The sequence below is a fragment of the Macaca mulatta genome, chromosome 9 (assembly GCF_049350105.2).
Source record: "Macaca mulatta isolate MMU2019108-1 chromosome 9, T2T-MMU8v2.0, whole genome shotgun sequence".
Classification (NCBI taxonomy): Eukaryota; Metazoa; Chordata; class Mammalia; order Primates; family Cercopithecidae; genus Macaca; species Macaca mulatta.
In genome coordinates, this window is record NC_133414.1 from 3734195 (window position 1) to 4298986 (window position 564792).

The 564792-nt window shown below is 57.1% G+C and overlaps 3 protein-coding genes, 2 long non-coding RNA genes and 1 pseudogene across 7 annotated transcripts; 4 read left to right on the plus strand and 2 right to left on the minus strand.

Annotated features, from left to right (window-relative positions):
• Positions 1–18038: 18038 nt before the first annotated feature.
• Positions 18039–33921, minus strand: LOC144330989 (uncharacterized). The gene is made up of 2 exons (XR_013397776.1): positions 24686–33921; positions 18039–23406 (listed from the first exon to the last, which is right to left on the minus strand). It is a non-coding gene; the product is annotated as an uncharacterized LOC144330989 (long non-coding RNA).
• A 412-nt stretch (positions 33922–34333) lies between these two features.
• LOC144331048 (uncharacterized) lies at positions 34334–60789 on the plus strand. Its single transcript, XM_077945642.1, has 5 exons — positions 34334–34436; positions 37596–37693; positions 42928–43914; positions 59729–59915; positions 60639–60789. The coding sequence occupies exons 1-3, from the start codon at positions 34334–34336 to the stop codon at positions 43567–43569; spliced, it is 843 nt and encodes a 280-aa protein (XP_077801768.1). The 3' UTR covers positions 43570–43914; positions 59729–59915; positions 60639–60789.
• On the plus strand, positions 43964–50234 carry LOC144330988 (uncharacterized). The gene is made up of 2 exons (XM_077945471.1): positions 43964–44857; positions 45069–50234. Exons 1-2 carry the CDS (start codon positions 44658–44660, stop codon positions 45541–45543), a joined length of 675 nt encoding a protein of 224 aa, XP_077801597.1. The 5' UTR covers positions 43964–44657; the 3' UTR covers positions 45544–50234.
• Positions 49058–50234, plus strand: LOC723382 (Y-box-binding protein 1 pseudogene; annotated as a pseudogene).
• LOC106995606 (uncharacterized) lies at positions 52986–66139 on the minus strand. Its single transcript, XM_077945472.1, has 8 exons — positions 66009–66139; positions 63396–63498; positions 61043–61157; positions 59363–59519; positions 55889–55938; positions 54337–54453; positions 53482–53576; positions 52986–53392 (listed from the first exon to the last, which is right to left on the minus strand). The coding sequence occupies exons 5-8, from the start codon at positions 55929–55931 to the stop codon at positions 53057–53059; spliced, it is 591 nt and encodes a 196-aa protein (XP_077801598.1). The 5' UTR covers positions 55932–55938; positions 59363–59519; positions 61043–61157; positions 63396–63498; positions 66009–66139; the 3' UTR covers positions 52986–53056.
• Positions 66140–66303: 164 nt separating this feature from the next.
• Positions 66304–322217, plus strand: LOC100430197 (uncharacterized). Of its 3 annotated transcripts, XR_003719151.2 has the most exons (7): positions 66304–66391; positions 315081–315198; positions 315604–315767; positions 318153–318214; positions 319818–320036; positions 321130–321269; positions 321862–322217. It is a non-coding gene; the product is annotated as an uncharacterized LOC100430197 (long non-coding RNA). The 3 variants fall into 3 exon arrangements; XR_013397777.1 differs by having other exon boundaries at positions 315081–315767; XR_013397778.1 differs by lacking the exon at positions 66304–66391 and having other exon boundaries at positions 308961–315198.
• Positions 322218–564792: the final 242575 nt, after the last annotated feature.

Here is a 564792-nt window from a genome sequence, read left to right on the forward strand (position 1 = left end):
CAACAGAGAAAGGGGAGTTATTCATGAAAAATTAAACTACGTGTCAGACTGGATGACTAATTTGCAAAGTTTGCACAGCCAGGAATGACAAAGTCAGGATTTAAACACCTACCATCTCTTATCTAAATTCTGTCACCTGCATGCTGTGTCACACCAGACACCGGACTCAATCCCTATCCTCTGCCTCCATTTCCTCTTCTGCAAAATAGAATTCAGTATTTGTACTTTCCTCTAACGTTTCTCATGAGGTTGAGTGAGTCCATGTGTGTTACACGCTCTGAATACCTCCTGGCACATTGTACAATCATACGTGGCTGTCAAATAATCCAGTGACTCTAAACTTCATACCTCTCTACCATGGAAACAGCATGAAGAGCTGTAAAGTAGCCAAACGTGTTCAGAGAACACGGGTCAGTCAGTCAGTACAGGGTAGAAGAGAAGGGAAGGTGAATCGTGCAGTTCATAGAAAAGAAATCATGTGCCTCAGACCAGCTTGGCCAGAGTGATTGGAAAGGCTTGCATGCTTAAATTTCCATGCAAGGAGGAGAACCACGTATTCTCATGCAGGAAAGAGGACTATGCATCCCCGTGGGTAATTCCTATGCAACAGGAAGTATCTGTTTGCCAGGCAGAAAGCTCCTGTAGCTACCAGTCTCTTTCTGCAGCCCTGTTAAACACAAGCAGCAATAAACCAATAGCCATTGGCTTAAAAAGCTTTGCATTCAAATTACAACCCTTTGGTTTTTGTCCCGCGCTTCCTTGGGAGACGAAAGGTTGTGTTCAAGGCTCACTAACAGACAATACAATCGATTCAGTTTGTCCAACAAAATTCACCTTTCCGTTTTATGTCAGCCTCGAGATACACTGTAAGCTTCTCAGAAACCTGCCTATTTTCTCTATCAGTCCTTTGAATTTTCTTTCTTAGCCCTTCATGCTGAGCACAGCTTGAGGTCAGCGGCTGAGACTGGCCAGCAATCACCCTGCTAAGGACTCAGGTTGATCACAAGAACTCACCTGTCACAGTTCCACAGCGTCATGTCTCCCCCTGGTGGCCTCTGAAGCTCATGCAAGTTTGCACGAAGAGACACTCAGGGTGAAATACAGCCTGAAAAGCCGAGTTGTAGTTTCTGAAACGACTCTTCACACAAGAAGAAACCCAATACAGCACATCGTTCTACCTGCTCTGTGGCTTCTGCTTCTCAAGCAACTTAAAATGATTGGGGCGTCATTATTCTCTTTTTAAAAGTATCAGCCATCAATGATTCAAGGCCAGGGTTTGCGTTGTTGCAAGGCTTTTAAAAAGTGACATAGATTATATCAATCAGTTTATAACCACGAACCTCACTTAACACGTGTGTTTCATGCATGTTGAATCAGCATGTAGCTCGCTGTGCGTGAGCTGGCATTTGCCGTAGGTCAGGTGCTGTCTGAGCCGTTACAGCTGTTACTTCAGGTAATGCTTGCAACAGCTCTGTGTGAGGGGGGATGCTCCTTGGTTCCCACGTTACCAGCAGGCTGAGTCATGCCCTGTACCACGGAGCTGGTGCAGCAGGAGGCAGTGCCTGAATTCAAGCCCAGGCTGTCATTGCAGGGCTGTTTGACCACCTGAATGCACAACCCCACAATAGGAAAAGCATGCACACAAAGAGGAGACAGGACAGCCGAGGATGTTTCCACGGTGCAGTGGAATGGCTGCTGTTTTATTTTAGTTTATCAGATCTAGTGATAAGTATGGTGAACATGTGAGCAATATTTTCAGATTAGAAGCAACTTTGTGCTTAAGCATCCGTAGCTATTTGGAAGCCAGACCACTGCAGACAGAGCATGCTTGACAATGATCTGATGACTTAGAAACATTTGCACAATTCAGAGAGCTAAGTATTACATGTGTACTTTGTCTTCAGAGTACACAGTCTCCACACATTCTTTCAACTGCACCCGACTTTCATTGTCTGTCTGATGTATGTGGCCCCTCATGCAACAGAGGTGATCCAATGTCAGGTTGAAGGGGAAAATATCTGATAGGAACAATTCATTGAGGTTTCTGGTGCCTGCTTTTTTTTTTTTTCCCCGAGAAGGAGTCTCACTTCGTCTCCCAGGCTGGAGTGCCGTGGTGTGATCTCAGCTCACTGCAACCTCCGCCTCCCTGATTCAAGTAATTCTTCTGCCCCAGCCTCCCAAGTAGCTGAGATTACAGGTGGGCACTACCACACCTGGCTAATTTTTGGTATTTTTGGTAGAGACGGAGTTTCACCATGTTGGCCAGGCCGGCCTCGAACTCTTCATTCTTAAATATCCTGTTGAGTTGGGAGCTTGCGAACTGCTGTGGTCTCCATGTCTGTGTCTCCCCGAAATGTGTCCTATCCCCCAAGGTGATGATATTGGGAGATGGGGCCTGTGGAAGGTGATTAATCAAGTCATAAGGGTGGTGCCCTCATGAATGGGATTAGTGCTCATATAAGAAAAGTCCCAGAGAGATGCCCTTCACCCCTTCTACCATGTGAGGCTGCAGCGAGAAGATGCCATCTGTGAACCAGGAGGCGGGTCCTCACCAGACACCAAATCTGCTGGCACCTCGATCTTGAACACCAGCCTTCAGAACTGTGAGCAATCAGTGTCTGTTCCTTATCAGCCGCTCAGTCCATGGCATTTTGTTTTAGCAGCACCAACAGACTAAGACACATACCAGAGCTGCAGCCCAAGATGGGAGTGTAGAATTGTAAACAAAGTAACAATATGTTTTTAAAAATAAACAAAACCCCCCTACCACTTTAGGACAGCAGTGATTCCCAATGAGTCATCCAAGGACCAGGGATGCAAATTTGCAAAGATGCATATTTTGGGCTCGTCCCACACCCACTGACAGGGATGCCCTAGGGTGGAGCTCCCATGGTCCGTGTTTGAGCAAGCCCCAGGTGATTCTGGTGCAGCAGAAACTTCAGAACCAGACCCTGAGACAGAAGCAGGTGGGAGCAAAGCCCAGTGAGGCCCTCAGTGGTGATCAGATCAGCAGCGACCCCAGACGACAACTGAAGACCTGACGAGGGCTGCGGGTATAGAGATAGAGGCTGGACTGCAGAGGAGACGCAGAGGTCAGAGCAGGAGAAAGACGGGTCAGGTGTTTTCACAGTAGAGCGGGTGGCGCTCATTGCAGAAAGGATGTCATACCATCAGCCATGCTCTCGAAGTTCCATACCTTAAGTTTTCTCCTCCTTTTCATCATTGATTATTTTGGCCTCCTTCCCATTAGTCATGAAGCATTACCTTAAGTTTGTCCTTTACTTCATTCTTTTATCAGGATCCTCTCTCTGGGAACCCTCCTCTACCTCCAGCTGCAATCATCACCACAGGAGTGAGAGAGAGACTTGGACCTGAGCTGGACCCTCCAGCCCTCCCTTGCTGAACTACCATCCAACCTTATGTTCCTACTGATGTTTACTAGGTTATTCAATAAATATTGTATGTTCTGTGGCAGTGGCCACCAGTCATTTTCAAATATGACGATTTCCCTTCTTCCTTACCAAAAACACCCATGGTTTTTAGCTGGACACCTGGTTGCCCAAAATAAACACTACATTTGCCGCATCTCCTGCAGGCTAGTGTGGAATTAAATTAGGTTCAGGCCAGAGGGACATAAGCTAAAGTGGAAGTTTCCCAGAGCCTTCCTTAAAGGGAACCTTGTACACAACCCTTGCCCCATTTTCAAACTTTTCCTCTTCTTGTTGGCCTTTTCTCCTTCTTGTTAGCAAGAATGCAGATGTGGTAGCTGGATCTGGGCAATCATTTTGGGGCCATGAGGTGACCATGGGCATGGAGCCCAATATAGTGGGGAAAGTAGAGAGAAGGAGGCCAGGTCAACTTCAACCCTGACTTATTGAGTTTTCTGTTCTTTTCAGCCAACCTCAATATAAAGGAGGTAAGTTTCAGCTATGAGCAAGGCACTATGACATCATAGGCACTCAGTGAATTTATATCATAGGCCCAATGAATTTACATCCAACAAGGAAGATAAACAGTAGACAAGACCATTGTGAGGTGATGAATGTCACCAAGGAAGAAGCAAAGTGCTGCCCTGTGCTCAGTCATTCTGTTGCTGCTTGTCTTCGTATTGTCATTCTGAGACTTGTGCATGCAGTGTGGGGTCGGGTCAACATTTCAGCATTCTCACATCTTGCTGTCAGTGAGAGGAGATACAGTGTAATAAAGAACAGGTCAAATAAAACAACACCCCTGTAGTGAGAACCGAGGGCTCTGGAGAAATGGCCAACATCAGGTCAAGCACAGGGCATGGACCACGTGAGCCTACATACTTTGTCATTCATGATGGTGAGGAACTTATCAAGACGACAAGGATTAAACCGGAATGACTCAAAAGCCAACATGAAGAGGCTCCCACTGGACAGAGATAAGACAATTTCAGCATCAGAAGAGAAAATAATTCGAAATATTGAAATCCATCAATGTGTCTAACTCTATGAGTTGATAACCACATTAAATAAAAATCAATTGGCCATCTTTAGAGGATGATAGAGAACTAATTTACTATGCTGAGAACTAGTTCATACAGGCAACAGATCAAGTATTTACAATACCAAGGGTACCCAGTGGCTCATCAAATAGTAGAAACTACCTCCTTATTAAATTATTCTGATTAATAAAGAAAAAGGAAATGATCAAATTAGAGTATCATAATATTTTAAAGTTCCTGCCCCCGCAATGAATTAGTTGATGCCGGACTAGGAATTGCGCATTGGCTGCTGCTAACATCATGAAAGGACAGGCAGTTAGGTGCTTTGCAACCTCCGATGGAAGACACAGGGATGCCTGCAGCCTTGCCAACATCGTGGAACCTGAGTCCAGCCCAGTTTCCAGACGCATCTGCCACTCTGTAAAATACACAGCGGGCAGCAAAGTGGCTGCATCCTGAGCCTGAAATCGCCAAAATCCAGACGCCAAGAGACTCTGGGTCAAACAGCCCCAGTGCTTCAGCAAATAACTCATAAAGAAAACAAAGGGAGGGAGGGGAAGCTGTGGATCGTAAGACACTTGAAACTATCTCAAAACTTTAAAAAAAAAGACGGGGGGAGGCAAGTCCAAGCAATAGTGTCTCAAGGTTCACGTTTAGATGACATCATTATTTTTAAAACACACAAAGTGATTATTTTAAGTCAGCCTAATGGCCACTAATAGGAGAAGGAAGGAACTGGAGTAGGATAAAGGGGACCCAGCAACTGGGTGGGCTTCTCAGACACGTGGCCAAGTTCCATTTCTCCACATGAGGCCCCTTTCCCTACAATAGCTCATTAGACCACACATTCATTTTGTGTGTTTTTCTGCACCTTTGTTTTATGTTACAACAAAATGATTTTTAGAAACTATGGCAGGGTCTTGGTAACTTATGCAAAATTCTCAGATTCCTTTACATATCCCCTAGAAACATGCAACCTGCCTAGCTGTGACCTGTCAGCCCCGCATTCCTTTCCACAGCTGTGCTCTGACAATATTCCGTAGGTGAGCTCCACACCCAGGTGGGCACTGCCTCTCTTCCTCCCGAAGTCAGGACAGCAGCAGCGCTCGGTCTTGAACAGAAAGGTTCTTGTTTGTGTTACGAGTCAGCGTAGTCAATCCTTTCCCTTTCTTGCCTGGAAACGTTCCAATTTTCCCAGGGGAAGAAGAACTCAGGCTACAGCTATGGAATGTGTGTTTCTTCCAACCAGTGAAGACCAGACACCATTCCTTGATGCTAATGGATTCCTGCAGGTGTAATTTACAACACGACTGTCATATCTGTGACATCTGGGCCAGCTCCTCTGTGCCCAACCTCAGCTCTGTTCAGTTTGCTCCTGTACCCCCCATTTTCCCCAGTGGCCATCCCCAGACTGCACGTTCTAACTGCTGGATTGCCCTCGAGTCAGGCTTCGAGCTCCTGGCTGGAGGCCTCCACAAACCCTCACCGTCGCCCTGACACAGTAGGACAGTCGTCCTCACAGAAGACGAGTTCAGTTCCACAGCTCGGCCTCAGATCACAAGGGCGTGAGGATTAAAGAGCGGATACCATAGTCGGTAAGAGACAGGTACTAGACATTTACCTTTTTAATAAAAGAGTAACAAATTATTTGGGGTACGGTTGGGTGACCGTTCAAGCGAAAGCTTGCAGAAAACCAAAAGATTGAAGAGTGACAAACTGGCATGTAGCTTTGACGGTGAGAGCACTCTGGTTTAAGTCATTGTTGTGAACTGCCCGTGACCACTGTGCCTGACTTCTAGGCCCAGTCATAATTATGCGTGGCAGTAAAGTCAGACCTAACTCATTGCTAATGTGATTACAATGGTAGAGTCTGTGTTCACTGCACCAAGAACACAGCCGTCGGCTCAAGAAGCATTGGAGTCTGCGAACCACATTTAGAAAAATAGAGGGACCCGCGCCTACCCCGCGTCTAGGAGCCAAGGCAATTTTCTAAATGTGGCAAGTGGAGGAATTGAGGGACAGAGAGGCTTAGATGGCTTCCCAGGGGTCATGCAAGTCTTTGCCTTACAAATAGAACATTCACTTGTAGGTGCAGAGCACATTAAAATAAAGTGAAATTGTATTTGCCGGCTTCTCATCCTTCATTCCCATTACCGTACTCTCCACGGAACATTCTGCTTCTGCAAGTCAGAGCCGGCGACGTGGCAATTTCTCTTTTGTTCCTTTGGTTCCCGGCTTTCATTTCCAATTCTCCTGGCTCTCTGAGAACTGAATGGCTCCTTTTTCCTGAGTTTTATTTTCCTCCTTAGAAATAATGTTTCATTTTCTTAATGACAATTTGCAGCTTACACACATCTTGCTTAGTTTTGTCTCATAACCCATACATGTTCCACACCCACGTACACAATACCACACCAAGACGAACATTCCAACATTCTCCGTAAGTACAAATTTACGGTGTTTCCCTGAGAAAATCACTAAGAGACTTTAGGAAGAATTGAGAACAGGAGGGGTCTGGATTAAATCGTTTCTTTCATGGCTGTGCAATCTACCAAAATATATATATATGTTGGAAATGCTAGTGTCTTATAGTATAAAAGTAATAACACATGAGATTTGTTCCCATTCAAGAGTGATGTGGTTTACTCTGGCAATATTTAAGAAAATTGTCTCTCTATGTATCCATTGACCCAGCAATTCAGTTCCAATAAACATGACGGACAAAATTTATATAGATACAAAAGGAGATACATGTAAGATTATTCCTGAAGCATTTTTTTCATGACAATAAAAAAGTGGAAACAACTTAAATATCCCTCAATAAAATAAAGAAAAATGAAATTTGGTATGAGCATACAAGAATCTATCACAGAGTAATCCGAAAGAAGTCTCAGCAGGGTTCAGGGAAGTCTGGCATTGGAGGTTCTCAACTTCATGTACCTTAACATCTCCATCCAAGGTTCTAAGGTTCTACCCCTTCCCTCTCGGGGCCCTGGTTTCAGCATGGGACTCTTGCCATTCCCAATTGCCACACATTGGAAATTCTATGTGTGTTCATCCCCACTGCCATAGTAATATGAATTAACTTTAAAACACTTGAGAGTAGGCTGGACGCAGTGGCTCACGCCTGTAATCCCAGCACTTTGGGAGGCCAAGGCAGGCAGATCACTTGAGGCCAGGAGTTCGAGACCAGCCTGGCCAACATGGTGAAACTGCGTCTCTACTAAAATTACAAAAATTAGCTGGGCACGGTGGCATGTGCCTGTAATCCTAGCTACTCGGGAGGCTGAGGCAGGAGAATCACTTGAGCCAGGAAGGTGGAGGCTGCAGTGAGCTGAGATGGTACCACTGCACTACAGCCTGGGTAGCAGAGTGAGACTCTGTTTGGAAACAGAACAAAACAAAATCTCAAGAGGAAACCCACTGAAGACCATTTGTACCAGCTCTGGTCCCAGAAAGCAGATCTCCAGAGCTGGGTTACAGGATTTGGTCACCCACCTGACAGATAGCAACAGGAATTCATTTCTGGAGGAAGGAGAGATGGGGATAAACCCGCCCCTGTAGCCTGGCCATTCTTACGACTCTTACCCAGAGTGGGCTGGGAGTAGAAGCAGGAGGAAGGCATGCACCAACTTAAGCATGACCCCTGCAGCTTGACAGGTGTGAGGACCTGGGTAACAATGCTCCTGGAGCTCACTGATGGAGTCATCATGCTCAAAGCACTGAAGGGAGAAAACGGCACCCTCAGGTCAGTCAACTGTGAACTGAGGGTGGTATGAAAGCAAGAAGGTGGGCCGGTCACAGTGGCTCATGCCTGTAATCCCAGCACCTTGGGACACCGAGGAAGGCAGATCATGAGGTCAGGAGATCAAGACCATCCTGGCCAACATGGTAAAACCCCGCCTCTACTAAAAATACAAAAATTAGCTGGGTGTGGTGGCACGTGCCTATAATCCCAGCTACTCATGAAGGTGAGGCAGAATCACTTGAACCAGGGAATCGGAGGTTGCAGTGAGCCAAGATCGCACCACTACACTCCAGTCTGGTGACAGAGTGAGACTCTGTCTGAAAAAATGAACAAACAAAAATAGCAAGAACTCCTTCTGGAAATTTCTAGAAGAAATTTCTAGAAATGGTCTAGTAGTCTAGAGACCACTGGCCTTATCCCAAGGGCTGGCTTTTCTGAACACCAGGCCTGGGGTCTGATTGTAAGAGTGTTTGAAGTACTGAATTCACAGCTATGGCAAGATTCCCATGCTGAAACCAGCACCCTGAAAGGGAAGGAGTAGAACCTTACAACCTTGTGTAGGGATGTTAAGGGTCATGAAGTTGCGAACCTCCAGTACCAGACTTCCCTGAACCCCCAGGGCCTGCAGACATGGCCCCACGTTTCTAGAGGAGAGAAGCCTCCCTTCCCAGGACTCATGCAAAGACCTCCCCTAAAGCCTCCAAGGTGATTCTTACCATGGGGTGATTTGCCCTCCTGCCTTGGTTACTGCTGCAGCAATAGTTAAGATCAAGGCTTACCCAGTGGGGCAAGTACTGACCCTGGTGTGCATCACAGTGGATGAAGGTGGATGGGATGGTTAAATTTCAGGTATCAACCTGGTTAAACTATGATGTTCAGTTTTTGGGTCAAATATTGATCTAGATGTTGCTGTGACAGTATTTTGTAGATGTAATTAACACCTATAATCAGTCAACTTTACGTAAGAGCCTTAAGAGTAAAAATGGAAGATTCCTAGAAAAGAAAGAATTCTGCCTTAACTTCATAACATAGAAATTCTGCCCGAGTCACCAGCCTGTCACCCTGTCCTACAAATTTCAGACTTCAGGCTTTCCAGCCCTCACAATAGCATGAGCTAATTCCTCACAAGAAATCTATCTCTCTCTCTGTCTCTCTATCTATTTATCTATCATCTATCTGTCTATCAATTCAATTTAGTTGTTAAATATCCCCAGCATCATCAGTATCTTCTCATGTAATCCCACTCCAATTTTTAGGACCCTTTTCCTTCCCAATCAATGCCTTCACTTTAACAGCAGACACCCAGAGGTTGAAAATTCCATTTCTGTTATCATTCAATCACTCACGAAATGAGACTCTGATATATGTATCAGGTCAGGTTCTCTGGGTGACCCTATATTTGATACTATAGAACATTTCTGTCAAACTAATAAGTGGAATGACATTGCCTGGTTGTTCCAATCTGTGTTGGATGAAGTAGGAAAGAAAACCATGAGTTCTGGACTTCAAATTTCCAGCTTAAGTGACCTGAAGCTTTCTTTGCCTGCCATGAAAGAAACTCTTATCTCCTGTTGCCTCAGAGCTGAGATTGCTGACAATCAAACCCAGAGTCTCATCACATGAGTGGCTGAAAGATAACACAAATGGAATTCCAAACCTCACAGGGCATCTGCTGTTAAAGTGAAGGCGTTGACTGGGAAGGCATGGGAATTGGAAAATTAGAATGGGGACATTCAGGAAGATGCTGATGAAGGGGAGATGTTGATTCCCTAAATTCTGCTGAGTCTTAGCCAGCAGCAGCAACCCCTCCACCACCATCTGGGAGGGTAACTCTGCTGTGCCTGAGAAGACTGTCAGATAGACAGCCACGTTCCTCACTAGGATGAGGACTTTTGGGTCTGCTTTATTTAGGTCCTTTCTTCAGGGGTGGGGCAGGAGAAATTCTCACCAGGAAACCAGAAAGGGGTTTTCTGAATCTAAAGTTATGGGCGCTGCCTAGTAACTCTGGATTCCTCGTGCCAATTGACAACAAGGCACAGAAAAAGAAACGGAACAGGCAGGGGTAATAACCCCGATTATCTGGAGGACATAGGGCTGCTGCTGCAACACAGAGCCAGGGAAAGGCTTGCCTCACATTCAGGGAGCTCACTAGGTGCCTCAGAGGGCTGCCCTGCCTGGTGATTTCCATGAGTGGACAACGGCAGGAGTGGACACCAGGGCTCACAGTGAAATGGTGACCAGGGGCTCAGACCCTTCCAGGATGAAGACCTGTTATACCCCACAGAGAGGCCGAGGCCCATGGCTTGGGGAGAGGGACCACAGATGGGTGTTTGGGGAGTGCGGCATGTCCTGCCAGCCTTTCCATGATCTCTGAGCCCAGAAGCTATGACAAGCCTCCACCTTGACAAGCAGGGACAGGACACAGCCAGCCAGAGCGTGAAGGGTCTCAGCAGAGCCAGGCTGGACTACAGCGAACTCTGCCGGTGCCGCCCACTGCCCCACAGCGCTCACTTCTGCACAGCAAAGCCGGCTAGCGCTGGGTATCTGCAGCCCTCTTCTGTTCTCATCCCTTCCTGAGGCCTTAATAATGGAGTTGGGGAGCAGTGCCCGCCTCCTTCACCCCGTCGCTGTCTCTGAGGTGTGTTCACGCCGCTCCCCAGAGGCCCCAGTGGGACTCCCGCAGCTGCTCCTCTGGGAAGCAGGTGACTCACCCGCACATCCGCATCCCTGGTCTTTTCTCGTTTTTCCTCTTCCCTTCCAGCGTGTCCCAGGATCACCTCCCAAAGAGGTGACTTGAACCTAAATCCTTGTCTCAGGGTCTTTCTCCAAGAGAATTCAAAGTAAGAGAGTTCTGGAGGGTGCATTGGAGAAGCAGATTACGCACAACTGCGGCTGCCTACGGGGTGGAGTAATAGGTCTGGAAATAGAGATGGGAGGGTTCAGACGTCTCGCTGATGAAGTGATCCCGGTCCACTGGTGAATGCTTGCTTTCTGTCTCTTGCTCCGAGCAAGCCCCTGATTGTTGGTTTCCCTCCTCCATGCCTCAGTGTGAAGCCGAGGGGACAGCAGTCGAGTGCTCTCAACGCACCTCTTCCAATGCTGCTGTACCCCCTCGGCCTGTACGCCAGTGATCGTTCTTTCCCGCCAGACTCTGCGGCTTGGACCCGTCGCCGTGCACTCTGTCCCTCTCTTCCCTTCTTCCTCCATCTCCAACCTCTCGCTCTAACCCCCATGACAGCTCCTGCCCACCTCCCCAGCCTCCAGGAGGAAGGACAGATTCTTCACCGGCCTTAGTGCTCTCAGGGGGAACCCGAGCCAGGGAAGACACATCTGTAAAAGTCACAGGAGCCATGATTATCCCCAGTCTACATGGAGGAAAATGAGGCATAAGAAGATTGATGGCCAGTTAGGGGGAGTGCTGAATGTCTGAAACGCTTTTTAAGTGAAAAATGAGTCTATGGTTCTCTTCAACATGACAGAAAGATTTGCTTAGAAGGTGTGAAATTCAAGCAATCAATAACACTTTTTTTTTCAATTGAATTAGCAGGTAATTCATAATAGAATATAAACAAAGCTTATGAATTTTGTATAGAACCTTTATTCACGGTTACTTAGATGAAAAGAAGAAATAGCAAAGTGGTTAAGCCAATTTATCATTAATTCTTTAAAGTCAAACGTTAAAATCTTATTCCTTCACTATTGCCCCAAACAGGCCATCATTGCCAACAATCTAATATAAAAGTAGCATGCCATAGCCAGCTTTGATTCTGTAAATTTACAGGAATACATTTTGGAGGCATTTCCGGGAGCTGCCACTTATGGCAAAGAAGTCCACTGCTACGTGAAACCATGAAAGCACAGAACATTCCAAAGATCTTCAGCAAAAATTACTAGATATTTGGTCCAACCCACTAGATAGAAACAGTGACTTCGTGTCCTGAAGACAGGGCTGTTTCCTACACGAAATCCAAACTAACGGAAGTAAAAGATTTGTCCAAAGCAGTGCACCTTTGAGAACAGGAGATCGTGCTGTCTACGCTATGCAAAAATGCAGCTTACTTTAGTAACTATCATAACCATTAACATGTATTCTTATAAACCTGGTTTTTTAATTAGTTCATATGCAGTTTCCTGTAATCCAGTGTCTCTTCCTGACCTCTCCTCCCATCACCCTTGCCAGCTGGAGCTCACAGACTCAGATCTACTGCCTGCCCCACGCTCTCCTCCCAATCCTAACCCACGTGGAAATCCACTTCATAGATCCTCCTCCTATTCACACTCTTCTGCCGCCCACCTTCACTACCAAGTCCCTACAGGCTTGTGCCCCACAGCTCAGGATGTCAGCACCACGCCCTGGTGTTTTTCCTGCAGCTTTGTGTGTCTTTTTCTGATCTCTCCAGCAATTCCAGATTCCTTGAGGTGGAGACCAGGTCTCAAGAGCAGGGCACAGTTTGAAGCACGTGGCAGATTCTCAAGCAAAAAGAGGAGCTGAAGATGGAACCACTGTGATGGGAAGCTCTGATTCATCAATCGTGAACCACAGCACTCCTCGCTTACTCCATTGTTGACTAATGTTAACAAGGGGTATGGCTTTCAAAAGCAAGAAGTGGAGGAGCAGGCATTAATTCTAAGCCTAGAAAGTGGGAGCAGGAATTCCAGCACTCTGGGAGGCCAAGACGGGCAGATCACCTGATGTCAGGAGTTCGAGACCAGCCTGGCCAACATGGCAAAACCCCTTCTCCATTGAAAATACAAAAATTAGCCAAGGGTAGCAGTGCAGGCCTGTAATCCCAGCTACTCAGGAGGTTGAGGCACAAGAATTTATTGAACCTGGGAGGTGGAGATTGCAGTGAGCCAAGATCATGCCACTGCACTCCAGTTTGGGTGACAGAGTAGAACTTAGTCTCAAAAATAAAAATAAAAAAAGGAATTCCAAATTGTGAGAATGATGATGATGACATGAAATCATTGTTCTTGTTCTGCATCTTTTGTTTATTTGTTTGTTTTTGTTTTGTTTTGTTTTTCAGTAAAATGGCATAGAATTTTATTTTAAGCTCTGGGATACATGTGCAGGAAGTGCAGGTTTGTTACATAGGTAAATGTGTGCCATGGTGGTTTGCCACACCTATCAACCCATCCTCTAGGTATTAAGCCCACATGCATTAGCTATTTATCCTGATGCTCTCCCTCCCACTACCCCACCTCCTGACAGGCCCCAGTGTGTGTTGTCCCCCTCCCTGTGTCCATGTGTTCTCACTTTCAGCTCCCACTTATAAGTGAGAAGATGCGGTGTTTGGTTTTCTGTTCCTGTGTTAGTTTGCTGAGGATAATGGCTTCCAGCTTCATCCATGTCCCTGAAAAGAACATGATCTTGCTTCTTTTAATGGCTGCATAATATTCCATGATGTACATATACCACATTTTCTTTATCCAGTCTATCATTAGTGGGCATTTGGGTTGATTCCATGTCTTTGCTATTGCGAATAGTGCTTCAGTAAACATATGTGTGCATGTATCTTTACAACAGAATGACTTACATTCCTTTGGGTATATACCCAGTAATGGGATTGCTGGGTCAAATGGTATTTCTGATTCTGGGTCTTTCAAGAATGGCCATGCTGTCTTCCACAGTGATTGAACTAATCTACATCCTCATCTATCATTCCGCATCTTGTACACAACGTATCTGGATAATTGACTGCATGTTGCTCTTTGGAAAGAGTTGTGTGGGTGCTGTAAACACACTAACAGTATTGAGGCTATTCTTTACTTATTCCAAATCTTATGCTCTTGGTTTTTCTGGTCAAGTTAAACCTGAGATTTGTTTATTTATTAAATGGTAATCATTTAGGTACTACACCAAGTAGGTAACATTTGCTTTTGTTGTGTTGTAAGTAACAAAATGCCTGATTTAATGTGGCTTAAACACTAAGGGAACCTAACTGTTTCATATAACAAAATGTTCATAGCCAAGGTGGGCAGCTGAAGTAGCAGCTGAATGCTATCAATGTTCTTAGATGCTCTTGGCTTTTGCCTCATGGTCACAAAGTAATAGCCATAGCTCCAGACATCACACCCTCAAACAATATCTCCAAGGCAGGAAAAGGGCCAAGAGTTCCCAAATTTTCTTCTTTTTCATGGAGAAGGCCTTTCCTGTAAGACTTCCCTCAGGGACCTCTGGCCAGAATCAGGTCGTTTGCCCTTCTCAAAGACAAAAAGTGGCAAAGGGGAACAAAATTAGTAGAACTGTCATTGACTAGTCATAGCTCACTCTCTGGGACTGGAGATGCATTATTTTGAATGCATTGTCCCCCTCCCCATATTGGCACAAAACAATGGTACCAATAGAAAGAAAGGAGTTGCAGGGAGATGGCTTGTAGACATGCAGCCAACAATACCTGCTGCAGGTGCTCCTGATCCAATGAAAGCAGACCCAGAACCTATCACCTTTGTGCAGTATCATCCACACCTGAAACACACTAAATGCTAAACATCTCATTACCCACAGTTGAAAGGACTGCAGAAGAGAAAGTTCTACCTTCATCGTCTCCATGAGGCAAGAACTGAACTTTTGACAACAGAGCTCCTGAAACCCAGTAGATTGGACATCATTTACATATGTCATTTATTTCTTCTTAAGACAGAGAAGCTGCACTTTTTCTTCTCCCAGTTGAGGATTCTCATTGACAGAGAAACCCTTCTGAGTCTAGAAGGGTGCCAACAGGTTAGAATGTCAAAGAAATTCATGAACTCATTAGAGTTAAAAGTGTCCTTATGTAAGTTTTCAAAAAGAAGTCATCTTTCATTGTTGACTCGGATTGGAGTTCACAGTAATGGCCACAATGGCTTGTCAGTGACTATATATCAACCATTTGTTAAGCCATGATTTCAACTTGACTTTCTTTTAAATGCCTATCTCTTAATTCAAACAGTGACATTTCCGCTTCCATGTAAATTTACTTTAAATTACATATAACTCTTAGAGAATAGCGGTTCACAATGCTGTTCTTTAAACAAGACTCAGCTTCCTGGAGCTGATTTATAGCTAAGGACACAAAGATCTTTTAGCTAAAGCCACCAGAAAGGAGACCAAAGGGATGCAAGTTGCAGAACGATTCTAGCCCTTCCGTGCCTGTGCCTTCTAGGAGAGACCCTATCTGAATCTTGGCTGCTCTCTGAAAACAAGAGGAAGAGTTTCTGTCCTGAGTCTGTCTACACCGTGTGTCAAACTAACTTAGAGTCCAAGTGTGCGTTAATTGCCTTTGTAACACCAGTGTGCAGCACAGAACCAGGCTTCGCATGAGTTCAGCCAATCTTTTGAAGAATAAATTGAATATGTCTTCATGATTAATCCACCTAGAAGTGACTTTGTGAGGAGAGTCAATTATTTATTTGCCAAATATTAATTTTGAAGTACCAGAGGCCATCACTTGGCGTATGAGATTAAATCAGAGAACCCTCATGCATCTCACCATTTTGGGACATTTGGGGTTCATACAGAGCCTAAAATTCACTGTTCAAGCCCCTAATTCCATAGAGTGCTAACATGCTAAACTTCTCCTTCCTCAAACTTTGCCCAAACAAGCCAATTATCTTTCAGTGGCTATGAACCCAACTTCAATCTGTGATTTTGAAACTTCCAGGATAATGTCCCAGATAAATATTTGTAATATTAGCAGAGATGATTATCTACCAAATTAGGAAATTGTACTGTGCAGTCAATTTATGTAAAAATGATACTTGTTTTCCGGAATCAAAAGTATAAAGTTGACATAACCTAAAAAAAAAAAAAAATTACCAAACAAAGACAAGAAAGCTAAGATGGAAAGAAACAATGCTAATTTCTTTTTTATAGGGGTAACATATACATAACATAAAATTTCCCGTTTTAACCATATTTAAGTGTTTGTTACTATGGCAATAGGTGCATTCACTCTGTTCTGTAGCCACTACCATCTATCTCCGTAACTCTTTTCATCTTGCAAAACTGAAATTCTCTGCCCATTAAACACTAACTCTCTCCCCATTCCTCCTCCCACTGGCCCCTGGCAGCCACCATTCTACTTTCTGTCTCTATGATTTTGGCCACTCTGGATACCTCATATAAGTGGACTCACAGAGTGCGATTTTGTGTGTGGTTTATTTAGCACACCGCCCCCAGGGTTCATCCATGTCATGACATGAGTCAGAGTTTCCTTCTTTTTTTTTTCTTTTTTTGTTTTTTTGAGACGGAGCCTTGCTCTGTCGCCCAGGCTGGAGTGCAGTAGCATGATCTCGGCTCACTGCAAGCTCCGCCTCCCGGGTTCACCCCATTCTCCTGCCTCAACCTCCCGAGTAGCTGGGACTACAGGCGCCTGCCACCATGCCTGGCTAGTTTTTTGTATTTTTAGTAGAGACAGGGTTTCACCATGTTAGCTGGGATGGTCTCGATCTCCTGACCTCATGATCCGCCCACCTCAGCCTCCCAAAGTGCTGGGATCACAGGCATAAGCCACCGCACCTGGACCAGAGTTTCCTTCTTTTCAATGCTGAATAATATTCCGTCGTGTGTACATGTTGCATAGAACCATTCATCCTTCAACAGACACTCGGGTTGTTTCTATGTTTTAGCTACTGTGAATAATGCTGATGTGAACATGGATATACAGATACCTGTTTGAGGCCCTGATTTTACCCTTTTGGTGTATATGCCTAGAAGAATTGCTGGACCACATGGTTGGACTGTGTACTTTCTTGACAGGCCACCATAGTGTTTTCCACAGTGGCCGCACCATTTTACATCCTCACTGGCAACATTCAAGGGTTCCAACACTTGGTATTTCCTGGAGTGTGTTTCCATTTGCTTTTAGAGTAGCCATCCTGATGGGTGCGGAGAGGTATCTTACTGTGATTTTGATTTGTGTTTTCTTAATGATTAGTGATGTTGAGCATGTGCTTGTTGGCCATTGGTGTATCTTCCTTGGAGAAATGTCTACTCAGATCTTTTGCTCATTTTTAATCAGGTTGCTTGGTTTTTTATGTTAATAATACTAATTTCTTAACATACATCAATAATCTAAGGCTGGGTGTGGTGGCTCATGCTTATAATCTCAGCACTTTGGGAGGTCAAGAAGGGAGAATTGCTTGAGGCCGGGAGCTTGAGACCAGCCTGGACCACATAGCAAGATCCCATCTCTACAAAAATAAAAATAAAAAATTAGCTGGGAATGGTGGTGCATGGCTGTAGTTTTAGCTACTTGTTGGAGGAATTGCTTAAGCCTAGGAGGTCAAGGCTGCAATGAGCCATATTCACACCACTACACTCCAGCCTGGGTGACAGAGCAACACCCTGTCGGAAAAAAAAAAAAAAAAAAAAGGAAAAGAAAAAAGAATATATTGTAACATTTCAAGCACTCATTGATATGGGTCAGATGTTTGTCCCCTCCAAGTCTCACGTTGAAATGCAACTCCTAATGTTGGAGATGAAACTTGGGAGGAGGTGTCTGGGTCATGAGGCCAGATCCCTCATGAATGGCTTGGTGCCCTCCTCACAGTAATAAGTGAGTTCTCACTCTGAGTTCCTGGGAGATCTGGTTGTTTAAGAGTGTGGCACCTCCCCCGCTCTTCCTCTCTTGTTCCTGCTCTTGCCAGAGGAGAAGCCGACTCCCCCTTCACCTTCTGCCATGACTGAAAGCTCCCTGAGCCTCCCCAGAAGCTGAGCAGATGCTGGCACCACGTTCCCTGTACAGCCTGCAGAGCCCCGAGCCAATTAAACTTCTTTTCTTTATGAATCACCCGGTCTTAGGTATTTCCTTGTAGCAACGCAAGAACAGACAAACACACTCAGTCTTAAAAGATTTTTATTTTAAAAACTCTCAAAAATATCTTAGATACGAATTATGAAACTTACCTTTATCCAGTGAGAGTTATGTAACTTCAGGCAAATTCAGATGAGGTAATTTAGCGTTCAGTCTACGAAGCGCTCGCATGTAAGGTTACATTTGCGAGACGAGTGTTTGGGACCATAAATGCTTACGGTTGTGACATGGTCACGACCTAACAATGCCATCATAACTTCAGTCCTCTCTCCTGATTTCTCGAGAAGCAGATTTCCAAGAACAAAACCAGGCAGGCTTTTCGCCCATCACCCTAACAATGGTGTTTCTATTCGGTCATCTTTTCCCACTGATGTGGGAAGGTCTGTGCCAATTTACAGAGTCTACCTCCAGGCTGCTTATGTGAGCCGCCCATGGTCAACCAACTAATGAACAGCAGGGTGGACACTTGAACCCTGGACAGCTGGATTGTAAGTTCCCCTCCGCTTCAACTGTATCACCACATGGCCACACTCAAAGCGCACATCATTCCCGCCCACTCCCAACCCGTTAAGTACTGCCCAGGCCAATGCACTAGTCAGGCTTCTGCAGAGAGACAGGTGAACAAGATGCCTACAGAGAGGGAGGGATGGAGACACAGATATTAAGGAATTGTCCTAGGAGATCCCGGGGACTTAGCAGGTCCAAAACCTGTGGGGTGGATGGCAAGCCACAGACCCAGAGGAGACTGAGTTCAAATCCAAGCGCCACCTGCCACAGAATCCTGGCAGGTCAGGGGAGGTCAGCCTTTGTTCTCTTCTGGCCCTCAACTGCTTGGATGAGGCCTGCCCACATTAGGAAGGAAGACTTGCTTCACTCAAAGTGCAGGGATTTGTATGTAAATCTCATCTACAAACACCCTCAGAGCAACATGCAGAATAATGGAATAATAGTGTTCAAAAGTAAGATGTTGCCTTTGCTTAAGCAGATACACTGTGTATGCACCTCACACACACACACAAGCACACCACCCGATTCCAGAAATACGGGCATTTCCTGGCACCAGTTTTAAAACTCTTTTATGAAATTATAGTAATATCAGATAATAGCTTTGTTTGTTTGCTTTAAAATCCTTATTAGCCAAATTGACATTTATGAACCTCTGTCATTCTCCAAAATGTTGAAAATGTTAGTGGTCTGTGAAATTCAAAAATAGTCAAGAGACTCACTATTCTGCAAGACTTCTGCAGGGAACCAGTGTCTCCACTCCTGCTTTTTATGCTGAGTTATTCATGAACTTCATTCCAAAAATACATATAGAATTTGTGTCAGGTGTCAGGCACTGTGCAAGGTATTCATTAAAAACCAGTGGAAAACAAAACAAAACAAAACAAATATCCCAACCCTACTGGACAGTGCAGGCTGTAGGGGTGAGAGGAGACAATCAGGAAACAGATGCATCGTGTAACAGATAGTGACCGGGGCTGCAGAGAATAGAGGGAGAAGGAAAAAGGGGAGGATTTCATATAAGGATCCTAAGAGACCTCCTCGTAAGATGCTGCTCAGGGGGCTTACTCATCCCAGTGAGGATACACACAGCGCACCCCTGCACTGGCACTTACGATTGGAGAGTAGACATCAGGTTGGTGTAAAAATAATGGCAAGACTGCAATTACTTTTGCACCAACCTAATAGGAGAGCAGATGTCATACTCAAAGGTCCAATTAAAGGAAGAACTGGTATAGCTCAGGGCAAAATGAAACATTGAGCATTTTCACTTATTTAGACTAGACAACACAAATAAATTCAACTTAACAAATAAAATAATTCATCTACCTATGAGAACGAATGCCACACAATGGTCACCACACCACAACCAGCATTGCGGATCACTCTCCATTCTTCTGCCTTATTTAAGGGAAGCCAAGGCTTTCCTAGGGAAGACTTATTTTTCCTCCGCAGAAGTTGCAGCACTTTGTCACCTTGCTCCTGACCACCAGGCTGTCAGAGCAAAATCAGAGCTCATCTTGAAAGTATGTTTTGGAAAAAAAAGAAAACACAGAAACATTAATCCAAGCCATCTCCTTATTCTCCTGTGCATGCCTCCATTAAGATAGAGCCTTAGTCCCACCATTGGTACAATGTATTAATTTAAATGGTAAACTGAATGGGATTGCCAGAATTTGGAGACGAATGTCTTCCAACTGGCTCGATCATAGTCAGCTAGGTACTAGCTCATAGTCTATTCAGTAATCTATTTGCTTGTAAAATATTGCTTCCCAAGGACAATATTGGATTTAGTATAAATAAATCCTTATTTTACAAGGCTCAAAATCAGAAAACTCACAGTGATCAGATTGAACTAAATATTTATTCACCTCTAAAACATGCATACAAAGATATCTGTCAATGCCCATTAGAAATACAATATCAAAAAGGCCATGTAAGCTGACAATAATTATCACAGTCTGCATTTAGCCACCCCCAACATCAACTGCTGTAAATTTATTTTTTTAAATGTCAACAGAATGCCACAAATAAATACCATTCTTAAAACTTTTAAGCTGTTTTAATCTTAGATTTGAAACATGCAATCATATTCATGCTTTGTTTCTCCTAGAAGAAAGTATTTGCTTTTGATTGTAGGGCAAATGATCAACACATTACCCATATAACCTGGAAGATTTGAGAAATGATAGGCCAAGGTTTCTTTAATTCATTTAAAAAAAATAAACACTGACTTTTAGTTCAATTGTTCACGATCTGATTACAGTGTGAAACACAAAATAAGGGGAAAACTATCTCAAATATTAATTTATGACATAAATGACAGGATTCAGGATTAGCACAAGAAGTGACAGGTTCACGTACCCTTTGAGCTCCTTTCTCATGGTAGCTAGAGAAGGAAGGTCTGTGCTTTCTGTGCTCCGAGAACTGTCTGCTTAACCTGATGTCCACCGCTCCTTTCCGGGAGGCCTCCCCTCCATGATGCAGAGTGAGGGGTGCCTGCATTAGTCAGGGTGAGATCCATTGCTGTTATTACATTAAGCGAAGGGCTCAGAAATTGTTTTGGAGATGTTCATTCAAGACAAGCCAGTTCTCTTAGAAATGTCACGTTTATCCTGAGTTTTGTTTCCGGAACCTAAACTGTTTGAGAATCTCTCCTTCAAGGTGGCTTTTAAATATTAAAAACAATTGCAATAAAGGAGCACAGAGAGAGAGAGAGAGAGATTTCCTTCTTGCTGCCAGATTTTAGTTGGCTGTACATGCCCATTGTATTACATTAACAATATTTAAATTACAGACTGTTATAGTCGATCCTAAAAGAATGTCATGTTTCCCATTAGGACAGACAAGTCAAGTTTACTAGGCTTTGCTCTTATGTTCAGATACAGAACAGTGAAGAGATATTGCACATTCATATCAGTATTTTAAATAAATTAAAACCTAAGTGATTGTTTTTAACAGTGATCATGGTATTTAATTTTTAAAAATATGAAAAAAAGGCTTCTTAGCTTAAAATGTGACCTATTGCTTCCCTTCTTAACCATCAATGTGAAGTTTTAGAATAAATAGAAACAGAAACACTTACCTTACTGGCTAATGTACAGTGTCAACTCAAATTGCTGGATGCATATCAGAAGTGACAGCAAATGCGTAGAAGAATGAAACTGGGTCCCCATCTCTCAAATTACCAAAATCAGCTCAACATTTATCAAAGACTTAAATCTAAGATCTGAAACCACAAAAATTCTAGACAATAACATTGTAAAAGCTTTTCTGGACATTGGTTTAGGCAAAGAATTAATGACTAAGACCCCAAAAGCAAATACGACAAAAACAAAAGTAAACAAATGAAACCTAATTAAACTAACAAACTTCTGCACAGCAAAAGACATCATCAGCAGAATAAACCCACAAAATATTCACAAACTAAGCATCCAACAAAGGACTAGCATCCAGAATCTACAAGGAACTCAAACAAACAAGAAAAAGAAAATTCCACCAAAAAGTGCGCAAAAGACACAAATAGACATTTCTCAAAAGAAGATATACAGCCAATAAACATATAAAAAATGCTCAACATCCCTAATCATCAGGAAAATGAAAATCAAAACCACAATGAGATACCACGTTACTCCTGCAAGAATGGCCACGATTAAAATATCAAAAAAAAAAAAAAAAAAAAAAACAATAGATGTTGCCATGGATGTGGTGAAGAAGGAAACCTTTACATGCTGGTGGGGATGTAAATCAATACAACTACTATGGAAAACATCATGGAGATTCCTTAAAGAACTAAAAGTAGAACTACCATTCTATCCAGCAATCCTACTGCTGGGTATCTACCCAAAGAAAAAGAAGTCATTCTATGAAAAAGACACTTACACACGCATGTTTATAGCAGCACAATTCACAATAGCAAAGATATGGAGCCAACCTAATTGCCCACTGACCAATGAGTGGATGCAGAAAATGTGGTATATATACACTGTGGAATATTATTCAGCCATTAAATGGAATAAAATGTCTTTTGCAGCAGCTCAGATGGAGCTGGAGGCCATTCCACTATTCTAAGTGAAGTAACTTAGGAATGGAAAACCAAACATCGTATGTTCTCCCTTATAAGTGGGAACTGAGTTATAAGAATGCAAAGACATAAGAATGATATAATGGACTTTGGGGACTCGGCGGGGGGAAGATTGTGGGGGTGAGGGATAAAAGACTACACATCGGGTACAGTGCATACGGCTTGGGTGACAGGTGCACTAAAATCTCAGAAATCACCACTAAAGAACTTATCCATGTAACCAAAACCGCTTGTACCCCAAAAACTATTGATAAAAAGGCATGCCAAGTAAGAAAACAATAAAGTGATGGCAGTTCATACCTGAAAGCTGATAACACAGCTGATGACCACTGGCACCGAGGCTCTGTCCTGGTGACTTCAGAAATTCAAGTGTACGACAGCCACCACCTTGGATAGAAAAATCACAAACTAGGATAGGATATGATATGCACCTGTGAGTGTGTATCTCCTGTGTATTTCAATAAAATATACAATACAACATCAAGACAGTCACACAGATTGGACTGTTGTTCAAGAAGCCAGTGATGGAGAGCTGAGCCCATGAAGACCCAAGGAGCAGCTGTTTTTTCCTTTGAGCCCATTGAAGGGTGAGGATACGATATTTCTGCCACCAATAAATAGTTTGTTGTTCCATGAATATCTTGGAAGCCATTCTGAAACTGATCAGTTCGAGAAAACAAGACAGCGATTACATGTTTTAGGGAGGAAAAGTAAATGCAGTAAGACTCACTCACCCTGTGTCTCGCTCAACCAAAGGATGGATGTGTCTGATGCATAGAGGTGTGGTGGTCTATATTCATTGAGGCTGGTAGGATTGGAAAACAAAACAGCATTCAATTATTGACCCAATTATTTGTGGATGGGGTGGTGATTTCCAGATCTCTTGTTTGTAGAAACACTTTTTTCTATCCCTTTTTGCCTTATTATTAATATTTAATTGATCATTATTATACAGGTCCCACCAAAGTGCAACGAAGGATCATGTGCCATCCGCAGTGTTTGGCATATTTTTTTCTAATTGTCATTATCCCTACAAGTTGACTTATTTTTATGTCACAGATAAGGCAAAGACTCAAAGGAAAGTGACCATGTTTCTAAACTTCACCCAACTAATAAGCATCTGAGCTCGATTCAAACCCAAGTCTGGCTCCACAGCCCAAGCTCTTTATGCAGAAATTATGTTCTATTTTATTTAGAAATATAACACCAGGCCAGGTGGGTGGCTCACACTTAAAATCCCAGCACTTTGGGAGGCCGAGACAGGCACATCACTTGAGATTAGGGGTTTGAGACCAGCCTGGCCAACATGGTGAAACCCAATCTCTACTAAAAATACAAAAATTAGCCAGGTGTGGTGGCGTATCCCTGTAGTTTCAGCTACTTGGGAGGCTGAGGCAAGAGAATCACTTGAACCCAAGAGGTGGAGGTTGCAGTGTGCCAAGATCATGTCACTGTCTGGGTGACAGAGTGAGCCAGCCTGGGCAACAAGTGAGCCAGCCTGGGCAACCAGCTTGGGCGTCCAGCCTGGGTGACACAGTGAGACTCCGTCTCAAAAACAAACAAACAAAAAAAGAAATACAAAACTGACTGCATATCAGGAGGTCCTTAAGAATAACAGCAGAGCCTGTGATGCAGCCCATGGCCCAAGAACCCAGAGAGGCATGGCCCTGCCAGCCCCTGGCCTTGGGACCGTGGACACATCAGCAGATGGCGTCTCTCTCAGGATCCTTGCCCAGCAAGGAGGAACACTACTAGCACTTTCCTCATGAGGGTATTAGGATGATTACATAAATTAGAAATGCTAAAGGGCTTGGCGTGGTGCCTGGCACACAGCACAACACTTAAACAACAACAACAAAATCAGTAAAATAGAAATGTCAGTGCAAGAGACCATGCTCACATTGGGATCATGTTACTGAGACCTAGTATTTGCCAGTATGAAGCTTCTTTAGGAGAAGATCCCCAGACTGACCAATAGGATTCTGAGTTATGTCATATCAGGATCTATCCAGGACTTGCTGGATGTAATTAGTAAAGGTGATCAACTTGGGAGAACAAAAGGTTGTTCATGGACATTCTTTTACCTTCTTTAATAGATAAAGCCTTGTGTTCCTCAGTGCACCCACGGATCTCTTGTGAAAGGAGACTTTAAGGATATAAATTCTTTTCTGGATGAAGCATGACTGATTTTTAGAAAAAAGTTTCAATGATCTAAAGATCAAACATTCATGGTATTCTTGTTCAACAAAGTAGATGCTGAGATTCAGTGAAGAGGTGTCGTTGGAAGTTCCTCTTTATTGCTATATTATTTTAAATAGTTTTAATAAGAAAATTTGAGGAAACTGCAGTAGTCAAATGAGTCAAAATGCCCCAGTCTTCTGAAGATTAGGAAATCCATGATTCAGGAAAAATAGTGGTGCTGATTATTCTCCAGTGGTTTTGGTTCAGCAGTTAATTCCATTTCTCACTGCGATTAAAACAGATAAAGCTGATGACATGTGCTTTGCATGCCAACAATCTCAACCTAAGTAAAAAAACCCAAAATTAATAAACAGCAACGTTCCAGTGTCCTTCACGACAACACTGAAGCCAGCGCCCTCCTTTAATGGTAACACTGACTGCTCCTAAGTCTTGGAATATCTTATTTATTTATTTGTTTGTTTGTTTATTTATTTATTTTTGTAAGTTTGAGTCAAGTCATCCATTTACACATCTGTAAGGGACTTTTCCTTTCCTTCCACCTCAGTATTTATGGGCCTAATTTATCTATAAACATAGGGACTTCATGTCCAGAGAGAACTCCCAGCACCAAAAGATATTCATCGGGATTCAGCATCATCTTAGGGAGCTCATTCAAAGAGTTCGGAGTTGTCATTAACTCATTCCCTCTCCACAGCAAACACTGTCTTCATTCGAGGAAGAGAAACACTTAGGACTGAGTAATGATGGTTATGAAAAATAAAGCAGTATCCTTATGTATTCGTCTGCTCTCATGCTGCTAATAAAGACAGACCCAAGACCAGGTAATTTATAAAGGAAAGAGGTTTAATGGACTCACAGTTCCACGTGGGTGGGGAGGCCTCATGATCATGGCGGAAGGCGAATGAGGAGCAAAGTCACATCTTACGTGGCTGCAGGCAAGAGAGCATGTGCAGGGGACGTCCCCTTTACAAAACCATCAGATCTCGTGAGACTTACTATTACAAGAACAGCACGGGGGAAAAAAATAAAGCCCCCATTTTTCAATTACCTCCCACCAGGTCCCTCCCATGATATGTGGAGATTATTGCAATTCTAGGTGAGATTTGGGTGGTGACACAGGTCCAAACCATATGACCTCATGTACCACAACACCCTCAGTCAGGAATCTTAAATACCAACTTCTTAAGGTAGTTTTTAACCCGATGTTTTATATTCCTTGACACCACATCCTTCACTGCCAGGTAATGTCAACCCAGTATTTTTAAAGCAATTCATCTAAGTCAAGCTTCATGAAAACAACAACTATAATGGAACAATTGCTTTCTAGTACTCAATAGAATATGAACTATAAAGATAGAATCTGATCCCATTCACTCTGTTTCTTTCAGTAAAGGATCAGTGAGAACCCTTCTCTTCTGGTCAGCCAGGAATGCTCTCTGCTGACGACATTTTTGCCTAAGTCCCACTGAATTCTCAGACTTCCTCCACCTGGAAATATCTGCTTCTCCTTTCAAGATCTTTATTTCAAAACTTAATTGTTGCTTACAAACTTATTCAAGGTGTGGTCTGCATATCCAGGGACGAATGCTGAGCTGCATAACTCCCCTGCAGGCCCCGAGTAGTTTTGGAGTTATGCTTCTCTAACCTGGGCATACTTGTCCCTGTAGGGGGTTTGTTTTCATCTCTCTACCATGGCAATAAGGGTGGCGTTTCAGGCTCACTTTTACTAGGAAATCACTTTCTAGCTAGAAGAGGAACGGAAAATCCTTCGTTTGAGTAGCGCCATGGTGTGCCTTCTGTGATAACGTTAGACTCTTCTGTCTGCTTCACACACACACATATACACTCATACACACACACACACGCACACATATACACTCATACACACACACACATACACACACACACACACTCTCACACACCCACATACACACTCACACACACTCTCACACACACACTCATACACACACACACACACTCTCACACCAGTACTACCAGGAACATTTAATCATTTCAAGCTCAATGTCACACGGGTTAAACATTGTTAGAAAACGTCTCAGACTCCATGATTACCTTTACATATTGGCTGACCAGATGTATAATGGGAAGCATCCAGTGGAGGATTTTATGTGACATTATTGCCTTAGCATCGTAAAAGAGAGTTTCAACCTACACCATGATGGATAGCTCTTTGTTTTTGCATAGTGCAACACCATCTGTGCTGGGAAATGGTCCACTTCAGAGAATTTTTTAGCAAATTTGAAATGTAAGATTTTGAAGAAAAACATTGTTCTGCTTTTACAAATGACTCACACTGTGCATTCATTATAAAAAAGCTGTGGCAGTGTAAGGTACTTCCTGCTAAAGGAAAACATTTTGTATGAATATATTATCTTATAAACACTTAAGCAAGGATGACCCATTTTGTTCCCAAAGCAAATATTTTGATGCATAAGATACGGAAGTACACAGTCTCTAGCCTTCAATGTTCCTGTTTGAATTTGATAGTTTATAGGGTACCCATGTTTCCACAGCATACAGAATGTGTGACATATATTCTTCTAGTTTGGTTTGCACATATTTCCCTTCTAAAGAGAGGAATACTTGTTGGAGAAGTGTCTTAAAATGCATGTTTTATTCTTATTTAGGCATGGTGAAGCCAATATATCAGGAGACAACCATCATTTAAAAGGTGGCTTGTTACTTTCAGTGTCCAAGAGGAAGGTGCACACCAAGCCTGGTATGAGGGCACCTGGGGAAGCACTAGGGTGGGTCAGGAGGCAGAAGGGGTTGGGGGAAAACGTGGGCTGGAGCCTCCCTTGTGGTTTCCCTGGGAAGAAACGGAGAGGCAGAGTGACGGGCTTGAGTGACAGGCTTGGGGGTGGCTGGTTTGAATCTGTTTGGAGACTCTGGACACAGTAGCTATCCCTAGTTGTCTGGCACCAGGCACTGGGGTGCAGGGCAGGTGGGTCGCGGCCCTGGAGTGTAAGAGCCAGTGAAAGAGGTGGTTGGCGGTATTGCCTCTGAATTGGTTGGTTTGCATCTGAAAGGTGAGTTGTTTGCTCTCCAGGAGTGAGTAACCCTGGGAGGGGTGTCCTTCCAGGGTCCACAGACCCCAAGATGTTAAAGCATCACAATAAAAAGGTGCATTTAATACAAGAAGGACGAGCACATGAGCTGGCATCTATGGTTGTCATATCCCTTCGTAGCCTCGGATAATAAGTCTTCAAGAAAGGAGGAGAAAATGGATTTCAGTGAAGGGTAAATATGCGTGAACAATACACAAGCTCATAGCTAGGGAGATGCAGGAGGAGGAAAACCTGGAAGAAAGAGCAGTTCAGAGAGTAGAAGTGTCCCTAATAATATGACAGGCTAGGATCTTTCAGGCTCTGGAATATCCACCTAGCTTCAGAACCAAAAGTACCAAATATTGAGAAATTAAAAATATATATTTTTCTTAACCATTTCATAAGAATAAAAGAAGGGCCCGGGCACTGTGGCTCATGCCTGTAATCCCAGCACTTTGGGAGGCCGAGGCAGGCAGATCACGAGGTCAGGAGTTCAAGACCAGCCTGACAAAAACATGGTGAAACCCTATTTCTACTAAACAAACAAACAAACAAAAATTTGCCAGGCGTGGTGGTGCCCATCTGTAATCCCAGCTACTCAGGAGGCTGAGTCAGGAGAATCGCCTGAACCTGGGAGGCAAAAGTTGCAGTGAGCCGAGACTGTGCCACTGCACTCCAGCTTGGGTGACAGAGTGAGACTCCACCAAAAAAAAAGTAAAGGTAGATCATGAATAAAAGATTGGCAGCCAAATACCCTCTGTTTAAATAGAGATAAGCCTGAAATTGTGGTTTATTATAAATGCTTCATGTATCAGAATTGAGATGCTGTAGAATAACTCTTCTAGAATTGCCAATTTAGATTCATAATTTGTGTCCAGAGTCCACGATGAACCTGCCTGGGGGGATGGAAGGGGCGCAAGGACCTGGCCCTGGAACCAGAGAGCACGCAGGCTTTCATCCTGGCCCCTCCAGCACCACCATGTGACCATTTGAAAGTCACTCACCTCCCTGAGCCTCAGCAACAGCACGTGGACCCAGAAGGCCAACCTTTTAAGACCCTTATGAGGCTTAAATGAGATCACACACATAAATCCTGCAGACCATGCCTTGCACCCAGAGTGTGCCTCCACAAGCTTCAGCTCTGTCCATATGACAAAAATATAATCCTATAATCCTCACAAAATTACCCATGTCTTTTTAACTATAAACCTGATACGTTTCTCAGGTGATAAGCAGATTAACCTAGCAAAAAAAGGGGTCACGGTAAAGGTCAATGGACTAGCCCAAATTCAAAGCCAGTGGGGCTACAAGACATGAACTCCCTAAGGAGAAGAGCAGTTACAATGTGTATGCCTCTGTGCAAGTCATTTTACGCATAGTGAACTCAACAAATTGGTTACTGTGGAAGGAAATCTGGATACTTCTAAAAACCAAAAAAACAAACACAAATAAAATGTGAGAGATGGCACCAGAAATCATCTGTGTGTTTGGCTGCTGATGTGGTTTGGCTGTGTCCCCACCCAAATCACATCTTGAATTGTAGCTCTCATAATTTCCATGTGTTGTGGGAGGAACCAGTGGGAGATAATTGAATCACGGAGGGCACTTTCTCCCATTATATTCTCATGGCAGTGAATACGTCTCATGAAATCTGATGGTTTGATAAGGGGTTTCCCCTTTCATTTGGTTCTCATTCTCTCTTGTCTGCCACCATGTAAGATGTGCCTTTAGCCTTCCACCACGATTGTGAGGCTTCCCCAGCCACATGGAACTGTGAGTCCATTAAACCTCTTTTTCTTTATGTTACCCAGCCTCAAGTATGTCTTCATCAGCAGTGTGAAAATGGACTGATACAGCTGCCTAAATGTAAAGATATGTTCACTAGACTTTATAGAGAGGCAGAAACAAATTCAAATTAGCTAAAAGAAATTTTCTGCTCATTCATGAAGTCAAAGAAATTCTCCAGTTCTCTGAGGACCATGAAACCAGGATGAATTGTTCCTTTTCATGATAATTTTCTAAAATTGGCCATTTTATATTAATATAAAATACATGTTTAACATTTTAACATCTCCATCTCAGGATGCATCTTACAATCGGAGACTTCTTTCTTTCTGACTGATAGATAAAATAGTGTGTCAAAGTAGATAGAATTTAAGATTCAATTAAAAACTGTTTTACTGGTATAACCCATAAATGAACAAAGACAAATGAAAAGTAATGCCAAGTAGGGCCAGGTGCAGTTGCTCACACCTATAATCCCAGCACTTTGGGAGACTGAGGTGGGTGGATCACCCGAGGTCAGGAGTTCAAGACCAGCCTAACCAACATGGAGAAACTATGTTTCTACTAAAAATACAAAATTAGCCAGGCGTGGTGGCACATTCCTGTAGTACTAGCTACTCGGGAGGCTGAGGCAGGAGAATCGCTTGAACCCAGGAGGCGGAGATTGTGGTGGGCTGAGATCATGGCATTGCAGTCCAGCCTGGGCAACAAGAGTGAAACTTCATCTCCAAAAAAAAGAAAAGAAAAAAGAGAAGTAAAGTAATGCAAAATCAATGGAAACTGCAGCCAAATTTCCTTAGAAAGCTATTACTGTCATAGGTTTAAAAAAGAAAGTGATCCAGTCAAAAAGAAAGAGGAGCAAAACAGGAGAACTTATGTCAAGACGTATTACAAACACTAAAATAACCAAGGGGTTGTGGTATTGGAGAAAGGATAGACACACTGATCAATGGTAGACAGTACAAAAACAGACTCACACTTAAAACAATCAATTTTTAACAGAGATGCAAAGGCATTTGATAGAAAAAGGACAGTCATTACAAGAAATGGTTCTGGAACATGGCAGCATGTGCATTGCATATAAAAGGAAAGAAAGAAAAGAAAGAAGGAAAGAAAGAAAGAAGAAAAGGAAGAAAAGAAAGAAAAGAATGAAAGAAGGAAAGAAAGAAAGAGGCAGGCACAGTGGCTCACGCCTATAATCCCAGCACTTTGGGAGGCTGAGGCAGGTGGATCACGAGGTCAGGAGATCGAGACCATCCAGGCTAACACAATGAAACCTCATCTCTACTAAAAATACAAAAAAATTAGATGGGCGTAGTGGCGGGCGCCTGTAGTCCCAGATACTCAGGAGGCTGAGGCAGGAGAATGGCATGAACCCGGGAGGTGGAGCTTGCAGTGAGCCAAGATTGCACCACTGCACTCCAGCCTGGGCAACAGAGCCAGACTCCATCAAAAAAAGAAAGAAAGAAAAGAAAGAAAAGAAAGAAAAAAGAAAGAAAGAAAGAAAGAGAGAGAAAGAAAGAGAGAGAAAGGAGGGAGGGAGGGAGGGAGGCAAGGAAGGAAGGAAGGAGAAAAGAAAGAAGAAAGGGAGGAAGGAAGGAAAGAAGAAAGGGAGGAAGGAAGGAAGGAAGATAGAGAGAAACTAACCCTTACCTCACACTGTATACAAAAATTAACTATGGAATTGGGTTAGGCAAAAACTTCTTAAATATGACACCCAAAACACCGTCATAAATGTTTTATGTTAAATTAAATTTCATCAAAATTCAAAAGTGTTTTAAATCTTCAATCTAAAGACTGGTAGAAATTATGTGCAAAACATACATCTGACAAAGGCATCTTATCTACAATTTACAAACTAGTCTTACTTTTAATCATGCAAAGTCTCAGGATACAAAATTAATGGGCAAAAATCACAGGCATTCTTATACACCAGTAACAGACAAACAGAGAGCCAAATCATGAATGAACTTCCATTCACAATTGCTTCAAAGAGAATAAAATACCTAAGAATCCAACTTACAAGGGATGTAAAGGATCTCTTCGAGGAGAACTACAAACCACTGCTCAGTGAAATAAAATAGGACACAAACAAATTGAAGAACATACCATGCTCATGGATAGGAAGAATCAATATCATGAAAATGGCCATACTGCCCAAGGTAATTTATAGATAGATTCAACGCCATCCCCATCAAGCTACCAATGAGTTTCTTCACAGAATTGAAAAAAACTGCTTTAAAGTTCATATGGAACCAAAAAAGAGCCCGCATCTCCAAGACAATCCTAAGTCAAAAAGAACAAAGCTGGAGGCATCATGCTACCTGACTTCAAACTATACTACAAGGCTACAGTAACCAAAACAGCATGATACTGGTACCAAAACAGAGATATAGACCAGTGGAACAGAACAAAGTCCTCAGAAATAATACCATACAACTACAGCCATCTGATCTTTGACAAACCTGAGAAAAACAAGAAATGGGGAAAGGATTCCCTATTTAATAAATGGTGCTGGGAAAATTGGCTAGCCATAAGTAGAAAGCTGAAACTGGATCCTTTCCTTACTCCTTACATGAAAATTAATTCAAGATGGATTAGAGACTTAAATGTTAGACCTAATACCATAAAAATCCTAGAAGAAAACCCAGGTAATACCATTCAGGACATAGGCACGGGCAAGGACTTCATGTCTAAAATACCAAAAGCAACAGCAACAAAAGCCAAGATTGACAAATGGGATCTAATTAAACTAAAGAGCTTCTGCACAGCAAAAGAAACTACCATCAGAGTGAACAGGCAACCTACAGAATGGGAGAAAATTTTTGCAATCTACTCATCTGACAAAGGGCTAATATCCAGAACCTACAAAGAACTCAAACAAATTTACAAGAAAAAAACAAACAACCCCATCAAAAAGTGGGCAAAGGATATGAACAGATATTTCTCAAAATAAGACATGCATACAGCCAACAGACACATGAAAAAATGCTCATCATCACTGGCCATCAGAGAAATGCAAATCAAAACCACAGTGAGATATCATCTCACGCCAGTTAGAATGGCAATCATTAAAAAGTCAGGAAACAACAGGTGCTGGAGAGGATGTGGAGAAATAGGAACACTTTTACACTGTTGGTGGGATTGTAAACTAGTTCAACCATTGTGGAAAACAGTATGGCGATTCCTCAAGGATCTAGAACTAGAAATACCATATGACCCAGCCATCCCATTACTGGGTATATACCCAAAGGATTATAAATTATGCTGCTATAAAGACACATGCACTCGTATGTTTATTGTGGCACTATTCACAATAGCAAAGACTTAGAACCAACCCAAATGTCCATCAGTGACAGACTGGATTAAGAAAATGTGGCACATATACACCATGGAATACTATGCAGCCATAAAAAAGGATGAGGTTGTGTCCTTTGTAGGGACATGGATGCAGCTGTTAACCATCATTCTCAGCAAACTATCGCAAGAACAGAAAACAAAACACCGCATGTTCTCACTCATAGGTGGGAATTGAACAATGAGATCACCTGGACTCGGGAAGGGGAATATCACACACTGGGGCCTATTATGGGGAGGGAGGAGGGATGACATTGGGAGTTATACCTGATGGGTGCTGACGAGTTGATGGGTGCAGCACACCAACACGGCACATGTATACATATGTAACAAACCTGCCCATTGTGCACATGTACCCTAGAACTTAAAGTATAATAATAAAAAAAAATAAAATAAAAAAATAAATAAAAGAAAACAAACATTCCAAGTCAAAAATGGGTCAACAATTTGGACAGACACTTCTCTAAAGATGACACACAGATGGCAATAAGCACATGGAAATGTGCTGAATATCAGAGTAATTAGGGAGATGCAATTGAAAGCCAGTGTGAGATACCAGCACACACACACGCATATCAAAAGGTGACCCTACCAAGTGTTGGTGAGAATGTAAAACACCTGGAACTCTCAGATACTGCTGGTGGAAATGTAAAATGGTACAACAAGTTTGGAAAACAGTTTGGACATTTCCTTACAAATTACAAATATACTTTCCATTGAACCCCATCATTTCCCTCCTAGGTATTTCTGTAAAAGAAATGATAGCACCTGGGCAGACAGGTGCATGCCTGTAATCCCAGTGCTTTGGGAGACCAAGGCAGGAGGTCTGCTTGAGCCCAGAAGTTTGAGAACAGCCTGGGCAACAGAGGGAGATCCTACCTCTACAAAAAAAAAAAAAAAAATTAAAAAACAAATAGCCAGGCATGGTGGTATGTGTCTGCAGTCCCAGTTACTAGGGAGGTGTAGGAAAACTGCTTGATCCTGGGAGGTCTGCTTGAGCCCAGGAGGTCAAGGCTGCAGTGAGCCATAATTGCACCACTGCATTCTAGCCTGAGCAGCAGAGCAAGATCCTGTCTCAAAAGAAAGAAAAAGAAAGGAAGGAAGGAAGGAAGGAAGGAAGGAAGGAAGGAAGGAAGGAAGGAAGGAAGGAGAGAGAAGGAAGGAGAAAGAAAGAAAAAAGAAAAGAGAAATGATAGTCTATTTCTACACAAATATTTGCACACTAATATTTATTGTAGTTTTATTTGTGACAACTAACACCTAGAAACGACCTAGATATCCACCAGCAAGTCAACGGCTAAACCAATCAGGATCAGTGCAATGGAGGACGGCTCGGCAACGAAAAGGCAGCAGCCGCTGATGCAGCCTGTGTTGCTGAATCTTGAACACATCACGCTGAGCAAGAAGAGCTGGCAGCAGAACAGTGAGCACTGTATGATTGCATGTTGCACAATTCAAGAAGATGCAGACACGTCTATAATGACAGGAAGCAGCTCTTCCTGGAGAGGGGCTTGCAGACAGTGAGCGCAGGAGAACTCTGGGGTGATAGGAGCCTCGTTTTTCTGACTGTGATCTAAGTCTCACTGATGGGACATAAGTCAGAACTCCTCACTGTGTAGGTTTTAAATATGTGCAGTTTACTGTGCACCAGTTATGCCGCAATAAAGCCCTAAGCCAGGACAAAAAGAATACTAACACAATGGCAAGAAACCAAACATTTTTTGTCCTATTTTGGGCTAAAAAATATACAATATTTTTTTTAGATTTGAAGGTAGATTCATGCTAAAATACTGAGCTCAGAGGTGGTTCCTCAAATGTCCATGTCCTAAAGGAAAGTGCATTCTTATAATAGGTTGGTTATGACTTATTTTAAATCCATATCGCATATTAGAAAGCACATTGCACTGAAAGTGATAAAAAGCCTTGTGTCATGGGGACCTGTAAACATGTACAGGTTTGGCAGAGAAAATTTCTGGGAAAATATCCAAATCTATTCTCTGTGGGAATGATCACTTTTAATCTTTTTTTTTTTTGGTGACAAAGTCTTGCTCTTGTCCCCAGGCTGGAGTGCGATGGCACGACCTCGCCTCACTGCAACCTCTGCCTCCTGGGTTCAAGCCATTCTCCTGCCTCAGCCTCCTGAGTAGCTGGGATTACAGGGCGCACATCACCACGCCCAGCTAATTTTTGCATTTTTAGTAGTGATGGGGTTTCAGCTTGTTGGCGAAGCTGGTCTCTGACTCCTGACCTCAGGTGATCCACCCGCCTTGGCCTCGCAAAGTGGTGTGATTACAAGCATGAGCCACTGTGCCCAGCTCTTTTAATCTTTTAATCAGGAAATCAGCACGACCTTTGAGAGAAGCATTTTAGGCCTCTGGACTCATTTATAGGTTTGGTAGGGCTCTGGGGCCACCCTGTGGTGAGGAGCAGGAGCACAGAGCACACACCTGCTAGAGAAAGAAGGGGAGAAAGACGTCATAGGCTGTCAGAGAGTACTGTTATGTAAAGATTAGGGTCTTTTTAAAAAGCTTAGGTTACTTCATAATCGATAATACAGAAGCGATTAAAGTGTTTCTCAAATTTTACTATGCATAGGGATCACCCAACAAGTCCTGTTTAAATGAAGTTTGTGATTCAGCATTTCTTGGGGAGCCTTCATTCCTGCCTCTGTCATGCCCCATTCAGAATGCCCAGTGTAGATCGAAGGCCAGACTCTGAGCAGCAGGGCTTAGAAGGTGAGGAAGAGAGACAGACACTAATTCCCAAGGGTTGAAGTTAGCATCTTGAGCTGAACCTCAAGCATCCTAGCATTGTGTCCCATGCATGCACAGTCCCAGCCTTTTGGATTGCAGTGAGACACGGGGTCCCCATGAGCATGAGGGTGGCTGAGGCTTCCACAGAAGCTGGGCTGGGTGGGGACTCCGGGCACTCCTCATTCTCATGGCAGGGAGCTTACCAGACTCTTTGAAATTAAAGAAGTCCAAAGTCAGGTAGGCAAGGATTTCTGTTTTTCTCAATATTAGAGTCATGGTAACATGTATCTAAAGCTTATTTATTTGAAATTGCTTTTCAAGCCAGGCATGGTGGCTCATGTCTGTGATCCCAGCACTTTGGGAGGCTGAGGCAGGAGCACCATTTGAGCTCAGAAGTTCAAGACCAGCCTGGGCAACATAGTGAGACCTCGTCTCTACTAAAAATAAAAAACAATTAGCTAGGTATGGTGGCGCACACCTGTAGTTCCAGCTACTCAGGAGGCTGATGAAGGAGGATCTCATGAGCCCAGGAGATCAAGGATGTAGTCAGCTATAATTATGCCAGTGCATTCCAGCCTGGGCAACAGAGTGAGATTCTGTCTCAAAAAATAAAAAATTTTTTTAAAGAATTTTATTTATATATATATGTGTGTGTGTGTGTGTGTGTGTGTGTACATATGTGTGTATATATATATATTTTTTGAGATGGAGTCTCATTCTATCACCCAGGCTACATTACAGTGGTGCGATCTCAGCTTACTGTAACCTCTGCCTCCCAAGTTCAAGCAACTCTCCTCCCTTAGCCTCCAAAGTAGCTGGGATTATAGGCACCTGCCATCATGCCTGGGTAATTTCTGTATTTTTAGTAGAGATGGGCTTTCACCATGTTGGACAGGTTGGTCTCAAACTCCTGACCTCAGGTGATCTGGCCACCTTGGCCTCCCAAACAGCTGGGATGACAGGTGTGAGCCACCGTGCCCGGCCTCTATATGTATATATTTTCTAAATTCCAAATTTGTCTAGCTAGCTAGGGAATGCAGCAAAAGAAAGGTGTCTAGAGCCCCATTTGTTGCAATACAATAAACATGGAAAGGACACTCATTTCAGCTAACACTGATTGAAGACATCCCATGTTTGAGGCAGGATATCAGGGAAGGGGTCCCTACCTAATGTTGTGCAAAGAAACACAGCCCCCATCCTCAAAAAGGCTGGCATCGTGATGGGGTAAATTCTATTCGAAATGCCTCGTGGATGAATCTGTCATTTCCCTTATGAGCACAGTGCCATGTCCACCCTGCTGCTTGTCTTACAAATGGACCATTTGGGATCTGGTCCCAGCCTAAAGAAGTAAGGAGGCCAGGCGCGGTGGCTCACGCCTGTAACCCCAGCACTTTGGGAGGCCAAGACGGGCGGATCACGAGGTCAGGAGATCGAGACCATCCTGGCTAACACGGTGAAATCCCATCTCTACTAAAAAACACAAAAAACTAGCTGGGCGAGGTGGCGGCGCCTGTAGTCCCAGCTACTCGGGAGGCTGAGGCAGGAGAATGGCGGGAACCCGGGAGGCAGAGCTTGCAGTGAGCTGAGATCCGGCCACTGCACTCCAGCCTGGGCGACAGAGCGAGACTCCGTCTCAAAAAAGTTGCAAACTTTTAAACATCAAACCTGTTGTATAGCTCATAGTGACCCTTGTATTAAGCTGTGGTAAGTTCCAAGTTGTATTTCATTGTCATTTTCTAAAAACTAGGTGAACAGATGAAAAACAGAATTCAGTTTTAAAACAAGATATTAAGATAATGTTACTGGTTGAAGGTGTCCGATTCTTGGAGCCTTGAACCAAGAATTGGACACAACGCAAAAACGGAGCAAGGAAAGAATGAAGCAGCAAAAGCAGAGACTGACGGAAAATGAAAGCACACGCCACAAGGTGGGAGCGCCTGAGCACAGGGAGCCCGTTACTGAAGTTTCTGGGGTTTAAATCCCCTCTAGAAGTTTCCATTGGTTACTTGGTGTGCACCCTATGTAAATGAAGAGGATGAAGTAAAATTACAAAGTCATGTGCTCGGTGTACGCCCTGTGTAAATGGACAGGATATTTCCTGTCACAGCCCAAGAGTTTCCATTTGATTTAGTTCTCTGAAGTCAGGGTGAATGGCCTTATGTTCCTGCCTCCAGACCCTTTTCTCCTGCCTCCCTGGAATGGATGGCAGGACATGGAAAAGTGTTTTGTCCAAATGACGTGCCCCAGGGCACTGGAAGCTGAGGACAAGAGGGAACCCGTTGGTGCCACTGAGGAACGCTCACCCGTGTCTCCACACCGCACAGAACAAAGTGAGTGTCCTTGTCCTGAACCCTCTGAAGTGAGTATCTCGCCTCAGCGCTTTCATGAAACCCTTTTTGGAGAGGCTCCTTCTCTCTCCTTTTGCAGTCACAAGGCAGCAGGGATTGCCCCTCTCATGCTGAAGTTCTTCTAAAAAAAAAAAGAGAATAAAATAATAGAATTAATGTAATGAATAATAAAATAATGAAAATGAAACTCTTTTTTTTTTTTACAGAAGCAGCTCTGGAATTTCATGTATTGGCATTAAAAGCAGAAAATGGGCCTATAGGCCTGGCGGGGTGGCTCACGCCTGTAATCCCAGCACTTTGGGAGACCGAGGAGGGTGGATCACGAGGTCAGGAGATTGAGACCATCCTGGCTAACATGGTGAAACGCCGTCTCTGCTAAAAATACAAAAAATTAGCTGGGCATGGTGTCAGGCGCCTGTAGTCCCAGCTACTCGGGAGGCTGAGGCAGGAGAATGGCGTGAACCCGGGAGGCAGAGCTTGCAGTGAGCTAAGATCGCATCACTGCACTCCAGCCTGGGTGACAGAGCGAGACTCTGTCTAAAAGAAAAAAAGAAAAAGAAAAAGAAAAGGGGCCTATAGAGCTCAATTTAATGGCCAAAAATTAAGGAAAGAATAAAAAGACTCTGCTAATAATGGTGACATGAGCTGCTCATATTGTCATTTTTTCTGTGACCTAATATTGGGGAGGAGGTGGGACCACCTGCCACCAGGCTCCAGGTGATTTTCAGGCTGTTCCCCCAAATCACTGCAGCCTCTTCCCTCCTGGTCCCTTGATCCTGCTGCTGTGCCCGGCGTCCTGTGCGGCAGAAGGCACCTCGGCAGCTGGAAGCTGAATCTTGCAAGAAACTGCCTTTCCTTTTGTTCCTAAGCAGATAGCTACAGATAAAGGGTTACATATCTCCACAGGAAGCTGGTCTATGTTCACCTTATCTTATGTAAAGGGCTGATTTACCCATGTGAGATGAAGACATAACTGACCATTCTCCACCTGCTCTCTTTCTCTTGCAACCTGAGGAAGACCACAGGCTCCCTCTTTCCCCTCCAGCCCACCCTTCCCTCCAGCCCACCCTTCCCCTCCAGCCCACCCTTTTCCTCCAGCCCACCCTTCTCTTCAGCCCACCCTTCCCTCCAGCCCACCCTTCCCACCAGCCCACCCTTCCCTCCAGCCCACCCTTTTCCTCCAGCCCACCCTTCCCTCCAGCCCACCCATCCCCTCCAGCCCACCCTTTTCCTCCAGCAACCCTTCTCTTCAGCCCACCCGTCCCCTCCAGCCCACCCATCCCCTCCAGCCCACCCTTTTCCTCCAGCCCACCCTTCCCTCAAGCCCACCCTTCCCTCCAGCCCACCCATCCCCTCCAGCCCACCCTTTTCCTCCAGCCCACCCTTTTCCTCCAGCCCACCCTTCCCCTCCAGCCCACCCTTCCCCTCCAGCCCACCCTTTTCCTCCAGCCCACCCTTCCTCTTCAGCCCACCCTTCCCCTTTAACTACCGAAGCCCTCAAAATCATCTTGGGAGGAAGGCACAGACCACAGACTGTTTCTGTGATTCCGTGTTTTTTTCTCCCAAGCATGTCCTTAACCTTGGCAGAATTAACTTTTAAGTGAATTGAGATCGGTCTCAGGCACCTTTTGGTTTACAATCGCATGCCTCAGCCATCGTGCTGCTCTCTGGCCTTTGTCCTCTTTTACCAAAGGAGGAAGGTGGATTCCATGATCCTAAAACCCCTTCAGCTCTCCATAGGTTTCTGGGAGGACACAATTACCTAAGAGATTAGAGAGAGCATCATAAAATATAAGTAGACGGTGTGTGGCATTTAGGGTTAAGTTTGGCTGCATGAAACAGAAGACTCAATCTAGCAGAGGCTCACACATATAGAGGTCTGTCTTTTCACATGAAAGGAATCTGAAGGCATTCAATCCTCCCCTGTGCACTGGATCTGTGATCTTATCAGAGAGCCCAGCTTCTCCTATCATTCCCTCAGGCACTTTAACTGAAGGTGGTTGTATCTTCTAGATCACCTCATGCCCCAAGAGAGCAGCTTTGTTCCTGCAATCACACTGTATTCAAAGCAGCAGGAAAAAGAGGAAAAAAAAAAAAAAAAGCCATACTCAGTAGTTTGGCTCCTTTTAAGGAGTCCTTTTGGAAGTCCTGCTCGACAATTCTTATATCAATAAGGGAGGAGACTACCCCTCATATTGTCTTATGCCCAATTTCTGCCTCCAAAGAAAGAAGTAAAAACTAAAAGGCAGAAATGAAATCCACAGGCAGACAGCCCAGCGCTGCACCCTGAGCCTGGTAGTTAAAGATCGACCCCTGACCTAATTGGTTCTGTTATCTATAGATTACAGACATTGTACAGAAATGCACTGTGAAAATCCCTATCTTGTTTTGTTCCGATCTAATTACCAGTGCATGCAGCCCCCAGTCACGTACCCCCTGCTTGCTCAATCAATCACGACCCTCTCACATGCACCCCCTTAGAGTTGTGAGCCCTTAAAAGGACAGGAATTGGTTACTCGGGGAGCTTGGCTCTTGAGACTGAAGTCTTGCCAGTGTCCCTGGCCGAATAAACCCCTTCCTTCTGTAACTCGGTGTCTGAGGAGTTTTGTCTGCCGCTCATTGTGCTACATCACAAGGGCCAGAATGGACCCTCATGGCCACATGGGTGCGCAAAGACAGCTGGGGAATGAAGCATTTAGTGCAGAGCCTCGGTCAGAAGGGGAGGAGGAAATGGATGTTGAACCAACTGTTTCTGTCACATGGCATTTTAGTTGAGCTTGGAAGGATGAGTGGGTTATTCACAGACAGGCTCGGAGGGAGACACAAGCAAGGATCATGTGTGGTAGAAGCACGCCGGGAATTCGCAGGATAAAAGGAGTCTCCCCTCACTGCAGAGTCTTCTCGCTAAAAACTCAAGGGCTTCTGAATTATTTCCATATTCTTTCTTTCTGAATTTAGAAGATTTACAATTCAATTATATGTAATGCTAAGACATTGTCTTCTTGGGGATCGTTTAAAAACAAGTCTGTTTGGGTTTGGAAAGAGAAACCTAAGACCCATGTGGATGGGGAGGGAGTTTCAAGGTTCCTGGAACACAATACTGGAAGGAATTCAGGCAAAATATTCCATGACCTTCTGACTGCTCTCTGGTGCCTGCTGTGAAGTCTAAAAGCTGTGATGCTCCCCGGGAATGGCTATGTTCTGAAAGCTTTTCCAGGAAAGTGTCTTGAGCTGGGCTACATTGTTAGCTCTCTGGTTCACAGAAAGAGCCATCTCGAAGTCCAGAGGGCACTTAGATAAGAGAGACTCCATGGCACTCAAGGTTTCCTCCGTGGTTTTCTTCCAGACATCTCTGAGGCATCAGAAGTAAGGGTCAACAACTCAGTGTAATAGAAATTTTAAAATATTTGGATGGAAGGAGAAACCTTCAAAATTATGCCTATTATTTAGCATTTTATCTTCCACAAAGCAAAACAAACCTATAAACTTCTCACTGCAACTGTGAGGGAAGAGGATCCTAAAACATTTTGTCTTAGCCTGTTTCCTGCTTCTCTTAACAGAGTGCCTGAGACTGGGTAATTTACTAAAACAGAGATTCACTTCTCACAGTCCTGGAAGTGGGAAGTACAAGGTTAAGGGGTGGTGGGCATCTGGCAAGGACCTTTGTGCTGTGTCATCCCACAGGAAGGTGGAAGGGCAAGAGAGCATGAGGGAGGAAGAGGGGTCAAACTCACTTTTGTAACAGACCAACTCTTGTGATAAGGAACCCACTCCCCCAATAACAACATTAGTCCACTCACGAGGGTGAAACCTTCATGATCTGATCACCCCTTAAAGATCCCTCCCCTCAGCACTACTGCATGGGGGATTCAGTTTCCAACACTTGAAATTTGGGGGACACTTTCAAACCATAGTAAGAAATGGCAAAAATAAATTACTTATACAGTGTTTATCACTGATAATAAGGTATGCACAAAACATCATTTATAGTCTATATTGACTATAATATGTTGTGCTCTATTTTCTTGTTAATTCATGCAAAGAAATAAAAAACAAAGAGAAAGATTTTCGAGAGAGGTATTAAGAAACAGCACCATAACCTTTAGTAAAACTGAGAAACTGGTGGAAGTAATTGTTTTAAAAACCTTTTTTATTTGCTGGTTGTTTGGAAGTCAGTGGTGACATTTCAAGGAGGAGTTGTCATTGGGAAGGCAGATTTCAGGAGGCTTTAGTAAGAGTGCATGAGGAAGATGGGGAAGGAAGGAGGACAGGTGACTTAGAAAGATTCTTGGTGGCCACTGGAAGTGCAGAAATAGAATGGTGACTTCAGGGAGAAGCAATTCAAGGAATGTTGTGCTTTTGCTTCTCTCTTTCTGTCCCTCTCCCCATCTCTCTTTCCATCTCTCTCTGCCTCTCACTTTGTCTGTCTCTGTTTCTCCCTCTCTATGTCTCTCTCCTGGTTGCTCTGTCTCTCTCTGTCTCTTTTTAAGACTCTGTGTGTCTCTGTTTCTCTCTTCCCCTCGTCTCTTTCTCCATATTTCTATGTCTCTCTGTGTCTCTGCTTCTCTGACGTTTTCTGTCTCTCTCTCTCTGTCTCTCTCTCTGTCTCTCTCTCTCTCTCTCTCTCTCTCTCTGTGTGTGTGTGTGTGTGTGTCTCACTCTCTTGGTTTCTCACTCTCACTTTCCATCTCGCAGCTGTCTTTGGTTTCACTATGCAAGCTGACTCTCCCCACCTGATGATCCAGTGGGATTAGCAGGAACCAAGTGGACGCCACAGCCCCCATGGGCCCGGGAAATCGCAGCTTCGTCATAGCTAAGCTCGCCGAGCTCAGTTTTTCCCACCACCTGGAGGATCTACTACTCTTCGTCCGTCCTTCCCGACCTCAGACTGCAGAGAATACCTGGGGGCGAAGGTCGAGGAAGCCGCGCCCGGAGGCTCCCAGCGCAGCCCCAGGAGGAATCCTGCTGGCAACTAGAAGCTGTGCGCGCAGCGGGGCTCGGCGCCGACAACAGCCGGAGCGGCCGGGCCTGCCGCGAACTTCAGCATCCAGGTGGGGTCTCCACGCCAAAATTCCACCCCGCCCCGCCATCGGCGATCCCCGCAAGTGCAGGGTTTCCCCCCGCCCAGGCGTTCGCGCCCACTCAAGGTCTCCCTCACCCGGCCCCGGGAGATGCTCCCCGCGTTCTATATCGCCCCGCCCTGGCGCGCCCCGCAAATGACGTGACCCCCGCCCCCCTGCGGTCTCCCCTCCCCCGGATGCTGCCCCTGCCCCCACTTGGGGAGCTCCGGGCATCTCTGAAGCCCCCAACCAGAGTCCTCCAGCCCACCCGCGAGTCTCGAGCACCAGAGACGCGGCCCTACCCGCAGGGGCCCCGCCTACCTGTGGCGCTATCCCCGCGTCTGCGGCCTACCTCACCGCTAGCGCGGCCCCCACCTAGGACGACCCGCGCGTAGGTGCTCCTGCCCACTCCCGTCCCCCGCCCGCACCTGCCCCTTCCCCTGCACCTAGCCGCGCCCCCGCTCCCGCAGCCCCTCCCGTGCGCTCGGGCCCCGCCCGTCACCACCCATTGGCCCTGGGGCCGGGCGGGAGCGCGGGCGGGGCAGCAGTTCCGACTCCCGCGCGCGCGGGCAGGGTCCCCATTGCCTGCTGCGCACCCGGACTAGCGGCTCCCCTCGACCTCCTCGCCATGGACGCGGACGACTCCCAGGCCCCTAAGGGCTCCTTGCGGAAGTTCCTGGAGCACCTCTCCGGGGCCGGCAAGGCCATCGGCGTGCTGACCAGAGGCGAGGATGCTCAAGGTGCGCGCCCCCCTCCCGGCGGCGAGGGAAGGACGTACGGAGCTGGGGAGAACAGGGCGAAGGGGATTTGGGGGATGGGGCAGAAGACGGGGGAAGCGATGGGAGGACGCGGGGAAAGGTGTAGAAGCGATGGGAAGAACTGGGGAGAAGAGCGGGGAAGCGATGGGGAGAACTGGGGAGAAGCCCGTGCCCGGAAGCGGCAGGGGTACCTGTGGGGGGCGGCATGAGCCAGCAGGGCAGCCCCGGGGCCCTTGCCGGGTGGGGCGGAGGAGGAAGGCACATGGCAGTAGGAATCTCCATCCGGAAGATAGTGAGCTTTCCACCCCCTCTGGTTTATGTTTTCAATTGAGCCTGACAGAGGGGGTCGCCTGGAGGACCCTCGGGAGTCGTTCTGCCTGTGAGCTGTAGGACCCGGCCGGGCTTCCCCTCCTAAGCGTGGGTACAGCGCGATCACTTCCTAAGTGGCCCCCCGCCCCTCAACTCCGCCCCACGCCGCCCCCTAGCATGTTGAGGAAGAAACGGCCGGGTCCCCGCGCGCCTCCTGTCGCCTCGTGCCCCGCGCGGCGTGGGCGGGGTCCCGGCTGCTGCAATGCGGGACGCGGCGGGGTTGCTCTGGCTTCCAGCCTGGCGTCTCCGAGGCGGTCCGGCAGCCCCTCGCGTTTCCACTGGGAGATTTTAAAAACGGGTGTCCTGCGCTCGCATGTGCTGTCGCCTTCCGGCTCGTGCCAAAACCGAAAACTAAAATGCGTCCCAGGCCCTCCCCGCCAGCCTCCGCGGACTGGAAGGACCGAGAAGCGGGGACTCCGGGACGTCAGCGGCGCCCCGGCGCGGGCTCTGGGCTTCCCCCTGCCCTGCAATGTGGAAGCGGCTCTCCAGGAGGGGCCCGAGTCTGGGTCCACGACGCGGGCGCGCCGGGAGGACATTTAACACTGAAGAGCGGGAGGTGATGGAGACTGCGCGCCCCAGGCTCCGGGTGCACGTGGGGGCGCCGATGCCCGGACGGTGGAGCGCCCCCATCCGTGCAGCCCCTGGCGGGGAGGTCGGCGCTTCCCAGGCGAACGCTACCTGGGAGCCTTAGCGATAGCGCGGGCTGGAGACGCGACGCGCCCGGAGCTGGGTTTTGATTTTTATTTTCCCGGTTCCTCCTGCCGAAGATGCGTGGAAAGGCCCGGATGGCGGATTTCCTCCCGTTTCGGGACCGCGCACTGCACAAAGATGGAGTGGGAATGGGCCCCCGCCCACGGCCCCGGTGACCTTACCTTCGCCTTTGAGCGCGCGGGGCGGCGCGGGTGCTGCAGGTTGGGGCGCTGTGGGCGCCGCCCCGCCCGCCGCGAGCGCCTACGTGATGCCCGGACCATAGTCTCCCTGCGCCCAGGCACCGACATCCGTATGCCGCGCGCACTCAGCCAGCAGCGCAGCCTCCCCAGGCCCAGCGCCCTCGGCGGGAGACCCTGGTGGCAGCGCCAGGCCCCGCCCCGCAGCCCGCCCCTCAGCGCCCCTGGGAAGTGCTCTGGCGTTAGCGTTCTAGTTAAAGGATCCCAGCATCAGCGTTCCTCCTGCAGGGCTGGGTTCTCAGAGAAAGAAAAGGTGATGCAGCAGAGGCTGGGATTGGAGAAATTAGGAGAGTGAAGTGGAAATAGTCTGGCCGGCGTGACTTAAACCGCCCGGGAGATGTGCGAGTACGAAAGGAGCCGCTTTGGGGTCGGGATAGGACCCAGAGTGGCTTCTCAGTCAAAGGCCTTCAGAAGCAGAGGGAGCATCTTGAGTGACCTTACCCGGGCCGCGAAAGACAAGAAACCTTTGGCACGGGAAGAGGAACTGACCTCTGGAAGCCACCAGGGCGGGTGGAAGGTCAGGGTTTCAAGGTGATTATGGAATTTAAGTGCTGTGGGTCCTGCACGGTAGCTCATGCTTGTCATCCCAGTGCATTGGAAGGCCGAGGCAGGAGGATCGCTTGAGCCCAGGAGTTCCAGAGCAGCCTGGACAACATAGTGAGACTCAGTGTCTGCAAAAAAAATAAAAAAGAAAGAAAAAAACATTAAGATGCTGTATGGGCCGGGCGCGGTGGCTCAAGCCTGTAATCCCAGCACTTTGGGAGGCCGAGGCGGGCGGATCACGAGGTCAGGAGATCGAGACCATCCTGGCTAACACGGTGAAACCCCGTCTCTACTAAAAATACAAAAAGAAATTAGCCGGGCGTGGTGGCGGGCGCCTGTAGTACCAGCTACTCCGGAGGCTGAGGCAGGAGAATGGCGTGAACCCGGGAGGCGGAGCTTGCAGTGAGCCGAGATCGCGCCACTGCACTCCAGTCTGGGCGACAGAGCGAGACTCCGTCTCAAAAAAAAAAAAAAAAAAAAAAAAAAAAAAAAAAAAAAAAAAAAAAAGATGCTGTATCTATTGGAAAATATTTATGGGTCATTCTTTTGAGCTCCATGTCCAAAAGCTTGCTAAAATGCTTGGGAGTTTGTGTACAGGCATGTGAGATTAGGATACATTGGCAGAATCGCCGTGTTCTCTGTTGCCCTGGTTTTGCCACCTGGGAGGAGTTACATGTATTGAAGGTTAGTAAGTCCACGCCTCTTCTGGGGAAAAAGGTACTTTGGAAACCAGTATTATGTGGGAACGCGGCTTGGTTGGTACAGCCTCGGGTTAATGGGAGACAGCTGCCCTCAGCTCTGCAGGTAGCATCAAATACGGTGGCCTTGAGCCCACATGGGTCACACCTAGGCTGTCCCTGGGGAAGCCCGCCACGGCGGGTCGCCTGGGCATTCTTTCCCTGGCAGAGCCGAAGTCACAATTTTTTTGCAGACTCTGTAGAGAGCTTTACCTTTCCGAGATACGATCTCGAACCTGTTGGAGCATTTGGACGCATTTCTTTTAAGGAAGTTCACCTCCAGATGTGCTTAGAGGGCCTGGCTAGCTGCCACAGATTTACAAATCCTTACAGTAAGTAGGTTATTCCTCGAGAATTTATCTGTTGTGCCCCCATTCTTTTTGCCATTTCATTCTGATTCTATATTAGTACTTGATTTTCCCTGACATAGAAGACTATTGCCTGTAGCTGGAGATGAGAGAACACATTCACATTCAAGTATCAATTTCAGGGGAATTATCTGTCAGATGTGAAATTATGGTAAAATTCCATATATTAAAATGACCATAGCTACCATTTGTTGAAAATATTTTGTGTACTAGGAGCTTTACAATTCTTATCTCCAAGCCTAGATAGATGGTCCCAAGAGAGGCATGCTCTCATTTTGGAAGTGGGGAGAAAGACTCACAAAGAAAAAGAGCTTAGGTAAGGGAGTGAGGTGCATACGCGATTGTGGTAGGAGCAAAACAGATCCTAATTCCAAATATTGTACTCTCCCTTAGACCACGAAGAGTACTTATGTCTGGCTCTGTCACTCACGCTGGAGTGTAGTGGTGCCGTCATAGCTCACTGCAGCCTCAAACTCCTGGGCTCACGTGATCCTCCTGCCTCAGCCTTCTGAGTAGCAGGGAAGACAGGAATGCAGCATCATGACCAGCTAATTGTTGTTATTATTATTATTATTATTATTATTATTATTATTTGTAGAGACAGGATCTCACTATGCTGCTGAGACTGGTCTTGAACTCCTGGCCTCCTCTAGTGAGCCTCCTGCCTTGGCCTCCCAAAGAGCTGGGATTACAGACATGAGCCATCATGTCAGGCCTCCACCATGCTTTTCAGGGGCCTTTCTTGGTGAAGCTCCTTATTCTAGTTAATGCTCAAAAGTGAGCAAAACCCAACTTGCTCAAAATTACACAGATATTCTTTGGGTGGTTTTGTAAGGGGAACAGAAAATAACTTTTTATAGCGATAGGAGTCAAGGTGGCAAAAATGATATTAAGGCTTAATACCAACGCGATGGGCTGCTTTTCTTCCCCGAGTAGAGTTTCATATTATTTAATTATAATATAAAATTGAAAATCTCTTTCCTATGTTCCTGACTCCCCAGGCCTTGAATGAAGAAAGTATTTCTCAGGCTGGGTTTTTTGTTTTTTGTTTTTTTGTTTTTTTTTTTTTCCCTACTTCTTTGGGTATCTTCTGTCTCAGGCTGTGGGTTTTTGTTTTTTATTTTTTTTTCTCTGCTTCTTTGGGTATCTTCTGTTGTCCCAAGACATGTCTGGAAACTTAAATTGATTTTCACTCAACCTAAAATAAGCTCCACAGCTCTGGATCGCGGACTGACCATGACTAAGTGCCCACTGCCACATCATGCTGTGCCACACACCAAGAGTGACTCATTGTCTTAGTCACAGGTTGTGGCTTCTGCAGGGCCTGGTGCCTGGTGGAGCTGAGTGTACTGGGAAGTCCAGGTGCATCCTTAGGGTGGGCTGGATGCGAAAGCGGCGTCCTTTTTGCCTGTGGTGATGTGAACATCAATACAGTATTAATAGAAAGTTCATATAAATGGAGTAAGTATACCTTTCCAATCCTAGTGAGAATAGCTAGTGTTTAGTGACTCTCTGTTATGTGGCAGGCCCTCAGTGATGCTGGGCACTGACTTATCCCCACTTTACACATGAGCAAGGGATGCCCGAGGTGTACCGGCTTCCCTGAGTTCACAGAGCTCCCTGGTGTGGCCGGGCCCTGTGGCTGCAGCAGGGATGTTCAGGGCTGCGTGTAGCTGTGTCTTCACTGGTGTCCTCGCGCCCAGCACCACACCTGGCGCTTGACAGGAACGCAAGCATTTGCTGCCTGCCTCCCGCCTGGAATCTCCACTGAGGAGCAGGAAACCAGGGGTTCTAGCTGTCTTCTTCATTCATGAAGTCCATTAGAGGAATTCAACCCTCTCTAATCAAAAGTTTCCAATATCCTCAGGTCAATGTGTATAAACTGTTAAGACTTCAAGATTACAACCTCAAAACCGAAGTCAGAAGTGTGAGGTTTCAATTGACTGGACATGCATTAGGTCAATGACACACATATTTATTGGACACCAGGCTTGAGCCCCACATGGGCACCTTTGGTATCTGAAGCAATATTCCTTGGGTGGTTTTTGTGAGGGGAACAGAAAATGACTTTTTATAGCGATAGGAGTCAAGATGGCAAAAATGATATTAAGGTTTAATACCAGTGTGATGGGCTGCTTTTCTTCCCCCAGTAGAGTTCATATTATTTAATTATAAGATGAAATTGAGAGTTCGATCGGTAGCGGGAGCGGAGAGCGGACCCCAGAGAGCCCTGAGCAGCCCCACTGCGGCGGCCGGCCTAGTTACCATCACACCCCGGGAGGAGCCGCAGCTGCCGCAGCTGGCCCCAGTCACCATCACCGCAACCATGAGCAGTGAGGCCGAGACCCAGCAGCCGCCCGCCGCCCCCGCCCTCAGCGCCGCCTACACCAAGCCTGGCACTAGGGGCGGCGGGGCAGGGAGCGGTGGCCCGGGCGGCCTCACATCGGCGGCGCCTGCCGGCGGGGACAAGAAGGTGATCGCAACGAAGGTTTTGGGAACAGTAAAATGGTTCAATGTAAGGAACGGATATGGTTTCATCAACAGGAATGACACCAAGGAAGATGTATTTGTACACCAGACTGCCATAAAGAAGAATAACCCCAGGAAGTACCTTCGCAGTGTAGATGGAGAGACTGTGGAGTTTGATGTTGTTGAAGGAGAAAAGGGTGCGGAGGCAGCAAATGTTACAGGTCCTGGTGGTGTTCCAGTTCAAGGCAGTAAATATGCAGCAGACGTAACCATTATAGACACTATCCACGTCCTAGGGGTCCTCCACGCAATTACCAGCAAAATTACCAGAATAGTGAGAGTGGGGAAAAGAACGAGGGATCGGAGAGTGCTCCCGAAGGCCAGGCCCAACAACGCCGGCCCTACCGCAGGCGAAGGTTCCCACCTTACTACATGCGGAGACCCTGTGGGCGCCAACCACAGTATTCCAACCCTCCTGTGCAGGGAGAAGTGATGGAGGGTGCTGACAACCAGGGTGCAGGAGAACAAGGTAGACCAGTGAGGCACAATATGTATCGGGGATATAGACCACGATTCCGCAGGGGCCCTCCTCGCCAAAGACAGCCTAGAGAGGACGGCAATGAAGAAGATAAAGAAAATCAAGGAGATGAGACCCAAGGTCAGCAGCCACCTCAACGTCGGTACCGCCGCAACTTCAATTACCCACGCAGACGCCCAGAAAACCCTAAACCACAAGATGGCAAAGAGACAAAAGCAGCCGATCCACCAGCTGAGAATTCGTCCCCTCCGGAGGCTGAGCAGGGCGGGGCTGAGTAAATGCCGGCTTACCATCTCTACCATCATCCGGTTTAGTCATCAACAAGAAGAAATATGAAATTCCGGCAATAAGCAATGAACAAAAGATTGGAGCTGAAGACCTTAAGTGCTTGCTTTTTGCCCGTTGACCAGATAAATAGAACTATCTGCATTATCTATGCAGCATGGGGTTTTTATTATTTTTACCTAAAGACGTCTCTTTTTGGTAATAACAAACGTGTTTTTTAAAAAAGCCTGGAAATCTCAATACGCCTTTAAAGGTTTTTAAATTGTTTCATATCTGGTCAAGTTGAGATTTTTAAGAACTTCATTTTTAATTTGTAATAAAAGTTTACAACTTGATTTTTTCAAAAAAGTCAACAAACTGCAAGCACCTGTTAATAAAGGTCTTAAATAATTTTAAAAAAAAAGATAAAATTGAAAATCTCTGAAGCAATGCTTCGGAGCCCAGTAGGATGGAAGGGGAAACTGAGAACAGTGCCATTTCGCCTCACACAGCTCTGGCGCCCCTCACCATCCTGTGCACACACATTCTTTGATGGGATCTTTTGCAGTAATTAATTTTGCAAAACTTACTGGGTCTGGGAGGCAGATGACGAGTGATGGTGTCACCCCGTCGCACAGTGGGAGATTTGTGTGATGGCATCATTTTCTATGAATGCAGACCGCCTTGTGTGCCCTACTCGGATGACCCTTCGAAGCCAGACATTTTGTCATCTTTCAAAAGAAGCATGTTTTCCCCCTTGGTTACAGAAAACTAAAAGCTTTTGATACGGGACTCCAACCTTTTATCAGGGAGAATCAGGGCTCTTTAAATAAGCTCTACCAATCGGATGGGCCATCAGAAGCAATTAAAATTAGAAAGATGAAGATGCGGTAACAACCTGGTCAGGGCAAACGTCAGGATACCAGATTGCATGTTCACAGTTGCGTTTCTGTTAAGAACGTGCGGGTGAATATGGAACAGAGGGCCATGTGTCAGTAGTTGGGTTGCGTTTTATGTTTCTTTTCTACAAGCCCTTTCTGGTGTTGTGTTTGTGTTTATTAGAGAGTAGCTGCCCAGAGGCTGCCATTTCCCTCCCCACTCCTCCCTTCTCTGCATCTTCACCCCCAACTCCCAGTCCTTTGTTTGGAATTACAGTCATTGTGCTTGTCAGGATGGAAGAGGCAGCCAGACACATGGCAGACCAGAGCACTGAGAGGCAGAGACTTATTTTCTGTAAGTCCCGCCCTGGCCCCGCTGTCTCGAGTGCTGAGATAGGGTGTCGGTGTTTTCCTCTGCGGAATGGAGGCATCACTCAGTCTTTGTCTTCTCTCCCTGTCTCTTTCTTCACCCCCCTCTTCCCTAACACACATCCACGGTGAAAGTCTTCAGGAGGCAAAAGAGAAAAGGCTGGACTGTGCTGGACCCCCCAACCCCAGGGCCCATCTGCTGTCTTCCCAGCTTCCGTGTGCCCAGAGCCGCCTGGGGGAGCCTTCGGAGGTGCAGATCCTGACTGTGTGGGTCTGAGTGAGGCTCCGCCGACTCTCACGGAGAGGGGGAGGGCGACAGTGCTGTGGGTCCCTCTGGGGCCAGTGCTGAGGTTTGCAAATAGTGCAGATCAGCTCCTCCACTTCTCCAGGTTTCTCCAATGTGAGATGCTCCCAGGAGTCCGGTGGGATTGTTTTCTGACTTTGACCAGGATTTTGACGGGGAAGATTCATTAATATAGGACCCCTTGTCTTAACGTACATATGTAAATGATCTGATCTGAAGTTTTCTGAATGGAAAATGATTGAAGGGGTGGCATGCAGTAGCCTCGGGGAGTCATTCCTTCCTATCTTTTCAGCTGTGTCTTACTATGATTAAGATTTTGTTTCTGTGTGTGGGGGGTTTTTTTGAGATGGAGTCTCACTCTGTTGCCCAGCCTGGAGTGCAGTGGCTTGATCTGGGCTCACTGCAACCTCTGCCTCCTGGGTTCAAGCGATTTTCCTGTTCCAACCTCCCAAGCAGGGATTATAGACATGCGCCACCATGCCCACCTGATTTTTTTTTTTTTTTTTGTATCTTTAGTAGAGATGGGGTTTCACCGTGTTGGTCAGGCTGGTCTCGAACTCCTGACCTCAAGTGATCCACCCGCCTCGGCCTCCCAAAGTGCTGGGATTACAGGCTTGAGCCACCACACCCAGCCTTATTTCTGTGTTTCTGTAATCATGGTGCACATTAACGGACCGCCTTTGGTGAGTCAGGGCAGGCTTTAGGCAAAAGAATCAAGCCCTCTCTGCCGGCCCCTGCGGCTCTCACTCCTGCGGCGAGTCGCGGGTACAATGTACCTACGGCCCGACCTGAGAAGAAAAGCTCCTGTCTTATGTAAGGGCCCAGGGAAGCCTCTGGCTGGGGCCCTTTGACCTGATCGGAAGATGAGGGAGGAGTCGGTAGAGGAGGGTGGGCCAGTGGAGGACTCTGAATTTGCCTTGGGGGAACTGGGAAGCAGACTGACTGTCTCCAATAAGGGTGGCTTTGTGGAGAGGAGAGGACAGGAGGGGAGGTCGTGAGTTTAGGGTCTCACAAGGAGCGGCCACAGATGGAAGGTTATGGGGTGGGGCATGTGGCAGGGCAGCCCTGTGCCCACAGATACGCCCCACCGAGGAGACCCAGGGACTCAGCTATTACAGCTGGAAGGCGGAGCATGTGAGCTGCGGCAGACACGGGCAGGTGGGGGTAAAATGAGAGTCTTCCCAGCAGTGCTTAGAATAGCAAAAAGTAGGAAAACCAGCAAAAACCTATCAATAGGAGATTAATGAATCCATTAGGGCACCTGGAATGGAAGGAATTTTTGTCAGCGTTTAATAAGGAGCTTTGTGCTGGTCAAAAGTCAAGAGGTGCACAGTACACTCAAGGGCTTGTGTGTAATTTTTTGGAATTCCTTTGTTTGGAATTACGGTCATCGTGCTTGTCAGGATGGAAGAGGCAGCCAGACACATGGCAGACCAGAGCACTGAGAGGCAGAGACTTATTTTCTATAAATCCCACCCTGGCCCTGCTGTCTCCAGTGCTGAGATAGGGTCTCGGTGTTTTGAGAGACCTAGTATTGAAGAGCCGAATCCAGAGCAGCTCTGCACAGCAGATCCCCCTGGGGCCAGAGGGGCCGTTTGCAAATCCAAGCAGATCCGCTTCTTGGAGGTTTCTCCAACGGGAGCATCTCCCAGGACTGAGGCTTGCATGGGTGGCCTGTGTTATATATGCAATTTTAAATGATCTAGTTACCACATTAAAGAAAGGCGGGCCGGGAGGGGGTGACACTGGGTGCCATGACTCACGCCTGTAATCCCAGCACTTCGGGAGCCCAAAGTAGGTGGATCACTTGAGCCCAGGAGTTTGAGGCCAGCCTGGTCAGCATGGCGAGACCCAGTCTCTACAAAAAATACAAAACAATTAGTCGGATGTGGTGGTGCACACCTACAGTCCCAGTCCCGTGGGAGATTGAGGCGGGAGGATTGCCTGAGCCCAGGAGTTGGAGGCTTCAGTGAGCTGTGACTGCACTGGTTCACTCCAGCCTGGGCAACAGAGTGAGACCCTATCTAAAAAAAAAAAAAAACAAAACAAAAATTAAAAAAAAAAAAACTATATTTTCTATTCAGCCCACTATTTTGATAACAATCAGTTATTGTGTTATTAATATTTTACACTGTTTTCCATACTAAGTCTTTGAAACCCAGTGTGTAAAGAATCTTCAAGTACATCTCCATGTGGACGGGACACATGTGGCCAGCAGCTCCTCTGAAAGACAGTGTGGTCATGGCGATGAGTGGCGTGTGCTGCCTGTACATAGGTCCCCATGTGTTTCTGCGAAGGCCCTGAGGGATGTGCAGGGGAGGGCCGACACCGTCCCAGCCATACAGAGGACCCTGGAATGCAGCACGCTGCCAGCGCGCCCCCGCCCCAGCCCCTCTGCTGCCTGAGCTCTTTCCCAGATGTCCACTTAGCTAACCTCCCTCACCTTCTTCCCTTTCCTTCTTTCCCCAAACGTCACTCTCAGGCAGGTCTGCAGGCTCTCCGATTGTCAATGGCAGCCCTTCCCCATCCTCCACCCTCTTAACACCCCCCACCCCACTTGCTATTTTTCTCCTCAGTGCTTACAGCCATCCACCCCTGGGCATCATGCATTTGTTCACCGTGTTTCTTGCTTTCGGGTCTCTCTTGATCGGAACAAGCTCCGCCAGGACCAGACGCTTTCCATTTTGTCACCGATGCATCCACATAGCGCCCGGTAGAGATGGCTCTTGGGGCACCTGAGGTGGACAGTGGCCAGTGGTTGAGCCCTACAGATTTATCTCAAGCCCTCCCCTGACCCTACCGGAAGACACGGTGGTCTGCACAGTCCAGATAGTCAGAGAGGCCCCCGGCTCGATGACTTTGAACCGGTGGGGGTGGGGAGGGAGGAACAGCACCGTTGACAGAATCCCTCCTTGGTATCCCACCTCCCCATGCCTACATAATCCCTACATTATCAAAGGAGAGACCCCTAGAAGGTGTTTTGGCAGCAGGAGTGAGATCAGCGCAGTGTAAGCTCATTTTCTGACAAACCAGTGGGAGGAGTCGGCAAACTGACTTTCTCAAAAAGAATGTATGCATCGAAATTAACGAGTGATCAGCAGTGTGGGAAAATTCAGGAAAAGCAGTTCAGTGCTGTGAGAGAGGGCGAGGCAGGGAGCTTGATTACTCCAGACAACGGAGGAGGTAAAAGGATAGACCTAGATTATTTCATTTGAGTTCATCTATTTTTTTTTTTTTTTTGAGACGGAATCTCGCTCGGTTACCCAGGCTGGAGTGCAGTGGCGCAATCTCGGCTCACTGCAACCTCCACCTCCCGGGTTCAAGCGATTCTCTTGCCTCAGCCTCCCAAGTAGCTAGGACTACAGGCGCATGCCACCACGGCCGGCTCAGTTTTCTTTGTATTTTCAGCAGAGAGGAGTTTCACCCTGTTAGCCAGGATGGTCTCAATCTCCTGACCTCGTGATCTGCCTGCCTTGGCCTCCTAAAGCGCTGGGATTACAGGCATGAGCCATCGTGTCCAGCCTATTCCTTTTTTTTTTTTTTTTTTAAATACAATTTAGATTTTATCAGAGCAGAATCCTAGGAAGCTGAGATTTGTAAACTGGGAAATCCAGCTCCTCCAAGTCGCCAGGAAATAAGGGTGACCTAAGTCATTCTTGCTAGGCCCTGGTGTGGGCCGGGGATGACTGACTCAAGGAAGAAGCCGTCTTGTGACTCTCTTACCTGCACTGTGGTTTAGTAAGAAGCTGTTAAAAAGTATATCATATGAAGAAAGTGATTTACTAATTGGTCAGAGTAATGACCACAGATTTCCTATGTAACCACTCCCTCATTATCTCCAACTTTATCTTTGGTTCTCATGACAAGATTATCACTTCCCAGAAAACTGGGGTTTTTGCAAATTACGAGGAGGTGTTTTTCCAAATGGTAAGGTTCTTTGGTGGGAAGATGTTTTCTCCTGGAAATCCTTAGGAAAGTTACTTGATTCTTGGGTTGGGCTCCCAAAACCAAAACAAAATGAGATGGATTATCCCCAGGATACCTGAGCTATAAGGACAATCTGTAGCTTGAGCGTGGAGTGAAAGACACTGAAACTGCCCTTTGTCCCAAATGGCTGTGTGCGGGGCCCTAGAACAGCCCTAAGGAGGTGGTGAAACAGGTGACATTCACCTGTGAGGCTGAAAGCCCGCATGGCAGGTGTGCACGTCTTCATCCTTGTCCTGTGGGTGACAGAGCCCGCCAGTGAATGCTGGTGCATTTCCTTTTTGTTTTTCATCCACCGTGTTCTCCTCCCTCCTAACCCCTCACTGAATGTTCCTGGGGCTTCCTCAGGTTTCACCCTGCAGGGCCCAAAGGAAATAAAACTAGGGTTTACCCTGTAGCTTCACCACTTCACTAAGGTCGTTACCTTCCAGTAATCAGTTTATCCCCCTCAGAGCCTCAGCTTTCTCATCCCTCCAGCGAGGTGTCAGGAGCTCTGCGGGCTTCCTGTGAGAATCATCCGGGCCAGGGCTCTGGCTGTGGGTGTGCAGTCAGCAAGGGACTCCCTACTAGGTCCCACCAAGTGCTGCCAGCCCCTGAGCTCAAGGAGGACACGTGAAGAAAAGCCCTTTGCAATGTAGGGCTCCATCCCACCAACGTGCAAGTGAATAGAAGTCCTTTCAGGACCTAGTATTGTGTATTTTTAAAAGTGTGGTGCCCCGTCACCTGGAAATTGCTAGAAATGCACGTCCCCAGGCTCCCTCTCCACCTGTGAAACTCTGGGGGTGCCGCGGCCGCCGATGGTGAGCTCCTGCTGTGGGGTGGTGTCACTGTTCTTTCCAGGTGGGTACAGGTGGACCCAGGGGTGGGGGGTGGGGAGAATCCCGCAGGGACTTCAGGGACTGAGTTTAGTGCTGGGGTGTGTTTCTACTCTGCATAGGAGTCTCCTGGGGTCACCTTGTGTATCATGTCCAGCTTTTTTTTTTTTTTTTGAGACAGTGTCTCGCTCTGTCACCCAGGCTGGAGTGCGGTGGCGCAATCTCCACTCACTGCAAGCTCCTCCTCCCGGGTTCACAGCATTCTCCTGCCTCAGCCTCCTGAGTCGCTGGGACTACAGGCGCCTGCCACCACACCCGGCTAATTTTTGTCCTTTTAGTAGAGATAGGGTTTCACCACGTTGGTTAGGCTGGTCTTGAACTCCTGACCTCAGGTGATCTCCCCGCCTCGGCCTCCCAAAGTGCTAGAATTACAGGCTTGAGCTACCATACCCAGTGGGCTAATTTTTAAGTTTTAGAGATGGGTTCTCACTGTTACTCTTGCTGGTCTCAAACTCCTGGCCTCAAGCAATTCTCCCATCTTAGCCTCCCAAAGTGCTTGAATTTGCAGGCATGAGCCACTACACCTAGCCAGAAATTGATCTTTCATTTTAAACTTCATCTAGAGATGTGACAAAAACCAAATGAGGTATTTGTTAAAATACTTTATAACCCTAGGTACAGTAATAGAGTAATCCAACTGACAATTTCACAAAACTCAATTTTTGGCAACAAGTTCAAGGTTATACATGTTAATAAAGATAACACATTTATTCAACCAGAGGAAAAAGGTTACAATGACAGAATTTATCTTTTTCTTTACTATGTTGCCTGAGCTATGGTTAAGGTTTGGGGAACTAGTATTTTAAAGAACCTTCAGAAATTTCTCATTCTAGAATTTAGAAACAAATGTTACACTCTCAGGGTTGAGAGAATCCAGGAGAAATCACCACCCCTAGTGTCCAGATACTACTCTCCAAAGGCCCTTCCCCACTAGCCACAGAAATCAGAGCTCCCTGGGAAACAGAGAGTTGAGCCTCTGGAGCAGGAGGGCCTGGCTGTGCCTGCATTAGGGAGGTGGGGGTGGGGGCATAGAAACCAAAGAAGTGAGACCAAAATGGGCCAACAGCTGTGGTAAATGTGGGCATAAAAATAAATAAATTCCAACTGATCACATAGTCTCAAATATATACATATACAGAAATATTTGTGAGGTCACAGTGGTACTAAAAAACAAAAAGACGACTGGGGGGAAAAAGAAGAAAAGAAAGAACTCTCTTCTCCATGTTGGGCACAGTGGCTCACGCCTGTAATCCCAGCACTTTGGAGGTCAAGGTGGGCAAACTGTTTGAATTCAGGAGATCGAGACCAGCCTGGGCACCACGGCGAGACTCTGTCTCTACAAAAAAATATAAGCACTAGCTGGGCATGGTGGTGCGCACCTGTAGTCCCAGCTACTCAGGAGGCTGAGGTGGCCCAGGAGGCTGAGGCTGCAGTAAGCTAAGACCATGCCATTGTAGTCCAGCCTGGGGGACAGAACCAGACCCTGTCTTTAAAAAAAAAAAAAACAGCCAGCCTCTTCTGTCAACATTAGAGGTAGTTCCTGCACCACCCCTCCTCCTCAAACTGGACTTCCCAGGGAGAGCAGCCACCCCTGCCTTTTCCACAGAATGATATTTCAAGATAACCCGAGAGCCCCAGCTGATGTGGAGCTCTTCTTTGAAGAAGTCCAGCAAACGAATGAAGAATTACAGAATTTGAAAACTTAAACTCTAATAAATGATTCAGGCAATAATCCTCAATGAATATGAAAACCATTAATAGGTTGATGAGGAATTATCACAGGACACCAGAAACTCAAGTGCACCAGATGGTCTGTGGCTGAAGGGAAAAAGCAGATCTTCACAAGACAGTGGCCGACTCTCAGCATGCACCCCGCTGGCGTGAGACCCCCAGTGGAGGCAAGCAGGCCTCACAGGAAGGTAGGATGTGGCCACCTATGCAGAGCTCCCCACGAGGGACTCTGCTTAAAAAGGCGCAGCCTGACTCAAACTAAGGCTTTGGATCTAAGTTCCAGTTCTCAGGAAACACAGGAACATGGTACCCAACACCACACAGGAGCAGCAGGACACCTGGAAAGTGAGAGCGCCCGGAGGAAACCCGGCCTGTACACTCCTCTGCCGTCCGAGAGGGGGCCCAGGAGAGACCTGGGCCGACCAGGTGTGATCTGTGGGATCCTGTGCAACAAACACTTTGGGGCCAACTAGAAAATGTGAATATGGAATAAGAAATAGGCAGTTTTATGAAAGTATGTTTTATTCTATTAAAACTGTAAATGGCATTAGCTCATGTAAGAAAAAATCCTCATGTTTTAGGGTCACAAATTCAAATATTTAGGAGTAAATGATGACATTTATAATTTACTTCCAAAAACTTCACAAGGAAAAGGATATCTTTTACGTGATAAGTGTTTAGGGGCTCATTATCCTAGTCTACTTTTCTGTATGCTTGAAAGTTTTCATAATTCTTTTTACATAAACTAATCTTGCAAATATGTCTTTACATTAGCATTTATATGTAAATTAGTGTTTTATATAATACATATAACTGTATTATTACTATAATGACCTATATGAGTGACATAAGAAACAAGCGATGTATCAGAAAGTGAGGATGTGATGAAGGTTCTGTGACTGCATCCACTACGGGAAGAGCACCTCTCCGTGCCAAGGAGAGGCTCGAAGCTAAGCATTGCTAAATGTGAGAGACGCCATGTCATGAAATTGTAAGAACACAAACAAGTTAACTTTCCACAATCCACCATCAAACTTTTCCAACAAAATATTACCTGGCATTGCTTGGGTGATAGTGAGTGGCATGAAATTGCTTCAGCTGCTCCCATGTAAGCTCCGGGATGCACAGTGGGTCACCCCCGGAGACCACTGAGTATGTGTGGTTGGGAAGAAGTCTGTTTTGAAGGTGCTGGGGGAATATCCTCTCATTGTCTGTCTTGAAACGTGAAATAAATAAGAATATATACATAGAAAATAATACACACATGTTACATTACTTACAATATAGCCAATTAATCACATTCTGGTGCATATGCCTGTAATACTTTGCAAATAAAACTGTTCTAATGGTTTAAAAAAAAAAAAAAAGACACCCCTGCAGGCATTAACACTGTATTCAATCACTCATCACCCATGCACAGGACCCAAGGATTGAGAACAATGGACTTTTTGATGTGTGTTGCAACAAACGCACAGCCGAGGGCTGTAAATCGGAAGGATCACCAGGTCTGCCCACCAGCCAGGAGGGAAGTGGGGAGAAGCTCTCACCCTAACTTGAGTTTTAAGGAGACTCCTTGGAAGAAAAGACCACCAAATTGAGAATGAAAGGTAAGAAATAGTTCACCAGCTGAGGGGGGCTATGGGAATCAGAGAGCAGGCCACCCACGAGCCTCAGGGACACCAGCACAGGCAGGTTGTCAAAGTCACAAGGGGACATGAAGACATGTGCCCAGGACAGCAGCTTTTAATCCAAAATGGTCTCAAGGCTCCTTTACACTCTGAAAAATTAACCCATTTATGCCTGAGGTTGCAATTTTTTTTGTAAAAATTCAGACCTTGGCAATGACCTTGAGCTGTAGGATATAAATAACTCCCACAAGCTTAGGATTCCAATAATGGAACACTAGGCATAAATGGGTTTTAATGAGGACCCAAAGAGCTTTTGATTATGTGGGCTTTTTTGCCTGTGTAGGTGCTTGTGTTTATATAATTTTTCTATATTCTAAATTAAAGCTGAGACATTTAAAAAATACTTATGCATTAAGGTAAGCCATCATTACATGTTAATATAAATATGTTTGAAAAATATTTCTCATAACAAAGTAAAAAACTGACTACTAAGAGTGATGCTGTGTTGCCTTTTTTGCAAACCTCTGTAGTGTCTGGCTCAGAGGTGAAGCTGGACTCCCCCATCTGCTCTGTATCCAGCTTGCTGCGTGTCACACACCTTGCCACACAGCCTCTAGAAAGTACACCATGTACTTGGGCAAGAATGAGTGAAAAAGACAATGTGTTGATAGTGGTATGAAAATAGCTTTTCTCTCGCTGCAGATCATACACGGGGGTCGCCAGACATGGTCTGAGACATGGTCTGAGACAGCAGCCTGGCCCCGCTACCCCCTGGCTTCTGCTCACAGCACTGACCCAGCTAATTCAAGAACATGTCACCTATAATGAGAATATTAAATGAAAATCAACCACCTTCCAGATGTGTCTGTATCATGGTACTGCACATGGGTAAGGTAAGCTGAACACAACATTAAAAAGAAAGAAAACTTACAAACCCTCCCTTCATCTCACTAAAGACGACTCCTTTAAAGACCAAGGGCGTCTGGGGGTCGCTAGGATTCTCGTGTTCCAGCCACCATCCTTCCTGCCTGAGCACAAATAATTATAAGCTGACAGTGACTCAAATACTAAAGTCTGTATCAACTAGTTAATCACTCATGACATACCAGAAATCCAGCTCGCGTAAACATGGGAAAAAGGTGGCGTCCAAATACACCAAGAGGAGATTCTGAAGGTCCTTGGGATTTTGTGTGGAAAATGGATACAGAGTATAATCACTAGCTGGGTACAAATGAAAAGTAAAATTGTAAAATATAACAGATTTCTACTAAAATTATTGAATCTCAAGCCTCATTTCCCCTTTGTCCTAGGACAGTAAGTTGTAGCTATTCTTGAGATGGGGCAGTGGCTCCATGCTCTGGCCCCCGACCTTACTTTAGGTAATCCTCCTGGTAAGTGTCCATACTTCTCGGTATGAAAGAAACTGTCTTCTCTTTCAGTCAGGCCAGCCGGCCCTCTCCCGCAATCACATACCACGTCCCTGTGATCACCACGCCACTTGCCACCCCCTCCGTCCAGGGGCCATGAGTCACCTGGCCAAGCGCACACAGCAAGTCGCTGGCAGAGGTGAGACCTCGGGTCTCCTCAGCCCAATCTAGGGAGCCTGCCATCCAACAGTCGTGCATGAGCGGCCACTACGACCTGCATCATCTACCACTGTTAAATCACTTGTTTCCAAGCTTACCGTACTTTGTGACAGGCGATCAATGCATTTAAAATCAGCAGATACAGTGAGATGTCTGCTTTCTAACAATATATAGCTTTAATAATAATAGCGCTCATGGTAGCTATTTCTCAAACAAGAAACATGACTTATCGTAAGTTTCTATGGCTGGACACAGTGGCTCACACCTTTAATCCCAGCACTTTGGAAGGCCAAGGTGATATGGTTTGGCTGCGTCCCCACCCAAATCTCATCTTGAATTGTAGTTCCCATAATCCCCACATGTTGTGGGAGGGACCTGGTAGGAGGTGATTGAATCATGAGAGCGGTTCCCCCCATGTTATTCTCGTGACAGTGAGTACGCTCTCACGAGATCTGACGGTTTTATAAGGGGCTTCCCCCTTCACTTGTCATTCTCTTCCCTGCCACCCTGTGAAGAGGTGCCTTCCACCATGATTTTAAGTTTCCTGAGGCCTCCCCAGCCATGCAGAACTGGAAGTCAATTAAACCTCTTTACTTTTTAGCTCATTCTTTATAAATTACCCCGTCTTGGGTATTTCTTCATAGCAGTGTGAGATTAGACTAATACACAAGACAAGAGGATTGCTTGAACCCAGGAGTTTGGGACCAGCCTAGACAACAAAGCAAGTTTCCATCTACACACACACACACAATGAGCCAGGCGTGGGGACACCTTGTCCCAGTTACTTGGGAGACTGAGGTGAGAGGATCGCTTGAGCCCAGAGGTTTGAGGCTGCAGTGAGCCCAGATCATCTCACTGCACTCCAGCCTGGGCAACAGGGTGAGTCCCAGTCTCAAAAATAAGTACATTTCTATAAAATTTGAAAAATAAAGGAGTGAGTTTATAGTACTGGTTACTATTAATAAGGGCCTCACCCAGAGTGAGGTGTCTTTGCCCTCACTTTGCAGGATTTCACAAATGCTCTGAGTCTGTTGTCAGGACTCCCATGCCTGGACCTTGCCTGGGACCCCCTAGTCACTGCCCTGGTTCCCTTGCTGGAGCCCTGCCCAGAGGCAGCTGCTTTCTCACACCACCCTCTCCAGGAGCTCTTCCCTCTCCCCCCAGCAGCAGCAGCAGCAGCAGCTCCCGCCCTTGTCCTTGGCCCTCCCCATGGCGTCTACCATGTGCCTCCAGTCACAGCCGCATCAGTCTTTCTAGACGGTAAGTTGTTTTTTAAATTTGCTACAACATCAAGCATAGCACAGAGCCAACAGCTGTCCAAATATGTGAAGTGTTGTCATTTTTAGTTACTATGCTAAAAAAAAAAAAAAAAAAGGAAAAGATTTAAGCAAAAAACAAAACAAAAATGAATCCATTTTAATATAAACCCAAGTAAGTATAGGTCCACAATTTCTTCTTTATAATTTTGAAACCCAAAAGGCTCAGAAAACTGAAAGATTCTGCAGAAGTTTAGAGCAAACTATTTGATGGCAAAACCTGACTGAACAGATCACGCACTGAGTCTTCGTGCTCACACTCAGCGAATCACCAGGTTTGGCTGCGGAAACCCTAGTGTGTCTGATGACAGAGCCCCAGCTGGAAGTGTTACTCTCAAATCTGACAAGAATCAGGCTTCGCAGGATTCCAGGAAGGGACCGGGGGTCATTTCTCTCACAAGCTCTGTTCAGCCGAGTAGCCATCATGCAACAGGAGCTGGGCCAGGGCCTTGGGACACAAGGACAAGGCTAGTCTCCCCCCTGAAGGGCCCGTACCTATGCCAGAAGCCACACCTGCAATGTATGTGGATTTATAAGGAGGTGCCGAGGACCCATACCTGGTTTACAGTGAATCCGTGGATCTTGTCTCCTAGTTGATACTGTAGAGCCCTCTCACAAGCCCGGTTACTGTTCCATCGCCACGCTCTGTGGTGTGCATGTCTAGATTAAAAGTCATCTAAGTTAGATGAGCTGCAGGAAAATTATCTGGCTAACATTATTCAGCCACATAGAGAAAATACTCTCATGTGATAAAGATTATTAATTAGAAAAAAATTAAATACTGCATCTTCCAAAATCTTGCACATTCCAGAAGACTAATTTCTGGTAAGGTCCTTCCCATTTTAATGACCTTTTATCTTAACTAAAGCTTCAGTGTTGGAAACCTTTTCTTTATACATGTTCAAAAATAACGATAATACAATTATGGTTTAAATTCCCCTTAAGAAACTCTTAAACAAAAGGGCTTCTTTTCCTCACAAGCCTTCAAAATTTTGTAAGAAATTCACACTACAGTTAAATCCCATTACATGCCTACCGAATTGGTGAAAACTTTAAAAGCCTAGTATTACCAGGAACTCTCACACACTGCTAGTCATACTGCTCTTATACTGCTACATACACTGCTACCTGTCCCACAGGGAGTACAAAGTGGAACAACTTTGGAAAAACACTTGGCATTCTTTAGAAAGCTGAACGGGCAGGGCGTGGTGGCTCACACCTGTAATCCCAGCACTTTGGGAAGCCGAAGAGTTCGAGACCAGCCTGGCCAATATGGTGAAACCCAGTCTCTACTAAAAATACAAAAATTAGCCAGGCGTGGTGGCGGGTGCCTGTAGTCCCAGATACTTGGGAGGCTGAGGCAGGAGAATCGTTGAACCCGGGAAGCGGAGGTTGCAGTGGGCCGAGATCACGCCACTACACTCCAGCCTGGGCGTCCAAAAAAAAAAAAAAAAATCTGAATACTGGAAATCCATTCACCTCTTGGTCTATATCCTCCACACATTACACTGCTGCCCCAGCACTCACGGACAAGATTGTCAGCACGAACTCTGACAGTCCCAAACTCAACTCACCTGGAGGTGTAACGACAGCAAATGGATAAACTGCGGACTAATCATTCAATCAAAAAAAAAAAAAAAAAAAACTAACCAATAAAAGGGCCTACAACCGCATGTAACAAAGATGCAGGTCACATAATGTTAAACAAAAGATACACACGATACAGTATTATCCTAAACAGGTATTATTCAAACAGGTAACAAGATACTGTCAGAATGCATAGAGATGGTAAAATATTTTTTAAAAGCAAGGACATTTCTCTATGTCATGACAGTGCTAATCTAAGAGGGAGAGAGGGTTATGAGCAGTTAGGGGAAATCTTCAGCTTGGTCATGGGGACACTTTTTTTTTTTTTTTTTTTTTTGAGACAAGACTCTCGCTCTGTTGCCCAGGCTAGAGTGCAGTGGTGCAATCTCGGCTCACTGCAACCTCCATCTCCTGGGTTCAAGCAATTCTCCTGCCTCAGCCTCCTGAGTGGCTGGGACAAGTGCTCACCACCACGCCCAGCTAATTTTTGTATTTTTAGTAGGGACGGGGTTTCACCATGTTGGCCAGGCTGGTCTTAAACTCCTGACCTCAAGTGGTCCGCCCGCCTTGGCCTCTCAACATGCTGCGGTTACCAGTGTGAGCCACTGCGCCCAATCTACTTATTTTCTAATTATTCTCACCTGGATGAGATGGGTTACACCTGTAAGCCCAACAATTTGAGAGGCTGAGGAGGGGGATCACTTGAGCCCAGGAGTTCAAAACCAGCCTGAGCAACAGAGCAAGATCCCGTCTCTTAAAAAAAAAAAAAAAAAAAAACAACAAAAAAACAACTATTATTCTCTCAAATTGTACTATATGTCTTACGGGCTTTTCTACATTAATATATCCCACCAAAATATTTTAAAGATACATACAGGGAAAAAAAACACCTATTCAGTCACTGGCAATATTAGGAAGATATGCTATAGTCAACATTTGCTTACTGATTGAGCAAATTTCAGAATTATGGGACAGAGAAGCATTTTAAGAAGTTACTTATCAGCAAGGACGTGATAGGAAACCCCTGAGCGGTAAGGCCAGGGTCTCCCCGGAACTTTCCAGTAACCTGCTGCCAAACTCACGCCACGGACGCCCCGTGTCTCCCCCAGGCCTGGGCCGGCAGCGCTGAACTGTTACATTAAATACGGGCACGTGGATTACCATGAACACTAAACCGCTTCGTCATTTTTTTCCCCCATAAACTGAGTCATTAAAAAACCAAAAAAGTTAAATTCCGGGAGGCTTCAGTTCTCTGAACACAGCCGGGCTTTAGTGGGCTGTGGGCGCCTCGGGTCTCTTAAGGACTCGGCCTCCAACAAAAATGAACTAGGAGCAAAGATATCAGCGAGAACCACAACTGCCGGCCCCATTTACTACCCCCATTAAAGCCCACGCCAATGGAGGGCCCTGCCGGGAGCGCCACGGGCAGGCCCGGCCCCCAGCCCTGGGAGGCGCAGGAGCTCCGGGGTCCTCCGGCCTCAGAGCCTCGGATGCGGGAGCCCAAGGAAGGCCCCGGCAGAAGCTCGGGGTGCGGGGCGCCCACAGTGCGGGGAGCTGCCAGGCCTGGGCGCAGGGACGCGGACCTCCGGCCCGCCCTGGACCTTCCTCTCCCGGGAGCCAGCACGCCGAGCACTTCTAGCCGCCCAATGCAGCGTCTCAGCCGCCTCCGCGAACTCAGCCCCTGCCGCGCGCCGCAGCGCCACACGGCGCATGATCAGCGCGGGGCTGGCGAGGGACCCCCCCCCCCCACTTAACCCGACATAGGGCGTGGGGCGGGGCTTGCCGTGACGGCCACCACTCCTATTGGTCAGCGCGAACGGCAACGTCCTCTGCGATAGGCTGTAGATGAAAAGGGCGGGCCTCCACTGCTCTGGGACTGGCGGGAGGGCGGTGCAGAGGGAGATGGGCGGGAGGAGCTGGGCCGACATGCCGAAGGAGGCGGGCAAGGCGAGACGCGTGCTCACGGGTAAAAGGGGAGCGGCAGGCTTGCCGAAAGGGGCGGGGTGCGGCCAGCAGCAGGATGTGGACAGTTGATGGGAGGGGGAAGTGGGCAGGGGAGAAGTGGGGCGTGGCGAGAGGCGTGTCTATGCAGATGAGTGGGGCCGGGTGAAGGGCGGGGCTGCGCAGGTGAAAAGAGGGGCTCCTGGAGGGCGTGCTATGTTGGGCGGGGCTGGGCAAGTGAGGGGAGGAGCTTAGTGAGGGGTGGCTTTTTGCAGGTGAGGAGTGGAGCCTAGTAGGCGGGGATGCAGGTGAGCTGGGCCTTGGGGATGGGGCTTGCAGGCGATGGGGTGGAGCCAGTGGGGCGGGGCTGCAGGCAAGCTGCGCCTTGGGGGCGGGGCTTGCATGCGAGAGGCGGGGCCTTGTGGGGGCAGGGCTGGCAGAAGAGGGTGGGGCTTGGTGATGGACCGGGCTGTTGAGTGAGGGTAGTGGCCTGGTCGGGGGCTGCCGGAAGCTGGGCCAGGTGTCCATTGGTAATCCTCTCTGGCCTTGGTCATGTGGCTCAGGCTGTGCCCAGCAGGGAGGCCAGCCCGATCGATCTGCCGTCTCCACCCAGCACGGGTTAAAGCAGGGAGGCCGGGCCCCATCGAGGGTGGGGTCTCCACCCTTCCACCCTGAGAGCGAGGGCTCCTTTCCCCAGCGCGGGTTAAAGCACCGTGTGTCCACCTGTGCAGTGGCTGGTCCAAAGGTGCCCTGGAGGGCAGAAACCCTGGGTCCTGCCGCTGGTCCGGGGCGTCTGCTTCCCCTTCCTGCAGTTCCTGGGAGGGTCTGTGTGTCCAGAGGGCTCTGATCCCTGCCTCAGAACCACGGGTGAGGGGTAAAAATCGCCCGCTTTGGAGCTGGCCCGGATCTTGGTTCTGTGGATCCTCGCTGTGTGGCTCTGGAGCAGTTCTGTCCTCAGGAGGGGGATCCTCACAGCCGCCTCTTGGGGCCCTGAGGAGAATTAGTAGGACGATCCCCGGGTAGCTGCTCGTGGCCCTGTGCGGAGCCAGTCCTGTGTCTCCACCAGTTCCTTCCCTCTGTGCTCCCCCACACTGTCACATCGCCAGCCTTTATTTCCTTTTCCTTGGACCCAGGCAGCGAATGCCCCGTTGGCCTTGGCAGCCCCTTCTCTAATCTGTCCTCAAATCACTTCCTGACGGACAGCCCTGACCGGCCATTGTCGTGACCAAAACCCCACAAAATAGAACCCAACTTTCCTATTAAGCTGTGCAGAGCTGTCCCAGCCCCACTTCCCACAGGCTGTCCTCATTCGCCATGGGATCCGTGGTTCTCACCTGGGGCTGGGGGTGCCGCTGGCATCTGGTGGGGAGTGTCAGGGATGTCCCTCCAGGCCCAGTACAGTCCCCCAGCCGGTGGCCAGCAGACAGCAGCACCCAGCCTGATGTCCCTGTGGCTTCCGGTTCCCCGAGGCCAACTGTGCTTTGCTGCCTCTTCGTCCTCTCAGATGGGTGTCCTCTCTCCACCTTCGCTGGTTAGCAGTGTTCCATCCATTAGAGCTCAAGCACTGCCTCCCGGCAGCGCAGCCCCTTCTCCTGGCCTGCCGTCTGCCTGTGCCCCGCCGTCTGTGACATGTCCTCGCGGGCCCATCAGAGCGAGGCTCCCAGGGACGGAGCGGTTCCTGTTTGTGTCTCTGTCCCACCTTCTCTGGACCTGGCACCGTGCCCTTTGCCGACAGAGGTCTTGGGTTGATTGTCAGCAAAGCAGACAATCTTTATGGCTCTAAATGGCTGTGAACATGCTTGATTGGGTTATTTTAAAAATAGTTGTATATGTAAGCATTTGAGTGTGACACAGGTGGATGTTTGGGCGAATGGTCTTGTTCTTCAGGGAGTAACCACAGGCCCGTCCACAAGGACCATTTCCAGCTGATTTATGGAACGCTGTTCTACCTGGTTAATTTTCAACGTTATCTCAGCCTGAGAGGTAGCTCAGCATGTGACGAAGATCACTGGTTTGAATCCTAATCTGCTCCTTACGAGCTGCACCTTCCATGCCTCCGTTTCTTCCTTGGTTAGGTAGGAAAGGTATGAGCTACCTCAGAGCTGTGAGTGAGGTCTGCATTGAGTGACCGCATTAAAGTGCCAAGAACTGCACCCAGAGGATTGATATTTAAAGACCTTTAAACATTCCGATGCTGCATTTTAGTACCCGGGTAAAACAGCAAAGTTATTACAGATGCAGATGGAGACCCTCAGTGAGGTGGGGGCTGATGGCAGGAGGTGGATCACCGACCCTGTAACGAGGGCGTGGTCTGTTCGGGGCTGAACGAAGTGCATGTCATTGCGTGTACCACGGAGGTCCCTCTCGTGAAGTCCTGGAAGGGTCCATGTGGCTGAGCTGTGAGGTCTGTCTGTGATGTCCGGCAGGAGCAGAACTTTCGGGTGCAGCCTTGCTCTTGTGTGCACGGCCCTCAACGGTCTCAAAAGTCTGAGGCTTAAAGTAGGTTTGGGATTTCCTGACACCTCCTGGACATCTAATTTGCCTGGCAAACATGTTTTTCTTGGGTGTAAAGGTGAAGGAGTGGGTGACTGTGGTGAAAGTGTACTAATTACTGCACTTCTGGGTCAGTGGCACTTGATTGAAGACACTGTCTGCCCTGGATGGACGTCTCTGGGGTGGTGAGAACCAGTGGCTGGATGTCGTGGGGTTGCCAAGAAGATGCCAGCTTTTTCCTTTTTCCTCAGTAACAACACCCTACTTTGTTTAGGGAAGCAGCACACCCAGCTGAAAATCCAATTCTCTTGCACGGCGGAGCGGCTGGTGACACAGGTCCAGATGCTGGGATGCTGATGGGGGGTCCTGGAGAGGGAGGTGTCAGGAGGCTTTCCCGACCCACAGCAGCCCTGGGCCCTTGTCCGGCCTTCTTGCCCGAGGCATGACCCCTGGAGGGAAAGCAGCTTCGGGAGCCCGAGGGCCAGAAGGCAGAGTCCTGGTGTGTGGGGCAGGCCTGGGCCAGGCTCCTCGGAGGATGTCACAGAGCTGCTGCCCATGCAGGGACCACCCACCTCTGAGCCCCACGCAGATTTTCCTCCGTAGCCGAGTGAAATCCTGGTACAGCGAGTGAGGCAGTCAGAGGCACCTTTTGTGGAAGGAGGACAAAGCTGGAGGGAAAGAGGTTTTCCTAAAGGCACAAGGCGCTGATTCTGCGTTAGGGATAATTCCTAGGAGTGTGGTTGCGGGTGGGTGGAAAACTGTAGCCAGAGAATAAGTGGAAATGGCCCTTGCTGGTATTTAACTGATTCGTTCACGAATGGTCTGAACAGTTCCAGTGAAAAGAACATTTTGGACACAGATGTTTTCATCCTGCCTCACAAGCAGCGTGACCGTGGGCTGTTCCATCCCTCCTGGGTGACAGTGAGAGGGTCTCAGGCCCTTCCGGCCCTGTGCTGGCATTTCCCCAGGGTGTGTGTCCCGTCCTGAATAGGCTGGAATGCCTCTGGGTACAGCTGAGCCTCTTGAAAAGGGAAGAGTCATGTGAGGTGCTCTGGGTGAATAGGAAAATGAGGGAGGACAGGGAGAGGGGCCTGGAGGTGAGGAGGATGGTGAGCAACACTGGGGACAGGGGACGGAGGGTAACACCACTTCTCCAGGTGCCTTTGGGGGATGCTGCCACCTCTCACACCCCAGAGTGAAGTCAACAGGATTCTGTCCCGAGGAGCCCCAGAGCCTGGCAGCTGGGATTGTCGCAGTATGAACCACTGTTCACTGGCTCTGCACCCTGGGACAGGCTCCCTGGTGTTTCCGCCCTGGTTTCCCCTCCGGACAGTGGAATCCTGAGTGTCCCCGTCCCAGCTGCACCCAGAGCCCTGGACTCCAGGGTGTCGTAGGCACTCATTAGCGTTTCTTTTGTTGTGGTCTGCGGACGAAGTGGCTCTTTCTTTGTGTGTTCACAGCCCTCCTGCTCATTTTAGCTTCTGGGAACACTTTTTAACATAGCTTCATATGTGGGGAGGACTCGAGTGATTAATTGAATGTTTCATCAGGTGCGGTTCTTCTGTTTCCCAGTTTTGACACAACATTTGGTGAAATTTCCAGGGACTGTGGTCAGCCTCACGGTTTCACTCTGTCATTTTCTAATGCAGTATTCTTTGGGAGTCTTTTAAATTAAGTGCCGTCATTTAAAAATAAGTTTTATAATATGCAGTTTCAAGTTAATTCTTTACCTTCGTGTCTCAGGCAGTGGCTCCCCACCTGTGAGTTGTCAGAAAGGTTCACACAGTTTTCCAGGGCGGCCTTTGCATTTACTGGAACTATTAAGAGCTCGTTCCTGCTTCAGCGTGATTGACCTGCAGTGCACGTGAGGCCGTGCGTGGCTTAGCGTCTTCTGCAGGCTTAGAGGTCACTTTCTGTTCTTCCCCAAGCCTGCTTTGCTGTGCCGAGTGTTCACTGCGGGCGACAATCACACTGTCTGGCACGGGCCACCGAGGCCACAGGGCAGACTCCACGTATCAGAACCTGCAGAATGGCAGAGTCCGGCCTCGTCGCCGCCCTTCAGGGGGAGCAAAAAGCGCAAGCCTGTGATCAGAGCTGTGCTAGCCCAGAAAGCCTCGGAACAGGTTTAATTTAGGAATTGGCTCCTACCAACTGCCCATGTTTAGGATGTGTTTGAGTTTTTGTGATTTTTCCTGCACTGAAGCTACTGGGCTGGCTCTGAGTCACTGTCATGGGACTTCACCTTGCCCCGACGGGAAGCGGTGGGGGAGGGCCGCACAGAGGCTTGTGGTGGTGATAATGAAGGGCTTGTTGCCTCTTGGGATAGCGAGTTCAAGCTCTTTGTAATTGTCAGCGTAAATAGTGACCCGCTGAGGACGCGGCTGTAATTCAGGGTGGCATGGTTGATTGTCATCGTTGATATCAGGTGCCTGTCTCTAAAACGAGGGTAGCCCTAGTGCGGCTCCAGGAGGGCAGCTCCTGCCAAACACACGTGCTCCTGGGCCCCTGCAACCAAGCTCGTGCTGCCAGCCACGCCTGCAGCTGTGGGTGCAGCGGGGTCTTCATGGCACTGAGCGCCTCCCTCCTTTGCTTGTGGGGCTCAGCCCTCCGTCCCACCTGGTCCCCAGTGCGGCTCCTCCCTGGGTTCTCCCAGCTGCGTGCACACCTCCGTCTTCACAGCTTCCATAGTTTTCTCGTGGGCGCCTGGGCAGGGTTTGTGTGTTAGTCGAGTTCTCTCCAGCCATCCCTGGCTTGTGGCACAGCAGGTCCCTTCAGATGAGTCAGCCAGCTGTGTGCCTGCATGTTCAGGATACTTGTCAGGGGCCTTTCTCATGTCAGCGCAAGATCTACGCTCACCTCCTCCGTGGGACTTTGGAGCCTGCCCTGGAGAGACTCCAGCCACATCCAGAAGGGCTGCCCAGGTCCCCACGGGCTGGTGGGAGTGACTTCTGAGCCACTCGAGGCCCCACTTTGTGTTCCTACACCCCACAAAGCCACCGAAAGCAGCATGTTCTGGTGCCCTGCGTCTCTCCAGTGTGGCACACAACCCTGGACGGGGATCTGAGCCGGTGCTGCCTTCCTTAGGCTGCGCTTGTGTTTTGGGGCCCTTGGAGCACTCGTGGCTGTGATTCTCACCGCTGTCTGGGCTCCCCTAGAGGGTCTTACCCGTAGCCTGAGGGCCACATTGGCAGCCACCGAGGAGCCGGCAGGTCCCGCGTTGGTCCCACTCAGTCCTTCTTGACTTTGGTGACAGAGGAGACAGCAAAGCTTCAGCTGGGAGCCCCAGGCCTTCTCAGCTTGGGGCCCTGGGACTGAGATAGCACAGATCCTGCCATCCACGTGCTGGGGCCCCCGCTGTGCAGCTCCCTCCTCTGGTCAGGGGCCGTGCCCTTGGGCTGGGCAGCTCCGGGTCCTCGAACTCAGGGGCTCAGGGCGGGTGTTGGATGCAGAGAGAAGGGCGGCGGTTTGAACCCAACTGTGTTGGCTTCATCATCTGCCTTTTGTCCCTAAGTACATTTGCAAAGTTTTCCAAATGAAAACTCAGAAGGGAATTTTAATGACTGGAATCTGTGAATTCCATGGAAGCCAAGTCTGTCCACCTCTTTCACCCACCTCACTTCTCCCCATTGGGGCTGATTTTGGCAGCGTTCATAGGGGCAGGGACGCAAGGGGTGGTGGCCAGCCCTCAACCCTGCGTCCCTCCCCTCCTCCCCTCAGCGCCACAGCATTTCGGTGTCATCCCCTTCCCTGCACGTGTCCTCATGAAAACCAAGTGCAGCTGGAGGGAGACGCCTGCACCCGCTCCCGTGACCTTCCCGGCCAGCCCGGCTGCAGCGGCCCCTCGGCAGGCATCTGTCTGGTGCTGTCTCCGTGCTCCTCCCGTCACCTGATGCTCCTGCTCCTGAATCTTCACGCGTGTACTCCGTGCAGCCACCTCACGGGTTCCCTGGGAACGGAGACAGTGTCTCACGCCGGTCAGAATGCTCTTCTCTGCCCACTGAATAGTCCAACACGGAATCATTCCTCTGTGATTATTTATGCTTTGTTATGTAGAACTGGAATGAAGAAAAAGTGAATTTAGACATTACAGCCATCAGGTTGAAGCTAGGTAATTGCATTAGGGAATTAAATGAGAGCATTTGAGCTTCTCGAGTCCTAATTCCACATCTTCGTATCCCCATCACCCCATACCCAGTGTCTAACACAGCTCTTGGTCTAGGAATTTCTTGATAAATGCTTATTGAATTGAACTGGACTGAGCTTAACATTCCCACCCAGAGTTAGAAGCCAGTCCCTGAGCAAATTGCATTTAGAATATGAGTTTGACGTTACTGTGGTAAGGGGTATCCTACACGTCATAATTCCTAGTCAATATCGGGTATTTAGTCAAATAGACTCAAGTATAGAGAGGCAATGGCCCATCTGGCGAAAGGGCAAGGCACGGTGCTTTAGGTCCAGGTCCCCAATATCAACTATGAAAACAAAATGTTGTCATCTCCAATTACAGCCCTGTCCTCAGCTGGTCACTGTTTACACTAACAATTATAAACAGCTTGAACTTGCTGTCCTGAGAGGCAACACACCCTCCATTCTCTCTGCAGCAAGGCTGCCTTGGTGAATGGAACATGCCCCTCCTCCCTCCCTCCCTCCCCCCTCGTCTCTCCCGCCCTCCCCCATCCTCTCTCCCTCCCTTCCCCTCCTCTCTCCCTCCCTTCCCCATCCTCTCTCCCTCCCTTCCCCTCCTCTCTCCCTCCCTCCCCCCTCCTCTCTCTCTCCCTCCCCATCCTCTCTCCCTCCCTCCCCCTCCTCTCTCCCGCCCTCCCCCATCCTCTCTCCCTCCCTTCCCCTCCTCTCTCTCTCCCTCCCCGTCCTCTCTCCCTCCCTCCCCCCTCCTCTCTCCCTCCCTTCCCCTCCTCTCTCCCTCCCTACCCCCTCCTCTCTCCCTCCCTCCCCCCTCCTCTCTCCCTCCTTCCCCTCTCCTTCTTCCTGTCTTCTCTCACTTTTCTCCCCCCACCTTCTCTCCTGGACAAGGGGCAGAAGAGAAGAGACCTTAGGAATCTTCTGCTTCATCCAAGCAGCTTGGGGGCAGCATCAACAGCTGCAATTTTGCTGCCCCAGCAGGTGCTCCAGGGCAGCCTTTCTAATGGGAATCCTGGAATCATGTCTTTACTTAATGTGTCCTAAAGGCTGGAGGACATGAAGTGAAACAATGCTCCATGCTTAGTCCTGTGATTTTGTGTATTTATTGGACTTACTTTGAAATTAAACTGAATGATACCCAAGGTAGAGCATTAAAAAAAGAAAAAACAGGCTACAGTGTTTGAAAAACAAACAAAACCATTTGGTTTGTTGGTTTGTTCTTAGACCTTCACAGGCTCTTAGGTCACACGTTTCAGTTTCTCAGTGAGTGACATTCTCTCTGGAAGCTGTGTCAGCCTCTTGTTTAATGATATCAGCCACAGCAGAAAGAAGCACTCCATAGGCCCCATGCTCAGCACCTTGGCATGAGCTCCTGCCATCTTCTGTTCATGCTCATCACAGCTCTGTGCAGTGGGCATCCTCCTGATCCATATGGGAGGATGGAGGATGGAGGCAGAAGGGTGAGTGACAGCAGGATCACATGAGGGGTCTCTCCCGAGGTAGGGAGGGGAGCCGGCCCAGGACCTCAGTGCCCATCGCGTCCTTCCTCCTCCTCCTCTGCCTCTCCATGACTGTTTAACTCAGACTGCAGGGACAGATGTGAGTATGTGCAGAGAGTGTGGGCACCCCTGGGGGTGTGTACTTATATTGGCACGAAGGGGTGTGAGCATGTACAGAGCGTGTGTGCACACCTTGGGGATGTGTGCTGGCATTGGCAGGGACAGATGTGTACAGAGCATTGTGCACACCTCGGGGGTGTGTGCTGTTGTTGTCATGGACAGACGTGAGCGTGTACAGAGTGTGTGTGCACCCTGGGGGTGTGTGCTGGTGTTGGCGGGGACAGATGTGTACAGAGCGTGTGTGCACACCTGGGGGTGTGTACTGGTGTTGGCATGGACAGACGTGAGCATGTACAGAGCGTGTGTGCACACCTGGGGGTGTGTGCTTATGTTGTTTTGTAAGCGGAAAATATGTGGCCCATTGCATCAGGAGGCGATGCGCCCATGCTGAGTCTGTCAGTGGCCCTCGGGTTGGGGTCTCCATCTCCCCAGATAGCACTCAAGTGTCTTGAGGTTTCAGATTCTTCCTCTCTGGGTACTTGGGCCTCCTCAGGACCAAACAGAACCAGCCAACTGCAAACTACAAGAACGTTCAAATGCATCTTCAGTAGAAAAAACAAAAGCAACTGGAATAATTTTCCAACATGACCCCGTGGTTAAGCCGTTAGATACTCCAGCCAACAGATTGAGTCACTTTAAAATTCACACCAATTAAAATGGTTGTGAGAGTTGCAGAGCTTTATTGCTAAACTTTGAAATAATTGAAGCGTTCTGCTCCACTTGCTTACAAACTAGGGTTGGGGATAACTTTCAGTCCAAAGTAGCAACCTTCTAAATCCAGCTTAGATGTGAGGCTCCCACTGACACAGGAAGAGACAGTAGCCCTTGATTATTCTCCTGTGTTCAGATACTTTGTCATTTCTTTTGTATCCTGATCATCACTTCTGCTTTTCCAATTCAAACTAAAGGGAGTTTAGTTCTGTTTTGGAGAAGCTGTGGTTAGTGGTTTCTTTTCATGGTTTGCTTAATCTCTTAAGTCTGGTGCTTGCATTTACCTAAATGGACTTTTCTTTAGTACGACGGTGCCGTAGCCCAGGGCTTCTCCCTCCATATCTGCTCCCCAGGACGCCCCCTAGGAATGGGCGCTGGAGATCCAGCCCCTCTCCGTGTGCAGTTTTCTTTGAGTCCAATGTAGGTTTGGCTCAGAGAAGAAAACGGGCCTCTGGGTTAGGTGCCTCTGACTGCTTGCTTGTGAAATGTTTAATGATAAGGCGCCTTCCAAGCTAATTTTACACATTGATAGTTGTAGCTTGAAGTAGCACTGCAGTCATAAGAACAAGAAACACTCCCATAAAGTAGATAGGCAGAAAATGCCATAAAAGTTTAATAAAGTGCAAATAAAATGGTGTTGTAAGAATGTACAGTGGGAAATGCTCTCAGTCCAGCCAGATTGGCTGTGGCGTCCTCCTGTAAATACATTCAGCCACATGTGGCCCTGATCGCAATCACTACTATAAATTGTGATCCAGAATGTTCTTGGGGTCCGATGCCTGGGCTGTGCCAGCAGCTGCGTCTGATTGGGCATCACGGCGGTGATGTGCTTAGCACGGCCAGCTGGGCTGAGGGGTGGACACCCGTGCACTCGCCACGTGCAGGCGTTATTCTGGTGATGGAGTTGCACGCGGTGCGGTTTGTCCACCTGGGCTACTTAAAGTACCGGGAACTCAACCACGGGCGGGCGCCTCCCAACATGGGAGCTGTATTTTTTTTTTTTTTTTACCCAGGGCCCTCTGGCTCTGCAGACCCTGGCCGCCGGTCCCTGAGCCCACGGGGAGGCACTGGAGGGCTCTGCTGGGCCATGGAGGTCCCCGAGCAGGTGGTCGCTCATTGCCTGTGCAGTGGTCCATGGCCTGTGAGTTTATTCCCGGGGTCTGCGTGGGCGAGGTTAACCAGTTCACAGCTGGGCACTTACCCCTTACACAGGTGACACTAGTTAAAGTGGAATCTATATTAGCTCGCACGGGAGTGCATGAGGAGCTGGGAGGTTGCGGAGGCTTGGCTGTAGCACCAGAGCCCGGGTTCCTGACGTTCTGCGTCTTCCTGTTTGGGCCGTCAGGGCTGCTGTGGGTTCTGAAGACTGGTGGATGCCATATGGACCAGGGGATGCGTGAAGCCTCTTAGAGGCCACGGGAGGGAAGGAGATGGTCGCTGCCCCAGAGCCAGCCCTGCTGACACCTGGACGTTAGCTGGTGGGACCTGTTTTGGACTCCAGCTTCCAGAAATGTGAGAAAATAAGTCAGTGTTTAGGGTGCTAAATTTGGGGTGATTTAGTGGGGAAATAGAAAGCTATCCCACAAAGGTGCACGCATTGAAATGTGCTCTGTCCAGGTGTTCACAGTGGCGTGAGGGGGATGGCATCAGGGTTTTGGGAACTGTGCAGTTTTACTGAAGGAAGGGGGCTTGCCACGCCTTTCCTCATGTAACTGAAGGTATGTATGCCTGCCACACTGCCCAGGAGACAGGGACTAGAATTCTGACTTTATTTTATTTTTTTTTTTTGAGACGGAGTCTCGCTCTGTTGCCAGGTTGGAGTGCAGTGGCCGGATCTCGGGTTTACACCATTCTCCTGCCTCAGCCTCTCAAGTAGTTGGGACTACAGACACCAACCACCACGCCCAGCTAATTTTTTGTATTTTTTAGTAGAGACGGGCTTTCACCGTGTTAGCCAGGATGGTCTCGATCTCCTGACCTCGTGATCTGCCCGTCTCGGCCTCCCAAAGTGCTGGGATTACAGGCTTGAGCCACTGCGCCCTGTCTCTGACTTTATTTTTTATGGGAACCAAACCACAGAACACGGTGAGGGCTGAAACGAGCTTCCTACAGCCTGAACTAGGAAGAGGAATACGCAAGTAGTTTGTATTTTTCTACACAGACCTGTCCTTTCAGGTTTTGTTAAGTTCTGGAAAAAGGGAGAAGCCAGGCACACCTCAGCGAGGGACAGTGTTTGTGGAGGTGGTGCGGCTTCAGCCTGAACATGGCCGTGTGGCTTGGAGGCTCAGAAACTGCCCTCCAAGGGTACTCGTCTGTTCTTTATTGCACTAATACCTCGTTTACAGAAATCCACAGAAATTACAGAGCAGTGCGGAGGCCTCTGGTCTGGATGGGTTTGTGTGGGCCGAGGTCACGGGGTGTTGTCCCAAGTGCTTATCCTGATCTGGCAGAGGCTCTGTTCCCAAATAATTATTCCACAGTTTCAGAGCCTATATCTGAGGGATAATCTTTTAACTTTGTTGCATAAAAGCAAAGTATGTCTTGAGGGTCTAAAAATCCATTTAGTAGTCATAGCTGTAAACTCAAATATGGGGCTTTGGGGTGGAGTGAAAACCACCATCACCTGGCGTGGACGCTGCGTGGTATTTTTAGCGTGGTGGCCTGCTCGTGCCTCGAGCTCCATCGGCAGTGTGAGCAACAGCTGTGCAGTTGAGAAATGTGGGCAGGTCAGCTTGCTCCTCCAGGGGCCTGCGGGTGTCTGGGTGAGGGGCCTGGGATGAGGCCACGTTAGTGGGAAGGAGCTTGGTTGTGTCAGCCGATGTCTGCTTCTACAGGCCCGCAAGCCAGCCAGAACCCAGTTTTCATTTGGTCATCTAATGCCAGGAAAAAAAAACCTGTTAGAGATTCTCATAATTTATATTAATCATTTGACCATGCATAAAAGGTTATAAATGCATGAGGCTTTACAACCTGGCAGATGTGTAACTCACATGTTATGATTGAATCAAACTGTTGAAGATATGTTTCACTTGAAGGTGTTTAGCATTTTATGCGCAAACCAAATGCCACTAGCATTTTGAAAGAGTATTTTTGAATTTTAAACAGTGGAACAGTGCTGGGTCTCTGGGATGTTGGTGAGGTGGACGTGACCTCAAGCTCTTGGAGCTGGCAAGCAAGCAGGATTCCTAACTTGTCACACCTGCAGTGCTGGAAGTCAATTTCTGTAAATGAGGTATTAGTGCAATAAGGAACAGATGAGTGCCCTTGGAGGGCAGTTTCTGAGCCTCCCAGACACCCAGGAGGAAGCCAGGGTGGGGGAAGTTGCCCACCAGAACGTGGATGGTGGAGCCGGGTTTGCTGGTGGCCCTGCATGGCAGGTCATTACGTGTAATAAGGAACAGGTGAGTGCCCTTGAGGGCGGTTTCTTGCCCCCTCTTCAGAACCGCAAGTGGAAGACGCCCCAAAGTGGGGGTTTGGTTATCCACAGGAGCCTGGATGGTGGAGCCGGGTTTGCTGGTGGCCCTGCGTGGCAGGTCATTACTTGCAATAAGGAACAGGTGAGTGCCCTTGAGGGTGGTTTCTCGGCCCCCTTTGGAACCGCAAGTGGAAGACGCCCCAAGGTGAGGGTTCAGTTTTCCACCGGAGCCTGGATAGTGGGGCTGGGTTTGCTGGTGGCCGCTGCGCGGCAGGTCACTGTGGAGCAATGGGAGGTGAGTGGAGTGGGAATAGAGAATGCACCCTCCAGTTACTGCTGGGAGTTGGCTCTGGTAGCAGAGGGGGCATAGAGGGATTCCCATCAGGGTCAACGCTGCTGGGGTCCCACGTGTGCTGGACGCCGAGATGTGGCTATATGTGATCTCAGTGTCCACAGGCGCCCTGGGAAGTGGGTTCAGTTACCTTCCCATCTCACATTTGAGAAATCTCGGGCTCACATCACAGCGGGTTTGGGTGGAACTGATGTCTCAGGCAGGATGTTGGCCCCAGAGCCCAGCTCTTAGGCCTCCGTGCTATTTTCAGTTCACCAAGCTTGTAGAGAGGTGTGAGGTGGTGGTGGGGCAGCTGAGAAACCAACACAGTAGGAGGGGGGCAGGAAATAAACCAGGCAGAAGATACAGGCAGTGCTTGGGAGGTCTGTGCAGGATCTGGGTGTAGGGGGCACCTCTGGGCCTGTGAACCCCGTTCTGTACTCCCGGCTTGCCCAACTTTGACCCTCAGCCACATGCTGCACACTTTAGGTGAAATCTCAGTCCCTAGAGTGGTGCAGGCATCTTTTCTCCCTGGCTTTGCCTCTCAAATCACAGTCTCAGTAGGGATGGTGGGGGTGGTTGGTGGCCTATGGAATTTGCCCTCCACCTCCCCATCCTTGTCCTGTCTGACCTGTTACATGGATGTGTCTCTTCAGAGCCTGCATATCGATGGAGGCCATGGCAGCCTCTCGCTGACCGGCCTCTCAAACTTTATTCATCAGAATCGTATTAAATGCTGATTCCTAGGCACCCCATTAGACTCTCTACACCTACCTGGCATGGGTACTTTGAAGAAGGTACAGAGGGTTGCTGGGCTGTTCCAGGAGGGAATTTGCATTTGTAGAATGTCCACTGTGGTCCTTCCAGCACTCTACTTTCCACGCACACCTGGCATTAAACCTGGAAGACCTGGGTGCTGTGCTGGTGAGGAAGCCCCGGCTGGACGAGGGGCTGCTGGGGCTCGGACTTGATTCCTGGGCTGGGGGCTGCGGGCTTATTCTCTTCAGTGGGTCTGCTGATGGGATGCCCTGAGAAGTCCTGTGCACTCGGGGGAAGGTGCAGAGACAGGCTCAGGAAATACCATGGATTTAAAAATTCCTATTGTAAAATCTTTTATGAGCAAATTAATTTGCATCTGACTGAAGACAATCATTGCTTGAATAATTGGTTTTTTTTTACAAAATTGGTCCTATGAACAGATTAAAGTTTTCATTCATGCCTTTTCTATAACGTAAATAGCTATTACCACAACCTAAATTAGCTTTAAATTTTGTATCAGATTGCAGTCCAGATTACAAATGGCTGCTTGATAATCTAATTGATAAAATGGAGGAATTTAGTACTTGGAACCCATATTGAAGAGAAGAGAATGGCTTTGGTTTCTCAAAAGCATGTGACTGAGGAGTGACCCGGGGTGAAGAGAAGTGGCTGGAGTCATTACACTCAATGAGGTGATCTGCCCCAGCCTTTCTCTCTTGTCTTCTGGATAAAAGGCGATACATGTGTAAAAATTCAGCGCTAAGTTCGTCTCTGCCCTGAGCTTCTCATACGGTCATTAATGTGACGGGGCTGTATCTGTGAAGCTTCCATACAGGCACAAAGGAATTTGGCTAGAGTACGGTGGCCGGCGACCTGTGGCGTCTGGGCCACGTGTCATTTCCTAAAGCCCTTTTGGGTGAAATGACAGTCGCAATGTCTGTTGTTTGGGGAAGTGTAATCTCACGCATGAGATGCAGGTTTTAAACACCAAAACCAGGAAGATTGGTGGGAGTAGCTGTCTTCCAAGTGGTTTTCTGTGCTGCCATGGACAAGGCGTGGATGTGTCATCCGTTGGTGAGATCCACTGGTGAAGGGGCTAAGCAAACCCGGGTGTGTGTGTGTGAAGCTACCTCTCTTCTGGCATCCCAAGTAAATAGACATTTTGTAAAACTTGTGAATTGGACCCTAACCCTGAGTGTTGAAGTCTGGTGCAGTGTCTTGAGCCCTCTTCTGCAATGAGGGAGAGTGACTGTAAATGACTGATTCCTCAGTGGTGAAAGTTCAAATTTAGCTTCCCTGAGGAAGCCAGACCTCAGTCACCCGTATCTCCATTGTGAACACTGCGGCCCCTACGCGGGTGGCTGCAAGTTTCCAGGCCCTCCTTGGAGAAGCAGCCGTGTGGTGCTTGGTGATTTGATAACATCAGCCACCTTCTGTCTTCTGTCTAATCATGGTACAAATGATTCTGCAAGGAAACGGATCTGGTTTCTTCCCGATCGTTGGAAGCAGCAGCCTGCCTAGGGACTGCACCGTCCTCTGCACTTTCACAGCGAAGCCTGTGTCTGTCTCCGAGGCGTGTCATGTGTGTCCTGGGAATCGCGGGAATTGACTCCTTAATTCTTCCTGCTTTTGAGGGCTCGGGCAGCTCTGCCTGTTTCACCCGGATGAGCAGCGGGTGGTCTCTGGCTGCTGTGGGACCAGGGCTTGGGGTGCGTCATCACATCCGGTGGCCTGTCCAGGTGGGCATCACTGTCTTTTGCCTGTTGGCCAAGGCAGCTGTGATGCCATGTGGGTCATGCTTGTGTCAGGGCCAACCCAGTTCTTCCTGTGCACACCTCTCCTGGAGTGCCTTTCCTTAAGATGTGTTGAATTAGCGTGGAGAATGCAGAGAGGCTCTGGGCCTCCTCATTCTTACTCCCTGGAGCTGTGATGCCCGACAAGGGAGCCCATAGCCAGAGGCTCCTTTAAATTTAATTAGAATAAAGATTTGATAACATAGCTAAGTAATTTGAAAACAACTTCACAGGTTAAATTCCAGATTCAGCCCTTCAGGCCCAGTGGCCACGTTTTGGGGCTCAGCAGCTGTAGGTGGCTGTTGTCTTTCTGTGTTGGCTGAGCAGATTGGGACATTTCCAGTTCAGCAGGCAACTCTCTTGCATGGCTCTGCCTGTGGTGAGGGCACCTAGGCTGGAGAGCCTCGTGGGGATCCCTTGGGCCTCTGGCTGCAGCCAGGCTGCACGGTTCCTGTGCCCCGGGTCCTCTGCAGGCCCAGATGGATCCCACCACAGAGCCAGCACTGCTAGACTTGGGTACTGTGTGCAGACAGCAGAGGGACACGTCCGGGCCTTGCAGGGGCTGGGGTGATGGGTCTCCTTGGTCAGGCTTCCGTCTGAATTTTCAGGGGAAATGCATCCACCATCCACACCGTGCACCAGAGGAAAACTGCAGGCTTCTCTGTGGATGGTGAATTGAGATCATGCAGAGTGACTAGGCTTGGGCTTCTGACCAGCATGGAACCTGATGATACCTTTAGGTGGAACCTGACATGCCTCCGTGTGTACATAGTAAAGAGAATGCAGTGTTTTGAGGTGGAAGGTTCTGGGAGTATTGGCCGTCGGTGATTGTCCTGCCATGGAGGACTTTGAATGTGCAGGCACTGGTTTAGGATAACCCTGGTTTCCTGGTCCTGTATGTGGGCATCCCTGAGTATGCCGGGCTGGACGAAGGCAGGGCAGATGGGAGGGTGACAAGAGGTCAGGTGTTTCCAGCTGTGGAGAGATGCCATCAGATGGCTGAGATCAGGAGGGTGGTGGCCGGGGCACCAAAGCAGGGGTGCGTGGAAATGCCATGTTTCCCGGGGTGGGGGAGGACCTGTTGAACTCTATTCCTGGGCAACATTTCTTCCATTCTCAGGAACCTGTGCCATTGTAATTGACTAGCAAATTCTGTAATTGCTGTAATTACTGTTAAGTCCCCATCCCAATTACCATGAATTAGCAACAGTGATAAGTTTCCCTGGTCAAGCCTTGCCGAGAAACAGTGGAACTAGTTTTAGTTGCCTTGAGTTCCCTCCAAATCGGATTCCTTAGCGGCTTGTGTCCCCACAGCTGCTGCAGTTCCTCCCGGGCCTGGCAGGCACATTCTAGACATTCACATCTCTGCTCAGATGCAGGCGTGCACATTATTTATAGAAAATCGCACTGCGCTGTGATCGGCTTGAGCTGACATTTTGTAGGTGGGAGGCAGAGGCTGAGGACCTGTGAGGGACTGTGTGAGTGTCCTCATTGACTTGGAGCAGGTGCACATCTGTTCTTCAAAAGTTCTAATGGGATGAAATTAGAAATATGAATTTTTAACATTCACATGTTATGAGCTCTGTTCAGTGATTTCCTCTGAAATGAGAGACTATTTGCGAATGAGGCAGTCAGCCTGCAGCTCTCCTTAGAACTGTCCTCGATGCCGTCCTATGGCCTCTTCCTGGATGTGGGGTGCTCTGCTTGAAGCCAAACCAAAGGAAACAATGTGGTCAGTGTGCATCATTACTGCAGCCAACTCAACGCACACACCCACTGGGAGGGGGGCCGGAGCACTTAGCATTTTAAATGCATTTAACATTAAACCAGCAAGTCAGCCGGTGCTTTCTGTAACCAAGCTGCCTGGCTTATGGAAGCCTGATACTTGACTTTTCGGAAGAGAATACTTGTCGAGTGTCAATATTTGTCTCATTTCTTGAGACTTTGTTCCAAGTGATGAACGTGTGTAAATTAGGACCTTTTTGTGTAAATTGAGCCGCAGAGCTCTCTAGACACAGGGGAGTAAACGGCTGTGAAAGATGCCACCTGATGTGAGCTGTGGCCAGGCACTTTGGAACCTGCGATCCCATCTCCATCCTTTCAAAGGACGTAGAGGAATACAAAATGCAGATGAGAGAGTTCATATTTTTGGCATCTTTGTTCTTTTGAAATCAAAGTGCGAAGAGAAAGTTTGGCCTTGAGGTCTTACCCCATACTTGTTTTTCTCCTGAGGTTTTAAAATTTTCTTAACTTTTTTCTCCCCTGATCCTTGGGGAACTTCTATCTCCATATCTCAAAAGATATGGTTAAATTCAACACCGAAATTTAAAAACATGCTTCATATTTTTCTTTTAACTGATGTATCTGACATTGGTGAAGAACTAAGTGGGCGTATTGGTTTTTATTTTTTTGAGACAGTCTTACTCTGTTGCCCAGGCTGGAATGCAGTGGCACGATCTTGGCTCACTGCAGCCTCACCACCTGGTTCACGCCATTCTCCTGCCTCAGCCTCCTGAGTAGCTGGGATAAGTGCCTGCCACCATGGCTGGTTCATTTTTGTATTAGTAGAGATGAGGTTTCAACATGTTGTCCAGGCTGGTCTTGAACTCCTGACCTCAGGTGATTCACTCACCTTGGCCTCCCCAAAGTGCTGGGATTACAGGCATGAGCCACCACACTCAGCCTGGGATATTCTTGATTGTAACTGTAATAGATCCCTTTAACAAAAACAAAACAAACACCAAAAAAAGCTGTCTGAAAAGTCCCAAAATTAAAGAGCTCACTTGGACAGGGATTTGGACACCAGTTGAATGGCCCAGCACAAACCACAGTTACATGGGCCGCTAAGCCTGTTAGATCCTTAGGGTATTTGAAGTCGTGGGGATATTTGCATTTCTGCCTCTGGATATCGTGTTAGTATGAATTCAGCTAGTGTTTGAGGGCCAGGCTCAGATCCAGGAAAACAAGAGCCCCTGCCCTCACGGCACTTCTCATGTGTGTGTGTGTGTGTGTGTGTTAGGAAAATAGAAAGCATAAGATATTTTTTTCAATGAGCTGGGAAGATGGAAAAACAAGCTTAAGATGTTTACTTCAGAAGGGAAGTGCAAGGAATACTCAGCTTTGCTGCTGCTGAAGGAGGCCCCTGGCGGAGGTTGTTTCAGAGGGGGGGGGTCTCTCTGAGAAAGGTGGTAAAAGGGAAATAGGATGCCCCATCTGCTTTGCCAGAGATGGGGAAAGTTAGTATCCCCAAAACAGCCTCAGCGTTCTGGCAAAGGCTTCAGAAAACCAGCTAGGATGTGGGACCTTGTTGGCCGCTGGGTAGAAGGAAAACATTGCTGGTCCTGAGGACTGTATTGTTCTTCCACTGCTATAAAGAACTACCTGAGGCTGGGTAATAAGGAAAAAGGTTTAGTCAGCATACAGTTCTGTGGGCTGTACAGGCTTCTACATCTGGGGAAACTTACAATCAGGGTGGAAGGTGAAGGGGAGGCAGGCATGCCTTCACATAGCTGGAAGGCGAAGGTGCCATGCACCTCCAAACAACCAGATCTCAGAACTGTCACGAGGACAGCACTTGGGGGGGAGTGTGCTAAACCACTAGAAACCACTGCCATGAGCCAATCACCTCCCACCAGGGCTCACCTCCAACACAGGGTTACAGTTCAGCATGAGATTTGGGTGGGGACACAGAGCCACACCGTGTCAGGCTTCCCATTCTTCTCCTGCACGTGCTTCGCAAATGGTTCTGTCATTAGTTTTTGTTGATACATAATATATATACATATTTTCGGAGTGCATGTGATTTTTTTTTTTTAATTTATTTATTATTATACTTTAAGTTGTAGGGTACATGTGCATAACGTGCAGGTTTGTTACATATGTATACTTGTGCCTTGTTGCTGTGCTGCACCCATCAACTCGTCATTTACATCAGGTATAACTCCCAATGCAATCCCTCCCCCCTCCCCCCTCCCCCTTCCCCCCTCCCCATGATAGGCCCCGGTGTGTGATGTTCCCCTTCCTGAGTCCAAGTGATCTCATTGTTCAGTTCCCACCTATGAGTGAGAACATGCGGTGTTTGGTTTTCTGTTCTTGTGATAGTTTGCTAAGAATGATGGTTTCCAGCTGCATCCATGTCCCTACAAAGGACACAAACTCATCCTTTTTGATGGCTGCATAGTATTCCATGGTGTATATGTGCCACATTTTCTTAATCCAATCTGTCACTGATGGACATTTGGGTTGATTCCAAGTCTTTGCTATTGTGAATAGTGCTGCAATAAACATACGTGTGCATGTGTCTTTATAGCAGCATAATTTATAATCCTTTGGGTATATACCCAGTAATGGGATGGCTGGGTCACATGGTACATCTAGTTCTAGATCCTTGAGGAATCGCCATACTGTTTTCCATAATGGTTGAACTAGTTTACAATCCCACCAACAGTGTAAAAGTGTTCCTATTTCTCCACATCCTCTCCAGCACCTGTTGTTTCCTGACTTTTTAATGATCGCCATTCTAACTGGTGTGAGATGGTATCTCATTGTGGTTTTGATTTGCATTTCTCTGATGGCCAGTGATGATGAGCATTTTTTCATGTGTCTGTTGGCTGTATGAATGTCTTCTTTTGAGAAATGTCTGTTCATATCCTTTGCCCACTTTTTGATGGGGTTGTTTGTTTTTTTCTTGTAAATTTGTTTGAGTTCTTTGTAGGTTCTGGATATTAGCCCTTTGTCAGATGAGTAGATTGCAAAAATTTTCTCCCATTCTGTAGGTTGCCTGTTCACTCTGATGGTAGTTTCTTTTGCTGTGCAGAAGCTCTTTAGTTTAATGAGATCCCATTTGTCAATTTTGGCTTTTGCTGCCGTTGCTTTTGGTGTTTTAGACATGAAGTCTTTGCCCATGCCTATGTCCTGAATGGTACTACCTAGGTTTTCCTCTAGGATTTTTATGGTATTAGGTCTAACATTTAAGTCTCTAATCCATCTTGAATTAATTTTCGTATAAGGAGTAAGGAAAGGATCCAGTTTCAGCTTTCTACTTACGGCTAGCCAATTTTCCCAGCACCATTTATTAAATAGGGAATCCTTTCCCCATTTCTTGTTTCTCTCAGGTTTGTCAAAGATCAGATGGCTGTAGATGTGTGGTATTATTTCTGAGGACTCTAATCTGGGTACTTGGGATGTCTTTCACTTTAAACATTTTCTTTTCCTTGTGCTGGTTATGTTCAAATTATTCTCTCCTAGCTGTTTTGAAATACACAGTAGATGACCCACTGCCATCCCCCTGCGGATTTGTCAATAGTAGGTCTTGTGCTCCCATTAGGCTGTGTGTTTGTGCCCGTTACCATCCTCTGCCCATCCTGCTTATGAGTGGGCTCTGCTGGGCCCTGTTCACCACCTACCCTTGGCCTCCATGAGATCTGCTCTCAGCTCCTGCTTATGAGTGAGAACATGCGCTGTTTCTTTGCTTGGCTCGTTTTCTTAACGTAATGTCCTCCAGCTCCATGCTGCCACAGATGACAGGGCTCTCTGCTGTGTGGTGGAATATTATTCTTGTGTATGTTTGGGCCACCTTCCCTTCATCCCCTGTTGACGGGCGCTCGGGTGATTCCAGACCTTGGCTGCTGTGGATGATGCTGCGTTGAAGCTGGGAGCAGTCACTGACTTTATAGTCAGGGGACATGAGCCATTTCTTTGTTCTCAAGCAGCCTATCCCCAAAGCCCTCCGTGGAATGCCGTATTCCTTTGTGCCCATGGATTCCACTAGGATGAACCACTGGGAAGGGGCTTTGAGTGAACTCTTGGGTTTGTCTTTAATTGGTACCTGGCTGCACTGACCAAGCGGGGGTCCCAGTGACCCTGGACACTGCCTCATATAAGGTCCAAAGATGTAGTTAGGTTCTTTTTTTAAACTTTAAGAAAAAAAAAATGCTATAGCTTAACCAGGTCAAAAGTGTTATCAGTTAGTGTTTTTCATATTGGAAAGGTGTATATTTTATTTTCTAAGAAGGAAAAAAATCCTGTTAAATACTCTAACCACAGATGAAATCATGTCAAGGAAAGAGGTACTATTTTGGGGGAAAATTACCCCTTCATGTCAAAGATCAAGGAGATGGCTTACATTGTTTAATTGAGTTAATTATGAAATCTTAAGTGGTTTTGAGAAGACAAACTGGATGCTGCAAGACATGAGACTGATGCTGACTTAACGTTAGTCAGCCCTGACAGAATATGGCTATTTAAAGCTTCCTCCAGTATTGCTTGATAGATTGTAAGTTAAAGATCTGTTTGATGCTTTTATTTTACAAAATATTGAGAAAGCTTGACAGCCAAGGAACAGCCTTCAACCAATTTCTTCCTAATTTCTATCGCCAGAAAAATTTGTCCTGTTAATTCCAGAATTTACTTTCGGAAAGTTTCTGTAAGGAGAGCAGAGGTATTGGTGGTTGAATGGTGACTTGAATTTAGGTGAAGATCGTTAAATATTTCATAGTCATGTTTGTCTTGGTGGTTTTAGCAATTTTATATTAAATTTAGAACTGTGAGTCAAACCAAATGTGTTCTTTTGCTTTTGTGATACTCCTTTGTATGACTATACTGGTAAAGAATGATAAAAATGTGTGTAAGGTATTTTTTCTGTGTAGATATTAGAATTTTTAGGGGAACAAATCATTCTTCTAATAGACATTGTGCTGTGTGTTGGGTCCATTGTATATTGAATCACTATAATGACCACTTGAAAGTGTTTCTATACAAGATCTTTTATATGCTGACTTGTGTTACACAAAATCCTTCATCCTCTAAGACAACTAAGCAATGGGTTGGAGGAGAGGTTTAATCCCCCATTAGGTCTATTCCAAATGCCCAGAATTGAATGCAAGGACCAATTATGTTTTTCAAGTGGGGGGTGGGTACGTGGTGGACTCCTTTTTAGGTCATGGGAGGGAGGCAAAGCAAAGATCAGATTTGCTGAGGAATATTTGTGCATATTCTAGTGAAGAAGTCATATGACTTCACTGCACCTGCATACTCTGATTTTGGTTTCATTAGTGTCCATAGCCACAAGCCTCAGCCACCTCTGGGACCCCCCCTGAGGGTCTGTGGTGAGGGTTATTAGAGTCGTGTGTCTTAGCGAATGGCACAAACGGCCTTGTGGGCCTACTTTGGCTTTGTTTGAACCTGTAGATTGTTAAACTAATTTTAGTTTAACATTTTAAGGATTATAAATTGTGATTCTTCTCTAAGAGGTTTCTGTTGTCTCTGAAGACAGGAGCCACAATACAGATGGTCCCTGGCTCACAATGGTTACATTTGTGATTGTTTTTCAACCTTGTGATGGTGTGAACTCGTCACACTCAGTGCATTGTTCGGCCCGAGATGGGCTGCCTCTGGATGAACCCGTTGTAAGTTGAAACTATAATGTCAAATGCACCTTCTATTTAGGATATTTTCAGCTTATGCTGGGTTTATTTGGAACAGTTTCATCCCATGGTAACGTAGGGAGCATATGTGCTCATAAAAGTAGAGGCGATCTGATAGATACCACGAGATGTCTCTGATGTTACAGAGATACGATGAAAACAATCAAGTGGGACTTGGAAGCCTTGGAGGGACTCACATGGGCAGCTCCTGGAATGGAAATGTGAGCGCTACTGGCTTCTGGATGTGACGTCTGTGCCTTCTACTTAGCCCAGTGGGTTATCAGCTGTTCTTCAGGGCAGAGAGGTCCAGGGTTCCTGTGTGTAGGTGTTTGAGCTGCCTTAAGAGGCTAGCTCAATACTCACTGGTGTCTTCGGGGCTTTTAGGCCTTCTGAACAAGCAGGAGGAAGGACGACTTTGTAGAACTTTGGAAATCTCAACGGATTTCAGGGCCATCCCCCTTGGCAGGAGAGAGCCCCACTGGAGGTTAGCAGGGTGCCGTGTGGACCTGTGCTGGGCCCAGGTGTGTACAGACGTTGTGAGGGCCACAGGACACAGATCGGTCTTGGTTCACAACTGGGGTCGATGGCCACGCAGCATTTCTGCCAGGTACATGAGTGCGGGGACTTGGGTTTTGGGGTGTGCGTCCTGGTTGCCTAGTTGCTTGGAAGACCCCTATTCAGACTCCAGACTGAGTCACTGTGACAGGCCTCTGGCTTCACACACCACACGGAAGCTGTGGCGTCGGTCACTGACGCCCACCAGATGTCAGATGTGTATGTATATCTTCCCTGGTCTCGGGATGGGTCTTGTTTTGAGGTTATAGTAAATATTCTTTAAGAGGGGTTTTGGATTTTTTGTCTGCAGGGAGTGTTTGAGCAGTGAGATCCCCTTCCCAACTAATGAGACTTCATATCACAGCAGGTAATTACGGCAGCGGGGCGGGTGGCAGAACCCTGAACTGTGGCTGTTTCTGGTGTCTCGCCCCGCGGACAGAGCGTCCTGGGGCCTCCGTGGTCCTCTGTGGGGTGGGTGGAGCGCATGAGCTGGGTGCTGCTAGGCCGTGGCTGGCTCCCCAGCCCGGGGTTTATGCAGGACTCGTTAGACAACTTGGAACCCAGAAAGCAGCACGAGGAGCATGGGTTTGTGCGTTTCTGGATCCTTGGTGCTTCCCAGTCTCAGACGCTGCGCAGGCTCTGAGGGGTCTCGCCAGGAAGACTTGGCACAGTCGGCTCAGGGGTGGAGTGGGGCTGCAGCAGGTCTTGCAGGAGCTGGAAGTGTGGGGGGTGAGTGTATTGCAAGCGGGACCTTTAAAATGGGCCCACCAGGATGCGTCTATGGAAATGGTGCTGCCTAACGCAGGGCTGCGGCCAGCAGGTCCTGAAAGGCTACCGAGGGCTCTGTTTCTGCTCTCTTGAGAGAGTCTCTGCACAGGTTTTCTCGGTTTTTGTCTGTTTGGAGGATGCTCCCCCTTTCTTGGGCTTACCTGGCCTTCTGAGGTTCCTCCTTGAGTATGACAAAGCCCTGAGAAAGCATTTTTATCGCATAACTGTTACACTGGTGGCTGGATAAATCACCTGCAAATGTCGGTAACTCAGTAGCTCTGAGGGTGTTCAATATCGAAGACAGGTGGGAATGAAATACTCAAGCCAGGAGTCAGAGGATCTGTTCTCTGCTTCACACTGGGGCCCTGGCTTGCCGAGAGTCTTCACACTCGATCCAAAATGTGGATAATGAAGTCGACGAATTAGGCTTCAGCTGAGAGCTGCCTCCAGCACAGTCTTGGGTGAATAACAGTTTATAAATCTGGTGAGAAGGGCGGGCGTAAGTTGATCTTACTCATGTGTTCAGAAAGGAGAAGTAAAAAGCTTCCCTTGTAATTCCAGGACCGTCTATCCCAGGAATGCCAAACCCCACTGGCTTTCACCCGACGCTGTCGTAGGTGACGCTGTATGGAAATGAGGACCCATGTGCCGCATACCTGAGCCCCCAGTACCCGTCTCCCTCGAGGGCCGTGGCCGAGCCCTCCTGATTTCGCTGGGTTGCCAGCCTGGGGATCTGTAAGCCCAGCGACGCCTGCGGTCTCGGCCCCCGTCCCCGTGGGGACAGGAGGTGGCTTCCGGAGGCTGGTGATGAATGCCTGAATGAAGCCGACTTGTGACTGCAGTTCTGTCTAAGGGCCTCCCCGGGTGTTAGATGTCAGTAAATGACACCTGTGTGTGTGGATCTCATGTGATGAAAGAGTGGGGGAAACCAAAGCTTGTGGAGTCTGCAGGTTCTGGACTTGGGGATGTGTGCACCTGTGTACTTGGTGAGGGGTGTGAGGTCTGGAATGAGTGTGCACGTGTGTCACGTTTGTGCGTGTGTGGTGAGTGTATTTAGCAGGTGTGTGTGGAGTGAGCATGTTCATGCGTGTGTCGTGTATATTGGAGGGTGTGTGGAGTGTGTACACGCATCACATTTGGTGAGTGTATTTGAGGGTGTGTATGGAGCGCATAGATGCGTTTGCGTGTATAGTATCGGGTGAAGGGGTGGCATGTGTGGAGTAAGCATGCACACGTGTGTGCTGTATGTGGGGTTTCTGCCTGGTCCTCCCCTGAGCCTGCTCCTGGGCCCTGCTGTCCTGGCAGCTTTACAGTTTGGTGTGTCTTTGATTCCGGAAGATTCTGGAACCCGACTCTGAAGCTGTGATCGCAAACTTGCAGCCCTTGGAGGACGCTGGCCCGTGGAGCCGGCACGAGGATCTCTGGGCTGGCCTCTCCCTGGGCTGGGCTGGGCTGGGCTCCTCTGTCCACAGCAGAGCGTGTCCGATGATTGAGCTGTGCGGGTCTGTGGCTCCCCAGCCTCGAGTCAGCCCTCGGTTCTGGTCCCGCCTCCGTTTTTCTTGCTGAGGGGCTCCGGGAAGTGGTGCCTGGGATGACGTTTTCACCCTGGGGTTGCTTCGCCTGCTGCCCAGGTGCTGGCTGCCTGAGCCCTGCTGCCGTCCTGGGTGGACGGGGCTGGCGCGGGGACATCCCTGAGCACCTGCGGGAAGGCAGGTTTAGGAAGTGCCAGAGGTGAGTGGCTTCCTCCCAGACTTGATTTTCTGGAAAGTTCTGGGCCTCATATTTTTCCCTAAGGGAAGTTAGGAACTGAGTTTCTCTTCAGGGGAACGTCTTTGCAGCGTCTGTTGTTAGAATGTTCTCCAGGTGTGGAATACCCGGGGCCGTGTGTGTTTGGGAACATCCGTGTCCTGAGCCAATTCAGTGGGGAATGGAGAGAGGCCTCCCTCCTGTCAGCTTGGCCTCTGTTTCCGGCTTGCGAGTTGTGAGGGTTGGCGGCTGCTGGTATCCCAGGGAGAGGGAAACACTGGGTGGCGTGGGATGGGAACGTTCGCTCTGACAAGGTCAGTGGGAAAGCGTCTAAGCAAACGTCGCTGTTGTCCGGGCTCCTCGGGGTCGAGCTTGTTTTGTGGTGTTGAGGGAAAAAGCTACCCTTGTTCCTGTTCCTCACCATTTGAATGGTGTCCAGGGCTTGTTCCGCCGGAGAGGTGATGCGCGTGAATGGGGGTCAGGTCGCAGGCTCCGAGGTTATTTGGAATCTGTCAACGGACTTCCTAAACACACCGGTGCTTGGTAAAGAGATGTTCCTGATTGGCTAAAACATCTCAACAGGACGTGATAGCTGGTGGTGGTTTAAAGACTGCCACAATTTTCCTGTTACTTTTTAAATGCCTGTTGAATAGGGGAGGATTCACATAGTTTTCTTTTCCCGTCTGCGTACTTGATACTTTGTTTGTTTGTGTTTTTATGTGGGTGTGCAGTTAACAGGATTTCGAAGCAGTCTCAGCCCTGGGGAGACTTCAGGGCAGCCTCAGTCAGCGCTGAAGGGAGGCAGGGATTTGGGGGCTACCTCCTCCACAGGACGCGGACACCAAGGGCCAGAGGTCAGCAGTCTCAGTGAGGTGACACAGACGGGCACACCCAGCACCCTGGCCCCTGTGCCTCTCCTTCACGTTTGTCTCTGCTCCAAGCTGCTCTCCTGGGTCATCACGGGTGATCTCTAGGCGCGTGCTTGGTTCTTGCAGAAGTGGTGTCTGGCTGTGGTCAGTGGGGGTTCTCGGGACTTCCATGTTTTTGGCTCCCGTCAATATTGGGCAGTGTGGTGTATGTTTGTTTTGGAGTGGTAGATCCGGGTGGATTTTGGCTTTGCCAACTCATTTAATACGTGTTTCTCCTGTTTCTGTATCGGGTGTTCTCTGGTTAGAAAGGGGGGATGACGGTGGTGGAACGGCTTCTGGCTGTTGAGCCCCTGCTGAGAGCTGTTTGGCGTGCACAGATCCGTTTCGGCACAATCTCTATGAGCAGCCCTGGGCAGTGCAGAAAGCGAGGCCCAGGTGAGGCTGTCGGACACAGGAGCGCCCTGACCTGTGCGCTTTCAGCCTCTGAGCCGCCCCTCTCCTGACTGCTTACCAAGCTGTATCGATACTGAAATCTGAGCATTGAAAAGTCACCAGGGGAATGCCATTTCCAGGGATCTTACTGTGAACCTTCTGTTAAAGGTTCCATGTCGAATAATGAATTGCCTTTGAATGCAGGTACCAAACAGGCTCCCTGGGATAACTCATTCCATAGACACTTTTTAAAATAATGTTCCCAACTAGCTATCCTTTACATTCTTTCTACTTAAGAGGTGCTCTGCTCTCCTGTGCGCTTTAGTGATATGCCGTGTTTGCTTTGCGTGCACTTGGGTTTTCAGAAGAAAACCGTGTTTGCAGGTACACTTGGAGTACAACATTCTTCTTCCTATTAGTGTAGATGCTCCATGAGAGGAGATATGCTCATGCATTTCTGTGTGTTTTGTGGGGAATAAAAGTAGTCGCCGGCTCTAGCAAACCTAGAAGATGCCCAACAGGTGATACACGTGAAAATACGCGGCCACTGCCATAAATCGCCTTGTATTATGTGTGGCAAAGTGCTGTGTGTGTGCTGTCTATGGAGAAAATGAGTCTTCCCTCTTTTCCCAAGAGGTAACAGTTGAATAGACTTCAGAAGTTGTCTTATTTGCAAATGGTACCCTCCTTCCATTGTTTTGAGACGTCGTCATAGGAACTCACACATGGAATTGTTTTCTCAGTTAGAACCTCCAGGTTTTGTCATAGTCCCTTTGTGTCATTACAGCGTCTGGTTCCACTTTATTTAAAGCAGGAAGAGGCCAGCCACGTGGCCTCGCTGGTGCTTCCCAAGCACAGGGTCTCATAAGGGGCGTGAGCACTTGGTTGGGAGACGTGCTGTTCTTCCTGATAGAAACCCTATGGTGCCATTCGCTAGTCCCCTGCGGTGTTTCTTCCACCCTAAATGCAGCCAGTTTCTGTTGGTTTTTAGTTGGTTTGTATTTTCCGAGACAGGGTCTTGCTCTGTCACCCAGGCTGGCATGCGGTGGCGTGATCCCTGGCTCAGGCGATCCTCCCACCTCAGTCACCCGAGCAGCTGGGACCTCGGGCGCGCACCAGCATGCCTGGCTAATTTTCTTTTCTCTGTTGCAGGGATGGGGTCTTGTTGTGTTGCCCAGGTGTGGCTCTGTTTTCTGTTGAGTGTACAGTGGGTTTTTATGGGGAACCTCTGTATTTGGGTCGGGGGTGTGGCATCCTGGTCAGGAAATGGCCCTCAGGCTTCCTTCCTGCCCAGCAGGGTCACGAGTGGTGTCTCCACCTGGGCTGGTGTGTGTGCTGGCCAGTAGGGCTTAGTCCTGGACTGCAGACTGGTACTGGTCCATGGTCTGTTAGGAACCGGGGTCATAGCCGGAGGTGAGTGGCGGGCGAAGTAGGCATGACCGCCTGAGCTCTGCCTCCTCTTGGATCAGCGGCAGCATTTAGATTCTCCTAGGCGCTGGGACCCTCTCGTAAGCCGCGTGTTCTCCTAGGCGCTGGGACCCTATTGTAAACGGCATGTGAGGGATCTCGGAGGTGCTCCTTATGAGGATCCAATGCCTGACCTGAGGTGGAACAGTTGCATTTCAAAACCACCCCTCAGAAAAGTGGTCTTCCACGATACCCATCCCTGGTGCCAAGAAGGCCTGGGGTCCTTCACCATCTGGAGGGATGTACCGTGTCAGACTCACTGTGGTCGACGGGCTGAAGGCCAGGTTTCGTGAGGTCACGTGTCGGCTTGTAGGACTTTCTCTGGCAGAGGTGCGAGTGACTTCTGTTCACCGTGAGAGGCTCATGTCGGGGGCTTCATGGCCTGGGGGATGGCAGCCTGTTTGAACTGATCGAGCAATCTCACGCTACCCGTACTTTCTGAAACACCCGTGAGTGACTTTTCACACGTTCTTTGAAGCGGCGTCCTGCCCGTGCTCCTTGGTAATGAGCGAATGCTTTGGTTGACCCCTCATCCCCTTTCTTTGGGGTGTGTTCCGGTCTCGGTTCTCACGCGTTCTGCTTCTACGGGAATTTCTGAAGCTGCTGAGTGTAGAAAGCACTGAGGAGGCTGTGCTCCCACCCCCGTGAGCCTTCCAGGCATCGTCCTCTCCCCTCAGCGAGGCGATGTCCATGGCACACCGAGGAGGCTGTGCTCCTGTCCCCCGTAAGCCTTCCAGGCGTCGTCGTCCTCCCCTCCAGGGGGACAGGAGGAACCTTTCAAACCCTTCTTAAACTTGTTTCCATGTCTTTGTTTTAACAACTTTCTTTGCATCTTCTCCCTTATCCAGAAGTGAGGGTGAACGCTGAGTTATTCACAGGAGTCAAGAAACCACACACAGCCCAAAGTGACCTTTGTTTCCCCGAAATGATTTGTGTGTGTTCACCTTAAAATGCAGCTCAGTAAAACCAGGTGTGTTTTGAGGAATGACTTTAAATTACCCTGGTAAAAATGTGACAGTTAAATTTCATCCAGTCTCTGCAGGTGTCCACAACCCCCTTCAGTGGTTGCGTGTGAGTTTATGTGACTTGGGTTTTTTTTTTTTTTTTTTTTAATTTTTGAAGAAAGAAAATCTGTTGTTGCTGAGGACTTCAGAGGGTGTGCTGGGATTGTGTGGGGCGGACATCGGGGGCTTCAGTGTGTGGCCGCCTTGAAAGACGTTCAAATTCAGGCTGAGCGTCCCTACTCCAAAATGCTCTGAAAGCTGAAACATTCCGAGCTCTCCCTCATGACACTGGCAGGAAATGCTCTTCGGAGCACTTTGGATTTCAGGCTGGGGATGCTCAACCCGAGGCAGCCTGGGCTCGCTGGACTGGTTTTTGTAGGAGCCACAGAAGGGAAGGAGGGTCAAAGTGGCCACGCCTGGCTCCTGAGAAGGGCGGAGCAGAGGGAGGTGGGCGCGGAGGGCAGCAGCGGAGTCCCCAGCGTCCGGGGCTCCTGTCCCTGGTGGAGTTGAGAGCCTCCTCTAGTGGTGGCCTCTGCCCTGTCAGCAGCCACTGAGGCTTGGAGAAGGGAGCCTGGGAGCTGGGGGCTGAGGGAGGAGGAGGGACAGGCCTGCTTCTGGAGAGAGCTGGCGTCAGCCTGTGCTAGCCTCGTGTGCTACTCCTGCGTCCGGGGTGCACGGCCGTGCCTCGTGGCGCAGCGGTTCCCGGGGTGCGCAGCACTCTTGTCTGCAGTAACGGCTTTGTCTCCAACCCTTGGAGGCAAGTTACCTTTTCCCCCCTCCCCCCCAGTGAAAAGAGGTAGAGAAATCTTACAGAAATGCATTTGCTGGAATGTCTATTTTCCGATAAATCTGCAAGTATCTCCTAGTGAGTCTCGTGTGTAGAGTAAGGACAGTTCATGCATATCTTAAAGCAGGTACATCTAGCAACGCAGAGCATCCCGGTGCTAGGATGGAGTTTCCCACTAACTCTGGGAGTGGAATCTGTAGAGCCTCGGGTGCTTGCACCATGAGGTTAGCGAGGGTGCAGGTGCACCCACAGCCCTGCCTGTGCCGCGTCCCTCCTGCTATAGAGCGTCTGCCGGGGCCTGCGTGGGTCGCCTGAGCGTTGCTGTTCCCTTTTTCACATGAGCCTTTTTATCGAACACTAGGATAAACTTGGCCTCACATCCTTTGTGGGGAGAGAGAAAAGTATATCTGGGACGTCTTTAATTACATGTTGGAAAATAGATTTGGGCAAAATATTTCTGCATATGCGTGCTCGGTGGGCGTGGGGTTCCCTGCCGCACCCTGAGGCACGTTCGCACGCACGTTGTGATTTAATCTTGGCTCTATGGCAACAAAACTGTAGAAGTTGGCTATGACTTACTTTCTCAAATCTAGAAATAAACGTACAATTGGAATCATCATCTATTGGACTTCTTTGTAAAACCTGATGTGAGCTATCATTTTTGCTTGGTGTGTGTTAACAGTTTCAAACTGAAATTTCACAATGAGGAATTGTGACCATTTTGTTTTCGTATCAACATATTGCTTCGCCAAGTTTCTTCTCACTAATAGTTATCCTTTCTCTGAATGCGGCGTCATTGTTATAGAATTAAGGAAAAGGTTGGTTGGGCACGCTGGCTTATGCCTGTAATCGCAGCACTTTGTGAGGCCAAGGCAGGAGGATCACTTGAGGCCAAGGAGTTCAAGACCAGCCTGGACAACAGAGCAAGACACCCCATCTCTCTAACAAGAGAAAAATTAGCTGAGTATGGTGGTGCGTGCCTGTGGTCCCTGCTACTCTGGGGTCCGAGGTGGGAAGAACACTTAAGGCTACGGTGAGCTGTGATTGCTCCACTGTACTCCAGTCTTGGTGTGACAGAGCCAAGACCCTGTCTCAGAAAGAAAAATGTTAAAAAAAAAAAAAAAAAAAAGAAGAAGAAGAAAAACCCAGAAATGTCATTTTCTTCTTTAATCATCCCAAAAGAGAAATCGGTTTTTTCTAAGCGTGTAAAGGGTAACTGATATAAGATTCTTTCCTTGCATTGTTTCTCCTTTTCAAATATTTACAGTATTCTGTCCACATCGTCTCTCATCATCTCGTTACAAAGGTGTCTTCGAGGTTAGTGGTGGTTCTGTGTTGCGCCTTGGAGAACAGCCGGCATGAAACCTCTTACCACCACCGTGCGCATTGTAGTCCCAATTAAAATCCTCTCCAGAGACGCCTGTGCTGCTCATGAAAGCAGAACTTTGGTTGTGCTAAAATGTGCATTCAGCGCATGGTTTTAAGTTCATATCTGAGATGATGCTGTAGAATTCATTAATCATATGGGATCAGTAATGATGGCAGGTAATTCTGGCTGATGTCACTTAGAGGATATTTTTCACTTCAAGTTACAACTTCCTTCGTGATAGTCATTTTGGGATTCATTTAAATATGTGCTTTATTTCACAGCTCAGATTTTCATTAGACATTTCATAACATAGGATTTTGAAAGCAGATTTGGCAAAATCTTTCTAGCAAAATGTCTGACGTCAGAAGGAACAGCACTCAGAATTACTGGTAACTGTGGTCCATTTTAAGGCTGATGATAGAAGTCACTTGAACGGTCAGGGCTGCTTTGTGAGGCGGATGGGGTTTTTGAACCCTGACCCTCCTGACACGCCAGCCCTGGCCCTGGCCTTCTCTCCTCTCCTCTCCTCTCCTCTCCACTGGGAGATGAGAAGGTGCCAGCATCCACCTCACAGGCCATCGTGAGAACCCGGGACTCAGGGTTTGTGTTCCTCTTGCAGGTGGCGCCGCAGATGTGGGGGCCTGACGATATATACACACTGCAGGCTGCCAGTGTCGGGGTAATCCAGTTTTCGTCAAAAGGTGGGATTTGCTTTGCTCCCCTGCGGACCAGGTGCGGTGCTGCTGTTGCAGCAGGTGTGTGGATCCTCTTGGGTGGTCCTCAGGTGGACAAGGAGTCACCGATTCCGATTCCCAGGGTTAGATGTGAGCGGGGACCATGGACCTCATGTGTTCAGAGGGGAGAAGTAGTAACAAAGCTTCCCTTGTAATTCCAGGACCGTCTATCCCAGGAATGCCAAACCCCACTGGCTTTCACCCGACGCTGTCGTAGGTGACGCCGTATGGAAATGAGGACCCATGTGCCGCATACCTGAGCCCCCAGTACCCGTCTCCCTCGAGGGCCGTGGCCGAGCCCTCCTGATTTCGCTGGGTTGCCAGCCTGGGGATCTGTAAGCCCAGCGACGCCTGCGGTCTCGGCCCCCGTCCCCGTGGGGACAGGAGGTGGCTTCCGGAGGCTGGTGATGAATGCCTGAATGAAGCCGACTTGTGACTGCAGTTCTGTCTAAGGGCCTCCCCGGGTGTTAGATGTCAGTAAATGACACCTGTGTGTGTGGATCTCATGTGATGAGAGAAAGAGTGGGGGAAACCAAAGCTTGTGGAGTCTGCAGGTTCTGGACTTGGGGATGTGTGCACCTGTGTACTTGGTGAGGGGTGTGAGGTCTGGAATGAGTGTGCACGTGTGTCACGTTTGTGCGTGTGTGGTGAGTGTATTTAGCAGGTGTGTGTGGAGTGAGCATGTTCATGCGTGTGTCGTGTATATTGGAGGGTGTGTGGAGTGTGTACACGCATCACATTTGGTGAGTGTATTTGAGGGTGTGTATGGAGTGCATAGATGCGTTTGCGTGTATAGTATCGGGTGAAGGGGTGGCATGTGTGGAGTAAGCATGCACACGTGTGTGCTGTGTGTGGGGTTTCTGCCTGGTCCTCCCCTGAGCCTGCTCCTCCCCTGAGCCTGCTCCTCCCCTGAGCCTGCTCCTCCCCTGAGCCTGCTCCTCCCCTGAGCCTGCTCCTCCCCTGAGCCTGCTCCTCCCCTGAGCCTGCTCCTCCCCTGAGCCTGCTCCTGGGCCCTGCTGTCCTGGCAGCTTTACAGTTTGGTGTGTCTTTGATTCCGGAAGATTCTGGAACCCGACTCTGAAGCTGTGATCACAAACTTGCAGCCCTTGGAGGACGCTGGCCCGTGGAGCCGGCACGAGGATCTCTGGGCTGTCCTCTCCCTGGGCTGGGCTGGGCTCCTCTGTCCACAGCAGAGCGTGTCCGATGATTGAGCTGTGCGGGTCTGTGGCTCCCCAGCCTCGAGTCAGCCCTCGGTTCTGGTCCCGCCTCCGTTTTTCTTGCTGAGGGGCTCCGGGAAGTGGTGCCTGGGATGACGTTTTCACCCTGGGGTTGCTTCGCCTGCTGCCCAGGTGCTGGCTGCCTGAGCCCTGCTGCCGTCCTGGGTGGACGGGGCTGGCGCGGGGACATCCCTGAGCACCTGCGGGAAGGCAGGTTTAGGAAGTGCCAGAGGTGAGTGGCTTCCTCCCAGACTTGATTTTCTGGAAAGTTCTGGGCCTCATATTTTTCCCTAAGGGAAGTTAGGAACTGAGTTTCTCTTCAGGGGAACGTCTTTGCAGCGTCTGTTGTTAGAATGTTCTCCAGGTGTGGAATACCCGGGGCCGTGTGTGTTTGGGAACATCCGTGTCCTGAGCCAATTCAGTGGGGAATGGAGAGAGGCCTCCCTCCTGTCAGCTTGGCCTCTGTTTCCGGCTTGCGAGTTGTGAGGGTTGGCGGCTGCTGGTATCCCAGGGAGAGGGAAACACTGGGTGGCGTGGGATGGGAACGTTCGCTCTGACAAGGTCAGTGGGAAAGCGTCTAAGCAAACGTCGCTGTTGTCCGGGCTCCTCGGGGTCGAGCTTGTTTTGTGGTGTTGAGGGAAAAAGCTACCCTTGTTCCTGTTCCTCACCATTTGAATGGTGTCCAGGGCTTGTTCCGCCGGAGAGGTGATGCGCGTGAATGGGGGTCAGGTCGCAGGCTCCGAGGTTATTTGGAATCTGTCAACGGACTTCCTAAACACACCGGTGCTTGGTAAAGAGATGTTCCTGATTGGCTAAAACATCTCAACAGGACGTGATAGCTGGTGGTGGTTTAAAGACTGCCACAATTTTCCTGTTACTTTTTAAATGCCTGTTGAATAGGGGAGGATTCACATAGTTTTCTTTTCCCGTCTGCGTACTTGATACTTTGTTTGTTTGTGTTTTTATGTGGGTGTGCAGTTAACAGGATTTCGAAGCAGTCTCAGCCCTGGGGAGACTTCAGGGCAGCCTCAGTCAGCGCTGAAGGGAGGCAGGGATTTGGGGGCTACCTCCTCCACAGGACGCGGACACCAAGGGCCAGAGGTCAGCAGTCTCAGTGAGGTGACACAGATGGGCACACCCAGCACCCTGGCCCCTGTGCCTCTCCTTCACGTTTGTCTCTGCTCCAAGCTGCTCTCCTGGGTCATCACGGGTGATCTCTAGGCGCGTGCTTGGTTCTTGCAGAAGTGGTGTCTGGCTGTGGTCAGTGGGGGTTCTCGGGACTTCCATGTTTTTGGCTCCCGTCAATATTGGGCAGTGTGGTGTATGTTTGTTTTGGAGTGGTAGATCCGGGTGGATTTTGGCTTTGCCAACTCATTTAATACGTGTTTCTCCTGTTTCTGTATCGGGTGTTCTCTGGTTAGAAAGGGGGGATGACGGTGGTGGAACGGCTTCTGGCTGTTGAGCCCCTGCTGAGAGCTGTTTGGCGTGCACAGATCCGTTTCGGCACAATCTCTATGAGCAGCCCTGGGCAGTGCAGAAAGCGAGGCCCAGGTGAGGCTGTCGGACACAGGAGCGCCCTGACCTGTGTGCTTTCAGCCTCTGAGCCGCCCCTCTCCTGACTGCTTACCAAGCTGTATCGATACTGAAATCTGAGCATTGAAAAGTCACCAGGGGAATGCCATTTCCAGGGATCTTACTGTGAACCTTCTGTTAAAGGTTCCATGTCGAATAATGAATTGCCTTTGAATGCAGGTACCAAACAGGCTCCCTGGGATAACTCATTCCATAGACACTTTTTAAAATAATGTTCCCAACTAGCTATCCTTTACATTCTTTCTACTTAAGAGGTGCTCTGCTCTCCTGTGCGCTTTAGTGATATGCCGTGTTTGCTTTGCGTGCACTTGGGTTTTCAGAAGAAAACCGTGTTTGCAGGTACACTTGGAGTACAACATTCTTCTTCCTATTAGTGTAGATGCTCCATGAGAGGAGATATGCTCATGCATTTCTGTGTGTTTTGTGGGGAATAAAAGTAGTCGCCGGCTCTAGCAAACCTAGAAGATGCCCAACAGGTGATACACGTGAAAATACGCGGCCACTGCCATAAATCGCCTTGTATTATGTGTGGCAAAGTGCTGTGTGTGTGCTGTCTATGGAGAAAATGAGTCTTCCCTCTTTTCCCAAGAGGTAACAGTTGAATAGACTTCAGAAGTTGTCTTATTTGCAAATGGTACCCTCCTTCCATTGTTTTGAGACGTCGTCATAGGAACTCACACATGGAATTGTTTTCTCAGTTAGAACCTCCAGGTTTTGTCATAGTCCCTTTGTGTCATTACAGCGTCTGGTTCCACTTTATTTAAAGCAGGAAGAGGCCAGCCACGTGGCCTCGCTGGTGCTTCCCAAGCACAGGGTCTCATAAGGGGCGTGAGCACTTGGTTGGGAGACGTGCTGTTCTTCCTGATAGAAACCCTATGGTGCCATTCGCTAGTCCCCTGCGGTGTTTCTTCCACCCTAAATGCAGCCAGTTTCTGTTGGTTTTTAGTTGGTTTGTATTTTCCGAGACAGGGTCTTGCTCTGTCACCCAGGCTGGCATGCGGTGGCGTGATCCCTGGCTCAGGCGATCCTCCCACCTCAGTCACCCGAGCAGCTGGGACCTCGGGCGCGCACCAGCATGCCTGGCTAATTTTCTTTTCTCTGTTGCAGGGATGGGGTCTTGTTGTGTTGCCCAGGTGTGGCTCTGTTTTCTGTTGAGTGTACAGTGGGTTTTTATGGGGAACCTCTGTATTTGGGTCGGGGGTGTGGCATCCTGGTCAGGAAATGGCCCTCAGGCTTCCTTCCTGCCCAGCAGGGTCACGAGTGGTGTCTCCACCTGGGCTGGTGTGTGTGCTGGCCAGTAGGGCTTAGTCCTGGACTGCAGACTGGTACTGGTCCATGGTCTGTTAGGAACCGGGGTCATAGCCGGAGGTGAGTGGCGGGCGAAGTAGGCATGACCGCCTGAGCTCTGCCTCCTCTTAGATCAGCGGCAGCATTTAGATTCTCCTAGGCGCTGGGACCCTCTCGTAAGCCGCGTGTTCTCCTAGGCGCTGGGACCCTATTGTAAACGGCATGTGAGGGATCTCGGAGGTGCTCCTTATGAGGATCCAATGCCTGACCTGAGGTGGAACAGTTGCATTTCAAAACCACCCCTCAGAAAAGTGGTCTTCCACGATACCCATCCCTGGTGCCAAGAAGGCCTGGGGTCCTTCACCATCTGGAGGGATGTACCGTGTCAGACTCACTGTGGTCGACGGGCTGAAGGCCAGGTTTCGTGAGGTCACGTGTCGGCTTGTAGGACTTTCTCTGGCAGAGGTGCGAGTGACTTCTGTTCACCGTGAGAGGCTCATGTCGGGGGCTTCATGGCCTGGGGGATGGCAGCCTGTTTGAACTGATCGAGCAATCTCACGCTACCCGTACTTTCTGAAACACCCGTGAGTGACTTTTCACACGTTCTTTGAAGCGGCGTCCTGCCCGTGCTCCTTGGTAATGAGCGAATGCTTTGGTTGACCCCTCATCCCCTTTCTTTGGGGTGTGTTCCGGTCTCGGTTCTCACGCGTTCTGCTTCTACGGGAATTTCTGAAGCTGCTGAGTGTAGAAAGCACTGAGGAGGCTGTGCTCCCACCCCCGTGAGCCTTCCAGGCATCGTCCTCTCCCCTCAGCGAGGCGATGTCCATGGCACACCGAGGAGGCTGTGCTCCTGTCCCCCGTAAGCCTTCCAGGCGTCGTCGTCCTCCCCTCCAGGGGGACAGGAGGAACCTTTCAAACCCTTCTTAAACTTGTTTCCATGTCTTTGTTTTAACAACTTTCTTTGCATCTTCTCCCTTATCCAGAAGTGAGGGTGAACGCTGAGTTATTCACAGGAGTCAAGAAACCACACACAGCCCAAAGTGACCTTTGTTTCCCCGAAATGATTTGTGTGTGTTCACCTTAAAATGCAGCTCAGTAAAACCAGGTGTGTTTTGAGGAATGACTTTAAATTACCCTGGTAAAAATGTGACAGTTAAATTTCATCCAGTCTCTGCAGGTGTCCACAACCCCCTTCAGTGGTTGCGTGTGAGTTTATGTGACTTGGGTTTTTTTTTTTTTTTTTTTTTTTTTTTTTTTTTTTAATTTTTGAAGAAAGAAAATCTGTTGTTGCTGAGGACTTCAGAGGGTGTGCTGGGATTGTGTGGGGCGGACATCGGGGGCTTCAGTGTGTGGCCGCCTTGAAAGACGTTCAAATTCAGGCTGAGCGTCCCTACTCCAAAATGCTCTGAAAGCTGAAACATTCCGAGCTCTCCCTCATGACACTGGCAGGAAATGCTCTTCGGAGCACTTTGGATTTCAGGCTGGGGATGCTCAACCCGAGGCAGCCTGGGCTCGCTGGACTGGTTTTTGTAGGAGCCACAGAAGGGAAGGAGGGTCAAAGTGGCCACGCCTGGCTCCTGAGAAGGGCGGAGCAGAGGGAGGTGGGCGCGGAGGGCAGCAGCGGAGTCCCCAGCGTCCGGGGCTCCTGTCCCTGGTGGAGTTGAGAGCCTCCTCTAGTGGTGGCCTCTGCCCTGTCAGCAGCCACTGAGGCTTGGAGAAGGGAGCCTGGGAGCTGGGGGCTGAGGGAGGAGGAGGGACAGGCCTGCTTCTGGAGAGAGCTGGCGTCAGCCTGTGCTAGCCTCGTGTGCTACTCCTGCGTCCGGGGTGCACGGCCGTGCCTCGTGGCGCAGCGGTTCCCGGGGTGCGCAGCACTCTTGTCTGCAGTAACGGCTTTGTCTCCAACCCTTGGAGGCAAGTTACCTTTTCCCCCCTCCCCCCCAGTGAAAAGAGGTAGAGAAATCTTACAGAAATGCATTTGCTGGAATGTCTATTTTCCGATAAATCTGCAAGTATCTCCTAGTGAGTCTCGTGTGTAGAGTAAGGACAGTTCATGCATATCTTAAAGCAGGTACATCTAGCAACGCAGAGCATCCCGGTGCTAGGATGGAGTTTCCCACTAACTCTGGGAGTGGAATCTGTAGAGCCTCGGGTGCTTGCACCATGAGGTTAGCGAGGGTGCAGGTGCACCCACAGCCCTGCCTGTGCCGCGTCCCTCCTGCTATAGAGCGTCTGCCGGGGCCTGCGTGGGTCGCCTGAGCGTTGCTGTTCCCTTTTTCACATGAGCCTTTTTATCGAACACTAGGATAAACTTGGCCTCACATCCTTTGTGGGGAGAGAGAAAAGTATATCTGGGACGTCTTTAATTACATGTTGGAAAATAGATTTGGGCAAAATATTTCTGCATATGCGTGCTCGGTGGGCGTGGGGTTCCCTGCCGCACCCTGAGGCACGTTCGCACGCACGTTGTGATTTAATCTTGGCTCTATGGCAACAAAACTGTAGAAGTTGGCTATGACTTACTTTCTCAAATCTAGAAATAAACGTACAATTGGAATCATCATCTATTGGACTTCTTTGTAAAACCTGATGTGAGCTATCATTTTTGCTTGGTGTATGTTAACAGTTTCAAACTGAAATTTCACAATGAGGAATTGTGACCATTTTGTTTTCGTATCAACATATTGCTTCGCCAAGTTTCTTCTCACTAATAGTTATCCTTTCTCTGAATGCGGCGTCATTGTTATAGAATTAAGGAAAAGGTTGGTTGGGCACGCTGGCTTATGCCTGTAATCGCAGCACTTTGTGAGGCCAAGGCAGGAGGATCACTTGAGGCCAAGGAGTTCAAGACCAGCCTGGACAACAGAGCAAGACACCCCATCTCTCTAACAAGAGAAAAATTAGCTGAGTATGGTGGTGCGTGCCTGTGGTCCCTGCTACTCTGGGGTCCGAGGTGGGAAGAACACTTAAGGCTACGGTGAGCTGTGATTGCTCCACTGTACTCCAGTCTTGGTGTGACAGAGCCAAGACCCTGTCTCAGAAAGAAAAATGGTTTTTGTTTTTTTTTTTTTTAAAAGAAAAACCCAGAAATGTCATTTTCTTCTTTAATCATCCCAAAAGAGAAATCGGTTTTTTCTAAGCGTGTAAAGGGTAACTGATATAAGATTCTTTCCTTGCATTGTTTCTCCTTTTCAAATATTTACAGTATTCTGTCCACATCGTCTCTCATCATCTCGTTACAAAGGTGTCTTCGAGGTTAGTGGTGGTTCTGTGTTGCGCCTTGGAGAACAGCCGGCATGAAACCTCTTACCACCACCGTGCGCATTGTAGTCCCAATTAAAATCCTCTCCAGAGACGCCTGTGCTGCTCATGAAAGCAGAACTTTGGTTGTGCTAAAATGTGCATTCAGCGCATGGTTTTAAGTTCATATCTGAGATGATGCTGTAGAATTCATTAATCATATGGGATCAGTAATGATGGCAGGTAATTCTGGCTGATGTCACTTAGAGGATATTTTTCACTTCAAGTTACAACTTCCTTCGTGATAGTCATTTTGGGATTCATTTAAATATGTGCTTTATTTCACAGCTCAGATTTTCATTAGACATTTCATAACATAGGATTTTGAAAGCAGATTTGGCAAAATCTTTCTAGCAAAATGTCTGACGTCAGAAGGAACAGCACTCAGAATTACTGGTAACTGTGGTCCATTTTAAGGCTGATGATAGAAGTCACTTGAACGGTCAGGGCTGCTTTGTGAGGCGGATGGGGTTTTTGAACCCTGACCCTCCTGACACGCCAGCCCTGGCCCTGGCCTTCTCTCCTCTCCTCTCCTCTCCTCTCCACTGGGAGATGAGAAGGTGCCAGCATCCACCTCACAGGCCATCGTGAGAACCCGGGACTCAGGGTTTGTGTTCCTCTTGCAGGTGGCGCCGCAGATGTGGGGGCCTGACGATATATACACACTGCAGGCTGCCAGTGTCGGGGTAATCCAGTTTTCGTCAAAAGGTGGGATTTGCTTTGCTCCCCTGCGGACCAGGTGCGGTGCTGCTGTTGCAGCAGGTGTGTGGATCCTCTTGGGTGGTCCTCAGGTGGACAAGGAGTCACCGATTCCGATTCCCAGGGTTAGATGTGAGCGGGGACCATGGACCTCATGTGTTCAGAGGGGAGAAGTAGTAACAAAGCTTCCCTTGTAATTCCAGGACCGTCTATCCCAGGAATGCCAAACCCCACTGGCTTTCACCCGACGCTGTCGTAGGTGACGCCGTATGGAAATGAGGACCCATGTGCCGCATACCTGAGCCCCCAGTACCCGTCTCCCTCGAGGGCCGTGGCCGAGCCCTCCTGATTTCGCTGGGTTGCCAGCCTGGGGATCTGTAAGCCCAGCGACGCCTGCGGTCTCGGCCCCCGTCCCCGTGGGGACAGGAGGTGGCTTCCGGAGGCTGGTGATGAATGCCTGAATGAAGCCGACTTGTGACTGCAGTTCTGTCTAAGGGCCTCCCCGGGTGTTAGATGTCAGTAAATGACACCTGTGTGTGTGGATCTCATGTGATGAGAGAAAGAGTGGGGGAAACCAAAGCTTGTGGAGTCTGCAGGTTCTGGACTTGGGGATGTGTGCACCTGTGTACTTGGTGAGGGGTGTGAGGTCTGGAATGAGTGTGCACGTGTGTCACGTTTGTGCGTGTGTGGTGAGTGTATTTAGCAGGTGTGTGTGGAGTGAGCATGTTCATGCGTGTGTCGTGTATATTGGAGGGTGTGTGGAGTGTGTACACGCATCACATTTGGTGAGTGTATTTGAGGGTGTGTATGGAGCGCATAGATGCGTTTGCGTGTATAGTATCGGGTGAAGGGGTGGCATGTGTGGAGTAAGCATGCACACGTGTGTGCTGTGTGTGGGGTTTCTGCCTGGTCCTCCCCTGAGCCTGCTCCTGGGCCCTGCTGTCCTGGCAGCTTTACAGTTTGGTGTGTCTTTGATTCCGGAAGATTCTGGAACCCGACTCTGAAGCTGTGATCACAAACTTGCAGCCCTTGGAGGACGCTGGCCCGTGGAGCCGGCACGAGGATCTCTGGGCTGGCCTCTCCCTGGGCTGGGCTGGGCTGGGCTCCTCTGTCCACAGCAGAGCGTGTCCGATGATTGAGCTGTGCGGGTCTGTGGCTCCCCAGCCTCGAGTCAGCCCTCGGTTCTGGTCCCGCCTCCGTTTTTCTTGCTGAGGGGCTCCGGGAAGTGGTGCCTGGGATGACGTTTTCACCCTGGGGTTGCTTCGCCTGCTGCCCAGGTGCTGGCTGCCTGAGCCCTGCTGCCGTCCTGGGTGGACGGGGCTGGCGCGGGGACATCCCTGAGCACCTGCGGGAAGGCAGGTTTAGGAAGTGCCAGAGGTGAGTGGCTTCCTCCCAGACTTGATTTTCTGGAAAGTTCTGGGCCTCATATTTTTCCCTAAGGGAAGTTAGGAACTGAGTTTCTCTTCAGGGGAACGTCTTTGCAGCGTCTGTTGTTAGAATGTTCTCCAGGTGTGGAATACCCGGGGCCGTGTGTGTTTGGGAACATCCGTGTCCTGAGCCAATTCAGTGGGGAATGGAGAGAGGCCTCCCTCCTGTCAGCTTGGCCTCTGTTTCCGGCTTGCGAGTTGTGAGGGTTGGCGGCTGCTGGTATCCCAGGGAGAGGGAAACACTGGGTGGCGTGGGATGGGAACGTTCGCTCTGACAAGGTCAGTGGGAAAGCGTCTAAGCAAACGTCGCTGTTGTCCGGGCTCCTCGGGGTCGAGCTTGTTTTGTGGTGTTGAGGGAAAAAGCTACCCTTGTTCCTGTTCCTCACCATTTGAATGGTGTCCAGGGCTTGTTCCGCCGGAGAGGTGATGCGCGTGAATGGGGGTCAGGTCGCAGGCTCCGAGGTTATTTGGAATCTGTCAACGGACTTCCTAAACACACCGGTGCTTGGTAAAGAGATGTTCCTGATTGGCTAAAACATCTCAACAGGACGTGATAGCTGGTGGTGGTTTAAAGACTGCCACAATTTTCCTGTTACTTTTTAAATGCCTGTTGAATAGGGGAGGATTCACATAGTTTTCTTTTCCCGTCTGCGTACTTGATACTTTGTTTGTTTGTGTTTTTATGTGGGTGTGCAGTTAACAGGATTTCGAAGCAGTCTCAGCCCTGGGGAGACTTCAGGGCAGCCTCAGTCAGCGCTGAAGGGGGAGGCAGGGATTTGGGGGCTACCTCCTCCACAGGACGCGGACACCAAGGGCCAGAGGTCAGCAGTCTCAGTGAGGTGACACAGACGGGCACACCCAGCACCCTGGCCCCTGTGCCTCTCCTTCACGTTTGTCTCTGCTCCAAGCTGCTCTCCTGGGTCATCACGGGTGATCTCTAGGCGCGTGCTTGGTTCTTGCAGAAGTGGTGTCTGGCTGTGGTCAGTGGGGGTTCTCGGGACTTCCATGTTTTTGGCTCCCGTCAATATTGGGCAGTGTGGTGTATGTTTGTTTTGGAGTGGTAGATCCGGGTGGATTTTGGCTTTGCCAACTCATTTAATACGTGTTTCTCCTGTTTCTGTATCGGGTGTTCTCTGGTTAGAAAGGGGGGATGACGGTGGTGGAACGGCTTCTGGCTGTTGAGCCCCTGCTGAGAGCTGTTTGGCGTGCACAGATCCGTTTCGGCACAATCTCTATGAGCAGCCCTGGGCAGTGCAGAAAGCGAGGCCCAGGTGAGGCTGTCGGACACAGGAGCGCCCTGACCTGTGCGCTTTCAGCCTCTGAGCCGCCCCTCTCCTGACTGCTTACCAAGCTGTATCGATACTGAAATCTGAGCATTGAAAAGTCACCAGGGGAATGCCATTTCCAGGGATCTTACTGTGAACCTTCTGTTAAAGGTTCCATGTCGAATAATGAATTGCCTTTGAATGCAGGTACCAAACAGGCTCCCTGGGATAACTCATTCCATAGACACTTTTTAAAATAATGTTCCCAACTAGCTATCCTTTACATTCTTTCTACTTAAGAGGTGCTCTGCTCTCCTGTGCGCTTTAGTGATATGCCGTGTTTGCTTTGCGTGCACTTGGGTTTTCAGAAGAAAACCGTGTTTGCAGGTACACTTGGAGTACAACATTCTTCTTCCTATTAGTGTAGATGCTCCATGAGAGGAGATATGCTCATGCATTTCTGTGTGTTTTGTGGGGAATAAAAGTAGTCGCCGGCTCTAGCAAACCTAGAAGATGCCCAACAGGTGATACACGTGAAAATACGCGGCCACTGCCATAAATCGCCTTGTATTATGTGTGGCAAAGTGCTGTGTGTGTGCTGTCTATGGAGAAAATGAGTCTTCCCTCTTTTCCCAAGAGGTAACAGTTGAATAGACTTCAGAAGTTGTCTTATTTGCAAATGGTACCCTCCTTCCATTGTTTTGAGACGTCGTCATAGGAACTCACACATGGAATTGTTTTCTCAGTTAGAACCTCCAGGTTTTGTCATAGTCCCTTTGTGTCATTACAGCGTCTGGTTCCACTTTATTTAAAGCAGGAAGAGGCCAGCCACGTGGCCTCGCTGGTGCTTCCCAAGCACAGGGTCTCATAAGGGGCGTGAGCACTTGGTTGGGAGACGTGCTGTTCTTCCTGATAGAAACCCTATGGTGCCATTCGCTAGTCCCCTGCGGTGTTTCTTCCACCCTAAATGCAGCCAGTTTCTGTTGGTTTTTAGTTGGTTTGTATTTTCCGAGACAGGGTCTTGCTCTGTCACCCAGGCTGGCATGCGGTGGCGTGATCCCTGGCTCAGGCGATCCTCCCACCTCAGTCACCCGAGCAGCTGGGACCTCGGGCGCGCACCAGCATGCCTGGCTAATTTTCTTTTCTCTGTTGCAGGGATGGGGTCTTGTTGTGTTGCCCAGGTGTGGCTCTGTTTTCTGTTGAGTGTACAGTGGGTTTTTATGGGGAACCTCTGTATTTGGGTCGGGGGTGTGGCATCCTGGTCAGGAAATGGCCCTCAGGCTTCCTTCCTGCCCAGCAGGGTCACGAGTGGTGTCTCCACCTGGGCTGGTGTGTGTGCTGGCCAGTAGGGCTTAGTCCTGGACTGCAGACTGGTACTGGTCCATGGTCTGTTAGGAACCGGGGTCATAGCCGGAGGTGAGTGGCGGGCGAAGTAGGCATGACCGCCTGAGCTCTGCCTCCTCTTAGATCAGCGGCAGCATTTAGATTCTCCTAGGCGCTGGGACCCTCTCGTAAGCCGCGTGTTCTCCTAGGCGCTGGGACCCTATTGTAAACGGCATGTGAGGGATCTCGGAGGTGCTCCTTATGAGGATCCAATGCCTGACCTGAGGTGGAACAGTTGCATTTCAAAACCACCCCTCAGAAAAGTGGTCTTCCACGATACCCATCCCTGGTGCCAAGAAGGCCTGGGGTCCTTCACCATCTGGAGGGATGTACCGTGTCAGACTCACTGTGGTCGACGGGCTGAAGGCCAGGTTTCGTGAGGTCACGTGTCGGCTTGTAGGACTTTCTCTGGCAGAGGTGCGAGTGACTTCTGTTCACCGTGAGAGGCTCATGTCGGGGGCTTCATGGCCTGGGGGATGGCAGCCTGTTTGAACTGATCGAGCAATCTCACGCTACCCGTACTTTCTGAAACACCCGTGAGTGACTTTTCACACGTTCTTTGAAGCGGCGTCCTGCCCGTGCTCCTTGGTAATGAGCGAATGCTTTGGTTGACCCCTCATCCCCTTTCTTTGGGGTGTGTTCCGGTCTCGGTTCTCACGCGTTCTGCTTCTACGGGAATTTCTGAAGCTGCTGAGTGTAGAAAGCACTGAGGAGGCTGTGCTCCCACCCCCGTGAGCCTTCCAGGCATCGTCCTCTCCCCTCAGCGAGGCGATGTCCATGGCACACCGAGGAGGCTGTGCTCCTGTCCCCCGTAAGCCTTCCAGGCGTCGTCGTCCTCCCCTCCAGGGGGACAGGAGGAACCTTTCAAACCCTTCTTAAACTTGTTTCCATGTCTTTGTTTTAACAACTTTCTTTGCATCTTCTCCCTTATCCAGAAGTGAGGGTGAACGCTGAGTTATTCACAGGAGTCAAGAAACCACACACAGCCCAAAGTGACCTTTGTTTCCCCGAAATGATTTGTGTGTGTTCACCTTAAAATGCAGCTCAGTAAAACCAGGTGTGTTTTGAGGAATGACTTTAAATTACCCTGGTAAAAATGTGACAGTTAAATTTCATCCAGTCTCTGCAGGTGTCCACAACCCCCTTCAGTGGTTGCGTGTGAGTTTATGTGACTTGGGTTTTTTTTTTTTTTTTTTTTTTTTTTTTTTTAATTTTTGAAGAAAGAAAATCTGTTGTTGCTGAGGACTTCAGAGGGTGTGCTGGGATTGTGTGGGGCGGACATCGGGGGCTTCAGTGTGTGGCCGCCTTGAAAGACGTTCAAATTCAGGCTGAGCGTCCCTACTCCAAAATGCTCTGAAAGCTGAAACATTCCGAGCTCTCCCTCATGACACTGGCAGGAAATGCTCTTCGGAGCACTTTGGATTTCAGGCTGGGGATGCTCAACCCGAGGCAGCCTGGGCTCGCTGGACTGGTTTTTGTAGGAGCCACAGAAGGGAAGGAGGGTCAAAGTGGCCACGCCTGGCTCCTGAGAAGGGCGGAGCAGAGGGAGGTGGGCGCGGAGGGCAGCAGCGGAGTCCCCAGCGTCCGGGGCTCCTGTCCCTGGTGGAGTTGAGAGCCTCCTCTAGTGGTGGCCTCTGCCCTGTCAGCAGCCACTGAGGCTTGGAGAAGGGAGCCTGGGAGCTGGGGGCTGAGGGAGGAAGGAGGGACAGGCCTGCTTCTGGAGAGAGCTGGCGTCAGCCTGTGCTAGCCTCGTGTGCTACTCCTGCGTCCGGGGTGCACGGCCGTGCCTCGTGGCGCAGCGGTTCCCGGGGTGCGCAGCACTCTTGTCTGCAGTAACGGCTTTGTCTCCAACCCTTGGAGGCAAGTTACCTTTTCCCCCCTCCCCCCCAGTGAAAAGAGGTAGAGAAATCTTACAGAAATGCATTTGCTGGAATGTCTATTTTCCGATAAATCTGCAAGTATCTCCTAGTGAGTCTCGTGTGTAGAGTAAGGACAGTTCATGCATATCTTAAAGCAGGTACATCTAGCAACGCAGAGCATCCCGGTGCTAGGATGGAGTTTCCCACTAACTCTGGGAGTGGAATCTGTAGAGCCTCGGGTGCTTGCACCATGAGGTTAGCGAGGGTGCAGGTGCACCCACAGCCCTGCCTGTGCCGCGTCCCTCCTGCTATAGAGCGTCTGCCGGGGCCTGCGTGGGTCGCCTGAGCGTTGCTGTTCCCTTTTTCACATGAGCCTTTTTATCGAACACTAGGATAAACTTGGCCTCACATCCTTTGTGGGGAGAGAGAAAAGTATATCTGGGACGTCTTTAATTACATGTTGGAAAATAGATTTGGGCAAAATATTTCTGCATATGCGTGCTCGGTGGGCGTGGGGTTCCCTGCCGCACCCTGAGGCACGTTCGCACGCACGTTGTGATTTAATCTTGGCTCTATGGCAACAAAACTGTAGAAGTTGGCTATGACTTACTTTCTCAAATCTAGAAATAAACGTACAATTGGAATCATCATCTATTGGACTTCTTTGTAAAACCTGATGTGAGCTATCATTTTTGCTTGGTGTATGTTAACAGTTTCAAACTGAAATTTCACAATGAGGAATTGTGACCATTTTGTTTTCGTATCAACATATTGCTTCGCCAAGTTTCTTCTCACTAATAGTTATCCTTTCTCTGAATGCGGCGTCATTGTTATAGAATTAAGGAAAAGGTTGGTTGGGCACGCTGGCTTATGCCTGTAATCGCAGCACTTTGTGAGGCCAAGGCAGGAGGATCACTTGAGGCCAAGGAGTTCAAGACCAGCCTGGACAACAGAGCAAGACACCCCATCTCTCTAACAAGAGAAAAATTAGCTGAGTATGGTGGTGCGTGCCTGTGGTCCCTGCTACTCTGGGGTCCGAGGTGGGAAGAACACTTAAGGCTACGGTGAGCTGTGATTGCTCCACTGTACTCCAGTCTTGGTGTGACAGAGCCAAGACCCTGTCTCAGAAAGAAAAATGGTTTTTTTTTTTTTTTTTTTTAAAAGAAAAACCCAGAAATGTCATTTTCTTCTTTAATCATCCCAAAAGAGAAATCGGTTTTTTCTAAGCGTGTAAAGGGTAACTGATATAAGATTCTTTCCTTGCATTGTTTCTCCTTTTCAAATATTTACAGTATTCTGTCCACATCGTCTCTCATCATCTCGTTACAAAGGTGTCTTCGAGGTTAGTGGTGGTTCTGTGTTGCGCCTTGGAGAACAGCCGGCATGAAACCTCTTACCACCACCGTGCGCATTGTAGTCCCAATTAAAATCCTCTCCAGAGACGCCTGTGCTGCTCATGAAAGCAGAACTTTGGTTGTGCTAAAATGTGCATTCAGCGCATGGTTTTAAGTTCATATCTGAGATGATGCTGTAGAATTCATTAATCATATGGGATCAGTAATGATGGCAGGTAATTCTGGCTGATGTCACTTAGAGGATATTTTTCACTTCAAGTTACAACTTCCTTCGTGATAGTCATTTTGGGATTCATTTAAATATGTGCTTTATTTCACAGCTCAGATTTTCATTAGACATTTCATAACATAGGATTTTGAAAGCAGATTTGGCAAAATCTTTCTAGCAAAATGTCTGACGTCAGAAGGAACAGCACTCAGAATTACTGGTAACTGTGGTCCATTTTAAGGCTGATGATAGAAGTCACTTGAACGGTCAGGGCTGCTTTGTGAGGCGGATGGGGTTTTTGAACCCTGACCCTCCTGATACGCCAGCCCTGGCCCTGGCCTTCTCTCCTCTCCTCTCCTCTCCTCTCCTCTCCACTGGGAGATGAGAAGGTGCCAGCATCCACCTCACAGGCCATCGTGAGAACCCGGGACTCAGGGTTTGTGTTCCTCTTGCAGGTGGCGCCGCAGATGTGGGGGCCTGACGATATATACACACTGCAGGCTGCCAGTGTCGGGGTAATCCAGTTTTCGTCAAAAGGTGGGATTTGCTTTGCTCCCCTGCGGACCAGGTGCGGTGCTGCTGTTGCAGCAGGTGTGTGGATCCTCTTGGGTGGTCCTCAGGTGGACAAGGAGTCACCGATTCCGATTCCCAGGGTTAGATGTGAGCGGGGACCATGGACCTCATGTGTTCAGAGGGGAGAAGTAGTAACAAAGCTTCCCTTGTAATTCCAGGACCGTCTATCCCAGGAATGCCAAACCCCACTGGCTTTCACCCGACGCTGTCGTAGGTGACGCCGTATGGAAATGAGGACCCATGTGCCGCATACCTGAGCCCCCAGTACCCGTCTCCCTCGAGGGCCGTGGCCGAGCCCTCCTGATTTCGCTGGGTTGCCAGCCTGGGGATCTGTAAGCCCAGCGACGCCTGCGGTCTCGGCCCCCGTCCCCGTGGGGACAGGAGGTGGCTTCCGGAGGCTGGTGATGAATGCCTGAATGAAGCCGACTTGTGACTGCAGTTCTGTCTAAGGGCCTCCCCGGGTGTTAGATGTCAGTAAATGACACCTGTGTGTGTGGATCTCATGTGATGAGAGAAAGAGTGGGGGAAACCAAAGCTTGTGGAGTCTGCAGGTTCTGGACTTGGGGATGTGTGCACCTGTGTACTTGGTGAGGGGTGTGAGGTCTGGAATGAGTGTGCACGTGTGTCACGTTTGTGCGTGTGTGGTGAGTGTATTTAGCAGGTGTGTGTGGAGTGAGCATGTTCATGCGTGTGTCGTGTATATTGGAGGGTGTGTGGAGTGTGTACACGCATCACATTTGGTGAGTGTATTTGAGGGTGTGTATGGAGTGCATAGATGCGTTTGCGTGTATAGTATCGGGTGAAGGGGTGGCATGTGTGGAGTAAGCATGCACACGTGTGTGCTGTGTGTGGGGTTTCTGCCTGCTCCTCCCCTGAGCCTGCTCCTCCCCTGAGCCTGCTCCTCCCCTGAGCCTGCTCCTCCCCTGAGCCTGCTCCTCCCCTGAGCCTGCTCCTCCCCTGAGCCTGCTCCTCCCCTGAGCCTGCTCCTCCCCTGAGCCTGCTCCTCCCCTGAGCCTGCTCCTGGGCCCTGCTGTCCTGGCAGCTTTACAGTTTGGTGTGTCTTTGATTCCGGAAGATTCTGGAACCCGACTCTGAAGCTGTGATCGCAAACTTGCAGCCCTTGGAGGACGCTGGCCCGTGGAGCCGGCACGAGGATCTCTGGGCTGGCCTCTCCCTGGGCTGGGCTGGGCTGGGCTGGGCTGGGCTGGGCTCCTCTGTCCACAGCAGAGCGTGTCCGATGATTGAGCTGTGCGGGTCTGTGGCTCCCCAGCCTCGAGTCAGCCCTCGGTTCTGGTCCCGCCTCCGTGTTTCTTGCTGAGGGGCTCCGGGAAGTGGTGCCTGGGATGACGTTTTCACCCTGGGGTTGCTTCGCCTGCTGCCCAGGTGCTGGCTGCCTGAGCCCTGCTGCCGTCCTGGGTGGACGGGGCTGGCGCGGGGACATCCCTGAGCACCTGCGGGAAGGCAGGTTTAGGAAGTGCCAGAGGTGAGTGGCTTCCTCCCAGACTTGATTTTCTGGAAAGTTCTGGGCCTCATATTTTTCCCTAAGGGAAGTTAGGAACTGAGTTTCTCTTCAGGGGAACGTCTTTGCAGCGTCTGTTGTTAGAATGTTCTCCAGGTGTGGAATACCCGGGGCCGTGTGTGTTTGGGAACATCCGTGTCCTGAGCCAATTCAGTGGGGAATGGAGAGAGGCCTCCCTCCTGTCAGCTTGGCCTCTGTTTCCGGCTTGCGAGTTGTGAGGGTTGGCGGCTGCTGGTATCCCAGGGAGAGGGAAACACTGGGTGGCGTGGGATGGGAACGTTCGCTCTGACAAGGTCAGTGGGAAAGCGTCTAAGCAAACGTCGCTGTTGTCCGGGCTCCTCGGGGTCGAGCTTGTTTTGTGGTGTTGAGGGAAAAAGCTACCCTTGTTCCTGTTCCTCACCATTTGAATGGTGTCCAGGGCTTGTTCCGCCGGAGAGGTGATGCGCGTGAAAGGGGGTCAGGTCGCAGGCTCCGAGGTTATTTGGAATCTGTCAACGGACTTCCTAAACACACCGGTGCTTGGTAAAGAGATGTTCCTGATTGGCTAAAACATCTCAACAGGACGTGATAGCTGGTGGTGGTTTAAAGACTGCCACAATTTTCCTGTTACTTTTTAAATGCCTGTTGAATAGGGGAGGATTCACATAGTTTTCTTTTCCCGTCTGCGTACTTGATACTTTGTTTGTTTGTGTTTTTATGTGGGTGTGCAGTTAACAGGATTTCGAAGCAGTCTCAGCCCTGGGGAGACTTCAGGGCAGCCTCAGTCAGCGCTGAAGGGGGAGGCAGGGATTTGGGGGCTACCTCCTCCACAGGACGCGGACACCAAGGGCCAGAGGTCAGCAGTCTCAGTGAGGTGACACAGACGGGCACACCCAGCACCCTGGCCCCTGTGCCTCTCCTTCACGTTTGTCTCTGCTCCAAGCTGCTCTCCTGGGTCATCACGGGTGATCTCTAGGCGCGTGCTTGGTTCTTGCAGAAGTGGTGTCTGGCTGTGGTCAGTGGGGGTTCTCGGGACTTCCATGTTTTTGGCTCCCGTCAATATTGGGCAGTGTGGTGTATGTTTGTTTTGGAGTGGTAGATCCGGGTGGATTTTGGCTTTGCCAACTCATTTAATACGTGTTTCTCCTGTTTCTGTATCGGGTGTTCTCTGGTTAGAAAGGGGGGATGACGGTGGTGGAACGGCTTCTGGCTGTTGAGCCCCTGCTGAGAGCTGTTTGGCGTGCACAGATCCGTTTCGGCACAATCTCTATGAGCAGCCCTGGGCAGTGCAGAAAGCGAGGCCCAGGTGAGGCTGTCGGACACAGGAGCGCCCTGACCTGTGCGCTTTCAGCCTCTGAGCCGCCCCTCTCCTGACTGCTTACCAAGCTGTATCGATACTGAAATCTGAGCATTGAAAAGTCACCAGGGGAATGCCATTTCCAGGGATCTTACTGTGAACCTTCTGTTAAAGGTTCCATGTCGAATAATGAATTGCCTTTGAATGCAGGTACCAAACAGGCTCCCTGGGATAACTCATTCCATAGACACTTTTTAAAATAATGTTCCCAACTAGCTATCCTTTACATTCTTTCTACTTAAGAGGTGCTCTGCTCTCCTGTGCGCTTTAGTGATATGCCGTGTTTGCTTTGCGTGCACTTGGGTTTTCAGAAGAAAACCGTGTTTGCAGGTACACTTGGAGTACAACATTCTTCTTCCTATTAGTGTAGATGCTCCATGAGAGGAGATATGCTCATGCATTTCTGTGTGTTTTGTGGGGAATAAAAGTAGTCGCCGGCTCTAGCAAACCTAGAAGATGCCCAACAGGTGATACACGTGAAAATACGCGGCCACTGCCATAAATCGCCTTGTATTATGTGTGGCAAAGTGCTGTGTGTGTGCTGTCTATGGAGAAAATGAGTCTTCCCTCTTTTCCCAAGAGGTAACAGTTGAATAGACTTCAGAAGTTGTCTTATTTGCAAATGGTACCCTCCTTCCATTGTTTTGAGACGTCGTCATAGGAACTCACACATGGAATTGTTTTCTCAGTTAGAACCTCCAGGTTTTGTCATAGTCCCTTTGTGTCATTACAGCGTCTGGTTCCACTTTATTTAAAGCAGGAAGAGGCCAGCCACGTGGCCTCGCTGGTGCTTCCCAAGCACAGGGTCTCATAAGGGGCGTGAGCACTTGGTTGGGAGACGTGCTGTTCTTCCTGATAGAAACCCTATGGTGCCATTCGCTAGTCCCCTGCGGTGTTTCTTCCACCCTAAATGCAGCCAGTTTCTGTTGGTTTTTAGTTGGTTTGTATTTTCCGAGACAGGGTCTTGCTCTGTCACCCAGGCTGGCATGCGGTGGCGTGATCCCTGGCTCAGGCGATCCTCCCACCTCAGTCACCCGAGCAGCTGGGACCTCGGGCGCGCACCAGCATGCCTGGCTAATTTTCTTTTCTCTGTTGCAGGGATGGGGTCTTGTTGTGTTGCCCAGGTGTGGCTCTGTTTTCTGTTGAGTGTACAGTGGGTTTTTATGGGGAACCTCTGTATTTGGGTCGGGGGTGTGGCATCCTGGTCAGGAAATGGCCCTCAGGCTTCCTTCCTGCCCAGCAGGGTCACGAGTGGTGTCTCCACCTGGGCTGGTGTGTGTGCTGGCCAGTAGGGCTTAGTCCTGGACTGCAGACTGGTACTGGTCCATGGTCTGTTAGGAACCGGGGTCATAGCCGGAGGTGAGTGGCGGGCGAAGTAGGCATGACCGCCTGAGCTCTGCCTCCTCTTGGATCAGCGGCAGCATTTAGATTCTCCTAGGCGCTGGGACCCTCTCGTAAGCCGCGTGTTCTCCTAGGCGCTGGGACCCTATTGTAAACGGCATGTGAGGGATCTCGGAGGTGCTCCTTATGAGGATCCAATGCCTGACCTGAGGTGGAACAGTTGCATTTCAAAACCACCCCTCAGAAAAGTGGTCTTCCACGATACCCATCCCTGGTGCCAAGAAGGCCTGGGGTCCTTCACCATCTGGAGGGATGTACCGTGTCAGACTCACTGTGGTCGACGGGCTGAAGGCCAGGTTTCGTGAGGTCACGTGTCGGCTTGTAGGACTTTCTCTGGCAGAGGTGCGAGTGACTTCTGTTCACCGTGAGAGGCTCATGTCGGGGGCTTCATGGCCTGGGGGATGGCAGCCTGTTTGAACTGATCGAGCAATCTCACGCTACCCGTACTTTCTGAAACACCCGTGAGTGACTTTTCACACGTTCTTTGAAGCGGCGTCCTGCCCGTGCTCCTTGGTAATGAGCGAATGCTTTGGTTGACCCCTCATCCCCTTTCTTTGGGGTGTGTTCCGGTCTCGGTTCTCACGCGTTCTGCTTCTACGGGAATTTCTGAAGCTGCTGAGTGTAGAAAGCACTGAGGAGGCTGTGCTCCCACCCCCGTGAGCCTTCCAGGCATCGTCCTCTCCCCTCAGCGAGGCGATGTCCATGGCACACCGAGGAGGCTGTGCTCCTGTCCCCCGTAAGCCTTCCAGGCGTCGTCGTCCTCCCCTCCAGGGGGACAGGAGGAACCTTTCAAACCCTTCTTAAACTTGTTTCCATGTCTTTGTTTTAACAACTTTCTTTGCATCTTCTCCCTTATCCAGAAGTGAGGGTGAACGCTGAGTTATTCACAGGAGTCAAGAAACCACACACAGCCCAAAGTGACCTTTGTTTCCCCGAAATGATTTGTGTGTGTTCACCTTAAAATGCAGCTCAGTAAAACCAGGTGTGTTTTGAGGAATGACTTTAAATTACCCTGGTAAAAATGTGACAGTTAAATTTCATCCAGTCTCTGCAGGTGTCCACAACCCCCTTCAGTGGTTGCGTGTGAGTTTATGTGACTTGGGTTTTTTTTTTTTTTTTTTTTAATTTTTGAAGAAAGAAAATCTGTTGTTGCTGAGGACTTCAGAGGGTGTGCTGGGATTGTGTGGGGCGGACATCGGGGGCTTCAGTGTGTGGCCGCCTTGAAAGACGTTCAAATTCAGGCTGAGCGTCCCTACTCCAAAATGCTCTGAAAGCTGAAACATTCCGAGCTCTCCCTCATGACACTGGCAGGAAATGCTCTTCGGAGCACTTTGGATTTCAGGCTGGGGATGCTCAACCCGAGGCAGCCTGGGCTCGCTGGACTGGTTTTTGTAGGAGCCACAGAAGGGAAGGAGGGTCAAAGTGGCCACGCCTGGCTCCTGAGAAGGGCGGAGCAGAGGGAGGTGGGCGCGGAGGGCAGCAGCGGAGTCCCCAGCGTCCGGGGCTCCTGTCCCTGGTGGAGTTGAGAGCCTCCTCTAGTGGTGGCCTCTGCCCTGTCAGCAGCCACTGAGGCTTGGAGAAGGGAGCCTGGGAGCTGGGGGCTGAGGGAGGAGGAGGGACAGGCCTGCTTCTGGAGAGAGCTGGCGTCAGCCTGTGCTAGCCTCGTGTGCTACTCCTGCGTCCGGGGTGCACGGCCGTGCCTCGTGGCGCAGCGGTTCCCGGGGTGCGCAGCACTCTTGTCTGCAGTAACGGCTTTGTCTCCAACCCTTGGAGGCAAGTTACCTTTTCCCCCCTCCCCCCCAGTGAAAAGAGGTAGAGAAATCTTACAGAAATGCATTTGCTGGAATGTCTATTTTCCGATAAATCTGCAAGTATCTCCTAGTGAGTCTCGTGTGTAGAGTAAGGACAGTTCATGCATATCTTAAAGCAGGTACATCTAGCAACGCAGAGCATCCCGGTGCTAGGATGGAGTTTCCCACTAACTCTGGGAGTGGAATCTGTAGAGCCTCGGGTGCTTGCACCATGAGGTTAGCGAGGGTGCAGGTGCACCCACAGCCCTGCCTGTGCCGCGTCCCTCCTGCTATAGAGCGTCTGCCGGGGCCTGCGTGGGTCGCCTGAGCGTTGCTGTTCCCTTTTTCACATGAGCCTTTTTATCGAACACTAGGATAAACTTGGCCTCACATCCTTTGTGGGGAGAGAGAAAAGTATATCTGGGACGTCTTTAATTACATGTTGGAAAATAGATTTGGGCAAAATATTTCTGCATATGCGTGCTCGGTGGGCGTGGGGTTCCCTGCCGCACCCTGAGGCACGTTCGCACGCACGTTGTGATTTAATCTTGGCTCTATGGCAACAAAACTGTAGAAGTTGGCTATGACTTACTTTCTCAAATCTAGAAATAAACGTACAATTGGAATCATCATCTATTGGACTTCTTTGTAAAACCTGATGTGAGCTATCATTTTTGCTTGGTGTATGTTAACAGTTTCAAACTGAAATTTCACAATGAGGAATTGTGACCATTTTGTTTTCGTATCAACATATTGCTTCGCCAAGTTTCTTCTCACTAATAGTTATCCTTTCTCTGAATGCGGCGTCATTGTTATAGAATTAAGGAAAAGGTTGGTTGGGCACGCTGGCTTATGCCTGTAATCGCAGCACTTTGTGAGGCCAAGGCAGGAGGATCACTTGAGGCCAAGGAGTTCAAGACCAGCCTGGACAACAGAGCAAGACACCCCATCTCTCTAACAAGAGAAAAATTAGCTGAGTATGGTGGTGCGTGCCTGTGGTCCCTGCTACTCTGGGGTCCGAGGTGGGAAGAACACTTAAGGCTACGGTGAGCTGTGATTGCTCCACTGTACTCCAGTCTTGGTGTGACAGAGCCAAGACCCTGTCTCAGAAAGAAAAATGGTTTTTTTTTTTTTTAAAAGAAAAACCCAGAAATGTCATTTTCTTCTTTAATCATCCCAAAAGAGAAATCGGTTTTTTCTAAGCGTGTAAAGGGTAACTGATATAAGATTCTTTCCTTGCATTGTTTCTCCTTTTCAAATATTTACAGTATTCTGTCCACATCGTCTCTCATCATCTCGTTACAAAGGTGTCTTCGAGGTTAGTGGTGGTTCTGTGTTGCGCCTTGGAGAACAGCCGGCATGAAACCTCTTACCACCACCGTGCGCATTGTAGTCCCAATTAAAATCCTCTCCAGAGACGCCTGTGCTGCTCATGAAAGCAGAACTTTGGTTGTGCTAAAATGTGCATTCAGCGCATGGTTTTAAGTTCATATCTGAGATGATGCTGTAGAATTCATTAATCATATGGGATCAGTAATGATGGCAGGTAATTCTGGCTGATGTCACTTAGAGGATATTTTTCACTTCAAGTTACAACTTCCTTCGTGATAGTCATTTTGGGATTCATTTAAATATGTGCTTTATTTCACAGCTCAGATTTTCATTAGACATTTCATAACATAGGATTTTGAAAGCAGATTTGGCAAAATCTTTCTAGCAAAATGTCTGACGTCAGAAGGAACAGCACTCAGAATTACTGGTAACTGTGGTCCATTTTAAGGCTGATGATAGAAGTCACTTGAACGGTCAGGGCTGCTTTGTGAGGCGGATGGGGTTTTTGAACCCTGACCCTCCTGACACGCCAGCCCTGGCCCTGGCCTTCTCTCCTCTCCTCTCCTCTCCTCTCCACTGGGAGATGAGAAGGTGCCAGCATCCACCTCACAGGCCATCGTGAGAACCCGGGACTCAGGGTTTGTGTTCCTCTTGCAGGTGGCGCCGCAGATGTGGGGGCCTGACGATATATACACACTGCAGGCTGCCAGTGTCGGGGTAATCCAGTTTTCGTCAAAAGGTGGGATTTGCTTTGCTCCCCTGCGGACCAGGTGCGGTGCTGCTGTTGCAGCAGGTGTGTGGATCCTCTTGGGTGGTCCTCAGGTGGACAAGGAGTCACCGATTCCGATTCCCAGGGTTAGATGTGAGCGGGGACCATGGACCTCATGTGTTCAGAGGGGAGAAGTAGTAACAAAGCTTCCCTTGTAATTCCAGGACCGTCTATCCCAGGAATGCCAAACCCCACTGGCTTTCACCCGACGCTGTCGTAGGTGACGCCGTATGGAAATGAGGACCCATGTGCCGCATACCTGAGCCCCCAGTACCCGTCTCCCTCGAGGGCCGTGGCCGAGCCCTCCTGATTTCGCTGGGTTGCCAGCCTGGGGATCTGTAAGCCCAGCGACGCCTGCGGTCTCGGCCCCCGTCCCCGTGGGGACAGGAGGTGGCTTCCGGAGGCTGGTGATGAATGCCTGAATGAAGCCGACTTGTGACTGCAGTTCTGTCTAAGGGCCTCCCCGGGTGTTAGATGTCAGTAAATGACACCTGTGTGTGTGGATCTCATGTGATGAAAGAGTGGGGGAAACCAAAGCTTGTGGAGTCTGCAGGTTCTGGACTTGGGGATGTGTGCACCTGTGTACTTGGTGAGGGGTGTGAGGTCTGGAATGAGTGTGCACGTGTGTCACGTTTGTGCGTGTGTGGTGAGTGTATTTAGCAGGTGTGTGTGGAGTGAGCATGTTCATGCGTGTGTCGTGTATATTGGAGGGTGTGTGGAGTGTGTACACGCATCACATTTGGTGAGTGTATTTGAGGGTGTGTATGGAGCGCATAGATGCGTTTGCGTGTATAGTATCGGGTGAAGGGGTGGCATGTGTGGAGTAAGCATGCACAAGTGTGTGCTGTGTGTGGGGTTTCTGCCTGGTCCTCCCCTGAGCCTGCTCCTGGGCCCTGCTGTCCTGGCAGCTTTACAGTTTGGTGTGTCTTTGATTCCGGAAGATTCTGGAACCCGACTCTGAAGCTGTGATCGCAAACTTGCAGCCCCTGGAGGACCCTGGCCCGTGGAGCCGGCACGAGGATCTCTGGGCTGGCCTCTCCCTGGGCTGGGCTGGGCTGGGCTGGGCTCCTCTGTCCACAGCAGAGCGTGTCCGATGATTGAGCTGTGCGGGTCTGTGGCTCCCCAGCCTCGAGTCAGCCCTCGGTTCTGGTCCCGCCTCCGTTTTTCTTGCTGAGGGGCTCCGGGAAGTGGTGCCTGGGATGACGTTTTCACCCTGGGGTTGCTTCGCCTGCTGCCCAGGTGCTGGCTGCCTGAGCCCTGCTGCCGTCCTGGGTGGACGGGGCTGGCGCGGGGACATCCCTGAGCACCTGCGGGAAGGCAGGTTTAGGAAGTGCCAGAGGTGAGTGGCTTCCTCCCAGACTTGATTTTCTGGAAAGTTCTGGGCCTCATATTTTTCCCTAAGGGAAGTTAGGAACTGAGTTTCTCTTCAGGGGAACGTCTTTGCAGCGTCTGTTGTTAGAATGTTCTCCAGGTGTGGAATACCCGGGGCCGTGTGTGTTTGGGAACATCCGTGTCCTGAGCCAATTCAGTGGGGAATGGAGAGAGGCCTCCCTCCTGTCAGCTTGGCCTCTGTTTCCGGCTTGCGAGTTGTGAGGGTTGGCGGCTGCTGGTATCCCAGGGAGAGGGAAACACTGGGTGGCGTGGGATGGGAACGTTCGCTCTGACAAGGTCAGTGGGAAAGCGTCTAAGCAAACGTCGCTGTTGTCCGGGCTCCTCGGGGTCGAGCTTGTTTTGTGGTGTTGAGGGAAAAAGCTACCCTTGTTCCTGTTCCTCACCATTTGAATGGTGTCCAGGGCTTGTTCCGCCGGAGAGGTGATGCGCGTGAATGGGGGTCAGGTCGCAGGCTCCGAGGTTATTTGGAATCTGTCAACGGACTTCCTAAACACACCGGTGCTTGGTAAAGAGATGTTCCTGATTGGCTAAAACATCTCAACAGGACGTGATAGCTGGTGGTGGTTTAAAGACTGCCACAATTTTCCTGTTACTTTTTAAATGCCTGTTGAATAGGGGAGGATTCACATAGTTTTCTTTTCCCGTCTGCGTACTTGATACTTTGTTTGTTTGTGTTTTTATGTGGGTGTGCAGTTAACAGGATTTCGAAGCAGTCTCAGCCCTGGGGAGACTTCAGGGCAGCCTCAGTCAGCGCTGAAGGGGGAGGCAGGGATTTGGGGGCTACCTCCTCCACAGGACGCGGACACCAAGGGCCAGAGGTCAGCAGTCTCAGTGAGGTGACACAGACGGGCACACCCAGCACCCTGGCCCCTGTGCCTCTCCTTCACGTTTGTCTCTGCTCCAAGCTGCTCTCCTGGGTCATCACGGGTGATCTCTAGGCGCGTGCTTGGTTCTTGCAGAAGTGGTGTCTGGCTGTGGTCAGTGGGGGTTCTCGGGACTTCCATGTTTTTGGCTCCCGTCAATATTGGGCAGTGTGGTGTATGTTTGTTTTGGAGTGGTAGATCCGGGTGGATTTTGGCTTTGCCAACTCATTTAATACGTGTTTCTCCTGTTTCTGTATCGGGTGTTCTCTGGTTAGAAAGGGGGGATGACGGTGGTGGAACGGCTTCTGGCTGTTGAGCCCCTGCTGAGAGCTGTTTGGCGTGCACAGATCCGTTTCGGCACAATCTCTATGAGCAGCCCTGGGCAGTGCAGAAAGCGAGGCCCAGGTGAGGCTGTCGGACACAGGAGCGCCCTGACCTGTGCGCTTTCAGCCTCTGAGCCGCCCCTCTCCTGACTGCTTACCAAGCTGTATCGATACTGAAATCTGAGCATTGAAAAGTCACCAGGGGAATGCCATTTCCAGGGATCTTACTGTGAACCTTCTGTTAAAGGTTCCATGTCGAATAATGAATTGCCTTTGAATGCAGGTACCAAACAGGCTCCCTGGGATAACTCATTCCATAGACACTTTTTAAAATAATGTTCCCAACTAGCTATCCTTTACATTCTTTCTACTTAAGAGGTGCTCTGCTCTCCTGTGCGCTTTAGTGATATGCCGTGTTTGCTTTGCGTGCACTTGGGTTTTCAGAAGAAAACCGTGTTTGCAGGTACACTTGGAGTACAACATTCTTCTTCCTATTAGTGTAGATGCTCCATGAGAGGAGATATGCTCATGCATTTCTGTGTGTTTTGTGGGGAATAAAAGTAGTCGCCGGCTCTAGCAAACCTAGAAGATGCCCAACAGGTGATACACGTGAAAATACGCGGCCACTGCCATAAATCGCCTTGTATTATGTGTGGCAAAGTGCTGTGTGTGTGCTGTCTATGGAGAAAATGAGTCTTCCCTCTTTTCCCAAGAGGTAACAGTTGAATAGACTTCAGAAGTTGTCTTATTTGCAAATGGTACCCTCCTTCCATTGTTTTGAGACGTCGTCATAGGAACTCACACATGGAATTGTTTTCTCAGTTAGAACCTCCAGGTTTTGTCATAGTCCCTTTGTGTCATTACAGCGTCTGGTTCCACTTTATTTAAAGCAGGAAGAGGCCAGCCACGTGGCCTCGCTGGTGCTTCCCAAGCACAGGGTCTCATAAGGGGCGTGAGCACTTGGTTGGGAGACGTGCTGTTCTTCCTGATAGAAACCCTATGGTGCCATTCGCTAGTCCCCTGCGGTGTTTCTTCCACCCTAAATGCAGCCAGTTTCTGTTGGTTTTTAGTTGGTTTGTATTTTCCGAGACAGGGTCTTGCTCTGTCACCCAGGCTGGCATGCGGTGGCGTGATCCCTGGCTCAGGCGATCCTCCCACCTCAGTCACCCGAGCAGCTGGGACCTCGGGCGCGCACCAGCATGCCTGGCTAATTTTCTTTTCTCTGTTGCAGGGATGGGGTCTTGTTGTGTTGCCCAGGTGTGGCTCTGTTTTCTGTTGAGTGTACAGTGGGTTTTTATGGGGAACCTCTGTATTTGGGTCGGGGGTGTGGCATCCTGGTCAGGAAATGGCCCTCAGGCTTCCTTCCTGCCCAGCAGGGTCACGAGTGGTGTCTCCACCTGGGCTGGTGTGTGTGCTGGCCAGTAGGGCTTAGTCCTGGACTGCAGACTGGTACTGGTCCATGGTCTGTTAGGAACCGGGGTCATAGCCGGAGGTGAGTGGCGGGCGAAGTAGGCATGACCGCCTGAGCTCTGCCTCCTCTTGGATCAGCGGCAGCATTTAGATTCTCCTAGGCGCTGGGACCCTCTCGTAAGCCGCGTGTTCTCCTAGGCGCTGGGACCCTATTGTAAACGGCATGTGAGGGATCTCGGAGGTGCTCCTTATGAGGATCCAATGCCTGACCTGAGGTGGAACAGTTGCATTTCAAAACCACCCCTCAGAAAAGTGGTCTTCCACGATACCCATCCCTGGTGCCAAGAAGGCCTGGGGTCCTTCACCATCTGGAGGGATGTACCGTGTCAGACTCACTGTGGTCGACGGGCTGAAGGCCAGGTTTCGTGAGGTCACGTGTCGGCTTGTAGGACTTTCTCTGGCAGAGGTGCGAGTGACTTCTGTTCACCGTGAGAGGCTCATGTCGGGGGCTTCATGGCCTGGGGGATGGCAGCCTGTTTGAACTGATCGAGCAATCTCACGCTACCCGTACTTTCTGAAACACCCGTGAGTGACTTTTCACACGTTCTTTGAAGCGGCGTCCTGCCCGTGCTCCTTGGTAATGAGCGAATGCTTTGGTTGACCCCTCATCCCCTTTCTTTGGGGTGTGTTCCGGTCTCGGTTCTCACGCGTTCTGCTTCTACGGGAATTTCTGAAGCTGCTGAGTGTAGAAAGCACTGAGGAGGCTGTGCTCCCACCCCCGTGAGCCTTCCAGGCATCGTCCTCTCCCCTCAGCGAGGCGATGTCCATGGCACACCGAGGAGGCTGTGCTCCTGTCCCCCGTAAGCCTTCCAGGCGTCGTCGTCCTCCCCTCCAGGGGGACAGGAGGAACCTTTCAAACCCTTCTTAAACTTGTTTCCATGTCTTTGTTTTAACAACTTTCTTTGCATCTTCTCCCTTATCCAGAAGTGAGGGTGAACGCTGAGTTATTCACAGGAGTCAAGAAACCACACACAGCCCAAAGTGACCTTTGTTTCCCCGAAATGATTTGTGTGTGTTCACCTTAAAATGCAGCTCAGTAAAACCAGGTGTGTTTTGAGGAATGACTTTAAATTACCCTGGTAAAAATGTGACAGTTAAATTTCATCCAGTCTCTGCAGGTGTCCACAACCCCCTTCAGTGGTTGCGTGTGAGTTTATGTGACTTGGGTTTTTTTTTTTTTTTTTTTTTTTTTTTTTTTTTTAATTTTTGAAGAAAGAAAATCTGTTGTTGCTGAGGACTTCAGAGGGTGTGCTGGGATTGTGTGGGGCGGACATCGGGGGCTTCAGTGTGTGGCCGCCTTGAAAGACGTTCAAATTCAGGCTGAGCGTCCCTACTCCAAAATGCTCTGAAAGCTGAAACATTCCGAGCTCTCCCTCATGACACTGACAGGAAATGCTCTTCGGAGCACTTTGGATTTCAGGCTGGGGATGCTCAACCCGAGGCAGCCTGGGCTTGCTGGACTGGTTTTTGTAGGAGCCACAGAAGGGAAGGAGGGTCAAAGTGGCCACGCCTGGCTCCTGAGAAGGGCGGAGCAGAGGGAGGTGGGCGCGGAGGGCAGCAGCGGAGTCCCCAGCGTCCGGGGCTCCTGTCCCTGGTGGAGTTGAGAGCCTCCTCTAGTGGTGGCCTCTGCCCTGTCAGCAGCCACTGAGGCTTGGAGAAGGGAGCCTGGGAGCTGGGGGCTGAGGGAGGAGGAGGGACAGGCCTGCTTCTGGAGAGAGCTGGCGTCAGCCTGTGCTAGCCTCGTGTGCTACTCCTGCGTCCGGGGTGCACGGCCGTGCCTCGTGGCGCAGCGGTTCCCGGGGTGCGCAGCACTCTTGTCTGCAGTAACGGCTTTGTCTCCAACCCTTGGAGGCAAGTTACCTTTTCCCCCCTCCCCCCCAGTGAAAAGAGGTAGAGAAATCTTACAGAAATGCATTTGCTGGAATGTCTATTTTCCGATAAATCTGCAAGTATCTCCTAGTGAGTCTCGTGTGTAGAGTAAGGACAGTTCATGCATATCTTAAAGCAGGTACATCTAGCAACGCAGAGCATCCCGGTGCTAGGATGGAGTTTCCCACTAACTCTGGGAGTGGAATCTGTAGAGCCTCGGGTGCTTGCACCATGAGGTTAGCGAGGGTGCAGGTGCACCCACAGCCCTGCCTGTGCCGCGTCCCTCCTGCTATAGAGCGTCTGCCGGGGCCTGCGTGGGTCGCCTGAGCGTTGCTGTTCCCTTTTTCACATGAGCCTTTTTATCGAACACTAGGATAAACTTGGCCTCACATCCTTTGTGGGGAGAGAGAAAAGTATATCTGGGACGTCTTTAATTACATGTTGGAAAATAGATTTGGGCAAAATATTTCTGCATATGCGTGCTCGGTGGGCGTGGGGTTCCCTGCCGCACCCTGAGGCACGTTCGCACGCACGTTGTGATTTAATCTTGGCTCTATGGCAACAAAACTGTAGAAGTTGGCTATGACTTACTTTCTCAAATCTAGAAATAAACGTACAATTGGAATCATCATCTATTGGACTTCTTTGTAAAACCTGATGTGAGCTATCATTTTTGCTTGGTGTATGTTAACAGTTTCAAACTGAAATTTCACAATGAGGAATTGTGACCATTTTGTTTTCGTATCAACATATTGCTTCGCCAAGTTTCTTCTCACTAATAGTTATCCTTTCTCTGAATGCGGCGTCATTGTTATAGAATTAAGGAAAAGGTTGGTTGGGCACGCTGGCTTATGCCTGTAATCGCAGCACTTTGTGAGGCCAAGGCAGGAGGATCACTTGAGGCCAAGGAGTTCAAGACCAGCCTGGACAACAGAGCAAGACACCCCATCTCTCTAACAAGAGAAAAATTAGCTGAGTATGGTGGTGCGTGCCTGTGGTCCCTGCTACTCTGGGGTCCGAGGTGGGAAGAACACTTAAGGCTACGGTGAGCTGTGATTGCTCCACTGTACTCCAGTCTTGGTGTGACAGAGCCAAGACCCTGTCTCAGAAAGAAAAATGGTTTTTTTTTTTTTTTTTTTAAAAGAAAAACCCAGAAATGTCATTTTCTTCTTTAATCATCCCAAAAGAGAAATCGGTTTTTTCTAAGCGTGTAAAGGGTAACTGATATAAGATTCTTTCCTTGCATTGTTTCTCCTTTTCAAATATTTACAGTATTCTGTCCACATCGTCTCTCATCATCTCGTTACAAAGGTGTCTTCGAGGTTAGTGGTGGTTCTGTGTTGCGCCTTGGAGAACAGCCGGCATGAAACCTCTTACCACCACCGTGCGCATTGTAGTCCCAATTAAAATCCTCTCCAGAGACGCCTGTGCTGCTCATGAAAGCAGAACTTTGGTTGTGCTAAAATGTGCATTCAGCGCATGGTTTTAAGTTCATATCTGAGATGATGCTGTAGAATTCATTAATCATATGGGATCAGTAATGATGGCAGGTAATTCTGGCTGATGTCACTTAGAGGATATTTTTCACTTCAAGTTACAACTTCCTTCGTGATAGTCATTTTGGGATTCATTTAAATATGTGCTTTATTTCACAGCTCAGATTTTCATTAGACATTTCATAACATAGGATTTTGAAAGCAGATTTGGCAAAATCTTTCTAGCAAAATGTCTGACGTCAGAAGGAACAGCACTCAGAATTACTGGTAACTGTGGTCCATTTTAAGGCTGATGATAGAAGTCACTTGAACGGTCAGGGCTGCTTTGTGAGGCGGATGGGGTTTTTGAACCCTGACCCTCCTGACACGCCAGCCCTGGCCCTGGCCTTCTCTCCTCTCCTCTCCTCTCCTCTCCACTGGGAGATGAGAAGGTGCCAGCATCCACCTCACAGGCCATCGTGAGAACCCGGGACTCAGGGTTTGTGTTCCTCTTGCAGGTGGCGCCGCAGATGTGGGGGCCTGACGATATATACACACTGCAGGCTGCCAGTGTCGGGGTAATCCAGTTTTCGTCAAAAGGTGGGATTTGCTTTGCTCCCCTGCGGACCAGGTGCGGTGCTGCTGTTGCAGCAGGTGTGTAGATCCTCTTGGGTGGTCCTCAGGTGGACAAGGAGTCACCGATTCCGATTCCCAGGGTTAGATGTGAGCGGGGACCATGGACCTCATGTGTTCAGAGGGGAGAAGTAGTAACAAAGCTTCCCTTGTAATTCCAGGACCGTCTATCCCAGGAATGCCAAACCCCACTGGCTTTCACCCGACGCTGTCGTAGGTGACGCCGTATGGAAATGAGGACCCATGTGCCGCATACCTGAGCCCCCAGTACCCGTCTCCCTCGAGGGCCGTGGCCGAGCCCTCCTGATTTCGCTGGGTTGCCAGCCTGGGGATCTGTAAGCCCAGCGACGCCTGCGGTCTCGGCCCCCGTCCCCGTGGGGACAGGAGGTGGCTTCCGGAGGCTGGTGATGAATGCCTGAATGAAGCCGACTTGTGACTGCAGTTCTAAGGGCCTCCCCGGGTGTTAGATGTCAGTAAATGACACCTGTGTGTGTGGATCTCATGTGATGAGAGAAAGAGTGGGGGAAACCAAAGCTTGTGGAGTCTGCAGGTTCTGGACTTGGGGATGTGTGCACCTGTGTACTTGGTGAGGGGTGTGAGGTCTGGAATGAGTGTGCACGTGTGTCACGTTTGTGCGTGTGTGGTGAGTGTATTTAGCAGGTGTGTGTGGAGTGAGCATGTTCATGCGTGTGTCGTGTATATTGGAGGGTGTGTGGAGTGTGTACACGCATCACATTTGGTGAGTGTATTTGAGGGTGTGTATGGAGCGCATAGATGCGTTTGCGTGTATAGTATCGGGTGAAGGGGTGGCATGTGTGGAGTAAGCATGCACACGTGTGTGCTGTGTGTGGGGTTTCTGCCTGGTCCTCCCCTGAGCCTGCTCCTGGGCCCCCCCGAGCCTGCTCCTGGGCCCCCCCGAGCCTGCTCCTGGGCCCTGCTGTCCTGGCAGCTTTACAGTTTGGTGTGTCTTTGATTCCGGAAGATTCTGGAACCCGACTCTGAAGCTGTGATCGCAAACTTGCAGCCCCTGGAGGACCCTGGCCCGTGGAGCCGGCACGAGGATCTCTGGGCTGGCCTCTCCCTGGGCTGGGCTGGGCTGGGCTGGGCTCCTCTGTCCACAGCAGAGCGTGTCCGATGATTGAGCTGTGCGGGTCTGTGGCTCCCCAGCCTCGAGTCAGCCCTCGGTTCTGGTCCCGCCTCCGTTTTTCTTGCTGAGGGGCTCCGGGAAGTGGTGCCTGGGATGACGTTTTCACCCTGGGGTTGCTTCGCCTGCTGCCCAGGTGCTGGCTGCCTGAGCCCTGCTGCCGTCCTGGGTGGACGGGGCTGGCGCGGGGACATCCCTGAGCACCTGCGGGAAGGCAGGTTTAGGAAGTGCCAGAGGTGAGTGGCTTCCTCCCAGACTTGATTTTCTGGAAAGTTCTGGGCCTCATATTTTTCCCTAAGGGAAGTTAGGAACTGAGTTTCTCTTCAGGGGAACATCTTTGCAGCGTCTGTTGTTAGAATGTTCTCCAGGTGTGGAATACCCGGGGCCGTGTGTGTTTGGGAACATCCGTGTCCTGAGCCAATTCAGTGGGGAATGGAGAGAGGCCTCCCTCCTGTCAGCTTGGCCTCTGTTTCCGGCTTGCGAGTTGTGAGGGTTGGCGGCTGCTGGTATCCCAGGGAGAGGGAAACACTGGGTGGCGTGGGATGGGAACGTTCGCTCTGACAAGGTCAGTGGGAAAGCGTCTAAGCAAACGTCGCTGTTGTCCGGGCTCCTCGGGGTCGAGCTTGTTTTGTGGTGTTGAGGGAAAAAGCTACCCTTGTTCCTGTTCCTCACCATTTGAATGGTGTCCAGGGCTTGTTCCGCCGGAGAGGTGATGCGCGTGAATGGGGGTCAGGTCGCAGGCTCCGAGGTTATTTGGAATCTGTCAACGGACTTCCTAAACACACCGGTGCTTGGTAAAGAGATGTTCCTGATTGGCTAAAACATCTCAACAGGACGTGATAGCTGGTGGTGGTTTAAAGACTGCCACAATTTTCCTGTTACTTTTTAAATGCCTGTTGAATAGGGGAGGATTCACATAGTTTTCTTTTCCCGTCTGCGTACTTGATACTTTGTTTGTTTGTGTTTTTATGTGGGTGTGCAGTTAACAGGATTTCGAAGCAGTCTCAGCCCTGGGGAGACTTCAGGGCAGCCTCAGTCAGCGCTGAAGGGAGGCAGGGATTTGGGGGCTACCTCCTCCACAGGACGCGGACACCAAGGGCCAGAGGTCAGCAGTCTCAGTGAGGTGACACAGACGGGCACACCCAGCACCCTGGCCCCTGTGCCTCTCCTTCACGTTTGTCTCTGCTCCAAGCTGCTCTCCTGGGTCATCACGGGTGATCTCTAGGCGCGTGCTTGGTTCTTGCAGAAGTGGTGTCTGGCTGTGGTCAGTGGGGGTTCTCGGGACTTCCATGTTTTTGGCTCCCGTCAATATTGGGCAGTGTGGTGTATGTTTGTTTTGGAGTGGTAGATCCGGGTGGATTTTGGCTTTGCCAACTCATTTAATACGTGTTTCTCCTGTTTCTGTATCGGGTGTTCTCTGGTTAGAAAGGGGGGATGACGGTGGTGGAACGGCTTCTGGCTGTTGAGCCCCTGCTGAGAGCTGTTTGGCGTGCACAGATCCGTTTCGGCACAATCTCTATGAGCAGCCCTGGGCAGTGCAGAAAGCGAGGCCCAGGTGAGGCTGTCGGACACAGGAGCGCCCTGACCTGTGCGCTTTCAGCCTCTGAGCCGCCCCTCTCCTGACTGCTTACCAAGCTGTATCGATACTGAAATCTGAGCATTGAAAAGTCACCAGGGGAATGCCATTTCCAGGGATCTTACTGTGAACCTTCTGTTAAAGGTTCCATGTCGAATAATGAATTGCCTTTGAATGCAGGTACCAAACAGGCTCCCTGGGATAACTCATTCCATAGACACTTTTTAAAATAATGTTCCCAACTAGCTATCCTTTACATTCTTTCTACTTAAGAGGTGCTCTGCTCTCCTGTGCGCTTTAGTGATATGCCGTGTTTGCTTTGCGTGCACTTGGGTTTTCAGAAGAAAACCGTGTTTGCAGGTACACTTGGAGTACAACATTCTTCTTCCTATTAGTGTAGATGCTCCATGAGAGGAGATATGCTCATGCATTTCTGTGTGTTTTGTGGGGAATAAAAGTAGTCGCCGGCTCTAGCAAACCTAGAAGATGCCCAACAGGTGATACACGTGAAAATACGCGGCCACTGCCATAAATCGCCTTGTATTATGTGTGGCAAAGTGCTGTGTGTGTGCTGTCTATGGAGAAAATGAGTCTTCCCTCTTTTCCCAAGAGGTAACAGTTGAATAGACTTCAGAAGTTGTCTTATTTGCAAATGGTACCCTCCTTCCATTGCTTTGAGACGTCGTCATAGGAACTCACACATGGAATTGTTTTCTCAGTTAGAACCTCCAGGTTTTGTCATAGTCCCTTTGTGTCATTACAGCGTCTGGTTCCACTTTATTTAAAGCAGGAAGAGGCCAGCCACGTGGCCTCGCTGGTGCTTCCCAAGCACAGGGTCTCATAAGGGGCGTGAGCACTTGGTTGGGAGACGTGCTGTTCTTCCTGATAGAAACCCTATGGTGCCATTCGCTAGTCCCCTGCGGTGTTTCTTCCACCCTAAATGCAGCCAGTTTCTGTTGGTTTTTAGTTGGTTTGTATTTTCCGAGACAGGGTCTTGCTCTGTCACCCAGGCTGGCATGCGGTGGCGTGATCCCTGGCTCAGGCGATCCTCCCACCTCAGTCACCCGAGCAGCTGGGACCTCGGGCGCGCACCAGCATGCCTGGCTAATTTTCTTTTCTCTGTTGCAGGGATGGGGTCTTGTTGTGTTGCCCAGGTGTGGCTCTGTTTTCTGTTGAGTGTACAGTGGGTTTTTATGGGGAACCTCTGTATTTGGGTCGGGGGTGTGGCATCCTGGTCAGGAAATGGCCCTCAGGCTTCCTTCCTGCCCAGCAGGGTCACGAGTGGTGTCTCCACCTGGGCTGGTGTGTGTGCTGGCCAGTAGGGCTTAGTCCTGGACTGCAGACTGGTACTGGTCCATGGTCTGTTAGGAACCGGGGTCATAGCCGGAGGTGAGTGGCGGGCGAAGTAGGCATGACCGCCTGAGCTCTGCCTCCTCTTGGATCAGCGGCAGCATTTAGATTCTCCTAGGCGCTGGGACCCTCTCGTAAGCCGCGTGTTCTCCTAGGCGCTGGGACCCTATTGTAAACGGCATGTGAGGGATCTCGGAGGTGCTCCTTATGAGGATCCAATGCCTGACCTGAGGTGGAACAGTTGCATTTCAAAACCACCCCTCAGAAAAGTGGTCTTCCACGATACCCATCCCTGGTGCCAAGAAGGCCTGGGGTCCTTCACCATCTGGAGGGATGTACCGTGTCAGACTCACTGTGGTCGACGGGCTGAAGGCCAGGTTTCGTGAGGTCACGTGTCGGCTTGTAGGACTTTCTCTGGCAGAGGTGCGAGTGACTTCTGTTCACCGTGAGAGGCTCATGTCGGGGGCTTCATGGCCTGGGGGATGGCAGCCTGTTTGAACTGATCGAGCAATCTCACGCTACCCGTACTTTCTGAAACACCCGTGAGTGACTTTTCACACGTTCTTTGAAGCGGCGTCCTGCCCGTGCTCCTTGGTAATGAGCGAATGCTTTGGTTGACCCCTCATCCCCTTTCTTTGGGGTGTGTTCCGGTCTCGGTTCTCACGCGTTCTGCTTCTACGGGAATTTCTGAAGCTGCTGAGTGTAGAAAGCACTGAGGAGGCTGTGCTCCCACCCCCGTGAGCCTTCCAGGCATCGTCCTCTCCCCTCAGCGAGGCGATGTCCATGGCACACCGAGGAGGCTGTGCTCCTGTCCCCCGTAAGCCTTCCAGGCGTCGTCGTCCTCCCCTCCAGGGGGACAGGAGGAACCTTTCAAACCCTTCTTAAACTTGTTTCCATGTCTTTGTTTTAACAACTTTCTTTGCATCTTCTCCCTTATCCAGAAGTGAGGGTGAACGCTGAGTTATTCACAGGAGTCAAGAAACCACACACAGCCCAAAGTGACCTTTGTTTCCCCGAAATGATTTGTGTGTGTTCACCTTAAAATGCAGCTCAGTAAAACCAGGTGTGTTTTGAGGAATGACTTTAAATTACCCTGGTAAAAATGTGACAGTTAAATTTCATCCAGTCTCTGCAGGTGTCCACAACCCCCTTCAGTGGTTGCGTGTGAGTTTATGTGACTTGGGTTTTTTTTTTTTTTTTTTTTTTTTTTTTAATTTTTGAAGAAAGAAAATCTGTTGTTGCTGAGGACTTCAGAGGGTGTGCTGGGATTGTGTGGGGCGGACATCGGGGGCTTCAGTGTGTGGCCGCCTTGAAAGACGTTCAAATTCAGGCTGAGCGTCCCTACTCCAAAATGCTCTGAAAGCTGAAACATTCCGAGCTCTCCCTCATGACACTGGCAGGAAATGCTCTTCGGAGCACTTTGGATTTCAGGCTGGGGATGCTCAACCCGAGGCAGCCTGGGCTCGCTGGACTGGTTTTTGTAGGAGCCACAGAAGGGAAGGAGGGTCAAAGTGGCCACGCCTGGCTCCTGAGAAGGGCGGAGCAGAGGGAGGTGGGCGCGGAGGGCAGCAGCGGAGTCCCCAGCGTCCGGGGCTCCTGTCCCTGGTGGAGTTGAGAGCCTCCTCTAGTGGTGGCCTCTGCCCTGTCAGCAGCCACTGAGGCTTGGAGAAGGGAGCCTGGGAGCTGGGGGCTGAGGGAGGAGGAGGGACAGGCCTGCTTCTGGAGAGAGCTGGCGTCAGCCTGTGCTAGCCTCGTGTGCTACTCCTGCGTCCGGGGTGCACGGCCGTGCCTCGTGGCGCAGCGGTTCCCGGGGTGCGCAGCACTCTTGTCTGCAGTAACGGCTTTGTCTCCAACCCTTGGAGGCAAGTTACCTTTTCCCCCCTCCCCCCCAGTGAAAAGAGGTAGAGAAATCTTACAGAAATGCATTTGCTGGAATGTCTATTTTCCGATAAATCTGCAAGTATCTCCTAGTGAGTCTCGTGTGTAGAGTAAGGACAGTTCATGCATATCTTAAAGCAGGTACATCTAGCAACGCAGAGCATCCCGGTGCTAGGATGGAGTTTCCCACTAACTCTGGGAGTGGAATCTGTAGAGCCTCGGGTGCTTGCACCATGAGGTTAGCGAGGGTGCAGGTGCACCCACAGCCCTGCCTGTGCCGCGTCCCTCCTGCTATAGAGCGTCTGCCGGGGCCTGCGTGGGTCGCCTGAGCGTTGCTGTTCCCTTTTTCACATGAGCCTTTTTATCGAACACTAGGATAAACTTGGCCTCACATCCTTTGTGGGGAGAGAGAAAAGTATATCTGGGACGTCTTTAATTACATGTTGGAAAATAGATTTGGGCAAAATATTTCTGCATATGCGTGCTCGGTGGGCGTGGGGTTCCCTGCCGCACCCTGAGGCACGTTCGCACGCACGTTGTGATTTAATCTTGGCTCTATGGCAACAAAACTGTAGAAGTTGGCTATGACTTACTTTCTCAAATCTAGAAATAAACGTACAATTGGAATCATCATCTATTGGACTTCTTTGTAAAACCTGATGTGAGCTATCATTTTTGCTTGGTGTATGTTAACAGTTTCAAACTGAAATTTCACAATGAGGAATTGTGACCATTTTGTTTTCGTATCAACATATTGCTTCGCCAAGTTTCTTCTCACTAATAGTTATCCTTTCTCTGAATGCGGCGTCATTGTTATAGAATTAAGGAAAAGGTTGGTTGGGCACGCTGGCTTATGCCTGTAATCGCAGCACTTTGTGAGGCCAAGGCAGGAGGATCACTTGAGGCCAAGGAGTTCAAGACCAGCCTGGACAACAGAGCAAGACACCCCATCTCTCTAACAAGAGAAAAATTAGCTGAGTATGGTGGTGCGTGCCTGTGGTCCCTGCTACTCTGGGGTCCGAGGTGGGAAGAACACTTAAGGCTACGGTGAGCTGTGATTGCTCCACTGTACTCCAGTCTTGGTGTGACAGAGCCAAGACCCTGTCTCAGAAAGAAAAATGGTTTTTTTTTTTTTTTTTAAAAGAAAAACCCAGAAATGTCATTTTCTTCTTTAATCATCCCAAAAGAGAAATCGGTTTTTTCTAAGCGTGTAAAGGGTAACTGATATAAGATTCTTTCCTTGCATTGTTTCTCCTTTTCAAATATTTACAGTATTCTGTCCACATCGTCTCTCATCATCTCGTTACAAAGGTGTCTTCGAGGTTAGTGGTGGTTCTGTGTTGCGCCTTGGAGAACAGCCGGCATGAAACCTCTTACCACCACCGTGCGCATTGTAGTCCCAATTAAAATCCTCTCCAGAGACGCCTGTGCTGCTCATGAAAGCAGAACTTTGGTTGTGCTAAAATGTGCATTCAGCGCATGGTTTTAAGTTCATATCTGAGATGATGCTGTAGAATTCATTAATCATATGGGATCAGTAATGATGGCAGGTAATTCTGGCTGATGTCACTTAGAGGATATTTTTCACTTCAAGTTACAACTTCCTTCGTGATAGTCATTTTGGGATTCATTTAAATATGTGCTTTATTTCACAGCTCAGATTTTCATTAGACATTTCATAACATAGGATTTTGAAAGCAGATTTGGCAAAATCTTTCTAGCAAAATGTCTGACGTCAGAAGGAACAGCACTCAGAATTACTGGTAACTGTGGTCCATTTTAAGGCTGATGATAGAAGTCACTTGAACGGTCAGGGCTGCTTTGTGAGGCGGATGGGGTTTTTGAACCCTGACCCTCCTGACACGCCAGCCCTGGCCCTGGCCTTCTCTCCTCTCCTCTCCTCTCCTCTCCACTGGGAGATGAGAAGGTGCCAGCATCCACCTCACAGGCCATCGTGAGAACCCGGGACTCAGGGTTTCTGTTCCTCTTGCAGGTGGCGCCGCAGATGTGGGGGCCTGACGATATATACACACTGCAGGCTGCCAGTGTCGGGGTAATCCAGTTTTCGTCAAAAGGTGGGATTTGCTTTGCTCCCCTGCGGACCAGGTGCGGTGCTGCTGTTGCAGCAGGTGTGTGGATCCTCTTGGGTGGTCCTCAGGTGGACAAGGAGTCACCGATTCCGATTCCCAGGGTTAGATGTGAGCGGGGACCATGGACCTCATGTGTTCAGAGGGGAGAAGTAGTAACAAAGCTTCCCTTGTAATTCCAGGACCGTCTATCCCAGGAATGCCAAACCCCACTGGCTTTCACCCGACGCTGTCGTAGGTGACGCCGTATGGAAATGAGGACCCATGTGCCGCATACCTGAGCCCCCAGTACCCGTCTCCCTCGAGGGCCGTGGCCGAGCCCTCCTGATTTCGCTGGGTTGCCAGCCTGGGGATCTGTAAGCCCAGCGACGCCTGCGGTCTCGGCCCCCGTCCCCGTGGGGACAGGAGGTGGCTTCCGGAGGCTGGTGATGAATGCCTGAATGAAGCCGACTTGTGACTGCAGTTCTGTCTAAGGGCCTCCCCGGGTGTTAGATGTCAGTAAATGACACCTGTGTGTGTGGATCTCATGTGATGAGAGAAAGAGTGGGGGAAACCAAAGCTTGTGGAGTCTGCAGGTTCTGGACTTGGGGATGTGTGCACCTGTGTACTTGGTGAGGGGTGTGAGGTCTGGAATGAGTGTGCACGTGTGTCACGTTTGTGCGTGTGTGGTGAGTGTATTTAGCAGGTGTGTGTGGAGTGAGCATGTTCATGCGTGTGTCGTGTATATTGGAGGGTGTGTGGAGTGTGTACACGCATCACATTTGGTGAGTGTATTTGAGGGTGTGTATGGAGCGCATAGATGCGTTTGCGTGTATAGTATCGGGTGAAGGGGTGGCATGTGTGGAGTAAGCATGCACAAGTGTGTGCTGTGTGTGGGGTTTCTGCCTGGTCCTCCCCTGAGCCTGCTCCTGGGCCCTGCTGTCCTGGCAGCTTTACAGTTTGGTGTGTCTTTGATTCCGGAAGATTCTGGAACCCGACTCTGAAGCTGTGATCGCAAACTTGCAGCCCCTGGAGGACCCTGGCCCGTGGAGCCGGCACGAGGATCTCTGGGCTGGCCTCTCCCTGGGCTGGGCTGGGCTGGGCTGGGCTCCTCTGTCCACAGCAGAGCGTGTCCGATGATTGAGCTGTGCGGGTCTGTGGCTCCCCAGCCTCGAGTCAGCCCTCGGTTCTGGTCCCGCCTCCGTTTTTCTTGCTGAGGGGCTCCGGGAAGTGGTGCCTGGGATGACGTTTTCACCCTGGGGTTGCTTCGCCTGCTGCCCAGGTGCTGGCTGCCTGAGCCCTGCTGCCGTCCTGGGTGGACGGGGCTGGCGCGGGGACATCCCTGAGCACCTGCGGGAAGGCAGGTTTAGGAAGTGCCAGAGGTGAGTGGCTTCCTCCCAGACTTGATTTTCTGGAAAGTTCTGGGCCTCATATTTTTCCCTAAGGGAAGTTAGGAACTGAGTTTCTCTTCAGGGGAACATCTTTGCAGCGTCTGTTGTTAGAATGTTCTCCAGGTGTGGAATACCCGGGGCCGTGTGTGTTTGGGAACATCCGTGTCCTGAGCCAATTCAGTGGGGAATGGAGAGAGGCCTCCCTCCTGTCAGCTTGGCCTCTGTTTCCGGCTTGCGAGTTGTGAGGGTTGGCGGCTGCTGGTATCCCAGGGAGAGGGAAACACTGGGTGGCGTGGGATGGGAACGTTCGCTCTGACAAGGTCAGTGGGAAAGCGTCTAAGCAAACGTCGCTGTTGTCCGGGCTCCTCGGGGTCGAGCTTGTTTTGTGGTGTTGAGGGAAAAAGCTACCCTTGTTCCTGTTCCTCACCATTTGAATGGTGTCCAGGGCTTGTTCCGCCGGAGAGGTGATGCGCGTGAAAGGGGGTCAGGTCGCAGGCTCCGAGGTTATTTGGAATCTGTCAACGGACTTCCTAAACACACCGGTGCTTGGTAAAGAGATGTTCCTGATTGGCTAAAACATCTCAACAGGACGTGATAGCTGGTGGTGGTTTAAAGACTGCCACAATTTTCCTGTTACTTTTTAAATGCCTGTTGAATAGGGGAGGATTCACATAGTTTTCTTTTCCCGTCTGCGTACTTGATACTTTGTTTGTTTGTGTTTTTATGTGGGTGTGCAGTTAACAGGATTTCGAAGCAGTCTCAGCCCTGGGGAGACTTCAGGGCAGCCTCAGTCAGCGCTGAAGGGAGGCAGGGATTTGGGGGCTACCTCCTCCACAGGACGCGGACACCAAGGGCCAGAGGTCAGCAGTCTCAGTGAGGTGACACAGACGGGCACACCCAGCACCCTGGCCCCTGTGCCTCTCCTTCACGTTTGTCTCTGCTCCAAGCTGCTCTCCTGGGTCATCACGGGTGATCTCTAGGCGCGTGCTTGGTTCTTGCAGAAGTGGTGTCTGGCTGTGGTCAGTGGGGGTTCTCGGGACTTCCATGTTTTTGGCTCCCGTCAATATTGGGCAGTGTGGTGTATGTTTGTTTTGGAGTGGTAGATCCGGGTGGATTTTGGCTTTGCCAACTCATTTAATACGTGTTTCTCCTGTTTCTGTATCGGGTGTTCTCTGGTTAGAAAGGGGGGATGACGGTGGTGGAACGGCTTCTGGCTGTTGAGCCCCTGCTGAGAGCTGTTTGGCGTGCACAGATCCGTTTCGGCACAATCTCTATGAGCAGCCCTGGGCAGTGCAGAAAGCGAGGCCCAGGTGAGGCTGTCGGACACAGGAGCGCCCTGACCTGTGCGCTTTCAGCCTCTGAGCCGCCCCTCTCCTGACTGCTTACCAAGCTGTATCGATACTGAAATCTGAGCATTGAAAAGTCACCAGGGGAATGCCATTTCCAGGGATCTTACTGTGAACCTTCTGTTAAAGGTTCCATGTCGAATAATGAATTGCCTTTGAATGCAGGTACCAAACAGGCTCCCTGGGATAACTCATTCCATAGACACTTTTTAAAATAATGTTCCCAACTAGCTATCCTTTACATTCTTTCTACTTAAGAGGTGCTCTGCTCTCCTGTGCGCTTTAGTGATATGCCGTGTTTGCTTTGCGTGCACTTGGGTTTTCAGAAGAAAACCGTGTTTGCAGGTACACTTGGAGTACAACATTCTTCTTCCTATTAGTGTAGATGCTCCATGAGAGGAGATATGCTCATGCATTTCTGTGTGTTTTGTGGGGAATAAAAGTAGTCGCCGGCTCTAGCAAACCTAGAAGATGCCCAACAGGTGATACACGTGAAAATACGCGGCCACTGCCATAAATCGCCTTGTATTATGTGTGGCAAAGTGCTGTGTGTGTGCTGTCTATGGAGAAAATGAGTCTTCCCTCTTTTCCCAAGAGGTAACAGTTGAATAGACTTCAGAAGTTGTCTTATTTGCAAATGGTACCCTCCTTCCATTGCTTTGAGACGTCGTCATAGGAACTCACACATGGAATTGTTTTCTCAGTTAGAACCTCCAGGTTTTGTCATAGTCCCTTTGTGTCATTACAGCGTCTGGTTCCACTTTATTTAAAGCAGGAAGAGGCCAGCCACGTGGCCTCGCTGGTGCTTCCCAAGCACAGGGTCTCATAAGGGGCGTGAGCACTTGGTTGGGAGACGTGCTGTTCTTCCTGATAGAAACCCTATGGTGCCATTCGCTAGTCCCCTGCGGTGTTTCTTCCACCCTAAATGCAGCCAGTTTCTGTTGGTTTTTAGTTGGTTTGTATTTTCCGAGACAGGGTCTTGCTCTGTCACCCAGGCTGGCATGCGGTGGCGTGATCCCTGGCTCAGGCGATCCTCCCACCTCAGTCACCCGAGCAGCTGGGACCTCGGGCGCGCACCAGCATGCCTGGCTAATTTTCTTTTCTCTGTTGCAGGGATGGGGTCTTGTTGTGTTGCCCAGGTGTGGCTCTGTTTTCTGTTGAGTGTACAGTGGGTTTTTATGGGGAACCTCTGTATTTGGGTCGGGGGTGTGGCATCCTGGTCAGGAAATGGCCCTCAGGCTTCCTTCCTGCCCAGCAGGGTCACGAGTGGTGTCTCCACCTGGGCTGGTGTGTGTGCTGGCCAGTAGGGCTTAGTCCTGGACTGCAGACTGGTACTGGTCCATGGTCTGTTAGGAACCGGGGTCATAGCCGGAGGTGAGTGGCGGGCGAAGTAGGCATGACCGCCTGAGCTCTGCCTCCTCTTGGATCAGCGGCAGCATTTAGATTCTCCTAGGCGCTGGGACCCTCTCGTAAGCCGCGTGTTCTCCTAGGCGCTGGGACCCTATTGTAAACGGCATGTGAGGGATCTCGGAGGTGCTCCTTATGAGGATCCAATGCCTGACCTGAGGTGGAACAGTTGCATTTCAAAACCACCCCTCAGAAAAGTGGTCTTCCACGATACCCATCCCTGGTGCCAAGAAGGCCTGGGGTCCTTCACCATCTGGAGGGATGTACCGTGTCAGACTCACTGTGGTCGACGGGCTGAAGGCCAGGTTTCGTGAGGTCACGTGTCGGCTTGTAGGACTTTCTCTGGCAGAGGTGCGAGTGACTTCTGTTCACCGTGAGAGGCTCATGTCGGGGGCTTCATGGCCTGGGGGATGGCAGCCTGTTTGAACTGATCGAGCAATCTCACGCTACCCGTACTTTCTGAAACACCCGTGAGTGACTTTTCACACGTTCTTTGAAGCGGCGTCCTGCCCGTGCTCCTTGGTAATGAGCGAATGCTTTGGTTGACCCCTCATCCCCTTTCTTTGGGGTGTGTTCCGGTCTCGGTTCTCACGCGTTCTGCTTCTACGGGAATTTCTGAAGCTGCTGAGTGTAGAAAGCACTGAGGAGGCTGTGCTCCCACCCCCGTGAGCCTTCCAGGCATCGTCCTCTCCCCTCAGCGAGGCGATGTCCATGGCACACCGAGGAGGCTGTGCTCCTGTCCCCCGTAAGCCTTCCAGGCGTCGTCGTCCTCCCCTCCAGGGGGACAGGAGGAACCTTTCAAACCCTTCTTAAACTTGTTTCCATGTCTTTGTTTTAACAACTTTCTTTGCATCTTCTCCCTTATCCAGAAGTGAGGGTGAACGCTGAGTTATTCACAGGAGTCAAGAAACCACACACAGCCCAAAGTGACCTTTGTTTCCCCGAAATGATTTGTGTGTGTTCACCTTAAAATGCAGCTCAGTAAAACCAGGTGTGTTTTGAGGAATGACTTTAAATTACCCTGGTAAAAATGTGACAGTTAAATTTCATCCAGTCTCTGCAGGTGTCCACAACCCCCTTCAGTGGTTGCGTGTGAGTTTATGTGACTTGGGTTTTTTTTTTTTTTTTTTTTTTTTTTTTTTTTTTAATTTTTGAAGAAAGAAAATCTGTTGTTGCTGAGGACTTCAGAGGGTGTGCTGGGATTGTGTGGGGCGGACATCGGGGGCTTCAGTGTGTGGCCGCCTTGAAAGACGTTCAAATTCAGGCTGAGCGTCCCTACTCCAAAATGCTCTGAAAGCTGAAACATTCCGAGCTCTCCCTCATGACACTGACAGGAAATGCTCTTCGGAGCACTTTGGATTTCAGGCTGGGGATGCTCAACCCGAGGCAGCCTGGGCTCGCTGGACTGGTTTTTGTAGGAGCCACAGAAGGGAAGGAGGGTCAAAGTGGCCACGCCTGGCTCCTGAGAAGGGCGGAGCAGAGGGAGGTGGGCGCGGAGGGCAGCAGCGGAGTCCCCAGCGTCCGGGGCTCCTGTCCCTGGTGGAGTTGAGAGCCTCCTCTAGTGGTGGCCTCTGCCCTGTCAGCAGCCACTGAGGCTTGGAGAAGGGAGCCTGGGAGCTGGGGGCTGAGGGAGGAGGAGGGACAGGCCTGCTTCTGGAGAGAGCTGGCGTCAGCCTGTGCTAGCCTCGTGTGCTACTCCTGCGTCCGGGGTGCACGGCCGTGCCTCGTGGCGCAGCGGTTCCCGGGGTGCGCAGCACTCTTGTCTGCAGTAACGGCTTTGTCTCCAACCCTTGGAGGCAAGTTACCTTTTCCCCCCTCCCCCCCAGTGAAAAGAGGTAGAGAAATCTTACAGAAATGCATTTGCTGGAATGTCTATTTTCCGATAAATCTGCAAGTATCTCCTAGTGAGTCTCGTGTGTAGAGTAAGGACAGTTCATGCATATCTTAAAGCAGGTACATCTAGCAACGCAGAGCATCCCGGTGCTAGGATGGAGTTTCCCACTAACTCTGGGAGTGGAATCTGTAGAGCCTCGGGTGCTTGCACCATGAGGTTAGCGAGGGTGCAGGTGCACCCACAGCCCTGCCTGTGCCGCGTCCCTCCTGCTATAGAGCGTCTGCCGGGGCCTGCGTGGGTCGCCTGAGCGTTGCTGTTCCCTTTTTCACATGAGCCTTTTTATCGAACACTAGGATAAACTTGGCCTCACATCCTTTGTGGGGAGAGAGAAAAGTATATCTGGGACGTCTTTAATTACATGTTGGAAAATAGATTTGGGCAAAATATTTCTGCATATGCGTGCTCGGTGGGCGTGGGGTTCCCTGCCGCACCCTGAGGCACGTTCGCACGCACGTTGTGATTTAATCTTGGCTCTATGGCAACAAAACTGTAGAAGTTGGCTATGACTTACTTTCTCAAATCTAGAAATAAACGTACAATTGGAATCATCATCTATTGGACTTCTTTGTAAAACCTGATGTGAGCTATCATTTTTGCTTGGTGTATGTTAACAGTTTCAAACTGAAATTTCACAATGAGGAATTGTGACCATTTTGTTTTCGTATCAACATATTGCTTCGCCAAGTTTCTTCTCACTAATAGTTATCCTTTCTCTGAATGCGGCGTCATTGTTATAGAATTAAGGAAAAGGTTGGTTGGGCACGCTGGCTTATGCCTGTAATCGCAGCACTTTGTGAGGCCAAGGCAGGAGGATCACTTGAGGCCAAGGAGTTCAAGACCAGCCTGGACAACAGAGCAAGACACCCCATCTCTCTAACAAGAGAAAAATTAGCTGAGTATGGTGGTGCGTGCCTGTGGTCCCTGCTACTCTGGGGTCCGAGGTGGGAAGAACACTTAAGGCTACGGTGAGCTGTGATTGCTCCACTGTACTCCAGTCTTGGTGTGACAGAGCCAAGACCCTGTCTCAGAAAGAAAAATGGTTTTTGTTTTTTTTTTTTTTAAAAGAAAAACCCAGAAATGTCATTTTCTTCTTTAATCATCCCAAAAGAGAAATCGGTTTTTTCTAAGCGTGTAAAGGGTAACTGATATAAGATTCTTTCCTTGCATTGTTTCTCCTTTTCAAATATTTACAGTATTCTGTCCACATCGTCTCTCATCATCTCGTTACAAAGGTGTCTTCGAGGTTAGTGGTGGTTCTGTGTTGCGCCTTGGAGAACAGCCGGCATGAAACCTCTTACCACCACCGTGCGCATTGTAGTCCCAATTAAAATCCTCTCCAGAGACGCCTGTGCTGCTCATGAAAGCAGAACTTTGGTTGTGCTAAAATGTGCATTCAGCGCATGGTTTTAAGTTCATATCTGAGATGATGCTGTAGAATTCATTAATCATATGGGATCAGTAATGATGGCAGGTAATTCTGGCTGATGTCACTTAGAGGATATTTTTCACTTCAAGTTACAACTTCCTTCGTGATAGTCATTTTGGGATTCATTTAAATATGTGCTTTATTTCACAGCTCAGATTTTCATTAGACATTTCATAACATAGGATTTTGAAAGCAGATTTGGCAAAATCTTTCTAGCAAAATGTCTGACGTCAGAAGGAACAGCACTCAGAATTACTGGTAACTGTGGTCCATTTTAAGGCTGATGATAGAAGTCACTTGAACGGTCAGGGCTGCTTTGTGAGGCGGATGGGGTTTTTGAACCCTGATCCTCCTGACACGCCAGCCCTGGCCCTGGCCTTCTCTCCTCTCCTCTCCTCTCCTCTCCACTGGGAGATGAGAAGGTGCCAGCATCCACCTCACAGGCCATCGTGAGAACCCGGGACTCAGGGTTTCTGTTCCTCTTGCAGGTGGCGCCGCAGATGTGGGGGCCTGACGATATATACACACTGCAGGCTGCCAGTGTCGGGGTAATCCAGTTTTCGTCAAAAGGTGGGATTTGCTTTGCTCCCCTGCGGACCAGGTGCGGTGCTGCTGTTGCAGCAGGTGTGTGGATCCTCTTGGGTGGTCCTCAGGTGGACAAGGAGTCACCGATTCCGATTCCCAGGGTTAGATGTGAGCGGGGACCATGGACCTCATGTGTTCAGAGGGGAGAAGTAGTAACAAAGCTTCCCTTGTATTCCAGGACCGTCTATCCCAGGAATGCAAAACCCCACTGGCTTTCACCCGACGCTGTCGTAGGTGACGCCGTATGGAAATGAGGACCCATGTGCCGCATACCTGAGCCCCCAGTACCCGTCTCCCTCGAGGGCCGTGGCCGAGCCCTCCTGATTTCGCTGGGTTGCCAGCCTGGGGATCTGTAAGCCCAGCGACGCCTGCGGTCTCGGCCCCCGTCCCCGTGGGGACAGGAGGTGGCTTCCGGAGGCTGGTGATGAATGCCTGAATGAAGCCGACTTGTGACTGCAGTTCTGTCTAAGGGCCTCCCCGGGTGTTAGATGTCAGTAAATGACACCTGTGTGTGTGGATCTCATGTGATGAGAGAAAGAGTGGGGGAAACCAAAGCTTGTGGAGTCTGCAGGTTCTGGACTTGGGGATGTGTGCACCTGTGTACTTGGTGAGGGGTGTGAGGTCTGGAATGAGTGTGCACGTGTGTCACGTTTGTGCGTGTGTGGTGAGTGTATTTAGCAGGTGTGTGTGGAGTGAGCATGTTCATGCGTGTGTCGTGTATATTGGAGGGTGTGTGGAGTGTGTACACGCATCACATTTGGTGAGTGTATTTGAGGGTGTGTATGGAGCGCATAGATGCGTTTGCGTGTATAGTATCGGGTGAAGGGGTGGCATGTGTGGAGTAAGCATGCACATGTGTGTGCTGTGTGTGGGGTTTCTGCCTGGTCCTCCCCTGAGCCTGCTCCTGGGCCCTGCTGTCCTGGCAGCTTTACAGTTTGGTGTGTCTTTGATTCCGGAAGATTCTGGAACCCGACTCTGAAGCTGTGATCGCAAACTTGCAGCCCTTGGAGGACGCTGGCCCGTGGAGCCGGCACGAGGATCTCTGGGCTGGCCTCTCCCTGGGCTGGGCTGGGCTGGGCTCCTCTGTCCACAGCAGAGCGTGTCCGATGATTGAGCTGTGCGGGTCTGTGGCTCCCCAGCCTCGAGTCAGCCCTCGGTTCTGGTCCCGCCTCCGTTTTTCTTGCTGAGGGGCTCCGGGAAGTGGTGCCTGGGATGACGTTTTCACCCTGGGGTTGCTTCGCCTGCTGCCCAGGTGCTGGCTGCCTGAGCCCTGCTGCCGTCCTGGGTGGACGGGGCTGGCGCGGGGACATCCCTGAGCACCTGCGGGAAGGCAGGTTTAGGAAGTGCCAGAGGTGAGTGGCTTCCTCCCAGACTTGATTTTCTGGAAAGTTCTGGGCCTCATATTTTTCCCTAAGGGAAGTTAGGAACTGAGTTTCTCTTCAGGGGAACGTCTTTGCAGCGTCTGTTGTTAGAATGTTCTCCAGGTGTGGAATACCCGGGGCCGTGTGTGTTTGGGAACATCCGTGTCCTGAGCCAATTCAGTGGGGAATGGAGAGAGGCCTCCCTCCTGTCAGCTTGGCCTCTGTTTCCGGCTTGCGAGTTGTGAGGGTTGGCGGCTGCTGGTATCCCAGGGAGAGGGAAACACTGGGTGGCGTGGGATGGGAACGTTCGCTCTGACAAGGTCAGTGGGAAAGCGTCTAAGCAAACGTCGCTGTTGTCCGGGCTCCTCGGGGTCGAGCTTGTTTTGTGGTGTTGAGGGAAAAAGCTACCCTTGTTCCTGTTCCTCACCATTTGAATGGTGTCCAGGGCTTGTTCCGCCGGAGAGGTGATGCGCGTGAATGGGGGTCAGGTCGCAGGCTCCGAGGTTATTTGGAATCTGTCAACGGACTTCCTAAACACACCGGTGCTTGGTAAAGAGATGTTCCTGATTGGCTAAAACATCTCAACAGGACGTGATAGCTGGTGGTGGTTTAAAGACTGCCACAATTTTCCTGTTACTTTTTAAATGCCTGTTGAATAGGGGAGGATTCACATAGTTTTCTTTTCCCGTCTGCGTACTTGATACTTTGTTTGTTTGTGTTTTTATGTGGGTGTGCAGTTAACAGGATTTCGAAGCAGTCTCAGCCCTGGGGAGACTTCAGGGCAGCCTCAGTCAGCGCTGAAGGGGGAGGCAGGGATTTGGGGGCTACCTCCTCCACAGGACGCGGACACCAAGGGCCAGAGGTCAGCAGTCTCAGTGAGGTGACACAGACGGGCACACCCAGCACCCTGGCCCCTGTGCCTCTCCTTCACGTTTGTCTCTGCTCCAAGCTGCTCTCCTGGGTCATCACGGGTGATCTCTAGGCGCGTGCTTGGTTCTTGCAGAAGTGGTGTCTGGCTGTGGTCAGTGGGGGTTCTCGGGACTTCCATGTTTTTGGCTCCCGTCAATATTGGGCAGTGTGGTGTATGTTTGTTTTGGAGTGGTAGATCCGGGTGGATTTTGGCTTTGCCAACTCATTTAATACGTGTTTCTCCTGTTTCTGTATCGGGTGTTCTCTGGTTAGAAAGGGGGGATGACGGTGGTGGAACGGCTTCTGGCTGTTGAGCCCCTGCTGAGAGCTGTTTGGCGTGCACAGATCCGTTTCGGCACAATCTCTATGAGCAGCCCTGGGCAGTGCAGAAAGCGAGGCCCAGGTGAGGCTGTCGGACACAGGAGCGCCCTGACCTGTGCGCTTTCAGCCTCTGAGCCGCCCCTCTCCTGACTGCTTACCAAGCTGTATCGATACTGAAATCTGAGCATTGAAAAGTCACCAGGGGAATGCCATTTCCAGGGATCTTACTGTGAACCTTCTGTTAAAGGTTCCATGTCGAATAATGAATTGCCTTTGAATGCAGGTACCAAACAGGCTCCCTGGGATAACTCATTCCATAGACACTTTTTAAAATAATGTTCCCAACTAGCTATCCTTTACATTCTTTCTACTTAAGAGGTGCTCTGCTCTCCTGTGCGCTTTAGTGATATGCCGTGTTTGCTTTGCGTGCACTTGGGTTTTCAGAAGAAAACCGTGTTTGCAGGTACACTTGGAGTACAACATTCTTCTTCCTATTAGTGTAGATGCTCCATGAGAGGAGATATGCTCATGCATTTCTGTGTGTTTTGTGGGGAATAAAAGTAGTCGCCGGCTCTAGCAAACCTAGAAGATGCCCAACAGGTGATACACGTGAAAATACGCGGCCACTGCCATAAATCGCCTTGTATTATGTGTGGCAAAGTGCTGTGTGTGTGCTGTCTATGGAGAAAATGAGTCTTCCCTCTTTTCCCAAGAGGTAACAGTTGAATAGACTTCAGAAGTTGTCTTATTTGCAAATGGTACCCTCCTTCCATTGTTTTGAGACGTCGTCATAGGAACTCACACATGGAATTGTTTTCTCAGTTAGAACCTCCAGGTTTTGTCATAGTCCCTTTGTGTCATTACAGCGTCTGGTTCCACTTTATTTAAAGCAGGAAGAGGCCAGCCACGTGGCCTCGCTGGTGCTTCCCAAGCACAGGGTCTCATAAGGGGCGTGAGCACTTGGTTGGGAGACGTGCTGTTCTTCCTGATAGAAACCCTATGGTGCCATTCGCTAGTCCCCTGCGGTGTTTCTTCCACCCTAAATGCAGCCAGTTTCTGTTGGTTTTTAGTTGGTTTGTATTTTCCGAGACAGGGTCTTGCTCTGTCACCCAGGCTGGCATGCGGTGGCGTGATCCCTGGCTCAGGCGATCCTCCCACCTCAGTCACCCGAGCAGCTGGGACCTCGGGCGCGCACCAGCATGCCTGGCTAATTTTCTTTTCTCTGTTGCAGGGATGGGGTCTTGTTGTGTTGCCCAGGTGTGGCTCTGTTTTCTGTTGAGTGTACAGTGGGTTTTTATGGGGAACCTCTGTATTTGGGTCGGGGGTGTGGCATCCTGGTCAGGAAATGGCCCTCAGGCTTCCTTCCTGCCCAGCAGGGTCACGAGTGGTGTCTCCACCTGGGCTGGTGTGTGTGCTGGCCAGTAGGGCTTAGTCCTGGACTGCAGACTGGTACTGGTCCATGGTCTGTTAGGAACCGGGGTCATAGCCGGAGGTGAGTGGCGGGCGAAGTAGGCATGACCGCCTGAGCTCTGCCTCCTCTTGGATCAGCGGCAGCATTTAGATTCTCCTAGGCGCTGGGACCCTCTCGTAAGCCGCGTGTTCTCCTAGGCGCTGGGACCCTATTGTAAACGGCATGTGAGGGATCTCGGAGGTGCTCCTTATGAGGATCCAATGCCTGACCTGAGGTGGAACAGTTGCATTTCAAAACCACCCCTCAGAAAAGTGGTCTTCCACGATACCCATCCCTGGTGCCAAGAAGGCCTGGGGTCCTTCACCATCTGGAGGGATGTACCGTGTCAGACTCACTGTGGTCGACGGGCTGAAGGCCAGGTTTCGTGAGGTCACGTGTCGGCTTGTAGGACTTTCTCTGGCAGAGGTGCGAGTGACTTCTGTTCACCGTGAGAGGCTCATGTCGGGGGCTTCATGGCCTGGGGGATGGCAGCCTGTTTGAACTGATCGAGCAATCTCACGCTACCCGTACTTTCTGAAACACCCGTGAGTGACTTTTCACACGTTCTTTGAAGCGGCGTCCTGCCCGTGCTCCTTGGTAATGAGCGAATGCTTTGGTTGACCCCTCATCCCCTTTCTTTGGGGTGTGTTCCGGTCTCGGTTCTCACGCGTTCTGCTTCTACGGGAATTTCTGAAGCTGCTGAGTGTAGAAAGCACTGAGGAGGCTGTGCTCCCACCCCCGTGAGCCTTCCAGGCATCGTCCTCTCCCCTCAGCGAGGCGATGTCCATGGCACACCGAGGAGGCTGTGCTCCTGTCCCCCGTAAGCCTTCCAGGCGTCGTCGTCCTCCCCTCCAGGGGGACAGGAGGAACCTTTCAAACCCTTCTTAAACTTGTTTCCATGTCTTTGTTTTAACAACTTTCTTTGCATCTTCTCCCTTATCCAGAAGTGAGGGTGAACGCTGAGTTATTCACAGGAGTCAAGAAACCACACACAGCCCAAAGTGACCTTTGTTTCCCCGAAATGATTTGTGTGTGTTCACCTTAAAATGCAGCTCAGTAAAACCAGGTGTGTTTTGAGGAATGACTTTAAATTACCCTGGTAAAAATGTGACAGTTAAATTTCATCCAGTCTCTGCAGGTGTCCACAACCCCCTTCAGTGGTTGCGTGTGAGTTTATGTGACTTGGGTTTTTTTTTTTTTTTTTTTTTTTTTTTTTTAATTTTTGAAGAAAGAAAATCTGTTGTTGCTGAGGACTTCAGAGGGTGTGCTGGGATTGTGTGGGGCGGACATCGGGGGCTTCAGTGTGTGGCCGCCTTGAAAGACGTTCAAATTCAGGCTGAGCGTCCCTACTCCAAAATGCTCTGAAAGCTGAAACATTCCGAGCTCTCCCTCATGACACTGACAGGAAATGCTCTTCGGAGCACTTTGGATTTCAGGCTGGGGATGCTCAACCCGAGGCAGCCTGGGCTCGCTGGACTGGTTTTTGTAGGAGCCACAGAAGGGAAGGAGGGTCAAAGTGGCCACGCCTGGCTCCTGAGAAGGGCGGAGCAGAGGGAGGTGGGCGCGGAGGGCAGCAGCGGAGTCCCCAGCGTCCGGGGCTCCTGTCCCTGGTGGAGTTGAGAGCCTCCTCTAGTGGTGGCCTCTGCCCTGTCAGCAGCCACTGAGGCTTGGAGAAGGGAGCCTGGGAGCTGGGGGCTGAGGGAGGAGGAGGGACAGGCCTGCTTCTGGAGAGAGCTGGCGTCAGCCTGTGCTAGCCTCGTGTGCTACTCCTGCGTCCGGGGTGCACGGCCGTGCCTCGTGGCGCAGCGGTTCCCGGGGTGCGCAGCACTCTTGTCTGCAGTAACGGCTTTGTCTCCAACCCTTGGAGGCAAGTTACCTTTTCCCCCCTCCCCCCCAGTGAAAAGAGGTAGAGAAATCTTACAGAAATGCATTTGCTGGAATGTCTATTTTCCGATAAATCTGCAAGTATCTCCTAGTGAGTCTCGTGTGTAGAGTAAGGACAGTTCATGCATATCTTAAAGCAGGTACATCTAGCAACGCAGAGCATCCCGGTGCTAGGATGGAGTTTCCCACTAACTCTGGGAGTGGAATCTGTAGAGCCTCGGGTGCTTGCACCATGAGGTTAGCGAGGGTGCAGGTGCACCCACAGCCCTGCCTGTGCCGCGTCCCTCCTGCTATAGAGCGTCTGCCGGGGCCTGCGTGGGTCGCCTGAGCGTTGCTGTTCCCTTTTTCACATGAGCCTTTTTATCGAACACTAGGATAAACTTGGCCTCACATCCTTTGTGGGGAGAGAGAAAAGTATATCTGGGACGTCTTTAATTACATGTTGGAAAATAGATTTGGGCAAAATATTTCTGCATATGCGTGCTCGGTGGGCGTGGGGTTCCCTGCCGCACCCTGAGGCACGTTCGCACGCACGTTGTGATTTAATCTTGGCTCTATGGCAACAAAACTGTAGAAGTTGGCTATGACTTACTTTCTCAAATCTAGAAATAAACGTACAATTGGAATCATCATCTATTGGACTTCTTTGTAAAACCTGATGTGAGCTATCATTTTTGCTTGGTGTATGTTAACAGTTTCAAACTGAAATTTCACAATGAGGAATTGTGACCATTTTGTTTTCGTATCAACATATTGCTTCGCCAAGTTTCTTCTCACTAATAGTTATCCTTTCTCTGAATGCGGCGTCATTGTTATAGAATTAAGGAAAAGGTTGGTTGGGCACGCTGGCTTATGCCTGTAATCGCAGCACTTTGTGAGGCCAAGGCAGGAGGATCACTTGAGGCCAAGGAGTTCAAGACCAGCCTGGACAACAGAGCAAGACACCCCATCTCTCTAACAAGAGAAAAATTAGCTGAGTATGGTGGTGCGTGCCTGTGGTCCCTGCTACTCTGGGGTCCGAGGTGGGAAGAACACTTAAGGCTACGGTGAGCTGTGATTGCTCCACTGTACTCCAGTCTTGGTGTGACAGAGCCAAGACCCTGTCTCAGAAAGAAAAATGGTTTTTGTTTTTTTTTTTTTTAAAAGAAAAACCCAGAAATGTCATTTTCTTCTTTAATCATCCCAAAAGAGAAATCGGTTTTTTCTAAGCGTGTAAAGGGTAACTGATATAAGATTCTTTCCTTGCATTGTTTCTCCTTTTCAAATATTTACAGTATTCTGTCCACATCGTCTCTCATCATCTCGTTACAAAGGTGTCTTCGAGGTTAGTGGTGGTTCTGTGTTGCGCCTTGGAGAACAGCCGGCATGAAACCTCTTACCACCACCGTGCGCATTGTAGTCCCAATTAAAATCCTCTCCAGAGACGCCTGTGCTGCTCATGAAAGCAGAACTTTGGTTGTGCTAAAATGTGCATTCAGCGCATGGTTTTAAGTTCATATCTGAGATGATGCTGTAGAATTCATTAATCATATGGGATCAGTAATGATGGCAGGTAATTCTGGCTGATGTCACTTAGAGGATATTTTTCACTTCAAGTTACAACTTCCTTCGTGATAGTCATTTTGGGATTCATTTAAATATGTGCTTTATTTCACAGCTCAGATTTTCATTAGACATTTCATAACATAGGATTTTGAAAGCAGATTTGGCAAAATCTTTCTAGCAAAATGTCTGACGTCAGAAGGAACAGCACTCAGAATTACTGGTAACTGTGGTCCATTTTAAGGCTGATGATAGAAGTCACTTGAACGGTCAGGGCTGCTTTGTGAGGCGGATGGGGTTTTTGAACCCTGACCCTCCTGACACGCCAGCCCTGGCCCTGGCCTTCTCTCCTCTCCTCTCCTCTCCTCTCCACTGGGAGATGAGAAGGTGCCAGCATCCACCTCACAGGCCATCGTGAGAACCCGGGACTCAGGGTTTGTGTTCCTCTTGCAGGTGGCGCCGCAGATGTGGGGGCCTGACGATATATACACACTGCAGGCTGCCAGTGTCGGGGTAATCCAGTTTTCGTCAAAAGGTGGGATTTGCTTTGCTCCCCTGCGGACCAGGTGCGGTGCTGCTGTTGCAGCAGGTGTGTGGATCCTCTTGGGTGGTCCTCAGGTGGACAAGGAGTCACCGATTCCGATTCCCAGGGTTAGATGTGAGCGGGGACCATGGACCTCATGTGTTCAGAGGGGAGAAGTAGTAACAAAGCTTCCCTTGTAATTCCAGGACCGTCTATCCCAGGAATGCCAAACCCCACTGGCTTTCACCCGACGCTGTCGTAGGTGACGCCGTATGGAAATGAGGACCCATGTGCCGCATACCTGAGCCCCCAGTACCCGTCTCCCTCGAGGGCCGTGGCCGAGCCCTCCTGATTTCGCTGGGTTGCCAGCCTGGGGATCTGTAAGCCCAGCGACGCCTGCGGTCTCGGCCCCCGTCCCCGTGGGGACAGGAGGTGGCTTCCGGAGGCTGGTGATGAATGCCTGAATGAAGCCGACTTGTGACTGCAGTTCTGTCTAAGGGCCTCCCCGGGTGTTAGATGTCAGTAAATGACACCTGTGTGTGTGGATCTCATGTGATGAGAGAAAGAGTGGGGGAAACCAAAGCTTGTGGAGTCTGCAGGTTCTGGACTTGGGGATGTGTGCACCTGTGTACTTGGTGAGGGGTGTGAGGTCTGGAATGAGTGTGCACGTGTGTCACGTTTGTGCGTGTGTGGTGAGTGTATTTAGCAGGTGTGTGTGGAGTGAGCATGTTCATGCGTGTGTCGTGTATATTGGAGGGTGTGTGGAGTGTGTACACGCATCACATTTGGTGAGTGTATTTGAGGGTGTGTATGGAGCGCATAGATGCGTTTGCGTGTATAGTATCGGGTGAAGGGGTGGCATGTGTGGAGTAAGCATGCACATGTGTGTGCTGTGTGTGGGGTTTCTGCCTGGTCCTCCCCTGAGCCTGCTCCTGGGCCCTGCTGTCCTGGCAGCTTTACAGTTTGGTGTGTCTTTGATTCCGGAAGATTCTGGAACCCGACTCTGAAGCTGTGATCGCAAACTTGCAGCCCTTGGAGGACGCTGGCCCGTGGAGCCGGCACGAGGATCTCTGGGCTGGCCTCTCCCTGGGCTGGGCTGGGCTGGGCTCCTCTGTCCACAGCAGAGCGTGTCCGATGATTGAGCTGTGCGGGTCTGTGGCTCCCCAGCCTCGAGTCAGCCCTCGGTTCTGGTCCCGCCTCCGTTTTTCTTGCTGAGGGGCTCCGGGAAGTGGTGCCTGGGATGACGTTTTCACCCTGGGGTTGCTTCGCCTGCTGCCCAGGTGCTGGCTGCCTGAGCCCTGCTGCCGTCCTGGGTGGACGGGGCTGGCGCGGGGACATCCCTGAGCACCTGCGGGAAGGCAGGTTTAGGAAGTGCCAGAGGTGAGTGGCTTCCTCCCAGACTTGATTTTCTGGAAAGTTCTGGGCCTCATATTTTTCCCTAAGGGAAGTTAGGAACTGAGTTTCTCTTCAGGGGAACGTCTTTGCAGCGTCTGTTGTTAGAATGTTCTCCAGGTGTGGAATACCCGGGGCCGTGTGTGTTTGGGAACATCCGTGTCCTGAGCCAATTCAGTGGGGAATGGAGAGAGGCCTCCCTCCTGTCAGCTTGGCCTCTGTTTCCGGCTTGCGAGTTGTGAGGGTTGGCGGCTGCTGGTATCCCAGGGAGAGGGAAACACTGGGTGGCGTGGGATGGGAACGTTCGCTCTGACAAGGTCAGTGGGAAAGCGTCTAAGCAAACGTCGCTGTTGTCCGGGCTCCTCGGGGTCGAGCTTGTTTTGTGGTGTTGAGGGAAAAAGCTACCCTTGTTCCTGTTCCTCACCATTTGAATGGTGTCCAGGGCTTGTTCCGCCGGAGAGGTGATGCGCGTGAATGGGGGTCAGGTCGCAGGCTCCGAGGTTATTTGGAATCTGTCAACGGACTTCCTAAACACACCGGTGCTTGGTAAAGAGATGTTCCTGATTGGCTAAAACATCTCAACAGGACGTGATAGCTGGTGGTGGTTTAAAGACTGCCACAATTTTCCTGTTACTTTTTAAATGCCTGTTGAATAGGGGAGGATTCACATAGTTTTCTTTTCCCGTCTGCGTACTTGATACTTTGTTTGTTTGTGTTTTTATGTGGGTGTGCAGTTAACAGGATTTCGAAGCAGTCTCAGCCCTGGGGAGACTTCAGGGCAGCCTCAGTCAGCGCTGAAGGGGGAGGCAGGGATTTGGGGGCTACCTCCTCCACAGGACGCGGACACCAAGGGCCAGAGGTCAGCAGTCTCAGTGAGGTGACACAGACGGGCACACCCAGCACCCTGGCCCCTGTGCCTCTCCTTCACGTTTGTCTCTGCTCCAAGCTGCTCTCCTGGGTCATCACGGGTGATCTCTAGGCGCGTGCTTGGTTCTTGCAGAAGTGGTGTCTGGCTGTGGTCAGTGGGGGTTCTCGGGACTTCCATGTTTTTGGCTCCCGTCAATATTGGGCAGTGTGGTGTATGTTTGTTTTGGAGTGGTAGATCCGGGTGGATTTTGGCTTTGCCAACTCATTTAATACGTGTTTCTCCTGTTTCTGTATCGGGTGTTCTCTGGTTAGAAAGGGGGGATGACGGTGGTGGAACGGCTTCTGGCTGTTGAGCCCCTGCTGAGAGCTGTTTGGCGTGCACAGATCCGTTTCGGCACAATCTCTATGAGCAGCCCTGGGCAGTGCAGAAAGCGAGGCCCAGGTGAGGCTGTCGGACACAGGAGCGCCCTGACCTGTGCGCTTTCAGCCTCTGAGCCGCCCCTCTCCTGACTGCTTACCAAGCTGTATCGATACTGAAATCTGAGCATTGAAAAGTCACCAGGGGAATGCCATTTCCAGGGATCTTACTGTGAACCTTCTGTTAAAGGTTCCATGTCGAATAATGAATTGCCTTTGAATGCAGGTACCAAACAGGCTCCCTGGGATAACTCATTCCATAGACACTTTTTAAAATAATGTTCCCAACTAGCTATCCTTTACATTCTTTCTACTTAAGAGGTGCTCTGCTCTCCTGTGCGCTTTAGTGATATGCCGTGTTTGCTTTGCGTGCACTTGGGTTTTCAGAAGAAAACCGTGTTTGCAGGTACACTTGGAGTACAACATTCTTCTTCCTATTAGTGTAGATGCTCCATGAGAGGAGATATGCTCATGCATTTCTGTGTGTTTTGTGGGGAATAAAAGTAGTCGCCGGCTCTAGCAAACCTAGAAGATGCCCAACAGGTGATACACGTGAAAATACGCGGCCACTGCCATAAATCGCCTTGTATTATGTGTGGCAAAGTGCTGTGTGTGTGCTGTCTATGGAGAAAATGAGTCTTCCCTCTTTTCCCAAGAGGTAACAGTTGAATAGACTTCAGAAGTTGTCTTATTTGCAAATGGTACCCTCCTTCCATTGCTTTGAGACGTCGTCATAGGAACTCACACATGGAATTGTTTTCTCAGTTAGAACCTCCAGGTTTTGTCATAGTCCCTTTGTGTCATTACAGCGTCTGGTTCCACTTTATTTAAAGCAGGAAGAGGCCAGCCACGTGGCCTCGCTGGTGCTTCCCAAGCACAGGGTCTCATAAGGGGCGTGAGCACTTGGTTGGGAGACGTGCTGTTCTTCCTGATAGAAACCCTATGGTGCCATTCGCTAGTCCCCTGCGGTGTTTCTTCCACCCTAAATGCAGCCAGTTTCTGTTGGTTTTTAGTTGGTTTGTATTTTCCGAGACAGGGTCTTGCTCTGTCACCCAGGCTGGCATGCGGTGGCGTGATCCCTGGCTCAGGCGATCCTCCCACCTCAGTCACCCGAGCAGCTGGGACCTCGGGCGCGCACCAGCATGCCTGGCTAATTTTCTTTTCTCTGTTGCAGGGATGGGGTCTTGTTGTGTTGCCCAGGTGTGGCTCTGTTTTCTGTTGAGTGTACAGTGGGTTTTTATGGGGAACCTCTGTATTTGGGTCGGGGGTGTGGCATCCTGGTCAGGAAATGGCCCTCAGGCTTCCTTCCTGCCCAGCAGGGTCACGAGTGGTGTCTCCACCTGGGCTGGTGTGTGTGCTGGCCAGTAGGGCTTAGTCCTGGACTGCAGACTGGTACTGGTCCATGGTCTGTTAGGAACCGGGGTCATAGCCGGAGGTGAGTGGCGGGCGAAGTAGGCATGACCGCCTGAGCTCTGCCTCCTCTTGGATCAGCGGCAGCATTTAGATTCTCCTAGGCGCTGGGACCCTCTCGTAAGCCGCGTGTTCTCCTAGGCGCTGGGACCCTATTGTAAACGGCATGTGAGGGATCTCGGAGGTGCTCCTTATGAGGATCCAATGCCTGACCTGAGGTGGAACAGTTGCATTTCAAAACCACCCCTCAGAAAAGTGGTCTTCCACGATACCCATCCCTGGTGCCAAGAAGGCCTGGGGTCCTTCACCATCTGGAGGGATGTACCGTGTCAGACTCACTGTGGTCGACGGGCTGAAGGCCAGGTTTCGTGAGGTCACGTGTCGGCTTGTAGGACTTTCTCTGGCAGAGGTGCGAGTGACTTCTGTTCACCGTGAGAGGCTCATGTCGGGGGCTTCATGGCCTGGGGGATGGCAGCCTGTTTGAACTGATCGAGCAATCTCACGCTACCCGTACTTTCTGAAACACCCGTGAGTGACTTTTCACACGTTCTTTGAAGCGGCGTCCTGCCCGTGCTCCTTGGTAATGAGCGAATGCTTTGGTTGACCCCTCATCCCCTTTCTTTGGGGTGTGTTCCGGTCTCGGTTCTCACGCGTTCTGCTTCTACGGGAATTTCTGAAGCTGCTGAGTGTAGAAAGCACTGAGGAGGCTGTGCTCCCACCCCCGTGAGCCTTCCAGGCATCGTCCTCTCCCCTCAGCGAGGCGATGTCCATGGCACACCGAGGAGGCTGTGCTCCTGTCCCCCGTAAGCCTTCCAGGCGTCGTCGTCCTCCCCTCCAGGGGGACAGGAGGAACCTTTCAAACCCTTCTTAAACTTGTTTCCATGTCTTTGTTTTAACAACTTTCTTTGCATCTTCTCCCTTATCCAGAAGTGAGGGTGAACGCTGAGTTATTCACAGGAGTCAAGAAACCACACACAGCCCAAAGTGACCTTTGTTTCCCCGAAATGATTTGTGTGTGTTCACCTTAAAATGCAGCTCAGTAAAACCAGGTGTGTTTTGAGGAATGACTTTAAATTACCCTGGTAAAAATGTGACAGTTAAATTTCATCCAGTCTCTGCAGGTGTCCACAACCCCCTTCAGTGGTTGCGTGTGAGTTTATGTGACTTGGGTTTTTTTTTTTTTTTTTTTTTTTTTTTTTTAATTTTTGAAGAAAGAAAATCTGTTGTTGCTGAGGACTTCAGAGGGTGTGCTGGGATTGTGTGGGGCGGACATCGGGGGCTTCAGTGTGTGGCCGCCTTGAAAGACGTTCAAATTCAGGCTGAGCGTCCCTACTCCAAAATGCTCTGAAAGCTGAAACATTCCGAGCTCTCCCTCATGACACTGACAGGAAATGCTCTTCGGAGCACTTTGGATTTCAGGCTGGGGATGCTCAACCCGAGGCAGCCTGGGCTCGCTGGACTGGTTTTTGTAGGAGCCACAGAAGGGAAGGAGGGTCAAAGTGGCCACGCCTGGCTCCTGAGAAGGGCGGAGCAGAGGGAGGTGGGCGCGGAGGGCAGCAGCGGAGTCCCCAGCGTCCGGGGCTCCTGTCCCTGGTGGAGTTGAGAGCCTCCTCTAGTGGTGGCCTCTGCCCTGTCAGCAGCCACTGAGGCTTGGAGAAGGGAGCCTGGGAGCTGGGGGCTGAGGGAGGAGGAGGGACAGGCCTGCTTCTGGAGAGAGCTGGCGTCAGCCTGTGCTAGCCTCGTGTGCTACTCCTGCGTCCGGGGTGCACGGCCGTGCCTCGTGGCGCAGCGGTTCCCGGGGTGCGCAGCACTCTTGTCTGCAGTAACGGCTTTGTCTCCAACCCTTGGAGGCAAGTTACCTTTTCCCCCCTCCCCCCCAGTGAAAAGAGGTAGAGAAATCTTACAGAAATGCATTTGCTGGAATGTCTATTTTCCGATAAATCTGCAAGTATCTCCTAGTGAGTCTCGTGTGTAGAGTAAGGACAGTTCATGCATATCTTAAAGCAGGTACATCTAGCAACGCAGAGCATCCCGGTGCTAGGATGGAGTTTCCCACTAACTCTGGGAGTGGAATCTGTAGAGCCTCGGGTGCTTGCACCATGAGGTTAGCGAGGGTGCAGGTGCACCCACAGCCCTGCCTGTGCCGCGTCCCTCCTGCTATAGAGCGTCTGCCGGGGCCTGCGTGGGTCGCCTGAGCGTTGCTGTTCCCTTTTTCACATGAGCCTTTTTATCGAACACTAGGATAAACTTGGCCTCACATCCTTTGTGGGGAGAGAGAAAAGTATATCTGGGACGTCTTTAATTACATGTTGGAAAATAGATTTGGGCAAAATATTTCTGCATATGCGTGCTCGGTGGGCGTGGGGTTCCCTGCCGCACCCTGAGGCACGTTCGCACGCACGTTGTGATTTAATCTTGGCTCTATGGCAACAAAACTGTAGAAGTTGGCTATGACTTACTTTCTCAAATCTAGAAATAAACGTACAATTGGAATCATCATCTATTGGACTTCTTTGTAAAACCTGATGTGAGCTATCATTTTTGCTTGGTGTATGTTAACAGTTTCAAACTGAAATTTCACAATGAGGAATTGTGACCATTTTGTTTTCGTATCAACATATTGCTTCGCCAAGTTTCTTCTCACTAATAGTTATCCTTTCTCTGAATGCGGCGTCATTGTTATAGAATTAAGGAAAAGGTTGGTTGGGCACGCTGGCTTATGCCTGTAATCGCAGCACTTTGTGAGGCCAAGGCAGGAGGATCACTTGAGGCCAAGGAGTTCAAGACCAGCCTGGACAACAGAGCAAGACACCCCATCTCTCTAACAAGAGAAAAATTAGCTGAGTATGGTGGTGCGTGCCTGTGGTCCCTGCTACTCTGGGGTCCGAGGTGGGAAGAACACTTAAGGCTACGGTGAGCTGTGATTGCTCCACTGTACTCCAGTCTTGGTGTGACAGAGCCAAGACCCTGTCTCAGAAAGAAAAATGGTTTTTTTTTTTTTTTTTAAAAGAAAAACCCAGAAATGTCATTTTCTTCTTTAATCATCCCAAAAGAGAAATCGGTTTTTTCTAAGCGTGTAAAGGGTAACTGATATAAGATTCTTTCCTTGCATTGTTTCTCCTTTTCAAATATTTACAGTATTCTGTCCACATCGTCTCTCATCATCTCGTTACAAAGGTGTCTTCGAGGTTAGTGGTGGTTCTGTGTTGCGCCTTGGAGAACAGCCGGCATGAAACCTCTTACCACCACCGTGCGCATTGTAGTCCCAATTAAAATCCTCTCCAGAGACGCCTGTGCTGCTCATGAAAGCAGAACTTTGGTTGTGCTAAAATGTGCATTCAGCGCATGGTTTTAAGTTCATATCTGAGATGATGCTGTAGAATTCATTAATCATATGGGATCAGTAATGATGGCAGGTAATTCTGGCTGATGTCACTTAGAGGATATTTTTCACTTCAAGTTACAACTTCCTTCGTGATAGTCATTTTGGGATTCATTTAAATATGTGCTTTATTTCACAGCTCAGATTTTCATTAGACATTTCATAACATAGGATTTTGAAAGCAGATTTGGCAAAATCTTTCTAGCAAAATGTCTGACGTCAGAAGGAACAGCACTCAGAATTACTGGTAACTGTGGTCCATTTTAAGGCTGATGATAGAAGTCACTTGAACGGTCAGGGCTGCTTTGTGAGGCGGATGGGGTTTTTGAACCCTGACCCTCCTGACACGCCAGCCCTGGCCCTGGCCTTCTCTCCTCTCCTCTCCTCTCCTCTCCACTGGGAGATGAGAAGGTGCCAGCATCCACCTCACAGGCCATCGTGAGAACCCGGGACTCAGGGTTTCTGTTCCTCTTGCAGGTGGCGCCGCAGATGTGGGGGCCTGACGATATATACACACTGCAGGCTGCCAGTGTCGGGGTAATCCAGTTTTCGTCAAAAGGTGGGATTTGCTTTGCTCCCCTGCGGACCAGGTGCGGTGCTGCTGTTGCAGCAGGTGTGTGGATCCTCTTGGGTGGTCCTCAGGTGGACAAGGAGTCACCGATTCCGATTCCCAGGGTTAGATGTGAGCGGGGACCATGGACCTCATGTGTTCAGAGGGGAGAAGTAGTAACAAAGCTTCCCTTGTAATTCCAGGACCGTCTATCCCAGGAATGCCAAACCCCACTGGCTTTCACCCGACGCTGTCGTAGGTGACGCCGTATGGAAATGAGGACCCATGTGCCGCATACCTGAGCCCCCAGTACCCGTCTCCCTCGAGGGCCGTGGCCGAGCCCTCCTGATTTCGCTGGGTTGCCAGCCTGGGGATCTGTAAGCCCAGCGACGCCTGCGGTCTCGGCCCCCGTCCCCGTGGGGACAGGAGGTGGCTTCCGGAGGCTGGTGATGAATGCCTGAATGAAGCCGACTTGTGACTGCAGTTCTGTCTAAGGGCCTCCCCGGGTGTTAGATGTCAGTAAATGACACCTGTGTGTGTGGATCTCATGTGATGAGAGAAAGAGTGGGGGAAACCAAAGCTTGTGGAGTCTGCAGGTTCTGGACTTGGGGATGTGTGCACCTGTGTACTTGGTGAGGGGTGTGAGGTCTGGAATGAGTGTGCACGTGTGTCACGTTTGTGCGTGTGTGGTGAGTGTATTTAGCAGGTGTGTGTGGAGTGAGCATGTTCATGCGTGTGTCGTGTATATTGGAGGGTGTGTGGAGTGTGTACACGCATCACATTTGGTGAGTGTATTTGAGGGTGTGTATGGAGCGCATAGATGCGTTTGCGTGTATAGTATCGGGTGAAGGGGTGGCATGTGTGGAGTAAGCATGCACATGTGTGTGCTGTGTGTGGGGTTTCTGCCTGGTCCTCCCCTGAGCCTGCTCCTGGGCCCTGCTGTCCTGGCAGCTTTACAGTTTGGTGTGTCTTTGATTCCGGAAGATTCTGGAACCCGACTCTGAAGCTGTGATCGCAAACTTGCAGCCCTTGGAGGACGCTGGCCCGTGGAGCCGGCACGAGGATCTCTGGGCTGGCCTCTCCCTGGGCTGGGCTGGGCTGGGCTGGGCTCCTCTGTCCACAGCAGAGCGTGTCCGATGATTGAGCTGTGCGGGTCTGTGGCTCCCCAGCCTCGAGTCAGCCCTCGGTTCTGGTCCCGCCTCCGTTTTTCTTGCTAAGGGGCTCCGGGAAGTGGTGCCTGGGATGACGTTTTCACCCTGGGGTTGCTTCGCCTGCTGCCCAGGTGCTGGCTGCCTGAGCCCTGCTGCCGTCCTGGGTGGACGGGGCTGGCGCGGGGACATCCCTGAGCACCTGCGGGAAGGCAGGTTTAGGAAGTGCCAGAGGTGAGTGGCTTCCTCCCAGACTTGATTTTCTGGAAAGTTCTGGGCCTCATATTTTTCCCTAAGGGAAGTTAGGAACTGAGTTTCTCTTCAGGGGAACGTCTTTGCAGCGTCTGTTGTTAGAATGTTCTCCAGGTGTGGAATACCCGGGGCCGTGTGTGTTTGGGAACATCCGTGTCCTGAGCCAATTCAGTGGGGAATGGAGAGAGGCCTCCCTCCTGTCAGCTTGGCCTCTGTTTCCGGCTTGCGAGTTGTGAGGGTTGGCGGCTGCTGGTATCCCAGGGAGAGGGAAACACTGGGTGGCGTGGGATGGGAACGTTCGCTCTGACAAGGTCAGTGGGAAAGCGTCTAAGCAAACGTCGCTGTTGTCCGGGCTCCTCGGGGTCGAGCTTGTTTTGTGGTGTTGAGGGAAAAAGCTACCCTTGTTCCTGTTCCTCACCATTTGAATGGTGTCCAGGGCTTGTTCCGCCGGAGAGGTGATGCGCGTGAATGGGGGTCAGGTCGCAGGCTCCGAGGTTATTTGGAATCTGTCAACGGACTTCCTAAACACACCGGTGCTTGGTAAAGAGATGTTCCTGATTGGCTAAAACATCTCAACAGGACGTGATAGCTGGTGGTGGTTTAAAGACTGCCACAATTTTCCTGTTACTTTTTAAATGCCTGTTGAATAGGGGAGGATTCACATAGTTTTCTTTTCCCGTCTGCGTACTTGATACTTTGTTTGTTTGTGTTTTTATGTGGGTGTGCAGTTAACAGGATTTCGAAGCAGTCTCAGCCCTGGGGAGACTTCAGGGCAGCCTCAGTCAGCGCTGAAGGGAGGCAGGGATTTGGGGGCTACCTCCTCCACAGGACGCGGACACCAAGGGCCAGAGGTCAGCAGTCTCAGTGAGGTGACACAGACGGGCACACCCAGCACCCTGGCCCCTGTGCCTCTCCTTCACGTTTGTCTCTGCTCCAAGCTGCTCTCCTGGGTCATCACGGGTGATCTCTAGGCGCGTGCTTGGTTCTTGCAGAAGTGGTGTCTGGCTGTGGTCAGTGGGGGTTCTCGGGACTTCCATGTTTTTGGCTCCCGTCAATATTGGGCAGTGTGGTGTATGTTTGTTTTGGAGTGGTAGATCCGGGTGGATTTTGGCTTTGCCAACTCATTTAATACGTGTTTCTCCTGTTTCTGTATCGGGTGTTCTCTGGTTAGAAAGGGGGGATGACGGTGGTGGAACGGCTTCTGGCTGTTGAGCCCCTGCTGAGAGCTGTTTGGCGTGCACAGATCCGTTTCGGCACAATCTCTATGAGCAGCCCTGGGCAGTGCAGAAAGCGAGGCCCAGGTGAGGCTGTCGGACACAGGAGCGCCCTGACCTGTGCGCTTTCAGCCTCTGAGCCGCCCCTCTCCTGACTGCTTACCAAGCTGTATCGATACTGAAATCTGAGCATTGAAAAGTCACCAGGGGAATGCCATTTCCAGGGATCTTACTGTGAACCTTCTGTTAAAGGTTCCATGTCGAATAATGAATTGCCTTTGAATGCAGGTACCAAACAGGCTCCCTGGGATAACTCATTCCATAGACACTTTTTAAAATAATGTTCCCAACTAGCTATCCTTTACATTCTTTCTACTTAAGAGGTGCTCTGCTCTCCTGTGCGCTTTAGTGATATGCCGTGTTTGCTTTGCGTGCACTTGGGTTTTCAGAAGAAAACCGTGTTTGCAGGTACACTTGGAGTACAACATTCTTCTTCCTATTAGTGTAGATGCTCCATGAGAGGAGATATGCTCATGCATTTCTGTGTGTTTTGTGGGGAATAAAAGTAGTCGCCGGCTCTAGCAAACCTAGAAGATGCCCAACAGGTGATACACGTGAAAATACGCGGCCACTGCCATAAATCGCCTTGTATTATGTGTGGCAAAGTGCTGTGTGTGTGCTGTCTATGGAGAAAATGAGTCTTCCCTCTTTTCCCAAGAGGTAACAGTTGAATAGACTTCAGAAGTTGTCTTATTTGCAAATGGTACCCTCCTTCCATTGTTTTGAGACGTCGTCATAGGAACTCACACATGGAATTGTTTTCTCAGTTAGAACCTCCAGGTTTTGTCATAGTCCCTTTGTGTCATTACAGCGTCTGGTTCCACTTTATTTAAAGCAGGAAGAGGCCAGCCACGTGGCCTCGCTGGTGCTTCCCAAGCACAGGGTCTCATAAGGGGCGTGAGCACTTGGTTGGGAGACGTGCTGTTCTTCCTGATAGAAACCCTATGGTGCCATTCGCTAGTCCCCTGCGGTGTTTCTTCCACCCTAAATGCAGCCAGTTTCTGTTGGTTTTTAGTTGGTTTGTATTTTCCGAGACAGGATCTTGCTCTGTCACCCAGGCTGGCATGCGGTGGCGTGATCCCTGGCTCAGGCGATCCTCCCACCTCAGTCACCCGAGCAGCTGGGACCTCGGGCGCGCACCAGCATGCCTGGCTAATTTTCTTTTCTCTGTTGCAGGGATGGGGTCTTGTTGTGTTGCCCAGGTGTGGCTCTGTTTTCTGTTGAGTGTACAGTGGGTTTTTATGGGGAACCTCTGTATTTGGGTCGGGGGTGTGGCATCCTGGTCAGGAAATGGCCCTCAGGCTTCCTTCCTGCCCAGCAGGGTCACGAGTGGTGTCTCCACCTGGGCTGGTGTGTGTGCTGGCCAGTAGGGCTTAGTCCTGGACTGCAGACTGGTACTGGTCCATGGTCTGTTAGGAACCGGGGTCATAGCCGGAGGTGAGTGGCGGGCGAAGTAGGCATGACCGCCTGAGCTCTGCCTCCTCTTGGATCAGCGGCAGCATTTAGATTCTCCTAGGCGCTGGGACCCTCTCGTAAGCCGCGTGTTCTCCTAGGCGCTGGGACCCTATTGTAAACGGCATGTGAGGGATCTCGGAGGTGCTCCTTATGAGGATCCAATGCCTGACCTGAGGTGGAACAGTTGCATTTCAAAACCACCCCTCAGAAAAGTGGTCTTCCACGATACCCATCCCTGGTGCCAAGAAGGCCTGGGGTCCTTCACCATCTGGAGGGATGTACCGTGTCAGACTCACTGTGGTCGACGGGCTGAAGGCCAGGTTTCGTGAGGTCACGTGTCGGCTTGTAGGACTTTCTCTGGCAGAGGTGCGAGTGACTTCTGTTCACCGTGAGAGGCTCATGTCGGGGGCTTCATGGCCTGGGGGATGGCAGCCTGTTTGAACTGATCGAGCAATCTCACGCTACCCGTACTTTCTGAAACACCCGTGAGTGACTTTTCACACGTTCTTTGAAGCGGCGTCCTGCCCGTGCTCCTTGGTAATGAGCGAATGCTTTGGTTGACCCCTCATCCCCTTTCTTTGGGGTGTGTTCCGGTCTCGGTTCTCACGCGTTCTGCTTCTACGGGAATTTCTGAAGCTGCTGAGTGTAGAAAGCACTGAGGAGGCTGTGCTCCCACCCCCGTGAGCCTTCCAGGCATCGTCCTCTCCCCTCAGCGAGGCGATGTCCATGGCACACCGAGGAGGCTGTGCTCCTGTCCCCCGTAAGCCTTCCAGGCGTCGTCGTCCTCCCCTCCAGGGGGACAGGAGGAACCTTTCAAACCCTTCTTAAACTTGTTTCCATGTCTTTGTTTTAACAACTTTCTTTGCATCTTCTCCCTTATCCAGAAGTGAGGGTGAACGCTGAGTTATTCACAGGAGTCGAGAAACCACACACAGCCCAAAGTGACCTTTGTTTCCCCGAAATGATTTGTGTGTGTTCACCTTAAAATGCAGCTCAGTAAAACCAGGTGTGTTTTGAGGAATGACTTTAAATTACCCTGGTAAAAATGTGACAGTTAAATTTCATCCAGTCTCTGCAGGTGTCCACAACCCCCTTCAGTGGTTGCGTGTGAGTTTATGTGACTTGGGTTTTTTTTTTTTTTTTTTTTTTAATTTTTGAAGAAAGAAAATCTGTTGTTGCTGAGGACTTCAGAGGGTGTGCTGGGATTGTGTGGGGCGGACATCGGGGGCTTCAGTGTGTGGCCGCCTTGAAAGACGTTCAAATTCAGGCTGAGCGTCCCTACTCCAAAATGCTCTGAAAGCTGAAACATTCCGAGCTCTCCCTCATGACACTGGCAGGAAATGCTCTTCGGAGCACTTTGGATTTCAGGCTGGGGATGCTCAACCCGAGGCAGCCTGGGCTCGCTGGACTGGTTTTTGTAGGAGCCACAGAAGGGAAGGAGGGTCAAAGTGGCCACGCCTGGCTCCTGAGAAGGGCGGAGCAGAGGGAGGTGGGCGCGGAGGGCAGCAGCGGAGTCCCCAGCGTCCGGGGCTCCTGTCCCTGGTGGAGTTGAGAGCCTCCTCTAGTGGTGGCCTCTGCCCTGTCAGCAGCCACTGAGGCTTGGAGAAGGGAGCCTGGGAGCTGGGGGCTGAGGGAGGAGGAGGGACAGGCCTGCTTCTGGAGAGAGCTGGCGTCAGCCTGTGCTAGCCTCGTGTGCTACTCCTGCGTCCGGGGTGCACGGCCGTGCCTCGTGGCGCAGCGGTTCCCGGGGTGCGCAGCACTCTTGTCTGCAGTAACGGCTTTGTCTCCAACCCTTGGAGGCAAGTTACCTTTTCCCCCCTCCCCCCCAGTGAAAAGAGGTAGAGAAATCTTACAGAAATGCATTTGCTGGAATGTCTATTTTCCGATAAATCTGCAAGTATCTCCTAGTGAGTCTCGTGTGTAGAGTAAGGACAGTTCATGCATATCTTAAAGCAGGTACATCTAGCAACGCAGAGCATCCCGGTGCTAGGATGGAGTTTCCCACTAACTCTGGGAGTGGAATCTGTAGAGCCTCGGGTGCTTGCACCATGAGGTTAGCGAGGGTGCAGGTGCACCCACAGCCCTGCCTGTGCCGCGTCCCTCCTGCTATAGAGCGTCTGCCGGGGCCTGCGTGGGTCGCCTGAGCGTTGCTGTTCCCTTTTTCACATGAGCCTTTTTATCGAACACTAGGATAAACTTGGCCTCACATCCTTTGTGGGGAGAGAGAAAAGTATATCTGGGACGTCTTTAATTACATGTTGGAAAATAGATTTGGGCAAAATATTTCTGCATATGCGTGCTCGGTGGGCGTGGGGTTCCCTGCCGCACCCTGAGGCACGTTCGCACGCACGTTGTGATTTAATCTTGGCTCTATGGCAACAAAACTGTAGAAGTTGGCTATGACTTACTTTCTCAAATCTAGAAATAAACGTACAATTGGAATCATCATCTATTGGACTTCTTTGTAAAACCTGATGTGAGCTATCATTTTTGCTTGGTGTATGTTAACAGTTTCAAACTGAAATTTCACAATGAGGAATTGTGACCATTTTGTTTTCGTATCAACATATTGCTTCGCCAAGTTTCTTCTCACTAATAGTTATCCTTTCTCTGAATGCGGCGTCATTGTTATAGAATTAAGGAAAAGGTTGGTTGGGCACGCTGGCTTATGCCTGTAATCGCAGCACTTTGTGAGGCCAAGGCAGGAGGATCACTTGAGGCCAAGGAGTTCAAGACCAGCCTGGACAACAGAGCAAGACACCCCATCTCTCTAACAAGAGAAAAATTAGCTGAGTATGGTGGTGCGTGCCTGTGGTCCCTGCTACTCTGGGGTCCGAGGTGGGAAGAACACTTAAGGCTACGGTGAGCTGTGATTGCTCCACTGTACTCCAGTCTTGGTGTGACAGAGCCAAGACCCTGTCTCAGAAAGAAAAATGTTAAAAAAAAAAAAAAAAAAGAAGAAGAAGAAAAACCCAGAAATGTCATTTTCTTCTTTAATCATCCCAAAAGAGAAATCGGTTTTTTCTAAGCGTGTAAAGGGTAACTGATATAAGATTCTTTCCTTGCATTGTTTCTCCTTTTCAAATATTTACAGTATTCTGTCCACATCGTCTCTCATCATCTCGTTACAAAGGTGTCTTCGAGGTTAGTGGTGGTTCTGTGTTGCGCCTTGGAGAACAGCCGGCATGAAACCTCTTACCACCACCGTGCGCATTGTAGTCCCAATTAAAATCCTCTCCAGAGACGCCTGTGCTGCTCATGAAAGCAGAACTTTGGTTGTGCTAAAATGTGCATTCAGCGCATGGTTTTAAGTTCATATCTGAGATGATGCTGTAGAATTCATTAATCATATGGGATCAGTAATGATGGCAGGTAATTCTGGCTGATGTCACTTAGAGGATATTTTTCACTTCAAGTTACAACTTCCTTCGTGATAGTCATTTTGGGATTCATTTAAATATGTGCTTTATTTCACAGCTCAGATTTTCATTAGACATTTCATAACATAGGATTTTGAAAGCAGATTTGGCAAAATCTTTCTAGCAAAATGTCTGACGTCAGAAGGAACAGCACTCAGAATTACTGGTAACTGTGGTCCATTTTAAGGCTGATGATAGAAGTCACTTGAACGGTCAGGGCTGCTTTGTGAGGCGGATGGGGTTTTTGAACCCTGACCCTCCTGACACGCCAGCCCTGGCCCTGGCCTTCTCTCCTCTCCTCTCCTCTCCTCTCCACTGGGAGATGAGAAGGTGCCAGCATCCACCTCACAGGCCATCGTGAGAACCCGGGACTCAGGGTTTGTGTTCCTCTTGCAGGTGGCGCCGCAGATGTGGGGGCCTGACGATATATACACACTGCAGGCTGCCAGTGTCGGGGTAATCCAGTTTTCGTCAAAAGGTGGGATTTGCTTTGCTCCCCTGCGGACCAGGTGCGGTGCTGCTGTTGCAGCAGGTGTGTGGATCCTCTTGGGTGGTCCTCAGGTGGACAAGGAGTCACCGATTCCGATTCCCAGGGTTAGATGTGAGCGGGGACCATGGACCTCATGTGTTCAGAGGGGAGAAGTAGTAACAAAGCTTCCCTTGTAATTCCAGGACCGTCTATCCCAGGAATGCCAAACCCCACTGGCTTTCACCCGACGCTGTCGTAGGTGACGCCGTATGGAAATGAGGACCCATGTGCCGCATACCTGAGCCCCCAGTACCCGTCTCCCTCGAGGGCCGTGGCCGAGCCCTCCTGATTTCGCTGGGTTGCCAGCCTGGGGATCTGTAAGCCCAGCGACGCCTGCGGTCTCGGCCCCCGTCCCCGTGGGGACAGGAGGTGGCTTCCGGAGGCTGGTGATGAATGCCTGAATGAAGCCGACTTGTGACTGCAGTTCTGTCTAAGGGCCTCCCCGGGTGTTAGATGTCAGTAAATGACACCTGTGTGTGTGGATCTCATGTGATGAGAGAAAGAGTGGGGGAAACCAAAGCTTGTGGAGTCTGCAGGTTCTGGACTTGGGGATGTGTGCACCTGTGTACTTGGTGAGGGGTGTGAGGTCTGGAATGAGTGTGCACGTGTGTCACGTTTGTGCGTGTGTGGTGAGTGTATTTAGCAGGTGTGTGTGGAGTGAGCATGTTCATGCGTGTGTCGTGTATATTGGAGGGTGTGTGGAGTGTGTACACGCATCACATTTGGTGAGTGTATTTGAGGGTGTGTATGGAGCGCATAGATGCGTTTGCGTGTATAGTATCGGGTGAAGGGGTGGCATGTGTGGAGTAAGCATGCACACGTGTGTGCTGTGTGTGGGGTTTCTGCCTGGTCCTCCCCTGAGCCTGCTCCTGGGCCCCCCCGAGCCTGCTCCTGGGCCCCCCCGAGCCTGCTCCTGGGCCCTGCTGTCCTGGCAGCTTTACAGTTTGGTGTGTCTTTGATTCCGGAAGATTCTGGAACCCGACTCTGAAGCTGTGATCGCAAACTTGCAGCCCTTGGAGGACGCTGGCCCGTGGAGCCGGCACGAGGATCTCTGGGCTGGCCTCTCCCTGGGCTGGGCTGGGCTGGGCTCCTCTGTCCACAGCAGAGCGTGTCCGATGATTGAGCTGTGCGGGTCTGTGGCTCCCCAGCCTCGAGTCAGCCCTCGGTTCTGGTCCCGCCTCCGTTTTTTTTGCTTAGGGGCTCCGGGAAGTGGTGCCTGGGATGACGTTTTCACCCTGGGGTTGCTTCGCCTGCTGCCCAGGTGCTGGCTGCCTGAGCCCTGCTGCCGTCCTGGGTGGACGGGGCTGGCGCGGGGACATCCCTGAGCACCTGCGGGAAGGCAGGTTTAGGAAGTGCCAGAGGTGAGTGGCTTCCTCCCAGACTTGATTTTCTGGAAAGTTCTGGGCCTCATATTTTTCCCTAAGGGAAGTTAGGAACTGAGTTTCTCTTCAGGGGAACGTCTTTGCAGCGTCTGTTGTTAGAATGTTCTCCAGGTGTGGAATACCCGGGGCCGTGTGTGTTTGGGAACATCCGTGTCCTGAGCCAATTCAGTGGGGAATGGAGAGAGGCCTCCCTCCTGTCAGCTTGGCCTCTGTTTCCGGCTTGCGAGTTGTGAGGGTTGGCGGCTGCTGGTATCCCAGGGAGAGGGAAACACTGGGTGGCGTGGGATGGGAACGTTCGCTCTGACAAGGTCAGTGGGAAAGCGTCTAAGCAAACGTCGCTGTTGTCCGGGCTCCTCGGGGTCGAGCTTGTTTTGTGGTGTTGAGGGAAAAAGCTACCCTTGTTCCTGTTCCTCACCATTTGAATGGTGTCCAGGGCTTGTTCCGCCGGAGAGGTGATGCGCGTGAATGGGGGTCAGGTCGCAGGCTCCGAGGTTATTTGGAATCTGTCAACGGACTTCCTAAACACACCGGTGCTTGGTAAAGAGATGTTCCTGATTGGCTAAAACATCTCAACAGGACGTGATAGCTGGTGGTGGTTTAAAGACTGCCACAATTTTCCTGTTACTTTTTAAATGCCTGTTGAATAGGGGAGGATTCACATAGTTTTCTTTTCCCGTCTGCGTACTTGATACTTTGTTTGTTTGTGTTTTTATGTGGGTGTGCAGTTAACAGGATTTCGAAGCAGTCTCAGCCCTGGGGAGACTTCAGGGCAGCCTCAGTCAGCGCTGAAGGGGGAGGCAGGGATTTGGGGGCTACCTCCTCCACAGGACGCGGACACCAAGGGCCAGAGGTCAGCAGTCTCAGTGAGGTGACACAGACGGGCACACCCAGCACCCTGGCCCCTGTGCCTCTCCTTCACGTTTGTCTCTGCTCCAAGCTGCTCTCCTGGGTCATCACGGGTGATCTCTAGGCGCGTGCTTGGTTCTTGCAGAAGTGGTGTCTGGCTGTGGTCAGTGGGGGTTCTCGGGACTTCCATGTTTTTGGCTCCCGTCAATATTGGGCAGTGTGGTGTATGTTTGTTTTGGAGTGGTAGATCCGGGTGGATTTTGGCTTTGCCAACTCATTTAATACGTGTTTCTCCTGTTTCTGTATCGGGTGTTCTCTGGTTAGAAAGGGGGGATGACGGTGGTTGGAACGGCTTCTGGCTGTTGAGCCCCTGCTGAGAGCTGTTTGGCGTGCACAGATCCGTTTCGGCACAATCTCTATGAGCAGCCCTGGGCAGTGCAGAAAGCGAGGCCCAGGTGAGGCTGTCGGACACAGGAGCGCCCTGACCTGTGCGCTTTCAGCCTCTGAGCCGCCCCTCTCCTGACTGCTTACCAAGCTGTATCGATACTGAAATCTGAGCATTGAAAAGTCACCAGGGGAATGCCATTTCCAGGGATCTTACTGTGAACCTTCTGTTAAAGGTTCCATGTCGAATAATGAATTGCCTTTGAATGCAGGTACCAAACAGGCTCCCTGGGATAACTCATTCCATAGACACTTTTTAAAATAATGTTCCCAACTAGCTATCCTTTACATTCTTTCTACTTAAGAGGTGCTCTGCTCTCCTGTGCGCTTTAGTGATATGCCGTGTTTGCTTTGCGTGCACTTGGGTTTTCAGAAGAAAACCGTGTTTGCAGGTACACTTGGAGTACAACATTCTTCTTCCTATTAGTGTAGATGCTCCATGAGAGGAGATATGCTCATGCATTTCTGTGTGTTTTGTGGGGAATAAAAGTAGTCGCCGGCTCTAGCAAACCTAGAAGATGCCCAACAGGTGATACACGTGAAAATACGCGGCCACTGCCATAAATCGCCTTGTATTATGTGTGGCAAAGTGCTGTGTGTGTGCTGTCTATGGAGAAAATGAGTCTTCCCTCTTTTCCCAAGAGGTAACAGTTGAATAGACTTCAGAAGTTGTCTTATTTGCAAATGGTACCCTCCTTCCATTGTTTTGAGACGTCGTCATAGGAACTCACACATGGAATTGTTTTCTCAGTTAGAACCTCCAGGTTTTGTCATAGTCCCTTTGTGTCATTACAGCGTCTGGTTCCACTTTATTTAAAGCAGGAAGAGGCCAGCCACGTGGCCTCGCTGGTGCTTCCCAAGCACAGGGTCTCATAAGGGGCGTGAGCACTTGGTTGGGAGACGTGCTGTTCTTCCTGATAGAAACCCTATGGTGCCATTCGCTAGTCCCCTGCGGTGTTTCTTCCACCCTAAATGCAGCCAGTTTCTGTTGGTTTTTAGTTGGTTTGTATTTTCCGAGACAGGGTCTTGCTCTGTCACCCAGGCTGGCATGCGGTGGCGTGATCCCTGGCTCAGGCGATCCTCCCACCTCAGTCACCCGAGCAGCTGGGACCTCGGGCGCGCACCAGCATGCCTGGCTAATTTTCTTTTCTCTGTTGCAGGGATGGGGTCTTGTTGTGTTGCCCAGGTGTGGCTCTGTTTTCTGTTGAGTGTACAGTGGGTTTTTATGGGGAACCTCTGTATTTGGGTCGGGGGTGTGGCATCCTGGTCAGGAAATGGCCCTCAGGCTTCCTTCCTGCCCAGCAGGGTCACGAGTGGTGTCTCCACCTGGGCTGGTGTGTGTGCTGGCCAGTAGGGCTTAGTCCTGGACTGCAGACTGGTACTGGTCCATGGTCTGTTAGGAACCGGGGTCATAGCCGGAGGTGAGTGGCGGGCGAAGTAGGCATGACCGCCTGAGCTCTGCCTCCTCTTGGATCAGCGGCAGCATTTAGATTCTCCTAGGCGCTGGGACCCTCTCGTAAGCCGCGTGTTCTCCTAGGCGCTGGGACCCTATTGTAAACGGCATGTGAGGGATCTCGGAGGTGCTCCTTATGAGGATCCAATGCCTGACCTGAGGTGGAACAGTTGCATTTCAAAACCACCCCTCAGAAAAGTGGTCTTCCACGATACCCATCCCTGGTGCCAAGAAGGCCTGGGGTCCTTCACCATCTGGAGGGATGTACCGTGTCAGACTCACTGTGGTCGACGGGCTGAAGGCCAGGTTTCGTGAGGTCACGTGTCGGCTTGTAGGACTTTCTCTGGCAGAGGTGCGAGTGACTTCTGTTCACCGTGAGAGGCTCATGTCGGGGGCTTCATGGCCTGGGGGATGGCAGCCTGTTTGAACTGATCGAGCAATCTCACGCTACCCGTACTTTCTGAAACACCCGTGAGTGACTTTTCACACGTTCTTTGAAGCGGCGTCCTGCCCGTGCTCCTTGGTAATGAGCGAATGCTTTGGTTGACCCCTCATCCCCTTTCTTTGGGGTGTGTTCCGGTCTCGGTTCTCACGCGTTCTGCTTCTACGGGAATTTCTGAAGCTGCTGAGTGTAGAAAGCACTGAGGAGGCTGTGCTCCCACCCCCGTGAGCCTTCCAGGCATCGTCCTCTCCCCTCAGCGAGGCGATGTCCATGGCACACCGAGGAGGCTGTGCTCCTGTCCCCCGTAAGCCTTCCAGGCGTCGTCGTCCTCCCCTCCAGGGGGACAGGAGGAACCTTTCAAACCCTTCTTAAACTTGTTTCCATGTCTTTGTTTTAACAACTTTCTTTGCATCTTCTCCCTTATCCAGAAGTGAGGGTGAACGCTGAGTTATTCACAGGAGTCAAGAAACCACACACAGCCCAAAGTGACCTTTGTTTCCCCGAAATGATTTGTGTGTGTTCACCTTAAAATGCAGCTCAGTAAAACCAGGTGTGTTTTGAGGAATGACTTTAAATTACCCTGGTAAAAATGTGACAGTTAAATTTCATCCAGTCTCTGCAGGTGTCCACAACCCCCTTCAGTGGTTGCGTGTGAGTTTATGTGACTTGGGTTTTTTTTTTTTTTTTTTTTTTTTTTTTTTTTTTTAATTTTTGAAGAAAGAAAATCTTGTTGCTGAGGACTTCAGAGGGTGTGCTGGGATTGTGTGGGGCGGACATCGGGGGCTTCAGTGTGTGGCCGCCTTGAAAGACGTTCAAATTCAGGCTGAGCGTCCCTACTCCAAAATGCTCTGAAAGCTGAAACATTCCGAGCTCTCCCTCATGACACTGACAGGAAATGCTCTTCGGAGCACTTTGGATTTCAGGCTGGGGATGCTCAACCCGAGGCAGCCTGGGCTCGCTGGACTGGTTTTTGTAGGAGCCACAGAAGGGAAGGAGGGTCAAAGTGGCCACGCCTGGCTCCTGAGAAGGGCGGAGCAGAGGGAGGTGGGCGCGGAGGGCAGCAGCGGAGTCCCCAGCGTCCGGGGCTCCTGTCCCTGGTGGAGTTGAGAGCCTCCTCTAGTGGTGGCCTCTGCCCTGTCAGCAGCCACTGAGGCTTGGAGAAGGGAGCCTGGGAGCTGGGGGCTGAGGGAGGAGGAGGGACAGGCCTGCTTCTGGAGAGAGCTGGCGTCAGCCTGTGCTAGCCTCGTGTGCTACTCCTGCGTCCGGGGTGCACGGCCGTGCCTCGTGGCGCAGCGGTTCCCGGGGTGCGCAGCACTCTTGTCTGCAGTAACGGCTTTGTCTCCAACCCTTGGAGGCAAGTTACCTTTTCCCCCCTCCCCCCCAGTGAAAAGAGGTAGAGAAATCTTACAGAAATGCATTTGCTGGAATGTCTATTTTCCGATAAATCTGCAAGTATCTCCTAGTGAGTCTCGTGTGTAGAGTAAGGACAGTTCATGCATATCTTAAAGCAGGTACATCTAGCAACGCAGAGCATCCCGGTGCTAGGATGGAGTTTCCCACTAACTCTGGGAGTGGAATCTGTAGAGCCTCGGGTGCTTGCACCATGAGGTTAGCGAGGGTGCAGGTGCACCCACAGCCCTGCCTGTGCCGCGTCCCTCCTGCTATAGAGCGTCTGCCGGGGCCTGCGTGGGTCGCCTGAGCGTTGCTGTTCCCTTTTTCACATGAGCCTTTTTATCGAACACTAGGATAAACTTGGCCTCACATCCTTTGTGGGGAGAGAGAAAAGTATATCTGGGACGTCTTTAATTACATGTTGGAAAATAGATTTGGGCAAAATATTTCTGCATATGCGTGCTCGGTGGGCGTGGGGTTCCCTGCCGCACCCTGAGGCACGTTCGCACGCACGTTGTGATTTAATCTTGGCTCTATGGCAACAAAACTGTAGAAGTTGGCTATGACTTACTTTCTCAAATCTAGAAATAAACGTACAATTGGAATCATCATCTATTGGACTTCTTTGTAAAACCTGATGTGAGCTATCATTTTTGCTTGGTGTATGTTAACAGTTTCAAACTGAAATTTCACAATGAGGAATTGTGACCATTTTGTTTTCGTATCAACATATTGCTTCGCCAAGTTTCTTCTCACTAATAGTTATCCTTTCTCTGAATGCGGCGTCATTGTTATAGAATTAAGGAAAAGGTTGGTTGGGCACGCTGGCTTATGCCTGTAATCGCAGCACTTTGTGAGGCCAAGGCAGGAGGATCACTTGAGGCCAAGGAGTTCAAGACCAGCCTGGACAACAGAGCAAGACACCCCATCTCTCTAACAAGAGAAAAATTAGCTGAGTATGGTGGTGCGTGCCTGTGGTCCCTGCTACTCTGGGGTCCGAGGTGGGAAGAACACTTAAGGCTACGGTGAGCTGTGATTGCTCCACTGTACTCCAGTCTTGGTGTGACAGAGCCAAGACCCTGTCTCAGAAAGAAAAATGTTTTTTTTTTTTTTTTTTTTTTTTTTTTTTTTTTTTTTTTTTTTTTTTAAAGAAAAACCCAGAAATGTCATTTTCTTCTTTAATCATCCCAAAAGAGAAATCGGTTTTTTCTAAGCGTGTAAAGGGTAACTGATATAAGATTCTTTCCTTGCATTGTTTCTCCTTTTCAAATATTTACAGTATTCTGTCCACATCGTCTCTCATCATCTCGTTACAAAGGTGTCTTCGAGGTTAGTGGTGGTTCTGTGTTGCGCCTTGGAGAACAGCCGGCATGAAACCTCTTACCACCACCGTGCGCATTGTAGTCCCAATTAAAATCCTCTCCAGAGACGCCTGTGCTGCTCATGAAAGCAGAACTTTGGTTGTGCTAAAATGTGCATTCAGCGCATGGTTTTAAGTTCATATCTGAGATGATGCTGTAGAATTCATTAATCATATGGGATCAGTAATGATGGCAGGTAATTCTGGCTGATGTCACTTAGAGGATATTTTTCACTTCAAGTTACAACTTCCTTCGTGATAGTCATTTTGGGATTCATTTAAATATGTGCTTTATTTCACAGCTCAGATTTTCATTAGACATTTCATAACATAGGATTTTGAAAGCAGATTTGGCAAAATCTTTCTAGCAAAATGTCTGACGTCAGAAGGAACAGCACTCAGAATTACTGGTAACTGTGGTCCATTTTAAGGCTGATGATAGAAGTCACTTGAACGGTCAGGGCTGCTTTGTGAGGCGGATGGGGTTTTTGAACCCTGACCCTCCTGACACGCCAGCCCTGGCCCTGGCCTTCTCTCCTCTCCTCTCCTCTCCACTGGGAGATGAGAAGGTGCCAGCATCCACCTCACAGGCCATCGTGAGAACCCGGGACTCAGGGTTTCTGTTCCTCTTGCAGGTGGCGCCGCAGATGTGGGGGCCTGACGATATATACACACTGCAGGCTGCCAGTGTCGGGGTAATCCAGTTTTCGTCAAAAGGTGGGATTTGCTTTGCTCCCCTGCGGACCAGGTGCGGTGCTGCTGTTGCAGCAGGTGTGTGGATCCTCTTGGGTGGTCCTCAGGTGGACAAGGAGTCACCGATTCCGATTCCCAGGGTTAGATGTGAGCGGGGACCATGGACCTCATGTGTTCAGAGGGGAGAAGTAGTAACAAAGCTTCCCTTGTAATTCCAGGACCGTCTATCCCAGGAATGCCAAACCCCACTGGCTTTCACCCGACGCTGTCGTAGGTGACGCCGTATGGAAATGAGGACCCATGTGCCGCATACCTGAGCCCCCAGTACCCGTCTCCCTCGAGGGCCGTGGCCGAGCCCTCCTGATTTCGCTGGGTTGCCAGCCTGGGGATCTGTAAGCCCAGCGACGCCTGCGGTCTCGGCCCCCGTCCCCGTGGGGACAGGAGGTGGCTTCCGGAGGCTGGTGATGAATGCCTGAATGAAGCCGACTTGTGACTGCAGTTCTGTCTAAGGGCCTCCCCGGGTGTTAGATGTCAGTAAATGACACCTGTGTGTGTGGATCTCATGTGATGAGAGAAAGAGTGGGGGAAACCAAAGCTTGTGGAGTCTGCAGGTTCTGGACTTGGGGATGTGTGCACCTGTGTACTTGGTGAGGGGTGTGAGGTCTGGAATGAGTGTGCACGTGTGTCACGTTTGTGCGTGTGTGGTGAGTGTATTTAGCAGGTGTGTGTGGAGTGAGCATGTTCATGCGTGTGTCGTGTATATTGGAGGGTGTGTGGAGTGTGTACACGCATCACATTTGGTGAGTGTATTTGAGGGTGTGTATGGAGCGCATAGATGCGTTTGCGTGTATAGTATCGGGTGAAGGGGTGGCATGTGTGGAGTAAGCATGCACACGTGTGTGCTGTGTGTGGGGTTTCTGCCTGGTCCTCCCCTGAGCCTGCTCCTGGGCCCCCCCGAGCCTGCTCCTGGGCCCTGCTGTCCTGGCAGCTTTACAGTTTGGTGTGTCTTTGATTCCGGAAGATTCTGGAACCCGACTCTGAAGCTGTGATCGCAAACTTGCAGCCCTTGGAGGACGCTGGCCCGTGGAGCCGGCACGAGGATCTCTGGGCTGGCCTCTCCCTGGGCTGGGCTGGGCTGGGCTGGGCTCCTCTGTCCACAGCAGAGCGTGTCCGATGATTGAGCTGTGCGGGTCTGTGGCTCCCCAGCCTCGAGTCAGCCCTCGGTTCTGGTCCCGCCTCCGTTTTTCTTGCTGAGGGGCTCCGGGAAGTGGTGCCTGGGATGACGTTTTCACCCTGGGGTTGCTTCGCCTGCTGCCCAGGTGCTGGCTGCCTGAGCCCTGCTGCCGTCCTGGGTGGACGGGGCTGGCGCGGGGACATCCCTGAGCACCTGCGGGAAGGCAGGTTTAGGAAGTGCCAGAGGTGAGTGGCTTCCTCCCAGACTTGATTTTCTGGAAAGTTCTGGGCCTCATATTTTTCCCTAAGGGAAGTTAGGAACTGAGTTTCTCTTCAGGGGAACGTCTTTGCAGCGTCTGTTGTTAGAATGTTCTCCAGGTGTGGAATACCCGGGGCCGTGTGTGTTTGGGAACATCCGTGTCCTGAGCCAATTCAGTGGGGAATGGAGAGAGGCCTCCCTCCTGTCAGCTTGGCCTCTGTTTCCGGCTTGCGAGTTGTGAGGGTTGGCGGCTGCTGGTATCCCAGGGAGAGGGAAACACTGGGTGGCGTGGGATGGGAACGTTCGCTCTGACAAGGTCAGTGGGAAAGCGTCTAAGCAAACGTCGCTGTTGTCCGGGCTCCTCGGGGTCGAGCTTGTTTTGTGGTGTTGAGGGAAAAAGCTACCCTTGTTCCTGTTCCTCACCATTTGAATGGTGTCCAGGGCTTGTTCCGCCGGAGAGGTGATGCGCGTGAATGGGGGTCAGGTCGCAGGCTCCGAGGTTATTTGGAATCTGTCAACGGACTTCCTAAACACACCGGTGCTTGGTAAAGAGATGTTCCTGATTGGCTAAAACATCTCAACAGGACGTGATAGCTGGTGGTGGTTTAAAGACTGCCACAATTTTCCTGTTACTTTTTAAATGCCTGTTGAATAGGGGAGGATTCACATAGCTTTCTTTTCCCGTCTGCGTACTTGATACTTTGTTTGTTTGTGTTTTTATGTGGGTGTGCAGTTAACAGGATTTCGAAGCAGTCTCAGCCCTGGGGAGACTTCAGGGCAGCCTCAGTCAGCGCTGAAGGGGGAGGCAGGGATTTGGGGGCTACCTCCTCCACAGGACGCGGACACCAAGGGCCAGAGGTCAGCAGTCTCAGTGAGGTGACACAGACGGGCACACCCAGCACCCTGGCCCCTGTGCCTCTCCTTCACGTTTGTCTCTGCTCCAAGCTGCTCTCCTGGGTCATCACGGGTGATCTCTAGGCGCGTGCTTGGTTCTTGCAGAAGTGGTGTCTGGCTGTGGTCAGTGGGGGTTCTCGGGACTTCCATGTTTTTGGCTCCCGTCAATATTGGGCAGTGTGGTGTATGTTTGTTTTGGAGTGGTAGATCCGGGTGGATTTTGGCTTTGCCAACTCATTTAATACGTGTTTCTCCTGTTTCTGTATCGGGTGTTCTCTGGTTAGAAAGGGGGGATGACGGTGGTTGGAACGGCTTCTGGCTGTTGAGCCCCTGCTGAGAGCTGTTTGGCGTGCACAGATCCGTTTCGGCACAATCTCTATGAGCAGCCCTGGGCAGTGCAGAAAGCGAGGCCCAGGTGAGGCTGTCGGACACAGGAGCGCCCTGACCTGTGCGCTTTCAGCCTCTGAGCCGCCCCTCTCCTGACTGCTTACCAAGCTGTATCGATACTGAAATCTGAGCATTGAAAAGTCACCAGGGGAATGCCATTTCCAGGGATCTTACTGTGAACCTTCTGTTAAAGGTTCCATGTCGAATAATGAATTGCCTTTGAATGCAGGTACCAAACAGGCTCCCTGGGATAACTCATTCCATAGACACTTTTTAAAATAATGTTCCCAACTAGCTATCCTTTACATTCTTTCTACTTAAGAGGTGCTCTGCTCTCCTGTGCGCTTTAGTGATATGCCGTGTTTGCTTTGCGTGCACTTGGGTTTTCAGAAGAAAACCGTGTTTGCAGGTACACTTGGAGTACAACATTCTTCTTCCTATTAGTGTAGATGCTCCATGAGAGGAGATATGCTCATGCATTTCTGTGTGTTTTGTGGGGAATAAAAGTAGTCGCCGGCTCTAGCAAACCTAGAAGATGCCCAACAGGTGATACACGTGAAAATACGCGGCCACTGCCATAAATCGCCTTGTATTATGTGTGGCAAAGTGCTGTGTGTGTGCTGTCTATGGAGAAAATGAGTCTTCCCTCTTTTCCCAAGAGGTAACAGTTGAATAGACTTCAGAAGTTGTCTTATTTGCAAATGGTACCCTCCTTCCATTGTTTTGAGACGTCGTCATAGGAACTCACACATGGAATTGTTTTCTCAGTTAGAACCTCCAGGTTTTGTCATAGTCCCTTTGTGTCATTACAGCGTCTGGTTCCACTTTATTTAAAGCAGGAAGAGGCCAGCCACGTGGCCTCGCTGGTGCTTCCCAAGCACAGGGTCTCATAAGGGGCGTGAGCACTTGGTTGGGAGACGTGCTGTTCTTCCTGATAGAAACCCTATGGTGCCATTCGCTAGTCCCCTGCGGTGTTTCTTCCACCCTAAATGCAGCCAGTTTCTGTTGGTTTTTAGTTGGTTTGTATTTTCCGAGACAGGGTCTTGCTCTGTCACCCAGGCTGGCATGCGGTGGCGTGATCCCTGGCTCAGGCGATCCTCCCACCTCAGTCACCCGAGCAGCTGGGACCTCGGGCGCGCACCAGCATGCCTGGCTAATTTTCTTTTCTCTGTTGCAGGGATGGGGTCTTGTTGTGTTGCCCAGGTGTGGCTCTGTTTTCTGTTGAGTGTACAGTGGGTTTTTATGGGGAACCTCTGTATTTGGGTCGGGGGTGTGGCATCCTGGTCAGGAAATGGCCCTCAGGCTTCCTTCCTGCCCAGCAGGGTCACGAGTGGTGTCTCCACCTGGGCTGGTGTGTGTGCTGGCCAGTAGGGCTTAGTCCTGGACTGCAGACTGGTACTGGTCCATGGTCTGTTAGGAACCGGGGTCATAGCCGGAGGTGAGTGGCGGGCGAAGTAGGCATGACCGCCTGAGCTCTGCCTCCTCTTGGATCAGCGGCAGCATTTAGATTCTCCTAGGCGCTGGGACCCTCTCGTAAGCCGCGTGTTCTCCTAGGCGCTGGGACCCTATTGTAAACGGCATGTGAGGGATCTCGGAGGTGCTCCTTATGAGGATCCAATGCCTGACCTGAGGTGGAACAGTTGCATTTCAAAACCACCCCTCAGAAAAGTGGTCTTCCACGATACCCATCCCTGGTGCCAAGAAGGCCTGGGGTCCTTCACCATCTGGAGGGATGTACCGTGTCAGACTCACTGTGGTCGACGGGCTGAAGGCCAGGTTTCGTGAGGTCACGTGTCGGCTTGTAGGACTTTCTCTGGCAGAGGTGCGAGTGACTTCTGTTCACCGTGAGAGGCTCATGTCGGGGGCTTCATGGCCTGGGGGATGGCAGCCTGTTTGAACTGATCGAGCAATCTCACGCTACCCGTACTTTCTGAAACACCCGTGAGTGACTTTTCACACGTTCTTTGAAGCGGCGTCCTGCCCGTGCTCCTTGGTAATGAGCGAATGCTTTGGTTGACCCCTCATCCCCTTTCTTTGGGGTGTGTTCCGGTCTCGGTTCTCACGCGTTCTGCTTCTACGGGAATTTCTGAAGCTGCTGAGTGTAGAAAGCACTGAGGAGGCTGTGCTCCCACCCCCGTGAGCCTTCCAGGCATCGTCCTCTCCCCTCAGCGAGGCGATGTCCATGGCACACCGAGGAGGCTGTGCTCCTGTCCCCCGTAAGCCTTCCAGGCGTCGTCGTCCTCCCCTCCAGGGGGACAGGAGGAACCTTTCAAACCCTTCTTAAACTTGTTTCCATGTCTTTGTTTTAACAACTTTCTTTGCATCTTCTCCCTTATCCAGAAGTGAGGGTGAACGCTGAGTTATTCACAGGAGTCGAGAAACCACACACAGCCCAAAGTGACCTTTGTTTCCCCGAAATGATTTGTGTGTGTTCACCTTAAAATGCAGCTCAGTAAAACCAGGTGTGTTTTGAGGAATGACTTTAAATTACCCTGGTAAAAATGTGACAGTTAAATTTCATCCAGTCTCTGCAGGTGTCCACAACCCCCTTCAGTGGTTGCGTGTGAGTTTATGTGACTTGGGTTTTTTTTTTTTTTTTTTTTTTAATTTTTGAAGAAAGAAAATCTGTTGTTGCTGAGGACTTCAGAGGGTGTGCTGGGATTGTGTGGGGCGGACATCGGGGGCTTCAGTGTGTGGCCGCCTTGAAAGACGTTCAAATTCAGGCTGAGCGTCCCTACTCCAAAATGCTCTGAAAGCTGAAACATTCCGAGCTCTCCCTCATGACACTGGCAGGAAATGCTCTTCGGAGCACTTTGGATTTCAGGCTGGGGATGCTCAACCCGAGGCAGCCTGGGCTCGCTGGACTGGTTTTTGTAGGAGCCACAGAAGGGAAGGAGGGTCAAAGTGGCCACGCCTGGCTCCTGAGAAGGGCGGAGCAGAGGGAGGTGGGCGCGGAGGGCAGCAGCGGAGTCCCCAGCGTCCGGGGCTCCTGTCCCTGGTGGAGTTGAGAGCCTCCTCTAGTGGTGGCCTCTGCCCTGTCAGCAGCCACTGAGGCTTGGAGAAGGGAGCCTGGGAGCTGGGGGCTGAGGGAGGAGGAGGGACAGGCCTGCTTCTGGAGAGAGCTGGCGTCAGCCTGTGCTAGCCTCGTGTGCTACTCCTGCGTCCGGGGTGCACGGCCGTGCCTCGTGGCGCAGCGGTTCCCGGGGTGCGCAGCACTCTTGTCTGCAGTAACGGCTTTGTCTCCAACCCTTGGAGGCAAGTTACCTTTTCCCCCCTCCCCCCCAGTGAAAAGAGGTAGAGAAATCTTACAGAAATGCATTTGCTGGAATGTCTATTTTCCGATAAATCTGCAAGTGTCTCCTAGTGAGTCTCGTGTGTAGAGTAAGGACAGTTCATGCATATCTTAAAGCAGGTACATCTAGCAACGCAGAGCATCCCGGTGCTAGGATGGAGTTTCCCACTAACTCTGGGAGTGGAATCTGTAGAGCCTCGGGTGCTTGCACCATGAGGTTAGCGAGGGTGCAGGTGCACCCACAGCCCTGCCTGTGCCGCGTCCCTCCTGCTATAGAGCGTCTGCCGGGGCCTGCGTGGGTCGCCTGAGCGTTGCTGTTCCCTTTTTCACATGAGCCTTTTTATCGAACACTAGGATAAACTTGGCCTCACATCCTTTGTGGGGAGAGAGAAAAGTATATCTGGGACGTCTTTAATTACATGTTGGAAAATAGATTTGGGCAAAATATTTCTGCATATGCGTGCTCGGTGGGCGTGGGGTTCCCTGCCGCACCCTGAGGCACGTTCGCACGCACGTTGTGATTTAATCTTGGCTCTATGGCAACAAAACTGTAGAAGTTGGCTATGACTTACTTTCTCAAATCTAGAAATAAACGTACAATTGGAATCATCATCTATTGGACTTCTTTGTAAAACCTGATGTGAGCTATCATTTTTGCTTGGTGTATGTTAACAGTTTCAAACTGAAATTTCACAATGAGGAATTGTGACCATTTTGTTTTCGTATCAACATATTGCTTCGCCAAGTTTCTTCTCACTAATAGTTATCCTTTCTCTGAATGCGGCGTCATTGTTATAGAATTAAGGAAAAGGTTGGTTGGGCACGCTGGCTTATGCCTGTAATCGCAGCACTTTGTGAGGCCAAGGCAGGAGGATCACTTGAGGCCAAGGAGTTCAAGACCAGCCTGGACAACAGAGCAAGACACCCCATCTCTCTAACAAGAGAAAAATTAGCTGAGTATGGTGGTGCGTGCCTGTGGTCCCTGCTACTCTGGGGTCCGAGGTGGGAAGAACACTTAAGGCTACGGTGAGCTGTGATTGCTCCACTGTACTCCAGTCTTGGTGTGACAGAGCCAAGACCCTGTCTCAGAAAGAAAAATGTTAAAAAAAAAAAAAAAAAAAGAAGAAGAAGAAAAACCCAGAAATGTCATTTTCTTCTTTAATCATCCCAAAAGAGAAATCGGTTTTTTCTAAGCGTGTAAAGGGTAACTGATATAAGATTCTTTCCTTGCATTGTTTCTCCTTTTCAAATATTTACAGTATTCTGTCCACATCGTCTCTCATCATCTCGTTACAAAGGTGTCTTCGAGGTTAGTGGTGGTTCTGTGTTGCGCCTTGGAGAACAGCCGGCATGAAACCTCTTACCACCACCGTGCGCATTGTAGTCCCAATTAAAATCCTCTCCAGAGACGCCTGTGCTGCTCATGAAAGCAGAACTTTGGTTGTGCTAAAATGTGCATTCAGCGCATGGTTTTAAGTTCATATCTGAGATGATGCTGTAGAATTCATTAATCATATGGGATCAGTAATGATGGCAGGTAATTCTGGCTGATGTCACTTAGAGGATATTTTTCACTTCAAGTTACAACTTCCTTCGTGATAGTCATTTTGGGATTCATTTAAATATGTGCTTTATTTCACAGCTCAGATTTTCATTAGACATTTCATAACATAGGATTTTGAAAGCAGATTTGGCAAAATCTTTCTAGCAAAATGTCTGACGTCAGAAGGAACAGCACTCAGAATTACTGGTAACTGTGGTCCATTTTAAGGCTGATGATAGAAGTCACTTGAACGGTCAGGGCTGCTTTGTGAGGCGGATGGGGTTTTTGAACCCTGACCCTCCTGACACGCCAGCCCTGGCCCTGGCCTTCTCTCCTCTCCTCTCCTCTCCTCTCCACTGGGAGATGAGAAGGTGCCAGCATCCACCTCACAGGCCATCGTGAGAACCCGGGACTCAGGGTTTCTGTTCCTCTTGCAGGTGGCGCCGCAGATGTGGGGGCCTGACGATATATACACACTGCAGGCTGCCAGTGTCGGGGTAATCCAGTTTTCGTCAAAAGGTGGGATTTGCTTTGCTCCCCTGCGGACCAGGTGCGGTGCTGCTGTTGCAGCAGGTGTGTGGATCCTCTTGGGTGGTCCTCAGGTGGACAAGGAGTCACCGATTCCGATTCCCAGGGTTAGATGTGAGCGGGGACCATGGACCTCATGTGTTCAGAGGGGAGAAGTAGTAACAAAGCTTCCCTTGTAATTCCAGGACCGTCTATCCCAGGAATGCCAAACCCCACTGGCTTTCACCCGACGCTGTCGTAGGTGACGCCGTATGGAAATGAGGACCCATGTGCCGCATACCTGAGCCCCCAGTACCCGTCTCCCTCGAGGGCCGTGGCCGAGCCCTCCTGATTTCGCTGGGTTGCCAGCCTGGGGATCTGTAAGCCCAGCGACGCCTGCGGTCTCGGCCCCCGTCCCCGTGGGGACAGGAGGTGGCTTCCGGAGGCTGGTGATGAATGCCTGAATGAAGCCGACTTGTGACTGCAGTTCTGTCTAAGGGCCTCCCCGGGTGTTAGATGTCAGTAAATGACACCTGTGTGTGTGGATCTCATGTGATGAGAGAAAGAGTGGGGGAAACCAAAGCTTGTGGAGTCTGCAGGTTCTGGACTTGGGGATGTGTGCACCTGTGTACTTGGTGAGGGGTGTGAGGTCTGGAATGAGTGTGCACGTGTGTCACGTTTGTGCGTGTGTGGTGAGTGTATTTAGCAGGTGTGTGTGGAGTGAGCATGTTCATGCGTGTGTCGTGTATATTGGAGGGTGTGTGGAGTGTGTACACGCATCACATTTGGTGAGTGTATTTGAGGGTGTGTATGGAGCGCATAGATGCGTTTGCGTGTATAGTATCGGGTGAAGGGGTGGCATGTGTGGAGTAAGCATGCACACGTGTGTGCTGTGTGTGGGGTTTCTGCCTGGTCCTCCCCTGAGCCTGCTCCTGGGCCCCCCCGAGCCTGCTCCTGGGCCCCCCCGAGCCTGCTCCTGGGCCCTGCTGTCCTGGCAGCTTTACAGTTTGGTGTGTCTTTGATTCCGGAAGATTCTGGAACCCGACTCTGAAGCTGTGATCGCAAACTTGCAGCCCTTGGAGGACGCTGGCCCGTGGAGCCGGCACGAGGATCTCTGGGCTGGCCTCTCCCTGGGCTGGGCTGGGCTGGGCTGGGCTCCTCTGTCCACAGCAGAGCGTGTCCGATGATTGAGCTGTGCGGGTCTGTGGCTCCCCAGCCTCGAGTCAGCCCTCGGTTCTGGTCCCGCCTCCGTTTTTCTTGCTGAGGGGCTCCGGGAAGTGGTGCCTGGGATGACGTTTTCACCCTGGGGTTGCTTCGCCTGCTGCCCAGGTGCTGGCTGCCTGAGCCCTGCTGCCGTCCTGGGTGGACGGGGCTGGCGCGGGGACATCCCTGAGCACCTGCGGGAAGGCAGGTTTAGGAAGTGCCAGAGGTGAGTGGCTTCCTCCCAGACTTGATTTTCTGGAAAGTTCTGGGCCTCATATTTTTCCCTAAGGGAAGTTAGGAACTGAGTTTCTCTTCAGGGGAACGTCTTTGCAGCGTCTGTTGTTAGAATGTTCTCCAGGTGTGGAATACCCGGGGCCGTGTGTGTTTGGGAACATCCGTGTCCTGAGCCAATTCAGTGGGGAATGGAGAGAGGCCTCCCTCCTGTCAGCTTGGCCTCTGTTTCCGGCTTGCGAGTTGTGAGGGTTGGCGGCTGCTGGTATCCCAGGGAGAGGGAAACACTGGGTGGCGTGGGATGGGAACGTTCGCTCTGACAAGGTCAGTGGGAAAGCGTCTAAGCAAACGTCGCTGTTGTCCGGGCTCCTCGGGGTCGAGCTTGTTTTGTGGTGTTGAGGGAAAAAGCTACCCTTGTTCCTGTTCCTCACCATTTGAATGGTGTCCAGGGCTTGTTCCGCCGGAGAGGTGATGCGCGTGAATGGGGGTCAGGTCGCAGGCTCCGAGGTTATTTGGAATCTGTCAACGGACTTCCTAAACACACCGGTGCTTGGTAAAGAGATGTTCCTGATTGGCTAAAACATCTCAACAGGACGTGATAGCTGGTGGTGGTTTAAAGACTGCCACAATTTTCCTGTTACTTTTTAAATGCCTGTTGAATAGGGGAGGATTCACATAGTTTTCTTTTCCCGTCTGCGTACTTGATACTTTGTTTGTTTGTGTTTTTATGTGGGTGTGCAGTTAACAGGATTTCGAAGCAGTCTCAGCCCTGGGGAGACTTCAGGGCAGCCTCAGTCAGCGCTGAAGGGAGGCAGGGATTTGGGGGCTACCTCCTCCACAGGACGCGGACACCAAGGGCCAGAGGTCAGCAGTCTCAGTGAGGTGACACAGACGGGCACACCCAGCACCCTGGCCCCTGTGCCTCTCCTTCACGTTTGTCTCTGCTCCAAGCTGCTCTCCTGGGTCATCACGGGTGATCTCTAGGCGCGTGCTTGGTTCTTGCAGAAGTGGTGTCTGGCTGTGGTCAGTGGGGGTTCTCGGGACTTCCATGTTTTTGGCTCCCGTCAATATTGGGCAGTGTGGTGTATGTTTGTTTTGGAGTGGTAGATCCGGGTGGATTTTGGCTTTGCCAACTCATTTAATACGTGTTTCTCCTGTTTCTGTATCGGGTGTTCTCTGGTTAGAAAGGGGGGATGACGGTGGTGGAACGGCTTCTGGCTGTTGAGCCCCTGCTGAGAGCTGTTTGGCGTGCACAGATCCGTTTCGGCACAATCTCTATGAGCAGCCCTGGGCAGTGCAGAAAGCGAGGCCCAGGTGAGGCTGTCGGACACAGGAGCGCCCTGACCTGTGCGCTTTCAGCCTCTGAGCCGCCCCTCTCCTGACTGCTTACCAAGCTGTATCGATACTGAAATCTGAGCATTGAAAAGTCACCAGGGGAATGCCATTTCCAGGGATCTTACTGTGAACCTTCTGTTAAAGGTTCCATGTCGAATAATGAATTGCCTTTGAATGCAGGTACCAAACAGGCTCCCTGGGATAACTCATTCCATAGACACTTTTTAAAATAATGTTCCCAACTAGCTATCCTTTACATTCTTTCTACTTAAGAGGTGCTCTGCTCTCCTGTGCGCTTTAGTGATATGCCGTGTTTGCTTTGCGTGCACTTGGGTTTTCAGAAGAAAACCGTGTTTGCAGGTACACTTGGAGTACAACATTCTTCTTCCTATTAGTGTAGATGCTCCATGAGAGGAGATATGCTCATGCATTTCTGTGTGTTTTGTGGGGAATAAAAGTAGTCGCCGGCTCTAGCAAACCTAGAAGATGCCCAACAGGTGATACACGTGAAAATACGCGGCCACTGCCATAAATCGCCTTGTATTATGTGTGGCAAAGTGCTGTGTGTGTGCTGTCTATGGAGAAAATGAGTCTTCCCTCTTTTCCCAAGAGGTAACAGTTGAATAGACTTCAGAAGTTGTCTTATTTGCAAATGGTACCCTCCTTCCATTGTTTTGAGACGTCGTCATAGGAACTCACACATGGAATTGTTTTCTCAGTTAGAACCTCCAGGTTTTGTCATAGTCCCTTTGTGTCATTACAGCGTCTGGTTCCACTTTATTTAAAGCAGGAAGAGGCCAGCCACGTGGCCTCGCTGGTGCTTCCCAAGCACAGGGTCTCATAAGGGGCGTGAGCACTTGGTTGGGAGACGTGCTGTTCTTCCTGATAGAAACCCTATGGTGCCATTCGCTAGTCCCCTGCGGTGTTTCTTCCACCCTAAATGCAGCCAGTTTCTGTTGGTTTTTAGTTGGTTTGTATTTTCCGAGACAGGGTCTTGCTCTGTCACCCAGGCTGGCATGCGGTGGCGTGATCCCTGGCTCAGGCGATCCTCCCACCTCAGTCACCCGAGCAGCTGGGACCTCGGGCGCGCACCAGCATGCCTGGCTAATTTTCTTTTCTCTGTTGCAGGGATGGGGTCTTGTTGTGTTGCCCAGGTGTGGCTCTGTTTTCTGTTGAGTGTACAGTGGGTTTTTATGGGGAACCTCTGTATTTGGGTCGGGGGTGTGGCATCCTGGTCAGGAAATGGCCCTCAGGCTTCCTTCCTGCCCAGCAGGGTCACGAGTGGTGTCTCCACCTGGGCTGGTGTGTGTGCTGGCCAGTAGGGCTTAGTCCTGGACTGCAGACTGGTACTGGTCCATGGTCTGTTAGGAACCGGGGTCATAGCCGGAGGTGAGTGGCGGGCGAAGTAGGCATGACCGCCTGAGCTCTGCCTCCTCTTGGATCAGCGGCAGCATTTAGATTCTCCTAGGCGCTGGGACCCTCTCGTAAGCCGCGTGTTCTCCTAGGCGCTGGGACCCTATTGTAAACGGCATGTGAGGGATCTCGGAGGTGCTCCTTATGAGGATCCAATGCCTGACCTGAGGTGGAACAGTTGCATTTCAAAACCACCCCTCAGAAAAGTGGTCTTCCACGATACCCATCCCTGGTGCCAAGAAGGCCTGGGGTCCTTCACCATCTGGAGGGATGTACCGTGTCAGACTCACTGTGGTCGACGGGCTGAAGGCCAGGTTTCGTGAGGTCACGTGTCGGCTTGTAGGACTTTCTCTGGCAGAGGTGCGAGTGACTTCTGTTCACCGTGAGAGGCTCATGTCGGGGGCTTCATGGCCTGGGGGATGGCAGCCTGTTTGAACTGATCGAGCAATCTCACGCTACCCGTACTTTCTGAAACACCCGTGAGTGACTTTTCACACGTTCTTTGAAGCGGCGTCCTGCCCGTGCTCCTTGGTAATGAGCGAATGCTTTGGTTGACCCCTCATCCCCTTTCTTTGGGGTGTGTTCCGGTCTCGGTTCTCACGCGTTCTGCTTCTACGGGAATTTCTGAAGCTGCTGAGTGTAGAAAGCACTGAGGAGGCTGTGCTCCCACCCCCGTGAGCCTTCCAGGCATCGTCCTCTCCCCTCAGCGAGGCGATGTCCATGGCACACCGAGGAGGCTGTGCTCCTGTCCCCCGTAAGCCTTCCAGGCGTCGTCGTCCTCCCCTCCAGGGGGACAGGAGGAACCTTTCAAACCCTTCTTAAACTTGTTTCCATGTCTTTGTTTTAACAACTTTCTTTGCATCTTCTCCCTTATCCAGAAGTGAGGGTGAACGCTGAGTTATTCACAGGAGTCAAGAAACCACACACAGCCCAAAGTGACCTTTGTTTCCCCGAAATGATTTGTGTGTGTTCACCTTAAAATGCAGCTCAGTAAAACCAGGTGTGTTTTGAGGAATGACTTTAAATTACCCTGGTAAAAATGTGACAGTTAAATTTCATCCAGTCTCTGCAGGTGTCCACAACCCCCTTCAGTGGTTGCGTGTGAGTTTATGTGACTTGGGTTTTTTTTTTTTTTTTTTTTTTTTTTTTTTTTTAATTTTTGAAGAAAGAAAATCTTGTTGCTGAGGACTTCAGAGGGTGTGCTGGGATTGTGTGGGGCGGACATCGGGGGCTTCAGTGTGTGGCCGCCTTGAAAGACGTTCAAATTCAGGCTGAGCGTCCCTACTCCAAAATGCTCTGAAAGCTGAAACATTCCGAGCTCTCCCTCATGACACTGACAGGAAATGCTCTTCGGAGCACTTTGGATTTCAGGCTGGGGATGCTCAACCCGAGGCAGCCTGGGCTCGCTGGACTGGTTTTTGTAGGAGCCACAGAAGGGAAGGAGGGTCAAAGTGGCCACGCCTGGCTCCTGAGAAGGGCGGAGCAGAGGGAGGTGGGCGCGGAGGGCAGCAGCGGAGTCCCCAGCGTCCGGGGCTCCTGTCCCTGGTGGAGTTGAGAGCCTCCTCTAGTGGTGGCCTCTGCCCTGTCAGCAGCCACTGAGGCTTGGAGAAGGGAGCCTGGGAGCTGGGGGCTGAGGGAGGAGGAGGGACAGGCCTGCTTCTGGAGAGAGCTGGCGTCAGCCTGTGCTAGCCTCGTGTGCTACTCCTGCGTCCGGGGTGCACGGCCGTGCCTCGTGGCGCAGCGGTTCCCGGGGTGCGCAGCACTCTTGTCTGCAGTAACGGCTTTGTCTCCAACCCTTGGAGGCAAGTTACCTTTTCCCCCCTCCCCCCCAGTGAAAAGAGGTAGAGAAATCTTACAGAAATGCATTTGCTGGAATGTCTATTTTCCGATAAATCTGCAAGTATCTCCTAGTGAGTCTCGTGTGTAGAGTAAGGACAGTTCATGCATATCTTAAAGCAGGTACATCTAGCAACGCAGAGCATCCCGGTGCTAGGATGGAGTTTCCCACTAACTCTGGGAGTGGAATCTGTAGAGCCTCGGGTGCTTGCACCATGAGGTTAGCGAGGGTGCAGGTGCACCCACAGCCCTGCCTGTGCCGCGTCCCTCCTGCTATAGAGCGTCTGCCGGGGCCTGCGTGGGTCGCCTGAGCGTTGCTGTTCCCTTTTTCACATGAGCCTTTTTATCGAACACTAGGATAAACTTGGCCTCACATCCTTTGTGGGGAGAGAGAAAAGTATATCTGGGACGTCTTTAATTACATGTTGGAAAATAGATTTGGGCAAAATATTTCTGCATATGCGTGCTCGGTGGGCGTGGGGTTCCCTGCCGCACCCTGAGGCACGTTCGCACGCACGTTGTGATTTAATCTTGGCTCTATGGCAACAAAACTGTAGAAGTTGGCTATGACTTACTTTCTCAAATCTAGAAATAAACGTACAATTGGAATCATCATCTATTGGACTTCTTTGTAAAACCTGATGTGAGCTATCATTTTTGCTTGGTGTATGTTAACAGTTTCAAACTGAAATTTCACAATGAGGAATTGTGACCATTTTGTTTTCGTATCAACATATTGCTTCGCCAAGTTTCTTCTCACTAATAGTTATCCTTTCTCTGAATGCGGCGTCATTGTTATAGAATTAAGGAAAAGGTTGGTTGGGCACGCTGGCTTATGCCTGTAATCGCAGCACTTTGTGAGGCCAAGGCAGGAGGATCACTTGAGGCCAAGGAGTTCAAGACCAGCCTGGACAACAGAGCAAGACACCCCATCTCTCTAACAAGAGAAAAATTAGCTGAGTATGGTGGTGCGTGCCTGTGGTCCCTGCTACTCTGGGGTCCGAGGTGGGAAGAACACTTAAGGCTACGGTGAGCTGTGATTGCTCCACTGTACTCCAGTCTTGGTGTGACAGAGCCAAGACCCTGTCTCAGAAAGAAAAATGTTAAAAAAAAAAAAAAAAAAAAGAAGAAGAAGAAAAACCCAGAAATGTCATTTTCTTCTTTAATCATCCCAAAAGAGAAATCGGTTTTTTCTAAGCGTGTAAAGGGTAACTGATATAAGATTCTTTCCTTGCATTGTTTCTCCTTTTCAAATATTTACAGTATTCTGTCCACATCGTCTCTCATCATCTCGTTACAAAGGTGTCTTCGAGGTTAGTGGTGGTTCTGTGTTGCGCCTTGGAGAACAGCCGGCATGAAACCTCTTACCACCACCGTGCGCATTGTAGTCCCAATTAAAATCCTCTCCAGAGACGCCTGTGCTGCTCATGAAAGCAGAACTTTGGTTGTGCTAAAATGTGCATTCAGCGCATGGTTTTAAGTTCATATCTGAGATGATGCTGTAGAATTCATTAATCATATGGGATCAGTAATGATGGCAGGTAATTCTGGCTGATGTCACTTAGAGGATATTTTTCACTTCAAGTTACAACTTCCTTCGTGATAGTCATTTTGGGATTCATTTAAATATGTGCTTTATTTCACAGCTCAGATTTTCATTAGACATTTCATAACATAGGATTTTGAAAGCAGATTTGGCAAAATCTTTCTAGCAAAATGTCTGACGTCAGAAGGAACAGCACTCAGAATTACTGGTAACTGTGGTCCATTTTAAGGCTGATGATAGAAGTCACTTGAACGGTCAGGGCTGCTTTGTGAGGCGGATGGGGTTTTTGAACCCTGACCCTCCTGACACGCCAGCCCTGGCCCTGGCCTTCTCTCCTCTCCTCTCCTCTCCTCTCCACTGGGAGATGAGAAGGTGCCAGCATCCACCTCACAGGCCATCGTGAGAACCCGGGACTCAGGGTTTGTGTTCCTCTTGCAGGTGGCGCCGCAGATGTGGGGGCCTGACGATATATACACACTGCAGGCTGCCAGTGTCGGGGTAATCCAGTTTTCGTCAAAAGGTGGGATTTGCTTTGCTCCCCTGCGGACCAGGTGCGGTGCTGCTGTTGCAGCAGGTGTGTGGATCCTCTTGGGTGGTCCTCAGGTGGACAAGGAGTCACCGATTCCGATTCCCAGGGTTAGATGTGAGCGGGGACCATGGACCTCATGTGTTCAGAGGGGAGAAGTAGTAACAAAGCTTCCCTTGTAATTCCAGGACCGTCTATCCCAGGAATGCCAAACCCCACTGGCTTTCACCCGACGCTGTCGTAGGTGACGCCGTATGGAAATGAGGACCCATGTGCCGCATACCTGAGCCCCCAGTACCCGTCTCCCTCGAGGGCCGTGGCCGAGCCCTCCTGATTTCGCTGGGTTGCCAGCCTGGGGATCTGTAAGCCCAGCGACGCCTGCGGTCTCGGCCCCCGTCCCCGTGGGGACAGGAGGTGGCTTCCGGAGGCTGGTGATGAATGCCTGAATGAAGCCGACTTGTGACTGCAGTTCTGTCTAAGGGCCTCCCCGGGTGTTAGATGTCAGTAAATGACACCTGTGTGTGTGGATCTCATGTGATGAGAGAAAGAGTGGGGGAAACCAAAGCTTGTGGAGTCTGCAGGTTCTGGACTTGGGGATGTGTGCACCTGTGTACTTGGTGAGGGGTGTGAGGTCTGGAATGAGTGTGCACGTGTGTCACGTTTGTGCGTGTGTGGTGAGTGTATTTAGCAGGTGTGTGTGGAGTGAGCATGTTCATGCGTGTGTCGTGTATATTGGAGGGTGTGTGGAGTGTGTACACGCATCACATTTGGTGAGTGTATTTGAGGGTGTGTATGGAGCGCATAGATGCGTTTGCGTGTATAGTATCGGGTGAAGGGGTGGCATGTGTGGAGTAAGCATGCACACGTGTGTGCTGTGTGTGGGGTTTCTGCCTGGTCCTCCCCTGAGCCTGCTCCTGGGCCCCCCCGAGCCTGCTCCTGGGCCCTGCTGTCCTGGCAGCTTTACAGTTTGGTGTGTCTTTGATTCCGGAAGATTCTGGAACCCGACTCTGAAGCTGTGATCGCAAACTTGCAGCCCTTGGAGGACGCTGGCCCGTGGAGCCGGCACGAGGATCTCTGGGCTGGCCTCTCCCTGGGCTGGGCTGGGCTGGGCTGGGCTCCTCTGTCCACAGCAGAGCGTGTCCGATGATTGAGCTGTGCGGGTCTGTGGCTCCCCAGCCTCGAGTCAGCCCTCGGTTCTGGTCCCGCCTCCGTTTTTCTTGCTGAGGGGCTCCGGGAAGTGGTGCCTGGGATGACGTTTTCACCCTGGGGTTGCTTCGCCTGCTGCCCAGGTGCTGGCTGCCTGAGCCCTGCTGCCGTCCTGGGTGGACGGGGCTGGCGCGGGGACATCCCTGAGCACCTGCGGGAAGGCAGGTTTAGGAAGTGCCAGAGGTGAGTGGCTTCCTCCCAGACTTGATTTTCTGGAAAGTTCTGGGCCTCATATTTTTCCCTAAGGGAAGTTAGGAACTGAGTTTCTCTTCAGGGGAACGTCTTTGCAGCGTCTGTTGTTAGAATGTTCTCCAGGTGTGGAATACCCGGGGCCGTGTGTGTTTGGGAACATCCGTGTCCTGAGCCAATTCAGTGGGGAATGGAGAGAGGCCTCCCTCCTGTCAGCTTGGCCTCTGTTTCCGGCTTGCGAGTTGTGAGGGTTGGCGGCTGCTGGTATCCCAGGGAGAGGGAAACACTGGGTGGCGTGGGATGGGAACGTTCGCTCTGACAAGGTCAGTGGGAAAGCGTCTAAGCAAACGTCGCTGTTGTCCGGGCTCCTCGGGGTCGAGCTTGTTTTGTGGTGTTGAGGGAAAAAGCTACCCTTGTTCCTGTTCCTCACCATTTGAATGGTGTCCAGGGCTTGTTCCGCCGGAGAGGTGATGCGCGTGAATGGGGGTCAGGTCGCAGGCTCCGAGGTTATTTGGAATCTGTCAACGGACTTCCTAAACACACCGGTGCTTGGTAAAGAGATGTTCCTGATTGGCTAAAACATCTCAACAGGACGTGATAGCTGGTGGTGGTTTAAAGACTGCCACAATTTTCCTGTTACTTTTTAAATGCCTGTTGAATAGGGGAGGATTCACATAGTTTTCTTTTCCCGTCTGCGTACTTGATACTTTGTTTGTTTGTGTTTTTATGTGGGTGTGCAGTTAACAGGATTTCGAAGCAGTCTCAGCCCTGGGGAGACTTCAGGGCAGCCTCAGTCAGCGCTGAAGGGGGAGGCAGGGATTTGGGGGCTACCTCCTCCACAGGACGCGGACACCAAGGGCCAGAGGTCAGCAGTCTCAGTGAGGTGACACAGACGGGCACACCCAGCACCCTGGCCCCTGTGCCTCTCCTTCACGTTTGTCTCTGCTCCAAGCTGCTCTCCTGGGTCATCACGGGTGATCTCTAGGCGCGTGCTTGGTTCTTGCAGAAGTGGTGTCTGGCTGTGGTCAGTGGGGGTTCTCGGGACTTCCATGTTTTTGGCTCCCGTCAATATTGGGCAGTGTGGTGTATGTTTGTTTTGGAGTGGTAGATCCGGGTGGATTTTGGCTTTGCCAACTCATTTAATACGTGTTTCTCCTGTTTCTGTATCGGGTGTTCTCTGGTTAGAAAGGGGGGATGACGGTGGTGGAACGGCTTCTGGCTGTTGAGCCCCTGCTGAGAGCTGTTTGGCGTGCACAGATCCGTTTCGGCACAATCTCTATGAGCAGCCCTGGGCAGTGCAGAAAGCGAGGCCCAGGTGAGGCTGTCGGACACAGGAGCGCCCTGACCTGTGCGCTTTCAGCCTCTGAGCCGCCCCTCTCCTGACTGCTTACCAAGCTGTATCGATACTGAAATCTGAGCATTGAAAAGTCACCAGGGGAATGCCATTTCCAGGGATCTTACTGTGAACCTTCTGTTAAAGGTTCCATGTCGAATAATGAATTGCCTTTGAATGCAGGTACCAAACAGGCTCCCTGGGATAACTCATTCCATAGACACTTTTTAAAATAATGTTCCCAACTAGCTATCCTTTACATTCTTTCTACTTAAGAGGTGCTCTGCTCTCCTGTGCGCTTTAGTGATATGCCGTGTTTGCTTTGCGTGCACTTGGGTTTTCAGAAGAAAACCGTGTTTGCAGGTACACTTGGAGTACAACATTCTTCTTCCTATTAGTGTAGATGCTCCATGAGAGGAGATATGCTCATGCATTTCTGTGTGTTTTGTGGGGAATAAAAGTAGTCGCCGGCTCTAGCAAACCTAGAAGATGCCCAACAGGTGATACACGTGAAAATACGCGGCCACTGCCATAAATCGCCTTGTATTATGTGTGGCAAAGTGCTGTGTGTGTGCTGTCTATGGAGAAAATGAGTCTTCCCTCTTTTCCCAAGAGGTAACAGTTGAATAGACTTCAGAAGTTGTCTTATTTGCAAATGGTACCCTCCTTCCATTGTTTTGAGACGTCGTCATAGGAACTCACACATGGAATTGTTTTCTCAGTTAGAACCTCCAGGTTTTGTCATAGTCCCTTTGTGTCATTACAGCGTCTGGTTCCACTTTATTTAAAGCAGGAAGAGGCCAGCCACGTGGCCTCGCTGGTGCTTCCCAAGCACAGGGTCTCATAAGGGGCGTGAGCACTTGGTTGGGAGACGTGCTGTTCTTCCTGATAGAAACCCTATGGTGCCATTCGCTAGTCCCCTGCGGTGTTTCTTCCACCCTAAATGCAGCCAGTTTCTGTTGGTTTTTAGTTGGTTTGTATTTTCCGAGACAGGGTCTTGCTCTGTCACCCAGGCTGGCATGCGGTGGCGTGATCCCTGGCTCAGGCGATCCTCCCACCTCAGTCACCCGAGCAGCTGGGACCTCGGGCGCGCACCAGCATGCCTGGCTAATTTTCTTTTCTCTGTTGCAGGGATGGGGTCTTGTTGTGTTGCCCAGGTGTGGCTCTGTTTTCTGTTGAGTGTACAGTGGGTTTTTATGGGGAACCTCTGTATTTGGGTCGGGGGTGTGGCATCCTGGTCAGGAAATGGCCCTCAGGCTTCCTTCCTGCCCAGCAGGGTCACGAGTGGTGTCTCCACCTGGGCTGGTGTGTGTGCTGGCCAGTAGGGCTTAGTCCTGGACTGCAGACTGGTACTGGTCCATGGTCTGTTAGGAACCGGGGTCATAGCCGGAGGTGAGTGGCGGGCGAAGTAGGCATGACCGCCTGAGCTCTGCCTCCTCTTGGATCAGCGGCAGCATTTAGATTCTCCTAGGCGCTGGGACCCTCTCGTAAGCCGCGTGTTCTCCTAGGCGCTGGGACCCTATTGTAAACGGCATGTGAGGGATCTCGGAGGTGCTCCTTATGAGGATCCAATGCCTGACCTGAGGTGGAACAGTTGCATTTCAAAACCACCCCTCAGAAAAGTGGTCTTCCACGATACCCATCCCTGGTGCCAAGAAGGCCTGGGGTCCTTCACCATCTGGAGGGATGTACCGTGTCAGACTCACTGTGGTCGACGGGCTGAAGGCCAGGTTTCGTGAGGTCACGTGTCGGCTTGTAGGACTTTCTCTGGCAGAGGTGCGAGTGACTTCTGTTCACCGTGAGAGGCTCATGTCGGGGGCTTCATGGCCTGGGGGATGGCAGCCTGTTTGAACTGATCGAGCAATCTCACGCTACCCGTACTTTCTGAAACACCCGTGAGTGACTTTTCACACGTTCTTTGAAGCGGCGTCCTGCCCGTGCTCCTTGGTAATGAGCGAATGCTTTGGTTGACCCCTCATCCCCTTTCTTTGGGGTGTGTTCCGGTCTCGGTTCTCACGCGTTCTGCTTCTACGGGAATTTCTGAAGCTGCTGAGTGTAGAAAGCACTGAGGAGGCTGTGCTCCCACCCCCGTGAGCCTTCCAGGCATCGTCCTCTCCCCTCAGCGAGGCGATGTCCATGGCACACCGAGGAGGCTGTGCTCCTGTCCCCCGTAAGCCTTCCAGGCGTCGTCGTCCTCCCCTCCAGGGGGACAGGAGGAACCTTTCAAACCCTTCTTAAACTTGTTTCCATGTCTTTGTTTTAACAACTTTCTTTGCATCTTCTCCCTTATCCAGAAGTGAGGGTGAACGCTGAGTTATTCACAGGAGTCGAGAAACCACACACAGCCCAAAGTGACCTTTGTTTCCCCGAAATGATTTGTGTGTGTTCACCTTAAAATGCAGCTCAGTAAAACCAGGTGTGTTTTGAGGAATGACTTTAAATTACCCTGGTAAAAATGTGACAGTTAAATTTCATCCAGTCTCTGCAGGTGTCCACAACCCCCTTCAGTGGTTGCGTGTGAGTTTATGTGACTTGGGTTTTTTTTTTTTTTTTTTTTTTTTAATTTTTGAAGAAAGAAAATCTGTTGTTGCTGAGGACTTCAGAGGGTGTGCTGGGATTGTGTGGGGCGGACATCGGGGGCTTCAGTGTGTGGCCGCCTTGAAAGACGTTCAAATTCAGGCTGAGCGTCCCTACTCCAAAATGCTCTGAAAGCTGAAACATTCCGAGCTCTCCCTCATGACACTGGCAGGAAATGCTCTTCGGAGCACTTTGGATTTCAGGCTGGGGATGCTCAACCCGAGGCAGCCTGGGCTCGCTGGACTGGTTTTTGTAGGAGCCACAGAAGGGAAGGAGGGTCAAAGTGGCCACGCCTGGCTCCTGAGAAGGGCGGAGCAGAGGGAGGTGGGCGCGGAGGGCAGCAGCGGAGTCCCCAGCGTCCGGGGCTCCTGTCCCTGGTGGAGTTGAGAGCCTCCTCTAGTGGTGGCCTCTGCCCTGTCAGCAGCCACTGAGGCTTGGAGAAGGGAGCCTGGGAGCTGGGGGCTGAGGGAGGAGGAGGGACAGGCCTGCTTCTGGAGAGAGCTGGCGTCAGCCTGTGCTAGCCTCGTGTGCTACTCCTGCGTCCGGGGTGCACGGCCGTGCCTCGTGGCGCAGCGGTTCCCGGGGTGCGCAGCACTCTTGTCTGCAGTAACGGCTTTGTCTCCAACCCTTGGAGGCAAGTTACCTTTTCCCCCCTCCCCCCCAGTGAAAAGAGGTAGAGAAATCTTACAGAAATGCATTTGCTGGAATGTCTATTTTCCGATAAATCTGCAAGTGTCTCCTAGTGAGTCTCGTGTGTAGAGTAAGGACAGTTCATGCATATCTTAAAGCAGGTACATCTAGCAACGCAGAGCATCCCGGTGCTAGGATGGAGTTTCCCACTAACTCTGGGAGTGGAATCTGTAGAGCCTCGGGTGCTTGCACCATGAGGTTAGCGAGGGTGCAGGTGCACCCACAGCCCTGCCTGTGCCGCGTCCCTCCTGCTATAGAGCGTCTGCCGGGGCCTGCGTGGGTCGCCTGAGCGTTGCTGTTCCCTTTTTCACATGAGCCTTTTTATCGAACACTAGGATAAACTTGGCCTCACATCCTTTGTGGGGAGAGAGAAAAGTATATCTGGGACGTCTTTAATTACATGTTGGAAAATAGATTTGGGCAAAATATTTCTGCATATGCGTGCTCGGTGGGCGTGGGGTTCCCTGCCGCACCCTGAGGCACGTTCGCACGCACGTTGTGATTTAATCTTGGCTCTATGGCAACAAAACTGTAGAAGTTGGCTATGACTTACTTTCTCAAATCTAGAAATAAACGTACAATTGGAATCATCATCTATTGGACTTCTTTGTAAAACCTGATGTGAGCTATCATTTTTGCTTGGTGTATGTTAACAGTTTCAAACTGAAATTTCACAATGAGGAATTGTGACCATTTTGTTTTCGTATCAACATATTGCTTCGCCAAGTTTCTTCTCACTAATAGTTATCCTTTCTCTGAATGCGGCGTCATTGTTATAGAATTAAGGAAAAGGTTGGTTGGGCACGCTGGCTTATGCCTGTAATCGCAGCACTTTGTGAGGCCAAGGCAGGAGGATCACTTGAGGCCAAGGAGTTCAAGACCAGCCTGGACAACAGAGCAAGACACCCCATCTCTCTAACAAGAGAAAAATTAGCTGAGTATGGTGGTGCGTGCCTGTGGTCCCTGCTACTCTGGGGTCCGAGGTGGGAAGAACACTTAAGGCTACGGTGAGCTGTGATTGCTCCACTGTACTCCAGTCTTGGTGTGACAGAGCCAAGACCCTGTCTCAGAAAGAAAAATGGTTTTTTTTTTTTTTTTTAAAAGAAAAACCCAGAAATGTCATTTTCTTCTTTAATCATCCCAAAAGAGAAATCGGTTTTTTCTAAGCGTGTAAAGGGTAACTGATATAAGATTCTTTCCTTGCATTGTTTCTCCTTTTCAAATATTTACAGTATTCTGTCCACATCGTCTCTCATCATCTCGTTACAAAGGTGTCTTCGAGGTTAGTGGTGGTTCTGTGTTGCGCCTTGGAGAACAGCCGGCATGAAACCTCTTACCACCACCGTGCGCATTGTAGTCCCAATTAAAATCCTCTCCAGAGACGCCTGTGCTGCTCATGAAAGCAGAACTTTGGTTGTGCTAAAATGTGCATTCAGCGCATGGTTTTAAGTTCATATCTGAGATGATGCTGTAGAATTCATTAATCATATGGGATCAGTAATGATGGCAGGTAATTCTGGCTGATGTCACTTAGAGGATATTTTTCACTTCAAGTTACAACTTCCTTCGTGATAGTCATTTTGGGATTCATTTAAATATGTGCTTTATTTCACAGCTCAGATTTTCATTAGACATTTCATAACATAGGATTTTGAAAGCAGATTTGGCAAAATCTTTCTAGCAAAATGTCTGACGTCAGAAGGAACAGCACTCAGAATTACTGGTAACTGTGGTCCATTTTAAGGCTGATGATAGAAGTCACTTGAACGGTCAGGGCTGCTTTGTGAGGCGGATGGGGTTTTTGAACCCTGACCCTCCTGACACGCCAGCCCTGGCCCTGGCCTTCTCTCCTCTCCTCTCCTCTCCTCTCCACTGGGAGATGAGAAGGTGCCAGCATCCACCTCACAGGCCATCGTGAGAACCCGGGACTCAGGGTTTCTGTTCCTCTTGCAGGTGGCGCTGCAGATGTGGGGGCCTGACGATATATACACACTGCAGGCTGCCAGTGTCGGGGTAATCCAGTTTTCGTCAAAAGGTGGGATTTGCTTTGCTCCCCTGCGGACCAGGTGCGGTGCTGCTGTTGCAGCAGGTGTGTGGATCCTCTTGGGTGGTCCTCAGGTGGACAAGGAGTCACCGATTCCGATTCCCAGGGTTAGATGTGAGCGGGGACCATGGACCTCATGTGTTCAGAGGGGAGAAGTAGTAACAAAGCTTCCCTTGTAATTCCAGGACCGTCTATCCCAGGAATGCCAAACCCCACTGGCTTTCACCCGACGCTGTCGTAGGTGACGCCGTATGGAAATGAGGACCCATGTGCCGCATACCTGAGCCCCCAGTACCCGTCTCCCTCGAGGGCCGTGGCCGAGCCCTCCTGATTTCGCTGGGTTGCCAGCCTGGGGATCTGTAAGCCCAGCGACGCCTGCGGTCTCGGCCCCCGTCCCCGTGGGGACAGGAGGTGGCTTCCGGAGGCTGGTGATGAATGCCTGAATGAAGCCGACTTGTGACTGCAGTTCTGTCTAAGGGCCTCCCCGGGTGTTAGATGTCAGTAAATGACACCTGTGTGTGTGGATCTCATGTGATGAGAGAAAGAGTGGGGGAAACCAAAGCTTGTGGAGTCTGCAGGTTCTGGACTTGGGGATGTGTGCACCTGTGTACTTGGTGAGGGGTGTGAGGTCTGGAATGAGTGTGCACGTGTGTCACGTTTGTGCGTGTGTGGTGAGTGTATTTAGCAGGTGTGTGTGGAGTGAGCATGTTCATGCGTGTGTCGTGTATATTGGAGGGTGTGTGGAGTGTGTACACGCATCACATTTGGTGAGTGTATTTGAGGGTGTGTATGGAGCGCATAGATGCGTTTGCGTGTATAGTATCGGGTGAAGGGGTGGCATGTGTGGAGTAAGCATGCACACGTGTGTGCTGTGTGTGGGGTTTCTGCCTGGTCCTCCCCTGAGCCTGCTCCTCCCCTGAGCCTGCTCCTGGGCCCTGCTGTCCTGGCAGCTTTACAGTTTGGTGTGTCTTTGATTCCGGAAGATTCTGGAACCCGACTCTGAAGCTGTGATCGCAAACTTGCAGCCCTTGGAGGACGCTGGCCCGTGGAGCCGGCACGAGGATCTCTGGGCTGGCCTCTCCCTGGGCTGGGCTGGGCTGGGCTGGGCTCCTCTGTCCACAGCAGAGCGTGTCCGATGATTGAGCTGTGCGGGTCTGTGGCTCCCCAGCCTCGAGTCAGCCCTCGGTTCTGGTCCCGCCTCCGTTTTTCTTGCTAAGGGGCTCCGGGAAGTGGTGCCTGGGATGACGTTTTCACCCTGGGGTTGCTTCGCCTGCTGCCCAGGTGCTGGCTGCCTGAGCCCTGCTGCCGTCCTGGGTGGACGGGGCTGGCGCGGGGACATCCCTGAGCACCTGCGGGAAGGCAGGTTTAGGAAGTGCCAGAGGTGAGTGGCTTCCTCCCAGACTTGATTTTCTGGAAAGTTCTGGGCCTCATATTTTTCCCTAAGGGAAGTTAGGAACTGAGTTTCTCTTCAGGGGAACGTCTTTGCAGCGTCTGTTGTTAGAATGTTCTCCAGGTGTGGAATACCCGGGGCCGTGTGTGTTTGGGAACATCCGTGTCCTGAGCCAATTCAGTGGGGAATGGAGAGAGGCCTCCCTCCTGTCAGCTTGGCCTCTGTTTCCGGCTTGCGAGTTGTGAGGGTTGGCGGCTGCTGGTATCCCAGGGAGAGGGAAACACTGGGTGGCGTGGGATGGGAACGTTCGCTCTGACAAGGTCAGTGGGAAAGCGTCTAAGCAAACGTCGCTGTTGTCCGGGCTCCTCGGGGTCGAGCTTGTTTTGTGGTGTTGAGGGAAAAAGCTACCCTTGTTCCTGTTCCTCACCATTTGAATGGTGTCCAGGGCTTGTTCCGCCGGAGAGGTGATGCGCGTGAATGGGGGTCAGGTCGCAGGCTCCGAGGTTATTTGGAATCTGTCAACGGACTTCCTAAACACACCGGTGCTTGGTAAAGAGATGTTCCTGATTGGCTAAAACATCTCAACAGGACGTGATAGCTGGTGGTGGTTTAAAGACTGCCACAATTTTCCTGTTACTTTTTAAATGCCTGTTGAATAGGGGAGGATTCACATAGTTTTCTTTTCCCGTCTGCGTACTTGATACTTTGTTTGTTTGTGTTTTTATGTGGGTGTGCAGTTAACAGGATTTCGAAGCAGTCTCAGCCCTGGGGAGACTTCAGGGCAGCCTCAGTCAGCGCTGAAGGGGGAGGCAGGGATTTGGGGGCTACCTCCTCCACAGGACGCGGACACCAAGGGCCAGAGGTCAGCAGTCTCAGTGAGGTGACACAGACGGGCACACCCAGCACCCTGGCCCCTGTGCCTCTCCTTCACGTTTGTCTCTGCTCCAAGCTGCTCTCCTGGGTCATCACGGGTGATCTCTAGGCGCGTGCTTGGTTCTTGCAGAAGTGGTGTCTGGCTGTGGTCAGTGGGGGTTCTCGGGACTTCCATGTTTTTGGCTCCCGTCAATATTGGGCAGTGTGGTGTATGTTTGTTTTGGAGTGGTAGATCCGGGTGGATTTTGGCTTTGCCAACTCATTTAATACGTGTTTCTCCTGTTTCTGTATCGGGTGTTCTCTGGTTAGAAAGGGGGGATGACGGTGGTGGAACGGCTTCTGGCTGTTGAGCCCCTGCTGAGAGCTGTTTGGCGTGCACAGATCCGTTTCGGCACAATCTCTATGAGCAGCCCTGGGCAGTGCAGAAAGCGAGGCCCAGGTGAGGCTGTCGGACACAGGAGCGCCCTGACCTGTGCGCTTTCAGCCTCTGAGCCGCCCCTCTCCTGACTGCTTACCAAGCTGTATCGATACTGAAATCTGAGCATTGAAAAGTCACCAGGGGAATGCCATTTCCAGGGATCTTACTGTGAACCTTCTGTTAAAGGTTCCATGTCGAATAATGAATTGCCTTTGAATGCAGGTACCAAACAGGCTCCCTGGGATAACTCATTCCATAGACACTTTTTAAAATAATGTTCCCAACTAGCTATCCTTTACATTCTTTCTACTTAAGAGGTGCTCTGCTCTCCTGTGCGCTTTAGTGATATGCCGTGTTTGCTTTGCGTGCACTTGGGTTTTCAGAAGAAAACCGTGTTTGCAGGTACACTTGGAGTACAACATTCTTCTTCCTATTAGTGTAGATGCTCCATGAGAGGAGATATGCTCATGCATTTCTGTGTGTTTTGTGGGGAATAAAAGTAGTCGCCGGCTCTAGCAAACCTAGAAGATGCCCAACAGGTGATACACGTGAAAATACGCGGCCACTGCCATAAATCGCCTTGTATTATGTGTGGCAAAGTGCTGTGTGTGTGCTGTCTATGGAGAAAATGAGTCTTCCCTCTTTTCCCAAGAGGTAACAGTTGAATAGACTTCAGAAGTTGTCTTATTTGCAAATGGTACCCTCCTTCCATTGTTTTGAGACGTCGTCATAGGAACTCACACATGGAATTGTTTTCTCAGTTAGAACCTCCAGGTTTTGTCATAGTCCCTTTGTGTCATTACAGCGTCTGGTTCCACTTTATTTAAAGCAGGAAGAGGCCAGCCACGTGGCCTCGCTGGTGCTTCCCAAGCACAGGGTCTCATAAGGGGCGTGAGCACTTGGTTGGGAGACGTGCTGTTCTTCCTGATAGAAACCCTATGGTGCCATTCGCTAGTCCCCTGCGGTGTTTCTTCCACCCTAAATGCAGCCAGTTTCTGTTGGTTTTTAGTTGGTTTGTATTTTCCGAGACAGGGTCTTGCTCTGTCACCCAGGCTGGCATGCGGTGGCGTGATCCCTGGCTCAGGCGATCCTCCCACCTCAGTCACCCGAGCAGCTGGGACCTCGGGCGCGCACCAGCATGCCTGGCTAATTTTCTTTTCTCTGTTGCAGGGATGGGGTCTTGTTGTGTTGCCCAGGTGTGGCTCTGTTTTCTGTTGAGTGTACAGTGGGTTTTTATGGGGAACCTCTGTATTTGGGTCGGGGGTGTGGCATCCTGGTCAGGAAATGGCCCTCAGGCTTCCTTCCTGCCCAGCAGGGTCACGAGTGGTGTCTCCACCTGGGCTGGTGTGTGTGCTGGCCAGTAGGGCTTAGTCCTGGACTGCAGACTGGTACTGGTCCATGGTCTGTTAGGAACCGGGGTCATAGCCGGAGGTGAGTGGCGGGCGAAGTAGGCATGACCGCCTGAGCTCTGCCTCCTCTTGGATCAGCGGCAGCATTTAGATTCTCCTAGGCGCTGGGACCCTCTCGTAAGCCGCGTGTTCTCCTAGGCGCTGGGACCCTATTGTAAACGGCATGTGAGGGATCTCGGAGGTGCTCCTTATGAGGATCCAATGCCTGACCTGAGGTGGAACAGTTGCATTTCAAAACCACCCCTCAGAAAAGTGGTCTTCCACGATACCCATCCCTGGTGCCAAGAAGGCCTGGGGTCCTTCACCATCTGGAGGGATGTACCGTGTCAGACTCACTGTGGTCGACGGGCTGAAGGCCAGGTTTCGTGAGGTCACGTGTCGGCTTGTAGGACTTTCTCTGGCAGAGGTGCGAGTGACTTCTGTTCACCGTGAGAGGCTCATGTCGGGGGCTTCATGGCCTGGGGGATGGCAGCCTGTTTGAACTGATCGAGCAATCTCACGCTACCCGTACTTTCTGAAACACCCGTGAGTGACTTTTCACACGTTCTTTGAAGCGGCGTCCTGCCCGTGCTCCTTGGTAATGAGCGAATGCTTTGGTTGACCCCTCATCCCCTTTCTTTGGGGTGTGTTCCGGTCTCGGTTCTCACGCGTTCTGCTTCTACGGGAATTTCTGAAGCTGCTGAGTGTAGAAAGCACTGAGGAGGCTGTGCTCCCACCCCCGTGAGCCTTCCAGGCATCGTCCTCTCCCCTCAGCGAGGCGATGTCCATGGCACACCGAGGAGGCTGTGCTCCTGTCCCCCGTAAGCCTTCCAGGCGTCGTCGTCCTCCCCTCCAGGGGGACAGGAGGAACCTTTCAAACCCTTCTTAAACTTGTTTCCATGTCTTTGTTTTAACAACTTTCTTTGCATCTTCTCCCTTATCCAGAAGTGAGGGTGAACGCTGAGTTATTCACAGGAGTCGAGAAACCACACACAGCCCAAAGTGACCTTTGTTTCCCCGAAATGATTTGTGTGTGTTCACCTTAAAATGCAGCTCAGTAAAACCAGGTGTGTTTTGAGGAATGACTTTAAATTACCCTGGTAAAAATGTGACAGTTAAATTTCATCCAGTCTCTGCAGGTGTCCACAACCCCCTTCAGTGGTTGCGTGTGAGTTTATGTGACTTGGGTTTTTTTTTTTTTTTTTTTTTTTTTTTTTTAATTTTTGAAGAAAGAAAATCTGTTGTTGCTGAGGACTTCAGAGGGTGTGCTGGGATTGTGTGGGGCGGACATCGGGGGCTTCAGTGTGTGGCCGCCTTGAAAGACGTTCAAATTCAGGCTGAGCGTCCCTACTCCAAAATGCTCTGAAAGCTGAAACATTCCGAGCTCTCCCTCATGACACTGGCAGGAAATGCTCTTCGGAGCACTTTGGATTTCAGGCTGGGGATGCTCAACCCGAGGCAGCCTGGGCTCGCTGGACTGGTTTTTGTAGGAGCCACAGAAGGGAAGGAGGGTCAAAGTGGCCACGCCTGGCTCCTGAGAAGGGCGGAGCAGAGGGAGGTGGGCGCGGAGGGCAGCAGCGGAGTCCCCAGCGTCCGGGGCTCCTGTCCCTGGTGGAGTTGAGAGCCTCCTCTAGTGGTGGCCTCTGCCCTGTCAGCAGCCACTGAGGCTTGGAGAAGGGAGCCTGGGAGCTGGGGGCTGAGGGAGGAGGAGGGACAGGCCTGCTTCTGGAGAGAGCTGGCGTCAGCCTGTGCTAGCCTCGTGTGCTACTCCTGCGTCCGGGGTGCACGGCCGTGCCTCGTGGCGCAGCGGTTCCCGGGGTGCGCAGCACTCTTGTCTGCAGTAACGGCTTTGTCTCCAACCCTTGGAGGCAAGTTACCTTTTCCCCCCTCCCCCCCAGTGAAAAGAGGTAGAGAAATCTTACAGAAATGCATTTGCTGGAATGTCTATTTTCCGATAAATCTGCAAGTGTCTCCTAGTGAGTCTCGTGTGTAGAGTAAGGACAGTTCATGCATATCTTAAAGCAGGTACATCTAGCAACGCAGAGCATCCCGGTGCTAGGATGGAGTTTCCCACTAACTCTGGGAGTGGAATCTGTAGAGCCTCGGGTGCTTGCACCATGAGGTTAGCGAGGGTGCAGGTGCACCCACAGCCCTGCCTGTGCCGCGTCCCTCCTGCTATAGAGCGTCTGCCGGGGCCTGCGTGGGTCGCCTGAGCGTTGCTGTTCCCTTTTTCACATGAGCCTTTTTATCGAACACTAGGATAAACTTGGCCTCACATCCTTTGTGGGGAGAGAGAAAAGTATATCTGGGACGTCTTTAATTACATGTTGGAAAATAGATTTGGGCAAAATATTTCTGCATATGCGTGCTCGGTGGGCGTGGGGTTCCCTGCCGCACCCTGAGGCACGTTCGCACGCACGTTGTGATTTAATCTTGGCTCTATGGCAACAAAACTGTAGAAGTTGGCTATGACTTACTTTCTCAAATCTAGAAATAAACGTACAATTGGAATCATCATCTATTGGACTTCTTTGTAAAACCTGATGTGAGCTATCATTTTTGCTTGGTGTATGTTAACAGTTTCAAACTGAAATTTCACAATGAGGAATTGTGACCATTTTGTTTTCGTATCAACATATTGCTTCGCCAAGTTTCTTCTCACTAATAGTTATCCTTTCTCTGAATGCGGCGTCATTGTTATAGAATTAAGGAAAAGGTTGGTTGGGCACGCTGGCTTATGCCTGTAATCGCAGCACTTTGTGAGGCCAAGGCAGGAGGATCACTTGAGGCCAAGGAGTTCAAGACCAGCCTGGACAACAGAGCAAGACACCCCATCTCTCTAACAAGAGAAAAATTAGCTGAGTATGGTGGTGCGTGCCTGTGGTCCCTGCTACTCTGGGGTCCGAGGTGGGAAGAACACTTAAGGCTACGGTGAGCTGTGATTGCTCCACTGTACTCCAGTCTTGGTGTGACAGAGCCAAGACCCTGTCTCAGAAAGAAAAATGTTAAAAAAAAAAAAAAAAAAAGAAGAAGAAGAAAAACCCAGAAATGTCATTTTCTTCTTTAATCATCCCAAAAGAGAAATCGGTTTTTTCTAAGCGTGTAAAGGGTAACTGATATAAGATTCTTTCCTTGCATTGTTTCTCCTTTTCAAATATTTACAGTATTCTGTCCACATCGTCTCTCATCATCTCGTTACAAAGGTGTCTTCGAGGTTAGTGGTGGTTCTGTGTTGCGCCTTGGAGAACAGCCGGCATGAAACCTCTTACCACCACCGTGCGCATTGTAGTCCCAATTAAAATCCTCTCCAGAGACGCCTGTGCTGCTCATGAAAGCAGAACTTTGGTTGTGCTAAAATGTGCATTCAGCGCATGGTTTTAAGTTCATATCTGAGATGATGCTGTAGAATTCATTAATCATATGGGATCAGTAATGATGGCAGGTAATTCTGGCTGATGTCACTTAGAGGATATTTTTCACTTCAAGTTACAACTTCCTTCGTGATAGTCATTTTGGGATTCATTTAAATATGTGCTTTATTTCACAGCTCAGATTTTCATTAGACATTTCATAACATAGGATTTTGAAAGCAGATTTGGCAAAATCTTTCTAGCAAAATGTCTGACGTCAGAAGGAACAGCACTCAGAATTACTGGTAACTGTGGTCCATTTTAAGGCTGATGATAGAAGTCACTTGAACGGTCAGGGCTGCTTTGTGAGGCGGATGGGGTTTTTGAACCCTGACCCTCCTGACACGCCAGCCCTGGCCCTGGCCTTCTCTCCTCTCCTCTCCTCTCCTCTCCACTGGGAGATGAGAAGGTGCCAGCATCCACCTCACAGGCCATCGTGAGAACCCGGGACTCAGGGTTTCTGTTCCTCTTGCAGGTGGCGCCGCAGATGTGGGGGCCTGACGATATATACACACTGCAGGCTGCCAGTGTCGGGGTAATCCAGTTTTCGTCAAAAGGTGGGATTTGCTTTGCTCCCCTGCGGACCAGGTGCGGTGCTGCTGTTGCAGCAGGTGTGTGGATCCTCTTGGGTGGTCCTCAGGTGGACAAGGAGTCACCGATTCCGATTCCCAGGGTTAGATGTGAGCGGGGACCATGGACCTCATGTGTTCAGAGGGGAGAAGTAGTAACAAAGCTTCCCTTGTAATTCCAGGACCGTCTATCCCAGGAATGCCAAACCCCACTGGCTTTCACCCGACGCTGTCGTAGGTGACGCCGTATGGAAATGAGGACCCATGTGCCGCATACCTGAGCCCCCAGTACCCGTCTCCCTCGAGGGCCGTGGCCGAGCCCTCCTGATTTCGCTGGGTTGCCAGCCTGGGGATCTGTAAGCCCAGCGACGCCTGCGGTCTCGGCCCCCGTCCCCGTGGGGACAGGAGGTGGCTTCCGGAGGCTGGTGATGAATGCCTGAATGAAGCCGACTTGTGACTGCAGTTCTGTCTAAGGGCCTCCCCGGGTGTTAGATGTCAGTAAATGACACCTGTGTGTGTGGATCTCATGTGATGAGAGAAAGAGTGGGGGAAACCAAAGCTTGTGGAGTCTGCAGGTTCTGGACTTGGGGATGTGTGCACCTGTGTACTTGGTGAGGGGTGTGAGGTCTGGAATGAGTGTGCACGTGTGTCACGTTTGTGCGTGTGTGGTGAGTGTATTTAGCAGGTGTGTGTGGAGTGAGCATGTTCATGCGTGTGTCGTGTATATTGGAGGGTGTGTGGAGTGTGTACACGCATCACATTTGGTGAGTGTATTTGAGGGTGTGTATGGAGCGCATAGATGCGTTTGCGTGTATAGTATCGGGTGAAGGGGTGGCATGTGTGGAGTAAGCATGCACACGTGTGTGCTGTGTGTGGGGTTTCTGCCTGGTCCTCCCCTGAGCCTGCTCCTGGGCCCCCCCGAGCCTGCTCCTGGGCCCTGCTGTCCTGGCAGCTTTACAGTTTGGTGTGTCTTTGATTCCGGAAGATTCTGGAACCCGACTCTGAAGCTGTGATCGCAAACTTGCAGCCCTTGGAGGACGCTGGCCCGTGGAGCCGGCACGAGGATCTCTGGGCTGGCCTCTCCCTGGGCTGGGCTGGGCTGGGCTCCTCTGTCCACAGCAGAGCGTGTCCGATGATTGAGCTGTGCGGGTCTGTGGCTCCCCAGCCTCGAGTCAGCCCTCGGTTCTGGTCCCGCCTCCGTTTTTCTTGCTGAGGGGCTCCGGGAAGTGGTGCCTGGGATGACGTTTTCACCCTGGGGTTGCTTCGCCTGCTGCCCAGGTGCTGGCTGCCTGAGCCCTGCTGCCGTCCTGGGTGGACGGGGCTGGCGCGGGGACATCCCTGAGCACCTGCGGGAAGGCAGGTTTAGGAAGTGCCAGAGGTGAGTGGCTTCCTCCCAGACTTGATTTTCTGGAAAGTTCTGGGCCTCATATTTTTCCCTAAGGGAAGTTAGGAACTGAGTTTCTCTTCAGGGGAACGTCTTTGCAGCGTCTGTTGTTAGAATGTTCTCCAGGTGTGGAATACCCGGGGCCGTGTGTGTTTGGGAACATCCGTGTCCTGAGCCAATTCAGTGGGGAATGGAGAGAGGCCTCCCTCCTGTCAGCTTGGCCTCTGTTTCCGGCTTGCGAGTTGTGAGGGTTGGCGGCTGCTGGTATCCCAGGGAGAGGGAAACACTGGGTGGCGTGGGATGGGAACGTTCGCTCTGACAAGGTCAGTGGGAAAGCGTCTAAGCAAACGTCGCTGTTGTCCGGGCTCCTCGGGGTCGAGCTTGTTTTGTGGTGTTGAGGGAAAAAGCTACCCTTGTTCCTGTTCCTCACCATTTGAATGGTGTCCAGGGCTTGTTCCGCCGGAGAGGTGATGCGCGTGAATGGGGGTCAGGTCGCAGGCTCCGAGGTTATTTGGAATCTGTCAACGGACTTCCTAAACACACCGGTGCTTGGTAAAGAGATGTTCCTGATTGGCTAAAACATCTCAACAGGACGTGATAGCTGGTGGTGGTTTAAAGACTGCCACAATTTTCCTGTTACTTTTTAAATGCCTGTTGAATAGGGGAGGATTCACATAGTTTTCTTTTCCCGTCTGCGTACTTGATACTTTGTTTGTTTGTGTTTTTATGTGGGTGTGCAGTTAACAGGATTTCGAAGCAGTCTCAGCCCTGGGGAGACTTCAGGGCAGCCTCAGTCAGCGCTGAAGGGGGAGGCAGGGATTTGGGGGCTACCTCCTCCACAGGACGCGGACACCAAGGGCCAGAGGTCAGCAGTCTCAGTGAGGTGACACAGACGGGCACACCCAGCACCCTGGCCCCTGTGCCTCTCCTTCACGTTTGTCTCTGCTCCAAGCTGCTCTCCTGGGTCATCACGGGTGATCTCTAGGCGCGTGCTTGGTTCTTGCAGAAGTGGTGTCTGGCTGTGGTCAGTGGGGGTTCTCGGGACTTCCATGTTTTTGGCTCCCGTCAATATTGGGCAGTGTGGTGTATGTTTGTTTTGGAGTGGTAGATCCGGGTGGATTTTGGCTTTGCCAACTCATTTAATACGTGTTTCTCCTGTTTCTGTATCGGGTGTTCTCTGGTTAGAAAGGGGGGATGACGGTGGTGGAACGGCTTCTGGCTGTTGAGCCCCTGCTGAGAGCTGTTTGGCGTGCACAGATCCGTTTCGGCACAATCTCTATGAGCAGCCCTGGGCAGTGCAGAAAGCGAGGCCCAGGTGAGGCTGTCGGACACAGGAGCGCCCTGACCTGTGCGCTTTCAGCCTCTGAGCCGCCCCTCTCCTGACTGCTTACCAAGCTGTATCGATACTGAAATCTGAGCATTGAAAAGTCACCAGGGGAATGCCATTTCCAGGGATCTTACTGTGAACCTTCTGTTAAAGGTTCCATGTCGAATAATGAATTGCCTTTGAATGCAGGTACCAAACAGGCTCCCTGGGATAACTCATTCCATAGACACTTTTTAAAATAATGTTCCCAACTAGCTATCCTTTACATTCTTTCTACTTAAGAGGTGCTCTGCTCTCCTGTGCGCTTTAGTGATATGCCGTGTTTGCTTTGCGTGCACTTGGGTTTTCAGAAGAAAACCGTGTTTGCAGGTACACTTGGAGTACAACATTCTTCTTCCTATTAGTGTAGATGCTCCATGAGAGGAGATATGCTCATGCATTTCTGTGTGTTTTGTGGGGAATAAAAGTAGTCGCCGGCTCTAGCAAACCTAGAAGATGCCCAACAGGTGATACACGTGAAAATACGCGGCCACTGCCATAAATCGCCTTGTATTATGTGTGGCAAAGTGCTGTGTGTGTGCTGTCTATGGAGAAAATGAGTCTTCCCTCTTTTCCCAAGAGGTAACAGTTGAATAGACTTCAGAAGTTGTCTTATTTGCAAATGGTACCCTCCTTCCATTGTTTTGAGACGTCGTCATAGGAACTCACACATGGAATTGTTTTCTCAGTTAGAACCTCCAGGTTTTGTCATAGTCCCTTTGTGTCATTACAGCGTCTGGTTCCACTTTATTTAAAGCAGGAAGAGGCCAGCCACGTGGCCTCGCTGGTGCTTCCCAAGCACAGGGTCTCATAAGGGGCGTGAGCACTTGGTTGGGAGACGTGCTGTTCTTCCTGATAGAAACCCTATGGTGCCATTCGCTAGTCCCCTGCGGTGTTTCTTCCACCCTAAATGCAGCCAGTTTCTGTTGGTTTTTAGTTGGTTTGTATTTTCCGAGACAGGGTCTTGCTCTGTCACCCAGGCTGGCATGCGGTGGCGTGATCCCTGGCTCAGGCGATCCTCCCACCTCAGTCACCCGAGCAGCTGGGACCTCGGGCGCGCACCAGCATGCCTGGCTAATTTTCTTTTCTCTGTTGCAGGGATGGGGTCTTGTTGTGTTGCCCAGGTGTGGCTCTGTTTTCTGTTGAGTGTACAGTGGGTTTTTATGGGGAACCTCTGTATTTGGGTCGGGGGTGTGGCATCCTGGTCAGGAAATGGCCCTCAGGCTTCCTTCCTGCCCAGCAGGGTCACGAGTGGTGTCTCCACCTGGGCTGGTGTGTGTGCTGGCCAGTAGGGCTTAGTCCTGGACTGCAGACTGGTACTGGTCCATGGTCTGTTAGGAACCGGGGTCATAGCCGGAGGTGAGTGGCGGGCGAAGTAGGCATGACCGCCTGAGCTCTGCCTCCTCTTGGATCAGCGGCAGCATTTAGATTCTCCTAGGCGCTGGGACCCTCTCGTAAGCCGCGTGTTCTCCTAGGCGCTGGGACCCTATTGTAAACGGCATGTGAGGGATCTCGGAGGTGCTCCTTATGAGGATCCAATGCCTGACCTGAGGTGGAACAGTTGCATTTCAAAACCACCCCTCAGAAAAGTGGTCTTCCACGATACCCATCCCTGGTGCCAAGAAGGCCTGGGGTCCTTCACCATCTGGAGGGATGTACCGTGTCAGACTCACTGTGGTCGACGGGCTGAAGGCCAGGTTTCGTGAGGTCACGTGTCGGCTTGTAGGACTTTCTCTGGCAGAGGTGCGAGTGACTTCTGTTCACCGTGAGAGGCTCATGTCGGGGGCTTCATGGCCTGGGGGATGGCAGCCTGTTTGAACTGATCGAGCAATCTCACGCTACCCGTACTTTCTGAAACACCCGTGAGTGACTTTTCACACGTTCTTTGAAGCGGCGTCCTGCCCGTGCTCCTTGGTAATGAGCGAATGCTTTGGTTGACCCCTCATCCCCTTTCTTTGGGGTGTGTTCCGGTCTCGGTTCTCACGCGTTCTGCTTCTACGGGAATTTCTGAAGCTGCTGAGTGTAGAAAGCACTGAGGAGGCTGTGCTCCCACCCCCGTGAGCCTTCCAGGCATCGTCCTCTCCCCTCAGCGAGGCGATGTCCATGGCACACCGAGGAGGCTGTGCTCCTGTCCCCCGTAAGCCTTCCAGGCGTCGTCGTCCTCCCCTCCAGGGGGACAGGAGGAACCTTTCAAACCCTTCTTAAACTTGTTTCCATGTCTTTGTTTTAACAACTTTCTTTGCATCTTCTCCCTTATCCAGAAGTGAGGGTGAACGCTGAGTTATTCACAGGAGTCGAGAAACCACACACAGCCCAAAGTGACCTTTGTTTCCCCGAAATGATTTGTGTGTGTTCACCTTAAAATGCAGCTCAGTAAAACCAGGTGTGTTTTGAGGAATGACTTTAAATTACCCTGGTAAAAATGTGACAGTTAAATTTCATCCAGTCTCTGCAGGTGTCCACAACCCCCTTCAGTGGTTGCGTGTGAGTTTATGTGACTTGGGTTTTTTTTTTTTTTTTTTTTTTTTTTTTTTAATTTTTGAAGAAAGAAAATCTGTTGTTGCTGAGGACTTCAGAGGGTGTGCTGGGATTGTGTGGGGCGGACATCGGGGGCTTCAGTGTGTGGCCGCCTTGAAAGACGTTCAAATTCAGGCTGAGCGTCCCTACTCCAAAATGCTCTGAAAGCTGAAACATTCCGAGCTCTCCCTCATGACACTGGCAGGAAATGCTCTTCGGAGCACTTTGGATTTCAGGCTGGGGATGCTCAACCCGAGGCAGCCTGGGCTCGCTGGACTGGTTTTTGTAGGAGCCACAGAAGGGAAGGAGGGTCAAAGTGGCCACGCCTGGCTCCTGAGAAGGGCGGAGCAGAGGGAGGTGGGCGCGGAGGGCAGCAGCGGAGTCCCCAGCGTCCGGGGCTCCTGTCCCTGGTGGAGTTGAGAGCCTCCTCTAGTGGTGGCCTCTGCCCTGTCAGCAGCCACTGAGGCTTGGAGAAGGGAGCCTGGGAGCTGGGGGCTGAGGGAGGAGGAGGGACAGGCCTGCTTCTGGAGAGAGCTGGCGTCAGCCTGTGCTAGCCTCGTGTGCTACTCCTGCGTCCGGGGTGCACGGCCGTGCCTCGTGGCGCAGCGGTTCCCGGGGTGCGCAGCACTCTTGTCTGCAGTAACGGCTTTGTCTCCAACCCTTGGAGGCAAGTTACCTTTTCCCCCCTCCCCCCCAGTGAAAAGAGGTAGAGAAATCTTACAGAAATGCATTTGCTGGAATGTCTATTTTCCGATAAATCTGCAAGTATCTCCTAGTGAGTCTCGTGTGTAGAGTAAGGACAGTTCATGCATATCTTAAAGCAGGTACATCTAGCAACGCAGAGCATCCCGGTGCTAGGATGGAGTTTCCCACTAACTCTGGGAGTGGAATCTGTAGAGCCTCGGGTGCTTGCACCATGAGGTTAGCGAGGGTGCAGGTGCACCCACAGCCCTGCCTGTGCCGCGTCCCTCCTGCTATAGAGCGTCTGCCGGGGCCTGCGTGGGTCGCCTGAGCGTTGCTGTTCCCTTTTTCACATGAGCCTTTTTATCGAACACTAGGATAAACTTGGCCTCACATCCTTTGTGGGGAGAGAGAAAAGTATATCTGGGACGTCTTTAATTACATGTTGGAAAATAGATTTGGGCAAAATATTTCTGCATATGCGTGCTCGGTGGGCGTGGGGTTCCCTGCCGCACCCTGAGGCACGTTCGCACGCACGTTGTGATTTAATCTTGGCTCTATGGCAACAAAACTGTAGAAGTTGGCTATGACTTACTTTCTCAAATCTAGAAATAAACGTACAATTGGAATCATCATCTATTGGACTTCTTTGTAAAACCTGATGTGAGCTATCATTTTTGCTTGGTGTATGTTAATAGTTTCAAACTGAAATTTCACAATGAGGAATTGTGACCATTTTGTTTTCGTATCAACATATTGCTTCGCCAAGTTTCTTCTCACTAATAGTTATCCTTTCTCTGAATGCGGCGTCATTGTTATAGAATTAAGGAAAAGGTTGGTTGGGCACGCTGGCTTATGCCTGTAATCGCAGCACTTTGTGAGGCCAAGGCAGGAGGATCACTTGAGGCCAAGGAGTTCAAGACCAGCCTGGACAACAGAGCAAGACACCCCATCTCTCTAACAAGAGAAAAATTAGCTGAGTATGGTGGTGCGTGCCTGTGGTCCCTGCTACTCTGGGGTCCGAGGTGGGAAGAACACTTAAGGCTACGGTGAGCTGTGATTGCTCCACTGTACTCCAGTCTTGGTGTGACAGAGCCAAGACCCTGTCTCAGAAAGAAAAATGTTAAAAAAAAAAAAAAAAAGAAGAAGAAGAAAAACCCAGAAATGTCATTTTCTTCTTTAATCATCCCAAAAGAGAAATCGGTTTTTTCTAAGCGTGTAAAGGGTAACTGATATAAGATTCTTTCCTTGCATTGTTTCTCCTTTTCAAATATTTACAGTATTCTGTCCACATCGTCTCTCATCATCTCGTTACAAAGGTGTCTTCGAGGTTAGTGGTGGTTCTGTGTTGCGCCTTGGAGAACAGCCGGCATGAAACCTCTTACCACCACCGTGCGCATTGTAGTCCCAATTAAAATCCTCTCCAGAGACGCCTGTGCTGCTCATGAAAGCAGAACTTTGGTTGTGCTAAAATGTGCATTCAGCGCATGGTTTTAAGTTCATATCTGAGATGATGCTGTAGAATTCATTAATCATATGGGATCAGTAATGATGGCAGGTAATTCTGGCTGATGTCACTTAGAGGATATTTTTCACTTCAAGTTACAACTTCCTTCGTGATAGTCATGTTGGGATTCATTTAAATATGTGCTTTATTTCACAGCTCAGATTTTCATTAGACATTTCATAACATAGGATTTTGAAAGCAGATTTGGCAAAATCTTTCTAGCAAAATGTCTGACGTCAGAAGGAACAGCACTCAGAATTACTGGTAACTGTGGTCCATTTTAAGGCTGATGATAGAAGTCACTTGAACGGTCAGGGCTGCTTTGTGAGGCGGATGGGGTTTTTGAACCCTGACCCTCCTGACACGCCAGCCCTGGCCCTGGCCTTCTCTCCTCTCCTCTCCTCTCCTCTCCACTGGGAGATGAGAAGGTGCCAGCATCCACCTCACAGGCCATCGTGAGAACCCGGGACTCAGGGTTTCTGTTCCTCTTGCAGGTGGCGCCGCAGATGTGGGGGCCTGACGATATATACACACTGCAGGCTGCCAGTGTCGGGGTAATCCAGTTTTCGTCAAAAGGTGGGATTTGCTTTGCTCCCCTGCGGACCAGGTGCGGTGCTGCTGTTGCAGCAGGTGTGTGGATCCTCTTGGGTGGTCCTCAGGTGGACAAGGAGTCACCGATTCCGATTCCCAGGGTTAGATGTGAGCGGGGACCATGGACCTCATGTGTTCAGAGGGGAGAAGTAGTAACAAAGCTTCCCTTGTAATTCCAGGACCGTCTATCCCAGGAATGCCAAACCCCACTGGCTTTCACCCGACGCTGTCGTAGGTGACGCCGTATGGAAATGAGGACCCATGTGCCGCATACCTGAGCCCCCAGTACCCGTCTCCCTCGAGGGCCGTGGCCGAGCCCTCCTGATTTCGCTGGGTTGCCAGCCTGGGGATCTGTAAGCCCAGCGACGCCTGCGGTCTCGGCCCCCGTCCCCGTGGGGACAGGAGGTGGCTTCCGGAGGCTGGTGATGAATGCCTGAATGAAGCCGACTTGTGACTGCAGTTCTGTCTAAGGGCCTCCCCGGGTGTTAGATGTCAGTAAATGACACCTGTGTGTGTGGATCTCATGTGATGAGAGAAAGAGTGGGGGAAACCAAAGCTTGTGGAGTCTGCAGGTTCTGGACTTGGGGATGTGTGCACCTGTGTACTTGGTGAGGGGTGTGAGGTCTGGAATGAGTGTGCACGTGTGTCACGTTTGTGCGTGTGTGGTGAGTGTATTTAGCAGGTGTGTGTGGAGTGAGCATGTTCATGCGTGTGTCGTGTATATTGGAGGGTGTGTGGAGTGTGTACACGCATCACATTTGGTGAGTGTATTTGAGGGTGTGTATGGAGCGCATAGATGCGTTTGCGTGTATAGTATCGGGTGAAGGGGTGGCATGTGTGGAGTAAGCATGCACACGTGTGTGCTGTGTGTGGGGTTTCTGCCTGGTCCTCCCCTGAGCCTGCTCCTGGGCCCCCCCGAGCCTGCTCCTGGGCCCTGCTGTCCTGGCAGCTTTACAGTTTGGTGTGTCTTTGATTCCGGAAGATTCTGGAACCCGACTCTGAAGCTGTGATCGCAAACTTGCAGCCCTTGGAGGACGCTGGCCCGTGGAGCCGGCACGAGGATCTCTGGGCTGGCCTCTCCCTGGGCTGGGCTGGGCTGGGCTGGGCTCCTCTGTCCACAGCAGAGCGTGTCCGATGATTGAGCTGTGCGGGTCTGTGGCTCCCCAGCCTCGAGTCAGCCCTCGGTTCTGGTCCCGCCTCCGTTTTTCTTGCTGAGGGGCTCCGGGAAGTGGTGCCTGGGATGACGTTTTCACCCTGGGGTTGCTTCGCCTGCTGCCCAGGTGCTGGCTGCCTGAGCCCTGCTGCCGTCCTGGGTGGACGGGGCTGGCGCGGGGACATCCCTGAGCACCTGCGGGAAGGCAGGTTTAGGAAGTGCCAGAGGTGAGTGGCTTCCTCCCAGACTTGATTTTCTGGAAAGTTCTGGGCCTCATATTTTTCCCTAAGGGAAGTTAGGAACTGAGTTTCTCTTCAGGGGAACGTCTTTGCAGCGTCTGTTGTTAGAATGTTCTCCAGGTGTGGAATACCCGGGGCCGTGTGTGTTTGGGAACATCCGTGTCCTGAGCCAATTCAGTGGGGAATGGAGAGAGGCCTCCCTCCTGTCAGCTTGGCCTCTGTTTCCGGCTTGCGAGTTGTGAGGGTTGGCGGCTGCTGGTATCCCAGGGAGAGGGAAACACTGGGTGGCGTGGGATGGGAACGTTCGCTCTGACAAGGTCAGTGGGAAAGCGTCTAAGCAAACGTCGCTGTTGTCCGGGCTCCTCGGGGTCGAGCTTGTTTTGTGGTGTTGAGGGAAAAAGCTACCCTTGTTCCTGTTCCTCACCATTTGAATGGTGTCCAGGGCTTGTTCCGCCGGAGAGGTGATGCGCGTGAATGGGGGTCAGGTCGCAGGCTCCGAGGTTATTTGGAATCTGTCAACGGACTTCCTAAACACACCGGTGCTTGGTAAAGAGATGTTCCTGATTGGCTAAAACATCTCAACAGGACGTGATAGCTGGTGGTGGTTTAAAGACTGCCACAATTTTCCTGTTACTTTTTAAATGCCTGTTGAATAGGGGAGGATTCACATAGTTTTCTTTTCCCGTCTGCGTACTTGATACTTTGTTTGTTTGTGTTTTTATGTGGGTGTGCAGTTAACAGGATTTCGAAGCAGTCTCAGCCCTGGGGAGACTTCAGGGCAGCCTCAGTCAGCGCTGAAGGGGGAGGCAGGGATTTGGGGGCTACCTCCTCCACAGGACGCGGACACCAAGGGCCAGAGGTCAGCAGTCTCAGTGAGGTGACACAGACGGGCACACCCAGCACCCTGGCCCCTGTGCCTCTCCTTCACGTTTGTCTCTGCTCCAAGCTGCTCTCCTGGGTCATCACGGGTGATCTCTAGGCGCGTGCTTGGTTCTTGCAGAAGTGGTGTCTGGCTGTGGTCAGTGGGGGTTCTCGGGACTTCCATGTTTTTGGCTCCCGTCAATATTGGGCAGTGTGGTGTATGTTTGTTTTGGAGTGGTAGATCCGGGTGGATTTTGGCTTTGCCAACTCATTTAATACGTGTTTCTCCTGTTTCTGTATCGGGTGTTCTCTGGTTAGAAAGGGGGGATGACGGTGGTGGAACGGCTTCTGGCTGTTGAGCCCCTGCTGAGAGCTGTTTGGCGTGCACAGATCCGTTTCGGCACAATCTCTATGAGCAGCCCTGGGCAGTGCAGAAAGCGAGGCCCAGGTGAGGCTGTCGGACACAGGAGCGCCCTGACCTGTGCGCTTTCAGCCTCTGAGCCGCCCCTCTCCTGACTGCTTACCAAGCTGTATCGATACTGAAATCTGAGCATTGAAAAGTCACCAGGGGAATGCCATTTCCAGGGATCTTACTGTGAACCTTCTGTTAAAGGTTCCATGTCGAATAATGAATTGCCTTTGAATGCAGGTACCAAACAGGCTCCCTGGGATAACTCATTCCATAGACACTTTTTAAAATAATGTTCCCAACTAGCTATCCTTTACATTCTTTCTACTTAAGAGGTGCTCTGCTCTCCTGTGCGCTTTAGTGATATGCCGTGTTTGCTTTGCGTGCACTTGGGTTTTCAGAAGAAAACCGTGTTTGCAGGTACACTTGGAGTACAACATTCTTCTTCCTATTAGTGTAGATGCTCCATGAGAGGAGATATGCTCATGCATTTCTGTGTGTTTTGTGGGGAATAAAAGTAGTCGCCGGCTCTAGCAAACCTAGAAGATGCCCAACAGGTGATACACGTGAAAATACGCGGCCACTGCCATAAATCGCCTTGTATTATGTGTGGCAAAGTGCTGTGTGTGTGCTGTCTATGGAGAAAATGAGTCTTCCCTCTTTTCCCAAGAGGTAACAGTTGAATAGACTTCAGAAGTTGTCTTATTTGCAAATGGTACCCTCCTTCCATTGTTTTGAGACGTCGTCATAGGAACTCACACATGGAATTGTTTTCTCAGTTAGAACCTCCAGGTTTTGTCATAGTCCCTTTGTGTCATTACAGCGTCTGGTTCCACTTTATTTAAAGCAGGAAGAGGCCAGCCACGTGGCCTCGCTGGTGCTTCCCAAGCACAGGGTCTCATAAGGGGCGTGAGCACTTGGTTGGGAGACGTGCTGTTCTTCCTGATAGAAACCCTATGGTGCCATTCGCTAGTCCCCTGCGGTGTTTCTTCCACCCTAAATGCAGCCAGTTTCTGTTGGTTTTTAGTTGGTTTGTATTTTCCGAGACAGGGTCTTGCTCTGTCACCCAGGCTGGCATGCGGTGGCGTGATCCCTGGCTCAGGCGATCCTCCCACCTCAGTCACCCGAGCAGCTGGGACCTCGGGCGCGCACCAGCATGCCTGGCTAATTTTCTTTTCTCTGTTGCAGGGATGGGGTCTTGTTGTGTTGCCCAGGTGTGGCTCTGTTTTCTGTTGAGTGTACAGTGGGTTTTTATGGGGAACCTCTGTATTTGGGTCGGGGGTGTGGCATCCTGGTCAGGAAATGGCCCTCAGGCTTCCTTCCTGCCCAGCAGGGTCACGAGTGGTGTCTCCACCTGGGCTGGTGTGTGTGCTGGCCAGTAGGGCTTAGTCCTGGACTGCAGACTGGTACTGGTCCATGGTCTGTTAGGAACCGGGGTCATAGCCGGAGGTGAGTGGCGGGCGAAGTAGGCATGACCGCCTGAGCTCTGCCTCCTCTTGGATCAGCGGCAGCATTTAGATTCTCCTAGGCGCTGGGACCCTCTCGTAAGCCGCGTGTTCTCCTAGGCGCTGGGACCCTATTGTAAACGGCATGTGAGGGATCTCGGAGGTGCTCCTTATGAGGATCCAATGCCTGACCTGAGGTGGAACAGTTGCATTTCAAAACCACCCCTCAGAAAAGTGGTCTTCCACGATACCCATCCCTGGTGCCAAGAAGGCCTGGGGTCCTTCACCATCTGGAGGGATGTACCGTGTCAGACTCACTGTGGTCGACGGGCTGAAGGCCAGGTTTCGTGAGGTCACGTGTCGGCTTGTAGGACTTTCTCTGGCAGAGGTGCGAGTGACTTCTGTTCACCGTGAGAGGCTCATGTCGGGGGCTTCATGGCCTGGGGGATGGCAGCCTGTTTGAACTGATCGAGCAATCTCACGCTACCCGTACTTTCTGAAACACCCGTGAGTGACTTTTCACACGTTCTTTGAAGCGGCGTCCTGCCCGTGCTCCTTGGTAATGAGCGAATGCTTTGGTTGACCCCTCATCCCCTTTCTTTGGGGTGTGTTCCGGTCTCGGTTCTCACGCGTTCTGCTTCTACGGGAATTTCTGAAGCTGCTGAGTGTAGAAAGCACTGAGGAGGCTGTGCTCCCACCCCCGTGAGCCTTCCAGGCATCGTCCTCTCCCCTCAGCGAGGCGATGTCCATGGCACACCGAGGAGGCTGTGCTCCTGTCCCCCGTAAGCCTTCCAGGCGTCGTCGTCCTCCCCTCCAGGGGGACAGGAGGAACCTTTCAAACCCTTCTTAAACTTGTTTCCATGTCTTTGTTTTAACAACTTTCTTTGCATCTTCTCCCTTATCCAGAAGTGAGGGTGAACGCTGAGTTATTCACAGGAGTCAAGAAACCACACACAGCCCAAAGTGACCTTTGTTTCCCCGAAATGATTTGTGTGTGTTCACCTTAAAATGCAGCTCAGTAAAACCAGGTGTGTTTTGAGGAATGACTTTAAATTACCCTGGTAAAAATGTGACAGTTAAATTTCATCCAGTCTCTGCAGGTGTCCACAACCCCCTTCAGTGGTTGCGTGTGAGTTTATGTGACTTGGGTTTTTTTTTTTTTTTTTTTTTTTTTTTTTTTTAATTTTTGAAGAAAGAAAATCTGTTGTTGCTGAGGACTTCAGAGGGTGTGCTGGGATTGTGTGGGGCGGACATCGGGGGCTTCAGTGTGTGGCCGCCTTGAAAGACGTTCAAATTCAGGCTGAGCGTCCCTACTCCAAAATGCTCTGAAAGCTGAAACATTCCGAGCTCTCCCTCATGACACTGGCAGGAAATGCTCTTCGGAGCACTTTGGATTTCAGGCTGGGGATGCTCAACCCGAGGCAGCCTGGGCTCGCTGGACTGGTTTTTGTAGGAGCCACAGAAGGGAAGGAGGGTCAAAGTGGCCACGCCTGGCTCCTGAGAAGGGCGGAGCAGAGGGAGGTGGGCGCGGAGGGCAGCAGCGGAGTCCCCAGCGTCCGGGGCTCCTGTCCCTGGTGGAGTTGAGAGCCTCCTCTAGTGGTGGCCTCTGCCCTGTCAGCAGCCACTGAGGCTTGGAGAAGGGAGCCTGGGAGCTGGGGGCTGAGGGAGGAGGAGGGACAGGCCTGCTTCTGGAGAGAGCTGGCGTCAGCCTGTGCTAGCCTCGTGTGCTACTCCTGCGTCCGGGGTGCACGGCCGTGCCTCGTGGCGCAGCGGTTCCCGGGGTGCGCAGCACTCTTGTCTGCAGTAACGGCTTTGTCTCCAACCCTTGGAGGCAAGTTACCTTTTCCCCCCTCCCCCCCAGTGAAAAGAGGTAGAGAAATCTTACAGAAATGCATTTGCTGGAATGTCTATTTTCCGATAAATCTGCAAGTATCTCCTAGTGAGTCTCGTGTGTAGAGTAAGGACAGTTCATGCATATCTTAAAGCAGGTACATCTAGCAACGCAGAGCATCCCGGTGCTAGGATGGAGTTTCCCACTAACTCTGGGAGTGGAATCTGTAGAGCCTCGGGTGCTTGCACCATGAGGTTAGCGAGGGTGCAGGTGCACCCACAGCCCTGCCTGTGCCGCGTCCCTCCTGCTATAGAGCGTCTGCCGGGGCCTGCGTGGGTCGCCTGAGCGTTGCTGTTCCCTTTTTCACATGAGCCTTTTTATCGAACACTAGGATAAACTTGGCCTCACATCCTTTGTGGGGAGAGAGAAAAGTATATCTGGGACGTCTTTAATTACATGTTGGAAAATAGATTTGGGCAAAATATTTCTGCATATGCGTGCTCGGTGGGCGTGGGGTTCCCTGCCGCACCCTGAGGCACGTTCGCACGCACGTTGTGATTTAATCTTGGCTCTATGGCAACAAAACTGTAGAAGTTGGCTATGACTTACTTTCTCAAATCTAGAAATAAACGTACAATTGGAATCATCATCTATTGGACTTCTTTGTAAAACCTGATGTGAGCTATCATTTTTGCTTGGTGTATGTTAACAGTTTCAAACTGAAATTTCACAATGAGGAATTGTGACCATTTTGTTTTCGTATCAACATATTGCTTCGCCAAGTTTCTTCTCACTAATAGTTATCCTTTCTCTGAATGCGGCGTCATTGTTATAGAATTAAGGAAAAGGTTGGTTGGGCACGCTGGCTTATGCCTGTAATCGCAGCACTTTGTGAGGCCAAGGCAGGAGGATCACTTGAGGCCAAGGAGTTCAAGACCAGCCTGGACAACAGAGCAAGACACCCCATCTCTCTAACAAGAGAAAAATTAGCTGAGTATGGTGGTGCGTGCCTGTGGTCCCTGCTACTCTGGGGTCCGAGGTGGGAAGAACACTTAAGGCTACGGTGAGCTGTGATTGCTCCACTGTACTCCAGTCTTGGTGTGACAGAGCCAAGACCCTGTCTCAGAAAGAAAAATGTTAAAAAAAAAAAAAAAAAGAAGAAGAAGAAAAACCCAGAAATGTCATTTTCTTCTTTAATCATCCCAAAAGAGAAATCGGTTTTTTCTAAGCGTGTAAAGGGTAACTGATATAAGATTCTTTCCTTGCATTGTTTCTCCTTTTCAAATATTTACAGTATTCTGTCCACATCGTCTCTCATCATCTCGTTACAAAGGTGTCTTCGAGGTTAGTGGTGGTTCTGTGTTGCGCCTTGGAGAACAGCCGGCATGAAACCTCTTACCACCACCGTGCGCATTGTAGTCCCAATTAAAATCCTCTCCAGAGACGCCTGTGCTGCTCATGAAAGCAGAACTTTGGTTGTGCTAAAATGTGCATTCAGCGCATGGTTTTAAGTTCATATCTGAGATGATGCTGTAGAATTCATTAATCATATGGGATCAGTAATGATGGCAGGTAATTCTGGCTGATGTCACTTAGAGGATATTTTTCACTTCAAGTTACAACTTCCTTCGTGATAGTCATTTTGGGATTCATTTAAATATGTGCTTTATTTCACAGCTCAGATTTTCATTAGACATTTCATAACATAGGATTTTGAAAGCAGATTTGGCAAAATCTTTCTAGCAAAATGTCTGACGTCAGAAGGAACAGCACTCAGAATTACTGGTAACTGTGGTCCATTTTAAGGCTGATGATAGAAGTCACTTGAACGGTCAGGGCTGCTTTGTGAGGCGGATGGGGTTTTTGAACCCTGACCCTCCTGACACGCCAGCCCTGGCCCTGGCCTTCTCTCCTCTCCTCTCCTCTCCTCTCCACTGGGAGATGAGAAGGTGCCAGCATCCACCTCACAGGCCATCGTGAGAACCCGGGACTCAGGGTTTCTGTTCCTCTTGCAGGTGGCGCCGCAGATGTGGGGGCCTGACGATATATACACACTGCAGGCTGCCAGTGTCGGGGTAATCCAGTTTTCGTCAAAAGGTGGGATTTGCTTTGCTCCCCTGCGGACCAGGTGCGGTGCTGCTGTTGCAGCAGGTGTGTGGATCCTCTTGGGTGGTCCTCAGGTGGACAAGGAGTCACCGATTCCGATTCCCAGGGTTAGATGTGAGCGGGGACCATGGACCTCATGTGTTCAGAGGGGAGAAGTAGTAACAAAGCTTCCCTTGTAATTCCAGGACCGTCTATCCCAGGAATGCCAAACCCCACTGGCTTTCACCCGACGCTGTCGTAGGTGACGCCGTATGGAAATGAGGACCCATGTGCCGCATACCTGAGCCCCCAGTACCCGTCTCCCTCGAGGGCCGTGGCCGAGCCCTCCTGATTTCGCTGGGTTGCCAGCCTGGGGATCTGTAAGCCCAGCGACGCCTGCGGTCTCGGCCCCCGTCCCCGTGGGGACAGGAGGTGGCTTCCGGAGGCTGGTGATGAATGCCTGAATGAAGCCGACTTGTGACTGCAGTTCTGTCTAAGGGCCTCCCCGGGTGTTAGATGTCAGTAAATGACACCTGTGTGTGTGGATCTCATGTGATGAGAGAAAGAGTGGGGGAAACCAAAGCTTGTGGAGTCTGCAGGTTCTGGACTTGGGGATGTGTGCACCTGTGTACTTGGTGAGGGGTGTGAGGTCTGGAATGAGTGTGCACGTGTGTCACGTTTGTGCGTGTGTGGTGAGTGTATTTAGCAGGTGTGTGTGGAGTGAGCATGTTCATGCGTGTGTCGTGTATATTGGAGGGTGTGTGGAGTGTGTACACGCATCACATTTGGTGAGTGTATTTGAGGGTGTGTATGGAGCGCATAGATGCGTTTGCGTGTATAGTATCGGGTGAAGGGGTGGCATGTGTGGAGTAAGCATGCACACGTGTGTGCTGTGTGTGGGGTTTCTGCCTGGTCCTCCCCTGAGCCTGCTCCTGGGCCCCCCCGAGCCTGCTCCTGGGCCCTGCTGTCCTGGCAGCTTTACAGTTTGGTGTGTCTTTGATTCCGGAAGATTCTGGAACCCGACTCTGAAGCTGTGATCGCAAACTTGCAGCCCTTGGAGGACGCTGGCCCGTGGAGCCGGCACGAGGATCTCTGGGCTGGCCTCTCCCTGGGCTGGGCTGGGCTGGGCTGGGCTCCTCTGTCCACAGCAGAGCGTGTCCGATGATTGAGCTGTGCGGGTCTGTGGCTCCCCAGCCTCGAGTCAGCCCTCGGTTCTGGTCCCGCCTCCGTTTTTCTTGCTGAGGGGCTCCGGGAAGTGGTGCCTGGGATGACGTTTTCACCCTGGGGTTGCTTCGCCTGCTGCCCAGGTGCTGGCTGCCTGAGCCCTGCTGCCGTCCTGGGTGGACGGGGCTGGCGCGGGGACATCCCTGAGCACCTGCGGGAAGGCAGGTTTAGGAAGTGCCAGAGGTGAGTGGCTTCCTCCCAGACTTGATTTTCTGGAAAGTTCTGGGCCTCATATTTTTCCCTAAGGGAAGTTAGGAACTGAGTTTCTCTTCAGGGGAACGTCTTTGCAGCGTCTGTTGTTAGAATGTTCTCCAGGTGTGGAATACCCGGGGCCGTGTGTGTTTGGGAACATCCGTGTCCTGAGCCAATTCAGTGGGGAATGGAGAGAGGCCTCCCTCCTGTCAGCTTGGCCTCTGTTTCCGGCTTGCGAGTTGTGAGGGTTGGCGGCTGCTGGTATCCCAGGGAGAGGGAAACACTGGGTGGCGTGGGATGGGAACGTTCGCTCTGACAAGGTCAGTGGGAAAGCGTCTAAGCAAACGTCGCTGTTGTCCGGGCTCCTCGGGGTCGAGCTTGTTTTGTGGTGTTGAGGGAAAAAGCTACCCTTGTTCCTGTTCCTCACCATTTGAATGGTGTCCAGGGCTTGTTCCGCCGGAGAGGTGATGCGCGTGAATGGGGGTCAGGTCGCAGGCTCCGAGGTTATTTGGAATCTGTCAACGGACTTCCTAAACACACCGGTGCTTGGTAAAGAGATGTTCCTGATTGGCTAAAACATCTCAACAGGACGTGATAGCTGGTGGTGGTTTAAAGACTGCCACAATTTTCCTGTTACTTTTTAAATGCCTGTTGAATAGGGGAGGATTCACATAGTTTTCTTTTCCCGTCTGCGTACTTGATACTTTGTTTGTTTGTGTTTTTATGTGGGTGTGCAGTTAACAGGATTTCGAAGCAGTCTCAGCCCTGGGGAGACTTCAGGGCAGCCTCAGTCAGCGCTGAAGGGGGAGGCAGGGATTTGGGGGCTACCTCCTCCACAGGACGCGGACACCAAGGGCCAGAGGTCAGCAGTCTCAGTGAGGTGACACAGACGGGCACACCCAGCACCCTGGCCCCTGTGCCTCTCCTTCACGTTTGTCTCTGCTCCAAGCTGCTCTCCTGGGTCATCACGGGTGATCTCTAGGCGCGTGCTTGGTTCTTGCAGAAGTGGTGTCTGGCTGTGGTCAGTGGGGGTTCTCGGGACTTCCATGTTTTTGGCTCCCGTCAATATTGGGCAGTGTGGTGTATGTTTGTTTTGGAGTGGTAGATCCGGGTGGATTTTGGCTTTGCCAACTCATTTAATACGTGTTTCTCCTGTTTCTGTATCGGGTGTTCTCTGGTTAGAAAGGGGGGATGACGGTGGTGGAACGGCTTCTGGCTGTTGAGCCCCTGCTGAGAGCTGTTTGGCGTGCACAGATCCGTTTCGGCACAATCTCTATGAGCAGCCCTGGGCAGTGCAGAAAGCGAGGCCCAGGTGAGGCTGTCGGACACAGGAGCGCCCTGACCTGTGCGCTTTCAGCCTCTGAGCCGCCCCTCTCCTGACTGCTTACCAAGCTGTATCGATACTGAAATCTGAGCATTGAAAAGTCACCAGGGGAATGCCATTTCCAGGGATCTTACTGTGAACCTTCTGTTAAAGGTTCCATGTCGAATAATGAATTGCCTTTGAATGCAGGTACCAAACAGGCTCCCTGGGATAACTCATTCCATAGACACTTTTTAAAATAATGTTCCCAACTAGCTATCCTTTACATTCTTTCTACTTAAGAGGTGCTCTGCTCTCCTGTGCGCTTTAGTGATATGCCGTGTTTGCTTTGCGTGCACTTGGGTTTTCAGAAGAAAACCGTGTTTGCAGGTACACTTGGAGTACAACATTCTTCTTCCTATTAGTGTAGATGCTCCATGAGAGGAGATATGCTCATGCATTTCTGTGTGTTTTGTGGGGAATAAAAGTAGTCGCCGGCTCTAGCAAACCTAGAAGATGCCCAACAGGTGATACACGTGAAAATACGCGGCCACTGCCATAAATCGCCTTGTATTATGTGTGGCAAAGTGCTGTGTGTGTGCTGTCTATGGAGAAAATGAGTCTTCCCTCTTTTCCCAAGAGGTAACAGTTGAATAGACTTCAGAAGTTGTCTTATTTGCAAATGGTACCCTCCTTCCATTGTTTTGAGACGTCGTCATAGGAACTCACACATGGAATTGTTTTCTCAGTTAGAACCTCCAGGTTTTGTCATAGTCCCTTTGTGTCATTACAGCGTCTGGTTCCACTTTATTTAAAGCAGGAAGAGGCCAGCCACGTGGCCTCGCTGGTGCTTCCCAAGCACAGGGTCTCATAAGGGGCGTGAGCACTTGGTTGGGAGACGTGCTGTTCTTCCTGATAGAAACCCTATGGTGCCATTCGCTAGTCCCCTGCGGTGTTTCTTCCACCCTAAATGCAGCCAGTTTCTGTTGGTTTTTAGTTGGTTTGTATTTTCCGAGACAGGGTCTTGCTCTGTCACCCAGGCTGGCATGCGGTGGCGTGATCCCTGGCTCAGGCGATCCTCCCACCTCAGTCACCCGAGCAGCTGGGACCTCGGGCGCGCACCAGCATGCCTGGCTAATTTTCTTTTCTCTGTTGCAGGGATGGGGTCTTGTTGTGTTGCCCAGGTGTGGCTCTGTTTTCTGTTGAGTGTACAGTGGGTTTTTATGGGGAACCTCTGTATTTGGGTCGGGGGTGTGGCATCCTGGTCAGGAAATGGCCCTCAGGCTTCCTTCCTGCCCAGCAGGGTCACGAGTGGTGTCTCCACCTGGGCTGGTGTGTGTGCTGGCCAGTAGGGCTTAGTCCTGGACTGCAGACTGGTACTGGTCCATGGTCTGTTAGGAACCGGGGTCATAGCCGGAGGTGAGTGGCGGGCGAAGTAGGCATGACCGCCTGAGCTCTGCCTCCTCTTGGATCAGCGGCAGCATTTAGATTCTCCTAGGCGCTGGGACCCTCTCGTAAGCCGCGTGTTCTCCTAGGCGCTGGGACCCTATTGTAAACGGCATGTGAGGGATCTCGGAGGTGCTCCTTATGAGGATCCAATGCCTGACCTGAGGTGGAACAGTTGCATTTCAAAACCACCCCTCAGAAAAGTGGTCTTCCACGATACCCATCCCTGGTGCCAAGAAGGCCTGGGGTCCTTCACCATCTGGAGGGATGTACCGTGTCAGACTCACTGTGGTCGACGGGCTGAAGGCCAGGTTTCGTGAGGTCACGTGTCGGCTTGTAGGACTTTCTCTGGCAGAGGTGCGAGTGACTTCTGTTCACCGTGAGAGGCTCATGTCGGGGGCTTCATGGCCTGGGGGATGGCAGCCTGTTTGAACTGATCGAGCAATCTCACGCTACCCGTACTTTCTGAAACACCCGTGAGTGACTTTTCACACGTTCTTTGAAGCGGCGTCCTGCCCGTGCTCCTTGGTAATGAGCGAATGCTTTGGTTGACCCCTCATCCCCTTTCTTTGGGGTGTGTTCCGGTCTCGGTTCTCACGCGTTCTGCTTCTACGGGAATTTCTGAAGCTGCTGAGTGTAGAAAGCACTGAGGAGGCTGTGCTCCCACCCCCGTGAGCCTTCCAGGCATCGTCCTCTCCCCTCAGCGAGGCGATGTCCATGGCACACCGAGGAGGCTGTGCTCCTGTCCCCCGTAAGCCTTCCAGGCGTCGTCGTCCTCCCCTCCAGGGGGACAGGAGGAACCTTTCAAACCCTTCTTAAACTTGTTTCCATGTCTTTGTTTTAACAACTTTCTTTGCATCTTCTCCCTTATCCAGAAGTGAGGGTGAACGCTGAGTTATTCACAGGAGTCGAGAAACCACACACAGCCCAAAGTGACCTTTGTTTCCCCGAAATGATTTGTGTGTGTTCACCTTAAAATGCAGCTCAGTAAAACCAGGTGTGTTTTGAGGAATGACTTTAAATTACCCTGGTAAAAATGTGACAGTTAAATTTCATCCAGTCTCTGCAGGTGTCCACAACCCCCTTCAGTGGTTGCGTGTGAGTTTATGTGACTTGGGTTTTTTTTTTTTTTTTTTTTTTTTTTTTTTTTTAATTTTTGAAGAAAGAAAATCTGTTGTTGCTGAGGACTTCAGAGGGTGTGCTGGGATTGTGTGGGGCGGACATCGGGGGCTTCAGTGTGTGGCCGCCTTGAAAGACGTTCAAATTCAGGCTGAGCGTCCCTACTCCAAAATGCTCTGAAAGCTGAAACATTCCGAGCTCTCCCTCATGACACTGGCAGGAAATGCTCTTCGGAGCACTTTGGATTTCAGGCTGGGGATGCTCAACCCGAGGCAGCCTGGGCTCGCTGGACTGGTTTTTGTAGGAGCCACAGAAGGGAAGGAGGGTCAAAGTGGCCACGCCTGGCTCCTGAGAAGGGCGGAGCAGAGGGAGGTGGGCGCGGAGGGCAGCAGCGGAGTCCCCAGCGTCCGGGGCTCCTGTCCCTGGTGGAGTTGAGAGCCTCCTCTAGTGGTGGCCTCTGCCCTGTCAGCAGCCACTGAGGCTTGGAGAAGGGAGCCTGGGAGCTGGGGGCTGAGGGAGGAGGAGGGACAGGCCTGCTTCTGGAGAGAGCTGGCGTCAGCCTGTGCTAGCCTCGTGTGCTACTCCTGCGTCCGGGGTGCACGGCCGTGCCTCGTGGCGCAGCGGTTCCCGGGGTGCGCAGCACTCTTGTCTGCAGTAACGGCTTTGTCTCCAACCCTTGGAGGCAAGTTACCTTTTCCCCCCTCCCCCCCAGTGAAAAGAGGTAGAGAAATCTTACAGAAATGCATTTGCTGGAATGTCTATTTTCCGATAAATCTGCAAGTGTCTCCTAGTGAGTCTCGTGTGTAGAGTAAGGACAGTTCATGCATATCTTAAAGCAGGTACATCTAGCAACGCAGAGCATCCCGGTGCTAGGATGGAGTTTCCCACTAACTCTGGGAGTGGAATCTGTAGAGCCTCGGGTGCTTGCACCATGAGGTTAGCGAGGGTGCAGGTGCACCCACAGCCCTGCCTGTGCCGCGTCCCTCCTGCTATAGAGCGTCTGCCGGGGCCTGCGTGGGTCGCCTGAGCGTTGCTGTTCCCTTTTTCACATGAGCCTTTTTATCGAACACTAGGATAAACTTGGCCTCACATCCTTTGTGGGGAGAGAGAAAAGTATATCTGGGACGTCTTTAATTACATGTTGGAAAATAGATTTGGGCAAAATATTTCTGCATATGCGTGCTCGGTGGGCGTGGGGTTCCCTGCCGCACCCTGAGGCACGTTCGCACGCACGTTGTGATTTAATCTTGGCTCTATGGCAACAAAACTGTAGAAGTTGGCTATGACTTACTTTCTCAAATCTAGAAATAAACGTACAATTGGAATCATCATCTATTGGACTTCTTTGTAAAACCTGATGTGAGCTATCATTTTTGCTTGGTGTATGTTAACAGTTTCAAACTGAAATTTCACAATGAGGAATTGTGACCATTTTGTTTTCGTATCAACATATTGCTTCGCCAAGTTTCTTCTCACTAATAGTTATCCTTTCTCTGAATGCGGCGTCATTGTTATAGAATTAAGGAAAAGGTTGGTTGGGCACGCTGGCTTATGCCTGTAATCGCAGCACTTTGTGAGGCCAAGGCAGGAGGATCACTTGAGGCCAAGGAGTTCAAGACCAGCCTGGACAACAGAGCAAGACACCCCATCTCTCTAACAAGAGAAAAATTAGCTGAGTATGGTGGTGCGTGCCTGTGGTCCCTGCTACTCTGGGGTCCGAGGTGGGAAGAACACTTAAGGCTACGGTGAGCTGTGATTGCTCCACTGTACTCCAGTCTTGGTGTGACAGAGCCAAGACCCTGTCTCAGAAAGAAAAATGGTTTTTTTTTTTTTTTTTTTAAAAGAAAAACCCAGAAATGTCATTTTCTTCTTTAATCATCCCAAAAGAGAAATCGGTTTTTTCTAAGCGTGTAAAGGGTAACTGATATAAGATTCTTTCCTTGCATTGTTTCTCCTTTTCAAATATTTACAGTATTCTGTCCACATCGTCTCTCATCATCTCGTTACAAAGGTGTCTTCGAGGTTAGTGGTGGTTCTGTGTTGCGCCTTGGAGAACAGCCGGCATGAAACCTCTTACCACCACCGTGCGCATTGTAGTCCCAATTAAAATCCTCTCCAGAGACGCCTGTGCTGCTCATGAAAGCAGAACTTTGGTTGTGCTAAAATGTGCATTCAGCGCATGGTTTTAAGTTCATATCTGAGATGATGCTGTAGAATTCATTAATCATATGGGATCAGTAATGATGGCAGGTAATTCTGGCTGATGTCACTTAGAGGATATTTTTCACTTCAAGTTACAACTTCCTTCGTGATAGTCATTTTGGGATTCATTTAAATATGTGCTTTATTTCACAGCTCAGATTTTCATTAGACATTTCATAACATAGGATTTTGAAAGCAGATTTGGCAAAATCTTTCTAGCAAAATGTCTGACGTCAGAAGGAACAGCACTCAGAATTACTGGTAACTGTGGTCCATTTTAAGGCTGATGATAGAAGTCACTTGAACGGTCAGGGCTGCTTTGTGAGGCGGATGGGGTTTTTGAACCCTGACCCTCCTGACACGCCAGCCCTGGCCCTGGCCTTCTCTCCTCTCCTCTCCTCTCCTCTCCACTGGGAGATGAGAAGGTGCCAGCATCCACCTCACAGGCCATCGTGAGAACCCGGGACTCAGGGTTTGTGTTCCTCTTGCAGGTGGCGCCGCAGATGTGGGGGCCTGACGATATATACACACTGCAGGCTGCCAGTGTCGGGGTAATCCAGTTTTCGTCAAAAGGTGGGATTTGCTTTGCTCCCCTGCGGACCAGGTGCGGTGCTGCTGTTGCAGCAGGTGTGTGGATCCTCTTGGGTGGTCCTCAGGTGGACAAGGAGTCACCGATTCCGATTCCCAGGGTTAGATGTGAGCGGGGACCATGGACCTCATGTGTTCAGAGGGGAGAAGTAGTAACAAAGCTTCCCTTGTAATTCCAGGACCGTCTATCCCAGGAATGCCAAACCCCACTGGCTTTCACCCGACGCTGTCGTAGGTGACGCCGTATGGAAATGAGGACCCATGTGCCGCATACCTGAGCCCCCAGTACCCGTCTCCCTCGAGGGCCGTGGCCGAGCCCTCCTGATTTCGCTGGGTTGCCAGCCTGGGGATCTGTAAGCCCAGCGACGCCTGCGGTCTCGGCCCCCGTCCCCGTGGGGACAGGAGGTGGCTTCCGGAGGCTGGTGATGAATGCCTGAATGAAGCCGACTTGTGACTGCAGTTCTGTCTAAGGGCCTCCCCGGGTGTTAGATGTCAGTAAATGACACCTGTGTGTGTGGATCTCATGTGATGAGAGAAAGAGTGGGGGAAACCAAAGCTTGTGGAGTCTGCAGGTTCTGGACTTGGGGATGTGTGCACCTGTGTACTTGGTGAGGGGTGTGAGGTCTGGAATGAGTGTGCACGTGTGTCACGTTTGTGCGTGTGTGGTGAGTGTATTTAGCAGGTGTGTGTGGAGTGAGCATGTTCATGCGTGTGTCGTGTATATTGGAGGGTGTGTGGAGTGTGTACACGCATCACATTTGGTGAGTGTATTTGAGGGTGTGTATGGAGCGCATAGATGCGTTTGCGTGTATAGTATCGGGTGAAGGGGTGGCATGTGTGGAGTAAGCATGCACACGTGTGTGCTGTGTGTGGGGTTTCTGCCTGGTCCTCCCCTGAGCCTGCTCCTGGGCCCCCCCGAGCCTGCTCCTGGGCCCTGCTGTCCTGGCAGCTTTACAGTTTGGTGTGTCTTTGATTCCGGAAGATTCTGGAACCCGACTCTGAAGCTGTGATCGCAAACTTGCAGCCCTTGGAGGACGCTGGCCCGTGGAGCCGGCACGAGGATCTCTGGGCTGGCCTCTCCCTGGGCTGGGCTGGGCTGGGCTGGGCTCCTCTGTCCACAGCAGAGCGTGTCCGATGATTGAGCTGTGCGGGTCTGTGGCTCCCCAGCCTCGAGTCAGCCCTCGGTTCTGGTCCCGCCTCCGTTTTTCTTGCTGAGGGGCTCCGGGAAGTGGTGCCTGGGATGACGTTTTCACCCTGGGGTTGCTTCGCCTGCTGCCCAGGTGCTGGCTGCCTGAGCCCTGCTGCCGTCCTGGGTGGACGGGGCTGGCGCGGGGACATCCCTGAGCACCTGCGGGAAGGCAGGTTTAGGAAGTGCCAGAGGTGAGTGGCTTCCTCCCAGACTTGATTTTCTGGAAAGTTCTGGGCCTCATATTTTTCCCTAAGGGAAGTTAGGAACTGAGTTTCTCTTCAGGGGAACGTCTTTGCAGCGTCTGTTGTTAGAATGTTCTCCAGGTGTGGAATACCCGGGGCCGTGTGTGTTTGGGAACATCCGTGTCCTGAGCCAATTCAGTGGGGAATGGAGAGAGGCCTCCCTCCTGTCAGCTTGGCCTCTGTTTCCGGCTTGCGAGTTGTGAGGGTTGGCGGCTGCTGGTATCCCAGGGAGAGGGAAACACTGGGTGGCGTGGGATGGGAACGTTCGCTCTGACAAGGTCAGTGGGAAAGCGTCTAAGCAAACGTCGCTGTTGTCCGGGCTCCTCGGGGTCGAGCTTGTTTTGTGGTGTTGAGGGAAAAAGCTACCCTTGTTCCTGTTCCTCACCATTTGAATGGTGTCCAGGGCTTGTTCCGCCGGAGAGGTGATGCGCGTGAATGGGGGTCAGGTCGCAGGCTCCGAGGTTATTTGGAATCTGTCAACGGACTTCCTAAACACACCGGTGCTTGGTAAAGAGATGTTCCTGATTGGCTAAAACATCTCAACAGGACGTGATAGCTGGTGGTGGTTTAAAGACTGCCACAATTTTCCTGTTACTTTTTAAATGCCTGTTGAATAGGGGAGGATTCACATAGTTTTCTTTTCCCGTCTGCGTACTTGATACTTTGTTTGTTTGTGTTTTTATGTGGGTGTGCAGTTAACAGGATTTCGAAGCAGTCTCAGCCCTGGGGAGACTTCAGGGCAGCCTCAGTCAGCGCTGAAGGGGGAGGCAGGGATTTGGGGGCTACCTCCTCCACAGGACGCGGACACCAAGGGCCAGAGGTCAGCAGTCTCAGTGAGGTGACACAGACGGGCACACCCAGCACCCTGGCCCCTGTGCCTCTCCTTCACGTTTGTCTCTGCTCCAAGCTGCTCTCCTGGGTCATCACGGGTGATCTCTAGGCGCGTGCTTGGTTCTTGCAGAAGTGGTGTCTGGCTGTGGTCAGTGGGGGTTCTCGGGACTTCCATGTTTTTGGCTCCCGTCAATATTGGGCAGTGTGGTGTATGTTTGTTTTGGAGTGGTAGATCCGGGTGGATTTTGGCTTTGCCAACTCATTTAATACGTGTTTCTCCTGTTTCTGTATCGGGTGTTCTCTGGTTAGAAAGGGGGGATGACGGTGGTGGAACGGCTTCTGGCTGTTGAGCCCCTGCTGAGAGCTGTTTGGCGTGCACAGATCCGTTTCGGCACAATCTCTATGAGCAGCCCTGGGCAGTGCAGAAAGCGAGGCCCAGGTGAGGCTGTCGGACACAGGAGCGCCCTGACCTGTGCGCTTTCAGCCTCTGAGCCGCCCCTCTCCTGACTGCTTACCAAGCTGTATCGATACTGAAATCTGAGCATTGAAAAGTCACCAGGGGAATGCCATTTCCAGGGATCTTACTGTGAACCTTCTGTTAAAGGTTCCATGTCGAATAATGAATTGCCTTTGAATGCAGGTACCAAACAGGCTCCCTGGGATAACTCATTCCATAGACACTTTTTAAAATAATGTTCCCAACTAGCTATCCTTTACATTCTTTCTACTTAAGAGGTGCTCTGCTCTCCTGTGCGCTTTAGTGATATGCCGTGTTTGCTTTGCGTGCACTTGGGTTTTCAGAAGAAAACCGTGTTTGCAGGTACACTTGGAGTACAACATTCTTCTTCCTATTAGTGTAGATGCTCCATGAGAGGAGATATGCTCATGCATTTCTGTGTGTTTTGTGGGGAATAAAAGTAGTCGCCGGCTCTAGCAAACCTAGAAGATGCCCAACAGGTGATACACGTGAAAATACGCGGCCACTGCCATAAATCGCCTTGTATTATGTGTGGCAAAGTGCTGTGTGTGTGCTGTCTATGGAGAAAATGAGTCTTCCCTCTTTTCCCAAGAGGTAACAGTTGAATAGACTTCAGAAGTTGTCTTATTTGCAAATGGTACCCTCCTTCCATTGTTTTGAGACGTCGTCATAGGAACTCACACATGGAATTGTTTTCTCAGTTAGAACCTCCAGGTTTTGTCATAGTCCCTTTGTGTCATTACAGCGTCTGGTTCCACTTTATTTAAAGCAGGAAGAGGCCAGCCACGTGGCCTCGCTGGTGCTTCCCAAGCACAGGGTCTCATAAGGGGCGTGAGCACTTGGTTGGGAGACGTGCTGTTCTTCCTGATAGAAACCCTATGGTGCCATTCGCTAGTCCCCTGCGGTGTTTCTTCCACCCTAAATGCAGCCAGTTTCTGTTGGTTTTTAGTTGGTTTGTATTTTCCGAGACAGGGTCTTGCTCTGTCACCCAGGCTGGCATGCGGTGGCGTGATCCCTGGCTCAGGCGATCCTCCCACCTCAGTCACCCGAGCAGCTGGGACCTCGGGCGCGCACCAGCATGCCTGGCTAATTTTCTTTTCTCTGTTGCAGGGATGGGGTCTTGTTGTGTTGCCCAGGTGTGGCTCTGTTTTCTGTTGAGTGTACAGTGGGTTTTTATGGGGAACCTCTGTATTTGGGTCGGGGGTGTGGCATCCTGGTCAGGAAATGGCCCTCAGGCTTCCTTCCTGCCCAGCAGGGTCACGAGTGGTGTCTCCACCTGGGCTGGTGTGTGTGCTGGCCAGTAGGGCTTAGTCCTGGACTGCAGACTGGTACTGGTCCATGGTCTGTTAGGAACCGGGGTCATAGCCGGAGGTGAGTGGCGGGCGAAGTAGGCATGACCGCCTGAGCTCTGCCTCCTCTTGGATCAGCGGCAGCATTTAGATTCTCCTAGGCGCTGGGACCCTCTCGTAAGCCGCGTGTTCTCCTAGGCGCTGGGACCCTATTGTAAACGGCATGTGAGGGATCTCGGAGGTGCTCCTTATGAGGATCCAATGCCTGACCTGAGGTGGAACAGTTGCATTTCAAAACCACCCCTCAGAAAAGTGGTCTTCCACGATACCCATCCCTGGTGCCAAGAAGGCCTGGGGTCCTTCACCATCTGGAGGGATGTACCGTGTCAGACTCACTGTGGTCGACGGGCTGAAGGCCAGGTTTCGTGAGGTCACGTGTCGGCTTGTAGGACTTTCTCTGGCAGAGGTGCGAGTGACTTCTGTTCACCGTGAGAGGCTCATGTCGGGGGCTTCATGGCCTGGGGGATGGCAGCCTGTTTGAACTGATCGAGCAATCTCACGCTACCCGTACTTTCTGAAACACCCGTGAGTGACTTTTCACACGTTCTTTGAAGCGGCGTCCTGCCCGTGCTCCTTGGTAATGAGCGAATGCTTTGGTTGACCCCTCATCCCCTTTCTTTGGGGTGTGTTCCGGTCTCGGTTCTCACGCGTTCTGCTTCTACGGGAATTTCTGAAGCTGCTGAGTGTAGAAAGCACTGAGGAGGCTGTGCTCCCACCCCCGTGAGCCTTCCAGGCATCGTCCTCTCCCCTCAGCGAGGCGATGTCCATGGCACACCGAGGAGGCTGTGCTCCTGTCCCCCGTAAGCCTTCCAGGCGTCGTCGTCCTCCCCTCCAGGGGGACAGGAGGAACCTTTCAAACCCTTCTTAAACTTGTTTCCATGTCTTTGTTTTAACAACTTTCTTTGCATCTTCTCCCTTATCCAGAAGTGAGGGTGAACGCTGAGTTATTCACAGGAGTCGAGAAACCACACACAGCCCAAAGTGACCTTTGTTTCCCCGAAATGATTTGTGTGTGTTCACCTTAAAATGCAGCTCAGTAAAACCAGGTGTGTTTTGAGGAATGACTTTAAATTACCCTGGTAAAAATGTGACAGTTAAATTTCATCCAGTCTCTGCAGGTGTCCACAACCCCCTTCAGTGGTTGCGTGTGAGTTTATGTGACTTGGGTTTTTTTTTTTTTTTTTTTTTTAATTTTTGAAGAAAGAAAATCTGTTGTTGCTGAGGACTTCAGAGGGTGTGCTGGGATTGTGTGGGGCGGACATCGGGGGCTTCAGTGTGTGGCCGCCTTGAAAGACGTTCAAATTCAGGCTGAGCGTCCCTACTCCAAAATGCTCTGAAAGCTGAAACATTCCGAGCTCTCCCTCATGACACTGGCAGGAAATGCTCTTCGGAGCACTTTGGATTTCAGGCTGGGGATGCTCAACCCGAGGCAGCCTGGGCTCGCTGGACTGGTTTTTGTAGGAGCCACAGAAGGGAAGGAGGGTCAAAGTGGCCACGCCTGGCTCCTGAGAAGGGCGGAGCAGAGGGAGGTGGGCGCGGAGGGCAGCAGCGGAGTCCCCAGCGTCCGGGGCTCCTGTCCCTGGTGGAGTTGAGAGCCTCCTCTAGTGGTGGCCTCTGCCCTGTCAGCAGCCACTGAGGCTTGGAGAAGGGAGCCTGGGAGCTGGGGGCTGAGGGAGGAGGAGGGACAGGCCTGCTTCTGGAGAGAGCTGGCGTCAGCCTGTGCTAGCCTCGTGTGCTACTCCTGCGTCCGGGGTGCACGGCCGTGCCTCGTGGCGCAGCGGTTCCCGGGGTGCGCAGCACTCTTGTCTGCAGTAACGGCTTTGTCTCCAACCCTTGGAGGCAAGTTACCTTTTCCCCCCTCCCCCCCAGTGAAAAGAGGTAGAGAAATCTTACAGAAATGCATTTGCTGGAATGTCTATTTTCCGATAAATCTGCAAGTGTCTCCTAGTGAGTCTCGTGTGTAGAGTAAGGACAGTTCATGCATATCTTAAAGCAGGTACATCTAGCAACGCAGAGCATCCCGGTGCTAGGATGGAGTTTCCCACTAACTCTGGGAGTGGAATCTGTAGAGCCTCGGGTGCTTGCACCATGAGGTTAGCGAGGGTGCAGGTGCACCCACAGCCCTGCCTGTGCCGCGTCCCTCCTGCTATAGAGCGTCTGCCGGGGCCTGCGTGGGTCGCCTGAGCGTTGCTGTTCCCTTTTTCACATGAGCCTTTTTATCGAACACTAGGATAAACTTGGCCTCACATCCTTTGTGGGGAGAGAGAAAAGTATATCTGGGACGTCTTTAATTACATGTTGGAAAATAGATTTGGGCAAAATATTTCTGCATATGCGTGCTCGGTGGGCGTGGGGTTCCCTGCCGCACCCTGAGGCACGTTCGCACGCACGTTGTGATTTAATCTTGGCTCTATGGCAACAAAACTGTAGAAGTTGGCTATGACTTACTTTCTCAAATCTAGAAATAAACGTACAATTGGAATCATCATCTATTGGACTTCTTTGTAAAACCTGATGTGAGCTATCATTTTTGCTTGGTGTATGTTAACAGTTTCAAACTGAAATTTCACAATGAGGAATTGTGACCATTTTGTTTTCGTATCAACATATTGCTTCGCCAAGTTTCTTCTCACTAATAGTTATCCTTTCTCTGAATGCGGCGTCATTGTTATAGAATTAAGGAAAAGGTTGGTTGGGCACGCTGGCTTATGCCTGTAATCGCAGCACTTTGTGAGGCCAAGGCAGGAGGATCACTTGAGGCCAAGGAGTTCAAGACCAGCCTGGACAACAGAGCAAGACACCCCATCTCTCTAACAAGAGAAAAATTAGCTGAGTATGGTGGTGCGTGCCTGTGGTCCCTGCTACTCTGGGGTCCGAGGTGGGAAGAACACTTAAGGCTACGGTGAGCTGTGATTGCTCCACTGTACTCCAGTCTTGGTGTGACAGAGCCAAGACCCTGTCTCAGAAAGAAAAATGTTAAAAAAAAAAAAAAAAAGAAGAAGAAGAAAAACCCAGAAATGTCATTTTCTTCTTTAATCATCCCAAAAGAGAAATCGGTTTTTTCTAAGCGTGTAAAGGGTAACTGATATAAGATTCTTTCCTTGCATTGTTTCTCCTTTTCAAATATTTACAGTATTCTGTCCACATCGTCTCTCATCATCTCGTTACAAAGGTGTCTTCGAGGTTAGTGGTGGTTCTGTGTTGCGCCTTGGAGAACAGCCGGCATGAAACCTCTTACCACCACCGTGCGCATTGTAGTCCCAATTAAAATCCTCTCCAGAGACGCCTGTGCTGCTCATGAAAGCAGAACTTTGGTTGTGCTAAAATGTGCATTCAGCGCATGGTTTTAAGTTCATATCTGAGATGATGCTGTAGAATTCATTAATCATATGGGATCAGTAATGATGGCAGGTAATTCTGGCTGATGTCACTTAGAGGATATTTTTCACTTCAAGTTACAACTTCCTTCGTGATAGTCATTTTGGGATTCATTTAAATATGTGCTTTATTTCACAGCTCAGATTTTCATTAGACATTTCATAACATAGGATTTTGAAAGCAGATTTGGCAAAATCTTTCTAGCAAAATGTCTGACGTCAGAAGGAACAGCACTCAGAATTACTGGTAACTGTGGTCCATTTTAAGGCTGATGATAGAAGTCACTTGAACGGTCAGGGCTGCTTTGTGAGGCGGATGGGGTTTTTGAACCCTGACCCTCCTGACACGCCAGCCCTGGCCCTGGCCTTCTCTCCTCTCCTCTCCTCTCCTCTCCACTGGGAGATGAGAAGGTGCCAGCATCCACCTCACAGGCCATCGTGAGAACCCGGGACTCAGGGTTTGTGTTCCTCTTGCAGGTGGCGCCGCAGATGTGGGGGCCTGACGATATATACACACTGCAGGCTGCCAGTGTCGGGGTAATCCAGTTTTCGTCAAAAGGTGGGATTTGCTTTGCTCCCCTGCGGACCAGGTGCGGTGCTGCTGTTGCAGCAGGTGTGTGGATCCTCTTGGGTGGTCCTCAGGTGGACAAGGAGTCACCGATTCCGATTCCCAGGGTTAGATGTGAGCGGGGACCATGGACCTCATGTGTTCAGAGGGGAGAAGTAGTAACAAAGCTTCCCTTGTAATTCCAGGACCGTCTATCCCAGGAATGCCAAACCCCACTGGCTTTCACCCGACGCTGTCGTAGGTGACGCCGTATGGAAATGAGGACCCATGTGCCGCATACCTGAGCCCCCAGTACCCGTCTCCCTCGAGGGCCGTGGCCGAGCCCTCCTGATTTCGCTGGGTTGCCAGCCTGGGGATCTGTAAGCCCAGCGACGCCTGCGGTCTCGGCCCCCGTCCCCGTGGGGACAGGAGGTGGCTTCCGGAGGCTGGTGATGAATGCCTGAATGAAGCCGACTTGTGACTGCAGTTCTGTCTAAGGGCCTCCCCGGGTGTTAGATGTCAGTAAATGACACCTGTGTGTGTGGATCTCATGTGATGAGAGAAAGAGTGGGGGAAACCAAAGCTTGTGGAGTCTGCAGGTTCTGGACTTGGGGATGTGTGCACCTGTGTACTTGGTGAGGGGTGTGAGGTCTGGAATGAGTGTGCACGTGTGTCACGTTTGTGCGTGTGTGGTGAGTGTATTTAGCAGGTGTGTGTGGAGTGAGCATGTTCATGCGTGTGTCGTGTATATTGGAGGGTGTGTGGAGTGTGTACACGCATCACATTTGGTGAGTGTATTTGAGGGTGTGTATGGAGCGCATAGATGCGTTTGCGTGTATAGTATCGGGTGAAGGGGTGGCATGTGTGGAGTAAGCATGCACACGTGTGTGCTGTGTGTGGGGTTTCTGCCTGGTCCTCCCCTGAGCCTGCTCCTGGGCCCCCCCGAGCCTGCTCCTGGGCCCTGCTGTCCTGGCAGCTTTACAGTTTGGTGTGTCTTTGATTCCGGAAGATTCTGGAACCCGACTCTGAAGCTGTGATCGCAAACTTGCAGCCCTTGGAGGACGCTGGCCCGTGGAGCCGGCACGAGGATCTCTGGGCTGGCCTCTCCCTGGGCTGGGCTGGGCTCCTCTGTCCACAGCAGAGCGTGTCCGATGATTGAGCTGTGCGGGTCTGTGGCTCCCCAGCCTCGAGTCAGCCCTCGGTTCTGGTCCCGCCTCCGTTTTTCTTGCTGAGGGGCTCCGGGAAGTGGTGCCTGGGATGACGTTTTCACCCTGGGGTTGCTTCGCCTGCTGCCCAGGTGCTGGCTGCCTGAGCCCTGCTGCCGTCCTGGGTGGACGGGGCTGGCGCGGGGACATCCCTGAGCACCTGCGGGAAGGCAGGTTTAGGAAGTGCCAGAGGTGAGTGGCTTCCTCCCAGACTTGATTTTCTGGAAAGTTCTGGGCCTCATATTTTTCCCTAAGGGAAGTTAGGAACTGAGTTTCTCTTCAGGGGAACGTCTTTGCAGCGTCTGTTGTTAGAATGTTCTCCAGGTGTGGAATACCCGGGGCCGTGTGTGTTTGGGAACATCCGTGTCCTGAGCCAATTCAGTGGGGAATGGAGAGAGGCCTCCCTCCTGTCAGCTTGGCCTCTGTTTCCGGCTTGCGAGTTGTGAGGGTTGGCGGCTGCTGGTATCCCAGGGAGAGGGAAACACTGGGTGGCGTGGGATGGGAACGTTCGCTCTGACAAGGTCAGTGGGAAAGCGTCTAAGCAAACGTCGCTGTTGTCCGGGCTCCTCGGGGTCGAGCTTGTTTTGTGGTGTTGAGGGAAAAAGCTACCCTTGTTCCTGTTCCTCACCATTTGAATGGTGTCCAGGGCTTGTTCCGCCGGAGAGGTGATGCGCGTGAATGGGGGTCAGGTCGCAGGCTCCGAGGTTATTTGGAATCTGTCAACGGACTTCCTAAACACACCGGTGCTTGGTAAAGAGATGTTCCTGATTGGCTAAAACATCTCAACAGGACGTGATAGCTGGTGGTGGTTTAAAGACTGCCACAATTTTCCTGTTACTTTTTAAATGCCTGTTGAATAGGGGAGGATTCACATAGTTTTCTTTTCCCGTCTGCGTACTTGATACTTTGTTTGTTTGTGTTTTTATGTGGGTGTGCAGTTAACAGGATTTCGAAGCAGTCTCAGCCCTGGGGAGACTTCAGGGCAGCCTCAGTCAGCGCTGAAGGGGGAGGCAGGGATTTGGGGGCTACCTCCTCCACAGGACGCGGACACCAAGGGCCAGAGGTCAGCAGTCTCAGTGAGGTGACACAGACGGGCACACCCAGCACCCTGGCCCCTGTGCCTCTCCTTCACGTTTGTCTCTGCTCCAAGCTGCTCTCCTGGGTCATCACGGGTGATCTCTAGGCGCGTGCTTGGTTCTTGCAGAAGTGGTGTCTGGCTGTGGTCAGTGGGGGTTCTCGGGACTTCCATGTTTTTGGCTCCCGTCAATATTGGGCAGTGTGGTGTATGTTTGTTTTGGAGTGGTAGATCCGGGTGGATTTTGGCTTTGCCAACTCATTTAATACGTGTTTCTCCTGTTTCTGTATCGGGTGTTCTCTGGTTAGAAAGGGGGGATGACGGTGGTGGAACGGCTTCTGGCTGTTGAGCCCCTGCTGAGAGCTGTTTGGCGTGCACAGATCCGTTTCGGCACAATCTCTATGAGCAGCCCTGGGCAGTGCAGAAAGCGAGGCCCAGGTGAGGCTGTCGGACACAGGAGCGCCCTGACCTGTGCGCTTTCAGCCTCTGAGCCGCCCCTCTCCTGACTGCTTACCAAGCTGTATCGATACTGAAATCTGAGCATTGAAAAGTCACCAGGGGAATGCCATTTCCAGGGATCTTACTGTGAACCTTCTGTTAAAGGTTCCATGTCGAATAATGAATTGCCTTTGAATGCAGGTACCAAACAGGCTCCCTGGGATAACTCATTCCATAGACACTTTTTAAAATAATGTTCCCAACTAGCTATCCTTTACATTCTTTCTACTTAAGAGGTGCTCTGCTCTCCTGTGCGCTTTAGTGATATGCCGTGTTTGCTTTGCGTGCACTTGGGTTTTCAGAAGAAAACCGTGTTTGCAGGTACACTTGGAGTACAACATTCTTCTTCCTATTAGTGTAGATGCTCCATGAGAGGAGATATGCTCATGCATTTCTGTGTGTTTTGTGGGGAATAAAAGTAGTCGCCGGCTCTAGCAAACCTAGAAGATGCCCAACAGGTGATACACGTGAAAATACGCGGCCACTGCCATAAATCGCCTTGTATTATGTGTGGCAAAGTGCTGTGTGTGTGCTGTCTATGGAGAAAATGAGTCTTCCCTCTTTTCCCAAGAGGTAACAGTTGAATAGACTTCAGAAGTTGTCTTATTTGCAAATGGTACCCTCCTTCCATTGTTTTGAGACGTCGTCATAGGAACTCACACATGGAATTGTTTTCTCAGTTAGAACCTCCAGGTTTTGTCATAGTCCCTTTGTGTCATTACAGCGTCTGGTTCCACTTTATTTAAAGCAGGAAGAGGCCAGCCACGTGGCCTCGCTGGTGCTTCCCAAGCACAGGGTCTCATAAGGGGCGTGAGCACTTGGTTGGGAGACGTGCTGTTCTTCCTGATAGAAACCCTATGGTGCCATTCGCTAGTCCCCTGCGGTGTTTCTTCCACCCTAAATGCAGCCAGTTTCTGTTGGTTTTTAGTTGGTTTGTATTTTCCGAGACAGGGTCTTGCTCTGTCACCCAGGCTGGCATGCGGTGGCGTGATCCCTGGCTCAGGCGATCCTCCCACCTCAGTCACCCGAGCAGCTGGGACCTCGGGCGCGCACCAGCATGCCTGGCTAATTTTCTTTTCTCTGTTGCAGGGATGGGGTCTTGTTGTGTTGCCCAGGTGTGGCTCTGTTTTCTGTTGAGTGTACAGTGGGTTTTTATGGGGAACCTCTGTATTTGGGTCGGGGGTGTGGCATCCTGGTCAGGAAATGGCCCTCAGGCTTCCTTCCTGCCCAGCAGGGTCACGAGTGGTGTCTCCACCTGGGCTGGTGTGTGTGCTGGCCAGTAGGGCTTAGTCCTGGACTGCAGACTGGTACTGGTCCATGGTCTGTTAGGAACCGGGGTCATAGCCGGAGGTGAGTGGCGGGCGAAGTAGGCATGACCGCCTGAGCTCTGCCTCCTCTTGGATCAGCGGCAGCATTTAGATTCTCCTAGGCGCTGGGACCCTCTCGTAAGCCGCGTGTTCTCCTAGGCGCTGGGACCCTATTGTAAACGGCATGTGAGGGATCTCGGAGGTGCTCCTTATGAGGATCCAATGCCTGACCTGAGGTGGAACAGTTGCATTTCAAAACCACCCCTCAGAAAAGTGGTCTTCCACGATACCCATCCCTGGTGCCAAGAAGGCCTGGGGTCCTTCACCATCTGGAGGGATGTACCGTGTCAGACTCACTGTGGTCGACGGGCTGAAGGCCAGGTTTCGTGAGGTCACGTGTCGGCTTGTAGGACTTTCTCTGGCAGAGGTGCGAGTGACTTCTGTTCACCGTGAGAGGCTCATGTCGGGGGCTTCATGGCCTGGGGGATGGCAGCCTGTTTGAACTGATCGAGCAATCTCACGCTACCCGTACTTTCTGAAACACCCGTGAGTGACTTTTCACACGTTCTTTGAAGCGGCGTCCTGCCCGTGCTCCTTGGTAATGAGCGAATGCTTTGGTTGACCCCTCATCCCCTTTCTTTGGGGTGTGTTCCGGTCTCGGTTCTCACGCGTTCTGCTTCTACGGGAATTTCTGAAGCTGCTGAGTGTAGAAAGCACTGAGGAGGCTGTGCTCCCACCCCCGTGAGCCTTCCAGGCATCGTCCTCTCCCCTCAGCGAGGCGATGTCCATGGCACACCGAGGAGGCTGTGCTCCTGTCCCCCGTAAGCCTTCCAGGCGTCGTCGTCCTCCCCTCCAGGGGGACAGGAGGAACCTTTCAAACCCTTCTTAAACTTGTTTCCATGTCTTTGTTTTAACAACTTTCTTTGCATCTTCTCCCTTATCCAGAAGTGAGGGTGAACGCTGAGTTATTCACAGGAGTCGAGAAACCACACACAGCCCAAAGTGACCTTTGTTTCCCCGAAATGATTTGTGTGTGTTCACCTTAAAATGCAGCTCAGTAAAACCAGGTGTGTTTTGAGGAATGACTTTAAATTACCCTGGTAAAAATGTGACAGTTAAATTTCATCCAGTCTCTGCAGGTGTCCACAACCCCCTTCAGTGGTTGCGTGTGAGTTTATGTGACTTGGGTTTTTTTTTTTTTTTTTTTTTTAATTTTTGAAGAAAGAAAATCTGTTGTTGCTGAGGACTTCAGAGGGTGTGCTGGGATTGTGTGGGGCGGACATCGGGGGCTTCAGTGTGTGGCCGCCTTGAAAGACGTTCAAATTCAGGCTGAGCGTCCCTACTCCAAAATGCTCTGAAAGCTGAAACATTCCGAGCTCTCCCTCATGACACTGGCAGGAAATGCTCTTCGGAGCACTTTGGATTTCAGGCTGGGGATGCTCAACCCGAGGCAGCCTGGGCTCGCTGGACTGGTTTTTGTAGGAGCCACAGAAGGGAAGGAGGGTCAAAGTGGCCACGCCTGGCTCCTGAGAAGGGCGGAGCAGAGGGAGGTGGGCGCGGAGGGCAGCAGCGGAGTCCCCAGCGTCCGGGGCTCCTGTCCCTGGTGGAGTTGAGAGCCTCCTCTAGTGGTGGCCTCTGCCCTGTCAGCAGCCACTGAGGCTTGGAGAAGGGAGCCTGGGAGCTGGGGGCTGAGGGAGGAGGAGGGACAGGCCTGCTTCTGGAGAGAGCTGGCGTCAGCCTGTGCTAGCCTCGTGTGCTACTCCTGCGTCCGGGGTGCACGGCCGTGCCTCGTGGCGCAGCGGTTCCCGGGGTGCGCAGCACTCTTGTCTGCAGTAACGGCTTTGTCTCCAACCCTTGGAGGCAAGTTACCTTTTCCCCCCTCCCCCCCAGTGAAAAGAGGTAGAGAAATCTTACAGAAATGCATTTGCTGGAATGTCTATTTTCCGATAAATCTGCAAGTGTCTCCTAGTGAGTCTCGTGTGTAGAGTAAGGACAGTTCATGCATATCTTAAAGCAGGTACATCTAGCAACGCAGAGCATCCCGGTGCTAGGATGGAGTTTCCCACTAACTCTGGGAGTGGAATCTGTAGAGCCTCGGGTGCTTGCACCATGAGGTTAGCGAGGGTGCAGGTGCACCCACAGCCCTGCCTGTGCCGCGTCCCTCCTGCTATAGAGCGTCTGCCGGGGCCTGCGTGGGTCGCCTGAGCGTTGCTGTTCCCTTTTTCACATGAGCCTTTTTATCGAACACTAGGATAAACTTGGCCTCACATCCTTTGTGGGGAGAGAGAAAAGTATATCTGGGACGTCTTTAATTACATGTTGGAAAATAGATTTGGGCAAAATATTTCTGCATATGCGTGCTCGGTGGGCGTGGGGTTCCCTGCCGCACCCTGAGGCACGTTCGCACGCACGTTGTGATTTAATCTTGGCTCTATGGCAACAAAACTGTAGAAGTTGGCTATGACTTACTTTCTCAAATCTAGAAATAAACGTACAATTGGAATCATCATCTATTGGACTTCTTTGTAAAACCTGATGTGAGCTATCATTTTTGCTTGGTGTATGTTAACAGTTTCAAACTGAAATTTCACAATGAGGAATTGTGACCATTTTGTTTTCGTATCAACATATTGCTTCGCCAAGTTTCTTCTCACTAATAGTTATCCTTTCTCTGAATGCGGCGTCATTGTTATAGAATTAAGGAAAAGGTTGGTTGGGCACGCTGGCTTATGCCTGTAATCGCAGCACTTTGTGAGGCCAAGGCAGGAGGATCACTTGAGGCCAAGGAGTTCAAGACCAGCCTGGACAACAGAGCAAGACACCCCATCTCTCTAACAAGAGAAAAATTAGCTGAGTATGGTGGTGCGTGCCTGTGGTCCCTGCTACTCTGGGGTCCGAGGTGGGAAGAACACTTAAGGCTACGGTGAGCTGTGATTGCTCCACTGTACTCCAGTCTTGGTGTGACAGAGCCAAGACCCTGTCTCAGAAAGAAAAATGTTAAAAAAAAAAAAAAAAAGAAGAAGAAGAAAAACCCAGAAATGTCATTTTCTTCTTTAATCATCCCAAAAGAGAAATCGGTTTTTTCTAAGCGTGTAAAGGGTAACTGATATAAGATTCTTTCCTTGCATTGTTTCTCCTTTTCAAATATTTACAGTATTCTGTCCACATCGTCTCTCATCATCTCGTTACAAAGGTGTCTTCGAGGTTAGTGGTGGTTCTGTGTTGCGCCTTGGAGAACAGCCGGCATGAAACCTCTTACCACCACCGTGCGCATTGTAGTCCCAATTAAAATCCTCTCCAGAGACGCCTGTGCTGCTCATGAAAGCAGAACTTTGGTTGTGCTAAAATGTGCATTCAGCGCATGGTTTTAAGTTCATATCTGAGATGATGCTGTAGAATTCATTAATCATATGGGATCAGTAATGATGGCAGGTAATTCTGGCTGATGTCACTTAGAGGATATTTTTCACTTCAAGTTACAACTTCCTTCGTGATAGTCATTTTGGGATTCATTTAAATATGTGCTTTATTTCACAGCTCAGATTTTCATTAGACATTTCATAACATAGGATTTTGAAAGCAGATTTGGCAAAATCTTTCTAGCAAAATGTCTGACGTCAGAAGGAACAGCACTCAGAATTACTGGTAACTGTGGTCCATTTTAAGGCTGATGATAGAAGTCACTTGAACGGTCAGGGCTGCTTTGTGAGGCGGATGGGGTTTTTGAACCCTGACCCTCCTGACACGCCAGCCCTGGCCCTGGCCTTCTCTCCTCTCCTCTCCTCTCCTCTCCACTGGGAGATGAGAAGGTGCCAGCATCCACCTCACAGGCCATCGTGAGAACCCGGGACTCAGGGTTTGTGTTCCTCTTGCAGGTGGCGCCGCAGATGTGGGGGCCTGACGATATATACACACTGCAGGCTGCCAGTGTCGGGGTAATCCAGTTTTCGTCAAAAGGTGGGATTTGCTTTGCTCCCCTGCGGACCAGGTGCGGTGCTGCTGTTGCAGCAGGTGTGTGGATCCTCTTGGGTGGTCCTCAGGTGGACAAGGAGTCACCGATTCCGATTCCCAGGGTTAGATGTGAGCGGGGACCATGGACCTCATGTGTTCAGAGGGGAGAAGTAGTAACAAAGCTTCCCTTGTAATTCCAGGACCGTCTATCCCAGGAATGCCAAACCCCACTGGCTTTCACCCGACGCTGTCGTAGGTGACGCCGTATGGAAATGAGGACCCATGTGCCGCATACCTGAGCCCCCAGTACCCGTCTCCCTCGAGGGCCGTGGCCGAGCCCTCCTGATTTCGCTGGGTTGCCAGCCTGGGGATCTGTAAGCCCAGCGACGCCTGCGGTCTCGGCCCCCGTCCCCGTGGGGACAGGAGGTGGCTTCCGGAGGCTGGTGATGAATGCCTGAATGAAGCCGACTTGTGACTGCAGTTCTGTCTAAGGGCCTCCCCGGGTGTTAGATGTCAGTAAATGACACCTGTGTGTGTGGATCTCATGTGATGAGAGAAAGAGTGGGGGAAACCAAAGCTTGTGGAGTCTGCAGGTTCTGGACTTGGGGATGTGTGCACCTGTGTACTTGGTGAGGGGTGTGAGGTCTGGAATGAGTGTGCACGTGTGTCACGTTTGTGCGTGTGTGGTGAGTGTATTTAGCAGGTGTGTGTGGAGTGAGCATGTTCATGCGTGTGTCGTGTATATTGGAGGGTGTGTGGAGTGTGTACACGCATCACATTTGGTGAGTGTATTTGAGGGTGTGTATGGAGCGCATAGATGCGTTTGCGTGTATAGTATCGGGTGAAGGGGTGGCATGTGTGGAGTAAGCATGCACACGTGTGTGCTGTGTGTGGGGTTTCTGCCTGGTCCTCCCCTGAGCCTGCTCCTGGGCCCCCCCGAGCCTGCTCCTGGGCCCTGCTGTCCTGGCAGCTTTACAGTTTGGTGTGTCTTTGATTCCGGAAGATTCTGGAACCCGACTCTGAAGCTGTGATCGCAAACTTGCAGCCCTTGGAGGACGCTGGCCCGTGGAGCCGGCACGAGGATCTCTGGGCTGGCCTCTCCCTGGGCTGGGCTGGGCTGGGCTGGGCTCCTCTGTCCACAGCAGAGCGTGTCCGATGATTGAGCTGTGCGGGTCTGTGGCTCCCCAGCCTCGAGTCAGCCCTCGGTTCTGGTCCCGCCTCCGTTTTTCTTGCTGAGGGGCTCCGGGAAGTGGTGCCTGGGATGACGTTTTCACCCTGGGGTTGCTTCGCCTGCTGCCCAGGTGCTGGCTGCCTGAGCCCTGCTGCCGTCCTGGGTGGACGGGGCTGGCGCGGGGACATCCCTGAGCACCTGCGGGAAGGCAGGTTTAGGAAGTGCCAGAGGTGAGTGGCTTCCTCCCAGACTTGATTTTCTGGAAAGTTCTGGGCCTCATATTTTTCCCTAAGGGAAGTTAGGAACTGAGTTTCTCTTCAGGGGAACGTCTTTGCAGCGTCTGTTGTTAGAATGTTCTCCAGGTGTGGAATACCCGGGGCCGTGTGTGTTTGGGAACATCCGTGTCCTGAGCCAATTCAGTGGGGAATGGAGAGAGGCCTCCCTCCTGTCAGCTTGGCCTCTGTTTCCGGCTTGCGAGTTGTGAGGGTTGGCGGCTGCTGGTATCCCAGGGAGAGGGAAACACTGGGTGGCGTGGGATGGGAACGTTCGCTCTGACAAGGTCAGTGGGAAAGCGTCTAAGCAAACGTCGCTGTTGTCCGGGCTCCTCGGGGTCGAGCTTGTTTTGTGGTGTTGAGGGAAAAAGCTACCCTTGTTCCTGTTCCTCACCATTTGAATGGTGTCCAGGGCTTGTTCCGCCGGAGAGGTGATGCGCGTGAATGGGGGTCAGGTCGCAGGCTCCGAGGTTATTTGGAATCTGTCAACGGACTTCCTAAACACACCGGTGCTTGGTAAAGAGATGTTCCTGATTGGCTAAAACATCTCAACAGGACGTGATAGCTGGTGGTGGTTTAAAGACTGCCACAATTTTCCTGTTACTTTTTAAATGCCTGTTGAATAGGGGAGGATTCACATAGTTTTCTTTTCCCGTCTGCGTACTTGATACTTTGTTTGTTTGTGTTTTTATGTGGGTGTGCAGTTAACAGGATTTCGAAGCAGTCTCAGCCCTGGGGAGACTTCAGGGCAGCCTCAGTCAGCGCTGAAGGGGGAGGCAGGGATTTGGGGGCTACCTCCTCCACAGGACGCGGACACCAAGGGCCAGAGGTCAGCAGTCTCAGTGAGGTGACACAGACGGGCACACCCAGCACCCTGGCCCCTGTGCCTCTCCTTCACGTTTGTCTCTGCTCCAAGCTGCTCTCCTGGGTCATCACGGGTGATCTCTAGGCGCGTGCTTGGTTCTTGCAGAAGTGGTGTCTGGCTGTGGTCAGTGGGGGTTCTCGGGACTTCCATGTTTTTGGCTCCCGTCAATATTGGGCAGTGTGGTGTATGTTTGTTTTGGAGTGGTAGATCCGGGTGGATTTTGGCTTTGCCAACTCATTTAATACGTGTTTCTCCTGTTTCTGTATCGGGTGTTCTCTGGTTAGAAAGGGGGGATGACGGTGGTGGAACGGCTTCTGGCTGTTGAGCCCCTGCTGAGAGCTGTTTGGCGTGCACAGATCCGTTTCGGCACAATCTCTATGAGCAGCCCTGGGCAGTGCAGAAAGCGAGGCCCAGGTGAGGCTGTCGGACACAGGAGCGCCCTGACCTGTGCGCTTTCAGCCTCTGAGCCGCCCCTCTCCTGACTGCTTACCAAGCTGTATCGATACTGAAATCTGAGCATTGAAAAGTCACCAGGGGAATGCCATTTCCAGGGATCTTACTGTGAACCTTCTGTTAAAGGTTCCATGTCGAATAATGAATTGCCTTTGAATGCAGGTACCAAACAGGCTCCCTGGGATAACTCATTCCATAGACACTTTTTAAAATAATGTTCCCAACTAGCTATCCTTTACATTCTTTCTACTTAAGAGGTGCTCTGCTCTCCTGTGCGCTTTAGTGATATGCCGTGTTTGCTTTGCGTGCACTTGGGTTTTCAGAAGAAAACCGTGTTTGCAGGTACACTTGGAGTACAACATTCTTCTTCCTATTAGTGTAGATGCTCCATGAGAGGAGATATGCTCATGCATTTCTGTGTGTTTTGTGGGGAATAAAAGTAGTCGCCGGCTCTAGCAAACCTAGAAGATGCCCAACAGGTGATACACGTGAAAATACGCGGCCACTGCCATAAATCGCCTTGTATTATGTGTGGCAAAGTGCTGTGTGTGTGCTGTCTATGGAGAAAATGAGTCTTCCCTCTTTTCCCAAGAGGTAACAGTTGAATAGACTTCAGAAGTTGTCTTATTTGCAAATGGTACCCTCCTTCCATTGTTTTGAGACGTCGTCATAGGAACTCACACATGGAATTGTTTTCTCAGTTAGAACCTCCAGGTTTTGTCATAGTCCCTTTGTGTCATTACAGCGTCTGGTTCCACTTTATTTAAAGCAGGAAGAGGCCAGCCACGTGGCCTCGCTGGTGCTTCCCAAGCACAGGGTCTCATAAGGGGCGTGAGCACTTGGTTGGGAGACGTGCTGTTCTTCCTGATAGAAACCCTATGGTGCCATTCGCTAGTCCCCTGCGGTGTTTCTTCCACCCTAAATGCAGCCAGTTTCTGTTGGTTTTTAGTTGGTTTGTATTTTCCGAGACAGGGTCTTGCTCTGTCACCCAGGCTGGCATGCGGTGGCGTGATCCCTGGCTCAGGCGATCCTCCCACCTCAGTCACCCGAGCAGCTGGGACCTCGGGCGCGCACCAGCATGCCTGGCTAATTTTCTTTTCTCTGTTGCAGGGATGGGGTCTTGTTGTGTTGCCCAGGTGTGGCTCTGTTTTCTGTTGAGTGTACAGTGGGTTTTTATGGGGAACCTCTGTATTTGGGTCGGGGGTGTGGCATCCTGGTCAGGAAATGGCCCTCAGGCTTCCTTCCTGCCCAGCAGGGTCACGAGTGGTGTCTCCACCTGGGCTGGTGTGTGTGCTGGCCAGTAGGGCTTAGTCCTGGACTGCAGACTGGTACTGGTCCATGGTCTGTTAGGAACCGGGGTCATAGCCGGAGGTGAGTGGCGGGCGAAGTAGGCATGACCGCCTGAGCTCTGCCTCCTCTTGGATCAGCGGCAGCATTTAGATTCTCCTAGGCGCTGGGACCCTCTCGTAAGCCGCGTGTTCTCCTAGGCGCTGGGACCCTATTGTAAACGGCATGTGAGGGATCTCGGAGGTGCTCCTTATGAGGATCCAATGCCTGACCTGAGGTGGAACAGTTGCATTTCAAAACCACCCCTCAGAAAAGTGGTCTTCCACGATACCCATCCCTGGTGCCAAGAAGGCCTGGGGTCCTTCACCATCTGGAGGGATGTACCGTGTCAGACTCACTGTGGTCGACGGGCTGAAGGCCAGGTTTCGTGAGGTCACGTGTCGGCTTGTAGGACTTTCTCTGGCAGAGGTGCGAGTGACTTCTGTTCACCGTGAGAGGCTCATGTCGGGGGCTTCATGGCCTGGGGGATGGCAGCCTGTTTGAACTGATCGAGCAATCTCACGCTACCCGTACTTTCTGAAACACCCGTGAGTGACTTTTCACACGTTCTTTGAAGCGGCGTCCTGCCCGTGCTCCTTGGTAATGAGCGAATGCTTTGGTTGACCCCTCATCCCCTTTCTTTGGGGTGTGTTCCGGTCTCGGTTCTCACGCGTTCTGCTTCTACGGGAATTTCTGAAGCTGCTGAGTGTAGAAAGCACTGAGGAGGCTGTGCTCCCACCCCCGTGAGCCTTCCAGGCATCGTCCTCTCCCCTCAGCGAGGCGATGTCCATGGCACACCGAGGAGGCTGTGCTCCTGTCCCCCGTAAGCCTTCCAGGCGTCGTCGTCCTCCCCTCCAGGGGGACAGGAGGAACCTTTCAAACCCTTCTTAAACTTGTTTCCATGTCTTTGTTTTAACAACTTTCTTTGCATCTTCTCCCTTATCCAGAAGTGAGGGTGAACGCTGAGTTATTCACAGGAGTCGAGAAACCACACACAGCCCAAAGTGACCTTTGTTTCCCCGAAATGATTTGTGTGTGTTCACCTTAAAATGCAGCTCAGTAAAACCAGGTGTGTTTTGAGGAATGACTTTAAATTACCCTGGTAAAAATGTGACAGTTAAATTTCATCCAGTCTCTGCAGGTGTCCACAACCCCCTTCAGTGGTTGCGTGTGAGTTTATGTGACTTGGGTTTTTTTTTTTTTTTTTTTTTTAATTTTTGAAGAAAGAAAATCTGTTGTTGCTGAGGACTTCAGAGGGTGTGCTGGGATTGTGTGGGGCGGACATCGGGGGCTTCAGTGTGTGGCCGCCTTGAAAGACGTTCAAATTCAGGCTGAGCGTCCCTACTCCAAAATGCTCTGAAAGCTGAAACATTCCGAGCTCTCCCTCATGACACTGGCAGGAAATGCTCTTCGGAGCACTTTGGATTTCAGGCTGGGGATGCTCAACCCGAGGCAGCCTGGGCTCGCTGGACTGGTTTTTGTAGGAGCCACAGAAGGGAAGGAGGGTCAAAGTGGCCACGCCTGGCTCCTGAGAAGGGCGGAGCAGAGGGAGGTGGGCGCGGAGGGCAGCAGCGGAGTCCCCAGCGTCCGGGGCTCCTGTCCCTGGTGGAGTTGAGAGCCTCCTCTAGTGGTGGCCTCTGCCCTGTCAGCAGCCACTGAGGCTTGGAGAAGGGAGCCTGGGAGCTGGGGGCTGAGGGAGGAGGAGGGACAGGCCTGCTTCTGGAGAGAGCTGGCGTCAGCCTGTGCTAGCCTCGTGTGCTACTCCTGCGTCCGGGGTGCACGGCCGTGCCTCGTGGCGCAGCGGTTCCCGGGGTGCGCAGCACTCTTGTCTGCAGTAACGGCTTTGTCTCCAACCCTTGGAGGCAAGTTACCTTTTCCCCCCTCCCCCCCAGTGAAAAGAGGTAGAGAAATCTTACAGAAATGCATTTGCTGGAATGTCTATTTTCCGATAAATCTGCAAGTGTCTCCTAGTGAGTCTCGTGTGTAGAGTAAGGACAGTTCATGCATATCTTAAAGCAGGTACATCTAGCAACGCAGAGCATCCCGGTGCTAGGATGGAGTTTCCCACTAACTCTGGGAGTGGAATCTGTAGAGCCTCGGGTGCTTGCACCATGAGGTTAGCGAGGGTGCAGGTGCACCCACAGCCCTGCCTGTGCCGCGTCCCTCCTGCTATAGAGCGTCTGCCGGGGCCTGCGTGGGTCGCCTGAGCGTTGCTGTTCCCTTTTTCACATGAGCCTTTTTATCGAACACTAGGATAAACTTGGCCTCACATCCTTTGTGGGGAGAGAGAAAAGTATATCTGGGACGTCTTTAATTACATGTTGGAAAATAGATTTGGGCAAAATATTTCTGCATATGCGTGCTCGGTGGGCGTGGGGTTCCCTGCCGCACCCTGAGGCACGTTCGCACGCACGTTGTGATTTAATCTTGGCTCTATGGCAACAAAACTGTAGAAGTTGGCTATGACTTACTTTCTCAAATCTAGAAATAAACGTACAATTGGAATCATCATCTATTGGACTTCTTTGTAAAACCTGATGTGAGCTATCATTTTTGCTTGGTGTATGTTAACAGTTTCAAACTGAAATTTCACAATGAGGAATTGTGACCATTTTGTTTTCGTATCAACATATTGCTTCGCCAAGTTTCTTCTCACTAATAGTTATCCTTTCTCTGAATGCGGCGTCATTGTTATAGAATTAAGGAAAAGGTTGGTTGGGCACGCTGGCTTATGCCTGTAATCGCAGCACTTTGTGAGGCCAAGGCAGGAGGATCACTTGAGGCCAAGGAGTTCAAGACCAGCCTGGACAACAGAGCAAGACACCCCATCTCTCTAACAAGAGAAAAATTAGCTGAGTATGGTGGTGCGTGCCTGTGGTCCCTGCTACTCTGGGGTCCGAGGTGGGAAGAACACTTAAGGCTACGGTGAGCTGTGATTGCTCCACTGTACTCCAGTCTTGGTGTGACAGAGCCAAGACCCTGTCTCAGAAAGAAAAATGTTAAAAAAAAAAAAAAAAAGAAGAAGAAGAAAAACCCAGAAATGTCATTTTCTTCTTTAATCATCCCAAAAGAGAAATCGGTTTTTTCTAAGCGTGTAAAGGGTAACTGATATAAGATTCTTTCCTTGCATTGTTTCTCCTTTTCAAATATTTACAGTATTCTGTCCACATCGTCTCTCATCATCTCGTTACAAAGGTGTCTTCGAGGTTAGTGGTGGTTCTGTGTTGCGCCTTGGAGAACAGCCGGCATGAAACCTCTTACCACCACCGTGCGCATTGTAGTCCCAATTAAAATCCTCTCCAGAGACGCCTGTGCTGCTCATGAAAGCAGAACTTTGGTTGTGCTAAAATGTGCATTCAGCGCATGGTTTTAAGTTCATATCTGAGATGATGCTGTAGAATTCATTAATCATATGGGATCAGTAATGATGGCAGGTAATTCTGGCTGATGTCACTTAGAGGATATTTTTCACTTCAAGTTACAACTTCCTTCGTGATAGTCATTTTGGGATTCATTTAAATATGTGCTTTATTTCACAGCTCAGATTTTCATTAGACATTTCATAACATAGGATTTTGAAAGCAGATTTGGCAAAATCTTTCTAGCAAAATGTCTGACGTCAGAAGGAACAGCACTCAGAATTACTGGTAACTGTGGTCCATTTTAAGGCTGATGATAGAAGTCACTTGAACGGTCAGGGCTGCTTTGTGAGGCGGATGGGGTTTTTGAACCCTGACCCTCCTGACACGCCAGCCCTGGCCCTGGCCTTCTCTCCTCTCCTCTCCTCTCCTCTCCACTGGGAGATGAGAAGGTGCCAGCATCCACCTCACAGGCCATCGTGAGAACCCGGGACTCAGGGTTTCTGTTCCTCTTGCAGGTGGCGCCGCAGATGTGGGGGCCTGACGATATATACACACTGCAGGCTGCCAGTGTCGGGGTAATCCAGTTTTCGTCAAAAGGTGGGATTTGCTTTGCTCCCCTGCGGACCAGGTGCGGTGCTGCTGTTGCAGCAGGTGTGTGGATCCTCTTGGGTGGTCCTCAGGTGGACAAGGAGTCACCGATTCCGATTCCCAGGGTTAGATGTGAGCGGGGACCATGGACCTCATGTGTTCAGAGGGGAGAAGTAGTAACAAAGCTTCCCTTGTAATTCCAGGACCGTCTATCCCAGGAATGCCAAACCCCACTGGCTTTCACCCGACGCTGTCGTAGGTGACGCCGTATGGAAATGAGGACCCATGTGCCGCATACCTGAGCCCCCAGTACCCGTCTCCCTCGAGGGCCGTGGCCGAGCCCTCCTGATTTCGCTGGGTTGCCAGCCTGGGGATCTGTAAGCCCAGCGACGCCTGCGGTCTCGGCCCCCGTCCCCGTGGGGACAGGAGGTGGCTTCCGGAGGCTGGTGATGAATGCCTGAATGAAGCCGACTTGTGACTGCAGTTCTGTCTAAGGGCCTCCCCGGGTGTTAGATGTCAGTAAATGACACCTGTGTGTGTGGATCTCATGTGATGAGAGAAAGAGTGGGGGAAACCAAAGCTTGTGGAGTCTGCAGGTTCTGGACTTGGGGATGTGTGCACCTGTGTACTTGGTGAGGGGTGTGAGGTCTGGAATGAGTGTGCACGTGTGTCACGTTTGTGCGTGTGTGGTGAGTGTATTTAGCAGGTGTGTGTGGAGTGAGCATGTTCATGCGTGTGTCGTGTATATTGGAGGGTGTGTGGAGTGTGTACACGCATCACATTTGGTGAGTGTATTTGAGGGTGTGTATGGAGCGCATAGATGCGTTTGCGTGTATAGTATCGGGTGAAGGGGTGGCATGTGTGGAGTAAGCATGCACACGTGTGTGCTGTGTGTGGGGTTTCTGCCTGGTCCTCCCCTGAGCCTGCTCCTGGGCCCCCCCGAGCCTGCTCCTGGGCCCTGCTGTCCTGGCAGCTTTACAGTTTGGTGTGTCTTTGATTCCGGAAGATTCTGGAACCCGACTCTGAAGCTGTGATCGCAAACTTGCAGCCCTTGGAGGACGCTGGCCCGTGGAGCCGGCACGAGGATCTCTGGGCTGGCCTCTCCCTGGGCTGGGCTGGGCTGGGCTGGGCTCCTCTGTCCACAGCAGAGCGTGTCCGATGATTGAGCTGTGCGGGTCTGTGGCTCCCCAGCCTCGAGTCAGCCCTCGGTTCTGGTCCCGCCTCCGTTTTTCTTGCTGAGGGGCTCCGGGAAGTGGTGCCTGGGATGACGTTTTCACCCTGGGGTTGCTTCGCCTGCTGCCCAGGTGCTGGCTGCCTGAGCCCTGCTGCCGTCCTGGGTGGACGGGGCTGGCGCGGGGACATCCCTGAGCACCTGCGGGAAGGCAGGTTTAGGAAGTGCCAGAGGTGAGTGGCTTCCTCCCAGACTTGATTTTCTGGAAAGTTCTGGGCCTCATATTTTTCCCTAAGGGAAGTTAGGAACTGAGTTTCTCTTCAGGGGAACGTCTTTGCAGCGTCTGTTGTTAGAATGTTCTCCAGGTGTGGAATACCCGGGGCCGTGTGTGTTTGGGAACATCCGTGTCCTGAGCCAATTCAGTGGGGAATGGAGAGAGGCCTCCCTCCTGTCAGCTTGGCCTCTGTTTCCGGCTTGCGAGTTGTGAGGGTTGGCGGCTGCTGGTATCCCAGGGAGAGGGAAACACTGGGTGGCGTGGGATGGGAACGTTCGCTCTGACAAGGTCAGTGGGAAAGCGTCTAAGCAAACGTCGCTGTTGTCCGGGCTCCTCGGGGTCGAGCTTGTTTTGTGGTGTTGAGGGAAAAAGCTACCCTTGTTCCTGTTCCTCACCATTTGAATGGTGTCCAGGGCTTGTTCCGCCGGAGAGGTGATGCGCGTGAATGGGGGTCAGGTCGCAGGCTCCGAGGTTATTTGGAATCTGTCAACGGACTTCCTAAACACACCGGTGCTTGGTAAAGAGATGTTCCTGATTGGCTAAAACATCTCAACAGGACGTGATAGCTGGTGGTGGTTTAAAGACTGCCACAATTTTCCTGTTACTTTTTAAATGCCTGTTGAATAGGGGAGGATTCACATAGTTTTCTTTTCCCGTCTGCGTACTTGATACTTTGTTTGTTTGTGTTTTTATGTGGGTGTGCAGTTAACAGGATTTCGAAGCAGTCTCAGCCCTGGGGAGACTTCAGGGCAGCCTCAGTCAGCGCTGAAGGGGGAGGCAGGGATTTGGGGGCTACCTCCTCCACAGGACGCGGACACCAAGGGCCAGAGGTCAGCAGTCTCAGTGAGGTGACACAGACGGGCACACCCAGCACCCTGGCCCCTGTGCCTCTCCTTCACGTTTGTCTCTGCTCCAAGCTGCTCTCCTGGGTCATCACGGGTGATCTCTAGGCGCGTGCTTGGTTCTTGCAGAAGTGGTGTCTGGCTGTGGTCAGTGGGGGTTCTCGGGACTTCCATGTTTTTGGCTCCCGTCAATATTGGGCAGTGTGGTGTATGTTTGTTTTGGAGTGGTAGATCCGGGTGGATTTTGGCTTTGCCAACTCATTTAATACGTGTTTCTCCTGTTTCTGTATCGGGTGTTCTCTGGTTAGAAAGGGGGGATGACGGTGGTGGAACGGCTTCTGGCTGTTGAGCCCCTGCTGAGAGCTGTTTGGCGTGCACAGATCCGTTTCGGCACAATCTCTATGAGCAGCCCTGGGCAGTGCAGAAAGCGAGGCCCAGGTGAGGCTGTCGGACACAGGAGCGCCCTGACCTGTGCGCTTTCAGCCTCTGAGCCGCCCCTCTCCTGACTGCTTACCAAGCTGTATCGATACTGAAATCTGAGCATTGAAAAGTCACCAGGGGAATGCCATTTCCAGGGATCTTACTGTGAACCTTCTGTTAAAGGTTCCATGTCGAATAATGAATTGCCTTTGAATGCAGGTACCAAACAGGCTCCCTGGGATAACTCATTCCATAGACACTTTTTAAAATAATGTTCCCAACTAGCTATCCTTTACATTCTTTCTACTTAAGAGGTGCTCTGCTCTCCTGTGCGCTTTAGTGATATGCCGTGTTTGCTTTGCGTGCACTTGGGTTTTCAGAAGAAAACCGTGTTTGCAGGTACACTTGGAGTACAACATTCTTCTTCCTATTAGTGTAGATGCTCCATGAGAGGAGATATGCTCATGCATTTCTGTGTGTTTTGTGGGGAATAAAAGTAGTCGCCGGCTCTAGCAAACCTAGAAGATGCCCAACAGGTGATACACGTGAAAATACGCGGCCACTGCCATAAATCGCCTTGTATTATGTGTGGCAAAGTGCTGTGTGTGTGCTGTCTATGGAGAAAATGAGTCTTCCCTCTTTTCCCAAGAGGTAACAGTTGAATAGACTTCAGAAGTTGTCTTATTTGCAAATGGTACCCTCCTTCCATTGTTTTGAGACGTCGTCATAGGAACTCACACATGGAATTGTTTTCTCAGTTAGAACCTCCAGGTTTTGTCATAGTCCCTTTGTGTCATTACAGCGTCTGGTTCCACTTTATTTAAAGCAGGAAGAGGCCAGCCACGTGGCCTCGCTGGTGCTTCCCAAGCACAGGGTCTCATAAGGGGCGTGAGCACTTGGTTGGGAGACGTGCTGTTCTTCCTGATAGAAACCCTATGGTGCCATTCGCTAGTCCCCTGCGGTGTTTCTTCCACCCTAAATGCAGCCAGTTTCTGTTGGTTTTTAGTTGGTTTGTATTTTCCGAGACAGGGTCTTGCTCTGTCACCCAGGCTGGCATGCGGTGGCGTGATCCCTGGCTCAGGCGATCCTCCCACCTCAGTCACCCGAGCAGCTGGGACCTCGGGCGCGCACCAGCATGCCTGGCTAATTTTCTTTTCTCTGTTGCAGGGATGGGGTCTTGTTGTGTTGCCCAGGTGTGGCTCTGTTTTCTGTTGAGTGTACAGTGGGTTTTTATGGGGAACCTCTGTATTTGGGTCGGGGGTGTGGCATCCTGGTCAGGAAATGGCCCTCAGGCTTCCTTCCTGCCCAGCAGGGTCACGAGTGGTGTCTCCACCTGGGCTGGTGTGTGTGCTGGCCAGTAGGGCTTAGTCCTGGACTGCAGACTGGTACTGGTCCATGGTCTGTTAGGAACCGGGGTCATAGCCGGAGGTGAGTGGCGGGCGAAGTAGGCATGACCGCCTGAGCTCTGCCTCCTCTTGGATCAGCGGCAGCATTTAGATTCTCCTAGGCGCTGGGACCCTCTCGTAAGCCGCGTGTTCTCCTAGGCGCTGGGACCCTCTCGTAAGCGTCGTGTTTTCTTAGGCCCTGGGACCCTATTGTAAATTGTCTGTGTGGGGATCCTGAAATTGCTCCTTATGAGAATCCAATCGCTGACCTCAGGTCGAAGTTTCATTTCAAAACCACCTCTCTGAAAAATTGTCTTCCGCGATATCCATCACTGGTGCCAAATAGCGTCTGGGACAGCTGGCCTAATGCGTGCTATGTCAGTGGATTTTTGGACTCAGGCCTCAGTCGGAGAGGATTAGATTTTGAAAGTTGGGGGATTGAAGGCTTCTAAAGGGCAGGTTTTCATCTCCACTGGGACTTGGGCAGAACTGGGTAGAACTGACCCAGAAGCTGACTAGTCAGGCTGGCTCACTACCAGCGTCCTGTGTGTGCAGTCTTGCTGTTTATTCAGTTCTCTCGTGGTGTGATGGATTCCATCCACAACCTCAGAGTAGTTGAATCCATTACTTCAAGGCTGACCTTATTTAACTTTATCAAAAAGACATTAAAATCATTTAGTATAAATATTCCATATACCTGTATCCTTTCTTTTTCCAGAGGGTTTTAAGTATTGCAACTTAAAAATCTTGAAAGATAACTTTAAAATAAAACCTCTAAGTACATTTTTGATGAGCACCTTTTGTCAGCTTTAATATGTGAAGTAAATTCCCTTGACTTTTGTTTTCCTAGAAACTCGTTCATATTTACAGAAGACTTTGTATTTTGTCAACAGTGGCATGCCACTCTTCGTTGACCATACCTGCCATGTCTCGTTTAGAAAGTTGGATGTGAATGTATTAACTTTTCAAACATACCAACACATGGGCTGTTTGCTTTTGGTTTTGATTTTTTTCGTTTCCCCCCCCCACCCCGCCCAGCTTGAATGCAAGAAAGGGAAGCAAGTAGACTAGAGTAAGTACCAGAAAGTGTCTAAGTTGTTGGGTGAGGTATCCTACTATGGTTTTGGATTGCGTTCTGCCAGACATCACTCCTCAAAGAGCTGACCCTGAAGGGGGCTGGCAGTGCTCTTTCCCTGGGACATTTGTCTGTCTCACCAGAAAATGAAGAATCTGTCAGAGCTCTGTGAATCAAATTCAGTCAGAGCTCAGTTAAATAGAAGGCTTTGTCTCAAAGGCCAAAACGTGAGCGTACACTTCTAATGTTTAAGGAGCACTTCATCGTGAGTCAGTCGTGACGTGTACTGCATTAGGAAACTTCTGAACTTCCACGGTCAGGCCCAGACCTCTGAGGGAAAGTGGTTGTGCCCTTCCCAGTGTTTTTGTCACTAGCTTTATTCATTAATTTCCTTAAAACCCTTTTTGTATGAGTTCTATTACAGTTTGAAAAAAAATTTACTTAGGTAGAACTGGAAGCCTTTCCACAGTGTTAATACTCAAGATCCATTCTGGGTCTCAGTGTATGTGCACTGTGTAAATGTACATGTGTGTATGTGGTGTACGCATACTACGTGTATTTCCACTGCATGTATTTACAATGTATAGGTATGTACACTATGTGTCTTACACATGTGCATGTTGTAGGCATGCATGTACACGTGTATATGTGTGTAACTATGGGCACTGGTTATATGCACACTACTTGGACACCTATCTGTTCTGCATGTGTAGATACATGCATGTGTTTAATGCCATTTACATACCTGTGTATGTACACCATGTGGGTATGTGCACATTTGTGCACATGTATATATACATATGTGCACACAAGCATGCATGTACACTATGAACACTGAATAAACTTCTGGATATGTACACACTAATATACATGCTGCATATGTATGTACATTTGCATATGTGTACTTTACACTTTATACGTTAGTGTACTGGTGTACATTGTATTCATGTGCATATGTGTACAGTGCACATGTGTATGCATGCTGTAGTGCACCTACGTACATTGGATAAGAATGTATGCTATATACATGTGTATACGTATAACAAATAGCATACCTGTGTACATACAGATATGCGTGTATGCCGTATGCACGTACATATAGGTTATAGTATATTTGTGTACACTGTATGCATATAGATGTATGTACATGTTATGCATGTGCATACATATTATAGCTAAGTACATATGCTATATGAATGTGGGTGTGTGTATGCTCTATGCTTGTACACACATAGTGAACTTGTTTGTACAGTACATATTTCGGTGTGTGTACCGTCTATGCATGTACACTACATGGATCTGGATGTATGTGCACTCTGTACACATGTAGTGCACTTATGCACACCATATGTATTTGGCTGTGTGTATGCTTTATGCATGTACATGTGTTAGTGTACCATATACGTACACTATGTGGAAGTAAATGTGTGTGAGCTCTATGGCATCAGGAATAGGGCTCCCACAAGGATCCAGGAAAGCACCATCTCGCTGGCACCAGAGAGTGTAGAATGAAAACAGTTGTTTGTTGCAACCTAGTTGAAATTTGGTAGGTTACTATATCCTTTGCAATGAATTAGGAACAATCGGTTCATTGATGTGTGTGTTCCTGAAATCACAAACAGCTCTGTGAGGTGTGTCTCATCCCCAGACGAGAGAGGGAACTGAAACAATGACTCGGTCACTTAAGTGAGGTAGAACTAACATAGCAGATGTCTAGCTTTCCATATTATAATTTTGTCAGCAGCTCAATGAGAAATTGCCACTCATCAGGAAATGTGTCCATTTTCTACTGTTCTTCATGCGTGGTGTATTTACTGCCTTGTGTTATTCCTCTCTGTGTAGCGGAATGCCTCTTAGAGTTGTGAATAAAAACAGTTCATGACAAATGTAGTATCTTCTTTGTTAACGTTGAAAACGATATGTAAGTTCATCTTCAGGTACTGTTTGGAAGGATGAGAAAGAAGGTATTTAGGACAAAAGAATAGAGAGTTTTCCAGTAAACAGGGAAAATAAGGAGTTGTTGCAAACTATTTCCAAATTTAGAATTTGAGAATAATCTCACATCTAAGATCGTAGGTAGTTTTTTGGGGGTTTTAAAATTAGTTCTTGGTTTTCCATGTCTCTAGGAATATCACTCCTGATGGAGGATTGCAAGAATAATCTGATTTTTCGGAACAGAAGGACAGTCTGTGTCAAAGGTAAATTCCAGGTTCTACCATAGAGAAATAGAAATTGCTGCCAACTTTCTGTAAGGTTCTTCAGTTCTTTCCTCTTCTGTGGTTAAAAAACCATCTCTGGGTTTAGTCTCAGCCAAGTTCCTCTTATTAGGTTGCTTTACATTTTGCACAGCTGTTGAGAGTCTTCATCATTCGTAGTTAACTTGTTAAAAGCAAAACCTTGTACTCGTTAGATCTGAGCACCTTGAAGGCAGGGCTTTGTTTTACATTTTTAATACGCAGCAGAGTGATGGAAGGGCTGGGGAACTTCATCCCATCATGCGTTCCTCAGAGCTTTCAGAGTTCTCATTGTGTGCTGAGTGTGGTGTTGGCTGTGTAGGGTTTAAATAGGAATATGAGGCTCTGCGACTTGGGACGCTCTTACCACTTTCATAGAGAGCTTGGTGACAGGTTAGCATGACAGTTTGTACACCTGTTGTGTATACTTTGTGACGGCCCCACAGAAAGGGTATCGATTTAAACATGACTAATTTCTCATGTTTATTTTTGCCTTTATTCCTAGTTACAGTCCTGATACTTTTTCTTCCTTTAATATCTTGTTAATTGCTAGTGAATTAGTGATAAACTATATTTATGTGTTCTCTAAATCTAGCGACTTAATTGGAGGTCATTCTTCTTGTACCATGTGTCAGTGCTGTCAGGATGGCTCAGTTTTATGTTGTCAAAGTATTAACTACAGCAGGATGCAGCCTTACTGGAACTTGCTCATTTATGAAATATAGGGGCTTTATTTTTTGTTATGTTCGAGGTGTGTTCAAATGTAAACATTTTGAGCCATGTTAGAAGGATATACAAGATTGTAATGAAGAAAACAACAACTTGATCAAGTACCAGCTAATGAATTTTGTGTTTTAAGTATATGGAACATGGACCTTGGCAATCAGTATTCATGTTGACATTTTATTTTTTTATTAGAATCTTACTCTGTCACCCAGGCTGGAAGGGTGGAGCACAGTAGTACGATGTCCATTCACTGCAACCTCTACCTCCCAGGTTCGAACGATTCTTATGCCTCAGCCTCCTTAGTAGCTGGCCACCATGCCCGGATAATTTATTTTTAGTAGAGATGGGGTTTTGCCATGTTGGCCAGGCTGGTCTCCAACCTCAAGTGATCCACCCACCTCAGCTTCCCAAAGTGTCGGGATTACAGGTCTGAGCCACCATCTCTGGCCTGACCTTCTGTTCTAATATTGGTTATTCAGTCTCAATAATAACGCCTGGTTGTATTAAATTGGGTTAGAAAGCACAATTGAAATGAATCTGGTCGTGTATGTACGTGCTGACTTAGCGTTCATGACAGCGCTGTGAGGTGGGCATTGTTCCTCAAGGAAGGCCGGATGGGCAAGTCGGGGCTTAGATACGGGACTTGTGGGCAGTCATTGTTGTCCTATGGCTGAGATCGGGCCTGTCTGACGCCTGTACCCCGAACTCTTCTTAACACACGAACGAGCAATTGTCAATAGTCAGTGCTCAAGTGTGATGTGGCCTGTGGTGTTTGCCTCACAGCGTTGCTTTGGCTCGGGGTAACAGGGCAACAGCTCCCTCGTGCAGCTGCCTGGGAGTCCCAGGTGAACCCACTGATACCGTTTTATAAATGCGGGACATGGAACGTTCTGCTTGGTACGAGCACATATGGAATCGGACAGTGCAGTTAGATTCTTGGCCAGCAGACCTGTACAGGAGTGTGTGAACTCTGCGTTTGCTTCTCCCAGTGAAAGGTGAATTCCTGGTCACTACTGGTTGGCAACAGGTGTGGCCTCAGGAGCAGCACGGAGATGGGCACCCGGGTGCAGGAAGAGCATCTGCATGAGGGGGTGGGGAACGTGACAGACGCACGTGGGAGGCTCAGCTGTTATCGTGGGGTGGGGTGGGGGGGTAGGTAAGACCAGATTTTCTCATTGTTGCCCCTTTCTGAAAAGGACCCTGAATTGACTTCTCTGTGGCTCCTCGTGCCTCCTTGTCAGGTTGGAGGGGACTGTACCCCTGGCTCAGGCCCTGCTTGGGGCGAGACGGAGGCTGCTGTTGCTTGCCTTGCCCTCCCTGTGACGTCCTCTGTGCTGTTCTCCTCTGGGAACAGTTCTGCCGAGCAAGCTTGGACTCTGTTTCCTTTTGTTCTTGGATTTCATGTCTGGAAGGCTTGTGTTCTTTTCTGGTTTTTGATGCTGAGCTATGTTTTTGCAAGGATCACGCGTGCCCATAGCCGGGAGAAGCCCCTTTGCAACTGTAACATCTCAACGCTCTCAAGCAGAGCTTGCTATTGAAGTTAATAGACTCCTGTGTTTTTGTTTTGGCAGAAACTGAATTTCAGTCCTAGGACAGCTTCAGCACACTTGATCCTAGCTCTTCTCTGTCACTGCTTCCCTCGTGTGGCAGAAATCATATGGCCTGAAGTTTACCAGTCCCTTCATTTGAAAATCAGTTAATGTATGCGATCCTCACGAGAATTTTGCTTCTTATAAAAGCAATCACAAAGACTGGGTTTTGTGAAACCAGTGTTTTATGTGTATATTACTTGCACTCACAATAAGCTTTGTCTTCTAAATATTCCATGTTTCAGATTAGCACTGGAGTCATGCCCTGGAGTAGTTTTGCTTTTCCGCTTTTATTTTTGGCTAAGGTAAAGTTGAGAACGTTGTGGTATTAGGTGTAGTGAGCCCTTTTAGCTCATTCTATATCTGTTTTCCTTTAAGCCAAAACCAGCAGACTGATACCAGTTTGTGAGCACCTGGAATCTCCCAGGCATTTCCTGGGCCTTCCCTCTGCTGTCTCGTGGACAGAGCAGTCACTTGTGGAAGGTGAACCAGAGAAATCTCTGTGTGGAATTAAGTAAATGTCATAGCTCTCTTCTGTGACGAACTGAATCACATTAAGCCCAGTAAATTGTAACATCAGGTTTTGCACATACAAAGCATTGAACACCAGGACAGGTAACCAGGCTGCGACGCTTCTTGTGCAGACAAGACCTCCATTATCACAGCGCATTTAACATATTGGCAGCACCGAGTATTTGAAAACATTGTGTATGTACCATGTCCGTGATGTTCGAGGGCCTGGATAAACACCTCTGTGGTTATCGCAATCTTCATCAATGGGAGCTTATGGTTAGTACTGGGGCAGACTGCGTTTTAAAAAATCGAGGTCTCTTGAGTATGTTTCGGTTTTCCCATGAAAAAGAAAGATGTTAGCTGTTCTTTCCTGGACTGTGGCTATCAGAGTGCCCCACCACGGTCACTCACACGTTTACCTCGTTTCCGTTTACCTGGGCTGGGCTTGGGCCAGAGTACTTCGGTAGTCAAACGTCATATGAGGCTGAGGAACTGTTTTCTACTTCATTGTTAACATATGGAAATACTGTTTTCCAAGCATACTCTACTTTGTCATTTGTGTTTATATAAAATAATGGAACAGTTATTTTAACCATGCAGTTTCCTATGCTTGGTTATTTAATTGCGGAAAGATAACGGTTTTATTTTGCTAAAATCTGTGCTAGGAATTATGCAAAATCTTTGTGAATTAAGTTATAGATCTTTGCATAGAAAAGAAAAAGCCTATTGCTAAAAGGAGGATTGTCTTTATCGATGCAAAAAGCTTTAAACTTATTGGCTGTGTAGTCAGTAAAATGTATCAGAATGTGGAGAAAATTGAGAGAAGCATTGAAGTTTTAAAATCTGCTATGCAGTTTTCTTCAACTCCCTTGCAAAATACTTAATTTGAATAAAAGACAAAGTGTCCCCATTTGAGGAAAGTGGCAGGAGGACTGTTCAGAATGTGTTCGGAATCTGAGCAGTCCTGCCATGCTCGTCTGTGATGTGGTGGTGTCCACGGTATCACTTTTATAGAGCTTTAAGAATTCTGCTTCTGTGAATAAAATACATTTATTCTTAGCATTTCAGTTTTGAGTTTTGAGATGGGTAAAACGTGTTAATGGTTTGTTTCCCTTACAGAATTTGCTTGGGTTTTTTTTTTTTTTTTTTTTTTTTTTTTTTTTTTTTTTTTTTTAATGCCTACAAGACTCTGAAGCACATTAATCACTAAAAAAAGAAAAAAAAGGGCTGGGCATGATGGCTCATGCCTGTAATCCCAGCACTTTGGGAGGCCGAGGCGGGCGGATTGCTTGAGCCTGGGAGCTTGAGACCAGCCTGGGCAACCTGGTGAAATCCTATCTCTATTGAAAACACACAAATTAGCTGGGCGTGATGGCTACACACCTGTAGTCCCATCTACTCCAGAGGCTGAAGAGAATCGCTTGAGCCTGGGAGGCGGACCTTGCAGTGAGTAGGGATCACGCCCACGCCCCTGCTGTCAAGCCTTGTTGACTGAGTTGGGACCCTGTCTGAAAAACAGCAACCATAACATATGGGTGAACTGCCCGGCTGCTCTGTCTAGAGTAGAATAAATCCAATTATGTTTTTGTCTTTTATTAGCATTGAAACTTTCTTAATCATCCCTTTGTTTTTATTACGTTGTAGCAATATATTGTTGCTTAGAGTCTGGAACAAGTAGGCTTCTCTCTGGATCAGGTTCTTACTGGCTTGCTGAAACTTAGAATTATTTTTCTCTTCCTTGGATGTGACTTACAGAACTTTGCCTTCTTGAGGTGATGTCCTGTATTTGACAGCAGACACAGGAACGCCCAAAGAATTCACTTACGGGCCTAAAATTTACGTGCTTTGTAGCGTTTCCCTCCTAGAATAAAAACGGTAACTCTCCTTTGTGGGTTGATGATGCTATTTGCTGAAAGATTTTAAATATATATATATATATATATATATATTTTTTTTTTTTTTTTTTTTTTTGAGATGAGGTCTTGCTCTGTCTCCCAGGCTGGAGTGCAGTGGTGCGATCTTGGCTCACTGCAAACTATGCCTCCCAGCTTCACGCCATTCTCCTGCCTCAGCTTCCCAAGTAGCTGGGACTACAGGTGCCCGCCACCACGACTGGCTAATTTTTTGTATTTTTAGTAGAGATGGGGGTTTCACCGTGTTAGCCAGGATGGTCTCAATCGCCTGACCTCTTGTGATCCGGCTGCCTCATCCTCCCAAAGTGCTGGGATTACAAGCACGCCTGGCCGAAAACTTGTTTACTGCCTCAGTCCTCAGTTGGGTAGCCCTGTTCTTTATAGGACATTCAGGGAGTGGTGACATCTTGAGTCTTGAAAGGGGTGCCCTCTGTGAGATGGGAATCTTCCGGCTGCTTATTTAGGGAATCCTGCCGGTTGTCATTTACTGGAGAGCGCAGTTTCCTGGCTGCCCTGGTGTTTGAGTGGAGGGAGACTGAGGGGTCATTTTCCCACCTGGATCAACGTGTTTATTAAACTTGGCTTGTGGATCATTTGGATATTTTTATGAAGGAAAAACCACAACTGTGACTTTCAGATGAGTGGAAGTCATGTTAAATATTTTTTTTTTTGGCTACTATGGAGAAGTTTTGCCCTTGTGACCTGTGAATACAGTCATGGGAGAGCAGAATGTTCATGGTGTGGGTGCTTACAGTGTACATGCAGAGTCACATTCTTCACAAGTATTACGTTAAAAAGTGACAAATAAGAGAAAAATATTCTCCTCATTATAACCTCGGTAAGAAGCTGGCAGTACTCTTGTTTCTGGAGGGGTGTGAAGGGAATATTGAGAAAGTGTCATCGACGTTAGACTCGCCCACTCTGCAAATCCTGTGCCGGCTGGAGTGAGGACCCCGTGATGGAAAGATGCAGCACTCTGCCTGGAAGGAGTTGAATCTTTGTGGTGCTCAGGATGCATGGTTCATCTCTATGTAAAGGCAGAGTGTGAAACGCCGTGGAGGCTGAGAGAAGAGATGTGGTTAGCAACTATGAGTGAGACGTTTGGGGCTTGTTAGCACCTGGCATGTGTGTAGCAAGCTTTGCTATCTGCACATGTGTGATCCTTAGAACACTGGCATGTGGAGCCGTGAGGCTGTTGAGGGCCCCAGATCCTGGCAGGCTGAGGATTTCCCTGTTACCATTAGGATAACCGTGATTGAAGGCTGTCACTCAATCCCAAGTCCCAGATGGGGCTTCTTTCAGAGAGGAAAACACCCCTAGAGTCCCGGAAGGGGCTTCTTTCAGAGAGGAAAGCACCCCTAGAGCCTCGGGCAGAATTCAGTGATTTTTATTATGTTGCTTAGATTTTGCAAACATGAAACAAAGAACATATTTCAGAATGCTTATGGTTCTTTTGTAACCATGGAAACAAAGTAGTTTGTGGAAGCTGAACTGCCTACATCATGAGCACGGCGCTCTCCCTACCGCCCTGGGCCTTGCTCCGGTTTGCTGGGGAGGCTTTGCAGGGCCTCTTGGCTGGGATACCTCTCCCATGTCCCATGTTGCTACCCCTGGTCACAGCCATACTGCTGGGCACCTGTGCCGTGAGGACACTGAGTGGACACGGAGCCGCGGGGCAGCAGTTGATCATGAGGTGGCATCCACATGGTCCAAAACAGGTTTCTGTTCATTAAGAATGATCATTACAATAAAAACCTAGAGTGAAAGAAAACCCTCTACTGACCTGAGAATGTTGTCAGCTGAATTGGATGGGGAAGTGCAGTGAGGAAGCTGAGGGCTGAAAGGAAATGAGGGAGGGGGAGGAAAGGAGAGAAGAGAAGTGAAAGGGGAGATGGAGGAGGAGGAAGAGAGAGGGCAGTGGGCAGGAGCCTGGGAAATGAGCCCCAGAGCCAGTTCCTGACTGTCATGGGTGTGTCAAAGCTGATATTCCAGGAAAGGAGTCCTGGGAGGGCTAACCCTTAGGAAGTGAGGGCCAGGGGGAGCTGCTTTTTGGCCCTCAGCAGAGCTGTTGCTGACCTGAGATGCAGTCGACTGTTATCCCGAAGAGGTCGTGTGCACAGCCACCGTTTGCTGTCAAGTTGGAGAGAGAAGTGCTCCTCCCCATGGGTTCTTTCTATTTTGTGGATTTTTTCCAGTTTAGCTGAGCAGCCTTTCAATGCAAATGTCAAGGATTACTAACATATCTCCATTCTACAGAGCCGTCGGCCAGCTTCCGATTCTGTAGTTGTTGGGGGACCACTTCTGTCGTGTGGCTGTCGTGTCGTTAGGCCAGTGCCGGCCCACCGTGGAAGCCGCAGCCCGAGGCGCTGGGAAGCCTATGGGGCTCTTGCTGCCGGGGCTCCGATGGGAGTCCTTGCGCTGTGAGAATGACGTCCGTTGAGCAGAGCCTGGCAAGGAGGGGGTGTTGCTGTTGCAGCAGTACATGGAATTTTAATGACGAATGAAACACGCTTTTAATTATGACCAGAGTTCTATGTTCTACATTTCTTCAAACGGAAATGTGTTGAAATGAATTTGCTGTTAATCGGTTGCCTCATGGAACACTGTGTGCTTGAGAGCAAAGTAGGATGTGGACTTATCTACAGAGCTTCCTCCTCTCAACAGACTATGATCATTTGGATGGTGCTACACAGGAATACGTGATAATTCGTGTGAGAAAGCTGATAGGTGCAGACCTGTGTGACCAGCAGGTGTGGGGGGAAGTTTAAGAAAAGCTTTTGGCTGAAGTGGTGTCAGGTGCGGGTGCTGAAGTGTGATGTCTGGCTGGATGGAAGAGCACACGTCTCTGGGGCTGTGGGAAACAGAGGAGGTGGACAGACGTGGGTTGCATCATAGGAATGGTAGCAATTCAGGCAGACCCAGGATCAGGCTCCCATGGGGGAGGAGTGGACTTCAGGAGCCAGGGAGCGTGGGGTGGGGGCCATGCCCAGGCCTCTGCGGGGCTTGCTTCTGTGTCAGAAGGGCCCTGTGCTTGGCCTCTTTAAAACTGTTTCCTGATACATAAAATGGGCACGACAAAATCTACCTTGTGACACTGAAGCTTAAATAAGATGATCTACATGGTGACTTCCTTCCCTTCCTGACACATCATAGACTCACATCTATGGTGGAGCGGCAGGCTGGATGGAATGCTGGAGCTGCTTTGTGCCTGGTGAAGCCACATGGATTTGTGCAGTGCTTGTGACTGCCTCTGAAAACCTTTGGTCATGGCAGTGGCAGCCTCGAGTGGCTCTTGGCATACATCAGTCTGTGGAGTGCAAGGTTGGCTGGAGCTCTGAGGCCATTGATACTATCCAGGGTTGAGCTGATGGGACCCTAAAACATTGGGGAAGGCCGAGAGGAGTTGGCTGCCAGAAGCATTTTAGATTTCTGGCTTTGAGAACTTGCTGACTTATGGACATAGGAAGATAAACCTAGATGGCTCCAAAATTGTAAGTCCAGAAGAAAGGCAGGAGGTTACAATTGCTGAGTAGGCCATGGTTGCCCTGTCCCTTTCTTTCTGGCCATCGTTTCTCCTCCTCCCCCTGCCTTTGTGGGCAGGAGGACCTGAGCTGGCACAGTGGTCTACGTCATGGTGACGATGGCTGGTTATTACCCTGCAGTAAGTAGTCTTTCCACTTTATTTTGCAGCAGTAGTTAAATAAATTTAAGGAGTGATGGTGTAGTGGTATTTATTTCATTTTTGCTTTTTTTTTTTTTTTTGGAAGTATCATTTTAACTGAATGTTATTCCCAATTTCACTGATCACTTTGAGAGGCCAAAATATGCTTTGGTTTGTTACTTTGTGTTTGACTTTGAGCTAGTTTATTGTCTCACGGGAATGCCAATTATTCTGTTGTCACACATCATTATGTATCTCAAATTGTGTTACTATAATACTTAGCTGAATTACCCCCCTTATTTTGGCTTTTACAAAACTAAAATCTGTGAAACACAGGATGGTGCATCTCCATTGGGGGTTGTTCACAAGTGTGACTTTTCCTGGCATGCTTGAGCATCAGTGACATTATTTTATAGAAACACTTTGTAACTGACAACACAGCTTAGAAGCTCCTGTAAAGGGCAGGGTAGGCAACGTGTTATGCTTTGTGGGCCACAGAAGTCTCTGCATATTTTTCTTTTGTTAAAACTTCAAAGTGTAAAAATCACTTCTGGTTCTCTGGCCAAGGCTGGTTCGGGGATCATGGTTTGTAGACCCTTGGCAGCACCTTACCTGAAAGCTGTTCTCCCATGCAGTGAGAGGAGCCCACCTCATTGCTTCAGCTAGGAAGATGGTGCCCTCATGCTGGAATTTATTTCAAACAAACTTGAAAGCTCTGGCACCGCTGTTCATTTCCGTACTGTTGCAGGCCATCTAAAATATGGAGCGTGCCTTGGCGTTTTGATTTTAATACTCCTCTTGAACGGCTCTGAGATGGCACATCGCGGGTTAGACATTTTCAGAAATGATCAGGCAGAGCCACAACCATCTTGCAGATCAAGTGAAGTTTCTTTCTGAAAGCTTGTTACAGGCTTAAATTTCTGATCCCTTTCCATCCACTGCTCTTGTATGATTGGTTTCTTTTTGCTCCCATTTGTGTCTAGGAAACTTGTTGAACAGCATCTCCCCACCACGGTAGAACTTTAGCTCTGATTTCATGCATGAGTCGGTATCCTCACTCCTCATTTGCGAGGAGAAAGCGTTGCAGGTGCTGCGTGGCTTCCATCACCTCCCTGCGCGCGGATGGATTTGGGAGGTATTTGAGGTGTGTGAACTTGCTACCCCTAGAACCTCTTTGTTCACTCCCCTGGACCACAGTCCTCCCTCACTGGTTCACTCTCCTGGGCCGCACTCCTCCCTCCTCCCCTGGACTGCACTCCTCCCTCCTTTTTCATTCCCCGGACCACATTCCTCCCTCCTTGTTCACTCCCTGGACCGCACTGCTCCCTCCTCCCTTCGGTTCACTCCCCTGGACCGCACTCCTCCCTCCTCACCCCTGGTTCACTCCCCTGGGCCCCCACTCCTCCCTCCTGGTTCACCCTCCTCGTTCACCCTCCTCCCTCTTGGGGGCTCGGTAGTTTCTGCTGTGCTTGTGGCAGCTCCAGGGCTGTGGCAGCTCACGCAGCTGTGGCGTTAGTGCAGAGAACTGCAGGGATGCAGCTGCCCTTACTGTGAAGCTTCGAGTATGGTAGTCGGTGTGGGAAGCTGGGTGGGACATGGATGTCACAGGATGAGACAGGAGCCTCCCCTCAGTCTCTGTCAAACACTTCTAAGTCAGGCGTGGTGACTCATGCCTGTAACCCCAGCGCTTTGGGAGGCTGGGGTGGACGGATCACCTGAGGTCAGGAGTTGGAGACCAGTTTGGTCAACGTGGTAAGACCCTGTCTCAACTAAAAATTAGCGGGTGAGCCGGTGTCCACCTATAGTCCCAGCTACTTTGGAGGCTGAGGCGGGAGGAATCCCTTGAACCTGAGAGGTGGAGGCTGTAGTGAGGAGAGATCATACCACTGCATTCCAGCCTGGATGACAGCAAGACTGTCACAGAAAAGCAAAACAAAACTTCTCTATATCATGCTCACGGTTTGTAAGCAAAGGAGAGAATGTTTGGTAGAAATATTCAGATTTAGGAACTCTTTTCTGATTAAGAGAATCAACAGCTTAGTTAATTATCTGCCGACTTTCAGTCGTGTTGTGGCTGGGAGCAGGAGTGACTGTTAAAACAGGTGCCTGTCTTTGGAAGGCCGAGGAGGGTAGATCACAAGACCCAGGAGTTCGAGACCAGCCTAACCAACATGGTGAAACCCCATCTCTACTAAAAACATAAAAATTAGCTGGGTATGGTGGCGTGCACCTGTAATCCTAGCTATTCAGGAGGCTGAGGCAGGAGAATTGCTTGAATCTGGGAGGTAGAGGTTGCAGTGAGCTCAAATCGTGTCACTGTACTCCAATCTGGGCAACAGAGTGATACTCTGTCTCAAAAAACAAAACAAAACAACCCCCCCCCCAAATGGTGCCTGTCCTCCTTCCACGAGAGTTGGGTTTGATTTGGCGGCTCTGAGATGGGGCCCTGGATATATGGAATTCCAGATTCTCAGATGATGCTGATCTGGGGTCTGTGCAACCAAGTGAGTCTTAACATTTAGCTTCTTTCCAATTACAAAGAATTGTTATCCCTTTCTGAATAAGTGAGTGCATCTCAAAAGATTTGAGCCACCGGAACATCAGTTCTGAGATGGCTTCCTCAGCCATTGATGGTTTATGGAATGGGATTTCTGTTGTCCAAGCCTTGGTTCGGAGGCAGTACGTGGATGAAATGTCTCTGGCATCACAGCAGCCACAGACGCTGCTCTGCGTGGTGCCCATGGCCACAGCTGCACCCCTCTGGGACCCTCCGAGGTGCTGCCGTTGTCTTTGAAAACACAGCCTCCATGCCAGAGACTGAAGAAATCTCGGCCAGGTTGCTATGAAGAAAGCCTGGGCTTCTGTGTGTCAGGGTCCATGGTCCCTCGCCTCAGGAGAGGGCAGGAGAAGGTGCTGACACCTGTCTCCTCAGCACCGGCATGTTTTGCTATCTGAATGTGTAAGCGTCAAAGTCTAAGTGAACTGTAAAACTATCAGTGTGCGGCATGTCGGTGCTGTTTGTTTGTGACGGTGCTACATGAGAGGAAAGGCAACTGTAATGCTCCAGGGTTTGGTGGAGCCTCTGGTGGGTCAGTGGCACATGCACCAGGTGAACCAGTAACAGCAACACCGCTTCTGAGGAAGCCTGGCACTGTTACCCTGCGAGGGTCACGTGAAAAAGCATGTTGGTCAGATTGCTGGCCAGGCTTTTAATAAATAGTAACTACTATTAGTTTAAAAATGGGCAAAAAAAAATGTTTCTTCAGACACTCAAAAATTTAAGCTACTACTTTTTTTGGACTGAAGATCTTAGAAAGCCCTAAAATAAGGCATTGGTTTTAGAGGTTTCTATTTTTATTCTTTTTTTTTTATTGGTGGGTTTGGAATCCGCCCCTCTCCATCAGGGTCCGACAGCATCTGAACGCCGGCCTTTGTAGGAGTCCAAGGTGCTGCCTCCAGCAGGAGAGCGGGTGATGCGGATCTGAAACAGCAAATCAAAGCTGGGTGCCCACACGGCCCTGCCCGCTTCCCAGCATGTGAAGTGCTGGTCAGTGGTTTCCTTCCACCCTTGGACTCGGTTATTAGGCTGTTACATACCTCGGAGCAGGGCGCCAGCTTGGGAGAATAACTCTTGTTTTAGTCTCCTTGCTGTGCTTGACTCCGTTTTGTGACCATAAGCATGCATTTTTACGCTTGGGTTTTGGGCAACTGCAGGAGTTTGAAATTTAAGTGCATTTGATGGTATGCCTTTTAAAACTTACATTGTAGCAAATGCAAAAAGCACGATTTTATATCCTTATTCCTTTAGCACATGTGAATTCCGTGGTTTTAAATTCTAGGTGAAGTTGGGTTAGTCTGGAAAATGCCATCTCTTACTATTGGAAAAGCTGATTGCTCCTCATATGCCTTGTTTAAAAAGAGCTAAATGGAAAAGGGATCTTCTGGCCTTACTATAGTTGCCAACAGTTTCACTGCATGTGAATGTGTGGTTTTGAAAGTTTGACTCTGCATTACAGGGGTATGCGTGTTTGTCTACGCCTTTTTAAGAACTCAGATACTGTTTCCTATTTTTAAGAGTCTCATGTGGTTTCCTCAGCTGAATTTAAACTTGTGGAAGGGTGGTACTCAAATGCTGCATACGTACAAAAGCCAGAATGATGCTTTATACAGAGAGGATGTTGGCACCTGGTCTTTTGATGGAATGGACGTGTTCTCCTGTCTGTGCTCTCTTGAGGCCCTGATACTGACCTAGGGGTGGTCCGGGCTCCATGGAGGGCTTCCCAACTGAATAGGGGAGTGACGGCACTGCCCTCTTCTGCAACACCTGGCAGCTTGCCATTGAATAGAGGAAGGGAAATTACTGGTAGCAACGGGGACCAGAAAAGTGTGTTCTCTTCATCTTCACCAGGTTTCCAGTAGATGTTAAATCACTGACTTGTAATGTGGTTTTGCTTGGATGTATCGTAAAGGTGATGGTCAAACACAGAAGAAAGATTTCTGTTGTGCATTTGAGTGAGTCTTCTAGGAAGTCACGTTGGGAAGATATTTGTTGTTTTGCAGTTTCTGCTCATGTGTTATACGTTTATTTCTGAGATGGGAAGAGCACTGGGTGGAGGTGGCTGGTGTTCGGCCGAGTAGGCTGAGTTCTGTGCAGTGCCTGCTGTCTGCTGGACGCCATGCTGACTGCTTCAGGCACATTGGCTCATTGAGTCCTCATAGAAACCTGCTAAGGCGGGAACTTCTTTTACCTCATGTTAGAGATGAGGAAACAGAGGCCAAAAGGAGACGGGCAAAATGCCGCAGAGTCGAGCGGCAGAACCGGGATCAGAACACAGTGCTCAGCTTCTGTGTGGACACCCTTAGCTCTGCTGCATTTGGCCCTCAGCTACTGGCTGAGATGGAATAACAGGTACTAGACTTGCCCCTGTTCCTGGAGAAAATATGTGGAATGATGGTTCTTAAGACTTTGAATGTCAGGCAGCGAAGGCCTGTGGGTGAGAGGGGAAGTGAGTAAGGTCGCCCCAAGGTGGCGTCCAGGCTGTGGGTGTGGGGAGGGTGATCCATGGTTGAGGAGATGGAGCTGAGGGCCGGAGAGACCAAGGAGATGGAGCTGTGGGCCGAAGAGACCAAGGAGATGAGAATGGTTATGTCCAAGAGAGCCAGTGACGTTCACCCGGACGCTGCTGCCTCATCCGCATGCAAGAGGGGGAATGTTGTCCCCTGAGGGCCTGTCAGTGAGTAATGAAAGGAGCACCAAGGACTCAGACACTTCATATTCTCACAGGGTCTGAGAATTTGCTCCCCGAAGTGTTTTTAGTAGTTATGACACATCTTAGCAGATTCTACTTGAGGTTGTGTGGAATCAGTGTGTTCTCAGCTTTGAAATCTTCTCTTAGATAATTGGTCCGTTCATATTATTCATAGACTTTAATTCTTCAGTTTCTTCAAATTCAGGCTCGATTTCCTGAATGACCTTAGCAGTGTTGGGATTTTCGACACTCTAAGAATTAAGGAAAATGACTCACACTCATTTGCCTTCCTTCTTAATTGACGATTGGTGTAGCCCAGTAGTCTGAACTTGTTAAGCAACCATTCTTACCAAAAGACTAATCTTTAAAAGTCTCTTTTCCTCTGGACACGTCTTTGGCTGCTGGAATCAAATGCAATGTAATCAGCACTGGTTAATGGTTTTCCTTACTTGGCTAACAAATGCTCCTCAGAAACTTTGGTTTCTTGTTATTTTCATTTATAAATATATTTTAAACCTTCTGATTTTTCTAGCTTTCCTGTGAGTTGAGAATAAGTGTGATGGGTGCTTAGTTTGGGATGTTGATGTACACTGTATGCCCAGCTACTATGCCATTATGTGAACACTGGTTTGTCACTTTCTCATGAAGACTGATTTCACCTAGTTTGGTAAATTCTATTAATTTTAAGGAAGGGGGTGTAATACAACTGCTGTTAGGAGGCTTTTTTAAGGATCGGGAAAATGTTGCCATGATTATTACCATTACAGAAGGAACATAAAAACACGTGCTGCTTTCAGTCATTATGCATATGTAAGTCTGCGTCTGTGACTGCAGAAAACGGCAGCCCCAAATCTTAAAATCGTGTGGATGCACCAAGCGCATCTCCAGGGCACTGTGGAGCAGCCTGCATTAGCCGAAGTTGGCCCACAAGCCCCCTGAGCAATGGTGTCTGAGTTATGATAAGGCTCTGACTTAGGATTAAACAGGCCTCCAAATACTAAACAAAGACACGATACTGCTCAGGGAGCCCAGTGGGCACCTGTAGGCAGTGTAGGTGAGAAAAGGTTCCAAAGAAGATTCCTGCAGCTCAGCTAGGAGGATTCTGCAAGACAGTAGACACGTCAATGGTCACATAGGAGTATTGAGCTATATTCATTCCTTTTAAGCAGCCAGGCTTGTGTGTGTTTTTAGGGGCACTCACATGGCGCCCCTTCCACCCTCACTGCTGGTTGTGCCTTTTTTGATGTTCTGGGTTTCTGTGTTGAGTGTGTCCACTCTCCAAATGTATCTCCGTCTCTAGAATATTTTAGAGTAGACCATTTATTGGTTAAACACTTGTTTTCAGTGAGGAAGAAATCTTTAAAACCGGCCATACAGACCCTGTTATAAATGTTTAACAGTGGAATGTGTAATGTTTAACACGTAGTATTTAAAGTAGAAGGCATTTTAATTTAGAAATCCTGTTGGAATGCCAACATGCGACCATCCATATGCATATGAAAAAGTGAATTTTCAGAATTGGAATTTTGTCTATTTTGTAGAGATTCTGTAATATATCAGGTACAAGTCTTCATGATTCAAATGCATGAAGCTGAAATTACAAAAATTGAGAAAAGCACACCTTTGAAATAGCGAGCCATTATCCTCCTTGAAATAGTGATTCATTCACTAAAATGTCCACCTGCAACTTTGTCAAACACATTTGTTGCATTAGTTCTCAAGTGAGCTTAGTTTTCCAGACAGGGAGATTATTACTGCTTAAAGTTTGTCCTGATGATGTTGGTAAACAGGGAAAATCCTTTGACGTGGATCCTCTGTGTTTTAAACATCAGATGCGGCCAGCCCAACCCTCTGCCTGTAACTGGGAATCTTGACTGTCGGGATCATTGTAGAGAACCTTGAGAAAGCAAAACAAAAAGCCACTGGAGTAGCAAAAGATGTAGCTGATTTCATGCAGTAAAGCTTACACATTTTTCTTTAAAATGCATCCTTCGGAAAGTCAGCTTGCTGATTATTCTAGAATCGCTGTAGTCTACTGACAGCAGTTGTGGGAACAGGTACATGGCCCGGCTGATGCAGGAGGGTCTCAGCGGAGCCACACTGCTGACACTGAAAGAGGGGCTGGAGCCGTCATGCTCCTGACTCGTGCAGATGGCCTTGACTGACCTTCCAGAAGAGGAAACCTCAGTTAGCCAAGGAGGAAAAAAAGTACTGATTTCATGAGTGTTTGCCTTCACAATGGCTAAAACCTTGAGTTTTGTGGCACCTGCTCTCTCTCGAATGAGGAGTCTTCCCTTCCTGGCAGACAAGCTCTAGATGGGACCAGGAGCTGTGGTTGCTCGATTGAAGAGGTTTCCTTCCTGGGGAGGTGGCCTTCGAGCCTGACTCAAAGGAAGCTGTGACTGGCGGGAAAGGGCCTTGGAGGCAGTGTGTTACCAGGAGGGTCAGTGACTGAGAACCATCCTGTTCCAAGTGTTCCCATTGTGGTTTTAGAGTAAACTTGGGGAGAAGCAATAGCCGAAAGCCTCGATGAATGTTCTGTGATGATCACATTTGGTTGCTTTGTTGCTGAGACTCTGAAATGAGAAGCCCTAGAGGTGCAGGTCTATCATGCCATGGGATGTGGAAGAGCTGCTGCTTCAGGGGTTGGAGCCCCCATGCCAGAGGCTCAGTCCTGCAGAGACTTTTGTGGGCAGCTGCTGCCTCCAGTTGAGTGTGAGTCCCCCAGATGAATACTCCATGAAAGCTACTGTGTCAGCAGAGTCAAACTCTCTGAAGTATTCAGAGATTTATTCTGAGCCAAATGAGTTCCCATGGCCCATGATGCAGCCCTCAGGAGATCCTTAAAACGTATTCCCAAGGTGGTCGGAGCACAGCCTGGTTTTGTAGCTTTTAGGCAGACATGAGACATCAATCAAATAAACGTAAGATGTGCATTGGTTTGATCTGGAAAGGTGGGACAACTGGAAGCAGGGGTGTCCAGGTCATAGGTAGACTAAAAAATTTCCTGATTGACAGTTGGTTGAGAGAGTTGTAAGATAAGGGGCTGTGGAGAACAAGGCTTTGTCATGTGGAGAGAATCTTCCAGGTAGCTTTGGAGAGAATAGATTGTAAATGTTTCCCATCAGACTAAGAGTCTAAGTTCTGTCTAGTTCCAAAAGGGGAGGTGGGGTGATGAGGCACGTTCGACCCCCACTAGTCACGGCCTGGACTAGTTTTTCAAATGAGCTTTGGAATGCACTTGCCAAAAGCAGGGACTGTTCAGATGGCCAAGGGGGCTTCAAATTCTAATGTTTTTACAACCAGAAAAAGTGATTGTGCTCTTTCTGTGGATGGCAGCCAGTGTGGTAATTAATATTTTATTAGATTAATTTGGAAGTCAGTGTGTTTCAAGTATGCTAATTATTGAATCATCAACAAACAGCGAAGGGCTTGCTTTGAAACCAGCCTGAGAATCAAGAGGCTCATCAAAGAAAACGATGGATTTGGAAGAACTGATTCATGTGTTGACTGCCCCAAGTTTCAGACATTATGAGCAGTCTGTGCTGATACATTAAGTGACTCGAGAACTTAAATCTTGGTGGACTCTTAATGGTGAAGCTTTCTTCTTTTCAAACGGTCAGTGTTTATCTGTCTCCCGTGTGTTGTCTTCCAGCCACTGAGCACTTTAGCTTTGTGTTCATGTGGCCTTGTTCTCTGAACCACCTGCTTTATGGCTCATCCATCCTGCCTGCCTTGATCATGTCTTCCCCACCCTGTGGGTTTTATCCTAAGGACTGCTCTCTGCTGTGTGGAGTGGAGGATCAGTGGACACTGGCTTTACCGACACATTTTCTATGTAGCTCCCAGTTTCTCAAAATCATTCAAAATCATAATTGTCTTGGATTCCCTGTGAAACTGGGAGTCGGGCCTTGGGCGCAGTGCTGGGTGGCCATGACGGGGCAGCAGGGAGAGATGAGAACAGGAAGGACGGTTCGTCAGGGGAAGGAAGCCCTTGCCGAATTCCTGTGTCTGTTTTAGGTTAAAGACGAATGGCCGGGTGGTGGATGTCTCACCCGGTGTGGCTGGACCTCGCTGTGCTGAACCCTGAGCAGGGCCCCAGCAGCTGCCTCCTGCCAGGCCGGGGCCACAGGGCTGGGCTTCTGCCTCTGGGGTGGGTTACGAGGGCTCATGCCAAGGTGCAAGGGTCTGCACCGCTCCTGTTTGACCTGAGGGGCACGTGGGAAGCTGGTCTGTGCTCCTTATCTGGGAGAAGCTGAGCTCACCTGCGCCAGAGCCTCTGGGGACCTAGGAAGGCAGAGGCCTGGAATTCCTGCTTTTCCCAGACAGCAAGAAAGCTCAGTGTTGCACCTGCTCTGAGATGCCCTCAGCCATATATCGTTGATTTTAATGTGAGGGAAGGTGCCAATTAACCCGGCTCTGTGGGGAGCTTTGAGAAGTCCAGGACCTGGGCCCTGGGCTTTTTAATATGTTCCTTTCTGAACAAAAAACGACACAAGATCCCTGCGGCTGATGTCGACTGCGTGGGGTAGTACATGCTGAGCTTGCGTGGGGCTTGCCCCTGTGTTTCCTTGGTGCTCCTCCCAGCCCCCACGGACACCAGCCCGTTCCAGGCCAAGGCTTGTCCTGGTTAGACTCTCGTTGGTGGGGTCTGTGGTCCTAGGTCAAGGGCCCAAGCACTTTCATTATTAAAATGATTCCCCCGAGACCCATGGCTGCCTCCAAACATCTCGTGAGCATGAGATACAGCCAGTGCTGCTGCCCCAAGCTCATAATTCCAGTGGAAAGGAGAAATTTAACTTTCAATATGCTCGTGTGACTCAGATGCAAATATTCAATTCCCGTTAAACTTTCAAGACCTTGAGAACCTCTGAGATTCCTTGGAAACCACTCCTTGGCCCCACGACTAACTCTCCTGTGGAAAGAGGCTGGGGTGGTCCGCGGGGTCTGGGTCCTGCTGCGTTCTCCAGGATTCCTTCTGTTTCATCATTAGTCCCAGCTCTTCAGCAGGTGGAGCAGATTCACTGACATTTCCATTATTTTGTTCCTGTATTGCCTCAGTTAACTTAATATTTACCAGAAATAATTGATGGCGAGATGGGAATTATCGGTGATTCCTTGACATAGGCAGCCTGCTTAGATAAGCGTGTTACAGTGTCTGATTTCTGAGATTTGGTCCGCACCTTCTCAGGAACACACTTTCAGGGGTAGATTCCTGTGCAGGAGAAGCTGTTTTTCCCCCAGACGCGGTGGCGGCCCCTGTACTGGCATGGCAGGGTGGCTGTGTGACTGGGCAGGGTTGGACATGCTGCTGGGCCCCCACCTCCACCCCACATCTGTGTCGAGGGTGCCTGCCTTTGTTCCCCCAGCTTGAGGTCATAGAATTGTACCTTCCTTGACACATTTCTGCATAGAGATGATGAGGTCTTGGGGACTGAATCTCAATCGGACATGCATGCAGGTAAATTTTTCACGTGAATGACTTGGGTTCTCCGCGTTCAGGGTCAGGAGGCGCGAGGTGGGTTTGGAGACAGCTGTCTGGCCTCAGGAAGTTTCTCTGGGAGCCTATTTCTTTCTCTAACAAAGTAAATGATTCCTACCTCACCGGGCTTGACGCACGCTCAGTACTCAGATGTTGTGTGGTCTTTATTATAGTTAGTGTTTGGTGAACAGCATGGCTGGTAAGAAAATGCGTTATCTTTACAATTTATAGAATGTCATACAAGGCAAGCATGAAACTGGGACACTACCTTAATCTGAAGATGCTGGTGCTTTCTCTTCTCCTTAAGCATTTTATCGTAATTCTGGCTTGTGTCAGCCTAGTCATAGGTTGGCACCGCGTGGATGATGCCAGCTCTGTTACCTTGGAAGGGGGATCCTGAGGCTACCAGGGAGCATCCCTCCTGTCTCCAGCCCTCGGGGGATTCTCTCTCTCTCTCCTTCCCTCTGTCCCTCCCTGTCCCCCTCACTTACTCTACAACAGAGGCCCAGACTTTGACAAATCCCAGCTGTGCCTATTTAACACTTGGCAGGGAAACCAGATGGAAAGGGGCCCAGTTACTACAGAAATAGAGAATTGAAATAGAACGTGAGCTACTTTTGGTCTTGTTTTTAAAATCTGAATATCAAAGGCAAGTGTCAAAACAAAATCGGTACTAACTACGCCACGCAGCTCCGAGTCTGCCTTGTCGGGGATCCGTGGGTTCCCACCCCCTGGCCTGCAGAAAGCATTCAGTTACGGTCCTTTGAATGTTCCAGAGTCACATTTAATAAAAATCTTCACATTCATCCATGGCCAAGGCTTGATTTAATGACAGGTATTGCAGGTCTTTGGGTGGGGCTCAGCCTCTGTTTTAGAAGCAGCCGCACCATCCGAGGGGCAGGTCCGTGTGGGCTGGCGACCCAGCCCTGGCAGTGGGGGGCCTTGCAGTTCTAGAATGTAGTGATGCAACCTATGGCATAAATAAAAAGCCTTATGTGCCCCCCTGAGAAGCTGGGGCCTCCCCTCAGTACTATGTGTGCTGTGTTTTTGATTGTGCCAGATGTAAAAGGGTGAGGGAGATGCCTAAAAACCAGGCTCCCAAAGACAGCCCTTCCTGTCTGGTGCTTTCACGTGTGTGTGTACACCTGCTTCATGCGTGTACACCTATTCGTGTGTGCATGCACCTGTTTCGCGCATGTGCCTGTTCTGCACGTGTACGCCTGTGCATTCACCACCCTGTATTGTGTCATACGTTCTATTTTACAGATTGCTTTTCACTTTGTATTGTGAGCTTGTAATGGCTTTGTGAAGAAAAGCGGGGGCCCTGACAGCCTTTGGCTCTGAGAAACGTGATGTCGTGGGAACAGATGAGACAGCCCGGGTGAGGCCGGCAGAGGCCATCATGTCCTGGGAGCCCGTGCACATCCACTGTCTGTTGCTGTGTGACAAGCGACCCCAAAACCTAGTGTCTTAAGGCAACATACAGAACATGACTGTACACCTCCTACAGGTTGCAAATTCAGGGCAGCCCTGCTGAGCGGTTCTGGTCCAGTCCCCCTGGCTCACCATGAAGATGTTGTCCAGGGCTGCGGCCATCTGTAGGCTCAGCCGGGCTGAAGGTCCTGCTCCAGGATGCTGTGCTGACGTGTCTGCTGGTGGAGAACTGGTCCTCAATGCCTGGCCCCTCCCTGGGGCTGCCAGGTGCATCCCTGCCCAGGGCCACTCCTTTCCCCAGAGACGTAGAAGTGCTGGTCTTATGCCGTGATCACTGCCATCCATCTCCAGAACTTCCTGGTCTCCCCACCCTTGAAACTCGGTCTATGAGACATTAGCTCTCCTCCTGCCCCAGCTCTGGTAAGCACTACAGATTGCTTGCGAAGTAGGCTTTTTCAGTAAGAGAAGGGGCAAGGAGATTTGAGGAAGTGTGTTAGGTTTTGCTCACTGGTTCCCAGTGTAAAGGAACTATTGAAGATGTGGGAAGGTGTGAAGGTCTGTGATCTCAAGAAGTGCTAGGCTGGGCAGCTTTCCGGCTGTGACAGGGGCACTTGCCCTCAAACCCACCTGAGATAATCGCGTGAAGATGGTGCTGCATTGTGACAGCTCTGAACTTGTGTCCTTGAATGTTGCCAAGTACATAAGCTTTGGTGGTTACCGTCTAGTGTCTGCGGGAGACCTAGAGTTTGAACATTGTTGACTTGAGAACATACTCATTCTTATAACACTCTACCTGTTCTCATCAATAGGAAATATGCTGTGTCCTTTTTTGTTTTGCTTTAATATTGTGTTGCAGTAGCAGTAGTTGCAGCGGACGCTCTTTCTGGTTCATGGTTAGTGCCGAGCACAAGCTTCTGGAAACCGTGTGAAAAATGAAGGGCAAAAGTGGTTTTCTGCATAAGGCTTTTTTTGAACATCTTGTTTTTTTCTGTAATATCTGTTGTGGTGTAAAACATTTTCACATTTAGGGGGTTGTAATGTGTCTTATACTGGTTAGCTTTGAAACCCCATGTTTCTGCATGTCATGGGGCTGCTTTATCCTGTTATTCTATGATACAGCTGGTTTTCAAAACTATTGGTTATTTCACTTTAAAAACTAAAGCAGCTTAGAGTATGAGTGTGATTCCTGTAAGAATTTAATTGTAAAATTGATTTGTGTTCAATAAACTTAGTAGAATGACTAGTTAAATCAGTGGACGAAAAGATAAGAACATGTCAAGTCTCTGGGCCAGGAAGGACTTCCAAATAATACACGTGATACACAGTAATTTCTTAACAAAAGATTAGATTTAGTACATAACTGTTTAAAGCCTCTATATTTTCTATTATAGCTATTCCACAGTGCCCACAGGGGTGGGCTGCAGGACTGCCTATGGATACTAAGGTCTGTGGGCGCTCAGGTCCCTGGTATAAAATGGCATCGTGTTTGCATATGACATACACACATCCTCCAGACTTTCAGTCATGTCAGGGTTGCTCGTAACACCTATACCATGGACATGCCATGTGAGTAGTTGTTAAACGATATTATTTAATGAATAATCTGAATGCTTAATACAAACACCTTAAAGTATTCTTGATCTGTGGTTAGTTGAATCCACAGGCCTAGAACCCCGGGATAGAGTACAAACTCCAGAAGCAAAATGAAAAAGTAAAGAACTTGAGGTCAGCAGTTGACGGGTGTGGGATCACATTGAATCTCGTGTGTTTTGCTGTGTCACTACAGAGTGTAAATGGGAACCATTTTTAGCTTAATGTAAAATAGGTAACAGGAAACACTACGGAATGGGCATGAAGGCGCGCCCGTTATTACCACGTGTTACAACCAAGCGTCTGCCTCCTGGGGGAAGGATCTGTTCTGTGGGGAGACTAGACGTTGATGATTTCTGGATGTGTGAAGGGAAATGTCCTCTAAGCAGTGTGGCTTTGGCCGGAGCACGTCAGATGAGAGTTAGCATGGTGTAGAGTTGCCACGGTGCTCCTCATGCCTGCTGCTTCTCTCCTCTCCTCAACCCTGGCTCTGGCTCTTACCAAGGGAGGACAGTTCAGCTCCAGCTGAGCCCCGCACAGGGCTGTGGGTCTCTAGGGCAAGTGCTGGCCTTGTGAACAGGCTGCGGCAGAGGAGGATCTAGCCGTACTTGAGCTGTGAGAGGAGATGCTCTCAGAGATCCAGCATCCTGCAAGCCCAGGTGCTGAAGGTTCCTCCTCCACCGTCCTGCAGGGAGAGGGGTCTGTTCCTGCTTCCCCTCAACCCGAGCTGACTTCTTGTCTGTTCTGTACACCTAGCTCTTAAGAGCAGTTATTTTTAAAAATCATCTAGCAGACAAACACAATAAGGTGACAGCCTGGGAGAGTAGATGGGGCTGGAAGGTGGTTTCCTGAAGAACAGGGTTCAGTTTCCTGTTTTGGCATCGCTCGACCCAAGGCCCCCAGATAATCGAAATATTGTCAGCAAAACACCCATGTTGTGTATCTGAGTTTTTTTTAAAAGGAATGGGTGCAAACTTCTAACAGGGACCTGAGAAAAGAGGATTTCTTCTCTGCAAAGTGAAGGCCGGGACTGGTTGGCATTTGTCGTCTGTGACTAGCAGGGACCCAGGCTGCTTCCCTCCTGATCCTCCAGCTCCTAATCCTGCAGCTCCTGGCCCTGTTCCCACCAGCAGGAAGAAGAGCGGGAAAAGAAGGTGCCTTTTTCCCCTTTAAGGGGATGAGATGAGAGTTCCACCTGCCGTTTCATTAGTCCCTGGGGTAATTCTCCAGCCTGGATGGGAGTTGGGTTTGGTGGCCTGAGCCCCGTGAAGCTGGGGTTGCTGTTCCCTGAGCAACAGGATCCTGGACTCTGGGAAGTGGGGTCAGAGGGTAGCCTTTGCTGCATCCACAGGAGGGGGCCCCTCGTCCCAGTTGACATCATCACTGCAGAAGGGGGTGTGGGCTTTCATGGTCCATTGATAAAAAGAACGTTCCTTTTCTTTCTTTTTTTTTTTTTTTTTTTTTTAAAGCACATCAAACTCTTATTCCTTCGGCCTTTACTAAAGTGGCATTTTGTAATTCCACATGACTTCATTATACCCGCAGGAGAGAATGCTTCCTGTAAACCAGAAGCATCTCTGAGATAGTTCTCAACCTATTCAGAAAGTTCATTTTCCCAAGGTTAAAGACATAGCCTCAGGAGGGGTTAAGGACACACCCGGGACACAGCCTTAGGAGGGGTTGAGGACGCACCATGACAGTCTCAGGACCTGGACTTGTGCCCAAGGTGTTTAGGGCACAAATTGGTCTTACACATTTTAGGGAGATGTGAGACATCAATATATGTGAGATGTACATTGGTTCTGTCCAGGACGGAGGGACGGCTTGAGGCGGGGAGGGGTTTCCAGGTCACAGGTAGATCAGACAAATGCGTTTCTGGTGTACCTTTCCAGAGGAAGCAGTCAGAGCCTCATTTATCTCCATGTGCAGTTGGTGACTTTGAGTTCTGTCCTCTGTTCCGGGGGAATTTCCTTGTGGACCAACGGTTGTGAGGGAGGTACGTGGCTTTTTCTTTTTTTTTTTCCCCCGGCCCCCTCAGTCTGTTAGGAGCATATGAGGCAGGTTTGCCCTAAACCATTTCCCACCTTGACTTCCCTTTAGCTTAGTGATTTTGGGGTCCTGAGATGTATTTTCCCTTCACACTTCTGAACACACTGTCACTCTAAACAGTGTTGTAGGAGGCCATCTAGCTGATTTAGAAGAAGAAACTATTTGGATAGGACTTGAGCACCTTCGTCCTTGAGAGAAACAAGCCTATGTTTATTTACCCCGCGGCTGTTACGCTGCCCCAGCGTGGGCGACCTTAAGAAGCTGTGCCTCTCTGAGCGCCAACCTGTAGAATCTGGTGACTTTGCAGTGAATCCAGCAGCTACATGTTTTGGAAAGCAGATTGTCTCTTAAAGTGTTGGTGATTATGATTCTAACACCGGAATTTCAATGTGTATTTTCCACCCTTCTTACTTTGTCTCCTCATACCCCAAGATGCTGCTGCATTTGCCCTTAGGCTTCATTGAGGGAGGGTCAGTTCTGGCCCTTTCTTTAGATATTGACCTTGAATTGACAGAATCGAGATTCAGAAAAACCCTTGAGCTGTGAGAGTGCCGATATCTATGTAAGTGGAATTCCTGTGTTATACTCATAATAGTTTAAGAAATACCAGTTCTAGGCTGGGCATAGTGGCTCACATCTGTAATCCCAGCACCTTGGGAGGCTGAGGTGGGCAGATTCAGTTTTGAGCCCAGGAGTTTTGAGACCAGCCTGGGCAACATAGCAAGACCCTGACTCTACAAAAAATTAAATAGTGGTGGTGTGCACCTGTGGTCCCAGCTACTCGGGAGGCTGAGGCTGGGGGATCACCTAAGCCTGGGAGGTTGAGGCTGCAGCGAATCGTGATAGCACCACTGTACTTAAGGTGCACTGTGCCTGAGAGACAGAACAAGAACCCCTGCCACCACACACACACAAAATATCATTTCTAAATTGGACAGAAATGATACCTTTTAAGTGGAAAAATCCTGTTAGGTTGCTCTACTTACTGTTGACTCCTTTGCCAGGAAGAAAATGCAGTGGCCAGGTCTGCTGGGACCACCTGTTAAGGCTACTCTGGGCCTCATGGTTTGAGAAGGGTCTGTCCAGGGGAGAGTGGGAATGGCTTATGGGTCTAGAAGCCAGTTCCTGTGGTTCAGCGTGACTGTGGGTGTGGAGCTGGGGGGCAGGGCTCTCCAGGGCGAGCCCCTGTGACTTTGTCTGGTTTATATCCATCCAGTACAAATCCACAGGCTCTTACTCTAGAAGCTTCTGCCAGGGCTGATGGATTGTCCTGGGGACAGCGGGTGCCCTCAGAGCCTCATGGTGCCGTCTGGTTTAGGAAGAGCACTTAGTCACCTAGATCTAGGATTTATGGCACTACAGGGGACTCGTCACACTCGGAGCAGCAGCCATCAGCATTCTAGACTTGGTTCTAGGTGAAGTATTTTGGAGCCTGTTGGTACCCTGTGTTCTGTTTATCTGTAAAACAAATTAGAGTTGTAACTAGTTAAAACCTGGTTTTAAAATTTTGCCACACAATATGGCAGTTATGGTGGATCCTGGCCAGACACCCCCACACTCGGACGCTGCCGCGTGCTGGGGTTGCAAACGTTGCCTTCATCGGCTGCCCCTCCCGGCGTGTCCGTGTTCTTGACACGGGCACCCATCGAGGCTCGGCCTATGGAGCCATTTGTCCGTGTTCCTCTGAGGTTCCGCAGACTTCACGGTCCCGTGGTAGAGTGTATGGTATCTGCTTGCATCCTGATTTCCTCAAACCCCAGGACAGGCCCAGAATTCCTTACACACAACTGCAGAGGGCCCCGTGGTGTGGATCTGCGGGTGACACAGCCTTTCCCCAGCTTGGCCTTCATCTCCAGAGTTGTGTGTATAGAAGCTTCTGTCAGACTGGGGGACCCTGACGCTTTGGTGGTAGGAATTTAGGTGACCAGCATGGATGATACCCCGTTTCTTTGCATTTGTAGCAATAGTTGTTTTCATGACCACGAGATGTACAGAGGAAGGAAGAAAGGTTTTATTTTCAGAGTAAGTCTGCACTTTGGGAAATGTGGTCTCGGGTGAGCTGTAAGCACAAGCCCCTCAGGAGGGTGTGCTTTGGGAAATGTGGTCTCGGGAGCTGTAAGCATGCGCCCCTCAGGAGGGGAAGAGGCCGCGGCGTTAAACGTTCCAGCTTTTGTTCGCTGTGTGTGTTCATCAGGCTCATGGAACGCCTGAAGGTTTACAGGGATAGTGGGGTGTCTTCATTCAGTTCGTGGAATGTCCGAACACTTACAGGGAAAGTCTAGCACACGCACAGTGAGTTAACCTGTAACATCCATGTTTGCCTTGGGGATAGCGTAACATTTGAAATGAGGTAGACTCAGTGTGTCATGTACAAATGTGAGCTGTCGGGCACAGATGTTTGTGCGCAGCCTCAGTCACAGCCAGGACTGGCTCAGGGTCTGCGGCTTCTGGTCAGAAAGAACACTCACAAAGTCATTCTCTCCAGGTGGGGCTGTTTGGCCGGCTGGCGTCGGAAGTTCACCCAGGTCCCGTGGGCAGCGTTCCTCTAAACCAGGCTTCTGTCTGGTGGCGGAGGAGACTTCAGGCTGCTTAACAAACTGTATAGGAGTTGGTGTCGTGGGGCTTCGGGGCCGACCTTCCTCCCTGTAATGCCGGTTACATTTCTCTCCGGGTCTCACTGTAGCCACAGAGAATCCACCTCGTCTGACAGCAGGGGGTGCCATGTTGACATAGTAATTTATTGTATTAACCTTTTTATTACTATTTTAATAAAAGCCTTTTTTTTTCTTTTTAAAGAGATAGGGTCTTTCTGTGTTGCCCAGGCTAGTCTGGGTCTCAAGCAATCCTCCCATCTCGGCCTCCCAAAGTGCTGGGTTTACAGTCATGAGTCACTGTGCCCAGCCTACAGCCATGTTTTTAAAACTCGGCAGTTTAAAACCACTACTCCTTTCACCCCCTCAAGCAGGCTGGTTAGCTTTGTACAAACTGGGGTGTCAGGACCTTGGTCCCCCTTTTATTTTTCTCTTCCTTTGGCCTCAAGTTCTGATGAGAACAGCAGTTACAAAATAGGCATTAGGTGATTCTTCCGTTATTAAAGCCAGAATTCTCACCAGTTAGCGATGTTTGTCCCCAGGATCCCAGAAAGCTGAAAGCTGTTTTGGATCAAGCCCATAGCAAATAAGTAAAGAACTAAAGCCTTGGTCCTCTGCTTAGTATCTGGGGAATGTGTTATTGCTCACACCTTTTGATCTGTGCTCACGTGCTGCATCTCGTCATGGGAAGCAGAGTCGCCCTGTGGAATAAAGCCCAGCTCACGGTGGCATGTCGGGATGCTCCGGGCTGTCAATCCCTTAGACAGCAGCAGATGTGGAGACTCAGCATCACGTGCAGAGCCTGGGCAACCGGGGTGCATCCTCCTTAGAGACCACACAGCCGGTCAGCAAGGTGGACGTCCAGGCAGATGGCCCTGATAGGCTTACCACACGGTGGTGAATTAGGAATTTGTTAGCAAAGAACTGAAACTCACCTGTGGGTCCTAGCTACTTGGAAGGCTGAGGCGGGAGGATTGCTTGAGCCAGAAGGTCAAGGCCACTATGAGCCATGATTGTAATACTGCACTCCGGCCTGGGTGACATAGTGAGACTCTGACTCAAAAAAATAAAACAAAGCAAGCTAAACCTTACTCCATAGCAGGAGGGAGAATTTATCAAAGTAACAGCAACAAAAATCTTAGATGATGTAATTTCAGTGGCTAAGTGAGCTGTCCAGCCCACGTGGCTGGCTCACAACGCAACAGAGCCAGGTGCTTCTGCAGCTGCCCTCCCACCCAATCGCTCGTGGAAATTTTCTGTTTTCCCATATCTCCCTTTTGGATATGTAGCTTGTTCCTTTATAGCTAAGCATTCAGTAAAACAGGTTGTCTATTTTGAGACCTAACTATTGTCTTTTAAGGACAAAATGAAGCAGGTGACAGGAGAGTGGCAAAGTGGTGAATAGATTTAGATGAATATTTAATACTTGGCACCACTCTGATCCCTTCTCTTGCTTAATTACAGCTGCTGCCTCCTAGGACAGAACACTTTGAACTCTGAGTAGGAATTAAACACTTTCTAAATCAGAAGTTTTAAGCAGTATTTTACATGAATGCCCAGTCCCTAAGTGCTCACTGTGCTGGGGTGTGGTATAGAGGAAGGAACGGAGGCTTGGGGCCGGGTCTATTGTGCAGTGTCCGGGTTCCCATCTGTGAGATGAGGGCCATGAGATGCCGTAGAAGGTTCAGACTGTGGGGTTGAATGGATCTGCCCACTCCTGGGAAGCCTCGAGTCTAACTCGACTTGGGCTGGTTTTAGGGAGATGCTGGCAGCACTGTCCTCCTCACAGGAGGGGCACTGGCACCGTCCCCATCAGGTGTCTCATGATCAGCCCAGCTTGCTCATCTCAGAATCTGCCGGTCGTGTTCTCGTTCCTATTGTTTCTTGTGTGTTACTTAGGTTCTGTTCATATGGGGACCTAGGATATTCCACAGTGAGAGAGCTGCTGAGCCGCCTTCCTGCCTGGACGCCAGCCCCATGGAGGACCGTAACTGCTTGATGTTGGCCTCTGCCCCCGGCCTCACCTGTGGATGCATTGATGCAGTGGTACTTTCCAAGCTCCTGTGGCACACAGCACGGTTGTGTGGATCCACAGGACACTGTGGTGTCCAAGCATGTGCTCCCAGAGGAGAGGACCCTGCGGGCACTGATGCTGGAAGCTGGCCGAGAGTCCAGCGCATAAGACTCCCTGTGACGTGCACAGCTGCCATCTGCGCAGCCCATCCTGATGCCAAGATGGTCGTGTGACAAATGCACCAAGCGCATCTCCAGCAAAAAGCCGCTGAGTGTCCACATCCAGGATATCCACTACGGTGGCTTTTTGGTGTTAATACGATGAAGGTGAGCGGCAGGTGGTCTGCGTTCTGGGTGTGTGTGACTGTGCTACTGCAGTTTTGTTCTCATGTCTTGATGAGCATGAACAGCTCCTGATGAGGGTAGGTAAGGATGCTGTGACCAGAGATTCTGCAGTATTGTAGCTTGAGGAACCAAGGAGGTTTTCTCTCTTGCAAACACTTCAGGGAGGAAGTTCCTGACTGGTGACTACTCCATGAGGTATTCAGGGATCCAGGTTCCTTCCAGACCCCTGCTTTGCGTTCCCATGGACACGGCTGTCCTTGCTGTGGTTGGGACTGGGCGATTGCCACACTGGTGCAGTGGGGGCGGGGGAAGGTTTAGGGTGAGAGTGGCCATGATTTACCTAATCTACATAATGACAAGGAGCTGGGAATAAAGTGTAGCCATGACCTGGAGGATGGATGATGGATGTTGGTGAATGACTGGCTGCACTCACCGCAGCTGGCCCAGGGATGGGGACGGATGGCTGAGTATGCCGTTCAACGGTACCTGGTTCTTTCAGATTTGACTTCCTTATGGATTTTCTGCTGTAAAGAGGAGAGAGCCTGTGGTTCTAGGGCAAGCATCTCACTCATCTTCTAACATCTTGTACCCCTTAGCCAACATTTATGTCAAGTTTTAGAAGTCCTACAAACTGACAACCATTTCTCAATCTGGTTTAACCATTGGATTTTATATCTGTGTCTGCATCTCATTTACATCTGTGTGGTTATTTGATACCCTGTAGTACATTTGTAATAGGTTCTATTTGGTGAAAGTTACTTTCAACAAACCCTTGCTGCTACTGGAATTTTCAAGGTTGCAAGTAGAAAGGATAGACTAAACACCACATCTCTAATTTTAAAATTTGTTGTTCCTCAGATCACACCAGAAGTACAAATACTACAAATTACAAAAGCAGCCAGAATCAAGGTTAAGAGATTTCTGTGTGATTCTGGCTAATCAGCATTTGCTGAGGAGTGTGAAGCAGAGCAACACACCAAGTAGCCCAGGATGGGGGAGAGATGGGAGGCCAGCCTGTGACTTCAGAGGTGCTGTTGCCTCAGGGAGAGGAGCTAGATGCAGAGAGGATAAATGACCACAGGTGCGACCACCGCCCGTCCTTGCCACGGTATGGGGGCATTTGTATGGAGGCCTTTGTGAGCTGAGTTATGAACCAGGTGAAGGCCTTGCAGGCGCCGGAGAATCCAGGCCAGACGCCACGGGTGGAGGCTTGGCGGAGGTGAGGAGCCAGACAGCCTCGCTAAATGTGCGGTGGCTCACTGCAGACAGCACCTATCAGTCTCCAGACAGATGGGCTTGATCTTCAGCCCCTATGACAGCTGCCCTTATCCTGTCTGCCTCCACCTTCTGAGGCCTATAGGCGTCGCAAATGTGTGTTCTTAAAACAGATTTGGATGAGTTGCTTTCTGCACAACACACCTGGACAGACGGAGGCTGGTTCTCCACAATGGCACCAGGGACTGGTGGGACAGAGCCTCAGGGCACAGCACCAGCTCCCTGGGAGAAAACGGTGCCTGTGGGATGGAGGAAAGAAGAGGCACACCGTGCTGAGGTGTGAACGGCAGTTTGCTCTTAGACATAACACACACGCCTTCCAGAAGTTTCCATGAAACACCGTTAAAGCCACCAGTGTGGACGGGTCCTGAGATCAGGAGACCCAGAACAGACTTGTATTTGAAACCCTTCACATGCTGCAATCTCTTTGAAGAGGACCACAAGTCGTCTGTAATTATGTTGTAAAATTAATTTTTTATTAAAGTGCCATGATGTTTTTGTAGGGGGGGTGTAGGGCTGGTGTGTGACAGTAAAACAGATACAGTGATACAGCTGGTGGATGTTGGTTCTGGGCCCCAGTTGGGCAGTTGTATGAAAACCAAAAATTCTCCACAGTGGTATGAACCGAAACACCTGGATTTCGTGTTTTCATGTAATTAACATGAATACACACATTTGTATGCTAAACACACATTTTTCTACATGTAGTAAAATTCACACCTTTAAGTATTTAGCATAGAAACAGCTGTGCAGCATCTTCTCCCTGCCCACAGCCACCCGGATGTTCTGAGTAGAAACTGCGCTGCTGTGGGCTTTGAGTGGTGAGCCGTACACAGATATGCACTGTTTGCTGTGTCCGCTGACGCGAGCCCTGGTCAGTTCTGTTTCAGGTGGATGCTTTCCCTTGTACTTCACTTCTCTTGTTAGGTTTGTAAGTTCAGTAAACTTGGGACCAATGGTGAGAATAGGCGTAGAAGAGCGCGGTGTCATCAATTAAGAAAAATCCACGCTCGCCAGGCGTTGCAGGAGGAGGAGGCGTGCAGGATTCCACTGCCTGCGTGAGCCATGACTGCTAAGGGCCTCTGGGCAGCAGCTCATCTGGGCTGCTTCGAAATGCAGATTCCTGGGCACAGACCTGAGAGGCCCTGGAGTGACCACCCTCCAGGGATTCCGCCCAAACTTGGCCATCTTGTCTCTTGGCAGGTCACCCGTGCCCAGCTGTCTCATTGACATGCCCGGCCATCGCAGAGTTAGCTTAGTCATCTGCGCAGTTCGTGTGGTTGTGCTGATGGGTGTATCGGGCTGACCGGTCTTCCTTTCTCCCCCTATGAAGTGTTTGAAGGTCTGTTATCCTACCCTGTTCTCTCCCTATCCTCAGTGGGTGAAAAGAGGAGGTTCATTTTCACTTGCAGATGAGGAAAATTCTGAAGTCTTGTAAAGCAGCCAGGAGCATCTTCAGAATCTTCTTTGTTCCAATCAGCTCTGATATTTTCAGTTGGAAAGACTTTTCCTCAAACACTTTGCATTCGTTCTGTATGAGAAGTGCTGTAGACTTTCCCGTTGGTTTAGTAATTAGTATCTGTTCTGTTGTCCATCACAACATGTTTCATTCTGAGACATGTTGAGTCAGCCTTTGCAGTCCAGAGGGATTTCATGTGTGTTCATAGAAGCTTCCATCAGAAACCACATTCCAAATATCTGTGGACATAGAACCTGCTTGTGACTTTGGGAATTGGTGAAGTGAAATTCTATCTCGATTTGAGGCTTTAGGAGCTTTAGAAATTTTGAAATTATAAAATGAAAATGTGACAAAATTAAGTGTATTTAAAAGAAAAGAGATGTTATGCTGTGGGTTTTAAGGGCTGTGATGCATTATTTTGTTACCTTTAAGGATGTCGTGTTCCACCCAAATTACAAATACATGAAATAATTTAAATATAAGGTGACCCCTTCAGAACATCCTGGATTTGGTCTGGATCTTCTGCCCTTGAAAATGTGATTTTTTTTTTTTTGAAAATACTATTATCTTAAACTCTGTGTCTAGACCATCTCATCTGAATTGCTTTGGAAACATCTGCACGGGCATCTTTATATTCTTGGGTATAGAGTGATAGACATCATTACGCTTTAAAATAGTGAAAGTCCCGTAGAGCAGTTTTTCTTAAACTAATGAGCTATTGTTGGAAATCAAGGGGTGGGTGTAGCAAGTTACAGAATCTCTCAGTGAAAGTGATTATTTAAAAAAGAAATTGAGAGAGCGCAATGCATTCTTAGTTTTTAAGATAAAATGTCAATGAGAACGTTTTGTTCGCAAGAATGTAAAATGTACATCTTTGTTTAGGATTTAAGGATAGTAATTTGTTTCTGAGATCTTTGTGACTGAGATTTGAAATATTAACTACGGTTTATTATCAGTGTTTTATACACATGCACGTATACATATATATGTAAGGTATATAAAAGGAAAATAAACATATGTATTTACATTTATATACCCTTCTATAATGTGTATACTTCTAGTCACACATAGGTCTAAGTGACTATGACTTTATTTGGTGACCATGAGGGTAATTAAATAATTTTCCTGCTCTTAGCCTTGCTTTTGCATCTGAGCAGAGACCCTGCGAAGTGCGCCTCCCACGTTCCAGGCCTCACACAGCCCGTGCCAGGTTTTGGAAGCAGGAGTTTGTCTGCAGCCACTTCGGGAAGCAGGTGGTTGCCAGGTTTGCCTACAGCTCCAGGCTGTCTCCAGTCCCAGCCTCCCTGGGGTAGAAGCTGCCCCGCCAGGGGCCTGGACATGGACGTTAGGGCCTGGAGCCAAGGACTGCTCCGGAAGGAGGGCTCCTGTCACTGCTGGGCGTGAGAACCGAGGACAGGAGGTGGAACCAGCCTCAGGCCAGTGCACAGCCTCCCGGGAGTGCTTGCAGGAAGCCCCAGCCGCCCTTTTGTGACCCCACAGTAAGCACTAAACTCTGTGAGATCACCTTGGCCCACCCCTCAGGTTCCTAAAATGGTTAGAGTTTCCTGGGCTGTGAATTTTTAAGTCTAGGCTAAAAAGTGCTGTGACAGACTCACAGGATTATTTATGTAGAAACGACGAGTGTGCTGGTGACTCAGAGCAGGCACTGCACCCTCACTCCAGGGTCCTTTGTGCCAGGTGGAAACGAGCGTGTGGGTCACGCAGAGTCCCTGCATCCTCACTCCAGGCACTGCTCTTTGGTTTCTTAATTAATAAGCCTTGATAATGAAAATGTGTTCTCACCAGAGTAGTTTCCAGTTACGGAGGCTTACCTGTAAATGCCGTGCTAGGTCAAATATGCTGATATCTGGGCCAGGTCCGGCTTCCTGACCATGGCCAAGGCAGGTACTTCATTTGGGAGGTGACCCAGAGGGACATCTGAGAGGCCTGCCTGTCCCTGAGGGATGAAGCCGCTGGCCTTCACACGCTGCTCCAGCCTCCATCAGCTCCTTCCTACCTGCAAACTGCCTGCTTTTATGTTGCCATCATTGGAGATGTGTTAGGGACTTCGTATGGAGCGACCCCCATAGGACGAACAGATCGTGGAAAGGTGTGAACCAGGGCTGGGAAGGTGGTGACCACGGCCAAAATGAGAACCGTGGTGGGCTGGGAGGTCCATCTTCTGTCTAAAGTGTTTTTTATAATAAAACTCTCAAGAGCATGAGAGGGCAGGCCACAGATGGGGAGAACGTATCTGTAAAAGACTCGTCTGATAAAGGCTGTTATCCAAACCGTGCAAGGAACTCTCAAAATGCAACAAGGAAATGAACAACCTGATTAAAAATTGGCCAAAGACCTGGACAGATATACCCCAACAAAGAAGATACACACATGGCAAATCTACACGTGGAAAGATGGTCCACATCTTATGTAGTAGGGCGAGGCACCACTGCGCACCCAGCAGCCTGGTCAATACTGGAACTCAGACACCATGTCGTGCTTGTGGGTGTGTGGGCATCAGGACCCTCACTCATCGCTGGGGGAAGTGGGGCAGCTGCGGCGGGAGGCAGCGTGGCAGTTTTCCGTGGAATTAAGCACTCCAACTGCAGGAGCAATCATGGTCCTGGACGTTTACTCAGAGGAGCTGAAAGTTTACTTCCTTGTGGAAATGTGCACACAGATGTTGACAGCAGCTTTATTTATAATTGCCAAAACTAGAAAGGAACCAAGATGCGCTTCAGTAGGCGAATGGATAAACTGTGTTATGTCAGAAACTGGGATAAGTGAGTCTCCAATCTGGAAAGGCTGCCTGCTGTCTGAGTCCAACCACAGGACAGTGTGGAAAAGGCAAAGCTGTGGAGACAGTAAAATGGTCAGCAGCTGCCAGGGGTTGGTGAAGGGAGGGATGAATGGCGAGGAGCACAGGGGGATGTGTAGGGTGGGGAAGCCACTCCGGGTGGGGCTTTCATAGGGGATCCATGCCGTTCCACATCTGTGAAACCCACAGAGTGAGCAGCAGCAGGCTGAGCTCTCATGTGAGCTGTGGACTCGGTGGTGGTGCCGTGTTGATGCGGGTCTGTCGGTCGTACAGACGTGCTGGTCCAGTAGGGGCAGGAGAATGATGGAGGCTCTGCCTGTGCTGGGGAAGGAGATATGTGAGAACTCTGTACTTCCCTCCTGATTTTGCTGTGAACTGAAAACTGCTTTTAAAAACATCTCTTGAAAAGGCAAACAAAGTGCTAGCCAGATAGCATCTGTGTGAAGGTGTGGCCTGTGTTCTACGCTCACGATTTCCCTGTTAGAATACACATATCTAAATTACTCAAGTTAAACCTTTGCATTAAGTAACTCACTACAAAGTTAATTACAGCATCAGCTTGAGCACTGCCAGGATAGCCAGGATCCTGTCTACTGACCAGCTTCTCTAGGAGTCAGGCTTTGGGGGGCAGAGAGGAAGTGAGATCTGTAAGCCTGTGGCAGGGAGCCGGCAGGGATAATTTTTTTTTTCTTACACCAGTTTTCCTTATCACTGTGGTCTTCATAGACTTAGGGAGTCAGGAGTCCCTACTCTTGGGCACCTCAGAAACCAAAGGCTGCTCCTAATCCTTATGTTCCATATGTCTCAGGGGAGGTACCTGGGTTGTTGGGTTCAGTTCTCTTATTTGCTACTCGGTGGAATTGGCCCGCAGCATTTCCGGTTGTTTTTAAGAGCTGATGCTTGAGCTACTTAAAATCACATATGGATATTGATTTACCTGTAAAAGTTAAGAATGGAATTTGAGCTCAAAGATTTGTGAAAATGCTCAAGTTTGTGTACTGATATATACATTACATTTGTGGAAATATCTAAAAGTCCAGGATTTATATTAAACACTTCTTGATTTTTCTAATATCTACCTGTCATATTTCCATTTGATTAATAGATGTCAGAGGGCTTAAATTTTGAGTGCCTGAATTCACGGAATTTAAAACTTCTTACATCAAATGTAATTAAACTGAATGTAGCCAACAGTGCATGCTCTCATAAGTATTGATTTAAAAATATATAAAAACACATATTCATGAACATGCAGATGGGGGCAACATCTTTGTTTTCTGAGAAGACAAATTTTTAAAAAGCCAAGGGGTCTGATAACTTTTCAGTTTCCAACTTATTTGCCCTAAAGTGAAAGTTTGGCAGCAGAAGATTGACAGCAGCAGAAGAGGAGATCCTGCGCCAGCGCAGGCTCTGGGAGCAGTGGGGTGAGTTCCGGAAGGAGCTGGCTGGAGGCAGAGCAGGGAGGTGCTCAGGCAGGCCAGGATGGCCTCAGGGCACACAGCTCAGCCAGTGAAAAAGGGCTCACATTTCCTGGAGAGCCCTTGTGTCTCCCCACGGAAAACCCAGACTCCTTTCAACTGGGATGTGCATCTTATATAAAAGTTGTTACTCCCAGAAAGGAAGCCAGTGGATATAGAATTTTTTTGTATGCAGAAATTACTTTACATTTGTTTCTAACTTGATCCTTTTCTTCCCTCGTCTTAGTGTCTGGTAACTTTCTGCAGGTAACACACACATCTTAGTAGAGCGCTGTATTTCAGTTACTGTTGGCTCTGATGTGACTTTGTGGTGTCTCAGGTTCTCCCCAGAGTGTGGTGCTCTCTGCTGAGTGTTGCTGGTTGAAAGCCCGTGTGGAAACTTACCCTGTAAGCTCGTCGACCCCAGCAGTCTTGGTTCAGAAACCTTTGGACTCGCTGAGACTTCACACAGCCTTCTAAATTTTCTTTTCATTTTAATGTTCCCCATTCATTCAGATGTTTTCCAGAATGTAAGTAAGCTGCTGAATGCAGGGTGGGGGTGCCCTCCGTTGGCCCTGGGGAGAAGCATCGCTGTTTCTCCGGATGGAGCTTCCCACCCGCCAAGGCGTGCTCCAAGATGGAGCGGGTTCTTTGGCAGAAGTAACCGTCAAAGGCCCACTTCTCAGCGGCAGGGTGGCTGTGGGTGTGAGGCCTCACGGCCATGCCAGCCCCTCCCCGTCAATGGCACCAAGGAGAGGAGCAGGGGGAGGCTTAGGATCTGTGTTTCCAAGACTGTGTCGTCCGTTTGTAACTAGACATGCAGAGAAAGTGTTGGAAATAAGCAGGAGACGGTGTCTGTCCCTAATGAGCTCAGCCGTGCCCTAGAGAGGGTCAGGTTTCTGTGAGGCTGATCCGGACTCAGCCTGGCTGTGGCAGTGCAGGTGACTGCTGCGCTGTGGCAAGGCTGCACTCACTGTCCATCTGAAATGGCCCCATTCTCAGGCTCGCTGTGCCAGCTGGGTGCCCAGGCCTGACTTCCTGCCAGGACGGAGGCCCGTGTATGTGGGGGGCAAGGGGGAGGTGGGGGTCCTGCTTTATTGCCGTATCCAATGCCACGTGGGGTCAGCACTCAGGAAACATGTGGTATGTGGGTCAGCGATTGAGTTCAGAAACCTGGAAAACTCAGCAGTGCAGGCTTTGGGCATGACCCGTCCAGCCCTCGGGCTCTTTCTCTGAATTTCTTTCCATGACATCCTCTTCATCCCAAGGACCCCTGTCCCCGCGTGACTATTGGCAGCTTCAGAGCTTCCTCTGCCTCCCCTCCCAGGCCCTGGTGTGGTTGGGGCAGGTAGTGGCTGTGCAGACCCCACAACCAGTAGATCGTTGGTGCCAACGGCTTGGGCCTGGGTTACCTGAGCCAAGGACTCCAGTGCACGGCTGGATCAAAAGGCCTTGGGTTGCAGAGAGGGTGGTTGGATATCGAAGGATAATCTGCAAAGGAGAAGGGGAAATGGGTGTGCTGGATGGGCAACTGGAGAAGTCTGCGCAGAGCCTGGGACCCGGTGCAGTTGCAGAGCTGGCATGGGGAACCCGGTGACACAGCCACCGTGCAAGTGGGCAAAGTCAAAGGCTTCAGACCGACATGGAGGGGCTGATCTAAAATGATCCTCCTTTTCCTTTAATCCTAGCAACTGCTGGCTTACTGGGTGGGGGAATGAGATCTGTGGTGGCGGCGAGGAGAGACAGGGATTTTAATTAAACCCCTCTTTCTGGGAGAGGGGAGTAGCCGTCTCCATAGGACAGTGAAGCATCGTCATCTCAGGCAGTTCAGGCTGCTGTAACGAAACACCATTGACTGAGTGGCTTATGAACAACAGGAATTTCTCACAGTTATAGAGGCTGGAAGGGCAGGATCAGGGTGCCGCACGGGTGGGTTCTGGTGTGGGCCCCTTCCTGGTTCACACACACCTTCTCTCTGACCCTGACACAGTGGGAGGATGATGGATTTGCTGGGCTCCTTTCTGAGGCACAAACCCCATTCATGGGGCTCCAGCCTCGGGAACTCATCACCTCCCAAAGGTGATGATTGAGGGTGAGGATTTCAACCTGTGTTTTGGGGGACAGGCAGGCAGTTCCTAACCATCACTCTCTTTGTGTATTTCTGACTCAACATTGAGTCTGCATTCAGTTCTCCACGAGACAGAGCCTGTAAGCATGTACACATCGGGGGCAAGGGAGCTGCCAGGGGTGCGAGAACGGGGTTTCAGTGTCAGTCGGATGCTGCTTTCCTGGCACATGTACTCACAAGCTATCCTGGCAACATTTGCTCTTCACGAAGAGTCGATCAGGCAGTGGGGGCAGCAGGCGGTGTTGCCAGAAGCTTGGAACTGATGGGCAGCAGAGAAGGGGCAGAGGCCACAACCTTGGGGGGTCAGCAGTACCAGGTGTCTGCCCTGTGTAGGCCTCACACCTGTGACTGTGCAGAGACTGAGCCGACCGGGGCTTGCTGGCCAGTGTGGCTCTCATGCAGGTGATTATCGGGGTGTGCTTTCTATGTAATGTTCCCTCAACCCCATCCCCACCCCACCAGTTTCTGTGCCTAGCAGAAATCATGCTGCATCTCCTTGATAGGAAGCACTGAGTTTCCTATCGAGGTGTAGGAATAGCATGATTTGGCTCACGTCAAAATACTTTGCAGTGAAGCTGCACAGAAGAGGATTCTAGGCTTCCCTTTGACGTTTTAGACAATACCTGAGTGTTACAGGACCGTCTTGTTAAAAAGCACCAGATGGGAAAGGCTACTGGTTAATAAAGGAGACTTTTTACATTAGCACAGAGAGGGTGACTTTTGAGACAAATTCAGTGTAACATAGGTGTGTTTGTGAGCCGTCAAAGGGACCATCTCTCTGCTGGTGACACATGTTTTCCGGTATTGATTTTGTTCTGAAAAAGGATGAGTGGCATTTGGTAGAGTCATTCCAAAATTCACCTGGAGGGCATCCACATGGTACCTTGTTTTCTCCTGACATTCTGGGCACCACGAGGAATTATTCCTGTCTTCAGCACTAGCAGGAGACTTTTCCTGAGCACCTGCTCCTCTTTGGCATTGTGGGTGTGAAGGGGTCAGAGTGACCCTGTCTTCATGGAGCTTTCAGACACGACGGGGACAGTGTGGCATGAGTGTCAGGCTCGGGTGGGACGGAGGCTTTCCCCAGAAAACAGCTGCGGATTCCAGAATGGCCCTCGACCCTTCCTCCCTCTGTTTCTCCACGTCATATCTGAATTAAGGCTGTTCTATCATAGCGGGGCTGTCATGTTAATTGGAAGTGTGCTTTTGTTCTGGGCAGTAAATAAATTAATGGTACATTTGCCAAGGACAGCGAGATTTGATTTGATGAATCCAGTGGGGAAAAGGAGAAGGGGTTTGCCTAGGTGGGGACTGGTTTGAGCACACACCATTCTTGGTGCCATCACTTTCTGCAGCTGAACCCTGCATACGTGGCCCATTAATCTTGCTAGTCCGGTGTTACTGGGTCCTGGGAGTTTCTGTGTGCTGATGGCAACTGTTTACCATTGTGTTTACAGAGGAGAATAGAACTTTATTGTGTCAAAATCAGATGATAACCATTACCATGTGATTGCTTGGGTTGGTTGGGGCCGGGGATGCTCACAGCCTTTCCTGAGGGCTAAGTTCTTGTTTGAGACAGTCTCACTTTGTCGCCCAGGCTGCAGTGCAGTGGAGCCATCTTGGCTCACTGCAACCTCCGCTTCCTGGGTTCAAGCAGTTCTCTCTGCCTCAGCTTCCTGAGTAGCTGGGATTATAGGTGTGTGCCACCACGCTTGGTTAATTACAAAAATGTTTAATACAGGCAGGGTTTTGCCATATTGGCCAGGCTGGTCTCGAACTCCTTACCTCAAGTGATCGGCCCACCTTGGCCTCCTAAAATTCTGGGAATGCAGGCTTGAGCCACTGCACCCAGCCCGATCCTGACATCTTCTAAAGCTGCCTTCATGAACCAAAAGCCAGTCTATGTTTGAAAATCAGGCTTGAAGAGCCTAGGAGGAGAGGGATATACTTCAGCTAAGTAAGTAACTATGCATATGTTAAAAATATGGGCCAAAACCTACCCCAAATGTTAACTCTTCTGCTTTGTGTTTTGTATCCATTTATGGTTATTCTTTCAGTATTATGATTTTTAAAGATTCTTTTGATAATTATGGACGAATTACTATTAAAACTGAGCTGCATTTGTAACACTTCAAAGAACTAATTGGATGACATTATTTTTCTCTGACACATTTTGGATAGTTACATAATTAATATTTATCTCTTTGCCAGAAATCTTTTTTCCCCCCAGAACAGAAACCTGAAAAGAAACATTCCTTTGCAGTAAGTGCTATTTCACTATGTGACAATCAATTTTTGAATGTGAGAACAAGATCGTGTATTTTTGGGATAATTCTTGCTTAATAGTGATAATGCTAAGTGTTAAAATAATGGAACAATTTGTTTCTTCGAAAATTACTATTCGCCTGCTCACCAGGTGGGAGCTGATGAGAACGTGGATGTAAAAATTAAATTGTATTTAACTTGTATAAAATAAGTTTAAAAAAAACTTTTTTGTTTTGTGCTACTACTGAAGTTGCTTAGCTGTGGAAATGAGGTTATTGCAGGCACCTAGAATTGTATCTCCTCGACTTCCACGATGGGAAGAAATTCTCCAACAAGCACAGGAATCTGACTTTCTGATACTGAGACTCCTAGGCATGAAGTCCCATGGAAGGGGTGGTGATTACGTGAGCGTTGGCGTTGATGTGGGCATCCTCCAAGCCAGGAGCAGGGAAGGGCAGAAAGAATAGGGCCCCTCAGGAGCCATGAGAAAATAAAGTGTTGGCAGCAGTGGTCAGGGTTGATGTCGGGCCAGGAAGAGGTGACGAAGGGAGCATGTGCTTCAAGGCAGCCCTGGAACCCACGGTCCCTGCGGTCCCTGCAGTCCCTGCAGTGAGGTCTGGTCTGCAGGGGACGTGGACGGCCACACGGGGAGGCCCATAGACAGCCTGGACTTGGCTGCCTCAGAACTCTGGTGGACGTTGCAAATGGCCCCACAGGGTTGTAGTGCACATTCCTCCGACAGAAAGAAGATGCTTGGAACTGTTCCAAGCACGAAGCCAGTGCCCTGTGAACAGTGGCCGCTGCTGTCATGACTGAGTGCCGTCCAACTGGGGGCATTTGCTCTGCTCACTTAATTGGGCCAGGAATGAGGTTGCCCTGCCTTCAACAAGCTTGGCGCATTGAACGAGGACTCAGTTGATAATATACTCTGTAAATATGCTCTCTCGGCTAGAGTGAGCAAAGCCCAGGGAGCGGGTGGTTCTTCAGTATTAGACAGGTGTTTGTGGCAGGGCCAGCTGTGCGGCTGCCAGAGCGAATGTGACCAGGAAGCCTCTGTCCCCCCAGAGGTGGCCTGCGTTCCTGTTACACGTGCCGCAGGCAGAAGGTGGGCGCTGCTGGGGAACTTGCTCATGTTCCTGTTTTCTGATTGGAAATTCAAGGTTTCTGAGCATCCTACATCGAATTTGTACATTGCTAAGACTGTACACATTTCAACACTAGTGTTTTTTTTTTTTTTTTTTTTTTTTTTTTTTTTTTTTTCCTGCTTTTCGGATCTCTACAGCCTGGCATTTGGCCGTGGCTTCAAGGACAGGCTGGATGCAGAGTGAAGTCCTCTCTGCACTGTCGATGTTTGCAGATGTCTTTTTGTATAAACTTTGTTTTTCTTGAGACTTTCAATTGCCATGCACATAACTCTACCAGTTACAATCGTGAGCTTACATGGGTTTTTGGTTTTACTTGGATGAACGTTTAACATTTGCATGCTAGATGTGGGGGTGCAGGTCATTTATCTGCTTTTCATTTCCTTCTTGGTTATACTTAGTGACTTTCAGGTAAGGTGTGGAAGGCGTGGTACAGGGTGAATTGCAGGTCGCACTGTGGTGCAGTGGACGAGAGACGTGGGCTGCAGTGGTGTGCACAGTGCATGAGAGAAAAGAGACTTCCATCCTCAAGGGAAACACACAACAATTTAAAAAACTGATGATCTAGCTTACATGAGGTCCAACAAATTCAGTTTGCAAAGTTTAACTTCTAAGTTAATTTAGTAATTTTTCCCCTAAGTCATTAAGTTAGTAGCTTATGTTCAAATATATTTCTTTTGTCTAAAGCAAGTCATAAATTCTAAAATAAATGACTAAACATGTAATAATTTAGGCATACAGCACCTGAAGGTAAAACTGCCAGTATGCTAAAATATTGGATACAGATGCTTAAAAAATATAATGTAGCATTCTTCCAATGCATGTGCTTTTAGCATGTAACTTGGTGAGTGGTTTTGAGCTATGTTTGTAGGAACGTGTATCTTTGAATACTTCAGGGCACCACTGCAGATGTGTGCGTGAGATGTGTAAATACTGAATGTTCTTCTCCCTTCTCTTAAATGGAAAGCATTAGCTCCCTTTTTTTTAATTTTTTTATTTTATTTTTTATTTTTGGAAGTGGACTCTTGCTCTTGTTGCCCAGGCTGGCATGCAGTGGTGCAATCTCGGCCCACTGCAACTTCTGCTTCCCGGGTTGAAGTGATTCTCCTGTCTCAGCCTCCTGAGTAGCTGGGATTACAGGCACCCACTACCATGCCCGGCTAATTTTTGTATTTTTATTAGAGATGGGGTTTTGCCATATTGGCCAGGTTGGTCTCAAACTCCTGACCTCAGATGATCTGCCCACCTCAACCTCCCAAAATGCTGGGATTACAGGCGTGCGCCACCGTGCCTGGCCAGTTCCCTTCTGTACTGATTTATACAGTTTTTGCTTTTTTTTGAGAGGTGGTCTCACTCTGTCGCCCAAACTGGAGTGCAGTGACGCAAACCTTGGCTGACTGCAGCCTTTACCTCCTGGGCTCAGGTGATCCTCCCATCTCAGCTTCCTGAGTAGCTGGGAATAGACACGTCACTACGCCCAGCTAATTTTTTTTTTTTTTTTTTTTTTTTGTATTTTTAGTAGAGACAAGGTTTTGCAATGTTTTCCAGGCTGGTCTCAAACTCCTGGGCTCAAGCGATCTGCCCGCCTCGGCCTCCCAAACTGCTGACATTACAGGCGTAAGCACCACATCTGGCACAGTTTTTTTTTTTTTTTTTTTGTCCTTCCAGGATTAGAAGTCGATTTTCAGAAAACCCTTCACACTTGCAAACTTAATTTTCCATAATAATATGCTTCTAGGATAAAAACAAGACAGAAACAAAGAAGTATGTGTTGGACTGCAGTTAAAAATTTTCAACACAACATAGCTTACGAGAGGTGCTTTACGAAGAGCAGGAGGCCCATTCAGTGCCTTCCACGCATTGGCAATGGTGGTCTGTGGTCGACCCTAAAGTGTGCAGCGTCCTGAGATATGATCGTGGTGCTCACGCTTTTACCGAGGGCCTCCCAGGAGTACCGGAGGCTCCTCTTCTCCAGGCGGCCAGCCAGGCGACAGCTGCTGGAGAAGGAACAAATGGTAGAAGACAGACGTACACGGTGTTATTGTGGCAGAGAGGTTAAAAGCAGGCTCACTTTGTTCTTCAAGTTTTAAATAATAATGAAGTCCTTAAATATGTATTGCGTTTCTGGATTTTATAGCAGTTGTGGGTGTGTCTGTCTCTCTAGCTCCCGTTCGGGTGCTCCCTGTGAAGAGAGCTCAGAGACTCCACCTTTCCTTGTTGAGGTGACAGTGTCTGGAGAGGTGTGAACCCCGTGGTGAGGGGGGGTGACTGACCTAGGGGGAGGCTGGGTCAGCGTGGGGATCCACCCCCACTCCATGTTCCTGTAGGGAATCCACAGTTGTAAGTCTTTATGATATGGGTGAAAGGAACCTGGAAGAGGTTATTTTTTAAGAAGTGCCATGCTCTTTTTTCCTCATTCTTCTCCGTGTTTAAGCAGCATTGAAGGATAAGGCACTACTAGCATGTTGGTTTGGAAACGATCTTGTTGGCTATTTTACGTTGAATCTGATATTAAGGTTGCCTGGTAACAGAAGTTTTCCTTTAACAACATGGACCTCTGTTGAATCTGTTGTTCCATTGGCTGAGCCTTCTGAAGTCAGTGCGGTGGCAGCTGAAGAGGCCGCTTCCCCTTGGAGGAAGCCGCTGGATTGGCAGGAGGCACGGTCCTTGACTCAGGGAGTGAGGCCGGTTTGCAGGGACCCCACATGGCACCTGTGGCGCTCTCCTGCCCCCTGCTGGCTGGCCAAGCAGCCTCGCGACAGTGTGCTCAGTGTGAATGTTCACTGGGGCAGGCCAAGGCTTTTGTTCCAGAAACACTGACTTCAGAAACAGCCGGCTGTGTGTGTTAAGCATGGCTTACGTGTGTCTTAAACCTCTTGAACAAAGCAAGTTGATGTTTCAAATGCAAGAAACATTTCCTCCCATTGCTTTCTTTCATTTATTTTAGCAGTCTGTTTCTTCTGTGCTAAGAATGAGCCAGATTTCCCCCTCACCCTTTGCTAGCTTGGCTTTATGTCGGTCACACTGGCCAGAACAGGGTAAATTTTTTAGCTTCGCTGCCTTAGGAAGAACCTGTCTTTATTGATTAAAAGTGAGAGGATATATCCAGTCCTTGGGGTCGTTTTTCTATCCCCGCTAGACTAGGGTAGTGGTGAGCAACATTTGTCTGGAGCCTGCCTCTCCTGCCTGCGTTGACTAGCGAGGCTGCAGGGTCAGCTTTGGGAGCCTGCAGGAAGGTGTTTGAGTGCCTGGTACGTACGAGCTCTGGGACAGAGGCGTGCCCACTGGGGGCCGCTGCCTGGAACCACAGCCTTCCTGGTGAGACGAGAGGTTCTTTAGAGAGCCGAGATCATGCCCTCCTCAGCAGGCAGTTTCACCAACATGTGCTTTGGGAGGAGTGGATTCTGCCGGTCATGGGCGTGGTGCTGACACCCGCATGGTGGCCCCTCTGGTCCCTGATAAGCTGACCCAAGAGGGTCGTCAGCTGCAGACGGGACGGTGGCCACCTTGGCACGTGGGGTCACGTCAGTGGATTGGCCGCCTGGTGCCTCCTGGAGAGCAGCCGCTGGCCTTTACCTTAGATGTTCACGTCCAAACCAGCTCCAGAGTTTGCGGTGAAAACTCGCAGCCCTGTTGGAGACTCCTTAGTTCAGCTTGGCACAGAACCTCGGAAAACAGCAGTTCTATTCCAGGTTCTTCCTTCAGAACTGAGTTCCAGTGCAGGGAAGGGAGCGGAGGGGCCGTGAGGTCGACTGCAGCCTCCTGTGCCTCCCACTCGAGCTGAGGACCATCTCTCTCCTGGGCTTCTCCCTGTCGTGTTCCCTGATGCTCTACTGGCTTTGCAGAGGTTGGCAGCGGCTCATTCCATTGACTTCCTTGGGCCCTGCGCTTGACTCCTCTTCACTGAATGTCGTTAGGGTCCGGCCATCAGCTGGCTTTGCTCTCCTTTAGCAGTTTCTAGGTGTCCAGACGTGAAACACTGCAGGCAGGCAGGGCCACGCTTGGGATCGGCCGCCTTCTTGTCAGTGCTACTTTGACTAATTGCCTCAGGCACCGCCAGAGGGACTTGCTATTTTTAGAAGCTAATTCAGGCTTAAGACGCCATCTAGGTAATGAGAGAGTTCAGGAAAGCTGTATCTGAGCTCCAGCAGAGGCGGACTCTTCCGTCCCAGCTGTCACTGCGTTTACACTGAGAGGAGCACACGGTCGGGGGCGTGGCTCAGGTGTCAGGGCTGTGCTGTTCCACGCACCCACAGCAGCAGCCTGGCGGGAGCAGAACTCAGACATGCTGGGGCACAAATCAGCCTCTTGGGAGAGCTGCTTGCCTGCAGAATTCTTTTGCCTTTAAGCGGCTGATGTCATTCTTTGAATGAGTGACAGTAATTCCCCACCTCAGGGTGGGCTGCGGGGGAGATTCAGTTGGAAAAATAACCCATGAGGCTTTGTGCCTCTGGGGGTCCTGATGCCCCACCCACATTTTCCTTCCCATGCCCGGGATTCTCTAAGACAAAGGGCAAGTCTTAAAGCCTTACGGCCTCCTAAGTCTTGGATCACAATTAGAGAGAGACCCAGTACAGGTGGAACAGTGAAACCCTCAGAATGCTGCACTGGCCCTTCAAGAAGGCAGTTGTGGGCTCTTTGGACTCTTGATGGGCTTCTGTCCTCTGTCCTTCCTAAGCACAAAGACGGGAACTCTTCCCATTGCCTGTTTCTCTCCCCATCTCAGCTTTTACACAATGCAAAGTGGCCCACTAACTAGAGCCCATGTTCACTTTTGAATACATCACCCAATTATTTTGGGAGGAAAAGAATCTGCCAAAGAAACGAAGTATAGGTCGGAATGGTTTAATCAAGCCTGTGTTTATTCAAAAAAGTGCGCTTTTAAATTTCATCCGAAGTACTCAAGTGAAAATTTCCCAGTGGGTGTTAAACTTTGGTGCACAGACTCTCATGTGGCCCCCAGTCTCAAGTCCACACCCCACTTCATGCTTTTACTCTTGGCTGAGTCCCATGGAGGCCGGTTAGGGAATCCTGCAGGATCAGCCCTTGACCAGGACGGCCGGCTGGCTGACTGGCTGGGGAATACTGTGCTTATGTCATTCAGAGACAAGCATTTCTTGAGTGCCTGCTGTAGGGGCTCGGCCGTGTCCTGCTGATGGTGCAGTGGTGTGAGCCCAGCCCACAGTTCCTGCCCTCATGGAATTTGCAGCCTAGTGAGGACTAAAAGTCAAATAACCACGAGGTAACTGCAGGGAGAGACTCTGAGGTGATTTCTATGAAGAGAGGACATGGGGTGCCCCGAGAGCCCCCGACAGAGGGAACTTTGTGGTCCTAGAAACCAGGCGGCGTTTTCCTGAGGAAATGGCATTTCCCTCTGGGTCAGAGCTGAGGAAGGTGCCTGTGTGTGTCCCGTGGCTGCTGTGACCCTGACTACACACCTGGGGCTGGAAAATAATACTCTCCCACAGCTCTGGAGGGCGGGAGCCATGGGCTGAGGCCAGAGTGTTTGCTCCAGGAGAGTCCCTCGTTGGCCTATTCAGGTGCCCAGAGCTGCGGGCCTTGCCCGCCTTGTTCCCTGGCGCCGCCTCCTCCCATGTGGGTGCGCAGCATCCTGCTCCATGGCCTTCAGCCTCTGCACCCCTCATCTGCTGATGCAAGTGGTGGCACTTAGGGCCCACCTGGGTAGTCCTCAGGATTCACCTTTATCACCGCATGAGGGAACATTCTCAGGTTCCAGACATTAGGACCGGGATTCCTTTGGGGGCTGCTCTCCCGCCCACCACTGTACCTGAATGCACACAGCGGCCGGCATATCCAGAGACCCCAGGAGGACCTGGGGTGGCTGTATCTAGAGCGGGATCTGGTATCAGAAGCAGGTGGGGCCAGGGATTCCAGAGAAAGGCTTGATATGTACTTGAAGTGAGCAAAGGGTTTTGAATGACTGGATCAGATTTATGTTTTTTATAGATGGGTCTCCAGTCTGTGTGAACAGATTGCAGGGTGCCAGGGTGGGAGCTGAGGCCTAGGCAGAGGTTTTGCAGTCCCAGGAGAGGGCGCTTCAGCCCAGACTGGTGTGTGGGTGGGAAGGTGGCCGATGCATTTCTCTGTTGTTTTTCTCCTCGCTGAGCTTGGGTCCTTGTGGAGGGCGGATGGCAGACATTTCTCTTGGGGACCTGATGCCTATGCATCCAAAAGACTCCCCAGGCACCTGGGTCTAAGAACCACACTCTGCCTTTGAGTAGTTTCTATAAACGTAACATTCCCCAATGGATGGAAGATGGCCACAGCTCTAAAAATCACAGGGAGCTTTAATGGAAGAAAATAGAAGATCACAGCTGTTCCCATGGACTAAACTGGCAGGTGAGAGCCCCCTAACTTCTCAGCTCATACCTAACGGTGTCCGTGTCTGGTGAAAGCTGCTTCAGCAGGGACAGAGAGCAGCGTGGAGTGAGCTGGCTTGTGGGGTCGTTTTTTCATTCTCCTCCTATGGGGCCTGGGAGAAGGGAGCGGCAGATGGCCAGGCCCCCACCACAGGTCATTGAGGTCACCTCCAGGTGGCTGCCGCGGCGGGAGGGGGGGAGTGGGGGCATGTTCACACCCACTCTGAGGGCACATCCCAGCTGCTGCACATCCTTCAACCCTGTGTGATGCTGGGGCCGCATGCTCAGGTGCAGTGGGAGGCCTTGGTGCACTCACTCGTCAGGGAGCTCTGGGATGGTGGGTGCACCCTGGCCCTGGGCTGGAGTGACTGATCTCTGTGACCAGACCTGCGACTGCATCAAGTAGTCTGCCAGTGGAACTAAGCAGCGTGTGTTTGTCATCGAGACCGTGGGCGGCTACTGTGGCTACCTCGCCAACATGGGGGGCTCACGGCCAGAGCCGATGCTGCATACATTTTCGAAGAGCCATTCGACATCAGGGATCTGCAGGTATGTGATGGGGGCTGGCCTTGGGGGACCGTCCCCTTTGGATCCACTCGGTGCTGTGGAGTGAAACATCGCATCTAGGGTGGTTTGCTTTCTGAGGGGACATGGAGACGGAGGTGCTACAGAACACGCCACGATTGATGCCTTTCGCATTGCCCAGGTGCCTCTCCCGTGTATCAGGTGACGGTGGACGTGCCTGGTTGAGGATACCTTCTAGTCTCTTGTGTGAAACACAAGCTTGTTTTTTTGATGTAGTCTGTTGTGTAGTTAATGTTTTCTCACTTCTGTCACAAACGATTTGAGCACCTCCGCTGAGAGTCACCACCCACGTCTGTGACTGGCTCTGAAAGTTGCTGCAGTTTCTTTTAAATCTTGAGGCCTCTGATGCTGTGTCTGCCTCTAAACTGACACACACGGCCGTGGTTTTTTGGCATCTGTGGCTCTTTTATGGAAGAGTGTCACCGAGCCCGGGGTCTGCCCCTGCTTGGATGGCCCAGCAGAATCCAGGCCTGGACCCTGCAGTGTTCAAAGTTGCTGAACGCCATGCAGGATGGCAGGCCTTGGCAGATAAAATGCAACTTGAACAATTGTCTTTAGTTAGTTATATAAATATATATTATATATTGCTCTGCAACCCAGGCTGGAGTGCAGTGGCATGAATCCGGCTCACTGCAACCTCCGATTCCCAGGTTCAAGCAATTCTCCTGCCTCAGACTCCCGAGTAGTTGGGATTACAGGCGCATGCCACCATGCCCAGATAATTTTTGTATTTTTAATAGAGATGGGGTTTCACCATGTTGGTCAGGCTGGTCTCGAACTCCTGACCTCATGATCTGCCCATCTTGGCCTTCCAAAGTGCTGGGATTACAGGCGTGAGCCACCAGGCCTGGCACTATCTTTTAAAAGGTTAGGATGTTAATTGTTTCTGAGCCAAATAGATCAAGTAAAAAGGGCCTTGGTGTTGTCACTAATTATGTGACATGTGAACCACGAATTTCTTCACCATGTCAAATTAAATACTTGTGGAGTCATTCACTGCATCATGATGTTTTTGTCAGCGGTGGGTCTCATAAGATGATATTGGAGCTGCCCCAAACAGGTGCACTGTTATTTATCTTTTATAGAAAGATTATATATATTAAAAAACATATGTTATATACATATATTTTTTTTTTTAACTGTGCTTTTCTACATCTAGACATGTTTAGATACACAATTGCCTGCAGTATTCAACAGTCCCAGATATTTAGGTTTGTAGTCAGGAACAACAGATACGCAGCAGGCCCTGCCTCCTGGGTTTATGAGAGTTCACTGTAGGATGTTTGCACAAGACTGAAGTCACCTAGCAATGCATTTCTCAGAACATATCCCCCTGTTATGTGACTCATGACCGTATTTCAGAAATCTGTCCAAAGATCCTGCCTCACCAGCATTCAACCTGGCAAGAGCTTAAGAAGAGAAATTATGATTTGTTGTTGTTGAGATGGAGTCTCGCTCTGTCACCCAGGCTGGAGTGCAGTGACACAATCTCAGCTCACTGCAATTTCAGCCTCCTGGCTTCAAGTGATTCTCCTGCCTCAGCCTCCCAAGTAGGTGGGACTACAGCACCCACCACCACACCCGGCTAATTTTTGTATTTTTAGTAGAGACGGGGTTTCACCATGTTGGCCAGGCTGGTCTCAAACTCCTGACCTCAGGCAATCTACCCGCCTTGCCCTCCTAAAGAGCTGGGATTACAGGCGTGAGCGACTGCGCCCAGGTTCCTACTTTGTGAAATTCTGCCACTGTGCCCAGTGACAGATTGATTAGATGTAAAAATCTCCATTTTCTCAGGATGAGTCATTAGAGAATTACCTCCCTCTTGAAATCCTCCTATATCAGATCATCTTGAGATGTTGTTACTCTTTTCTAACACAATCTTTGCCTTAAGAAATCTATGTGTGAATGAGAGTCTACAAAATTCTTTGGTCAGACACTGTTCATCAGGCTGTCATAGGAGATTCCATAGAAAGGCCACAGGTTGCTCTTTTCCTCTGAGAGCGCCGAGAGAACATCGTCATGAAAATAAATAAGGAGCAATAGAGCCATGAATGAGCACTAGGCCAGTCACGGAATTATCATCTTCAGAAGGACCCTGTTGATTCCGGAAGGCGTTTCGAGTGGCCCCCGTGAGGGCTGCTCACCGTGCCCTGCGCTCGACATTCATCGCTGCAGACATGCTCTCGCCACCTGGGGGAGGCTCCCCGAGACCCAAGCTGTGAGAGCTTGCAGCCTCCTTGGCCACGCTAACCGCCATGCCTGGTTGGCACTTTCCGCCCTGCAGGGCCTGGCACATAGTAGGTGGTTAGCAGAAGTTTATTGTCTGATTAACAAAATGCTATTTTCCAGTCCAATGTGGAGCACCTGACGAAGAAAATGAAGACCACCATCCAGAGGGGCCTTGTGCTCAGGTGAGTGAGACACCAGGGCTGATCTTACGGTCACCGTCACACTGCGGTTCTTAGATTCTGCTCTGCAACTTTGGGCTGGATGAGTGGTGATTTCTTTGTCGCTGGAGTGCACTACACGCTGAGCAGATGCAGAAGAGAGTGGTGGTGCATTGCTCTAAAAACTTGCCCGCATTTAGACAACTAAAATTTTTGCTTTATAGTCTTACTCTTTTAGATATCTCACAATCATTTCTCTAATTAGCACCTGATGTTTATGAAGGAAGAAGGAAATAGTCATCCCTCTTAGCCTCAGGGAATGTGTCCCAAGTCTCCAGTGGGTGCCTGAACCTGGGGATAGTACCCGCCCCCTGTATACATGAGGGGGTGGGTACTGATAACCATCTGATAACCAAGGCGGCTACTGAGTGACTCAGGGGCAGTCTCCACAGCATGGAGACTTTAGGGCACAGGGATGATTCGCGTTCTGGGTGGCACAGAGCAACACAGCACGGGACTTCATCACTCCCTGTTACCTGGGCTTAGGTGACATTGACATCCTGTGTCAGTTTGTTGTGTCGCATTATGTGTTGCATATGTTGTCACTATACAACAAAATGATCTGGAGTATACGCATACACCCAGTTAGCTGGGAGACTTTTTTTTTTTTTTCAGACAGAGTCTTGCTCTCTTGCCCAGGCTGGAGTGCAGTGGCACAATCTTGGCTCACTGCAACCTCCACCTCTTCCAGGTTTAAGAGATTCTCTTGCCCTAAACCTTCGGAGTAGATGGGAGTACAGGCACCCACCACCATACCCAACTAATTTTTGTATTTTCAGTACAGATGGAGTTTCACCGCATTGGCCAGGCTGGTCTCAAACTCCTGACCTCAGGTGATTCGCCCACCTCAGCCTCCCAGAGTGGTGGGATTACAGGCGTGATCCCCACCGTGCCCAGCCAAAACATCTAAACTTTTAAGTCATGCCAAACATCACCAGCTTTAGAATTCTTTTGTTGGTGAGGTTTGAGTAATGGGGATTTTAAGGGAACTGTCAGCTTTCATGAAAACAGTGACATCCCCATTACTTGGAAATGCTTATTCAAATTAAACACTTCATGAAGTTAAAAACTGGAGCTTCCTAAGATTTAAAATGGATTATCAGACATGTAATATACTTGACACCCCAAATCAGAATGACCTGGAATGAGCTGCATGCAGGCACACGCATGTCATGAGCTGAGCCTGGGACACAGGGGTCCAGCATTCCTAACTCACACACACTCCTTCCTCACCACCTCCTATTCTTTATACTTTTAAACCAGAGCCCGTGAATTTATTCCAGAGAGCTGATGAATCCCCTGAAATGATGATGAAATAGTAGGCATATGAAGGATTTTGTTAAAGAATCCACAACGGTTATCAGGTTCTTAAAGCTGCGACCCTTCCCCACCCCAAATGAGTTTATGAAATCCTGATTGAAGATTTTAAGATATTGGAGATTGTTAGTTGACTCGTTCCATTTATTAAAATTCTCCTCTTACTGGGCAGGGGGAACACTTGACACTTTTGCTTAACAGGCTGAGTTCAGGCTACAGAAATCACAGATCTTGTTTTGTTCTGTTCCAGCTATCCATAAAGACCTAGAAATAAAAACATGAATTCTGTGAAATAGAAATCGTCATTTCTATTTAACAGCAAAGTGTTACTGTATAACTGATATTTCATATGACTCTAACCACCAAAAGAGTGGGGCACCCTCTCCATTTGATAGAAACTTTGGAACCAAAATCTCTGCCAGAGCTATGGAGTGGATCACTGTGAAACTCAAGGAGGCCCGGGGCAGAGGTAAGGGGTCGGGGGAGGGAGGCCGTCTGCCTTGGTGAAAATGCTGTCCTATCGGGGAGAAGTAGAGTGTGCTGGTTCCTTCTTCAGTCCAGTACTGAGCTGCGTGTGATGTTCTAACTCCTGCTGGTCTCTGAGCGTTGCTATTTAACCAACCTTGGATTCCTGGGATAAGGTCAGCTTGGGCGTGGGTGACATGTTCTCATGATCACTGCTAGATTCAACCTGAAGTTCTTTTGTGCAGGCTTTTTGCTCTGGAGATCTTGAGCATCAGCCCGCAGTTTCCTTCACAGTTTGAGTGGGGCCTTCTATTTTTTGGATATTTGTTAGGACAACCTCCTTGGGACTTAGGGGAAGATTTGGCTGCTGAATGAATTGTTCATGTTTGTAGAACTATGCATGTTTTTCCTTAAATCAGTTTTGTAAATTACATATTCTAACAAATCTTCAGATAAACTGAAAAGTTTTAAAAAACATGACATTTTGTATAATACTCGTTAATGGTTCCAACGTGGCTGGTCCCCACTCATTCCTGAGTGGCTATTTCTGCCAGCATCTTTCTCGCCCCCACTCCCCTCAGATTTCTTCAGTCATACCAGATGTGTGCTTTTATTAGGGCAAACCATTATCACTGCCAATGTCCGATGTAGAATGACAGTCTACAAAAAACAGTGATATGAATAGTTCCAGTTGGTTTGTCTTTTTGAAGAACTGACTGATTGTTTCTACATCGATTTTCTTTTGCTAATTTAGCTATGGATGTTTCTCACGCCCTCACGCCTCAGTGTGTGTGTTCGTGAGCATCAATTTCTTAAAGTAATTTCCCTATTCCACTAGTGAAAGATTCTCTCCACTGAGAGGAAAAACAAAAGCTGCTTTCCAGGAAGCCATCAGGGCGATCCCACAAGAGCAGAGCTGCGCAAGCCCAGGCTGGGCGCTGGCGACACTGCGCTGTTGTTCTCAGCCTCCCCCAGGCTTCCAGGCCAGGTTCAGCATGGTTGCCAGGAATCTTACTTCTCATTTCACCCCATGATTCTGCTGTCCCACCTGCCCATGTGACAGGGTGTTGTTAATCTTTTTTAAAAATCTTTTATAGGAAAAAAATTGGCCACTGATGATTCCATTTGTGTGCTGGGAATAAGCAAAAGAAACGTTATTTTTCAACCTGTGGCAGAGCTGAAGAAGCAAACAGATTGAATAAGTCGGGGTCTTACAGCCTTAGCAAACCTAGCCAATGTGAGTACAGGACAGGGGAATGGCCATTGCTGTTGCTTTCCGACAACTCATTCAGGGGTTTGTGGAACTAGATTTTCTGAAACTCAGTTAAAAAATACTAGGTCTTGGCCAGGTATGGTGGCTCACACCTATAATCCCAGCACTTTGGGAGGCCTAGGTGGGTGGATCACAAGATCAAGAGATGGAGACCAGCCTGGCCCACATGGTGAAACCCCGTCTCTACTAAAAATACAAAAATTAGCCAGGTGTGGCGGTGTATACCTGCAGTCCCAGCTACTCAGGAGGCTGAGGCAGGAGAAATCGCTTGAACCCGGGAGGCAGAGGTTGCAGTGAGCTGAGATTGCACCACTGCTCTCCAGCCTGGGGACAGAGCAAGACTCTGTCTCAAAAGAACAACAATAAGAAACCACCACTATGTCTTTGGGAAGAATTTTTAGAAATATAAAAACATTTGTTTCATTTGACCCTGAAATTGGCTTTATCATCTAGTTGATTCAGCCAACCCTACAAACCCCGTGTTTCTGGCAAGACCACTCACTGTGCTGACTGTGGCATCTCTCAGCCTCACTGCTGTCCGCCCTTCCCTCCACAGGCACAGGATTCCCAAAGAACAGTGGTGGCTCAAGCTGCGGCCCCTCATGAACATCCTGGTCAAGTACAAGGCCAGCTTTGAAGTGTCGAACTCAGGCCAGCTAGAGCACATGCAGCCCTGGAGCATCTGACCCAGTCCTGCCTGCATGTGCCTGCAACCTGGACTCACCGTGGACCATCTGTTTTTGTAACACTTAAGTTATTTATCAGCACTTTATGCAAGTATTATTGATACTAATACCTAACCAGCAAGCACCTGTCACCGCCCGTGTGCCCCACCAGCTCCAGTGCGTGCTGTCTGTGGACTGTGTCTCATGCTTTCAGATGTGCGTATTAAACGTTTGCCTACAACTCCAACAGTCCTCCGTTTTAGTTTTTTAAGTAGGAGATTAAAACCTCAATCTGTGGGTGGCTACTAATGGTTTTCTCAGCACTTTTGTGGGCAAAGATTTTAATATTTTTAGTAGAGATCACTGAACTATACACAAGTCATAAAAGGAGAACAAAGCCAGTAGTTTACACAGGCCAAGGGGAACACCATGTTTATTACCATGTGTCATTTTCCATCCACAGCAGCAGGCCAGGACCCTGGGCCTCGACCCCAGGCTCTTGCTCTCCTTAGAAAGTAAAAGAGAACAGATAAATCTTACCTACTCGGCCTCTTGATTGCAATCCTAGCTGCATGTTAAAACCACCAAGGTGGAGGTTCGAAAAATCTGATAGCCAGTTTCTCGTCCAGTCCAAGCCATGGTCCTTGCTGGGACCTAATTTGGAATTCTCTGATGACTTTTGCCAGAGTAGACATGGGTGCTGGGATGACGGCCCTGCCGCCCTCGTGGACCCACCTCCTGTCCGGACAGCATTTCTGCCTCATAGCTCCTAGTCTGCAGGAGACCACAGCTGTGCCTCAGAAACGGTGGTGGAGAACTGTATTGGAGAGGAGAAGCCGAAAACAAGCTGATTTGGGAAATCAGAGTCCAACGGCCAAGAAGAGCTGGCGTGCAGGCTCTCCTTTCTGGCTCTGTGAAGACGAAGCGAGCACTTACTCACCCCAGCCCACCTGCTTCTCAGGACTGCTTCCATCCGGCCGCCCCGCTGAACTTCCGTCTGTTAGGAGGACGCTCCCATAGGGCCTCAGTGTGATCGAGTTTCATGAATCAGCACAGGCAGAGGGTGGGACACCTTTGTGTACCTTTTCATTTTACTTCTGTTTTTTAGTAAAGGTCCTAAATGCTACTTAAAATAATGACTCAAGCAGAGGTTAAGTCAGGTACCCTTTATTTTTAAGAACTAATGAGGTAAAACAAGCCTTTCTGTCAGTAGAAAGTGAAAATTCTATGTCGTGCATCTTTGGCATTTCATGCATGACTATTTCAATGAACGTCTTCCTGGTCGCTCTTAAGATTGAGTTGCCAGTCAGTGGCAACACTTTAAGAATAACATAATATTCTTGGAAAAAGCAATAGCATTTCTGACTTTCCATACTCAGCTCAGAGGGCGATTTTCTCAGGGGCTCCTGCACAGTCGGGGGCGCCAGGGCCGCTCATCTGATGATCCAGGATGAGTCCTTGGCGATTTGGGGGTTCTCGGGTCCGAGTATGGCCAGGCCATGCATGCTCTTCCCAGTGCCGAGGTACCTGAGAGGAAGGCAGGCGAGGTCAGCGAGGACTGGCTTCTGCTTCAGTGCCGTTAAGGCCTCCAATCCCAGACGCTGTCTCCCCCACTCACCTATCGCTCACGGCCAGGAGCTTGTGGCTGACGGCGAAGAGCTGCTCCCTGTGGGCCTGCTTCATCTCATCCGAGAGGCCGTACAAGGAGTGGTCCATTCCTAGAAGACAAACCACAGGCATGGTGGGGCTGCTGCCCAGGAGCTTGCACAGTGGGCTGTGCCCTCGTGTCCCGGAGGGGACAGGTGCATCTCACTTCACGTATGTGTTTCAACCACAGGGTCATGTCTAACAGCCCAGAGATCACACCCTGACCTCCAGCTCCCACGAGCCACGCTGACTCTTACCAAGGCCTGCTTCTGCAGTGTGGATGCAGTCAGGGCTGCGTGAGGCTGATAATGCTGTGAGCAAAAGTGGCTCTACAGTGTAATGTGGCCAGGCCTGGGCCATGCCCACGTTGTCCTTCCACACTAATGAGCCCAGTCACTGCCATGGGTTGGCCCCACTGGGCCTCAGATCAGTAAAACTGAAATGACAGGATGCACTCTTCTCACCCGGATGTTGGGAAGCGTGTTTCCAAGGCCAATGTTTAGGGTGTCAGATGCGGAAATCGTATCACAGGCAAGGACAGAGGAGCCAGAAGCTGGTGCTCCTGCCTGTACATGAGGGAACTCGGAAAACAGCAACGTCATCTGCGAGGCTGTGGACTGAGATTCTCACTGTTACAATACCTTTGAAGGAGCGACAGGAGCATCTACGGTTGAGAAGACAGTTTGCCTTGGTCGATGTCTTGCTGCGTGAATTTTCCAGACTTTGCCCAGTCAACATCCTTCCCAAAAGATTGGAGCGTCTCTATTGTATTTGGGTCCCTAGGAAACCCAGAGAAATAAAGAGGCAAGCATTTTACCAACGGACATTTTTATGACAAACCTGTGACTTAACAGTTCAACATCTTCTATGGGTTAACAGCTCTATTTTACATCTGATCTAGTCCAAACAGCCCCCCCAACAAATTGCTCAATTACTCTCAGTGGAAATTTAAATCCCATCACATAAGACTTTCAACACTTTCTCCCTCTTAGACAAGGTCTGTCTGCATAACGTCCTCCCCAGATTATTTAAATACACCTCTCTGTGACCTCATCAGGAGAGGAAAGATGTGGAGGGTGGGGGCAGGTCAAGATTACAAGGAAATTACAGAAGACTCACATGGAAAAATCAAGCAAACAAAGGTTTTCCTTTAATCTCCCTTGAGGACACACCCAGGGTAGTACAGGAATCATCCTGAGGGGGCCGATCCAGACTTCCCTTTGTGTTAATGGGAAGAGCCCAGCCCTCCCTCCACCCTGACTCAGAGCTGCAGAGTGGCTGTGAGCTGCTTCCCCATCCTTGTCTAGAAAAGTGGCTTCCAGCACAGCAAGGGGGAGAACTCAGCAGGGTGGCCTCAGCTACTGACTTCTCTTGCTACATGCCTGCCTACCTACCTAATCTCTCTCTGCATCCATCGAGCCAGGCTCTCACTCTGTCGCCCAGGCTGGCGTGCCGTGGCACAATCTGCTGACTGCAGCTTCAACCTCCCTAGGTTCAAGGGATCCTCCCACCACAGTCTCCCGAGTAGCTGGGCCTACAAATGTGTGCCACCACGCCTGACTATTTTTACAGTTTTTGTAGAGGCAGGGTCTAGTTTTGTTGCCCAGGCTGGCCTTAAACACCTGGCTTCAAGTGATCCTCCTGCCTTCAAAGTGCTGGGCTTACAGGCATGAGATTTTCTTTTTAATTAACAAAAACTAAAAAGCACAAGGAAGCACAATTTTCAAGCAGTTGGCTTGGATTACAGGGTTGAAAGCAGTGGTGGTGGGGAGGGAATCTAACTTTCAGCACCACTCTGCTTAACTTGTTCTAATGCATATGTGGCATTTTTAAAATCTGGTGAAGTAGAGATTATTTCTATTGTAAAGGCAAATGTGCAAATGAACATTTATTTAAATGTCACATCAGAATATGGAAAAAAAGGAAACTGAAGTCAAACTCTTTGAGTTTTATAGGAATCCCTTAAGAAAACACACTCTCTGATACATCACATTTCCAGGAATGGGGCTGATTTCCTCTGCCTTCCACTGCAAATGGTGACATCACATTCTAGATGATTCCAGAACACACCCACCTCCGACAGAAGACAGGGCAGGCGATGATGGTAACGTCTGCAGCAAAGACACAGGCTCCTTAAAGATGCCCGTGGTGAGATCAGCCCTGGGTCACCACTTCCACAGATGTGCCATTACCTAAAGCAGATGAAGGGAGTCAAATAGGCCAGGTGGGAAATCAAGGAAGGAGTGGGCGTGTTCCCAGGGGCTGTGCTGGGAGAAGTCACGACCATCTCGTGTGGGCCCTCCAGGAGAAACCCAGCGCCACTCGGGTGGCTGGGGCACCATCAGTTGGTACCAGCGATGTTGGAGCCAGACCCTGGCGGACGGAGCCTTTACAAGCACCAGCAGGGATGGCGTTCCATCCATCCATGCATCCTCCTTGAGAAATTTCTATTACTTGTATATTAAAAACACATGCTCACTGTTGAAAGATTATAAAATACAAAAAAAACAAGGAAAAAAAGATCTAGAATCCCTCTGGCCCAGGGGGAACCTCCACATTTTTAGCGTTTTCTGTCTGCATTTTCCTATTGGATGGTGGAAACAGACCACTCTTCTGCTGGCACAGCAGACAGATCTGTTTATCTCCTACAAATATGGAAATTAATGAACAAAACAGCTGACCACATACCTCTTTTCTACAGGGGAGCTCTTTCTGGGTCCCCACTGTAGCCCCACATTTCCTCCCGCCTGGCTACACACCTCCCCATCTGTGGTCCTACTATGACACACGTGCACCCTGGAGGCCCGGCACCTTCTCCTATCAGGATAGACTGCCCACGCCTGCCTTCCCCTCTCTACCACTCGGGTGGCTGGGGCGCCATCAGTTGGGACCAGCGAGGTTGGAGCCAGACCCTGGGGGTCTCCTCCTTGGTTTAGTCCCTCATGGGGGTAGCTGCCTGGGACAAGGATACAGGAAGTGAATTTCCGGGATATAACATGTTTGCACAGATCTGTGTCATCCACACCCAACTGACAGGTCCCCAAAGGTGTATCTGTGTGAGTCTGTCCTCCTGGTCTGTCCAGTTTCCGCAGATGGGAAGAACACAGCTGAGGGGCAGCCACACTTCGGAAGAAGGGGCTGGAGGGCCAGTCCATAGGCTGCAAACTCCCTTGCCCCACGCCACTTTGGGAACAGGCCTGGCCCTCACTCTCGGCTGTGGCTTCAGCCGCTCAACCCAGGGCCTCCTTCCCTGAGCTTCTGACTTGGTGGGGAGACAGGGGAGGCAAACTCCTCAGAGGGACTGTGAGGCGGCCTCCAGCCCTGCCATCTGCAGGGCTCTGCAGGACCACCTGGTTTCTCCCCACCACCCTGTCCCTCTGTGGCCCTGGGCCAGGCACCCCCAACCCACCCACCCACCCACAGTCTGGCTCATGAGATTCTCCTGCAGCCCCCATGGCTGCCTGTGTCACCTCCCACTCTCCCTTGTGGCTTTGTGTCTTGATCTACCTTTGCTGTCGTTCCATGCATCTGTCCTCACGAAGGCTTAATCTACCATGTTTATCAGAAGTCTCAGCCTAAATTCATTCAATTTTCACCTAGAGATGAGATGAGTACAGGGGGCATTTTGATAGGAGTCTGTGTTTAGGGTCATAAATATCTAGTTTCTTTATAGGACTCAATAATAGAAATTGTTTACAAAAATGACAGGCTCTGAAGCTGGGCCTTTGTTCATAAAGCCTCTGCTGTTTAAAGAGGCCGCTCGTAGACTCACACAGCCCCAGGTCCAACACTCAGAGTCAGTGCAGACTCTTCCTGTGCTAAAACATACCCTGTGAACTCGAACAGGCTTGACCAGCTGCTTCCATAAGGCTCAGGCCTGAGAGGTCCCGACCTCCACCCTCCTACCTGGCATGATCTGGGTCCGTGTAGGGGACAGTTCGGATGCATTCGCCCACATAATTCACCAGGAAGGGCATCAGGAAGTGAGTCTTCATCTGCCAGGGCTTGAAGGTGGGTTCCTGAGGGACAAGGTGCGGTCAAAGGCAGCTGTCCTATTTTTATTTTGGCCTTTTCTTAGTGTGTGTTTTCTGTAACTACTGCTGTGTAGAACTTTTTTTTTTTTTTTTTTTTTTTTTTTTTTGAGAGGGAATCTCGCGCTGTCGCCCAGGCTGGAGTGCAGTGGCCGGATCTCAGCTCACTGCACGCTCCGCCTCCTGGGTTCACGCCATTCTCCTGCCTCAGCCTCCCGAGTAGCTGGGACTACAGGCGCCTGCCACCTCACCCGGCTATTTTTTTGTATTTTTTTAGTAGAGACGGGGTTTCACTGTGTTAGCCAGGATGGTCTCGATCTCCTGACCTCGTGATCCGCCCATCTCGGCCTCCCAAAGTGCTGGGATTACAGGCTTGAGCCACCGCGCCTGGCCTCTAGAACTTCTATATGAGTTTTAGGTAGTGAATCTTGCCCACCCTGAGGTCCCCCACCCCAGAGAACCTCCACTTCAGTCCCCCGGGCTGGTCCTGCCTGTGCTCCGCTTGGTGTGAATGTTGAGTGTGATCGATCCACACGGCTGCTTGACCCTGTGTCTCCTTCCTTCCTTGTTGCTGAGGCCAGTTCTGTTCTCTCTTTCTCCACCTGAACTACACTTGAAGCCAAGATGAAGGATGAGAAATGGTTGCTAAGAAGGACCCTCCTGCAGCGAATTCGCTGTGAGGAGGCTGGGCTGGCCCAGCCTGTCATTTCCTTCTCTAAGCTCATTCCAGAGGTCGGTAAGGGGCAGCCTGTCCCTGCCTGCTCTTGTGGCCTATGAATCAAGAATGGATTTTACATTTCCAAATGATTGAACAAATAAAAAACGAACACTTCTGTGGGGAAAAGAAAGAGAGATAAGCCTGTTACTGTGTCTATATAGAAAGAAGTAGACATAAGAGACTCCATTTTGTTCTGTATTTGAGATGCTGTTAATCTGTGACCCTACCCCCAACCTTGTCCTTGCAAGAGACATGTGCTGTGGTGACTCAAGGTTTAATGGATTTTGGGCTGTGCAGGATGTGTCTTTGTTAAACAAGTGCCTGAAGGCAGCTTGCTGGTTAAAAGTCATCACCATTCTCTTAATTTCAACTGCCCAGGGACACGTACATGGCCAAAGGTCGCAGGGACCTCTGCCTAGAAAAGCTAGGTATTGTCCAAGGTTTCTCCCCATGTGATAGGCTGAAACAATGCTGCTAAAAGGTTTATGGAGATGTTTGCATATGCATCTCAAGGCACAGCATTTTCCTTTAAACTTATTCATGTCACAGAGATTTTTGTTCATATGTCTTACTGCTGATTTCCTCCCTACGATGATCCTATTGTCCTGCCACTCCCTTATCTTTAAGATGGTAAAGATAATTATCAATAAATACTAAGGGAACTCAGAGACCGGTGCCGGCGTGGGTCCTCTGTAAGCTGAGCGCCAGTCCCCTGGGCCCACTTTTTCTTTCTCTATACTTTGTCTCTGTGTCTCATTTCTTTTCTCAAGTCTCTCATTCCACCTAACGAGAAACACCCACAGGTGTGGAGGGGCAGGCCACCCCTTCATCTGGTGCCCAACGAGGAAGCTTTTCTCTAAGGTGAAGGTACACTAGAGCATGGTCATTGAGGACAAGTCGATGAGAGACTCCCGAGTACGTCTACAGTCAGCCTTGCGGTAAGCTTGTGCACTCAGAAGAACCTAGGGTAACAATGGGGCAAACTAAAAGGAAATATGCCTCTTATCACAGCTTTATTAAAATTCTCTTAAAAAGAAGGGGAGTTAAAGTCTCTACCAAAAATCTAATTATGCTATTTCAAACAATAGAACAGTTTTGTCCATGGTTTCCAGAACAGGGAATTTTAGATCTAAAAGACTGGGAAAAAATTGGCAAAGAATTAAAACAAGCAAGTAGGGAAGGTAAAATCATCCCACTTACAGTATGGACTGATTGAGTCATTATTAAAGTAGCTTTAGAACCATTGCAAACAGAGAAGATAGCGTTCCAATTTCTGATGTCCCTAAAAGCTGTGCAGTAGATTGTGAAAAAGAGGCAGGGATAGAATCCTGGAAAGGAAAGGAAAGTTCACACTGTAAATGTGTAGCAGAGCTGGTAATGGCTCGGTCAATGCAAAATGTTTATGATAATCAATTACAGGAGGTAGTATATCCTGAAATGTTAAAATTAGAAGAAAAGAGTCCAGAATTAGCAGAGCCATCAGAATCTAAACCACGATGGCCAACTCCTTTTACAGCAGCTCAGATGCCTGTAACTTTACAACCTCAAATGCACGTTAAACAAGTACAAACTCCAAAAGAAGATCAAATAGAAAAAGAGTCTCTGGCATGGCAATGCCAATCCAAATACAGTGTCCACAATATCAGCCGGTAGAAAATAAGACCCAGGCGCCAGTAGTCTATCAATACTGGCCGCCAGCCGAGCTACAGTATCAGCTGTCCCCAGAAAATCCGTACGGACAGCCAGGAACATTTCCAGCACCACAGGGCAGGGCGCCATATCCTCAGCCGCCCACCATGAGACTTAATCCTACAGCACCGCCTAGTACACAGGGTAGTGCAGTACATAAAATTATTGATGAGGCAAGAAAACAAGGAGATATTGAGGCGTGGCAATTCCCAGTAATATTAGAAGCAAGACCACCTGGAGAAGGGGCCCAAGAGGGAGAGCCTCCCGTAGCTGAAGCCAGATATCAGTCTTTTTCTATAAAAATGCTAAAAGAAATGAAAGAGGGAGTAAAACAGTATGGACCCAACTCTCCTTACATGAGAACATTATTAGATTCCATTGCTCATGGACATAGACTCATTCCTTATGATTGGGAGATTCTGGCAAAATCATCACTCTCACCCTCTCAGTTTTTACAATTTAAGACTTGGTGGATTGATGAGGCACAAGTACAGGTCCGAAGAAATAGGACTGCCAATCCTCCAATTAACATAGATGCAGATCAACTATTAGGAATAGGTCAAAATTGGAGCACTGTTGACCAACAAGTAATAATGCCAAATGAGGCCATTGAGCAAATCAGGGCTATCTGCCTTAGGGCCTGGGAGAAAATCCAAGACCCAGGAACCACCTGCCCCTCCTTTAATACAATAAGACAAGGCTCTAAAGAGCCCTACCCTGATTTTGTAGCAAGACTTCAAGATGCTACTCAAAAGTCAATTACCGATGAAAATGCCCGTAAGGTCATAGTGGAGTTGATGGCATATGAAAACACCAATCTTGATTGTCAATCAGCCATTAAGCCATTAAAAGGAAGGGTTCCCGCAGGATCAGATGTAATCTCAGAGTACGTTAAAGCCTGCAATGGAATTGGAGGAGCTATGCATAAAGCTATGCTTATGGCTCAAGCAATCACAGGAGTTGCTTTAGAACGACAAGTTAGAACATTTGGGGGAAAATGTTATAATTGTGGTCAAATTGGTCATCTAAAAAAGAATTGCCTAGTCTCAAATAAGCAAAATGTAACTACTGAAGCTACTACAACAACAGATAAAGAGCCACCTGGCCTATGTCCAAGATGTAAAAAGGGAAAACATTGGGGTAATCAATGTCGTTCTAAATTTGATAAAAATGGGCAACCACTGTCGGGAAACGAGAAGGGGCCGGCCTCAGGCCCCGCACCAAACTGGGGCATTCCAAATTCAACCCTTTGTTCCTCAGGGTTTTCAGGAACAACAACCCCCACTGTCACAAGTGTCTCAGGGAATAAGCCAGTTATCACAATATGGCAATTATCCTCCCCCCTCCACAAGCGGCAGTGCAGCAGTAGATGTATGCACCATACAAGCAGTCTCTGCTTCCAGGGGAGCCTCCACAAAAAATCCCCACTGGGGTATATGGCCTGAGGGGGCGTTAGGACTAATCTTAGGAAGATCAAGTTTAAATCTAAAGGGAGTTCAAATTCATACTGGTGTGGTTGATTCAGACTATAAAGGTGAAATTCAATTGGTTATTAGTTCCTCAATTCCTTGGAGTGCCAGTCCAGGAGACAAGATTACTCAATTATTACTCCTACCTTATATTAAAGTTGGAAAGAGTGAGATAAAAAGAACAGGAGGGTTCGGAAGCACTGATCCGGCAGGAAAGGCTGCATATTGGGCAAGTCTGGTCTCTGAGAGCATACCTGTGTGTAAGGCCATTATTCAAGGAAAACAGTTTGAAGGGTTAGTAGACACTGGAGCAGATATCTCTGGCATTGCTTTAAATTAGTGGCTAAAAAATTGGCCTAAACAAAAGGCTGTTAGAAGACTTGTCGGCATAGGCACAGCTTCAGAAGTGTATGAAAGTACAATGATTTTACATTCTTTAGGACCAGATAATCAAGAAAGTACTGTTCAGCCAATGATTACCTCAGTTCCTGTTAATCTATGGGGTCGAGATTTATTACAACAATGGGGTGCAGAAATCATTATGCCCGCTCCATTATACAGCTCCACGAGTCAAAAAATCATGATTAAGATGGGATATATACCAGGAAAGGGATTAGGAAAAAATGAAAATGGCATTAAAGTCCCAATTGAGACTGAGAAAAATCAAGAAAGAAAAGGAATAGGGTATCCTTTTTAAGGGCGGCCACTGTAGAGCCTCCTGAACCCATTCCATTAACTTGGAAAACAGAAAAACCGGTATGGGTAAATCAGAGGCCGCTACCTAAGCAAAAACTGGAGGCTTTACATTTATTAGCAAAGGAACAATTAGAAAAGGGACACATTGAGCCTTCATTCTCACCCTGGAATTCTCCTGTATTTGTAATTCAGAAAAAATCAGGCAAATGGCATATGTTAATGGACTTAAGAGCAGTAAATGCTGTAATTCAACCCATGGGGCCTCTTCAACCCGGATTGCCCTCTCCAGCCATGATCCCAAAAGACTGGCCTTTAATTATAATTGATCTTAAGGATTGCTTTTTTACCATTCCTCTGGAAGAGCAAGATTGTGAAAAATTTGCCTTTACTATACCAGCCATAAATAATAAAGAACCAGCCACCAGGTTTCAGTGGAAAGTATTACCTCAGGGATTGCTTAATATTCCAACTATTTGTCAAACTTTTGTAGGTCAAGTCCTTCAACCAGTTAGAGACAAATTTTCCGATTGTTGTATCATTCACTATATTGATGATATTTTATGTGCTGCAGAAACAAGAGACAAATTAATTGACTGTTACACATTTCTGCAAGCAGAGGTTTCCAACGAAGGACTAACAATAGCATCTGATAAGATCCAAACCTCTGCTCCTTTTCATTATTTAGGGATGCAGATAGAAAATAGAAAAATTAAGCCACAAAAAATAGAAATAAGAAAAGATACATTAAAAACATTAAATGACTTTCAAAAATTGTTAGGCGCTATTAATTGGATTCGGCCAAGCCTAGGCATTCCTACTTATGCCATGTCAAATTTGTTCTCTATCCTAAGAGGAGAGCCAGACTTAAATAGTAAAAGAATATTAACCCCAGAGGCAACAAAAGAAATTAAATTAGTGGAAGAAAAAATTCAGTCAGTGCAAATAAGTAGAATAGATCCCTTAGCCCCACTCCAACTTTTAATTTTTGCTACTACACATTCTCCAACAGGCATCATCATTCAAAATACTGATCTTGTGGAGTGGTCATTCCTTCCTCACAGTACAATTAAGACTTTTACATTGTACTTGGATCAAATAGCTACATTAATTGGTCAGGCAAGATTACAAATAATAAAATTGTGTGGTAATGACCCAGACAAAATAGTTGTTCCTTTAACCAAGGAACAAGTTAGACAAGCCTTTATCAATTCTGGTGCATGGCAGATTGGCCTTGCCAATTTTGTGGGAATCATTGATAATCATTACCCAAAAACAAAAATCTTCCAGTTTTTAAAATTGACTACTTGGATTTTACCTAAAGTTACCAGACATGAACCTTTAGAAAATGCTCTGACAGTATTTACTGATGGTTCCAGCAATGGAAAAGCAGCTTACACAGGGCCAAAAGAGCGAGTAATCAAAACTCAATATCAATCGGCTCAAAGGGCAGAGTTGGTTGCAGTCATTACAGTGTTACAAGATTTTAATCAACCTGTTAATATTATATCAGATTCTGCATATGTAGTACAGGCTACAAGGGATGTTGAGAGAGCTCTAATTAAATATAGCATGGATGATCAGTTAAACCAGTTGTTCAATTTGTTACAACAAACTGTAAGAAAAAGGAATTTCCCATTTTATATTATTCATATTCGAGCACACACTAATTTACCAGGACCTTTAACTAAAGCAAATGAACAAGCTGACTTACTGGTATCCTTTGCATTCATAAAAGCACAAGAACTTCATGTTTTGACTCATGTAATTGCAGTAGGATTAAAAAACAAATTTGATGTCACATGGAAACAGGCAAAAGATATTGTACAACATTGCACCCAGTGTCAAGTAACTACACCTGCCCACTCAAGAGGCAGGAGTTAATCCCAGAGGTCTGTGTCCTAATGCATTATGGCAAATGGATGTTACACATGTACCTTCATTTGGAAAATTATCATATGTTCATGTAACAGTTGATACTTATTCACATTTCATATGGGCAACATGCCAGACAGGAGAAAGTACTTCCCATGTTAAACATTTATTATCTTGTTTTGCTGTAATGGGAGTTCCAAAAATAATTAAAACTGACAATGGACCAGGTTATTTTAGTAAAGCTTTCCAAAAATTCTTAAATCAGTGGAATATTACGCATACAACAGGAATTCCTTGTAATTCCCAAGGACAGGCCATAGTTGAAAGAACTATTAGAACACTCAAAACTCAGTTAAACAAAAAGAAGGGGGAGACAGTAAGGAGTGTACCACTCCTCAGATGCAGCTTAATCTAGCACTCTATACTTTAAATTTTTTAAACATTTGTAGAAATCAGACTACTACTTCCGCAAAACAACATCTTACTGGTAAAAAGAACAATCCACATGAAGGAAAACTGATTTGGTGGAAAGACAACAAAAATAAGACATGGGAAATAGGGAAGGTGATAACCTGGGGAAGAGGTTTTGCTTGTGTTTCACCAGGAGAAAATCAGTTTCCTGTTTGGATACCCACTAGACATTTGAAGTTCTACAATGAACCCATCGGAGATGCAAAGAAAAGCACCTCCACGGAGACGGAAACACCCAATCGAGCACCATTGACTCACATGATGAACCAAGTGGTGATATCAGAAGAACAGATGAAGTCACCATGCACCAAGAAGGCGGAGCTTCCGACCTGGGCACAGTTAAAGAAGCTGACACCGTTAGCTGGAAAAAGCCTAGCTAGCACAAAGGTGACACAAACCCCAGAAAAAAATGCTGCTTGCAGCTCTAATGATTGTATCAACGGTGGTAAGTCTCCCCATGCCTGCAGGAGCAGCTGCAGCTAATTATACCTACTGGGCCTATGTGCCTTTCCCACCCTTAATTGGGGCAGTCACATGGATGGATAATCCTGTTGAAGTATATGTTAATAATAGTGTGTGGGTACCTGGTCCCACAGATGATCGTTGCCCTGCCAAACTGGAGGAAGAAGGAATGATGATAAATATTTCCATTGGGTATCGTTATCCTCCTATTTGCCTAGGGAGAGCACCAGGATGTTTAATGCCTGCTATTCAAAATTGGTTGGTAGAAGTACCTACAGTCAGTCCCACCAGTAGATTACTTATCACATGGTAAGAAGAGAAGTTAATCTCACTTTAGACATTTCTAAATTAAAAGAACAAATTTTTGAAGCCTCTCAAAGTCACTTAAATATTGTGCCTGGAGCTGAGGCGTTAGATCAAGTGGCAAAAAATCTTTATGGATTAAACCCCACGACTTGGATTAAGTCTATTGGGAGCTCTACTGCAGTAAATTTTGGAATTATGTGTCTCTGTTTAATTGGCTTGTTTTTAGTGTGCCGGACCAGTCGAAGAATCCTGTGTCAAATCGAGAGAATGAACAAGCCTTCATCGCCATGGCACATTTATATAGAGGAAAAGGGAGAGAGAATGTTGCGAGAAGTCAGGGACCTTGAATGCAGGGACTGGCTGAAGCCACGGCAGAAAAACATAAAATATGAAGATTTCATGGACATTTATTAGTTCTCCCAAGTTAATACTTTTATAATTTCTTATGTCTGTCTTTACTTTAATCTCTTAATTCCATCATCTTCTTTGTAAGCCGAGGAGGATATATGTCACCTCAGGACCCTGTGATGATTGCCTTAACTGCACAAATTGTTTGTGGAGCATGTGTGTTTGAACAATATGAAATCTGGGCATCTTGAAAAAAGAACAGGATAACAGCAATGTTCAGGGAACAAGGGAGATAACCTTGAACTGGCCGCCAGTGAGCTGGACAGAACAGAGTCATATTTCTTCTCTTTTCTTATGCAAATAGGAGAAATATCGCTGAATTCTTTTTCTCAGCAAGGAACATCCCTGAGAAAGAGAATGTGCTCTGAGGGTAGGCCTATAAATGACCCCCTTGGAAGCGCTCTGCCTTTTACGGTTGAAGCAGAAGAGATGAAATAAACCCTGGCCTCCTGTAGCGCTCCCAGGCTTATTAGCACGAGGAAATACCCACCTAATAAATTTGGTCAGACAGGTTGTCTGTTCTCAAACCCTGTTTCCTAATAAGATGTTATCAATGACAATGTGTGCCCAAAATTTCATTTTTAATTTTAATTTTAACACCATCCTGTGATCTCATCCTGCCTCCACTTGCTTTGTGATATTCTATTACTTTGTGAAGTATGTAATCTCGGTGTCATGATGACAATGGTGGTTTTGTTGAAAAGAAAAGGGGGAAACGTTGGGGAAAAGAAAGAGAGATCAGCCTGTTAATGTGTCTATATAGAAAGAAGTAGACATAAGAGACTCCATTTTGTTCTGTATTTGAGATGCTGTTAATCTGTGACCCTACCCCCAACCTTGTCCTTGCAAGAGACATGTGCTGTGGTGACTCAAGGTTTAATGGATTTTGGGCTGTGCAGGATGTGTCTTTGTTAAACAAGTGCCTGAAGGCAGCTTGCTGGTTAAAAGTCATCACCATTCTCTTAATTTCAACTGCCCAGGGACACGTACATGGCCAAAGGTCGCAGGGACCTCTGCCTAGAAAAGCTAGGTATTGTCCAAGGTTTCTCCCCATGTGATAGGCTGAAACAATGCTGCTAAAAGGTTTATGGAGATGTTTGCATATGCATCTCAAGGCACAGCATTTTCCTTTAAACTTATTCATGTCACAGAGATTTTTGTTCATATGTCTTACTGCTGATTTCCTCCTTACAATGATCCTATTGTCCTACCACTCCCTTATCTTTAAGATGGTAAAGATAATTATCAATAAATACTAAGGGAACTCAGAGACCGGTGCCGGCGTGGGTCCTCTGTAAGCTGAGTGTCGGTCCCCTGGGCCCACTTTTTCTTTCTCTATACTTTGTCTCTGTGTCTCATTTCTTTTCTCAAGTCTCTCGTTCCACCTAACAAGAAACATCCACCAGTGTGGAGGGGCAGGCCACCCCTTCACACTTCATGACACTGAGAAGTTTCCAGGTCCATAAGTAAAGTTTTATGGGGGTGCAGTCATGCCCATCTCTTCACAGGCCACCTGCAGAAGGCTGCTGTTGTGCAGCCATGGCAGAGTTGCATCTTTGAGGCAAAGATCAATTGGCAAAGCTGAAAATACTGACCCCTGGCTCTTTAGGGAAACAGTTTCCAGTCTTTGGTTTAAGGGCTGTGTGGCAGGACCCCAGGATCTTGATCAGATTGCTCCTCACTCAGGGCCTGCTGTGGCCCTGAGTCATTCTCTCTTCTAGGTTTTATGATTCATATCACAGGCAGGATGTACACTCCTTGTTATATCAGATGGAATCTCATCCTCTTTCAACCTGTATCTTTAGAACAATATCCCATGGGGGCTGTCCATCCCTTCAATATTAGTACTAATACCATCTTCTCGTTTCCTGGATATAAGAAACAATATCACAGGAGGGGTGTACACCCCTTGCAATATTGGTGGTAATATCACCTCTCCCCCATGGTTATTAAGGACAAATATTAAGGTCTGCAAAGTCTGCATGCTATGGTGCCTCTCATGGGGGCATTGAGCTCTGTCATGCTAGATTTCAGGGTGTCTGCCTCATGGTCATCTGACTCACCAACAGAGACCCTGTGACCAGATTCAAACTAGCAGGAACAGTTGGTCTTTGGCAACAGGGATACCTTAGAGCTGAGCTGCCACCCACTCTGAGATGGTCCCATGACACCCACTGTCTGGGTCAAGGTTGGGGCAGGGCTGGTGTCTTGAACTGTCGTGCGATGTGGATAATAGCCAGGGGGGCAGAGGGGGTTGCTATTACACCCCATATCACGGGGGGTGCCTCAATCCCCTGCGATGTGGATTGTAAGAGCCAATTACTCCCCCTTGCAATATGTGTCCATTATTAGCAGTCTCTTTTGTTCAGGATATTAGGAACAATTTCACAGGTTGTGTGTACTCAGCCTGCGATAGGAGAACGAATACCATCCTCTGCACCTCCGGATATTAGGAACCATATCACACAATAGATGTACACTTTTTGGGAGATTTGGGGTAATGTCCTGTGTTTCCCTGAATATTCAGAGACATATCACAGGGTGGCTGTACACCCACTACTCTCTTGGCAGGTACATCATACTTTACCTACTGGAAATTAGGAGTAATATCACAGACTGGGTGTCAAGCCACTGTCATATTGGAACTAATATCATGCTCTCCCCAACAAGTTATGAGGAACAATTTCACAGTGGGGTGTGTACCTTCTCCGGTAGTGGGAGTAGCATCATCATCTCTTCCTCTAGATGACAGGAGCAATATCACAGGGTGGGTGTACACCCTGTGTAGTTTTGGAAGCAATGTCATTCTCTCTTCTTCTAGGTTTTACGATTCATATCACAAGTGGGGTGTACACCCCTTGTTATATTGGATAGAATCTCATCCTCTTTCAACCTGTATCTTTAGAACAATATCCCATGGGGACTGTCCATCCCTTCAATATTGGTATTAATACCATCTTCTCCTTTCCTGGATATCAGAAACAATGTCACAGGAGGTGTGTACACCCCTTGCAATACTGGTAGTAATATCACCTGTCCCCTGCGGTTATTAAGGACAAAATCCCAGAGTGGCTGTACGGTTCCTACATTATTGCAAGTAATATCATCCACTCACCCCTGGATAAGAGGAACCATATCACCGAAGAGGTGTCCACCCCCTTCGATATTGTCAGCCATGTGATATTCTTCCCGCCTGGATATTACGAACGATACCACAGGGTTGGGGGTGGTGTCCACCCACTGCGATATCAAAAGTAAAATTAACCTCTTTCCTGCTGGATATTTGGAACTATATCACAGGTGCGTGTACCTTCTGGAATATTGGGAGTACTGTCAGCCTCCACTCCACTGCATATTAGGAACAATATACGGGGGGCAGGGTGGTTACACCCCCTGTGATATTGAGAGCAATATTCTTCTCTTTTCTCTGTACAGTAGGAACTACATCACAGGAATCTGTACACATTCTACGACATTGGGATTAATGTTATCCTCTCCCCACTGACTGTCAAAAACAATATCACAGAAGGGTGTACACCCCCTGCGATATGGCCAGTAATATCGTGTCTACATTTGGTACTAGGAACAACATCACAGAGGGGGTGTACACTCCCCTGCATAATTGAGATTAATGTTATCCTCTCCCCCACTGAATGTAAAAAACAATATCACAGAAGGGTGTACACCCCCTGCGATATGGACTGTAATATCAACATCTCTATCTTTGGATACTAGTAACAACATCACAGAGGGTGTGTACATTCCCCTGCAATATTGTGCATGTTATCCTCTCTTCCCCTTGATATTAGGAACATATCTCTGGTGGTCAGAGGTGGAGTACATTAAGAACAATATCACTGGCTGAGTGTATATCCCCTGTGTTACTGGGTGTAGTATCATCCTTTCTTCGCTAGGATACTGAGAACAATAACAGAGGAGGGGTCTACAGCCACAGCCCTTGCGTGATTGGGAGCAATAGCATCCTCTTCCTCTTTCAATATAAGGAACAATATCCCAGGGTGGGAGTACATCCTCTGTGGAGGGGCGGCTACTGGGGGCCGGATCGCAGGGGGTGGGCCAACCCCGGCGATGGGGCCCCCAGCCGCTGGGGGGCGGGCCGGGGCGGCTGCTGGGGGACGGATCGTGGGGGGTGGGCCAATCCCCCGCTATGGGGCCCACAGCGGCCGGGGGGCAGGCCAGGGAAGCTGCTGGGGGCCGGATCGCGGGGGGCGGGCCAGGGCAGCTGCTGGGGGCCGGATCGGGGGGCGTGGTCCACCCCCCAAAGATTGCGTGGGGCCGGTGGGGAGAGGGATTGGCTACTAGTCCCCACAGCGTGGGGGGTGTCTCACAGATATCACAGTTTATTTTCACGTTCTGCCATATGGGGATTAATGCCATCTTCTCCCCTTCCCGATATTAGGAAGAGTATCACACGTTGTTGTACAGTGTCTGTCATCCTGGGAGTCATATCCAACTCTTGGCCTTGGAATATTAAGAGGAATGTCACAGGGTAGATGTACACCCTCTGCCATAATGGCAGTAATATCAGCTTCTCCCCTCCATGGATATTAGGAAGAATATCCCAGGCTGGGTCTACGCCTCCTGCTGTATCGTATGTAATATCACCCTCTCCCTTCCAGGATATTCATAACAATATCACAGGGAGGGTGAACACAGCCTGCAAATTATTATCATCCTCTCCTGCTCCGGATACTGGGAAGACTATCACAGAAGAGCTGTACCCACCCTGCGATATTGGGAGCAATAGCATAGGCTTCTTCTGGGAATATTAGGTGCAATATTACCAGGTGGCTGTCCATTCATTGCTCTGTTGGGACTCATGTCATACTCTAGCCTGCTGGATATTAGGATCAGCCTCATGGGGTGAGTGTACACCTACTGCGATATTAAAGCTAAAATCATGCTCTCCATCCCTGGATATTAGGAACTACATCACAGGCAGGTGTACACTCCCTGTGGTATTAGGAGTAATAATATTACCATTAAACATCAATGATCGATTTTAATAATTGTCAATTATACTCATAAAGAATAGGATCCCATGATTAATTATGGATAATGATTTTAAAGACATGACTATGCATGCTTAATATTAATTATTAATATTAATATCATTTACCAATATTATTAGTCCCTAATACTAACTCTTATTTTATTACCAACATCACTTTGTATTGATGTCAATAACAATAGTTGCTGATATCTTTATATTATTATTAATAGTGATATTACTATTAATGATTAGCAGAAATCATTGACAATTTAAACCAGTATGAAGTTTTACTATCTTTCCTATGATAATTAATATTGATAATTATTATTAATTTTTATTATATTAATTAATATTAATAATTAATAGACGTGTTCCTGATATCCACCGGGGAGAGAATGATAGTACTTAAAATATCACAAAAGGTGTACATGCTTGAAGTGATATGGTTTCGATTTCCGCCTGGGAGACCAGGATAGGACACCCAATATCACAGGGAGTAGAAACACTCCTGCGATACTGTTGTTCATCTTCAGGGAGCAAGAGAAGGATAGGACTCCCAATACGGACAGGTGTACACCCTGTGAGGGTGTACACACTGGGGGCGTACACCCATCTGTAAAAGACTTCGTCATTACCAAAGGGGGAGATGATATGGCTCACAATATCAGAAACAGACTGTGAGTCCACCAGGGCCCCCAGCCGCCGGGGAGCGGGCCAGGGCGGCTGCTGGGGGCCGGAACGCGGGGGGCGGTCCGGGGCGGTGACTGGGGGTCGGATCGCGGGGGGCGGCCCACCTCCCGGCGATGGGGCCCCCAGCCGCCGGAGGGTGGTCCCAGCGGCTGCTGGGAGCCCGATTGTGGAGGGTGCCTGCACACCCGGCGATGGGGCTCACAGAAGCCAGGGGGGCGGGCCGGGGGTGGCGGCTGGGAGCCCGATGGGGGGGGTGCTGGCACTCCCTGCGATGGGGCTCCCAGAAGCCAGGGGGGCGGGCTGGGTGTCGCGGCAGGGAGTCCGATCGCGGGGGGTGCCTGCACCTCCGGCGATGGGGCTCCCAGAAGCCAGGGGGGCGGGCCAGGGGTGGTGGCTGGGAGCTCGATCGGGGGGAGTGCCTGACCCCCCAGCGATGGGGCTCCCAGAAGCCAGGGGGGCCGGCCGGGGTTGGCTGCTGGGAACCTGATGTGGATATTGGGAAGAGTATCACAAGGGGGTGTACAGTGTCTGTGATACTGAGATTAATATCAGTCTCTCAGCCTTGGTATATTGAGAAGGATGAAACAGGATGAATGTCCACCCTGTGCCACATTGCGAGTAATATCAGCCTGTCCCCTCCATGGATATTAGGAAAAATATCCCAGACTGGGTGTACGCCTCCTGCTGTACAGAGTGCAATATCATCCTCTCCCTCCCAGGATACTAATTACAATATCACTGGGTGGGAGCACACAGCCTGCGAATTATTATCATCCTCTCCCCCTCTGTATACTAGGAACAATATCTCAGAAGAGCTGTACCCTCAGTGCCATATTCGGACTAATAGCATAGGCTTCTTCCGGGAATATTACGAGCAATATTACCGGGTAGCTATCCATTCATTTTTATGTTTGGAGTCATGTGATACTCTACCCTCCTTTATATTAGGATCAGTGTCACGTGGTGAGTGTACACCTACTGCGATATTAAAACTAAAATCCTGCTTTCCGTCCCTGAATAGTAAGAACAGCATCACAAGTAGGTTGACACTTCCTGTGGAATTAGGAATAATAATATGATTATTAATCATCAATGATCGATTTTAATAATTATCAATGATACTAAAAATTCATAGGATACCATTATTAATTATGGATAATGATTGTAAATACATGATTATTCATGTTTTGATTTAATTATTAATATTAATGTCATCAAATAATATTATTAGTTCCTAATACTAATTATTATTTGATTCCCAGCATCACTGGCTATTGATTTAAGTCACATTAATTGCTAATATCATATTATGATTATTAATACTGATATTACTAATAATTATTATTACAAATCGTTAACATTTTAAACCAGTATGAATTTTTCCTCTCTTTATTGTGATCATTAATATCAATAATAATTATTATTAATAAAATTATTAATATTAATGATTAATAGACTTGTTCCTGATATCCACCGGGGAAAGGACGATGTTAATTTCTTTTTTTTAAAATTTATTTATTATTATTATACTTTAAGTTGTAGGGTACATGTGCATAACGTGCAGGTTTGTTACGTATGTATACTTGTGCCATGTTGCTGTGCTGCACCCATCAACTCGTCATTTACATCAGGTATAACTCCCAATGCAATCCCTCCCCCCTCCCCCCTCCCCATGAGAGGCCCCGGTGTGTGATGTTCCCCTTCCTGAGTCCAAGTGATCTCATTGTTCAGTTCCCACCTATGAGTGAGAACATGCGGTGTTTGGTTTTCTGTTCTTGTGATAGTTTGCTAAGAATGATGGTTTCCAGCTGCATCCATGTCCCTACAAAGGACACAAACTCATCCTTTTTGATGGCTGCATGGTATTCCATGGTGTATATGTACCACATTTTCTTAATCCAATCTGTCACTGATGGACATTTGGGTTGATTCCAAGTCTTTGCTATTGTGAATAGTGCTGCAATAAACATACGTGTGCATGTGTCTTTATAGCAGCATAATTTATAATCGTTTGGGTATATACCCAGTAATGGGATGGCTGGGTCATATGGTACATCTAGTTCTAGATCCTTGAGGAATCGCCATACTGTTTTCCATAATGATTGAACTAGTTTACAATCCCACCAACAGTGTAAAAGTGTTCCTATTTCTCCACATCCTCTCCAACACCTGTTGTTTCCTGACTTTTTAATGATCGCCATTCTAACTGGTGTGAGATGGTATCTCATTGTGGTTTTGATTTGCATTTCTCTGATGGCCAGTGATGATGAGCATTTTTTCATGTGTCTGTTGGCTATATGAATGTCTTCTTTTGAGAAATGTCTGTTCATATCCTTTGCCCACTTTTTGAATGGGGTTGTTTGTTTTTTTCTTGTCAATTTGTTTGAGTTCTTTGTAGGTTCTGGATATTAGCCCTTTGTCAGATGAGTAGATTGCAAACATTTTCTCCCATTCTGTAGGTTGCCTGTTCACTCTGATGGTAGTTTCTTTTGCTGTGCAGAAGCTCTTTAGTTTAACGAGATCCCATTTGTCAATTTTGGCTTTTGCTGCTGTTGCTTTTGCTGTTTTAGACATGAAGTCTTTGCCCATGCCTATGTCCTGAATGGTACTACCTAGGTTTTCCTCTAGGATTTTTATGGTATTAGGTCTAACATTTAAGTCTCTAATCCATCTTGAATTAATTTTCGTATAAGGAGTAAGGAAAGGATCCAGTTTCAGCTTTCTACTTATGGCTAGCCAATTTTCCCAGCACCATTTATTAAATAGGGAATCCTTTCCCCATTTCTTGTTTCTCTCAGGTTTGTCAAAGATCAGATGGCTGCAGATGTGTGGTATTATTTCTGAGGACTCTGTTCTGTTCCATTGGTCTCTATCTCTGTTTTGGTACCAGTACCATGCTGTTTTGGTTACTGTAGTCTTGTAGTATAGTTTGAAGTCAGGTAGCGTAATGCCTCCAGCTTTGTTCCTTTGACTTAGGATTGTCTTGGAGATGCGGGCTCTTTTTTGGTTCCATATGAACTTTAAAGCAGTTTTTTCCAATTCTGTGAAGAAAGTAATTGGTAGCTTGATGGGGTGGCATTGAATCTATAAATTACCTTGGGCAGTATGGCCATTTTCACGATATTGATTCTTCCTATCCATGAGCATGGTATGTTCTTCCATTTGTTTGTGTCCTCTTTTATTTCACTGAGCAGTGGTTTGTAGTTCTCCTTGAAGAGGTCCTTTACATCCCTTGTAAGTTGGATTCCTAGGTATTTGATTCTCTTTGAAGCAATTGTGAATGGAAGTTTATTCCTGATTTGGCTCTCTGTTTGTCTGTTACTGGTGTATAAGAATGCTTGTGATTTTTGCACATTAATTTTGTATCCTGAGACTTTGCTGAAGTTGCTTATCAGCTTAAGGAGATTTTGGGCTGAGACAATGGGGTTTTCTAAATATACAATCATGTCATCTGCAAACAGGGACAATTTGACTTCCTCTTTTCCTAACTGAATACCCTTGATTTCTTTCTCTTGCCTAATTGCCCTAGCCAGAACTTCCAACACTATGTTGAATAGGAGTGGTGAGAGAGGGCATCCCTGTCTTGTGCCAGTTTTCAAAGGGAATTTTTCCAGTTTTTGCCCATTCAGTATGATATTGGCTGTGGGTTTGTCATAAATAGCTCTTATTATTTTGAGGTACGTTCCATCAATACCGAATTTATTGAGCGTTTTTAGCATGAAGGGCTGTTGAATTTTGTAAAAAGCCTTTTCTGCATCTATTGAGATAATCATGTGTTTCTTGTCTTTGGTTCTGTTTATATGGTGGATTATGTTTATTGATTTGCTAATGTTGAACCAGCCTTGCATCCCAGGGATGAAGCCCACTTGATCATGGTGGATAAGCTTTTTGATATGTTGCTGAATCCAGTTTGCCAGTATTTTATTGAGGATTTTTGCATCGATGTTCATCAGGGATATTGGTCTAAAATTCTCTTTTTTTGTTGTGTCTCTGCCAGGCTTTGGTATCAGGATGATGTTGGCCTCATAAAATGAGTTAGGGAGGATTCCCTCTTTTTCTATTGATTGGAATAGTTTCAGAAGGAATGGTACCAACTCCTCCTTGTACCTCTGGTAGAATTCAGCTGTGAATCCATCTGGTCCTGGACTTTTTTTGGTTGGTAGGCTATTAATTATTGCCTCAATTTCAGAGCCTGCTATTGGTCTATTCAGGGATTCAACTTCTTCCTGGTTTAGTCTTGGAAGAGTGTAAGTGTCCAGGAAATTATCCATTTCTTCTAGATTTTCCAGTTTATTTGCGTAGAGGTGTTTATAGTATTCTCTGATGGTAGTTTGTATTTCTGTGGGGTCGGTGGTGGTATCCCCTTTATCATTTTTAATTGCGTCAATTTGATTCTTCTCTCTTTTCTTCTTTATTAGTCTTGCTAGTGGTCTGTCAATTTTGTCGATCTTTTCAAAAAACCAACTTCTGGATTCATTGATTTTTTGGAGGGTTTTTTGTGTCTCTATCTCCTTCAGTTCTGCTCTGATCTTAGTTATTTCTTGCCTTCTGCTAGCTTTCGAATGTGTTTGCTCTAGCTTCTCTAGTTCTTTTAATTGCAATGTTAAAGTGTCAATTTTAGATCTTTCCTGCTTTCTCTTGTGGGCATTTAGTGCTATAAATTTCCCTCTACACACTGCTTTAAATGTGTCCCAGAGATTCTGGTATGTTGTATCTTTGTTCTCATTGGTTTCAAAGAACATCTTTATTTCTGCCTTCATTTCGTTATGTACCCAGTAGTCATTCAGGAGCAGGTTGTTCAGTTTCCATGTAGTGGAGCGGTTTTGATTGAGTTTCGTAGTCCTGAGTTCTAGTTTGATTGCACTGTGGTCTGAGAGACAGTTTGTTATAATTTCTGTTCTTGTACATTTGCTGAGGAGTGCTTTACTTCCAATTACGTGGTCCATTTTGGAGTAAGTACGATGTGGTGCTGAGAAGAATGAATATTCTCTTGATTTGGGGTGGAGAGTTCTATAGATGTCTATTAGGTCTGCTTGCTGCAGAGATGAGTACAATTCCTGGATATCCTTGTTAACTTTCTGTCTCGTTGATCTGTCTAATGTTGACAGTGGAGTGTTGAAGTCTCCCATTATTATTGTATGGGAGTCTAAGTCTCTTTGTAAGTCTCTAAAGACTTGCTTTATGAATCTGGGTGCTCCTGTATTGGGTGCATATATATTTAGGATAGTTAGCTCTTCCTGTTGAATTGATCCCTTTACCATTATGTAATGGCCTTCTTTGTCTCTTTTGATCTTTGATGGTTTCAAGTCTGTTTTATCAGAGACTAGTATTGCAACCCCCGCTTTGTTTTGTTCTCCATTTGCTTGGTAAACCTTCCTCCATCCCTTTATTTTGAGCCTATGTATGTCTCTGCGTATGAGATGGGTCTCCTGAATACAGCAGACTGATGGGTCTTGACTCTTTATTCAGTTTGCCAGTCTGTGTCTTTTAATTGGAGCATTTAGTCCATTTACATTTAAGGTTAATATTGTTATGTGTGAACTTGTTCCTTCCATTATGATATTAACTGGTTATTTTGCTCGTTAGTTGATGCAGTTTCTTCCTAGCCTCGATGGTCTTTACATGTTGGCATGTTTTTCCAATGGCTGGTACCGGTTGTTCCTTTCCATGTTTAGTGCTTCCTTCAGGGTCTCTTGTAAGGCAGGCCTAGTGGTGACAAAATCTCTAAGCATTTGCTTATCTGTAAAGGATTTTATTTCTCCTTCACTTATGAAACTTAGTTTGGCTGGATATGAAATTCTGGGTTGAAAATTCTTTTCTTTAAGAATGTTGAATATTGGCCCCCACTCTCTTCTGGCTTGTAGAGTTTCTGCCGAGAGATCTGCTGTTAGTCTGATGGGCTTCCCTTTGTGGGTAACTCGACCTTTCTCTCTGGCTGCCCTTAAGATTTTTTCCTTCATTTCAACTTTGGTGAATCTGGCAATTATGTGTCTTGGAGTTGCTCTTCTCGAGGAGTATCTTTGTGGCGTTCTCTGTATTTCCTGGATTTGAATGTTGGCCTGCCCTACTAGGTTGGCGAAGTTCTCCTGGATGATATCCTGAAGAGTGTTTTCCAACTTGGTTCCATTTTCCCCCTCACTTTCAGGCAACCCAATCAGACTTAGATTTGGTCTTTTTACATAATCCCATACTTCCTGCAGGCTTTGTTCATTTCTTTTTCTTCTTTTTTCTTTTGGTTTCTCTTCTCGCTTCCTTTCATTCATTTGATCCTCAATCGCTGATACTCTTTCTTCCAGTTGATCGAGTCGGTTACTGAAGCTTGTGCATTTGTCACGCATTTCTCGTGTCATGGTTTTCATCTCTTTCATTTCGTTTATGACCTTCTCTGCATTAATTACTCTAGCCATCAATTCTTCCACTTTTTTTTTCAAGATTTTTAGTTTCTTTGTGCTGGGTATGTAATTCTTCCTTTAGTTCTGAGAAATTTGATGGACTGAAGCCTTCTTCTCTCATCTCGTCAAAGTCATTATCCGTCCAGCTTTGATCCGTTGCTGGCGATGAGCTGCGCTCCTTTGCCGGGGGAGATGCGCTCTTATTATTTGAATTTCCAGCTTTTCTGCCCTGCTTTTTCCCCATCTTTGTGGTTTTATCTGCCTCTGGTCTTTGATGATGGTGATGTACTGATGGGGTTTTGGTGTAGATGTCCTTCTAACAGTCAGGACCCTCAGCTGTAGGTCTGTTGGAGATTGCTTGAGGTTCACTCCAGAGCCTGTTTGCCTGGGTATCAGCAGCAGAGGCTGCAGAAGATAGAATATTTCTGAACAGCGAGTGTACCTGTCTGATTCTTGCTTTGGAAGCTTCCTCTCTGGGGTGTACTACACCCTGTGAGGTGTAGGGTGTCAGACTGCCCCTGGTGGGGGATGTCTGCCAGTTAGGCTACTCAGGGGTCAGGGACCCACTTGAGCAGGGAGTCTGTCCCTTCTCAGATCTCAACCTCCGTGTTGGGAGATCCACTGCTCTCTTCAAAGCTGTCAGACAGAGTCGTTTGCGTCTGCAGAGGTTTTGGTTGAGTTTGTTATTGTTTACTGTGCCCTGTCCCCAGAGGTGGAGTCTACAGAGACAGGCAGGTTTGCTTGAGCTGCTGTGAGCTCCACCCAGTTCGAACTTCCCAGCGGCTTTGTTTACCTACTTTAGCCTCAGCAATGGCAGGCGCCCCTCCCCCAGCCTCGCTGCTGCCTTGCTGGTAGATCACAGACTGCAGTGCTAGCAATGAGGGAGGCTCCGTGGGTGTGGGACCCTCCAGGCCAGGAGTGGGATGTGATCTCCTGGTGTGCCTGTTTGCTTAAAGCGCAGTATTGGGGTGGGAGTTACCCGATTTTCCAGGTGTTGTGTGTCTCAGTTCCCCTGGCTAGGAAAAGGCATTCCCTTCCCCCTTGCGCTTCCCAGATGAGGCAATGCCTCGCCCTGCTTCAGCTCTCGCTGGTCGGGCTGCAGCAGCTGACCAGCACTGATCGTCCGGCACTCCCCAGTGAGATGAACCCAGTACCTCAGTTGAAAATGCAGAAATCACCGGTCTTCTGTGTCTCTCGCGCTGGGAGTTGGAGACTGGAGCTGTTCCTATTCGGCCATCTTGCTCTGCCCCCAGGAGGATGTTAATTTGTATATCACAGATGGTGAACATCCCCCGTGATAGTGTTTCGAACTTCTGCTTGGGAGAGGAAGATATGACAATCAGTAACACTGGAAGTAGAAAGAACCCGGAGATACTGTTCTGAATATTCAGGGAGGAGGAGGCTGATATGACTCCTAATACAGAGGGAGTTACTCCATCTGAGGGTGTGCACACCGGGGGTGTACAATAGCCTGAGAAACAGTTGAAAATTTTCAGCTAGGGAGATGATATTACTCACAATATCAGAAAGAGGCTGTGAGTCCACAGGGCTCCCAGAAGCCAGGGGGGCGGGCCGAGGGTGGCGGCTGGGAGCCCGATAGCGGGGGGCACCTGCACCTCCTGCAATGGGGTTCCCGGAAACCAGAGGGGCGGGCCGGGGGTGGAGGCTGGGAGCCCGATCGCGGGAGACGACTGCACCCCCAGCGATGGGGCTCCCGGAAGCCAGGGGGGCGGGCCGGGGGTGGGGGATGGGAGCCCGATCGCGGGGGGGGCCTGCACCCCCGGCGATGGGGCTCCCGGAAGCCAGGGGGGCGGGCCGGGGGTGGCGGCTGGGAGCCCGATCGCGGGGGGTGCCTGCACCCCCGGCGATGGGGCTCCCGGAAGCCAGGGGGGCGGGCCGGGGGTGGCGGCTGGGAGCCCGATCGCGGGGGGTGCCTGCACCCCCGGCGATGGGGCTCCCGGAAGCCAGGGGGGCGGGCCGGGGGTGGCGGCTGGGAGCCCGATCGCGGGGGGTGCCTGCACCCCCGGCGATGGGGCTCCCGGAAGCCAGGGGGGCGGGCCGGGGGTGGCGGCTGGGAGCCCGATCGCGGGGGGTGCCTGCACCCCCGGCGATGGGGCTCCCGGAAGCCAGGGGGGCGGGCCGGGGGTGGCGGCTGGGAGCCCGATCGCGGGGGGTGCCTGCACCCCCGGCGATGGGGCTCCCGGAAGCCAGGGGGGCGGGACGGGGGTGGCGGCTGGGAGCCCGATCGGGGGGCGTGCCTGCACCCCCGGCGATGGGGCTCCCGGAAGCCAGGGGGGCGGGCCGGGGGTGGCGGCTGTGTGCCCGATCGGGGGGCGTGCCTGCTCCCCTGGCGATGGAGCTCCCGGAAGCCAGGGGGGCGGGCCGGGGGTGGTGGCTGTGTGCCCGATCGGGGGGCGTGCCTGATCCCCCCGCGATGGGGCTCCCAGAAGCCAGGGGCGCCGTCCGTGGGTGGCTCCTTGCAACCTGATCTGGATATTTGGAAGAGTATCACAAGGGGTTTTCCAGTGTCTGTGATACTGAGATTAATATCTGTCTCTCGGCTTTGGAATATTGAGAAGGATGAAATTGGCTGAATGTCCAGCCTGTGCCACATTGCGAGTAATATCAGCCTGTCCCCTCCATGGATATTAGGAAAAATATCCCAGACTGGGTGTACGCCTCCTGCTGTACAGAGTGCAGTGTCATCCTCTCCCTCCCGGGATAGTAATTACAATATCACTGGGCGTGAGCACACAGCCTGCGAATTATTATCATCCTCTCCAACTCCGTATACTAGGAACTATATCTCAGAAAAGCAGTACCATCAGTGCCATATTCGGACTAATAGCAAAGGCTTCTTCCGGGAATATTAGGAGCAATAGAACCGCGTAGCTATCCATCCATTGCTATAATTGGAGTCATGTGATACTCTACCCCCGTTCATATTAGGATCAGTGTCACGTGGTGAGTGTACACCTACTGCGATATTAAAACTAAAGTCCTGCTTTCCGGCCCTGGATATTAAGAACAGCATCACAAGTAGGTTTACACTTCCTGTGGAATTAGGAATAATAATATGATTATTAATCATCAATGATCGATTTTAAGAATTATCAATGATACTAAAAATTCATAAGATACCATTATTAATTATGGATAATGATTTTCAATACATGATTATGTCTGCTTTCAATTAATTATTAATATTAATGTCATCAAATAATATTAGTTCCTAATAGTAATCATCATTTGATTCCCAGCATCACTGGGTATTGATTTCAGTCTCATTAATTGCTAATATCATCTTATGATTATTAATAGTGATATTACTAATAATTATTATTACAAATGGTTAACCTTTTAAACCAGTATTCATTTTTACTCTCTTTATTGTGATCATTAATATCAATAATTATTATTAATATTCACATAATTATTAATATTAATGATTAATAGACTTGTTCCTGATGTTCACCCGGGAGAGGACGATGTTAATTTCTATACGACAGATGGTGTACACCCCCCATGACAGAGTTTCCAACTTCTGCTTGGGAGAGGAGGATATGACAATCAGTGTCAATGGAAGTAGAAACGACGGTGGGATATTGTTCCGAATATTCAGGGAGGAAGAGGCTGATGTGACTCCTAATAGAGAGGCGGTTATTCCGTCTGAGGGTGTGCACACTGGGGGTGTACACTCGTGTGAGAAGGAGTTGAAAAATTCGATGGGGAGATGATATTACTGACAATATCAAAAAGAGGCTGTGAGTCCACAAGGCTCCCAGAAGCCAGGGGGGCGGGCCGGGGGTGGCGGCTGGGAGCCCGATCGCGGGGGGTGCCTGCACCCCCGGCGATGGGGCTCCCAGGAGCCAGGGGGGCGGGCCGGGGGTGGCGGCTGTGTGCCCGATCGGGGGGCGTGCCTGCTCCCCCGGCGATGGGGCTCCCGGAAGCCAGGGGGGCGGGCCGGGGGTGGTGGCTGTGTGCCCGATCGGGGGGCGTGCCTGATCCCCCCGCGATGGGGCTCCCAGAAGCCAGGGGCGCCGTCCGTGGGTGGCTCCTTGCAACCTGATCTGGATATTTGGAAGAGTATCACAAGGGGTTTTCCAGTGTCTGTGATACTGAGATTAATATCTGTCTCTCGGCTTTGGAATATTGAGAAGGATGAAATTGGCTGAATGTCCAGCCTGTGCCACATTGCGAGTAATATCAGCCTGTCCCCTCCATGGATATTAGGAAAAATATCCCAGACTGGGTGTACGCCTCCTGCTGTACAGAGTGCAGTATCATCCTCTCCCTCCCGGGATAGTAATTACAATATCACTGGGCGTGAGCACACAGCCTGCGAATTATTATCATCCTCTCCAACTCCGTATACTAGGAACTATATCTCAGAAAAGCAGTACCCTCAGTGCCATATTCGGACTAATAGCAAAGGCTTCTTCCGGGAATATTAGGAGCAATAGAACCGCGTAGCTATCCATCCATTGCTATAATTGGAGTCATGTGATACTCTACCCCCGTTCATATTAGGATCAGTGTCACGTGGTGAGTGTACACCTACTGCGATATTAAAACTAAAGTCCTGCTTTCCGGCCCTGGATATTAAGAACAGCATCACAAGTAGGTTTACACTTCCTGTGGAATTAGGAATAATAATATGATTATTAATCATCAATGATCGATTTTAAGAATTATCAATGATACTAAAAATTCATAAGATACCATTATTAATTATGGATAATGATTTTCAATACATGATTATGTCTGCTTTCAATTAATTATTAATATTAATGTCATCAAATAATATTAGTTCCTAATAGTAATCATCATTTGATTCCCAGCATCACTGGGTATTGATTTCAGTCTCATTAATTGCTAATATCATCTTATGATTATTAATAGTGATATTACTAATAATTATTAATACAAATGGTTAACCTTTTAAACCAGTATTCATTTTTACTCTCTTTATTGTGATCATTAATATCAATAATTATTATTAATATTCACATAATTATTAATATTAATGATTAATAGACTTGTTCCTGATGTTCACCCGGGAGAGGACGATGTTAATTTCTATACGACAGATGGTGTACACCCCCCATGACAGAGTTTCCAACGTCTGCTTGGGAGAGGAGGATATGACAATCAGTGTCAATGGAAGTAGAAACGACGGTGGGATATTGTTCCGAATATTCAGGGAGGAAGAGGCTGATGTGACTCCTAATAGAGAGGGGGTTATTCCGTCTGAGGGTGTGCACACTGGGGGTGTACACTCGTGTGAGAAGGAGTTGAAAAATTCGGATGGGGAGATGATATTACTGACAATATCAAAAAGAGGCTGTGAGTCCACAAGGCTCCCAGGAGCCAGGGGGGCGGGCCGGGGGTGGCGGCTGGGAGCCCGATCGCGGGGGGTGCCTGCACCCCCGGCGATGGGGCTCCCAGGAGCCAGGGGGGCGGGCCGGGGGTGGCGGCTGGGAGCCCGATCGCGGGGGGTGCCTGCACCCCCGGCGATGGGGCTCCCAGGAGCCAGGGGGGCGGGCCGGGGGTGGCGGCTGGGAGCCCGATCGCGGGGGGTGCCTGCACCCCCGGCGATGGGGCTCCCAGGAGCCAGGGGGGCGGGCCGGGGTGGCGGCTGGGAGCCCGATCGCGGGGGGTGCCTGCACCCCCGGCGATGGGGCTCCCAGGAGCCAGGGGGGCGGGCCGGGGGTGGCGGCTGGGAGCCCGATCGCGGGGGGTGCCTGCACCCCCGGCGATGGGGCTCCCAGGAGCCAGGGGGGCGGGCCGGGGGTGGCGGCTGGGAGCCCGATCGCGGGGGGTGCCTGCACCCCCGGCGATGGGGCTCCCAGGAGCCAGGGGGGCGGGCCGGGGGTGGCGGCTGGGAGCCCGATCGCGGGGGGTGCCTGCACCCCCGGCGATGGGGCTCCCAGGAGCCAGGGGGGCGGGCCGGGGGTGGCGGCTGGGAGCCCGATCGCGGGGGGTGCCTGCACCCCCGGCGATGGGGCTCCCAGGAGCCAGGGGGGCGGGCCGGGGGTGGCGGCTGGGAGCCCGATCGCGGGGGGTGCCTGCACCCCCGGCGATGGGGCTCCCAGGAGCCAGGGGGGCGGGCCGGGGGTGTTGGCTGTGTGCCCGATCGGGGAGCGTGCCTGATCCCCCCGCGATGGGGCTCCCAGAAGCCAGGGGCGCCGTCCGTGGGTGGCTCCTTGCAACCTGATCTGGATATTTGGAAGAGTATCACAAGGGGTTTTCCAGTGTCTGTGATACTGAGATTAATATCTGTCTCTCGGCTTTGGAATATTGAGAAGGATGAAATTGGCTGAATGTCCAGCCTGTGCCACATTGCGAGTAATATCAGCCTGTCCCCTCCATGGATATTAGGAAAAATATCCCAGACTGGGTGTACGCCTCCTGCTGTACAGAGTGCAGTATCATCCTCTCCCTCCCGGGATAGTAATTACAATATCACTGGGCGTGAGCACACAGCCTGCGAATTATTATCATCCTCTCCAACTCCGTATACTAGGAACTATATCTCAGAAAAGCTGTACCCTCAGTGCCATATTCGGACTAATAGCAAAGGCTTCTTCCGGGAATATTAGGAGCAATAGAACCGCGTAGCTATCCATCCATTGCTATAATTGGAGTCATGTGATACTCTACCCCCGTTCATATTAGGATCAGTGTCACGTGGTGAGTGTACACCTACTGCGATATTAAAACTAAAGTCCTGCTTTCCGGCCCTGGATATTAAGAACAGCATCACAAGTAGGTTTACACTTCCTGTGGAATTAGGAATAATAATATGATTATTAATCATCAATGATCGATTTTAAGAATTATCAATGATACTAAAAATTCATAAGATACCATTATTAATTATGGATAATGATTTTCAATACATGATTATGTCTGCTTTCAATTAATTATTAATATTAATGTCATCAAATAATATTAGTTCCTAATAGTAATCATCATTTGATTCCCAGCATCACTGGGTATTGATTTCAGTCTCATTAATTGCTAATATCATCTTATGATTATTAATAGTGATATTACTAATAATTATTAATACAAATGGTTAACCTTTTAAACCAGTATTCATTTTTACTCTCTTTATTGTGATCATTAATATCAATAATTATTATTAATATTCACATAATTATTAATATTAATGATTAATAGACTTGTTCCTGATGTTCACCCGGGAGAGGACGATGTTAATTTCTATACGACAGATGGTGTACACCCCCCATGACAGAGTTTCCAACTTCTGCTTGGGAGAGGAGGATATGACAATCAGTGTCAATGGAAGTAGAAACGACGGTGGGATATTGTTCCGAATATTCAGGGAGGAAGAGGCTGATGTGACTCCTAATAGAGAGGGGGTTATTCCGTCTGAGGGTGTGCACACTGGGGGTGTACACTCGTGTGAGAAGGAGTTGAAAAATTCGGATGGGGAGATGATATTACTGACAATATCAAAAAGAGGCTGTGAGTCCACAAGGCTCCCAGAAGCCAGGGGGGCGGGCCGGGGGTGGCGGCTGGGAGCCCGATCGCGGGGGGCGCCTGCACCCCCGGCGATGGGGCTCCCAGAAGCCAGGGGGGCGGGCCGGGGGTGGCGGCTGGGAGCCCGATCGCGGGGGGCGCCTGCACCCCCGGCGATGGGGCTCCCAGAAGCCAGGGGGGCGGGCCGGGGGTGGCGGCTGGGAGCCCGATCGCGGGGGGCGCCTGCACCCCCGGCGATGGGGCTCCCAGAAGCCAGGGGGGCGGGCCGGGGGTGGCGGCTGGGAGCCCGATCGCGGGGGGCGCCTGCACCCCCGGCGATGGGGCTCCCAGAAGCCAGGGGGGCGGGCCGGGGGTGGCGGCTGGGAGCCCGATCGCGGGGGGCGCCTGCACCCCCGGCGATGGGGCTCCCAGAAGCCAGGGGGGCGGGCCGGGGGTGGCGGCTGGGAGCCCGATCGCGGGGGGCGCCTGCACCCCCGGCGATGGGGCTCCCAGAAGCCAGGGGGGCGGGCCGGGGGTGGCGGCTGGGAGCCCGATCGCGGGGGGCGCCTGCACCCCCGGCGATGGGGCTCCCAGAAGCCAGGGGGGCGGGCCGGGGGTGGCGGCTGGGAGCCCGATCGCGGGGGGCGCCTGCACCCCCGGCGATGGGGCTCCCAGAAGCCAGGGGGGCGGGCCGGGGGTGGCGGCTGGGAGCCCGATCGCGGGGGGCGCCTGCACCCCCGGCGATGGGGCTCCCAGAAGCCAGGGGGGCGGGCCGGGGGTGGCGGCTGGGAGCCCGATCGCGGGGGGCGCCTGCACCCCCGGCGATGGGGCTCCCAGAAGCCAGGGGGGCGGGCCGGGGGTGGCGGCTGGGAGCCCGATCGCGGGGGGCGCCTGCACCCCCGGCGATGGGGCTCCCAGAAGCCAGGGGGGCGGGCCGGGGGTGGCGGCTGGGAGCCCGATCGCGGGGGGCGCCTGCACCCCCGGCGATGGGGCTCCCAGAAGCCAGGGGGGCGGGCCGGGGGTGGCGGCTGGGAGCCCGATCGCGGGGGGCGCCTGCACCCCCGGCGATGGGGCTCCCAGAAGCCAGGGGGGCGGGCCGGGGGTGGCGGCTGGGAGCCCGATCGCGGGGGGCGCCTGCACCCCCGGCGATGGGGCTCCCAGAAGCCAGGGGGGCGGGCCGGGGGTGGCGGCTGGGAGCCCGATCGCGGGGGGCGCCTGCACCCCCGGCGATGGGGCTCCCAGAAGCCAGGGGGGCGGGCCGGGGGTGGCGGCTGGGAGCCCGATCGCGGGGGGCGCCTGCACCCCCGGCGATGGGGCTCCCAGAAGCCAGGGGGGCGGGCCGGGGGTGGCGGCTGGGAGCCCGATCGCGGGGGGCGCCTGCACCCCCGGCGATGGGGCTCCCAGAAGCCAGGGGGGCGGGCCGGGGGTGGCGGCTGGGAGCCCGATCGCGGGGGGCGCCTGCACCCCCGGCGATGGGGCTCCCAGAAGCCAGGGGGGCGGGCCGGGGGTGGCGGCTGGGAGCCCGATCGCGGGGGGCGCCTGCACCCCCGGCGATGGGGCTCCCAGAAGCCAGGGGGGCGGGCCGGGGGTGGCGGCTGGGAGCCCGATCGCGGGGGGCGCCTGCACCCCCGGCGATGGGGCTCCCAGAAGCCAGGGGGGCGGGCCGGGGGTGGCGGCTGGGAGCCCGATCGCGGGGGGCGCCTGCACCCCCGGCGATGGGGCTCCCAGAAGCCAGGGGGGCGGGCCGGGGGTGGCGGCTGGGAGCCCGATCGCGGGGGGCGCCTGCACCCCCGGCGATGGGGCTCCCAGAAGCCAGGGGGGCGGGCCGGGGGTGGCGGCTGGGAGCCCGATCGCGGGGGGCGCCTGCACCCCCGGCGATGGGGCTCCCAGAAGCCAGGGGGGCGGGCCGGGGGTGGCGCCTGGGAGCCCGATCGCGGGGGGCGCCTGCACCCCCGGCGATGGGGCTCCCAGAAGCCAGGGGGGCGGGCCGGGGGTGGCGCCTGGGAGCCCGATCGCGGGGGGCGCCTGCACCCCCGGCGATGGGGCTCCCAGAAGCCAGGGGGGCGGGCCGGGGGTGGCGGCTGGGAGCCCGATCGCGGGGGGCGCCTGCACCCCCGGCGATGGGGCTCCCAGAAGCCAGGGGGGCGGGCCGGGGGTGGCGGCTGGGAGCCCGATCGCGGGGGGCGCCTGCACCCCCGGCGATGGGGCTCCCAGAAGCCAGGGGGGCGGGCCGGGGGTGGCGGCTGGGAGCCCGATCGCGGGGGGCGCCTGCACCCCCGGCGATGGGGCTCCCAGAAGCCAGGGGGGCGGGCCGGGGGTGGCGGCTGGGAGCCCGATCGCGGGGGGCGCCTGCACCCCCGGCGATGGGGCTCCCAGAAGCCAGGGGGGCGGGCCGGGGGTGGCGGCTGGGAGCCGGATCGCGGGGGGCGCCTGCACCCCCGGCGATGGGGCTCCCAGAAGCCAGGGGGGCGGGCCGGGGGTGGCGGCTGGGAGCCGGATCGCGGGGGGCGCCTGCACCCCCGGCGATGGGGCTCCCAGAAGCCAGGGGGGCGGGCCGGGGGTGGCGGCTGGGAGCCCGATCGCGGGGGGCGCCTGCACCCCCGGCGATGGGGCTCCCAGAAGCCAGGGGGGCGGGCCGGGGGTGGCGGCTGGGAGCCCGATCGCGGGGGGCGCCTGCACCCCCGGCGATGGGGCTCCCAGAAGCCAGGGGGGCGGGCCGGGGGTGGCGGCTGGGAGCCCGATCGCGGGGGGCGCCTGCACCCCCGGCGATGGGGCTCCCAGAAGCCAGGGGGGCGGGCCGGGGGTGGCGGCTGGGAGCCCGATCGCGGGGGGCGCCTGCACCCCCGGCGATGGGGCTCCCAGAAGCCAGGGGGGCGGGCCGGGGGTGGCGGCTGGGAGCCCGATCGCGGGGGGCGCCTGCACCCCCGGCGATGGGGCTCCCAGAAGCCAGGGGGGCGGGCCGGGGGTGGCGGCTGGGAGCCCGATCGCGGGGGGCGCCTGCACCCCCGGCGATGGGGCTCCCAGAAGCCAGGGGGGCGGGCCGGGGGTGGCGGCTGGGAGCCCGATCGCGGGGGGCGCCTGCACCCCCGGCGATGGGGCTCCCAGAAGCCAGGGGGGCGGGCCGGGGGTGGCGGCTGGGAGCCCGATCGCGGGGGGCGCCTGCACCCCCGGCGATGGGGCTCCCAGAAGCCAGGGGGGCGGGCCGGGGGTGGCGGCTGGGAGCCCGATCGCGGGGGGCGCCTGCACCCCCGGCGATGGGGCTCCCAGAAGCCAGGGGGGCGGGCCGGGGGTGGCGGCTGGGAGCCCGATCGCGGGGGGCGCCTGCACCCCCGGCGATGGGGCTCCCAGAAGCCAGGGGGGCGGGCCGGGGGTGGCGGCTGGGAGCCCGATCGCGGGGGGCGCCTGCACCCCCGGCGATGGGGCTCCCAGAAGCCAGGGGGGCGGGCCGGGGGTGGCGGCTGGGAGCCCGATCGCGGGGGGCGCCTGCACCCCCGGCGATGGGGCTCCCAGAAGCCAGGGGGGCGGGCCGGGGGTGGCGGCTGGGAGCCCGATCGCGGGGGGCGCCTGCACCCCCGGCGATGGGGCTCCCAGAAGCCAGGGGGGCGGGCCGGGGGTGGCGGCTGGGAGCCCGATCGCGGGGGGCGCCTGCACCCCCGGCGATGGGGCTCCCAGAAGCCAGGGGGGCGGGCCGGGGGTGGCGGCTGGGAGCCCGATCGCGGGGGGCGCCTGCACCCCCGGCGATGGGGCTCCCAGAAGCCAGGGGGGCGGGCCGGGGGTGGCGGCTGGGAGCCCGATCGCGGGGGGCGCCTGCACCCCCGGCGATGGGGCTCCCAGAAGCCAGGGGGGCGGGCCGGGGGTGGTGGCTGTGTGCCCGATCGGGGGGCGTGCCTGATCCCCCCGCGGTGGGGCTCCCAGAAGCCAGGGGCGCCGTCCGTGGGTGGCTCCTTGCAACCTGATCTGGATATTTGGAAGAGTATCACAAGGGGTTTTCCAGTGTCTGTGATACTGAGATTAATATCTGTCTCTCGGCTTTGGAATATTGAGAAGGATGAAATTGGCTGAATGTCCAGCCTGTGCCACATTGCGAGTAATATCAGCCTGTCCCCTCCATGGATATTAGGAAAAATATCCCAGACTGGGTGTACGCCTCCTGCTGTACAGAGTGCAGTATCATCCTCTCCCTCCCGGGATAGTAATTACAATATCACTGGGCGTGAGCACACAGCCTGCGAATTATTATCATCCTCTCCAACTCCGTATACTAGGAACTATATCTCAGAAAAGCTGTACCCTCAGTGCCATATTCGGACTAATAGCAAAGGCTTCTTCCGGGAATATTAGGAGCAATAGAACCGCGTAGCTATCCATCCATTGCTATAATTGGAGTCATGTGATACTCTACCCCCGTTCATATTAGGATCAGTGTCACGTGGTGAGTGTACACCTACTGCGATATTAAAACTAAAGTCCTGCTTTCCGGCCCTGGATATTAAGAACAGCATCACAAGTAGGTTTACACTTCCTGTGGAATTAGGAATAATAATATGATTATTAATCATCAATGATCGATTTTAAGAATTATCAATGATACTAAAAATTCATAAGATACCATTATTAATTATGGATAATGATTTTCAATACATGATTATGTCTGCTTTCAATTAATTATTAATATTAATGTCATCAAATAATATTAGTTCCTAATAGTAATCATCATTTGATTCCCAGCATCACTGGGTATTGATTTCAGTCTCATTAATTGCTAATATCATCTTATGATTATTAATAGTGATATTACTAATAATTATTAATACAAATGGTTAACCTTTTAAACCAGTATTCATTTTTACTCTCTTTATTGTGATCATTAATATCAATAATTATTATTAATATTCACATAATTATTAATATTAATGATTAATAGACTTGTTCCTGATGTTCACCCGGGAGAGGACGATGTTAATTTCTATACGACAGATGGTGTACACCCCCCATGACAGAGTTTCCAACTTCTGCTTGGGAGAGGAGGATATGACAATCAGTGTCAATGGAAGTAGAAACGACGGTGGGATATTGTTCCGAATATTCAGGGAGGAAGAGGCTGATGTGACTCCTAATAGAGAGGGGGTTATTCCGTCTGAGGGTGTGCACACTGGGGGTGTACACTCGTGTGAGAAGGAGTTGAAAAATTCGGATGGGGAGATGATATTACTGACAATATCAAAAAGAGGCTGTGAGTCCACAAGGCTCCCAGAAGCCAGGGGGGCGGGCCGGGGGTGGCGGCTGGGAGCCCGATCGCGGGGGGTGCCTGCACCCCCGGCGATGGGGCTCCCAGAAGCCAGGGGGGCGGGCCGGGGGTGGCGGCTGGGAGCCCGATCGCGGGGGGTGCCTGCACCCCCGGCGATGGGGCTCCCAGAAGCCAGGGGGGCGGGCCGGGGGTGGCGGCTGGGAGCCCGATCGCGGGGGGTGCCTGCACCCCCGGCGATGGGGCTCCCAGAAGCCAGGGGGGCGGGCCGGGGGTGGCGGCTGGGAGCCCGATCGCGGGGGGTGCCTGCACCCCCGGCGATGGGGCTCCCAGAAGCCAGGGGGGCGGGCCGGGGGTGGCGGCTGGGAGCCCGATCGCGGGGGGTGCCTGCACCCCCGGCGATGGGGCTCCCAGAAGCCAGGGGGGCGGGCCGGGGGTGGCGGCTGGGAGCCCGATCGCGGGGGGTGCCTGCACCCCCGGCGATGGGGCTCCCAGAAGCCAGGGGGGCGGGCCGGGGGTGGCGGCTGGGAGCCCGATCGCGGGGGGTGCCTGCACCCCCGGCGATGGGGCTCCCAGAAGCCAGGGGGGCGGGCCGGGGGTGGCGGCTGGGAGCCCGATCGCGGGGGGTGCCTGCACCCCCGGCGATGGGGCTCCCAGAAGCCAGGGGGGCGGGCCGGGGGTGGCGGCTGGGAGCCCGATCGCGGGGGGTGCCTGCACCCCCGGCGATGGGGCTCCCAGAAGCCAGGGGGGCGGGCCGGGGGTGGCGGCTGGGAGCCCGATCGCGGGGGGTGCCTGCACCCCCGGCGATGGGGCTCCCAGAAGCCAGGGGGGCGGGCCGGGGGTGGCGGCTGGGAGCCCGATCGCGGGGGGTGCCTGCACCCCCGGCGATGGGGCTCCCAGAAGCCAGGGGGGCGGGCCGGGGGTGGCGGCTGGGAGCCCGATCGCGGGGGGTGCCTGCACCGCCGGCGATGGGGCTCCCAGAAGCCAGGGGGGCGGGCCGGGGGTGGCGGCTGGGAGCCCGATCGCGGGGGGTGCCTGCACCCCCGGCGATGGGGCTCCCAGAAGCCAGGGGGGCGGGCCGGGGGTGGCGGCTGGGAGCCCGATCGCGGGGGGTGCCTGCACCCCCGGCGATGGGGCTCCCAGAAGCCAGGGGGGCGGGCCGGGGGTGGCGGCTGGGAGCCCGATCGCGGGGGGTGCCTGCACCCCCGGCGATGGGGCTCCCAGAAGCCAGGGGGGCGGGCCGGGGGTGGCGGCTGGGAGCCCGATCGCGGGGGGTGCCTGCACCCCCGGCGATGGGGCTCCCAGAAGCCAGGGGGGCGGGCCGGGGGTGGCGGCTGGGAGCCCGATCGCGGGGGGTGCCTGCACCCCCGGCGATGGGGCTCCCAGAAGCCAGGGGGGCGGGCCGGGGGTGGCGGCTGGGAGCCCGATCGCGGGGGGTGCCTGCACCCCCGGCGATGGGGCTCCCAGAAGCCAGGGGGGCGGGCCGGGGGTGGCGGCTGGGAGCCCGATCGCGGGGGGTGCCTGCACCCCCGGCGATGGGGCTCCCAGAAGCCAGGGGGGCGGGCCGGGGGTGGCGGCTGGGAGCCCGATCGCGGGGGGTGCCTGCACCCCCGGCGATGGGGCTCCCAGAAGCCAGGGGGGCGGGCCGGGGGTGGCGGCTGGGAGCCCGATCGCGGGGGGTGCCTGCACCCCCGGCGATGGGGCTCCCAGAAGCCAGGGGGGCGGGCCGGGGGTGGCGGCTGGGAGCCCGATCGCGGGGGGTGCCTGCACCCCCGGCGATGGGGCTCCCAGAAGCCAGGGGGGCGGGCCGGGGGTGGCGGCTGGGAGCCCGATCGGGGGGCGTGCCTGCACCCCGGCGAGGGGGCTCCCAGAAGCCAGGGGGGCGGGCCGGGGGTGGCGGCTGGGAGCCCGATTGGGGGGCGTGCCTGCTCCCCCGGCGATGGGGCTCCCAGAAGCCAGGGGGGCGGGCCGGGGGTGGTGGCTGTGTGCCCGATCGGGGGGCGTGCCTGATCCCCCCGCGGTGGGGCTCCCAGAAGCCAGGGGCGCCGTCCGTGGGTGGCTCCTTGCAACCTGATCTGGATATTTGGAAGAGTATCACAAGGGGTTTTCCAGTGTCTGTGATACTGAGATTAATATCTGTCTCTCGGCTTTGGAATATTGAGAAGGATGAAATTGGCTGAATGTCCAGCCTGTGCCACATTGCGAGTAATATCAGCCTGTCCCCTCCATGGATATTAGGAAAAATATCCCAGACTGGGTGTACGCCTCCTGCTGTACAGAGTGCAGTATCATCCTCTCCCTCCCGGGATAGTAATTACAATATCACTGGGCGTGAGCACACAGCCTGCGAATTATTATCATCCTCTCCAACTCCGTATACTAGGAACTATATCTCAGAAAAGCTGTACCCTCAGTGCCATATTCGGACTAATAGCAAAGGCTTCTTCCGGGAATATTAGGAGCAATAGAACCGCGTAGCTATCCATCCATTGCTATAATTGGAGTCATGTGATACTCTACCCCCGTTCATATTAGGATCAGTGTCACGTGGTGAGTGTACACCTACTGCGATATTAAAACTAAAGTCCTGCTTTCCGGCCCTGGATATTAAGAACAGCATCACAAGTAGGTTTACACTTCCTGTGGAATTAGGAATAATAATATGATTATTAATCATCAATGATCGATTTTAAGAATTATCAATGATACTAAAAATTCATAAGATACCATTATTAATTATGGATAATGATTTTCAATACATGATTATGTCTGCTTTCAATTAATTATTAATATTAATGTCATCAAATAATATTAGTTCCTAATAGTAATCATCATTTGATTCCCAGCATCACTGGGTATTGATTTCAGTCTCATTAATTGCTAATATCATCTTATGATTATTAATAGTGATATTACTAATAATTATTAATACAAATGGTTAACCTTTTAAACCAGTATTCATTTTTACTCTCTTTATTGTGATCATTAATATCAATAATTATTATTAATATTCACATAATTATTAATATTAATGATTAATAGACTTGTTCCTGATGTTCACCCGGGAGAGGACGATGTTAATTTCTATACGACAGATGGTGTACACCCCCCATGACAGAGTTTCCAACTTCTGCTTGGGAGAGGAGGATATGACAATCAGTGTCAATGGAAGTAGAAACGACGGTGGGATATTGTTCCGAATATTCAGGGAGGAAGAGGCTGATGTGACTCCTAATAGAGAGGGGGTTATTCCGTCTGAGGGTGTGCACACTGGGGGTGTACACTCGTGTGAGAAGGAGTTGAAAAATTCGGATGGGGAGATGATATTACTGACAATATCAAAAAGAGGTTGTGAGTCCACAAGGCTCCCAGAAGCCAGGGGGGGCGGGCCGGGGGTGGCGGCTGGGAGCCCGATCGCGGGGGGCGCCTGCACCCCCGGCGATGGGGCTCCCAGAAGCCAGGGGGGGCGGGCCGGGGGTGGCGGCTGGGAGCCCGATCGCGGGGGGCGCCTGCACCCCCGGCGATGGGGCTCCCAGAAGCCAGGGGGGGCGGGCCGGGGGTGGCGGCTGGGAGCCCGATCGCGGGGGGCGCCTGCACCCCCGGCGATGGGGCTCCCAGAAGCCAGGGGGGGCGGGCCGGGGGTGGCGGCTGGGAGCCCGATCGCGGGGGGCGCCTGCACCCCCGGCGATGGGGCTCCCAGAAGCCAGGGGGGGCGGGCCGGGGGTGGCGGCTGGGAGCCCGATCGCGGGGGGCGCCTGCACCCCCGGCGATGGGGCTCCCAGAAGCCAGGGGGGGCGGGCCGGGGGTGGCGGCTGGGAGCCCGATCGCGGGGGGCGCCTGCACCCCCGGCGATGGGGCTCCCAGAAGCCAGGGGGGGCGGGCCGGGGGTGGCGGCTGGGAGCCCGATCGCGGGGGGCGCCTGCACCCCCGGCGATGGGGCTCCCAGAAGCCAGGGGGGGCGGGCCGGGGGTGGCGGCTGGGAGCCCGATCGCGGGGGGCGCCTGCACCCCCGGCGATGGGGCTCCCAGAAGCCAGGGGGGGCGGGCCGGGGGTGGCGGCTGGGAGCCCGATCGCGGGGGGCGCCTGCACCCCCGGCGATGGGGCTCCCAGAAGCCAGGGGGGGCGGGCCGGGGGTGGCGGCTGGGAGCCCGATCGCGGGGGGCGCCTGCACCCCCGGCGATGGGGCTCCCAGAAGCCAGGGGGGGCGGGCCGGGGGTGGCGGCTGGGAGCCCGATCGCGGGGGGCGCCTGCACCCCCGGCGATGGGGCTCCCAGAAGCCAGGGGGGGCGGGCCGGGGGTGGCGGCTGGGAGCCCGATCGCGGGGGGCGCCTGCACCCCCGGCGATGGGGCTCCCAGAAGCCAGGGGGGGCGGGCCGGGGGTGGCGGCTGGGAGCCCGATCGCGGGGGGCGCCTGCACCCCCGGCGATGGGGCTCCCAGAAGCCAGGGGGGGCGGGCCGGGGGTGGCGGCTGGGAGCCCGATCGCGGGGGGCGCCTGCACCCCCGGCGATGGGGCTCCCAGAAGCCAGGGGGGGCGGGCCGGGGGTGGCGGCTGGGAGCCCGATCGCGGGGGGCGCCTGCACCCCCGGCGATGGGGCTCCCAGAAGCCAGGGGGGGCGGGCCGGGGGTGGCGGCTGGGAGCCCGATCGCGGGGGGCGCCTGCACCCCCGGCGATGGGGCTCCCAGAAGCCAGGGGGGGCGGGCCGGGGGTGGCGGCTGGGAGCCCGATCGCGGGGGGCGCCTGCACCCCCGGCGATGGGGCTCCCAGAAGCCAGGGGGGGCGGGCCGGGGGTGGCGGCTGGGAGCCCGATCGCGGGGGGCGCCTGCACCCCCGGCGATGGGGCTCCCAGAAGCCAGGGGGGGCGGGCCGGGGGTGGCGGCTGGGAGCCCGATCGCGGGGGGCGCCTGCACCCCCGGCGATGGGGCTCCCAGAAGCCAGGGGGGGCGGGCCGGGGGTGGCGGCTGGGAGCCCGATCGCGGGGGGCGCCTGCACCCCCGGCGATGGGGCTCCCAGAAGCCAGGGGGGGCGGGCCGGGGGTGGCGGCTGGGAGCCCGATCGCGGGGGGCGCCTGCACCCCCGGCGATGGGGCTCCCAGAAGCCAGGGGGGGCGGGCCGGGGGTGGCGGCTGGGAGCCCGATCGCGGGGGGCGCCTGCACCCCCGGCGATGGGGCTCCCAGAAGCCAGGGGGGGCGGGCCGGGGGTGGCGGCTGGGAGCCCGATCGCGGGGGGCGCCTGCACCCCCGGCGATGGGGCTCCCAGAAGCCAGGGGGGGCGGGCCGGGGGTGGCGGCTGGGAGCCCGATCGCGGGGGGCGCCTGCACCCCCGGCGATGGGGCTCCCAGAAGCCAGGGGGGGCGGGCCGGGGGTGGCGGCTGGGAGCCCGATCGCGGGGGGCGCCTGCACCCCCGGCGATGGGGCTCCCAGAAGCCAGGGGGGGCGGGCCGGGGGTGGCGGCTGGGAGCCCGATCGCGGGGGGCGCCTGCACCCCCGGCGATGGGGCTCCCAGAAGCCAGGGGGGGCGGGCCGGGGGTGGCGGCTGGGAGCCCGATCGCGGGGGGCGCCTGCACCCCCGGCGATGGGGCTCCCAGAAGCCAGGGGGGGCGGGCCGGGGGTGGCGGCTGGGAGCCCGATCGCGGGGGGCGCCTGCACCCCCGGCGATGGGGCTCCCAGAAGCCAGGGGGGGCGGGCCGGGGGTGGCGGCTGGGAGCCCGATCGCGGGGGGCGCCTGCACCCCCGGCGATGGGGCTCCCAGAAGCCAGGGGGGGCGGGCCGGGGGTGGCGGCTGGGAGCCCGATCGCGGGGGGCGCCTGCACCCCCGGCGATGGGGCTCCCAGAAGCCAGGGGGGGCGGGCCGGGGGTGGCGGCTGGGAGCCCGATCGCGGGGGGCGCCTGCACCCCCGGCGATGGGGCTCCCAGAAGCCAGGGGGGGCGGGCCGGGGGTGGCGGCTGGGAGCCCGATCGCGGGGGGCGCCTGCACCCCCGGCGATGGGGCTCCCAGAAGCCAGGGGGGGCGGGCCGGGGGTGGCGGCTGGGAGCCCGATCGCGGGGGGCGCCTGCACCCCCGGCGATGGGGCTCCCAGAAGCCAGGGGGGGCGGGCCGGGGGTGGCGGCTGGGAGCCCGATCGCGGGGGGCGCCTGCACCCCCGGCGATGGGGCTCCCAGAAGCCAGGGGGGGCGGGCCGGGGGTGGCGGCTGGGAGCCCGATCGCGGGGGGCGCCTGCACCCCCGGCGATGGGGCTCCCAGAAGCCAGGGGGGGCGGGCCGGGGGTGGCGGCTGGGAGCCCGATCGCGGGGGGCGCCTGCACCCCCGGCGATGGGGCTCCCAGAAGCCAGGGGGGGCGGGCCGGGGGTGGCGGCTGGGAGCCCGATCGCGGGGGGCGCCTGCACCCCCGGCGATGGGGCTCCCAGAAGCCAGGGGGGGCGGGCCGGGGGTGGCGGCTGGGAGCCCGATCGCGGGGGGCGCCTGCACCCCCGGCGATGGGGCTCCCAGAAGCCAGGGGGGGCGGGCCGGGGGTGGCGGCTGGGAGCCCGATCGCGGGGGGCGCCTGCACCCCCGGCGATGGGGCTCCCAGAAGCCAGGGGGGGCGGGCCGGGGGTGGCGGCTGGGAGCCCGATCGCGGGGGGCGCCTGCACCCCCGGCGATGGGGCTCCCAGAAGCCAGGGGGGGCGGGCCGGGGGTGGCGGCTGGGAGCCCGATCGCGGGGGGCGCCTGCACCCCCGGCGATGGGGCTCCCAGAAGCCAGGGGGGGCGGGCCGGGGGTGGCGGCTGGGAGCCCGATCGCGGGGGGCGCCTGCACCCCCGGCGATGGGGCTCCCAGAAGCCAGGGGGGGCGGGCCGGGGGTGGCGGCTGGGAGCCCGATCGCGGGGGGCGCCTGCACCCCCGGCGATGGGGCTCCCAGAAGCCAGGGGGGGCGGGCCGGGGGTGGCGGCTGGGAGCCCGATCGCGGGGGGCGCCTGCACCCCCGGCGATGGGGCTCCCAGAAGCCAGGGGGGGCGGGCCGGGGGTGGCGGCTGGGAGCCCGATCGCGGGGGGCGCCTGCACCCCCGGCGATGGGGCTCCCAGAAGCCAGGGGGGGCGGGCCGGGGGTGGCGGCTGGGAGCCCGATCGCGGGGGGCGCCTGCACCCCCGGCGATGGGGCTCCCAGAAGCCAGGGGGGGCGGGCCGGGGGTGGCGGCTGGGAGCCCGATCGCGGGGGGCGCCTGCACCCCCGGCGATGGGGCTCCCAGAAGCCAGGGGGGGCGGGCCGGGGGTGGCGGCTGGGAGCCCGATCGCGGGGGGCGCCTGCACCCCCGGCGATGGGGCTCCCAGAAGCCAGGGGGGGCGGGCCGGGGGTGGCGGCTGGGAGCCCGATCGCGGGGGGCGCCTGCACCCCCGGCGATGGGGCTCCCAGAAGCCAGGGGGGGCGGGCCGGGGGTGGCGGCTGGGAGCCCGATCGCGGGGGGCGCCTGCACCCCCGGCGATGGGGCTCCCAGAAGCCAGGGGGGGCGGGCCGGGGGTGGCGGCTGGGAGCCCGATCGCGGGGGGCGCCTGCACCCCCGGCGATGGGGCTCCCAGAAGCCAGGGGGGGCGGGCCGGGGGTGGCGGCTGGGAGCCCGATCGCGGGGGGCGCCTGCACCCCCGGCGATGGGGCTCCCAGAAGCCAGGGGGGGCGGGCCGGGGGTGGCGGCTGGGAGCCCGATCGCGGGGGGCGCCTGCACCCCCGGCGATGGGGCTCCCAGAAGCCAGGGGGGGCGGGCCGGGGGTGGCGGCTGGGAGCCCGATCGCGGGGGGCGCCTGCACCCCCGGCGATGGGGCTCCCAGAAGCCAGGGGGGGCGGGCCGGGGGTGGCGGCTGGGAGCCCGATCGCGGGGGGCGCCTGCACCCCCGGCGATGGGGCTCCCAGAAGCCAGGGGGGGCGGGCCGGGGGTGGCGGCTGGGAGCCCGATCGCGGGGGGCGCCTGCACCCCCGGCGATGGGGCTCCCAGAAGCCAGGGGGGGCGGGCCGGGGGTGGCGGCTGGGAGCCCGATCGCGGGGGGCGCCTGCACCCCCGGCGATGGGGCTCCCAGAAGCCAGGGGGGGCGGGCCGGGGGTGGCGGCTGGGAGCCCGATCGCGGGGGGCGCCTGCACCCCCGGCGATGGGGCTCCCAGAAGCCAGGGGGGGCGGGCCGGGGGTGGCGGCTGGGAGCCCGATCGCGGGGGGCGCCTGCACCCCCGGCGATGGGGCTCCCAGAAGCCAGGGGGGGCGGGCCGGGGGTGGCGGCTGGGAGCCCGATCGCGGGGGGCGCCTGCACCCCCGGCGATGGGGCTCCCAGAAGCCAGGGGGGGCGGGCCGGGGGTGGCGGCTGGGAGCCCGATCGCGGGGGGCGCCTGCACCCCCGGCGATGGGGCTCCCAGAAGCCAGGGGGGGCGGGCCGGGGGTGGCGGCTGGGAGCCCGATCGCGGGGGGCGCCTGCACCCCCGGCGATGGGGCTCCCAGAAGCCAGGGGGGGCGGGCCGGGGGTGGCGGCTGGGAGCCCGATCGCGGGGGGCGCCTGCACCCCCGGCGATGGGGCTCCCAGAAGCCAGGGGGGGCGGGCCGGGGGTGGCGGCTGGGAGCCCGATCGCGGGGGGCGCCTGCACCCCCGGCGATGGGGCTCCCAGAAGCCAGGGGGGGCGGGCCGGGGGTGGCGGCTGGGAGCCCGATCGCGGGGGGCGCCTGCACCCCCGGCGATGGGGCTCCCAGAAGCCAGGGGGGGCGGGCCGGGGGTGGCGGCTGGGAGCCCGATCGCGGGGGGCGCCTGCACCCCCGGCGATGGGGCTCCCAGAAGCCAGGGGGGGCGGGCCGGGGGTGGCGGCTGGGAGCCCGATCGCGGGGGGCGCCTGCACCCCCGGCGATGGGGCTCCCAGAAGCCAGGGGGGGCGGGCCGGGGGTGGCGGCTGGGAGCCCGATCGCGGGGGGCGCCTGCACCCCCGGCGATGGGGCTCCCAGAAGCCAGGGGGGGCGGGCCGGGGGTGGCGGCTGGGAGCCCGATCGCGGGGGGCGCCTGCACCCCCGGCGATGGGGCTCCCAGAAGCCAGGGGGGGCGGGCCGGGGGTGGCGGCTGGGAGCCCGATCGCGGGGGGCGCCTGCACCCCCGGCCATGGGGCTCCCAGAAGCCAGGGGGGCGGGCCGGGGGTGGCGGCTGGGAGCCCGATCGGGGTGGGTGCCTGCACCCCCGGCGATGGGGCTCCCAGAAGCCAGGGGGGCGGGCCGGGGGTGGCGGCTGGGAGCCCGATCGCGGGGGGCGCCTGCACCCCCGGCGATGGGGCTCCCAGAAGCCAGGGGGGCGGGCCGGGGGTGGCGGCTGGGAGCCCGATCGCGGGGGGCGCCTGCACCCCCGGCGATGGGGCTCCCAGAAGCCAGGGGGGCGGGCCGGGGGTGGCGGCTGGGAGCCCGATCGCGGGGGGCGCCTGCACCCCCGGCGATGGGGCTCCCAGAAGCCAGGGGGGCGGGCCGGGGGTGGCGGCTGGGAGCCCGATCGCGGGGGGCGCCTGCACCCCCGGCGATGGGGCTCCCAGAAGCCAGGGGGGCGGGCCGGGGGTGGCGGCTGGGAGCCCGATCGGGGGGCGTGCCTGCACCCCCGGCGATGGGGCTCCCAGAAGCCAGGGGGGCGGGCCGGGGGTGGCGGCTGGGAGCCCGATCGGGGGGCGTGCCTGCTCCCCCGGCGATGGGGCTCCCAGAAGCCAGGGGGGCGGGCCGGGGGTGGTGGCTGTGTGCCCGATCGGGGGGCGTGCCTGATCCCCCCGCGGTGGGGCTCCCAGAAGCCAGGGGCGCCGTCCGTGGGTGGCTCCTTGCAACCTGATCTGGATATTTGGAAGAGTATCACAAGGGGTTTTCCAGTGTCTGTGATACTGAGATTAATATCTGTCTCTCGGCTTTGGAATATTGAGAAGGATGAAATTGGCTGAATGTCCAGCCTGTGCCACATTGCGAGTAATATCAGCCTGTCCCCTCCATGGATATTAGGAAAAATATCCCAGACTGGGTGTACGCCTCCTGCTGTACAGAGTGCAGTATCATCCTCTCCCTCCCGGGATAGTAATTACAATATCACTGGGCGTGAGCACACAGCCTGCGAATTATTATCATCCTCTCCAACTCCGTATACTAGGAACTATATCTCAGAAAAGCTGTACCCTCAGTGCCATATTCGGACTAATAGCAAAGGCTTCTTCCGGGAATATTAGGAGCAATAGAACCGCGTAGCTATCCATCCATTGCTATAATTGGAGTCATGTGATACTCTACCCCCGTTCATATTAGGATCAGTGTCACGTGGTGAGTGTACACCTACTGCGATATTAAAACTAAAGTCCTGCTTTCCGGCCCTGGATATTAAGAACAGCATCACAAGTAGGTTTACACTTCCTGTGGAATTAGGAATAATAATATGATTATTAATCATCAATGATCGATTTTAAGAATTATCAATGATACTAAAAATTCATAAGATACCATTATTAATTATGGATAATGATTTTCAATACATGATTATGTCTGCTTTCAATTAATTATTAATATTAATGTCATCAAATAATATTAGTTCCTAATAGTAATCATCATTTGATTCCCAGCATCACTGGGTATTGATTTCAGTCTCATTAATTGCTAATATCATCTTATGATTATTAATAGTGATATTACTAATAATTATTAATACAAATGGTTAACCTTTTAAACCAGTATTCATTTTTACTCTCTTTATTGTGATCATTAATATCAATAATTATTATTAATATTCACATAATTATTAATATTAATGATTAATAGACTTGTTCCTGATGTTCACCCGGGAGAGGACGATGTTAATTTCTATACGACAGATGGTGTACACCCCCCATGACAGAGTTTCCAACTTCTGCTTGGGAGAGGAGGATATGACAATCAGTGTCAATGGAAGTAGAAACGACGGTGGGATATTGTTCCGAATATTCAGGGAGGAAGAGGCTGATGTGACTCCTAATAGAGAGGGGGTTATTCCGTCTGAGGGTGTGCACACTGGGGGTGTACACTCGTGTGAGAAGGAGTTGAAAAATTCGGATGGGGAGATGATATTACTGACAATATCAAAAAGAGGCTGTGAGTCCACAAGGCTCCCAGAAGCCAGGGGGGCGGGCCGGGGGTGGCGGCTGGGAGCCCGATCGCGGGGGGTGCCTGCACCCCCGGCGATGGGGCTCCCAGAAGCCAGGGGGGCGGGCCGGGGGTGGCGGCTGGGAGCCCGATCGCGGGGGGTGCCTGCACCCCCGGCGATGGGGCTCCCAGAAGCCAGGGGGGCGGGCCGGGGGTGGCGGCTGGGAGCCCGATCGCGGGGGGTGCCTGCACCCCCGGCGATGGGGCTCCCAGAAGCCAGGGGGGCGGGCCGGGGGTGGCGGCTGGGAGCCCGATCGGGGGGCGTGCCTGCACCCCCGGCGATGGGGCTCCCAGAAGCCAGGGGGGCGGGCCGGGGGTGGCGGCTGGGAGCCCGACCGGGGGGCGTGCCTGCACCCCCGGCGATGGGGCTCCCAGAAGCCAGGGGGGCGGGCCGGGGGTGGCGGCTGGGAGCCCGATCGCGGGGGGTGCCTGCACCCCCGGCGATGGGGCTCCCAGAAGCCAGGGGGGCGGGCCGGGGTTGGCGGCTGGGAGCCCGATCGGGGGGCGTGCCTGCTCCCCCGGCGATGGGGCTCCCAGAAGCCAGGCGGGCGGGCCGGGGGTGGTGGCTGTGTGCCCGATCGGGGGGCGTGCCTGATCCCCCCGCGGTGGGGCTCCCAGAAGCCAGGGGCGCCGTCCGTGGGTGGCTCCTTGCAACCTGATCTGGATATTTGGAAGAGTATCACAAGGGGTTTTCCAGTGTCTGTGATACTGAGATTAATATCTGTCTCTCGGCTTTGGAATATTGAGAAGGATGAAATTGGCTGAATGTCCAGCCTGTGCCACATTGCGAGTAATATCAGCCTGTCCCCTCCATGGATATTAGGAAAAATATCCCAGACTGGGTGTACGCCTCCTGCTGTACAGAGTGCAGTATCATCCTCTCCCTCCCGGGATAGTAATTACAATATCACTGGGCGTGAGCACACAGCCTGCGAATTATTATCATCCTCTCCAACTCCGTATACTAGGAACTATATCTCAGAAAAGCTGTACCCTCAGTGCCATATTCGGACTAATAGCAAAGGCTTCTTCCGGGAATATTAGGAGCAATAGAACCGCGTAGCTATCCATCCATTGCTATAATTGGAGTCATGTGATACTCTACCCCCGTTCATATTAGGATCAGTGTCACGTGGTGAGTGTACACCTACTGCGATATTAAAACTAAAGTCCTGCTTTCCGGCCCTGGATATTAAGAACAGCATCACAAGTAGGTTTACACTTCCTGTGGAATTAGGAATAATAATATGATTATTAATCATCAATGATCGATTTTAAGAATTATCAATGATACTAAAAATTCATAAGATACCATTATTAATTATGGATAATGATTTTCAATACATGATTATGTCTGCTTTCAATTAATTATTAATATTAATGTCATCAAATAATATTAGTTCCTAATAGTAATCATCATTTGATTCCCAGCATCACTGGGTATTGATTTCAGTCTCATTAATTGCTAATATCATCTTATGATTATTAATAGTGATATTACTAATAATTATTAATACAAATGGTTAACCTTTTAAACCAGTATTCATTTTTACTCTCTTTATTGTGATCATTAATATCAATAATTATTATTAATATTCACATAATTATTAATATTAATGATTAATAGACTTGTTCCTGATGTTCACCCGGGAGAGGACGATGTTAATTTCTATACGACAGATGGTGTACACCCCCCATGACAGAGTTTCCAACTTCTGCTTGGGAGAGGAGGATATGACAATCAGTGTCAATGGAAGTAGAAACGACGGTGGGATATTGTTCCGAATATTCAGGGAGGAAGAGGCTGATGTGACTCCTAATAGAGAGGGGGTTATTCCGTCTGAGGGTGTGCACACTGGGGGTGTACACTCGTGTGAGAAGGAGTTGAAAAATTCGGATGGGGAGATGATATTACTGACAATATCAAAAAGAGGCTGTGAGTCCACAAGGCTCCCAGAAGCCAGGGGGGCGGGCCGGGGGTGGCGGCTGGGAGCCCGATCGCGGGGGGCGCCTGCACCCCCGGCGATGGGGCTCCCAGAAGCCAGGGGGGCGGGCCGGGGGTGGCGGCTGGGAGCCCGATCGCGGGGGGTGCCTGCACCCCCGGCGATGGGGCTCCCAGAAGCCAGGGGGGCGGGCCGGGGGTGGCGGCTGGGAGCCCGATCGCGGGGGGTGCCTGCACCCCCGGCGATGGGGCTCCCAGAAGCCAGGGGGGCGGGCCGGGGGTGGCGGCTGGGAGCCCGATCGCGGGGGGTGCCTGCACCCCCGGCGATGGGGCTCCCAGAAGCCAGGGGGGCGGGCCGGGGGTGGCGGCTGGGAGCCCGATCGCGGGGGGTGCCTGCACCCCCGGCGATGGGGCTCCCAGAAGCCAGGGGGGCGGGCCGGGGGTGGCGGCTGGGAGCCCGATCGCGGGGGGTGCCTGCACCCCCGGCGATGGGGCTCCCAGAAGCCAGGGGGGCGGGCCGGGGGTGGCGGCTGGGAGCCCGATCGCGGGGGGTGCCTGCACCCCCGGCGATGGGGCTCCCAGAAGCCAGGGGGGCGGGCCGGGGGTGGCGGCTGGGAGCCCGATCGCGGGGGGTGCCTGCACCCCCGGCGATGGGGCTCCCAGAAGCCAGGGGGGCGGGCCGGGGGTGGCGGCTGGGAGCCCGATCGCGGGGGGTGCCTGCACCCCCGGCGATGGGGCTCCCAGAAGCCAGGGGGGCGGGCCGGGGGTGGCGGCTGGGAGCCCGATCGCGGGGGGTGCCTGCACCCCCGGCGATGGGGCTCCCAGAAGCCAGGGGGGCGGGCCGGGGGTGGCGGCTGGGAGCCCGATCGCGGGGGGTGCCTGCACCCCCGGCGATGGGGCTCCCAGAAGCCAGGGGGGCGGGCCGGGGGTGGCGGCTGGGAGCCCGATCGCGGGGGGTGCCTGCACCCCCGGCGATGGGGCTCCCAGAAGCCAGGGGGGCGGGCCGGGGGTGGCGGCTGGGAGCCCGATCGCGGGGGGTGCCTGCACCCCCGGCGATGGGGCTCCCAGAAGCCAGGGGGGCGGGCCGGGGGTGGCGGCTGGGAGCCCGATCGCGGGGGGTGCCTGCACCCCCGGCGATGGGGCTCCCAGAAGCCAGGGGGGCGGGCCGGGGGTGGCGGCTGGGAGCCCGATCGCGGGGGGTGCCTGCACCCCCGGCGATGGGGCTCCCAGAAGCCAGGGGGGCGGGCCGGGGGTGGCGGCTGGGAGCCCGATCGCGGGGGGTGCCTGCACCCCCGGCGATGGGGCTCCCAGAAGCCAGGGGGGCGGGCCGGGGGTGGCGGCTGGGAGCCCGATCGCGGGGGGTGCCTGCACCCCCGGCGATGGGGCTCCCAGAAGCCAGGGGGGCGGGCCGGGGGTGGCGGCTGGGAGCCCGATCGCGGGGGGTGCCTGCACCCCCGGCGATGGGGCTCCCAGAAGCCAGGGGGGCGGGCCGGGGGTGGCGGCTGGGAGCCCGATCGCGGGGGGTGCCTGCACCCCCGGCGATGGGGCTCCCAGAAGCCAGGGGGGCGGGCCGGGGGTGGCGGCTGGGAGCCCGATCGCGGGGGGTGCCTGCACCCCCGGCGATGGGGCTCCCAGAAGCCAGGGGGGCGGGCCGGGGGTGGCGGCTGGGAGCCCGATCGCGGGGGGTGCCTGCACCCCCGGCGATGGGGCTCCCAGAAGCCAGGGGGGCGGGCCGGGGGTGGCGGCTGGGAGCCCGATCGCGGGGGGTGCCTGCACCCCCGGCGATGGGGCTCCCAGAAGCCAGGGGGGCGGGCCGGGGGTGGCGGCTGGGAGCCCGATCGCGGGGGGTGCCTGCACCCCCGGCGATGGGGCTCCCAGAAGCCAGGGGGGCGGGCCGGGGGTGGCGGCTGGGAGCCCGATCGCGGGGGGTGCCTGCACCCCCGGCGATGGGGCTCCCAGAAGCCAGGGGGGCGGGCCGGGGGTGGCGGCTGGGAGCCCGATCGCGGGGGGTGCCTGCACCCCCGGCGATGGGGCTCCCAGAAGCCAGGGGGGCGGGCCGGGGGTGGCGGCTGGGAGCCCGATCGCGGGGGGTGCCTGCACCCCCGGCGATGGGGCTCCCAGAAGCCAGGGGGGCGGGCCGGGGGTGGCGGCTGGGAGCCCGATCGCGGGGGGTGCCTGCACCCCCGGCGATGGGGCTCCCAGAAGCCAGGGGGGCGGGCCGGGGGTGGCGGCTGGGAGCCCGATCGCGGGGGGTGCCTGCACCCCCGGCGATGGGGCTCCCAGAAGCCAGGGGGGCGGGCCGGGGGTGGCGGCTGGGAGCCCGATCGCGGGGGGTGCCTGCACCCCCGGCGATGGGGCTCCCAGAAGCCAGGGGGGCGGGCCGGGGGTGGCGGCTGGGAGCCCGATCGCGGGGGGTGCCTGCACCCCCGGCGATGGGGCTCCCAGAAGCCAGGGGGGCGGGCCGGGGGTGGCGGCTGGGAGCCCGATCGCGGGGGGTGCCTGCACCCCCGGCGATGGGGCTCCCAGAAGCCAGGGGGGCGGGCCGGGGGTGGCGGCTGGGAGCCCGATCGCGGGGGGTGCCTGCACCCCCGGCGATGGGGCTCCCAGAAGCCAGGGGGGCGGGCCGGGGGTGGCGGCTGGGAGCCCGATCGCGGGGGGTGCCTGCACCCCCGGCGATGGGGCTCCCAGAAGCCAGGGGGGCGGGCCGGGGGTGGCGGCTGGGAGCCCGATCGCGGGGGGTGCCTGCACCCCCGGCGATGGGGCTCCCAGAAGCCAGGGGGGCGGGCCGGGGGTGGCGGCTGGGAGCCCGATCGCGGGGGGTGCCTGCACCCCCGGCGATGGGGCTCCCAGAAGCCAGGGGGGCGGGCCGGGGGTGGCGGCTGGGAGCCCGATCGCGGGGGGTGCCTGCACCCCCGGCGATGGGGCTCCCAGAAGCCAGGGGGGCGGGCCGGGGGTGGCGGCTGGGAGCCCGATCGCGGGGGGTGCCTGCACCCCCGGCGATGGGGCTCCCAGAAGCCAGGGGGGCGGGCCGGGGGTGGCGGCTGGGAGCCCGATCGCGGGGGGTGCCTGCACCCCCGGCGATGGGGCTCCCAGAAGCCAGGGGGGCGGGCCGGGGGTGGCGGCTGGGAGCCCGATCGGGGGGCGTGCCTGCACCCCCGGCGATGGGGCTCCCAGAAGCCAGGGGGGCGGGCCGGGGGTGGCGGCTGGGAGCCCGATCGCGGGGGGTGCCTGCACCCCCGGCGATGGGGCTCCCAGAAGCCAGGGGGGCGGGCCGGGGGTGGCGGCTGTGTGCCCGATCGGGGGGCGTGCCTGATCCCCCCGCGGTGGGGCTCCCAGAAGCCAGGGGCGCCGTCCGTGGGTGGCTCCTTGCAACCTGATCTGGATATTTGGAAGAGTATCACAAGGGGTTTTCCAGTGTCTGTGATACTGAGATTAATATCTGTCTCTCGGCTTTGGAATATTGAGAAGGATGAAATTGGCTGAATGTCCAGCCTGTGCCACATTGCGAGTAATATCAGCCTGTCCCCTCCATGGATATTAGGAAAAATATCCCAGACTGGGTGTACGCCTCCTGCTGTACAGAGTGCAGTATCATCCTCTCCCTCCCGGGATAGTAATTACAATATCACTGGGCGTGAGCACACAGCCTGCGAATTATTATCATCCTCTCCAACTCCGTATACTAGGAACTATATCTCAGAAAAGCTGTACCCTCAGTGCCATATTCGGACTAATAGCAAAGGCTTCTTCCGGGAATATTAGGAGCAATAGAACCGCGTAGCTATCCATCCATTGCTATAATTGGAGTCATGTGATACTCTACCCCCGTTCATATTAGGATCAGTGTCACGTGGTGAGTGTACACCTACTGCGATATTAAAACTAAAGTCCTGCTTTCCGGCCCTGGATATTAAGAACAGCATCACAAGTAGGTTTACACTTCCTGTGGAATTAGGAATAATAATATGATTATTAATCATCAATGATCGATTTTAAGAATTATCAATGATACTAAAAATTCATAAGATACCATTATTAATTATGGATAATGATTTTCAATACATGATTATGTCTGCTTTCAATTAATTATTAATATTAATGTCATCAAATAATATTAGTTCCTAATAGTAATCATCATTTGATTCCCAGCATCACTGGGTATTGATTTCAGTCTCATTAATTGCTAATATCATCTTATGATTATTAATAGTGATATTACTAATAATTATTAATACAAATGGTTAACCTTTTAAACCAGTATTCATTTTTACTCTCTTTATTGTGATCATTAATATCAATAATTATTATTAATATTCACATAATTATTAATATTAATGATTAATAGACTTGTTCCTGATGTTCACCCGGGAGAGGACGATGTTAATTTCTATACGACAGATGGTGTACACCCCCCATGACAGAGTTTCCAACTTCTGCTTGGGAGAGGAGGATATGACAATCAGTGTCAATGGAAGTAGAAACGACGGTGGGATATTGTTCCGAATATTCAGGGAGGAAGAGGCTGATGTGACTCCTAATAGAGAGGGGGTTATTCCGTCTGAGGGTGTGCACACTGGGGGTGTACACTCGTGTGAGAAGGAGTTGAAAAATTCGGATGGGGAGATGATATTACTGACAATATCAAAAAGAGGCTGTGAGTCCACAAGGCTCCCAGAAGCCAGGGGGGCGGGCCGGGGGTGGCGGCTGGGAGCCCGATCGCGGGGGGTGCCTGCACCCCCGGCGATGGGGCTCCCAGAAGCCAGGGGGGCGGGCCGGGGGTGGCGGCTGGGAGCCCGATCGCGGGGGGTGCCTGCACCCCCGGCGATGGGGCTCCCAGAAGCCAGGGGGGCGGGCCGGGGGTGGCGGCTGGGAGCCCGATCGCGGGGGGTGCCTGCACCCCCGGCGATGGGGCTCCCAGAAGCCAGGGGGGCGGGCCGGGGGTGGCGGCTGGGAGCCCGATCGCGGGGGGTGCCTGCACCCCCGGCGATGGGGCTCCCAGAAGCCAGGGGGGCGGGCCGGGGGTGGCGGCTGGGAGCCCGATCGCGGGGGGTGCCTGCACCCCCGGCGATGGGGCTCCCAGAAGCCAGGGGGGCGGGCCGGGGGTGGCGGCTGGGAGCCCGATCGCGGGGGGTGCCTGCACCCCCGGCGATGGGGCTCCCAGAAGCCAGGGGGGCGGGCCGGGGGTGGCGGCTGGGAGCCCGATCGCGGGGGGTGCCTGCACCCCCGGCGATGGGGCTCCCAGAAGCCAGGGGGGCGGGCCGGGGGTGGCGGCTGGGAGCCCGATCGCGGGGGGTGCCTGCACCCCCGGCGATGGGGCTCCCAGAAGCCAGGGGGGCGGGCCGGGGGTGGCGGCTGGGAGCCCGATCGCGGGGGGTGCCTGCACCCCCGGCGATGGGGCTCCCAGAAGCCAGGGGGGCGGGCCGGGGGTGGCGGCTGGGAGCCCGATCGCGGGGGGTGCCTGCACCCCCGGCGATGGGGCTCCCAGAAGCCAGGGGGGCGGGCCGGGGGTGGCGGCTGGGAGCCCGATCGCGGGGGGTGCCTGCACCCCCGGCGATGGGGCTCCCAGAAGCCAGGGGGGCGGGCCGGGGGTGGCGGCTGGGAGCCCGATCGCGGGGGGTGCCTGCACCCCCGGCGATGGGGCTCCCAGAAGCCAGGGGGGCGGGCCGGGGGTGGCGGCTGGGAGCCCGATCGCGGGGGGTGCCTGCACCCCCGGCGATGGGGCTCCCAGAAGCCAGGGGGGCGGGCCGGGGGTGGCGGCTGGGAGCCCGATCGCGGGGGGTGCCTGCACCCCCGGCGATGGGGCTCCCAGAAGCCAGGGGGGCGGGCCGGGGGTGGCGGCTGGGAGCCCGATCGCGGGGGGTGCCTGCACCCCCGGCGATGGGGCTCCCAGAAGCCAGGGGGGCGGGCCGGGGGTGGCGGCTGGGAGCCCGATCGCGGGGGGTGCCTGCACCCCCGGCGATGGGGCTCCCAGAAGCCAGGGGGGCGGGCCGGGGGTGGCGGCTGGGAGCCCGATCGCGGGGGGTGCCTGCACCCCCGGCGATGGGGCTCCCAGAAGCCAGGGGGGCGGGCCGGGGGTGGCGGCTGGGAGCCCGATCGCGGGGGGTGCCTGCACCCCCGGCGATGGGGCTCCCAGAAGCCAGGGGGGCGGGCCGGGGGTGGCGGCTGGGAGCCCGATCGCGGGGGGTGCCTGCACCCCCGGCGATGGGGCTCCCAGAAGCCAGGGGGGCGGGCCGGGGGTGGCGGCTGGGAGCCCGATCGCGGGGGGTGCCTGCACCCCCGGCGATGGGGCTCCCAGAAGCCAGGGGGGCGGGCCGGGGGTGGCGGCTGGGAGCCCGATCGCGGGGGGTGCCTGCACCCCCGGCGATGGGGCTCCCAGAAGCCAGGGGGGCGGGCCGGGGGTGGCGGCTGGGAGCCCGATCGCGGGGGGTGCCTGCACCCCCGGCGATGGGGCTCCCAGAAGCCAGGGGGGCGGGCCGGGGGTGGCGGCTGGGAGCCCGATCGCGGGGGGTGCCTGCACCCCCGGCGATGGGGCTCCCAGAAGCCAGGGGGGCGGGCCGGGGGTGGCGGCTGGGAGCCCGATCGCGGGGGGTGCCTGCACCCCCGGCGATGGGGCTCCCAGAAGCCAGGGGGGCGGGCCGGGGGTGGCGGCTGGGAGCCCGATCGCGGGGGGTGCCTGCACCCCCGGCGATGGGGCTCCCAGAAGCCAGGGGGGCGGGCCGGGGGTGGCGGCTGGGAGCCCGATCGCGGGGGGTGCCTGCACCCCCGGCGATGGGGCTCCCAGAAGCCAGGGGGGCGGGCCGGGGGTGGCGGCTGGGAGCCCGATCGCGGGGGGTGCCTGCACCCCCGGCGATGGGGCTCCCAGAAGCCAGGGGGGCGGGCCGGGGGTGGCGGCTGGGAGCCCGATCGCGGGGGGTGCCTGCACCCCCGGCGATGGGGCTCCCAGAAGCCAGGGGGGCGGGCCGGGGGTGGCGGCTGGGAGCCCGATCGCGGGGGGTGCCTGCACCCCCGGCGATGGGGCTCCCAGAAGCCAGGGGGGCGGGCCGGGGGTGGCGGCTGGGAGCCCGATCGCGGGGGGTGCCTGCACCCCCGGCGATGGGGCTCCCAGAAGCCAGGGGGGCGGGCCGGGGGTGGCGGCTGGGAGCCCGATCGCGGGGGGTGCCTGCACCCCCGGCGATGGGGCTCCCAGAAGCCAGGGGGGCGGGCCGGGGGTGGCGGCTGGGAGCCCGATCGCGGGGGGTGCCTGCACCCCCGGCGATGGGGCTCCCAGAAGCCAGGGGGGCGGGCCGGGGGTGGCGGCTGGGAGCCCGATCGCGGGGGGTGCCTGCACCCCCGGCGATGGGGCTCCCAGAAGCCAGGGGGGCGGGCCGGGGGTGGCGGCTGGGAGCCCGATCGCGGGGGGTGCCTGCACCCCCGGCGATGGGGCTCCCAGAAGCCAGGGGGGCGGGCCGGGGGTGGCGGCTGGGAGCCCGATCGCGGGGGGTGCCTGCACCCCCGGCGATGGGGCTCCCAGAAGCCAGGGGGGCGGGCCGGGGGTGGCGGCTGGGAGCCCGATCGCGGGGGGTGCCTGCACCCCCGGCGATGGGGCTCCCAGAAGCCAGGGGGGCGGGCCGGGGGTGGCGGCTGGGAGCCCGATCGCGGGGGGTGCCTGCACCCCCGGCGATGGGGCTCCCAGAAGCCAGGGGGGCGGGCCGGGGGTGGCGGCTGGGAGCCCGATCGCGGGGGGTGCCTGCACCCCCGGCGATGGGGCTCCCAGAAGCCAGGGGGGCGGGCCGGGGGTGGCGGCTGGGAGCCCGATCGCGGGGGGTGCCTGCACCCCCGGCGATGGGGCTCCCAGAAGCCAGGGGGGCGGGCCGGGGGTGGCGGCTGGGAGCCCGATCGGGGGGCGTGCCTGCACCCCCGGCGATGGGGCTCCCAGAAGCCAGGGGGGCGGGCCGGGGGTGGCGGCTGGGAGCCCGATCGCGGGGGGTGCCTGCACCCCCGGCGATGGGGCTCCCAGAAGCCAGGGGGGCGGGCCGGGGGTGGCGGCTGTGTGCCCGATCGGGGGGCGTGCCTGATCCCCCCGCGGTGGGGCTCCCAGAAGCCAGGGGCGCCGTCCGTGGGTGGCTCCTTGCAACCTGATCTGGATATTTGGAAGAGTATCACAAGGGGTTTTCCAGTGTCTGTGATACTGAGATTAATATCTGTCTCTCGGCTTTGGAATATTGAGAAGGATGAAATTGGCTGAATGTCCAGCCTGTGCCACATTGCGAGTAATATCAGCCTGTCCCCTCCATGGATATTAGGAAAAATATCCCAGACTGGGTGTACGCCTCCTGCTGTACAGAGTGCAGTATCATCCTCTCCCTCCCGGGATAGTAATTACAATATCACTGGGCGTGAGCACACAGCCTGCGAATTATTATCATCCTCTCCAACTCCGTATACTAGGAACTATATCTCAGAAAAGCTGTACCCTCAGTGCCATATTCGGACTAATAGCAAAGGCTTCTTCCGGGAATATTAGGAGCAATAGAACCGCGTAGCTATCCATCCATTGCTATAATTGGAGTCATGTGATACTCTACCCCCGTTCATATTAGGATCAGTGTCACGTGGTGAGTGTACACCTACTGCGATATTAAAACTAAAGTCCTGCTTTCCGGCCCTGGATATTAAGAACAGCATCACAAGTAGGTTTACACTTCCTGTGGAATTAGGAATAATAATATGATTATTAATCATCAATGATCGATTTTAAGAATTATCAATGATACTAAAAATTCATAAGATACCATTATTAATTATGGATAATGATTTTCAATACATGATTATGTCTGCTTTCAATTAATTATTAATATTAATGTCATCAAATAATATTAGTTCCTAATAGTAATCATCATTTGATTCCCAGCATCACTGGGTATTGATTTCAGTCTCATTAATTGCTAATATCATCTTATGATTATTAATAGTGATATTATTAATAATTATTAATACAAATGGTTAACCTTTTAAACCAGTATTCATTTTTACTCTCTTTATTGTGATCATTAATATCAATAATTATTATTAATATTCACATAATTATTAATATTAATGATTAATAGACTTGTTCCTGATGTTCACCCGGGAGAGGACGATGTTAATTTCTATACGACAGATGGTGTACACCCCCCATGACAGAGTTTCCAACTTCTGCTTGGGAGAGGAGGATATGACAATCAGTGTCAATGGAAGTAGAAACGACGGTGGGATATTGTTCCGAATATTCAGGGAGGAAGAGGCTGATGTGACTCCTAATAGAGAGGGGGTTATTCCGTCTGAGGGTGTGCACACTGGGGGTGTACACTCGTGTGAGAAGGAGTTGAAAAATTCGGATGGGGAGATGATATTACTGACAATATCAAAAAGAGGCTGTGAGTCCACAAGGCTCCCAGAAGCCAGGGGGGCGGGCCGGGGGTGGCGGCTGGGAGCCCGATCGCGGGGGGTGCCTGCACCCCCGGCGATGGGGCTCCCAGAAGCCAGGGGGGCGGGCCGGGGGTGGCGGCTGGGAGCCCGATCGCGGGGGGTGCCTGCACCCCCGGCGATGGGGCTCCCAGAAGCCAGGGGGGCGGGCCGGGGGTGGCGGCTGGGAGCCCGATCGCGGGGGGTGCCTGCACCCCCGGCGATGGGGCTCCCAGAAGCCAGGGGGGCGGGCCGGGGGTGGCGGCTGGGAGCCCGATCGCGGGGGGTGCCTGCACCCCCGGCGATGGGGCTCCCAGAAGCCAGGGGGGCGGGCCGGGGGTGGCGGCTGGGAGCCCGATCGCGGGGGGTGCCTGCACCCCCGGCGATGGGGCTCCCAGAAGCCAGGGGGGCGGGCCGGGGGTGGCGGCTGGGAGCCCGATCGCGGGGGGTGCCTGCACCCCCGGCGATGGGGCTCCCAGAAGCCAGGGGGGCGGGCCGGGGGTGGCGGCTGGGAGCCCGATCGCGGGGGGTGCCTGCACCCCCGGCGATGGGGCTCCCAGAAGCCAGGGGGGCGGGCCGGGGGTGGCGGCTGGGAGCCCGATCGCGGGGGGTGCCTGCACCCCCGGCGATGGGGCTCCCAGAAGCCAGGGGGGCGGGCCGGGGGTGGCGGCTGGGAGCCCGATCGCGGGGGGTGCCTGCACCCCCGGCGATGGGGCTCCCAGAAGCCAGGGGGGCGGGCCGGGGGTGGCGGCTGGGAGCCCGATCGCGGGGGGTGCCTGCACCCCCGGCGATGGGGCTCCCAGAAGCCAGGGGGGCGGGCCGGGGGTGGCGGCTGGGAGCCCGATCGCGGGGGGTGCCTGCACCCCCGGCGATGGGGCTCCCAGAAGCCAGGGGGGCGGGCCGGGGGTGGCGGCTGGGAGCCCGATCGCGGGGGGTGCCTGCACCCCCGGCGATGGGGCTCCCAGAAGCCAGGGGGGCGGGCCGGGGGTGGCGGCTGGGAGCCCGATCGCGGGGGGTGCCTGCACCCCCGGCGATGGGGCTCCCAGAAGCCAGGGGGGCGGGCCGGGGGTGGCGGCTGGGAGCCCGATCGCGGGGGGTGCCTGCACCCCCGGCGATGGGGCTCCCAGAAGCCAGGGGGGCGGGCCGGGGGTGGCGGCTGGGAGCCCGATCGCGGGGGGTGCCTGCACCCCCGGCGATGGGGCTCCCAGAAGCCAGGGGGGCGGGCCGGGGGTGGCGGCTGGGAGCCCGATCGCGGGGGGTGCCTGCACCCCCGGCGATGGGGCTCCCAGAAGCCAGGGGGGCGGGCCGGGGGTGGCGGCTGGGAGCCCGATCGCGGGGGGTGCCTGCACCCCCGGCGATGGGGCTCCCAGAAGCCAGGGGGGCGGGCCGGGGGTGGCGGCTGGGAGCCCGATCGCGGGGGGTGCCTGCACCCCCGGCGATGGGGCTCCCAGAAGCCAGGGGGGCGGGCCGGGGGTGGCGGCTGGGAGCCCGATCGCGGGGGGTGCCTGCACCCCCGGCGATGGGGCTCCCAGAAGCCAGGGGGGCGGGCCGGTGGTGGCGGCTGGGAGCCCGATCGCGGGGGGTGCCTGCACCCCCGGCGATGGGGCTCCCAGAAGCCAGGGGGGCCGGCCGGGGGTGGCGGCTGGGAGCCCGATCGGGGGGCGTGCCTGCACCCCCGGCGATGGGGCTCCCAGAAGCCAGGGGGGCGGGCCGGGGGTGGCGGCTGGGAGCCCGATCGGGGGGCGTGCCTGCACCCCCGGCGATGGGGCTCCCAGAAGCCAGGGGGGCGGGCCGGGGGTGGTGGCTGTGTGCCCGATCGGGGGGCGTGCCTGATCCCCCCGCGGTGGGGCTCCCAGAAGCCAGGGGCGCCGTCCGTGGGTGGCTCCTTGCAACCTGATCTGGATATTTGGAAGAGTATCACAAGGGGTTTTCCAGTGTCTGTGATACTGAGATTAATATCTGTCTCTCGGCTTTGGAATATTGAGAAGGATGAAATTGGCTGAATGTCCAGCCTGTGCCACATTGCGAGTAATATCAGCCTGTCCCCTCCATGGATATTAGGAAAAATATCCCAGACTGGGTGTACGCCTCCTGCTGTACAGAGTGCAGTATCATCCTCTCCCTCCCGGGATAGTAATTACAATATCACTGGGCGTGAGCACACAGCCTGCGAATTATTATCATCCTCTCCAACTCCGTATACTAGGAACTATATCTCAGAAAAGCTGTACCCTCAGTGCCATATTCGGACTAATAGCAAAGGCTTCTTCCGGGAATATTAGGAGCAATAGAACCGCGTAGCTATCCATCCATTGCTATAATTGGAGTCATGTGATACTCTACCCCCGTTCATATTAGGATCAGTGTCACGTGGTGAGTGTACACCTACTGCGATATTAAAACTAAAGTCCTGCTTTCCGGCCCTGGATATTAAGAACAGCATCACAAGTAGGTTTACACTTCCTGTGGAATTAGGAATAATAATATGATTATTAATCATCAATGATCGATTTTAAGAATTATCAATGATACTAAAAATTCATAAGATACCATTATTAATTATGGATAATGATTTTCAATACATGATTATGTCTGCTTTCAATTAATTATTAATATTAATGTCATCAAATAATATTAGTTCCTAATAGTAATCATCATTTGATTCCCAGCATCACTGGGTATTGATTTCAGTCTCATTAATTGCTAATATCATCTTATGATTATTAATAGTGATATTACTAATAATTATTAATACAAATGGTTAACCTTTTAAACCAGTATTCATTTTTACTCTCTTTATTGTGATCATTAATATCAATAATTATTATTAATATTCACATAATTATTAATATTAATGATTAATAGACTTGTTCCTGATGTTCACCCGGGAGAGGACGATGTTAATTTCTATACGACAGATGGTGTACACCCCCCATGACAGAGTTTCCAACTTCTGCTTGGGAGAGGAGGATATGACAATCAGTGTCAATGGAAGTAGAAACGACGGTGGGATATTGTTCCGAATATTCAGGGAGGAAGAGGCTGATGTGACTCCTAATAGAGAGGGGGTTATTCCGTCTGAGGGTGTGCACACTGGGGGTGTACACTCGTGTGAGAAGGAGTTGAAAAATTCGGATGGGGAGATGATATTACTGACAATATCAAAAAGAGGCTGTGAGTCCACAAGGCTCCCAGAAGCCAGGGGGGCGGGCCGGGGGTGGCGGCTGGGAGCCCGATCGCGGGGGGTGCCTGCACCCCCGGCGATGGGGCTCCCAGAAGCCAGGGGGGCGGGCCGGGGGTGGCGGCTGGGAGCCCGATCGCGGGGGGTGCCTGCACCCCCGGCGATGGGGCTCCCAGAAGCCAGGGGGGCGGGCCGGGGGTGGCGGCTGGGAGCCCGATCGCGGGGGGTGCCTGCACCCCCGGCGATGGGGCTCCCAGAAGCCAGGGGGGCGGGCCGGGGGTGGCGGCTGGGAGCCCGATCGCGGGGGGTGCCTGCACCCCCGGCGATGGGGCTCCCAGAAGCCAGGGGGGCGGGCCGGGGGTGGCGGCTGGGAGCCCGATCGCGGGGGGTGCCTGCACCCCCGGCGATGGGGCTCCCAGAAGCCAGGGGGGCGGGCCGGGGGTGGCGGCTGGGAGCCCGATCGCGGGGGGTGCCTGCACCCCCGGCGATGGGGCTCCCAGAAGCCAGGGGGGCGGGCCGGGGGTGGCGGCTGGGAGCCCGATCGCGGGGGGTGCCTGCACCCCCGGCGATGGGGCTCCCAGAAGCCAGGGGGGCGGGCCGGGGGTGGCGGCTGGGAGCCCGATCGCGGGGGGTGCCTGCACCCCCGGCGATGGGGCTCCCAGAAGCCAGGGGGGCGGGCCGGGGGTGGCGGCTGGGAGCCCGATCGCGGGGGGTGCCTGCACCCCCGGCGATGGGGCTCCCAGAAGCCAGGGGGGCGGGCCGGGGGTGGCGGCTGGGAGCCCGATCGCGGGGGGTGCCTGCACCCCCGGCGATGGGGCTCCCAGAAGCCAGGGGGGCGGGCCGGGGGTGGCGGCTGGGAGCCCGATCGCGGGGGGTGCCTGCACCCCCGGCGATGGGGCTCCCAGAAGCCAGGGGGGCGGGCCGGGGGTGGCGGCTGGGAGCCCGATCGCGGGGGGTGCCTGCACCCCCGGCGATGGGGCTCCCAGAAGCCAGGGGGGCGGGCCGGGGGTGGCGGCTGGGAGCCCGATCGCGGGGGGTGCCTGCACCCCCGGCGATGGGGCTCCCAGAAGCCAGGGGGGCGGGCCGGGGGTGGCGGCTGGGAGCCCGATCGCGGGGGGTGCCTGCACCCCCGGCGATGGGGCTCCCAGAAGCCAGGGGGGCGGGCCGGGGGTGGCGGCTGGGAGCCCGATCGCGGGGGGTGCCTGCACCCCCGGCGATGGGGCTCCCAGAAGCCAGGGGGGCGGGCCGGGGGTGGCGGCTGGGAGCCCGATCGCGGGGGGTGCCTGCACCCCCGGCGATGGGGCTCCCAGAAGCCAGGGGGGCGGGCCGGGGGTGGCGGCTGGGAGCCCGATCGGGGGGCGTGCCTGCTCCCCCGGCGATGGGGCTCCCAGAAGCCAGGGGGGCGGGCCGGGGGTGGTGGCTGTGTGCCCGATCGGGGGGCGTTCCTGATCCCCCCGCGGTGGGGCTCCCAGAAGCCAGGGGCGCCGTCCGTGGGTGGCTCCTTGCAACCTGATCTGGATATTTGGAAGAGTATCACAAGGGGTTTTCCAGTGTCTGTGATACTGAGATTAATATCTGTCTCTCGGCTTTGGAATATTGAGAAGGATGAAATTGGCTGAATGTCCAGCCTGTGCCACATTGCGAGTAATATCAGCCTGTCCCCTCCATGGATATTAGGAAAAATATCCCAGACTGGGTGTACGCCTCCTGCTGTACAGAGTGCAGTATCATCCTCTCCCTCCCGGGATAGTAATTACAATATCACTGGGCGTGAGCACACAGCCTGCGAATTATTATCATCCTCTCCAACTCCGTATACTAGGAACTATATCTCAGAAAAGCTGTACCCTCAGTGCCATATTCGGACTAATAGCAAAGGCTTCTTCCGGGAATATTAGGAGCAATAGAACCGCGTAGCTATCCATCCATTGCTATAATTGGAGTCATGTGATACTCTACCCCCGTTCATATTAGGATCAGTGTCACGTGGTGAGTGTACACCTACTGCGATATTAAAACTAAAGTCCTGCTTTCCGGCCCTGGATATTAAGAACAGCATCACAAGTAGGTTTACACTTCCTGTGGAATTAGGAATAATAATATGATTATTAATCATCAATGATCGATTTTAAGAATTATCAATGATACTAAAAATTCATAAGATACCATTATTAATTATGGATAATGATTTTCAATACATGATTATGTCTGCTTTCAATTAATTATTAATATTAATGTCATCAAATAATATTAGTTCCTAATAGTAATCATCATTTGATTCCCAGCATCACTGGGTATTGATTTCAGTCTCATTAATTGCTAATATCATCTTATGATTATTAATAGTGATATTACTAATAATTATTAATACAAATGGTTAACCTTTTAAACCAGTATTCATTTTTACTCTCTTTATTGTGATCATTAATATCAATAATTATTATTAATATTCACATAATTATTAATATTAATGATTAATAGACTTGTTCCTGATGTTCACCCGGGAGAGGACGATGTTAATTTCTATACGACAGATGGTGTACACCCCCCATGACAGAGTTTCCAACTTCTGCTTGGGAGAGGAGGATATGACAATCAGTGTCAATGGAAGTAGAAACGACGGTGGGATATTGTTCCGAATATTCAGGGAGGAAGAGGCTGATGTGACTCTTAATAGAGAGGGGGTTATTCCGTCTGAGGGTGTGCACACTGGGGGTGTACACTCGTGTGAGAAGGAGTTGAAAAATTCGGATGGGGAGATGATATTACTGACAATATCAAAAAGAGGCTGTGAGTCCACAAGGCTCCCAGAAGCCAGGGGGGCGGGCCGGGGGTGGCGGCTGGGAGCCCGATCGCGGGGGGTGCCTGCACCCCCGGCGATGGGGCTCCCAGAAGCCAGGGGGGCGGGCCGGGGGTGGCGGCTGGGAGCCCGATCGCGGGGGGTGCCTGCACCCCCGGCGATGGGGCTCCCAGAAGCCAGGGGGGCGGGCCGGGGGTGGCGGCTGGGAGCCCGATCGCGGGGGGTGCCTGCACCCCCGGCGATGGGGCTCCCAGAAGCCAGGGGGGCGGGCCGGGGGTGGCGGCTGGGAGCCCGATCGCGGGGGGTGCCTGCACCCCCGGCGATGGGGCTCCCAGAAGCCAGGGGGGCGGGCCGGGGGTGGCGGCTGGGAGCCCGATCGCGGGGGGTGCCTGCACCCCCGGCGATGGGGCTCCCAGAAGCCAGGGGGGCGGGCCGGGGGTGGCGGCTGGGAGCCCGATCGCGGGGGGTGCCTGCACCCCCGGCGATGGGGCTCCCAGAAGCCAGGGGGGCGGGCCGGGGGTGGCGGCTGGGAGCCCGATCGCGGGGGGTGCCTGCACCCCCGGCGATGGGGCTCCCAGAAGCCAGGGGGGCGGGCGGGGGTGGCGGCTGGGAGCCCGATCGCGGGGGGTGCCTGCACCCCCGGCGATGGGGCTCCCAGAAGCCAGGGGGGCGGGCCGGGGGTGGCGGCTGGGAGCCCGATCGCGGGGGGTGCCTGCACACCCGGCGATGGGGCTCCCAGAAGCCAGGGGGGCGGGCCGGGGGTGGCGGCTGGGAGCCCGATCGCGGGGGGTGCCTGCACCCCCGGCGATGGGGCTCCCAGAAGCCAGGGGGGCGGGCCGGGGGTGGCGGCTGGGAGCCCGATCGCGGGGGGTGCCTGCACCCCCGGCGATGGGGCTCCCAGAAGCCAGGGGGGCGGGCCGGGGGTGGCGGCTGGGAGCCCGATCGCGGGGGGTGCCTGCACCCCCGGCGATGGGGCTCCCAGAAGCCAGGGGGCGGGCCGGGGGTGGCGGCTGTGTGCCCGATCGGGGGGCGTGCCTGATCCCCCCGCGGTGGGGCTCCCAGAAGCCAGGGGCGCCGTCCGTGGGTGGCTCCTTGCAACCTGATCTGGATATTTGGAAGAGTATCACAAGGGGTTTTCCAGTGTCTGTGATACTGAGATTAATATCTGTCTCTCGGCTTTGGAATATTGAGAAGGATGAAATTGGCTGAATGTCCAGCCTGTGCCACATTGCGAGTAATATCAGCCTGTCCCCTCCATGGATATTAGGAAAAATATCCCAGACTGGGTGTACGCCTCCTGCTGTACAGAGTGCAGTATCATCCTCTCCCTCCCGGGATAGTAATTACAATATCACTGGGCGTGAGCACACAGCCTGCGAATTATTATCATCCTCTCCAACTCCGTATACTAGGAACTATATCTCAGAAAAGCTGTACCCTCAGTGCCATATTCGGACTAATAGCAAAGGCTTCTTCCGGGAATATTAGGAGCAATAGAACCGCGTAGCTATCCATCCATTGCTATAATTGGAGTCATGTGATACTCTACCCCCGTTCATATTAGGATCAGTGTCACGTGGTGAGTGTACACCTACTGCGATATTAAAACTAAAGTCCTGCTTTCCGGCCCTGGATATTAAGAACAGCATCACAAGTAGGTTTACACTTCCTGTGGAATTAGGAATAATAATATGATTATTAATCATCAATGATCGATTTTAAGAATTATCAATGATACTAAAAATTCATAAGATACCATTATTAATTATGGATAATGATTTTCAATACATGATTATGTCTGCTTTCAATTAATTATTAATATTAATGTCATCAAATAATATTAGTTCCTAATAGTAATCATCATTTGATTCCCAGCATCACTGGGTATTGATTTCAGTCTCATTAATTGCTAATATCATCTTATGATTATTAATAGTGATATTACTAATAATTATTAATACAAATGGTTAACCTTTTAAACCAGTATTCATTTTTACTCTCTTTATTGTGATCATTAATATCAATAATTATTATTAATATTCACATAATTATTAATATTAATGATTAATAGACTTGTTCCTGATGTTCACCCGGGAGAGGACGATGTTAATTTCTATACGACAGATGGTGTACACCCCCCATGACAGAGTTTCCAACTTCTGCTTGGGAGAGGAGGATATGACAATCAGTGTCAACGGAAGTAGAAACGACGGTGGGATATTGTTCCGAATATTCAGGGAGGAAGAGGCTGATGTGACTCCTAATAGAGAGGGGGTTATTCCGTCTGAGGGTGTGCACACTGGGGGTGTACACTCGTGTGAGAAGGAGTTGAAAAATTCGGATGGGGAGATGATATTACTGACAATATCAAAAAGAGGCTGTGAGTCCACAAGGCTCCCAGAAGCCAGGGGGGCGGGCCGGGGGTGGCGGCTGGGAGCCCGATCGCGGGGGGTGCCTGCACCCCCGGCGATGGGGCTCCCAGAAGCCAGGGGGGCGGGCCGGGGGTGGCGGCTGGGAGCCCGATCGCGGGGGGTGCCTGCACCCCCGGCGATGGGGCTCCCAGAAGCCAGGGGGGCGGGCCGGGGGTGGCGGCTGGGAGCCCGATCGCGGGGGGTGCCTGCACCCCCGGCGATGGGGCTCCCAGAAGCCAGGGGGGCGGGCCGGGGGTGGCGGCTGGGAGCCCGATCGCGGGGGGTGCCTGCACCCCCGGCGATGGGGCTCCCAGAAGCCAGGGGGGCGGGCCGGGGGTGGCGGCTGGGAGCCCGATCGCGGGGGGTGCCTGCACCCCCGGCGATGGGGCTCCCAGAAGCCAGGCGGCCGGGCCGGGGGTGGCGGCTGGGAGCCCGATCGTGGGGGGTGCCTGCACCCCCGGCGATGGGGCTCCCAGAAGCCAGGGGGGCGGGCCGGGGGTGGCGGCTGGGAGCCCGATCGCCGGGGGTGCCTGCACCCCCGGCGATGGGGCTCCCAGAAGCCAGGGGGGCGGGCCGGGGGTGGCGGCTGGGAGCCCGATCGCCGGGGGTGCCTGCACCCCCGGCGATGGGGCTCCCAGAAGCCAGGGGGGCGGGCCGGGGGTGGCGGCTGGGAGCCCGATCGCCGGGGGTGCCTGCACCCCCGGCGATGGGGCTCCCAGAAGCCAGGGGGGCGGGCCGGGGGTGGCGGCTGGGAGCCCGATCGCGGGGGGTGCCTGCACCCCCGGCGATGGGGCTCCCAGAAGCCAGGGGGGCGGGCCGGGGGTGGCGGCTGGGAGCCCGATCGCGGGGGGTGCCTGCACCCCCGGCGATGGGGCTCCCAGAAGCCAGGGGGGCGGGCCGGGGGTGGCGGCTGTGTGCCCGATCGGGGGGCGTGCCTGATCCCCCCGCGGTGGGGCTCCCAGAAGCCAGGGGCGCCGTCCGTGGGTGGCTCCTTGCAACCTGATCTGGATATTTGGAAGAGTATCACAAGGGGTTTTCCAGTGTCTGTGATACTGAGATTAATATCTGTCTCTCGGCTTTGGAATATTGAGAAGGATGAAATTGGCTGAATGTCCAGCCTGTGCCACATTGCGAGTAATATCAGCCTGTCCCCTCCATGGATATTAGGAAAAATATCCCAGACTGGGTGTACGCCTCCTGCTGTACAGAGTGCAGTATCATCCTCTCCCTCCCGGGATAGTAATTACAATATCACTGGGCGTGAGCACACAGCCTGCGAATTATTATCATCCTCTCCAACTCCGTATACTAGGAACTATATCTCAGAAAAGCTGTACCCTCAGTGCCATATTCGGACTAATAGCAAAGGCTTCTTCCGGGAATATTAGGAGCAATAGAACCGCGTAGCTATCCATCCATTGCTATAATTGGAGTCATGTGATACTCTACCCCCGTTCATATTAGGATCAGTGTCACGTGGTGAGTGTACACCTACTGCGATATTAAAACTAAAGTCCTGCTTTCCGGCCCTGGATATTAAGAACAGCATCACAAGTAGGTTTACACTTCCTGTGGAATTAGGAATAATAATATGATTATTAATCATCAATGATCGATTTTAAGAATTATCAATGATACTAAAAATTCATAAGATACCATTATTAATTATGGATAATGATTTTCAATACATGATTATGTCTGCTTTCAATTAATTATTAATATTAATGTCATCAAATAATATTAGTTCCTAATAGTAATCATCATTTGATTCCCAGCATCACTGGGTATTGATTTCAGTCTCATTAATTGCTAATATCATCTTATGATTATTAATAGTGATATTACTAATAATTATTAATACAAATGGTTAACCTTTTAAACCAGTATTCATTTTTACTCTCTTTATTGTGATCATTAATATCAATAATTATTATTAATATTCACATAATTATTAATATTAATGATTAATAGACTTGTTCCTGATGTTCACCCGGGAGAGGACGATGTTAATTTCTATACGACAGATGGTGTACACCCCCCATGACAGAGTTTCCAACTTCTGCTTGGGAGAGGAGGATATGACAATCAGTGTCAATGGAAGTAGAAACGACGGTGGGATATTGTTCCGAATATTCAGGGAGGAAGAGGCTGATGTGACTCCTAATAGAGAGGGGGTTATTCCGTCTGAGGGTGTGCACACTGGGGGTGTACACTCGTGTGAGAAGGAGTTGAAAAATTCGGATGGGGAGATGATATTACTGACAATATCAAAAAGAGGCTGTGAGTCCACAAGGCTCCCAGAAGCCAGGGGGGCGGGCCGGGGGTGGCGGCTGGGAGCCCGATCGCGGGGGGTGCCTGCACCCCCGGCGATGGGGCTCCCAGAAGCCAGGGGGGCGGGCCGGGGGTGGCGGCTGGGAGCCCGATCGCGGGGGGTGCCTGCACCCCCGGCGATGGGGCTCCCAGAAGCCAGGGGGGCGGGCCGGGGGTGGCGGCTGGGAGCCCGATCGCGGGGGGTGCCTGCACCCCCGGCGATGGGGCTCCCAGAAGCCAGGGGGGCGGGCCGGGGGTGGCGGCTGGGAGCCCGATCGCGGGGGGTGCCTGCACCCCCGGCGATGGGGCTCCCAGAAGCCAGGGGGGCGGGCCGGGGGTGGCGGCTGGGAGCCCGATCGCGGGGGGTGCCTGCACCCCCGGCGATGGGGCTCCCAGAAGCCAGGGGGGCGGGCCGGGGGTGGCGGCTGGGAGCCCGATCGCGGGGGGTGCCTGCACCCCCGGCGATGGGGCTCCCAGAAGCCAGGGGGGCGGGCCGGGGGTGGCGGCTGGGAGCCCGATCGCGGGGGGTGCCTGCACCCCCGGCGATGGGGCTCCCAGAAGCCAGGGGGGCGGGCCGGGGGTGGCGGCTGGGAGCCCGATCGCGGGGGGTGCCTGCACCCCCGGCGATGGGGCTCCCAGAAGCCAGGGGGGCGGGCCGGGGGTGGCGGCTGGGAGCCCGATCGCGGGGGGTGCCTGCACCCCCGGCGATGGGGCTCCCAGAAGCCAGGGGGGCGGGCCGGGGGTGGCGGCTGGGAGCCCGATCGCGGGGGGTGCCTGCACCCCCGGCGATGGGGCTCCCAGAAGCCAGGGGGGCGGGCCGGTGGTGGCGGCTGGGAGCCCGATCGCGGGGGGTGCTTGCACCCCCGGCGATGGGGCTCCCAGAAGCCAGGGGGGCGGGCCGGGGGTGGCGGCTGGGAGCCCGATCGGGGGGCGTGCCTGCACCCCCGGCGATGGGGCTCCCAGAAGCCAGGGGGGGCGGGCCGGGGGTGGCGGCTGGGAGCCCGATCGCGGGGGGCGCCTGCACCCCCGGCGATGGGGCTCCCAGAAGCCAGGGGGGGCGGGCCGGGGGTGGCGGCTGGGAGCCCGATCGCGGGGGGCGCCTGCACCCCCGGCGATGGGGCTCCCAGAAGCCAGGGGGGGCGGGCCGGGGGTGGCGGCTGGGAGCCCGATCGCGGGGGGCGCCTGCACCCCCGGCGATGGGGCTCCCAGAAGCCAGGGGGGGCGGGCCGGGGGTGGCGGCTGGGAGCCCGATCGCGGGGGGCGCCTGCACCCCCGGCGATGGGGCTCCCAGAAGCCAGGGGGGGCGGGCCGGGGGTGGCGGCTGGGAGCCCGATCGCGGGGGGCGCCTGCACCCCCGGCGATGGGGCTCCCAGAAGCCAGGGGGGGCGGGCCGGGGGTGGCGGCTGGGAGCCCGATCGCGGGGGGCGCCTGCACCCCCGGCGATGGGGCTCCCAGAAGCCAGGGGGGGCGGGCCGGGGGTGGCGGCTGGGAGCCCGATCGCGGGGGGCGCCTGCACCCCCGGCGATGGGGCTCCCAGAAGCCAGGGGGGGCGGGCCGGGGGTGGCGGCTGGGAGCCCGATCGCGGGGGGCGCCTGCACCCCCGGCGATGGGGCTCCCAGAAGCCAGGGGGGGCGGGCCGGGGGTGGCGGCTGGGAGCCCGATCGCGGGGGGCGCCTGCACCCCCGGCGATGGGGCTCCCAGAAGCCAGGGGGGGCGGGCCGGGGGTGGCGGCTGGGAGCCCGATCGCGGGGGGCGCCTGCACCCCCGGCGATGGGGCTCCCAGAAGCCAGGGGGGGCGGGCCGGGGGTGGCGGCTGGGAGCCCGATCGCGGGGGGCGCCTGCACCCCCGGCGATGGGGCTCCCAGAAGCCAGGGGGGGCGGGCCGGGGGTGGCGGCTGGGAGCCCGATCGCGGGGGGCGCCTGCACCCCCGGCGATGGGGCTCCCAGAAGCCAGGGGGGGCGGGCCGGGGGTGGCGGCTGGGAGCCCGATCGCGGGGGGCGCCTGCACCCCCGGCGATGGGGCTCCCAGAAGCCAGGGGGGGCGGGCCGGGGGTGGCGGCTGGGAGCCCGATCGCGGGGGGCGCCTGCACCCCCGGCGATGGGGCTCCCAGAAGCCAGGGGGGGCGGGCCGGGGGTGGCGGCTGGGAGCCCGATCGCGGGGGGCGCCTGCACCCCCGGCGATGGGGCTCCCAGAAGCCAGGGGGGGCGGGCCGGGGGTGGCGGCTGGGAGCCCGATCGCGGGGGGCGCCTGCACCCCCGGCGATGGGGCTCCCAGAAGCCAGGGGGGGCGGGCCGGGGGTGGCGGCTGGGAGCCCGATCGCGGGGGGCGCCTGCACCCCCGGCGATGGGGCTCCCAGAAGCCAGGGGGGGCGGGCCGGGGGTGGCGGCTGGGAGCCCGATCGCGGGGGGCGCCTGCACCCCCGGCGATGGGGCTCCCAGAAGCCAGGGGGGGCGGGCCGGGGGTGGCGGCTGGGAGCCCGATCGCGGGGGGCGCCTGCACCCCCGGCGATGGGGCTCCCAGAAGCCAGGGGGGGCGGGCCGGGGGTGGCGGCTGGGAGCCCGATCGCGGGGGGCGCCTGCACCCCCGGCGATGGGGCTCCCAGAAGCCAGGGGGGGCGGGCCGGGGGTGGCGGCTGGGAGCCCGATCGCGGGGGGCGCCTGCACCCCCGGCGATGGGGCTCCCAGAAGCCAGGGGGGGCGGGCCGGGGGTGGCGGCTGGGAGCCCGATCGCGGGGGGCGCCTGCACCCCCGGCGATGGGGCTCCCAGAAGCCAGGGGGGGCGGGCCGGGGGTGGCGGCTGGGAGCCCGATCGCGGGGGGCGCCTGCACCCCCGGCGATGGGGCTCCCAGAAGCCAGGGGGGGCGGGCCGGGGGTGGCGGCTGGGAGCCCGATCGCGGGGGGCGCCTGCACCCCCGGCGATGGGGCTCCCAGAAGCCAGGGGGGGCGGGCCGGGGGTGGCGGCTGGGAGCCCGATCGCGGGGGGCGCCTGCACCCCCGGCGATGGGGCTCCCAGAAGCCAGGGGGGGCGGGCCGGGGGTGGCGGCTGGGAGCCCGATCGCGGGGGGCGCCTGCACCCCCGGCGATGGGGCTCCCAGAAGCCAGGGGGGGCGGGCCGGGGGTGGCGGCTGGGAGCCCGATCGCGGGGGGCGCCTGCACCCCCGGCGATGGGGCTCCCAGAAGCCAGGGGGGGCGGGCCGGGGGTGGCGGCTGGGAGCCCGATCGCGGGGGGCGCCTGCACCCCCGGCGATGGGGCTCCCAGAAGCCAGGGGGGGCGGGCCGGGGGTGGCGGCTGGGAGCCCGATCGCGGGGGGCGCCTGCACCCCCGGCGATGGGGCTCCCAGAAGCCAGGGGGGGCGGGCCGGGGGTGGCGGCTGGGAGCCCGATCGCGGGGGGCGCCTGCACCCCCGGCGATGGGGCTCCCAGAAGCCAGGGGGGGCGGGCCGGGGGTGGCGGCTGGGAGCCCGATCGCGGGGGGCGCCTGCACCCCCGGCGATGGGGCTCCCAGAAGCCAGGGGGGGCGGGCCGGGGGTGGCGGCTGGGAGCCCGATCGCGGGGGGCGCCTGCACCCCCGGCGATGGGGCTCCCAGAAGCCAGGGGGGGCGGGCCGGGGGTGGCGGCTGGGAGCCCGATCGCGGGGGGCGCCTGCACCCCCGGCGATGGGGCTCCCAGAAGCCAGGGGGGGCGGGCCGGGGGTGGCGGCTGGGAGCCCGATCGCGGGGGGCGCCTGCACCCCCGGCGATGGGGCTCCCAGAAGCCAGGGGGGGCGGGCCGGGGGTGGCGGCTGGGAGCCCGATCGCGGGGGGCGCCTGCACCCCCGGCGATGGGGCTCCCAGAAGCCAGGGGGGGCGGGCCGGGGGTGGCGGCTGGGAGCCCGATCGCGGGGGGCGCCTGCACCCCCGGCGATGGGGCTCCCAGAAGCCAGGGGGGGCGGGCCGGGGGTGGCGGCTGGGAGCCCGATCGCGGGGGGCGCCTGCACCCCCGGCGATGGGGCTCCCAGAAGCCAGGGGGGGCGGGCCGGGGGTGGCGGCTGGGAGCCCGATCGCGGGGGGCGCCTGCACCCCCGGCGATGGGGCTCCCAGAAGCCAGGGGGGGCGGGCCGGGGGTGGCGGCTGGGAGCCCGATCGCGGGGGGCGCCTGCACCCCCGGCGATGGGGCTCCCAGAAGCCAGGGGGGGCGGGCCGGGGGTGGCGGCTGGGAGCCCGATCGCGGGGGGCGCCTGCACCCCCGGCGATGGGGCTCCCAGAAGCCAGGGGGGGCGGGCCGGGGGTGGCGGCTGGGAGCCCGATCGCGGGGGGCGCCTGCACCCCCGGCGATGGGGCTCCCAGAAGCCAGGGGGGGCGGGCCGGGGGTGGCGGCTGGGAGCCCGATCGCGGGGGGCGCCTGCACCCCCGGCGATGGGGCTCCCAGAAGCCAGGGGGGGCGGGCCGGGGGTGGCGGCTGGGAGCCCGATCGCGGGGGGCGCCTGCACCCCCGGCGATGGGGCTCCCAGAAGCCAGGGGGGGCGGGCCGGGGGTGGCGGCTGGGAGCCCGATCGCGGGGGGCGCCTGCACCCCCGGCGATGGGGCTCCCAGAAGCCAGGGGGGGCGGGCCGGGGGTGGCGGCTGGGAGCCCGATCGCGGGGGGCGCCTGCACCCCCGGCGATGGGGCTCCCAGAAGCCAGGGGGGGCGGGCCGGGGGTGGCGGCTGGGAGCCCGATCGCGGGGGGCGCCTGCACCCCCGGCGATGGGGCTCCCAGAAGCCAGGGGGGGCGGGCCGGGGGTGGCGGCTGGGAGCCCGATCGCGGGGGGCGCCTGCACCCCCGGCGATGGGGCTCCCAGAAGCCAGGGGGGGCGGGCCGGGGGTGGCGGCTGGGAGCCCGATCGCGGGGGGCGCCTGCACCCCCGGCGATGGGGCTCCCAGAAGCCAGGGGGGGCGGGCCGGGGGTGGCGGCTGGGAGCCCGATCGCGGGGGGCGCCTGCACCCCCGGCGATGGGGCTCCCAGAAGCCAGGGGGGGCGGGCCGGGGGTGGCGGCTGGGAGCCCGATCGCGGGGGGCGCCTGCACCCCCGGCGATGGGGCTCCCAGAAGCCAGGGGGGGCGGGCCGGGGGTGGCGGCTGGGAGCCCGATCGCGGGGGGCGCCTGCACCCCCGGCGATGGGGCTCCCAGAAGCCAGGGGGGGCGGGCCGGGGGTGGCGGCTGGGAGCCCGATCGCGGGGGGCGCCTGCACCCCCGGCGATGGGGCTCCCAGAAGCCAGGGGGGGCGGGCCGGGGGTGGCGGCTGGGAGCCCGATCGCGGGGGGCGCCTGCACCCCCGGCGATGGGGCTCCCAGAAGCCAGGGGGGGCGGGCCGGGGGTGGCGGCTGGGAGCCCGATCGCGGGGGGCGCCTGCACCCCCGGCGATGGGGCTCCCAGAAGCCAGCGGGGGCGGGCCGGGGGTGGCGGCTGGGAGCCCGATCGCGGGGGGCGCCTGCACCCCCGGCGATGGGGCTCCCAGAAGCCAGCGGGGGCGGGCCGGGGGTGGCGGCTGGGAGCCCGATCGCGGGGGGCGCCTGCACCCCCGGCGATGGGGCTCCCAGAAGCCAGGGGGGGCGGGCCGGGGGTGGCGGCTGGGAGCCCGATCGCGGGGGGCGCCTGCACCCCCGGCGATGGGGCTCCCAGAAGCCAGGGGGGGCGGGCCGGGGGTGGCGGCTGGGAGCCCGATCGCGGGGGGCGCCTGCACCCCCGGCGATGGGGCTCCCAGAAGCCAGGGGGGGCGGGCCGGGGGTGGCGGCTGGGAGCCCGATCGCGGGGGGCGCCTGCACCCCCGGCGATGGGGCTCCCAGAAGCCAGGGGGGGCGGGCCGGGGGTGGCGGCTGGGAGCCCGATCGCGGGGGGCGCCTGCACCCCCGGCGATGGGGCTCCCAGAAGCCAGGGGGGGCGGGCCGGGGGTGGCGGCTGGGAGCCCGATCGCGGGGGGCGCCTGCACCCCCGGCGATGGGGCTCCCAGAAGCCAGGGGGGGCGGGCCGGGGGTGGCGGCTGGGAGCCCGATCGCGGGGGGCGCCTGCACCCCCGGCGATGGGGCTCCCAGAAGCCAGGGGGGGCGGGCCGGGGGTGGCGGCTGGGAGCCCGATCGCGGGGGGCGCCTGCACCCCCGGCGATGGGGCTCCCAGAAGCCAGGGGGGGCGGGCCGGGGGTGGCGGCTGGGAGCCCGATCGCGGGGGGCGCCTGCACCCCCGGCGATGGGGCTCCCAGAAGCCAGGGGGGGCGGGCCGGGGGTGGCGGCTGGGAGCCCGATCGCGGGGGGCGCCTGCACCCCCGGCGATGGGGCTCCCAGAAGCCAGGGGGGGCGGGCCGGGGGTGGCGGCTGGGAGCCCGATCGCGGGGGGCGCCTGCACCCCCGGCGATGGGGCTCCCAGAAGCCAGGGGGGGCGGGCCGGGGGTGGCGGCTGGGAGCCCGATCGCGGGGGGCGCCTGCACCCCCGGCGATGGGGCTCCCAGAAGCCAGGGGGGGCGGGCCGGGGGTGGCGGCTGGGAGCCCGATCGCGGGGGGCGCCTGCACCCCCGGCGATGGGGCTCCCAGAAGCCAGGGGGGGCGGGCCGGGGGTGGCGGCTGGGAGCCCGATCGCGGGGGGCGCCTGCACCCCCGGCGATGGGGCTCCCAGAAGCCAGGGGGGGCGGGCCGGGGGTGGCGGCTGGGAGCCCGATCGCGGGGGGCGCCTGCACCCCCGGCGATGGGGCTCCCAGAAGCCAGGGGGGGCGGGCCGGGGGTGGCGGCTGGGAGCCCGATCGCGGGGGGCGCCTGCACCCCCGGCGATGGGGCTCCCAGAAGCCAGGGGGGGCGGGCCGGGGGTGGCGGCTGGGAGCCCGATCGCGGGGGGCGCCTGCACCCCCGGCGATGGGGCTCCCAGAAGCCAGGGGGGGCGGGCCGGGGGTGGCGGCTGGGAGCCCGATCGCGGGGGGCGCCTGCACCCCCGGCGATGGGGCTCCCAGAAGCCAGGGGGGGCGGGCCGGGGGTGGCGGCTGGGAGCCCGATCGCGGGGGGCGCCTGCACCCCCGGCGATGGGGCTCCCAGAAGCCAGGGGGGGCGGGCCGGGGGTGGCGGCTGGGAGCCCGATCGCGGGGGGCGCCTGCACCCCCGGCGATGGGGCTCCCAGAAGCCAGGGGGGGCGGGCCGGGGGTGGCGGCTGGGAGCCCGATCGCGGGGGGCGCCTGCACCCCCGGCGATGGGGCTCCCAGAAGCCAGGGGGGCGGGCCGGGGGTGGCGGCTGGGAGCCCGATCGCGGGGGGCGCCTGCACCCCCGGCGATGGGGCTCCCAGAAGCCAGGGGGGGCGGGCCGGGGGTGGCGGCTGGGAGCCCGATCGCGGGGGGCGCCTGCACCCCCGGCGATGGGGCTCCCAGAAGCCAGGGGGGGCGGGCCGGGGGTGGCGGCTGGGAGCCCGATCGCGGGGGGCGCCTGCACCCCCGGCGATGGGGCTCCCAGAAGCCAGGGGGGGCGGGCCGGGGGTGGCGGCTGGGAGCCCGATCGCGGGGGGCGCCTGCACCCCCGGCGATGGGGCTCCCAGAAGCCAGGGGGGGCGGGCCGGGGGTGGCGGCTGGGAGCCCGATCGCGGGGGGCGCCTGCACCCCCGGCGATGGGGCTCCCAGAAGCCAGGGGGGGCGGGCCGGGGGTGGCGGCTGGGAGCCCGATCGCGGGGGGCGCCTGCACCCCCGGCGATGGGGCTCCCAGAAGCCAGGGGGGGCGGGCCGGGGGTGGCGGCTGGGAGCCCGATCGCGGGGGGCGCCTGCACCCCCGGCGATGGGGCTCCCAGAAGCCAGGGGGGGCGGGCCGGGGGTGGCGGCTGGGAGCCCGATCGCGGGGGGCGCCTGCACCCCCGGCGATGGGGCTCCCAGAAGCCAGGGGGGGCGGGCCGGGGGTGGCGGCTGGGAGCCCGATCGCGGGGGGCGCCTGCACCCCCGGCGATGGGGCTCCCAGAAGCCAGGGGGGGCGGGCCGGGGGTGGCGGCTGGGAGCCCGATCGCGGGGGGCGCCTGCACCCCCGGCGATGGGGCTCCCAGAAGCCAGGGGGGGCGGGCCGGGGGTGGCGGCTGGGAGCCCGATCGCGGGGGGCGCCTGCACCCCCGGCGATGGGGCTCCCAGAAGCCAGGGGGGGCGGGCCGGGGGTGGCGGCTGGGAGCCCGATCGCGGGGGGCGCCTGCACCCCCGGCGATGGGGCTCCCAGAAGCCAGGGGGGGCGGGCCGGGGGTGGCGGCTGGGAGCCCGATCGCGGGGGGCGCCTGCACCCCCGGCGATGGGGCTCCCAGAAGCCAGGGGGGGCGGGCCGGGGGTGGCGGCTGGGAGCCCGATCGCGGGGGGCGCCTGCACCCCCGGCGATGGGGCTCCCAGAAGCCAGGGGGGGCGGGCCGGGGGTGGCGGCTGGGAGCCCGATCGCGGGGGGCGCCTGCACCCCCGGCGATGGGGCTCCCAGAAGCCAGGGGGGGCGGGCCGGGGGTGGCGGCTGGGAGCCCGATCGCGGGGGGCGCCTGCACCCCCGGCGATGGGGCTCCCAGAAGCCAGGGGGGGCGGGCCGGGGGTGGCGGCTGGGAGCCCGATCGCGGGGGGCGCCTGCACCCCCGGCGATGGGGCTCCCAGAAGCCAGGGGGGGCGGGCCGGGGGTGGCGGCTGGGAGCCCGATCGCGGGGGGCGCCTGCACCCCCGGCGATGGGGCTCCCAGAAGCCAGGGGGGGCGGGCCGGGGGTGGCGGCTGGGAGCCCGATCGCGGGGGGCGCCTGCACCCCCGGCGATGGGGCTCCCAGAAGCCAGGGGGGGCGGGCCGGGGGTGGCGGCTGGGAGCCCGATCGCGGGGGGCGCCTGCACCCCCGGCGATGGGGCTCCCAGAAGCCAGGGGGGGCGGGCCGGGGGTGGCGGCTGGGAGCCCGATCGCGGGGGGCGCCTGCACCCCCGGCGATGGGGCTCCCAGAAGCCAGGGGGGGCGGGCCGGGGGTGGCGGCTGGGAGCCCGATCGCGGGGGGCGCCTGCACCCCCGGCGATGGGGCTCCCAGAAGCCAGGGGGGGCGGGCCGGGGGTGGCGGCTGGGAGCCCGATCGCGGGGGGCGCCTGCACCCCCGGCGATGGGGCTCCCAGAAGCCAGGGGGGGCGGGCCGGGGGTGGCGGCTGGGAGCCCGATCGCGGGGGGCGCCTGCACCCCCGGCGATGGGGCTCCCAGAAGCCAGGGGGGGCGGGCCGGGGGTGGCGGCTGGGAGCCCGATCGCGGGGGGCGCCTGCACCCCCGGCGATGGGGCTCCCAGAAGCCAGGGGGGGCGGGCCGGGGGTGGCGGCTGGGAGCCCGATCGCGGGGGGCGCCTGCACCCCCGGCGATGGGGCTCCCAGAAGCCAGGGGGGGCGGGCCGGGGGTGGCGGCTGGGAGCCCGATCGCGGGGGGCGCCTGCACCCCCGGCGATGGGGCTCCCAGAAGCCAGGGGGGGCGGGCCGGGGGTGGCGGCTGGGAGCCCGATCGCGGGGGGCGCCTGCACCCCCGGCGATGGGGCTCCCAGAAGCCAGGGGGGGCGGGCCGGGGGTGGCGGCTGGGAGCCCGATCGCGGGGGGCGCCTGCACCCCCGGCGATGGGGCTCCCAGAAGCCAGGGGGGGCGGGCCGGGGGTGGCGGCTGGGAGCCCGATCGCGGGGGGCGCCTGCACCCCCGGCGATGGGGCTCCCAGAAGCCAGGGGGGGCGGGCCGGGGGTGGCGGCTGGGAGCCCGATCGCGGGGGGCGCCTGCACCCCCGGCGATGGGGCTCCCAGAAGCCAGGGGGGGCGGGCCGGGGGTGGCGGCTGGGAGCCCGATCGCGGGGGGCGCCTGCACCCCCGGCGATGGGGCTCCCAGAAGCCAGGGGGGGCGGGCCGGGGGTGGCGGCTGGGAGCCCGATCGCGGGGGGCGCCTGCACCCCCGGCGATGGGGCTCCCAGAAGCCAGGGGGGGCGGGCCGGGGGTGGCGGCTGGGAGCCCGATCGCGGGGGGCGCCTGCACCCCCGGCGATGGGGCTCCCAGAAGCCAGGGGGGGCGGGCCGGGGGTGGCGGCTGGGAGCCCGATCGCGGGGGGCGCCTGCACCCCCGGCGATGGGGCTCCCAGAAGCCAGGGGGGGCGGGCCGGGGGTGGCGGCTGGGAGCCCGATCGCGGGGGGCGCCTGCACCCCCGGCGATGGGGCTCCCAGAAGCCAGGGGGGGCGGGCCGGGGGTGGCGGCTGGGAGCCCGATCGCGGGGGGCGCCTGCACCCCCGGCGATGGGGCTCCCAGAAGCCAGGGGGGGCGGGCCGGGGGTGGCGGCTGGGAGCCCGATCGCGGGGGGCGCCTGCACCCCCGGCGATGGGGCTCCCAGAAGCCAGGGGGGGCGGGCCGGGGGTGGCGGCTGGGAGCCCGATCGCGGGGGGCGCCTGCACCCCCGGCGATGGGGCTCCCAGAAGCCAGGGGGGGCGGGCCGGGGGTGGCGGCTGGGAGCCCGATCGCGGGGGGCGCCTGCACCCCCGGCGATGGGGCTCCCAGAAGCCAGGGGGGGCGGGCCGGGGGTGGCGGCTGGGAGCCCGATCGCGGGGGGCGCCTGCACCCCCGGCGATGGGGCTCCCAGAAGCCAGGGGGGGCGGGCCGGGGGTGGCGGCTGGGAGCCCGATCGCGGGGGGCGCCTGCACCCCCGGCGATGGGGCTCCCAGAAGCCAGGGGGGGCGGGCCGGGGGTGGCGGCTGGGAGCCCGATCGCGGGGGGCGCCTGCACCCCCGGCGATGGGGCTCCCAGAAGCCAGGGGGGGCGGGCCGGGGGTGGCGGCTGGGAGCCCGATCGCGGGGGGCGCCTGCACCCCCGGCGATGGGGCTCCCAGAAGCCAGGGGGGGCGGGCCGGGGGTGGCGGCTGGGAGCCCGATCGCGGGGGGCGCCTGCACCCCCGGCGATGGGGCTCCCAGAAGCCAGGGGGGGCGGGCCGGGGGTGGCGGCTGGGAGCCCGATCGCGGGGGGCGCCTGCACCCCCGGCGATGGGGCTCCCAGAAGCCAGGGGGGGCGGGCCGGGGGTGGCGGCTGGGAGCCCGATCGCGGGGGGCGCCTGCACCCCCGGCGATGGGGCTCCCAGAAGCCAGGGGGGGCGGGCCGGGGGTGGCGGCTGGGAGCCCGATCGCGGGGGGCGCCTGCACCCCCGGCGATGGGGCTCCCAGAAGCCAGGGGGGGCGGGCCGGGGGTGGCGGCTGGGAGCCCGATCGCGGGGGGCGCCTGCACCCCCGGCGATGGGGCTCCCAGAAGCCAGGGGGGGCGGGCCGGGGGTGGCGGCTGGGAGCCCGATCGCGGGGGGCGCCTGCACCCCCGGCGATGGGGCTCCCAGAAGCCAGGGGGGGCGGGCCGGGGGTGGCGGCTGGGAGCCCGATCGCGGGGGGCGCCTGCACCCCCGGCGATGGGGCTCCCAGAAGCCAGGGGGGGCGGGCCGGGGGTGGCGGCTGGGAGCCCGATCGCGGGGGGCGCCTGCACCCCCGGCGATGGGGCTCCCAGAAGCCAGGGGGGGCGGGCCGGGGGTGGCGGCTGGGAGCCCGATCGCGGGGGGCGCCTGCACCCCCGGCGATGGGGCTCCCAGAAGCCAGGGGGGGCGGGCCGGGGGTGGCGGCTGGGAGCCCGATCGCGGGGGGCGCCTGCACCCCCGGCGATGGGGCTCCCAGAAGCCAGGGGGGGCGGGCCGGGGGTGGCGGCTGGGAGCCCGATCGCGGGGGGCGCCTGCACCCCCGGCGATGGGGCTCCCAGAAGCCAGGGGGGGCGGGCCGGGGGTGGCGGCTGGGAGCCCGATCGCGGGGGGCGCCTGCACCCCCGGCGATGGGGCTCCCAGAAGCCAGGGGGGGCGGGCCGGGGGTGGCGGCTGGGAGCCCGATCGCGGGGGGCGCCTGCACCCCCGGCGATGGGGCTCCCAGAAGCCAGGGGGGGCGGGCCGGGGGTGGCGGCTGGGAGCCCGATCGCGGGGGGCGCCTGCACCCCCGGCGATGGGGCTCCCAGAAGCCAGGGGGGGCGGGCCGGGGGTGGCGGCTGGGAGCCCGATCGCGGGGGGCGCCTGCACCCCCGGCGATGGGGCTCCCAGAAGCCAGGGGGGGCGGGCCGGGGGTGGCGGCTGGGAGCCCGATCGCGGGGGGCGCCTGCACCCCCGGCGATGGGGCTCCCAGAAGCCAGGGGGGGCGGGCCGGGGGTGGCGGCTGGGAGCCCGATCGCGGGGGGCGCCTGCACCCCCGGCGATGGGGCTCCCAGAAGCCAGGGGGGGCGGGCCGGGGGTGGCGGCTGGGAGCCCGATCGCGGGGGGCGCCTGCACCCCCGGCGATGGGGCTCCCAGAAGCCAGGGGGGGCGGGCCGGGGGTGGCGGCTGGGAGCCCGATCGCGGGGGGCGCCTGCACCCCCGGCGATGGGGCTCCCAGAAGCCAGGGGGGGCGGGCCGGGGGTGGCGGCTGGGAGCCCGATCGCGGGGGGCGCCTGCACCCCCGGCGATGGGGCTCCCAGAAGCCAGGGGGGGCGGGCCGGGGGTGGCGGCTGGGAGCCCGATCGCGGGGGGCGCCTGCACCCCCGGCGATGGGGCTCCCAGAAGCCAGGGGGGGCGGGCCGGGGGTGGCGGCTGGGAGCCCGATCGCGGGGGGCGCCTGCACCCCCGGCGATGGGGCTCCCAGAAGCCAGGGGGGGCGGGCCGGGGGTGGCGGCTGGGAGCCCGATCGCGGGGGGCGCCTGCACCCCCGGCGATGGGGCTCCCAGAAGCCAGGGGGGGCGGGCCGGGGGTGGCGGCTGGGAGCCCGATCGCGGGGGGCGCCTGCACCCCCGGCGATGGGGCTCCCAGAAGCCAGGGGGGCGGGCCGGGGGTGGCGGCTGGGAGCCCGATCGCGGGGGGCGCCTGCACCCCCGGCGATGGGGCTCCCAGAAGCCAGGGGGGCGGGCCGGGGGTGGCGGCTGGCAGCCCGATCGCGGGGGGCGCCTGCACCCCCGGCGATGGGGCTCCCAGAAGCCAGGGGGGCGGGCCGGGGGTGGCGGCTGGCAGCCCGATCGCGGGGGGCGCCTGCACCCCCGGCGATGGGGCTCCCAGAAGCCAGGGGGGCGGGCCGGGGGTGGCGGCTGGGAGCCCGATCGCGGGGGGCGCCTGCACCCCCGGCGATGGGGCTCCCAGAAGCCAGGGGGGCGGGCCGGGGGTGGCGGCTGGGAGCCCGATCGCGGGGGGCGCCTGCACCCCCGGCGATGGGGCTCCCAGAAGCCAGGGGGGCGGGCCGGGGGTGGCGGCTGGGAGCCCGATCGCGGGGGGCGCCTGCACCCCCGGCGATGGGGCTCCCAGAAGCCAGGGGGGCGGGCCGGGGGTGGCGGCTGGGAGCCCGATCGCGGGGGGCGCCTGCACCCCCGGCGATGGGGCTCCCAGAAGCCAGGGGGGCGGGCCGGGGGTGGCGGCTGGGAGCCCGATCGCGGGGGGCGCCTGCACCCCCGGCGATGGGGCTCCCAGAAGCCAGGGGGGCGGGCCGGGGGTGGCGGCTGGGAGCCCGATCGCGGGGGGCGCCTGCACCCCCGGCGATGGGGCTCCCAGAAGCCAGGGGGGCGGGCCGGGGGTGGCGGCTGGGAGCCCGATCGCGGGGGGCGCCTGCACCCCCGGCGATGGGGCTCCCAGAAGCCAGGGGGGCGGGCCGGGGGTGGCGGCTGGGAGCCCGATCGGGGGGCGTGCCTGCACCCCCGGCGATGGGGCTCCCAGAAGCCAGGGGGGCGGGCCGGGGGTGGCGGCTGGGAGCCCGATCGCGGGGGGTGCCTGCACCCCCGGCGATGGGGCTCCCAGAAGCCAGGGGGGCGGGCCGGGGGTGGCGGCTGGGAGCCCGATCGGGGGGCGTGCCTGCACCCCCGGCGATGGGGCTCCCAGAAGCCAGGGGGGTGGGCCGGGGTTGGTGGCTGTGTGCCCGATCGGATGGCGTGCCTGATCCCCCCGCGGTGGGGCTCCCAGAAGCCAGGGGCGCCGTCCGTGGGTGGCTCCTTGCAACCTGATCTGGATATTTGGAAGAGTATCACAAGGGGTTTTCCAGTGTCTGTGATACTGAGATTAATATCTGTCTCTCGGCTTTGGAATATTGAGAAGGATGAAATTGGCTGAATGTCCAGCCTGTGCCACATTGCGAGTAATATCAGCCTGTCCCCTCCATGGATATTAGGAAAAATATCCCAGACTGGGTGTACGCCTCCTGCTGTACAGAGTGCAGTATCATCCTCTCCCTCCCGGGATAGTAATTACAATATCACTGGGCGTGAGCACACAGCCTGCGAATTATTATCATCCTCTCCAACTCCGTATACTAGGAACTATATCTCAGAAAAGCTGTACCCTCAGTGCCATATTCGGACTAATAGCAAAGGCTTCTTCCGGGAATATTAGGAGCAATAGAACCGCGTAGCTATCCATCCATTGCTATAATTGGAGTCATGTGATACTCTACCCCCGTTCATATTAGGATCAGTGTCACGTGGTGAGTGTACACCTACTGCGATATTAAAACTAAAGTCCTGCTTTCCGGCCCTGGATATTAAGAACAGCATCACAAGTAGGTTTACACTTCCTGTGGAATTAGGAATAATAATATGATTATTAATCATCAATGATCGATTTTAAGAATTATCAATGATACTAAAAATTCATAAGATACCATTATTAATTATGGATAATGATTTTCAATACATGATTATGTCTGCTTTCAATTAATTATTAATATTAATGTCATCAAATAATATTAGTTCCTAATAGTAATCATCATTTGATTCCCAGCATCACTGGGTATTGATTTCAGTCTCATTAATTGCTAATATCATCTTATGATTATTAATAGTGATATTACTAATAATTATTAATACAAATGGTTAACCTTTTAAACCAGTATTCATTTTTACTCTCTTTATTGTGATCATTAATATCAATAATTATTATTAATATTCACATAATTATTAATATTAATGATTAATAGACTTGTTCCTGATGTTCACCCGGGAGAGGACGATGTTAATTTCTATACGACAGATGGTGTACACCCCCCATGACAGAGTTTCCAACTTCTGCTTGGGAGAGGAGGATATGACAATCAGTGTCAATGGAAGTAGAAACGACGGTGGGATATTGTTCCGAATATTCAGGGAGGAAGAGGCTGATGTGACTCCTAATAGAGAGGGGGTTATTCCGTCTGAGGGTGTGCACACTGGGGGTGTACACTCGTGTGAGAAGGAGTTGAAAAATTCGGATGGGGAGATGATATTACTGACAATATCAAAAAGAGGCTGTGAGTCCACAAGGCTCCCAGAAGCCAGGGGGGCGGGCCGGGGGTGGCGGCTGGGAGCCCGATCGCGGGGGGTGCCTGCACCCCCGGCGATGGGGCTCCCAGAAGCCAGGGGGGCGGGCCGGGGGTGGCGGCTGGGAGCCCGATCGGGGGGCGTGCCTGCACCCCCGGCGATGGGGCTCCCAGAAGCCAGGGGGGCGGGCCGGGGGTGGCGGCTGGGAGCCCGATCGCGGGGGGTGCCTGCACCCCCGGCGATGGGGCTCCCAGAAGCCAGGGGGGCGGGCCGGGGGTGGCGGCTGGGAGCCCGATCGCGGGGGGTGCCTGCACCCCCGGCGATGGGGCTCCCAGAAGCCAGGGGGGCGGGCCGGGGGTGGCGGCTGGGAGCCCGATCGCGGGGGGTGCCTGCACCCCCGGCGATGGGGCTCCCAGAAGCCAGGGGGGCGGGCCGGGGGTGGCGGCTGGGAGCCCGATCGCGGGGGGTGCCTGCACCCCCGGCGATGGGGCTCCCAGAAGCCAGGGGGGCGGGCCGGGGGTGGCGGCTGGGAGCCCGATCGCCGGGGGTGCCTGCACCCCCGGCGATGGGGCTCCCAGAAGCCAGGGGGGCGGGCCGGGGGTGGCGGCTGGGAGCCCGATCGCCGGGGGTGCCTGCACCCCCGGCGATGGGGCTCCCAGAAGCCAGGGGGGCGGGCCGGGGGTGGCGGCTGGGAGCCCGATCGCCGGGGGTGCCTGCACCCCCGGCGATGGGGCTCCCAGAAGCCAGGGGGGCGGGCCGGGGGTGGCGGCTGGGAGCCCGATCGCCGGGGGTGCCTGCACCCCCGGCGATGGGGCTCCCAGAAGCCAGGGGGGCGGGCCGGGGGTGGCGGCTGGGAGCCCGATCGCCGGGGGTGCCTGCACCCCCGGCGATGGGGCTCCCAGAAGCCAGGGGGGCGGGCCGGGGGTGGCGGCTGGGAGCCCGATCGCCGGGGGTGCCTGCACCCCCGGCGATGGGGCTCCCAGAAGCCAGGGGGGCGGGCCGGGGGTGGCGGCTGGGAGCCCGATCGCCGGGGGTGCCTGCACCCCCGGCGATGGGGCTCCCAGAAGCCAGGGGGGCGGGCCGGGGGTGGCGGCTGGGAGCCCGATCGCCGGGGGTGCCTGCACCCCCGGCGATGGGGCTCCCAGAAGCCAGGGGGGCGGGCCGGGGGTGGCGGCTGGGAGCCCGATCGCCGGGGGTGCCTGCACCCCCGGCGATGGGGCTCCCAGAAGCCAGGGGGGCGGGCCGGGGGTGGCGGCTGGGAGCCCGATCGCCGGGGGTGCCTGCACCCCCGGCGATGGGGCTCCCAGAAGCCAGGGGGGCGGGCCGGGGGTGGCGGCTGGGAGCCCGATCGCCGGGGGTGCCTGCACCCCCGGCGATGGGGCTCCCAGAAGCCAGGGGGGCGGGCCGGGGGTGGCGGCTGGGAGCCCGATCGCCGGGGGTGCCTGCACCCCCGGCGATGGGGCTCCCAGAAGCCAGGGGGGCGGGCCGGGGGTGGCGGCTGGGAGCCCGATCGCCGGGGGTGCCTGCACCCCCGGCGATGGGGCTCCCAGAAGCCAGGGGGGCGGGCCGGGGGTGGCGGCTGGGAGCCCGATCGCCGGGGGTGCCTGCACCCCCGGCGATGGGGCTCCCAGAAGCCAGGGGGGCGGGCCGGGGGTGGCGGCTGGGAGCCCGATCGCCGGGGGTGCCTGCACCCCCGGCGATGGGGCTCCCAGAAGCCAGGGGGGCGGGCCGGGGGTGGCGGCTGGGAGCCCGATCGCCGGGGGTGCCTGCACCCCCGGCGATGGGGCTCCCAGAAGCCAGGGGGGCGGGCCGGGGGTGGCGGCTGGGAGCCCGATCGCCGGGGGTGCCTGCACCCCCGGCGATGGGGCTCCCAGAAGCCAGGGGGGCGGGCCGGGGGTGGCGGCTGGGAGCCCGATCGCCGGGGGTGCCTGCACCCCCGGCGATGGGGCTCCCAGAAGCCAGGGGGGCGGGCCGGGGGTGGCGGCTGGGAGCCCGATCGCCGGGGGTGCCTGCACCCCCGGCGATGGGGCTCCCAGAAGCCAGGGGGGCGGGCCGGGGGTGGCGGCTGGGAGCCCGATCGCCGGGGGTGCCTGCACCCCCGGCGATGGGGCTCCCAGAAGCCAGGGGGGCGGGCCGGGGGTGGCGGCTGGGAGCCCGATCGCGGGGGGTGCCTGCACCCCCGGCGATGGGGCTCCCAGAAGCCAGGGGGGCGGGCCGGGGGTGGCGGCTGGGAGCCCGATCGCGGGGGGTGCCTGCACCCCCGGCGATGGGGCTCCCAGAAGCCAGGGGGGCGGGCCGGGGGTGGCGGCTGGGAGCCCGATCGCGGGGGGTGCCTGCACCCCCGGCGATGGGGCTCCCAGAAGCCAGGGGGGGGGGCCGGGGGTGGCGGCTGGGAGCCCGATCGCGGGGGGTGCCTGCACCCCCGGCGATGGGGCTCCCAGAAGCCAGGGGGGCGGGCCGGGGGTGGCGGCTGGGAGCCCGATCGCGGGGGGTGCCTGCACCCCCGGCGATGGGGCTCCCAGAAGCCAGGGGGGCGGGCCGGGGGTGGCGGCTGGGAGCCCGATCGGGGGGGGTGCCTGCACCCCCGGCGATGGGGCTCCCAGAAGCCAGGGGGGCGGGCCGGGGGTGGCGGCTGGGAGCCCGATCGGGGGGGGTGCCTGCACCCCCGGCGATGGGGCTCCCAGAAGCCAGGGGGGCGGGCCGGGGGTGGCGGCTGGGAGCCCGATCGGGGGGCGTGCCTGCTCCCCCGGCGATGGGGCTCCCAGAAGCCAGGGGGGCGGGCCGGGGGTGGTGGCTGTGTGCCCGATCGGGGGGCGTGCCTGATCCCCCCGCGGTGGGGCTCCCAGAAGCCAGGGGGGCGGGCCGGGGGTGGTGGCTGTGTGCCCGATCGGGGGGCGTGCCTGATCCCCCCGCGGTGGGGCTCCCAGAAGCCAGGGGCGCCGTCCGTGGGTGGCTCCTTGCAACCTGATCTGGATATTTGGAAGAGTATCACAAGGGGTTTTCCAGTGTCTGTGATACTGAGATTAATATCTGTCTCTCGGCTTTGGAATATTGAGAAGGATGAAATTGGCTGAATGTCCAGCCTGTGCCACATTGCGAGTAATATCAGCCTGTCCCCTCCATGGATATTAGGAAAAATATCCCAGACTGGGTGTACGCCTCCTGCTGTACAGAGTGCAGTATCATCCTCTCCCTCCCGGGATAGTAATTACAATATCACTGGGCGTGAGCACACAGCCTGCGAATTATTATCATCCTCTCCAACTCCGTATACTAGGAACTATATCTCAGAAAAGCTGTACCCTCAGTGCCATATTCGGACTAATAGCAAAGGCTTCTTCCGGGAATATTAGGAGCAATAGAACCGCGTAGCTATCCATCCATTGCTATAATTGGAGTCATGTGATACTCTACCCCCGTTCATATTAGGATCAGTGTCACGTGGTGAGTGTACACCTACTGCGATATTAAAACTAAAGTCCTGCTTTCCGGCCCTGGATATTAAGAACAGCATCACAAGTAGGTTTACACTTCCTGTGGAATTAGGAATAATAATATGATTATTAATCATCAATGATCGATTTTAAGAATTATCAATGATACTAAAAATTCATAAGATACCATTATTAATTATGGATAATGATTTTCAATACATGATTATGTCTGCTTTCAATTAATTATTAATATTAATGTCATCAAATAATATTAGTTCCTAATAGTAATCATCATTTGATTCCCAGCATCACTGGGTATTGATTTCAGTCTCATTAATTGCTAATATCATCTTATGATTATTAATAGTGATATTACTAATAATTATTAATACAAATGGTTAACCTTTTAAACCAGTATTCATTTTTACTCTCTTTATTGTGATCATTAATATCAATAATTATTATTAATATTCACATAATTATTAATATTAATGATTAATAGACTTGTTCCTGATGTTCACCCGGGAGAGGACGATGTTAATTTCTATACGACAGATGGTGTACACCCCCCATGACAGAGTTTCCAACTTCTGCTTGGGAGAGGAGGATATGACAATCAGTGTCAATGGAAGTAGAAACGACGGTGGGATATTGTTCCGAATATTCAGGGAGGAAGAGGCTGATGTGACTCCTAATAGAGAGGGGGTTATTCCGTCTGAGGGTGTGCACACTGGGGGTGTACACTCGTGTGAGAAGGAGTTGAAAAATTCGGATGGGGAGATGATATTACTGACAATATCAAAAAGAGGCTGTGAGTCCACAAGGCTCCCAGAAGCCAGGGGGGCGGGCCGGGGGTGGCGGCTGGGAGCCCGATCGCGGGGGGTGCCTGCACCCCCGGCGATGGGGCTCCCAGAAGCCAGGGGGGCGGGCCGGGGGTGGCGGCTGGGAGCCCGATCGCGGGGGGTGCCTGCACCCCCGGCGATGGGGCTCCCAGAAGCCAGGGGGGCGGGCCGGGGGTGGCGGCTGGGAGCCCGATCGCGGGGGGTGCCTGCACCCCCGGCGATGGGGCTCCCAGAAGCCAGAGGGGCGGGCCGGGGGTGGCGGCTGGGAGCCCGATCGGGGGGCGTGCCTGCACCCCCGGCGATGGGGCTCCCAGAAGCCAGGGGGGCGGGCCGGGGGTGGCGGCTGGGAGCCCGATCGGGGGGCGTGCCTGCACCCCCGGCGATGGGGCTCCCAGAAGCCAGGGGGGCGGGCCGGGGGTGGCGGCTGGGAGCCCGATCGCGGGGGGTGCCTGCACCCCCGGCGATGGGGCTCCCAGAAGCCAGGGGGGCGGGCCGGGGTTGGCGGCTGGGAGCCCGATCGGGGGGCGTGCCTGCTCCCCCGGCGATGGGGCTCCCAGAAGCCAGGGGGGCGGGCCGGGGGTGGTGGCTGTGTGCCCGATCGGGGGGCGTGCCTGATCCCCCCGCGGTGGGGCTCCCAGAAGCCAGGGGCGCCGTCCGTGGGTGGCTCCTTGCAACCTGATCTGGATATTTGGAAGAGTATCACAAGGGGTTTTCCAGTGTCTGTGATACTGAGATTAATATCTGTCTCTCGGCTTTGGAATATTGAGAAGGATGAAATTGGCTGAATGTCCAGCCTGTGCCACATTGCGAGTAATATCAGCCTGTCCCCTCCATGGATATTAGGAAAAATATCCCAGACTGGGTGTACGCCTCCTGCTGTACAGAGTGCAGTATCATCCTCTCCCTCCCGGGATAGTAATTACAATATCACTGGGCGTGAGCACACAGCCTGCGAATTATTATCATCCTCTCCAACTCCGTATACTAGGAACTATATCTCAGAAAAGCTGTACCCTCAGTGCCATATTCGGACTAATAGCAAAGGCTTCTTCCGGGAATATTAGGAGCAATAGAACCGCGTAGCTATCCATCCATTGCTATAATTGGAGTCATGTGATACTCTACCCCCGTTCATATTAGGATCAGTGTCACGTGGTGAGTGTACACCTACTGCGATATTAAAACTAAAGTCCTGCTTTCCGGCCCTGGATATTAAGAACAGCATCACAAGTAGGTTTACACTTCCTGTGGAATTAGGAATAATAATATGATTATTAATCATCAATGATCGATTTTAAGAATTATCAATGATACTAAAAATTCATAAGATACCATTATTAATTATGGATAATGATTTTCAATACATGATTATGTCTGCTTTCAATTAATTATTAATATTAATGTCATCAAATAATATTAGTTCCTAATAGTAATCATCATTTGATTCCCAGCATCACTGGGTATTGATTTCAGTCTCATTAATTGCTAATATCATCTTATGATTATTAATAGTGATATTACTAATAATTATTAATACAAATGGTTAACCTTTTAAACCAGTATTCATTTTTACTCTCTTTATTGTGATCATTAATATCAATAATTATTATTAATATTCACATAATTATTAATATTAATGATTAATAGACTTGTTCCTGATGTTCACCCGGGAGAGGACGATGTTAATTTCTATACGACAGATGGTGTACACCCCCCATGACAGAGTTTCCAACTTCTGCTTGGGAGAGGAGGATATGACAATCAGTGTCAATGGAAGTAGAAACGACGGTGGGATATTGTTCCGAATATTCAGGGAGGAAGAGGCTGATGTGACTCCTAATAGAGAGGGGGTTATTCCGTCTGAGGGTGTGCACACTGGGGGTGTACACTCGTGTGAGAAGGAGTTGAAAAATTCGGATGGGGAGATGATATTACTGACAATATCAAAAAGAGGCTGTGAGTCCACAAGGCTCCCAGAAGCCAGGGGGGCGGGCCGGGGGTGGCGGCTGGGAGCCCGATCGCGGGGGGTGCCTGCACCCCCGGCGATGGGGCTCCCAGAAGCCAGGGGGGCGGGCCGGGGGTGGCGGCTGGGAGCCCGATCGCGGGGGGTGCCTGCACCCCCGGCGATGGGGCTCCCAGAAGCCAGGGGGCGGGCCGGGGGTGGCGGCTGGGAGCCCGATCGCGGGGGGTGCCTGCACCCCCGGCGATGGGGCTCCCAGAAGCCAGGGGGGCGGGCCGGGGGTGGCGGCTGGGAGCCCGATCGCGGGGGGTGCCTGCACCCCCGGCGATGGGGCTCCCAGAAGCCAGGGGGGCGGGCCGGGGGTGGCGGCTGGGAGCCCGATCGCGGGGGGTGCCTGCACCCCCGGCGATGGGGCTCCCAGAAGCCAGGGGGGCGGGCCGGGGGTGGCGGCTGGGAGCCCGATCGCGGGGGGTGCCTGCACCCCCGGCGATGGGGCTCCCAGAAGCCAGGGGGGCGGGCCGGGGGTGGCGGCTGGGAGCCCGATCGCGGGGGGTGCCTGCACCCCCGGCGATGGGGCTCCCAGAAGCCAGGGGGGCGGGCCGGGGGTGGCGGCTGGGAGCCCGATCGCGGGGGGTGCCTGCACCCCCGGCGATGGGGCTCCCAGAAGCCAGGGGGGCGGGCCGGGGGTGGCGGCTGGGAGCCCGATCGCGGGGGGTGCCTGCACCCCCGGCGATGGGGCTCCCAGAAGCCAGGGGGGCGGGCCGGGGGTGGCGGCTGGGAGCCCGATCGCGGGGGGTGCCTGCACCCCCGGCGATGGGGCTCCCAGAAGCCAGGGGGGCGGGCCGGGGGTGGCGGCTGGGAGCCCGATCGCGGGGGGTGCCTGCACCCCCGGCGATGGGGCTCCCAGAAGCCAGGGGGGCGGGCCGGGGGTGGCGGCTGGGAGCCCGATCGCGGGGGGTGCCTGCACCCCCGGCGATGGGGCTCCCAGAAGCCAGGGGGGCGGGCCGGGGGTGGCGGCTGGGAGCCCGATCGCCGGGGGTGCCTGCACCCCCGGCGATGGGGCTCCCAGAAGCCAGGGGGGCGGGCCGGGGGTGGCGGCTGGGAGCCCGATCGCCGGGGGTGCCTGCACCCCCGGCGATGGGGCTCCCAGAAGCCAGGGGGGCGGGCCGGGGGTGGCGGCTGGGAGCCCGATCGCCGGGGGTGCCTGCACCCCCGGCGATGGGGCTCCCAGAAGCCAGGGGGGCGGGCCGGGGGTGGCGGCTGGGAGCCCGATCGCCGGGGGTGCCTGCACCCCCGGCGATGGGGCTCCCAGAAGCCAGGGGGGCGGGCCGGGGGTGGCGGCTGGGAGCCCGATCGCCGGGGGTGCCTGCACCCCCGGCGATGGGGCTCCCAGAAGCCAGGGGGGCGGGCCGGGGGTGGCGGCTGGGAGCCCGATCGCCGGGGGTGCCTGCACCCCCGGCGATGGGGCTCCCAGAAGCCAGGGGGGCGGGCCGGGGGTGGCGGCTGGGAGCCCGATCGCCGGGGGTGCCTGCACCCCCGGCGATGGGGCTCCCAGAAGCCAGGGGGGCGGGCCGGGGGTGGCGGCTGGGAGCCCGATCGCCGGGGGTGCCTGCACCCCCGGCGATGGGGCTCCCAGAAGCCAGGGGGGCGGGCCGGGGGTGGCGGCTGGGAGCCCGATCGCGGGGGGTGCCTGCACCCCCGGCGATGGGGCTCCCAGAAGCCAGGGGGGCGGGCCGGGGGTGGCGGCTGGGAGCCCGATCGCGGGGGGTGCCTGCACCCCCGGCGATGGGGCTCCCAGAAGCCAGGGGGGCGGGCCGGGGGTGGCGGCTGGGAGCCCGATCGCGGGGGGTGCCTGCACCCCCGGCGATGGGGCTCCCAGAAGCCAGGGGGGGGGGCCGGGGGTGGCGGCTGGGAGCCCGATCGCGGGGGGTGCCTGCACCCCCGGCGATGGGGCTCCCAGAAGCCAGGGGGGCGGGCCGGGGGTGGCGGCTGGGAGCCCGATCGCGGGGGGTGCCTGCACCCCCGGCGATGGGGCTCCCAGAAGCCAGGGGGGCGGGCCGGGGGTGGCGGCTGGGAGCCCGATCGGGGGGGGTGCCTGCACCCCCGGCGATGGGGCTCCCAGAAGCCAGGGGGGCGGGCCGGGGGTGGCGGCTGGGAGCCCGATCGGGGGGCGTGCCTGCACCCCCGGCGATGGGGCTCCCAGAAGCCAGGGGGGCGGGCCGGGGGTGGCGGCTGGGAGCCCGATCGGGGGGCGTGCCTGCTCCCCCGGCGATGGGGCTCCCAGAAGCCAGGGGGGCGGGCCGGGGGTGGTGGCTGTGTGCCCGATCGGGGGGCGTGCCTGATCCCCCCGCGGTGGGGCTCCCAGAAGCCAGGGGCGCCGTCCGTGGGTGGCTCCTTGCAACCTGATCTGGATATTTGGAAGAGTATCACAAGGGGTTTTCCAGTGTCTGTGATACTGAGATTAATATCTGTCTCTCGGCTTTGGAATATTGAGAAGGATGAAATTGGCTGAATGTCCAGCCTGTGCCACATTGCGAGTAATATCAGCCTGTCCCCTCCATGGATATTAGGAAAAATATCCCAGACTGGGTGTACGCCTCCTGCTGTACAGAGTGCAGTATCATCCTCTCCCTCCCGGGATAGTAATTACAATATCACTGGGCGTGAGCACACAGCCTGCGAATTATTATCATCCTCTCCAACTCCGTATACTAGGAACTATATCTCAGAAAAGCTGTACCCTCAGTGCCATATTCGGACTAATAGCAAAGGCTTCTTCCGGGAATATTAGGAGCAATAGAACCGCGTAGCTATCCATCCATTGCTATAATTGGAGTCATGTGATACTCTACCCCCGTTCATATTAGGATCAGTGTCACGTGGTGAGTGTACACCTACTGCGATATTAAAACTAAAGTCCTGCTTTCCGGCCCTGGATATTAAGAACAGCATCACAAGTAGGTTTACACTTCCTGTGGAATTAGGAATAATAATATGATTATTAATCATCAATGATCGATTTTAAGAATTATCAATGATACTAAAAATTCATAAGATACCATTATTAATTATGGATAATGATTTTCAATACATGATTATGTCTGCTTTCAATTAATTATTAATATTAATGTCATCAAATAATATTAGTTCCTAATAGTAATCATCATTTGATTCCCAGCATCACTGGGTATTGATTTCAGTCTCATTAATTGCTAATATCATCTTATGATTATTAATAGTGATATTACTAATAATTATTAATACAAATGGTTAACCTTTTAAACCAGTATTCATTTTTACTCTCTTTATTGTGATCATTAATATCAATAATTATTATTAATATTCACATAATTATTAATATTAATGATTAATAGACTTGTTCCTGATGTTCACCCGGGAGAGGACGATGTTAATTTCTATACGACAGATGGTGTACACCCCCCATGACAGAGTTTCCAACTTCTGCTTGGGAGAGGAGGATATGACAATCAGTGTCAATGGAAGTAGAAACGACGGTGGGATATTGTTCCGAATATTCAGGGAGGAAGAGGCTGATGTGACTCCTAATAGAGAGGGGGTTATTCCGTCTGAGGGTGTGCACACTGGGGGTGTACACTCGTGTGAGAAGGAGTTGAAAAATTCGGATGGGGAGATGATATTACTGACAATATCAAAAAGAGGCTGTGAGTCCACAAGGCTCCCAGAAGCCAGGGGGGCGGGCCGGGGGTGGCGGCTGGGAGCCCGATCGCGGGGGGTGCCTGCACCCCCGGCGATGGGGCTCCCAGAAGCCAGGGGGGCGGGCCGGGGGTGGCGGCTGGGAGCCCGATCGCGGGGGGTGCCTGCACCCCCGGCGATGGGGCTCCCAGAAGCCAGGGGGGCGGGCCGGGGGTGGCGGCTGGGAGCCCGATCGCGGGGGGTGCCTGCACCCCCGGCGATGGGGCTCCCAGAAGCCAGAGGGGCGGGCCGGGGGTGGCGGCTGGGAGCCCGATCGGGGGGCGTGCCTGCACCCCCGGCGATGGGGCTCCCAGAAGCCAGGGGGGCGGGCCGGGGGTGGCGGCTGGGAGCCCGATCGGGGGGCGTGCCTGCACCCCCGGCGATGGGGCTCCCAGAAGCCAGGGGGGCGGGCCGGGGGTGGCGGCTGGGAGCCCGATCGCGGGGGGTGCCTGCACCCCCGGCGATGGGGCTCCCAGAAGCCAGGGGGGCGGGCCGGGGTTGGCGGCTGGGAGCCCGATCGGGGGGCGTGCCTGCTCCCCCGGCGATGGGGCTCCCAGAAGCCAGGGGGGCGGGCCGGGGGTGGTGGCTGTGTGCCCGATCGGGGGGCGTGCCTGATCCCCCCGCGGTGGGGCTCCCAGAAGCCAGGGGCGCCGTCCGTGGGTGGCTCCTTGCAACCTGATCTGGATATTTGGAAGAGTATCACAAGGGGTTTTCCAGTGTCTGTGATACTGAGATTAATATCTGTCTCTCGGCTTTGGAATATTGAGAAGGATGAAATTGGCTGAATGTCCAGCCTGTGCCACATTGCGAGTAATATCAGCCTGTCCCCTCCATGGATATTAGGAAAAATATCCCAGACTGGGTGTACGCCTCCTGCTGTACAGAGTGCAGTATCATCCTCTCCCTCCCGGGATAGTAATTACAATATCACTGGGCGTGAGCACACAGCCTGCGAATTATTATCATCCTCTCCAACTCCGTATACTAGGAACTATATCTCAGAAAAGCTGTACCCTCAGTGCCATATTCGGACTAATAGCAAAGGCTTCTTCCGGGAATATTAGGAGCAATAGAACCGCGTAGCTATCCATCCATTGCTATAATTGGAGTCATGTGATACTCTACCCCCGTTCATATTAGGATCAGTGTCACGTGGTGAGTGTACACCTACTGCGATATTAAAACTAAAGTCCTGCTTTCCGGCCCTGGATATTAAGAACAGCATCACAAGTAGGTTTACACTTCCTGTGGAATTAGGAATAATAATATGATTATTAATCATCAATGATCGATTTTAAGAATTATCAATGATACTAAAAATTCATAAGATACCATTATTAATTATGGATAATGATTTTCAATACATGATTATGTCTGCTTTCAATTAATTATTAATATTAATGTCATCAAATAATATTAGTTCCTAATAGTAATCATCATTTGATTCCCAGCATCACTGGGTATTGATTTCAGTCTCATTAATTGCTAATATCATCTTATGATTATTAATAGTGATATTACTAATAATTATTAATACAAATGGTTAACCTTTTAAACCAGTATTCATTTTTACTCTCTTTATTGTGATCATTAATATCAATAATTATTATTAATATTCACATAATTATTAATATTAATGATTAATAGACTTGTTCCTGATGTTCACCCGGGAGAGGACGATGTTAATTTCTATACGACAGATGGTGTACACCCCCCATGACAGAGTTTCCAACTTCTGCTTGGGAGAGGAGGATATGACAATCAGTGTCAATGGAAGTAGAAACGACGGTGGGATATTGTTCCGAATATTCAGGGAGGAAGAGGCTGATGTGACTCCTAATAGAGAGGGGGTTATTCCGTCTGAGGGTGTGCACACTGGGGGTGTACACTCGTGTGAGAAGGAGTTGAAAAATTCGGATGGGGAGATGATATTACTGACAATATCAAAAAGAGGCTGTGAGTCCACAAGGCTCCCAGAAGCCAGGGGGGCGGGCCGGGGGTGGCGGCTGGGAGCCCGATCGCGGGGGGTGCCTGCACCCCCGGCGATGGGGCTCCCAGAAGCCAGGGGGGCGGGCCGGGGGTGGCGGCTGGGAGCCCGATCGGGGGGCGTGCCTGCACCCCCGGCGATGGGGCTCCCAGAAGCCAGGGGGGCGGGCCGGGGGTGGCGGCTGGGAGCCCGATCGCGGGGGGTGCCTGCACCCCCGGCGATGGGGCTCCCAGAAGCCAGGGGGGCGGGCCGGGGGTGGCGGCTGGGAGCCCGATCGCCGGGGGTGCCTGCACCCCCGGCGATGGGGCTCCCAGAAGCCAGGGGGGCGGGCCGGGGGTGGCGGCTGGGAGCCCGATCGCCGGGGGTGCCTGCACCCCCGGCGATGGGGCTCCCAGAAGCCAGGGGGGCGGGCCGGGGGTGGCGGCTGGGAGCCCGATCGCCGGGGGTGCCTGCACCCCCGGCGATGGGGCTCCCAGAAGCCAGGGGGGCGGGCCGGGGGTGGCGGCTGGGAGCCCGATCGCCGGGGGTGCCTGCACCCCCGGCGATGGGGCTCCCAGAAGCCAGGGGGGCGGGCCGGGGGTGGCGGCTGGGAGCCCGATCGCCGGGGGTGCCTGCACCCCCGGCGATGGGGCTCCCAGAAGCCAGGGGGGCGGGCCGGGGGTGGCGGCTGGGAGCCCGATCGCCGGGGGTGCCTGCACCCCCGGCGATGGGGCTCCCAGAAGCCAGGGGGGCGGGCCGGGGGTGGCGGCTGGGAGCCCGATCGCCGGGGGTGCCTGCACCCCCGGCGATGGGGCTCCCAGAAGCCAGGGGGGCGGGCCGGGGGTGGCGGCTGGGAGCCCGATCGCCGGGGGTGCCTGCACCCCCGGCGATGGGGCTCCCAGAAGCCAGGGGGGCGGGCCGGGGGTGGCGGCTGGGAGCCCGATCGCCGGGGGTGCCTGCACCCCCGGCGATGGGGCTCCCAGAAGCCAGGGGGGCGGGCCGGGGGTGGCGGCTGGGAGCCCGATCGCCGGGGGTGCCTGCACCCCCGGCGATGGGGCTCCCAGAAGCCAGGGGGGCGGGCCGGGGGTGGCGGCTGGGAGCCCGATCGCCGGGGGTGCCTGCACCCCCGGCGATGGGGCTCCCAGAAGCCAGGGGGGCGGGCCGGGGGTGGCGGCTGGGAGCCCGATCGCCGGGGGTGCCTGCACCCCCGGCGATGGGGCTCCCAGAAGCCAGGGGGGCGGGCCGGGGGTGGCGGCTGGGAGCCCGATCGCCGGGGGTGCCTGCACCCCCGGCGATGGGGCTCCCAGAAGCCAGGGGGGCGGGCCGGGGGTGGCGGCTGGGAGCCCGATCGCCGGGGGTGCCTGCACCCCCGGCGATGGGGCTCCCAGAAGCCAGGGGGGCGGGCCGGGGGTGGCGGCTGGGAGCCCGATCGCCGGGGGTGCCTGCACCCCCGGCGATGGGGCTCCCAGAAGCCAGGGGGGCGGGCCGGGGGTGGCGGCTGGGAGCCCGATCGCCGGGGGTGCCTGCACCCCCGGCGATGGGGCTCCCAGAAGCCAGGGGGGCGGGCCGGGGGTGGCGGCTGGGAGCCCGATCGCCGGGGGTGCCTGCACCCCCGGCGATGGGGCTCCCAGAAGCCAGGGGGGCGGGCCGGGGGTGGCGGCTGGGAGCCCGATCGCCGGGGGTGCCTGCACCCCCGGCGATGGGGCTCCCAGAAGCCAGGGGGGCGGGCCGGGGGTGGCGGCTGGGAGCCCGATCGCCGGGGGTGCCTGCACCCCCGGCGATGGGGCTCCCAGAAGCCAGGGGGGCGGGCCGGGGGTGGCGGCTGGGAGCCCGATCGCCGGGGGTGCCTGCACCCCCGGCGATGGGGCTCCCAGAAGCCAGGGGGGCGGGCCGGGGGTGGCGGCTGGGAGCCCGATCGCCGGGGGTGCCTGCACCCCCGGCGATGGGGCTCCCAGAAGCCAGGGGGGCGGGCCGGGGGTGGCGGCTGGGAGCCCGATCGCCGGGGGTGCCTGCACCCCCGGCGATGGGGCTCCCAGAAGCCAGGGGGGCGGGCCGGGGGTGGCGGCTGGGAGCCCGATCGCCGGGGGTGCCTGCACCCCCGGCGATGGGGCTCCCAGAAGCCAGGGGGGCGGGCCGGGGGTGGCGGCTGGGAGCCCGATCGCCGGGGGTGCCTGCACCCCCGGCGATGGGGCTCCCAGAAGCCAGGGGGGCGGGCCGGGGGTGGCGGCTGGGAGCCCGATCGCCGGGGGTGCCTGCACCCCCGGCGATGGGGCTCCCAGAAGCCAGGGGGGCGGGCCGGGGGTGGCGGCTGGGAGCCCGATCGCCGGGGGTGCCTGCACCCCCGGCGATGGGGCTCCCAGAAGCCAGGGGGGCGGGCCGGGGGTGGCGGCTGGGAGCCCGATCGCCGGGGGTGCCTGCACCCCCGGCGATGGGGCTCCCAGAAGCCAGGGGGGCGGGCCGGGGGTGGCGGCTGGGAGCCCGATCGCCGGGGGTGCCTGCACCCCCGGCGATGGGGCTCCCAGAAGCCAGGGGGGCGGGCCGGGGGTGGCGGCTGGGAGCCCGATCGCCGGGGGTGCCTGCACCCCCGGCGATGGGGCTCCCAGAAGCCAGGGGGGCGGGCCGGGGGTGGCGGCTGGGAGCCCGATCGCCGGGGGTGCCTGCACCCCCGGCGATGGGGCTCCCAGAAGCCAGGGGGGCGGGCCGGGGGTGGCGGCTGGGAGCCCGATCGCCGGGGGTGCCTGCACCCCCGGCGATGGGGCTCCCAGAAGCCAGGGGGGCGGGCCGGGGGTGGCGGCTGGGAGCCCGATCGCCGGGGGTGCCTGCACCCCCGGCGATGGGGCTCCCAGAAGCCAGGGGGGCGGGCCGGGGGTGGCGGCTGGGAGCCCGATCGCCGGGGGTGCCTGCACCCCCGGCGATGGGGCTCCCAGAAGCCAGGGGGGCGGGCCGGGGGTGGCGGCTGGGAGCCCGATCGCCGGGGGTGCCTGCACCCCCGGCGATGGGGCTCCCAGAAGCCAGGGGGGCGGGCCGGGGGTGGCGGCTGGGAGCCCGATCGCCGGGGGTGCCTGCACCCCCGGCGATGGGGCTCCCAGAAGCCAGGGGGGCGGGCCGGGGGTGGCGGCTGGGAGCCCGATCGCCGGGGGTGCCTGCACCCCCGGCGATGGGGCTCCCAGAAGCCAGGGGGGCGGGCCGGGGGTGGCGGCTGGGAGCCCGATCGCCGGGGGTGCCTGCACCCCCGGCGATGGGGCTCCCAGAAGCCAGGGGGGCGGGCCGGGGGTGGCGGCTGGGAGCCCGATCGCCGGGGGTGCCTGCACCCCCGGCGATGGGGCTCCCAGAAGCCAGGGGGGCGGGCCGGGGGTGGCGGCTGGGAGCCCGATCGCCGGGGGTGCCTGCACCCCCGGCGATGGGGCTCCCAGAAGCCAGGGGGGCGGGCCGGGGGTGGCGGCTGGGAGCCCGATCGCCGGGGGTGCCTGCACCCCCGGCGATGGGGCTCCCAGAAGCCAGGGGGGCGGGCCGGGGGTGGCGGCTGGGAGCCCGATCGCCGGGGGTGCCTGCACCCCCGGCGATGGGGCTCCCAGAAGCCAGGGGGGCGGGCCGGGGGTGGCGGCTGGGAGCCCGATCGCCGGGGGTGCCTGCACCCCCGGCGATGGGGCTCCCAGAAGCCAGGGGGGCGGGCCGGGGGTGGCGGCTGGGAGCCCGATCGCCGGGGGTGCCTGCACCCCCGGCGATGGGGCTCCCAGAAGCCAGGGGGGCGGGCCGGGGGTGGCGGCTGGGAGCCCGATCGCCGGGGGTGCCTGCACCCCCGGCGATGGGGCTCCCAGAAGCCAGGGGGGCGGGCCGGGGGTGGCGGCTGGGAGCCCGATCGCCGGGGGTGCCTGCACCCCCGGCGATGGGGCTCCCAGAAGCCAGGGGGGCGGGCCGGGGGTGGCGGCTGGGAGCCCGATCGCCGGGGGTGCCTGCACCCCCGGCGATGGGGCTCCCAGAAGCCAGGGGGGCGGGCCGGGGGTGGCGGCTGGGAGCCCGATCGCCGGGGGTGCCTGCACCCCCGGCGATGGGGCTCCCAGAAGCCAGGGGGGCGGGCCGGGGGTGGCGGCTGGGAGCCCGATCGCCGGGGGTGCCTGCACCCCCGGCGATGGGGCTCCCAGAAGCCAGGGGGGCGGGCCGGGGGTGGCGGCTGGGAGCCCGATCGCCGGGGGTGCCTGCACCCCCGGCGATGGGGCTCCCAGAAGCCAGGGGGGCGGGCCGGGGGTGGCGGCTGGGAGCCCGATCGCCGGGGGTGCCTGCACCCCCGGCGATGGGGCTCCCAGAAGCCAGGGGGGCGGGCCGGGGGTGGCGGCTGGGAGCCCGATCGCCGGGGGTGCCTGCACCCCCGGCGATGGGGCTCCCAGAAGCCAGGGGGGCGGGCCGGGGGTGGCGGCTGGGAGCCCGATCGCCGGGGGTGCCTGCACCCCCGGCGATGGGGCTCCCAGAAGCCAGGGGGGCGGGCCGGGGGTGGCGGCTGGGAGCCCGATCGCCGGGGGTGCCTGCACCCCCGGCGATGGGGCTCCCAGAAGCCAGGGGGGCGGGCCGGGGGTGGCGGCTGGGAGCCCGATCGCCGGGGGTGCCTGCACCCCCGGCGATGGGGCTCCCAGAAGCCAGGGGGGCGGGCCGGGGGTGGCGGCTGGGAGCCCGATCGCCGGGGGTGCCTGCACCCCCGGCGATGGGGCTCCCAGAAGCCAGGGGGGCGGGCCGGGGGTGGCGGCTGGGAGCCCGATCGCCGGGGGTGCCTGCACCCCCGGCGATGGGGCTCCCAGAAGCCAGGGGGGCGGGCCGGGGGTGGCGGCTGGGAGCCCGATCGCCGGGGGTGCCTGCACCCCCGGCGATGGGGCTCCCAGAAGCCAGGGGGGCGGGCCGGGGGTGGCGGCTGGGAGCCCGATCGCCGGGGGTGCCTGCACCCCCGGCGATGGGGCTCCCAGAAGCCAGGGGGGCGGGCCGGGGGTGGCGGCTGGGAGCCCGATCGCCGGGGGTGCCTGCACCCCCGGCGATGGGGCTCCCAGAAGCCAGGGGGGCGGGCCGGGGGTGGCGGCTGGGAGCCCGATCGCCGGGGGTGCCTGCACCCCCGGCGATGGGGCTCCCAGAAGCCAGGGGGGCGGGCCGGGGGTGGCGGCTGGGAGCCCGATCGCCGGGGGTGCCTGCACCCCCGGCGATGGGGCTCCCAGAAGCCAGGGGGGCGGGCCGGGGGTGGCGGCTGGGAGCCCGATCGCCGGGGGTGCCTGCACCCCCGGCGATGGGGCTCCCAGAAGCCAGGGGGGCGGGCCGGGGGTGGCGGCTGGGAGCCCGATCGCCGGGGGTGCCTGCACCCCCGGCGATGGGGCTCCCAGAAGCCAGGGGGGCGGGCCGGGGGTGGCGGCTGGGAGCCCGATCGCCGGGGGTGCCTGCACCCCCGGCGATGGGGCTCCCAGAAGCCAGGGGGGCGGGCCGGGGGTGGCGGCTGGGAGCCCGATCGCCGGGGGTGCCTGCACCCCCGGCGATGGGGCTCCCAGAAGCCAGGGGGGCGGGCCGGGGGTGGCGGCTGGGAGCCCGATCGCCGGGGGTGCCTGCACCCCCGGCGATGGGGCTCCCAGAAGCCAGGGGGGCGGGCCGGGGGTGGCGGCTGGGAGCCCGATCGCCGGGGGTGCCTGCACCCCCGGCGATGGGGCTCCCAGAAGCCAGGGGGGCGGGCCGGGGGTGGCGGCTGGGAGCCCGATCGCCGGGGGTGCCTGCACCCCCGGCGATGGGGCTCCCAGAAGCCAGGGGGGCGGGCCGGGGGTGGCGGCTGGGAGCCCGATCGCCGGGGGTGCCTGCACCCCCGGCGATGGGGCTCCCAGAAGCCAGGGGGGCGGGCCGGGGGTGGCGGCTGGGAGCCCGATCGCCGGGGGTGCCTGCACCCCCGGCGATGGGGCTCCCAGAAGCCAGGGGGGCGGGCCGGGGGTGGCGGCTGGGAGCCCGATCGCCGGGGGTGCCTGCACCCCCGGCGATGGGGCTCCCAGAAGCCAGGGGGGCGGGCCGGGGGTGGCGGCTGGGAGCCCGATCGCCGGGGGTGCCTGCACCCCCGGCGATGGGGCTCCCAGAAGCCAGGGGGGCGGGCCGGGGGTGGCGGCTGGGAGCCCGATCGCCGGGGGTGCCTGCACCCCCGGCGATGGGGCTCCCAGAAGCCAGGGGGGCGGGCCGGGGGTGGCGGCTGGGAGCCCGATCGCCGGGGGTGCCTGCACCCCCGGCGATGGGGCTCCCAGAAGCCAGGGGGGCGGGCCGGGGGTGGCGGCTGGGAGCCCGATCGCCGGGGGTGCCTGCACCCCCGGCGATGGGGCTCCCAGAAGCCAGGGGGGCGGGCCGGGGGTGGCGGCTGGGAGCCCGATCGCCGGGGGTGCCTGCACCCCCGGCGATGGGGCTCCCAGAAGCCAGGGGGGCGGGCCGGGGGTGGCGGCTGGGAGCCCGATCGCCGGGGGTGCCTGCACCCCCGGCGATGGGGCTCCCAGAAGCCAGGGGGGCGGGCCGGGGGTGGCGGCTGGGAGCCCGATCGCCGGGGGTGCCTGCACCCCCGGCGATGGGGCTCCCAGAAGCCAGGGGGGCGGGCCGGGGGTGGCGGCTGGGAGCCCGATCGCCGGGGGTGCCTGCACCCCCGGCGATGGGGCTCCCAGAAGCCAGGGGGGCGGGCCGGGGGTGGCGGCTGGGAGCCCGATCGCCGGGGGTGCCTGCACCCCCGGCGATGGGGCTCCCAGAAGCCAGGGGGGCGGGCCGGGGGTGGCGGCTGGGAGCCCGATCGCCGGGGGTGCCTGCACCCCCGGCGATGGGGCTCCCAGAAGCCAGGGGGGCGGGCCGGGGGTGGCGGCTGGGAGCCCGATCGCCGGGGGTGCCTGCACCCCCGGCGATGGGGCTCCCAGAAGCCAGGGGGGCGGGCCGGGGGTGGCGGCTGGGAGCCCGATCGCCGGGGGTGCCTGCACCCCCGGCGATGGGGCTCCCAGAAGCCAGGGGGGCGGGCCGGGGGTGGCGGCTGGGAGCCCGATCGCCGGGGGTGCCTGCACCCCCGGCGATGGGGCTCCCAGAAGCCAGGGGGGCGGGCCGGGGGTGGCGGCTGGGAGCCCGATCGCCGGGGGTGCCTGCACCCCCGGCGATGGGGCTCCCAGAAGCCAGGGGGGCGGGCCGGGGGTGGCGGCTGGGAGCCCGATCGCCGGGGGTGCCTGCACCCCCGGCGATGGGGCTCCCAGAAGCCAGGGGGGGGGGCCGGGGGTGGCGGCTGGGAGCCCGATCGCCGGGGGTGCCTGCACCCCCGGCGATGGGGCTCCCAGAAGCCAGGGGGGGGGGCCGGGGGTGGCGGCTGGGAGCCCGATCGCGGGGGGTGCCTGCACCCCCGGCGATGGGGCTCCCAGAAGCCAGGGGGGCGGGCCGGGGGTGGCGGCTGGGAGCCCGATCGCGGGGGGTGCCTGCACCCCCGGCGATGGGGCTCCCAGAAGCCAGGGGGGCGGGCCGGGGGTGGCGGCTGGGAGCCCGATCGCGGGGGGTGCCTGCACCCCCGGCGATGGGGCTCCCAGAAGCCAGGGGGGCGGGCCGGGGGTGGCGGCTGGGAGCCCGATCGGGGGGGGTGCCTGCACCCCCGGCGATGGGGCTCCCAGAAGCCAGGGGGGCGGGCCGGGGGTGGCGGCTGGGAGCCCGATCGGGGGGCGTGCCTGCACCCCCGGCGATGGGGCTCCCAGAAGCCAGGGGGGCGGGCCGGGGGTGGCGGCTGGGAGCCCGATCGGGGGGCGTGCCTGCTCCCCCGGCGATGGGGCTCCCAGAAGCCAGGGGGGCGGGCCGGGGGTGGTGGCTGTGTGCCCGATCGGGGGGCGTGCCTGATCCCCCCGCGGTGGGGCTCCCAGAAGCCAGGGGCGCCGTCCGTGGGTGGCTCCTTGCAACCTGATCTGGATATTTGGAAGAGTATCACAAGGGGTTTTCCAGTGTCTGTGATACTGAGATTAATATCTGTCTCTCGGCTTTGGAATATTGAGAAGGATGAAATTGGCTGAATGTCCAGCCTGTGCCACATTGCGAGTAATATCAGCCTGTCCCCTCCATGGATATTAGGAAAAATATCCCAGACTGGGTGTACGCCTCCTGCTGTACAGAGTGCAGTATCATCCTCTCCCTCCCGGGATAGTAATTACAATATCACTGGGCGTGAGCACACAGCCTGCGAATTATTATCATCCTCTCCAACTCCGTATACTAGGAACTATATCTCAGAAAAGCTGTACCCTCAGTGCCATATTCGGACTAATAGCAAAGGCTTCTTCCGGGAATATTAGGAGCAATAGAACCGCGTAGCTATCCATCCATTGCTATAATTGGAGTCATGTGATACTCTACCCCCGTTCATATTAGGATCAGTGTCACGTGGTGAGTGTACACCTACTGCGATATTAAAACTAAAGTCCTGCTTTCCGGCCCTGGATATTAAGAACAGCATCACAAGTAGGTTTACACTTCCTGTGGAATTAGGAATAATAATATGATTATTAATCATCAATGATCGATTTTAAGAATTATCAATGATACTAAAAATTCATAAGATACCATTATTAATTATGGATAATGATTTTCAATACATGATTATGTCTGCTTTCAATTAATTATTAATATTAATGTCATCAAATAATATTAGTTCCTAATAGTAATCATCATTTGATTCCCAGCATCACTGGGTATTGATTTCAGTCTCATTAATTGCTAATATCATCTTATGATTATTAATAGTGATATTACTAATAATTATCAATACAAATGGTTAACCTTTTAAACCAGTATTCATTTTTACTCTCTTTATTGTGATCATTAATATCAATAATTATTATTAATATTCACATAATTATTAATATTAATGATTAATAGACTTGTTCCTGATGTTCACCCGGGAGAGGACGATGTTAATTTCTATACGACAGATGGTGTACACCCCCCATGACAGAGTTTCCAACTTCTGCTTGGGAGAGGAGGATATGACAATCAGTGTCAATGGAAGTAGAAACGACGGTGGGATATTGTTCCGAATATTCAGGGAGGAAGAGGCTGATGTGACTCCTAATAGAGAGGGGGTTATTCCGTCTGAGGGTGTGCACACTGGGGGTGTACACTCGTGTGAGAAGGAGTTGAAAAATTCGGATGGGGAGATGATATTACTGACAATATCAAAAAGAGGCTGTGAGTCCACAAGGCTCCCAGAAGCCAGGGGGGCGGGCCGGGGGTGGCGGCTGGGAGCCCGATCGCGGGGGGTGCCTGCACCCCCGGCGATGGGGCTCCCAGAAGCCAGGGGGGCGGGCCGGGGGTGGCGGCTGGGAGCCCGATCGCGGGGGGTGCCTGCACCCCCGGCGATGGGGCTACCAGAAGCCAGGGGGGCGGGCCGGGGGTGGCGGCTGGGAGCCCGATCGCGGGGGGTGCCTGCACCCCCGGCGATGGGGCTCCCAGAAGCCAGGGGGGCGGGCCGGGGGTGGCGGCTGGGAGCCCGATCGGGGGGCGTGCCTGCACCCCCGGCGATGGGGCTCCCAGAAGCCAGGGGGGCGGGCCGGGGGTGGCGGCTGGGAGCCCGATCGGGGGGCGTGCCTGCACCCCCGGCGATGGGGCTCCCAGAAGCCAGGGGGGCGGGCCGGGGGTGGCGGCTGGGAGCCCGATCGCGGGGGGTGCCTGCACCCCCGGCGATGGGGCTCCCAGAAGCCAGGGGGGCGGGCCGGGGTTGGCGGCTGGGAGCCCGATCGGGGGGCGTGCCTGCTCCCCCGGCGATGGGGCTCCCAGAAGCCAGGGGGGCGGGCCGGGGGTGGTGGCTGTGTGCCCGATCGGGGGGCGTGCCTGATCCCCCCGCGGTGGGGCTCCCAGAAGCCAGGGGCGCCGTCCGTGGGTGGCTCCTTGCAACCTGATCTGGATATTTGGAAGAGTATCACAAGGGGTTTTCCAGTGTCTGTGATACTGAGATTAATATCTGTCTCTCGGCTTTGGAATATTGAGAAGGATGAAATTGGCTGAATGTCCAGCCTGTGCCACATTGCGAGTAATATCAGCCTGTCCCCTCCATGGATATTAGGAAAAATATCCCAGACTGGGTGTACGCCTCCTGCTGTACAGAGTGCAGTATCATCCTCTCCCTCCCGGGATAGTAATTACAATATCACTGGGCGTGAGCACACAGCCTGCGAATTATTATCATCCTCTCCAACTCCGTATACTAGGAACTATATCTCAGAAAAGCTGTACCCTCAGTGCCATATTCGGACTAATAGCAAAGGCTTCTTCCGGGAATATTAGGAGCAATAGAACCGCGTAGCTATCCATCCATTGCTATAATTGGAGTCATGTGATACTCTACCCCCGTTCATATTAGGATCAGTGTCACGTGGTGAGTGTACACCTACTGCGATATTAAAACTAAAGTCCTGCTTTCCGGCCCTGGATATTAAGAACAGCATCACAAGTAGGTTTACACTTCCTGTGGAATTAGGAATAATAATATGATTATTAATCATCAATGATCGATTTTAAGAATTATCAATGATACTAAAAATTCATAAGATACCATTATTAATTATGGATAATGATTTTCAATACATGATTATGTCTGCTTTCAATTAATTATTAATATTAATGTCATCAAATAATATTAGTTCCTAATAGTAATCATCATTTGATTCCCAGCATCACTGGGTATTGATTTCAGTCTCATTAATTGCTAATATCATCTTATGATTATTAATAGTGATATTACTAATAATTATTAATACAAATGGTTAACCTTTTAAACCAGTATTCATTTTTACTCTCTTTATTGTGATCATTAATATCAATAATTATTATTAATATTCACATAATTATTAATATTAATGATTAATAGACTTGTTCCTGATGTTCACCCGGGAGAGGACGATGTTAATTTCTATACGACAGATGGTGTACACCCCCCATGACAGAGTTTCCAACTTCTGCTTGGGAGAGGAGGATATGACAATCAGTGTCAATGGAAGTAGAAACGACGGTGGGATATTGTTCCGAATATTCAGGGAGGAAGAGGCTGATGTGACTCCTAATAGAGAGGGGGTTATTCCGTCTGAGGGTGTGCACACTGGGGGTGTACACTCGTGTGAGAAGGAGTTGAAAAATTCGGATGGGGAGATGATATTACTGACAATATCAAAAAGAGGCTGTGAGTCCACAGGGCTCCCAGAAGCCAGGGGGGCGGGCCGGGGGTGGCGGCTGGGAGCCCGATCGCGGGGGGTGCCTGCACCCCCGGCGATGGGGCTCCCAGAAGCCAGGGGGGCGGGCCGGGGGTGGCGGCTGGGAGCCCGATCGCGGGGCGTGCCTGCACCCCCGGCGATGGGGCTCCCAGGAGCCAGGGGGGCGGGCCGGGGGTGGCGGCTGGGAGCCCGATCGCGGGGCGTGCCTGCACCCCCGGCGATGGGGCTCCCAGGAGCCAGGGGGGCGGGCCGGGGGTGGCGGCTGGGAGCCCGATCGCGGGGCGTGCCTGCACCCCCGGCGATGGGGCTCCCAGGAGCCAGGGGGGCGGGCCGGGGGTGGCGGCTGGGAGCCCGATCGCGGGGCGTGCCTGCACCCCCGGCGATGGGGCTCCCAGGAGCCAGGGGGGCGGGCCGGGGGTGGCGGCTGGGAGCCCGATCGCGGGGCGTGCCTGCACCCCCGGCGATGGGGCTCCCAGGAGCCAGGGGGGCGGGCCGGGGGTGGCGGCTGGGAGCCCGATCGCGGGGCGTGCCTGCACCCCCGGCGATGGGGCTCCCAGGAGCCAGGGGGGCGGGCCGGGGGTGGCGGCTGGGAGCCCGATCGCGGGGCGTGCCTGCACCCCCGGCGATGGGGCTCCCAGGAGCCAGGGGGGCGGGCCGGGGGTGGCGGCTGGGAGCCCGATCGCGGGGCGTGCCTGCACCCCCGGCGATGGGGCTCCCAGGAGCCAGGGGGGCGGGCCGGGGGTGGCGGCTGGGAGCCCGATCGCGGGGCGTGCCTGCACCCCCGGCGATGGGGCTCCCAGGAGCCAGGGGGGCGGGCCGGGGGTGGCGGCTGGGAGCCCGATCGCGGGGCGTGCCTGCACCCCCGGCGATGGGGCTCCCAGGAGCCAGGGGGGCGGGCCGGGGGTGGCGGCTGGGAGCCCGATCGCGGGGCGTGCCTGCACCCCCGGCGATGGGGCTCCCAGGAGCCAGGGGGGCGGGCCGGGGGTGGCGGCTGGGAGCCCGATCGCGGGGCGTGCCTGCACCCCCGGCGATGGGGCTCCCAGGAGCCAGGGGGGCGGGCCGGGGGTGGCGGCTGGGAGCCCGATCGCGGGGCGTGCCTGCACCCCCGGCGATGGGGCTCCCAGGAGCCAGGGGGGCGGGCCGGGGGTGGCGGCTGGGAGCCCGATCGCGGGGCGTGCCTGCACCCCCGGCGATGGGGCTCCCAGGAGCCAGGGGGGCGGGCCGGGGGTGGCGGCTGGGAGCCCGATCGCGGGGCGTGCCTGCACCCCCGGCGATGGGGCTCCCAGGAGCCAGGGGGGCGGGCCGGGGGTGGCGGCTGGGAGCCCGATCGCGGGGCGTGCCTGCACCCCCGGCGATGGGGCTCCCAGGAGCCAGGGGGGCGGGCCGGGGGTGGCGGCTGGGAGCCCGATCGCGGGGCGTGCCTGCACCCCCGGCGATGGGGCTCCCAGGAGCCAGGGGGGCGGGCCGGGGGTGGCGGCTGGGAGCCCGATCGCGGGGCGTGCCTGCACCCCCGGCGATGGGGCTCCCAGGAGCCAGGGGGGCGGGCCGGGGGTGGCGGCTGGGAGCCCGATCGCGGGGCGTGCCTGCACCCCCGGCGATGGGGCTCCCAGGAGCCAGGGGGGCGGGCCGGGGGTGGCGGCTGGGAGCCCGATCGCGGGGCGTGCCTGCACCCCCGGCGATGGGGCTCCCAGGAGCCAGGGGGGCGGGCCGGGGGTGGCGGCTGGGAGCCCGATCGCGGGGCGTGCCTGCACCCCCGGCGATGGGGCTCCCAGGAGCCAGGGGGGCGGGCCGGGGGTGGCGGCTGGGAGCCCGATCGCGGGGCGTGCCTGCACCCCCGGCGATGGGGCTCCCAGGAGCCAGGGGGGCGGGCCGGGGGTGGCGGCTGGGAGCCCGATCGCGGGGCGTGCCTGCACCCCCGGCGATGGGGCTCCCAGGAGCCAGGGGGGCGGGCCGGGGGTGGCGGCTGGGAGCCCGATCGCGGGGCGTGCCTGCACCCCCGGCGATGGGGCTCCCAGGAGCCAGGGGGGCGGGCCGGGGGTGGCGGCTGGGAGCCCGATCGCGGGGCGTGCCTGCACCCCCGGCGATGGGGCTCCCAGGAGCCAGGGGGGCGGGCCGGGGGTGGCGGCTGGGAGCCCGATCGCGGGGCGTGCCTGCACCCCCGGCGATGGGGCTCCCAGGAGCCAGGGGGGCGGGCCGGGGGTGGCGGCTGGGAGCCCGATCGCGGGGCGTGCCTGCACCCCCGGCGATGGGGCTCCCAGGAGCCAGGGGGGCGGGCCGGGGGTGGCGGCTGGGAGCCCGATCGCGGGGCGTGCCTGCACCCCCGGCGATGGGGCTCCCAGGAGCCAGGGGGGCGGGCCGGGGGTGGCGGCTGGGAGCCCGATCGCGGGGCGTGCCTGCACCCCCGGCGATGGGGCTCCCAGGAGCCAGGGGGGCGGGCCGGGGGTGGCGGCTGGGAGCCCGATCGCGGGGCGTGCCTGCACCCCCGGCGATGGGGCTCCCAGGAGCCAGGGGGGCGGGCCGGGGGTGGCGGCTGGGAGCCCGATCGCGGGGCGTGCCTGCACCCCCGGCGATGGGGCTCCCAGGAGCCAGGGGGGCGGGCCGGGGGTGGCGGCTGGGAGCCCGATCGCGGGGCGTGCCTGCACCCCCGGCGATGGGGCTCCCAGGAGCCAGGGGGGCGGGCCGGGGGTGGCGGCTGGGAGCCCGATCGCGGGGCGTGCCTGCACCCCCGGCGATGGGGCTCCCAGGAGCCAGGGGGGCGGGCCGGGGGTGGCGGCTGGGAGCCCGATCGCGGGGCGTGCCTGCACCCCCGGCGATGGGGCTCCCAGGAGCCAGGGGGGCGGGCCGGGGGTGGCGGCTGGGAGCCCGATCGCGGGGCGTGCCTGCACCCCCGGCGATGGGGCTCCCAGGAGCCAGGGGGGCGGGCCGGGGGTGGCGGCTGGGAGCCCGATCGCGGGGCGTGCCTGCACCCCCGGCGATGGGGCTCCCAGGAGCCAGGGGGGCGGGCCGGGGGTGGCGGCTGGGAGCCCGATCGCGGGGCGTGCCTGCACCCCCGGCGATGGGGCTCCCAGGAGCCAGGGGGGCGGGCCGGGGGTGGCGGCTGGGAGCCCGATCGCGGGGCGTGCCTGCACCCCCGGCGATGGGGCTCCCAGGAGCCAGGGGGGCGGGCCGGGGGTGGCGGCTGGGAGCCCGATCGCGGGGCGTGCCTGCACCCCCGGCGATGGGGCTCCCAGGAGCCAGGGGGGCGGGCCGGGGGTGGCGGCTGGGAGCCCGATCGCGGGGCGTGCCTGCACCCCCGGCGATGGGGCTCCCAGGAGCCAGGGGGGCGGGCCGGGGGTGGCGGCTGGGAGCCCGATCGCGGGGCGTGCCTGCACCCCCGGCGATGGGGCTCCCAGGAGCCAGGGGGGCGGGCCGGGGGTGGCGGCTGGGAGCCCGATCGCGGGGCGTGCCTGCACCCCCGGCGATGGGGCTCCCAGGAGCCAGGGGGGCGGGCCGGGGGTGGCGGCTGGGAGCCCGATCGCGGGGCGTGCCTGCACCCCCGGCGATGGGGCTCCCAGGAGCCAGGGGGGCGGGCCGGGGGTGGCGGCTGGGAGCCCGATCGCGGGGCGTGCCTGCACCCCCGGCGATGGGGCTCCCAGGAGCCAGGGGGGCGGGCCGGGGGTGGCGGCTGGGAGCCCGATCGCGGGGCGTGCCTGCACCCCCGGCGATGGGGCTCCCAGGAGCCAGGGGGGCGGGCCGGGGGTGGCGGCTGGGAGCCCGATCGCGGGGCGTGCCTGCACCCCCGGCGATGGGGCTCCCAGGAGCCAGGGGGGCGGGCCGGGGGTGGCGGCTGGGAGCCCGATCGCGGGGCGTGCCTGCACCCCCGGCGATGGGGCTCCCAGGAGCCAGGGGGGCGGGCCGGGGGTGGCGGCTGGGAGCCCGATCGCGGGGCGTGCCTGCACCCCCGGCGATGGGGCTCCCAGGAGCCAGGGGGGCGGGCCGGGGGTGGCGGCTGGGAGCCCGATCGCGGGGCGTGCCTGCACCCCCGGCGATGGGGCTCCCAGGAGCCAGGGGGGCGGGCCGGGGGTGGCGGCTGGGAGCCCGATCGCGGGGCGTGCCTGCACCCCCGGCGATGGGGCTCCCAGGAGCCAGGGGGGCGGGCCGGGGGTGGCGGCTGGGAGCCCGATCGCGGGGCGTGCCTGCACCCCCGGCGATGGGGCTCCCAGGAGCCAGGGGGGCGGGCCGGGGGTGGCGGCTGGGAGCCCGATCGCGGGGCGTGCCTGCACCCCCGGCGATGGGGCTCCCAGGAGCCAGGGGGGCGGGCCGGGGGTGGCGGCTGGGAGCCCGATCGCGGGGCGTGCCTGCACCCCCGGCGATGGGGCTCCCAGGAGCCAGGGGGGCGGGCCGGGGGTGGCGGCTGGGAGCCCGATCGCGGGGCGTGCCTGCACCCCCGGCGATGGGGCTCCCAGGAGCCAGGGGGGCGGGCCGGGGGTGGCGGCTGGGAGCCCGATCGCGGGGCGTGCCTGCACCCCCGGCGATGGGGCTCCCAGGAGCCAGGGGGGCGGGCCGGGGGTGGCGGCTGGGAGCCCGATCGCGGGGCGTGCCTGCACCCCCGGCGATGGGGCTCCCAGGAGCCAGGGGGGCGGGCCGGGGGTGGCGGCTGGGAGCCCGATCGCGGGGCGTGCCTGCACCCCCGGCGATGGGGCTCCCAGGAGCCAGGGGGGCGGGCCGGGGGTGGCGGCTGGGAGCCCGATCGCGGGGCGTGCCTGCACCCCCGGCGATGGGGCTCCCAGGAGCCAGGGGGGCGGGCCGGGGGTGGCGGCTGGGAGCCCGATCGCGGGGCGTGCCTGCACCCCCGGCGATGGGGCTCCCAGGAGCCAGGGGGGCGGGCCGGGGGTGGCGGCTGGGAGCCCGATCGCGGGGCGTGCCTGCACCCCCGGCGATGGGGCTCCCAGGAGCCAGGGGGGCGGGCCGGGGGTGGCGGCTGGGAGCCCGATCGCGGGGCGTGCCTGCACCCCCGGCGATGGGGCTCCCAGGAGCCAGGGGGGCGGGCCGGGGGTGGCGGCTGGGAGCCCGATCGCGGGGCGTGCCTGCACCCCCGGCGATGGGGCTCCCAGGAGCCAGGGGGCGGGCCGGGGGTGGCGGCTGGGAGCCCGATCGCGGGGCGTGCCTGCACCCCCGGCGATGGGGCTCCCAGGAGCCAGGGGGGCGGGCCGGGGGTGGCGGCTGGGAGCCCGATCGCGGGGCGTGCCTGCACCCCCGGCGATGGGGCTCCCAGGAGCCAGGGGGGCGGGCCGGGGGTGGCGGCTGGGAGCCCGATCGCGGGGCGTGCCTGCACCCCCGGCGATGGGGCTCCCAGGAGCCAGGGGGGCGGGCCGGGGGTGGCGGCTGGGAGCCCGATCGCGGGGCGTGCCTGCACCCCCGGCGATGGGGCTCCCAGGAGCCAGGGGGGCGGGCCGGGGGTGGCGGCTGGGAGCCCGATCGCGGGGCGTGCCTGCACCCCCGGCGATGGGGCTCCCAGGAGCCAGGGGGGCGGGCCGGGGGTGGCGGCTGGGAGCCCGATCGCGGGGCGTGCCTGCACCCCCGGCGATGGGGCTCCCAGGAGCCAGGGGGGCGGGCCGGGGGTGGCGGCTGGGAGCCCGATCGCGGGGCGTGCCTGCACCCCCGGCGATGGGGCTCCCAGGAGCCAGGGGGGCGGGCCGGGGGTGGCGGCTGGGAGCCCGATCGCGGGGCGTGCCTGCACCCCCGGCGATGGGGCTCCCAGGAGCCAGGGGGGCGGGCCGGGGGTGGCGGCTGGGAGCCCGATCGCGGGGCGTGCCTGCACCCCCGGCGATGGGGCTCCCAGGAGCCAGGGGGGCGGGCCGGGGGTGGCGGCTGGGAGCCCGATCGCGGGGCGTGCCTGCACCCCCGGCGATGGGGCTCCCAGGAGCCAGGGGGGCGGGCCGGGGGTGGCGGCTGGGAGCCCGATCGCGGGGCGTGCCTGCACCCCCGGCGATGGGGCTCCCAGGAGCCAGGGGGGCGGGCCGGGGGTGGCGGCTGGGAGCCCGATCGCGGGGCGTGCCTGCACCCCCGGCGATGGGGCTCCCAGGAGCCAGGGGGGCGGGCCGGGGGTGGCGGCTGGGAGCCCGATCGCGGGGCGTGCCTGCACCCCCGGCGATGGGGCTCCCAGGAGCCAGGGGGGCGGGCCGGGGGTGGCGGCTGGGAGCCCGATCGCGGGGCGTGCCTGCACCCCCGGCGATGGGGCTCCCAGGAGCCAGGGGGCGGGCCGGGGGTGGCGGCTGGGAGCCCGATCGCGGGGCGTGCCTGCACCCCCGGCGATGGGGCTCCCAGGAGCCAGGGGGGCGGGCCGGGGGTGGCGGCTGGGAGCCCGATCGCGGGGCGTGCCTGCACCCCCGGCGATGGGGCTCCCAGGAGCCAGGGGGGCGGGCCGGGGGTGGCGGCTGGGAGCCCGATCGCGGGGCGTGCCTGCACCCCCGGCGATGGGGCTCCCAGGAGCCAGGGGGGCGGGCCGGGGGTGGCGGCTGGGAGCCCGATCGCGGGGCGTGCCTGCACCCCCGGCGATGGGGCTCCCAGGAGCCAGGGGGGCGGGCCGGGGGTGGCGGCTGGGAGCCCGATCGCGGGGCGTGCCTGCACCCCCGGCGATGGGGCTCCCAGGAGCCAGGGGGGCGGGCCGGGGGTGGCGGCTGGGAGCCCGATCGCGGGGCGTGCCTGCACCCCCGGCGATGGGGCTCCCAGGAGCCAGGGGGGCGGGCCGGGGGTGGCGGCTGGGAGCCCGATCGCGGGGCGTGCCTGCACCCCCGGCGATGGGGCTCCCAGGAGCCAGGGGGGCGGGCCGGGGGTGGCGGCTGGGAGCCCGATCGCGGGGCGTGCCTGCACCCCCGGCGATGGGGCTCCCAGGAGCCAGGGGGGCGGGCCGGGGGTGGCGGCTGGGAGCCCGATCGCGGGGCGTGCCTGCACCCCCGGCGATGGGGCTCCCAGGAGCCAGGGGGGCGGGCCGGGGGTGGCGGCTGGGAGCCCGATCGCGGGGCGTGCCTGCACCCCCGGCGATGGGGCTCCCAGGAGCCAGGGGGGCGGGCCGGGGGTGGCGGCTGGGAGCCCGATCGCGGGGCGTGCCTGCACCCCCGGCGATGGGGCTCCCAGGAGCCAGGGGGGCGGGCCGGGGGTGGCGGCTGGGAGCCCGATCGCGGGGCGTGCCTGCACCCCCGGCGATGGGGCTCCCAGGAGCCAGGGGGGCGGGCCGGGGGTGGCGGCTGGGAGCCCGATCGCGGGGCGTGCCTGCACCCCCGGCGATGGGGCTCCCAGGAGCCAGGGGGGCGGGCCGGGGGTGGCGGCTGGGAGCCCGATCGCGGGGCGTGCCTGCACCCCCGGCGATGGGGCTCCCAGGAGCCAGGGGGGCGGGCCGGGGGTGGCGGCTGGGAGCCCGATCGCGGGGCGTGCCTGCACCCCCGGCGATGGGGCTCCCAGGAGCCAGGGGGGCGGGCCGGGGGTGGCGGCTGGGAGCCCGATCGCGGGGCGTGCCTGCACCCCCGGCGATGGGGCTCCCAGGAGCCAGGGGGGCGGGCCGGGGGTGGCGGCTGGGAGCCCGATCGCGGGGCGTGCCTGCACCCCCGGCGATGGGGCTCCCAGGAGCCAGGGGGGCGGGCCGGGGGTGGCGGCTGGGAGCCCGATCGCGGGGCGTGCCTGCACCCCCGGCGATGGGGCTCCCAGGAGCCAGGGGGGCGGGCCGGGGGTGGCGGCTGGGAGCCCGATCGCGGGGCGTGCCTGCACCCCCGGCGATGGGGCTCCCAGGAGCCAGGGGGGCGGGCCGGGGGTGGCGGCTGGGAGCCCGATCGCGGGGCGTGCCTGCACCCCCGGCGATGGGGCTCCCAGGAGCCAGGGGGGCGGGCCGGGGGTGGCGGCTGGGAGCCCGATCGCGGGGCGTGCCTGCACCCCCGGCGATGGGGCTCCCAGGAGCCAGGGGGGCGGGCCGGGGGTGGCGGCTGGGAGCCCGATCGCGGGGCGTGCCTGCACCCCCGGCGATGGGGCTCCCAGGAGCCAGGGGGGCGGGCCGGGGGTGGCGGCTGGGAGCCCGATCGCGGGGCGTGCCTGCACCCCCGGCGATGGGGCTCCCAGGAGCCAGGGGGCGGGCCGGGGGTGGCGGCTGGGAGCCCGATCGCGGGGCGTGCCTGCACCCCCGGCGATGGGGCTCCCAGGAGCCAGGGGGGCGGGCCGGGGGTGGCGGCTGGGAGCCCGATCGCGGGGCGTGCCTGCACCCCCGGCGATGGGGCTCCCAGGAGCCAGGGGGGCGGGCCGGGGGTGGCGGCTGGGAGCCCGATCGCGGGGCGTGCCTGCACCCCCGGCGATGGGGCTCCCAGGAGCCAGGGGGGCGGGCCGGGGGTGGCGGCTGGGAGCCCGATCGCGGGGCGTGCCTGCACCCCCGGCGATGGGGCTCCCAGGAGCCAGGGGGGCGGGCCGGGGGTGGCGGCTGGGAGCCCGATCGCGGGGCGTGCCTGCACCCCCGGCGATGGGGCTCCCAGGAGCCAGGGGGGCGGGCCGGGGGTGGCGGCTGGGAGCCCGATCGCGGGGCGTGCCTGCACCCCCGGCGATGGGGCTCCCAGGAGCCAGGGGGGCGGGCCGGGGGTGGCGGCTGGGAGCCCGATCGCGGGGCGTGCCTGCACCCCCGGCGATGGGGCTCCCAGGAGCCAGGGGGGCGGGCCGGGGGTGGCGGCTGGGAGCCCGATCGCGGGGCGTGCCTGCACCCCCGGCGATGGGGCTCCCAGGAGCCAGGGGGGCGGGCCGGGGGTGGCGGCTGGGAGCCCGATCGCGGGGCGTGCCTGCACCCCCGGCGATGGGGCTCCCAGGAGCCAGGGGGGCGGGCCGGGGGTGGCGGCTGGGAGCCCGATCGCGGGGCGTGCCTGCACCCCCGGCGATGGGGCTCCCAGGAGCCAGGGGGGCGGGCCGGGGGTGGCGGCTGGGAGCCCGATCGCGGGGCGTGCCTGCACCCCCGGCGATGGGGCTCCCAGGAGCCAGGGGGGCGGGCCGGGGGTGGCGGCTGGGAGCCCGATCGCGGGGCGTGCCTGCACCCCCGGCGATGGGGCTCCCAGGAGCCAGGGGGGCGGGCCGGGGGTGGCGGCTGGGAGCCCGATCGCGGGGCGTGCCTGCACCCCCGGCGATGGGGCTCCCAGGAGCCAGGGGGGCGGGCCGGGGGTGGCGGCTGGGAGCCCGATCGCGGGGCGTGCCTGCACCCCCGGCGATGGGGCTCCCAGGAGCCAGGGGGGCGGGCCGGGGGTGGCGGCTGGGAGCCCGATCGCGGGGCGTGCCTGCACCCCCGGCGATGGGGCTCCCAGGAGCCAGGGGGGCGGGCCGGGGGTGGCGGCTGGGAGCCCGATCGCGGGGCGTGCCTGCACCCCCGGCGATGGGGCTCCCAGGAGCCAGGGGGGCGGGCCGGGGGTGGCGGCTGGGAGCCCGATCGCGGGGGGTGCCTGCACCCCCGGCGATGGGGCTCCCAGGAGCCAGGGGGGCGGGCCGGGGGTGGCGGCTGGGAGCCCGATCGCGGGGGGTGCCTGCACCCCCGGCGATGGGGCTCCCAGAAGCCAGGGGGGCGGGCCGGGGGTGGCGGCTGGGAGCCCGATCGCGGGGGGTGCCTGCACCCCCGGCGATGGGGCTCCCAGAAGCCAGGGGGGCGGGCCGGGGGTGGCGGCTGGGAGCCCGATCGCGGGGGGTGCCTGCACCCCCGGCGATGGGGCTCCCAGAAGCCAGGGGGGCGGGCCGGGGGTGGCGGCTGGGAGCCCGATCGCGGGGGGTGCCTGCACCCCCGGCGATGGGGCTCCCAGAAGCCAGGGGGGCGGGCCGGGGGTGGCGGCTGGGAGCCCGATCGCGGGGGGTGCCTGCACCCCCGGCGATGGGGCTCCCAGAAGCCAGGGGGGCGGGCCGGGGGTGGCGGCTGGGAGCCCGATCGCGGGGGGTGCCTGCACCCCCGGCGATGGGGCTCCCAGAAGCCAGGGGGGCGGGCCGGGGGTGGCGGCTGGGAGCCCGATCGCGGGGGGTGCCTGCACCCCCGGCGATGGGGCTCCCAGAAGCCAGGGGGGCGGGCCGGGGGTGGCGGCTGGGAGCCCGATCGCGGGGGGTGCCTGCACCCCCGGCGATGGGGCTCCCAGAAGCCAGGGGGGCGGGCCGGGGGTGGCGGCTGGGAGCCCGATCGCGGGGGGTGCCTGCACCCCCGGCGATGGGGCTCCCAGAAGCCAGGGGGGCGGGCCGGGGGTGGCGGCTGGGAGCCCGATCGCGGGGGGTGCCTGCACCCCCGGCGATGGGGCTCCCAGAAGCCAGGGGGGCGGGCCGGGGGTGGCGGCTGGGAGCCCGATCGCGGGGGGTGCCTGCACCCCCGGCGATGGGGCTCCCAGAAGCCAGGGGGGCGGGCCGGGGGTGGCGGCTGGGAGCCCGATCGCGGGGGGTGCCTGCACCCCCGGCGATGGGGCTCCCAGAAGCCAGGGGGGCGGGCCGGGGGTGGCGGCTGGGAGCCCGATCGCGGGGGGTGCCTGCACCCCCGGCGATGGGGCTCCCAGAAGCCAGGGGGGCGGGCCGGGGGTGGCGGCTGGGAGCCCGATCGCGGGGGGTGCCTGCACCCCCGGCGATGGGGCTCCCAGAAGCCAGGGGGGCGGGCCGGGGGTGGCGGCTGGGAGCCCGATCGCGGGGGGTGCCTGCACCCCCGGCGATGGGGCTCCCAGAAGCCAGGGGGGCGGGCCGGGGGTGGCGGCTGGGAGCCCGATCGCGGGGGGTGCCTGCACCCCCGGCGATGGGGCTCCCAGAAGCCAGGGGGGCGGGCCGGGGGTGGCGGCTGGGAGCCCGATCGCGGGGGGTGCCTGCACCCCCGGCGATGGGGCTCCCAGAAGCCAGGGGGGCGGGCCGGGGGTGGCGGCTGGGAGCCCGATCGCGGGGGGTGCCTGCACCCCCGGCGATGGGGCTCCCAGAAGCCAGGGGGGCGGGCCGGGGGTGGCGGCTGGGAGCCCGATCGCGGGGGGTGCCTGCACCCCCGGCGATGGGGCTCCCAGAAGCCAGGGGGGCGGGCCGGGGGTGGCGGCTGGGAGCCCGATCGCGGGGGGTGCCTGCACCCCCGGCGATGGGGCTCCCAGAAGCCAGGGGGGCGGGCCGGGGGTGGCGGCTGGGAGCCCGATCGCGGGGGGTGCCTGCACCCCCGGCGATGGGGCTCCCAGAAGCCAGGGGGGCGGGCCGGGGGTGGCGGCTGGGAGCCCGATCGCGGGGGGTGCCTGCACCCCCGGCGATGGGGCTCCCAGAAGCCAGGGGGGCGGGCCGGGGGTGGCGGCTGGGAGCCCGATCGCGGGGGGTGCCTGCACCCCCGGCGATGGGGCTCCCAGAAGCCAGGGGGGCGGGCCGGGGGTGGCGGCTGGGAGCCCGATCGCGGGGGGTGCCTGCACCCCCGGCGATGGGGCTCCCAGAAGCCAGGGGGGCGGGCCGGGGGTGGCGGCTGGGAGCCCGATCGCGGGGGGTGCCTGCACCCCCGGCGATGGGGCTCCCAGAAGCCAGGGGGGCGGGCCGGGGGTGGCGGCTGGGAGCCCGATCGCGGGGGGTGCCTGCACCCCCGGCGATGGGGCTCCCAGAAGCCAGGGGGGCGGGCCGGGGGTGGCGGCTGGGAGCCCGATCGCGGGGGGTGCCTGCACCCCCGGCGATGGGGCTCCCAGAAGCCAGGGGGGCGGGCCGGGGGTGGCGGCTGGGAGCCCGATCGCGGGGGGTGCCTGCACCCCCGGCGATGGGGCTCCCAGAAGCCAGGGGGGCGGGCCGGGGGTGGCGGCTGGGAGCCCGATCGCGGGGGGTGCCTGCACCCCCGGCGATGGGGCTCCCAGAAGCCAGGGGGGCGGGCCGGGGGTGGCGGCTGGGAGCCCGATCGCGGGGGGTGCCTGCACCCCCGGCGATGGGGCTCCCAGAAGCCAGGGGGGCGGGCCGGGGGTGGCGGCTGGGAGCCCGATCGCGGGGGGTGCCTGCACCCCCGGCGATGGGGCTCCCAGAAGCCAGGGGGGCGGGCCGGGGGTGGCGGCTGGGAGCCCGATCGCGGGGGGTGCCTGCACCCCCGGCGATGGGGCTCCCAGAAGCCAGGGGGGCGGGCCGGGGGTGGCGGCTGGGAGCCCGATCGCGGGGGGTGCCTGCACCCCCGGCGATGGGGCTCCCAGAAGCCAGGGGGGCGGGCCGGGGGTGGCGGCTGGGAGCCCGATCGCGGGGGGTGCCTGCACCCCCGGCGATGGGGCTCCCAGAAGCCAGGGGGGCGGGCCGGGGGTGGCGGCTGGGAGCCCGATCGCGGGGGGTGCCTGCACCCCCGGCGATGGGGCTCCCAGAAGCCAGGGGGGCGGGCCGGGGGTGGCGGCTGGGAGCCCGATCGCGGGGGGTGCCTGCACCCCCGGCGATGGGGCTCCCAGAAGCCAGGGGGGCGGGCCGGGGGTGGCGGCTGGGAGCCCGATCGCGGGGGGTGCCTGCACCCCCGGCGATGGGGCTCCCAGAAGCCAGGGGGGCGGGCCGGGGGTGGCGGCTGGGAGCCCGATCGCGGGGGGTGCCTGCACCCCCGGCGATGGGGCTCCCAGAAGCCAGGGGGGCGGGCCGGGGGTGGCGGCTGGGAGCCCGATCGCGGGGGGTGCCTGCACCCCCGGCGATGGGGCTCCCAGAAGCCAGGGGGGCGGGCCGGGGGTGGCGGCTGGGAGCCCGATCGCGGGGGGTGCCTGCACCCCCGGCGATGGGGCTCCCAGAAGCCAGGGGGGCGGGCCGGGGGTGGCGGCTGGGAGCCCGATCGCGGGGGGTGCCTGCACCCCCGGCGATGGGGCTCCCAGAAGCCAGGGGGGCGGGCCGGGGGTGGCGGCTGGGAGCCCGATCGCGGGGGGTGCCTGCACCCCCGGCGATGGGGCTCCCAGAAGCCAGGGGGGCGGGCCGGGGGTGGCGGCTGGGAGCCCGATCGCGGGGGGTGCCTGCACCCCCGGCGATGGGGCTCCCAGAAGCCAGGGGGGCGGGCCGGGGGTGGCGGCTGGGAGCCCGATCGCGGGGGGTGCCTGCACCCCCGGCGATGGGGCTCCCAGAAGCCAGGGGGGCGGGCCGGGGGTGGCGGCTGGGAGCCCGATCGCGGGGGGTGCCTGCACCCCCGGCGATGGGGCTCCCAGAAGCCAGGGGGGCGGGCCGGGGGTGGCGGCTGGGAGCCCGATCGCGGGGGGTGCCTGCACCCCCGGCGATGGGGCTCCCAGAAGCCAGGGGGGCGGGCCGGGGGTGGCGGCTGGGAGCCCGATCGCGGGGGGTGCCTGCACCCCCGGCGATGGGGCTCCCAGAAGCCAGGGGGGCGGGCCGGGGGTGGCGGCTGGGAGCCCGATCGCGGGGGGTGCCTGCACCCCCGGCGATGGGGCTCCCAGAAGCCAGGGGGGCGGGCCGGGGGTGGCGGCTGGGAGCCCGATCGCGGGGGGTGCCTGCACCCCCGGCGATGGGGCTCCCAGAAGCCAGGGGGGCGGGCCGGGGGTGGCGGCTGGGAGCCCGATCGCGGGGGGTGCCTGCACCCCCGGCGATGGGGCTCCCAGAAGCCAGGGGGGCGGGCCGGGGGTGGCGGCTGGGAGCCCGATCGCGGGGGGTGCCTGCACCCCCGGCGATGGGGCTCCCAGAAGCCAGGGGGGCGGGCCGGGGGTGGCGGCTGGGAGCCCGATCGCGGGGGGTGCCTGCACCCCCGGCGATGGGGCTCCCAGAAGCCAGGGGGGCGGGCCGGGGGTGGCGGCTGGGAGCCCGATCGCGGGGGGTGCCTGCACCCCCGGCGATGGGGCTCCCAGAAGCCAGGGGGGCGGGCCGGGGGTGGCGGCTGGGAGCCCGATCGCGGGGGGTGCCTGCACCCCCGGCGATGGGGCTCCCAGAAGCCAGGGGGGCGGGCCGGGGGTGGCGGCTGGGAGCCCGATCGCGGGGGGTGCCTGCACCCCCGGCGATGGGGCTCCCAGAAGCCAGGGGGGCGGGCCGGGGGTGGCGGCTGGGAGCCCGATCGCGGGGGGTGCCTGCACCCCCGGCGATGGGGCTCCCAGAAGCCAGGGGGGCGGGCCGGGGGTGGCGGCTGGGAGCCCGATCGCGGGGGGTGCCTGCACCCCCGGCGATGGGGCTCCCAGAAGCCAGGGGGGCGGGCCGGGGGTGGCGGCTGGGAGCCCGATCGCGGGGGGTGCCTGCACCCCCGGCGATGGGGCTCCCAGAAGCCAGGGGGGCGGGCCGGGGGTGGCGGCTGGGAGCCCGATCGCGGGGGGTGCCTGCACCCCCGGCGATGGGGCTCCCAGAAGCCAGGGGGGCGGGCCGGGGGTGGCGGCTGGGAGCCCGATCGCGGGGGGTGCCTGCACCCCCGGCGATGGGGCTCCCAGAAGCCAGGGGGGCGGGCCGGGGGTGGCGGCTGGGAGCCCGATCGCGGGGGGTGCCTGCACCCCCGGCGATGGGGCTCCCAGAAGCCAGGGGGGCGGGCCGGGGGTGGCGGCTGGGAGCCCGATCGCGGGGGGTGCCTGCACCCCCGGCGATGGGGCTCCCAGAAGCCAGGGGGGCGGGCCGGGGGTGGCGGCTGGGAGCCCGATCGCGGGGGGTGCCTGCACCCCCGGCGATGGGGCTCCCAGAAGCCAGGGGGGCGGGCCGGGGGTGGCGGCTGGGAGCCCGATCGCGGGGGGTGCCTGCACCCCCGGCGATGGGGCTCCCAGAAGCCAGGGGGGCGGGCCGGGGGTGGCGGCTGGGAGCCCGATCGCGGGGGGTGCCTGCACCCCCGGCGATGGGGCTCCCAGAAGCCAGGGGGGCGGGCCGGGGGTGGCGGCTGGGAGCCCGATCGCGGGGGGTGCCTGCACCCCCGGCGATGGGGCTCCCAGAAGCCAGGGGGGCGGGCCGGGGGTGGCGGCTGGGAGCCCGATCGCGGGGGGTGCCTGCACCCCCGGCGATGGGGCTCCCAGAAGCCAGGGGGGCGGGCCGGGGGTGGCGGCTGGGAGCCCGATCGCGGGGGGTGCCTGCACCCCCGGCGATGGGGCTCCCAGAAGCCAGGGGGGCGGGCCGGGGGTGGCGGCTGGGAGCCCGATCGCGGGGGGTGCCTGCACCCCCGGCGATGGGGCTCCCAGAAGCCAGGGGGGCGGGCCGGGGGTGGCGGCTGGGAGCCCGATCGCGGGGGGTGCCTGCACCCCCGGCGATGGGGCTCCCAGAAGCCAGGGGGGCGGGCCGGGGGTGGCGGCTGGGAGCCCGATCGCGGGGGGTGCCTGCACCCCCGGCGATGGGGCTCCCAGAAGCCAGGGGGGCGGGCCGGGGGTGGCGGCTGGGAGCCCGATCGCGGGGGGTGCCTGCACCCCCGGCGATGGGGCTCCCAGAAGCCAGGGGGGCGGGCCGGGGGTGGCGGCTGGGAGCCCGATCGCGGGGGGTGCCTGCACCCCCGGCGATGGGGCTCCCAGAAGCCAGGGGGGCGGGCCGGGGGTGGCGGCTGGGAGCCCGATCGCGGGGGGTGCCTGCACCCCCGGCGATGGGGCTCCCAGAAGCCAGGGGGGCGGGCCGGGGGTGGCGGCTGGGAGCCCGATCGCGGGGGGTGCCTGCACCCCCGGCGATGGGGCTCCCAGAAGCCAGGGGGGCGGGCCGGGGGTGGCGGCTGGGAGCCCGATCGCGGGGGGTGCCTGCACCCCCGGCGATGGGGCTCCCAGAAGCCAGGGGGGCGGGCCGGGGGTGGCGGCTGGGAGCCCGATCGCGGGGGGTGCCTGCACCCCCGGCGATGGGGCTCCCAGAAGCCAGGGGGGCGGGCCGGGGGTGGCGGCTGGGAGCCCGATCGCGGGGGGTGCCTGCACCCCCGGCGATGGGGCTCCCAGAAGCCAGGGGGGCGGGCCGGGGGTGGCGGCTGGGAGCCCGATCGCGGGGGGTGCCTGCACCCCCGGCGATGGGGCTCCCAGAAGCCAGGGGGGCGGGCCGGGGGTGGCGGCTGGGAGCCCGATCGGGGGGCGTGCCTGCACCCCCGGCGATGGGGCTCCCAGAAGCCAGGGGGGCGGGCCGGGGGTGGCGGCTGGGAGCCCGATCGCGGGGGGTGCCTGCACCCCCGGCGATGGGGCTCCCAGAAGCCAGGGGGGCGGGCCGGGGGTGGCGGCTGGGAGCCCGATCGGGGGGCGTGCCTGCACCCCCGGCGATGGGGCTCCCAGAAGCCAGGGGGGCGGGCCGGGGCTGGTGGCTGTGTGCCCGATCGGGGGGCGTGCCTGATCCCCCCGCGGTGGGGCTCCCAGAAGCCAGGGGCGCCGTCCGTGGGTGGCTCCTTGCAACCTGATCTGGATATTTGGAAGAGTATCACAAGGCGTTTTCCAGTGTCTGTGATACTGAGATTAATATCTGTCTCTCGGCTTTGGAATATTGAGAAGGATGAAATTGGCTGAATGTCCAGCCTGTGCCACATTGCGAGTAATATCAGCCTGTCCCCTCCATGGATATTAGGAAAAATATCCCAGACTGGGTGTACGCCTCCTGCTGTACAGAGTGCAGTATCATCCTCTCCCTCCCGGGATAGTAATTACAATATCACTGGGCGTGAGCACACAGCCTGCGAATTATTATCATCCTCTCCAACTCCGTATACTAGGAACTATATCTCAGAAAAGCTGTACCCTCAGTGCCATATTCGGACTAATAGCAAAGGCTTCTTCCGGGAATATTAGGAGCAATAGAACCGCGTAGCTATCCATCCATTGCTATAATTGGAGTCATGTGATACTCTACCCCCGTTCATATTAGGATCAGTGTCACGTGGTGAGTGTACACCTACTGCGATATTAAAACTAAAGTCCTGCTTTCCGGCCCTGGATATTAAGAACAGCATCACAAGTAGGTTTACACTTCCTGTGGAATTAGGAATAATAATATGATTATTAATCATCAATGATCGATTTTAAGAATTATCAATGATACTAAAAATTCATAAGATACCATTATTAATTATGGATAATGATTTTCAATACATGATTATGTCTGCTTTCAATTAATTATTAATATTAATGTCATCAAATAATATTAGTTCCTAATAGTAATCATCATTTGATTCCCAGCATCACTGGGTATTGATTTCAGTCTCATTAATTGCTAATATCATCTTATGATTATTAATAGTGATATTACTAATAATTATTAATACAAATGGTTAACCTTTTAAACCAGTATTCATTTTTACTCTCTTTATTGTGATCATTAATATCAATAATTATTATTAATATTCACATAATTATTAATATTAATGATTAATAGACTTGTTCCTGATGTTCACCCGGGAGAGGACGATGTTAATTTCTATACGACAGATGGTGTACACCCCCCATGACAGAGTTTCCAACTTCTGCTTGGGAGAGGAGGATATGACAATCAGTGTCAATGGAAGTAGAAACGACGGTGGGATATTGTTCCGAATATTCAGGGAGGAAGAGGCTGATGTGACTCCTAATAGAGAGGGGGTTATTCCGTCTGAGGGTGTGCACACTGGGGGTGTACACTCGTGTGAGAAGGAGTTGAAAAATTCGGATGGGGAGATGATATTACTGACAATATCAAAAAGAGGCTGTGAGTCCACAAGGCTCCCAGAAGCCAGGGGGGCGGGCCGGGGGTGGCGGCTGGGAGCCCGATCGCGGGGGGTGCCTGCACCCCCGGCGATGGGGCTCCCAGAAGCCAGGGGGGCGGGCCGGGGGTGGCGGCTGGGAGCCCGATCGGGGGGCGTGCCTGCACCCCCGGCGATGGGGCTCCCAGAAGCCAGGGGGGCGGGCCGGGGGTGGCGGCTGGGAGCCCGATCGCGGGGGGTGCCTGCACCCCCGGCGATGGGGCTCCCAGAAGCCAGGGGGGCGGGCCGGGGGTGGCGGCTGGGAGCCCGATCGCGGGGGGTGCCTGCACCCCCGGCGATGGGGCTCCCAGAAGCCAGGGGGGCGGGCCGGGGGTGGCGGCTGGGAGCCCGATCGCGGGGGGTGCCTGCACCCCCGGCGATGGGGCTCCCAGAAGCCAGGGGGGCGGGCCGGGGGTGGCGGCTGGGAGCCCGATCGGGGGGCGTGCCTGCACCCCCGGCGATGGGGCTCCCAGAAGCCAGGGGGGCGGGCCGGGGCTGGTGGCTGTGTGCCCGATCGGGGGGCGTGCCTGATCCCCCCGCGGTGGGGCTCCCAGAAGCCAGGGGCGCCGTCCGTGGGTGGCTCCTTGCAACCTGATCTGGATATTTGGAAGAGTATCACAAGGCGTTTTCCAGTGTCTGTGATACTGAGATTAATATCTGTCTCTCGGCTTTGGAATATTGAGAAGGATGAAATTGGCTGAATGTCCAGCCTGTGCCACATTGCGAGTAATATCAGCCTGTCCCCTCCATGGATATTAGGAAAAATATCCCAGACTGGGTGTACGCCTCCTGCTGTACAGAGTGCAGTATCATCCTCTCCCTCCCGGGATAGTAATTACAATATCACTGGGCGTGAGCACACAGCCTGCGAATTATTATCATCCTCTCCAACTCCGTATACTAGGAACTATATCTCAGAAAAGCTGTACCCTCAGTGCCATATTCGGACTAATAGCAAAGGCTTCTTCCGGGAATATTAGGAGCAATAGAACCGCGTAGCTATCCATCCATTGCTATAATTGGAGTCATGTGATACTCTACCCCCGTTCATATTAGGATCAGTGTCACGTGGTGAGTGTACACCTACTGCGATATTAAAACTAAAGTCCTGCTTTCCGGCCTTGGATATTAAGAACAGCATCACAAGTAGGTTTACACTTCCTGTGGAATTAGGAATAATAATATGATTATTAATCATCAATGATCGATTTTAAGAATTATCAATGATACTAAAAATTCATAAGATACCATTATTAATTATGGATAATGATTTTCAATACATGATTATGTCTGCTTTCAATTAATTATTAATATTAATGTCATCAAATAATATTAGTTCCTAATAGTAATCATCATTTGATTCCCAGCATCACTGGGTATTGATTTCAGTCTCATTAATTGCTAATATCATCTTATGATTATTAATAGTGATATTACTAATAATTATTAATACAAATGGTTAACCTTTTAAACCAGTATTCATTTTTACTCTCTTTATTGTGATCATTAATATCAATAATTATTATTAATATTCACATAATTATTAATATTAATGATTAATAGACTTGTTCCTGATGTTCACCCGGGAGAGGACGATGTTAATTTCTATACGACAGATGGTGTACACCCCCCATGACAGAGTTTCCAACTTCTGCTTGGGAGAGGAGGATATGACAATCAGTGTCAATGGAAGTAGAAACGACGGTGGGATATTGTTCCGAATATTCAGGGAGGAAGAGGCTGATGTGACTCCTAATAGAGAGGGGGTTATTCCGTCTGAGGGTGTGCACACTGGGGGTGTACACTCGTGTGAGAAGGAGTTGAAAAATTCGGATGGGGAGATGATATTACTGACAATATCAAAAAGAGGCTGTGAGTCCACAAGGCTCCCAGAAGCCAGGGGGGCGGGCCGGGGGTGGCGGCTGGGAGCCCGATCGCGGGGGGTGCCTGCACCCCCGGCGATGGGGCTCCCAGAAGCCAGGGGGGCGGGCCGGGGGTGGCGGCTGGGAGCCCGATCGCGGGGGGTGCCTGCACCCCCGGCGATGGGGCTCCCAGAAGCCAGGGGGGCGGGCCGGGGGTGGCGGCTGGGAGCCCGATCGCGGGGGGTGCCTGCACCCCCGGCGATGGGGCTCCCAGAAGCCAGGGGGGCGGGCCGGGGGTGGCGGCTGGGAGCCCGATCGCGGGGGGTGCCTGCACCCCCGGCGATGGGGCTCCCAGAAGCCAGGGGGGCGGGCCGGGGGTGGCGGCTGGGAGCCCGATCGCGGGGGGTGCCTGCACCCCCGGCGATGGGGCTCCCAGAAGCCAGGGGGGCGGGCCGGGGGTGGCGGCTGGGAGCCCGATCGCGGGGGGTGCCTGCACCCCCGGCGATGGGGCTCCCAGAAGCCAGGGGGGCGGGCCGGGGGTGGCGGCTGGGAGCCCGATCGCGGGGGGTGCCTGCACCCCCGGCGATGGGGCTCCCAGAAGCCAGGGGGGCGGGCCGGGGGTGGCGGCTGGGAGCCCGATCGCGGGGGGTGCCTGCACCCCCGGCGATGGGGCTCCCAGAAGCCAGGGGGGCGGGCCGGGGGTGGCGGCTGGGAGCCCGATCGCGGGGGGTGCCTGCACCCCCGGCGATGGGGCTCCCAGAAGCCAGGGGGGCGGGCCGGTGGTGGCGGCTGGGAGCCCGATCGCGGGGGGTGCCTGCACCCCCGGCGATGGGGCTCCCAGAAGCCAGGGGGGCGGGCCGGGGGTGGCGGCTGGGAGCCCGATCGGGGGGCGTGCCTGCACCCCCGGCGATGGGGCTCCCAGAAGCCAGGGGGGCGGGCCGGGGGTGGCGGCTGGGAGCCCGATCGGGGGGCGTGCCTGCACCCCCGGCGATGGGGCTCCCAGAAGCCAGGGGGGCGGGCCGGGGGTGGTGGCTGTGTGCCCGATCGGGGGGCGTGCCTGATCCCCCCGCGGTGGGGCTCCCAGAAGCCAGGGGCGCCGTCCGTGGGTGGCTCCTTGCAACCTGATCTGGATATTTGGAAGAGTATCACAAGGGGTTTTCCAGTGTCTGTGATACTGAGATTAATATCTGTCTCTCGGCTTTGGAATATTGAGAAGGATGAAATTGGCTGAATGTCCAGCCTGTGCCACATTGCGAGTAATATCAGCCTGTCCCCTCCATGGATATTAGGAAAAATATCCCAGACTGGGTGTACGCCTCCTGCTGTACAGAGTGCAGTATCATCCTCTCCCTCCCGGGATAGTAATTACAATATCACTGGGCGTGAGCACACAGCCTGCGAATTATTATCATCCTCTCCAACTCCGTATACTAGGAACTATATCTCAGAAAAGCTGTACCCTCAGTGCCATATTCGGACTAATAGCAAAGGCTTCTTCCGGGAATATTAGGAGCAATAGAACCGCGTAGCTATCCATCCATTGCTATAATTGGAGTCATGTGATACTCTACCCCCGTTCATATTAGGATCAGTGTCACGTGGTGAGTGTACACCTACTGCGATATTAAAACTAAAGTCCTGCTTTCCGGCCCTGGATATTAAGAACAGCATCACAAGTAGGTTTACACTTCCTGTGGAATTAGGAATAATAATATGATTATTAATCATCAATGATCGATTTTAAGAATTATCAATGATACTAAAAATTCATAAGATACCATTATTAATTATGGATAATGATTTTCAATACATGATTATGTCTGCTTTCAATTAATTATTAATATTAATGTCATCAAATAATATTAGTTCCTAATAGTAATCATCATTTGATTCCCAGCATCACTGGGTATTGATTTCAGTCTCATTAATTGCTAATATCATCTTATGATTATTAATAGTGATATTACTAATAATTATCAATACAAATGGTTAACCTTTTAAACCAGTATTCATTTTTACTCTCTTTATTGTGATCATTAATATCAATAATTATTATTAATATTCACATAATTATTAATATTAATGATTAATAGACTTGTTCCTGATGTTCACCCGGGAGAGGACGATGTTAATTTCTATACGACAGATGGTGTACACCCCCCATGACAGAGTTTCCAACTTCTGCTTGGGAGAGGAGGATATGACAATCAGTGTCAATGGAAGTAGAAACGACGGTGGGATATTGTTCCGAATATTCAGGGAGGAAGAGGCTGATGTGACTCCTAATAGAGAGGGGGTTATTCCGTCTGAGGGTGTGCACACTGGGGGTGTACACTCGTGTGAGAAGGAGTTGAAAAATTCGGATGGGGAGATGATATTACTGACAATATCAAAAAGAGGCTGTGAGTCCACAAGGCTCCCAGAAGCCAGGGGGGCGGGCCGGGGGTGGCGGCTGGGAGCCCGATCGCGGGGGGTGCCTGCACCCCCGGCGATGGGGCTCCCAGAAGCCAGGGGGGCGGGCCGGGGGTGGCGGCTGGGAGCCCGATCGCGGGGGGTGCCTGCACCCCCGGCGATGGGGCTCCCAGAAGCCAGGGGGGCGGGCCGGGGGTGGCGGCTGGGAGCCCGATCGCGGGGGGTGCCTGCACCCCCGGCGATGGGGCTCCCAGAAGCCAGGGGGGCGGGCCGGGGGTGGCGGCTGGGAGCCCGATCGCGGGGGGTGCCTGCTCCCCCGGCGATGGGGCTCCCAGAAGCCAGGGGGGCGGGCCGGGGGTGGTGGCTGTGTGCCCGATCGGGGGGCGTGCCTGATCCCCCCGCGGTGGGGCTCCCAGAAGCCAGGGGCGCCGTCCGTGGGTGGCTCCTTGCAACCTGATCTGGATATTTGGAAGAGTATCACAAGGGGTTTTCCAGTGTCTGTGATACTGAGATTAATATCTGTCTCTCGGCTTTGGAATATTGAGAAGGATGAAATTGGCTGAATGTCCAGCCTGTGCCACATTGCGAGTAATATCAGCCTGTCCCCTCCATGGATATTAGGAAAAATATCCCAGACTGGGTGTACGCCTCCTGCTGTACAGAGTGCAGTATCATCCTCTCCCTCCCGGGATAGTAATTACAATATCACTGGGCGTGAGCACACAGCCTGCGAATTATTATCATCCTCTCCAACTCCGTATACTAGGAACTATATCTCAGAAAAGCTGTACCCTCAGTGCCATATTCGGACTAATAGCAAAGGCTTCTTCCGGGAATATTAGGAGCAATAGAACCGCGTAGCTATCCATCCATTGCTATAATTGGAGTCATGTGATACTCTACCCCCGTTCATATTAGGATCAGTGTCACGTGGTGAGTGTACACCTACTGCGATATTAAAACTAAAGTCCTGCTTTCCGGCCCTGGATATTAAGAACAGCATCACAAGTAGGTTTACACTTCCTGTGGAATTAGGAATAATAATATGATTATTAATCATCAATGATCGATTTTAAGAATTATCAATGATACTAAAAATTCATAAGATACCATTATTAATTATGGATAATGATTTTCAATACATGATTATGTCTGCTTTCAATTAATTATTAATATTAATGTCATCAAATAATATTAGTTCCTAATAGTAATCATCATTTGATTCCCAGCATCACTGGGTATTGATTTCAGTCTCATTAATTGCTAATATCATCTTATGATTATTAATAGTGATATTACTAATAATTATCAATACAAATGGTTAACCTTTTAAACCAGTATTCATTTTTACTCTCTTTATTGTGATCATTAATATCAATAATTATTATTAATATTCACATAATTATTAATATTAATGATTAATAGACTTGTTCCTGATGTTCACCCGGGAGAGGACGATGTTAATTTCTATACGACAGATGGTGTACACCCCCCATGACAGAGTTTCCAACTTCTGCTTGGGAGAGGAGGATATGACAATCAGTGTCAATGGAAGTAGAAACGACGGTGGGATATTGTTCCGAATGTTCAGGGAGGAAGAGGCTGATGTGACTCCTAATAGAGAGGGGGTTATTCCGTCTGAGGGTGTGCACACTGGGGGTGTACACTCGTGTGAGAAGGAGTTGAAAAATTCGGATGGGGAGATGATATTACTGACAATATCAAAAAGAGGCTGTGAGTCCACAAGGCTCCCAGAAGCCAGGGGGGCGGGCCGGGGGTGGCGGCTGGGAGCCCGATCGCGGGGGGTGCCTGCACCCCCGGCGATGGGGCTCCCAGAAGCCAGGGGGGCGGGCCGGGGGTGGCGGCTGGGAGCCCGATCGCGGGGGGTGCCTGCACCCCCGGCGATGGGGCTCCCAGAAGCCAGGGGGGCGGGCCGGGGGTGGCGGCTGGGAGCCCGATCGCGGGGGGTGCCTGCACCCCCGGCGATGGGGCTCCCAGAAGCCAGGGGGGCGGGCCGGGGGTGGCGGCTGGGAGCCCGATCGCGGGGGGTGCCTGCACCCCCGGCGATGGGGCTCCCAGAAGCCAGGGGGGCGGGCCGGGGGTGGCGGCTGGGAGCCCGATCGCGGGGGGTGCCTGCACCCCCGGCGATGGGGCTCCCAGAAGCCAGGGGGGCGGGCCGGGGGTGGCGGCTGGGAGCCCGATCGCGGGGGGTGCCTGCACCCCCGGCGATGGGGCTCCCAGAAGCCAGGGGGGCGGGCCGGGGGTGGCGGCTGGGAGCCCGATCGCGGGGGGTGCCTGCACCCCCGGCGATGGGGCTCCCAGAAGCCAGGGGGGCGGGCCGGGGGTGGCGGCTGGGAGCCCGATCGCGGGGGGTGCCTGCACCCCCGGCGATGGGGCTCCCAGAAGCCAGGGGGGCGGGCCGGGGGTGGCGGCTGGGAGCCCGATCGCGGGGGGTGCCTGCACCCCCGGCGATGGGGCTCCCAGAAGCCAGGGGGGCGGGCCGGGGGTGGCGGCTGGGAGCCCGATCGCGGGGGGTGCCTGCACCCCCGGCGATGGGGCTCCCAGAAGCCAGGGGGGCGGGCCGGGGGTGGCGGCTGGGAGCCCGATCGCGGGGGGTGCCTGCACCCCCGGCGATGGGGCTCCCAGAAGCCAGGGGGGCGGGCCGGGGGTGGCGGCTGGGAGCCCGATCGCGGGGGGTGCCTGCACCCCCGGCGATGGGGCTCCCAGAAGCCAGGGGGGCGGGCCGGGGGTGGCGGCTGGGAGCCCGATCGCGGGGGGTGCCTGCACCCCCGGCGATGGGGCTCCCAGAAGCCAGGGGGGCGGGCCGGGGGTGGCGGCTGGGAGCCCGATCGCGGGGGGTGCCTGCACCCCCGGCGATGGGGCTCCCAGAAGCCAGGGGGGCGGGCCGGGGGTGGCGGCTGGGAGCCCGATCGCGGGGGGTGCCTGCACCCCCGGCGATGGGGCTCCCAGAAGCCAGGGGGGCGGGCCGGGGGTGGCGGCTGGGAGCCCGATCGCGGGGGGTGCCTGCACCCCCGGCGATGGGGCTCCCAGAAGCCAGGGGGGCGGGCCGGGGGTGGCGGCTGGGAGCCCGATCGCGGGGGGTGCCTGCACCCCCGGCGATGGGGCTCCCAGAAGCCAGGGGGGCGGGCCGGGGGTGGCGGCTGGGAGCCCGATCGCGGGGGGTGCCTGCACCCCCGGCGATGGGGCTCCCAGAAGCCAGGGGGGCGGGCCGGGGGTGGCGGCTGGGAGCCCGATCGCGGGGGGTGCCTGCACCCCCGGCGATGGGGCTCCCAGAAGCCAGGGGGGCGGGCCGGGGGTGGCGGCTGGGAGCCCGATCGCGGGGGGTGCCTGCACCCCCGGCGATGGGGCTCCCAGAAGCCAGGGGGGCGGGCCGGGGGTGGCGGCTGGGAGCCCGATCGCGGGGGGTGCCTGCACCCCCGGCGATGGGGCTCCCAGAAGCCAGGGGGGCGGGCCGGGGGTGGCGGCTGGGAGCCCGATCGCGGGGGGTGCCTGCACCCCCGGCGATGGGGCTCCCAGAAGCCAGGGGGGCGGGCCGGGGGTGGCGGCTGGGAGCCCGATCGCGGGGGGTGCCTGCACCCCCGGCGATGGGGCTCCCAGAAGCCAGGGGGGCGGGCCGGGGGTGGCGGCTGGGAGCCCGATCGCGGGGGGTGCCTGCACCCCCGGCGATGGGGCTCCCAGAAGCCAGGGGGGCGGGCCGGGGGTGGCGGCTGGGAGCCCGATCGGGGGGCGTGCCTGCACCCCCGGCGATGGGGCTCCCAGAAGCCAGGGGGGCGGGCCGGGGGTGGCGGCTGGGAGCCCGATCGGGGGGCGTGCCTGCTCCCCCGGCGATGGGGCTCCCAGAAGCCAGGGGGGCGGGCCGGGGGTGGTGGCTGTGTGCCCCATCGGGGGGCGTGCCTGATCCCCCCGCGATGGGGCTCCCAGAAGCCAGGGGCGCCGTCCGTGGGTGGCTCCTTGCAACCTGATCTGGATATTTGGAAGAGTATCACAAGGGGTTTTCCAGTGTCTGTGATACTGAGATTAATATCTGTCTCTCGGCTTTGGAATATTGAGAAGGATGAAATTGGCTGAATGTCCAGCCTGTGCCACATTGCGAGTAATATCAGCCTGTCCCCTCCATGGATATTAGGAAAAATATCCCAGACTGGGTGTACGCCTCCTGCTGTACAGAGTGCAGTATCATCCTCTCCCTCCCGGGATAGTAATTACAATATCACTGGGCGTGAGCACACAGCCTGCGAATTATTATCATCCTCTCCAACTCCGTATACTAGGAACTATATCTCAGAAAAGCTGTACCCTCAGTGCCATATTCGGACTAATAGCAAAGGCTTCTTCCGGGAATATTAGGAGCAATAGAACCGCGTAGCTATCCATCCATTGCTATAATTGGAGTCATGTGATACTCTACCCCCGTTCATATTAGGATCAGTGTCACGTGGTGAGTGTACACCTACTGCGATATTAAAACTAAAGTCCTGCTTTCCGGCCCTGGATATTAAGAACAGCATCACAAGTAGGTTTACACTTCCTGTGGAATTAGGAATAATAATATGATTATTAATCATCAATGATCGATTTTAAGAATTATCAATGATACTAAAAATTCATAAGATACCATTATTAATTATGGATAATGATTTTCAATACATGATTATGTCTGCTTTCAATTAATTATTAATATTAATGTCATCAAATAATATTAGTTCCTAATAGTAATCATCATTTGATTCCCAGCATCACTGGGTATTGATTTCAGTCTCATTAATTGCTAATATCATCTTATGATTATTAATAATGATATTACTAATAATTATTAATACAAATGGTTAACCTTTTAAACCAGTATTCATTTTTACTCTCTTTATTGTGATCATTAATATCAATAATTATTATTAATATTCACATAATTATTAATATTAATGATTAATAGACTTGTTCCTGATGTTCACCCGGGAGAGGACGATGTTAATTTCTATACGACAGATGGTGTACACCCCCCATGACAGAGTTTCCAACTTCTGCTTGGGAGAGGAGGATATGACAATCAGTGTCAATGGAAGTAGAAACGACGGTGGGATATTGTTCCGAATATTCAGGGAGGAAGAGGCTGATGTGACTCCTAATAGAGAGGGGGTTATTCCGTCTGAGGGTGTGCACACTGGGGGTGTACACTCGTGTGAGAAGGAGTTGAAAAATTCGGATGGGGAGATGATATTACTGACAATATCAAAAAGAGGCTGTGAGTCCACAAGGCTCCCAGAAGCCAGGGGGGCGGGCCGGGGGTGGCGGCTGGGAGCCCGATCGCGGGGGGTGCCTGCACCCCCGGCGATGGGGCTCCCAGAAGCCAGGGGGGCGGGCCGGGGGTGGCGGCTGGGAGCCCGATCGCGGGGGGTGCCTGCACCCCCGGCGATGGGGCTCCCAGAAGCCAGGGGGGCGGGCCGGGGGTGGCGGCTGGGAGCCCGATCGCGGGGGGTGCCTGCACCCCCGGCGATGGGGCTCCCAGAAGCCAGGGGGGCGGGCCGGGGGTGGCGGCTGGGAGCCCGATCGCGGGGGGTGCCTGCACCCCCGGCGATGGGGCTCCCAGAAGCCAGGGGGGCGGGCCGGGGGTGGCGGCTGGGAGCCCGATCGCGGGGGGTGCCTGCACCCCCGGCGATGGGGCTCCCAGAAGCCAGGGGGGCGGGCCGGGGGTGGCGGCTGGGAGCCCGATCGCGGGGGGTGCCTGCACCCCCGGCGATGGGGCTCCCAGAAGCCAGGGGGGCGGGCCGGGGGTGGCGGCTGGGAGCCCGATCGCGGGGGGTGCCTGCACCCCCGGCGATGGGGCTCCCAGAAGCCAGGGGGGCGGGCCGGGGGTGGCGGCTGGGAGCCCGATCGCGGGGGGTGCCTGCACCCCCGGCGATGGGGCTCCCAGAAGCCAGGGGGGCGGGCCGGGGGTGGCGGCTGGGAGCCCGATCGCGGGGGGTGCCTGCACCCCCGGCGATGGGGCTCCCAGAAGCCAGGGGGGCGGGCCGGGGGTGGCGGCTGGGAGCCCGATCGCGGGGGGTGCCTGCACCCCCGGCGATGGGGCTCCCAGAAGCCAGGGGGGCGGGCCGGGGGTGGCGGCTGGGAGCCCGATCGCGGGGGGTGCCTGCACCCCCGGCGATGGGGCTCCCAGAAGCCAGGGGGGCGGGCCGGGGGTGGCGGCTGGGAGCCCGATCGCGGGGGGTGCCTGCACCCCCGGCGATGGGGCTCCCAGAAGCCAGGGGGGCGGGCCGGGGGTGGCGGCTGGGAGCCCGATCGCGGGGGGTGCCTGCACCCCCGGCGATGGGGCTCCCAGAAGCCAGGGGGGCGGGCCGGGGGTGGCGGCTGGGAGCCCGATCGCGGGGGGTGCCTGCACCCCCGGCGATGGGGCTCCCAGAAGCCAGGGGGGCGGGCCGGGGGTGGCGGCTGGGAGCCCGATCGCGGGGGGTGCCTGCACCCCCGGCGATGGGGCTCCCAGAAGCCAGGGGGGCGGGCCGGGGGTGGCGGCTGGGAGCCCGATCGCGGGGGGTGCCTGCACCCCCGGCGATGGGGCTCCCAGAAGCCAGGGGGGCGGGCCGGGGGTGGCGGCTGGGAGCCAGGGGGGCGGGCCGGGGGTGGCGGCTGGGAGCCCGATCGCGGGGGGTGCCTGCACCCCCGGCGATGGGGCTCCCAGAAGCCAGGGGGGCGGGCCGGGGGTGGCGGCTGGGAGCCCGATCGCGGGGGGTGCCTGCACCCCCGGCGATGGGGCTCCCAGAAGCCAGGGGGGCGGGCCGGGGGTGGCGGCTGGGAGCCCGATCGCGGGGGGTGCCTGCACCCCCGGCGATGGGGCTCCCAGAAGCCAGGGGGGCGGGCCGGGGGTGGCGGCTGGGAGCCCGATCGGGGGGCGTGCCTGCACCCCCGGCGATGGGGCTCCCAGAAGCCAGGGGGGCGGGCCGGGGCTGGTGGCTGTGTGCCCGATCGGGGGGCGTGCCTGATCCCCCCGCGGTGGGGCTCCCAGAAGCCAGGGGCGCCGTCCGTGGGTGGCTCCTTGCAACCTGATCTGGATATTTGGAAGAGTATCACAAGGCGTTTTCCAGTGTCTGTGATACTGAGATTAATATCTGTCTCTCGGCTTTGGAATATTGAGAAGGATGAAATTGGCTGAATGTCCAGCCTGTGCCACATTGCGAGTAATATCAGCCTGTCCCCTCCATGGATATTAGGAAAAATATCCCAGACTGGGTGTACGCCTCCTGCTGTACAGAGTGCAGTATCATCCTCTCCCTCCCGGGATAGTAATTACAATATCACTGGGCGTGAGCACACAGCCTGCGAATTATTATCATCCTCTCCAACTCCGTATACTAGGAACTATATCTCAGAAAAGCTGTACCCTCAGTGCCATATTCGGACTAATAGCAAAGGCTTCTTCCGGGAATATTAGGAGCAATAGAACCGCGTAGCTATCCATCCATTGCTATAATTGGAGTCATGTGATACTCTACCCCCGTTCATATTAGGATCAGTGTCACGTGGTGAGTGTACACCTACTGCGATATTAAAACTAAAGTCCTGCTTTCCGGCCCTGGATATTAAGAACAGCATCACAAGTAGGTTTACACTTCCTGTGGAATTAGGAATAATAATATGATTATTAATCATCAATGATCGATTTTAAGAATTATCAATGATACTAAAAATTCATAAGATACCATTATTAATTATGGATAATGATTTTCAATACATGATTATGTCTGCTTTCAATTAATTATTAATATTAATGTCATCAAATAATATTAGTTCCTAATAGTAATCATCATTTGATTCCCAGCATCACTGGGTATTGATTTCAGTCTCATTAATTGCTAATATCATCTTATGATTATTAATAGTGATATTACTAATAATTATTAATACAAATGGTTAACCTTTTAAACCAGTATTCATTTTTACTCTCTTTATTGTGATCATTAATATCAATAATTATTATTAATATTCACATAATTATTAATATTAATGATTAATAGACTTGTTCCTGATGTTCACCCGGGAGAGGACGATGTTAATTTCTATACGACAGATGGTGTACACCCCCCATGACAGAGTTTCCAACTTCTGCTTGGGAGAGGAGGATATGACAATCAGTGTCAATGGAAGTAGAAACGACGGTGGGATATTGTTCCGAATATTCAGGGAGGAAGAGGCTGATGTGACTCCTAATAGAGAGGGGGTTATTCCGTCTGAGGGTGTGCACACTGGGGGTGTACACTCGTGTGAGAAGGAGTTGAAAAATTCGGATGGGGAGATGATATTACTGACAATATCAAAAAGAGGCTGTGAGTCCACAAGGCTCCCAGAAGCCAGGGGGGCGGGCCGGGGGTGGCGGCTGGGAGCCCGATCGCGGGGGGTGCCTGCACCCCCGGCGATGGGGCTCCCAGAAGCCAGGGGGGCGGGCCGGGGGTGGCGGCTGGGAGCCCGATCGCGGGGGGTGCCTGCACCCCCGGCGATGGGGCTCCCAGAAGCCAGGGGGGCGGGCCGGGGGTGGCGGCTGGGAGCCCGATCGCGGGGGGTGCCTGCACCCCCGGCGATGGGGCTCCCAGAAGCCAGGGGGGCGGGCCGGGGGTGGCGGCTGGGAGCCCGATCGCGGGGGGTGCCTGCACCCCCGGCGATGGGGCTCCCAGAAGCCAGGGGGGCGGGCCGGGGGTGGCGGCTGGGAGCCCGATCGCGGGGGGTGCCTGCACCCCCGGCGATGGGGCTCCCAGAAGCCAGGGGGGCGGGCCGGGGGTGGCGGCTGGGAGCCCGATCGCGGGGGGTGCCTGCACCCCCGGCGATGGGGCTCCCAGAAGCCAGGGGGGCGGGCCGGGGGTGGCGGCTGGGAGCCCGATCGCGGGGGGTGCCTGCACCCCCGGCGATGGGGCTCCCAGAAGCCAGGGGGGCGGGCCGGGGGTGGCGGCTGGGAGCCCGATCGCGGGGGGTGCCTGCACCCCCGGCGATGGGGCTCCCAGAAGCCAGGGGGGCGGGCCGGGGGTGGCGGCTGGGAGCCCGATCGCGGGGGGTGCCTGCACCCCCGGCGATGGGGCTCCCAGAAGCCAGGGGGGCGGGCCGGGGGTGGCGGCTGGGAGCCCGATCGCGGGGGGTGCCTGCACCCCCGGCGATGGGGCTCCCAGAAGCCAGGGGGGCGGGCCGGGGGTGGCGGCTGGGAGCCCGATCGCGGGGGGTGCCTGCACCCCCGGCGATGGGGCTCCCAGAAGCCAGGGGGGCGGGCCGGGGGTGGCGGCTGGGAGCCCGATCGCGGGGGGTGCCTGCACCCCCGGCGATGGGGCTCCCAGAAGCCAGGGGGGCGGGCCGGGGGTGGCGGCTGGGAGCCCGATCGCGGGGGGTGCCTGCACCCCCGGCGATGGGGCTCCCAGAAGCCAGGGGGGCGGGCCGGGGGTGGCGGCTGGGAGCCCGATCGCGGGGGGTGCCTGCACCCCCGGCGATGGGGCTCCCAGAAGCCAGGGGGGCGGGCCGGGGGTGGCGGCTGGGAGCCCGATCGCGGGGGGTGCCTGCACCCCCGGCGATGGGGCTCCCAGAAGCCAGGGGGGCGGGCCGGGGGTGGCGGCTGGGAGCCCGATCGCGGGGGGTGCCTGCACCCCCGGCGATGGGGCTCCCAGAAGCCAGGGGGGCGGGCCGGGGGTGGCGGCTGGGAGCCCGATCGCGGGGGGTGCCTGCACCCCCGGCGATGGGGCTCCCAGAAGCCAGGGGGGCGGGCCGGGGGTGGCGGCTGGGAGCCCGATCGCGGGGGGTGCCTGCACCCCCGGCGATGGGGCTCCCAGAAGCCAGGGGGGCGGGCCGGGGGTGGCGGCTGGGAGCCCGATCGCGGGGGGTGCCTGCACCCCCGGCGATGGGGCTCCCAGAAGCCAGGGGGGCGGGCCGGGGGTGGCGGCTGGGAGCCCGATCGCGGGGGGTGCCTGCACCCCCGGCGATGGGGCTCCCAGAAGCCAGGGGGGCGGGCCGGGGGTGGCGGCTGGGAGCCCGATCGCGGGGGGTGCCTGCACCCCCGGCGATGGGGCTCCCAGAAGCCAGGGGGGCGGGCCGGGGGTGGCGGCTGGGAGCCCGATCGCGGGGGGTGCCTGCACCCCCGGCGATGGGGCTCCCAGAAGCCAGGGGGGCGGGCCGGGGGTGGCGGCTGGGAGCCCGATCGCGGGGGGTGCCTGCACCCCCGGCGATGGGGCTCCCAGAAGCCAGGGGGGCGGGCCGGGGGTGGCGGCTGGGAGCCCGATCGCGGGGGGTGCCTGCACCCCCGGCGATGGGGCTCCCAGAAGCCAGGGGGGCGGGCCGGGGGTGGCGGCTGGGAGCCCGATCGCGGGGGGTGCCTGCACCCCCGGCGATGGGGCTCCCAGAAGCCAGGGGGGCGGGCCGGGGGTGGCGGCTGGGAGCCCGATCGCGGGGGGTGCCTGCACCCCCGGCGATGGGGCTCCCAGAAGCCAGGGGGGCGGGCCGGGGGTGGCGGCTGGGAGCCCGATCGCGGGGGGTGCCTGCACCCCCGGCGATGGGGCTCCCAGAAGCCAGGGGGGCGGGCCGGGGGTGGCGGCTGGGAGCCCGATCGCGGGGGGTGCCTGCACCCCCGGCGATGGGGCTCCCAGAAGCCAGGGGGGCGGGCCGGGGGTGGCGGCTGGGAGCCCGATCGCGGGGGGTGCCTGCACCCCCGGCGATGGGGCTCCCAGAAGCCAGGGGGGCGGGCCGGGGGTGGCGGCTGGGAGCCCGATCGCGGGGGGTGCCTGCACCCCCGGCGATGGGGCTCCCAGAAGCCAGGGGGGCGGGCCGGGGGTGGCGGCTGGGAGCCCGATCGCGGGGGGTGCCTGCACCCCCGGCGATGGGGCTCCCAGAAGCCAGGGGGGCGGGCCGGGGGTGGCGGCTGGGAGCCCGATCGCGGGGGGTGCCTGCACCCCCGGCGATGGGGCTCCCAGAAGCCAGGGGGGCGGGCCGGGGGTGGCGGCTGGGAGCCCGATCGCGGGGGGTGCCTGCACCCCCGGCGATGGGGCTCCCAGAAGCCAGGGGGGCGGGCCGGGGGTGGCGGCTGGGAGCCCGATCGCGGGGGGTGCCTGCACCCCCGGCGATGGGGCTCCCAGAAGCCAGGGGGGCGGGCCGGGGGTGGCGGCTGGGAGCCCGATCGCGGGGGGTGCCTGCACCCCCGGCGATGGGGCTCCCAGAAGCCAGGGGGGCGGGCCGGGGGTGGCGGCTGGGAGCCCGATCGCGGGGGGTGCCTGCACCCCCGGCGATGGGGCTCCCAGAAGCCAGGGGGGCGGGCCGGGGGTGGCGGCTGGGAGCCCGATCGCGGGGGGTGCCTGCACCCCCGGCGATGGGGCTCCCAGAAGCCAGGGGGGCGGGCCGGGGGTGGCGGCTGGGAGCCCGATCGCGGGGGGTGCCTGCACCCCCGGCGATGGGGCTCCCAGAAGCCAGGGGGGCGGGCCGGGGGTGGCGGCTGGGAGCCCGATCGCGGGGGGTGCCTGCACCCCCGGCGATGGGGCTCCCAGAAGCCAGGGGGGCGGGCCGGGGGTGGCGGCTGGGAGCCCGATCGCGGGGGGTGCCTGCACCCCCGGCGATGGGGCTCCCAGAAGCCAGGGGGGCGGGCCGGGGGTGGCGGCTGGGAGCCCGATCGCGGGGGGTGCCTGCACCCCCGGCGATGGGGCTCCCAGAAGCCAGGGGGGCGGGCCGGGGGTGGCGGCTGGGAGCCCGATCGCGGGGGGTGCCTGCACCCCCGGCGATGGGGCTCCCAGAAGCCAGGGGGGCGGGCCGGGGGTGGCGGCTGGGAGCCCGATCGCGGGGGGTGCCTGCACCCCCGGCGATGGGGCTCCCAGAAGCCAGGGGGGCGGGCCGGGGGTGGCGGCTGGGAGCCCGATCGCGGGGGGTGCCTGCACCCCCGGCGATGGGGCTCCCAGAAGCCAGGGGGGCGGGCCGGGGGTGGCGGCTGGGAGCCCGATCGCGGGGGGTGCCTGCACCCCCGGCGATGGGGCTCCCAGAAGCCAGGGGGGCGGGCCGGGGGTGGCGGCTGGGAGCCCGATCGCGGGGGGTGCCTGCACCCCCGGCGATGGGGCTCCCAGAAGCCAGGGGGGCGGGCCGGGGGTGGCGGCTGGGAGCCCGATCGCGGGGGGTGCCTGCACCCCCGGCGATGGGGCTCCCAGAAGCCAGGGGGGCGGGCCGGGGGTGGCGGCTGGGAGCCCGATCGCGGGGGGTGCCTGCACCCCCGGCGATGGGGCTCCCAGAAGCCAGGGGGGCGGGCCGGGGGTGGCGGCTGGGAGCCCGATCGCGGGGGGTGCCTGCACCCCCGGCGATGGGGCTCCCAGAAGCCAGGGGGGCGGGCCGGGGGTGGCGGCTGGGAGCCCGATCGCGGGGGGTGCCTGCACCCCCGGCGATGGGGCTCCCAGAAGCCAGGGGGGCGGGCCGGGGGTGGCGGCTGGGAGCCCGATCGCGGGGGGTGCCTGCACCCCCGGCGATGGGGCTCCCAGAAGCCAGGGGGGCGGGCCGGGGGTGGCGGCTGGGAGCCCGATCGCGGGGGGTGCCTGCACCCCCGGCGATGGGGCTCCCAGAAGCCAGGGGGGCGGGCCGGGGGTGGCGGCTGGGAGCCCGATCGCGGGGGGTGCCTGCACCCCCGGCGATGGGGCTCCCAGAAGCCAGGGGGGCGGGCCGGGGGTGGCGGCTGGGAGCCCGATCGCGGGGGGTGCCTGCACCCCCGGCGATGGGGCTCCCAGAAGCCAGGGGGGCGGGCCGGGGGTGGCGGCTGGGAGCCCGATCGCGGGGGGTGCCTGCACCCCCGGCGATGGGGCTCCCAGAAGCCAGGGGGGCGGGCCGGGGGTGGCGGCTGGGAGCCCGATCGCGGGGGGTGCCTGCACCCCCGGCGATGGGGCTCCCAGAAGCCAGGGGGGCGGGCCGGGGGTGGCGGCTGGGAGCCCGATCGCGGGGGGTGCCTGCACCCCCGGCGATGGGGCTCCCAGAAGCCAGGGGGGCGGGCCGGGGGTGGCGGCTGGGAGCCCGATCGCGGGGGGTGCCTGCACCCCCGGCGATGGGGCTCCCAGAAGCCAGGGGGGCGGGCCGGGGGTGGCGGCTGGGAGCCCGATCGCGGGGGGTGCCTGCACCCCCGGCGATGGGGCTCCCAGAAGCCAGGGGGGCGGGCCGGGGGTGGCGGCTGGGAGCCCGATCGCGGGGGGTGCCTGCACCCCCGGCGATGGGGCTCCCAGAAGCCAGGGGGGCGGGCCGGGGGTGGCGGCTGGGAGCCCGATCGCGGGGGGTGCCTGCACCCCCGGCGATGGGGCTCCCAGAAGCCAGGGGGGCGGGCCGGGGGTGGCGGCTGGGAGCCCGATCGCGGGGGGTGCCTGCACCCCCGGCGATGGGGCTCCCAGAAGCCAGGGGGGCGGGCCGGGGGTGGCGGCTGGGAGCCCGATCGCGGGGGGTGCCTGCACCCCCGGCGATGGGGCTCCCAGAAGCCAGGGGGGCGGGCCGGGGGTGGCGGCTGGGAGCCCGATCGCGGGGGGTGCCTGCACCCCCGGCGATGGGGCTCCCAGAAGCCAGGGGGGCGGGCCGGGGGTGGCGGCTGGGAGCCCGATCGCGGGGGGTGCCTGCACCCCCGGCGATGGGGCTCCCAGAAGCCAGGGGGGCGGGCCGGGGGTGGCGGCTGGGAGCCCGATCGCGGGGGGTGCCTGCACCCCCGGCGATGGGGCTCCCAGAAGCCAGGGGGGCGGGCCGGGGGTGGCGGCTGGGAGCCCGATCGCGGGGGGTGCCTGCACCCCCGGCGATGGGGCTCCCAGAAGCCAGGGGGGCGGGCCGGGGGTGGCGGCTGGGAGCCCGATCGCGGGGGGTGCCTGCACCCCCGGCGATGGGGCTCCCAGAAGCCAGGGGGGCGGGCCGGGGGTGGCGGCTGGGAGCCCGATCGCGGGGGGTGCCTGCACCCCCGGCGATGGGGCTCCCAGAAGCCAGGGGGGCGGGCCGGGGGTGGCGGCTGGGAGCCCGATCGGGGGGCGTGCCTGCACCCCCGGCGATGGGGCTCCCAGAAGCCAGGGGGGCGGGCCGGGGGTGGCGGCTGGGAGCCCGATCGGGGGGCGTGCCTGCACCCCCGGCGATGGGGCTCCCAGAAGCCAGGGGGGCGGGCCGGGGCTGGTGGCTGTGTGCCCGATCGGGGGGCGTGCCTGATCCCCCCGCGGTGGGGCTCCCAGAAGCCAGGGGCGCCGTCCGTGGGTGGCTCCTTGCAACCTGATCTGGATATTTGGAAGAGTATCACAAGGCGTTTTCCAGTGTCTGTGATACTGAGATTAATATCTGTCTCTCGGCTTTGGAATATTGAGAAGGATGAAATTGGCTGAATGTCCAGCCTGTGCCACATTGCGAGTAATATCAGCCTGTCCCCTCCATGGATATTAGGAAAAATATCCCAGACTGGGTGTACGCCTCCTGCTGTACAGAGTGCAGTATCATCCTCTCCCTCCCGGGATAGTAATTACAATATCACTGGGCGTGAGCACACAGCCTGCGAATTATTATCATCCTCTCCAACTCCGTATACTAGGAACTATATCTCAGAAAAGCTGTACCCTCAGTGCCATATTCGGACTAATAGCAAAGGCTTCTTCCGGGAATATTAGGAGCAATAGAACCGCGTAGCTATCCATCCATTGCTATAATTGGAGTCATGTGATACTCTACCCCCGTTCATATTAGGATCAGTGTCACGTGGTGAGTGTACACCTACTGCGATATTAAAACTAAAGTCCTGCTTTCCGGCCCTGGATATTAAGAACAGCATCACAAGTAGGTTTACACTTCCTGTGGAATTAGGAATAATAATATGATTATTAATCATCAATGATCGATTTTAAGAATTATCAATGATACTAAAAATTCATAAGATACCATTATTAATTATGGATAATGATTTTCAATACATGATTATGTCTGCTTTCAATTAATTATTAATATTAATGTCATCAAATAATATTAGTTCCTAATAGTAATCATCATTTGATTCCCAGCATCACTGGGTATTGATTTCAGTCTCATTAATTGCTAATATCATCTTATGATTATTAATAGTGATATTACTAATAATTATTAATACAAATGGTTAACCTTTTAAACCAGTATTCATTTTTACTCTCTTTATTGTGATCATTAATATCAATAATTATTATTAATATTCACATAATTATTAATATTAATGATTAATAGACTTGTTCCTGATGTTCACCCGGGAGAGGACGATGTTAATTTCTATACGACAGATGGTGTACACCCCCCATGACAGAGTTTCCAACTTCTGCTTGGGAGAGGAGGATATGACAATCAGTGTCAATGGAAGTAGAAACGACGGTGGGATATTGTTCCGAATATTCAGGGAGGAAGAGGCTGATGTGACTCCTAATAGAGAGGGGGTTATTCCGTCTGAGGGTGTGCACACTGGGGGTGTACACTCGTGTGAGAAGGAGTTGAAAAATTCGGATGGGGAGATGATATTACTGACAATATCAAAAAGAGGCTGTGAGTCCACAAGGCTCCCAGAAGCCAGGGGGGCGGGCCGGGGGTGGCGGCTGGGAGCCCGATCGCGGGGGGTGCCTGCACCCCCGGCGATGGGGCTCCCAGAAGCCAGGGGGGCGGGCCGGGGGTGGCGGCTGGGAGCCCGATCGCGGGGGGTGCCTGCACCCCCGGCGATGGGGCTCCCAGAAGCCAGGGGGGCGGGCCGGGGGTGGCGGCTGGGAGCCCGATCGCGGGGGGTGCCTGCACCCCCGGCGATGGGGCTCCCAGAAGCCAGGGGGGCGGGCCGGGGGTGGCGGCTGGGAGCCCGATCGCGGGGGGTGCCTGCACCCCCGGCGATGGGGCTCCCAGAAGCCAGGGGGGCGGGCCGGGGGTGGCGGCTGGGAGCCCGATCGCGGGGGGTGCCTGCACCCCCGGCGATGGGGCTCCCAGAAGCCAGGGGGGCGGGCCGGGGGTGGCGGCTGGGAGCCCGATCGCGGGGGGTGCCTGCACCCCCGGCGATGGGGCTCCCAGAAGCCAGGGGGGCGGGCCGGGGGTGGCGGCTGGGAGCCCGATCGCGGGGGGTGCCTGCACCCCCGGCGATGGGGCTCCCAGAAGCCAGGGGGGCGGGCCGGGGGTGGCGGCTGGGAGCCCGATCGCGGGGGGTGCCTGCACCCCCGGCGATGGGGCTCCCAGAAGCCAGGGGGGCGGGCCGGGGGTGGCGGCTGGGAGCCCGATCGCGGGGGGTGCCTGCACCCCCGGCGATGGGGCTCCCAGAAGCCAGGGGGGCGGGCCGGGGGTGGCGGCTGGGAGCCCGATCGCGGGGGGTGCCTGCACCCCCGGCGATGGGGCTCCCAGAAGCCAGGGGGGCGGGCCGGGGGTGGCGGCTGGGAGCCCGATCGCGGGGGGTGCCTGCACCCCCGGCGATGGGGCTCCCAGAAGCCAGGGGGGCGGGCCGGGGGTGGCGGCTGGGAGCCCGATCGCGGGGGGTGCCTGCACCCCCGGCGATGGGGCTCCCAGAAGCCAGGGGGGCGGGCCGGGGGTGGCGGCTGGGAGCCCGATCGCGGGGGGTGCCTGCACCCCCGGCGATGGGGCTCCCAGAAGCCAGGGGGGCGGGCCGGGGGTGGCGGCTGGGAGCCCGATCGCGGGGGGTGCCTGCACCCCCGGCGATGGGGCTCCCAGAAGCCAGGGGGGCGGGCCGGGGGTGGCGGCTGGGAGCCCGATCGCGGGGGGTGCCTGCACCCCCGGCGATGGGGCTCCCAGAAGCCAGGGGGGCGGGCCGGGGGTGGCGGCTGGGAGCCCGATCGCGGGGGGTGCCTGCACCCCCGGCGATGGGGCTCCCAGAAGCCAGGGGGGCGGGCCGGGGGTGGCGGCTGGGAGCCCGATCGCGGGGGGTGCCTGCACCCCCGGCGATGGGGCTCCCAGAAGCCAGGGGGGCGGGCCGGGGGTGGCGGCTGGGAGCCCGATCGCGGGGGGTGCCTGCACCCCCGGCGATGGGGCTCCCAGAAGCCAGGGGGGCGGGCCGGGGGTGGCGGCTGGGAGCCCGATCGCGGGGGGTGCCTGCACCCCCGGCGATGGGGCTCCCAGAAGCCAGGGGGGCGGGCCGGGGGTGGCGGCTGGGAGCCCGATCGCGGGGGGTGCCTGCACCCCCGGCGATGGGGCTCCCAGAAGCCAGGGGGGCGGGCCGGGGGTGGCGGCTGGGAGCCCGATCGCGGGGGGTGCCTGCACCCCCGGCGATGGGGCTCCCAGAAGCCAGGGGGGCGGGCCGGGGGTGGCGGCTGGGAGCCCGATCGCGGGGGGTGCCTGCACCCCCGGCGATGGGGCTCCCAGAAGCCAGGGGGGCGGGCCGGGGGTGGCGGCTGGGAGCCCGATCGCGGGGGGTGCCTGCACCCCCGGCGATGGGGCTCCCAGAAGCCAGGGGGGCGGGCCGGGGGTGGCGGCTGGGAGCCCGATCGCGGGGGGTGCCTGCACCCCCGGCGATGGGGCTCCCAGAAGCCAGGGGGGCGGGCCGGGGGTGGCGGCTGGGAGCCCGATCGCGGGGGGTGCCTGCACCCCCGGCGATGGGGCTCCCAGAAGCCAGGGGGGCGGGCCGGGGGTGGCGGCTGGGAGCCCGATCGCGGGGGGTGCCTGCACCCCCGGCGATGGGGCTCCCAGAAGCCAGGGGGGCGGGCCGGGGGTGGCGGCTGGGAGCCCGATCGCGGGGGGTGCCTGCACCCCCGGCGATGGGGCTCCCAGAAGCCAGGGGGGCGGGCCGGGGGTGGCGGCTGGGAGCCCGATCGCGGGGGGTGCCTGCACCCCCGGCGATGGGGCTCCCAGAAGCCAGGGGGGCGGGCCGGGGGTGGCGGCTGGGAGCCCGATCGCGGGGGGTGCCTGCACCCCCGGCGATGGGGCTCCCAGAAGCCAGGGGGGCGGGCCGGGGGTGGCGGCTGGGAGCCCGATCGCGGGGGGTGCCTGCACCCCCGGCGATGGGGCTCCCAGAAGCCAGGGGGGCGGGCCGGGGGTGGCGGCTGGGAGCCCGATCGCGGGGGGTGCCTGCACCCCCGGCGATGGGGCTCCCAGAAGCCAGGGGGGCGGGCCGGGGGTGGCGGCTGGGAGCCCGATCGCGGGGGGTGCCTGCACCCCCGGCGATGGGGCTCCCAGAAGCCAGGGGGGCGGGCCGGGGGTGGCGGCTGGGAGCCCGATCGCGGGGGGTGCCTGCACCCCCGGCGATGGGGCTCCCAGAAGCCAGGGGGGCGGGCCGGGGGTGGCGGCTGGGAGCCCGATCGCGGGGGGTGCCTGCACCCCCGGCGATGGGGCTCCCAGAAGCCAGGGGGGCGGGCCGGGGGTGGCGGCTGGGAGCCCGATCGCGGGGGGTGCCTGCACCCCCGGCGATGGGGCTCCCAGAAGCCAGGGGGGCGGGCCGGGGGTGGCGGCTGGGAGCCCGATCGCGGGGGGTGCCTGCACCCCCGGCGATGGGGCTCCCAGAAGCCAGGGGGGCGGGCCGGGGGTGGCGGCTGGGAGCCCGATCGCGGGGGGTGCCTGCACCCCCGGCGATGGGGCTCCCAGAAGCCAGGGGGGCGGGCCGGGGGTGGCGGCTGGGAGCCCGATCGCGGGGGGTGCCTGCACCCCCGGCGATGGGGCTCCCAGAAGCCAGGGGGGCGGGCCGGGGGTGGCGGCTGGGAGCCCGATCGCGGGGGGTGCCTGCACCCCCGGCGATGGGGCTCCCAGAAGCCAGGGGGGCGGGCCGGGGGTGGCGGCTGGGAGCCCGATCGCGGGGGGTGCCTGCACCCCCGGCGATGGGGCTCCCAGAAGCCAGGGGGGCGGGCCGGGGGTGGCGGCTGGGAGCCCGATCGCGGGGGGTGCCTGCACCCCCGGCGATGGGGCTCCCAGAAGCCAGGGGGGCGGGCCGGGGGTGGCGGCTGGGAGCCCGATCGCGGGGGGTGCCTGCACCCCCGGCGATGGGGCTCCCAGAAGCCAGGGGGGCGGGCCGGGGGTGGCGGCTGGGAGCCCGATCGCGGGGGGTGCCTGCACCCCCGGCGATGGGGCTCCCAGAAGCCAGGGGGGCGGGCCGGGGGTGGCGGCTGGGAGCCCGATCGCGGGGGGTGCCTGCACCCCCGGCGATGGGGCTCCCAGAAGCCAGGGGGGCGGGCCGGGGGTGGCGGCTGGGAGCCCGATCGCGGGGGGTGCCTGCACCCCCGGCGATGGGGCTCCCAGAAGCCAGGGGGGCGGGCCGGGGGTGGCGGCTGGGAGCCCGATCGCGGGGGGTGCCTGCACCCCCGGCGATGGGGCTCCCAGAAGCCAGGGGGGCGGGCCGGGGGTGGCGGCTGGGAGCCCGATCGCGGGGGGTGCCTGCACCCCCGGCGATGGGGCTCCCAGAAGCCAGGGGGGCGGGCCGGGGGTGGCGGCTGGGAGCCCGATCGCGGGGGGTGCCTGCACCCCCGGCGATGGGGCTCCCAGAAGCCAGGGGGGCGGGCCGGGGGTGGCGGCTGGGAGCCCGATCGCGGGGGGTGCCTGCACCCCCGGCGATGGGGCTCCCAGAAGCCAGGGGGGCGGGCCGGGGGTGGCGGCTGGGAGCCCGATCGCGGGGGGTGCCTGCACCCCCGGCGATGGGGCTCCCAGAAGCCAGGGGGGCGGGCCGGGGGTGGCGGCTGGGAGCCCGATCGCGGGGGGTGCCTGCACCCCCGGCGATGGGGCTCCCAGAAGCCAGGGGGGCGGGCCGGGGGTGGCGGCTGGGAGCCCGATCGCGGGGGGTGCCTGCACCCCCGGCGATGGGGCTCCCAGAAGCCAGGGGGGCGGGCCGGGGGTGGCGGCTGGGAGCCCGATCGCGGGGGGTGCCTGCACCCCCGGCGATGGGGCTCCCAGAAGCCAGGGGGGCGGGCCGGGGGTGGCGGCTGGGAGCCCGATCGGGGGGCGTGCCTGCACCCCCGGCGATGGGGCTCCCAGAAGCCAGGGGGGCGGGCCGGGGGTGGCGGCTGGGAGCCCGATCGGGGGGCGTGCCTGCTCCCCCGGCGATGGGGCTCCCAGAAGCCAGGGGGGTGGGCCGGGGGTGGTGGCTGTGTGCCCGATCGGGGGGCGTGCCTGATCCCCCCGCGGTGGGGCTCCCAGAAGCCAGGGGCGCCGTCCGTGGGTGGCTCCTTGCAACCTGATCTGGATATTTGGAAGAGTATCACAAGGGGTTTTCCAGTGTCTGTGATACTGAGATTAATATCTGTCTCTCGGCTTTGGAATATTGAGAAGGATGAAATTGGCTGAATGTCCAGCCTGTGCCACATTGCGAGTAATATCAGCCTGTCCCCTCCATGGATATTAGGAAAAATATCCCAGACTGGGTGTACGCCTCCTGCTGTACAGAGTGCAGTATCATCCTCTCCCTCCCGGGATAGTAATTACAATATCACTGGGCGTGAGCACACAGCCTGCGAATTATTATCATCCTCTCCAACTCCGTATACTAGGAACTATATCTCAGAAAAGCTGTACCCTCAGTGCCATATTCGGACTAATAGCAAAGGCTTCTTCCGGGAATATTAGGAGCAATAGAACCGCGTAGCTATCCATCCATTGCTATAATTGGAGTCATGTGATACTCTACCCCCGTTCATATTAGGATCAGTGTCACGTGGTGAGTGTACACCTACTGCGATATTAAAACTAAAGTCCTGCTTTCCGGCCCTGGATATTAAGAACAGCATCACAAGTAGGTTTACACTTCCTGTGGAATTAGGAATAATAATATGATTATTAATCATCAATGATCGATTTTAAGAATTATCAATGATACTAAAAATTCATAAGATACCATTATTAATTATGGATAATGATTTTCAATACATGATTATGTCTGCTTTCAATTAATTATTAATATTAATGTCATCAAATAATATTAGTTCCTAATAGTAATCATCATTTGATTCCCAGCATCACTGGGTATTGATTTCAGTCTCATTAATTGCTAATATCATCTTATGATTATTAATAGTGATATTACTAATAATTATTAATACAAATGGTTAACCTTTTAAACCAGTATTCATTTTTACTCTCTTTATTGTGATCATTAATATCAATAATTATTATTAATATTCACATAATTATTAATATTAATGATTAATAGACTTGTTCCTGATGTTCACCCGGGAGAGGACGATGTTAATTTCTATACGACAGATGGTGTACACCCCCCATGACAGAGTTTCCAACTTCTGCTTGGGAGAGGAGGATATGACAATCAGTGTCAATGGAAGTAGAAACGACGGTGGGATATTGTTCCGAATATTCAGGGAGGAAGAGGCTGATGTGACTCCTAATAGAGAGGGGGTTATTCCGTCTGAGGGTGTGCACACTGGGGGTGTACACTCGTGTGAGAAGGAGTTGAAAAATTCGGATGGGGAGATGATATTACTGACAATATCAAAAAGAGGCTGTGAGTCCACAAGGCTCCCAGAAGCCAGGGGGGCGGGCCGGGGGTGGCGGCTGGGAGCCCGATCGCGGGGGGTGCCTGCACCCCCGGCGATGGGGCTCCCAGAAGCCAGGGGGGCGGGCCGGGGGTGGCGGCTGGGAGCCCGATCGCGGGGGGTGCCTGCACCCCCGGCGATGGGGCTCCCAGAAGCCAGGGGGGCGGGCCGGGGGTGGCGGCTGGGAGCCCGATCGCGGGGGGTGCCTGCACCCCCGGCGATGGGGCTCCCAGAAGCCAGGGGGGCGGGCCGGGGGTGGCGGCTGGGAGCCCGATCGCGGGGGGTGCCTGCACCCCCGGCGATGGGGCTCCCAGAAGCCAGGGGGGCGGGCCGGGGGTGGCGGCTGGGAGCCCGATCGCGGGGGGTGCCTGCACCCCCGGCGATGGGGCTCCCAGAAGCCAGGGGGGCGGGCCGGGGGTGGCGGCTGGGAGCCCGATCGCGGGGGGTGCCTGCACCCCCGGCGATGGGGCTCCCAGAAGCCAGGGGGGCGGGCCGGGGGTGGCGGCTGGGAGCCCGATCGCGGGGGGTGCCTGCACCCCCGGCGATGGGGCTCCCAGAAGCCAGGGGGGCGGGCCGGGGGTGGCGGCTGGGAGCCCGATCGCGGGGGGTGCCTGCACCCCCGGCGATGGGGCTCCCAGAAGCCAGGGGGGCGGGCCGGGGGTGGCGGCTGGGAGCCCGATCGCGGGGGGTGCCTGCACCCCCGGCGATGGGGCTCCCAGAAGCCAGGGGGGCGGGCCGGGGGTGGCGGCTGGGAGCCCGATCGCGGGGGGTGCCTGCACCCCCGGCGATGGGGCTCCCAGAAGCCAGGGGGGCGGGCCGGGGGTGGCGGCTGGGAGCCCGATCGCGGGGGGTGCCTGCACCCCCGGCGATGGGGCTCCCAGAAGCCAGGGGGGCGGGCCGGGGGTGGCGGCTGGGAGCCCGATCGCGGGGGGTGCCTGCACCCCCGGCGATGGGGCTCCCAGAAGCCAGGGGGGCGGGCCGGGGGTGGCGGCTGGGAGCCCGATCGCGGGGGGTGCCTGCACCCCCGGCGATGGGGCTCCCAGAAGCCAGGGGGGCGGGCCGGGGGTGGCGGCTGGGAGCCCGATCGCGGGGGGTGCCTGCACCCCCGGCGATGGGGCTCCCAGAAGCCAGGGGGGCGGGCCGGGGGTGGCGGCTGGGAGCCCGATCGCGGGGGGTGCCTGCACCCCCGGCGATGGGGCTCCCAGAAGCCAGGGGGGCGGGCCGGTGGTGGCGGCTGGGAGCCCGATCGCGGGGGGTGCCTGCACCCCCGGCGATGGGGCTCCCAGAAGCCAGGGGGGCCGGCCGGGGGTGGCGGCTGGGAGCCCGATCGGGGGGCGTGCCTGCACCCCCGGCGATGGGGCTCCCAGAAGCCAGGGGGGCGGGCCGGGGGTGGCGGCTGGGAGCCCGATCGGGGGGCGTGCCTGCACCCCCGGCGATGGGGCTCCCAGAAGCCAGGGGGGCGGGCCGGGGGTGGTGGCTGTGTGCCCGATCGGGGGGCGTGCCTGATCCCCCCGCGGTGGGGCTCCCAGAAGCCAGGGGCGCCGTCCGTGGGTGGCTCCTTGCAACCTGATCTGGATATTTGGAAGAGTATCACAAGGGGTTTTCCAGTGTCTGTGATACTGAGATTAATATCTGTCTCTCGGCTTTGGAATATTGAGAAGGATGAAATTGGCTGAATGTCCAGCCTGTGCCACATTGCGAGTAATATCAGCCTGTCCCCTCCATGGATATTAGGAAAAATATCCCAGACTGGGTGTACGCCTCCTGCTGTACAGAGTGCAGTATCATCCTCTCCCTCCCGGGATAGTAATTACAATATCACTGGGCGTGAGCACACAGCCTGCGAATTATTATCATCCTCTCCAACTCCGTATACTAGGAACTATATCTCAGAAAAGCTGTACCCTCAGTGCCATATTCGGACTAATAGCAAAGGCTTCTTCCGGGAATATTAGGAGCAATAGAACCGCGTAGCTATCCATCCATTGCTATAATTGGAGTCATGTGATACTCTACCCCCGTTCATATTAGGATCAGTGTCACGTGGTGAGTGTACACCTACTGCGATATTAAAACTAAAGTCCTGCTTTCCGGCCCTGGATATTAAGAACAGCATCACAAGTAGGTTTACACTTCCTGTGGAATTAGGAATAATAATATGATTATTAATCATCAATGATCGATTTTAAGAATTATCAATGATACTAAAAATTCATAAGATACCATTATTAATTATGGATAATGATTTTCAATACATGATTATGTCTGCTTTCAATTAATTATTAATATTAATGTCATCAAATAATATTAGTTCCTAATAGTAATCATCATTTGATTCCCAGCATCACTGGGTATTGATTTCAGTCTCATTAATTGCTAATATCATCTTATGATTATTAATAGTGATATTACTAATAATTATTAATACAAATGGTTAACCTTTTAAACCAGTATTCATTTTTACTCTCTTTATTGTGATCATTAATATCAATAATTATTATTAATATTCACATAATTATTAATATTAATGATTAATAGACTTGTTCCTGATGTTCACCCGGGAGAGGACGATGTTAATTTCTATACGACAGATGGTGTACACCCCCCATGACAGAGTTTCCAACTTCTGCTTGGGAGAGGAGGATATGACAATCAGTGTCAATGGAAGTAGAAACGACGGTGGGATATTGTTCCGAATATTCAGGGAGGAAGAGGCTGATGTGACTCCTAATAGAGAGGGGGTTATTCCGTCTGAGGGTGTGCACACTGGGGGTGTACACTCGTGTGAGAAGGAGTTGAAAAATTCGGATGGGGAGATGATATTACTGACAATATCAAAAAGAGGCTGTGAGTCCACAAGGCTCCCAGAAGCCAGGGGGGCGGGCCGGGGGTGGCGGCTGGGAGCCCGATCGCGGGGGGTGCCTGCACCCCCGGCGATGGGGCTCCCAGAAGCCAGGGGGGCGGGCCGGGGGTGGCGGCTGGGAGCCCGATCGCGGGGGGTGCCTGCACCCCCGGCGATGGGGCTCCCAGAAGCCAGGGGGGCGGGCCGGGGGTGGCGGCTGGGAGCCCGATCGCGGGGGGTGCCTGCACCCCCGGCGATGGGGCTCCCAGAAGCCAGGGGGGCGGGCCGGGGGTGGCGGCTGGGAGCCCGATCGCGGGGGGTGCCTGCACCCCCGGCGATGGGGCTCCCAGAAGCCAGGGGGGCGGGCCGGGGGTGGCGGCTGGGAGCCCGATCGCGGGGGGTGCCTGCACCCCCGGCGATGGGGCTCCCAGAAGCCAGGGGGGCGGGCCGGGGGTGGCGGCTGGGAGCCCGATCGCGGGGGGTGCCTGCACCCCCGGCGATGGGGCTCCCAGAAGCCAGGGGGGCGGGCCGGGGGTGGCGGCTGGGAGCCCGATCGCGGGGGGTGCCTGCACCCCCGGCGATGGGGCTCCCAGAAGCCAGGGGGGCGGGCCGGGGGTGGCGGCTGGGAGCCCGATCGCGGGGGGTGCCTGCACCCCCGGCGATGGGGCTCCCAGAAGCCAGGGGGGCGGGCCGGGGGTGGCGGCTGGGAGCCCGATCGCGGGGGGTGCCTGCACCCCCGGCGATGGGGCTCCCAGAAGCCAGGGGGGCGGGCCGGGGGTGGCGGCTGGGAGCCCGATCGCGGGGGGTGCCTGCACCCCCGGCGATGGGGCTCCCAGAAGCCAGGGGGGCGGGCCGGGGGTGGCGGCTGGGAGCCCGATCGCGGGGGGTGCCTGCACCCCCGGCGATGGGGCTCCCAGAAGCCAGGGGGGCGGGCCGGGGGTGGCGGCTGGGAGCCCGATCGCGGGGGGTGCCTGCACCCCCGGCGATGGGGCTCCCAGAAGCCAGGGGGGCGGGCCGGGGGTGGCGGCTGGGAGCCCGATCGCGGGGGGTGCCTGCACCCCCGGCGATGGGGCTCCCAGAAGCCAGGGGGGCGGGCCGGGGGTGGCGGCTGGGAGCCCGATCGCGGGGGGTGCCTGCACCCCCGGCGATGGGGCTCCCAGAAGCCAGGGGGGCGGGCCGGGGGTGGCGGCTGGGAGCCCGATCGCGGGGGGTGCCTGCACCCCCGGCGATGGGGCTCCCAGAAGCCAGGGGGGCGGGCCGGGGGTGGCGGCTGGGAGCCCGATCGCGGGGGGTGCCTGCACCCCCGGCGATGGGGCTCCCAGAAGCCAGGGGGGCGGGCCGGGGGTGGCGGCTGGGAGCCCGATCGCGGGGGGTGCCTGCACCCCCGGCGATGGGGCTCCCAGAAGCCAGGGGGGCGGGCCGGGGGTGGCGGCTGGGAGCCCGATCGCGGGGGGTGCCTGCACCCCCGGCGATGGGGCTCCCAGAAGCCAGGGGGGCGGGCCGGGGGTGGCGGCTGGGAGCCCGATCGCGGGGGGTGCCTGCACCCCCGGCGATGGGGCTCCCAGAAGCCAGGGGGGCGGGCCGGGGGTGGCGGCTGGGAGCCCGATCGCGGGGGGTGCCTGCACCCCCGGCGATGGGGCTCCCAGAAGCCAGGGGGGCGGGCCGGGGGTGGCGGCTGGGAGCCCGATCGCGGGGGGTGCCTGCACCCCCGGCGATGGGGCTCCCAGAAGCCAGGGGGGCGGGCCGGGGGTGGCGGCTGGGAGCCCGATCGCGGGGGGTGCCTGCACCCCCGGCGATGGGGCTCCCAGAAGCCAGGGGGGCGGGCCGGGGGTGGCGGCTGGGAGCCCGATCGCGGGGGGTGCCTGCACCCCCGGCGATGGGGCTCCCAGAAGCCAGGGGGGCGGGCCGGGGGTGGCGGCTGGGAGCCCGATCGCGGGGGGTGCCTGCACCCCCGGCGATGGGGCTCCCAGAAGCCAGGGGGGCGGGCCGGGGGTGGCGGCTGGGAGCCCGATCGCGGGGGGTGCCTGCACCCCCGGCGATGGGGCTCCCAGAAGCCAGGGGGGCGGGCCGGGGGTGGCGGCTGGGAGCCCGATCGCGGGGGGTGCCTGCACCCCCGGCGATGGGGCTCCCAGAAGCCAGGGGGGCGGGCCGGGGGTGGCGGCTGGGAGCCCGATCGCGGGGGGTGCCTGCACCCCCGGCGATGGGGCTCCCAGAAGCCAGGGGGGCGGGCCGGGGGTGGCGGCTGGGAGCCCGATCGCGGGGGGTGCCTGCACCCCCGGCGATGGGGCTCCCAGAAGCCAGGGGGGCGGGCCGGGGGTGGCGGCTGGGAGCCCGATCGCGGGGGGTGCCTGCACCCCCGGCGATGGGGCTCCCAGAAGCCAGGGGGGCGGGCCGGGGGTGGCGGCTGGGAGCCCGATCGCGGGGGGTGCCTGCACCCCCGGCGATGGGGCTCCCAGAAGCCAGGGGGGCGGGCCGGGGGTGGCGGCTGGGAGCCCGATCGCGGGGGGTGCCTGCACCCCCGGCGATGGGGCTCCCAGAAGCCAGGGGGGCGGGCCGGGGGTGGCGGCTGGGAGCCCGATCGCGGGGGGTGCCTGCACCCCCGGCGATGGGGCTCCCAGAAGCCAGGGGGGCGGGCCGGGGGTGGCGGCTGGGAGCCCGATCGCGGGGGGTGCCTGCACCCCCGGCGATGGGGCTCCCAGAAGCCAGGGGGGCGGGCCGGGGGTGGCGGCTGGGAGCCCGATCGCGGGGGGTGCCTGCACCCCCGGCGATGGGGCTCCCAGAAGCCAGGGGGGCGGGCCGGGGGTGGCGGCTGGGAGCCCGATCGCGGGGGGTGCCTGCACCCCCGGCGATGGGGCTCCCAGAAGCCAGGGGGGCGGGCCGGGGGTGGCGGCTGGGAGCCCGATCGCGGGGGGTGCCTGCACCCCCGGCGATGGGGCTCCCAGAAGCCAGGGGGGCGGGCCGGGGGTGGCGGCTGGGAGCCCGATCGCGGGGGGTGCCTGCACCCCCGGCGATGGGGCTCCCAGAAGCCAGGGGGGCGGGCCGGGGGTGGCGGCTGGGAGCCCGATCGCGGGGGGTGCCTGCACCCCCGGCGATGGGGCTCCCAGAAGCCAGGGGGGCGGGCCGGGGGTGGCGGCTGGGAGCCCGATCGCGGGGGGTGCCTGCACCCCCGGCGATGGGGCTCCCAGAAGCCAGGGGGGCGGGCCGGGGGTGGCGGCTGGGAGCCCGATCGCGGGGGGTGCCTGCACCCCCGGCGATGGGGCTCCCAGAAGCCAGGGGGGCGGGCCGGGGGTGGCGGCTGGGAGCCCGATCGCGGGGGGTGCCTGCACCCCCGGCGATGGGGCTCCCAGAAGCCAGGGGGGCGGGCCGGGGGTGGCGGCTGGGAGCCCGATCGCGGGGGGTGCCTGCACCCCCGGCGATGGGGCTCCCAGAAGCCAGGGGGGCGGGCCGGGGGTGGCGGCTGGGAGCCCGATCGCGGGGGGTGCCTGCACCCCCGGCGATGGGGCTCCCAGAAGCCAGGGGGGCGGGCCGGGGGTGGCGGCTGGGAGCCCGATCGCGGGGGGTGCCTGCACCCCCGGCGATGGGGCTCCCAGAAGCCAGGGGGGCGGGCCGGGGGTGGCGGCTGGGAGCCCGATCGCGGGGGGTGCCTGCACCCCCGGCGATGGGGCTCCCAGAAGCCAGGGGGGCGGGCCGGGGGTGGCGGCTGGGAGCCCGATCGCGGGGGGTGCCTGCACCCCCGGCGATGGGGCTCCCAGAAGCCAGGGGGGCGGGCCGGGGGTGGCGGCTGGGAGCCCGATCGCGGGGGGTGCCTGCACCCCCGGCGATGGGGCTCCCAGAAGCCAGGGGGGCGGGCCGGGGGTGGCGGCTGGGAGCCCGATCGCGGGGGGTGCCTGCACCCCCGGCGATGGGGCTCCCAGAAGCCAGGGGGGCGGGCCGGGGGTGGCGGCTGGGAGCCCGATCGCGGGGGGTGCCTGCACCCCCGGCGATGGGGCTCCCAGAAGCCAGGGGGGCGGGCCGGGGGTGGCGGCTGGGAGCCCGATCGCGGGGGGTGCCTGCACCCCCGGCGATGGGGCTCCCAGAAGCCAGGGGGGCGGGCCGGGGGTGGCGGCTGGGAGCCCGATCGCGGGGGGTGCCTGCACCCCCGGCGATGGGGCTCCCAGAAGCCAGGGGGGCGGGCCGGGGGTGGCGGCTGGGAGCCCGATCGCGGGGGGTGCCTGCACCCCCGGCGATGGGGCTCCCAGAAGCCAGGGGGGCGGGCCGGGGGTGGCGGCTGGGAGCCCGATCGCGGGGGGTGCCTGCACCCCCGGCGATGGGGCTCCCAGAAGCCAGGGGGGCGGGCCGGGGGTGGCGGCTGGGAGCCCGATCGCGGGGGGTGCCTGCACCCCCGGCGATGGGGCTCCCAGAAGCCAGGGGGGCGGGCCGGGGGTGGCGGCTGGGAGCCCGATCGCGGGGGGTGCCTGCACCCCCGGCGATGGGGCTCCCAGAAGCCAGGGGGGCGGGCCGGGGGTGGCGGCTGGGAGCCCGATCGCGGGGGGTGCCTGCACCCCCGGCGATGGGGCTCCCAGAAGCCAGGGGGGCGGGCCGGGGGTGGCGGCTGGGAGCCCGATCGCGGGGGGTGCCTGCACCCCCGGCGATGGGGCTCCCAGAAGCCAGGGGGGCGGGCCGGGGGTGGCGGCTGGGAGCCCGATCGGGGGGCGTGCCTGCACCCCCGGGGATGGGGCTCCCAGAAGCCAGGGGGGCGGGCCGGGGGTGGCGGCTGGGAGCCCGATCGCGGGGGGTGCCTGCACCCCCGGCGATGGGGCTCCCAGAAGCCAGGGGGGCGGGCCGGGGGTGGCGGCTGGGAGCCCGATCGCGGGGGGTGCCTGCACCCCCGGCGATGGGGCTCCCAGAAGCCAGGGGGGCGGGCCGGGGGTGGCGGCTGGGAGCCCGATCGGGGGGCGTGCCTGCACCCCCGGCGATGGGGCTCCCAGAAGCCAGGGGGGCGGGCCGGGGCTGGTGGCTGTGTGCCCGATCGGGGGGCGTGCCTGATCCCCCCGCGGTGGGGCTCCCAGAAGCCAGGGGCGCCGTCCGTGGGTGGCTCCTTGCAACCTGATCTGGATATTTGGAAGAGTATCACAAGGCGTTTTCCAGTGTCTGTGATACTGAGATTAATATCTGTCTCTCGGCTTTGGAATATTGAGAAGGATGAAATTGGCTGAATGTCCAGCCTGTGCCACATTGCGAGTAATATCAGCCTGTCCCCTCCATGGATATTAGGAAAAATATCCCAGACTGGGTGTACGCCTCCTGCTGTACAGAGTGCAGTATCATCCTCTCCCTCCCGGGATAGTAATTACAATATCACTGGGCGTGAGCACACAGCCTGCGAATTATTATCATCCTCTCCAACTCCGTATACTAGGAACTATATCTCAGAAAAGCTGTACCCTCAGTGCCATATTCGGACTAATAGCAAAGGCTTCTTCCGGGAATATTAGGAGCAATAGAACCGCGTAGCTATCCATCCATTGCTATAATTGGAGTCATGTGATACTCTACCCCCGTTCATATTAGGATCAGTGTCACGTGGTGAGTGTACACCTACTGCGATATTAAAACTAAAGTCCTGCTTTCCGGCCCTGGATATTAAGAACAGCATCACAAGTAGGTTTACACTTCCTGTGGAATTAGGAATAATAATATGATTATTAATCATCAATGATCGATTTTAAGAATTATCAATGATACTAAAAATTCATAAGATACCATTATTAATTATGGATAATGATTTTCAATACATGATTATGTCTGCTTTCAATTAATTATTAATATTAATGTCATCAAATAATATTAGTTCCTAATAGTAATCATCATTTGATTCCCAGCATCACTGGGTATTGATTTCAGTCTCATTAATTGCTAATATCATCTTATGATTATTAATAGTGATATTACTAATAATTATTAATACAAATGGTTAACCTTTTAAACCAGTATTCATTTTTACTCTCTTTATTGTGATCATTAATATCAATAATTATTATTAATATTCACATAATTATTAATATTAATGATTAATAGACTTGTTCCTGATGTTCACCCGGGAGAGGACGATGTTAATTTCTATACGACAGATGGTGTACACCCCCCATGACAGAGTTTCCAACTTCTGCTTGGGAGAGGAGGATATGACAATCAGTGTCAATGGAAGTAGAAACGACGGTGGGATATTGTTCCGAATATTCAGGGAGGAAGAGGCTGATGTGACTCCTAATAGAGAGGGGGTTATTCCGTCTGAGGGTGTGCACACTGGGGGTGTACACTCGTGTGAGAAGGAGTTGAAAAATTCGGATGGGGAGATGATATTACTGACAATATCAAAAAGAGGCTGTGAGTCCACAAGGCTCCCAGAAGCCAGGGGGGCGGGCCGGGGGTGGCGGCTGGGAGCCCGATCGCGGGGGGTGCCTGCACCCCCGGCGATGGGGCTCCCAGAAGCCAGGGGGGCGGGCCGGGGGTGGCGGCTGGGAGCCCGATCGGGGGGCGTGCCTGCACCCCCGGCGATGGGGCTCCCAGAAGCCAGGGGGGCGGGCCGGGGGTGGCGGCTGGGAGCCCGATCGCGGGGGGTGCCTGCACCCCCGGCGATGGGGCTCCCAGAAGCCAGGGGGGCGGGCCGGGGGTGGCGGCTGGGAGCCCGATCGCGGGGGGTGCCTGCACCCCCGGCGATGGGGCTCCCAGAAGCCAGGGGGGCGGGCCGGGGGTGGCGGCTGGGAGCCCGATCGCGGGGGGTGCCTGCACCCCCGGCGATGGGGCTCCCAGAAGCCAGGGGGGCGGGCCGGGGGTGGCGGCTGGGAGCCCGATCGGGGGGCGTGCCTGCACCCCCGGCGATGGGGCTCCCAGAAGCCAGGGGGGCGGGCCGGGGCTGGTGGCTGTGTGCCCGATCGGGGGGCGTGCCTGATCCCCCCGCGGTGGGGCTCCCAGAAGCCAGGGGCGCCGTCCGTGGGTGGCTCCTTGCAACCTGATCTGGATATTTGGAAGAGTATCACAAGGCGTTTTCCAGTGTCTGTGATACTGAGATTAATATCTGTCTCTCGGCTTTGGAATATTGAGAAGGATGAAATTGGCTGAATGTCCAGCCTGTGCCACATTGCGAGTAATATCAGCCTGTCCCCTCCATGGATATTAGGAAAAATATCCCAGACTGGGTGTACGCCTCCTGCTGTACAGAGTGCAGTATCATCCTCTCCCTCCCGGGATAGTAATTACAATATCACTGGGCGTGAGCACACAGCCTGCGAATTATTATCATCCTCTCCAACTCCGTATACTAGGAACTATATCTCAGAAAAGCTGTACCCTCAGTGCCATATTCGGACTAATAGCAAAGGCTTCTTCCGGGAATATTAGGAGCAATAGAACCGCGTAGCTATCCATCCATTGCTATAATTGGAGTCATGTGATACTCTACCCCCGTTCATATTAGGATCAGTGTCACGTGGTGAGTGTACACCTACTGCGATATTAAAACTAAAGTCCTGCTTTCCGGCCCTGGATATTAAGAACAGCATCACAAGTAGGTTTACACTTCCTGTGGAATTAGGAATAATAATATGATTATTAATCATCAATGATCGATTTTAAGAATTATCAATGATACTAAAAATTCATAAGATACCATTATTAATTATGGATAATGATTTTCAATACATGATTATGTCTGCTTTCAATTAATTATTAATATTAATGTCATCAAATAATATTAGTTCCTAATAGTAATCATCATTTGATTCCCAGCATCACTGGGTATTGATTTCAGTCTCATTAATTGCTAATATCATCTTATGATTATTAATAGTGATATTACTAATAATTATTAATACAAATGGTTAACCTTTTAAACCAGTATTCATTTTTACTCTCTTTATTGTGATCATTAATATCAATAATTATTATTAATATTCACATAATTATTAATATTAATGATTAATAGACTTGTTCCTGATGTTCACCCGGGAGAGGACGATGTTAATTTCTATACGACAGATGGTGTACACCCCCCATGACAGAGTTTCCAACTTCTGCTTGGGAGAGGAGGATATGACAATCAGTGTCAATGGAAGTAGAAACGACGGTGGGATATTGTTCCGAATATTCAGGGAGGAAGAGGCTGATGTGACTCCTAATAGAGAGGGGGTTATTCCGTCTGAGGGTGTGCACACTGGGGGTGTACACTCGTGTGAGAAGGAGTTGAAAAATTCGGATGGGGAGATGATATTACTGACAATATCAAAAAGAGGCTGTGAGTCCACAAGGCTCCCAGAAGCCAGGGGGGCGGGCCGGGGGTGGCGGCTGGGAGCCCGATCGCGGGGGGTGCCTGCACCCCCGGCGATGGGGCTCCCAGAAGCCAGGGGGGCGGGCCGGGGGTGGCGGCTGGGAGCCCGATCGCGGGGGGTGCCTGCACCCCCGGCGATGGGGCTCCCAGAAGCCAGGGGGGCGGGCCGGGGGTGGCGGCTGGGAGCCCGATCGCGGGGGGTGCCTGCACCCCCGGCGATGGGGCTCCCAGAAGCCAGGGGGGCGGGCCGGGGGTGGCGGCTGGGAGCCCGATCGCGGGGGGTGCCTGCACCCCCGGCGATGGGGCTCCCAGAAGCCAGGGGGGCGGGCCGGGGGTGGCGGCTGGGAGCCCGATCGCGGGGGGTGCCTGCACCCCCGGCGATGGGGCTCCCAGAAGCCAGGGGGGCGGGCCGGGGGTGGCGGCTGGGAGCCCGATCGCGGGGGGTGCCTGCACCCCCGGCGATGGGGCTCCCAGAAGCCAGGGGGGCGGGCCGGGGGTGGCGGCTGGGAGCCCGATCGCGGGGGGTGCCTGCACCCCCGGCGATGGGGCTCCCAGAAGCCAGGGGGGCGGGCCGGGGGTGGCGGCTGGGATCCCGATCGCGGGGGGTGCCTGCACCCCCGGCGATGGGGCTCCCAGAAGCCAGGGGGGCGGGCCGGGGGTGGCGGCTGGGAGCCCGATCGCGGGGGGTGCCTGCACCCCCGGCGATGGGGCTCCCAGAAGCCAGGGGGGCGGGCCGGGGGTGGCGGCTGGGAGCCCGATCGCGGGGGGTGCCTGCACCCCCGGCGATGGGGCTCCCAGAAGCCAGGGGGGCGGGCCGGTGGTGGCGGCTGGGAGCCCGATCGCGGGGGGTGCCTGCACCCCCGGCGATGGGGCTCCCAGAAGCCAGGGGGGCGGGCCGGGGGTGGCGGCTGGGAGCCCGATCGGGGGGCGTGCCTGCACCCCCGGCGATGGGGCTCCCAGAAGCCAGGGGGGCGGGCCGGGGGTGGCGGCTGGGAGCCCGATCGGGGGGCGTGCCTGCTCCCCCGGCGATGGGGCTCCCAGAAGCCAGGGGGGCGGGCCGGGGGTGGTGGCTGTGTGCCCGATCGGGGGGCGTGCCTGATCCCCCCGCGGTGGGGCTCCCAGAAGCCAGGGGCGCCGTCCGTGGGTGGCTCCTTGCAACCTGATCTGGATATTTGGAAGAGTATCACAAGGGGTTTTCCAGTGTCTGTGATACTGAGATTAATATCTGTCTCTCGGCTTTGGAATATTGAGAAGGATGAAATTGGCTGAATGTCCAGCCTGTGCCACATTGCGAGTAATATCAGCCTGTCCCCTCCATGGATATTAGGAAAAATATCCCAGACTGGGTGTACGCCTCCTGCTGTACAGAGTGCAGTATCATCCTCTCCCTCCCGGGATAGTAATTACAATATCACTGGGCGTGAGCACACAGCCTGCGAATTATTATCATCCTCTCCAACTCCGTATACTAGGAACTATATCTCAGAAAAGCTGTACCCTCAGTGCCATATTCGGACTAATAGCAAAGGCTTCTTCCGGGAATATTAGGAGCAATAGAACCGCGTAGCTATCCATCCATTGCTATAATTGGAGTCATGTGATACTCTACCCCCGTTCATATTAGGATCAGTGTCACGTGGTGAGTGTACACCTACTGCGATATTAAAACTAAAGTCCTGCTTTCCGGCCCTGGATATTAAGAACAGCATCACAAGTAGGTTTACACTTCCTGTGGAATTAGGAATAATAATATGATTATTAATCATCAATGATCGATTTTAAGAATTATCAATGATACTAAAAATTCATAAGATACCATTATTAATTATGGATAATGATTTTCAATACATGATTATGTCTGCTTTCAATTAATTATTAATATTAATGTCATCAAATAATATTAGTTCCTAATAGTAATCATCATTTGATTCCCAGCATCACTGGGTATTGATTTCAGTCTCATTAATTGCTAATATCATCTTATGATTATTAATAGTGATATTACTAATAATTATCAATACAAATGGTTAACCTTTTAAACCAGTATTCATTTTTACTCTCTTTATTGTGATCATTAATATCAATAATTATTATTAATATTCACATAATTATTAATATTAATGATTAATAGACTTGTTCCTGATGTTCACCCGGGAGAGGACGATGTTAATTTCTATACGACAGATGGTGTACACCCCCCATGACAGAGTTTCCAACTTCTGCTTGGGAGAGGAGGATATGACAATCAGTGTCAATGGAAGTAGAAACGACGGTGGGATATTGTTCCGAATATTCAGGGAGGAAGAGGCTGATGTGACTCCTAATAGAGAGGGGGTTATTCCGTCTGAGGGTGTGCACACTGGGGGTGTACACTCGTGTGAGAAGGAGTTGAAAAATTCGGATGGGGAGATGATATTACTGACAATATCAAAAAGAGGCTGTGAGTCCACAAGGCTCCCAGAAGCCAGGGGGGCGGGCCGGGGGTGGCGGCTGGGAGCCCGATCGCGGGGGGTGCCTGCACCCCCGGCGATGGGGCTCCCAGAAGCCAGGGGGGCGGGCCGGGGGTGGCGGCTGGGAGCCCGATCGCGGGGGGTGCCTGCACCCCCGGCGATGGGGCTCCCAGAAGCCAGGGGGGCGGGCCGGGGGTGGCGGCTGGGAGCCCGATCGCGGGGGGTGCCTGCACCCCCGGCGATGGGGCTCCCAGAAGCCAGGGGGGCGGGCCGGGGGTGGCGGCTGGGAGCCCGATCGCGGGGGGTGCCTGCTCCCCCGGCGATGGGGCTCCCAGAAGCCAGGGGGGCGGGCCGGGGGTGGTGGCTGTGTGCCCGATCGGGGGGCGTGCCTGATCCCCCCGCGGTGGGGCTCCCAGAAGCCAGGGGCGCCGTCCGTGGGTGGCTCCTTGCAACCTGATCTGGATATTTGGAAGAGTATCACAAGGGGTTTTCCAGTGTCTGTGATACTGAGATTAATATCTGTCTCTCGGCTTTGGAATATTGAGAAGGATGAAATTGGCTGAATGTCCAGCCTGTGCCACATTGCGAGTAATATCAGCCTGTCCCCTCCATGGATATTAGGAAAAATATCCCAGACTGGGTGTACGCCTCCTGCTGTACAGAGTGCAGTATCATCCTCTCCCTCCCGGGATAGTAATTACAATATCACTGGGCGTGAGCACACAGCCTGCGAATTATTATCATCCTCTCCAACTCCGTATACTAGGAACTATATCTCAGAAAAGCTGTACCCTCAGTGCCATATTCGGACTAATAGCAAAGGCTTCTTCCGGGAATATTAGGAGCAATAGAACCGCGTAGCTATCCATCCATTGCTATAATTGGAGTCATGTGATACTCTACCCCCGTTCATATTAGGATCAGTGTCACGTGGTGAGTGTACACCTACTGCGATATTAAAACTAAAGTCCTGCTTTCCGGCCCTGGATATTAAGAACAGCATCACAAGTAGGTTTACACTTCCTGTGGAATTAGGAATAATAATATGATTATTAATCATCAATGATCGATTTTAAGAATTATCAATGATACTAAAAATTCATAAGATACCATTATTAATTATGGATAATGATTTTCAATACATGATTATGTCTGCTTTCAATTAATTATTAATATTAATGTCATCAAATAATATTAGTTCCTAATAGTAATCATCATTTGATTCCCAGCATCACTGGGTATTGATTTCAGTCTCATTAATTGCTAATATCATCTTATGATTATTAATAGTGATATTACTAATAATTATCAATACAAATGGTTAACCTTTTAAACCAGTATTCATTTTTACTCTCTTTATTGTGATCATTAATATCAATAATTATTATTAATATTCACATAATTATTAATATTAATGATTAATAGACTTGTTCCTGATGTTCACCCGGGAGAGGACGATGTTAATTTCTATACGACAGATGGTGTACACCCCCCATGACAGAGTTTCCAACTTCTGCTTGGGAGAGGAGGATATGACAATCAGTGTCAATGGAAGTAGAAACGACGGTGGGATATTGTTCCGAATATTCAGGGAGGAAGAGGCTGATGTGACTCCTAATAGAGAGGGGGTTATTCCGTCTGAGGGTGTGCACACTGGGGGTGTACACTCGTGTGAGAAGGAGTTGAAAAATTCGGATGGGGAGATGATATTACTGACAATATCAAAAAGAGGCTGTGAGTCCACAAGGCTCCCAGAAGCCAGGGGGGCGGGCCGGGGGTGGCGGCTGGGAGCCCGATCGCGGGGGGTGCCTGCACCCCCGGCGATGGGGCTCCCAGAAGCCAGGGGGGCGGGCCGGGGGTGGCGGCTGGGAGCCCGATCGCGGGGGGTGCCTGCACCCCCGGCGATGGGGCTCCCAGAAGCCAGGGGGGCGGGCCGGGGGTGGCGGCTGGGAGCCCGATCGCGGGGGGTGCCTGCACCCCCGGCGATGGGGCTCCCAGAAGCCAGGGGGGCGGGCCGGGGGTGGCGGCTGGGAGCCCGATCGCGGGGGGTGCCTGCACCCCCGGCGATGGGGCTCCCAGAAGCCAGGGGGGCGGGCCGGGGGTGGCGGCTGGGAGCCCGATCGCGGGGGGTGCCTGCACCCCCGGCGATGGGGCTCCCAGAAGCCAGGGGGGCGGGCCGGGGGTGGCGGCTGGGAGCCCGATCGCGGGGGGTGCCTGCACCCCCGGCGATGGGGCTCCCAGAAGCCAGGGGGGCGGGCCGGGGGTGGCGGCTGGGAGCCCGATCGCGGGGGGTGCCTGCACCCCCGGCGATGGGGCTCCCAGAAGCCAGGGGGCGGGCCGGGGGTGGCGGCTGGGAGCCCGATCGCGGGGGGTGCCTGCACCCCCGGCGATGGGGCTCCCAGAAGCCAGGGGGGCGGGCCGGGGGTGGCGGCTGGGAGCCCGATCGCGGGGGGTGCCTGCACCCCCGGCGATGGGGCTCCCAGAAGCCAGGGGGGCGGGCCGGGGGTGGCGGCTGGGAGCCCGATCGCGGGGGGTGCCTGCACCCCCGGCGATGGGGCTCCCAGAAGCCAGGGGGGCGGGCCGGGGGTGGCGGCTGGGAGCCCGATCGCGGGGGGTGCCTGCACCCCCGGCGATGGGGCTCCCAGAAGCCAGGGGGGCGGGCCGGGGGTGGCGGCTGGGAGCCCGATCGCGGGGGGTGCCTGCACCCCCGGCGATGGGGCTCCCAGAAGCCAGGGGGGCGGGCCGGGGGTGGCGGCTGGGAGCCCGATCGCGGGGGGTGCCTGCACCCCCGGCGATGGGGCTCCCAGAAGCCAGGGGGGCGGGCCGGGGGTGGCGGCTGGGAGCCCGATCGCGGGGGGTGCCTGCACCCCCGGCGATGGGGCTCCCAGAAGCCAGGGGGGCGGGCCGGGGGTGGCGGCTGGGAGCCCGATCGCGGGGGGTGCCTGCACCCCCGGCGATGGGGCTCCCAGAAGCCAGGGGGGCGGGCCGGGGGTGGCGGCTGGGAGCCCGATCGCGGGGGGTGCCTGCACCCCCGGCGATGGGGCTCCCAGAAGCCAGGGGGGCGGGCCGGGGGTGGCGGCTGGGAGCCCGATCGCGGGGGGTGCCTGCACCCCCGGCGATGGGGCTCCCAGAAGCCAGGGGGGCGGGCCGGGGGTGGCGGCTGGGAGCCCGATCGCGGGGGGTGCCTGCACCCCCGGCGATGGGGCTCCCAGAAGCCAGGGGGGCGGGCCGGGGGTGGCGGCTGGGAGCCCGATCGCGGGGGGTGCCTGCACCCCCGGCGATGGGGCTCCCAGAAGCCAGGGGGGCGGGCCGGGGGTGGCGGCTGGGAGCCCGATCGCGGGGGGTGCCTGCACCCCCGGCGATGGGGCTCCCAGAAGCCAGGGGGGCGGGCCGGGGGTGGCGGCTGGGAGCCCGATCGCGGGGGGTGCCTGCACCCCCGGCGATGGGGCTCCCAGAAGCCAGGGGGGCGGGCCGGGGGTGGCGGCTGGGAGCCCGATCGCGGGGGGTGCCTGCACCCCCGGCGATGGGGCTCCCAGAAGCCAGGGGGGCGGGCCGGGGGTGGCGGCTGGGAGCCCGATCGCGGGGGGTGCCTGCACCCCCGGCGATGGGGCTCCCAGAAGCCAGGGGGGCGGGCCGGGGGTGGCGGCTGGGAGCCCGATCGCGGGGGGTGCCTGCACCCCCGGCGATGGGGCTCCCAGAAGCCAGGGGGGCGGGCCGGGGGTGGCGGCTGGGAGCCCGATCGCGGGGGGTGCCTGCACCCCCGGCGATGGGGCTCCCAGAAGCCAGGGGGGCGGGCCGGGGGTGGCGGCTGGGAGCCCGATCGCGGGGGGTGCCTGCACCCCCGGCGATGGGGCTCCCAGAAGCCAGGGGGGCGGGCCGGGGGTGGCGGCTGGGAGCCCGATCGCGGGGGGTGCCTGCACCCCCGGCGATGGGGCTCCCAGAAGCCAGGGGGGCGGGCCGGGGGTGGCGGCTGGGAGCCCGATCGCGGGGGGTGCCTGCACCCCCGGCGATGGGGCTCCCAGAAGCCAGGGGGGCGGGCCGGGGGTGGCGGCTGGGAGCCCGATCGCGGGGGGTGCCTGCACCCCCGGCGATGGGGCTCCCAGAAGCCAGGGGGGCGGGCCGGGGGTGGCGGCTGGGAGCCCGATCGCGGGGGGTGCCTGCACCCCCGGCGATGGGGCTCCCAGAAGCCAGGGGGGCGGGCCGGGGGTGGCGGCTGGGAGCCCGATCGCGGGGGGTGCCTGCACCCCCGGCGATGGGGCTCCCAGAAGCCAGGGGGGCGGGCCGGGGGTGGCGGCTGGGAGCCCGATCGCGGGGGGTGCCTGCACCCCCGGCGATGGGGCTCCCAGAAGCCAGGGGGGCGGGCCGGGGGTGGCGGCTGGGAGCCCGATCGCGGGGGGTGCCTGCACCCCCGGCGATGGGGCTCCCAGAAGCCAGGGGGGCGGGCCGGGGGTGGCGGCTGGGAGCCCGATCGCGGGGGGTGCCTGCACCCCCGGCGATGGGGCTCCCAGAAGCCAGGGGGGCGGGCCGGGGGTGGCGGCTGGGAGCCCGATCGCGGGGGGTGCCTGCACCCCCGGCGATGGGGCTCCCAGAAGCCAGGGGGGCGGGCCGGGGGTGGCGGCTGGGAGCCCGATCGCGGGGGGTGCCTGCACCCCCGGCGATGGGGCTCCCAGAAGCCAGGGGGGCGGGCCGGGGGTGGCGGCTGGGAGCCCGATCGCGGGGGGTGCCTGCACCCCCGGCGATGGGGCTCCCAGAAGCCAGGGGGGCGGGCCGGGGGTGGCGGCTGGGAGCCCGATCGCGGGGGGTGCCTGCACCCCCGGCGATGGGGCTCCCAGAAGCCAGGGGGGCGGGCCGGGGGTGGCGGCTGGGAGCCCGATCGCGGGGGGTGCCTGCACCCCCGGCGATGGGGCTCCCAGAAGCCAGGGGGGCGGGCCGGGGGTGGCGGCTGGGAGCCCGATCGCGGGGGGTGCCTGCACCCCCGGCGATGGGGCTCCCAGAAGCCAGGGGGGCGGGCCGGGGGTGGCGGCTGGGAGCCCGATCGCGGGGGGTGCCTGCACCCCCGGCGATGGGGCTCCCAGAAGCCAGGGGGGCGGGCCGGGGGTGGCGGCTGGGAGCCCGATCGCGGGGGGTGCCTGCACCCCCGGCGATGGGGCTCCCAGAAGCCAGGGGGGCGGGCCGGGGGTGGCGGCTGGGAGCCCGATCGCGGGGGGTGCCTGCACCCCCGGCGATGGGGCTCCCAGAAGCCAGGGGGGCGGGCCGGGGGTGGCGGCTGGGAGCCCGATCGCGGGGGGTGCCTGCACCCCCGGCGATGGGGCTCCCAGAAGCCAGGGGGGCGGGCCGGGGGTGGCGGCTGGGAGCCCGATCGCGGGGGGTGCCTGCACCCCCGGCGATGGGGCTCCCAGAAGCCAGGGGGGCGGGCCGGGGGTGGCGGCTGGGAGCCCGATCGCGGGGGGTGCCTGCACCCCCGGCGATGGGGCTCCCAGAAGCCAGGGGGGCGGGCCGGGGGTGGCGGCTGGGAGCCCGATCGCGGGGGGTGCCTGCACCCCCGGCGATGGGGCTCCCAGAAGCCAGGGGGGCGGGCCGGGGGTGGCGGCTGGGAGCCCGATCGCGGGGGGTGCCTGCACCCCCGGCGATGGGGCTCCCAGAAGCCAGGGGGGCGGGCCGGGGGTGGCGGCTGGGAGCCCGATCGCGGGGGGTGCCTGCACCCCCGGCGATGGGGCTCCCAGAAGCCAGGGGGGCGGGCCGGGGGTGGCGGCTGGGAGCCCGATCGCGGGGGGTGCCTGCACCCCCGGCGATGGGGCTCCCAGAAGCCAGGGGGGCGGGCCGGGGGTGGCGGCTGGGAGCCCGATCGCGGGGGGTGCCTGCACCCCCGGCGATGGGGCTCCCAGAAGCCAGGGGGGCGGGCCGGGGGTGGCGGCTGGGAGCCCGATCGCGGGGGGTGCCTGCACCCCCGGCGATGGGGCTCCCAGAAGCCAGGGGGGCGGGCCGGGGGTGGCGGCTGGGAGCCCGATCGCGGGGGGTGCCTGCACCCCCGGCGATGGGGCTCCCAGAAGCCAGGGGGGCGGGCCGGGGGTGGCGGCTGGGAGCCCGATCGCGGGGGGTGCCTGCACCCCCGGCGATGGGGCTCCCAGAAGCCAGGGGGGCGGGCCGGGGGTGGCGGCTGGGAGCCCGATCGCGGGGGGTGCCTGCACCCCCGGCGATGGGGCTCCCAGAAGCCAGGGGGGCGGGCCGGGGGTGGCGGCTGGGAGCCCGATCGCGGGGGGTGCCTGCACCCCCGGCGATGGGGCTCCCAGAAGCCAGGGGGGCGGGCCGGGGGTGGCGGCTGGGAGCCCGATCGCGGGGGGTGCCTGCACCCCCGGCGATGGGGCTCCCAGAAGCCAGGGGGGCGGGCCGGGGGTGGCGGCTGGGAGCCCGATCGCGGGGGGTGCCTGCACCCCCGGCGATGGGGCTCCCAGAAGCCAGGGGGGCGGGCCGGGGGTGGCGGCTGGGAGCCCGATCGCGGGGGGTGCCTGCACCCCCGGCGATGGGGCTCCCAGAAGCCAGGGGGGCGGGCCGGGGGTGGCGGCTGGGAGCCCGATCGCGGGGGGTGCCTGCACCCCCGGCGATGGGGCTCCCAGAAGCCAGGGGGGCGGGCCGGGGGTGGCGGCTGGGAGCCCGATCGCGGGGGGTGCCTGCACCCCCGGCGATGGGGCTCCCAGAAGCCAGGGGGGCGGGCCGGGGGTGGCGGCTGGGAGCCCGATCGCGGGGGGTGCCTGCACCCCCGGCGATGGGGCTCCCAGAAGCCAGGGGGGCGGGCCGGGGGTGGCGGCTGGGAGCCCGATCGCGGGGGGTGCCTGCACCCCCGGCGATGGGGCTCCCAGAAGCCAGGGGGGCGGGCCGGGGGTGGCGGCTGGGAGCCCGATCGCGGGGGGTGCCTGCACCCCCGGCGATGGGGCTCCCAGAAGCCAGGGGGGCGGGCCGGGGGTGGCGGCTGGGAGCCCGATCGCGGGGGGTGCCTGCACCCCCGGCGATGGGGCTCCCAGAAGCCAGGGGGGCGGGCCGGGGGTGGCGGCTGGGAGCCCGATCGCGGGGGGTGCCTGCACCCCCGGCGATGGGGCTCCCAGAAGCCAGGGGGGCGGGCCGGGGGTGGCGGCTGGGAGCCCGATCGCGGGGGGTGCCTGCACCCCCGGCGATGGGGCTCCCAGAAGCCAGGGGGGCGGGCCGGGGGTGGCGGCTGGGAGCCCGATCGCGGGGGGTGCCTGCACCCCCGGCGATGGGGCTCCCAGAAGCCAGGGGGGCGGGCCGGGGGTGGCGGCTGGGAGCCCGATCGCGGGGGGTGCCTGCACCCCCGGCGATGGGGCTCCCAGAAGCCAGGGGGGCGGGCCGGGGGTGGCGGCTGGGAGCCCGATCGCGGGGGGTGCCTGCACCCCCGGCGATGGGGCTCCCAGAAGCCAGGGGGGCGGGCCGGGGGTGGCGGCTGGGAGCCCGATCGCGGGGGGTGCCTGCACCCCCGGCGATGGGGCTCCCAGAAGCCAGGGGGGCGGGCCGGGGGTGGCGGCTGGGAGCCCGATCGCGGGGGGTGCCTGCACCCCCGGCGATGGGGCTCCCAGAAGCCAGGGGGGCGGGCCGGGGGTGGCGGCTGGGAGCCCGATCGCGGGGGGTGCCTGCACCCCCGGCGATGGGGCTCCCAGAAGCCAGGGGGGCGGGCCGGGGGTGGCGGCTGGGAGCCCGATCGCGGGGGGTGCCTGCACCCCCGGCGATGGGGCTCCCAGAAGCCAGGGGGGCGGGCCGGGGGTGGCGGCTGGGAGCCCGATCGCGGGGGGTGCCTGCACCCCCGGCGATGGGGCTCCCAGAAGCCAGGGGGGCGGGCCGGGGGTGGCGGCTGGGAGCCCGATCGCGGGGGGTGCCTGCACCCCCGGCGATGGGGCTCCCAGAAGCCAGGGGGGCGGGCCGGGGGTGGCGGCTGGGAGCCCGATCGCGGGGGGTGCCTGCACCCCCGGCGATGGGGCTCCCAGAAGCCAGGGGGGCGGGCCGGGGGTGGCGGCTGGGAGCCCGATCGCGGGGGGTGCCTGCACCCCCGGCGATGGGGCTCCCAGAAGCCAGGGGGGCGGGCCGGGGGTGGCGGCTGGGAGCCCGATCGCGGGGGGTGCCTGCACCCCCGGCGATGGGGCTCCCAGAAGCCAGGGGGGCGGGCCGGGGGTGGCGGCTGGGAGCCCGATCGCGGGGGGTGCCTGCACCCCCGGCGATGGGGCTCCCAGAAGCCAGGGGGGCGGGCCGGGGGTGGCGGCTGGGAGCCCGATCGCGGGGGGTGCCTGCACCCCCGGCGATGGGGCTCCCAGAAGCCAGGGGGGCGGGCCGGGGGTGGCGGCTGGGAGCCCGATCGCGGGGGGTGCCTGCACCCCCGGCGATGGGGCTCCCAGAAGCCAGGGGGGCGGGCCGGGGGTGGCGGCTGGGAGCCCGATCGCGGGGGGTGCCTGCACCCCCGGCGATGGGGCTCCCAGAAGCCAGGGGGGCGGGCCGGGGGTGGCGGCTGGGAGCCCGATCGCGGGGGGTGCCTGCACCCCCGGCGATGGGGCTCCCAGAAGCCAGGGGGGCGGGCCGGGGGTGGCGGCTGGGAGCCCGATCGCGGGGGGTGCCTGCACCCCCGGCGATGGGGCTCCCAGAAGCCAGGGGGGCGGGCCGGGGGTGGCGGCTGGGAGCCCGATCGCGGGGGGTGCCTGCACCCCCGGCGATGGGGCTCCCAGAAGCCAGGGGGGCGGGCCGGGGGTGGCGGCTGGGAGCCCGATCGGGGGGCGTGCCTGCACCCCCGGCGATGGGGCTCCCAGAAGCCAGGGGGGCGGGCCGGGGGTGGCGGCTGGGAGCCCGATCGGGGGGCGTGCCTGCTCCCCCGGCGATGGGGCTCCCAGAAGCCAGGGGGGCGGGCCGGGGCTGGTGGCTGTGTGCCCCATCGGGGGGCGTGCCTGATCCCCCCGCGATGGGGCTCCCAGAGCCAGGGGCGCCGTCCGTGGGTGGCTCCTTGCAACCTGATCTGGATATTTGGAAGAGTATCACAAGGGGTTTTCCAGTGTCTGTGATACTGAGATTAATATCTGTCTCTCGGCTTTGGAATATTGAGAAGGATGAAATTGGCTGAATGTCCAGCCTGTGCCACATTGCGAGTAATATCAGCCTGTCCCCTCCATGGATATTAGGAATAATATCCCAGACTGGGTGTACGCCTCCTGCTGTACAGAGTGCAGTATCATCCTCTCCCTCCCGGGATAGTAATTACAATATCACTGGGCGTGAGCACACAGCCTGCGAATTATTATCATCCTCTCCAACTCCGTATACTAGGAACTATATCTCAGAAAAGCTGTACCCTCAGTGCCATATTCGGACTAATAGCAAAGGCTTCTTCCGGGAATATTAGGAGCAATAGAACCGCGTAGCTATCCATCCATTGCTATAATTGGAGTCATGTGATACTCTACCCCCGTTCATATTAGGATCAGTGTCACGTGGTGAGTGTACACCTACTGCGATATTAAAACTAAAGTCCTGCTTTCCGGCCCTGGATATTAAGAACAGCATCACAAGTAGGTTTACACTTCCTGTGGAATTAGGAATAATAATATGATTATTAATCATCAATGATCGATTTTAAGAATTATCAATGATACTAAAAATTCATAAGATACCATTATTAATTATGGATAATGATTTTCAATACATGATTATGTCTGCTTTCAATTAATTATTAATATTAATGTCATCAAATAATATTAGTTCCTAATAGTAATCATCATTTGATTCCCAGCATCACTGGGTATTGATTTCAGTCTCATTAATTGCTAATATCATCTTATGATTATTAATAATGATATTACTAATAATTATTAATACAAATGGTTAACCTTTTAAACCAGTATTCATTTTTACTCTCTTTATTGTGATCATTAATATCAATAATTATTATTAATATTCACATAATTATTAATATTAATGATTAATAGACTTGTTCCTGATGTTCACCCGGGAGAGGACGATGTTAATTTCTATACGACAGATGGTGTACACCCCCCATGACAGAGTTTCCAACTTCTGCTTGGGAGAGGAGGATATGACAATCAGTGTCAATGGAAGTAGAAACGACGGTGGGATATTGTTCCGAATATTCAGGGAGGAAGAGGCTGATGTGACTCCTAATAGAGAGGGGGTTATTCCGTCTGAGGGTGTGCACACTGGGGGTGTACACTCGTGTGAGAAGGAGTTGAAAAATTCGGATGGGGAGATGATATTACTGACAATATCAAAAAGAGGCTGTGAGTCCACAAGGCTCCCAGAAGCCAGGGGGGCGGGCCGGGGGTGGCGGCTGGGAGCCCGATCGCGGGGGGTGCCTGCACCCCCGGCGATGGGGCTCCCAGAAGCCAGGGGGGCGGGCCGGGGGTGGCGGCTGGGAGCCCGATCGCGGGGGGTGCCTGCACCCCCGGCGATGGGGCTCCCAGAAGCCAGGGGGGCGGGCCGGGGGTGGCGGCTGGGAGCCCGATCGCGGGGGGTGCCTGCACCCCCGGCGATGGGGCTCCCAGAAGCCAGGGGGGCGGGCCGGGGGTGGCGGCTGGGAGCCCGATCGCGGGGGGTGCCTGCACCCCCGGCGATGGGGCTCCCAGAAGCCAGGGGGGCGGGCCGGGGGTGGCGGCTGGGAGCCCGATCGCGGGGGGTGCCTGCACCCCCGGCGATGGGGCTCCCAGAAGCCAGGGGGGCGGGCCGGGGGTGGCGGCTGGGAGCCCGATCGCGGGGGGTGCCTGCACCCCCGGCGATGGGGCTCCCAGAAGCCAGGGGGGCGGGCCGGGGGTGGCGGCTGGGAGCCCGATCGCGGGGGGTGCCTGCACCCCCGGCGATGGGGCTCCCAGAAGCCAGGGGGGCGGGCCGGGGGTGGCGGCTGGGAGCCCGATCGCGGGGGGTGCCTGCACCCCCGGCGATGGGGCTCCCAGAAGCCAGGGGGGCGGGCCGGGGGTGGCGGCTGGGAGCCCGATCGCGGGGGGTGCCTGCACCCCCGGCGATGGGGCTCCCAGAAGCCAGGGGGGCGGGCCGGGGGTGGCGGCTGGGAGCCCGATCGCGGGGGGTGCCTGCACCCCCGGCGATGGGGCTCCCAGAAGCCAGGGGGGCGGGCCGGGGGTGGCGGCTGGGAGCCCGATCGCGGGGGGTGCCTGCACCCCCGGCGATGGGGCTCCCAGAAGCCAGGGGGGCGGGCCGGGGGTGGCGGCTGGGAGCCCGATCGCGGGGGGTGCCTGCACCCCCGGCGATGGGGCTCCCAGAAGCCAGGGGGGCGGGCCGGGGGTGGCGGCTGGGAGCCCGATCGCGGGGGGTGCCTGCACCCCCGGCGATGGGGCTCCCAGAAGCCAGGGGGGCGGGCCGGGGGTGGCGGCTGGGAGCCCGATCGCGGGGGGTGCCTGCACCCCCGGCGATGGGGCTCCCAGAAGCCAGGGGGGCGGGCCGGGGGTGGCGGCTGGGAGCCCGATCGCGGGGGGTGCCTGCACCCCCGGCGATGGGGCTCCCAGAAGCCAGGGGGGCGGGCCGGGGGTGGCGGCTGGGAGCCCGATCGCGGGGGGTGCCTGCACCCCCGGCGATGGGGCTCCCAGAAGCCAGGGGGGCGGGCCGGGGGTGGCGGCTGGGAGCCCGATCGCGGGGGGTGCCTGCACCCCCGGCGATGGGGCTCCCAGAAGCCAGGGGGGCGGGCCGGGGGTGGCGGCTGGGAGCCCGATCGCGGGGGGTGCCTGCACCCCCGGCGATGGGGCTCCCAGAAGCCAGGGGGGCGGGCCGGGGGTGGCGGCTGGGAGCCCGATCGCGGGGGGTGCCTGCACCCCCGGCGATGGGGCTCCCAGAAGCCAGGGGGGCGGGCCGGGGGTGGCGGCTGGGAGCCCGATCGCGGGGGGTGCCTGCACCCCCGGCGATGGGGCTCCCAGAAGCCAGGGGGGCGGGCCGGGGGTGGCGGCTGGGAGCCCGATCGCGGGGGGTGCCTGCACCCCCGGCGATGGGGCTCCCAGAAGCCAGGGGGGCGGGCCGGGGGTGGCGGCTGGGAGCCCGATCGCGGGGGGTGCCTGCACCCCCGGCGATGGGGCTCCCAGAAGCCAGGGGGGCGGGCCGGGGGTGGCGGCTGGGAGCCCGATCGCGGGGGGTGCCTGCACCCCCGGCGATGGGGCTCCCAGAAGCCAGGGGGGCGGGCCGGGGGTGGCGGCTGGGAGCCCGATCGCGGGGGGTGCCTGCACCCCCGGCGATGGGGCTCCCAGAAGCCAGGGGGGCGGGCCGGGGGTGGCGGCTGGGAGCCCGATCGCGGGGGGTGCCTGCACCCCCGGCGATGGGGCTCCCAGAAGCCAGGGGGGCGGGCCGGGGGTGGCGGCTGGGAGCCCGATCGGGGGGCGTGCCTGCACCCCCGGCGATGGGGCTCCCAGAAGCCAGGGGGGCGGGCCGGGGGTGGCGGCTGGGAGCCCGATCGGGGGGCGTGCCTGCTCCCCCGGCGATGGGGCTCCCAGAAGCCAGGGGGGCGGGCCGGGGGTGGTGGCTGTGTGCCCGATCGGGGGGCGTGCCTGATCCCCCCGCGGTGGGGCTCCCAGAAGCCAGGGGCGCCGTCCGTGGGTGGCTCCTTGCAACCTGATCTGGATATTTGGAAGAGTATCACAAGGGGTTTTCCAGTGTCTGTGATACTGAGATTAATATCTGTCTCTCGGCTTTGGAATATTGAGAAGGATGAAATTGGCTGAATGTCCAGCCTGTGCCACATTGCGAGTAATATCAGCCTGTCCCCTCCATGGATATTAGGAAAAATATCCCAGACTGGGTGTACGCCTCCTGCTGTACAGAGTGCAGTATCATCCTCTCCCTCCCGGGATAGTAATTACAATATCACTGGGCGTGAGCACACAGCCTGCGAATTATTATCATCCTCTCCAACTCCGTATACTAGGAACTATATCTCAGAAAAGCTGTACCCTCAGTGCCATATTCGGACTAATAGCAAAGGCTTCTTCCGGGAATATTAGGAGCAATAGAACCGCGTAGCTATCCATCCATTGCTATAATTGGAGTCATGTGATACTCTACCCCCGTTCATATTAGGATCAGTGTCACGTGGTGAGTGTACACCTACTGCGATATTAAAACTAAAGTCCTGCTTTCCGGCCCTGGATATTAAGAACAGCATCACAAGTAGGTTTACACTTCCTGTGGAATTAGGAATAATAATATGATTATTAATCATCAATGATCGATTTTAAGAATTATCAATGATACTAAAAATTCATAAGATACCATTATTAATTATGGATAATGATTTTCAATACATGATTATGTCTGCTTTCAATTAATTATTAATATTAATGTCATCAAATAATATTAGTTCCTAATAGTAATCATCATTTGATTCCCAGCATCACTGGGTATTGATTTCAGTCTCATTAATTGCTAATATCATCTTATGATTATTAATAGTGATATTACTAATAATTATTAATACAAATGGTTAACCTTTTAAACCAGTATTCATTTTTACTCTCTTTATTGTGATCATTAATATCAATAATTATTATTAATATTCACATAATTATTAATATTAATGATTAATAGACTTGTTCCTGATGTTCACCCGGGAGAGGACGATGTTAATTTCTATACGACAGATGGTGTACACCCCCCATGACAGAGTTTCCAACTTCTGCTTGGGAGAGGAGGATATGACAATCAGTGTCAATGGAAGTAGAAACGACGGTGGGATATTGTTCCGAATATTCAGGGAGGAAGAGGCTGATGTGACTCCTAATAGAGAGGGGGTTATTCCGTCTGAGGGTGTGCACACTGGGGGTGTACACTCGTGTGAGAAGGAGTTGAAAAATTCGGATGGGGAGATGATATTACTGACAATATCAAAAAGAGGCTGTGAGTCCACAAGGCTCCCAGAAGCCAGGGGGGCGGGCCGGGGGTGGCGGCTGGGAGCCCGATCGCGGGGGGTGCCTGCACCCCCGGCGATGGGGCTCCCAGAAGCCAGGGGGGCGGGCCGGGGGTGGCGGCTGGGAGCCCGATCGGGGGGCGTGCCTGCACCCCCGGCGATGGGGCTCCCAGAAGCCAGGGGGGCGGGCCGGGGGTGGCGGCTGGGAGCCCGATCGGGGGGCGTGCCTGCTCCCCCGGCGATGGGGCTCCCAGAAGCCAGGGGGGCGGGCCGGGGGTGGTGGCTGTGTGCCCCATCGGGGGGCGTGCCTGATCCCCCCGCGATGGGGCTCCCAGAAGCCAGGGGCGCCGTCCGTTGGTGGCTCCTTGCAACCTGATCTGGATATTTGGAAGAGTATCACAAGGGGTTTTCCAGTGTCTGTGATACTGAGATTAATATCTGTCTCTCGGCTTTGGAATATTGAGAAGGATGAAATTGGCTGAATGTCCAGCCTGTGCCACATTGCGAGTAATATCAGCCTGTCCCCTCCATGGATATTAGGAAAAATATCCCAGACTGGGTGTACGCCTCCTGCTGTACAGAGTGCAGTATCATCCTCTCCCTCCCGGGATAGTAATTACAATATCACTGGGCGTGAGCACACAGCCTGCGAATTATTATCATCCTCTCCAACTCCGTATACTAGGAACTATATCTCAGAAAAGCTGTACCCTCAGTGCCATATTCGGACTAATAGCAAAGGCTTCTTCCGGGAATATTAGGAGCAATAGAACCGCGTAGCTATCCATCCATTGCTATAATTGGAGTCATGTGATACTCTACCCCCGTTCATATTAGGATCAGTGTCACGTGGTGAGTGTACACCTACTGCGATATTAAAACTAAAGTCCTGCTTTCCGGCCCTGGATATTAAGAACAGCATCACAAGTAGGTTTACACTTCCTGTGGAATTAGGAATAATAATATGATTATTAATCATCAATGATCGATTTTAAGAATTATCAATGATACTAAAAATTCATAAGATACCATTATTAATTATGGATAATGATTTTCAATACATGATTATGTCTGCTTTCAATTAATTATTAATATTAATGTCATCAAATAATATTAGTTCCTAATAGTAATCATCATTTGATTCCCAGCATCACTGGGTATTGATTTCAGTCTCATTAATTGCTAATATCATCTTATGATTATTAATAATGATATTACTAATAATTATTAATACAAATGGTTAACCTTTTAAACCAGTATTCATTTTTACTCTCTTTATTGTGATCATTAATATCAATAATTATTATTAATATTCACATAATTATTAATATTAATGATTAATAGACTTGTTCCTGATGTTCACCCGGGAGAGGACGATGTTAATTTCTATACGACAGATGGTGTACACCCCCCATGACAGAGTTTCCAACTTCTGCTTGGGAGAGGAGGATATGACAATCAGTGTCAATGGAAGTAGAAACGACGGTGGGATATTGTTCCGAATATTCAGGGAGGAAGAGGCTGATGTGACTCCTAATAGAGAGGGGGTTATTCCGTCTGAGGGTGTGCACACTGGGGGTGTACACTCGTGTGAGAAGGAGTTGAAAAATTCGGATGGGGAGATGATATTACTGACAATATCAAAAAGAGGCTGTGAGTCCACAAGGCTCCCAGAAGCCAGGGGGGCGGGCCGGGGGTGGCGGCTGGGAGCCCGATCGCGGGGGGTGCCTGCACCCCCGGCGATGGGGCTCCCAGAAGCCAGGGGGGCGGGCCGGGGGTGGCGGCTGGGAGCCCGATCGCGGGGGGTGCCTGCACCCCCGGCGATGGGGCTCCCAGAAGCCAGGGGGGCGGGCCGGGGGTGGCGGCTGGGAGCCCGATCGCGGGGGGTGCCTGCACCCCCGGCGATGGGGCTCCCAGAAGCCAGGGGGGCGGGCCGGGGGTGGCGGCTGGGAGCCCGATCGCGGGGGGTGCCTGCACCCCCGGCGATGGGGCTCCCAGAAGCCAGGGGGGCGGGCCGGGGGTGGCGGCTGGGAGCCCGATCGCGGGGGGTGCCTGCACCCCCGGCGATGGGGCTCCCAGAAGCCAGGGGGGCGGGCCGGGGGTGGCGGCTGGGAGCCCGATCGCGGGGGGTGCCTGCACCCCCGGCGATGGGGCTCCCAGAAGCCAGGGGGGCGGGCCGGGGGTGGCGGCTGGGAGCCCGATCGCGGGGGGTGCCTGCACCCCCGGCGATGGGGCTCCCAGAAGCCAGGGGGGCGGGCCGGGGGTGGCGGCTGGGAGCCCGATCGCGGGGGGTGCCTGCACCCCCGGCGATGGGGCTCCCAGAAGCCAGGGGGGCGGGCCGGGGGTGGCGGCTGGGAGCCCGATCGCGGGGGGTGCCTGCACCCCCGGCGATGGGGCTCCCAGAAGCCAGGGGGGCGGGCCGGGGGTGGCGGCTGGGAGCCCGATCGCGGGGGGTGCCTGCACCCCCGGCGATGGGGCTCCCAGAAGCCAGGGGGGCGGGCCGGGGGTGGCGGCTGGGAGCCCGATCGCGGGGGGTGCCTGCACCCCCGGCGATGGGGCTCCCAGAAGCCAGGGGGGCGGGCCGGGGGTGGCGGCTGGGAGCCCGATCGCGGGGGGTGCCTGCACCCCCGGCGATGGGGCTCCCAGAAGCCAGGGGGGCGGGCCGGGGGTGGCGGCTGGGAGCCCGATCGGGGGGCGTGCCTGCACCCCCGGCGATGGGGCTCCCAGAAGCCAGGGGGGCGGGCCGGGGCTGGTGGCTGTGTGCCCGATCGGGGGGCGTGCCTGATCCCCCCGCGGTGGGGCTCCCAGAAGCCAGGGGCGCCGTCCGTGGGTGGCTCCTTGCAACCTGATCTGGATATTTGGAAGAGTATCACAAGGCGTTTTCCAGTGTCTGTGATACTGAGATTAATATCTGTCTCTCGGCTTTGGAATATTGAGAAGGATGAAATTGGCTGAATGTCCAGCCTGTGCCACATTGCGAGTAATATCAGCCTGTCCCCTCCATGGATATTAGGAAAAATATCCCAGACTGGGTGTACGCCTCCTGCTGTACAGAGTGCAGTATCATCCTCTCCCTCCCGGGATAGTAATTACAATATCACTGGGCGTGAGCACACAGCCTGCGAATTATTATCATCCTCTCCAACTCCGTATACTAGGAACTATATCTCAGAAAAGCTGTACCCTCAGTGCCATATTCGGACTAATAGCAAAGGCTTCTTCCGGGAATATTAGGAGCAATAGAACCGCGTAGCTATCCATCCATTGCTATAATTGGAGTCATGTGATACTCTACCCCCGTTCATATTAGGATCAGTGTCACGTGGTGAGTGTACACCTACTGCGATATTAAAACTAAAGTCCTGCTTTCCGGCCCTGGATATTAAGAACAGCATCACAAGTAGGTTTACACTTCCTGTGGAATTAGGAATAATAATATGATTATTAATCATCAATGATCGATTTTAAGAATTATCAATGATACTAAAAATTCATAAGATACCATTATTAATTATGGATAATGATTTTCAATACATGATTATGTCTGCTTTCAATTAATTATTAATATTAATGTCATCAAATAATATTAGTTCCTAATAGTAATCATCATTTGATTCCCAGCATCACTGGGTATTGATTTCAGTCTCATTAATTGCTAATATCATCTTATGATTATTAATAGTGATATTACTAATAATTATTAATACAAATGGTTAACCTTTTAAACCAGTATTCATTTTTACTCTCTTTATTGTGATCATTAATATCAATAATTATTATTAATATTCACATAATTATTAATATTAATGATTAATAGACTTGTTCCTGATGTTCACCCGGGAGAGGACGATGTTAATTTCTATACGACAGATGGTGTACACCCCCCATGACAGAGTTTCCAACTTCTGCTTGGGAGAGGAGGATATGACAATCAGTGTCAATGGAAGTAGAAACGACGGTGGGATATTGTTCCGAATATTCAGGGAGGAAGAGGCTGATGTGACTCCTAATAGAGAGGGGGTTATTCCGTCTGAGGGTGTGCACACTGGGGGTGTACACTCGTGTGAGAAGGAGTTGAAAAATTCGGATGGGGAGATGATATTACTGACAATATCAAAAAGAGGCTGTGAGTCCACAAGGCTCCCAGAAGCCAGGGGGGCGGGCCGGGGGTGGCGGCTGGGAGCCCGATCGCGGGGGGTGCCTGCACCCCCGGCGATGGGGCTCCCAGAAGCCAGGGGGGCGGGCCGGGGGTGGCGGCTGGGAGCCCGATCGCGGGGGGTGCCTGCACCCCCGGCGATGGGGCTCCCAGGAGCCAGGGGGGCGGGCCGGGGGTGGCGGCTGGGAGCCCGATCGCGGGGGGTGCCTGCACCCCCGGCGATGGGGCTCCCAGGAGCCAGGGGGGCGGGCCGGGGGTGGCGGCTGGGAGCCCGATCGCGGGGGGTGCCTGCACCCCCGGCGATGGGGCTCCCAGGAGCCAGGGGGGCGGGCCGGGGGTGGCGGCTGGGAGCCCGATCGCGGGGGGTGCCTGCACCCCCGGCGATGGGGCTCCCAGGAGCCAGGGGGGCGGGCCGGGGGTGGCGGCTGGGAGCCCGATCGCGGGGGGTGCCTGCACCCCCGGCGATGGGGCTCCCAGGAGCCAGGGGGGCGGGCCGGGGGTGGCGGCTGGGAGCCCGATCGCGGGGGGTGCCTGCACCCCCGGCGATGGGGCTCCCAGGAGCCAGGGGGGCGGGCCGGGGGTGGCGGCTGGGAGCCCGATCGCGGGGGGTGCCTGCACCCCCGGCGATGGGGCTCCCAGGAGCCAGGGGGGCGGGCCGGGGGTGGCGGCTGGGAGCCCGATCGCGGGGGGTGCCTGCACCCCCGGCGATGGGGCTCCCAGGAGCCAGGGGGGCGGGCCGGGGGTGGCGGCTGGGAGCCCGATCGCGGGGGGTGCCTGCACCCCCGGCGATGGGGCTCCCAGGAGCCAGGGGGGCGGGCCGGGGGTGGCGGCTGGGAGCCCGATCGCGGGGGGTGCCTGCACCCCCGGCGATGGGGCTCCCAGGAGCCAGGGGGGCGGGCCGGGGGTGGCGGCTGGGAGCCCGATCGCGGGGGGTGCCTGCACCCCCGGCGATGGGGCTCCCAGGAGCCAGGGGGGCGGGCCGGGGGTGGCGGCTGGGAGCCCGATCGCGGGGGGTGCCTGCACCCCCGGCGATGGGGCTCCCAGGAGCCAGGGGGGCGGGCCGGGGGTGGCGGCTGGGAGCCCGATCGCGGGGGGTGCCTGCACCCCCGGCGATGGGGCTCCCAGGAGCCAGGGGGGCGGGCCGGGGGTGGCGGCTGGGAGCCCGATCGCGGGGGGTGCCTGCACCCCCGGCGATGGGGCTCCCAGGAGCCAGGGGGGCGGGCCGGGGGTGGCGGCTGGGAGCCCGATCGCGGGGGGTGCCTGCACCCCCGGCGATGGGGCTCCCAGGAGCCAGGGGGGCGGGCCGGGGGTGGCGGCTGGGAGCCCGATCGCGGGGGGTGCCTGCACCCCCGGCGATGGGGCTCCCAGGAGCCAGGGGGGCGGGCCGGGGGTGGCGGCTGGGAGCCCGATCGCGGGGGGTGCCTGCACCCCCGGCGATGGGGCTCCCAGGAGCCAGGGGGGCGGGCCGGGGGTGGCGGCTGGGAGCCCCATCGCGGGGGGTGCCTGCACCCCCGGCGATGGGGCTCCCAGGAGCCAGGGGGGCGGGCCGGGGGTGGCGGCTGGGAGCCCCATCGCGGGGGGTGCCTGCACCCCCGGCGATGGGGCTCCCAGGAGCCAGGGGGGCGGGCCGGGGGTGGCGGCTGGGAGCCCCATCGCGGGGGGTGCCTGCACCCCCGGCGATGGGGCTCCCAGGAGCCAGGGGGGCGGGCCGGGGGTGGCGGCTGGGAGCCCGATCGCGGGGGGTGCCTGCACCCCCGGCGATGGGGCTCCCAGGAGCCAGGGGGGCGGGCCGGGGGTGGCGGCTGGGAGCCCGATCGCGGGGGGTGCCTGCACCCCCGGCGATGGGGCTCCCAGGAGCCAGGGGGGCGGGCCGGGGGTGGCGGCTGGGAGCCCGATCGCGGGGGGTGCCTGCACCCCCGGCGATGGGGCTCCCAGGAGCCAGGGGGGCGGGCCGGGGGTGGCGGCTGGGAGCCCGATCGCGGGGGGTGCCTGCACCCCCGGCGATGGGGCTCCCAGGAGCCAGGGGGGCGGGCCGGGGGTGGCGGCTGGGAGCCCGATCGCGGGGGGTGCCTGCACCCCCGGCGATGGGGCTCCCAGGAGCCAGGGGGGCGGGCCGGGGGTGGCGGCTGGGAGCCCGATCGCGGGGGGTGCCTGCACCCCCGGCGATGGGGCTCCCAGGAGCCAGGGGGGCGGGCCGGGGGTGGCGGCTGGGAGCCCGATCGCGGGGGGTGCCTGCACCCCCGGCGATGGGGCTCCCAGGAGCCAGGGGGGCGGGCCGGGGGTGGCGGCTGGGAGCCCGATCGCGGGGGGTGCCTGCACCCCCGGCGATGGGGCTCCCAGGAGCCAGGGGGGCGGGCCGGGGGTGGCGGCTGGGAGCCCGATCGCGGGGGGTGCCTGCACCCCCGGCGATGGGGCTCCCAGGAGCCAGGGGGGCGGGCCGGGGGTGGCGGCTGGGAGCCCGATCGCGGGGGGTGCCTGCACCCCCGGCGATGGGGCTCCCAGGAGCCAGGGGGGCGGGCCGGGGGTGGCGGCTGGGAGCCCGATCGCGGGGGGTGCCTGCACCCCCGGCGATGGGGCTCCCAGGAGCCAGGGGGGCGGGCCGGGGGTGGCGGCTGGGAGCCCGATCGCGGGGGGTGCCTGCACCCCCGGCGATGGGGCTCCCAGGAGCCAGGGGGGCGGGCCGGGGGTGGCGGCTGGGAGCCCGATCGCGGGGGGTGCCTGCACCCCCGGCGATGGGGCTCCCAGGAGCCAGGGGGGCGGGCCGGGGGTGGCGGCTGGGAGCCCGATCGCGGGGGGTGCCTGCACCCCCGGCGATGGGGCTCCCAGGAGCCAGGGGGGCGGGCCGGGGGTGGCGGCTGGGAGCCCGATCGCGGGGGGTGCCTGCACCCCCGGCGATGGGGCTCCCAGGAGCCAGGGGGGCGGGCCGGGGGTGGCGGCTGGGAGCCCGATCGCGGGGGGTGCCTGCACCCCCGGCGATGGGGCTCCCAGGAGCCAGGGGGGCGGGCCGGGGGTGGCGGCTGGGAGCCCGATCGCGGGGGGTGCCTGCACCCCCGGCGATGGGGCTCCCAGGAGCCAGGGGGGCGGGCCGGGGGTGGCGGCTGGGAGCCCGATCGCGGGGGGTGCCTGCACCCCCGGCGATGGGGCTCCCAGGAGCCAGGGGGGCGGGCCGGGGGTGGCGGCTGGGAGCCCGATCGCGGGGGGTGCCTGCACCCCCGGCGATGGGGCTCCCAGGAGCCAGGGGGGCGGGCCGGGGGTGGCGGCTGGGAGCCCGATCGCGGGGGGTGCCTGCACCCCCGGCGATGGGGCTCCCAGGAGCCAGGGGGGCGGGCCGGGGGTGGCGGCTGGGAGCCCGATCGCGGGGGGTGCCTGCACCCCCGGCGATGGGGCTCCCAGGAGCCAGGGGGGCGGGCCGGGGGTGGCGGCTGGGAGCCCGATCGCGGGGGGTGCCTGCACCCCCGGCGATGGGGCTCCCAGGAGCCAGGGGGGCGGGCCGGGGGTGGCGGCTGGGAGCCCGATCGCGGGGGGTGCCTGCACCCCCGGCGATGGGGCTCCCAGGAGCCAGGGGGGCGGGCCGGGGGTGGCGGCTGGGAGCCCGATCGCGGGGGGTGCCTGCACCCCCGGCGATGGGGCTCCCAGGAGCCAGGGGGGCGGGCCGGGGGTGGCGGCTGGGAGCCCGATCGCGGGGGGTGCCTGCACCCCCGGCGATGGGGCTCCCAGGAGCCAGGGGGGCGGGCCGGGGGTGGCGGCTGGGAGCCCGATCGCGGGGGGTGCCTGCACCCCCGGCGATGGGGCTCCCAGGAGCCAGGGGGGCGGGCCGGGGGTGGCGGCTGGGAGCCCGATCGCGGGGGGTGCCTGCACCCCCGGCGATGGGGCTCCCAGGAGCCAGGGGGGCGGGCCGGGGGTGGCGGCTGGGAGCCCGATCGCGGGGGGTGCCTGCACCCCCGGCGATGGGGCTCCCAGGAGCCAGGGGGGCGGGCCGGGGGTGGCGGCTGGGAGCCCGATCGCGGGGGGTGCCTGCACCCCCGGCGATGGGGCTCCCAGGAGCCAGGGGGGCGGGCCGGGGGTGGCGGCTGGGAGCCCGATCGCGGGGGGTGCCTGCACCCCCGGCGATGGGGCTCCCAGGAGCCAGGGGGGCGGGCCGGGGGTGGCGGCTGGGAGCCCGATCGCGGGGGGTGCCTGCACCCCCGGCGATGGGGCTCCCAGGAGCCAGGGGGGCGGGCCGGGGGTGGCGGCTGGGAGCCCGATCGCGGGGGGTGCCTGCACCCCCGGCGATGGGGCTCCCAGGAGCCAGGGGGGCGGGCCGGGGGTGGCGGCTGGGAGCCCGATCGCGGGGGGTGCCTGCACCCCCGGCGATGGGGCTCCCAGGAGCCAGGGGGGCGGGCCGGGGGTGGCGGCTGGGAGCCCGATCGCGGGGGGTGCCTGCACCCCCGGCGATGGGGCTCCCAGGAGCCAGGGGGGCGGGCCGGGGGTGGCGGCTGGGAGCCCGATCGCGGGGGGTGCCTGCACCCCCGGCGATGGGGCTCCCAGGAGCCAGGGGGGCGGGCCGGGGGTGGCGGCTGGGAGCCCGATCGCGGGGGGTGCCTGCACCCCCGGCGATGGGGCTCCCAGGAGCCAGGGGGGCGGGCCGGGGGTGGCGGCTGGGAGCCCGATCGCGGGGGGTGCCTGCACCCCCGGCGATGGGGCTCCCAGGAGCCAGGGGGGCGGGCCGGGGGTGGCGGCTGGGAGCCCGATCGCGGGGGGTGCCTGCACCCCCGGCGATGGGGCTCCCAGGAGCCAGGGGGGCGGGCCGGGGGTGGCGGCTGGGAGCCCGATCGCGGGGGGTGCCTGCACCCCCGGCGATGGGGCTCCCAGGAGCCAGGGGGGCGGGCCGGGGGTGGCGGCTGGGAGCCCGATCGCGGGGGGTGCCTGCACCCCCGGCGATGGGGCTCCCAGGAGCCAGGGGGGCGGGCCGGGGGTGGCGGCTGGGAGCCCGATCGCGGGGGGTGCCTGCACCCCCGGCGATGGGGCTCCCAGGAGCCAGGGGGGCGGGCCGGGGGTGGCGGCTGGGAGCCCGATCGCGGGGGGTGCCTGCACCCCCGGCGATGGGGCTCCCAGGAGCCAGGGGGGCGGGCCGGGGGTGGCGGCTGGGAGCCCGATCGCGGGGGGTGCCTGCACCCCCGGCGATGGGGCTCCCAGGAGCCAGGGGGGCGGGCCGGGGGTGGCGGCTGGGAGCCCGATCGCGGGGGGTGCCTGCACCCCCGGCGATGGGGCTCCCAGGAGCCAGGGGGGCGGGCCGGGGGTGGCGGCTGGGAGCCCGATCGCGGGGGGTGCCTGCACCCCCGGCGATGGGGCTCCCAGGAGCCAGGGGGGCGGGCCGGGGGTGGCGGCTGGGAGCCCGATCGCGGGGGGTGCCTGCACCCCCGGCGATGGGGCTCCCAGGAGCCAGGGCGGCGGGCCGGGGGTGGCGGCTGGGAGCCCGATCGCGGGGGGTGCCTGCACCCCCGGCGATGGGGCTCCCAGGAGCCAGGGGGGCGGGCCGGGGGTGGCGGCTGGGAGCCCGATCGCGGGGGGTGCCTGCACCCCCGGCGATGGGGCTCCCAGGAGCCAGGGCGGCGGGCCGGGGGTGGCGGCTGGGAGCCCGATCGCGGGGGGTGCCTGCACCCCCGGCGATGGGGCTCCCAGGAGCCAGGGGGGCGGGCCGGGGGTGGCGGCTGGGAGCCCGATCGCGGGGGGTGCCTGCACCCCCGGCGATGGGGCTCCCAGGAGCCAGGGGGGCGGGCCGGGGGTGGCGGCTGGGAGCCCGATCGCGGGGGGTGCCTGCACCCCCGGCGATGGGGCTCCCAGGAGCCAGGGGGGCGGGCCGGGGGTGGCGGCTGGGAGCCCGATCGCGGGGGGTGCCTGCACCCCCGGCGATGGGGCTCCCAGGAGCCAGGGCGGCGGGCCGGGGGTGGCGGCTGGGAGCCCGATCGCGGGGGGTGCCTGCACCCCCGGCGATGGGGCTCCCAGGAGCCAGGGGGGCGGGCCGGGGGTGGCGGCTGGGAGCCCGATCGCGGGGGGTGCCTGCACCCCCGGCGATGGGGCTCCCAGGAGCCAGGGCGGCGGGCCGGGGGTGGCGGCTGGGAGCCCGATCGCGGGGGGTGCCTGCACCCCCGGCGATGGGGCTCCCAGGAGCCAGGGGGGCGGGCCGGGGGTGGCGGCTGGGAGCCCGATCGCGGGGGGTGCCTGCACCCCCGGCGATGGGGCTCCCAGGAGCCAGGGCGGCGGGCCGGGGGTGGCGGCTGGGAGCCCGATCGCGGGGGGTGCCTGCACCCCCGGCGATGGGGCTCCCAGGAGCCAGGGGGGCGGGCCGGGGGTGGCGGCTGGGAGCCCGATCGCGGGGGGTGCCTGCACCCCCGGCGATGGGGCTCCCAGGAGCCAGGGCGGCGGGCCGGGGGTGGCGGCTGGGAGCCCGATCGCGGGGGGTGCCTGCACCCCCGGCGATGGGGCTCCCAGGAGCCAGGGGGGCGGGCCGGGGGTGGCGGCTGGGAGCCCGATCGCGGGGGGTGCCTGCACCCCCGGCGATGGGGCTCCCAGGAGCCAGGGGGGCGGGCCGGGGGTGGCGGCTGGGAGCCCGATCGCGGGGGGTGCCTGCACCCCCGGCGATGGGGCTCCCAGGAGCCAGGGGGGCGGGCCGGGGGTGGCGGCTGGGAGCCCGATCGCGGGGGGTGCCTGCACCCCCGGCGATGGGGCTCCCAGGAGCCAGGGGGGCGGGCCGGGGGTGGCGGCTGGGAGCCCGATCGCGGGGGGTGCCTGCACCCCCGGCGATGGGGCTCCCAGGAGCCAGGGGGGCGGGCCGGGGGTGGCGGCTGGGAGCCCGATCGCGGGGGGTGCCTGCACCCCCGGCGATGGGGCTCCCAGGAGCCAGGGGGGCGGGCCGGGGGTGGCGGCTGGGAGCCCGATCGCGGGGGGTGCCTGCACCCCCGGCGATGGGGCTCCCAGGAGCCAGGGGGGCGGGCCGGGGGTGGCGGCTGGGAGCCCGATCGCGGGGGGTGCCTGCACCCCCGGCGATGGGGCTCCCAGGAGCCAGGGGGGCGGGCCGGGGGTGGCGGCTGGGAGCCCGATCGCGGGGGGTGCCTGCACCCCCGGCGATGGGGCTCCCAGGAGCCAGGGGGGCGGGCCGGGGGTGGCGGCTGGGAGCCCGATCGCGGGGGGTGCCTGCACCCCCGGCGATGGGGCTCCCAGGAGCCAGGGGGGCGGGCCGGGGGTGGCGGCTGGGAGCCCGATCGCGGGGGGTGCCTGCACCCCCGGCGATGGGGCTCCCAGGAGCCAGGGGGGCGGGCCGGGGGTGGCGGCTGGGAGCCCGATCGCGGGGGGTGCCTGCACCCCCGGCGATGGGGCTCCCAGGAGCCAGGGGGGCGGGCCGGGGGTGGCGGCTGGGAGCCCGATCGCGGGGGGTGCCTGCACCCCCGGCGATGGGGCTCCCAGGAGCCAGGGGGGCGGGCCGGGGGTGGCGGCTGGGAGCCCGATCGCGGGGGGTGCCTGCACCCCCGGCGATGGGGCTCCCAGGAGCCAGGGGGGCGGGCCGGGGGTGGCGGCTGGGAGCCCGATCGCGGGGGGTGCCTGCACCCCCGGCGATGGGGCTCCCAGGAGCCAGGGGGGCGGGCCGGGGGTGGCGGCTGGGAGCCCGATCGCGGGGGGTGCCTGCACCCCCGGCGATGGGGCTCCCAGGAGCCAGGGGGGCGGGCCGGGGGTGGCGGCTGGGAGCCCGATCGCGGGGGGTGCCTGCACCCCCGGCGATGGGGCTCCCAGGAGCCAGGGGGGCGGGCCGGGGGTGGCGGCTGGGAGCCCGATCGCGGGGGGTGCCTGCACCCCCGGCGATGGGGCTCCCAGGAGCCAGGGGGGCGGGCCGGGGGTGGCGGCTGGGAGCCCGATCGCGGGGGGTGCCTGCACCCCCGGCGATGGGGCTCCCAGGAGCCAGGGGGGCGGGCCGGGGGTGGCGGCTGGGAGCCCGATCGCGGGGGGTGCCTGCACCCCCGGCGATGGGGCTCCCAGGAGCCAGGGGGGCGGGCCGGGGGTGGCGGCTGGGAGCCCGATCGCGGGGGGTGCCTGCACCCCCGGCGATGGGGCTCCCAGGAGCCAGGGGGGCGGGCCGGGGGTGGCGGCTGGGAGCCCGATCGCGGGGGGTGCCTGCACCCCCGGCGATGGGGCTCCCAGGAGCCAGGGGGGCGGGCCGGGGGTGGCGGCTGGGAGCCCGATCGCGGGGGGTGCCTGCACCCCCGGCGATGGGGCTCCCAGGAGCCAGGGGGGCGGGCCGGGGGTGGCGGCTGGGAGCCCGATCGCGGGGGGTGCCTGCACCCCCGGCGATGGGGCTCCCAGGAGCCAGGGGGGCGGGCCGGGGGTGGCGGCTGGGAGCCCGATCGCGGGGGGTGCCTGCACCCCCGGCGATGGGGCTCCCAGGAGCCAGGGGGGCGGGCCGGGGGTGGCGGCTGGGAGCCCGATCGCGGGGGGTGCCTGCACCCCCGGCGATGGGGCTCCCAGGAGCCAGGGGGGCGGGCCGGGGGTGGCGGCTGGGAGCCCGATCGCGGGGGGTGCCTGCACCCCCGGCGATGGGGCTCCCAGGAGCCAGGGGGGCGGGCCGGGGGTGGCGGCTGGGAGCCCGATCGCGGGGGGTGCCTGCACCCCCGGCGATGGGGCTCCCAGGAGCCAGGGGGGCGGGCCGGGGGTGGCGGCTGGGAGCCCGATCGCGGGGGGTGCCTGCACCCCCGGCGATGGGGCTCCCAGGAGCCAGGGGGGCGGGCCGGGGGTGGCGGCTGGGAGCCCGATCGCGGGGGGTGCCTGCACCCCCGGCGATGGGGCTCCCAGGAGCCAGGGGGGCGGGCCGGGGGTGGCGGCTGGGAGCCCGATCGCGGGGGGTGCCTGCACCCCCGGCGATGGGGCTCCCAGGAGCCAGGGGGGCGGGCCGGGGGTGGCGGCTGGGAGCCCGATCGCGGGGGGTGCCTGCACCCCCGGCGATGGGGCTCCCAGGAGCCAGGGGGGCGGGCCGGGGGTGGCGGCTGGGAGCCCGATCGCGGGGGGTGCCTGCACCCCCGGCGATGGGGCTCCCAGGAGCCAGGGGGGCGGGCCGGGGGTGGCGGCTGGGAGCCCGATCGCGGGGGGTGCCTGCACCCCCGGCGATGGGGCTCCCAGGAGCCAGGGGGCGGGCCGGGGGTGGCGGCTGGGAGCCCGATCGCGGGGGGTGCCTGCACCCCCGGCGAAGGGGCTCCCAGGAGCCAGGGGGGCGGGCCGGGGGTGGCGGCTGGGAGCCCGATCGCGGGGGGTGCCTGCACCCCCGGCGATGGGGCTCCCAGGAGCCAGGGGGGCGGGCCGGGGGTGGCGGCTGGGAGCCCGATCGCGGGGGGTGCCTGCACCCCCGGCGATGGGGCTCCCAGGAGCCAGGGGGGCGGGCCGGGGGTGGCGGCTGGGAGCCCGATCGCGGGGGGTGCCTGCACCCCCGGCGATGGGGCTCCCAGGAGCCAGGGGGGCGGGCCGGGGGTGGCGGCTGGGAGCCCGATCGCGGGGGGTGCCTGCACCCCCGGCGATGGGGCTCCCAGGAGCCAGGGGGGCGGGCCGGGGGTGGCGGCTGGGAGCCCGATCGCGGGGGGTGCCTGCACCCCCGGCGATGGGGCTCCCAGGAGCCAGGGGGGCGGGCCGGGGGTGGCGGCTGGGAGCCCGATCGCGGGGGGTGCCTGCACCCCCGGCGATGGGGCTCCCAGGAGCCAGGGGGGCGGGCCGGGGGTGGCGGCTGGGAGCCCGATCGCGGGGGGTGCCTGCACCCCCGGCGATGGGGCTCCCAGGAGCCAGGGGGGCGGGCCGGGGGTGGCGGCTGGGAGCCCGATCGCGGGGGGTGCCTGCACCCCCGGCGATGGGGCTCCCAGGAGCCAGGGGGGCGGGCCGGGGGTGGCGGCTGGGAGCCCGATCGCGGGGGGTGCCTGCACCCCCGGCGATGGGGCTCCCAGGAGCCAGGGGGGCGGGCCGGGGGTGGCGGCTGGGAGCCCGATCGCGGGGGGTGCCTGCACCCCCGGCGATGGGGCTCCCAGGAGCCAGGGGGGCGGGCCGGGGGTGGCGGCTGGGAGCCCGATCGCGGGGGGTGCCTGCACCCCCGGCGATGGGGCTCCCAGGAGCCAGGGGGGCGGGCCGGGGGTGGCGGCTGGGAGCCCGATCGCGGGGGGTGCCTGCACCCCCGGCGATGGGGCTCCCAGGAGCCAGGGGGGCGGGCCGGGGGTGGCGGCTGGGAGCCCGATCGCGGGGGGTGCCTGCACCCCCGGCGATGGGGCTCCCAGGAGCCAGGGGGGCGGGCCGGGGGTGGCGGCTGGGAGCCCGATCGCGGGGGGTGCCTGCACCCCCGGCGATGGGGCTCCCAGGAGCCAGGGGGGCGGGCCGGGGGTGGCGGCTGGGAGCCCGATCGCGGGGGGTGCCTGCACCCCCGGCGATGGGGCTCCCAGGAGCCAGGGGGGCGGGCCGGGGGTGGCGGCTGGGAGCCCGATCGCGGGGGGTGCCTGCACCCCCGGCGATGGGGCTCCCAGGAGCCAGGGGGGCGGGCCGGGGGTGGCGGCTGGGAGCCCGATCGCGGGGGGTGCCTGCACCCCCGGCGATGGGGCTCCCAGGAGCCAGGGGGGCGGGCCGGGGGTGGCGGCTGGGAGCCCGATCGCGGGGGGTGCCTGCACCCCCGGCGATGGGGCTCCCAGGAGCCAGGGGGGCGGGCCGGGGGTGGCGGCTGGGAGCCCGATCGCGGGGGGTGCCTGCACCCCCGGCGATGGGGCTCCCAGGAGCCAGGGGGGCGGGCCGGGGGTGGCGGCTGGGAGCCCGATCGCGGGGGGTGCCTGCACCCCCGGCGATGGGGCTCCCAGGAGCCAGGGGGGCGGGCCGGGGGTGGCGGCTGGGAGCCCGATCGCGGGGGGTGCCTGCACCCCCGGCGATGGGGCTCCCAGGAGCCAGGGGGGCGGGCCGGGGGTGGCGGCTGGGAGCCCGATCGCGGGGGGTGCCTGCACCCCCGGCGATGGGGCTCCCAGGAGCCAGGGGGGCGGGCCGGGGGTGGCGGCTGGGAGCCCGATCGCGGGGGGTGCCTGCACCCCCGGCGATGGGGCTCCCAGGAGCCAGGGGGGCGGGCCGGGGGTGGCGGCTGGGAGCCCGATCGCGGGGGGTGCCTGCACCCCCGGCGATGGGGCTCCCAGGAGCCAGGGGGGCGGGCCGGGGGTGGCGGCTGGGAGCCCGATCGCGGGGGGTGCCTGCACCCCCGGCGATGGGGCTCCCAGGAGCCAGGGGGGCGGGCCGGGGGTGGCGGCTGGGAGCCCGATCGCGGGGGGTGCCTGCACCCCCGGCGATGGGGCTCCCAGGAGCCAGGGGGGCGGGCCGGGGGTGGCGGCTGGGAGCCCGATCGCGGGGGGTGCCTGCACCCCCGGCGATGGGGCTCCCAGGAGCCAGGGGGGCGGGCCGGGGGTGGCGGCTGGGAGCCCGATCGCGGGGGGTGCCTGCACCCCCGGCGATGGGGCTCCCAGGAGCCAGGGGGGCGGGCCGGGGGTGGCGGCTGGGAGCCCGATCGCGGGGGGTGCCTGCACCCCCGGCGATGGGGCTCCCAGGAGCCAGGGGGGCGGGCCGGGGGTGGCGGCTGGGAGCCCGATCGCGGGGGGTGCCTGCACCCCCGGCGATGGGGCTCCCAGGAGCCAGGGGGGCGGGCCGGGGGTGGCGGCTGGGAGCCCGATCGCGGGGGGTGCCTGCACCCCCGGCGATGGGGCTCCCAGGAGCCAGGGGGGCGGGCCGGGGGTGGCGGCTGGGAGCCCGATCGCGGGGGGTGCCTGCACCCCCGGCGATGGGGCTCCCAGGAGCCAGGGGGGCGGGCCGGGGGTGGCGGCTGGGAGCCCGATCGCGGGGGGTGCCTGCACCCCCGGCGATGGGGCTCCCAGGAGCCAGGGGGGCGGGCCGGGGGTGGCGGCTGGGAGCCCGATCGCGGGGGGTGCCTGCACCCCCGGCGATGGGGCTCCCAGGAGCCAGGGGGGCGGGCCGGGGGTGGCGGCTGGGAGCCCGATCGCGGGGGGTGCCTGCACCCCCGGCGATGGGGCTCCCAGGAGCCAGGGGGGCGGGCCGGGGGTGGCGGCTGGGAGCCCGATCGCGGGGGGTGCCTGCACCCCCGGCGATGGGGCTCCCAGGAGCCAGGGGGGCGGGCCGGGGGTGGCGGCTGGGAGCCCGATCGCGGGGGGTGCCTGCACCCCCGGCGATGGGGCTCCCAGGAGCCAGGGGGGCGGGCCGGGGGTGGCGGCTGGGAGCCCGATCGCGGGGGGTGCCTGCACCCCCGGCGATGGGGCTCCCAGGAGCCAGGGGGGCGGGCCGGGGGTGGCGGCTGGGAGCCCGATCGCGGGGGGTGCCTGCACCCCCGGCGATGGGGCTCCCAGGAGCCAGGGGGGCGGGCCGGGGGTGGCGGCTGGGAGCCCGATCGCGGGGGGTGCCTGCACCCCCGGCGATGGGGCTCCCAGGAGCCAGGGGGGCGGGCCGGGGGTGGCGGCTGGGAGCCCGATCGCGGGGGGTGCCTGCACCCCCGGCGATGGGGCTCCCAGGAGCCAGGGGGGCGGGCCGGGGGTGGCGGCTGGGAGCCCGATCGCGGGGGGTGCCTGCACCCCCGGCGATGGGGCTCCCAGGAGCCAGGGGGGCGGGCCGGGGGTGGCGGCTGGGAGCCCGATCGCGGGGGGTGCCTGCACCCCCGGCGATGGGGCTCCCAGGAGCCAGGGGGGCGGGCCGGGGGTGGCGGCTGGGAGCCCGATCGCGGGGGGTGCCTGCACCCCCGGCGATGGGGCTCCCAGGAGCCAGGGGGGCGGGCCGGGGGTGGCGGCTGGGAGCCCGATCGCGGGGGGTGCCTGCACCCCCGGCGATGGGGCTCCCAGGAGCCAGGGGGGCGGGCCGGGGGTGGCGGCTGGGAGCCCGATCGCGGGGGGTGCCTGCACCCCCGGCGATGGGGCTCCCAGGAGCCAGGGGGGCGGGCCGGGGGTGGCGGCTGGGAGCCCGATCGCGGGGGGTGCCTGCACCCCCGGCGATGGGGCTCCCAGGAGCCAGGGGGGCGGGCCGGGGGTGGCGGCTGGGAGCCCGATCGCGGGGGGTGCCTGCACCCCCGGCGATGGGGCTCCCAGGAGCCAGGGGGGCGGGCCGGGGGTGGCGGCTGGGAGCCCGATCGCGGGGGGTGCCTGCACCCCCGGCGATGGGGCTCCCAGGAGCCAGGGGGGCGGGCCGGGGGTGGCGGCTGGGAGCCCGATCGCGGGGGGTGCCTGCACCCCCGGCGATGGGGCTCCCAGGAGCCAGGGGGGCGGGCCGGGGGTGGCGGCTGGGAGCCCGATCGCGGGGGGTGCCTGCACCCCCGGCGATGGGGCTCCCAGGAGCCAGGGGGGCGGGCCGGGGGTGGCGGCTGGGAGCCCGATCGCGGGGGGTGCCTGCACCCCCGGCGATGGGGCTCCCAGGAGCCAGGGGGGCGGGCCGGGGGTGGCGGCTGGGAGCCCGATCGCGGGGGGTGCCTGCACCCCCGGCGATGGGGCTCCCAGGAGCCAGGGGGGCGGGCCGGGGGTGGCGGCTGGGAGCCCGATCGCGGGGGGTGCCTGCACCCCCGGCGATGGGGCTCCCAGGAGCCAGGGGGGCGGGCCGGGGGTGGCGGCTGGGAGCCCGATCGCGGGGGGTGCCTGCACCCCCGGCGATGGGGCTCCCAGGAGCCAGGGGGCGGGCCGGGGGTGGCGGCTGGGAGCCCGATCGCGGGGGGTGCCTGCACCCCCGGCGATGGGGCTCCCAGGAGCCAGGGGGGCGGGCCGGGGGTGGCGGCTGGGAGCCCGATCGCGGGGGGTGCCTGCACCCCCGGCGATGGGGCTCCCAGGAGCCAGGGGGGCGGGCCGGGGGTGGCGGCTGGGAGCCCGATCGCGGGGGGTGCCTGCACCCCCGGCGATGGGGCTCCCAGGAGCCAGGGGGGCGGGCCGGGGGTGGCGGCTGGGAGCCCGATCGCGGGGGGTGCCTGCACCCCCGGCGATGGGGCTCCCAGGAGCCAGGGGGGCGGGCCGGGGGTGGCGGCTGGGAGCCCGATCGCGGGGGGTGCCTGCACCCCCGGCGATGGGGCTCCCAGGAGCCAGGGGGGCGGGCCGGGGGTGGCGGCTGGGAGCCCGATCGCGGGGGGTGCCTGCACCCCCGGCGATGGGGCTCCCAGGAGCCAGGGGGGCGGGCCGGGGGTGGCGGCTGGGAGCCCGATCGCGGGGGGTGCCTGCACCCCCGGCGATGGGGCTCCCAGGAGCCAGGGGGGCGGGCCGGGGGTGGCGGCTGGGAGCCCGATCGCGGGGGGTGCCTGCACCCCCGGCGATGGGGCTCCCAGGAGCCAGGGGGGCGGGCCGGGGGTGGCGGCTGGGAGCCCGATCGCGGGGGGTGCCTGCACCCCCGGCGATGGGGCTCCCAGGAGCCAGGGGGGCGGGCCGGGGGTGGCGGCTGGGAGCCCGATCGCGGGGGGTGCCTGCACCCCCGGCGATGGGGCTCCCAGGAGCCAGGGGGGCGGGCCGGGGGTGGCGGCTGGGAGCCCGATCGCGGGGGGTGCCTGCACCCCCGGCGATGGGGCTCCCAGGAGCCAGGGGGGCGGGCCGGGGGTGGCGGCTGGGAGCCCGATCGCGGGGGGTGCCTGCACCCCCGGCGATGGGGCTCCCAGGAGCCAGGGGGGCGGGCCGGGGGTGGCGGCTGGGAGCCCGATCGCGGGGGGTGCCTGCACCCCCGGCGATGGGGCTCCCAGGAGCCAGGGGGGCGGGCCGGGGGTGGCGGCTGGGAGCCCGATCGCGGGGGGTGCCTGCACCCCCGGCGATGGGGCTCCCAGGAGCCAGGGGGGCGGGCCGGGGGTGGCGGCTGGGAGCCCGATCGCGGGGGGTGCCTGCACCCCCGGCGATGGGGCTCCCAGGAGCCAGGGGGGCGGGCCGGGGGTGGCGGCTGGGAGCCCGATCGCGGGGGGTGCCTGCACCCCCGGCGATGGGGCTCCCAGGAGCCAGGGGGGCGGGCCGGGGGTGGCGGCTGGGAGCCCGATCGCGGGGGGTGCCTGCACCCCCGGCGATGGGGCTCCCAGGAGCCAGGGGGGCGGGCCGGGGGTGGCGGCTGGGAGCCCGATCGCGGGGGGTGCCTGCACCCCCGGCGATGGGGCTCCCAGGAGCCAGGGGGGCGGGCCGGGGGTGGCGGCTGGGAGCCCGATCGCGGGGGGTGCCTGCACCCCCGGCGATGGGGCTCCCAGGAGCCAGGGGGGCGGGCCGGGGGTGGCGGCTGGGAGCCCGATCGCGGGGGGTGCCTGCACCCCCGGCGATGGGGCTCCCAGGAGCCAGGGGGGCGGGCCGGGGGTGGCGGCTGGGAGCCCGATCGCGGGGGGTGCCTGCACCCCCGGCGATGGGGCTCCCAGGAGCCAGGGGGGCGGGCCGGGGGTGGCGGCTGGGAGCCCGATCGCGGGGGGTGCCTGCACCCCCGGCGATGGGGCTCCCAGGAGCCAGGGGGGCGGGCCGGGGGTGGCGGCTGGGAGCCCGATCGCGGGGGGTGCCTGCACCCCCGGCGATGGGGCTCCCAGGAGCCAGGGGGGCGGGCCGGGGGTGGCGGCTGGGAGCCCGATCGCGGGGGGTGCCTGCACCCCCGGCGATGGGGCTCCCAGGAGCCAGGGGGGCGGGCCGGGGGTGGCGGCTGGGAGCCCGATCGCGGGGGGTGCCTGCACCCCCGGCGATGGGGCTCCCAGGAGCCAGGGGGGCGGGCCGGGGGTGGCGGCTGGGAGCCCGATCGCGGGGGGTGCCTGCACCCCCGGCGATGGGGCTCCCAGGAGCCAGGGGGGCGGGCCGGGGGTGGCGGCTGGGAGCCCGATCGCGGGGGGTGCCTGCACCCCCGGCGATGGGGCTCCCAGGAGCCAGGGGGGCGGGCCGGGGGTGGCGGCTGGGAGCCCGATCGCGGGGGGTGCCTGCACCCCCGGCGATGGGGCTCCCAGGAGCCAGGGGGGCGGGCCGGGGGTGGCGGCTGGGAGCCCGATCGCGGGGGGTGCCTGCACCCCCGGCGATGGGGCTCCCAGGAGCCAGGGGGGCGGGCCGGGGGTGGCGGCTGGGAGCCCGATCGCGGGGGGTGCCTGCACCCCCGGCGATGGGGCTCCCAGGAGCCAGGGGGGCGGGCCGGGGGTGGCGGCTGGGAGCCCGATCGCGGGGGGTGCCTGCACCCCCGGCGATGGGGCTCCCAGGAGCCAGGGGGGCGGGCCGGGGGTGGCGGCTGGGAGCCCGATCGCGGGGGGTGCCTGCACCCCCGGCGATGGGGCTCCCAGGAGCCAGGGGGGCGGGCCGGGGGTGGCGGCTGGGAGCCCGATCGCGGGGGGTGCCTGCACCCCCGGCGATGGGGCTCCCAGGAGCCAGGGGGGCGGGCCGGGGGTGGCGGCTGGGAGCCCGATCGCGGGGGGTGCCTGCACCCCCGGCGATGGGGCTCCCAGGAGCCAGGGGGGCGGGCCGGGGGTGGCGGCTGGGAGCCCGATCGCGGGGGGTGCCTGCACCCCCGGCGATGGGGCTCCCAGGAGCCAGGGGGGCGGGCCGGGGGTGGCGGCTGGGAGCCCGATCGCGGGGGGTGCCTGCACCCCCGGCGATGGGGCTCCCAGGAGCCAGGGGGGCGGGCCGGGGGTGGCGGCTGGGAGCCCGATCGCGGGGGGTGCCTGCACCCCCGGCGATGGGGCTCCCAGGAGCCAGGGGGGCGGGCCGGGGGTGGCGGCTGGGAGCCCGATCGCGGGGGGTGCCTGCACCCCCGGCGATGGGGCTCCCAGGAGCCAGGGGGGCGGGCCGGGGGTGGCGGCTGGGAGCCCGATCGCGGGGGGTGCCTGCACCCCCGGCGATGGGGCTCCCAGGAGCCAGGGGGGCGGGCCGGGGGTGGCGGCTGGGAGCCCGATCGCGGGGGGTGCCTGCACCCCCGGCGATGGGGCTCCCAGGAGCCAGGGGGGCGGGCCGGGGGTGGCGGCTGGGAGCCCGATCGCGGGGGGTGCCTGCACCCCCGGCGATGGGGCTCCCAGGAGCCAGGGGGGCGGGCCGGGGGTGGCGGCTGGGAGCCCGATCGCGGGGGGTGCCTGCACCCCCGGCGATGGGGCTCCCAGGAGCCAGGGGGGCGGGCCGGGGGTGGCGGCTGGGAGCCCGATCGCGGGGGGTGCCTGCACCCCCGGCGATGGGGCTCCCAGGAGCCAGGGGGGCGGGCCGGGGGTGGCGGCTGGGAGCCCGATCGCGGGGGGTGCCTGCACCCCCGGCGATGGGGCTCCCAGGAGCCAGGGGGGCGGGCCGGGGGTGGCGGCTGGGAGCCCGATCGCGGGGGGTGCCTGCACCCCCGGCGATGGGGCTCCCAGGAGCCAGGGGGGCGGGCCGGGGGTGGCGGCTGGGAGCCCGATCGCGGGGGGTGCCTGCACCCCCGGCGATGGGGCTCCCAGGAGCCAGGGGGGCGGGCCGGGGGTGGCGGCTGGGAGCCCGATCGCGGGGGGTGCCTGCACCCCCGGCGATGGGGCTCCCAGGAGCCAGGGGGGCGGGCCGGGGGTGGCGGCTGGGAGCCCGATCGCGGGGGGTGCCTGCACCCCCGGCGATGGGGCTCCCAGGAGCCAGGGGGGCGGGCCGGGGGTGGCGGCTGGGAGCCCGATCGCGGGGGGTGCCTGCACCCCCGGCGATGGGGCTCCCAGGAGCCAGGGGGGCGGGCCGGGGGTGGCGGCTGGGAGCCCGATCGCGGGGGGTGCCTGCACCCCCGGCGATGGGGCTCCCAGGAGCCAGGGGGGCGGGCCGGGGGTGGCGGCTGGGAGCCCGATCGCGGGGGGTGCCTGCACCCCCGGCGATGGGGCTCCCAGGAGCCAGGGGGGCGGGCCGGGGGTGGCGGCTGGGAGCCCGATCGCGGGGGGTGCCTGCACCCCCGGCGATGGGGCTCCCAGGAGCCAGGGGGGCGGGCCGGGGGTGGCGGCTGGGAGCCCGATCGCGGGGGGTGCCTGCACCCCCGGCGATGGGGCTCCCAGGAGCCAGGGGGGCGGGCCGGGGGTGGCGGCTGGGAGCCCGATCGCGGGGGGTGCCTGCACCCCCGGCGATGGGGCTCCCAGGAGCCAGGGGGGCGGGCCGGGGGTGGCGGCTGGGAGCCCGATCGCGGGGGGTGCCTGCACCCCCGGCGATGGGGCTCCCAGGAGCCAGGGGGGCGGGCCGGGGGTGGCGGCTGGGAGCCCGATCGCGGGGGGTGCCTGCACCCCCGGCGATGGGGCTCCCAGGAGCCAGGGGGGCGGGCCGGGGGTGGCGGCTGGGAGCCCGATCGCGGGGGGTGCCTGCACCCCCGGCGATGGGGCTCCCAGGAGCCAGGGGGGCGGGCCGGGGGTGGCGGCTGGGAGCCCGATCGCGGGGGGTGCCTGCACCCCCGGCGATGGGGCTCCCAGGAGCCAGGGGGGCGGGCCGGGGGTGGCGGCTGGGAGCCCGATCGCGGGGGGTGCCTGCACCCCCGGCGATGGGGCTCCCAGGAGCCAGGGGGGCGGGCCGGGGGTGGCGGCTGGGAGCCCGATCGCGGGGGGTGCCTGCACCCCCGGCGATGGGGCTCCCAGGAGCCAGGGGGGCGGGCCGGGGGTGGCGGCTGGGAGCCCGATCGCGGGGGGTGCCTGCACCCCCGGCGATGGGGCTCCCAGGAGCCAGGGGGGCGGGCCGGGGGTGGCGGCTGGGAGCCCGATCGCGGGGGGTGCCTGCACCCCCGGCGATGGGGCTCCCAGGAGCCAGGGGGGCGGGCCGGGGGTGGCGGCTGGGAGCCCGATCGCGGGGGGTGCCTGCACCCCCGGCGATGGGGCTCCCAGGAGCCAGGGGGGCGGGCCGGGGGTGGCGGCTGGGAGCCCGATCGCGGGGGGTGCCTGCACCCCCGGCGATGGGGCTCCCAGGAGCCAGGGGGGCGGGCCGGGGGTGGCGGCTGGGAGCCCGATCGCGGGGGGTGCCTGCACCCCCGGCGATGGGGCTCCCAGGAGCCAGGGGGGCGGGCCGGGGGTGGCGGCTGGGAGCCCGATCGCGGGGGGTGCCTGCACCCCCGGCGATGGGGCTCCCAGGAGCCAGGGGGGCGGGCCGGGGGTGGCGGCTGGGAGCCCGATCGCGGGGGGTGCCTGCACCCCCGGCGATGGGGCTCCCAGGAGCCAGGGGGGCGGGCCGGGGGTGGCGGCTGGGAGCCCGATCGCGGGGGGTGCCTGCACCCCCGGCGATGGGGCTCCCAGGAGCCAGGGGGGCGGGCCGGGGGTGGCGGCTGGGAGCCCGATCGCGGGGGGTGCCTGCACCCCCGGCGATGGGGCTCCCAGGAGCCAGGGGGGCGGGCCGGGGGTGGCGGCTGGGAGCCCGATCGCGGGGGGTGCCTGCACCCCCGGCGATGGGGCTCCCAGGAGCCAGGGGGGCGGGCCGGGGGTGGCGGCTGGGAGCCCGATCGCGGGGGGTGCCTGCACCCCCGGCGATGGGGCTCCCAGGAGCCAGGGGGGCGGGCCGGGGGTGGCGGCTGGGAGCCCGATCGCGGGGGGTGCCTGCACCCCCGGCGATGGGGCTCCCAGGAGCCAGGGGGGCGGGCCGGGGGTGGCGGCTGGGAGCCCGATCGCGGGGGGTGCCTGCACCCCCGGCGATGGGGCTCCCAGGAGCCAGGGGGGCGGGCCGGGGGTGGCGGCTGGGAGCCCGATCGCGGGGGGTGCCTGCACCCCCGGCGATGGGGCTCCCAGGAGCCAGGGGGGCGGGCCGGGGGTGGCGGCTGGGAGCCCGATCGCGGGGGGTGCCTGCACCCCCGGCGATGGGGCTCCCAGGAGCCAGGGGGGCGGGCCGGGGGTGGCGGCTGGGAGCCCGATCGCGGGGGGTGCCTGCACCCCCGGCGATGGGGCTCCCAGGAGCCAGGGGGGCGGGCCGGGGGTGGCGGCTGGGAGCCCGATCGCGGGGGGTGCCTGCACCCCCGGCGATGGGGCTCCCAGGAGCCAGGGGGGCGGGCCGGGGGTGGCGGCTGGGAGCCCGATCGCGGGGGGTGCCTGCACCCCCGGCGATGGGGCTCCCAGGAGCCAGGGGGGCGGGCCGGGGGTGGCGGCTGGGAGCCCGATCGCGGGGGGTGCCTGCACCCCCGGCGATGGGGCTCCCAGGAGCCAGGGGGGCGGGCCGGGGGTGGCGGCTGGGAGCCCGATCGCGGGGGGTGCCTGCACCCCCGGCGATGGGGCTCCCAGGAGCCAGGGGGGCGGGCCGGGGGTGGCGGCTGGGAGCCCGATCGCGGGGGGTGCCTGCACCCCCGGCGATGGGGCTCCCAGGAGCCAGGGGGGCGGGCCGGGGGTGGCGGCTGGGAGCCCGATCGCGGGGGGTGCCTGCACCCCCGGCGATGGGGCTCCCAGGAGCCAGGGGGGCGGGCCGGGGGTGGCGGCTGGGAGCCCGATCGCGGGGGGTGCCTGCACCCCCGGCGATGGGGCTCCCAGGAGCCAGGGGGGCGGGCCGGGGGTGGCGGCTGGGAGCCCGATCGCGGGGGGTGCCTGCACCCCCGGCGATGGGGCTCCCAGGAGCCAGGGGGGCGGGCCGGGGGTGGCGGCTGGGAGCCCGATCGCGGGGGGTGCCTGCACCCCCGGCGATGGGGCTCCCAGGAGCCAGGGGGGCGGGCCGGGGGTGGCGGCTGGGAGCCCGATCGCGGGGGGTGCCTGCACCCCCGGCGATGGGGCTCCCAGGAGCCAGGGGGGCGGGCCGGGGGTGGCGGCTGGGAGCCCGATCGCGGGGGGTGCCTGCACCCCCGGCGATGGGGCTCCCAGGAGCCAGGGGGGCGGGCCGGGGGTGGCGGCTGGGAGCCCGATCGCGGGGGGTGCCTGCACCCCCGGCGATGGGGCTCCCAGGAGCCAGGGGGGCGGGCCGGGGGTGGCGGCTGGGAGCCCGATCGCGGGGGGTGCCTGCACCCCCGGCGATGGGGCTCCCAGGAGCCAGGGGGGCGGGCCGGGGGTGGCGGCTGGGAGCCCGATCGCGGGGGGTGCCTGCACCCCCGGCGATGGGGCTCCCAGGAGCCAGGGGGGCGGGCCGGGGGTGGCGGCTGGGAGCCCGATCGCGGGGGGTGCCTGCACCCCCGGCGATGGGGCTCCCAGGAGCCAGGGGGGCGGGCCGGGGGTGGCGGCTGGGAGCCCGATCGCGGGGGGTGCCTGCACCCCCGGCGATGGGGCTCCCAGGAGCCAGGGGGGCGGGCCGGGGGTGGCGGCTGGGAGCCCGATCGCGGGGGGTGCCTGCACCCCCGGCGATGGGGCTCCCAGGAGCCAGGGGGGCGGGCCGGGGGTGGCGGCTGGGAGCCCGATCGCGGGGGGTGCCTGCACCCCCGGCGATGGGGCTCCCAGGAGCCAGGGGGGCGGGCCGGGGGTGGCGGCTGGGAGCCCGATCGCGGGGGGTGCCTGCACCCCCGGCGATGGGGCTCCCAGGAGCCAGGGGGGCGGGCCGGGGGTGGCGGCTGGGAGCCCGATCGCGGGGGGTGCCTGCACCCCCGGCGATGGGGCTCCCAGGAGCCAGGGGGGCGGGCCGGGGGTGGCGGCTGGGAGCCCGATCGCGGGGGGTGCCTGCACCCCCGGCGATGGGGCTCCCAGGAGCCAGGGGGGCGGGCCGGGGGTGGCGGCTGGGAGCCCGATCGCGGGGGGTGCCTGCACCCCCGGCGATGGGGCTCCCAGGAGCCAGGGGGGCGGGCCGGGGGTGGCGGCTGGGAGCCCGATCGCGGGGGGTGCCTGCACCCCCGGCGATGGGGCTCCCAGGAGCCAGGGGGGCGGGCCGGGGGTGGCGGCTGGGAGCCCGATCGCGGGGGGTGCCTGCACCCCCGGCGATGGGGCTCCCAGGAGCCAGGGGGGCGGGCCGGGGGTGGCGGCTGGGAGCCCGATCGCGGGGGGTGCCTGCACCCCCGGCGATGGGGCTCCCAGGAGCCAGGGGGGCGGGCCGGGGGTGGCGGCTGGGAGCCCGATCGCGGGGGGTGCCTGCACCCCCGGCGATGGGGCTCCCAGGAGCCAGGGGGGCGGGCCGGGGGTGGCGGCTGGGAGCCCGATCGCGGGGGGTGCCTGCACCCCCGGCGATGGGGCTCCCAGGAGCCAGGGGGGCGGGCCGGGGGTGGCGGCTGGGAGCCCGATCGCGGGGGGTGCCTGCACCCCCGGCGATGGGGCTCCCAGGAGCCAGGGGGGCGGGCCGGGGGTGGCGGCTGGGAGCCCGATCGCGGGGGGTGCCTGCACCCCCGGCGATGGGGCTCCCAGGAGCCAGGGGGGCGGGCCGGGGGTGGCGGCTGGGAGCCCGATCGCGGGGGGTGCCTGCACCCCCGGCGATGGGGCTCCCAGGAGCCAGGGGGGCGGGCCGGGGGTGGCGGCTGGGAGCCCGATCGCGGGGGGTGCCTGCACCCCCGGCGATGGGGCTCCCAGGAGCCAGGGGGGCGGGCCGGGGGTGGCGGCTGGGAGCCCGATCGCGGGGGGTGCCTGCACCCCCGGCGATGGGGCTCCCAGGAGCCAGGGGGGCGGGCCGGGGGTGGCGGCTGGGAGCCCGATCGCGGGGGGTGCCTGCACCCCCGGCGATGGGGCTCCCAGGAGCCAGGGGGGCGGGCCGGGGGTGGCGGCTGGGAGCCCGATCGCGGGGGGTGCCTGCACCCCCGGCGATGGGGCTCCCAGGAGCCAGGGGGGCGGGCCGGGGGTGGCGGCTGGGAGCCCGATCGCGGGGGGTGCCTGCACCCCCGGCGATGGGGCTCCCAGGAGCCAGGGGGGCGGGCCGGGGGTGGCGGCTGGGAGCCCGATCGCGGGGGGTGCCTGCACCCCCGGCGATGGGGCTCCCAGGAGCCAGGGGGGCGGGCCGGGGGTGGCGGCTGGGAGCCCGATCGGGGGGCGTGCCTGCACCCCCGGCGATGGGGCTCCCAGGAGCCAGGGGGGCGGGCCGGGGGTGGCGGCTGGGAGCCCGATCGCGGGGGGTGCCTGCACCCCCGGCGATGGGGCTCCCAGAAGCCAGGGGGGCGGGCCGGGGGTGGCGGCTGGGAGCCCGATCGGGGGGCGTGCCTGCACCCCCGGCGATGGGGCTCCCAGAAGCCAGGGGGGCGGGCCGGGGCTGGTGGCTGTGTGCCCGATCGGGGGGCGTGCCTGATCCCCCCGCGGTGGGGCTCCCAGAAGCCAGGGGCGCCGTCCGTGGGTGGCTCCTTGCAACCTGATCTGGATATTTGGAAGAGTATCACAAGGCGTTTTCCAGTGTCTGTGATACTGAGATTAATATCTGTCTCTCGGCTTTGGAATATTGAGAAGGATGAAATTGGCTGAATGTCCAGCCTGTGCCACATTGCGAGTAATATCAGCCTGTCCCCTCCATGGATATTAGGAAAAATATCCCAGACTGGGTGTACGCCTCCTGCTGTACAGAGTGCAGTATCATCCTCTCCCTCCCGGGATAGTAATTACAATATCACTGGGCGTGAGCACACAGCCTGCGAATTATTATCATCCTCTCCAACTCCGTATACTAGGAACTATATCTCAGAAAAGCTGTACCCTCAGTGCCATATTCGGACTAATAGCAAAGGCTTCTTCCGGGAATATTAGGAGCAATAGAACCGCGTAGCTATCCATCCATTGCTATAATTGGAGTCATGTGATACTCTACCCCCGTTCATATTAGGATCAGTGTCACGTGGTGAGTGTACACCTACTGCGATATTAAAACTAAAGTCCTGCTTTCCGGCCCTGGATATTAAGAACAGCATCACAAGTAGGTTTACACTTCCTGTGGAATTAGGAATAATAATATGATTATTAATCATCAATGATCGATTTTAAGAATTATCAATGATACTAAAAATTCATAAGATACCATTATTAATTATGGATAATGATTTTCAATACATGATTATGTCTGCTTTCAATTAATTATTAATATTAATGTCATCAAATAATATTAGTTCCTAATAGTAATCATCATTTGATTCCCAGCATCACTGGGTATTGATTTCAGTCTCATTAATTGCTAATATCATCTTATGATTATTAATAGTGATATTACTAATAATTATTAATACAAATGGTTAACCTTTTAAACCAGTATTCATTTTTACTCTCTTTATTGTGATCATTAATATCAATAATTATTATTAATATTCACATAATTATTAATATTAATGATTAATAGACTTGTTCCTGATGTTCACCCGGGAGAGGACGATGTTAATTTCTATACGACAGATGGTGTACACCCCCCATGACAGAGTTTCCAACTTCTGCTTGGGAGAGGAGGATATGACAATCAGTGTCAATGGAAGTAGAAACGACGGTGGGATATTGTTCCGAATATTCAGGGAGGAAGAGGCTGATGTGACTCCTAATAGAGAGGGGGTTATTCCGTCTGAGGGTGTGCACACTGGGGGTGTACACTCGTGTGAGAAGGAGTTGAAAAATTCGGATGGGGAGATGATATTACTGACAATATCAAAAAGAGGCTGTGAGTCCACAAGGCTCCCAGAAGCCAGGGGGGCGGGCCGGGGGTGGCGGCTGGGAGCCCGATCGCGGGGGGTGCATGCACCCCCGGCGATGGGGCTCCCAGAAGCCAGGGGGGCGGGCCGGGGGTGGCGGCTGGGAGCCCGATCGGGGGGCGTGCCTGCACCCCCGGCGATGGGGCTCCCAGAAGCCAGGGGGGCGGGCCGGGGGTGGCGGCTGGGAGCCCGATCGCGGGGGGTGCCTGCACCCCCGGCGATGGAGCTCCCAGAAGCCAGGGGGGCGGGCCGGGGGTGGCGGCTGGGAGCCCGATCGGGGGGCGTGCCTGCACCCCCGGCGATGGGGCTCCCAGAAGCCAGGGGGGCGGGCCGGGGCTGGTGGCTGTGTGCCCGATCGGGGGGCGTGCCTGATCCCCCCGCGGTGGGGCTCCCAGAAGCCAGGGGCGCCGTCCGTGGGTGGCTCCTTGCAACCTGATCTGGATATTTGGAAGAGTATCACAAGGCGTTTTCCAGTGTCTGTGATACTGAGATTAATATCTGTCTCTCGGCTTTGGAATATTGAGAAGGATGAAATTGGCTGAATGTCCAGCCTGTGCCACATTGCGAGTAATATCAGCCTGTCCCCTCCATGGATATTAGGAAAAATATCCCAGACTGGGTGTACGCCTCCTGCTGTACAGAGTGCAGTATCATCCTCTCCCTCCCGGGATAGTAATTACAATATCACTGGGCGTGAGCACACAGCCTGCGAATTATTATCATCCTCTCCAACTCCGTATACTAGGAACTATATCTCAGAAAAGCTGTACCCTCAGTGCCATATTCGGACTAATAGCAAAGGCTTCTTCCGGGAATATTAGGAGCAATAGAACCGCGTAGCTATCCATCCATTGCTATAATTGGAGTCATGTGATACTCTACCCCCGTTCATATTAGGATCAGTGTCACGTGGTGAGTGTACACCTACTGCGATATTAAAACTAAAGTCCTGCTTTCCGGCCCTGGATATTAAGAACAGCATCACAAGTAGGTTTACACTTCCTGTGGAATTAGGAATAATAATATGATTATTAATCATCAATGATCGATTTTAAGAATTATCAATGATACTAAAAATTCATAAGATACCATTATTAATTATGGATAATGATTTTCAATACATGATTATGTCTGCTTTCAATTAATTATTAATATTAATGTCATCAAATAATATTAGTTCCTAATAGTAATCATCATTTGATTCCCAGCATCACTGGGTATTGATTTCAGTCTCATTAATTGCTAATATCATCTTATGATTATTAATAGTGATATTACTAATAATTATTAATACAAATGGTTAACCTTTTAAACCAGTATTCATTTTTACTCTCTTTATTGTGATCATTAATATCAATAATTATTATTAATATTCACATAATTATTAATATTAATGATTAATAGACTTGTTCCTGATGTTCACCCGGGAGAGGACGATGTTAATTTCTATACGACAGATGGTGTACACCCCCCATGACAGAGTTTCCAACTTCTGCTTGGGAGAGGAGGATATGACAATCAGTGTCAATGGAAGTAGAAACGACGGTGGGATATTGTTCCGAATATTCAGGGAGGAAGAGGCTGATGTGACTCCTAATAGAGAGGGGGTTATTCCGTCTGAGGGTGTGCACACTGGGGGTGTACACTCGTGTGAGAAGGAGTTGAAAAATTCGGATGGGGAGATGATATTACTGACAATATCAAAAAGAGGCTGTGAGTCCACAAGGCTCCCAGAAGCCAGGGGGGCGGGCCGGGGGTGGCGGCTGGGAGCCCGATCGCGGGGGGTGCCTGCACCCCCGGCGATGGGGCTCCCAGAAGCCAGGGGGGCGGGCCGGGGGTGGCGGCTGGGAGCCCGATCGCGGGGGGTGCCTGCACCCCCGGCGATGGGGCTCCCAGAAGCCAGGGGGGCGGGCCGGGGGTGGCGGCTGGGAGCCCGATCGCGGGGGGTGCCTGCACCCCCGGCGATGGGGCTCCCAGAAGCCAGGGGGGCGGGCCGGGGGTGGCGGCTGGGAGCCCGATCGCGGGGGGTGCCTGCACCCCCGGCGATGGGGCTCCCAGAAGCCAGGGGGGCGGGCCGGGGGTGGCGGCTGGGAGCCCGATCGCGGGGGGTGCCTGCACCCCCGGCGATGGGGCTCCCAGAAGCCAGGGGGGCGGGCCGGGGGTGGCGGCTGGGAGCCCGATCGCGGGGGGTGCCTGCACCCCCGGCGATGGGGCTCCCAGAAGCCAGGGGGGCGGGCCGGGGGTGGCGGCTGGGAGCCCGATCGCGGGGGGTGCCTGCACCCCCGGCGATGGGGCTCCCAGAAGCCAGGGGGGCGGGCCGGGGGTGGCGGCTGGGAGCCCGATCGCGGGGGGTGCCTGCACCCCCGGCGATGGGGCTCCCAGAAGCCAGGGGGGCGGGCCGGGGGTGGCGGCTGGGAGCCCGATCGCGGGGGGTGCCTGCACCCCCGGCGATGGGGCTCCCAGAAGCCAGGGGGGCGGGCCGGTGGTGGCGGCTGGGAGCCCGATCGCGGGGGGTGCCTGCACCCCCGGCGATGGGGCTCCCAGAAGCCAGGGGGGCGGGCCGGGGGTGGCGGCTGGGAGCCCGATCGGGGGGCGTGCCTGCACCCCCGGCGATGGGGCTCCCAGAAGCCAGGGGGGCGGGCCGGGGGTGGCGGCTGGGAGCCCGATCGGGGGGCGTGCCTGCTCCCCCGGCGATGGGGCTCCCAGAAGCCAGGGGGGCGGGCCGGGGGTGGTGGCTGTGTGCCCGATCGGGGGGCGTGCCTGATCCCCCCGCGGTGGGGCTCCCAGAAGCCAGGGGCGCCGTCCGTGGGTGGCTCCTTGCAACCTGATCTGGATATTTGGAAGAGTATCACAAGGGGTTTTCCAGTGTCTGTGATACTGAGATTAATATCTGTCTCTCGGCTTTGGAATATTGAGAAGGATGAAATTGGCTGAATGTCCAGCCTGTGCCACATTGCGAGTAATATCAGCCTGTCCCCTCCATGGATATTAGGAAAAATATCCCAGACTGGGTGTACGCCTCCTGCTGTACAGAGTGCAGTATCATCCTCTCCCTCCCGGGATAGTAATTACAATATCACTGGGCGTGAGCACACAGCCTGCGAATTATTATCATCCTCTCCAACTCCGTATACTAGGAACTATATCTCAGAAAAGCTGTACCCTCAGTGCCATATTCGGACTAATAGCAAAGGCTTCTTCCGGGAATATTAGGAGCAATAGAACCGCGTAGCTATCCATCCATTGCTATAATTGGAGTCATGTGATACTCTACCCCCGTTCATATTAGGATCAGTGTCACGTGGTGAGTGTACACCTACTGCGATATTAAAACTAAAGTCCTGCTTTCCGGCCCTGGATATTAAGAACAGCATCACAAGTAGGTTTACACTTCCTGTGGAATTAGGAATAATAATATGATTATTAATCATCAATGATCGATTTTAAGAATTATCAATGATACTAAAAATTCATAAGATACCATTATTAATTATGGATAATGATTTTCAATACATGATTATGTCTGCTTTCAATTAATTATTAATATTAATGTCATCAAATAATATTAGTTCCTAATAGTAATCATCATTTGATTCCCAGCATCACTGGGTATTGATTTCAGTCTCATTAATTGCTAATATCATCTTATGATTATTAATAGTGATATTACTAATAATTATCAATACAAATGGTTAACCTTTTAAACCAGTATTCATTTTTACTCTCTTTATTGTGATCATTAATATCAATAATTATTATTAATATTCACATAATTATTAATATTAATGATTAATAGACTTGTTCCTGATGTTCACCCGGGAGAGGACGATGTTAATTTCTATACGACAGATGGTGTACACCCCCCATGACAGAGTTTCCAACTTCTGCTTGGGAGAGGAGGATATGACAATCAGTGTCAATGGAAGTAGAAACGACGGTGGGATATTGTTCCGAATATTCAGGGAGGAAGAGGCTGATGTGACTCCTAATAGAGAGGGGGTTATTCCGTCTGAGGGTGTGCACACTGGGGGTGTACACTCGTGTGAGAAGGAGTTGAAAAATTCGGATGGGGAGATGATATTACTGACAATATCAAAAAGAGGCTGTGAGTCCACAAGGCTCCCAGAAGCCAGGGGGGCGGGCCGGGGGTGGCGGCTGGGAGCCCGATCGCGGGGGGTGCCTGCACCCCCGGCGATGGGGCTCCCAGAAGCCAGGGGGGCGGGCCGGGGGTGGCGGCTGGGAGCCCGATCGCGGGGGGTGCCTGCACCCCCGGCGATGGGGCTCCCAGAAGCCAGGGGGGCGGGCCGGGGGTGGCGGCTGGGAGCCCGATCGCGGGGGGTGCCTGCACCCCCGGCGATGGGGCTCCCAGAAGCCAGGGGGGCGGGCCGGGGGTGGCGGCTGGGAGCCCGATCGCGGGGGGTGCCTGCTCCCCCGGCGATGGGGCTCCCAGAAGCCAGGGGGGCGGGCCGGGGGTGGTGGCTGTGTGCCCGATCGGGGGGCGTGCCTGATCCCCCCGCGGTGGGGCTCCCAGAAGCCAGGGGCGCCGTCCGTGGGTGGCTCCTTGCAACCTGATCTGGATATTTGGAAGAGTATCACAAGGGGTTTTCCAGTGTCTGTGATACTGAGATTAATATCTGTCTCTCGGCTTTGGAATATTGAGAAGGATGAAATTGGCTGAATGTCCAGCCTGTGCCACATTGCGAGTAATATCAGCCTGTCCCCTCCATGGATATTAGGAAAAATATCCCAGACTGGGTGTACGCCTCCTGCTGTACAGAGTGCAGTATCATCCTCTCCCTCCCGGGATAGTAATTACAATATCACTGGGCGTGAGCACACAGCCTGCGAATTATTATCATCCTCTCCAACTCCGTATACTAGGAACTATATCTCAGAAAAGCTGTACCCTCAGTGCCATATTCGGACTAATAGCAAAGGCTTCTTCCGGGAATATTAGGAGCAATAGAACCGCGTAGCTATCCATCCATTGCTATAATTGGAGTCATGTGATACTCTACCCCCGTTCATATTAGGATCAGTGTCACGTGGTGAGTGTACACCTACTGCGATATTAAAACTAAAGTCCTGCTTTCCGGCCCTGGATATTAAGAACAGCATCACAAGTAGGTTTACACTTCCTGTGGAATTAGGAATAATAATATGATTATTAATCATCAATGATCGATTTTAAGAATTATCAATGATACTAAAAATTCATAAGATACCATTATTAATTATGGATAATGATTTTCAATACATGATTATGTCTGCTTTCAATTAATTATTAATATTAATGTCATCAAATAATATTAGTTCCTAATAGTAATCATCATTTGATTCCCAGCATCACTGGGTATTGATTTCAGTCTCATTAATTGCTAATATCATCTTATGATTATTAATAGTGATATTACTAATAATTATCAATACAAATGGTTAACCTTTTAAACCAGTATTCATTTTTACTCTCTTTATTGTGATCATTAATATCAATAATTATTATTAATATTCACATAATTATTAATATTAATGATTAATAGACTTGTTCCTGATGTTCACCCGGGAGAGGACGATGTTAATTTCTATACGACAGATGGTGTACACCCCCCATGACAGAGTTTCCAACTTCTGCTTGGGAGAGGAGGATATGACAATCAGTGTCAATGGAAGTAGAAACGACGGTGGGATATTGTTCCGAATATTCAGGGAGGAAGAGGCTGATGTGACTCCTAATAGAGAGGGGGTTATTCCGTCTGAGGGTGTGCACACTGGGGGTGTACACTCGTGTGAGAAGGAGTTGAAAAATTCGGATGGGGAGATGATATTACTGACAATATCAAAAAGAGGCTGTGAGTCCACAAGGCTCCCAGAAGCCAGGGGGGCGGGCCGGGGGTGGCGGCTGGGAGCCCGATCGCGGGGGGTGCCTGCACCCCCGGCGATGGGGCTCCCAGAAGCCAGGGGGGCGGGCCGGGGGTGGCGGCTGGGAGCCCGATCGCGGGGGGTGCCTGCACCCCCGGCGATGGGGCTCCCAGAAGCCAGGGGGGCGGGCCGGGGGTGGCGGCTGGGAGCCCGATCGCGGGGGGTGCCTGCACCCCCGGCGATGGGGCTCCCAGAAGCCAGGGGGGCGGGCCGGGGGTGGCGGCTGGGAGCCCGATCGCGGGGGGTGCCTGCACCCCCGGCGATGGGGCTCCCAGAAGCCAGGGGGGCGGGCCGGGGGTGGCGGCTGGGAGCCCGATCGCGGGGGGTGCCTGCACCCCCGGCGATGGGGCTCCCAGAAGCCAGGGGGGCGGGCCGGGGGTGGCGGCTGGGAGCCCGATCGCGGGGGGTGCCTGCACCCCCGGCGATGGGGCTCCCAGAAGCCAGGGGGGCGGGCCGGGGGTGGCGGCTGGGAGCCCGATCGCGGGGGGTGCCTGCACCCCCGGCGATGGGGCTCCCAGAAGCCAGGGGGGCGGGCCGGGGGTGGCGGCTGGGAGCCCGATCGCGGGGGGTGCCTGCACCCCCGGCGATGGGGCTCCCAGAAGCCAGGGGGGCGGGCCGGGGGTGGCGGCTGGGAGCCCGATCGCGGGGGGTGCCTGCACCCCCGGCGATGGGGCTCCCAGAAGCCAGGGGGGCGGGCCGGGGGTGGCGGCTGGGAGCCCGATCGCGGGGGGTGCCTGCACCCCCGGCGATGGGGCTCCCAGAAGCCAGGGGGGCGGGCCGGGGGTGGCGGCTGGGAGCCCGATCGCGGGGGGTGCCTGCACCCCCGGCGATGGGGCTCCCAGAAGCCAGGGGGGCGGGCCGGGGGTGGCGGCTGGGAGCCCGATCGCGGGGGGTGCCTGCACCCCCGGCGATGGGGCTCCCAGAAGCCAGGGGGGCGGGCCGGGGGTGGCGGCTGGGAGCCCGATCGCGGGGGGTGCCTGCACCCCCGGCGATGGGGCTCCCAGAAGCCAGGGGGGCGGGCCGGGGGTGGCGGCTGGGAGCCCGATCGCGGGGGGTGCCTGCACCCCCGGCGATGGGGCTCCCAGAAGCCAGGGGGGCGGGCCGGGGGTGGCGGCTGGGAGCCCGATCGCGGGGGGTGCCTGCACCCCCGGCGATGGGGCTCCCAGAAGCCAGGGGGGCGGGCCGGGGGTGGCGGCTGGGAGCCCGATCGCGGGGGGTGCCTGCACCCCCGGCGATGGGGCTCCCAGAAGCCAGGGGGCGGGCCGGGGGTGGCGGCTGGGAGCCCGATCGCGGGGGGTGCCTGCACCCCCGGCGATGGGGCTCCCAGAAGCCAGGGGGGCGGGCCGGGGGTGGCGGCTGGGAGCCCGATCGCGGGGGGTGCCTGCACCCCCGGCGATGGGGCTCCCAGAAGCCAGGGGGGCGGGCCGGGGGTGGCGGCTGGGAGCCCGATCGCGGGGGGTGCCTGCACCCCCGGCGATGGGGCTCCCAGAAGCCAGGGGGGCGGGCCGGGGGTGGCGGCTGGGAGCCCGATCGCGGGGGGTGCCTGCACCCCCGGCGATGGGGCTCCCAGAAGCCAGGGGGGCGGGCCGGGGGTGGCGGCTGGGAGCCCGATCGCGGGGGGTGCCTGCACCCCCGGCGATGGGGCTCCCAGAAGCCAGGGGGGCGGGCCGGGGGTGGCGGCTGGGAGCCCGATCGCGGGGGGTGCCTGCACCCCCGGCGATGGGGCTCCCAGAAGCCAGGGGGGCGGGCCGGGGGTGGCGGCTGGGAGCCCGATCGCGGGGGGTGCCTGCACCCCCGGCGATGGGGCTCCCAGAAGCCAGGGGGGCGGGCCGGGGGTGGCGGCTGGGAGCCCGATCGGGGGGCGTGCCTGCTCCCCCGGCGATGGGGCTCCCAGAAGCCAGGGGGGCGGGCCGGGGCTGGTGGCTGTGTGCCCGATCGGGGGGCGTGCCTGATCCCCCCGCGGTGGGGCTCCCAGAAGCCAGGGGCGCCGTCCGTGGGTGGCTCCTTGCAACCTGATCTGGATATTTGGAAGAGTATCACAAGGGGTTTTCCAGTGTCTGTGATACTGAGATTAATATCTGTCTCTCGGCTTTGGAATATTGAGAAGGATGAAATTGGCTGAATGTCCAGCCTGTGCCACATTGCGAGTAATATCAGCCTGTCCCCTCCATGGATATTAGGAAAAATATCCCAGACTGGGTGTACGCCTCCTGCTGTACAGAGTGCAGTATCATCCTCTCCCTCCCGGGATAGTAATTACAATATCACTGGGCGTGAGCACACAGCCTGCGAATTATTATCATCCTCTCCAACTCCGTATACTAGGAACTATATCTCAGAAAAGCTGTACCCTCAGTGCCATATTCGGACTAATAGCAAAGGCTTCTTCCGGGAATATTAGGAGCAATAGAACCGCGTAGCTATCCATCCATTGCTATAATTGGAGTCATGTGATACTCTACCCCCGTTCATATTAGGATCAGTGTCACGTGGTGAGTGTACACCTACTGCGATATTAAAACTAAAGTCCTGCTTTCCGGCCCTGGATATTAAGAACAGCATCACAAGTAGGTTTACACTTCCTGTGGAATTAGGAATAATAATATGATTATTAATCATCAATGATCGATTTTAAGAATTATCAATGATACTAAAAATTCATAAGATACCATTATTAATTATGGATAATGATTTTCAATACATGATTATGTCTGCTTTCAATTAATTATTAATATTAATGTCATCAAATAATATTAGTTCCTAATAGTAATCATCATTTGATTCCCAGCATCACTGGGTATTGATTTCAGTCTCATTAATTGCTAATATCATCTTATGATTATTAATAGTGATATTACTAATAATTATTAATACAAATGGTTAACCTTTTAAACCAGTATTCATTTTTACTCTCTTTATTGTGATCATTAATATCAATAATTATTATTAATATTCACATAATTATTAATATTAATGATTAATAGACTTGTTCCTGATGTTCACCCGGGAGAGGACGATGTTAATTTCTATACGACAGATGGTGTACACCCCCCATGACAGAGTTTCCAACGTCTGCTTGGGAGAGGAGGATATGACAATCAGTGTCAATGGAAGTAGAAACGACGGTGGGATATTGTTCCGAATATTCAGGGAGGAAGAGGCTGATGTGACTCCTAATAGAGAGGGGGTTATTCCGTCTGAGGGTGTGCACACTGGGGGTGTACACTCGTGTGAGAAGGAGTTGAAAAATTCGGATGGGGAGATGATATTACTGACAATATCAAAAAGAGGCTGTGAGTCCACAAGGCTCCCAGAAGCCAGGGGGGCGGGCCGGGGGTGGCGGCTGGGAGCCCGATCGCGGGGGGTGCCTGCACCCCCGGCGATGGGGCTCCCAGGAGCCAGGGGGGCGGGCCGGGGGTGGCGGCTGGGAGCCCGATCGCGGGGGGTGCCTGCACCCCCGGCGATGGGGCTCCCAGGAGCCAGGGGGGCGGGCCGGGGGTGGCGGCTGGGAGCCCGATCGCGGGGGGTGCCTGCACCCCCGGCGATGGGGCTCCCAGGAGCCAGGGGGGCGGGCCGGGGGTGGCGGCTGGGAGCCCGATCGCGGGGGGTGCCTGCACCCCCGGCGATGGGGCTCCCAGGAGCCAGGGGGGCGGGCCGGGGGTGGCGGCTGGGAGCCCGATCGCGGGGGGTGCCTGCACCCCCGGCGATGGGGCTCCCAGGAGCCAGGGGGGCGGGCCGGGGGTGGCGGCTGGGAGCCCGATCGCGGGGGGTGCCTGCACCCCCGGCGATGGGGCTCCCAGGAGCCAGGGGGGCGGGCCGGGGGTGGCGGCTGGGAGCCCGATCGCGGGGGGTGCCTGCACCCCCGGCGATGGGGCTCCCAGGAGCCAGGGGGGCGGGCCGGGGGTGGCGGCTGGGAGCCCGATCGCGGGGGGTGCCTGCACCCCCGGCGATGGGGCTCCCAGGAGCCAGGGGGGCGGGCCGGGGGTGGCGGCTGGGAGCCCGATCGCGGGGGGTGCCTGCACCCCCGGCGATGGGGCTCCCAGGAGCCAGGGGGGCGGGCCGGGGGTGGCGGCTGGGAGCCCGATCGCGGGGGGTGCCTGCACCCCCGGCGATGGGGCTCCCAGGAGCCAGGGGGGCGGGCCGGGGGTGGCGGCTGGGAGCCCGATCGCGGGGGGTGCCTGCACCCCCGGCGATGGGGCTCCCAGGAGCCAGGGGGGCGGGCCGGGGGTGGCGGCTGGGAGCCCGATCGCGGGGGGTGCCTGCACCCCCGGCGATGGGGCTCCCAGGAGCCAGGGGGGCGGGCCGGGGGTGGCGGCTGGGAGCCCGATCGCGGGGGGTGCCTGCACCCCCGGCGATGGGGCTCCCAGGAGCCAGGGGGGCGGGCCGGGGGTGGCGGCTGGGAGCCCGATCGCGGGGGGTGCCTGCACCCCCGGCGATGGGGCTCCCAGGAGCCAGGGGGGCGGGCCGGGGGTGGCGGCTGGGAGCCCGATCGCGGGGGGTGCCTGCACCCCCGGCGATGGGGCTCCCAGGAGCCAGGGGGGCGGGCCGGGGGTGGCGGCTGGGAGCCCGATCGCGGGGGGTGCCTGCACCCCCGGCGATGGGGCTCCCAGGAGCCAGGGGGGCGGGCCGGGGGTGGCGGCTGGGAGCCCGATCGCGGGGGGTGCCTGCACCCCCGGCGATGGGGCTCCCAGGAGCCAGGGGGGCGGGCCGGGGGTGGCGGCTGGGAGCCCGATCGCGGGGGGTGCCTGCACCCCCGGCGATGGGGCTCCCAGGAGCCAGGGGGGCGGGCCGGGGGTGGCGGCTGGGAGCCCGATCGCGGGGGGTGCCTGCACCCCCGGCGATGGGGCTCCCAGGAGCCAGGGGGGCGGGCCGGGGGTGGCGGCTGGGAGCCCGATCGCGGGGGGTGCCTGCACCCCCGGCGATGGGGCTCCCAGGAGCCAGGGGGGCGGGCCGGGGGTGGCGGCTGGGAGCCCGATCGCGGGGGGTGCCTGCACCCCCGGCGATGGGGCTCCCAGGAGCCAGGGGGGCGGGCCGGGGGTGGCGGCTGGGAGCCCGATCGCGGGGGGTGCCTGCACCCCCGGCGATGGGGCTCCCAGGAGCCAGGGGGGCGGGCCGGGGGTGGCGGCTGGGAGCCCGATCGCGGGGGGTGCCTGCACCCCCGGCGATGGGGCTCCCAGGAGCCAGGGGGGCGGGCCGGGGGTGGCGGCTGGGAGCCCGATCGCGGGGGGTGCCTGCACCCCCGGCGATGGGGCTCCCAGGAGCCAGGGGGGCGGGCCGGGGGTGGCGGCTGGGAGCCCGATCGCGGGGGGTGCCTGCACCCCCGGCGATGGGGCTCCCAGGAGCCAGGGGGGCGGGCCGGGGGTGGCGGCTGGGAGCCCGATCGCGGGGGGTGCCTGCACCCCCGGCGATGGGGCTCCCAGGAGCCAGGGGGGCGGGCCGGGGGTGGCGGCTGGGAGCCCGATCGCGGGGGGTGCCTGCACCCCCGGCGATGGGGCTCCCAGGAGCCAGGGGGGCGGGCCGGGGGTGGCGGCTGGGAGCCCGATCGCGGGGGGTGCCTGCACCCCCGGCGATGGGGCTCCCAGGAGCCAGGGGGGCGGGCCGGGGGTGGCGGCTGGGAGCCCGATCGCGGGGGGTGCCTGCACCCCCGGCGATGGGGCTCCCAGGAGCCAGGGGGGCGGGCCGGGGGTGGCGGCTGGGAGCCCGATCGCGGGGGGTGCCTGCACCCCCGGCGATGGGGCTCCCAGGAGCCAGGGGGGCGGGCCGGGGGTGGCGGCTGGGAGCCCGATCGCGGGGGGTGCCTGCACCCCCGGCGATGGGGCTCCCAGGAGCCAGGGGGGCGGGCCGGGGGTGGCGGCTGGGAGCCCGATCGCGGGGGGTGCCTGCACCCCCGGCGATGGGGCTCCCAGGAGCCAGGGGGGCGGGCCGGGGGTGGCGGCTGGGAGCCCGATCGCGGGGGGTGCCTGCACCCCCGGCGATGGGGCTCCCAGGAGCCAGGGGGGCGGGCCGGGGGTGGCGGCTGGGAGCCCGATCGCGGGGGGTGCCTGCACCCCCGGCGATGGGGCTCCCAGGAGCCAGGGGGGCGGGCCGGGGGTGGCGGCTGGGAGCCCGATCGCGGGGGGTGCCTGCACCCCCGGCGATGGGGCTCCCAGGAGCCAGGGGGGCGGGCCGGGGGTGGCGGCTGGGAGCCCGATCGCGGGGGGTGCCTGCACCCCCGGCGATGGGGCTCCCAGGAGCCAGGGGGGCGGGCCGGGGGTGGCGGCTGGGAGCCCGATCGCGGGGGGTGCCTGCACCCCCGGCGATGGGGCTCCCAGGAGCCAGGGGGGCGGGCCGGGGGTGGCGGCTGGGAGCCCGATCGCGGGGGGTGCCTGCACCCCCGGCGATGGGGCTCCCAGGAGCCAGGGGGGCGGGCCGGGGGTGGCGGCTGGGAGCCCGATCGCGGGGGGTGCCTGCACCCCCGGCGATGGGGCTCCCAGGAGCCAGGGGGGCGGGCCGGGGGTGGCGGCTGGGAGCCCGATCGCGGGGGGTGCCTGCACCCCCGGCGATGGGGCTCCCAGGAGCCAGGGGGGCGGGCCGGGGGTGGCGGCTGGGAGCCCGATCGCGGGGGGTGCCTGCACCCCCGGCGATGGGGCTCCCAGGAGCCAGGGGGGCGGGCCGGGGGTGGCGGCTGGGAGCCCGATCGCGGGGGGTGCCTGCACCCCCGGCGATGGGGCTCCCAGGAGCCAGGGGGGCGGGCCGGGGGTGGCGGCTGGGAGCCCGATCGCGGGGGGTGCCTGCACCCCCGGCGATGGGGCTCCCAGGAGCCAGGGGGGCGGGCCGGGGGTGGCGGCTGGGAGCCCGATCGCGGGGGGTGCCTGCACCCCCGGCGATGGGGCTCCCAGGAGCCAGGGGGGCGGGCCGGGGGTGGCGGCTGGGAGCCCGATCGCGGGGGGTGCCTGCACCCCCGGCGATGGGGCTCCCAGGAGCCAGGGGGGCGGGCCGGGGGTGGCGGCTGGGAGCCCGATCGCGGGGGGTGCCTGCACCCCCGGCGATGGGGCTCCCAGGAGCCAGGGGGGCGGGCCGGGGGTGGCGGCTGGGAGCCCGATCGCGGGGGGTGCCTGCACCCCCGGCGATGGGGCTCCCAGGAGCCAGGGGGGCGGGCCGGGGGTGGCGGCTGGGAGCCCGATCGCGGGGGGTGCCTGCACCCCCGGCGATGGGGCTCCCAGGAGCCAGGGGGGCGGGCCGGGGGTGGCGGCTGGGAGCCCGATCGCGGGGGGTGCCTGCACCCCCGGCGATGGGGCTCCCAGGAGCCAGGGGGGCGGGCCGGGGGTGGCGGCTGGGAGCCCGATCGCGGGGGGTGCCTGCACCCCCGGCGATGGGGCTCCCAGGAGCCAGGGGGGCGGGCCGGGGGTGGCGGCTGGGAGCCCGATCGCGGGGGGTGCCTGCACCCCCGGCGATGGGGCTCCCAGGAGCCAGGGGGGCGGGCCGGGGGTGGCGGCTGGGAGCCCGATCGCGGGGGGTGCCTGCACCCCCGGCGATGGGGCTCCCAGGAGCCAGGGGGGCGGGCCGGGGGTGGCGGCTGGGAGCCCGATCGCGGGGGGTGCCTGCACCCCCGGCGATGGGGCTCCCAGGAGCCAGGGGGGCGGGCCGGGGGTGGCGGCTGGGAGCCCGATCGCGGGGGGTGCCTGCACCCCCGGCGATGGGGCTCCCAGGAGCCAGGGGGGCGGGCCGGGGGTGGCGGCTGGGAGCCCGATCGCGGGGGGTGCCTGCACCCCCGGCGATGGGGCTCCCAGGAGCCAGGGGGGCGGGCCGGGGGTGGCGGCTGGGAGCCCGATCGCGGGGGGTGCCTGCACCCCCGGCGATGGGGCTCCCAGGAGCCAGGGGGGCGGGCCGGGGGTGGCGGCTGGGAGCCCGATCGCGGGGGGTGCCTGCACCCCCGGCGATGGGGCTCCCAGGAGCCAGGGGGGCGGGCCGGGGGTGGCGGCTGGGAGCCCGATCGCGGGGGGTGCCTGCACCCCCGGCGATGGGGCTCCCAGGAGCCAGGGGGGCGGGCCGGGGGTGGCGGCTGGGAGCCCGATCGCGGGGGGTGCCTGCACCCCCGGCGATGGGGCTCCCAGGAGCCAGGGGGGCGGGCCGGGGGTGGCGGCTGGGAGCCCGATCGCGGGGGGTGCCTGCACCCCCGGCGATGGGGCTCCCAGGAGCCAGGGGGGCGGGCCGGGGGTGGCGGCTGGGAGCCCGATCGCGGGGGGTGCCTGCACCCCCGGCGATGGGGCTCCCAGGAGCCAGGGGGGCGGGCCGGGGGTGGCGGCTGGGAGCCCGATCGCGGGGGGTGCCTGCACCCCCGGCGATGGGGCTCCCAGGAGCCAGGGGGGCGGGCCGGGGGTGGCGGCTGGGAGCCCGATCGCGGGGGGTGCCTGCACCCCCGGCGATGGGGCTCCCAGGAGCCAGGGGGGCGGGCCGGGGGTGGCGGCTGGGAGCCCGATCGCGGGGGGTGCCTGCACCCCCGGCGATGGGGCTCCCAGGAGCCAGGGGGGCGGGCCGGGGGTGGCGGCTGGGAGCCCGATCGCGGGGGGTGCCTGCACCCCCGGCGATGGGGCTCCCAGGAGCCAGGGGGGCGGGCCGGGGGTGGCGGCTGGGAGCCCGATCGCGGGGGGTGCCTGCACCCCCGGCGATGGGGCTCCCAGGAGCCAGGGGGGCGGGCCGGGGGTGGCGGCTGGGAGCCCGATCGCGGGGGGTGCCTGCACCCCCGGCGATGGGGCTCCCAGGAGCCAGGGGGGCGGGCCGGGGGTGGCGGCTGGGAGCCCGATCGCGGGGGGTGCCTGCACCCCCGGCGATGGGGCTCCCAGGAGCCAGGGGGGCGGGCCGGGGGTGGCGGCTGGGAGCCCGATCGCGGGGGGTGCCTGCACCCCCGGCGATGGGGCTCCCAGGAGCCAGGGGGGCGGGCCGGGGGTGGCGGCTGGGAGCCCGATCGCGGGGGGTGCCTGCACCCCCGGCGATGGGGCTCCCAGGAGCCAGGGGGGCGGGCCGGGGGTGGCGGCTGGGAGCCCGATCGCGGGGGGTGCCTGCACCCCCGGCGATGGGGCTCCCAGGAGCCAGGGGGGCGGGCCGGGGGTGGCGGCTGGGAGCCCGATCGCGGGGGGTGCCTGCACCCCCGGCGATGGGGCTCCCAGGAGCCAGGGGGGCGGGCCGGGGGTGGCGGCTGGGAGCCCGATCGCGGGGGGTGCCTGCACCCCCGGCGATGGGGCTCCCAGGAGCCAGGGGGGCGGGCCGGGGGTGGCGGCTGGGAGCCCGATCGCGGGGGGTGCCTGCACCCCCGGCGATGGGGCTCCCAGGAGCCAGGGGGGCGGGCCGGGGGTGGCGGCTGGGAGCCCGATCGCGGGGGGTGCCTGCACCCCCGGCGATGGGGCTCCCAGGAGCCAGGGGGGCGGGCCGGGGGTGGCGGCTGGGAGCCCGATCGCGGGGGGTGCCTGCACCCCCGGCGATGGGGCTCCCAGGAGCCAGGGGGGCGGGCCGGGGGTGGCGGCTGGGAGCCCGATCGCGGGGGGTGCCTGCACCCCCGGCGATGGGGCTCCCAGGAGCCAGGGGGGCGGGCCGGGGGTGGCGGCTGGGAGCCCGATCGCGGGGGGTGCCTGCACCCCCGGCGATGGGGCTCCCAGGAGCCAGGGGGGCGGGCCGGGGGTGGCGGCTGGGAGCCCGATCGCGGGGGGTGCCTGCACCCCCGGCGATGGGGCTCCCAGGAGCCAGGGGGGCGGGCCGGGGGTGGCGGCTGGGAGCCCGATCGCGGGGGGTGCCTGCACCCCCGGCGATGGGGCTCCCAGGAGCCAGGGGGGCGGGCCGGGGGTGGCGGCTGGGAGCCCGATCGCGGGGGGTGCCTGCACCCCCGGCGATGGGGCTCCCAGGAGCCAGGGGGGCGGGCCGGGGGTGGCGGCTGGGAGCCCGATCGCGGGGGGTGCCTGCACCCCCGGCGATGGGGCTCCCAGGAGCCAGGGGGGCGGGCCGGGGGTGGCGGCTGGGAGCCCGATCGCGGGGGGTGCCTGCACCCCCGGCGATGGGGCTCCCAGGAGCCAGGGGGGCGGGCCGGGGGTGGCGGCTGGGAGCCCGATCGCGGGGGGTGCCTGCACCCCCGGCGATGGGGCTCCCAGGAGCCAGGGGGGCGGGCCGGGGGTGGCGGCTGGGAGCCCGATCGCGGGGGGTGCCTGCACCCCCGGCGATGGGGCTCCCAGGAGCCAGGGGGGCGGGCCGGGGGTGGCGGCTGGGAGCCCGATCGCGGGGGGTGCCTGCACCCCCGGCGATGGGGCTCCCAGGAGCCAGGGGGGCGGGCCGGGGGTGGCGGCTGGGAGCCCGATCGCGGGGGGTGCCTGCACCCCCGGCGATGGGGCTCCCAGGAGCCAGGGGGGCGGGCCGGGGGTGGCGGCTGGGAGCCCGATCGCGGGGGGTGCCTGCACCCCCGGCGATGGGGCTCCCAGGAGCCAGGGGGGCGGGCCGGGGGTGGCGGCTGGGAGCCCGATCGCGGGGGGTGCCTGCACCCCCGGCGATGGGGCTCCCAGGAGCCAGGGGGGCGGGCCGGGGGTGGCGGCTGGGAGCCCGATCGCGGGGGGTGCCTGCACCCCCGGCGATGGGGCTCCCAGGAGCCAGGGGGGCGGGCCGGGGGTGGCGGCTGGGAGCCCGATCGCGGGGGGTGCCTGCACCCCCGGCGATGGGGCTCCCAGGAGCCAGGGGGGCGGGCCGGGGGTGGCGGCTGGGAGCCCGATCGCGGGGGGTGCCTGCACCCCCGGCGATGGGGCTCCCAGGAGCCAGGGGGGCGGGCCGGGGGTGGCGGCTGGGAGCCCGATCGCGGGGGGTGCCTGCACCCCCGGCGATGGGGCTCCCAGGAGCCAGGGGGGCGGGCCGGGGGTGGCGGCTGGGAGCCCGATCGCGGGGGGTGCCTGCACCCCCGGCGATGGGGCTCCCAGGAGCCAGGGGGGCGGGCCGGGGGTGGCGGCTGGGAGCCCGATCGCGGGGGGTGCCTGCACCCCCGGCGATGGGGCTCCCAGGAGCCAGGGGGGCGGGCCGGGGGTGGCGGCTGGGAGCCCGATCGCGGGGGGTGCCTGCACCCCCGGCGATGGGGCTCCCAGGAGCCAGGGGGGCGGGCCGGGGGTGGCGGCTGGGAGCCCGATCGCGGGGGGTGCCTGCACCCCCGGCGATGGGGCTCCCAGGAGCCAGGGGGGCGGGCCGGGGGTGGCGGCTGGGAGCCCGATCGCGGGGGGTGCCTGCACCCCCGGCGATGGGGCTCCCAGGAGCCAGGGGGGCGGGCCGGGGGTGGCGGCTGGGAGCCCGATCGCGGGGGGTGCCTGCACCCCCGGCGATGGGGCTCCCAGGAGCCAGGGGGGCGGGCCGGGGGTGGCGGCTGGGAGCCCGATCGCGGGGGGTGCCTGCACCCCCGGCGATGGGGCTCCCAGGAGCCAGGGGGGCGGGCCGGGGGTGGCGGCTGGGAGCCCGATCGCGGGGGGTGCCTGCACCCCCGGCGATGGGGCTCCCAGGAGCCAGGGGGGCGGGCCGGGGGTGGCGGCTGGGAGCCCGATCGCGGGGGGTGCCTGCACCCCCGGCGATGGGGCTCCCAGGAGCCAGGGGGGCGGGCCGGGGGTGGCGGCTGGGAGCCCGATCGCGGGGGGTGCCTGCACCCCCGGCGATGGGGCTCCCAGGAGCCAGGGGGGCGGGCCGGGGGTGGCGGCTGGGAGCCCGATCGCGGGGGGTGCCTGCACCCCCGGCGATGGGGCTCCCAGGAGCCAGGGGGGCGGGCCGGGGGTGGCGGCTGGGAGCCCGATCGCGGGGGGTGCCTGCACCCCCGGCGATGGGGCTCCCAGGAGCCAGGGGGGCGGGCCGGGGGTGGCGGCTGGGAGCCCGATCGCGGGGGGTGCCTGCACCCCCGGCGATGGGGCTCCCAGGAGCCAGGGGGGCGGGCCGGGGGTGGCGGCTGGGAGCCCGATCGCGGGGGGTGCCTGCACCCCCGGCGATGGGGCTCCCAGGAGCCAGGGGGGCGGGCCGGGGGTGGCGGCTGGGAGCCCGATCGCGGGGGGTGCCTGCACCCCCGGCGATGGGGCTCCCAGGAGCCAGGGGGGCGGGCCGGGGGTGGCGGCTGGGAGCCCGATCGCGGGGGGTGCCTGCACCCCCGGCGATGGGGCTCCCAGGAGCCAGGGGGGCGGGCCGGGGGTGGCGGCTGGGAGCCCGATCGCGGGGGGTGCCTGCACCCCCGGCGATGGGGCTCCCAGGAGCCAGGGGGGCGGGCCGGGGGTGGCGGCTGGGAGCCCGATCGCGGGGGGTGCCTGCACCCCCGGCGATGGGGCTCCCAGGAGCCAGGGGGGCGGGCCGGGGGTGGCGGCTGGGAGCCCGATCGCGGGGGGTGCCTGCACCCCCGGCGATGGGGCTCCCAGGAGCCAGGGGGGCGGGCCGGGGGTGGCGGCTGGGAGCCCGATCGCGGGGGGTGCCTGCACCCCCGGCGATGGGGCTCCCAGGAGCCAGGGGGGCGGGCCGGGGGTGGCGGCTGGGAGCCCGATCGCGGGGGGTGCCTGCACCCCCGGCGATGGGGCTCCCAGGAGCCAGGGGGGCGGGCCGGGGGTGGCGGCTGGGAGCCCGATCGCGGGGGGTGCCTGCACCCCCGGCGATGGGGCTCCCAGGAGCCAGGGGGGCGGGCCGGGGGTGGCGGCTGGGAGCCCGATCGCGGGGGGTGCCTGCACCCCCGGCGATGGGGCTCCCAGGAGCCAGGGGGGCGGGCCGGGGGTGGCGGCTGGGAGCCCGATCGCGGGGGGTGCCTGCACCCCCGGCGATGGGGCTCCCAGGAGCCAGGGGGGCGGGCCGGGGGTGGCGGCTGGGAGCCCGATCGCGGGGGGTGCCTGCACCCCCGGCGATGGGGCTCCCAGGAGCCAGGGGGGCGGGCCGGGGGTGGCGGCTGGGAGCCCGATCGCGGGGGGTGCCTGCACCCCCGGCGATGGGGCTCCCAGGAGCCAGGGGGGCGGGCCGGGGGTGGCGGCTGGGAGCCCGATCGCGGGGGGTGCCTGCACCCCCGGCGATGGGGCTCCCAGGAGCCAGGGGGGCGGGCCGGGGGTGGCGGCTGGGAGCCCGATCGCGGGGGGTGCCTGCACCCCCGGCGATGGGGCTCCCAGGAGCCAGGGGGGCGGGCCGGGGGTGGCGGCTGGGAGCCCGATCGCGGGGGGTGCCTGCACCCCCGGCGATGGGGCTCCCAGGAGCCAGGGGGGCGGGCCGGGGGTGGCGGCTGGGAGCCCGATCGCGGGGGGTGCCTGCACCCCCGGCGATGGGGCTCCCAGGAGCCAGGGGGGCGGGCCGGGGGTGGCGGCTGGGAGCCCGATCGCGGGGGGTGCCTGCACCCCCGGCGATGGGGCTCCCAGGAGCCAGGGGGGCGGGCCGGGGGTGGCGGCTGGGAGCCCGATCGCGGGGGGTGCCTGCACCCCCGGCGATGGGGCTCCCAGGAGCCAGGGGGGCGGGCCGGGGGTGGCGGCTGGGAGCCCGATCGCGGGGGGTGCCTGCACCCCCGGCGATGGGGCTCCCAGGAGCCAGGGGGGCGGGCCGGGGGTGGCGGCTGGGAGCCCGATCGCGGGGGGTGCCTGCACCCCCGGCGATGGGGCTCCCAGGAGCCAGGGGGGCGGGCCGGGGGTGGCGGCTGGGAGCCCGATCGCGGGGGGTGCCTGCACCCCCGGCGATGGGGCTCCCAGGAGCCAGGGGGGCGGGCCGGGGGTGGCGGCTGGGAGCCCGATCGCGGGGGGTGCCTGCACCCCCGGCGATGGGGCTCCCAGGAGCCAGGGGGGCGGGCCGGGGGTGGCGGCTGGGAGCCCGATCGCGGGGGGTGCCTGCACCCCCGGCGATGGGGCTCCCAGGAGCCAGGGGGGCGGGCCGGGGGTGGCGGCTGGGAGCCCGATCGCGGGGGGTGCCTGCACCCCCGGCGATGGGGCTCCCAGGAGCCAGGGGGGCGGGCCGGGGGTGGCGGCTGGGAGCCCGATCGCGGGGGGTGCCTGCACCCCCGGCGATGGGGCTCCCAGGAGCCAGGGGGGCGGGCCGGGGGTGGCGGCTGGGAGCCCGATCGCGGGGGGTGCCTGCACCCCCGGCGATGGGGCTCCCAGGAGCCAGGGGGGCGGGCCGGGGGTGGCGGCTGGGAGCCCGATCGGGGGGCGTGCCTGCACCCCCGGCGATGGGGCTCCCAGGAGCCAGGGGGGCGGGCCGGGGGTGGCGGCTGGGAGCCCGATCGCGGGGGGTGCCTGCACCCCCGGCGATGGGGCTCCCAGGAGCCAGGGGGGCGGGCCGGGGGTGGCGGCTGGGAGCCCGATCGGGGGGCGTGCCTGCACCCCCGGCGATGGGGCTCCCAGAAGCCAGGGGGGCGGGCCGGGGCTGGTGGCTGTGTGCCCGATCGGGGGGCGTGCCTGATCCCCCCGCGGTGGGGCTCCCAGAAGCCAGGGGCGCCGTCCGTGGGTGGCTCCTTGCAACCTGATCTGGATATTTGGAAGAGTATCACAAGGCGTTTTCCAGTGTCTGTGATACTGAGATTAATATCTGTCTCTCGGCTTTGGAATATTGAGAAGGATGAAATTGGCTGAATGTCCAGCCTGTGCCACATTGCGAGTAATATCAGCCTGTCCCCTCCATGGATATTAGGAAAAATATCCCAGACTGGGTGTACGCCTCCTGCTGTACAGAGTGCAGTATCATCCTCTCCCTCCCGGGATAGTAATTACAATATCACTGGGCGTGAGCACACAGCCTGCGAATTATTATCATCCTCTCCAACTCCGTATACTAGGAACTATATCTCAGAAAAGCTGTACCCTCAGTGCCATATTCGGACTAATAGCAAAGGCTTCTTCCGGGAATATTAGGAGCAATAGAACCGCGTAGCTATCCATCCATTGCTATAATTGGAGTCATGTGATACTCTACCCCCGTTCATATTAGGATCAGTGTCACGTGGTGAGTGTACACCTACTGCGATATTAAAACTAAAGTCCTGCTTTCCGGCCCTGGATATTAAGAACAGCATCACAAGTAGGTTTACACTTCCTGTGGAATTAGGAATAATAATATGATTATTAATCATCAATGATCGATTTTAAGAATTATCAATGATACTAAAAATTCATAAGATACCATTATTAATTATGGATAATGATTTTCAATACATGATTATGTCTGCTTTCAATTAATTATTAATATTAATGTCATCAAATAATATTAGTTCCTAATAGTAATCATCATTTGATTCCCAGCATCACTGGGTATTGATTTCAGTCTCATTAATTGCTAATATCATCTTATGATTATTAATAGTGATATTACTAATAATTATTAATACAAATGGTTAACCTTTTAAACCAGTATTCATTTTTACTCTCTTTATTGTGATCATTAATATCAATAATTATTATTAATATTCACATAATTATTAATATTAATGATTAATAGACTTGTTCCTGATGTTCACCCGGGAGAGGACGATGTTAATTTCTATACGACAGATGGTGTACACCCCCCATGACAGAGTTTCCAACTTCTGCTTGGGAGAGGAGGATATGACAATCAGTGTCAATGGAAGTAGAAACGACGGTGGGATATTGTTCCGAATATTCAGGGAGGAAGAGGCTGATGTGACTCCTAATAGAGAGGGGGTTATTCCGTCTGAGGGTGTGCACACTGGGGGTGTACACTCGTGTGAGAAGGAGTTGAAAAATTCGGATGGGGAGATGATATTACTGACAATATCAAAAAGAGGCTGTGAGTCCACAAGGCTCCCAGAAGCCAGGGGGGCGGGCCGGGGGTGGCGGCTGGGAGCCCGATCGCGGGGGGTGCATGCACCCCCGGCGATGGGGCTCCCAGAAGCCAGGGGGGCGGGCCGGGGGTGGCGGCTGGGAGCCCGATCGGGGGGCGTGCCTGCACCCCCGGCGATGGGGCTCCCAGAAGCCAGGGGGGCGGGCCGGGGGTGGCGGCTGGGAGCCCGATCGCGGGGGGTGCCTGCACCCCCGGCGATGGAGCTCCCAGAAGCCAGGGGGGCGGGCCGGGGGTGGCGGCTGGGAGCCCGATCGGGGGGCGTGCCTGCACCCCCGGCGATGGGGCTCCCAGAAGCCAGGGGGGCGGGCCGGGGCTGGTGGCTGTGTGCCCGATCGGGGGGCGTGCCTGATCCCCCCGCGGTGGGGCTCCCAGAAGCCAGGGGCGCCGTCCGTGGGTGGCTCCTTGCAACCTGATCTGGATATTTGGAAGAGTATCACAAGGCGTTTTCCAGTGTCTGTGATACTGAGATTAATATCTGTCTCTCGGCTTTGGAATATTGAGAAGGATGAAATTGGCTGAATGTCCAGCCTGTGCCACATTGCGAGTAATATCAGCCTGTCCCCTCCATGGATATTAGGAAAAATATCCCAGACTGGGTGTACGCCTCCTGCTGTACAGAGTGCAGTATCATCCTCTCCCTCCCGGGATAGTAATTACAATATCACTGGGCGTGAGCACACAGCCTGCGAATTATTATCATCCTCTCCAACTCCGTATACTAGGAACTATATCTCAGAAAAGCTGTACCCTCAGTGCCATATTCGGACTAATAGCAAAGGCTTCTTCCGGGAATATTAGGAGCAATAGAACCGCGTAGCTATCCATCCATTGCTATAATTGGAGTCATGTGATACTCTACCCCCGTTCATATTAGGATCAGTGTCACGTGGTGAGTGTACACCTACTGCGATATTAAAACTAAAGTCCTGCTTTCCGGCCCTGGATATTAAGAACAGCATCACAAGTAGGTTTACACTTCCTGTGGAATTAGGAATAATAATATGATTATTAATCATCAATGATCGATTTTAAGAATTATCAATGATACTAAAAATTCATAAGATACCATTATTAATTATGGATAATGATTTTCAATACATGATTATGTCTGCTTTCAATTAATTATTAATATTAATGTCATCAAATAATATTAGTTCCTAATAGTAATCATCATTTGATTCCCAGCATCACTGGGTATTGATTTCAGTCTCATTAATTGCTAATATCATCTTATGATTATTAATAGTGATATTACTAATAATTATTAATACAAATGGTTAACCTTTTAAACCAGTATTCATTTTTACTCTCTTTATTGTGATCATTAATATCAATAATTATTATTAATATTCACATAATTATTAATATTAATGATTAATAGACTTGTTCCTGATGTTCACCCGGGAGAGGACGATGTTAATTTCTATACGACAGATGGTGTACACCCCCCATGACAGAGTTTCCAACTTCTGCTTGGGAGAGGAGGATATGACAATCAGTGTCAATGGAAGTAGAAACGACGGTGGGATATTGTTCCGAATATTCAGGGAGGAAGAGGCTGATGTGACTCCTAATAGAGAGGGGGTTATTCCGTCTGAGGGTGTGCACACTGGGGGTGTACACTCGTGTGAGAAGGAGTTGAAAAATTCGGATGGGGAGATGATATTACTGACAATATCAAAAAGAGGCTGTGAGTCCACAAGGCTCCCAGAAGCCAGGGGGGCGGGCCGGGGGTGGCGGCTGGGAGCCCGATCGCGGGGGGTGCCTGCACCCCCGGCGATGGGGCTCCCAGAAGCCAGGGGGGCGGGCCGGGGGTGGCGGCTGGGAGCCCGATCGCGGGGGGTGCCTGCACCCCCGGCGATGGGGCTCCCAGAAGCCAGGGGGGCGGGCCGGGGGTGGCGGCTGGGAGCCCGATCGCGGGGGGTGCCTGCACCCCCGGCGATGGGGCTCCCAGAAGCCAGGGGGGCGGGCCGGGGGTGGCGGCTGGGAGCCCGATCGCGGGGGGTGCCTGCACCCCCGGCGATGGGGCTCCCAGAAGCCAGGGGGGCGGGCCGGGGGTGGCGGCTGGGAGCCCGATCGCGGGGGGTGCCTGCACCCCCGGCGATGGGGCTCCCAGAAGCCAGGGGGGCGGGCCGGGGGTGGCGGCTGGGAGCCCGATCGCGGGGGGTGCCTGCACCCCCGGCGATGGGGCTCCCAGAAGCCAGGGGGGCGGGCCGGGGGTGGCGGCTGGGAGCCCGATCGCGGGGGGTGCCTGCACCCCCGGCGATGGGGCTCCCAGAAGCCAGGGGGGCGGGCCGGGGGTGGCGGCTGGGAGCCCGATCGCGGGGGGTGCCTGCACCCCCGGCGATGGGGCTCCCAGAAGCCAGGGGGGCGGGCCGGGGGTGGCGGCTGGGAGCCCGATCGCGGGGGGTGCCTGCACCCCCGGCGATGGGGCTCCCAGAAGCCAGGGGGGCGGGCCGGGGGTGGCGGCTGGGAGCCCGATCGCGGGGGGTGCCTGCACCCCCGGCGATGGGGCTCCCAGAAGCCAGGGGGGCGGGCCGGTGGTGGCGGCTGGGAGCCCGATCGCGGGGGGTGCTTGCACCCCCGGCGATGGGGCTCCCAGAAGCCAGGGGGGCGGGCCGGGGGTGGCGGCTGGGAGCCCGATCGGGGGGCGTGCCTGCACCCCCGGCGATGGGGCTCCCAGAAGCCAGGGGGGCGGGCCGGGGGTGGCGGCTGGGAGCCCGATCGGGGGGCGTGCCTGCTCCCCCGGCGATGGGGCTCCCAGAAGCCAGGGGGGCGGGCCGGGGGTGGTGGCTGTGTGCCCGATCGGGGGGCGTGCCTGATCCCCCCGCGGTGGGGCTCCCAGAAGCCAGGGGCGCCGTCCGTGGGTGGCTCCTTGCAACCTGATCTGGATATTTGGAAGAGTATCACAAGGGGTTTTCCAGTGTCTGTGATACTGAGATTAATATCTGTCTCTCGGCTTTGGAATATTGAGAAGGATGAAATTGGCTGAATGTCCAGCCTGTGCCACATTGCGAGTAATATCAGCCTGTCCCCTCCATGGATATTAGGAAAAATATCCCAGACTGGGTGTACGCCTCCTGCTGTACAGAGTGCAGTATCATCCTCTCCCTCCCGGGATAGTAATTACAATATCACTGGGCGTGAGCACACAGCCTGCGAATTATTATCATCCTCTCCAACTCCGTATACTAGGAACTATATCTCAGAAAAGCTGTACCCTCAGTGCCATATTCGGACTAATAGCAAAGGCTTCTTCCGGGAATATTAGGAGCAATAGAACCGCGTAGCTATCCATCCATTGCTATAATTGGAGTCATGTGATACTCTACCCCCGTTCATATTAGGATCAGTGTCACGTGGTGAGTGTACACCTACTGCGATATTAAAACTAAAGTCCTGCTTTCCGGCCCTGGATATTAAGAACAGCATCACAAGTAGGTTTACACTTCCTGTGGAATTAGGAATAATAATATGATTATTAATCATCAATGATCGATTTTAAGAATTATCAATGATACTAAAAATTCATAAGATACCATTATTAATTATGGATAATGATTTTCAATACATGATTATGTCTGCTTTCAATTAATTATTAATATTAATGTCATCAAATAATATTAGTTCCTAATAGTAATCATCATTTGATTCCCAGCATCACTGGGTATTGATTTCAGTCTCATTAATTGCTAATATCATCTTATGATTATTAATAGTGATATTACTAATAATTATCAATACAAATGGTTAACCTTTTAAACCAGTATTCATTTTTACTCTCTTTATTGTGATCATTAATATCAATAATTATTATTAATATTCACATAATTATTAATATTAATGATTAATAGACTTGTTCCTGATGTTCACCCGGGAGAGGACGATGTTAATTTCTATACGACAGATGGTGTACACCCCCCATGACAGAGTTTCCAACTTCTGCTTGGGAGAGGAGGATATGACAATCAGTGTCAATGGAAGTAGAAACGACGGTGGGATATTGTTCCGAATATTCAGGGAGGAAGAGGCTGATGTGACTCCTAATAGAGAGGGGGTTATTCCGTCTGAGGGTGTGCACACTGGGGGTGTACACTCGTGTGAGAAGGAGTTGAAAAATTCGGATGGGGAGATGATATTACTGACAATATCAAAAAGAGGCTGTGAGTCCACAAGGCTCCCAGAAGCCAGGGGGGCGGGCCGGGGGTGGCGGCTGGGAGCCCGATCGCGGGGGGTGCCTGCACCCCCGGCGATGGGGCTCCCAGAAGCCAGGGGGGCGGGCCGGGGGTGGCGGCTGGGAGCCCGATCGCGGGGGGTGCCTGCACCCCCGGCGATGGGGCTCCCAGAAGCCAGGGGGGCGGGCCGGGGGTGGCGGCTGGGAGCCCGATCGCGGGGGGTGCCTGCACCCCCGGCGATGGGGCTCCCAGAAGCCAGGGGGGCGGGCCGGGGGTGGCGGCTGGGAGCCCGATCGCGGGGGGTGCCTGCTCCCCCGGCGATGGGGCTCCCAGAAGCCAGGGGGGCGGGCCGGGGGTGGTGGCTGTGTGCCCGATCGGGGGGCGTGCCTGATCCCCCCGCGGTGGGGCTCCCAGAAGCCAGGGGCGCCGTCCGTGGGTGGCTCCTTGCAACCTGATCTGGATATTTGGAAGAGTATCACAAGGGGTTTTCCAGTGTCTGTGATACTGAGATTAATATCTGTCTCTCGGCTTTGGAATATTGAGAAGGATGAAATTGGCTGAATGTCCAGCCTGTGCCACATTGCGAGTAATATCAGCCTGTCCCCTCCATGGATATTAGGAAAAATATCCCAGACTGGGTGTACGCCTCCTGCTGTACAGAGTGCAGTATCATCCTCTCCCTCCCGGGATAGTAATTACAATATCACTGGGCGTGAGCACACAGCCTGCGAATTATTATCATCCTCTCCAACTCCGTATACTAGGAACTATATCTCAGAAAAGCTGTACCCTCAGTGCCATATTCGGACTAATAGCAAAGGCTTCTTCCGGGAATATTAGGAGCAATAGAACCGCGTAGCTATCCATCCATTGCTATAATTGGAGTCATGTGATACTCTACCCCCGTTCATATTAGGATCAGTGTCACGTGGTGAGTGTACACCTACTGCGATATTAAAACTAAAGTCCTGCTTTCCGGCCCTGGATATTAAGAACAGCATCACAAGTAGGTTTACACTTCCTGTGGAATTAGGAATAATAATATGATTATTAATCATCAATGATCGATTTTAAGAATTATCAATGATACTAAAAATTCATAAGATACCATTATTAATTATGGATAATGATTTTCAATACATGATTATGTCTGCTTTCAATTAATTATTAATATTAATGTCATCAAATAATATTAGTTCCTAATAGTAATCATCATTTGATTCCCAGCATCACTGGGTATTGATTTCAGTCTCATTAATTGCTAATATCATCTTATGATTATTAATAGTGATATTACTAATAATTATCAATACAAATGGTTAACCTTTTAAACCAGTATTCATTTTTACTCTCTTTATTGTGATCATTAATATCAATAATTATTATTAATATTCACATAATTATTAATATTAATGATTAATAGACTTGTTCCTGATGTTCACCCGGGAGAGGACGATGTTAATTTCTATACGACAGATGGTGTACACCCCCCATGACAGAGTTTCCAACTTCTGCTTGGGAGAGGAGGATATGACAATCAGTGTCAATGGAAGTAGAAACGACGGTGGGATATTGTTCCGAATATTCAGGGAGGAAGAGGCTGATGTGACTCCTAATAGAGAGGGGGTTATTCCGTCTGAGGGTGTGCACACTGGGGGTGTACACTCGTGTGAGAAGGAGTTGAAAAATTCGGATGGGGAGATGATATTACTGACAATATCAAAAAGAGGCTGTGAGTCCACAAGGCTCCCAGAAGCCAGGGGGGCGGGCCGGGGGTGGCGGCTGGGAGCCCGATCGCGGGGGGTGCCTGCACCCCCGGCGATGGGGCTCCCAGAAGCCAGGGGGGCGGGCCGGGGGTGGCGGCTGGGAGCCCGATCGCGGGGGGTGCCTGCACCCCCGGCGATGGGGCTCCCAGAAGCCAGGGGGGCGGGCCGGGGGTGGCGGCTGGGAGCCCGATCGCGGGGGGTGCCTGCACCCCCGGCGATGGGGCTCCCAGAAGCCAGGGGGGCGGGCCGGGGGTGGCGGCTGGGAGCCCGATCGCGGGGGGTGCCTGCACCCCCGGCGATGGGGCTCCCAGAAGCCAGGGGGGCGGGCCGGGGGTGGCGGCTGGGAGCCCGATCGCGGGGGGTGCCTGCACCCCCGGCGATGGGGCTCCCAGAAGCCAGGGGGGCGGGCCGGGGGTGGCGGCTGGGAGCCCGATCGCGGGGGGTGCCTGCACCCCCGGCGATGGGGCTCCCAGAAGCCAGGGGGGCGGGCCGGGGGTGGCGGCTGGGAGCCCGATCGCGGGGGGTGCCTGCACCCCCGGCGATGGGGCTCCCAGAAGCCAGGGGGGCGGGCCGGGGGTGGCGGCTGGGAGCCCGATCGCGGGGGGTGCCTGCACCCCCGGCGATGGGGCTCCCAGAAGCCAGGGGGGCGGGCCGGGGGTGGCGGCTGGGAGCCCGATCGCGGGGGGTGCCTGCACCCCCGGCGATGGGGCTCCCAGAAGCCAGGGGGGCGGGCCGGGGGTGGCGGCTGGGAGCCCGATCGCGGGGGGTGCCTGCACCCCCGGCGATGGGGCTCCCAGAAGCCAGGGGGGCGGGCCGGGGGTGGCGGCTGGGAGCCCGATCGCGGGGGGTGCCTGCACCCCCGGCGATGGGGCTCCCAGAAGCCAGGGGGGCGGGCCGGGGGTGGCGGCTGGGAGCCCGATCGCGGGGGGTGCCTGCACCCCCGGCGATGGGGCTCCCAGAAGCCAGGGGGGCGGGCCGGGGGTGGCGGCTGGGAGCCCGATCGCGGGGGGTGCCTGCACCCCCGGCGATGGGGCTCCCAGAAGCCAGGGGGGCGGGCCGGGGGTGGCGGCTGGGAGCCCGATCGCGGGGGGTGCCTGCACCCCCGGCGATGGGGCTCCCAGAAGCCAGGGGGGCGGGCCGGGGGTGGCGGCTGGGAGCCCGATCGCGGGGGGTGCCTGCACCCCCGGCGATGGGGCTCCCAGAAGCCAGGGGGGCGGGCCGGGGGTGGCGGCTGGGAGCCCGATCGCGGGGGGTGCCTGCACCCCCGGCGATGGGGCTCCCAGAAGCCAGGGGGGCGGGCCGGGGGTGGCGGCTGGGAGCCCGATCGCGGGGGGTGCCTGCACCCCCGGCGATGGGGCTCCCAGAAGCCAGGGGGGCGGGCCGGGGGTGGCGGCTGGGAGCCCGATCGCGGGGGGTGCCTGCACCCCCGGCGATGGGGCTCCCAGAAGCCAGGGGGGCGGGCCGGGGGTGGCGGCTGGGAGCCCGATCGCGGGGGGTGCCTGCACCCCCGGCGATGGGGCTCCCAGAAGCCAGGGGGGCGGGCCGGGGGTGGCGGCTGGGAGCCCGATCGCGGGGGGTGCCTGCACCCCCGGCGATGGGGCTCCCAGAAGCCAGGGGGGCGGGCCGGGGGTGGCGGCTGGGAGCCCGATCGCGGGGGGTGCCTGCACCCCCGGCGATGGGGCTCCCAGAAGCCAGGGGGGCGGGTCGGGGGTGGCGGCTTGGAGCCCGATCGCGGGGGGTGCCTGCACCCCCGGCGATGGGGCTCCCAGAAGCCAGGGGGGCGGGCCGGGGGTGGCGGCTGGGAGCCCGATCGGGGGGCGTGCCTGCTCCCCCGGCGATGGGGCTCCCAGAAGCCAGGGGGGCGGGCCGGGGCTGGTGGCTGTGTGCCCGATCGGGGGGCGTGCCTGATCCCCCCGCGGTGGGGCTCCCAGAAGCCAGGGGCGCCGTCCGTGGGTGGCTCCTTGCAACCTGATCTGGATATTTGGAAGAGTATCACAAGGGGTTTTCCAGTGTCTGTGATACTGAGATTAATATCTGTCTCTCGGCTTTGGAATATTGAGAAGGATGAAATTGGCTGAATGTCCAGCCTGTGCCACATTGCGAGTAATATCAGCCTGTCCCCTCCATGGATATTAGGAAAAATATCCCAGACTGGGTGTACGCCTCCTGCTGTACAGAGTGCAGTATCATCCTCTCCCTCCCGGGATAGTAATTACAATATCACTGGGCGTGAGCACACAGCCTGCGAATTATTATCATCCTCTCCAACTCCGTATACTAGGAACTATATCTCAGAAAAGCTGTACCCTCAGTGCCATATTCGGACTAATAGCAAAGGCTTCTTCCGGGAATATTAGGAGCAATAGAACCGCGTAGCTATCCATCCATTGCTATAATTGGAGTCATGTGATACTCTACCCCCGTTCATATTAGGATCAGTGTCACGTGGTGAGTGTACACCTACTGCGATATTAAAACTAAAGTCCTGCTTTCCGGCCCTGGATATTAAGAACAGCATCACAAGTAGGTTTACACTTCCTGTGGAATTAGGAATAATAATATGATTATTAATCATCAATGATCGATTTTAAGAATTATCAATGATACTAAAAATTCATAAGATACCATTATTAATTATGGATAATGATTTTCAATACATGATTATGTCTGCTTTCAATTAATTATTAATATTAATGTCATCAAATAATATTAGTTCCTAATAGTAATCATCATTTGATTCCCAGCATCACTGGGTATTGATTTCAGTCTCATTAATTGCTAATATCATCTTATGATTATTAATAGTGATATTACTAATAATTATTAATACAAATGGTTAACCTTTTAAACCAGTATTCATTTTTACTCTCTTTATTGTGATCATTAATATCAATAATTATTATTAATATTCACATAATTATTAATATTAATGATTAATAGACTTGTTCCTGATGTTCACCCGGGAGAGGACGATGTTAATTTCTATACGACAGATGGTGTACACCCCCCATGACAGAGTTTCCAACTTCTGCTTGGGAGAGGAGGATATGACAATCAGTGTCAATGGAAGTAGAAACGACGGTGGGATATTGTTCCGAATATTCAGGGAGGAAGAGGCTGATGTGACTCCTAATAGAGAGGGGGTTATTCCGTCTGAGGGTGTGCACACTGGGGGTGTACACTCGTGTGAGAAGGAGTTGAAAAATTCGGATGGGGAGATGATATTACTGACAATATCAAAAAGAGGCTGTGAGTCCACAAGGCTCCCAGAAGCCAGGGGGGCGGGCCGGGGGTGGCGGCTGGGAGCCCGATCGCGGGGGGTGCCTGCACCCCCGGCGATGGGGCTCCCAGAAGCCAGGGGGGCGGGCCGGGGGTGGCGGCTGGGAGCCCGATCGCGGGGGGTGCCTGCACCCCCGGCGATGGGGCTCCCAGAAGCCAGGGGGGCGGGCCGGGGGTGGCGGCTGGGAGCCCGATCGCGGGGGGTGCCTGCACCCCCGGCGATGGGGCTCCCAGAAGCCAGGGGGGCGGGCCGGGGGTGGCGGCTGGGAGCCCGATCGCGGGGGGTGCCTGCACCCCCGGCGATGGGGCTCCCAGAAGCCAGGGGGGCGGGCCGGGGGTGGCGGCTGGGAGCCCGATCGCGGGGGGTGCCTGCACCCCCGGCGATGGGGCTCCCAGAAGCCAGGGGGGCGGGCCGGGGGTGGCGGCTGGGAGCCCGATCGCGGGGGGTGCCTGCACCCCCGGCGATGGGGCTCCCAGAAGCCAGGGGGGCGGGCCGGGGGTGGCGGCTGGGAGCCCGATCGCGGGGGGTGCCTGCACCCCCGGCGATGGGGCTCCCAGAAGCCAGGGGGGCGGGCCGGGGGTGGCGGCTGGGAGCCCGATCGCGGGGGGTGCCTGCACCCCCGGCGATGGGGCTCCCAGAAGCCAGGGGGGCGGGCCGGGGGTGGCGGCTGGGAGCCCGATCGCGGGGGGTGCCTGCACCCCCGGCGATGGGGCTCCCAGAAGCCAGGGGGGCGGGCCGGGGGTGGCGGCTGGGAGCCCGATCGCGGGGGGTGCCTGCACCCCCGGCGATGGGGCTCCCAGAAGCCAGGGGGGCGGGCCGGGGGTGGCGGCTGGGAGCCCGATCGCGGGGGGTGCCTGCACCCCCGGCGATGGGGCTCCCAGAAGCCAGGGGGGCGGGCCGGGGGTGGCGGCTGGGAGCCCGATCGCGGGGGGTGCCTGCACCCCCGGCGATGGGGCTCCCAGAAGCCAGGGGGGCGGGCCGGGGGTGGCGGCTGGGAGCCCGATCGCGGGGGGTGCCTGCACCCCCGGCGATGGGGCTCCCAGAAGCCAGGGGGGCGGGCCGGGGGTGGCGGCTGGGAGCCCGATCGCGGGGGGTGCCTGCACCCCCGGCGATGGGGCTCCCAGAAGCCAGGGGGGCGGGCCGGGGGTGGCGGCTGGGAGCCCGATCGCGGGGGGTGCCTGCACCCCCGGCGATGGGGCTCCCAGAAGCCAGGGGGGCGGGCCGGGGGTGGCGGCTGGGAGCCCGATCGCGGGGGGTGCCTGCACCCCCGGCGATGGGGCTCCCAGAAGCCAGGGGGGCGGGCCGGGGGTGGCGGCTGGGAGCCCGATCGCGGGGGGTGCCTGCACCCCCGGCGATGGGGCTCCCAGAAGCCAGGGGGGCGGGCCGGGGGTGGCGGCTGGGAGCCCGATCGCGGGGGGTGCCTGCACCCCCGGCGATGGGGCTCCCAGAAGCCAGGGGGGCGGGCCGGGGGTGGCGGCTGGGAGCCCGATCGGGGGGCGTGCCTGCTCCCCCGGCGATGGGGCTCCCAGAAGCCAGGGGGGCGGGCCGGGGCTGGTGGCTGTGTGCCCGATCGGGGGGCGTGCCTGATCCCCCCGCGGTGGGGCTCCCAGAAGCCAGGGGCGCCGTCCGTGGGTGGCTCCTTGCAACCTGATCTGGATATTTGGAAGAGTATCACAAGGGGTTTTCCAGTGTCTGTGATACTGAGATTAATATCTGTCTCTCGGCTTTGGAATATTGAGAAGGATGAAATTGGCTGAATGTCCAGCCTGTGCCACATTGCGAGTAATATCAGCCTGTCCCCTCCATGGATATTAGGAAAAATATCCCAGACTGGGTGTACGCCTCCTGCTGTACAGAGTGCAGTATCATCCTCTCCCTCCCGGGATAGTAATTACAATATCACTGGGCGTGAGCACACAGCCTGCGAATTATTATCATCCTCTCCAACTCCGTATACTAGGAACTATATCTCAGAAAAGCTGTACCCTCAGTGCCATATTCGGACTAATAGCAAAGGCTTCTTCCGGGAATATTAGGAGCAATAGAACCGCGTAGCTATCCATCCATTGCTATAATTGGAGTCATGTGATACTCTACCCCCGTTCATATTAGGATCAGTGTCACGTGGTGAGTGTACACCTACTGCGATATTAAAACTAAAGTCCTGCTTTCCGGCCCTGGATATTAAGAACAGCATCACAAGTAGGTTTACACTTCCTGTGGAATTAGGAATAATAATATGATTATTAATCATCAATGATCGATTTTAAGAATTATCAATGATACTAAAAATTCATAAGATACCATTATTAATTATGGATAATGATTTTCAATACATGATTATGTCTGCTTTCAATTAATTATTAATATTAATGTCATCAAATAATATTAGTTCCTAATAGTAATCATCATTTGATTCCCAGCATCACTGGGTATTGATTTCAGTCTCATTAATTG

Excerpts from the sequence above, each read along its gene's own strand:
- LOC144330988 (XM_077945471.1), top strand. The coding sequence starts at position 44,658 with ATGCGTCCCAGGCCCTCCCCGCCAGCCTCCGCGGACTGGAAGGACCGA. Across the intron at positions 44,858-45,068 it reads TTAACACTGAAGAGCGGGAG|ATGCGTGGAAAGGCCCGGAT; the intron begins GTGATGGAGACT and ends CTCCTGCCGAAG.
- LOC144331048 (XM_077945642.1), top strand. The coding sequence starts at position 34,334 with ATGGAGGACGGCTCGGCAACGAAAAGGCAGCAGCCGCTGATGCAGCCT. Across the intron at positions 34,437-37,595 it reads GAAGAGCTGGCAGCAGAACA|CCTTGAACCAAGAATTGGAC; the intron begins GTGAGCACTGTA and ends CGATTCTTGGAG. Across the intron at positions 37,694-42,927 it reads ATGAAAGCACACGCCACAAG|CTAAGCTCGCCGAGCTCAGT; the intron begins GTGGGAGCGCCT and ends GCTTCGTCATAG.
- LOC106995606 (XM_077945472.1), bottom strand. The coding sequence starts at position 55,931 with ATGAAGACGTGCACACCTGCCATGCGGGCTTTCAGCCTCACAG. Across the intron at positions 53,577-54,336 it reads ACCCGAAAGCAAGAAACACG|AGACTGGGTCTCGCCATGCT; the intron begins GTGAACAAATGC and ends TATTTTTTGTAG. Across the intron at positions 53,393-53,481 it reads GAAGTGCTGGGATTACAGGC|GCCACCCATGCAAGCCTCAG; the intron begins GTGAGTCATGGC and ends TATATAACACAG.